The 455,579-nt window shown below is 46.8% G+C and overlaps 4 protein-coding genes and 2 pseudogenes across 5 annotated transcripts in view; 4 read left to right on the top strand and 2 right to left on the bottom strand.

Moving 5' to 3' along the window:
• The window catches only part of LOC126540298 (beta-1,3-galactosyltransferase 1-like), a 95,295-nt gene extending 58,077 nt beyond the window's left edge, over positions 1–37,218 (top strand). The window contains exons 2-3 of the mRNA XM_050187100.2: positions 7,653–8,470; positions 35,264–37,218. Of these exons, the coding sequence (XP_050043057.1) occupies positions 7,653–8,470; positions 35,264–35,774 (1,329 nt within the window). The 3' untranslated portion in view covers positions 35,775–37,218. The remainder of the gene's footprint in view (positions 1–7,652; positions 8,471–35,263) is intronic.
• Positions 37,219–58,387: 21,169 nt separating this feature from the next.
• Positions 58,388–279,200, bottom strand: CROT (Carnitine O-octanoyltransferase). The gene is made up of 17 exons (XM_055075955.2): positions 279,050–279,200; positions 276,746–276,904; positions 215,451–215,601; positions 149,839–149,963; positions 125,605–125,783; positions 104,097–104,221; positions 103,645–103,862; positions 97,931–98,044; positions 96,827–96,928; positions 87,989–88,069; positions 85,487–85,597; positions 79,687–79,817; positions 76,580–76,703; positions 72,768–72,846; positions 67,141–67,234; positions 60,600–60,719; positions 58,388–60,014 (listed from the first exon to the last, which is right to left on the bottom strand). Exons 2-17 carry the CDS (start codon positions 276,884–276,886, stop codon positions 59,894–59,896), a joined length of 2,016 nt encoding a protein of 671 aa, XP_054931930.1. The 5' UTR covers positions 276,887–276,904; positions 279,050–279,200; the 3' UTR covers positions 58,388–59,893.
• On the top strand, positions 94,312–96,301 carry LOC140216161 (tigger transposable element-derived protein 6-like; annotated as a pseudogene).
• Positions 132,285–133,166, top strand: LOC140216160 (uncharacterized; annotated as a pseudogene).
• On the top strand, positions 216,773–245,763 carry LOC126540299 (GTP-binding protein 10). The gene is made up of 9 exons (XM_050187101.3): positions 216,773–216,928; positions 218,714–218,937; positions 220,405–220,496; positions 220,682–220,826; positions 226,296–226,369; positions 230,744–230,796; positions 234,663–234,848; positions 236,583–236,706; positions 245,527–245,763. The coding sequence occupies exons 1-9, from the start codon at positions 216,890–216,892 to the stop codon at positions 245,724–245,726; spliced, it is 1,137 nt and encodes a 378-aa protein (XP_050043058.1). The 5' UTR covers positions 216,773–216,889; the 3' UTR covers positions 245,727–245,763.
• Positions 279,201–293,983: 14,783 nt separating the features above from the next.
• On the bottom strand, positions 293,984–414,684 carry LOC126540301 (2-amino-3-carboxymuconate-6-semialdehyde decarboxylase-like). Of its 2 annotated transcripts, XM_055075956.2 has the most exons (10): positions 414,412–414,684; positions 396,766–396,801; positions 372,357–372,501; positions 349,451–349,500; positions 346,675–346,911; positions 315,972–316,065; positions 307,658–307,800; positions 303,536–303,661; positions 295,220–295,318; positions 293,984–294,106 (listed from the first exon to the last, which is right to left on the bottom strand). In XM_055075956.2, exons 1-10 carry the CDS (start codon positions 414,568–414,570, stop codon positions 294,029–294,031), a joined length of 1,167 nt encoding a protein of 388 aa, XP_054931931.1. In that variant the 5' UTR covers positions 414,571–414,684; the 3' UTR covers positions 293,984–294,028. The 2 variants fall into 2 exon arrangements, with proteins under 2 accessions (XP_054931931.1, XP_050043059.1); XM_050187102.3 differs by lacking the exons at positions 396,766–396,801; positions 414,412–414,684 and adding an exon at positions 386,299–387,437.
• Between the last annotated feature and the right edge of the window lie 40,895 nt (positions 414,685–455,579).

Raw genomic sequence — 455,579 nt, 5'->3', positions numbered from 1 at the left:
AGAGTGCGCTAGCTTGCCTAAGTGTTGGGCTGCGTCGGTCCGCGATAAAGGTATTGAAACAAGGGTTGCTCCCTCGTGAGCTTTTCTAGCAGCTTCGTCAGCGAGGTCGTTGCCGGAGATACCGCAATGACCAGGCAGCCACTGAAACACGACGTCGTGTCCTTTCGCGATCATGTGATGGTGCATTTCTCGTATCTCCGACACGAGTTGTTCACATGACCCGCGACGAAGAGATGCCAGAAGACATTGTAAGGCCGCCTTCGAATCGCAGAATATAGCCCACCGATTAGCCGGTTGGTTATTAATATAATCAACGGCACCTCGGAGGGCAACAAGCTCCGAACTAGTCGATGTTGTCAAGTGAGAAATCTTGTATTGGATGCTTAGTGAACGGGATGGTATAACCACTGCGCTGGTGGAGCTGGTCTGAGTGGATGAGCCATCCGTATATATATGTACTCGATCAAAGTAGAAAGTTTGCAAACAATCCAGAGCTGCTTGCTTCAAGGCCAAGGTAGGCAGGTCGGTCTTCTTTCTTATCCCTGGAATCGTAAGACGCACTTGAGGTTGTTTTAAACCCCACAAAGCTGAGGTTGAACGTGCAGAGGGTGTGAAACCCGATGGTAAGGAGGCACGATGGATGTTGACCTTGTTGGAGAAGGACGCCTGTGGTCGTCGTTCTGGCAGGCACGCAAGAAAGCTTGACTGCATCCGTGAAACATGACGAACATGGGCTCTAAGCGTTTCGGTGCTAATGTAAGTTGTGATCGGATGGTCTTGAGCGATTATAATGGTTCCAGCTGTCGAGGCGGTGCGCGGAAGGCCTCTAGAGGCAAACACGTAGTGCCTGTGCCTGCACGCTCTGAAGTTCTCGAAGATTTGACTTGCATGTTTTAGCCAGCACGGGGGAGCTATAGCGTAGGAATCCGATGAACAGTGCTCGATATAACTGTAGCATGGAGCCCACTGACGATCCCCATGTTTTGCCGGCGATGAACTTGAAGACGTGAACAATAGATGTGAGCTTCTTCTTTAAGTGGGCCACATGAGGGCTCCAAGTGAGGTCCCGCTCTACAATGACGCCCAAAAACCGGTGATTTCTCTTGTAGGAGATAGGCTGACCATTGATGCATACTGGATAAGGAGTCATCGTTTTTCGCGTAAAAGTGACTAATGCACATTTTTCTGTTGAGATGGTAAGGCCTTGTGTGTGAAGGTAGTCAGATGCCTGTGTTGCTGCTTTCTGTAGCCGTGCGCGAACCTGCAGGCGAGTGACCGCTGATGTCCAGATGCAGATGTCGTCGGCGTAGAATTGAAACACTCACTGTTTCCGGTAGGGATTCGGCCAGCCCAAGAAGCGCGAGGTTGAAAAGAATAGGGCTTAGAACACCGCCTTGGGGAACGCCTCGGCATGCGTAGTGGTTTAGTGGAATATAAGTGCTGGATATACAGGGCGTCTTTTTGTTTTACACAATTTTTTTGTGCAATATTTGTCCTGACGTCTCGCAAAATCTGCATGCGTGAGCTGTGCTTGAGTGAGTGAAAACACAGCTATCTCCAACGACACGTCCGAAGTTGAAGCTGAAGGTAAAGAGCGTGTACGGATGGCTTCGTCTCGAAGCCCATTCCTCACCTTCCATTCAGCGGTGATCATGGCTAAAAAAAGTTCGCAACCCCTTGGAGCCGTGTTTACCTCCCAGCCAGCGCCGAGTGTGACCGACGACACGCCGGAAAATGCGCGGCAGAAACGCGAGTCACTCATCACACACGCCTCCGCAAGGACACTCCCAACAGCGCAATGGAAGGCGCTTTGTCTCTTGCTGGGAAGCAAGGTTTACTGCATGCGGTTTGTAGAAAATGCGCTAATTTGTTTGTTTGTTTGCTTGTTTGTTTGTTTGTTTGTTTGTTTGTTTGTTTGTTAAGTATGTGTGTAGGAGAGGTTGGCATCATGGGTGATGCGCGTCAATCCTTCTCAGTTAGGCCAACAGCATATAGCAAAGGTAGACCGGCAGCAACAAAGAAACGAGCAAATAAGAGAAGAATAGTATATAGAAAAGATAGGCGGGCTCAACAAACACACAAACAAACAAGATATAATTGTAAAATAAGGGGCATATAAAAGTCGGAACGCGCTACAGCGCATACAGTTCACATAAAGTTCAATTAGCACGCTGAAACAACACGGAGTTGGCACAGCAAGAAATGTCAACTAATATTATGCAGCGGCCACTTGCAATTTGCTCGTATTTCAAGGAAGCACCGTCTACAGTATATAAAAGGTCACACCACAGGCTGCAACAAGACCAACATCAAGGGACACTTCAAGGTAACCTTAAACTGAGCACGGGGACATTTAAGCAAAACATGCAGAAAATTTTGCACCGCTCCACTTTACCCGCAGTTTTCTTGACGCTTTCAAAAATTATTTTGAGGTCCTAACGGGGCCCCTTTGCTGCTCAGTCGTTAAATATATTTTTTCACGTCAGAGCGGCTTTCTGTCCAGAGCACGCAATTTATTCCTTCACATTTTTTTCGGTGCCAAACATAAATACTGCAGTGCAATAAGAGGTACTAAATATCTTGCGATTCCGAGCACACTGCAGCTTTGGCTCGGCCTAACCTGTGTAAAGAACACATTGTGTATGCAATGCCTAAACGTAATCTGTGTATTACTGTGTCGACAGAAGGGCTGACGTTACTAAAATATTTATTTGTATTTTTGGATCCGAAACAGAACGAGTTTCGACAACCGCTTTCATACCAACTATCACTCCACATTCGCAGTGACATTTGACGTAAACCGGTGCATGCATCCCTTTCGCGACAGTGGTATTGGATATCTCGTTGTCAACGATATCTATGTTGCCTAGAATGCCGCGGGGACTAGGAATCCACTAAAACAATATTTCACGATTAAAGGCTATCGCCTATGTATATATTCATCGTGCTCCACATAATAGGCCGTGATCATGTCTGTCATGTTTGCGGAGTAAACGCTCAACAGAGACGTTTGAGAGTAGTTCAGTATGACCCATTTGAGTGGGCGTTGTTGTGAGCAAGGTCAAGACAGACGTTATGGCGTAAATTCCTGCTGTCCTAAATGTAGTGGTCTTATAATGTCAACATGATCTGTTCTCTTGTAGAGGGTATGCAAAATGAGAACGTTGAACCTTCACCTTGACACGAGCAATCTTTTGTTTATGAAGATACAGTATGTACACGAGCGCCAAATGCACTTACAGAGAAATTATTGACGGCTAAATTGTTTCGTTTGACAGCAATGAAATAATGATGACTTGTGCTGCATTACAAAAGAAAAAATATCTTGAGCTTCAAATAGTGTAGGGACAATATTTTTTTTTTTACAGTGAAAGCTGTATATGATGAACCTTGCGTAGTTTTTTTAGGCGTCCGGCAACAGAAAAATCATCGTGTGGGCCGATCCTGGTGATAGTGCAGAAAGGGTCCAAGGTCAATGGCACATAACTCTGTGGGCTTGGGAACCTGTAACGCGCCCTTGAACTATTCCTGTCACACGTGGGACCCAGAGGTCCCAGGCACACGGGTAAGAACAGATGTTTTTGAAAAAAAAATGTTTGGTACGAATTTTTCAAAAAGGACTTAAAAATTATCGGCGCCAACCGCGCAAACGCTCTAGTGCCACTGCTCACGCGTTCGTCGTCGTCGTCTTCCACAGCTGGCTCCGTTGTGCAAAAAATTATCATCATCAGCAATGGCACGAGCGTCGTCGTCTTCCACAGCTGGCCCCATTGCCGCTCATCATTCCAGCGTAGAATTCACTTCTCTTCTGTCGTCGTAATTGGGAGGCCGCGCCTACGGGCGTATGAGCCATTCAACAGCTGCGTTATCGACGGGGCGGACACGTATAGTTTGCACACCCGAAGAACAACATGCGTACGAGGAGCGCCGGAGTGAAGAGCAGCAAGAACGTAGACGGCGCCGCCGCTGAACGACCACCGACGAAGAACGTTCCCGCGATGCTGAGCGAAAACGACAATCGCGAGCCCGGGCTCCTCCGAACGAGCAACGACGCCAGACTCGCAACGCAAGAAATGACCACCGTTCCACTCTGTCAAGATGGAATGGCAGCGAAAGCACTTTGTTTTTCGTATGAGGGCTTTGATTGTCGTCAGCTTTGGCTGCCATTCCATCTTCACAGAGTGGAATGGTTGTCATTTTGTATTGACGCTATGAATCCTTTTACGAATATTGCTGACAAAAGAAGCCTTAACTTTGCAGCTGCATAACTCAGCAATGCAAAAAAAAGAAAAATATTGACACTCGCATTTATTAATTTTTCTCCGGTGAGAGTGTTTCACCGGCTAACACATGTTACAAAGTTCATAGTGAGCGCATAACAACGACGAGACGAGTAGGCGACACACACAGAGCCATGTGTGTGTGTCGCTTACTCGTCCTCGTCAATTTGGCCTGTTATTCGCTCACTATGAATCAGAACGAACTGGATTTACAAAGTTATCGTTTAGTGCAAGAGCTTTACCGCAGCATTGTTGTATGTTAACGACGATTCTATAGCGAAGGAATCCTGTCTGTAGTCATATGCATGCGCCGCGAGAATGGTGGTGTACATTCTACATAGCGTGTACGAGCACCAGCGATTATGTTACAATCTAGGACGAATCATGTATAAATAGGCGATGCGCTTGACCCGTAGATCAAGGTTTTCGACGTTCTACGACTGTGCTCGCTGCTAATGTTGTGCATGGAGTGTCTATTGTTTCTCCGCAGGCACAAATTGGCACAATACGCAATTAACTTCGTTACTCGCAGTTCTGGCACTACGTTTTCCTTCAACGGTCACTATACAACGTGACAATATGGCAATTATTGTAGGTGTAAACTTCCTCTGTTGGGACACCTAGAGCGGGCAAAATTAAGATTTATGCACGGATCTGAACCAAAGCAAATAACTTGTGAATAAAGCATTTGAAAAGAAAATAATAATAACTTCGAAATTTAACAGTTATCTGCTTTTCAGACCTTGGTTCGCGGCGTATTTTTTTTTTTTTTAATTTATCTGCGTGCGGCAATGCTTCTAAAACATGTTTTATTTTTATAAATGAAGTCAACGTTATGCTTCCAAGAGTCAATAGAACTTAGCGTTCTTTTCAAACGCAACACATTTCATTCAGATGAGTTCAATGCTTGTGTAATCAGAGTACTCCTGGCTTTCAGTTGTGCTCGAATAGAAAAATCTGAGTCGGCTCTGATCTAAGGCTTCCTATTAATTGCCCTCTGAATAAGGGTGGAAATCTGAAAGTTCCCCCCTTTCAAGCTCAGGAAGTTATCTTCTTATTGACTTTGTGTTGATATTGATCTCATCTAACTAAGGTGATATTGCCTCGAACCCGTCTCCACGCAACTTGCGGAATGAGGAGAGTGGTGGAGGTGATTAGAATGGTATGTCTTGATTGTAGGGATGGGAGCTTCTGCCGGCCGAAACGGCGCGTGTGCACTTTGTATCAACTGGTTTTACGCTTTCTGCTGGGTGTTAGAGTGATTTGATACTGGTTTTCTCCGTTATTTATTTCTACTGCTTCCAAAGATTCAAAACTGCGCACAATCGGGTTTTCGCCTCAACCGCAGGCATACTAGGTGTTTATTTTTTTATTTTGCCGCGACCTTGGCATTCCTCGTTGTACGTCACAGCCACGCGTACGCATTTTTGAGCGGCTTTCGACCCCAGCGTCTTCTGCGAGCGAAATAAGCGCACGTGCAGACGAGAATGTAGCGCCAGCCTCGACCACGCGGATGCAAGCGCCGTGCGATTGCCGTCCCCCGCTTCGGCGATCGTAAACGGCCGCGACGATTGCCTGTCCCAGACGGACGGCCGCCTCCACCCTTCAGGTCCGGCTTCGCGGCAAAATACCCAGCAGCGCGCCCGTCTGTCCGCGCCGTATGCACTCTTGCGAAATCATGCGTATACACGAGCGCGGCGGGAACGTCGCACCGGACATCGAATGTGCGCGGGCTTAGCTTCACCTGTCATTAGGCGGCGGGAAGACGGACGCTGCAATGAGGTCGAGTGCTTTGAAACGCCGCGGACACACCGCCGCAAGCGCACTTTCTTCTTTTGTTTGGTCGTCTCTCTCTCTCTCTGTCTCTCGTTTCTCTTATTTTTCTCTGGAGCCGAGCGTTGAAGGATAAATACAAGGTGATTTCTGAGAACTGCGTTTTCGAACCGTCGCCTATGCTGCAACCTATACGCTGCTACCTGCGGCAACAGTCCTGCAGTATAGCTTTAATTAACCACCCGCCGTGCTTATTTAGTAGCTATGGTGTTGGGCTGCAAAGCACGAAGTGGCGGGATGGAATCCCGACCAAGGCGGCCGCATTTTGATGGAGGCGAAATGCGAAAACACCCGTGGTACTTAGGTCCACGTTAAAGAACACCAGGTGGTCCGAATTTCCGGAATCCCCCCACTCCGGCGTGCCTCATAATCAGATAGTGGTTTTGGCACGTAAAGCCAAATAATCTAATCCAGCTTTAATTAACCAACTTGCTGTACCTTAGATTCCTTTATAGATGAATGGAAAAATTGCGCAATTCGAGGGATGGCTAAGTGATGCTGAGGTAGGGGCGAAGATAACGCAATCGGTCGTGGCGCTATATATATATATATATATATATATATATATATATATATATATATATATATATATATATATATATATATATATATATATATATATATATAAAGAAATGATATCGGGCTGCGTTATACATGATTTCACTCGGAAAGCTCACTTATTTTACTGCTTCAATATCGGTTTAGTAACAAAAGAGAGCTGCCATGAGCTTAGCGGGAAACGGAGTTTTTTCTTTGTTTTTTGTTTAATCACGCGCGTGAACTGCGCCAGCGCGTCGCCTTGACCTTCCCTTCCCGCGTTGCCAATTAGTTTCTACAACTGGACAAGGAGGATCATTAACGAAGGGCACGAACATGGAAACGCTGACACTTTGCTGGTCAACAGTAACGCATGCACTCCAAGCGCATGAAAATGTGCAGACTGCAAAACACGTGTGTTAAAGATGCCTGGAAATTCTTACAGAACCTAATGCACATGGAAAACGTGGATGCGCCGCTTGTAGAGTTTGTGCTTCTGTAACTGGAGCGAGTCTCTAAAACAGACAAATGAGCATGCTAAATTACACTTCACGTGAAGTTGTTAGCTTGGTCACGTCGGTTTCGTAAAATTGTGGATTATGAACTGCTGGCACGTCCTAAGGCCGGGCCAACTTAGTTTCTTGTGTACTTTAGACGACCTGCGACAACGGTAAATTATGTCATTTAGATTTCCAATTTCGTTCCGGTTTATATTTGGGCGGTGTTCAAAACGCATACAGACATAGGAAATAAGGGGCAGGTGGAGAGTGAAAGAGCGTTGTTGCCTGTCCTTGATATCTTTAAGCCATGCGTGCATGCGCTGTGAAGACCAACGAAAGCAACCGTTACTGAGTCATCCAAACTTGCACGCTTGCTTGCTTCGGCGTTACAGGACACCTTGAGCCGTATTTTAAACATTGCGAGAACAAACTAAGACTAATGCCTGCCGAAACTGTTTCGTTTCTGAACCGCTTCGTTCCTTTCTTCCGCCGGTTCGAACAGGTACGCCTTCGCTACGCCACCAAGTCCTGCTTCGGCCTGGTCCTCTCGCTGGCAGCGTTCGCCGCGGTCGTTCAGTTCCCGGATCTGCTGCGCTCCACGTACCGCCTGTACCTGGAGCACGCCAACCGAAACTCGGTTAGTGAGACCCTGGTCGGCGCGCCCGTGTTTCGCAGCAAGCAACCGCTGCGAACACTCGTCGCTCCCAGCGCAGCTTATGCGCCTCGAAGTCGCCGTCCCGCTGCTAGCGGGGCAGCGGAGGCGACGAACAAGAAGATCGAGGTGCAGAAACGGGGAGCTAAACCCGCCGCCTTCCGCCTCATCGCTCAGAAGGCGGAGCAGAACAGGCGAGGTGCGGTCCTCTTGGAGGAGAGCCTGAAGAGACTGGACAGAGTCGCCGCCGCAGCCGCCTCCAAGAGAAGCAAGAAGGCGTCCAGACCGAAGCCGACGTGGCTGCCGCCGTACGACCCTTCCAAGTACCGCTTCACGCTCAATCCGGAGCTGTGCTCCGGCAACAGCAACGTCCACTTTCTCGTGCTCGTCCAGTCGGCGGTCAAAAACTTCGAGCGACGCGCGCTCGTCAGGGACACCTGGGGGTCGGTGTGCCGGCGCAACGACTCCGCGGCTGGAGGCACGGCCCTGTGCCGCCTGGGCTTCGTGCTGGGCACGAGTCCGGACCCCGTGCTGGAGTACAGGCTCCGCGACGAGGCGAGCCGTCACGGTGACCTGGTGCAGTCCAACTTCGTGGACTCTTACTACAACCTGTCCCTGTCCACGGTGACGGGGCTACGCTGGGTGCAAGAGAACTGCAAGAGATACGCGTAAGTACATGAATTCAAATGTTATGCGCCGAAGATAGGTTTACGAAAGAGACGGATCGGGCTTATTGCAAGAAGCGGGAAACTTCAAACGACCCTATAGAAATTACACAGTTAAGTGTTTCATTTTTAATGCGTTAGCATTAGAAGTGTCAAAGTGGAAAATAGGTGTATGTGCGTGAAGTGTGAGAAGGCAGCCATGCGCTAGTGGATTACATATATTGTGGGCATTATTCATGCGCTTCATCTCCTCATATGTACATACTTATCATCATCGTTTTGGGCCTGTGTCGTGGGGCATTCGCTCGAGAGAATGAGGAATAGTCTGATGGCCTAAACGTTGTTTCGCAAGTGGTGGAGGGTGCTGTCCTGTTCGTCAATCCTCTTGCTCCCGGTCCCTCTCCAGCTTCAACTACACTACATCCTTGGAGCTCCGCTCGGGACGCCGCCTCTACCAACTGCACTCTACCATACCGCAAGACCAGCAGACCGATGCCGCTACACTCACCTTGCCTGCTCCGGCGGGAAGCCCTTCTTGGACGGTCACCACCCCTCCGAAGGATCCACGGGTGTTTGCTCGACTTCGCAGTGACGACGTTGAATACTGGTTGCAGCAGTACGAGCGCATGAGTTCCTTTAACCACTGAGATGAATCTGCAAAACTTGCGCACGTCATATTCTATCTAACCGGCGTCACAAAACTTGGTTTTATAAAAACGAGCTCGATTTCGTAAACTGAATCACGTTAAAACAGCACCTACGCTAGATTTTCGCGAACTTTCTGTACGCTCAGGTAACGCCACGAAACTTGCTGAGCAGGTTCAGCACACGGGAGAATCATACGCTTAGTACATAGACGATGTCCTCGCCCTCTGCCGCCGTGTGAATATCTCAGTGACAGAGAATGACCGTGTACGCCACCTGCTCAAGGGCATTGGGACTGAGGCATTCAATGCTCTTGCAGTGCAGAACCCCACTACCATCGCGGACATCATCATTACGTGTCAGCACCTCGATCAGATTCATATTGCTACGTCGAATGCGCGGCACGTAGAGAAACACGAAGCTCTCGCGCATTGCAGAAGAAAAGACGATGTCCCTGCCTAATCGTTTTCAGTTTACCTATAATTAAAGTGTCCTGCCCTGATTTTCCAGTTCCTGCTGCCTGTGAATCGTGAAAGTATGACCCGCTTACACCCTGACACATCTGATTTCAGGTTGTCCAACGACGGCGAACCACGTGCACTGATCCGCTATATTATCCGACAGGAACTTCACGCATAAGTTTCGTCAATCCATCCTGAGGTCCATGTGACGCCTCCTGGTGGCTGCCTACGCCATGTCGTGAGGGAAGAAATACCTGCCGAGACGAGCCCGCAAGTCCCGTGCTTATACACCCCATACATACGCCATTTTACTAAGGTTGCCTCTATAGCGCCACCCTCGCAGCTGCCACGAAAGCAGGCACCTGTAATCTACGGTTCCCTGAATCCTCTCCCAGCAAGACTACCGCCGCTTCAGTGTTACAACGCCTGAAGCCCACTTCGACCTGTTTGTTACAATTGCGGCATCCGTGGCCACATTTCAAGGCTGTTTTGCCGACGCCGTCAACAAGATGAACGACATCGCTATGCCGGATTTGAAAGGGATGAGTTTTCTGCCGCTGTACCACAACCTCGGGGCTCCTACTTCAATTATCCACGAAGTTCCCCATCTCGGCAGCAATTCAACACTGCCGGTTCATTGCGTTCTCCTCGTCGCCGCACTACATCACCGATGCGGCGCTCCACTTCCCTCATTCAACCGGCTACTTCAACCTCCGATCACCGCCCGGAAAACTAAATGGTGCAGCTGGCAGGAGTGAAAGCTGCATCCTTTGGACAACATGAAACGCCTTCGGAGCGCCCGTCAATTGTATTTTTGGTGTTTTGAAGGTGTGCGGACTGAAGCCTTGACTGACACGGATGCATGCATCGCTTTCCGTTATTAGTACTGACTTGTGTTCTCGCTTGCGAAAGGTGAAGAGGCCATATAATGGCCATCCCCTTCGTTGTCCTAATGCAGCTCTTATTCAGCCCTCCGGTGTTTGCACTGGGCGTGTTTTCATTTATGGCATCTTTCACCGGATTCAGCTTGTCATGCCGTCTTTGTATACCCACGCAATGATTTTGGGAGGAGACGTCTTCAGCGTCAGCTTTAATATCTTACCGTCAGCTAATTATTCATGACGGAGATTGAATCTTCATCCGATGTCGATGTTCACAACCTGCGTTTCGTCACGTCTACCGACTGTTCCATTCCTCCGGGCAATGAGCGTATTTTAGCACTGACTTCCGACAACATTGTTAATAGTGATGTGTTCCTTGCATCGAACGTTCGCTGCATATCTGGTGGGCTTAGCATTCCTCTTATCCTGGTGCGGTTTCCCGGTGGTAGAACGTTGATCGCTGTAGTTAACCCTACTTCTTCGCCAGTTGTGCTCTCCCAGGCCACAACTGTGACTTCATTTCATTTCATTTCATTTCAGCTTTATCATCAAGAAAAAAAATAGATATTTCTGGTAGGGATACCGGGGCAAAGAGCTGTTTTTGGACAGCTTGACTTGACCCGGGCAACCTGGAAACTTTTAGCAGTGGTGACATTCAGTAGATGAGATAGATTAATGATAAAACATGGCCATTAATAACACATAGAGGTGACATGCAGATATTCTTCCACATATACTAACATTCGCATATATTATAAATACACAAATAAACCGATTAGACTTCAACAGCTCACAGATATACCAACAATAAAAATTTATAACATATCAATTTCCAACAATAATACAGGTTCGAAGTTTAGTCGAGATTGAAAATAAAACCACTTGTGCAGTGGACATTGCATCCTGACAGTTAACAGTATTATAAAGTTACAAGTTTCGGATGTATTCTTCAAGCTGTTTCAAAGTAAAGCCCATGGTATGCTTGTACATGTTTAAAATACTAAGTAACTAATGTTCAAAAGTTTGTAACTTGTAGTTCGTGCGGAAACGCGGTGTAAACCACAAGTCCGTGTTTCGCGTGCATATTGACACGTGTACTTGTCTTTATCGGGCCACACGTTTCAACGCCTAACAAATGTTATCACACAGCGCAGGACGCGCTTGCATGTGTCGGAAGTTTCTGGAATGTTATCGATGGTTCCATCCGCTGTCTGTTGTCGCCGAACCTTGCGTAATCTGCTTGCATGTATGCGCGACGCGAATGGCGTAGAACTTTGTGGAAGGCATGCGGGTCCCAGCGATTACTCTGGAACATTCGACAACTGATCTATAAAAGCCGCCGCGCTTGACCCGTTGATCAGATTTTCGACGATCGCCGACCGTGCTCGTCGCTATCGTTGTGCTATAAGTGTAGCCTGTCTTGTGGGCACAGGTTCGCCCAATAAAAGTTAGTTTTGTCTTTCACAGTATTGCTACTGTGTTCTTCAACGTCGCCACCACGTGACATCTGGTGGAGGTGCTAGTGTGTTCATGTACCGAACGCCCCCACAAAGCCGCGATCCAAGCCCGAAGTCCGAGGACAAAACCAACATCGCCCAAGACGAACGTGCTAGCCGCAGACTGCAAGGACTGCCCCCAGAGCACGGACTTCTACCTGAGACGACAAAGAAGATCCTAGTCAAAACAACCCCAATGGCTGCCCCAGCGTCCCCCGTTATGCTACAACAACCTCGGGACCCACCGACCTTCCATGGAGCAGCGACTGAAGACCCGGAATCCTGGCTGGAGACCTACGAACGAATCGCGACTTTCGACAACTGGGACTCCGATGACAAGTTGCGGAATGTATACTTTGCCTTAGAAGACGCCGACAGAACGTGGTTTGAGAACCGGGAGTCGACCTTGACAACATGGGACGTGTTTCGTAGCGGCTTCCTGCGCACCTTTACGAGCGTCGTGCGCAAGGAAAGGGTCGAAGCCATGCTGGACGCCCGAGTGCAGCTACCTAACGAGAACGTTGCCATCTTCACGGAAGAAATGAACCGTCTGTTCCGCCACGCCGACCCATATATGACTGAGGAGAAGAAAGTCCACCTTCTCATGCGTGGTGTGAAGGAAGAACTTTTCGGCGCAATGATACGAAGCCCACCGACGACGGTAGAAGAGTTCCTTCGCGAAGCCACCAACATCGAGAAGACACTCGAAATGCGGAACCGGCAATTCAACCACCGCACGAACTCTACCAACTACATAGGAATACAATTACTGGCCACCGACGATCTGCGCGAGACTATCAGAGCGGTCGTACGAGAAGAGCTGCAGGTCGCAGCCTCAAGTAGCCTCAATCGCCGAAATCGTCAAAGATGAGCTTGAGCGATCCCTTGGAGTTCCTGAGGTGCAACCGGAATCACCCCCGCCCCAGCCGGAAGCGATGACCCAGGCCGCCGTCGCCCGCCGTCAAGGCCCCCCTGCACGACCGCGCCAGGGCCCTTTAACGCCACAATTCCGTCGTCCACCGCCGCCGCCGCCGCCAGCACGCCCACCCATCGCCCAGCGCCGCTACGCGAGGAAGACGGACATTTCGCACGCTCGTGACCACCGCCCGCTCTGCTACCACTGCGGAGAGGCGGGTCACGTCTACTGCCGATGCCCATACCGGGAGATGGGACTCTGAGGGTTCGCGGTTAACGTGCCTCGACCACAGATTGGCGAACGACCTCGCGATATCGATGACTACCTCGCCGCCACTCAGTGGAGCCCTCGGCGACCGTCCCGTTCGCCGTCACCAGGCCGCTACGTGTCGCCGCAGCGCCGACCATACACCGACCCAGCCCGGGGCCGCTCTGCGAGCCCATATCCGGAAAACTAAAAGTAGCAACCGATGGAGGTGCGGTTGCTGTTCGTCGAACTGACGAAGATCCTCCGCCGCCCACGAACACGACGTAGAGGCCATCTCGACGACCTAATGACGACATGCCGCCGTCCCGACGAAGTCAGGAAGCCAAGACTACACCGACGAAAGACGACTTGTCGACGCGACGTTCCAGCTTCAGTTCAACACGACGCAACCGTCATCCGACGCCAAGACCTAGCTGCAACGTCACCAGACAAGGAACCACCGACCTCGACGTGCTTCTCGACGGCCACGCAGTTACCGCCTTATTGGACACAGGGGCAGATTACTCCGTAGTGAGTGTACACATCGCCGCCCAGTTGAAGAAAGTTAAAACTGAATGGGAAGGCCCTCAAATTCGGACCGCCGGAGGACACCTCATCACGCCGACTGGAATCTGCACGGCAAGAATTACCGTTCATGACCGGACTTACCCTGGGACCTTCGTTATCCTCCAAACAGTGTTCACGAGACATCATTCTCGGCATGGACATCCTGAACCGACACGGCGCAATCATCGACCTGAAGTCGAAGTCGATAAAGCTGTCGGAAGATCGAGCGATACCACCGGAGAGCTCTCGTAGTCACCATGCTTTAAGCGTGCTCGGAAGTCAAGTCAGCATCCCGCCTCGCTCCTGCATTGTCATTTCCGTCGGCACCAAAACAAATGCCGACGTAGAAGGCGTCATCGAGGGTGACCAACGTCTACTGCTACACCGTGCAATTTGCGTCGCAAGAGGGATCGCTCGACTGCACGGAGGGAAAACTGAAGTGTTGCTGACAAACTTCAGCCAGGAGTTCAAGCACATCAACAAGGGCACGACGATCGCGTACATCTAAGAAATTCTGGAAACCAGCAATGCGTTTGTCCTCTCGGATTCCGCCGTATCTACCCCGACGACCATGGTTCCCGAACCAGACTACGACATTAATCCATGTCTCCCCATGATTAAGCAACAACAGCTCAGAAGTCTGCTCCGACGATACAAAGGCTGCTTTTCGACGTCATCGAGGATTCGACAAACACCAGTCGCCAAGCATCGCATAATCACCGAGGAGCGCTCGACCACTCCGCCAGAGCCCTTAGCGAGTTTCGCCCCGAGAACGGGAATGCTATAAGAGAACAAGTTGACGAAGTGCTGTGCGACGACATCATCCAGCCGTCGAAAAGCCCGTGCGCATCCCCTGTTGTCTTGGTGAAGAAAAAGGACGGAACCTTACGTTTCTGCGTCCATTATCATCGACTGAACAAGATCACAAAGAAGGATGTATACCCCTTACCACGGATAGACGACGCATTAGATCGGCTCTGCGACACAAAATACTTCCCGTCGATGGATCTCAAGTCTGGCTACTGGCAAATAGAAGTCGACGAGAGAGATCGCGAAAAGACCGCCTTCATCACTCCAGACGGCCTCTACGAGTTCAAATTCATGCCATTCGGACTGTGCTCGGCGCCTGCAACGTTCCAGCGCGTCATGGACACGGTGTTAGCAGGACTGAGGTGGCAGACCTGTCTTGTTTACTTGGATGACGTCGTCGTCTTCGCCGGAAATTTCGACGATCACCTTAGGCGGCTAGCGACAGTACTAGAGGCCATCAAGTCATCAGGGCTCGCTCTGAAGCCAGAAAAGTGCCGCTTCGCTTACGATGAACTTCTGTTCCTAGGCCACGTCATCAGCAAGTCTGGAGTCCGCCTCGACCCGCAGAAGACAGCTGCCATCGCAAGGTTCCCGCAGCCCATCGACAAAAAGGCAGTGCGTAGATTCCTTGGCATGTGTGCCTACTATAGGCGCTTTGTCAAGGACTTTTCACGCATCGCTGAGCCGCTGACACAGCTAACTATATGTGACGTCGAGTTCAAGTGGGAAACGCCGCAGGCCGAAGCATTTCAAGTACTCAAACGACGCATGCAGTCGCCGCCAGTACTTGCGCACTTCGACGAGGACGCCAATACCGAAATGCACACTGACGCCAGTAGCCTAGGCCTCGGTGCCGTCCTAGTGCAGAGAAAAGATGGACATGAACACGTGATAGCTTACGCTAGCCGGTTGTTGTCAAAAGCGGAAGGCAATTATTCTACAACCGAAAAGGATTGCCTCGCCATCGTTTGGGCTACAGCGAAATTTCGCCCTTACCTATATGGCAGGCCATTCAAAGTCGTCAGCGACCATCACGCCTTGTGTTGGCTAGCGAATTTAAAGGATCCTTCAGGACGGCTGGCGCGGTGGAGCCTAAGACTGCACGAATATGATATCACTGTAACCTATAAGTCCGGCCTAAAACAGTCTGATGCCGATTGCCTATCACGCGCCCCCATTAACTCGCCGCCGCAAGATGACGAAGATGACGCCTTCCTTGGCATTTTAAGCGCGGAAGACTTCGCTGAACAGCAGCGAGCAGACCCGGAGTTGAAAAACCTCGTCGAGTATTTGGAAGGGCACACCGACGTTGTCCCTAGGGCACTTAAGCGAGGATTGTCTTCGTTCTCGCTTCAAAAGAACCTAATAGTAAAGAAGAACTTCTCACCAGTGCGCGCCAACTACCTTCTTGTTGTCCCGTCAGGACTGCGTCCAGAAGTATTGCATGCCCTGCATGACGATACGACAGCTGGACACCTCGGATTTTCCCGGACACCATCGAGGATACAGGAAAGGTATTATTGGCCGCGCCTGACCGCCGACGTCGCCCGTTATGTCAGAACATGCCGAGACTGTCAGCGACGCAAGACACCACAGACAAGGCAAGCGGGATTGCTACACCCAATCGAACCTCCTTGCCGACCATTCCAGCAGATCGGGATGGACTTGTTTGGACTCTTTTCGACGTCAACAACCGGAAATAAGTGGATCGTCGTGGCGACGGACTACCTCATCCGCTTCGCTGAAACTAAAGCACTGCCGAACGGTAGCGCAGCCGAAGTGGCGAAATCCTTTGTCGAAAACATCCTGCTGCCACGTGGCGCCCCAGAAGTCCTCATCACCGACAGAGGAACGGCCTTCACAGCGGAGCTCACCCAAGCCATTCTGCAATACAATCAGACAACGCACAGGAGGACAACGGCCTACCACCCACAGACGAATGGTCTTACGGAGCGCCTGAATAAGACCCTCGCCGACATGCTAGCAATGTACGTCGACGTCGAACACAAGACCTGGGATGCCGTCCTGCCGTACGTAACATTCGCTTGCAACACGGCTGTGCAAGAAACAACACAGATCACGCCGTTGAAGCTGGTTTACGGCAGGAACCCGACGACGACGCTCGACGCCATGCTGCGGCACGTCACTGACGAGGAGATTCTTGACGTCGCTACCTGTCTCCAGCGCGCCGAAGAAGCTCGACAGCTCGCCCGCCTACGGATCAAGAACCAGCAGCGTACCGACAGCCGAGACTACAACCTCCGACGACGCTTCGCCGAGTGCCAACCCGGCGACCGTGTTTGGGTATGGACCCCGATACGCCAACGAGGACTGAGTGAGAAACTATTGCGACGCTATTTCGGACCCTACAAGGTCATCCGACGTATTGGCGCACTGGACTATGAGGTCGTGCCCGACGGCATTCCGCATTCACAGCGGCGCCGCGCACGATCTGAAGTGGTCCACGTGGTGCGTCTTAAACCCTTTTACGGACACTGACGAACTTTTCTTATTTTCTTTGCTACGAGCGCTTCTTTATTACTTTCGTTTGTTTGCAGCAACGGGTCGATGCTTTTTAAGAGGGGGGTATTGACACGTGTACTTATCTTTATCGGGCGACACGTATCACCGCCTAACAAATGTTATCACACAGCGCAGGACGCGCTTGCATGTGTCGGAAGTTTCTGGAATGTTATCGGTGTTTCTATCCGCTGTCTGTTGTCGCCGAACCTTGTGTAATCTGGGGCCGAATGTTATAACGGTTCGGTTGGGGAAACGTTCCTTTGGCCTCACCTGATTGGCCAAAAGTTTGATTACGTCGCAGGTGTCAGAGGCAGCGGGGCGGTATCGCATTTTTTGAATACGTCACGCATCTGTCAATCACCTTCAAAGCGAACCGGTCGTAGGAACCGGCGAAGGGGTAGTCCGCTTTGGGTTCCGTTGTTGTGGCTTGGCTGTTGGCTTGCGACCCTGGCCGTGCGACCCCGGAGACACGCGGGCGTCGCGCGCGCGTGCGTTGGTTGCTTCGGAGGCTATTACTTGCCTTCGCCGTGTGCTTGGCGTTGCTCTTTTGGTGTCGATCACGGCTGGAAGTGCGATACGCGTTCGAAGAAGTGACGGATAATGAGTTGCACCGCCCTTGCCGGCTTTCTAGGTAGATCTTTTGCAGGCTACGCTATCAAATGGAGGAGACTCGAGTTCAAGCGTACCAGTGGTCATTCCACTAAGAGGAAGGAATACTGCGCGCTGCGGTTCATCGCCACCGGCCTGCAGCTCCCAGAGGTCGGTCGGACGCGAAGCATTCATCGGAATGGCCTAGATCTCTGCTGCCGACACTGTCCACAAAGTTGCTCTCGCAATTACTGTGTTGGCCGGGAAAAGGGCTGGGTCAGTTTTCCCGTGAACTCCGCTTCAAAGCCAATGCCAAGGAGATATTTGCATGGTGAGATTGAATTCCCAGTGCTATCGCCAGCGTGAATATCTCGCAGATAGCCGTTCATCAATCAGAAGGGTTCAACCTAGGCTGGTTCAGCGCTTCCTTCGTTCGGCTGATAAAACTACAGTCAGGATGGGTAGATATTGCGGAGATCTCTTATTTCGCCGCCCTTTTTTCTCTAGTTCGGGAGTGCCACACTTTGTTCCTCAATTTCTCGGCACAGCGCGCACCGTCAGCACAGCACTCTTCAACTTTACTTCGCGCAGGCAATGCAGGGCCCGTATATCGTAATGTTCGATTTCTAGTTCCATTGCTTTTATCACGCGACGCGCCGTGGAGCACAGATCGCAGGGATAGCGGCAGCGCGGCGGCGAGCGAGTCATGTCCGAGCCGATGACGAAGGGCGAAAAAAGAAGGAAAATTGATATGGTCGGCAAGTAAAGGTGTCCCTAAGAACCAGTTCGCGGTTTTGTCGCGCTCGCTACTTAAAAGTGCTGGCAGTGCGTTCCTGTTGCGTGCATCGTGCGAGCTCCTGGTAGCAGACGACATAGTGTTGCAAGCGTAATGTATTTACGCTTGCTATACCGCCTGTCGGATGAGAGTGAAAAAGAATGACATTAATAAATTGCTTCTGCATTGCGTAAACGCCAGGCACCACACCTTTATACTTCAGAATTTGGCGTATAATATTTAATTTATATTTCACATTTATTTAGCAAGCAGAAACATTCCGCAATTCCTCGATTAGCGCCTCATATAATGACGTACACATCAGAGGTGGCACCCTCTCATGTATTGGTCGCGTCCTCCCCTTCTTCCACCAGCGGCTTGGGAGTGGCACATTTAGTGACGTAAGCGGCGAAGCGAACGGTTCGTATTCCGAACCGTTATAAGATTCGGCCCCTGATTGCATGTATGCGCGACGCGAATGGCGTAGAAATTTGTGGAAGGCATGCGGGTCCCAGCGATTACTCTGGAACATTCGACGACTGATCTATAAAAGCCGACGCGCTTGACCCGTTGATCAAATTTTCAACGATCGCCGAGTGTGTCCGCCGCTACCGTTGTTCTTTGAATGTAGCCTGTTTTTGAGGGCATAAGTTCGCCCAATAAGACGCTCGTTTTATTAATCACAGTTTTGCTGCCTTCTTAACCGTCACTACCACGTGACAATATGTTGCTTAGTGCGGGTTTTAATGATGCTGTGTGTGTAAGGAAATCGTGACTTGCTTTACTGACACCGAACCTATTTCACTAGTATCTCTTCACACCGAATCACCACCTTTTTATACCACAACTGATGAAAATGCTGCGAAAGCTGCTTTATCGGCCGCGATAAATCCAGATCTGACTGCAGCGCAGAAAGACCTTTTAGCCCTACTGCAAAAACACAGCGCATTATTTGACGTTTACTCCAAGCTTCTGGAGCATACTTATGTCGCATTGCATCGCATTGAAACCTAAGGGAGTTCGATTGTACACCGCCGCCCGTACTGCGTGTTTTCCACTGAATAGAAAATCATTGCGCAAAACGTTGATGACATGCTCAAAAGAGACATCATTCGGCGGCCGTGCAGGGCGCCTTGCACGGGCGTGTATAATAACGAAAATTATCACGAATTTAAGAATGCGTTCTTGTGCTGACTATGCGTTGTCTTTGAAACACTTAAGAAGACGTTCTTAAATTTGTTATTACTTTCCTTATTAAATGTTCGTGCAAGCCGCTCCTGGGTTCTTGGTCGTCTCCTTCTGCGCTGGTCCGGAAGAAAGACAGCTTCGTACGATTTTGCGTCAAATATCGAGAACTTAATAAGATCGCGCGCGAGGACGTATATCCTATGCCTAGAATGGACGATGCTATTGAATCCCTCCAAGACGTCGAATATTTCTCAAGTCTAGACCTCTGATCCGGGTATTGGCAAATACCTATGCACGAGGCGGACAAGTACAAGAACGCATTTGCAATACCAGACGGACTTTACGAGTTCAACGTAATGTCCTTCGGTTTATGTAATGCTCCTGCAACATTTGAACGCATGATGGACACAGTTTTACGCGGCCTTAAGTGGAAGACCAGTTTGTGTTATTCCGATGACATCGTTATCTTTTATGGAACTTTTCATCAACACCTTGAGCGTTTCGGCGAAGTTTTGACATACATCTGCAACGCTGACCTCCAACTCAGCACCAAAAAATTCCATTTTGCGAGAAAAAACACCGAAGTGTTGGGTCACCTTGTCAGTAAAGATGGCGTGCGACCAGATTCTGACAGGGTTGCTGCCGCCATTCGATTCCCTCGCCCCGATAATCAAAAACAAGAAGTTTCTTGGGTCTGACATCCTACTTCTGCCGTTTCATCAGTTTTTTGCTGCCATGGCGTCGCCACTGCACAAAATGCTGACGTCGCGCATTGCTTTCGCTTGGACAGACGACTGCGAACTTTCTTTCCAAGCCCTCAAGCAAGTCTCAGCATTCGACCCCGTCCTCTGTCACTTCGATGGGAACACACAAACGTATGTGCACACCGACGCCAGTGGCCATGGGATCAGTGCTGTCCTTCTACAGCGTGATACCACTAACGCCAGAAAGAGAGTTGTTGCTTATCCCAGTCACTCATTAAAGACTGCCGAACAGAACTACTCGATAACAGAGCAGGAATTCCTCGCATCATTTTTGGCCATAGAAAAATTCCGGCCATATCCGTGGACGCTGTTTTGATCGGCCGTCCACCTCGCGACAACCTCCTGTCACGGCCAGCGCGATTATAGGGAACGGACCGACGGACTCACCAAAATGGTTCTCAAAACGGATGATTGATGGCACGGGAGTACCTCGGTCAGGACAGGTTTGGGCAAATGCAAGAATACGGTCCTTCACTTGTTAACCCGCACAAATTGGCACAGCCACGCTGGGGACAGAGTCAGTGGACAGGCGGAGTCAGTGGACAGGCGGAGTCAGTGGACAGGCGGAGTCAGTGGACAAGCGGAGCCAGTGGACAAGCGGAGTCAGCGTACGCTCCCCCTTCCCCTGTTTGTGCAAAGTGATGTGCGTATGTTTCCGACAAAGTTCACTTCGGAGGGAAAGGGCAACATACCTCCGGATTGGTGGGACCTGATGTCATCGGTCTTCTGAAGCCAGATTGGGGGAAGTGACTGAACAATGACCACGCAGGATATAAAAAGAGCAACGGACGGCGGGAGTGATCGGCTGGTACATCTTCATGAACTTTTTCTGTACTGCTTTGATCTTTCATGTAAATATGTAAATATAATCTTGTTTGTAAAACGTCCTGGATATCGGGCTTAGCCCCACGTTCACTTAATCCTCCACTAGCTAAGTAGATTCCACATTTTCAGACCCCCAGTCGCAACAACGTCGCTTCACTGTCATAGCCGACTATCACGCCTTATGCCAGTTGTCGTAACTGAAAAATTCGTCTAGACGTCTCGGCAGCTGGGTGCTCCGATTATAAAAGTACGGTTTTAAGGTTGTGTACGAGTCTGGGAAAAAGAAAGACGTCAGGATGCCGACGCTCTGTCTCGCTTCCCCCTGCCACTATTATCTTCGAGCACGTCTCTCCATTGCTCGCCACTTGATGAGAGTGTCTCCACCTACGTTATCACCGCTAGCGGTTACTCACACCCTATATTGCAATCGTAGCACTCAATTCGCCTTGTGTCAACATTCTGATCCATTCTGGAACTGCATTATCCACCGCCTATGCGGAACTTCTCCTGCACCGAATGCCAGATTACGTTGACAACTGCGACTAAGCGCGAAGACGATGTGCTGTGCCGCTACATTTAAAACACCGACAGACACCGCTGGGTACCTGTTCCACGTTCGCTACGCGCACAAGTCCTTGAAGCATTTCACGACGACCCATCTGCTGGCCCCTTGGGTTTCCACAAAACATACAACTGCGTTTGGAGCTGTTTCTTTTGGCCAGGAATATCTACCTTTGTGCCGAAGCACGTCGCTTCTTGTGTTCAGTGTCAACGGCGGCTCGAAACGACCGACTTCGGCTCCTGCTGGCCTTTTACGTCCCATCCCTTGTTCCGAGACACATTTCGCCATCGTTGGGAGAGATCTAGTCGGACCTCTGCCCATAACGGCAGCCGGTCATCGATAGATCGTGACAGCCTTCGACCATCTCACACGTTACGCAGAGAACGCTCTAGTTAGGCCTCAGACGTTGCCGCCTTCTTTCTGGACGCCATTGTGCTGCGTTATGGTGCACCTCGTGTACTGTTCCCCGCAGGGGCGTCTGCGTCAGCAGGCGTTTGGTGTGTTGCGACACCACGTACCCGAGCACACGAGGGTTGGACCCTCCCGCGTGTAACCGTGCGCGGCTTAGCAGTGTCCGGGGAAAGGGGGATCCTGGAGGTCGAGCCAATGCCGGGTGTTCGGACCTTTAAGGACCCCCGGTGGAGGCAACACACCTCTTCGGCCTCTGCTTCACGTAGACGGCACCCCCGGACTGACCCACCCGGGGGAAATCGGTAGTTGCCTTTTCCTGTCTCTCTCTTCCTACAACCTTCGTCTTTCCTTTACTTTCCACCTTTCCTGTCTACTCCTGGCTTCCCTTTACTTCCAATTTTTCCAGGCAGCAAGGCTTAACCTTGTGTGAATAGCCAACCTAGGTTATTTCATATTTGGTTATAGTGGTAATGTACAGCTGGCTTTTGCAGGCCGTGTTTCACAGGTCCTGTAGTACTCCACGGTGGGTGGCTGGCGTTACTGCCGAAATCTCACATATATTTATGGCTAGCTCCTTCCCCCCACTCCCTGATCGCCCTCATAAAAGAAGGCGCACCGATGAACTATTCCAATTTTTTGGTCGGCAAAAAGAATCTTTCCCTCGTTTCCACGTCATCCATTCTGAAAAACCAGCTAAATCAGTGCGAACAATTTCACCATTCCTTGTATCGAAGTCCCTTACCGAAGTTTTTGGCCCAGGTTTTAAGGCGTCGAGGATGGCTAGCGGTGACCTCCTCTTGGAGCTCCGCGATCAGAAACAATTTGAGAAACTGCCTGAACTAGTATCATTTGGGGAGACCCAAGTAGTCGTAACCCCGCACCGTACGATGAATACCACCCGCGGCGTTGTCTCGGACGATGATTTGCTGGAGCTCACTGAGGCTGAACTCTTGGAGGGCTTCAGTGAACAGAATGTTATAAATGTCAAAAGAATCAAGATGAGGCGAGATGGCAAAGAAATTGCGACCAAACACCTAATACTCACCTTCAATTCAAGTTTCCTGCCCAAGTCAATCGAGGCCGGGTACACCAAGCTCCGTGTAAGACCGTATGTACCAAATCCCCTGAGATGTTTCAAATGCCAACGTTTTGGCCAGAGCTCGCAGAGCTGCCGAGGCCGCCAAACATGTGCGAAATGCAGTGCCCATGAACACACGTCTGAAGCTTGCGGTAACTCTTTGCATTGTGCAAACTGTGATGGAGAGCACGCCGCGTACTCGCGGTCGTGCCCGTCTTGGAAAAAAGAAAATGAAATTGTCACGATCAAAGTGAAAGAAAATATATCGTTCAAGGAGGCACGTAGGCGGGTGGCATATCTGCCTAAGAACACATCTGCCGAAGTGGCGCGTCAGGGGGCAGCGCCACAACGGTCTCCGGCGGCTGACCGTCCCACACCCAGTGAGGCGGCAGTGACGCCATCCGCCCCCCTGGCGGCTGCAGCTAGCGCTGCTACGCCAACCCAGCAGACGGGGCCATCTACCTCCGGGCAGGTGACCTCAAAGGCCTCGTCCAACGTGCCGAGGGCTTCACGCCAAACAAAGCGCTAGGAAAAGCGCGTGCCCAGCGCCTCGCAAAAGGCGATGGACACAACCACCAGCAAGACGGCGCCACCAGAGCCTAAGGAGCGGCGAGGCACTCTCGATCGCTCCAAAAGAGACAAAACTCCCGTCACGGCACCAGAAAAAGGCCCGTGAGCTAACCTCAGTGTATTAAACACACAGCACCCAACACATATAGCATAATGGATACACAAATACTACAATGGAACGTTAGAGGGCTCCTCCATAACCTAGACGACATTAGTGAACTTCTACACAAACGCAATCCCAAGTTGCTGTTTGTTCAAGAGACACATCTGAAACCTACGAACACAAATTTTCTCCGTCACTACACAATCTATCGTAAAGACCGCAACGAGGCGAACGCCTCGGCCGGCGGTGTAGCAATAGTTGTTGACAAGTCAGTAGCTTGTCATCATATCGCCCTTCAGACGCCCCTTGAGGCAGTGTCAGTTCGGGCAATTCTTTTTAATAAACTAATCACTGTATGTTGCATATACATACCCCCAAATTACGATCTCCGAAAGAGCGATTTTTATAACCTGATTGATCAGCTCCCGGACCCCTACCTACGTAGGCGATTTTAACGCCCACAACACCATGTGGGCAGACGCGCGATGTGACGCGAGAGGTCGTTTTATTGAAAATTTTCTTCTGAATTCCGGTGCATGCATCTTCAACAAGAAGGAACCAACGTATTTTAACAGTTATCATAATTCATATTCCTCAATAGACCTGTCAATTGGCTCTACCTCAATTTTCCCTGATTTACAATGGCATGTAACCAAAAATCCCTATGGAAGTGACCACTTCCCTATAACGTTAAATTTAATACATCCACCTGAATGCCTTCCACACGCCCCCCGGTGGAAACTAGCCTCCGCCGAATGGAGTCATTTTAACGCATCCACTTACTTATCACGGGATTCTATCAGTAATTTTAACATCGAGGAAGCAGTAGCATATTTTACTTGTTCTATATTCGACGCAGCTCAAAAGTTCGTTCCACAAACACAGGGTCCCTCTTGTAAAAGACGGGTTCCCTGGTGGAATGAACAGCGCAGACTCGCACGAAAGAAACAAAACAAAGCGTGGGGTTTGCTGCCTCGCTCCCCGACTGCGGAAAACCTCATTGAATTTAAACTGGCCAAATCGCAAGGAAGGCGCACGCGGAGACAGGCAAGGAGAACTAGCTGAGAGACGTTTCTCTCGGGCATCACATTCTACGCTCAAGAGTCTAAAGTTTGGAATGGCGTACGAAAGCTAAAGGGGCAGCAAATCCACCCATTGCCCTTGGTTGACCCCCAAGGGACTACCTTGGAAGACCAGGCCAACGCCTTGGGCGAACACTTCGAGCATGTATCAAGTTCCACACACTACACAAGATCATTCCTCAAGTATAAACAAATAGCTGAACTTAAGGCACTGGATCGCAAATGCCGTCCGGATGAACCATACAACCGCCCTTTTAATATTGTTGAGCTTAAAGCTGCCTTTAGCACGTGTAGAAGCTCTGCACCGGGAGCTGATAGAATCATATACGACATGATTAAAAACTTACACTGCGACACACAGATGACACTTCTGGCACTATTCAACTCTGTCTGGGCTGCCGGATACCTCCCATCCTCATGGAAGGAAGCTATTATTATTCCCGTCTTGAACCTCGGTAAAGACTCTTCCTTGGCGGCAAGTTATCGTCCGATAGCTCTTACAAGTCTCCTGTGTAAACTATTTGAAAAAATGATTAATCGTCGACTCATACATTTCCTTGAACTTAACAATATGCTTGATCCCTATTAATGTGGCTTCAGAGAAGGGCGGTCTACGACTGATCATCTGGTGCGCATTGAAGAAAATATCCCTGATGCATTTGTACATAAACAGTTCTTCTTATCGATATTCCTCCACATGGAAAAGGCGTATGAAAGAACGTGGCGATACGGGATCCTGCGAGACTTATCGCGAATAGGCATCCGTGGAAATATGTTAAACATGCTAGAAAGCTATCTGTCCAAACGTACATTCCGCGTGAAAATCGGCAGTATATTGTCGCGACCTTTTATACAAGAAACTGGGGTACCCCAAGTAGGTGTGCTTAGCTACACGCTCTTTATTGTGAAAATGAGCGTTCTTCGTGCTGCATTACCACCAGCGATCTCCTATTCCGTTTACGTCGACGACGTACAAATAGGTTTCAAATCCTGCAACCTTGCAGTGTGTGAGAGGCAAGTACGACAGGGCTTGAACAAAGTGTACAAATGGGCAGACGAAACCGGATTTAAAGTGAACCCGAACAAAAGTTCTTGTTTGCTTTTTACAAGAAACAAAGGGCACATTGCAGATCCCAGTATCGAAATGTATGGTCAGCGAATACCTGTGAACAAAGAACACAAGTTCTTAGGCATCATACTTGACTCTAAACTAACATTTATTCCACACATAAAGTATCTCAAGGTCAAATGCTTAAAAACAATGAACTTACTGAAAGTTTTATCCCGCACAACATGGGGCAGCGACAGGAAACGTTTAGTGAATCCTTACAAGAGCCTCATTCGATCACTGTTGGACTACGGCGCCGTGATCTATCACTCTGCCGCCCCGAGCGCGCTTAAGATGCTAGATCCGATCCACCATCTAGGAATCCGACTGGCCACTGGCGATTTCAGAACAAGTCCCATTGAAAGTTTGTATGTAGAATCAAATGAGTGGTCACTTCATCTGAAGAGAACATACATCAGCCAAACATATTTTCTGAAAGTTCACTCTAATCCTCAACATCCATGTTTTAACACCGTTAACGATATGACATCTGCTACAGTCTTTCGTAATCGTGCATTTGTAAGACAGCCCTTTTCACTTCGTGTGAGGGAGCTTAGTGTTGAAATGGATGTTCCACTCCTCAAACATCGTTTAATGCCTCCAGCTAAGCTGCTACCGCCTTGGGAGTGGCAGCTGATACAATGTGATATATCTTTCCTACAAGTAACAAAGCACGCCCCAGATATCGAAATCCGAATGCATTTCCTGGAACTCCAGTACAAGCACTCCTGCACGGAGTTCTACACAGACGCATCGAAGTCACGCGAAGGGGTGTCCTATGCAGCCGTCGGTCCATCCTTTTCGAATCCGATGTACTGCACCTGGAAACAAGCATCCTTACGGCTGAGGCCTACGCACTATTGTCGGCTGTGCAGCATATAAGGAAAACAAAACTCAAAATATCTGTTATATATACGGACTCCCTAAGTGCTGTGAAGGCCTTACTGTCATTTTGTAAGCACAAAAATCCAGTAATCAATGAACTATATTCCGTCCTATGTAAAGCATATATATGTAACCAGCATGTCATCATATGCTGGGTGCCGGGTCATAGGGGCATCGAAGGTAAACGTTCTGGCGGACCAGATGGCCACATCAATTGCATCGTATTCTGTTAATCCTACCGCTGCAGTCCCTGTCACAGATCTGAGGCCCTTCTTGCGCAGGAAACTGCGAAACTACTGGCAACGCTTGTGGGACATGGAAACAAATAAGCTGCACGTGATAAAGCCACAATTAGGGTTCTGGCCTTGTGCAACAAAATCACACCGAACAGATGTCCTACTCTGTCGTCTAAGAATAGGACACACATTTGGACCCATAATTTTTTACTCCCTGGAAATGAGCCTCCAACCTGTGGGAAATGCGGGGAGAGGCTGACCGTCCTCCACGTCCTCCTGGAGTGTCGGAAAGCCGAATCTGAGCGAAAGAAACATTTTCCCTTAGCATATTGACAGCACATTCCCCTTCCGCCTGTAATGTTACTCGGCCCAGAACCGCTTTTTGACACCAACGCAGTCCTAGGTTTCCTGAAAAATGTTGTGTTACATGTAATTAGCCCTATACGTTCGTAGCGCCTCCTCTCTCCAGAGGACAGCGCTGTGATAGTTGTTTCGCATAGCACATACCTCTCGGCCCTTGTGTTTCAAGGGCTCTGGCGAGGCAGTAGTGCTCTTAGACAATTTTAGCATCTCACATATTTTGTATATTACGTCATTTTTCCCAATGCATTTTAGTGTTCATAGTACACGTCATTAATCATTGCCATAATTTTATTGCGCGTAGATTTTATGCCGTTTGCAGCAACATCTTTTAGGCTCCTTTACAGCCACGCCACACTAGCTTTACAGATCCCATTAGACTGCTACAAACTCATTAACACTAGATTGGCGCTCTTTGGCCATACCTGGCCCTTCGCCATTAAACATCAAACATTCATTCATTCTCGTGTACTGTTGAGTGATCGCGGCAAGACTTTCATATCAACAATGATCGAAGAGGTACTAAAAGCTTGTGGCGCAGTTCATAAGACGACATCCGCATACCACCCTCAAATAAATGGCTTAACAGAGCAATTTCATCGCACACTTACATATAGTATATCAATGTCTGTCGGGCCAAACCACAACAACTAAGAAAGACTTTTATCGCTTGTGACTTTTGCTCACAACACCGCTATCCAACGAACTACGAGGTACTCACTTTTCTACCTCTTTACGGCCGTTCGCCGTCATTCACCATCGACGTCGCTTTCTTAAATGCCACGATTAACATCTCGGCCAGTATACCCGAACAGTTCGTGTCGAGACTTGACGAATATCGCCAACGTGCTCGCCTCGACACATAAGCTAGATCGCAAGCAACGTTACGACATCCCTCGTCGGGACGTCTCCTTTCGTCCTGGTGAGGAAGTGCTACTCCGGACGCCCATTCATACACCTGGATTGTATGAGAAGTTTGAATCACACTTCCATGGATCCTGCATTATTACTGAAAAAGTAACGGCCAGGTACTCCGCACAGATTGTTAACCAGCGAAGCTGATGATGATGATGAAAAACGTTTATTTGCTCTATTTTGCAGTGTTTGCGGCTTCAGGGTCGGTTCCCCTAGTCCAGGGCTCCGTTGAGGGTAGCTGCCCTGCGTGCACGCCTTACTAGTCCTTGTCGGGCTTTCAGGATGTCGCTGGATAGCATCCTCTCCCACTGTTCCGCACTCGGGTTTTTTATTATGGCTAGCCCATCTGTTTTCTGGCAAGCCCATGTGGTATGGTATAGGGTTGGTTTGTCTCCACACCATGGGCACTTGCTCTCGTACTGCGTGGGGTAGATCTTGCTTAGTATGTCTAGGCACGGGAATGTTCCCGTTTGTAGCTGTCGCCATGCTACGGCGTCTTCTCTATTTAGTTGTTTGTGAGGGGGCGGGTATTTTCGTCTGATGCCTCTGTAGTAGTTTAGTATCTCTGAATAGCTTTGGGCTACCGGCTCGGTTTCCTCAGCGGGGTCGGGATTGTTGGATGCTCGGTTTGTTGCATACCCTCGAGCTATCCTGTCCGCCTCCTGATTTCCCGTAATGTTGGTATGTCCCGGCACCCAAACTATCGTGTGTTTGGCCTGGTTGTTGACGGTTTTGCCACTTGAGCGGAGGTTGCGGAGCGCGCTGTGGCTGATTCTGCCGTTTAGGTAGTTGCGGCATGCTGCTTGTGAATCTGTGAGTATGGTTAAGGACCTGTTGGATCGGTAGCCCTCCGCTGCCGCTAGAGCCACGGCTGCCTCTTCGGCCTCAACTACCGTACAGTTCCGAATTGATGCGCTGGTGATTTCTTTTAGTTCCGAGTTGATCACCGTTGCGACTTTGCTTTTCTTGTGGTTTCTGTCCTCAGTGTAAGTCAGAAACCACAAGAAAAGCGAAGCTGAGACGTCCGGCCTCGGTGTTTGTCACTGGGTTGATTATGACGGTTCAATAAACGACGGCTTAGTAGCATGCCGGATCCTCGGTACGCAGTTGCTGCTTGCGCTCGGCTGCACGAGCCTATTCTTGTGCCTGGGCTGCAGCATCGGCAAGGCGTAGACGAGTTCGTTCCCTGTTCTGCTCGCGGCGTTGCTGATCGAAGACTGCGTGCTCTTCAGGAGTACGTATGACGCGTGGCTCATCCATTACGGAACCGGAGAGAAACTGCTGCGCGCGTGATCGGCTGCGACCGAAAGCAACGACGTCACTACTGGCGCAGATAATCCAACACCACCTAAATAGCGCAAGGCATTTCCACTCCGATCCACGATGGCATGTTACCTGGCCCGACTGCACTGAATCTGATGGGGATGCTCCCGAGTAGGCAACAATGATTTTGACGTCACCACTGTCATCACACGAGCCTTATCAATGGAAATGTCGGGCCAGGTAGCGTGACGTCATGGAACGGAGTAAACAGGCCTTGTGCTATCTAGGTGGTGTCGGCTAATCGCGCGCGTGTTTCTCTCTTCTTTTTTTTTTCTTTCGCGCATGCGCGTAGGCTTGCGCCAGAGTAGCTTTCGATCGGCATACAGGCGACCGACAGACAGACGGACGGACGAATCGGCTAGCCATAAGCAGCTTCCCTGTAAAAAACATCCCCAGTGAACAATCGTGTTACTTCCGTTGAGGTTTCCACTGCACGCTGACGTGCGTCCTGCAGGACCTTTAATAATGTCGGTCCAATTCAAAGGGGTACGTCTGCTGGCAAAAGCACAGGAGCAAACTGGAACCGCCAGTCTCACTTTCTGCGTTATGGATTCCGGCAAATTTCGGACGCTGCAAACTCCTCCAGGCCAGGCATTCTCCAGAGAGGAAAGAAGCTCTGCAACGCCAAGGGTGCCAACGACGCCAAAGCCAACGACGTGCAAAATGTAGAACGGATCGTCTCAGCACTCTGTAACTCGAAATTGCAGCAAGTATCACAAGGCGCTGAGATCCAGGGAAGTTCTGTGAAACATGTTCGCGCAATTATCGATAATGAATGCACTGCCCGCTTGCTCTTGAGAGAGCCAAAATGTATAAGTGATCTCCAATAAACGATGTCAGGGGTTAAAGGTCGAATGATGACGGCTGGCCGCAGTCGATAGGGCCGCCTTGGGTCCCCCGTGTCTTGGCGGTTACAACACAAATAAATCGCACAAATACTTTTGGAGCATGCGCGACAGTTGCATGTAATATTCCGCATTTGTCTTTTATAATTAAATCGTATGAGTGTGCCAGAGCAGTTCGCAATTTTGCGAGCAGACGACATGATTACGAAACGGCACGCGATTACCTCGATCTTTTGTTGTGTTGCCCTGTGTTATCTGCGCCGTGAAACTGCGTTAGTCAAGGTGTTCGCCGGCCTCGACGCGGTTTGAACACAACGCTTCGTTCACAACACTTCCTCTGAGGTGAGTCGAGAGAACCACGTAGTGAGCGAGCAGCCGCCGAGGCTACATGTTGCTAGGCGCAGCGGCACAGGTAAAGCTTCTCCGTGACTGTTTCAGTGGCTGCCCGCTGTGAGGGCTGCCATCCCACAGCGCCTCCGATGCTTCCGATGCTCGCGTACGTTTCGGTGCCTGCTGGCGACAGAGTTTTTCAGCGAAGCTGTTAGCGTGTAAACTAGGTCTTCACGGGAAAAAGAAAATAGAACCTTTAGTCATTAAAAAAAAAGAACTCCAGCTAGTGAAATGAAAAGTGTATAGATCCTTTGGGATCACGCATACAACATACAGCACAGCATTCCTTTCAAATAAACAACAGGCACAAAACAAGATCATTGATGATAAGACGCTTCTGAGAACAATGCGAAGGACGTAGCACTCCACGCAAACGTTTCTCGGTAAAGATTACTGTTGCGCAAGCTGCCGCGGCGACGGCAGCTTGCAACGTGGGAGTAACGTCACCAGCCTTTCATCTATAAAATAACCAGCCTAGCAACTGATTTCATTGTTGTTGCAGCATCGCTATGGGTGGGCAACACATGGTTAGGACTCCCAAGGGGCAGCGTGAACACGAGGATTGGCAAAGGGAAAAGAAACGACAACGCGACAAGCGGCGGCGCGCTGCCTAAGTTACCACTATTCAAATTACTCTAAATTACCATTACTATCATTAATGTAAAGCAATAAAGCATTGTATACTACCGCCAGCAGCTGTAGTGGAGGTTTTGAGCAGTTTCGCTGGACATCCACTTTCGCAAGGCCGGGAAGGCGAGTCAGTTTTTTATTATGTACTCCTTTACAACTTGGAACAGCACAGTACTTCCGCCGCTTCATTTTGCGCGGCTTTGAGGGGAATCGGTAGAAATGCATGGGGATTACGACCCTCTTGTTCATGGCAATTGACGCGACAATGACGGCGGTTACGACACTTCGGGACCGCGCGCTGCTCGCCGTAATCGCCGGGTCCGCCTGCCTTCGGTGCGGTTTGCTGGAACAAAGAGTGCTTGCCTTCTGTGACCTATGTTACAGACGGTGGCGCACAAGGTCAGGAGTACGTCACAAGCACTTTTTGAGTCGGAGAAACTACGCGGAAAGCTCTAAACCACACAAAACAAGCGAGAATCGCATCACTCCATGGAGCGTCGTCGTATCTAAAGCTGCTACGTAGACCTTCCATGTTTTGTACTACTCAGCCAACTTCATTGTTGGCCACCAAGTTGTGCGACATGGCGTTCAAGACTCCAGCCCGTCAGCACCTACGCGTGACTCGGTCGCGCCATAGTTGCGCTACGTTGCGCGTGAGGCCTCTACTTGCACATAAACAGGAGCCCACGTACGAAAGTATCAAGTGCGAGTGCAAGGACTCTGCAGGGACTGCAGAGGTATGCAGTGCGCACCGAAGCAGCGAGGCGCTTTGTCGAAAACGAATTTGGTCTGGCGTGTACCGTCAGCGACCACCTCTGGTTCCCATCGCACGTCGGCAGGGTGTCGCCGCCCGCGCATGTCCTCGAGTGAGCGTTTCCCAGGGATGACGTGACTTCGTTCGGGCTTTCCGCCACGCCCGCAGGAAAGAAATGCTTCCCATTGACTTAGGTAGCCATCGAGAATGGTTTCTAAGGTAACTTTTTTAACGCCCCGCAGGGGAGAAATGCTTCCCATTGACTTAGTCATCGGGAATGGTTTCTAACGTAATTTTTAAACGCCTCTCACGCGATTCCTCACCTCGGAGCCTGTGAGGTCTTAGAATAATAAACCTACTGCAGGAACTCGTACTGCTACCTCAAATAGAGCCCTATGCGCCACCGCTGGCAGATCGATATCCCATTGCAAACTGTTCCGTTCTATTGCAGCCAGTGTATGATGCTCCATTCATTCCTTGAAACCTTGCCAACATACCGACGAGAGTGCTTACACAAACTCATATAACTGTTCTTTTGGGCTTTATTCCTGAGGAGCACCGCAGCAGTCATATTCGTAAATATATACGGAAAGTGCGGTACTTCAGTAATCTCAGTTCTACGCCGAAATAAGGCCAATTCATTACGCCGTGTGTGTGAATCGGTACTCTGGCACGGCAGATAGTGTGACACAGGAGATTCACGCAGCGCAGCATTTGAGAGCAAAGTGACCATATTGCCGTCAAGGTAAGAAGGTGTGAGGCAGCACACACCACACGCGAAATGCGGGGATTCACAATCGACGATGCATATTTATTTACAAAAACAAATTACAAAAAATATATGTCTAACAAATATTATTTTCTTCCTGATACCTGCCTTATTGAAAGTATTAAACAGAAACATAGCTGAGATAGCGGTGACTGCGAGGCGAGCTAGATGTGTTTGTCGCGTGCGCTCGTCATGCGTCGATCCACGCAGTCTAGACCGAGTGGCGGCTGCTCGCGTAGACGGCCTCGACAAACACGGGGCTCCGTGCGCCCACGCTGCGCCCTCGATGTCACTCGGCAATGCACAGAAGCTCCCGTGCTATCTTGACGCTGGCAACGGCAGCCGTTCGGTCTAGATTTCACGGCGCCGTCACGCCGTGCCGGTGGCATTTGTCAGGGGAATATTCACTGAAATTCGAATCGATAAATGGAAGGCGCATCACGCTTTTCAAGGGATAGCCTCTGCTCCGTTCTGTATTTGCTGCGGACTTTAATAAGGTCCTACCGCAGTCACACCCGAGCATTGCCCCGAGGACAATAGCGGTGTGGGCGAGTTGGTTTAGGTCCGTGGTGTAAAATTTCTGCAGCGCGAAGCACTGAAGTGCGGGAAGAAAAGGACAAAAACGGACGAAGCAAGAAGGATTGCAAGAGGACAACAGGAGCGCTGTCCTCTTGCAATCATTCTTTCTTCGTCCGTTTTTGTTCTTTTTTTCCCCGCACTTCAGTGCTTCGCGCTGCAGTAATTTTACACCATTGCCTCCAGCTTTTGCGAGGGCGTGAAAACAGGCGTTGCTCAACACTGGATATATGCGCGACAATGCACTATGCATGCTCCTCCCTTCCATAGCTTGCTGTCTCTACCCACGCTGTATGGCCAGCCGCCTCTTTTACCATACGAGGAAACCCAAAATCTGTCACCGACGACGCTCTCCATGGTCAGACCTCGTTCACATGCATACGCAAACTCCCAAGAAAGTGGACATGAGAAAAGCCGCCGCCGTAGGTCACCTGGTTGAACATCCCATGCGCAATGCGGAAGATGTGGGTTCGGCTCCAACAGGCAGCAAGTTTTTGTATGGCGGTGACAATTATATGGACACTTCAGGCGCATTTCTGTCGTCGACGTGAGGTTTCGTACAAAGCCCAAGGACGATAACATCGTCGCCGCGCGCCGTATGCGATATGTGCGAGTGCAAGCGTGCCAGTATGAGCCGACGATGGTCGCCCAATCTAAAGCGCGCGAGGGAGGAAAGCGGGCAGGAAGCACGCCGTCTCCGTCGCGTGCAAAGCACCGGTGGGGGGGGGGGGGGGGGTGAGGGAGCGGGCGTTCTACTCCGGCGGCGGCCGCGCGCGCCCTACCTTTAAAGCGATCTGCGATGGGGACGGAGTGCACCGATGCTGATAGCTTCGTGTGCGCTGTGTTCTCGCCGCTTAGATCGCGTCGAATCGAGAGGCAGCACGAAGGTCAGTTCGCTCGCTGCTGCTACCGGGCTTTCTCACTCCAGAGTTTTGACAGCTGGTGTGCGCGATCAACGAGTGAGATGTGTTCAAGCTTGCTTGAGCGCCATGCTTGTTAATTTACGTGGTGAGCGAAGTTTACTGTCCTTACTTCTTACACTCTCAGACAAAGGTACACCCTTTGGGGTGTATATCTGCCACACAGCAATAGTAGTCATCTGCCTTGCTTGCGTTTCCTTTCTTGAAAACGCCACGCCCGCTGCTTTCCTGTCGGGGATGCTATGTCATGCTGATAACGCGCGTGCCGTTCGTTACTGGGAAGTACCGGGCCCGCAGCGTTAAAGAAAGGAAATGCGGACAAGACAGATGATGTTTATTGTTGTGTGGCAAGATACAACCCAAAGGGTTTCATATTGTTTTAGAGTGTATAACTGTCTGCTAATTTGCTATCGCATTCGATTGTTCGCCTATCGGGCGAAACTGCGAGTTTCTTTCGTTCGCTTTCATTTCCCTTTCTCCTTTTTACTTTTCACTTATAACACGGATAATTTCCCCTATGCATCCCTTGGTTTTATCTGTTCGCATGCATTCTCCGCTTGCGCTTCGACTGACAGTGTTCACCTTCCTGCGCAGGTACCTCGTGAAGGCCGATGACGATGCGTTCGTGAACCTAGCCGCACTCCGAGACTACTTGACCGCTGGGTCCCGGCGGCGCCGGAGGGCCATCATCGGCTACCTGATGAAGGGGTTCCGACCCAACCGGAACCGGGCCAGCAAGTGGTTCACCTCGCCGCAGCTGTTCGCCAAGGCGCGACTGCCGGACTTCGTGAGCGGATTCGCGTACGCTGTGACTCGCGACGCCGTCGGCCCTCTGTACGCGGCCGCTCGGCTGACGCACATGTTCCCATTCGAGGACGTGTACGTGACGGGCATGTGCCGCGAGAGGGCGCCCGTTGTAGCGGGCAGTGACGCGATTGCACTGGAGGGCGCTCCCAGGTTCAAGAACCACCGTAAGAAGAACCGTGGAGGCACCGCGACGAAGACGTTGTGCTCGCTGTACGGAAACGTCCTAGCGCAGCACGAGCTGACGGCAGCCGAGACGCGGAATCTCTGGGGGGACTTGACAGCTGGCAAGTGCAGCTAGCCTTGGGTTGCCTGCACTCCTGGCAGGTGCTTCGACACCGAGAAGGCAGATGATGCCTACTACGCTTCACGCCGTCTACAACTGACGACTGCGCAAGGTTACATATCTGTGGCCGGGCACGAAACCTTGCAAGCTGACATAGTCATGAACTGCCTGGACTGACAATGATTGGACGGAGCCGACGACGCTTGCGTGAAAGAGAGGGGGAAAGATAGAGTTGGAGGAAAGGAAGAGGTTAACCGGATGAGTTTCCGGTTTGCTACCTGAGCTGGCGTGGAGAAATGAGGGTAGAAAAAGAGAGACTCATTAAAGAAACAATGACACGCACGCACTGACACACACACACACACCCTAAGAACGGCGCTCCCGTTGTAGACATTGCGACAGGCCGGTGGACTGCAAAAAATCCAGTGTGCTTGCGCGGACTTCTGATGTGGTGATAAGTTCCGTAGATGCCGTAGGATGCTTTCTTGAGACACAAGTGACGCTTTCGACGTTCATTGCTATACCTAGAAGAGCGGTGGCTACGCTGAGTCTACACACTTGGTCGAGTGTCGTCAAGGATGAAGTCTGGCAACTCACTGTACACAGCGAACTGCTGTGCGGACACAACGCACAGCGGTCTTGATATTTCGCGCTCTACACTGCCGGTTCCAGAGGCGGTGCACCTGCGACATAAACTTCACACCTGGCAGCTGCAGGCGTTTTTGATGGAATTCACTAAGCGTTTTAAATACCGACCGTTAATCTCCGTTCGAACATAGCTCGCAGACATCATGCAGACATGACCGAAATGGTGCTGTGCACCCTGTATGACATGTAAATAAGTGTACTAAAACGAACTGGAATAATGTAAATTATATACATATGTCGACCTAAATGTTATGGCGGAAACTTGTGCGGACCTGAAATCACCCGGCGTGGTCGAAACAGGGACCCCTTCTGCACACTGGTGCAGAACAGAGCATGCTGTTTCGCGAAGTTCAATGGCTGTGCAAGGGACATTCGACACAATTGGCGACAGTGAGGTCGCTGGCCATATAATATGCAATTTTAGCATCGAGCATCGAGCATTGGGATTTCGTTTCGTTGCGATAGCAATTATATGGACACTCGAGGCGCATTTCCGCCGTCGTCGTGATGTTCCGTATAAAGTCCAAGCAGCGGGTACCAGAATAAGGTTGAGTGGGACGAGCAGCCCGAGCAGTGCGTGCTTTGCAGTGAAGCGCCCGACGACGAAAAGTACCGTGGCGGCGCTGCAACCGAAGTGGAGTGGATCGCGTGAAGGTCGCGCCGTTGGAAGCAGCTGGCGATTCTGCTCGGCGGGTATCGCTCGCTCTGCTTCGCGCGCTGCTATTGGCGGTCACACCGCTCGAGTGGTGTTCCTAATTACATATGACGTGCATTTATGTCTTAAAAATAAATTCCTGTTGTTTATTCTATATATGCCGCGAAATCATTGCGCCTGCATTGCGGCCACAGTGCTGGCTTTTATTCTGCTGCTATTGTCGCTGCCGTGGAGAACAAATACCTTGCTTGTTCTGCAAGCAGCGTGCGTCGCGTGTATTCTCGCGCATATATTTTTTCATCAGTAGGTCATGCGAAGCGCAGACAAAAAAAAAAAAAAAAATTACGCTTGGTGCTTGCCGCGTTAACAATTGAAACATATCTGCCCCATCCAGCGCCGTGTTTCCAGACTTAATTAAAATAAAATTCTAGGGTTTTACATGCCAAAACGACGATTCTACTATGAGGCACGCCGTATTGAGGGACTCTTAAATTAATTTTGGCCACCTGGGGTTCTTTAATGCGCCGTACGTGGGCGTTTTCACATTTCACCCCCACCGAAATGCGGCCGCCGCGGCCGGGTTTCGATACCGCAACCTCGGGCTTAGTCGTGCAACACCAAAGCCACTACGCCACCCCGGCGGGTCTTGTCAGATTTACATGAAGTAAACATACAAAAAAAAATTCTGCGCAACATTCCGTTCGTGTTTGCGTCTTCCTGCCAAACAGAATGCGGAGCAATTAAGGTAAGGGGTCTTTTATTGGGTCCGGCCTCGGGCGCACAAAACAGCTTTATTTAATTATTCCATATACTCATCTTTGGCTCGTAAGCCGCGTTCAATTTTCTTTTCCAGTCCATGTAATGAAAAAAAAAAAAAAAAAGGAAAAGAAGCCGGCGCGGTAGCTTAAATTAGTGGCAACAGTGGCTATGGCGTTGGACTTCTAAATTAGAGCTCGCGGATTGAATCCATGCAAGCCGCGGAATTCGATGGGGGCGAAATGGAGAAACGCGCGTGTACTTATATTTAGGTGCAAATTAAGGAACCCTACGTGGTGAAAACTGGGTGCCTCGTAATTATATATCATTGTTTTGCCAAGCAAAACCCCAGAATTTGTTTAATAAAAGAAGGTAGCTGTGTCGTTGGGCGCTTTTCTAAGGAGTGAAAAAAAATAAAAATATATTCGAGCCTGATTTTCCAGAGAAACAGGTTCTGCCTTTCTTATATTTCAAACCTGCAAGTAGCGCCGTTTCCAACTGTATACGCCAGCTCGACTGAGCAGCTTGTATATAAAACGGCTGCTTTCAGGTAACCAGTGTGCTACAGCATAACGAGAATAATGAAGCAGTCCAAGGAAGGGCATTCCTCACATACACGTAGAGATACATGATGATTTCGTTTGTTCGTTGAAGGAGATAAGTGTGCTACAGCATGAACTAATCAAGATTTAATGGGATGAAAACATGGTGACACTAGCAAAAAAAGTAACTCCTTGCCTGAATCCAGTTACCAGATGTACAGGCTGCCCCGAAACGAGGCATTAATATTGATGGACAGCTATAGGGACGTGTTAAATCGAAGTTTTCAAGCCCCGTGCGTTAGTTCGCTCAGGAACTGGTGCGCCTCTGCGCAACAGCGGCGATTCGCCGTCAGCAGAATCGTTCGGAACAGTCCTCACTTGCATCGGTCAATCGCCGTCGAGAATTCAAGGTGCTGTTATGGGTTATATTCGAACAGAAACTTGATAATTGTAACAGTGAATTATCAAATCGAATGCGATCCAAATAGCAAATAGCACTCGATGATGCTTCAATGTTTCTACTTCATTTCACCTGCTGATTTTGTCATAAGAAGGCAACAAACAACGACACCAAGGACAGCATAGGAGAAATTACTTGTACTTAATAATTCAATTATTTTAAATAAATGCTAAATTAATGCAAATGAAAGTGGGTGAGCTCCTCGAGAACTTTCCAAGAGAATGAATCACGCCAATGATATTGGACGCCAATATGAACAGTGCTACAGAAAGGATCTTGTATATGTACTTCCCAGTCTCCCCGACTCAGTCTGAGTAGCAACACCAATGTAATCTCCATGGCTAGTCTGGCAATCTCCTTCATCGTAACAGCAGGTGAAATGAAGTAGAAACATAGAAGCATCATCGACTGCTATTGCTCCAGGGCTACTGGAATCTCGTTTCTGGCTTGGTGTGGCGGTTCCGATGCCCTGATATCAGTCAAGCAATCTTCATCTGCATCGAGCAAGGCCACCATACGTCAGCCCTCGTGTGATTGTGACGCTGCCTGGATCATTGCCTCGCATTGGTTCAACCCCGCAACCTGAGTCTACAAATTGACCGAATAACGTCTCCGTCCTTCACTTGGCAGCGGTAGCGGTAGCGAAGTTCACGGGACTCAAACGCTGCACACCTTTTCACGCAGGTTTGTGCCCAATTCCTGCGTGTTTTCTGGATTTTTTGCCTTTTTGCTGCTGCTGTTGCTGCCACAAGTGTGCTACAGCCTATTTCTGTTGTTGAAGCATGGCGAAAGAGATCAGAGCACTTTTCGATGAACTGAAGCGTGAAATCCGGGCTGAATTCAAAGACTTCAGAGACACAATCGAGCGGGATATTCGAAAAGAACTGAGGGAAATTAAGGCCGCTTTGGTTTCCATAAAAGCTGATTGTGAAGAAATAAAGGCTGCCAACAAGGAACTTAAGGCGACAAATGCTAAACTAGAGGCACAATGCGCTGATCTTGTTCAACAGGTGAAAAATCACGAGAGCAGAATGATACCCCTTGAACAATACTCCCGCAATGCAAATGTAGAGCTCAACGGCATCCCGTACAACGACACCAAAAACCTCGCTGAAACAGTAATGAAAATTGGAGAAAAAATAGGTGTTGCGCTTGTTGCGGCTGATATCGAGTCTGTGCACAGAGTCCCGACTGCCAACGATCCAAGAAAAAAGAATGTGGTAGTCCAGTTCGTGCGGAGGCACAAACGGGATTGCTTTCTCGAGAAAGTGCGTGCTGCTCGGCTGAAGTGTTCTGACCTAGGTTTGGACTCGCAGGCACCATTCTTTGTTAACGAACATTTGTGCCCAGAGCTGAAACGTCTGCTAGGCCAGGCTACTGCATGTAAGCGCGAAACCGGTTGGAAATACGTTTGCGTACAAAATGGCAACATTTTCGCCCGGCGGATGGACAACGCTCCAAAAATAAAAATTTCGTGCAGCGAGGACGTTGATAAAATGCGCAACCCATTATGAAGGCTGCAAGATCAGACCACTGTTCTGCGCATTGAGATAACTGTTAGGGGTCCCATGTACTTAGATTTAGGCGCACGTTAAAGAACCCCAGGTGGTCGAAATTTCCGGAGTCCCCCACTACGGCGTGCCTCATAATCAGAAAGTGGTTTTGGCACGTAAAACCCCATAATTTAATTTTAACTGTTAGGGGTGGTACTACGCCACATCTTATCAGGCCGGTCAAATGTGTCAAGGGGACACATAGCTGTTCATTTTCCGATAGTCTAGCGGGAGTAAAGGCAATATGCGCATGCATTGCTCGCCATGCATTTGATCTCGTCGCAGAAGTTGCTGTCTACTTTGTTTTATTTCTTTATGTTCTATGTTCCAACTTTCGAACTACTCCTTTAGTTGGTCCGTTTTTTTTTTTGTCTGGATAATTTGTGTGTCTACTTGTATCGTGACATGCGTCAGGATGAATCATGGTTTCATTTTCTGTCACTACTGATGAAACTAGTTGTTAAAGCCATATCCTTCGTTTGTCTGTCCCCAACTTCGCAGTATGTTACTTATAAATACAGGTCTTTATTGCAGTGCCATGTTTACATAATATTGCGTGTAAATCAAACTGTATGTACTTATATGCTGACCCATACAAATCATCAATGAGTGTATCCTGTATCAGTCCGACCACTCTGATGTCCGATATCGTGAAAAGATGTAAATCGCCTTTAACTTTTATGCATTTGAATATGCAGTCAGCACGTCGAAAATATGACGACTGTTGTATGTTTTTACACGAATTTGGGTTTTCTTTCTCAGTTATAATGCTAACTGAGACATGGTATAATGATCATGACACTATACATTTGGACGGATACAGGGCTGTTTATTTGAATAGGAAATCAAAAAGGGGCGGCGGTGTTTGCATGTTTTTAAACTTGTGTATTAGCTGCGACTACCTAGATGATCTTTCATGGTCCACAGCTGATATCGAAATTATTTGTTTAAAATGCGACAAATTTCTGTTTGCTGTGGTGTACAGACCACCTAATGGTAATTTGAGCGAGTTCTTCAAGTGTATAGATGCTGTTTTTTCGTATGTTAATGCAAATCAATACACTTTAATTTTAGGAGGTGACTTAAATATCGATATATTGGTTAAATCTACTAAGCAAAGTGAATTATCTTCAATCCTCGATTCTCATTTTTTGTCTAATATAATAACCGCCCCTACACGTATTACTGCAAACAGCGCAACACTTATAGACCTTTTCATTACCAACCTATCACTTGATGACCTATTTTCTGGTACCATTAATGTGACCCTTAGTGACCATTTGCCCATTTATTTAGTCACTGCCACATCTCATACAGCAGAAGACATCACTGCGAAAATAATATATATGAGGACATCAAAACGGTTCCACTGTCTCAGTTCCGAGATGAACTAACTCGTCACGACTGATTGGAACGAGGTTCTTGCGTGCTCTTCGGCTGATACCGCATATGAGCGTTTCATTGAATTTTTTTCCTCTCTATAAACGATGCTTCCCTTACAAAGAAATAACGAAGCCAAAACGTGCACGTAAACCTTGGATAACAATAAGTCACTTAAAAATGCTACGTACAAAAAACAGGCTGTACCAGGTGTTCTTGAAAAATCGCGTTTTAGATGCACTAAAAATGTTTAAAACTTACAGAAACAATCTTGCCAAAATATTAAGGCAAGCCAAACGTAATTATTACGTTACTATCTTCGACGGCATCATAGACACCAAACAAATGTGGAAAACCCTAAACACAATTATATTTTCACGTAAACAAGCGCCCCGCCTCAACGAAATTAAAATTGACAAACATGTATTTAAAGGGAAGCTGAAACACTTTTCGAAAAAAATGAGTTCTCTGCGGCATTCTACAGTTTTCACTCCCCTGAACACGAATATCTGGTTCAAAAAGGGCGGAAACAAACGCAAGCGGCTGTTTTTCCAAGAAAACGCGCACCAGCGCCTCAGGGCATCGCGCGAACGCCGCTGTTGCCCGTGATTGGTCGGGGCCGCTGTGACGTCTTTCGCGGCAGTCTCCGGTCGGCGCCGCCGTTTCAGAGCGTAGCACGCTGTTCTGTTCTGGCTTCATAGCTGAGTTGTAAGCATTATGGAACGTTCTCACTGTCTCGGACAGCTTGTATTTTCGCCGTACATGTTCGAACCGACAGCCGATACGGAAAACGATGGCGGCAACGGCGGCAGCGGCGGCAACGACGATGTTGAGTGTGCCAACAGCGAGAGCGATGTGTGCACCTTCTCGCGCGTTGGAAATCTTAGCTGGTACTTATGTTTTTTTTTTTTTTCATGTCTCTGCAGGTTCCAATGCCGCGAGAAAAAAATGCGCTAAAGTGTCACTGGGAACTTGCTGCTGGAAGAATGCCGAAGCACTAACTTCTGATTAGATTGTGAACACGGGTGCGATTCCGCGATGACAAGCACCTTGCCGCTGCTTGTCTAAAGTAGCCCCGTGGTTTTTTGGGTGTTGATACACGATCGCGAACATAAGTGCCGCGTTTCAAAGCGCGCACATGCAGTGCTGCGGGGTACAGTCATGGAAGTTGCTTATCATACAAATCCAGAGATGGCCAGAGGTATTATATGTGCAATATTCATACTATGGTTCGACGACTTTGCGATTGTGGCTCGATGAAGAATCGGTATGCGTGCTCCATGCTAGTGTTGACATAAAGATATTAGGCAGTTTTAGCACCGCCGTGTGGTAAACACGATAACTGCAACCGTACGTCGAATGTCACTAGGCAAGCCTATACTCCATTTCATACCTCTGGTGCAACGCTGTGGAAGCTACGCACGAAGTTCGGTCACCAAAATTTATTACTGCGCGCGTTTCCGTCTATGCTTCGCAGCGTGCCAGCGGCGTTTGCTCGCGCGAGCATGCACGTGAAGCTGCCGCGACGGGCTGCAATTAAAAAAATACCGAAAAGAAAATTGACTTAAAAGAACGTGTTAGCAGCCGTATAAGTACACGGATTGTTTCTATGGGTAAATTCTTTCTTTTTTTCATTCAGAACTGAGCTTATATATGGAAACTTTTCTCAAAAATCGGGTCAAGCAACACCGAACTTTTTCTAAGTGCGAACGCAGCCACTGCAAGAAGTATCTCAAGCCTCCACAGCGTTGCACCTGATGTATGAAACGGAGTATAGCAACGCTAGCACCAACACGTTTCCGCATTTGTCGTAAGGCTATCCGGCTACGCTAAAACTGTTTTACCAGACGTTAATGGCTGCGAATGTTCGCATTTCTAGAGTGCATCAATGTGGGCCTAATCAGGCTTTCATTAAACTAGGTGCACCTGCATGTGCTGCGTATTGATGGAAGATGAAGAGCACAGCACAGTTGATTTCATCGGCACGAACTTATTTCTCCTCACCGCGCGGACCCACTGCGCTGCAAGCTTCTTGTCCTTCGGGAACCTGTGAAACACCACATCGTCTCGCCCGCCTGTGTTCGCGCAGCCGAATGCTGCACAGAACGAGGACATGTTGGGCGCCCTTGGCTGTAGGCACTCACGCAGCACAGAAGGAAAGAACAGTTTACGAAAAACGCAAAAGAAAACAAACGTGAGCGGCGGCGGCGGCAGGTCTTTCATAGCGTCGTTCACTAAAGCGCAAGACGGAAAGAGGCATGTCAGCACGCCGGTCCGGCAGCTCGGTCCCGCCAGTGACGTCACTCTCGCCGGTTCTCTCCTCTGGCAACCACCTCACCCGGCGCTCCGGGAAGCGATGGGGGCGTGTCCGCGGGGGTGATTTAGAAAGCGATTTCCGCCCCTTATATTAATAAAACGGAGAAAAAAATACGGAACCGTAAATTATTAGGTCTATTCTTTCCAATTCCAGCAATTCATGGAAATTGAAAACCGTTTCAGCTTCCCTTTACGGGAAAAGCGTTGGCCAATAAATTCAATGACCACTTTAGTTCTTTATCGGACAGTACTCACGATGGGAATGCGTTACGTTATTTACCCCCGCCAATAACACCCTCGATATTTATTTGCCCCACAGAACAATCTGAGGTAACCAATGTTTTTATGAAGCTTAAAAAAAAGTAAAAGCGATGACATTGACGGCATAAAAACGGAAGCGGTTATTTTTGTCATAGACTTATTAGCACCTTGTTTGACCCATATATATAATCTTGTTTTAAACACAGGTCTGTTCCCTCAGCGTATGAAAAGGCCAAGGTCGCGGTACTTTACAACAGTGGCGACAAAAACAATATAAGTAATTACAGACCAATATCGGTATTGGCAGTTTTTTTAAAGACTCTGGAAAAAATTATTTTCACTAGACTTTCAAAATTTTTGGACATGCATTCTGCGATTACAGCGGCACAATACGGTTTCAGGTCAGCTGTATCGACAGCGACATCACTTCTACATCAGAAAGAGGTCATACTAGGCAACATTGAAGCAAGAAAGCTCACACTAGGCGTATTCGTAGATTTTACAAAAGCGTTTGATAGGATTGATCACCAAACATTGTTAGGAAAATTGCCCTGTTATGGCATCAGAGGCGTTACACTTGACTTAATAAGGAGCTATCTTAGCGATCGGTACCAGTGGGTCAATAAATAGGGAAATATCTATGCCCAAAAAAATCAAACGTGGTGTACCGCAGGGAAGTATATTAGGCCCTCTTTTATTTAACCTTCATATTAATGATATTGTAAACATAGATCGATCAATAACATACATTATCTATGCAGATTACACGAGCTTATTCTTTACAGGAGCAAACCTAGATGTGTTGATTCAAGCAGCAAATGAAACTTTACACAAATTATCCGAATGGTCTTGTCGTAATTCGTTACAAATCAACAGCTCTAAAACCAAGGCCGTTCTTTTCCGCGCGAAAGGAACGGCTTGCAAGTACTCGCATAAACTGCTACTAAATAATTTCGAAATTGAACTTTCAGAGACTGCCAAAACATTAGGTATTATCTTTCATCAACATATGCTGTGGGATTCTCACATCGAAGAATTATGTATTAAGCTAAAAAAGCCCTAGGTATGCTAAGGAGGTGTCAGTCGTTTCTGCCGGTTCCCCAGAAACTTCATATTTTTAATGCGCTTTTTAGTTCCCACCTACGCTACTGCCAGTTGGTATGGGCTTCTGGAACTCAAACATCAAAGAAAAAGATATATACACTTCAGAAGTGTGCTTTGCGGGCTGTTGCAAATTTAGGCTGTAGAGATCATACATTTCATTTATTTATGAAGTTTAAGGTTTTAAAATTCAGTGTTGCCTACGAACATCAATTGTTGTTGTCGTTAAGGTCTGAAATTCGCAGAAATAGCCTAAACTTAAGAGGTTTAGCGCATTTACAGCCGAACATTTCATTGCGTCCCATCAGAAATTCCGAACACTGGCACATTCCCCAAACATGAACGAACTACGGTCTCCATATGTTAAAATTCACCATTCCACACGTACTCAATACGTTCAAGCTTACAGAACATCACTTGCATGTCCTTTCAGGCAGGGAGCTATTGAACATGTTTACATAATCCGCTACAAGCCTAGAAAAATTCTGTCGAAATAAAGCACTCCTTTCTGTTTACAGTATGTCTTACTGTTATGTTACCTTGCAATAATTTTCTTGTCATTGGTTTTGTTTTTTTGTGCGTGAATGATTGATGTACTTTTAGGCACCCAAGGGCGCATATAGTTGTCTACTTGACAATTATTGTACACGTTACATTTATTTTTATTTTTCTATCATACGTTAAGACTGTATGAAGTTTGCTGTGCTGTCGTTCTGCTGCCTTCTACGGATGGGAGGTGGGGCTAGTCAAGCTGCATCAGCGCAGCTTTTTTCCCACTTTCCACGCCACAACTGTTCTGTGTAAAACACACTGTACTGTAGGTGGTGAAAATAAACATCAACTTCAGGCGTTTTGAGCTTATCTATCTAACTATCCTCTTACGTCTTTGTTTCAGGTGATTTATGCAGGCCTGCTTCGACACATGCTGAAGTTGCCAGCTTCACAGAGTTGCAACCTCTTGGTATGTCCCGTATGTAATATAAATCTTTATGCTGGCTTTGTTCAGTGATAATTTTTTTTTGGACAGTTAATGCACTGCAGTCAGGCAGAGCATAACCTGTGGTGTCGTTTATGTTCAGATTCATCGTACAGGCCGGTATCCACATATCTGACTGGAGCTACAAGGTCACACGCAGATCTACAAGTGCTCGGTATGTCGTCCACCTTCTATTAATCGTTATAGTTAATAAGGTTCAGTGTTGGGTTTTAGTGTTGCTAAGGCAAAATTTTCAGTATTTTATCTGTGAAAACTGATTTGTCTTGCTTTCTCATTTAATATTTATTTGAGACAAGTCATTTTTTGTATTCTATATGTACCATTCGCATTCGTGATAGTCCATTAGCACTAACTTAGATTGTTGTTCATTGTAACATATTGGAAACAGAAGGTGATGCCCTTAGCACTAAATCAGCTTTGTTCTTTAGTTATCTTGCAGCTTCATGACAAAAAATTATGGCAGAACCCATCTCATGATGACTGTCGACGTAATGTGATTAGCATTCAAGCAATATAGCAGCACACCACATTGCTGAAGCCACATTCATTTAAAAAATCTACAGTGGCCATTCTGAGACTATCGTTGCTTTATCTATAAGCGACATATGGTGTCTCCGGTATCAGCTCACTTTCTTACAGCACTCGCTTGGCGAGGTTGCCCGTGAGCATGACGGCATAATGAAGACTGTATGACGAAGGTGTAATGATAAAGTATGACGTCTATGGAACAACGAAGGTATTATGACGGCCACGCCATGGCGACGAGGAGATGGCAATTTTGAAACGATGACTATGGTATAATCACAATGTGACGACTACAGCATGAGGACGATGGGATGATGCAAGTGCATGGCGACGACTGTGATGAAGGTACGGCAACAAATGCACGACAACGATGGCGACGACAATAAGATGACATGTTTGAAGTGATGACAATGGGAAAACAGTGCGATGACAATGGTGTGCTGATAACCATGGGATTACGATGATGCAGTGATGACGGCACGGCGAGAGTCGGATGATGTTAGAATGACGAAGGTGGAACGACCGTTACGGCATCACGACGGCAATATGACAATGAAGTGTCCAATCATACAGTCATGGAGATAGCCAACTTTTTTGTCGGTCAAGGCAACTGACCGCTGGCTGACACTAAAAAAATTTAATTCTGGCTTTTTACATGCCTCTAGCAAGATATGATTATGAGCCAGGCACACCGTAATGGGGGGCTCGAGAATAATTTGGACCAGCTGGGGTTCTTCAGCATGAACCCAATGCATAGCACATAAGCATGTTGGCATTCTGCCCCCATCAGAATGTGCATGCGACAGCCAGGAATTGAACCTGCGAGCTCAAGCCGCCACTGCAGAAAGAAGTGAGCTGACACATGAAAGCCCTTTGCAATGCACAGTGATGCATAGTTTCTTTGACCGAAAAAGACATTGGCTATCTCCGTGACGAAGAGATTAGATGCTCGTTTCGTTTCATTAATGACTCATGTCTGGTTTTTAGGCGGTTTTTTTTTAGTACCTTCTTTTTGATTTTCTAAAGCGTATATGTTGCGGTTGCAGAGTAGCAGCCAGTGCTTCCTCTTTCTCGTCCCGTTCGTCACTCTGCTTTTCTATCATCACAGGTTCAGAATTTCTTGCAATATTGCTGGCTGTCCAGTCATTAATATATCTGCATTTTTATTTTTCAGCTTGCATTCACATGTTCCCTGTTGAATGCTGTAGTGTAAATGATAAACAGCAAGTTCTTAGAGCTCCATCTCTTAAGCTTGTGTAATTGAACAATATGTTTCTTTCACTTGTGCTTAGTACCTGTGTAAATTGAAACGCAAACAGCAATGTACATAGCTTCTACACAGTTTGCCTCACCTAGCTTTCGCTTCACGATAGTGGTGAGAGCGTGAGTATTCATTAGCCAACCCTACGGCGCAGCTGTGCAGCATGTAAGAAAAGCTTTTGTATTGTCACGTGGTGGTGACGTTGAAGAACACAGTAGCAATACTGTGAAGGACAAAACTAACTTTTATTGGGCGAACCTGTGCCCACAAAAACAGGCTACACTTATAGCACAAAGATAGCGGCGAACACGGTCGGCGATCGTCAAAAATCTGATCAGCGGGTCCAGCGCGTCGGCTTTTATACAGTAGTCATCGAATGTTCCAGACTAATCGTTGGGACCCGCGTGCCTTCCACAAAGTTCTACACCATTCGCGTCACGCGATGAAATCGGATAACACAAGGTTGGGCGACAACAGACAGCGGATAGAAGCATCGATAACTTTCCAGAAACTCCGGATACATGCAGGCGCGTCCCGCGCTGTGCGATAAGATTTCTTAGGCGGCGAAACGTGGTCGCCCGATAAATATAAGTACACGTGTCAGTATGTTGCCGCTGGCAGACTACCTTTTCTCAATGTCATCGTGATGGAGTGACACTGCCATGAGTCAGTGGCACAGCTTATCGCTTCTTCCTCCTTTAGGAGCGCGCCTCATCATTCGAGCTATGATGGTTGCTAGCGTGCAAGCGGTGACTTAGAAAAGCACTTGTCCGTGGTGTGGCTGCAGCGTTGCACAAATTGTGAATCCTAACTCACACTGTTATCACAAGGCCAGTTCTAGGTGACGAAAACTATAAAGAAGGCATGTGCTCCGCTGTTTATGTTCCAACTATGGCTGATAGTGCGTTTAGTAGCGCTCATCACTTTCTTTTTTCCAAGTGTTGCCACACCAAGTACTATATGTACACGAAAATAGGTTGACTACTGACATACTTGACCCCTATACAGTAAACTCGCAGAAAATTGTTAAAAATATGATTTGAATATAGGTAGGCCTATATATTTCTAGGAAAATGAAACACTTTGGCCATGACACACCTTTATTTACTGCTCTGCTACTAAATCACGTTAGTTGATGCCACAAGCTGTAACCTCGTCTGAACTGGCAGAGAAGACATCCTCGCTGGATGCTTCGCAGGCATCTGTGGCGTCCCAAATGACGTTGTTCGTGCACCATTGAGCGCATTAAATATGCAGCATTCTTTAAAGCAATCTCCAGACTGGCCTTACGGCAGGCGTAATGGCGGAACCCAGCTTGGCACTCTCGCTAGCTGTGTTCACAAATATGGTCGATAGCTAATTTTGGGTAACAGTTTCGAGAAAAAAAGGTCTACCTATATTCGAATAAATGCAGCAATTTTTCATCTTGCAAATAGCGCTGAAATGAAAAGTTACATAATGCTAATGCTGCTAATTTTTTTCTTTTTGTAGCGTTCATGGAAAGGGTCTTACAGATACTTAATGGTATTAAGCAGACCAAGCAGGTCCATTCACAATACCTTAATGAGCTGCTCAGCAATGCCAGCAGTGCACCTTCACAACCTTGTGACCTCCCTGATTTGCACTTTTCGGATGCGACAGACGTGCTCGACTTTGACAAAAAGCTTGAGACAGACAGACAAGCTCTACATCAGATGGTAAGTTCTCTGCTTCGTCTATTGTAATTTTGCCAATTTTATGACTGTAAGCACGTTTTAATTAGTACTGCACTCCCTAATAATGTTGCTTGATGGCCTAGGCTCAGTGTGAAATTGCCTGTCTTGTAACTACAGTAGGCTGTAGTTACAAGACAAAAATTGATACTGATGTTACTTATGACACAAAGTCTCATTCATGACATGCTGTAGGATTTTACATTAACTGTCTATGGCAATTTTAAAGAATATGAGTAAAAGTAAAAGCCAGTTAGCACTTTGCTATTACCAAGAAATCACTTAGGTTGCAAAAATTTCAGTGTTAACTGAATCCCAATTTATCTTTATAGCTGTATTTTTTTCTTTTTAACTGAAGAAGCACTTGGCTGTCCAAGGAGGTGACTCAACAAAACAGAAAACGACACGCATTCTACAGTCCCTCCTTAGCAGGAACGCGGCAATAAGTTTCAGTTGGTTTGGAACGAAGGGGAAGAAGAAATTCTCCGAGCTGAATCTGCAAGCTAATGTGTGGTGAGTTAGGTGTAGCAAGTTTGATATCACTTACTTCTTTTTAAATCTAGTGTCAAGCAGTATACTCACTGTATTGAGGTTGCTTTGACAGATTTAATCCCTTGTTGCCTAACTAGATGGATTTTCCATGGCAAAATATATATAATGTACGACATTGTAACAGCTTATGACTTATACGCCTATTATTCACTTTTCTTAGTTTAGTGCTGGTATTTAGTTTTGTCTCTTTAGTAAAGTATACACTGGTCCAAGTTTTCTGTGGTGTGCAAAACTTATAGGAAGACTAATTTTGCTCATGCATGCAGGCACATTGACTAATGACCTCAGACACCCAGATGCCACCCTAAAGGATCTCGAGAGGGCTGCCATGACTTGGTTCCGCCATGCTGCCGAGCGATTTGCTGCTCAACAGATATATATATATTTTTAATTTCGCTGTCAAATATGATCATGCTGAAGTCAGCTTGTTGCAGATTATCTGCATGGCCTGTATGAACATATTTTTTCATAGTGTTTCATCCTTTTTTGTGTTGTTTTTAATGTTACCGTTTGCCACATTCAGAGCCATCATTTTCTTAATGTGTTGTTTCCAGTGCCTAGCTGAAATTTTTGTTTCCTGAAACTTAATTTTTTTACTGGTGCACACAGCTTGCACTGCCTGCTTAACTCTCTTCTAGCAGTGTAGGATTAAGAGTTAAGAGAGCACAACTAAGATTAATTAAATGCATCATTGGCGTAACTGGGAACACTGTTGTACAATGTTTAAAAAGTGCACAGCAATGTACACAAAAGCACCTAAGCAAGTAAATACAACTTTGAATTCTGCTCTACTAGATGAGAATTAAGCAGGCTGTGCACACCAGTAAAGAAATTAGGTTCAAGGAAATCAAAATTTATCTTGGGCACAGGAAACACAGCAAAATATTATTTTAAACTTTGTATTAATATGTCCTGTGAGGATAATGTGACTTAATTACATATGTGTTCATCTTGTTTATGGGAAGCGTGCAATAAAAATTAACATTTCCAAAGTTCAAAGGTCGTGAAATACTGTGCAAGTTATAGTGCATTGTCCAAAATGAAATTAGTGTGGTGTATTTACAACAAAAAATCGAAAAATACATGTTATAACAATTCATTTTTCTGTCAGAGCATTTCTAAACTTCAGCCGTCTTCAGTGTACTCCAAAATTCGCTGCCTTGTCACATTACTTTTTCTATTTTTAATTCTGTCCTAGAACTGTTCCAGCATGATGGCCTTCAGTGCTTTTGTCATTTGCTTCTTTACCTTTTCCTCGTCCCGAAATTGTCTTCAAGCTCGTTTCAGACTTGGAATTGAAACACGGAGGGCAAGATCCATTGTTGTCCATTTTATGTTGGGAACTTAAAACCATTGCTACACTGTACACTGTACAACACTGTACCATTGCTGTGTAGCTGGATACGTGTACTTCTGCCCCCTCGGCAATGTTTCCAGTGTTCTCACGATTTGGTAAATATAAAAACAAAGAGGAAAACAACAGAACCACTGAAAGTCATAAGCCTGTAGTCTTGGGAAAAAGCAGGAAAACGAGTGAATTACACCTCGGGAAGAATACATTGAAGGTGACTGAAGTGAAAAAATGTTCGAAAAAAATGTACAACTTTCAAAAAGGCAATTCTTTGTATTTATAGGTATCTGCCCTTTAAATGCTGCATGCACTGGCCATTTCTAGGAACAGTGGAATATGTAACCTCCAAATGTGATCCCTGAATGTACCGGAGAGCACATTTAATGGACATCCTGTGGATATCCAAATATGATCCCAGCATGTCCCGGAAAGGACACATAATGGAAGATCCTATGGATGTCGTTTTTTGTCTCATTTGGGAGGATTTGTGGATTTGTATGGGACATCCCAGGGACGTCTCACACCTCCTAAGCAGGACATCCCAAGGATATCCAAAGGACATCAGTGTGTTGTCTGGGTACATTCCTGGATTGCTATTCGCATAATCATCGGCAGTAATCGTGAGGCGAGTTCAACCATATTCTAGTGCGATAGAATTCGTATGGACACTCCAAGCACTTTCCTGCCGTCGGCGTCGCCGACAGGTTCTGTATAAAGTGCAAGAGCGATAACATCGTCGCCGCGCACCCTACGCTGTATGTGCGAGCCAAAGTGTGCGAGAGGAGCCGACGATCGGCGGCTCAATCTCGCCCGTGCGAAAGGGACGAAAGTGGAGCGGAAGCGCGCCGCCTTCCGTCGCGTGCGAGGCACCGGTCGAAGTGAAGGCACGTTCACACCGAAGGCGGAGCGGACAAGCGGATCCGGCCAAGCGGCCGCGGATTTCCCGCTTTGCGGAAAATACGCGGCCGCTTGGCCGGATCGCGTCCGGACCATTTTCTTCCGCGCGGACAAGTTGGCCGCTTTGGCCGCAGCCAATCAGAACCCAACACGGCAGAAGCGCTGGTGAACGAATGTAAACGAATGTCTTTCTCTGGGCTTTTCGCTTCTGTTCTTGAAAAGCGTCAAAACGGCAAGTTGGGCCAGTTGGTTGGGATTCATAGTAATGTTTGTTATAGCGCAACACAAGACAAGGACAAAAGAAGGTATAAAACGACGACACGGCGCCGTGTCGTCGCTTTATACCTTCTTTTGTCCTTGTCTTGTGTTGTGCTGTAACAAATCTTGAAAAGCGAGTTGACAAGTGGCGAGTAAAATGCCAACGATCTCGTCTTCTTCGTCTGAGCTCATCATTTTGCAGAAGTAGATAGCGGACGGGAGCGCGCCGAACCACGACGAAAAAAATATCGAAAGTGCGCGTACAAACCCAAAGTGCCGCGAGATGGCGGCACGTCCTTGAAATTGCTAAAGAAATTTCGAGATGCCCCGCCTTCCCGGGGGCGCGGGCAGCTCGCCGCCTTGAAAATCCACTTGTCCCCTTAGACGCTCCGCTTTCGGTGTGAATGTGCCTTGAGGGAGGGGTTGGCGTTGTACTCCGCGCAACTGCGCATGTGGCGGCTGCGCGCGGCCGCATCTTGAGCGATCTGCGTTGAGGGCAGTCTATCTGCGTCGGTGGCTCGTAGCTTTGTGCGTGTTCTCGGTGCTCATTTTGTGTTGAAGCAATAGAAAGCACGAAGATCACTTCGCTCGCTGCTGCTGCCGCGTTTTCTCACGCCAGCGTTTTGACAGCGAGCGTCCGAGGTCATCGAGTGTGATGTGTTCATGTTTGCTGCGCGCTGACACCATGCTTGTTAATTTAGTTAGCAAGCGCATGTTTACAAGTTGATACGGCCGATAAAAGTACTATCCTGAGTTCGTACGGCTGTCTGCTATCGCAATCGATGCTTCGCCTTCCCGGCGAAACTTTTTTTTCACAAATACTCTAAATGCCTGCAACTTCTTTCTAATGCTGACCATTTAATGCTTCTATCCGCTTTGAATCCCAATGTTTATGCAAGGTGGGCGTTACCTACGGGTCTCGCTGGGTCAAAGATGCAAAGTGCCCGAACTCGGCCATTTAGCATTAACTGGCGGAGCCCGGCGGCTCAGTTCAATAGCACTTGACACGTTACAGTTGTCACCCAAAGCAGAGGGTGACAGTTACAAAGGCACACACATCCCAACATGATTACGGCCAGCTATACTCCTTATTGATCATATCCTTAAGTTTCCGACTAGTGCTACGTGTTCTCGGCATGGAGAGGTATCATTTGATACACATTTATTCATACGATATCTAGGAGTCACCTAACCAACCATTTTTTTCATGAAGTGGTTACAAGATGGCCAGATCCCAGATACACCGTCTGAAGTTAGCTAAGCCCTCATTTTCAAAATGTATTCTACGCATTCTTTAGCTTCCTCTGGTGTCTGTACAAGTGGATCGTTGTAGGTAAATGCCTTTACTTAAGCGTATGCTCCTTACAACAAACAATCCTGTGACCGGGCGGCCACACAACTTATTTTAACACTTGATACTACATCCACTACCGCGAATATATCGTCTGGCAGGGAGGATGACAGTACGTAAACATGCTACAGTGTTACGTGCACACAATATTAAAACTGGCTTATCCTCCTAAAAGATGCATCAGTACCTATGATTCAAAACGTCGTATAGCGAGTGCGGCTAGCAAAAATGAAAACGTGCACGAACTCGGCCGAGTAAAGGTATCCAGGTACTTGCACACAACCTAAAAAAAAAAAAAATAATGCACGCAGAAGCTCCTCTGGGAGTTGTCTAAGCATGCGCAAGCACTGTGCCACTTGCTCATCTCCTTACAGCCCGGTATCAAAGCTATCAAACTTTATCCGGCGAGTACCAACGACAGCGCTGCGGCGACACGAACTGGTGCGTATGGCGCCGCAAACTACTGCAGGTAGCGGCGCCAGGTGCGCTGATGACGTTCGGATCATTATAATCGTTAACGCTCTTCAGTACTTTATCCATCCGCGTCGAACCTTAACAGATCGCGACCAAACGTACTCGGCCGGAGGCGCCGCTGCGCGAACCGTATCTTGAAAGCGATCTGCGATACCGACAGAGTGCAGGCTGCTGATAGGTTCGCATGCCGTGTTCTCGCCGCTTGCTTAGCTTTGAACATGCGGGCCCGTATCTCGAAAGCGTTCAACGAAGGTGGCCGAGTGCGGCGTGTGCCGGGAGCTCCGTGAGCGCTGCGTTCTCCCCACTTCGTTGGCGTTGAAGCGAGAGGCAGCACGAAAATGCATTCGCTCGTTGCTGCGGGCACTACATCAATTGAAAACGGTCGTCTCAAGGGGCACTGAACCACCCCTCGGGCTTTGGTGAAGTAACATAGTCCGCGGGTAGCACACGCTGTTGTGAACATCACAACCAAGTTTTGCGGTCGTACTCCTCCCTTCTGGACGCTTTATTTCGTCATTCCTTTAGACAGCTGCTATTGGCCGACAGCCGACGTCAAGATACGGTCGGCTATATAGCGTAGATACCGTGGCCTCCGCGGGGTGCCGCCACGAGTCCACTGGCTAAGCGCATTGCGGCTCGCTGAGGACAACCGCGTTTGGCTAATGTTTAGCGCGTCGTAGGCACCGAAGGCGGAAGTCGTGGCGTCTACGTTACCATCCAAAATGAAATTTTAGCTGCGCGCCATGGCAAGATTTAGAAGGCGGAAGGTTGTGGGTACGCCCCATTGCGCCGCAGCCTTCGCAGTGCAAGCGAGGCAGTGAAGCAACGGGAGCACAGCGGAGGCCGTGTTTGATTGCCAATAACTCTGCTTCTGCTGAACGCATTGAAGTATTCTTTTACCACAAAGTATGTCTGAAATAGCCTTTTTCACTTCAAGTGTCTTTCTCCACTTCGACTATCAATCTGTGAAAGTGGTTGACCAGCGAAGCTGTTGGGCACACGACACGGCAGTGAAACACAATTTTGACCAAAATACGAACTCATTTGTCTTGATGAGTGGCCATCATGGCGAAAGGTACGCACACTCATTTATTGTCTTGGTCGGTGGTCATAATTTCACTCGCAACTGAAATCACATTCTTTGATAATGTCAAATTGATGCACGTACGCCACCGAGTGGTCGGTTGAGCCGGATCGGTACGTCACAGCAAGGGATATGTCTGCAACACGGAACGCGTAAATCGCTCCCTTTCTGGTACCGACACAACCACATTGAAATCACCGACAACAGGGGGAGTGTCATCGCTGCTAATTCACGCAAAGTGAGTAGCCATGAACCTTACGGGACTACGAGTCCCTGCATTTTTTTGTTTGCTTACGAGATATGAGCCATTGATGACAGTTTTGGACATGCTGTTCTGAACGTTGTATGCGTGCTTTGAAAGAATTTAAAACGCTGTTCGCTTCACTTTGCAGAGTGCTTGTAGCCTCTGCCTTACGGAGCTATGAGCCATTGCATTTTTTGCTTGCTTACGAGAGCATGAACCCTTACGGGGGTATGCTCCATTGATGACACCTCTGCCTTACGGAGCTATGAGCCATTGCATTTTTTGCTTGCTTACGAGAGCATGAACCCTTACGGGGGTATGCTCCATTGATGAGTTTTGGTTCACGGAGAAAAAAAATGCAAGGAACCCTAACCATATACACCTTCGCCGTAAAAAGTGGCTCAGGGCCCCTTTAAGAGACAGCATAAGTTTCTCGGCTTGCATTTGTTCGAATTTATGGGATAGACTAAAGGCGCGATACCCAGAGCTTAATTTGAAAATTCCAGTTGTGACGTTACTGACACTTTTTTTGAATGTTGCGGATCCGTGAGAACCGCTGGTATAGTCAATGCAAGAGCACTGAACGGTCGATGTATTGAAGTTTGTTACAATGCTTGCAAATAAATATCATCATACAAGCAACTGCACAAAGCACTTTTTGCTCATTCTCATGCGGCATCACAGAATCACAAGCGAGGACATTCCCGTTTGTGTATTACACTGATATGTGCAAGATGTCCGCCTTCCTCTGATTCACGATGCTGCCATGCGACTAATGAATGATATATGGCTAGTTTTAATTAGTGTGCTAACCTTCAATTTCTGGCTGTGATAACCGCATATTCTAATGTACTAGAAACTGCCAAATTTTGCAGGTGCTTGGCTATGTAAAAAGCTTTTATGGTATCCATTGAGGCACACAGAGACGTCTTACTCAATACACAGTCCACAACAGCTTTTGAAAAAAAGCATATGAAAACATAAGCTTAGGAACGCAGTTTACTTATGCAAGCTCTTCTAAAGCATAGTATGTATACCAAGCCAGTGGGACCCTTATAGACGGCCCACACTATCCTGCGACATCTATCACAAAAAACACACTGTCAGCAAGTCGCCTCTCTTGTTTAAAGGCTTATTCATAGGTCCCTCACATGCTTCCACCGTGGTGCCGATAAGAGTAGCTGCAGCAGAAGCCAGTAACAAATGTTGGGCACACTGCAATGGTGTGCAACACTGACAAATTTGCAAAACATTTCCAGCCACAAATTTTCAGGTAACAAGGCAGTAAGTGTAGTCATTAAGTTCTGCTGAACCGATAAATTTGCGGACATATTTTCTGTGCTGAGAGATGAGCAGTAGTAGCCAAGGTTGTTTCTCTTATTTCTAGGCTGTGCACTTGGCTGGTGTTGTTTTTTGCTCTACCTTCATATTGCTACAAGATTCTATGTGCTTGCTTGATTCTATGCCCTCCTTACTCAATTCCCCATGTAGGGGCCTTGTAAGGTATTTCACGGATGAATAAAATAATGAAGGCAGCATTTCTTCAGCTTGAAAGAGGCTCTGAACAGAGAATTTCTCACGTCGTTGCGTGTCATCCACCTAGACTGATAAATTTGTGGGCGCATTTTCTGTGCTGAGAGATAAATATTGCATATTTCTACAAGTACTACAGCCACGAATGTGGTGAATGAGAGTAGCATTCTTGCGAGTCAAAACGACCACAAACACAGGATCGCCAACGTTGTCTGCATGCTTCATTGTTGCAACGTACATAAATTGCGTGCCTTCCTAAAACCATGGCAGTCTGAAACCATCAGCATAGCATACTAACCCAGAGTCCACACTCTTGGCAAGTCAGAGGGTGCCACAGTTAATGAAGAGATGGTCTCCAAGGAATAATGCTGTAGCAAAATAAGATGACGGAAACCCCCCGGCAGCTGTGCCATGGGTCTAATGACATGACGATTATCAAAGACGTCATGATGAACGTTGCTGTTGCCACTGCATCGTAAGAAAACAGCTAGGTGCTGTGAATTGAACTTTACTATTAATTTTAGAGATCTGAGCTCGGGAGAAATCGAGAGGCTGTCCCGAGCGTGCTCAGCTCATGTTCTATAGCATTTGACAGGACGAGTCAAGCTGCAAAGCAAAGCTTGCAGCCTTCTTGCAGTGTTGTCAAGGGCTACCTAGCTGTTTCAAAAATAAGTGGGTTTCCATGACGCAAAACCATATTAAACTGGCACAGTTGCATTTTCCTTAATTCTCACATTTTATTCAATAGGTTTTTTGTTATGAATGGTTGACAACACTTTACCGGTAGTGATGTACAACAGTGGGAGCAGGTTTTGTATCTCCAAGAGATGATTACACCTCTGATTTATTCACGTCATTATCTCTCATATGAAAGCTATCTTCTTGGCAACAGTGATGCACTCGTGTGAGAATGCTAACCAATCAATTTAGCGTGACTCAATTTTGGTGCTCAAAAGAAATAAGATTGGCATGATTTAGGCAAGCAACCTAAGTGGCCTTCTGTAATTCTACCATATATCAGATCTGCATTCACATGAGAGCAGAGCTACAACTTTGGTATGAAGGAAAATCAGTCTTTGCCCCCTTTTTTTTTTCCGAATTATGGCTGTAAATGTGAAGTCAACATATCCATTCCTAGCGGTGGATCTTTCTTGGACTGGGCCGACCTTATCTGCCGGTACCTATATGGCACGGCACTGCTGTCAGTTGACGAAGATGGCAGTTGTGCTTCACACGTACAAGGCGTACGAGCAACGAATGCCCATCGAAATCTACAGGGAAATGCAGCCCACGTATGGGGAAAGGTGTCTCGCTTTGAGAAGTGTGAGGTAGCAGCGTTGCGAGTTGGCAAAAGGCTACATGACAATTCACAAAGAGCCAGATGAATTCTACCACAGGGGTAGCTGAAATTTAGAGTTGCGACGGGACAAATGTCTGAACTGGTGTGGGGACTCTATGGAAAAAATAGTGTAGAGTACGTAGAATAGTATGTATATTTCTAATTACCTGTATGTACCTTATTTTGGCTAATAAAAAATGGGGGCAAAGACTGTGTGATTTGCCGTCGCAGTTCGAATTATTCATGACTCAAACATTAAGCACGCAAACATTAACCTAAATTACTTCCATCAGGTGCTGTCCGATCCACACCCTAAAACCTAAATGTTCACACATCCCCGCATACCAATTATATTCCATTGCCCAGCTTAAGTACTTGAAGGTTCACGTAACATAATGATAAGGGCAATGAATACCATTCGCAGTCTTAAATTTGGGGGCTTTATAAAACTTACCCACATAAGAATACTACTTCTATGCCCGTGTTATAGCGCAAATATTTTTTCCGCGAGTCTGAAAAAAGCACAGTTGAAGAAAAAAAAACGAGACTCTTGTGCAGAAAAGCTGCGGCTGTACACCTCCTTCCTCATAAATACCTTGTGTATATAAACAGCATACCTGAATACAATTGCCGTGCATTGTTCGTAAAAAATAGGGTCGCAAAATATACATCATCGTGGTAAAAAAAACAATAATACAAACACCTACCTAATAAAGAAATATGGCTAAATCGAAAACCGCCAGAAAAATAAAACGCAAGGTACAATCACAGTGTTATGAACACGCCCAGCACTGCCCTTGGTCTTCGGCTGATCTACATTGGGCAGCACGCGCGGCGCCTCCACAAGAGTTAAAACACGCAAGCATGGCCGCGGCCATCACGTGTCACAGCTTGGCCGAGAGCAGCATACCCTGCAAATCAAACAGTGCGTGCACAATGTGCTGATACAACGTCCGTGCGTTGGTCTCATCACTTTTCTTGAAGGCAGACAAGGCAAAGATGACCCTGCGGTGCAGAAAATGAAAGAAAAGAATAAACAAGAGAAACATTGAAACAAAGCGAGGTTAAAATTCTGAATGCAAAACAATACTAATTATATCCTGAGGATTTATGTGCCAAAACTGATCCGATTGTGGGGCACACCCTTGGTGTGGGACTCTGCATTAATTTTGACCATAAGGGGCACTTTAACGAATACATAAGCCTAATTACATGAGCGTTCTTGCATGCCGTCCCGATCAGAAAGTGGTTACTGCAGCCGGGATCGAACCCACGACCGAGCTTAGTAGCGCAGTGCCATAATAGCCACTTGACAACCATAGTGGGTGAATTTACTGTGTCTGAATTACGATTGTGAATTATCACTAGGGCCACTGTTTGGGTCAGGCACATTCGTGCTGACCAGTTGAGTGTAATTTATTCGGCGAGGGCAAATGTCAAAATCACAGTAACATAAGTTTTGGTCCACAGAAATGTATGGGCATCAGCCAGGATCTTAGGACAAGATAAAACGAACCAAAGCCACATTAACAAAAGTGTGCTGCAATAGGTAATAAAAACGAAACAGCTAGGCAAGGTGCCGCTTCTCACTTGTTCTCTTCAATGCTGTAGAAGACGCCATAGCCATCTGTACACATTGGAGCCACGCAGCCGATCAGTGGCGTGTAGCCGTTGCAGCTGGTTGATAATATGAAGTTCCCATTGCCACCACTGTGACGAGAAATAGCGCAGGATTGCTGTGACGACGACTGGACAGTGTGCAAGCAAACAAGAATATGGGTGCTATCGACCCTGAAGGGGTCAAAAATAAATTGAATATTCATTGAACAGTCCCAAAAATTATTTACCTTCCTAGTAATATACTCTCTCTGAGACACAATGTACGTGTCCCACAGCTTTATTCATTGTTCACAACTGTTCCAACTCTTGCAAACTGATGATCCTCAGTGCATCCAGCATGTTCTTTATACCCTCCACATGCTCAACCTTAGGCACTTGTTTCAATCATGGAAATAAGGAGCTCAACCAATCATGGCACAGAGCTCAACCAGACAAACAGAAAGCTATTATTACAGTTACTAAGTGCATTTCTACTTTGCTGTTGGTGCAAATTTTTGGCAGTGGTGCAATCACAAACATGTTGCTTTTTTTAAATGTTCTATTTTACCAGCAGCAAAGTAGACTTTACTAAGTAAGTGCACTATTAGCTCTGTATTTGTGTGGTTGAGCTTTGCACCACCAGCTGTTGTCCCCATTCTAACCACTCATGCTTACGCCTCCACTTACCTGGCAATTCACCGAAACCGCTCGTCTTTGCTGGAATACTGGACATGCTAAAGCTTCCTACTGTGCAATTTTTTTCTAACTATTGCACAACCTCTAGGGCACGTCGAGATAAAAATGCCGGCTTTGACGTCTGCCATCACAAAATGCAGATGCCGTCAGAGGCTCAAAGGAAAGCCAACGGAGTGAGCAAACAAAACGTCACACAAAGATTATCATGGGTGATCTATTTAATCAACTGACGGGGACGACAGTGTAGTACATGTGCCTAGTTGTATGCATGGGTGTTAAGGGGGGACGCGGCTTTCACATTGCGAAAATGGCCAAAAAATCGATTTTATGAAAGTCACATTTTCAGTTTCTATACCATATTTACTCGCATAATGATCGCACTCGCGTAATGACCGCACCCCTGAATTTCGTCGTCAAAATTCGTTTTTTTTTTAAATTTCCTGTGTAATGATCGCACCCCAAACTTGCTGCAGCGATATGTCGTGTGCCAAGTCTAGCTAATATTGATCGCGCTTACCACCTGTCGAATGCTACGCGAATGACTCTTCAAGACAAACCAAGCGGTCTGCACGCACCAAACATTCTTAAGTAGATGCCTCATTTCATTACTTTCACCACTTTCCGCACTTCCATGACTAAAAAAAAGCTGCAACCAAACTTGCCTTTATTATGTGTAGGCTTTATAATGGTTGTGGTCAACAACAAAAAAGGTGCCTTTCGATTCTTCTCATCTGCACTCGTGGGCATGCAAAAAATCGCGAGCGGCAACGATAGTAGCCACGTTAAGACTGATACGTTAGAACTGTGCCTTATTCATACGCCGACACTTGTAACACAGCTAAGATATTCGCCCACCCTTAGCGGAAACGTGCCGTATTAAGATAGTAGTGAAGACAAATGCCGCAGTTTCCGCAGCATGCCCGCCATGTGTTTCTATGTCACTGGCAGCTAAGTGCGCCCATGTGTTTCTGTCCCCTCAAAGTGGACATGGCTACGTTATTGCCGCAAACTTGCCGATATTAATGATATTATTCATTACGGATATGAAAGGAACTGTTTCAATGCAAGTAATGTACTCACGAGAAGAAAAAAAAATCGCATTTGGCGCGTTCAGCTTGCTCCGCCGGCCGCCATTTTTGTTTTGGTGTCCCGCAGCAAACGCACGATGAATAATTTTTTCCTTTTCAAGGGAAAGTTAACTCGCCTAGTGATTGCACCCCTGATTTTGTGTCAATTTTTCTGACAAAGAAGTGCGATCATTATGAGAGTAAATACGGTAACTCCTTTTCTATCTGATTCTGAAATATCATCACTGTAAACAACGTAGAAGTGCTCTAAAAATTTTTTTTATCAGCCAAGGTAGCAAAAAATTTCGCGGAAATCAAGAAAGAAGAGCATTTTTCAAGCCACCATATCTCCAGAATGACGCAACCGAGCGCCGCCATCTTGGTCTCATTGGAAAGGGCATTTCTCAGTCTTCAAGTTTGCCGCTTCAGCTACCTCTCCATACAGAAACAAGCACACAAAAAGCAGATGATTGAAGGTCGTGCCCGAGTCTGCGATTGGCAGTGCCCGCCATAAGATTCCAGCGCGGTTTGCCATTGGTCCGCGGTTTGCCATTGGTCCGGTGCTCGCGTCGTCTGCTCAGCTCTTTGCACCTCGCAAGTCTGGAAGTCTCCACTCGCCATAATCTCGACTTGTCAAAATGGGCGCTATGCGGACATTGCAGTAGCGTGGCCAATCCCTACGTTTGTGGACATCTCAGACCTGCGGCTAAGCATGCCGAGCATCGGCGACACGGACATCGCGACCAAGATTCGCGTGCGGAATCCTCGGACACACGGCCAAGCCTTTCAGCACTCGCTGTTTCGGAATTCGTGACTAAGCACATTGCACATGCAATCCTCGGACCCGCGGCTAAGCATTTCGCGCATCGGCACCTCTGACTGCGTGACTAAGTAAATCGAGCGTTGACTCCTAGAGCCCGCGTCTAGGCATTTCGCGTGTCGTCACCTCGGACTGCGCGACTAAGCACATAGAGCGTTGACTCCTCGAGCCACTGACTAGGCATTTTGCGTATCGGCACCTCAGACTACGCGGGTGGTACTTCATGCATCAGCACCTCGAACTGGGTGACTAAGCACATCGAACGTCAACTCCTCGAGCCCGCGACTAGGCATTTCGTGCTTTGGCACCCTGGACAGCCTTTCGCATCTGCAAATTAATTTTCAACTCTACTCTTACACTTTCTCAGTGTAACCCTCAGCAACCCTACTCTTACACTTTCTCAGTCGACTCCTCGAACCCGCGACTAGGCATTTCACGCATAGGCACCTCGGACTGTGCAGCTAGGTACTTTGCGCATCAGCGCCTTGAACTGTGTGACTAAGCACGTCGAGCGTCGGCCATCAGTGTGCCAGAAAATCGTCTCGAAGTGCATGAAATCAAAGGGCAGAGACCCAAAAAAACCACCTGTAAGCAAAGACAGCAAAAATTACAATCCTGGTGCATTTTGAGTGATGTGAACTGCTCCAAAAACTTTGAGAGACGTTTTCTCAAACGTGTGTTTTGGGCATTCTGCATTGTCTGTGGAAAGGGTAGCAGGTAGCATGGGAATACTTGGACCAATTTTAATCCTGTTTGTTTTTATGTATTCCCTGTAGTGTGCTTGAGGGTATGACAGTCTTCAATATTTTGCTGAAGGCTTAGTTTTTCTTCTGCATGCTAATTTGTGAACGACAAGTTCCGGTACAATTAGTGAAGGTGAACATGATGTTCCGTGTAAAAAAAAAAATAAAGTGGTTGAAAACGTTTTGGAACTGTTGTACCCTGCAGTGCTCTTTTGAGCAAAGATTAAAACTACAGGCAGCTCCCTGGCATGTTTTGTTAAAGTGCCAGATTTTCCACAAGCAGAACACATGTGACTTCTTGTAACTTGAAAACTAGTCAAGCTATCGTAATGAAACTGCATATTTGTTTATTTCAGACACTTTCGAGTATGGCTGCCAAATTTCGTTGCTCTAGGTAAAAGAAAAAAAAAAGTTAGCTCTGATCCCCACCTTCCCCCTTAGGGGTGACATGGGTTCCGGGAAAAGCATTTCTGTTATGTATTTTAGACACTTAGAAATTTAGAATATATTCAACATTATGTGCTGATTGCAAATATGAAATTTGCTTTTCTTAGTCAGTCCTTTAAAAGGTAAAAAAATAGAGTTATAAATTTGGTAAAAATATAAATATAAATATAAAAATGTATTGCAGTAAGGGAGCTAAAATGAAGCAGGTATGTTTCTCAATGTCCACAGAATGAAACTTGGTATTTTAATGTTGGTATCTGTACATTACCTATCAAGAAAGGGGTCAGGCCTTTGCCTGACGACCTTTGAATCTTTCCAATGCTATTTACTGTGTGCTAGGAAGAAGTATTCAAGCTATTCGAGCGGGGAGGCTTAGCAGCGAGGATCAATGGCAAATATCTTAACAACCTTCGGTTTGCAGATGACACTGTCCTGTTCAGCAACACTGGGGATGAATTGCAACACATGATTGAGAACCTTAACTGAGAAAGTGTAAGAGTAGGGTTGAAAATTAATTTGCAGATGCGAAAGGTAATGTTAAATAGCCTGAAAACGGAACAAGCATTTATAATGGCCACTCAACCCCTGCAGTCTGTGCAGGAGTACAGTTATCTAGGCCAATTACTCAGAGGGGACCCTGATAATGTGAAGGAAATTTACAAAAGAACTAAAATGGGTTGGAGCGCATACAGCAGGCATTACCAAATCCTGACTGGGAGCGTATCACTTTTGTTGAAAATAAGTGTACTATCACTGCATTTTAGTGGTGCTAACATATGGGGCAGAAACTTGGAGGTTAACAAAGAAGCTCGAGAACAAGTTAGAACAAGGTAGAGACCGTTAGGCATAACATTAATAAACAGAGAGAGAGAACGGGGATAGTCTATATTCTGGTTGATATTAGGATACATAAAATGGAGCTGGGCAGGCTATGTAATGCATAGGCGGGTAATCGATAGACCATTACAGTTTGGCAGAAAGTTAGGCGGGGTGATGAAATGAGGAAATTTGCAGGCGCAAGTTAGAATCTGCTGGGACAAGACAGGGGTAATTGGAGATCGCTGGGAGGTCTTTGTCCTGCAGTGGACATAAAGATAGGCTGATGATGATGACCTATATTTTAGACAAACTTATGAAATCCTAAAGTTGCAATATTTCAGGTGTGAATTTTGTTGGTCACCTTTACTAGATTTCAAAATGTTGCCATGTCCTAAAACACTGGTTCTGCACCAGCGGTTACGCAATCCAAGACTCCCCAGAATCCAGACAAAAAATTCACAATTAAATGAATAGCAGAGAGAAAGTGCCGCTCCCAAAACTTGCAACTTGCAAAAATAATTTTTTGAGAAGAACAAGAAATTAGAAGAATGCAGAAATGTACCTTTTGAGCTACAAAATAAGGTAGCTTTCTTCTGAAACTGCATTGAAGCAATGTTTTTGACAGGAAAGCAAGCCAGAAAGATGCTCTTTCAACCAAGACCAAAATAGCCTGGCACTGATAAGCGGTTTTGGAATGGCGAACGGCAGGAAATGGGTCCTTTTCAGTACTTTCATCTGTGAAACAGGATATTTAAGTATAAATACAGCGCTTTTTTTCTCCAACATGCCGTTTAGAGTGCCGGTCTTTTGCGAGCAGGTGCGCCATGATATGTAGATTAAAAAATAACAGAAATGACAAATCAAATTTTTTTTTCTGTTTCCAAAACTCCCCTAACCCTCTGCCTAAGTAAAAAGTCAGCTATGTTTCACTTCGTGAACGCGGGTAACGTGCAAGTGTACGGACGGCGGGAACATGCACAATGAGCACCGCGGCGTTGAAGCACAAACGGAAAGGGCGAGAATGCCGTCATAGACGTTACACTGATCTCAACGGTGCGACGCCTGGTGTGCCACAGGGAAAGCGCATATTGCTACACATGCAAAGAAGACACACCGCGGACATGCATAGCGAGCACCACGGCGACAAAGCAGAAACGGAAATGGCGCCGATGCGGCAATTCTTTTCTCCACCTCCAGGCACCTTGCTTCTACGGCGCTCGCATCCCTCGCGGCGACAAACATACTTTTGCCGATTTCACAGATTTCTTATGCTTGTGCATAAAAAATTCTGATTACTTCTGGGTCTCTCCTCGTGTATGAGGCAAATACAGAGACTACATACCAACCATTATAAAATAATGTAACACAAATGAGACCAGACATTAATAGTTCTTTTTGCACATGGTAAATAAGCTTGCTTAGTCACTGAATGTATCATCCAAATATTATTCCTGTACTTTAACCTATGGTCTTGTGCAAAAGACGAGCTGCTCGTTTCCTTTAGCTTTTCGGATCCTTGCCCACTTTTTATGAATGTTCTTAAGCACATAGAAAGACAATGGTCGATGACCAGATTTCTTAACACATCAGTAACTAAGTAGTGCGTCTGGCGGATCCATGCACGAAGAAACTGCATGACTAATAAGGTGCTTGTGCCACCTGGTGGTGGGGATCGACACCATTTTATTGAAAAAAATTGGTGGCGCATCCATCCTTTGGAGATGAGTGGCCATAATTATATTAATGCAATCAGCAATATTTATTACGATGGATGTGACATGTTTTACACACTATGATGATTATAGTGACGGAAGTTACGACTCCGTGGCACATACTCATTGGCCCCAGTTGGCATGAAAGAGGCTAGGTTAGAGGTTCTGAAAAGTGTGAAGTTCCCAAAGAATGCTTTTCGCATTAAGACAAAAGGCGAACGAACTGACCTTTTGACAAATACAGGGTCCAGGAAGAGGTCAGGCATGGGCGTGCCATCTTCCAGAGCAGTGAGTGCAAGGCCCATCAAATGACGGTCACACCCTGCAGGAATCAAACACCAGAAAGTTTACCCATTCAACAAGCTCTGTATTGCTTCTTTAGATAAGGAGCTAACCAGCTATATATATATATACAGTCGAACCTCGATATATCGAACAGCGCGGTGATCGCAAAATAGTTCGATATAGCCAGAATTCGATATATAAAATCACGTAGAAAACGCGTCAAAAACTAGCACAAATCAATCAATGAACCAATCGTGGCGCAATACTAGATACTCACATGAAGCTTCAAACAAAGTATTTATTTAGTTCGCTGAAAGTACTGAAGCAGCGTAGCCTGCTTCATATTGGCAACCGCGTGTTTGACCACGGCGTCCTCAACATAGTCCAAACGGTCCACAAGAGACAGTCTAGTGCCTTCTATTGCGCCGCAGTAGCGGCGTACAACGGCCAAAGCAGCTACAGCCTCAGTTGCACTCGGGAGTGGGGCAACATCAGCGCTTGCTGGATCAGCCTCGGCAGCGCCTTCGTTTGGCCGCTCAGCAGTCACTTCTGCAGCGATCTCCATGTCTGTTAACTCCGCCACTGTACCGGTGCTGTCGTCACCGCCAACGAAGTCCTCAATGCACATGCTGTGTGGCTCAGCACCGACAAAGCGCTCGAACTGGCTGCAGGTTTCTTCAAGCTGGTATTCTTCCTCTGTGCCATCCAACGTCAAATCTTCGGCTGCTTCCTCGGAAGCTTCTTCAATGCGGGTCACGAAACCCGCATGCCGAAAGCAGTGAACTTCTCGGCGCCGAGAATGAACGCAAAGTTCTTGGCCTTCTGCTGTAGCATTGGTCCCGATAAAGGAATATTCCGGCCCCTTACGTCGATAAACCATTTGTACAGCGCCTTCTCGACGTCTTGAAAGGCAGCTTTGCACACCTGCCGCACGCCTGAGTGCTGGTTCTGTTCCGCCTTGGCCTTTATGTCACTCTTATTTTTCAGCAGAGTGCTCAAAGTACTCCTTGGGATGTTGAAAGCTTCGGCGACGCTCGATTTCTTTTCTCCATTTTCAACGCGCTGTATCACTTCCAATTTCGCAGCAAATGTCAGGGTCGTCCGCTTCTTCGCGTTTGCAGCCATCACACCAACCACGACAGGCCTAAGCCACACATACGACTGGCGTAGCACAAACGGCAGCACCGAGACGCACGTGTTGTTGATGTTGTCAAACTAGCCAACCTGGCCAAGCCACGGCCACGCCAAGCCGCCGCGTGCGTACGCCGCTACGTTCAAATGGCGCCCTCGGCGCAACAGATGTGGGCAGCTGTCGTACGCAGCAGTCTGGAACGCCCATCGCGCCGCCGCTATCTTCGAGAGTGTTGCGGGAAAGCTCGCCTCCTGTCAACAGAGCGCACTTGGTCTGGGGCGGCGGAGTTCGATATATCCATTTTACATCCGGCCCCGTTCGAAATAAAAATTAAAAATGCATGCGATTTTCCACGTGATATAGAAAGTGTTCGATATACGCAATAATTCAATATATCCGTGTTCGATATATCGAGGTTTGACTGTATATATATTTACTAATCTAGAACCACGACGTCTTATTTCTAGACTGTCTTTTTTACAAATTCTATCATTCACCACTCCACATTTTAGCTATATTACCAGCTCATCGTCAGTCCAGCCGCATTAACCACAGCAAAGCCATGTATCCTCCCCCGGCGCAGACTACCTCTCATCTACGCTCATTTTTTGTGAAAACCGCCAGGGACTGGAACGGTCTGTCTGCCGACGTCACGTACCACTCCGACGCTCATCACTTCAAGGCTGCTCTCGAATCACTGTTTTGTTAAACTAAGCCCATCCCTCATGTAATACCCCATCTCTGGGGCCTTTGTGGTATAATAAATAAATAAATAAATAAATAAATAAATAAATAAATAAATAAATATCATAGATCTAGTACGCATGCCATAACAGGCACTAGAATAGCAGCTTGGGCTTGTTGGTTTTCCATCCTGCTAGTAACAGCGCAAAATGTAGACAAGTACTCCTTGGGATGTTGAAAGCTTCAGCGACGCTCGATTTCTTTTCTCCATTTTCAACGCGCTGTATCACTTCCAATTTCGCAGCAAATGTCAGGGTCGTCCGCTTCTTCGCGTTTGCAGCCATCACACCAACCACGACAGGCCTAAGCCACACATACGACTGGCGTAGCACAAACGGCAGCACCGAGACGCACGTGTTGTTGATGTTGTCAAACTAGCCAACCTGGCCAAGCCACGGCCACGCCAAGCCGCCGCGTGCGTACGCCGCTACGTTCAAATGGCGCCCTCGGCGCAACAGATGTGGGCAGCTGTCGTACGCAGCAGTCTGGAACGCCCTTGTCTACATTTTGCGCTGTTACTAGCAGGATAACAGGCACGTCTTGAAACAATGTACAGTCGAAACCCGCAATAACGAAATCGCCGGGGAAAGCAAAACATTTCGCTTTTGCGGGAATTTCGTTAGCGCGAGAATGAGGCAGAAAAGACAGGGAAGGGAACTGGCTTGCAAAAAAAAAAAAAGTTATTGCCAAAAGTCAGTCAGCTTACTTTGCCGAGCCTTGCCTTGCAGCAATTTTACTGCTCTCGACTCGCACTACAAGAAGTGGTCCATTGCCACGTCGTCATCATGCTCACCGAAAAATGATCGAATTACATCGAAGGCATTCAACACATCCCGCGGGTTCGCAGTCCTCTCTTGATTTGGTGTCTGGTGGTCGTCGGCGTCGTCGGCACCTTGGCAAACGCTACTTATGATGAATTCATCAGTCACCTCTTCATGGATGACAACACCTTCATCCACACAAAGGAACTCATCGATGCTGAGGCCGTCCGGAACACCATCTGTCACGGCAGAAAGTTCATCCCATGCGTGGGCCAGCGATGGCGGCACTGCGCCGTCAGCACTGTCAACTAGTGCACCTTCAGGCGAATCTTCTTGCGATGCCACTGGATCAGCGCATGATGCTTGCCGAGTGGCAATGAAGCCGGCATGATTAAAACAATTAGCTATCACGCCTGGCGACGTCGCAACCCATGCGGCGGCCATCATCTCAAGCACCATGAACATGTCCACTACGGTGGGACGCTTCAACTGGAGGTTCAGCAGCAGACGCTGAATCAGCCTCTCCTTGTAGGCGCACTTGACGCTACGAATGACGCCTTGATCAAGCGGCTGCAGCATGGAAGTGCAGTTCGGTGGAAAAAAAACCAAGCGCACGTTTCCCAGTTCCACGTCATCGACATGATGGGCACTGCAATTGTCCACAAAAAGGCAGACCGATCTGCCTGCCTTCCGCATGTCCGTATCGAAGGCCTCGAGCCAGCTGCCAAATATGGCCCGGGTCATCCATGCCTTCAGGTTCGCGGTGTACTGTACGGGCAGCCGACGATTTCCCTTGAAGCAGCGGGGCTTCTTACTTCTGCCGATCACAAGTAGTGGCCGTTTATCTGTGCCGTCCATGTTGGTGCACAACAAAATTGTTACACGCCGCTTGCTGTGTTTCCCCCCGCGGAATTCTTGGCCTTTTAAGTCCAGGGTCTTCGATGGCAGCATCTCGTAGAATAAGGCCGTCTCATCTGCGTTGTAAATGTCTGAGGGCTTGTACTGGTCCAATACTTCTTTGTTGGTCAGCAGCCACGACGACGTTGTCAAAGGGTCGACGGCTGCTGCCTCCCCGGAAATGACTTTGGCCACTATGTCGTGGCGGGCTTTGAAACGGCTCAACCAGCCAGGGCTAGCCTTAAAATCAGCGTGCCCGAGAATGCATGCGAAGTCCAGCGCTTTCTGCTGAAGAACTCTGCCAGACAGCGGCACTTTGTTGGCACGCTGTTCAAAAAAGCATGCAAACACCGCCTTGTCAACGTCTGGAAAAGCCACAGCGCTCACCGTTTTGTTTTTCGCACTCACACCATTTCCGAGCGCGCCGAGAATGGAGGCCTTGTTTTTCAGAATTGTCGATATCGAACTGCACGCAATTCCAAATTCTTCGGCGATATCCATTTTCTTCCTGCCCTTTCCAGCTTGGGCAATAATTTCAGCCTTATCCTGCAGTGTGATAAATTTCCTCTTTTTGGCTGGAGGCGGCATCTTAGCAGGCTGTCAAAGCAAATGGTCCGATCGGCACAGAGACACACAATTGACGCACTCTAGCACCAACGACACTGAGCAAACGACCATGTGCGGCGGTACACCAAGCCCACTGATACTAAAGCGTCATCCGGGTTATCGGAGCCTTCACGTGTAGTAGATGTCGATTTGGCTGCCACGCACGCAGGCATTTCGCTCCGCATTTAGCACAAGCTGCAATGGCACACAGGATTAAATAAAATGTGCTCACTGCGAGATCGCCTACGGTTCTTGTCTTCTTTTTTTTTATTTGTACCATTTAAATGCTGATTGCATTTTTGGCCCGGCGCAGTCACCCGTTGCGATCGTCCCGTTGCGACCGGCGAACGACCACCATCATCATCATCGCTGTCGTCTGTCACGAGAGGTGGTGCGAGGCTTTTTTTATTGTAAACAATGATGGCGGCGGCCACGCAAGTGTGCTGTGGTGGTAGTTAATGCAATTTAAGCGCACAACGAATGCATTTGAGCAGTTTCCGGACACTACTAGTGTTACATGAGTAGATTATTTGCGGACTGTCGTTTCAGAAAATTTCGTTGATGAGGGATTGCTATAGAAAAAAGTTTCGTTGTCGCGAGATAGGAAATGCATTGACTCCTATGGCTGTTCGCCGGGGATCCGAAAATATTTCGTTGCGGCGAGAATTTGGTTCCCTCGGGATTTCGTTACCGCGGGTTTCGACTGTAGTAGACAATTCAAAAGATTATACCAAATGTTACACAGATAAACGAGCCAGGCATAAATTGGTCTTTTTGACTTTGGCAGCTTGTTTGTAGTCCAATTTTTACAACCTTTTATTTACGGTATGTCAACTAACCCTACAAACAGGGTTTTGCTAAGGGATGGGCACTGAACAATATTATTCATTAATGCAAAAATAAAACGATACATGTATGCGTAAAAAAGCAATACAATACCAGTTGGCAAAGTGAAGAGTAGGTAATGGTCCTAGTTTGTAAACAACGATAACAAGTAAAAAGAATAAAGTAATTGGCATATTACACTTAGACAGCTAGAAATTAGTGTGACAGTCAACTTCAGGAGTAACAGAATACACAATTTACACATTCTAGAACTGTTAGTAAAGCAGACAGCCTCACGATAGTGCACTTCTTGCGGTGGTCACACTTCAAGGCACATTATGTTTAACAGTATGTTCGGATACAGCACTAGTCTTGTAGCACCCAGGATAAATCAGAATTAATGTACGCTCTGCGGTGATGCTGGACTAAAAATGATGATTTGCACAGCAACCTAACAGCCATTTAGCACAGCTAACTGCAAAACTTGGAAATTATGTGGGATATCGTGGTAACTAAATCAAGCTATCTGACACTGCGAACATTTTCATTGACAGAAACCCTGCATGCACTTACTGAAGTGATTTTGTTGACAAAGTGTTACTCACCGTAGTTCTTGCAGCATTCTACCATCAGGGTTTCGAATTTCTGCACGGCTTCTTTTAAGAGCGTGACGACTCTTGTTATCTGCAAAATAAGAAAGGAAGGGAACATCATCACTTCACTTGGAGACAGAAGGTGTGCTTGTAAGAAGGTTGGTTTTACAGTTGAGCCCACTTACAACGATCTCTTTACAGCAAACTTTTGGTGACCATGAACACTTTCTCAACCCCCAAAGAGTTTCGTAAGGAGCTCATGAGAGAGCCATCCACTTACTGCAATTAACTAGCTTGTTTGCTTTGGTTACAATGCACAGAACGAACTGCGTGTCGAGGGGGGTGTGGGGGTGTTAAAAAAAAATGCGGCACACATGCTTTGAAAATGTTGCTGCTGGTTCTTGGACCTGCCGAAGTTTCCATGTGTCTGTGACACCATGTTCAATAATCCGCTCACATTTTAAATTTATTTATGCATTCTTTGACAAATAAAATTCACTTGGTAGCGGGCTTCTTTTCGTCAATCACATGAAATTAACTTTCCACACTTGGGTCGTTTGCACTGCATTCATGCCATGAACTGTAGAGTGGCAGCGTCCCAACGAGCCAAGGAAGGGGAGAAGGCTGCTTTGACAACCACTACCGTGATATGCGTCCCTTCTTTTAATACATCTGGATTCATTGGCGAGTAGCCGAGCAAAATCTGTTCGATACGCAAAAAGTGTATCTGTACAAAAATGCTTAATTTGCGAAGTTAAGACAATTAATCATTATAACAGTGCAAATGTATATGATTGATAGCTTCATAAGCTATCATCATACGAACATTCATCAGAGAGAATACCCATATCAGATTTCTGCACACACATAAGGATACATAGGGTTCCATAGAAAGTGCATGGGGAAGCCTATAGTCAGGGTGGGCCAAATGAAATTTGGGGGTGGGCCAACTTGAAATTTAGGCGTGCGCCAACTTGGAACTTGGGGGCAGGTCAACTTAAATTTGGCGGTGGGCCAACTGAAGTTTTGGGTTGGGCCACCTTGAAATTTGGGAGTGGGCAAACCTAAATTTTGGGGTGGGCCGACTGAAATTTGGGAGTATGCGTACGCATACTCAGACAACTCCAGTGGAATTCTTGCACACTTCTTTCCTTTCTCTTTTTACAGTGTTATTGTTCTCGGCCGGTGGATAATCCTGAACAGAAGGGACCAATCTTTCTTTTTTTTTTCCTCTACAGAAGTTCTCAGCTCAGTCTTGGGCTTACGATAGCGCAGATGTTTTAGAGCGTGCTTCTGATGAAGCAATTGCTGAAGAGGCGTGACAACTTCCGAAAAAGGATGCCTCCAGCAGCGAGGATGACCAAGAAACTAGCATGCCTCCAACAGTGCCTCCCAATGGCTAGGGGCACCTCTTACAACCACATCCACAGCTTGACGAGCTTTGGTAGTGTGTGTTGTTTACATACTAGAACTTGCATAACTTGGCGATTTCTGCCAGTGAGTGGCATGTGCATCATTTCTGGTAGCAAAGCAACTCTTCTGCATCTTGTTTAGTTTTTTTGTCGGTAGTTCTGAGGGTGTTGAGTAGACTAACAAACTATTTACACAGTGAACAAATTGTGTGTAACAAAGGTGTTCGTTGTATCTAGGCCTGACTGTACAGGGACTGTTTATACGCAAGCATCATCAGCATGCATGAACAGTGTGCGGTCTGGCACTGCATGACTCGAAGTAAAGAATAGTATGTTTTTAAACTACCCTTTCATAGCATTAATTACGGTACGCTAGATTTAAAGGCACCAAACAAGTACAAGTCACAAAAATAGGTGGCTGCAAAAGCCAAACAGGGGACAGGTACGACTGTTAAAGCGGCATTTAAGTTATGTTTAGGCAGAATATTTTTGTCCTGTATACTGACCTATACCTCCAACCGTATGAGCTTTGCAAAAAGCCAACCTGACAGAAGTTCATTCAACGTCTTGAAAGCACTTTTTCACGCGTAAAAAGTGAATGAAGTTAGCAATGCGGTGCAACGATTACACCGAAGCAAAGTTGGTGATAGATAGACTATATATAGATAGACAGAGAGTCACAGCTCAGCAAGGATGAGGATAGATTGAACAACACAGGGGTATCCATTTATAACTGTTAGGAGGTATGCCTTTTGTTTATTTATTAAGCACACCACTGCACTTCTTCCTCTTTCTTTCCTTGATTTTTTTTTGCTGCTTAAGAGTAGAATTAGCTGTGCTATAAAGAAAGAAAAAAGGACTGCAGGAGAGTGGTTCTACTGCATTTTATTTGTTAACTCACACTTTCCTCCAATTTCCTTTTATACTCCAAACACAAATTTTTCAGTACAGCAAACACGAATTTATTTGGAGGAAAGGAACTTTGAGCGCCATATTTATTTTGCAGCATCCAAAGCTCATAAGGCTTGGACTGCAAACAAACAAGTGTGGGGCACAGAACATGTGTTGACGATAGTGTCTGCAAAGCATCAAACAGCTGCACGGCAAAGAACAGGTGAAATTTCAAACGAAATTATTGTGCACACCATCCTCTCAAAGGGCGCCGCAGTTTTTGCTGGAGAATTTAAGGCCATAGGCCCCTACGTCAGACACACTGCCTACAAAGTATGGCACACAACTTCGGTAAATCATACATCGCTGGAATGCACTAAACTGCCCCTGGAAGTGCACTGCAAAACAAAACGCAAGATAATATAAACAAAAGGCGGGGCTTGCGACAAACTTGAAGCAGTCTCTCGGCTCAAGTACGGGAGAAGGCAGGAAAGAAATGCCACTCACAGATGTCAATTGAGGCAAAGGGAGAGAATGTATATGTTGGCAGCAAAGCTTGCGTCTTGACGGCATGCCAAAATGACATTTCAATTCCTCCTATCTGCTCTAATAACAAATCGATTTGACGAATCCTTGCAGTAGTACACTTCCTAGACGACCTTTAACAGCTTTCAGTGTATAATCAAAACTTGCGATGGAGCCTGGTGAGGGGCCTTCTAAGCAGAATTCTACCTTACATATTCCAGGACATAAGCAGTCGCAGTAAAAAGACAAACCACTTGCTAGGATAGAGGTACAGCTGTGAGCAATAGTTTGGAAATGAATGATGCCGCAGAAAAATTTTACTTTCAGGGCCTGGACATGGCAGCTGAAATCAAACAGTACAGCCTATGTGTGTGCATTTAGGGTGCCGTATGAAGTAATTTCATATAGAGGAGCTGTATTTAAAAAAAAATTTTATTTCTTGCTGACGCAGCGATCTTCAAATGTGTGACCGCAACTGTATGTACTGCTTTCGAAGATTTGATGGCTTTAAAACTTCACAGACCTTGGGCAAAAATTTTTACCTTTTGTGAAACCACAGCCACACTTAACAACCGTAGAGCTGGTCTGGAATTTGATTGGTGCACTCAAAAAAATAAAATAAAATAAAGATGATAATAAATAAAAAAAGGATGACGAGTTCCTAAACTGGCAAGTAAATTAATAAATAGATAAATACAATGCCATGCCCCGTACAACTGCTTGTTAATGCTGTCTACCTCAGGCTTGTCTCATCTCTTGCACTCTGGTACTAGTGGCGTCACTCCTTGGGCCAAAAGTGGCCAAAGAGAGACAAACCTCTTGGTTTTAGGTTGGGAAAGAACTTCCTCTGGTCTTATCACTGGCCACGCTTCTCGACATCAGTGACTGTTCGCCTCTTCCACAGCTTAGTTCCCTCAACAAGCTTCTCATTTTCTGTGCCACTCTTGAACAAACAGGTATGACAACTTACTAATGCTGTGACGATAGAGTACGTACCGAGGTTTTGCCATCTGTAGCAGCATTGACAAACTCCACCAACTCAGGTGTGCAAGCACGGCACGTCTCTGTTCGGCCATGATAGAAGCCTCGTGTTGATGCTGTCACGTACGTTGCACCTGGTCTTCAGATGCATGCACAAGACAGGGAATAAAGAAGAAAAAGGCTTGTTAGCATTGTGCCAATTCATTGAATATACACGTCATATCTGAGAACAGCTCTGATTTCTGTCGATATGTCTTGAAGGTGTTTATCACAGTGCACTACATGGACTGCTGACTTACACATGTTTAAGAACCTGCAAATATTCGGAACTCTTGAATAACAAATTGAATATTGTCATATTTGATCCGGTCGCAATTGTAATGCGACGGTCGACTTTTCAGTCTGCCAAATAAAAAAAAAAAAAAATTTGAAAACCGCGAATGTAATGCAAGAGGAACGGAGAGAGAACTGGTACCTTTATTGAAGAAATCAATTTGAGTTCTCTTCACTTATCGCCATCTGAGAAGGAGACGTGAGGTTTCCTAGGGCGGTATTCTCGGGCGATCACTTTGGCAGATAGTGTCACTTTCGCAAAATTTTTCGGAACTCGGCACCAAAAGCATCCCCGACAACTGTTACTGGCGCCATGCCGAGAGTGCTGCCGGCCGTACACTTCAAGGGGTTTGGTGCCAAAACGGGCAAAGTCTTGTGAAAGCGAAACTGTTACCAAAAGTGATTACAGTAAAACCTCATTAAACCATACCCGCTTAAACAGTAGTTTCGTTTTAAAAGTAGTAAAGTAAAATCCCCGACTCAGCGGCCATTGAACATAATGTGTTTTGTATCTGCAAAAACTGTACCAGCTTATTGCATACGCACCGGTTAAAGCGTAGCGTTTCCACTTTTCGTCGCGCAAACACGGCGGTGCGTCGTCTCCATCGGGTGGCCCGGCAGAACAAGCCTCAGAGATCGGAACAACGGCCTCCAAGCGCCAAGTGCGTTTGTGCGTGAAGCTACATCAACATCATTTCGACGCCGTGCCAGAGAGTGTCGTGGCATCGTTGTGCATGCGAGGACTCGTGTCATGCCAAAGCTTGGATAAAAAAGACGCCGGGTGCTCAGCATAGAAGAAAAATTAGACATCGTCCGTGCTATCGAACGTGACACGAAGAACTCGGCGCTGGCACGCGACAGGGATCTGCCGTTGACTACAGTGTGTGGCATTTGCAATGCGAAGAAGTTGCTCGGCAGCGCTGCTGCGACCGCGAAGAGATGTCGGCTACGAGGTTCGACTTTTCGCCATCGTTGCCTCTGTTGTTGCCGAAGTGTCGACTAGCGACAGTGATGAGGACGACACGGAAAGTGACAGCACAGGCCATTCAGGCCCGACAGTGGCAGAAGCTCCGCGTTACGTCAGCCTCATGAATGCAATCATGGCGATGAGAACAGGGGTGCGATAACCTAACTATTCCAAATGAAAAGTATTGCGAACTCCGGCACCCGGCAATGAAAAAGGCGCCCTGGGACTTCTGCAGCACTACTGCGCGCATGCACGGAGAATATGTAACGCCAACGAGGAATCTGCCATGCGAGTGTTTGCCAAGGAGAGGGGCCTGGCTGGAAAGCTGGCACGCAGCTTCAGTAAGTTTGAGGCCACTGTTGTCGTGCTAGGCTGCCGCGGCATCAAACGAAAATAACACTTTTGTCGTGCGAAGTGAATAAATACTGCATGTTTTTTTCCCCTTTCATCACACTCTCTCCGAGTTTCGTTTTTGACAGGTAAGTGGGCGACCTCATGCTATTTCGGTTAAACAGTACTACAGTCGGAACCCGCGATAACGAAATACCGCAAGAACGAAATTCCCGCGACAACGAAACATTTTCGTATCCCCGGCGAACGCCCATAGGATTCAATGCATTTCGTACCTCTCGGCAACGAAATGTAGCTGTACTGCAATCCCACATCAACGAAATTTGCCGGAACGTAACTCCGCATATTGCGTAAGGCTAGCAGGCTCCAAAATGTGCTCAAATGCGATTGTTTTGCATTAAAATTGCGTAAAATGGAGCTGTGGAGGAGTTTCCCAGCTCCTTGGTCGTTGAAGCTACTCCTCTTTCGAAGCGGTCGTCATACCGAGTGGTCTGCATAGCCACAATGTGCAAATGAATTTAGTTGAAGTGCAAAAGGCTGCAGGGTAATGCAGCATCGAAACCATAAAATTGACCGAAACACCAGTCACAAACAGAGCAAAAATAGCATCGATTCCAACAAAAAATGCTTTTACTTTGGTAAAGGTACAGGTTGCCAACATAACGTTAAAAACCGTAGAATTTAGAATAGTAGTTTTAAAATTGTGAATTTTGCTATTATTGTAATGTAACGTGAGGGTCGAGTTCAAGCAATGAAAATCATGAAAAAACTTGCGTTACAATAGAATAAATACAGTAGTCACTAGTCGAAAATACAAATAGTTTCAAGAAGTTCATGTCATTGACTGAACACGATCAAACATGAAATTGAAGCAGAACTGCAATAACTTTCATTCCATCCTCAATGAACATACTGCTCTAGAGCCCAACTTTTCTACAATAGGATGTTGTTCAGGCATGTCATTCAGCAGTGGGGGTTGTTTGGTACAATTTATAGATGCAGCGCTGTGTCCTCATCAAAATAAACATGAACATGTTTCATTGCAACATATTCGATACAGTAATGGCACCATCGATCATGTCCATTAGAAATAGAAACAAAAACTATTTTTTTTTTTGCTCTGCCATCGTCTAGACAGAATGGATTTCTGCCTTTGTAGCGGAGGAAGACAGATATATGGCCAACAAGGCGGCCTTTGTTAATGTTCTACGATAAGGTAATGCATGACCACTTATTCCTTGAAGAGCCCAGATTTTGCAAACAAACTGCTTAGGTGCTCCTAATGCTATCTTTGTGTTTTGAATAAAAAGCATGCTTTATAGTGTTAAGTGTGACGACAACCTTTCCCATGTTGCAAATACCACGATTATTATCTGGTCAGTGTGTCTCGAGATATTTCAGGCAATAGAAAGCTCAGTTATAGTGGTTGTCTTTGAACAAAAGAAAGAATACAGAAACATTATGCTCTCACTTTCTATGCAGTTTATAGTAGCCCAGCTGGATTGCAACCTGCAGGAACGCCTCTGGATGGATTCGCACTGGCTTCATAAAGCCCTTGCCGTAGCCGGTGAAGACATCGCACACCACGTCCAAGTTGTCACACTGCGCGAGACACAAAAAAATATGCAACGCAAGAGCAATATGTCAGAAAAAGTACAGAGTTAAGATTTCTTAACCTTCTAAGTGCTGTTTTGTTTTCCTACAGCAGATGACATGAAAAAGCTTACCGGATGTCGGTGTTGCTCACATTTCTAGTTTTCAGACATGACCAAACGACACATCAATTCTATGCGTTTTTTGAAAAATGCAGAAATTTAAGAACTTCCTACAAATTTCGATTCAGAGGACTTCAATGTTGATTATGAGATTAAGTTGATTAAGAGTAAGTGATTAAGATACAATGATCTCTGACGGAGAGGCCATGCTGCCCAAGGAACAGTGATCATCCTAATTAAAATCATCAATTAGCAAAAAGTTCATACTTTTGTTTGAATTTCCAGACTAAATACTAGTAGAAAATTCCGCAACACAGTCAATAAATAGCATTTGCATTTAAAACCTGTTAATGCGTTAGCTACATAGGCAAAAATTTAACATGAAGAACTTAGGAAGACACCCAGCAACCAAAGCAATGAATAATGGCAGTCAGGGCCAACAGTACAGTCCGCATTGTCTGCTGAAAACCACCAGTGCTATCAGTGAGGCTAGTATTAAGAAAGCATTGAAGAAAACCAGAGGCCCATTTTCAAGCTGTGTCCGTATTGTAAAGGATATGAGCTATGGTTCTGGCATGGACTCGTTTGATGCTGATGCATGAGCAGACATTGATGATGTAACAAAAGATGCAAGATGCTGGAGAATGGTTTTTGAACAGCGTCTGTCCCAAAATGAGAACAGTTATTTATGCCTTTCACAATAAATAAGCAACCCAAAATAGGGCAATTAATTTTTACAGTGCACACTGGTACCCTTGCCGATAGCGGCAGCAGTATACAGTAGAATTTTGTTCATACGTATTGGGAAAAAAATACAAGAAAAAAAAACTGTACTAGCTGGGCAATTGTATGATCTGGTCACCAAAACATTCAGCAGATTTGGCTATAGCTGACATCTACGTAATGCGAAATGTTACGTGAATCATTGCCGCACGAAATGCTGACGAACGCCGATCTGGTGGGGTCCAAATGGCCCAAGAACCGCGGTGTCGTTTTTGTGGCATTGGCAAGCTTACATCTGCACTCCTCGAATTCAACCAGAGTCATCAGCTCCTTTGGGGCGAACATTCCATCGGGAAACTTTGATGTGCCCACTTGGTGACAACTGTTGAGGCACAAGACGCTGATGCACGTAAAGCTCGTGGGGCCCGAGCGACCCGAGAAGCGCATTGTCATTTTAAGGCGGGGATGGGAAACAAGATCGACCTGGTGGGCAACGCTGCAACCTGATGCTATCAGAGCGAAACAAGGTGCTGACTTCGTGCCACCTGCAGTGGAGAACAGCAGCACGTTTGGGTTAATACCTATTGAAAGCATGCACTGAGCTTCCAACAGCACTATGCCATACCCGCTGTGAGACGGATAGGTGGACATGTTTATCGCTATGAATTGGCAGCGATAGCTGTGAATGGCAACATGCGACGACCTATGAGGATTTGCTGGTACCAGAATAGGAAACAAAATGCATGGTGGCATTTGCATGTGACAAGCGCGGGTGAGTACTGCAGGGAAGGTGCAGTTGCAGGCTCCCGCTCTCGCTCGCACGTGCCTTGCACCTTTTGTTTGCACAGGATCTGGCGGCCAGAAAGCGTATCATACAATCACAATTTGACCATATACCGTATTTACACGATTGTAAGTCGACCCCTTTTTTTAAATTTGAAAGTCTGAAGTTGGGGGGTCGACTTACAATCGAAACCGAAACATGGCCCCGCCAAAAAAAGCGATACCAACGGGAGCTACAACGTAGTTACAATTTCATGTTTGCTCTATGGCCCTACCCGTATCTTTTCGCTATCCCGCGTGTTTGTTCGCTTTTCGGAAGGGTTTTTCAACATTTTTGAGAATCTTACAGTGCATGCAACACTCATCGGGGGGTGTCAATAGTTGATGGAAGCGCCGCTGTTCCCATTTGCGGCGGCACCCTCAGAACGGCGGCGCTTGCGGGGAGTATCGATAGTTCATGGAAGAGCAGACACCGCTCGCGGGTTTCTCTTTCTCTGTTTAAAGCACGACCGGGTTTATTACTAGTCGGTCGTGGTTAAAAGGCATTGGTATTGGTTTGACGCGTTCCACTTGACTGCCGGCTACGTGCTACTTTTATGCTTCCCCAGTTGTCATGAGTGCTCCAGGACCACTAATCGTTCGGCACTCGTTCACAGCAGCGTTCAAGAGGGCTGCCATCCTTTACGCCGAAGAAACAAATCACTGCGCAGCGGGCCGCAATTTCGATGTTTCTAAACGGGTGGTGCGAGAGTGGCGACTGCAGCGAAGCGAAATGTGTGACAGCAAGTGAGAAATTTCCCACGTGCCGAAGTCTGGACGCTTTCCGGAGCTGTAGGCTAAGCTTGCGGCGTACGTCGCTGAAATGCGTGATCGGTCCCTGCCAGTGAAGTGCGACGTGGTCATGAAACAAGCCCGTACCTTCGCCTTAATTTTAAGCTTCTGCTCCGCCGTGAGTACGAGTGGCTGGCGGCAGAAGACTGCGAAATTACACCAACCGGACCTGTCAAAAGAGCCTCCCTGACGGCTGCGTGTGGCTGTGTGCATTTGGCGTGGGCTGCTGTTCTGCAAGATGTCCTGGTGCGGTCGTTTGCCAAATTTAAAATTTCGCTGGACCACGACGCGCTGTGGGACCGCAGCAACGATGACGATGGCAGCACTAGTGAAGACGTGTAGTCCAGTGACCATGTCAGCTACTAATAAATTTTAGTTATCGAATGCGCCCTCGGGTATGCTCCCCGATTTTTTTTTTTTTCCGGTCAAGCGATATGGGGGGGTCGACTTACATTCGAGTCGACTTACAATCGTGTAAATACGGTACTGCACATTGGTGCCAGAATATTGTGTTTTCCAGGAACACATTAAGCAATAAAAAAGAAAGCGTAAGTGCATTGGGAAATTTTTTGCATTCTCGATCACGAATGATTGCACCAGGAAATCGTACGAAAAGGGTTCACATCAATTAGGTTGTACTGTATACAGTCGATGCCTGTTAACTTGACCCTAGTGAGACCGACAGATATGATTGAATTGTCCGAGTTTTAATGGACAAATGGCGGCAGATTCATGTCTTTCTTCCTTTCTTGTTTTGCTTGAAGCAATCTACATGTAACGGCTCTTTCGTTTTTGCTCTTGAAGTGCAACACAATCAGCATGTGGCAAATAGCACTGATAGACTGTTGAATATTGGGTGTGACACGAGACAAAACAAGCAGGAATCATTGGCTTTATGGACAGAAGAAGCGTCAGCCCCCAAGAGATAAAGATAAACACATTCACACCTAAGGAAGTAGCACCGTCTGCTTAATTCCTTTACTTTTCAACCTTTGCTAATGCTGTGCACATTGGTGGGTTCGAATTGTCCAAACTAGCGTGCTTTGGCGATCGACCTAGACGAGTTCTCCTTTCATAGCAGTATATGGTTTCTCACCGCAACTTCTCAGTGCGTCCAAATTAAGTGAGAAGTCAAGTCAGTGAAGCGTGAATTAAGGGGGGACGCGCATATTGAGGCGAAAAAATCGCGTCTCGTAGGTTTGTGACGAATGCGCAACGATGACCGATCCACCGGAAAAATTCGCCAGGAGGCGATACTACGGCAAAAAGAAGAGATCAGCTTATAAATTTCAAATGCATTCCATTCCTTTGGAGAACATCGATAATCGTTCGCATCGTTCGCCGCCAACCACAAGTGATGCCAAAGCCACGAACGATGCCAAACTAGGCCTAGCCAGCTCGTCTACGAGTGAGTGTGTTTCGGAATGCGGCCGCATTCGGCGCGACACTGCAATGTTACAGCGTGCGTATTTGCTGCAGATGGAGATGAATGCTCAAAAAAACTTCAAGTTTTTGCGTCAACGCCACTGACAAAGCGGAAGTTGGATTTGCTCACTAGCGCCGACGGCACTACAGCCGCACCAGTCGACACTATGGTCAGTAGGACTCCGTGAACGCACTAATCGTTCCTCAAGTGCAAGGTGTGTGGCGGTAACGTCACAGTGGGCAAAAGCGAATGGGAATATGGCCTCGCCATAAAGATCGTTATCACGTGCTGCGGCGATATCGCGTCGGCGTGGAGCTCGACCCACGTGAACGGCAACCTTGCCGCGCGCGATGCAAGCCACTGGGAATCGGCAAACGGTGCTAGACAATGTTTCTGGCCCATTTGGGTGGTCATGGTCAGAGTGACTACATTCCTGGTGGCTTTTAGCCACTTTCACTGCAAAGTAGTGCAAAATTATTTCTGCACTTTTGGTTAAAAGTGAATGTATTTCTTTCTTTCTCGTTTTCTCAAAACAGCGATTTTTGACTTGCTGATTTGCAGCAGCGATATCTGTGCCTTCAAGGCAGGTAGAGCCATAGTTTTCGTTGTGGCTTATTTGTAGCTGAGTGTGCAAAGTACACAATGGTAGGAACAGAAATTGGAATTTATGCTTTAAGATTTTTTAGTTCTGCTTTAGATCACACAGTAGGGAACCTACATTTGGAACAGTAGATATTGAATTACTATCGAGTTACTAATATTAGTTACATCAAAAAGGTATTCCTACCATTCTGTTCCCTATGTTTTCTAGTACTAGGCATGTGGCAATATGAATTCTTGTAGCGCGGGTATTATTCTTTGTTTCTGCAAATGATGAACAATGAATCTCATTTATCTTGACAGTAAATGGCCTACTGGAAAAATAATTACACATTTGAAATCATCACAAGAATCTTAATAAGGTCCCGAAGTTTAATTAATATTGATGAAAAAATGAATATTATATTATTAGCAGTCTCCCCCCTGAAAAGGACTGTTGTCGTGTTGTTAGTGTGGAGAGAAAGCGAATGTCCTCCGCAGCTTTTCAAGCAGCTGCAAAGTGGACACAGCGAGGAAATCCCTATCCAGATTATTCCCCTAGAGCGTTCTGAGCCATTGGCTATGACAATTTCATGCATCCAGGATAATAAAATGACTTTTTCACATGGTGGCTAGTTTTTTCCACTTTTCTCAACACGCTTTTTTTGATAATTAGCAATTTTCCGGGAGGCACAGTTACTTGCATAATCATGCAATTTGAAAAATTTTTGCTTTATCCGATAGCTAGGCTCCCAGGGAGTGCAGTAAGTCTATAATACCACATTTGTGCACCTTGAAACATATTGAAATTTTGAGGAAGGTAAAAAAAATATACATATCGCCATGTGAAGTTACAACTTTTAACTTTTGTAACTTTGGATAGAACAGAGGTAGAAACATGAGACAATGCTTACTGCACTCCTTGAACATTCAGGAATACTTTCACATAACTTTTACATTTCTTACTGCAAAAAAGTTCTGCCAGTCATCCTGAAACATGGGAACAGGAAAAATTGTATAAAATAGTTTTCTCTTTATATATAGAAAAACTAATTACATATTTGCATCAAGCACATCAAATTACATATTACCTACAAATTTCATTCCTCTAGCAGCAATATCAATAATGGTATTACTCAAGGCCCAGGTCCCCCCTTAACGGGAGTTGACAGTATCTGAAGTAAAAGTTGAACATTCAGTGTTCATGGCCTCACCAAGGCGTAGTACTCAGACTTCACACGCTCCATCTCAGACTGCAGAGTATGGTCCAGGTGAAACTGCAGCTCTTCTGGCATCGGAAGGGCAGCACGAACAGTTCCATCATTCTGAAGTGCGTTTCCAAGAATGTTAACACCTAATGCAACTGATTGATCACACTGTTCATTTATGCTTAACATAACACACTTATTAGGCACAAGAAGAAGGGGAACAGCAGGGCTTGATTTTTGTAAGTCACTAGCATCTAAAAACAACAGACAATAACAGCAAGGAAAGCATAGGGTGAATTACTTGATTTTTTTTAAATTTAGAAACGATAAATAAAGGTAAATCAAAGTGGACGGAAAAACGCCTGGCTGCAGGTGGGATACGAATCCATGCCTTCGCATCATGTGTGTTACTTATGTTCGTACCAATTGAGCTACCGTGGTGTTGTTTCTCCACCTACTTCATTGGGCATTTGTGTATGCGTATTATATTGAGCCCTGGGAGTGTTAGCTAGCCCCCAAACTCACAGCTACGGCCTTGACCACAGCACTTGATCACTTGTCTAGTTACAGACATTACTGAGAAAGGAGTGATGTACACCTAATGGCTCAGAGTATTGAATCCCACTACTACGAAATGGAAAAAGCCAAGAATTTGTGCACACAACATAAAGTATTGTATAACCTACCCTTCATTATAATGTACACCCAACTTTCACGGAGACAACTGAAAAGTACAATGCCTTCAGTTGTAACACACACTGCAATTTCCATACTTCATGAAATTTTAAATGTGATTATAGTGATATCCCACTAATTAGTTTTTCATGGTAAGAGGGAGTGAAATGGTTACTTGTTCTCACTTGAGCAAGAAAATGTATTACATTTGAGACTGTGTGAAGAGTGTGTCACTCATTGTCCCTGTCACAAGCTTCCTTATCACTGTTGATAGCTCCAGAGAATGCCATTCGGTGCCATCAGTTGCTTTTTAGACACAACATTTCTTAAAAGGAAAGTTAGATTTAAGACTTATTGAGCCAAAACTTAGATATATATTTATATTTAGGTACTTAATTCCGAATATGGGGTACTTCTTTGTTTATTTCATTTGGTTCTAATTTTATGCAAGCTTCCTTTACTTAATTCCCAGAAAAAGTGTGGGAAAAATCAGTTGCCGAGATTTTGCTAAACCGGGTATCGATGGCTTCCGCACGATTCAGGGAATCCAATAAGACCAACCTTATTACTCGGTCTCCGTAAGAACAAGAGATGCGAGATATTGAAGTTGATAACTAGAATAGTGTTTTCCTAAAATCTTTCTTTGAAGTCTTGCAACTTGCATAACTTGTGGAAACTTGCCTTAAATTTGGACAAAATGAAATAAACACAATGGACCTCACTTTAAGAATTGGTACATAAAATTACCTGTGCAATCAATGACAGGTTTTCTGGAGGCCTAATTTTCAGGACATGCCCAATAATTGGACACCTTCACGGCACCGCCAAGTACCCTGTAGAGTCGCTCTATAAGAATGTCTAAAATTTCAAACGCAAAAGCTATTCGCCGTCCGATATCTCGCACCTTTTCCCGTGACCACAGGTCCGAAATGGCATTAATCGAAGACACCACCGTCTCCATTTGGTTATCTCGCACCCTCGAACTGGCACTCTCTTTCAATGATCTGCTGGCAGCCGAAGCCACCACCGCGGGAATGTTAGGCGTAGCTGCTTCAACGTTTGCTACCCAGATTCTTTCTGTTCGGTGGCGTGTTTTTCATTCAAACAATTTGTTGCTTTTAGCAAAGGCACAGAATCCGCCTTTGTAATCGTCACCAATGGCTTCGAAGCTCGGAAAGCACGACATGTTGCATAATGCCGGTTTCCGACAGACAGCTTCACCTCCATACTTGCCGAAGCGTACCTTTACCTTTACATTAAAGCGTACGCTTTACCTTTACCTTAATGCTACGCGGCGAAGTATATGCAAAGTATTGCGGTGAAGCATACCCAGAGTGGGACGGGGCAATTGTTACGGGGCACGGTCAATATTCCTTAATTACGCAGGCGTGTACCCGTCTTTTCCTGTCACAGTACTGGCGCCAATACGCCTAATGAGTGTACAGACAGGTCTTCAGGGCTACTTCTGATATGCCTGTGGCAGTTTGAGTCCTTGGGGGCAGTAAAAGGCATGCATTCAATTTTCTGGACTGCCTGATTTTTCAGATGCTTTAGGCCATGAAGGCCTATCTATGACGTTTCAACATCATAACTTACAGTATAACTTTTGTCCACGACCCAACTTTCCTCCTAAACATCTAACGGACCATAGCAGTCTAAACAAATGAATGGGCACAAACCTACAGCAGCTTCTAGAGCTGGGGTGCTATGGATTGTGCCAAATTCGGTACATTCATTCATGCAAACTGTGCTGGCACTTTGTGTTATCAACAACAGAACAAAACAATTTAGAACAATGTTTGCAGTTCCACAATTCCAGCAATGAGAACTTACCGGATTAAGTTTGGTTGCCAGATATGTCAAGTGTACGTAATGAGCACAGGTAACAGGAACCATCCCATCAAATGGTGTGTGCTGACGACAAAGAAAAGAGACATTGTAGTTGGTAGTGGCTATCAAGAACATGACAAGAGTGCAGTAAATGCTGCCCTGTTTATTCAAATCGGCAAACAATAGAATCTGACTTGTGAAGCCAATCACAGTATGAAAGAATGCCTCAGTCACAACGCTGAACTATACTACAAAAGAGTTAATATGACTGGCAAGCCATCTGTACATGCATTCAGACTGAAAATGAGAAGACTGTGCCTCACACTAACATAAACACGATATATCCCTCGAACGAGCAATTAGTATGCCATAATATTGTCACAAGTGTTTCTGAAAACCCACAAATGAAAGCTTGCAATGAACCATGCTTATTGGCCACACTTGTCGGCCAGATCTATCGATGTTCAATGACACCCCTTGCCCGCTCTAACTATAATTGTGCAGGGATGTGCATATACAGTCAACCAAGGAATAATAAAGAAAAATATGCACGTTTATTAGCTTGCAACTTTACTACAGTATAGCTGACACGAGTATTGTAGATACAAGGTAAATCTGCAACCATAAATAAAGACAGTTTTACTTGTTCATGCTGCTGAGGCTGCACCTGTTTCTGATATCATACCCCTTTAAGGCATGCCTTTACTATCGTTCTGAACCATGGCTACTAGAATTGGCAGTTCCTCGGATAAGCATGTCTGCAAATAATTTTTTTTATGTTGCTGGAAAGGTGCTCTCCAAGTATGCTGGTGATGAAATAATTGTTTTCATATTTGATGTTCCTGTGAAGAGTTCTCACATGAGTTCACATTCTGTAAACTTAACGAAACTCACTGGAGAGCTTAAAATGTTTAATTCGATTGGCAGCTTTACACTTTTCGCAATTCTGAAGATGCAGGAAATGTGGTGATACAAAATTTTCAATGGACGAAATGAATTGGCACCTGAAGGTGGTAACAGTATAATGTGACAGTATAATAAAGAGCTTTAGTGCAGTGTAAGTGCCACTACGCTATACACACAAGGGAATAGCGGGGTCAGACTGCACGTGCGCGGAACACTAAGGCAGCTTTGCCCATAGCATGCTTCCGCTATTTCTGAAATTTAGCCCGAGACGTTACAGCTCGCAAACATGGCTTAGTGTCAACAACATGGCAGTGATTTCGAGTGACAGCCGCCAGCTTCATGTTTATCAAGTTGTCGTCCTGCACTGTTTGCTTCATTCATGGATTTGTTTTAGATTTGTGTCATGATCCTTCCATGGCAAAGCTTAGTGAAAACATGGTGCTGCTTCTGAGATCCGTCCTAGAATTTTTCAGCTTAAGGCTTAAACAGACACTAAAGGCTAATATATTAAGTCAAGCTAGATTAAAAGATTAGGCTTCTGTAATAATGAATTCTTCATTCGTAACAAAAACAGAGCTTCTGCAATTGAGAAAATGACCTAAACAGAAAATCGAAGTGGCACCATCTGTTGCCGACTATGGTACCTCTTACGTGCGGCGTGTTACGGTTGGCGTGTAACACCTCGGGCAAAAAGGATGCTCAAAGACCATGCCTAGCCAAAACGGAGGATAGATTCCCAATTTGCTATAGTTGCCTCGAATGGTTGCTGGTCTGGCAGGTGCCCCGCAGTGATGACAGGCCCTTTTGTGTGTGTGCAACCAAGGGGAGAATTTCCCGCGAACTGTCCAACTCTAGGGGAGAACACGTTCCGCAAACCAGACAGGACTCCCGGGTTGCTGCCAGCGGGAAAACATCGCCCAGGAAAGTGGGAGCAGCCGAAAAGCAACGAGGAGAACTCTGTGCATGTCATGTGACGTTGACGTGAGCAAGATCCCGCCTACAATTTTGTGGGCCTACTTAAGGGGCTCCGCAATGTACTTTTGATCATTCATTCTCGTCTTTTTATCCTTCACCAACCCTTGAATAAACAGTGCAAGCTTCGCACTAGAAATCGCCTTGTCCTTGCCTGGTCGCTATGGTCTACCGGACACCTGCAGCCCACCGACAACGACATGCTACCCTATAGTAACGCCGGTCGAGCTTCTAGAAACAGGCGTCTCAACAGGCGTCAGCGCCTCTGATGCGCAGAGAGTGACCTTGACCCACTGTTGCGAGTGGCGTGTCACGAGTGGCGGGACGGCCGAAGCAGCAACATGTGGCAATTGACCACACTGCCCGCTCCGACTGTGTAGGCTTAAGTGACTCAAGAACCTGAACCGAAGCAGAGCCACAGAGCGACTCATGCAAGCTGGGGCGGTGTTCTGCAAGTGTCCACCTAGTAGGTATGCCTATTTCGTCTGCTGATGATTGGCTAGGGGTGCCTGTCTCCTTCTGACGCATACCCCAGCCCAGCCAATCAGAACTTTAGCAGCAAACGAAATGGACATGTCCAGTAAGCGGACACTTGCAGAATACGCCCCTCCCTTCCCCCGGACACCTGCACCCATCAAGCTTCGTATATAGAGCTGAATAAAGAGCCTACAAAAGACATAACAAAGGCATGGAGGGCAGTCATATGGAGACGACGTGAAGTCCTTTGCTTTGACGCAGGTGGTTCAAATTGAGAAGCCGCAGCGGGACCTTCGACGGCAAGTTCCTATGAAAGAAATTAGGCTTCTAGACAAATACTATGAGGTTCTAGCTTGACTTGATATGATATTTTCCTTTAGTGTCCCTTTAACAAGAGTGGTTGTACTAGCTGGGCTTGTCCTCCGAGATATTGCAGTGCACCCAGCAAGCCACACACACTGAAAGATCTCGGAGGCCATAGGTTACGAATGTACGCTTGTACAATACATGGTGCTACAACCAAAATTTTATGATCACCATCATTCGCAGAAAAGCGAAGTGCGTTCGGTGCCACCATGGTATGTGTTGTGCGGATAATAAGCATGCAGCATTGATATCGGTTAACATTTCGTGTGTACTACAGTCGCCGACCGTTTATTCGGACCTCACGGGGACTGCGGAAATGTCCGAATAAACAGGTGTCTGAAAAAGCAGATTAAGTAAAAAAAGAAAGAAATCCTTTATTTCCACGCACTTATTCGGGCTCGGCAGTAGGCTTGAAGAAATCGTGAATGTGCCGTTGCACGCCGTTTTGTTTACGCGCAATCAGATAAGCCTGAATCTCGGAGAGGTTCATACGGTCACTATAGGCGTCTGAAAGGACAGTCACTGCTTGTACTAGCTCCGCATGCAACGGCAGTGTAGCACATGGTGCGTCATCTTCAGACTCTGAGTCATCGTCCGGCGGTGTAGCAGAAACCTGACGAATGATCTCGCCGTCATCGAGTTCTGCACATGCGAGTACAGCATGTCAGCACCTGTGAAACTGTCAAATGAGACGGTGTCCGGAATCGCAATGCAACCACTGCGCAGTTTTTGGCAGAACATGTTCGGCATCAGTAGGGAGCACATCGGAAGGCGACAGATCCTAGGCCTCCCGGCACCCGCTTGCCCCAGCGCAGTCTGCGCGGGCACTGTCGGCGCCATTAGACACTTGACGCGATGTTTCCGTATGCCCCGTTGGATCACCGCAACCTCGACATAGCACACAAAGCAAACACCACCACGCCGTCACGCCAACACCAGTTGCACAAACGAAAAATGTAGCCTACTCGCAGCGTCGTGCACAAAGAAACAAACAAATCAGCTGCTGGATTGTCTTGACATGGCTTACTAAGCTGAGACCGGAACTACTATAGCAACTCTATCGAACCAGGCAGAAACGATGATGATATGCGGGGATTTCCAGTAGCGCCACTTCGTGGGGCAGCAAGGAGGCTCCGTCCAAAACAAAAATGGTGCTCAGCTAGTCGAACCATACACCGGTCAGAGTCGGTGCATGATGCTCTCGATCGAGTTGGCTCAAGGAATGCCCGAAAGATCGGACGAGAGGTGGCAACGTGTCCGAACTTTCGGCAGTTGTTATACATTATGGTCTATGGGGAGAATGGCGGTGCCATGAAGCAGACCAAATAATCGAGCATGTCCGAATTTTTGGAGTCCGAGAAATCAGTCGGCGACTGTAGTTTAGTGGTACTCAGTGAACTTCTACATCTAGGTGGTGTCACAACCCAAGTGCGTTTGCATTACCGTTCCGCTTACTTCCACTATTCTAAATGACTAATTTGCACCATGCTCTGTGACATATGATAGTGTTTGTGTTGCGTCATCCGGTAACGCTAACCCAAGCATTTTACACTATGCTAAAGCTTTCTAATGTGAAGGTGAAAGGCATCCTTGGCATTCCTTTGAATTGACAACAGATGACAAGGCTTATTCCCTGACAGATATGGTGAAGTGCAGAGTGGAGAAACAGATGATGGATGTGGCGGCACGCACTCCACGGCAGAGATGAGGGGACAACGCTTTTACTTGTAAACACACAAGCTGGTGTTGCTGTGCAGGGAGACGAAATGGTAGAGAGAAGGGGAGGTAGTAGTGCTTCATTATTCTAGTGACTTTGCCGCTAGCGAGAATGGCAGTGGCCTCTTCGTCTAAAGACCAAGAGCTGGCAGTATTGCCTGGCAGGCCCCCGAGATTGCTGGCGCAGCTCGGGATACTTATGCAAGATACACCATCCGTTGCGGGCAACTTGAATTGCGGAAGAATTTTGCAGCTCATTCAGTTGTGACCAGTTGTGTCCAGTCAGCTATGCTGCTTCTTATTTCATCACAGCCAGTGTAACAGGGCGAATGAGAATGCCCATCAAGCTGTAATTTCCGACCGATACACCCTGCACTGTCGTTTGATTTTAACAGGCTTCAGATCAGGTCATCATCTGTTGTATACTGTAGCTTCTTTTGTGTTAAATCACTACAAGGCAGTGTTTCTGTTGGTACTGTTAAGGCATGCGCCACCAAATGAAGCAAAAGAAACAGGTTACAAGATTTTAACTATTATAAAGTGAAGAACACAATGATGCAACTTTTGCTTTAGATAACATGCAGAAATCTTTGCCCATGGCTGCTTTGCAATGACTGCTGCACCATCTTACTTACTCATTAATTTGAATGTCCCCGCCACAACGATAACTTTCCCTGTTGTTAAAGGGCCCCTGAAACGGTTCGGACAAATTTTGTAGATGCGTAGGGTACAGCTTAAGTAGGACATTCGCACCACAATTTAAGTGAAGCGTTACGTATTAATGGAGCTACAAGCGATTAGAAGTTACCCTCCTCCCTAGCCATGCTTTTCCTCCTCAACTCGTTCGCCGAGCGAGCGGGACTAAGCTCCGCCTTCACTGGTTCGGCGTCACGATGCGACGCCACATTGTCCACTTCCGGTTGTTTTGGAGCCCGCCCCCGCCCGCGCGAGACCTCTCCGCTTGCCGCTTGGCCGTCGACCCCAAGCGGAGCTATCGAAGCAGCGTGCGTTGCGAGTGGTTGCGAGCAATCTGTCGTAGCGCCGAACGTGTCCGGTATTCCGGTAACCACAGGCAAGCTGATCATTTCGGCAAATGACTGGAGGCATAAACTCAAGCTGATGAAGGAACGTTAGCGTAGACGTACGTGAGCGGCCTGATCAGTCTGCACGGTCCAGACACTTGTTGGCGCAGCGCTTAACCAGCCAAACAAAGCGCTAATATTGCTCTAACCAAGTGTAAAACATTTTAAACATTTATAAAAACAATGTGTTGATGATTACACCCCTGCAAAAAATACACACCAGCAGCAAAGAAGAATACACTTCGTTGCTGCTACTGTGTATGATTGAGCTCTGTGCCACCAGGTGGCTGCACCGTGCAGACCATTCACATTTGCCCTTCTGCTCATCTCATGGCTCATCCCGTTACGGCACAGTCAAGCGGCCAGACCCTGTCCCCTTGCGCTTGCGTTTGCCCTAATACCGAACTCGCGAAACGCTATTGCGTTAGCAATCTTCCGGTGTAAAGTGACGGCCACAAACGCGCAAATCCTGGCGCCGATCGGATAGCGGCAGTCTGATGCGCAGCAGCCAGTTCGCTCATACGCTGTCTTGCAGAGGGACGTGATGTCACAGCTTGACATATTGCCAGTCGCTACTTTTGCAGTCCACAAGGCAACAAAGTCGAATCATAGTGCTCGCGAAAAGACTGAGACCGACTCTGATCGCGGAGCTCTCTTCAAAACAGGGTACGTTGTATACAAGCAGACGACCATTGATGTTTGCCGGAAGTGCTTGGGTGTACTGAAAAATTGTCCTTGTGCATTCTCTTTATGTTACTTTCTTTTTATAAAAACAAATTAACTAACATTCCAACTATTACAGTCGAACCCCGCTACAACGAACGCCGCTTCAACGAAATGTCCGGTTCAACGAATAATTCTCAGTTCCCCGTCAGCTGCCCATAGGAGTCAATGCATAAATATCCTCACCACAACGAACACTTTTTCTTATGCCGTTCCGCTTTAACGAAATCTGATGAAGTAATTCCAGGCTCGAAATTTAATTTGCCGCGCAGGAAACGCAATTTCGAACATTTTGCACATAAAAAAGCGTCTGCAAAGTTATCATCGCGCGTTGGCACCGCAAGAAACTGCCGCTGATGACCGAGCATGGGGGCCGCCATTGCTCGATGGCGACGGCGATGAGACTGGCCTACCTTTGGGATTGGCTTGAAACTTTTTAGCCGCAGACAATCCAAAGCCGACGCTCAGTCGTCTCGTCAGTCCATGCTGCATCTCGGCGCCGTCGGTGCGTAGTTAGTGCTGTTCGTGTTGTGCACGTGTTGCGGTGTTCGATTTTTAGCGTGCTTTCCGACATGGCGCCGCCATGTCGAAAGTTTTTATCCCTGGAGGATAAAGCTTGGATCCTGGCCGAAGTCGAAAGTGGAGAGAAGAAAGGTGACGTTGCGAAGAAGTTTGGGATTTCTCCCAGTTCGCTGTCCACCATCTTGAAGTCAAAAGAAGCAATAGCGCAAGCTCTTGCTTCAGGCACATCAGCCAAGAGGAAGAAGCTGACGCCGTCGGCGCACGAAGACCTCGACAAGGCCATGTACACGTGGTTTGTCGAGACGAGGGCGAAAAACATACCCATCAGTGGAAACGCCGTGCAGCAGAAGGCCCTGAATTACGCTTGCCTGCTGGGGATTGACGATTTCAAGGCGAGCACAGGCTGGCTCAGCAGATTCAAGGCCCGCCATGACATTGTCGGCAAGACGCTCTCTGGCGAGTCGGCATCGGCAGACACAGGCAGCGCATCCGCCTGGATCTCCACAAACGTTTCGGCGTTGTTGAAAGACTATGCGAAGTGCGACATCTACAACGCTGACGAGACAGGCCTGTTTTACGAGATGCTGCCGTCTAAAACCCTCGAAATGAAAGGTCAGCGTTGCCACGGTGGGAAACACAGTAAGAAGCGCGTGACCGTGCTGCTGTGCGCCAACGCGGACGGATCCGACAAGCGCCCACCGCTAGTCATTGGGAAGAGTGCAAGGCCCCCCCGTTGCTTTAAAGGTAATAGGAGCCTTCCCGTAAAATATGTCGCCAACAGCCGCTCCTGGATGACGCGGGCCATTTTCTCCGAGCGGGTCGCGTCATTTGACTGCGACATGAGGAGGCAGGGCCGGCGGGTGTGCTTATTGCTGGACAATTGCTCTGCCCATCATATTCTGGATGTGGAGCTCACAAATGTGGAGCTGAAGTACTTTCCGCCGAACTTGACCAAGGTGTCATTAGAAGTTTGAAGTGCGCCTACCGCCAGCGAGTGATGCAGCGTCTCCTATTGAATGTGGAGACCGGTCGCGACACGAAGTTAGACCTGTACATGGCGCTGCAGATGATGGCTGCTGCGTGGGCTGCAACTGGACGGCCAGTTATTGCGAACTGTTTCACGCACGCTGGCTTCAAGCTCGGAGATCCAGACACCGACTCCGCTGAGGATGCTGCTGACTGCAACGGAGCAGTGCATCCGCCAGCAGACGTAACTGCATCCTGGGCGGCCCTTCAAGGTGCCGGAAGTGTGCCATCCAGTGTCGAGCTGGACGACTTCATCGACGCTGACATCAATGTGATCGCCCGGGAGGAATTGAGCGATGAGGACATCATAAAAAGTGTCCGCGACGATGGGGGGCAGTCGGATGACGACGACCTGCACCCACCGGCCACATCTCGCGTACTGGATGCGTTCGATGTCATCAGAAACAGCGTAGCTGTGCATGATGACGACGTCGCGATGCAGCTACTCGCCGAATGCGAAAATCGAGTCATGATGCTCCTAGGAAAAAAAAGGAAGCAGTCGACACTGCTTGACTTCTGGAAATAAAAGTTTGTTTGTGGTTTACCAGTTCAGGTTAGCCATATTTTTGTGAATTTCACAACAACGAAATTTTCGCTTCTACGAATTTTTTTTTGTGCACCGTCAATTTCGTTGTAGCGGGACTCGACTGTACGAAAATCATTTGTTTACCATAAAGTTGGAAAAATTATCTATCACGCGCCCTGATCAGCCAATCGGAAAGCTCGCCCCACTGACGTCATATGGGTGATTTCGGTCATATGGGTAGGGGCGGCTTAAAATTCCGCCGAGCAGTGCGCTGCGATCGGCAGCGATGTGCATTTTTAAAACCTTATAATAAATTACACGCATTACGCGGAGCACTTAGATGTGTCAATTAATGATCAGAAGGACCTACTCTAACGACTCAGTACATTTGTAGAAAATCGTCAAAAGCGTTTCAGGGTCCCTTTAAGCACACTGACTTGCTGTAGTAACTCGCCATGTCTGCTGGTAATAAAACCAACAAGGAATTATATGAAAGAAATCTTCTCAGTCTTTTCAGATACTCACATCAGCCGAAGAGCCCAAAGCAAGGTTTCTGAAGACGACAAATGTGTACGACTTGTCCAACCAGCGATTTCTGGGGTCGCCTTTCAAGCACGCAGTCAATACCTGTGTAGGTATGTAAAGAAAGGAACATATGAAATGGCAGTGGTATAAAGAAAGAAAAGTACACCTCAAATGAAGATGAAGCTGAAAAACAACAAAGAAATTGATATGAGACATCAAAATGAACTGCCTGAGAAACAAAGCAAGACGATTAAGTAAAGATTGAAAGATAATTGCTGATAGCAGTACAATGAAAGCACTACAAATTGTACTATAAGACTGACAGCACTACAAATGACACTACACATTTTTATCTATTGTGTTATATTCTTTTAGTTTCACTCGAACTGTTTAAATGTCACAGAGCTGCTTATCTACCTGGCCTTGGCCCTTTGCAGGCCCCTTTCATATTTGAAGTTTTTATTCTTTTTATTTCACTCATCAACTTATATGTGTGCTTTTTGATTACATGCTTAGAATTGCCATTTATGATTTTTAGATTTTTGGGAAATAGCATTTCTTTGTTATTACTATATTATCCTTGACAACCTTTCTGTATTTTTACCAATCCTAATTCTGTATGATCAGAGTATCTAAACAAAATGAATAAATGAATAACTAAATATATAGAGAACAGCCGTGCTGTAGGACATTGTAGCACACAATATCAGAAGTCTGTTTGTATATTCAAAAAATATGTGCTTTCAGTAACATAAAGCTGGTATTACTCTTATCGGCTGCTCATGTCAAGACCAAAAGCATGTCTCATTGGGCAAGGCGGTGATGCGGCAAAAATCACCACGCCACCACATTGCTGACCACGTGATGGGGTAAAAATGGACCCTGTCCATGTGATGCACGAAAAATTGCAATGTCACATGAACTTGTGGTGACAAAAATCACCATGAGTTTATGCAAAACAAGAACAAGCCCATGACTGGCTGTATTTCTGAAGGTATGGTATTGCTCAACCTAGAAGGTAATTTCATGGTGCTAATTCTGTGAGGGCAGTCAGGTAAAAACTATAACATCAAAGAAAAAGCAAGAAAAAAAAATAGTCCTTACCTCTTGCCTGTTCATGGGTGAAGCATCGTCCATGACAAGCACAAACATAGAATCCTCAATCAGCTGCAAGCAACGCTCATTATCAGGGTGTAATCCCTGTAGAAATGTGCGATTCTGTAAGGCAGAAAGAACAAAACTCAAGATATACAAAACAGTTACTTCTATTTCCCCAAAAAATGTTTTCTATAGTGAAGCATGTGAAAGAAAGAGTGTCACTGCATGCAATTGAAGAAGCATCTCGTGTCATACATTGAATCACAATCCAAATATGACGCAAGGTGACCTATATTTCATCTTCACCCTACCCTTCAGGTTGAGACGAGCTGATCCGCAAGACAACCCATGTCTGTGGGAAAGCCAGCCTTCCAACACAATGAATGATGCAGGGCTTGGTTATGTGGCGAAGCGAGTATACGCAGCCACTGCACAAGAGCGCCCAACTGGCTCCTCTTGGCAGCAAATACAGATATTAGCACAGCTGTATGTCAACATGGAGTGCGCAATGTGACGCTATGGCAATTCGCGTATCATGCTACAGGCCCGCACAATGCTTGCATTACGTGGTGGCATTATAATCCTAGCACCATTGACTTTTGGATTCATCAAAAGCACATAGTGTTATAATCGCAGCAGTGTCACATTCACGCAAACAAGGTAACAGCATAAAGCAAGGGCCAAATTTGTATATGAAAAATCATGCAGATCCCACGCTCTGTGGGAATCGGCGTATAAGCAAAGCTGTGAAGAACCGGTCAAACAAAACTGCGTATCATAACAAACGCCAAACAGATTTTCGTTATAAATGCATTCCTTAATACGCCGCCATCGGCGATGGCGGCGTACCGTGCAGAAGAAAGGTAACCTTTATTCAGGGCCAATATTTTCGAGCGATAACTTTCAGTGATACATTATTGCCTTTATCTTTTGCATTCGGCACCGAATGTGTTCAAGAAGACAACTGAAAGTGTTCTTAGCACTACATGAAGAGAGCGAGCATGGCACAGCCTCAGAACCGCCTTGCACACATTGACGCGTCAGGTGCTGAGTCACACCAAACCTCGCGAAAGTGGTCATATCCTAGATAGCGATAGCTTCTACTCGGTGAGACAGCAGACGAAGACAAGCCAAATTGTGGGAACGTAGGCAAGGAAAGATAATCCGCTTTAAAATGCAACCCAGTACAATTAGCAAAGGTAGATTTTTGTTCTGTAAATTTAGTCATTGAAACGCTTTCACTGTTGCTCTCTTTGACGCACAATGCATCTTCACTGTAATATATTCCGCATTGCCGTGAAGCTGCATCTCAAGGCAAAATATTTATAAGCAACATTGACGCCAACCACCGAGGAAAAAAAAAGAAGAAAACATTTATTTGTGGCGATGCTTTGTCCACATCGCCATTCTGTGTACAACTAGTCATCACGAAGGTGCTGGGGGTGAGGTGCGTGGCTTGGCCCCTTGATTAAGGAGATGTCAGAAACTAGGCGAGGCCAGAGCATTGGCTGAGCATCCCGTGATGCCCTTGTCCAACTTTCCCCCTTAGTGGTGTGGTAATGAGCACGTTCAGGGGCAGATCCAGTATGTGTGGTAAGAGAGGAGCGCTGCTTCATCTATGTAGCAACAGATGGCTAAAGCTTAAGTTAAACTATTTTAGTTAATTAGTGTGTTAGTTGTCACATTTCACCTGTGCTCTGGCCTCCTCCACCGCTGACATTACGACTCCAAAAGTATGCCACCTTTTTATTTGAATAAACCTATCTTTTAGGGGTGTGCAAATAGCCAATAGTAGAGTTTGAATAGAATATCAAATGAAATCAGGAAAAGAAAAGACAAATACAGGATAGAATCTCCACTGTCAGAAAATTGATCACAAAATATAACGCTTACAAATTTTGTGCGAGAAAACACGGTGCTGCAGATGCTTGGGAGTCTCCTAGAACTGCATAACAAGAACGTAACAAGCTATCAGTAAATTAAAGGGAAGCTGAAACACTTTTCGAAAAAAATGAGTTCTCTGCGGCATTCTACAGTTTTGAGTCCCCTGAACACGAATATCTGGTTCAAAAAGGGCGGAAACAAACGCAAGCGGCTGTTTTTCCAAGAAAACGCGCACCAGCGCCTCAGGGCATCGCGCGAACGCCGCTGTTGCCCGTGATTGGTCGGGGCCGCTGTGACGTCGTTGGCGGTAGTGGCCGGTCGGCGCCACCGCATGTCTCCGTTTCAGAGCGTAGCACCATTCCTTTCTCTCTGGTAGCACGCGGTTCTGCTGTTCTGGCTTCATAGCTGAGTTGCAAGATGGAACGTTCTCGCTGTCTCCGACAGCTTGTATTGTCCCCGTACATGTTTGAACCCACAGCCGTTACGGAAAACGATGGCGGCAACAGAGTCAACGGCGATATTGAGTGTGCCAACAGCGAGAGCGATGTGTGCACCTTCTCGCATGCTGTAAATCTTAGCTGGTACGTATGTTTTTTTTTTTTTCATGTAGCTGCACGTTGCAATGACGGGAGAAAAAATGCGCTAAAGTGTCACTGGGAACATGCTGCTGGAAGAATGCCGAAACACTAACTTCTCATTAGATTTACACGGGTGCAATTCCGCGATGTCAAGCACCTTGCCGCTGCTTGTCTAAAGTTCCGTGGTTTTTTCAGCGTTGATACACGATCGCGAACATAAGTGCCGCGTTTCAAAGCGCGCACATGCAGTGCTGTGAGGTACAGTCATGGAAGTTGCTTATCATACACATCCAGAGATGACCAGAGGTATTATATGTGCAATATTCATACTATGGTTCGACGACTTTGCGAGTGTGGCTCGATCAAGAATCGGTATGCGTGCTCCATGCTAGTGTTGACATAAAGATATTAGGCAGTTTTAGCACCGCCGTGTGGTAAACACGATAACTGAACCGTACGTCGAATGTCACTAGGCAAGCGTACACTCCATTTGATACCTCAGGTGCATCGCTGTGGAAGCTACGCTCGAAGTCCGGTCACCAAAATTTATTACAGCGCGCGTTTCCGTCTATGCTTCGCAGCGTGCCAGAGGCGTTTGCTCGCGCGAGCATGCACGTGAAGCTGCCGCGACGGGCTGCAATTAAAAAATACCGAAAATATATATATATTTAAAAGAACGTGTTAGCAGCCGTATAAGTACACGGATGGTTTCTATGGGTAAATTCTTTTTTTTTTTCATTCAGAACTGAGCTTATATATGGAAAGCTTTCTGAAAAATCGGGTCAAGAAACACCGAACTTTTTCTAAGTGCGAACGCAGCCACTGCAAGAAGTATCTCAAGCCTCCACAGTGTTGCACCTGATGTATGAAACGGAGTATAGCAACGCTAGCAACAACGCGTTTTCGCATTTGTCGTATGGCTATCCGGCTACGCTAAAACTGTGTTACAAGACGTTAATGGCTGCAAATGTTCGTATTTCTCCAGTGCATCAATGTGGGCCTAATCACGCTTTCATTAAACTAGGTGCACCTGCATGTGCTGCGTATTGATGGAAGATGAAGAGAACTGCTTGTGCTGCCAGGAGGTGCAAGAGATTAGGAAAAAACAGAAGCGCACGCAGTGCGTAACAAGTTCAAGACAATTCAGGACTGTGTGCCTCAGCAGGGCAGTACTGGAAGTGGCACTTGCCCAGAAAGGAGTCGAACCGGCTGGACAAGGCAAGAAGTTTACACACACAGGTGTGACAATGATATGGCCAATGGAAAAAGAGTAATGCAAAAGCAATTTTTTTTTTTACAGGCAGTTGAGGTATGCAGCATACCGCCAGTTTGTCTGGCTAGTATGGAAAAAGTTGGGAAAGAAGAACCGTCGAATTCTGCCAAGCTGTGCACTTGAAGTTGTTCGGGCTTCAGTCGCGCCGATTTAATTGGAATACCGATTGCCCGCATCGTTGTCAAGCTCCGATGATAGTCACTGTCGCGGAAATGGTCCGAGCACAGCACAGTTGATTTCGTCGGCACGAACTTATCTCTCCTCACCGCACGTACCCACTGCGCTGCAAGCTTCTTCGGGAACTTGTGAAACACCACATCGTCTCGCCCGCCTGTGTTCGCGCAGCCGAATGCTGCACAGAACGAGGGCATGTTGGGCGCCCTTGGCTGTAGGCACTCACGCAGCACAGAAGGAAAGAACAGTTTACGAAAATCGCAAAACAAACGTGAGCGGCGGCGGCAGATCTCTCGTAGCATCGTTCAGTAAAGCACAGGACGGAAAGAGGCATGCCAGCACATGTCAGCACGCCGGTCCGCAGCTCGGTTGGCTCGGTCTCCGCCCATGACGTCACTCTCGCCGGTTCTCTCCTCTGCCAACGTCCTCACCCGGCGCTCCGGGAAGCGATGGGGGCGTGTCCGCGCGGGTGATTTAGAAAGCGATTTCCGCCCGTTATATTAACAAAACGAAAAAAAAAATTCGGAACCGTATATTATTAGGTCTGTTCTTCCCAATCCCAGCAATTCATAGAAATTGAAAACCGTTTCAGCTTCCCTTTAAGTACATAGAAATTAAGACGTACAGTACGGTCAACTATTATTAAAGGGAACTACAAATTAGTATGCCAGCAGTGATTACAGCTCAGTTATAGTATATGAAGGTCTGGGAATTTTATTTTTTTTTCAATCAATAGAATGTCTGTTGAATACAATCAAATGCTTTGTTTCCTCTGAATATAAAGAATTGGTGACATCATATATGTTGTACTCAATATTAATGAGATTCTCGGATAATAGTGAAGCTGAGTTCTATGGCAATCGATTATTGCACAGAAACTTCTGCTTTTCAGTTTTACACCAAAATACAGAATGGCTTTCCCATCCTTATGACAGGCGGGCCATCATAAGGCCAATCTGCACGACAGATGAAAGCTCAGACCATGAGTCCCGTGTCTCGATCACTGCTCCTTATGAAGCCGTTCTCGACGCTGTGCGGGTTGACTGTGGTCGGTGTCAAAGGTAAAGAGCACGGGCCTCTTTAATGTCGGATTGGCATCATTTGCCACTTTTCAGAGGTTCCTTTGAAATCAGGAGGGTAACGACAAATTCACGCAAGGGAGGCCCTCATCTCCGTGTCTATCTGTCGTTCGCACAGATATGGCAGCACACTAGTCACATGACACTTTTAAGCCCGCCCTGTAAATCCAAAGCTTGTTTTGAGGCAGGATGCCTGAAGCTACAAAAGGTGCCGACGCGCATCTATGAATAGCATTGGGACTTGGGAATGAGAAACCGTACAGTTTGTCACAAGCATTCACACTTCGATTCGGTGATATTTGACTATTCGCACACCCCTATTATAGTTGCCTGTCATCTTGTCATTGTTCCCTTCCGTTTTCTGCAATATATTGTGTTTTATAATTTTAAATATTTTCTGATTTAAATATTACAACTTTGTGTAAGTATCCAGTATGTGCATGTGCAATGACTAGCAACTAACCAGCACATTACCCTGATAAGTATAGCCGAGTGTTTTACTGAACTACAGCAGCCACAGGGTAAAGTAGTGACTCATTAAAATAGAAAGAATGAAAAGGTAGCAGAAATGACACTGTCAGCATGAGCATAACAATCAAATAAAACCCATTTCTTAAAGACGCTTGCCTTCTATTGCCCATAAAACTCGCCTTCATTAGAGAAAATGAAATATATAAGAATGGCACATCAAGCATTGCAAGTAGCCTGATTTTAGTATGTGTCTCTGCTCACCTGGGCCCAACTGTCCCTGTCTCCATGTGTGAGGATGCCCACGCCTGCACCAGGACCTAAGCTAGTGCACACGTGATCAATGCGGTTCAGCTGAGCGGTGATCTCAGCCGCCGTCAGAGGCTCTCGTAGCTCGTTCAGCAGATCGAAGGTGAACATGCGGCCGCTCTGGAGCACCACAATGTGGGTGGGAGACTCGCCCGCATAACTCTCCTCCGCCTCTGCAAAGTAGAAACTGCACCTTTCTTTCTGTTCAACAACAGCTCTCCAACAGAAGCAACTATTATCAATCTATACAGACATCATGGAAAGCTTGTCTATTCATCAAAAGGAGCACTACAGAGGTATGTTAAGATAGTACTAAGGTTGGCCATGGCCTGCAGTTGTTGGCACTAAAAAATGTAACTCTTATTTATCCCAGTCAATGCCGAACACACAAGCCGACGAGCTCTCACCGGTCAGAAACTTGCAGACGAGCTCGTCTTTTCCTTCGGCAGGTATTCTCGCAGTGTTGAAGAATCTCCTGAACTGGTGCATGGTCCACGGAATTTTGCGGAATGACTGCGGCTTCAGCCTCTCCCTGCAGGTAATACAGATGAATGGTTTGAACAGGCAGTTGCCACAACTGTTGTAATGCTTATATACCACTTTACAACTAAACGTTCATGAAGTATACAATATTCTGCGGCTTTGAAACAATCCCTTACAATACTCTTCTGCCAAGAGTGCCGTAAACCCACTGCCCTTGTTAACTTGCACACAATATAAGTGACATTGTTTATCCTGAAGACAACCCTTTCATTTAAAGTGACTTATGCACAATAGTATGGCCAGTCTTCCTTAAGACCCCAATATGTAATCTGAAATTAAATTATGTGTTTTAATACCTTGAAACTGCACACTGGGTTATGAGCAGTGCCCTCTGTTTTCGATTTCTATGTTTTTTTAAGTCGGGAGGTTAAAATGTGGTGTTCTACTTAAAGAGGAAAACTGGGGAGAAATTCATGATACTATTTGTTGGCTGGTAGAACAAAAGCATGGCACTTTTCTGGTAACTTTCATGAACAATTAAGGTAGGCAATGGTCTCTCTGCAGGGCACAAATGTTTTGTTTGAAGAAGCAAATCACTCACACAATTAATATTGATGAGGAGAGCTGCTCGCAAGTAATGTTACAAACTTATTTATGTAAATATTCATTGAAATGCATTATTAGCACTCTTTACACAAACAAAAACAAAAAGAAAGAAAGAAAGTCGCAGCTTTACCTGAAAGGCGATATATAGTGATAGTAAAGTATTAGACAAATGGCATGAAATTAGGTTTGTAGTTTCATCAGCCGCATAAAGTTCAGTAAACATTCGCTTACGAAATAAATTAACAAGCACAGCGTCATGTACACATAGGCTCCTGCCTCTCGTTTCGATGCATCTCTGAAACTTGAGGTTAGGCAACCTCCCACATTAGGCAGCACATAAGCAGCCACCAGCCATCTTGGCTTCCCCAGTTTTTGTAGTCGCTGGCGATTACCTCCAAAATAGGGCACGGATGGTCTACGCTCTCAGCCGCGTGTACAGCCATGTGCAGCTACGGCCAGGCTACTGGAAAGGACACGCACTTGATCATGGTACCGCGCACTCATGCCCACTCCGCTCTCTGCTTCAAGCATACTTTATCACGTGACCTCCAAAATTGGGCACCCATAAAGCCACCATCCATCTTGGATCCTCCTCGAACACTTTCCCTAACACCCACAGCATACAATGTGTGGTAGGATCTTATCGCACTTCAACTTTATACGCAACATCATGGTGCGAGCGCCTTATAATTGCTATCGCAATAAAACAGAGACATGCTTGACTATCTCTTGCTAAATTTGTTTTATGTATGCTTTCACAAAGGAAAAAAAAGGGGCCCAGACCAACACAGGACACAAACGTACTAAGAGGAAGGAGTTGCTTGTATGGTTACAAGCCCTTATTGACATGCATTATCATTTGCATTCTGATCATTTCTGTCTAACCTAGGCCTGTCAGAACGTTAAATGTACCTTGGTCAGAAAAACGTCCTCTCAGCATCATAACTACCTTTTGCAATGCTATGTCAGTGCTGCATTCACAAGGCTGGGGTGACGGGCAGCGGCATATTGCCAGTAGGCCAGCACATGAGTGCTGTTCTGCGGGCCTCAATTTAGCAGATAATCTTAAAACTCATCCTTTAGAGAATGCATTTCGTGGTGAACTTATTCCCGGTGCAAAAATCTAGAATTATTGGCTTTTACGCAAAAATGATGGAGTCTAGTTATGAGAGATGCCATAGTGAAGGACTTCAAACTAATTTTGACAGCCTAGATTTCGCCCAAAGAATGGCACACAAGCATTTCTGAATTCCACTCCTATTGAAGAGTGGCTGCTGTGGCTGGGACTAGAACGTGATAAGCAGAACAAAGGCATAGCCACAGAGATAGGGCAGCAAGTACCAAAGTGTCTTTCTCCCGACAGCGATTATAAGTGCGACCGTGTGTGTGAGTGAACGCATGCGAGGGTGAATCGAAGAGGGTGCAGTTTGATCTCATGCATGTCAGGCAGGAAGGAAGGAAGCCCCTTCCATCACGCGCAAGGCACCAGGAAGGGGGGGGGGGGGTTTCTACTCCAATGACGGCCGCTGCATATGTCGTGGCTGAGCGCAGCTGTACGCGCCCTATCTTGAAAGCGACCTACACTGGATACAGGGCCTGTATCCATTGCAGACCAGCACCGAGGGCCGATAGCCTCGTGTGTGCTGTGCTTTTGCTGCTTATTTGCATTGGAGTGAGAGGCAGCACAAAGAGCAACTCGCTCGCTGCTGCTGCCACTCTACCTGAAGGATCACATTTTGAAGTCTACATAGTTCAGTGTAACACTTGGCACAGTTAATTGCCTAGTTTTTAAGATAAAATTGAAAGCTACCCTTGCTTTTGGGAAGCAACCTGCTGTTGCAACGGCACTACAGTAACTTGTATTGGCATCTGCCAGCAGCTGCAGAAAGTAGCTGTTCAGGGAGGGCTCTTGTGCGCAGCCCACTCCTCTGAAATTATATATTAACTCTATGTCTTCGCTGAATGGCAGCTTTCAGCAGCTGGTTGATTATTAGAAGAGAAAATGACATTTGAAGCTTCATTTAAAATGCAAAGCATTTATTTCCTTAGTCGGAGCCATAGTCAAACGAGAGTCTGTCCAAGGTCACAGAGTTTGTCACTGACGCACACACATTCCCATGTGCCCGCTTGATGGCCGCTAAATGGCTCGGCCCCTCTTTGCTCCACACGCCTGCTTGCACAACGCTACTGGTTTGGCATCTCCTCTCCTTGCTCGACTAGCCGGTACAGGTGCGCACGCCACATGCAGACCCTTTCCGCAGAACAGTTTGCTTTAGAAGCACGAGATGGCGCTTCCAGTGTCACACTGCACGTTGCTTTAGGTGCGTGCGAAACCATTACCACTTCTGCCCTACTTCTGCGCAATCAGCTGTTGGGAATGCAACTGGATGACCGCTAATGCCCAGTGCTCCATTCATGCTGCAAAATGTGGAATGGTAGAGGGAAGACGTGTGCAGTAGTTGGCTGCAAAAATAGCGACTGGAATTTCAAGGAATGGAATGAATCTGTGGGACCAAGTTCAGGGTCCCCCACTACGCAAGGACTGTCAAGTGTTAAGAACTTTAATGAAGTCCTGAGAAGCACCGCATTTAGAGCAGCACCGCGAGCTGCTCCCGCAAGGGGACGGGGAGGCCTAGCCTCACAGCCACATCGTGGGTTCTCTGGACAGCCCAGAGTTGTGGGAGAAGCTTGGAACTCTTGATGACAGAGCTCTACACCTCCTCGGTGACTTTATTGGGTCCCCGCAACGAGAGGCACCGCCAGAGCATGTGTTCCAAGCTGCTAACCGACCCGCAGTCCGGGCAGGTAGACACGAAGGCGTCAGGGGCAATAATGCTGAGGAAAGATAAACTGGGATATGGCCTAGTCTGCAACATTCCGAGTGTGACTGCCTGAGACCTGGAGAGTTTATCATGCAGAGGCAGAAAAGCCTGCCTGCCCATTTGATAGTGCTTGGTGGCTTCGTTAAAAATGTTTTTAAATTCCTCGTACCCTTCCTGCAGACCTGCATCTTCCCCAGTGCGGAGGGTTAGAGTGCACGCCTGAGAGTGAGCAGTATCACTGAGGTTGGTGAGCGACTCTAGCTCAGAACCGAGATGTGTCAGAAACCAAGTAATGGTGTGCAGGGATATAATCTTATTGCCGAGAATTTTAGAGGCTTTGACAGAAATGGAACCAGAAGCAAAGGCCTTAGCCGCTGATCTAGAGTCTGTGTATATTTGTGATTTACTATTGTCTAGGAGGGCGAGAGCTATGGCCGCCTGCTCGGCCCTCGAGAGAGTAGAATCTTTAAAAGATGCGGAACTGACGATCGAACCCTTGTGATCGATGACAACGGCAGCGAACCTGGTTGAGAGGCCATACTGGGCGGCATTTACGAAGCAAGCTGAGTGAGGTTTGTCCCTAACACGTCTGAGAAGCGCAACGGCCCTGGCCCTGTGCCAGCTAACGTCACGCTGTGGATGAATGTTGCGAGGAAAAGGACAAGCCTAAATGCTGGCACTTTGGGTGTCGGAGAGCTGATGTCGCTGCTCCGCAATGAGTGTCAGGTTGAGGCCAAGTACGGCCAAAATCTTCCTTCCGGCCGGCGACGACAGCCGAGCTACCTGGGCAGATTCCTGTGCATCGATTATCTCTTTCAGGGTGTTGTGAACCCTTAGCTGCATGAGTCGCTTGGTGCTGGCTTGCATGGCAATGCCCAGCACCCTCTATGTTCTTTCGAATTAGTGTGTCCAGCTTCTTCTTGTGGCCTTGCCAGCAGTACATGGCTGTCATGTACGTGATGTGGCTCATGAGGAAGGCGTGAAAGAGCCTCAGGAGGTTGTCTTCTCTGACACCTCCCCTCCTGTTGGAGACTCTGTTGATTAGTCTGATCACGTTCTCAGTCTTCGTGGCGATTTTGTTGATTGTTCAACCGTTACAGCCATTCGACTCTATCAGCATGCCGAGAACTCTAAGGACGTCCACCCTGGAAATGGTATTATCGTTACTCGTGCAGAGGTTTATGTCGACTGCAGACAGAGGCATCCAGCGCTTGGGTTTCAGCCCCTCCTGACGGGCCTGTATAGGAGGAGCTCTAACTTGCTCGAAGAGCACATAAGGCCTGTGTTGGTGAGAAAACATTCTGTTTGGTCAAGGACTTCCTGAAGCGCAGTTTTTATCTTGCCCTCGCTGCCGCCGGAACACCAGATGGTGATGTCGTTGGCATAGAGAATGTGGTTGATGCCTTCGACTCTGGAGAGTGATTTGGCTAGCTTGCACATGGCAATTATGAACAAAAGCGGGGAGATTACCGCACCCTGTGGCGTACCTTTCGGGCCCAGCTCCACGGAGTCGGACTTGAGATCACCAACCTTTCCTAGAGGATAAAAAAACTTCACTCGTCCGTCATCATTGTGTCGCTAACATCTAAACAAAGGGTTTTAACCGCAGAACGCCGACAAGAGTGAGTAGTGCTAGTTACACAGTGACAAAGGAAGTAGCACCACTTCCTGGCATAGTACCGTATTTTTGTGCGTATAACCCTCACCCCCAATTACAACAGCTGCCTGAAAGAAAACGATATATATATCTGCATGTATAATCTATGAAAATAACTGAATACAACAACGCTCAAATTTTTGCAACAACAGTTTGCTCACAGATGCACGACTTGTCCATGTTGTATACTCGGCCAGCGGCTTAGTTCCTTCATTCTTCGGTGATACTGACAAAGCTGGATTCACAAGCTGGACATCATCGCAGACGAAATGCGACGTGATTCGGAGGAGCACTCCGCAGCTAGCACTCACACAACAGTGGATGACAATGCGGATGGAGAAGCCCTCGCATGTACAACGGCGGTGGAACGAATGTGACCGAGCCTAAAAACCCAACAGTGATTTGGCTCTGCCGTACTACGAAGCACTTCACGTGGGCTGAGGAAGCGCCCGTGGGAATGGGTGACGTACAAGTTTGCTGGCGCCGTGTGTGTTATTTGCTAACTTGTAAACACAGAATGGCAACCCGTAAAGAGGAGGAGAATGGGCGACCATGAAAAAGCCCATGAAAGAGAGGAGGAGGGAGCTTCAACATGCAGGGGTGGGGAGAGGGGTTCCCTTGGAGATAATGGAACTTTGAATGGTGGAGAACCTTGCCTTGAGGTGTGGATTTATGGCAGCACGACTAGCGTTGCGTTGAAGTCACTGCAAGGTGAAAATCGCATATAACCCGCACCCCTACTTCAATGATAACTTTTTAAAAGATTTTGGTGCAGGTTGTATGAGCAAAAATAGGGTATTAAGTATCTCACACGTTATCTTAACACATCCACCCCAACTCGCACTCAAACTTATGCTTATTCTATCGCCCAAGTATTTAGGATAAGTAAATGGGCGTACTCTAGAATCAATCCGCCAAAGCACGAGCGATGGACTAGATGGACAGCTCACAAGTGTACAAAGCTCAATGATTCGTGATGGTCAACAGAGTTGGTGAGTGACTAGCAATAATATGCCTTTGATACAAGCCATTACAAAGTAGAGAACATTTTACATTCCATGCCCTTGTGCCCAGCAACAACAAATCTACTGCAACTGAACACACTGCGAGTGATTAGGCAGCAAATAAACAATCAGATAGTGACCGCAGCAAGGAAATATTAGGTTACTGAGTCAGAAAGATGACAAAAGCCACTGCTTCAAAGTGAGTGGCAAATAAAGAACGCACAGCAAGAGACACCGATCCTGACTTAATTCAGAAGCGAGAGGTTTTAGCAGCTTGGAATAGAACTGTAGCCGCACTTTCCTAAAAGCACCGTACATGCTGCTGACACCGTTGATACAAGGTGTAATGAGCTTTGAAAGCGCTTATATGTTTTCTGAAGCTGTTGCCAAAGTTTCGTGTCATCCACCCAGTCACCATCTATGACATCCACCGAAACAAAGGTTTGCTGAGCCCCACTGGAGTCATGCACATGCATCGTGAGCACAGAGGCAGCTGTGACAATGCATGAATGCATCACCACGTGATCAAACATGGCGGTGCCCACAGGATCACGTGGCTCGGTTGCGCTATGTTGCACGTAAGTTTCTACTTGCAGACACAATGGGCCCTCGAAAGCATCAAGTGGAAGAGGAGCGTAAGAGTACAAGGGCTCTACAGAGGCTACTGAGGTATGCAATGCATATCAAAGCTGCGAGGCAGGAGGAGAAGCGAAGGGTCGATGAGATTTACACGGCCTTGGAGCGTGAGCAAGAGAAGCGACGTGCGGCCAAAGAACAGCGGCACGCCAGAGAACGGCTACTGAACAGGCCGCCTAGACCAATCGGAGGACCGCCTGTTGCAGGATGCAGACGCGCACTTGCAAAATCACTTCGTTGAAGATGAATTTGGTGCAGCGTGTAGCATCTGCAGCTGCCTCTGGTTGCGATTATACATCGTCAGGGTGTCGCGGCCCATGCATGTGGCGGTCCTCGAGTTCATTCGAGCTTTGCACAATGTGCAGGGTTGAAATGCTTGACACTGACTTAGATAATCATCGAGGATGGTTCCTGCCATTATTTTTATTGAGACAGCAATTATATGGACACTCAAGGTGCATTTCTGCCATTGCCATGATGTTCCATATGAAGTCCAAGAGCAATAACATCGTGGCTGTGAGGGTGAGTCAACGATGGTGGTTCAATCTCACGCACACGAGGGAGGACGGCTGGGAGAAACGTGCCGTCTTTTGCATTTTTTTCTGGCTTACCAAGCGTCTTCTCATGGTGAGAGTAGCTTTTTTGGTACTGTGTAAGGGTCAGTTACTAACACAGCTCAAATACAATTTCTTTTTATTGTCCCTTTAATCCGGAGTCCTTCATTACGGTGTGCTTAAAAATAAGATCGCGATATCGGTTAGTAAAACAAGACAAATTATTTTTGTTGCAATAACAATTATATGGACACTCCAGGAGAAGTTCCACTGCACCGTCAATGTGATGTTTTATATAAAGTCCAAGTGCGATAACATCGGGGCCATGCACCCTGTACTGTAGGTGTGAGTGAAAGTTTGCGAGGGTGAGCCGAGAAGGATGGTGGCTTGATGCGGCGGTGTCTTCTCATGCTTGTAAGGAAGGAAGGCGGGTATGGTGCACGCTGTCTTCTCACACGTGCAAGGGGGGGAGGAGAGATGTGCGCATGCTATGGGGGGAGGGAAGGGGGATCTCCTCTTCTACTCTAGCTGCAACGGCTGAGCGTAGCCGCGCATGTCCTATCTTTGAGGCAATCTGCACTGGGTACGAAAGCTAGACGGCCGGATATAGCTGATCACTCATGTGCGTTGTGTTCTCGAGCAGCTAGTTTGCATTTTAAGTGCAAACTCTTAATCATGCCAACATTCTAAAAGAAAGCAAGTGTCTGCGGTCATGCAGTGACGTGTGTTCGTGCCTGCCTACTTGTGCTGACATGACAATGTACTTGTTAATTTAGTTAGCAAGTGAATGTCTACAGCAGTTTATACAGCTGATTAAACAACTAACCTTACTTTGTATAGCTGTCTAATAAGTTGCTGTCACAATTAAAGCTTTGCCTGTCAGGCACAAATGTGACTTATTTATTCATTTCGTAGCTGCCTAACACAAAATACAAGCTGCATTTGAGCGAGATAAGTGTGACTAGCAATCCTAGCGTGATTTAGTGTTGGATATGATTTAGCAAAATGCAGAAGATTGTATAAATGCCTACAAACTGGCAAAGGAGGCAGCCATCAGGGTTTTGGCATGTGTTTCCTTCCACACCCTCTGCCGGCCTCCATTTTTCGTCACATGCCCGCAATCCTGGAGGTCGTACTGTTTACCATTACCAGAATTCCCAAAAAAAAAAGAAAAGGAAAGGAAGAGAACAAGAACATCCTGCACACAGCCTGATGCGTCACAATGCATCGAATACCCTAAGTGGGTTTATGCACAGTTGTCCGAAAACAAAAAGTTGGTTTTGCTCGAAAGGCAAATCGTTGATAGTAATAAAGCAAAATATTAAGTAATACTTAATATTTTGAGGAACCCGTATGGGTTTCCTTTGTAGCGATTGCTACGAACGGGTGGATGTCTGATTTTCCCTTTATTCAAGTAACACATGAACTTTGTCGTTCTTTACGTTGTACAAATCGCAGTAAGCATTAGCGTAGTAACTAAACAAGTATGGTGTCACGTGTACAGAGACAAAGGTGAACAGATCTCACTCAATGATCCGAGAGCAATCTTTGTAACAACGATGGCGTGGTGAGGAACAAACACAGCGAGGGGTGGGCGTGCTTGTCCTACAGTGAGTATTTTGTGCTTCCGCTTGTTTCACCATTTGAACTCTGCCGCACCTCCAGAACTTATAATAATGCGACCCCCAACAACAGGCTGCGGAGTCATGGCACCTGCAGCAGTGGTGCACCGGCAGTGCATCTGTTTGGCCACAGCGGGCAGCCACAGTTGGGCCAAAGAACACCTATAAGGCCGAGCTAGAGGAGGAGACGCGCGCTCTTGTGGGGCACTGCAGGCTCGATCACGTGACCTCCAAGATTTCACATGGAACAAGCCACCACCTTTCACAGTGCACCGTCGCCCTTGTTCTTGCACCTTCATAGCACGGGGGCCGCTCATTTTTCTTGCAAGAGACAGTGACAGCAAAAAGGTGCCTGGAGTATCTGTATATTTTCTATCGCAATAAGAAATACTAATAAAAAAGCTTTCTTTCCTTTCTTGTGGCAAACAGTGTACATCCTCTCGCAAGACCAAAATAGGCACGGCACTAATGACCACTGCTGACCTTGGAATGTATAGTCGACCTGGAATCCATTATACTATTCGGTCGATTGACTGAGTGCTTGGTTGCCATCTTGATTAGGCTTAGTGCTCCGAAGCCAACGTGGTGCACAGCATGAGTTTTTGCAGCAATGCGCATCTGTGAACATGTTTTTTCGGGGGATTTTCCCTCAATACCACGCTATGCTCAGGTCCCTTCCAACACGTTTCACGACTAATCTGCTAAGGCAGGGTGCATGCACTGTCGTGCCGTGAAAAAGGCAGATTATGCTACTACAGCAGCTTTGTCACTTTTGGCAAAAGCTGCGCGCACATGCACACACACACAACGTCGGCTCTTGAGGAGTGCGCGGGTATCTAAAGCTACTGCCTGCAATATGTAGCCTGAGAATGTGCACACCTGGTCTCCCTGGCAGCACGCAATTACAAGGTTGTTGAAACGGTTTGGACAAATTTTGTAGATGCTTAGGGTACAGCTGCAGTAAAACATTAGCACAACAATTTAAATGAAGCTTCTGACATTAGAGCTATGGATGATTACAAGCCACCCTTCTTCCTGGCTATGCTTTTTTCCATCAATTGGTTCACTGCATGATTGGGGTCAAGTTACCCCTTCACAGGCTCTGCGTCATGATGCAACATCGTGTTGTCTACTTCCGGTTGTCTTGGAGCCAGCGCGCAAAGCCTCTTCAACCTCTCCGCTAGCTGCCTAGCCATCGATCACCCCCGAGAGCCATCCGTGCAGTGTGCATTGTGAGCGTTCTGTCGCAGCGCCAAGCATTTCCGGTATTCCAGTAACCACAGGCTAGCTGGGCGTTTTGATGGGTCGGTGGAGGGGTAAACTAAAGCCCCTCCATACTACTACCACTGTGATGAAGGGGCTTTAGCATAAACGTGAGTGCCCTGAGCAGTCCACAGAGTGCAGCCAGCTGGTGGCACTGAGCTCAAACAGAAAAACACAAGAGCTAATATGGCAGTAAGAAGGTGCGTTCTACTTTGCTGCTGATGCAAATTTTTCACAAGGGTGTAAACCTGAACACATATTTTTAAATGTTTTAAATATTTTGTACTTGGTTACAGCAATAGTAGTATTGTGTTTGGCCGATTAAGCTCTGTGCCACCAGGTGCAGGCTAGTCATGTTTACGCTAAAGTCCATTTGCGTTTGGGTTCAAGGTTGTACGTCCACTCATTCCGTAAAATGGCTAGACCCCTTGTGCTTACCCGAATGCAGTAAAGCCTCATTACACTGTACCCGCTTAAACAGTAGTTTCATTTTAAAAGTAGTAAAGGCAAATCCCTGACTCAGTGGCCATTGAACATAAAGCATTTTGCATACAAATAAACCATAGCAGCTTATTGCGTACGTATCGGTGAACACGTAGTGTCTTCACTTTTCGTCGCACAATCATGGCGGTGCATCGTCTCCATCAAATGGCCCGGCAGAACAACAAGCCTCAGAGATCAGAACAACAGCCTCTAAATGCCCTGTGTTTTTACGCATGAGGCCACATCATCATTTTGGCGCCGTGCCAGAGAGCATGCCAGAGCGCGTTGTGGCGTCGTGCAAGCTAGGACTTGCATCATACCAAAGCGCAGATAACAAGCACCAAATGCTCAGCATAGAAAAAAAATTGGACATTGTTTGTGCTGTCAAACGCCAGCACGCAACCAGGATCTACCGTTGACTATGGTGTGTGGCATTTGGAATGCAAAGCAGTTATTCGGCAGCGCTGCTGCGACCGCTAAGAGATGTCGGCTACAAGGTTCGACTTTTCACCGTCATTGCCTCTGTCGTTGTGGAAGTGTCGCCTAACGACAGTGACGAGGATGACACGAAAAGTAACAGCACGGGTGATTCAGGCCTGACAGTGGCAGAAGCTGTGCATTACGTCAGCCTCACGAATGCAAAAGTCACGACGAGAACAGCACCCCACAATGAAAAAGGCACCCTGCGACTTCTGCAGCACTATCGTGCCCATGCATGGAGAATATGCAACACCAACGAGGAATTTGCCATGCGAGTGTTTTCTGAGAAGAGGGGTTTGGCTGAATAAGCTGGCTCGCAGCTTTAGTAAGTTTGAGGCAGCTGTCGTCACTGCTAGGCCGCCACGGCATCAAACGTAAACAACAGACTTTTGCCGCACGCAGTGAATAAATACTGCCCGTTTTTGCCCTTTCGTCGCACTCTCTCAGAGTTCTGTTTTTGTCAGGCAAGTAGGTGATCTCATGTGTTTCGGTTAAGCAGTACTACCATTTAGTACATACCTTTTCCGAGTTCCGGCCAACTACGTTTTAACGAGGTTTCGCTGTACATGACACGCTAAATCTCTCCATTGTTGAAGTAATCCTCTGGCGTAAAATGATGGCCGCAAATGTGTAAACGCTGGCACTTATCGGATACAGACAGCCTGATGTGCAGCAGCCATCCCGCTCGGATGTTACCTTGCAGAAGGACACGATGTCACAGCTTGACATGTCGTTGATGGCAGGATTTGGAGTCTACAACGTAACAAGGGCGATGCATGGTACTGGCGAAAAGAAAGCTTGAGACTAACACTTACTGCGCAGCTCATGCCAACACGGAGAACATCGTAACACAAGCAGATGACACTTGCTGCATGCCGGAAGTGCTTGGCTGTAGTGAAAGTGTACTCTTTCTGTTATGTTACTTTTTAATAGAAACAAATTAACCAACATTTTAACTATTAGGAAGAACATTTGTTCACTATAAAGTTGGAAAAATTATCGATGACGCGTCCTGGGTAGCCCAACGGATAGCTTGCACAACTGTCGTCAATTGGGTTAACTATGTCAATTGCGAGGGGGCAGCTGGAAACCCTGGGGAGCAGTGCCATTGCGACTGGTAGCAATGCACATTTTTAGAATCTTAGAACAGGTTACATTCTTTATGCAGATGCTTAAATGCATCACTTAATGATCAGAAGGACCTACCCTAACGACTCAGTATGTTTGTACAAAATCTTCAAAATCGTTTCAGGGTACCTTTAAGCAAACAAAGTGAAATGAGGTCGACAAGAAAGAAGAGCAGCATGAGTGCTTCTTTTTTTAACTGTTTAGACCAAATATATATCAAGCGTGTGGTGGCAAAGAGTAGTATGCTACCACAACGGTGAAATTAAATTTAAATTAAATTCTGGGCTTTTACATGCAAAGACCATGTAATAATTATGAGGCATGCCACAGTGGCAGCTCCATATTAATTTTGACTATCTAGAATTCTTTAAGGTGCACCCATTGCACGGTATACAGGCACTTTTGCATTTCGCCCCCATCAAAATGCAGCCGCCGTGGCCAGGATTTGATCTCAAGCCCTCGGGCTTAGCAGCACAATGCCAAAGCCACTTCACCACAACGGTGGGTGCCAGTGAAATTACGCTCCACATCTGCTGCCGTGGCAATGGGAAGCGCTGGTTATGGTGTATCCACACGACGGACGGCTCCGCGCAAATCTGTGCCACGGACGCTTATTCCGCCACCCGTCCGGCTGCGAAGCGCATCCAGACGACGGACGGACTGAGTAGACGACCGCGCCGGAATAATAAAGATGGCGGCTACGCCCGAAGCGACTGCTGTCCGCCTCGAACCTGTCAAGTCGTCGTCGTCCTCTGTGTGGCCCGTAACTTTCAAACTGAGGATTGTATTTGGTTTAAATTTGTGTCCAGAAGCTTCGACAGCAGTGTATTCGTGATGAGTGGACACCGTTTCCGAAAGCGATACTCAGATTCTCGGCGTGTAGGCTTAGAGTGGCTGTATTGGCTGAACATGGCCTCGAAGATGTTGCGGCGGCCTGGGCGGATCTCAGTGGCCGTAAGTTAATATAATTGCTTGTTTTTACTCACTCTAGATGACGCCATCGGTGTAACAAAGACTTTGTCATAGGTGTTTTCACTCTGAATGAAAATGGAGATCGAAAGGAAACGACGGTTGGCCGCAATGTCTGTTGTTTTGTCCGAATTGGACACGAATGGTGTCAGCAGCGATGAAGCTGTTTCAGAAAGATCCCAAAGCCGCGCTTGTTGCCAGACTGTAGAGCATGCTAGGCTAAATCCGCAGCATTAGACCCCCAAAATTCGGATGCGAAAAATAGCTCGGCATTTTCCGTCCGTGGGGGTCGCGGACGACGCGCGGACGGCACAAATCCGTGACGCGTAGTCACGTGATGCACCGTCCATCGCGAAAAAGACTGATTTCGTCCGTCGTGTGGATCCACCATTAACATACCAACAACTATGTCCGGGCTGTTTACCAAGTTGACATTTTCAAGTTCCCCGAGTTTTCCAGGATTTCCCTGAGCGACACAGAACTTTATATTATGATGATGATGAATGTGGTGTTTTGTGGCGCAAGGGCCAATTATGGCCAAAGAGCGCCAGGCCGGTGCTAATGAGTTAGTAATGGAGCTATGAATAACGAAAGGCAGATGCTACGGTGGCTGTATAGGGGCCTAAAACAGTTGCTCTAAAGTACATAAAACTTACAGAAGATAAAATTATGCCAATGATTAATGGGCTGCACAATGAACACGAAATTCACATTGTAAGATAATGATCAGATAGTGACATATCTCACAGAGAAACGTTTTGCAATAAGCACTACTGCCTTAACAGAGCCCTTGGGATGCAAGGGCCTGGAGGCATGTGCTTTACAATACAACCATCACAGCGGCATCCTCTGAAAAGAGGATGTGCTATGAATTTATGGGGCTAAAAACTTGCAAGTCTACATCTTTCAGGAAAGCTATGACTGCTGTGGTGTCAAAGAACGCTTCTTCCCCAAGAAACATTGCTGGATGGAGAGGGGTGTGCTGACGATATACAAGAGGAAAATGTCTCTTTCTCTCAGCTTCGGATTCCCGACACTGCAGTAGTACGTGGAGAACGGTCAGCCTCTCACCACATCTACCACACGTTGGAGGCTCATTTCCTGTCAGTAAAAAATTGTGGGTGCCATAGGTGTGTCCTATCCTGAGTCGACAGAATAGGACATCAGTACGTCGTGTTTTCGTTTTCGGGGGCCAGAAACCTAACTTTGGCTTAATCAAGTGAAGCTTATTCTTAGTTTCAATGTCCCATAAGCGTTGCCAGTGGCTTCGCAGATTCTTCCGTAAGAGAGGCTTCAGATCTGTAACAGGTACAGCAGCCGTAGGAATAATTGCTTGTGAGGTGAGTGATGTAGCCATTTCGTCAGCTAGTACATTCCCCTCGATGCCTCTATGGCCAGGTACCCAGCATATAATTACATGCTGGTCAGACATATACGCTCTACAGAGAATGGAGTATAGCTCAGTAAGTACAGGGTTTTTGTGTTTACAGAGTGACTTCAATGCTTTTACGACGCTTAATGAGTCTGTGAATATAATTGTCTTTTGAAGATTTGATTTTCTTATATGTTTCACAGCCGACAATAGTGCGTGGGCCTCAGCCGTAAATATACTTGTTTCAGTGTGCAGTACACCGGATTCAGAGAAAGATGGACCAATGGCTGCATAGGACACCCCGGCATGCGACTTAGAAGCGTCAGTGTAAAACTCTGTGCACGAGTACTTGTACTGTAGTTCTAAGAAGTGCATTTTAATATGCGTCTCTGGCGCATGTTTAGTGATCTCTACAAAGGATGTGTCACACTCTATCAGCTGCCACTGCCATGGTGGCAACAGTTTCGCTGGAGACATAAGACAATATTCAAGCACCGGAACACCCATTTCCTCACTAAGGTTCCTTGCACGCAAAGAGAACGGCCTTCTCGCTGCAGGTTTGTTATTGAAGAGCATGGCATCGGTCATATCGTTTACGCATGAATAAGAGGGGTGTTCAGGGTTTGAAATTACTTTGAGGAAATATGTAAAACTGCTATATGATCTCTGAAGATGGAGTGACCATACATTTGCTTCTGCGTAAAGGCTTTGTACGGGACTTGTCCTGAAGGCTCCGGTCGCGAGGCGGATTCCTAAATGATGGACAGGATCCAGCATCTTTAAAGCACTTGGTGTAGCGGACTGATATACTATAGCGCCGTAGTCAAGACGTGAGCCAACAAGACACCTATACAAGTTCAAGAGACATTTCCTGTCACTGCCCCATGTTGTACTTGATAGAAGTTTCAATAGGTTCATTGTCTTGAGGCACTTAGCCTTCAAGTATTTGATATGCGGGATGAATGTCAGTTTAGAGTCTAATATAATGCCGAGAAACTTTTGCTCGGCGCGTACCGGTAATCTGCTACCAGACAGCTCAATAGCAGGACATGATACTATTCCTCTCTTATTCGTGAAAAGGACGCATGTACTTTTCTGTGGGCTCAATCTAAAACCGTTTTCTTCAGCCCATTTTGCCACTTTATTTAGGGCATGCTGGACATGTCGTTCGCAGATAGTTAAATTGCACGATTTGAAACCAAGCTGCACATCATCTACATATACAGAGTATGACATTGTTCGTGGGATAGCCATGCCCAAAGAATTTATTTTCACAATAAAGAGTGTGCAGCTTAGCACACCGCCTTGTGGAACCCCAGTTTCCTGGGTGAAAGACCTTGACAAGGCATGGCCCACCCTTACACGAAATGTGCGGTTAGAAAGGTAACTTTCAATTATACTTAACATACTCCCGCGGATACCCATAGCGGAAAGGTCTCGAATAATGCCGAAGCGCCATGTGGTGTCGTATGCTTTCTCCAAATCAAGAAATACGGAGAGAAAAAACTGTTTGTGTATGAAGGCATCCCTTATATTTGCCTCAATGCGGACAAGGTGATCTACGGTCGATCTGCCTTCCCTGAAACCACACTGGTGAGGATCTAGTAGTCCATTGCTCTCAAGGATATAGATTAGGCGTCGGTTTATCATCTTTTCAAAGAGCTTACAGAAACAGCTTGTCAAAGCGATAGGTCTATAACTACAAGGTACGGACGGGTCCTTACCTTGTTTGAGTATGGGTACTATTATAGCTTCTTTCCAAGAAGATGGAATATATCCAGCGGCCCACATGAGATTAAAAAGTGAGAGGAGTGCTTTCTGTGTTTCAGGGTGCAGATACTTGACCATTTCATATATGATACGGTCACCACCTGGTGCTGAGCTGTTACAACAAGCAAGAGAATTTTTGAGCTCAGCTAAACTAAACGGGCGGTTGTACTCTTCATAATGGCCACATTTCCGATCAAGGGGCTGTCGCTCTGCACGTTCTTTGAACTTGAGGAATGATTGCGTGTAATGAGATGCACTGGAGATATAGGCAAAGTGTTCACCCAGGCAGTCTGCCTGGTCTTCCAGGCCATCTCCTTGGGTACTTAATAAGGGCAGGGGGTTCGTCTCCCGGCCTTTTAGTTTATTTACCCTATTCCACACCTTTGCCTCGTCTTTGTAAGAATTTATCCCTGATATGTACCGCTCCCAGCTCTCTCTCTTTGCACGTCGACGTGTTCTCCTGCCTTGTGATTTGACCTGTTTAAAGTTAATAAGATTTTCAGCTGTTGGAGAATTGCGAAGCAATCCCCAAGCTTTGTTTTGATTTTTGCGTGCTTCTCGGCATTCGTCAGTCCACCAAGGGATGCGGCGTTTCTTTGCCAGTCCGTTAAATTGTTTAATGCATTTTGTTGCAGCATCAATAATAAAACCAGTTAGGTATGCCACAGCATCGTCTATATTAAAATTAGAAATGTCATCCTCGCCTAAATATGTGAGTTCTCGAAACAGTTCCCAGTTTGCTGCTTCGACGTCCCATCGAGGGAAATGGGGCGAGCATGTATCTGGTTTTGTTAGATTTAATGTAATTGGGAAGTGGTCACTCCCATAGGGGTTCTTGAGAACAGACCACTCCAGGTACGGGAATAGTGAGCTGGAAGCTATGCTTAAGTCAATGGACGAGTACGTTTGATGTGTAACATTGTAGTACGTTGGTTCTTTTTTATTCAATAAACATGCACCTGAAGAAAATAGAAAGCTTTCTATCAGGCGCCCACGTGCATCGGAGCGCGTGTCGCCCCACAGCGGGCTATGTGCATTTAAATCACCAACGACTATATATGGCGGAGGGAGTTCATCGATGAAGCTTTCAAAGTCTGTTTTAGTAAGGTGACAAGATGGGGAGACGTAAATCGAACTAACCGTTATTAGCTTACCAAATAGCACAGCTCGTACTGCAACTGCCTCGAGGGGGGTCCGGAGACTTAATTGCTTACATGCAACACCCTGATCGACTATTATGGCTACACCCCCCGAGGAGGTGAGTGCATCATCGCGGTCTTTGCGAAAAGTGGCATATTGCCTTAGAAAGTTAGCCTGCGTTAGTTTTAGGTGTGTCTCCTGAACACACAGCAACTTGGGATTGTGTTTGCGTAGGAGTTCTCTAATGTCGTCGAGGTTATGGAGAAGTCCTCTCACATTCCATTGTAGTATTTGTGTATCCATTATGCTATATGTGTAGGGTGCTGTGTGTTTAAGAGACTGAGGTTAGCTCATGGGCCTTTTTCAGGCGCCGTGACGGGAGTTTTGTCTCTTTTGGAGCGGTCGAGAGTACCTCGCCGCTCCTTAGGCGCTGGTGGCGCCGTCTGGCTGGTCGTTGTGTCCATCGCCTCTTGCGAGGCGCTGGACACGCGCTCTTCCGAGCGCTTTGTTTGACGAGAAGGCCTCGGCACGTTGGACGAGGCCTTTTGGGGCACCTGCCCGGAGGTGGATGGCCCCTTCTGCTGGGGTGACGGAGCAGCGCTAGCTGCAACCGCCGCGGGGGCAGGTGGCATAACTGCCGACTCACTGATTGTGGGTCGGACAGCTGCCGGAAGCCGTTGTGGCGCTGCCCCCTGACGCACCACCTCGGCAAAGCTGTTTGGCAGGTTGGACACCCGCCTACGCGCTTCTTTGAATGAGAGGTTCTCCTTTACTTTAATTGCTACGATTTCTTTCTCTTTTTTCCAGGATGGACAAGACCGCGAGTATGCCGCGTGGTCCCCATCGCAGTTTACACAGTGTAGAGGTTTATCACAGGATTCAGTGGGGTGTTCGTGTGCACTGCACTTAGCACAGGTCAATCGGCCTCGGCAGTTTTGCGAGCTGTGGCCGAATCTTTGGCACTTGAAGCAACGGAGAGGGTTAGGAATGTACTGCCTTACTCGGATCTTAATATAACCTGCTTCTATTGTTTCTGGTAATACACTGGAGCCAAACGTGAGAATTAGGTGTTTGGTATCGATTTCTTTCCCGTCGCGCCTGATTCTAATTCGTTTTACGTTGATAATATTTTGGTCCTTCCATTCTTCCAAAAGTTCAGCCTCGGTCAGGTTCATTAGGTCGTCCTCAGAGATCACACCACGGATGGTGTTCATGGTGCGGTGTGGGGTTACTGAAACAGGATTGTCCCCAATAGACACTAGGTTACTTAGTTTTTGGTACTGGTTTTTGTCATGCAGTTCTAAGAGGAGGTCGCCACTTGCTAGCCTAGATGCATTATAGCCTGGGCCAATTGTTTGCGTTAGACATTTGGAAACCAGGAAAGGCGAGATCATTCTCGTTGTCTGTCCAGGTTTTTCAGAATGAATGACTTGATAGCGGGGAAAGTTTTCAGTGTGTCGGCCAAAAAATTTAAATACTTCTTCGGTGCGCCCTCGCTTCTGGGGGCGATCAGGGAGTTTTGGAAAGGAATAGTCCATAAGGGAATGTTCAGTTTTCGGCAGTAACAGCAGCCGCCCACCATGGAGCCCAACAAGGGGACGCCACAGGTCTTATAAAGAAACAAGTCCTGCGGACGCCAACTGTACGTTTCTGCTATAACCAGATATGTACAACCAAGGTTGATTGCAGCACACATGGTTAACCCTTGCTGCCGGGAAGAGCGGAAGTAAAAAAGAAATGAAGAGAAGACAGGAAAGATCAAAAGTTAGAGAGAAAGACGAAGATTGGAGAGAAGGACAGGAAAAGGCAACTACGGATTTCCCCCGGGTGGGTCAGTCCGGGGGTGCCGTCTATGTGAAGCAGAGGCCAAAGGGGTGTGTTGCGTCCGCCGGGGGGCCTTAAAGGTCCAGACACCCAGCATCGGCTCAACCCCCAGGATCCCCCTTTCCCCAGACACGGCTAAGCCGCGCACGGCTACACGCGGGAGGGTCCGACCCTCGTGTGCTCGGGTCCGTGGTGTCGCAACACACCAAACGCCTGCTGACGCAGACGCCCCTGCGGGGAACTTTATATTATGTCAAGACAAGCTGACACCATGTCGCCCAATGTTGTCACTCTTAAGTAAGCATTTTAAAAATAATAAACACTAGTTGATAGAGTTTGAATAGTAAGAAGTAGTGTTTATTTTATTCAAAATAGGAAACTGAAGGCAGGGGATAGTAAAATTCACAGCAAATAAAACATATTCAAAAAAGAAAAGCTATAAAGCTCTATGTTAATTGAGTCGAACATTTTCAAATACGAATAAAAAGCTGCATACAGAAGCAAATATTTTTGAAAATGAGCTATTTCTATAAAGTGATAGCAAGATCATTGGTCCCGAACTTTTTCACAAGTGAGATTTTCTCAGCAGTTAGAAAGTCAACCTCAACTGTCCTCACATACTCTTAGCCCTGCTCAATGCCTCCATTTTGTGTTTCAGTGCTTTCCATTTTGGTTTGGATGAGGGTCACCTGCCCCCCCACCACACACACCTTTGCGTCAGTCAACACTTTTCTTTTTGAGCTCAAGCTCCTTCAAAGAAGAGGCCGCACAGTTCATTCCCGATTATTCCTCAATGTAATTGTCATTTCTGTTCTTGTCCTCGTTCTGCCGCGCGTTCGCCCCAGGGATCGTTTGAAGCATCCTCTTCGTCAGTTATACAGTGAACGTCCGATTTTTCGTACTCCCTAGGGCCCACGAAAACGACCGAAAAATCAAATTGGGCAGTCCGAAAATATGAAACCATGTCTTTTTACTGCCCTTAAGGGCTCAAGTCCTCACAGGCACATCCCAAAAAGCTCTGAAGGCCTGCCAGTACACTTATTAGGCATATCGGTGCTCTTACTGTGACAGCAGACGGTGCGTGCACGCGTGTAGTATGAAATACGTGCTGTGTCCCGTGACAATAACCACTTCCCACGCTTGTTAAGCTTCACCGCAATACTTCACATACGCTTCACCGCGTAACATTACTGTGCTGAGGCGATGCTACCCTTCGGGAACCGGCATTATGCCACGCGTCATGCTTTCTAAGCTTCGAAGCCAATCGCGAGGATTACAGAGGCGGAGTCGGTGCCATTACTGACAGCGGCGAATTCTTTCAATGAAAATCACGGCACCGAACGGCAAGGACCTTAATAGCAAACGTCGAAGCAGCTAAGCCTAGCGTTGCCGCAGTGGTGGTTACGGCTGCCAGCAGATCTGCGTGCGGCGAGATAATAAAAACGGTGGTGTTGGCTTTGCTTAATGCAGTTTCGGTCCTGCGGTCGTGGCAAAAAGTACGGAAAATCGGAAAGCGAAGGGTTCTTGCGTCCGAAATTAGACGTTTTTATACACTGACTCTATGGGACACGTGGTGGTGCCGCGAAATCGTCCGCATTATCACAAAAGTCGGGCGTCCGGAAAATCGGTCGACTGTACACTGGCAACTCCTCCAGCCGACGACAAGTCGTCAAAGACGATTCGTTACGATCCCTCTCTTTTACTCGAGCCAGAAGTAGGGCGATTTAAAATGACAGCTAATTTTCCCTGATTCAAGCACAAATTCCCTGAGTTTTCCCTTACTATCCAAAATCCCTGAGAATTCCCGGTTTTCCCGGTTGGTAGACCCCCTTAATTGTCTGCAGTGCACGCGTACACACGCATGCACAAACACAACTCACACAAATACAATAAAGCAGACGGGGGGTCAGCCGCCGGTACCATTATGGGCACTAGTACCATCGTACGCGATTTGCGGAGGTTGCCGGTTGGGCTCCCACCGGCGGCAAGCTGTCTTTTATTGCACTTCCATTTTCCTTTTCTGTATTATTCCTGCATTCCAATTCATACACATAAAACCGTTAGCTTCCCCCGTGCTTTCTTATGTGAGCATGCATACTCACTGCCTGAGGAGTGCCCAGAAGTCGAGGTAGTAGGTGATGTTCCGTGCCGCCCAGAGGCTGCGGCCGCCCTGGAACTGGAAGGCGTCCTCGAAGAGCGCGAACGTGCCGGCCATGTGCGAGTTCGGCAGCAGAGGCTGCCGCTGGGACAGGTATGCCATGTCCTCCCACCACTTCTCCAGCTGCAGTGGAGAATGACATTGCAGTACTCAGGATAGGCCGGAGAAGAGAGATGATGGTTACCGTATTTACTCGCATAATGATCGCACTTTCTGCAAAAAAATTGACACAAATTCAGGGGTGCGATCATTACGCGGGTTAAATTTCCAGGAAAAAAAAAATTCATCCCGCGTTTGCTGTGGGATGACAACAGGTCAACAACCGGGCGGCTGCCGCTGTAACAGTGCGGGACACCAAAACAAAAATGGCGGCCGGCGGGGCAAACCGAACGCGCCGAACAATATTTTTTTTTCTTTTCGCGAGTACATTACGTGCATTGAAACAGTTTATTCCGTATCAGTAATGAACAATATCGTTAATATCGGCGAGCTTGCGGCAATAGCGTAGCCATGTCCACTTTGAGGGGACAGAAACGGAGATGGGCGCACTTAGCTGCCAGTGACATAGAAACACATGGCGGGCATGCTGCGGAAACTGCGGCATTAGTCTTCACTACTATCTTAATACGGCACGTTTCCGCTAAGGGTGGGCGAATATCTTAGCTGTGTTACAAGTGTCGGCGTATGAATAAGGCACAGTTCTAACGTATCAGTGTAAACGTGGCTACTATCGTTGCCGCTCGCCCACGAGCGCAGAGGAGAAGAATCGAAAGACGCCTTTTTTGTTGTTGTTGATCACAACCATTATAAAGCTTACAAATAAAGCCAAGTCAAACGGCCGTAGCTCCTTTTTATGTCATGGAAGTGCCGAAAGTGATTTAAGGAATGCAATGGGGCACGTGCTTAAAAATGTTTGGTGCGTGCAGACCGCTTGGTAAGTGTCGTTCGCGTAGCATTCGACAGATGGTAAGCGCGATCATCATTAGCTAGACTTGGCATACGACATATCGATGCGGCAAGTTCGGGGTGCCATCATTACACGGGAAAGAAAAAAATCGAACTTTCACGACAAAATTCAGGGGTGCAATCATTACGCGAGTGCTATCATTATGCAAGTAAATACGGTAATGGGGTTTTATGGCGCAAGGGCCAGGGTAACAGCGCCAAATAATGGTATGACATAGTCAATAATGTAGTAATGTGGTCAATGCCAAAAGGTGTATGTGGCACTGCTGTATGATGGCCTAAAACCATTCGCTGTAAAGTACTTAAAATATACATTTAAATAAAATTATGACAGTGACAAATAGGGTGTACAATGATATGCTGGACGGAAATAAATTATATGCTACTAAGAGGTTATATACTAAAATGTGTCCCATCAGGGCCCTTTGAGAGTAAGGGTCTGGAAGCGTGCTCTACACAAAACTCTACCATCACAACTGTGGCTTCTTAAGAGAAGCTGTGCTATGAATTGTTTGGGCTGATAACATGCAAGTGCATTTCATTGAAAAAATCGAATACTGGATTTTGTGTTCAATAACGGTTCCTTACAGAGAAACATTGCTGGGTGAAGAGGGATATGTTGTCTGTAAGCTAGAGGAGAAAGTTTTTTTTTTCTTTCATCGTCTGCTTCCTGGCACTCCAGTAAGACGTGGATGACGGTCAGCCTCTCACTACATTTACCACAGATCTGAGGTTCATCACCAGTCAACAAGTAGTTGTGTGTGCTGTCATCATCATCATCAGCCTGGTTACGCCCACTGCAGGGCAAAGGCCTCTCCCATACTTCTCCAAGAACTCCGGTCATGTACTATAATTGTGGCTATGTCATCCCTGCAAACTTCTTAATCTCATCCGCCCACCTAACTTTCTGCCGCCCCCTGCTACGCTTCCCTTCCCTTGGAATCAAGTCCGTAACCCTTAATGACCATCGGTTATCTTCCCTTTTCATTACATGTCCTGCCCATGCCCATTTCTTTTTCTTGATTTCAATTAGGATGTCATTAACTCGCATCTGTTGCCTCACCCAATCTGCTCTTTTCTTATCCCTTAATGTTACACCCACCATTCTACTTTCCATAGCTCGTTGCGTCGTCCTCAATTTAAGTAGAACCCTTTTCGTAAGCCTCCAGGTTTCTGCCCCGTAGGTGAGTATTGGTAAGACACAGCTATTATACACTTTTCTCTTGAGGGATAATGGCAACCTGCTGTTCATGACCTGAGAATGCCTGCCAAATGCACCCCAGCCCATTCTTATTCTTCTGATTATTTCCGTCTCATGATCCGAATCCGCGGTCACTACCTGCCCTAAGTAGATGAATTCCCTTACCACTTCCAGTGCCTCGCTACCTATCGTAAACTGCTGTTCTCTTCGGAGACTGTTAAAGATTACTTCAGTTTTCTGCAGATTAATTTTTAGACCCACCCTTCTGCTTTGCCTCTCCAGGTCAGTGAGCATGCATTGCAATTGGTCCCCTGAGTTACTAAGCAAGGCAATATCATCAGCGAATTGCAATTTAATAAGGTATTTTCCATTAACTTTTATCCCCAATTCTTCCCACTCCAGGTCTCTGAATACCTCCTGTAAACACGCTGTGAATAGCATTGGAGAGATTGTATCTCCCTGCCCGACGCCTTTCTTTATTGGGATTTTGTTGCTTTCTTTATGGAGGACTATGGTGGCTGTGGAGCCGCTATAGATATCTTTCCGTATATTTACATACACCCATAAATGGACCCATAAATGGACAATATTGTGCGATGCCAAATCAGTGCTACAGGTGCTAAAATGTTTTTTAAAGAAAGGACCATGCTACCTGCTCGTGCTGGAAATCGTCGGAACTTCATCACAGTGCCGAGTTAAGTGGCCACGTGATCACCTTTCAATGGGTGCCTAGTCATTGTGGTGTTTTTGGCAATGAACTCGCTGACAGTGAGGTAAGATCGGCGTGCTCTTCCTCTGATGAAGTACGGATTGCCTACTCGCGACCTGACACCAACTCCATGATCAAGGCACTCATGCAGGACCTTACAAAAGATTACAGAGCCCACTATGACAACATTCACAGATGTCTACATATGATTGACCCTGACGGTAAATTCTGTTTGCCCCCGAAGCTTACACGGAGCAAAACATCATTGCTACATAGGATTCGGCTCGGCGTTGCTTTCATCCGTTGCTACGCGCACCTCATCGGCCAATCGAACAGCCCCGATTGTGATCACTGCCAGACACCTGAAACACTGCAACAGCTACTGTGCGACTGCCCAGTATATATGCTGGAGCGAAGGACGTTAGAAAGTTTCTTAGCCAGCGTTGGCAGGCAACCACTGTCGGAGGAAGCTATCCTCGGCCCATGGCCTGACACTGCAATTTCAATACGTGCAACAAAAGCATTGTTGAAGTTTCTGCAGGACACCAAGCTCGACGAGCGGCTCTAGCAAGACAACTGTCTTATGTACATAAGCACTCACCACTTCTCTTATCATCATCATCCATCCCAGTACTTTCTTCTCTTATCATCATCATCCATCCCAGTACTTTCACTCCCCTTCCCTCTTCCCCAGTGCAGAGTAGCAGACTAGAGCGCACTAGCTCAGGTCGACCTCTCTGTCTTTCCTATCAATAAATCCAATTCAATTCAATTTACATACGGCTCGTCTACGTGTGTCCTATTGTCAACCGAGTTAAGAGGACATCGGCTTCCCGTGATTTCATTGTTAATGGCGAAATGCCTAACTGTGGTTTAATTAGGCAAAACTTATTAGATGTTTTAGCATCCCAAAGGTGCTGCGAATAGCCTCTTAATTTTCTCCGTAGGAATGATTTAAGATCTAAAGCTGTAACAGCTATGAGATCATTGCCAGTTTTTGTTGTTATGGGCATAGCGAGATCATCAGCAAGCATGTTACCCTTAATACCTCTGTGGCCAGGAACCCAGCATACTACGATACATTGTTCAGCTGCATAAGTAGTGCACAGAAGTGAATACAGTTTAATTACTACAGGATTTTCCTGCTTTTGAAGCGACATTAAAGCCTTAACTACATTTGACGAGTCTGTAAATATAATTGCCTCCTTGAAATCGATTTGCATAATATGCTTTACAGTCGACAATAACACATAGGACTCTGCTGCAGAGATGCTGGCTAGTGTGTGCAGAATGTCATATTCCGAAAATGATGGTCCAACTGCGGCATAGGACAAGCTGGCATGCGACTGATGCATCCGTGCAAAATTCCTTGCACAAGTATTTTGCCTGCAGTTCTACGAAGTATATTCAAATGTGTTTTTGTGGAGCATGTTTCAAGACTTCTACAAATGATGTGTCCCCTTCTACGATCTCCCAGTGCCACGACAGTAGTGGCTTTGCTGGGTTTTTCAGACAGTGTTCTAGAAGCAAGACCTTCATTTCTTCACTAAGCCTCCTAACGCGCAGTGAGAAGGGTTCTCTGAATGTTGGGCGATTATGAAACAGTGTAGCACAGATCATGTCATTTACAGATGCATAATAAGGATGTTCAGGGTTCGAATGCACTTTCAGGAAATATGTAAAACTAAAGTAGGACCTTTGCAGGTTGTAATGATCGGCCTGGAGGGGTAGTGTCCTTTGAAACTCGCCCAGCCTACTGCGACAAATCGGTTCGTGAAGCCAACAATGCACCTATTGCGGACAGCCCAATGGTGCCAGCAAGGCTAGCCATGTTTGGCGGACGGAGTATTGTTAGTTGGTTTGCTGTCACCTTCACTGTCTAATTGGAGCAAGAGAACTCCTGAAAAAAGGTGTTTTGCAGAACTTTCTCATCGGCCCCAGTAATCGTCACAGACGTGGTGGCTAACTGCGGAGTCGGCTCTGGAATCAAGAGGCGCCAGCTTGAGTCAAGCGTGACAACCCCTGTCTACGAGGACCCTCTCCGCTCGGTGTGTTGAGGGAAACAAAAGTGCGGAAGTGAGTGTGTGAATGCTCGCCGTCAAAGGCGGGTCAACGACGACTCCGACGACTTTGGACACTCTGATTGGACAAAGGTTGGATGGCAGTTTTCCCCTTGCCTAGGGATCTAGAGAGGACAGAGCAGCCGTTTTCGGCTGCTCGGGTTGCTTCATTTTCAGTCATGCTAGACTGATGGAAGGTAATGTTCTCCACCCTTCATGTAGATATTGTATATAAATCCTGTATTCCTTATTCTTGATCAGAACAAGGACGATAGCATGGGCCAGCCCACTCCGTATTATGTGCCCGACCCCAACTCTTACTACTGGCTGGCAGCGGTGAGACGGGCTTTGCGACGTGGTGCTGTGTCTGCGGTGAGTGCTTGGTTTATGCTTTGACTTTCTAGGCTTCATTTTGTGATTGTTCAGTTTAGAACAGTAGGGAAGCTGGATTGTTGATTGTTAGTTAGGTTGTGTTTAACTCGGTATGTTTAGCGAGCAGGACCAAGGTAGCAAAGCAGCAATCATGGAGTTTAGGACACTGTTGAGGGACGACTTGTTGGCTGTTGGTGAGGAATTGGGATTAGAGGTACACAAGGAAATGATAAAATCGGAATTATTAAAGCTGATTTCTGAACAGAGTGAGGAAGACATTGGAATCGGGTTAGAACTTTGTAGAAAAAGAGAGAAATGGGACAGAGAGAGAGAGAACGCGAATTAGAAAGATGCAACTTGAGCTTCAAAGTAAACGTTTGGAGTTGTCTCAGCAAGTGAAGGGGCTCTGGAACGATCAAGCGAGGCAGAATCATACCGCAGGAACAGGCTGTTAAAGTAATTTGAGGTCGGGAATGACATAGGGTTGTTCCTAGAAAATTTTGAAAGTACTTGCGAGAAGATGAACTTCTCTCCAAGCACATGGCCACAGTGGTTGTTGTCGATGTTGCCGTGCGAGGCTGCTGAAGTAATCGGCAGACTCAGTGCGCAAGATCAATATGATTATGCGAAGGTTAAGGCTAGTCTTTTGAAAAAGTACCGCCTTTCAGCCAAAGCTTTTTGGCAAAGGTTTAGAAGCAAGAGCAAGAGCAAGAAGGATAGCGAGGGATATCTGGAGTTTGCATATAGCTTAAAAGCAAACCTAGTCGAGTGGTTGAAAAGCGCGGAAGCGTATCAGAGCAGAGACATGATTATTGAATGCATGTGTCTAGAGAAGTTTTACAGAAGCATCCCACAATCTGTGAAGCTGTGGGTGCATTACAGAGGAAACGTAAACACTGTGGAAAGGGCGGCCAAATTAGCCGAAGAGTACGCAACGCATGGAACGCTGAACGCCGAAGACGGAAATTGGGACAGTTGATATGGACCACAGAAACAATTTTCGGTCAAAAAGGAATCACAGATGAAACGACCGGAGCACGTAGACGCGGAGAAGAGGACGTCAGAAGTAAGCGAGGAGAAGTCAAATGCCGAAACAGTACAAAAAGAGCAAAAAAAGGGAATTTGAATCTCTTAGACCGATCCTCTGCTATAAGTGCCACAAACTCTGACATATCGCTGCAAACTGCGAGAAGCCTAGCGTAGTTTTCTCTTACGTAGATGAAAAGGACAAGAATATGGAACTTTTAAGCCCATATATTCTAGGCCTGCATATTAATGGAAAACCATGCCGGGTGCTATGAGACAGTGTCGCCACTATGGACATTGTCCATCCATCTTACGTGACGGTAGAAAACTTTGCTGGAGAAGTAGCATGGATCAAACAGGTTGTGGAAGAACACAGCGTGTGTTTGCCGATGGCGACAGTCAAACTCACTGCACCGTTTGGGGAGCTCGTGACCGAGGCTGCAGTTTCCAAATTCTTGTCACTGCAGTACCCTTACATTTTTTTGAATCGGTCGGATCAGTTACTGCGTGAAAAGGAGCTGAAACTTGGAGAGGGCATAGTACAGGCATTGACGCGAAGCCAAGCTCGTCAAATCATGTCGCTTTCGGCTGAAAATGCAAAAGCTGCTCCAGCAGAAGTAGCAAAACAGGTAGCTTCAGTAACCGAAACTGAGCTAAGCTTGAGGGATGAAAAAGCGGTTGAGGAAATCCTGCCAGCTGACCAACTCGATGAGAGCATATCGCAAGGCGTGCGTTCACGCCTGCAGCGGGAGCCAGCTGACACACTCGCAAGCGAGACAGGGTCGATACTATCACCGGCCTCAAAAAACTTTGATCAGCTCTTACGTGGGGGCAAAGAGTCACTTGCAGCTGAGCAAAAGAATGACTTCAGCCTAGCGAAATTGCATGACGCAGCTAAAGAAGGCATTGTTAGGTGCAACGTGATGGTACAAGAGAGAGGAGGCTTGTTATATCGGCACTGCAGAGACTGAAAGGGCAAAATTCTGGATCAGTCAGTTGTACCTACTAAGTACAGGAAGGACCTTCTGGGTCTCTGTCATGAAAATGGGTGGTCTGGCCACCTAGGCATAAACAAATCAAAGGAAAGATTGCTTATGAAATACTACTGGCCTGGCTGTTTCAAAGACGTAGAAAACTGCGAGATCATGAGATGCCTGCCAGCGCTCGAGTAAACCAGGAGAAACATGGAAAGCTCCACTAAAGGTAGTGCCCTTAATATCTGAACCTTTCAGACGACTCGTGATAGACACGGTAGGGCCTCTACCAAAGGCAAAGTCAGGTTACAGGTACTTGTTTACCATGCTACGTCTGGCTACAATGTTTCCGGAGGCAATCCCTCTGAAAGAACGCAGCTCCACCAAAGTAGTAGATGCACTTTGACAGTATTTGCACGAGTTGGGCTTCCAGCCAAAATTCAGGCCGATCAAGGGTCAGTATTCACTAGCTGACTGACTTCCACATTCTTACAAAAGTGCGGGGTAAAGTTGATACACAGTTCCGTCTATCACTGTTAGTCAAATAGTGTAGAGAGGTGTCATTTAGTACTTAAGCGAGTTTGCGGGCGCTCTGTTACGAATGCAAGGGGGACTGGGAGAATAGTCTTCTGGTTACTTTGTTTGCTTTGCGAACAGTTCCTCATGAGGCTACAGGGTTCTCGCCAGCAGAACTAGTGTATAGGAGGACACTCCGTTCCCCACTGAGAATGCTAAGAGAGATGTGGGAGGAAAGAGAGAGTCAAACAGTGGTAGAGTACATGCTAAATCTGCTGGGACGGCTAAGTGCAACACCAGAACTACTCAAAAAGAACATGGGAGTAGCACAAAAGAACGCCAAACTCTATTACGACAAGAATGCGAGGCTTCGAATTTTTAACACCGGAGACTAGGTAATGATCCTCAAACCTTGAAGAAAGAACAAGCTTGAAGTTCACTGGGACGGGCCCGTTAAAGTGTTGCACAAACTTTCAGATACTAACTATGCTCTGAAAATGCCGTCGCAGGAAGGAGGCGAGGATACCACTGCAATTTGACGAAGCCATACGTGGCGCGGAGTTGTTAACTTTACCATCAAAGAGCAGGATGACACTAGTACCAAGTTTAAGGAGTATAGGGCGACCTCCAACTCTGAAATCGACATAGAAGAAGTAGTAAAACATTCGGTAAGCTCGCACGCTCTAAGACCCGAGCAGCTAGATGAGCTAAGAGAGGTGTTAGGGGAATGTATCGACAGGTTCAGTGATCGGCCAGGTAGACCCGAACTAATAATGCATGAAATAGAGCTGACATCAATCGAACCTGTAAGATAAAAGCCTTACAGAGTGTCTCCACGACAGAAAGAAATTATGGAGGCAGAAATACAGCGCATGCTATAGTTGGGAGTTATTGTGCCTACTGAGAGTGACTACACGTCACCACTAATACTTCTGGAAACCCCCTAATAAGGACCCTTGCCCATGTGTTGACTACAGGAAGTTGAATGCCATCACTAGGGATCAGCTGTACCCGACACCTAACATTGAGGAACTAATCGAAACAGTCAGCACTGCTAAATACATTTCGACTATAGATCTTGTGCGGGGATACTGGCAAGCTTCCCTTTCAGAAAGTGCCAGCCACTATGCCACATTTATCTCACCTGTAGCCACCTTTTGCCCTCTCGTTCTCAGCTTCAGGCTGAAGAACGCGCAGTTTAGCTTCTCTACGTTAATGGGTATTGTCCTAAAGGACTTGCAGGAGTTCGCCTTGCCCTATCTTGATGATGTAGCCATTTTTTCGGACAGCTGGGAACAACACGTATCACACCTCAAACAGGTGTTCTCACGGTTGAGGGAAGCCGGCTTAACGATGAAAGCGGAAAAGTGTAGATTTGGTTGTTCGCAGGTTACTTATCTGGGCCATGTCAGCCAGGGCACGAGATAGCCGGCTGAGCTGAAAACAGCTACGATTGGAGATTTTTCACAGCCATGCACAAAGACAGACATTTGTTCATCTTTGGGAGTTGTCTGGTACTATCAACGGTACATTCCGAATTATTTGCAAATAGTAACTCCTTTAACGGATGCACTCCGGAAGGGAGCACCGAGTAACGTACACTGGGATAAGGACAAAGAGAACGCTTTCCAAAGTTTGAAGAAGCTATTGGTTTCTCATCCTGTGCTTCACACGCCAGACTATACAAAGGAATTCATAGTTCAGTGCGACGCAAGCGAGAGGGGAATGGGTGTGGTACTTAGGTCGGCGATGATAATGAGGAACATCCTATCCTCTATGCCAGCCGTAAACTAAATGTAAGAGAGGAAGCCTATAGTGCTTCAGAGAAGGAATGTGCCTGTTTAGTTTGGGCAGCCCAGTAGTTGTTACTTGTATGGAGCGAGACTCATCTTCGAGACAGACCACTCTCCTCTGACGTGGCTCAATCAAATGTCACAAGAAAATGGCCGCTTCTTCGATGGAGCCTAACTCTCCAAGAGTACAACTTCTCCATTAGATATAATAAGGGAAAGTTGCATAGCAATACGGATAGTTTGAACAGGCTAATTTGAATTCTGCGTTTAGGGATCCCAATGAATTTTTGTCGTTGCTATATTTATTTTTGTTAAGCCAAGGAGATCCCCTCTCATTTAGAAGGGCTCCATCCATGATTGCTAACTTTGTCAGCCCGAAATCCCTTCAAAAATTGACATAGCAAAATGCAGTATCTGTTGTTTCTGCACTTATGCTTCCTTTGAAGCTTGGCGGGCCTAAAGCGAGATCCAGGGTACTTAATCTCTGCGCAGAGCCGTGTTGTGGGGTTCGCTTTGCAGTTGCCTGTCATTGTTGGATTTTCTGGGGTGTGTCAGCATTTCGCAGCTGGTCGCTGCAAGCCAAGCAAGACTGCCCTTGCCACCATCCATTCTCTTCCTGTCCAGCGGTTATCACCATTGGCCAGTCGAGATTTTCTGGGCTATGTAGGAGCTGTTACGATCGGCCTGCAGGGGTAGTGTCCTTTGAACCTCTCCCAGACCACCGTGATGAATTGGTTCATGAAGCCAACAATGCACCTCTTGTGGACAGCCCAATGATGCCAGCAAGGCTAGCAATGTTTGGTGGAACCAGTATTGTTAGTTGGTTTGCGGTCGCCTTTACGGTCTAATTGAAGCAAGAGATTTGCTGGAAATGGGTGCTTTGTGGCACTTCCTCATAGGCCCCAGTAATCATCGCAGTCGTTTGACAGACGCGGCGGCTAACTGCGAAGTCAGCTCTGGAATCAAGAGGCACCAGCTTGAGTCAAGTGTGACAACCTATCTGCGAGGACCTCCTCCCTCAAAGGTAGATTGACTACGACCACTTTGGACACTCCGATTGGACAAAGGTTGGACAGCAGTTTTCCCTCGCCTAGGGATCTAGAGAAGGACGGAGGGTGTTTAAGCAGCTATTTTCGGCTGCTTGCGGTGTGTCGTTTTCAGTCATGCTAGACTGATAAAGGTAATGTTCTCCACCCTTGATGTAGATATTGTATATAAATCCCGTATTCCTCGTTCTCGATGAGAACAAGTTCTTCCCTTCAACAACGTCCTTAGCGTGGATGAGTTGGATGACGGCATGGGCCAGCTATCCCTTATTACATGCATGACTCCAACTCTTACAAAGTTAGTGACCACTGATTCGAATCCACGCAGAGACTTTGTACAGGATTTGTCCTGTGGCCAGGTGGATGCCTAAATGATGAACGGCATCCAGCATTCTTAGTGTGCTCGGTGCGGCAGAGTGATAGACCACAGCGCCATAATTCAAATGGGACAGTATGAGACTCTTGTGGAGGTTCATTAGACACTTCCTATCACTACCACATGTTGTGTGTGACAAAACATCAAGAATATTCACTGTTTTTAAGCAGTTAATCTTCATGTATTTGATGTAGGGTATGAAAAATAGTTTAGAGTCAAGTATGACACCCAAAAATTTGTGTTCTATGTTCAGAGGTATGCTTTGTCCATCAAATTCAATATCAACACCTGGGACCAGGCCTCTATCTGTAAAATGGATTCAGGAGCTTCTCTGGGGATTTAGCTTAAACCCATTTTCATTAGCACATTTTGACACCCTGTCACTCCCAAATTGCAAGATTACACAATTTGAAGCCTATTTGCATATTGTCAATGTATACTGAATAAAATATGGTGCATCAAATTGACAAGCATAAAGAATTCACTTTTACAATAAAATGAGTACAGCTTAGTATGCCACCCTGCGACACCCCCGTTTTCTGGAGAAACTGCCTGGAGAGAGCATTACGAATTCTGACATGTAATATGCGGTTTGACAAGTAGCTTTCTATAACATTAAGCATGTTTCAGCAAATACCCATCTCTGACAAATCTTGCAATATCCTGTAGCGCCACCTTGTGTCATACATCTTTTCCACATCAAGGAATATCGACAAGAAGTAATGCTTTTGAATGAAAGCGTTACGAATGTTTGACTCTATGCGCACGACATGGTCGGTTGTAGAATTACTTTCCCTGAAACCACACTGATAGGAATTAAGCAGTTTGTTAGAGTCGCCGAAATGTAACATATGACAATTTATCATTTTCTCGAATAGCTTGTAAAGACAACTTGTAAGCGCTATTCGATGGGAACTGTTAACTGAAGATGGATCTTTCCTTGTTTTACTACTGAAATTACAATAGCCTCTCTCCATATTGAGGGCAGGTATCCAGAAGCCCAAATGGTGTTAAAAAGTGCAAGTAGTGTTATTTGTGCGTCTTTGTGCAAGTTCTTGATCATGTCAGCTCCAGGTGCAGAGCTCTGACATGTGTTTAATGAGGCTCTCAGTTCGGCAACGCTGAAAGGATGATTATAAAGTTCATTCGGCCTGCATTTCCAATCCAGTGTCTTACGTGCCGCTATTTCTTTATATTTAAAGAACATCTTAGCATAATGAATTGAGCTAGAGACGCACTCAAAGTACAAAGAACCAGCTTGTTCTTTTAAGGTATCAGACTTAGCTTCTCTGGTATTCAGGTAAATGCAGGTGGTTTGGCGTTTTGCCATCCTCAACCAGACAAGCAAAGATATTATTGCAGTAACCTAGTGTATTTTACATTGCTGCTGGTGTAACTTTTCGGCAGCAGCGCAATTGTGTTGCTGCTGAAAATTTAGACCTGCAGCAAAGTAAAATACACTTGCTTACTGTAATATCAGCCGTGTTTGTCTGGAGCTCTGCCCCACCAGGTGGCTGCACAGTGCAGGCCACTTATGTTTACACCTCCACCCCTTAAAACGCCTAGTCCAGCTGTGTTTACCTGAATACCGGAGCCGATAAAATCGCTGGGTTTGCTGCCTGTTGAGCCTTCTATGCCTATCCTAAACTTTTGCCTCCTGCATGTAGAAATTTATGCTTGAGAGAAATCTCTCGCAGCTCATTCTCCTTGCATGTTGTCTTGTTTGCCTTCATTGCAGTTTGATGTGTTTAAATTCAAGAAGGTTTTCTGCAGTTATCAATTGACGCAGTATGCCCCATGCCTTGTTTTGCTTTTTTTCTGCCTGTCTCTGCTCTTCATTCAACCAACGAACACATAGTTTATATGAATGACCATTTTTTTAGGCATTCTTCTGCTGTGTCGATAATAAAAGCTGTAAGATACCGTACACCACCATCTACACTAAAATCATAGGTAAGATCTTGTGTTAAATGGGTTGATTCATTAAACTGCTTCCATTTGATTCATTAAACTGCTTCCATTCAGCCGTTGCTAGTTTCTATTGAGGTATTTGTGGTGAACAGTCTTGTTGCTCAACTAGGTGAAGTACTATAGGAAAGTGGTCACTCCCTAGTGGATTTTTCATTACCTCCCATTCCAGGTCATGAATTAATGAGGCAGAGCCAATGGCCAGATCAATAGATGAGTACGAGTTACGATGAAGTTAACCCTTTACTGCACCTTGTTGCATTTACGCAACATTCTGATGAACGGCGTTAAAAACCGAAGCAACGTCAGTTTGGAGCTGCCTGTACACGTTGTTGCATATCCGCAACATTGGTCTGTAAAACGCGCCACCTTGTGCTGCAATCTGTGCTAATCCTTCGCATCTTCTACCAAAACAAACATGGCGGAGGCTGCGCGCGCCCGCGAGCAGTGATATAGGTAAGTTTTACAAATTGTAAATGTATTTCTCCATAGGACAAAGCGCAATAAAATTCTTACGCTATGCTCCACATCCTTCTGACTCTGTAGGTTCAAAAAAACATTGTCATTTCGGAATAGTTTGTTCCTGGCGACACAACGTTGCTATGTTGCACAAATGCAACAACGTGTACATGGTTTATTTTCTTCGGAAAAGTGCAATGGCTACGAAACGCTGGTATAGCCCAGCAATTCCTCCTGATGGTGAAGGCAGTGACTATTCAATTAGTCACGACAGCCACGAGTGTAAGACCGTTTCGATTCAATATGTGGAGAAGATGTTCTCTGGTCGAATTTCCTTTCTTCTTTTCAAAAGTACGCTGTGCCTCCGCATTTGCCGTGTCACGTCGTCACGGGCACAGCTTTACGTCTGCGCTTCGATGTTCTACATTTTGACAATAACCCGAAAACACTGCATTGTTTCCTGGCTGCACGGGAATCTGCCTGACGTACTGCACGAAGTGTGGGAACCACCTGTGCTGCACAAGCATGCCCAAGTTCTTCTCTTTGTTCCACACTAAATCATAGGTGCACCAATGATTGTCTCGTGCAAATAAGCATCTGAGTATGAATCGCACTAAATCTATCTTTTACTTTCAACTTCTTCTTTATTTGCACATTGTTGCAAATATGCAACATACCCTTTTTCTGCAAATTGAAACCACAGACATTTGCTAAAGGAAGTTTCGATGGGAGTACAGGTACTGTTATGCTTCCCTACAACTCCATGAATAATATTTTGAGGAAGCGAAAAATTGTGCAGTAAAGGGTTAAAATATGTACATTCTTTTTATTAAAAAGGCACGCACCAGAGCTTAAACGGAAAATTTCAATGACTCGCCCTCTAGTGCCACACCGGGCATCTGCCCAGAGTCTGTTGTCGACATCGAAATCACGTATAATTCTGCAGGGTTCAGGAAGCTGATCCACTATGCAATTGAAATCATTTAATTGTTGATTACGTGGCAAGTATAACGAGCAGATTGTAACTAACTTGTTGAATAAGATCACTTCTGCTGCAGCTACCTCAAGAGGCGTGTTAAGTAGAAAAAGTGACATGCTACACACTTATCAACTCTGATGGCTACACCACCAGATGAGGCGTTAGCATCGTCACAATCTTTTAGAAAAATAGTGTCTTCTTCAAGTGCGCCTTTTGAACACACAGCACCTTAGGATTATATTGTTACGAAGAGTTGCAAAGAAATGGTTTTATTTACAGGCGATGGATGATGATCGTAGCGTGATCGTAGCGCAGCCCGGCCTCTTAAACTCTTCATTCTCTTCGTCTTCTCTTCTCTCTTCTTGTCCGCGCCTTTCGTATCCGTTACATTTCCCCGCAAGCAGACGAAGCCCGTGGGGCGAGTCAGGTTGGACAAGCAGGGTAGAAAGGCTTCAGGCAAGCAATATGAGTCAGCTGAGTTCTGCTTGATCGCCGACCATTGCACAGGAGGCGAGCTATGACGTAAGTGAGTTCGCTCAGGCGGTCCACGACTACAAATGGGCCTGAATATTGTGACAAGAACTTTTGGCACAATCCACGCTTATGTTGCGGTGTCCAAAGGAGAACCAAGTCACCTTTTTCCAACGATACTTGTACGCGACGGTTGTCATATCGCTCTTTCGAACGACTTTGCGAGGCCAGAGTACAAAGACGAGCTATTCGACGGGCTTCTTCGGCGAGACACAAAGTCTTCAATACAGAATTGTCACTGTGCAGTACGAAGGGTAAGAAAGTGTCCAGAGGGCTTCGCGGTAACCTTGCATACAGGAGATGAAATGGGCTATAGTTCGTGGTTTCGTGTTTCGCCGTGTTGTATGCGTAAGTGATGAATGCAAGCACGTCGTCCCAGTTCTTATGATTGGAGGAGACGTACATGGCAAGCATGTTGGTCAGCGTTCTGTTCGTCCTTTCGAGGCCATTGGTCTGAGGATGATATGGCGTCGAATGACGGAACTGTGAAGTGCACAAACGAAGTAACTCTTCAATGGCATCAGCAGTGAACTGGCGACCATGGTCGCTGATGATGACACGTGGTGGGCCATGACGAAGGACCACGGAACGCAGCAGGAAGACTGCCACGCAAGCAGCTGTAGAAGACTGTATGGCTGCAGTTTCTGCATCTCGTGTAATATGGTCTACGCAGACAATTATCCAACGGTTCTTGTTGTTAGATAACGGGAATGGACCCAAAAGGTCAATGCCTATTTGCTCGAACGGCGTACTGGGCGGTGTTCAATGGCCGAAGGGGACCCGGGGCTGCGGTGGTCGGTCGCTTGTGACGTTGGCACATTTCACAACTAGCGACATAGCGCTTGCTTGTTTCGTACATCTTGGGCCAGTAAAAGCCGAAATGGCTGGATGTCACATCGTCATGCATGGCGCGTAGAATGTCGGAGCGGAGACTCTCGGGGACAACAAGCAGAAAACGCGCTCCATGCCCGGATTAATTAGTTTTGTAGAGCAATTTATCACGGACAGTAAAGCGACCGCTACCTTTAGAAGTACGGGCGGCGACAAAAAGCGGATCGAGGGTAACATCATTCCGTTGTTCTCGCTGAAAGTCTGCCGCGTCAGGGAACGTAGAAGTAACAGCAGTGAGACAGTCGTCAAAATTCTCAGCATCGCAGGCAGTAGTCGCAAGAGGCATCTGAGAGAGGCAGTCTGCGTCAGCGTGACGACGGCCACTCTTGTAGGATACCACAAAGTCGTATTCCTGGAGGCGCAGCGCCCAACGTGCGAGGCGACCAGAGGGATCACGCAAACCAACCAGCAAGAATGGTGGTCAGTGATAACCTTGAATGGTCTACCGTAAAGATAACACCGAAACTTTTGTATGGCCAAAACGGCTGCCAGGCATTCCTGTTCCGTAACCATATAATTGCGTTCAGATTTGCTCAGGCAACGGCTGGCATATGCGACAACATGTTCTGCGCCACTGTGACGTACAAGCACTGCTCCTATCCCGATTCCACTAGCATCAGTGTGAACTTCAGTCGGGCAAGATGGATCGAAGTGACGCAAGAGGGGTGCTCACGTTAGTATGAACTTCAGTTGAGATAATGATGCGTCACACTCTGGTGTCCAATTGAAGGATGCATTTTGTCGCAAAATACTTGTCAACAAGTAAACGATGTCGGCAAACCGGGGAACAAAACGACGAAAATACGAACATAGGCCAATGAATGAGCAGAGTTCTTGTGCTGACTACGGTGGCTTGAAGGAGCTCACCGCTTCAATCTTACGAGGATCGGGTCTGACGCCATCCTTGTCGACTAAGTGTCCCAGGACCAGTGTTTGACGTTCGCCGAACCGACACTTTTTTGATTTTAGAACCAGTCCAGCTTTCTCAATGCAGTCGAGAACGAGGCTGAGGTGTTCGTTATGTTCTTCAAACGTGCGGCCAAACATTACAACATCATCAAGGTAACACATGCATATCTCCCACTTTAGACCACGTAGTACTGTGTCCATGAATCTTTCAAAGGTGGCAGGAGCATTGCAAAGGCCAAAAGGCATAACATTAAATTCAAATAGGCCATCTGGAGTCACGAAAGCGGTCTTTTCCTTGTCGGCAGGGTCCATAGGTATTTGCCAATATACCCCGATCGCAAATCAAGTGTTGAGAAGTAAGAAGCAGCGTGTAAGCAATCAATGACGTCATAGATTCGCGGTAGTGGATATACATCCTTCTTCGTCACTGCCTTTAGATGTCTGTAGTCCACGCAGAATCTCCAGGAGCCATCTTTTTTTTTTTGGACCAGGATTACTGGGGCTGCCCATGGACTAGACGACTCTTGAAAGATACCTTTGTTCATCATCTCCTTGACTTGCTCTGCAATAACTTTGCGCTCGGACGATGACACTCGGCAGGGCTTCCGGCGGATGGGGTGTGCTGAGCCGATATCTATTCTGTGACGAGCGCAGGATGACGGTAAATGAAGGGGTGCATCTCCATGTGTGAAGTCGAATGCAGCCTCATGCCTGGCAAGGACCTGTACCAGTGCTTGCCGTTTCGATGTACCGAGAGCCTTGCTGATCATGCCGAGCAGTATCTCTTCAAAATGGCCATTATCGCAAGGAAAGCAAGCTGTAGAGACGTCCGTAGTTAGTGCCGCTATTGAGCTACATGCGGCTTTATCGAAGAGAGCGATTTTCATACTGCGAGGAAGGACAACCAGCGTCGCGGAACAGTTCAGCGCCCACAATGTGGCGACAGAGCAGGGCAGAGCACGACAGAGCAGGGCACAAGTATATCTTTTTTAGCACAGTTTATGCGGTGAGGCCTAACTACAAGGTCAACACAATCAGCATCAACAGTAGTTGCAGAAACACCAACGGGCGTCAGGCACCACGATGGTGCCTCGCCGGACGGTCATTGCAAGAAATACCTCTGCCTATTGTGATGTTCAAAAACAAAGTGAATATCTCTATTGACGGAATACCGACCATGGCGTTAGTTGATACTGGGGTGACTGGTTCATCAAGAACAATGAGTGTGTCTGTGTCCCAGTCTTCACCACCCGAGCTTTCTTCAGAATGTGCCGATATAAATAACTTGTTCAATGATATTTCGCCACAACCACAGTCCACGGAAGCACCTCACTGTTCAAGAAAATCTATACCAAGAATAACATTGTGCGAACAACGAGAAAGAACAAGGAATTCCGACACAAACACTTTCCCAGCCAACAAAACACTCACAGCACAAACACCAAGGGGATGAAGCCACTCGCCGCCTACTCCACGAAAGGTAATACCGTCGTTCCAAGAAAACATAACTTTGTGGCCTAGACGGTTTTTAAAAGCGAGGCTCATCACAGACACAGTCGCCCCAGTATCAACTAACGCCATGGTCGGTATTCCGTCAATAGAGATATTCACTTTGTTTTTGAACATCACAACAGGCAGAGGTATTTCTTGCAAAGACTGTCCGGCGACCACACCTCCATTGGCCGCGGATGCTAGTTTCCCGGCGGCGGTGAGAAAGAATGGTGCCGAGGGGACGGAGAGCGGCAGGGACGGTTATTTGGTGGCGTCAAGCTCCGCTCAGATGCTGGCGAATCGCTGCGTCTGGTCTCGTGTGAGAAGTGGTCCATTGGAAGCAAATCAGTCATCCGCAAGTCATATGAAGCACAGGTTCTGGGTGGCGAGAACATCGGTGGTGTCCTACGTGATTGACGGCCTTGGCAACAATACCGAGCTATATGGCCTGTGAAACCACAGTTGTAGCACACGGGAGGGTCACGGTTCACAGCGTCTTCCTCAAAATGAATGGTAGGTGGCTGCGGGCGGCGAGAAAGTTCGTTGTCATGTGGATAACGTGTCCCTGCTGCTTGCTTGTGGTAGTAGGGTCGGTGCTGTTCTTGTCGCGGCCTGACAGAAGTCAGAGGGCCTCGGGGGTAAAAACTCGGCTGCTCTCGTTGTGGCCGAGCGTCATAAGTAGGGCCTCTGTCGTAGAGACGTGGCAGCTGTCGGGGCGCAAGTTCATAATCCTCAGTGCCCCTTGCCGCAGGATACGGGGAGAAGTATGCCACGTTTGGTTCGAAATCTGGTGGTAGGCGGAAGCTATGAGTGCCTGGATGTGTCACTTGCGCATGCAGGCTGAGCTCTTCCCGAACTATTTGTCGGATTGTTGATGCAAGATCAAGAGGATGGTTGCTGTCCACGCTTGCAACTGTCGTCACATTGGCTAGCCTGCCAAACTTCAACGTGATGCGCCTCGTCTTTAGTTGCTCAAAAGTGCGACAGTGCCGAATGATGTCAGCAACGGAAGCCAGGTTGTCTTTTGCGATGAGGAAATTGTATACATACTCGGCGATTCCTTTTAGGATGTGCCCACCATCCTACACAGTTTTATTACTGCCTCAATGTAGGTCGTGCAGGTTTCGCCTGGCACTTGTGCACGTTGCAGTAGCGTCTGCTCTGCCCTTTTCTTTTTCGTCGCGGAGTCACCGAATCGCTCTTTGATTTCCGAAACAAATCTTCCCCATGTTGTGAACGTTTCCTCGTGATTGTCGAACCACAAGAACGCAGTATCCGTTAGAAAGAACACAATGTTTGAAAGCTGAGAAGCGCTGTTCCACTTGTTGGCGGCACTCACCCGGTGATAATGGATGAGCCATTCCTCGACGTCTTCGTCCGATCTTCCGTCGAAGGGACGCGCATCTCTCAGTTGCAGAACAGAACTTGTCGGTGCAGCAGTTGGAATGGGCCATTGTTCGTCTACGTCGTGGGACATATTCAACTCTGGGGGATTCGGTGGGAGTCCAGAAAGGCGACGGCTCTGTCGAAGAACTTGTGGTTCAGCCTCCGTCTTCGGGTGTTGATTACCCCGCACCTTCCACCACAACTGTTACGAAGAGCTGCGAAGAAATGGTTTTATTTACAGGCGATGGATGATGATCGTAGCATGATCGTAGCGCAGCCCTGCCTCTCAAGCTCCTCGTTCTCTTTGTCTTCTCTTCTCTCTTCTTGTCCGCACCTTTCCTATCCGTTACAATAGTTATGGAGGAGTTCTCTGATATTGTCTGGTTACGGAAAAGTCCTAACATTCCATTGTAGTATTTATGTTTGCATAATAAGAGAAGTGTTAATGCTGTGCATCAAAGAAATGAAAATTAGCTCACAGAGCCTTTTCAATGCACCATGACACAATGCTTGTCTTTTTTGGAGCAGTTGATAGAATTGCGCAGCTCCTGAGGCGCTGGCTGCACCGTCTGACTGGCTGTTATGTCCATCGCTTCTTGTGAGACGCTGGACATGCGCTCTTGTGAGTGGTGTGTCTGACAAGAAGGCCTCGTCTCGGAGGATGAGGTACTTGAGGCCACCAGCCCGGAGACCAAAGGCACCTTTTTCTGGGACGGTGGAGCAGCACTGGCTGCAGCCACCGAGGGGGTGGGTGGCACCACCGCTGGCTCCCTGTGTGCGGGCCAGACTGCTGCCGAGGGCCGTTGTTAAAATTAAATTATGGGGTTTAACATGCCAAAACCACAATCCGATTATGAGGCACACCGTAGTGAACTCCAGATATTTGGACCACCTGGTTTTCTTTAACATGCACCTAAATCTAAGTACCTCACAGGTGTTTTTGCATTTTGCCACCATGGAAATGCGGCTGCCGTGGCTGGGATTCAATCCCACGAATGGCCAGGGGCTGTTGTGACGCTGCCCCCTAACGCGCCACTTCGGCAAAGCTTTTCTTTGGCAGGTTTGATACCCGCTTGCGTGCCTCCCTGAATGATATGTTTTCCTTCACTTTGACTGTTGCAATTTTTTTTTTCCGTGACGGACAGGACCGCGAGTATGCGGCATGCACCTCATCACAGTTCAGACAGCGGAAAGAGTTTTCACAGTTTTGAGAGGAGTGTTCGTAAACACGGCATTTGTACAAGTTTGGCGGCTGTGGCAGTTCTGTGAACTGTGGCCGAATCTCGGCATCACAGAGGGTTCGGTAGGTACGGTCTGACTCGGATGTTGACATACCTGACCTCGACTGTCTCAGGCAGCACACTTGAGCCGAAGATGACAATGAGGTGCTTTGTCTGGATTTCTTTCCAGTCATGCGTCATCTTAATTCGTTTCACGTGGATCACAATTTGCTTTTTCCAGCCTTCCCAAATTCCACCTCGGTCAGCTCCATCAGATTGCCAGTGGAAATAAAGCCGCGGATGGTGTTCATACGGTAAAATTCTGAGCAAGTGCCCCTAACCACTGCAAGCGCCCCCTCACTTTTTTCACCTTGTTCACCACTCCATGCACTTTCACTAGACCTGCTTGGCTACAGTGTTTGTCAACTTTTTATGAAATTGCAAATTAAATTACATAAAATGGCACAATACAGTAAGAAGGACATTTATTTTGCAGTTTTTTTCTTGCAGCACAAATAGCACAAGGATGTAGGAGAGAAAACAGACACACACAGGCACTAACTACCAACAACAATTTATTTCCGGGACGGACGCCACTTTTATACCCTCACTTTTTTCTCTCGCTTCTTTTTTAAAAGTGTCTACTGACAAGGTAACAGAGCAAATGATAGTAGAACTCACTTGCAGACTAGGCAGAAACTATTATGTTTAAAGCATGCGCAGGAATTACAACTCTTTCTTTGATAGTGATATGGGTGATTGGCTAACAACAGCATTGTCCAACTCTTCAATGCGAACACTTTCAATGATGGATGAGTTAATTTGTATTTGCTTCTCCCTATAGCAACTGTATCTGCAAATCGTGGAACGCATTCGCACTTATGATAATGAATTGCAAAGAAGCCGTCCGGCGAATGCTTGTCATCTTTATTAGAGTGCTCCTTAAGCCCACCATTGATGCATCTGCTGGTTTGTCCCATATAACTCATTTCCACAGGGCAATAGAATTCGGTAAGTAACACAAGTCCTACAGTTAACGTACGCTCCAAGGTTGAGGTTAAGTTCATGTAGCTCCAAACAAGCTTATCAGGTTGTGTGCAATAACAAGACCATACAGAAAAACAAAGGATGCGCGCAAAAAGCAGCACAGAAAAGGGTACATTAACTGTAGGACTTGTGTTATTTACCGTATTCCACTGCCCTGCGGAAAGAGTTATATGTCAGACAAAACGGCAGATGCATTAATGATAGGCTTAGAGAGCACTCCAATAAAGTTAAAAAGCCTTCACCAGATGGCTTCCTTGTCATAACTGCAGATGCCTTCCACAATTTGAAGATACAGTTATCGGAAAAAGTAAATGCTAATTACCTCATCTCGCCATTCAAAGTGCTAGCATTGAAGAGTTCGGCAATGTTTGTCTTAGCCAATCGTCCACGTCACTATCAACGAAGGAGTTGGAATTCCTGCACATGCGTTAAACATTATAGATTTTGCCTAGTCTGCAAGTGAGTTGTACTATCCTTTGTTCTGTTACCTTGTCAGTAGACACGTGTGCTTGTTAAAAAGAAGTGAGGGTATAAAAGTGCCATCCGTTCCAGAAAGAAATTGTTGTTGGAAGTTAGTGCCTGTGTGTGTCTGTTTTATCTTCTACGTCCTTGTGCTATTTGCCCTATAGGAAAAAACTGGAAAACGTTACACCAACAAGCCCACATATCTACACTTACGGAAATTTATTGTTTATCCGCACTTCTGCCGAGGCCCGATAGTTCATCATAGCCAAGGTATCTGCATAGCCACAGCCTTCATCGTCACCATTTTGGTCAAACCTGCGAAGTATCAAACTTGCGAAGCGAACAAGCAAGCCAGGCAAGCCTGCAATTGCTGGCAGACGGTATAGGCTTAGCTCGCTGGCTGCCGGATCCAGGGCAAACAGCCCTTGAATTTTGCTCCGCGACTGAGCAAGGCCCCCTGCCGCAAACTTTCTTGGATTACCTTTTACCGGGGGGAGGGGGGGGGGGGAGGGAAGGCTTGCTCAGAATTGTACGGTAGTTCAGTGTGGCCTCACAGTAACTGGAATGTTCCAAAAAGAGACAAAGTTCTGTAGATTTTCATATTGCTTCCTGATATGAAGTTCCAAAAGAAGGCCACCACTAACTAGGAAGGAAGGAAGGAAGGAAGGAAGGAAAAGGTGGAGAAGGAAAGGCAAGGAGGTTAACCAGTTTAGCTCAACCAGTTTGCTACCCTACACATGGGAGCAGGATGGGGGAGATGAAAGATGGGGAGGAGAGAGAGAGACCGCACACAGCACACACATTGTCGGTTATAGTCCGTCACTCTTGCGTGGTACGTGACATCACTGTCATAGCTGTTTGTCCACGCCCGTCTCTTATAAAAACCAAAGTAGTCCCTTCGTTGCCTTCAACTGCGACTAACTAGCTTTGTAGCACTGTAACCTGGGCCTATTGAATCACCTAAACATTTTGCAAGAAAGAAAGGCGAGATGACTCATGCTCTTTTCTGGTTTTGCATCACAAAGCTTTCTCATTGGTGGCCAGAAAATTGAAACTTTGGTGCGCCCTCATTTCTTAGGGTGATCAGGGAGTTTCATAAAATAACTATCTATAAGGAATCTTCAGTTTTTGGCAGCAATGCCAGCCACCCACCAATGGAGCCAAACAAGGGGATGCCGCAAAATGTGCAAAACAGGTCCTGCAAATGCCAGCTGTGCGTTACTCCTATAATCAAATATGCTATACCCAAGGTTGGCTATCACACAAGGTTAACCCTCGCTGCCTGGGAAATTAGAAGTAAGAGGAAGAGAGAAGAATATAGGAGAGATTGGAAGTGAGAGAGAAATGTGAAGATTGGATTTGAGGATAAGAAAACGCAAATACCGATTTCCCCTGGGTGGGTCAGTGCGGGGGTGCCATCTAAGTGAAGCGGAGGTCAAATGGGTGTGTTGCTTCCGCCGAGGAGCCTTAATGGCCCAAGCACTCCCAAGGATCCCTTTTTCCCCGAACACGACTAAGCCATGCACGGTTAGGCATGAGAAGGTCCAACTCTCGTGTGCTCGGGTACGTGGTGTTGCAACAAACCAAACGCCTGTTGACCCAGGTGCCCTTGTGGGGCCTGGAGGAGAGGACACAGCAAGAACCTGTTCTACTAAAGTATCACAGGCAGAGAAGGGGACAAGGCATTCGTAAAAGAGAGAGAGAAGAAACGTGATGGCAAAGACGTTGATAGTGAGTCCGATTAATGCCAGTGGCATTTTGACAAGCAGCATACTTGTCAGGAGGTGACTCACCCAGTTTCTGGAGTGCTGTGCCCTTTGCAGGAGCCGCTGGTGGAGCTCGGCGCCGATACCATTCTCAAAGTCGGTGGCGATGCCCTCGGTGAGCACATACTCCTCGTCTGACGCAACAGCACGAACTGCGGAAAAGAGAAACAAAATGCTGAAAGATAAGAGACTTATTCTACTACAGAGATGAAAAAAAGATACTGTTATATGTGGCTTCCCAGTGCCTTCTAACACCATTTCAATCAATATGCTGTTTGTGAAGGTGAAAGTTAAAACAAAAGAGGGCAGCCAGTTATTGTGCCGTGCTTTGTCCCAGAAGTACCGCTGAAAAAAAAGCGCTCCTCTGCTGGTACTTGCTACATTATGTATGTATGTATCTATATATATATATATACATACATATATATATATATATATATATATTACATGCAGACACACACACACACACACACACACGATCTAGGTTTCAGTGCATGCAATCCAACATTCTGGACCAACCATTCTATTAAAAACTACACGGTACAACTTCACCCGTCCGAGAGATCCATTTGCTCTTAACTGCGATCCCTGTTGAGATATACTAGTCTCTTTTTGGTATGCCTGAGAGCTTTCCTCATAAATAAAAGCCTGACAAGCTTTCTTTTTCTGTTCCTGCAATTTGCATTACATCTTATTTGGGTTGCTACTCCATTTCATTTACACCACAATTGGCTTTAGCCCTATGTGGACATTTCCAGGAACCTGGTTGGGATTGCTTAGTTTGCACTCAGATTATGTTTGCTCACCTTTGCATTTAATAAAGTTAAATATGGCAAGTGGGATACACATTTTCTTTTATTTCTTTTTTTTTTGCTTTCTTGTTTTGCTTTTCCATTTGGTGCTATCCAGTTAATGTACCAGTCAATGATCAATAATAAAGGCTGCATTGCATGAGCGGGGGAAAAATGGTGCGGGGAAAAATGAATTTTGCAGTTTTAAGAGTCAAAACCACGATGTGATTATGAGTGGGAGATGCGGATTAATTTTGACCACCTATGGTTTTTTAACGTGCACGTAAACCTGAGTACACAGGCGTTCTAGCATTCAGCCCCCATCTAAATGCAACCACCGCAGCCAGGATCGAACGCACAACCTCAAACTCAGCAGCACAACAACATAGCCACTGGGCTACTGCGGACATCAGTGTCAAATGAAAAGAGTGAAGGTCGAAAATGCATGGTTGTGAAACACCAAATGTGTTCCTTGTTATAGATATATGTCCCTGGTCTATGTGAACGACGAAGCTTCAGGGATAGGCCAACACAAATAGCTCGGCAGCTTGCTGCTTCAAAGGGTATGCTTGTTAATGGCTCATCTACGAATAGTGAACTCTGCCAACTTCCTTGAAATGTCTCAAAGACACCGGGCAATCTGTGTACTACAATACGCTGTGATATGAGCGATTGTTTAGGTGTCATCTAGCATGCAAGAAACTAAGCTTATTAGCTTCTCCCTATTGACCAACCAGAAGAAGTGAAAAACACTCGTCTTCTGATATATCAGCACTCTCCAAAGGATGATCAAACAAATGCAGCAGCCATCTATCAGTTTCCAGGTGAATCGCTATAGGGTGTAAACAAGCATTGGAGCACTGGATATCAACCTCATGGCACCTGTCACCGTTGCTGTGGCAGCCCCCAGCCCCCTCCGGTCTTACTTCCTGTATTTGGCCATACAGAAGTCCAACAACTAACCCAATGATATGTTTTATAGGGTGTCTCAGCTAATGTAAGCCAACGTCAATGTAAGTCTCTTCAACGAAATAAAATAGTTTATGAAAACACAGTGCAAGATAAGATTTTAAGACCTATGGTGCTCGGTTGTCAGATTTCTGATGATTAAATTTCGCAGGTCTTATAATTCTTTGAATTAGTAAAGGCAAGGCGCAGAAGACCAGGACTCAAGAACACAAACGACAGGACCGGTGCTTTTCAGCGCCGGTCCTGTCGTTTGTGTTCTTCTTGTGTCCTGGTCTTCTGCGCCTTGCCTTTACTAATTCAAGCATGAACCAACTAGCCCAAGCAAGAGTTTTACTCATAATTGTACCTTCCACCTCATTTTAAAAATCTTTTTTCGTTCGTTGAACAGCTTGGCTAACATTAGCTGGGACACACAGTCTCCATTGCTGAAATCCCTGACCACACCACATTTATCAATGCACTTAAAGCCAGAGTTGTATGAATTCCTCTGTTTGTGCTACTATGCCGAAGTTATTTCGATATTAATTTCTTCTTTACTTTCTAGCTAGTGCATGGTTTTGTGTTTTCATGGACCACAACTGTGGCTGGCATTCATTCTAAACATTTCGCCATGCCAAGTGCTCGTTCTTCCCTAAACAGATATCTTCCACTCATCTTTGCCACAATACAGAGGACATATTCTGCGACGATCGCTTTCGGCAATAGTATCGCCTTAGCCACACCTTTGCCATCGGGCGCGTGCTGACTGGCTGTTTTAGCAGGACCGGAAAATGAAAAGCACCATCTAGTAGTTTCGGTCTACAATAAGAGAAATGGTAGTTTATAGTATTTTATGATGGTTTGCAGGTGGTTTTGCACAGTGACGTTTGTTGACTGTTCATCGGTTTGTGCATTGTGTTGCCCTGTATAAGCGACAATTTTCTGTGACAGTGTCTTGGAGCAGCTGACAGCGGCACGATGAACAATGCGTTGCTCGCGTTCCTCACACACCGGCGGGAACGACATGCCCGCCTCAACCGTGCGGGAGAAGCTTTTCCACAGCACTTCCGGTGTCGATTTATATCATCAAAGAAGTCGGGAGTTTCGACCAAAAGGCGAAGCATCGATTGCGATAACAAATTAGTGTACGAAGTAAGGATGGTAGTTTTATCGGCCGTATAAACTTGTAAATATTCGCTCACTAAATAAATTAACAAGCACGGTGTCACGGGCGCACAGGTAAACAAGAACACATCACGATCGATGACTGCGGAAACTCGTAAAAACGCTGGAGTGAGGAATCGCAGCAGCAGCAACGAGCGACTGACCTTCGTGAATCTCTCACTTCAACGCGAATGAAACGTCAAAATCACAGCGGATACGAAGCTACCGGCACTACGCGCACTCTGCAAGCATCGAGGCCAGCGCGGGCGCGCACTTTGGCCACGTCGCAGATCGCTTTCGAGATACGCCGCCTGCTTGGCCGCGCCGTAGCAGCAGCCGCCGAAGAACGCCTCACAGCCGTGCCTCGCTCGTGACAAAAGAGGGCGCGCTTCCGCCCCATCTTCCTCGCTCGCGCACGCAACGTCCGCACGCCCAAGTTTCATCCTTTTCATCCTAAATTTCATCCTACACGCCAGCGTTCGTTTCTCCCCTGGCGAAACGTCTCATGTTTGCGACGGCGCCTCTTCGGATGACTGGAAATTATTGCGTTGTTAACTGTCACGACAGCAATGTAAAAACGCAAGAGTTGATGCCACCAGTGAAATTCTGCCGATTCGCAAGAAAATGGTACGAATAAAGCAGACGACAGACTTTGCGCATGTCCTGTCTTCTTACTTGTGACCGTCTACAAAGCGCAACCAATCTTTCCAAAGACATGGATTACTGCGGTGCGCTGAACGAAGTAAACAACTGGCAAACGAAGCGATTCCATTCATTTATCACTCGTGAGTGAACGACGGTTTTTACATGTAATCCACATGAATATCGTGATTACTGGGTATATAATCCTCTTATTCAGCTGTTCGACCAGCGCGTGTTCTGTCTTTCTCGTGTTTCGTTTGTGTGTGCGCTGCCCAAGAATGGAAACCACATCTGTTGCACGCGCTAACAGTGGCCGAAGTTCACGCGTGCCGAGAAATAGAATAGGCGCACGATGCATTGAACATGACCGGAGTTCATTCCTGCGTCATCACTGCACCGATCGATCGAGTTACTGGACACGCCCGCGTCTTCGTGGCGGCGCCGCCACTGCTGAAGCTGAAATGATTACTAATACTTTCAACTTCCGTCTCTTGAGCACTTAAAAAATGGCCAAGCTATTTACATTGCTGCATCTATTCTATATTGTAGGGGGCGTACTAGTTAAATTTGTGTGCGCATGTCGTACTTGTGCTATACGGCGATATATTTTGTTTATTTCCGCACAGTGTCGATGGAACTCCGTTGTCGACATCAGAGACAACACGGACTTGTAGTAAACATTTTGTGGGAAACTGCAAAACTGACTTTAGCCAACACGCATCGTATGTGCCGACGATTTTTCCGGCGGTACATACGATGTTTCCGATTACCTGCTCAGTGTGGATAAGCAGGCGCTGCCCTTTCGCCGCATTGCAGCCATGAAAATAATCGTCAAGCGTACCGATCTTCTTAAAGGCAAACAGAAGTGTGTAAATCATCCTTCGAATAAAACGTCCACGCACACAAACGTAGGCACACACCGCCCGCGGTACGAAACATGCCCAAACACGCGCTGTACGTGCAAGAGGCAATCAAGGCGGTGCGAACGAGAGGTGGGACCGGTGTACAACCGCTAGTTGCGCTCTCACGCTGGCGCGACATCGAAGTTCTAAGGCATCCCGATCTTGAAGCGAGATCGGGATGCCTTAGAACACGCACCTATAAAGCGAAATATAATAGAGAGTTTTAGAATAGGGGCCCCAATATTTTGGGGCCCCAAAGAGCTTTGCGAGTGTTAGCGTTGGGGCACGCAGGAGTGAAGAGCTTTAGAATAGGGCTTTGCGTTTGCAGATAGCGTCTTGCGCTGACAGCGCCACTACGGCGTCTAAGAAAAACGATTAAAAATAATTAAATAAAATATACCATCTCATGATATGAATAGTAATTTTGACTTGCGTGTATTCGCGTTTAATTACAATTTAGAGGTTATTCTTCAAGCAGCAAACAATTAGTTGTGCTTAGTTTGGAGCAACAAAACCAACTTTACGTGCCTTCACCAGCCAAGCTTAGCCGTGTTAGGCCTACGAGCCATAAAATCTCTAATAAAATCCACACTCGAATTCGGAAGCAGCGCCGTCTAATGAATCAATCTTCATAACACACGCTAGTTGAGAGAAAGCGATAACTGCAGTCACGTCTCCTAGCTTGCGAACTTCACGCATTACCGCGAATCGAACCCAGTAAGGTGCTAGGTTAGAGCCGTCGCTTTGATGGGTGCCGCCATGTTTGTTGACGCAAAGCTTTTGGGAACGCTATTTGAGCTCCCGCTAAATCGGTGAAATAGCGTTCCCAACGCAAAACCCAAACGCACTTTGCGTCTCGCGCATGCGCAGTGGCTTCGACGCTATTTCTTTGGGGCCCCTATTCTAAAACTCTCTAATAAGGAAGAAGAAGCATGCGCTTGCTGCGGTAAAGCTAGGGAAACTATGGAGCATGTTTTATTAGAATGTGAAGACGTCTACCCAGCGGTCGATTTAGGCAACACTGGCCTCCTTGAAGCCCTTGGGTTCAGCGGGAGCAGTGGTAAACATGTCCGCAATAGGCATATTAGTAAGAGGCGATTAGAGGGAAAAGTAGGGTTGTAGGAAAAGTAGGATTGTAGAAAACTAGGGAAGTGACAAAAGACGGAGACATACAAAAGCGCAGTTCGCAATAGGGGATCATAAAATTTGGGTGTGGTAGTTCATAGTTTTTTTTTTTCTTTGTGTATTGTTTAACCTAGGTAAGATATTAGGCAGTATAATAGCAAATGCTTGGTAGCACAAAGGGGACGCTTATAACATCCTTCCATCCGATAGCGCCGCTCGGCGGTGCCGTTCGTGTCTATATTGTCACGTAGTAGTGACGGTGAAGAAGGCAGCAAAACTGTGATGAACGGAACTAGCGTTTATTGGGCGAACTTGTGCCCTCAAAAGCAGGCTACACTCAAAGAACAACGATAGCGGCGAACACGGCGATCGTCGAAATCTGCTCAGCGTGCCAAGCGCGTCGGCTTTTATACATCAGTCGTCGAATGTTCCAAAGTAATCACTGGGGACCCGCGTGTCTTCCACAAAGTTCTGCACTATTCGCATCGCGCATAATGCAATCAGATTAGACAAGGTTCTGTGACAGACTGCGAATGGAATCAGCAATAACATTCCAGAAACTTCCGATACATGCGGACGCGTCCTGCGCCCTGCGATAAAATTTGCTGGGGGGTGAAACGTGGTCACCCGATAAAGATAAACAAGTGCACGTGTCAATATTGAGCCGCGTTCGCCGGCTCACCCTCGCACGCTTTCTTTCGCAGATACGGCACACGGCGCGCGGCAACAATTTTTTCACCCTTGGACTTTATACGGAACCTCACGGCGACGTGGACGCCGAAGGCAGAAATGCGCCTACATGGAGTGCCCATATAATTGATATCGCAATAAAAAGTGCTTCGCACTCACGTGAGTTGCAGCACAATTTAATAATAAAGTAAGACATTTCACACTTTCTTGTCAATTTACCTAAAGCGGCCGTAGTCAACCATAGCCAGTGCGTAGAAGCCGTACTGCGGCCGATACACTCGAACAGAACACACCCGAGCCGCTCTGCAGTCGCATGATGAGCTCTCTATAGTGCTGTGAAGCGTTCGAAAGCGCGCGTTGGCAGTGCAACAATGGCTTCCCGGGTAAGCAGTCAGCGTGCATATCGCCGAAAGCGATCGTCGCGGAATACGTCACCTGACGATCCTTGTCTTGGTTGTGATCAATTGCTGTAACTTTCTTTTTTTCCATCCAATATTTTGATTTTTACTGCTGCACATGGAGAACTATGTTTGTGCAATTTATTGCCCTGCTCTCCCCCCCCCCCCCCCTCCCAACCCATCTGTAATGTCCTAACGGGCCTTAAATAAATAAATAAAAAAAGAGCTAATACAAGTCTGTGGGGGAAAGTGTTTGGTAAGTGAGGTTTTCATGAACCAGCAGAACAAAACGGCACATCACAATGAGAAACGCGTATCGGATTTCAGCGACGAACGCGTCCCGAAACTACCCATCATCAAGAAAGGTGCACTTTGTAGTGCAAACGTCAGTTTGCACTACAAAGGGCGAGGACCATCGCTGATGCTACCACCATAGATATGCTACCACCTTCGCGAGATTTCACGTTACTTGGCACCGGACGCGCCGTCGAAGTAGACAGCCGAAAACGTTCCTGGCATTTCACGAAGACGGCGAGCACAACGCCAGGAACGCTGTCGCGTCTGGTACCGAGTCGCGAATAAACCTCGCGAAAGCGATCATATTCCCGATGGCGACCGCTTCTACTTAAAGCCCCTCTACCTTCGAAGGTATAGGGGCTTTACTTCTACTCGGCGAGACAACCGACGGCAACCCACAAAATTGCGGAAATGTATATGCAGACAGCTTCGCTTAAAAAAAAAAAAAATACATTTTGCGCTAAGCATAACACGCGGTTACGAACAGACGGCAATCGGAACTCGTGATGAGCCGGCTACAATACCACCTTCCGGAAGAGCCGAGCAAGTGCGTCCAGGACAAAGAGTCACGCATCGGCTCCTGCGAAGACGAACAACTCGCCCGTGCTGGCTGTAACCAGCCAGCCAACCGAGACGCCGGGAATGAAAACGCACAACGGAACTGTGCGCAGCGGCGCCGATCCGTGTCGAGTCACGTGGCCACTGGCTGTGACAGTGGCGACGGCACAAGTTTCAACGCGGCTTCGCTCCGCGGGTTCTGCCACCTCTTCGCCAGGTGCAGCCGACCATCGCGATATACATGTATACGCATATACTGCAAGTGCCCTTCCCCGCTAGCTGTTTATATAGACAAAGATGGCGGATTGTTTCCTGGCCCCGCCCAGCTAAGATTGCCCGCCAAATTCAGCGGCTAAGAAAAAAACCAACAAAAGAAGTTGCTACCCTCTAAAGTAACCAGAACGTCTCGCCTTCCATCGAGAACTTTTCGTGTTTTTGAAAGAGTTTTCAGCAAGAAAAATGGAGATAGAGAGGGAGAGATAAAATGGCTTGCGCAATGACTACAGATACCGGGCGTTTCCTATGTTTCCGTAGTTATATGTAGGCACGTGCACTAATTATTACAACGCAAAACGCACTTATTCCTGAACCAAATCGAGTCACCTTTTTCTCAAACGCCCTCTTTTCAACAAAAGCCTGATCCTCACTTTTTTCTGGACGCTTGATTTCCTAATGCAGCAGACTGCCATATACGTGGCTGCAATCGGCCAATAGCCGAGATCAATCATAAAGAGTGTTTGCATCAGTGCGCTTCTTCCTACACTCTAAAACAAAATTACACCCTTTGGGTTGTATCTTGCCGCACAAGAATAAACGGCGTCTCTTGCCCGCATTTCCTTTCTTTAACGCTGCGAGCCCGGTACCTCTTCGCAACGAACGGCATGCGCGTTATCATCATGACATATATACCATTCCCGACAGCGAGTAGGATAACCTCCCTCGCCTTCTTCGCAGCCCCTTTCCCTTTAAGATGGGATAAATAAAGTTGTCTCTCTCTCTCTCTCTCCCGACAGGAAAGCAGCGGGCGCGGCGTTTTCAAGAAAGGAAACTCAAGCAAGGCAGACGACGATTATTGTGTGGCAGATATACACCCCAAAGGGTGTACCTTTGTCTAAGAGTGTACAGTTACTGTGTATATTTATTAACGCAGTTTAACAAACAGGCTGAAGTAAGCAAAAATCTGCTTTCGACTTTCGATAGTAATTACGAGCTTCCAGAAGAAGCAGCCTATCATTTGCTCGTGCTCGATGTGGCCGCATGCGCAGGAATTTGTTCACCCTGAGGTTGAAACTTATAACGGTTCGGAAAACGAACCGTTAACTTTGCCGCTTACGTCACTAAATGAGCCACTCCCAAGTCGGAGGTGGAAGAAGGGGAGGACGCGACCAATAGAGGAGAGGGCGCTGCCTCTGAAATGTACGTCATCATATCACGAGCTAATCGAGGGACTGCAGAATGTTTTTGCTTGCTAATTAAATATAAAATATAAATTAAATGTTATATAGCAAGCTCTAAAGTAGAAACGCGCGGTGCCGGGCGTTTACGCAATACTTGAAGTAATTTATTAATGTCATTCTTTTTCATTCTCGGCCGACAGGCGGTATCGAAAGCGTAAATGAGTTGGCAGAGCGCTGCGCTATGTCGTTTGCTATATACGAGGAGCTTGCACGACGCATGCACCAAGAATGCACTGCCAGACCTTCCTAAGTAGCGAGCGCGACAAAACCGTGAACTGGTTCTTACACTCTAAGAAGAGATTACACCCTTTGGCGTGCCCCTTCTGCCACACAACAATAATCGTCATCTGCCTTGATGCGTTTCCTTTCGTTATCGCTGCGAGCCCGGAACTTTCCGGTAACGAACGGCACGCGCGTTATCAGCATAGAACAGTTTACACCCTTTGGAGTGCCCCTTCTGATAACGCGCGTGCCGTTCGTTACCGGAAAGTTCCGGGCTCGCAGCGATAACGAAAGGAAACGCATCAAGGCAGATGACGATTATTGTTGTGTGGCAGAAGGGGCACGCCAAAGGGTGTAATCTCTTCTTAGAGTGTAGGGCCACCTTTACTAGCCGACTATATCAATTCTTCTCCTTTTTTCGCCCTCCGTCATCGGCTCGGACGTGACCCGCTCGACGCCGCGTTGCCGCTATCGCTGCGATCTGCCTCGCGTCGCGTGATAGAAGCAATTGAACTTGAAATCGAACATTACGATATACGGGCCCTGCATTGCATGCGTGAACTTAAATCGAAGAGAGAGGTGCTGACGATGCGTGCTGTGCCGTGAAATTGAGGACGAAGGTGCGGCACTCCCGAACTAGAGCAAAAAGGGCAGTCAAATAAGAGATCTCCACAATATCTTCCCATCCTGACTGAACAGTTTTATCATCCGAACGAAGGAAGCGTTGGACCAGCCTAGGCTGAACCCTTAGATTGCTGAATGGCGATCTGCGAGTTATTCACGCTGGCGACAGCACTGGGAAATCGATCTCACCATACACATATCTCCTTGGCATTAGAGGTCACGGGAAGGCTGACCCAGGCCTTCTACCGGCCAACACTAATTGCGAGAACAATTTCTTAAACAGTGTCGGCAGCAGAGATCTAGGCCATTCCGATGAACGCTTCGCTTCCGACCGACCTCCGAGAGCTGCGAGCCGGCGGTGGTGAACCGCAGCGCGCAATTCCTTCCTCTGCGTGGAATGACCACTGGTACGCTTGCACGCGAGTCTCCTCCACTTGATAGTGTAGCCTGAAAAAGGTATACTAGAAAGCCGGCAAGGACGGTGGAAATCATTATCCGGCTAGTCAGTGGCGTAGCTAGGTCGTCCGGCACCCGGGGCCTATAGGTCTTCGGTCGCGAATGCAGCAGGTATTGGCGGCGAGGAGTTACGGAGTCGCCATCTATCGGAAGCGCCTCGCTGGCGTAGTATGAGGGATCACGCGGCGCGCTCCTCATAGGTTTTGCTGTCAGCGCTCACTGAAAACACCACGTGGGAGCTCTCCCGGAAATTTCTATAAGTACTTTCGAAACGAGAGAAGCTTTTGCTGTCTAAATAATCATCTTGGGCAAACTGAAAGCACAGAATCGTTTACAGACGCTATTTCTTTACCGAATACGTACATTGAACGCCACTGTGCGCGGTCGCCGTGATTTAGTCTCCCGAACCGGCTTCCTGCGTGAAAGGTAGGCAAACGCCGAGAGCAAACTATGTGAAATATGTTCTTATAGTGTTTGTATATCTAAATGGAGCGTAATAGAATGAAGCCTCAATGCAGCGATCGCACAGCTTCGCAGCGACCGACTGCGCGTCTGCATCCTTGTCCGCGCACTGTTTCGCTTTCGCCGCGTGCGCGTTTTCGCACCGTGCCATGAGCTTTAGGCCGCAGAATATTAGCATATGACAGTATACAAGCAACCAATGTTGCGTGGGTGCTATCAAAGCTGTTCAAAAACAATTTCATTGTAGAGACTTCGACGCCTACGGGGACTGATGTGCCGGACGTCGCGACGATTCAATCTTCTTCTTTTTTCTAAATTCTTGGACGTTTCAATATTATTTCTCGAGTTGCGTCGCACTATATGTTTATCGGTGTTCTCAGCGTGCGATTTCCCGCTGCTTCTTTTTTTGTAATCCAGTGCATTAATTCATAACACAAACATGACCATACACTCTAAGAACAGTTTACACCCTTTGGAGTGCCCCTTCTGCCAAACAACGATAATCGTAATCTGCCTGATGCGTTTCCTTTCTTTAATGCTGCGAGCCCGGTACTTTCCAGTAACGAACGGCATGCGCGGTATCAGCATGATAGCATTCCCTGTCGGCAATGCTATCATGCTGATAACGCGCGTGCCATCCGTTACTGGAAAGTACCGGGCTCGCAGCGTTAAAGAAAGGAAACGCATCAAGGCAGATGACGATTATCGTTGTGTGGCAGAAGGGGCACTCCAAGGGGTGTAAACTTCTAAGAGTGTATGCCATGCTTTTTTTTTTATGTGCTTCTTACCGCTCCCTATCCACTCCAGTGAACTTGCCAGTATCTATAGCATCGACAAGTTCATAGACCAAACCGTCATGAAATTAGTCGGGCAGCGGACTCGGGCGAGCGTCTCATTGCGCGTTTTTCGAACATTGCAGACCCGGCGCCGAAGTAGAAATCTTGCTCGCGTCTGTGCTTGCTGCATACCCGAGTTGTAGCCGATTAGTGTTTGCCGCTTTTATGTTTCGCGAGCCAAGCTTCACGCAGCTTCTTGTCCTGCGGCTACGTATGAATAAGGCTGACACCGGGCTCCGTGGCGTACGTCCGGCACTGCGGCACCGAGCAGTAGCCTGCCATGTTGCGCACCTTCAAAGGCAGCCACTACCTATTCTAGTGCTTTCAATCGTTGTAAAGGTGACACTCGAAGCGGGAAAATCTCGCCAATGAATGAGGACCGCAGTGTACGAGGGAACTTAAACTTTCCTTTTCAGCTCGCTCCGGCGCTCCCGAAGCAGCCGACGCGGCAGCTATGTCCACGTGATCCCTAATAGCACGTCACGCCGACGGTGGCGCCAGCTTTTCCAGTGGTGGAGCTCGAGGTCAATACACGCTGTTTTTTCTTCGCCAAATAACACAGTGTGCTGCACTGATAACTTGTGATAAGCGCATGCGCACATCTTCTGTCAGACTGTAAGGCTTGGCAACCAATACAAATGCGGCATCGTGGCAAATACGGCTCACGTCACAAGTAAAAAAAAAATTATAAAGTTTTAATTACGAATTTTAGCGGCAACATTGCATTTGCAAAATTGAAGGCCGACATTCATATCTTGCCCAACAACAACTTCATAAAAATCGTCGTAGGTACTGTGGCCCGCAGTATTTTGGCTGTGGGCAGCCCTGAAAGAAAACGAAAATTAAATTGTGTCTCAGTGACGCTGATCTCCCCACCATATTAGAAAAACGGAAACGCCACCTGCCTCCCTGCTGTGCGGGCGCCAATGCTATGACAATTACGAGTTCTCTTCATTCTAATCAATAAAGCCTTGCTTTTATCTGCTGCTATACAGAGAAACGTGATTATCCTAGCTGCGGTACCACCAAAAGATGGGAACAGAATAGAGCACACTTCGCGTCGATTCTTGGCGTCACCATAAAAAAGAAGGACCTCGATGAAGCCCGTGCCAGCGAAGCCTGTTGGTCTGCACTCGCAATGGAGAGGGTTGAGGGATCAAGCTCACTGGTCCACTATTTCATATTTCTTTCGTTACTGCCATACTGGGCGCCGCCCGCAGTGCCAAAGTACTGTAGGTTGTAGCACCCAAAACGATTTTGTTTAAGAAGTTTTTGTTGAGTTAATAATATGACTGAATCCTCAATTCTGGAATTGAAGTGCTTCCTCTATAAGTACTAATTGGGGGATTATGAAGGATATGGTTATTACTTACCTGCCATATTTTTCACGCTACCGAGTTCCTAGTAATCACAGACACATAACTTCATAGAATATCGGGAAATATCCTTACAAAATTCACGTTTTTTTAAAATTCTGTGCAGCTGACACAGACACTGTACTTGTGACATGAAGTCACACAATAACAGTTTTCTGAAACTTTCGAGGGTAAGAAGGAAAGCGTGAAACAGAACGGCATGTTTCGCAGCGGCTTCTCGGAGCAAGCGGGAGAGGGGAAGTAAAGGCGAGCTGAACATCGCGGCGCCCGCGACTATATATACAGCCTGTCGAGTCATACGCCGCCAAACTCTTCGGCCGCACCGAGTCTGAAGACGATCCAGAGAATCCCATTCGCGACTTTTGACGGCCGCACTTATGCAACGTCGCTCTCAACGAACGCTTCGCCGTAAACGAGAGCGCCGGGCGCGCTCGTTGAACGCCCTCGCTGTCTTTGTTCGTCTTCGCTGCGTTCTGAACGGAAGAGGGACCCAAGAGCATCAACGCCTTACAACTCCTTACTGTATGTTTAGCGACTCCTGCTCCCAGCACGAACGCACGGCTCACCCCACATGAAACATTCCGCTGAGGCGAATAGTTTAGCGACCATTTTGGGAATTAAATTTTTTAGCCTGCACATTCGTGCAATTATTTCGTGGGGTGTCGATAGAGCTGCAGCCGACAATTCTGCGGCGCAACGCATCGGGTACATGAGCTCGGGCTACTGGATACCGGAGCATTCTTTGCCATTTGCGTCCAGTCAAGCCGGCGGACGCAGGCGCGCGCGACGCCCGCGAGTCTCCGGGTCGCGCAGCCGGGTTCGCAACCCAACAGCCAAGCCACAGCCACGGAACCCAAAGCGGACTACAATCTAAAAGAAGTTTACACCCTTTGGAGCTTATCTTGTCCCCAAACGATAATCGTCATCTGCCTTGCTTGCGTTTCTTCTCTTGAAAACTCGGCGCTCGCTACTTTCCTGTCGAGACTGCTGTGTCAAGCTGATAACGCGCAAGCCGTTCGTGACTACACTCTTAAGCAAAATTACACCCTTTGGGTCGTATCTTGATACACATCGATACACTCTAAAAACAGATTTATGGGGTTTTACGTGCCAAAACCCCTTACTGATTATGAGGCACGCCGTAGTGGAGGACTCCGGAAATTTCGACTACCTGGGGTTCTTTAACGTGCACCTAAATCTAAGTACACGGGTGTTTTCGCATTTCGCCCCCCTCGAAATGCGGCCGCCGCGGCCGGGATACTCTAAAAACAGTTGCACCCTTTGGGGTGTATATTTGCCACACAACAATAATCGTCATCTGTCTTGCTCGCATTTCCTTTCTTTAACGCCGCGAGCCCGGTACTTCCATGTCACGAACGGCATGCGCGTTATCAGCATTACAGAGCATCCTCGACAGGGAAGTAACGAGCGCGGTGTTTTTGACAAGGGGAATGCGGGCAAGACAAATGACGATTAGTGTTGTATGGCAAATATACGCCCCAAAGGGTGTACATTTGTTTAAGAGTGTACACTCTAAGAAAAGTTTAAACCCATTGAGTCGTATCCTGCCACACAACAATAAACGTCATCCGTCTTGTCCGCATTTCCTTTCTTTAAAGGGACACTAAAGGTTAATATTTGGTGAAGTTAAAGTGATAAAGCAATGCTCTAAAACACCTAAAGCGTCAATATATTCGCGAATAGAGCTTTAGCAACCGAGAAATTGAGGTAAATGCATGACACGATTTGATACCCCCCAGCGAGCGACGTTCCGGTACTAGCCCGATGGCGAAGGCCCTCCTCATCATAATTTATGTCACTAGTACTCAACTACTCGTATTAAGAAGATCATTTCATTAGGTTATAAGACGGAAGAAAATGCTACTTGACTATTTTTCTGTTCGATTCGAAGAAAAAATAACATTTTGACGTTATCCTTCAGTAGTATGCGTGGTCGAAAGGTTTGTTTTCACTAGACTCTGCGCCGCGCGCGCTTTGGAGTTTCAGTTGTTTCGTTATCGCGTCGTGCTGCGCTGGTTCTGCTGGCTCGCGAAACTTGCACTTGGAAGAAGCAACGAGAATGCCACGTCCATGTGATGTCGTGGGATGCGCGAACGGTCCGCGGAACTTGGCCAAGGGCAGTTGCAGCGGCGAATCCAACGTTACTTATCACTGTGTGCCAACGAGTGAACTTCTCCGTTCGAAGTGGTTAAGCATGCCGTACCTCTGCCACAGCGCGTTGGCAAAGAGCGGAAAAATCGCATAGTGTGCTCGCTGCACTTTCTTCCAGAGGATTACGAGTTCAACGCCGACTTACTGAAGTCCTGTGGAGTGCCTTTCAAAGCAATGCTTTCCCGTAGTAGCGCTGTTACGTCGGTCTTGCCTGTATTCTCCGAAGCGCAAGAACAACTGCAGGTCGAAGACGGGGAGGTGAGTGCGGCATTTGGTTTTCACGAAGGAAAAGCTACAAATGAGCGAATATGTAAAGCCATGACATACAGTTGCCGTCGTAGTAGTACGCAATGGCACCAGCAGCGCGAGCCCTCAGCAGCAGGTCACGTTCATCAGTGCTTAAATCGCTGAAGTCGAGCCCAGCATCGCGAGCCAATGTGTCGTTGTCAGGGTCGTCCATTGCAACGAGGGTCGAAGTTGGCGTCATAAAATAAAGAACCAGCTTATCGTCGCGCGCTTTCCCTTCCGCTAGCCACCATAGTTTCGCTTTCGCGCTGCTGTCTCGGCTCTGTCTTGGCTCTGTTTCTGGCCGCGCGTTTGCGTTTTGCGCAGAAAAGCCGTAGCGCCGTCTGCGGGCGCCGTTTTACTCACCGACGGTGCAACGTCACTGAGACCATGACGTCACCATTCCTCGATCGGAGGGCGGGCGATTTGAACTGCGCTAAAAGTATGCGGACGCTTCAGAACGCATTTTCTCTTAAAATAAGTCTCTTCTTCGCATGAAACAAGCGTTTCGAGGTTTCTGGGATGGTATTTCAACAGTCCACGTTGACTTAATATTAACCTTTAGTGTCCCTTTAACGCTGCGAGCCCGGTACTTCCCAGTAACGAACGGCATGCGCGTTATCAGCATGACATAGCATTGCCGACAGGAAAGTAGCGGGCGCGGCGTTTTCAAGAAAGGAAACGCAACCAAGGCACATGACGATTATTGTTGCGTGGCAGATATACACCCCACAGGGTGTAAACTTTTTTTAGAGTGTAGGAAGTACCGGGCTCGCAGCATTAAATAAAAAGAAGTTTACACCCTTCGGGTTGTATTTTGTCCCCGAACAACAATCGCCATCTGTCTTGCCCGCATTTCCTTTCTTTAACGCTGCGAGCCCGGCACTTCCAAGTCACGAACGGCATGCGCGTTATCAGCATGACAGAGCATTCTCGACAGGAAAGTAACGAGCGGAGCTTTTTCAAGAAAGGAAACGCAAGCAAGACAGATGACGATTATTGTTGTGTGGCAAACAAACACCCCAAAGGGTGCAACTGTTTTTAGAGTGTATTTAGATGGACCTTGCACTACACTTGCAGGTACTGTACCTGCGGTCTGCTATATGTAGCGTAGATACTGCGGCCGCTGCGGGGTGCCGCGACGAGTCCGTTGGGTGAGCGCACTGTGGCTCGCCGAGGGCAATCGCGTTCAGCTCTTTACGTTTGGCTACGTTTGGCACTTCCAGGGCTCCAAAATCCGAAGCAGTGGTTAAACACCTAAAATCATATTTGAACTGCGCGTCACGGTGGCGTTCAGTAGGCGGAGCTTTGTGCGCACGGCCCGCTTCGCCGTAGCCTTCGCAGTGCAAGGCAATGAAGAATGAGCGGAAGCACCACGAACGTTTGATGGCGAATAGTGAACGCATTATAGAACTTTTTGTGACAAGACGATGAGCAAAACTAGAACAAGGTAAAAGCGGGAGCCAACGCTTCGACAAGTGGACTTTTCTTTTTCAAGAGACGAGTCCACTTGTAGAAACGTTGGCTACCGCTTTTACCTTGTTCTCGTTTTGCTTATCGTCTTGAATTTCCATCTCCCGCCTTCCACGTGTTTTGCGACAAGGTATTTCTGAAATAGCCTATTTTAACTTTTACTGCGTTCTCGACTAAATAAAATGTGGTTCAGGACCCCTTAAGAGATGCTAAAGAGAAAAATATTTTAAGCTGTTAGGTAATCAACCTTTCACAATTCTCTCCCCCCCTCTAAGAAAATAAATACATTCTCTTCGCGAGCAATTAGGCTCATAAGTCACAAAAGACAAAAACGAAATAACTGGCCACTCCGCCTTGAATTTCCCGCGCCAAAATCGTCGTGGCGTCATGGATATCGACAGCGTCTGCTCGGGACTATAGTCAAGGAGACGCTGGAACGATTCTGACGATTTTGTACAAACGTACTGAGTCGTTAGGTTAAGTCCTTCTGATCATAAAGTGACACATTGAAACGATAAGCGTAAAGCGGGTAATTTATTATAAAGTAGTCATGTGTCAATCGCTACCATTCCGTGCGGCACCGCTCTCAAGTTTTCAGCCGCACCTTCGCCACATACATAGCGGGCGCACGTGACGTCACGCGGGCGAGCAATCGGATTGGCTACCCGCGTTGCGGCATCGATAATTTTTCCTACTTTATAGTGAACAAATGTTCGTAATAGTTGGAGAGCTGGTTAATTTGTTTCTATAAAACAAACGGTAACAGAAAGAGAATATACACAAGTTATCACTCCACTCTACTTCAGGGACACAGCAAGTGTCGTCTGCTTGTGTAGCAACCTGCTCTGTGTGTGCTACTCGGTCAGTGTTGGTCGTGTTGGTCTCGAGCTTTCTTTTCGCGAGGACCATGAATCTCCCTTATTGCGTTGTAGGCAGCAAATCTAGCGATAGGCGACATATCAAGCTGCGACATCGTGTCCCTCTGCAAAGCAACAGGTGAGCGAAATGGCTGCAGTGCATCGGGCTGCCGATCAGCGCCAGGAGCTACGTGTTTACCACCATCAATTCACGCCGGAGGATTACTACCTCAGTAGGTCGTTTTAACTTGTCCGGTATTACGGTAAACGCAGGCGGACTGGGTGTTTTGCAGGACGGGCGAAGCGTAAACGTGAGCGGCTTGCAGTGATACAGAGAAAACAAACACAGATCTAATATAGGAGTAACCAAGAGTATTCTCTTTTGCTGCTGGTGCAAGTTTTCGGCAGCAACGTAATCGTGAACACGTCTCTTTTAATCGTTTAAAATGTTTTACACTTGGTTATAGGGATATTAGTTATGTGTTTGGCTAGTTGAGCTCTGCGCAATCAGGTGGCTGCACCATGCAGACCGTTCGAAGGTTCCTAGATAAAACAAGTTTTAGACCGTTCGCGTTTACGCCTCCACCCATCCGTCAAAACGCCCAGATCGCCTGCGTTTACCAGACACGCTCGGCGCCGCGACAGAATGCTCGCAACGCACGCTGCGTGGATAGCTCTCGCTGGGAACCGACGGACAGGCGGCAAGCGGAGAAATTGGAGGCTTTGCGCGCTCGCTTTAAGAGGAAGCTTTAGCTCGGGCCCAACTCCGACGCGGCCTATTCAAATACATGTAAAAACGCAAAAACGTTTTTATGAGATAACCCCTGGACCGATTTTGATGAAATTTGTTGCATTTGAAAGAGAAAGTTAAATTCTAGTGACTGTTGGAAGCGGAATTTCGATTTAGGGCTTGAATTTTCTTAAAACGATTTTCAAATATTTGGCCGTTTGAAAAAAATAGAAGCACGAAGTTTACAAATTCATAGCTCTGCATCAAGAACTGATATCGCGGTTCTGTAAACGGCATCCATTAGATCATTCAAAGCGGACAAATTCAATATGTCATTTTACATCTTACGTGAATTTGTTACGTTGGTTACAACGGTTTTGCAAAAGTTGTATTTCTCTATGATTAAATTTTTTTATATTCATGTGTAACATATCAATTTTGTCCGCTTTAGATGTACTATTAGATGCAATTCACAGAATCGCATTATCATTTTTAGTGGTTGAGTTACAGAGTTGTAAACTTGATAGTTTCGTTTTTTGAAAATTTTCAATTTTTGCCAATTTTTAATAAAAAATTTACGACCTAACTCGAAAATTCGAAACCAACAGTCACTAGATTTTAAGTTTTTCTTTTAAATGCAGCAAACCCCGTCAAATTTAGTGCAGTGGTTGCCGAGAAAAACGAATTCTCCTTTTACATGTATTTAGATAGGAGCACCCGAGCTAAAGCTTCCTCTTAACATATCTGAAGTAGACGACACAATGTCACATCATGACGCAGAGCCAGTGAAGTCGGAGCTTGCCCCCCCCCCCCCCCTTCCCCCCCCAACCACTTGGCGAACGAGTTGAGAAAAAGCATGGCTAGGGAGGAGGGTGTTATAATCGTCCGTATATCTCTTAATATGAGGCGCTTCACTCAAATTGTGGCGCGAATGTTTTACTCTAGCTGCACCCTACGCGTCTACAAAATTTGTCCCAACTATTTGGGGGACCTTTCAATTTCTTATTGGTTAAGATGGGCTACATTGTACTTTAAGCCACAGACTTTCCAAGATACAAGAACGTGTACTGAGCCACAATTAGGCCAAAATACGAAAAGATCACTTTACAGTCCGCGATGTCACACTCATATACTAGCGCCGTTGTATACGCGCAAAATTTAAAAGAAAAGGAAATTGAACTTTGGCCTTCATTTTATCTTTTAGTAATCAACCCACTACCAGGAAGAAAATTCAACGTCACTAAGGTGTCCCTACGTGGATGAATGCGAAAGCATTGCGACGTCTGTGCGATGACGCCTCGGCCTCATTCGCGTACTTGCGTTGGACGTCCAAAGGAGCCTGGCGCCGCTATTGAGTCGGAGTCGAAGGTTCGTTCATCGGAGCGCACGACAGAATTCGCCGAAATCACCGCACCGACTAGTAGCGCCGCGACGCGTGGCGCTATATATAGACCGGCCATACAGTTGCCGCTTCCTGGCAACTGCAGCTTACGCAACAGTGATCTTTACCGGGAAACGCTTGCGACGAACGCTATGCGCGAAGGCGAGCTTTCTGGTGTTTTCTTTTTTTTTTTCGCTTTTCCCCGGGTGGATGGATGGATGTTATGAGCGTCCCCTTTGGAACGGGGCGGTGGGTTGCGCCACCAAGCTCTTGCTATTATACTGCCGAATTTCCTACCTGGGTTAAACAATAAAAAAAAAACACTATAAACTAACCCACCCAAATTTTCTGATCCCCTATTTCGAACTGTGCTTTTGTACGTCTCCGTTTTTAGTCGTTTCCCTACTCTTCTTCCACCAATCCTCCAATCACCTCTTACTAATGCCTATCGCGGACATGTTTACTTTTCCACTGCCCTCGCTGAACCGAAGTGCTTCAAGGAAGCCAGTGGCGCCTAAATCGACTGCTGGGTAGACGTCTTCACATTCTAAAAAAACATGCTCCATAGTCTCCCTAGCTTTACCGCAGCAAGCACATGCTTCTTCTTCCGTATTATATCTCGCTTTATAGGTGCGTGTTCTAAGGCATCCCGATCTCGCTTTGAAAAGTAATGAGCTTCCCTTTAAGTTATCATAAATTGTTTCTTTCCTGATTTCGTTTCTTCCTCTTAAGTAGTTACTCATCGCAGGTTTCTTTTCCATTGCCGCCACCCACGAGATCATTTCAGCCTCTCTGACTTTCCGCTTGACCTTCTTTGTTGCTATGTTGCCCACCCTACAGGCCGCATACTTGCTGGTAAGCTTCCTCGTTCTTTTCCTCCACTGTGAATCAATGTTTTTCCTGTACAGATACCTGAACACTCTCCCAGCCCATTCACTTTCTTCCATATTCCTCAGCCATTCTTCATACTCAATTTTGCTTCGAGCTTCCCTCACTTCAATACCAGTCCAGCCCATATCACCCTGCACAGCTTCATTTGTAGTCTTCCCGTGAGCGCCCAATGCGAGGCGACCCACTGACCTTTTGTTCCCGTCGAGTCCTGATTGTACCCCTGATTTAAAGCAAACAACCGCATATCCAAAAGTAAGTCCTGGAACCATTACACCTTTCCACATACCTCGGAGGACCTCGTACCTATTGTATCCCCATAGCGCTCTGTGCTTCATTATGGCTGCCATTTCTCTTCCCCTTCACTGTTATTGTTTTTTCCCGTGTTTCCATATATCCATTGCCTTCGTTTATCCATATACCAAGATATTTATGTTCTGCTACCCGAGGTATTTCCCGGCCCTGTATCTCCACTGTCTGTTCACTGTTTTCATTGAATACCATAACACCTGATTTTCTAACACTAAATTTCAAACCTAAAATGTTGCCTTCCTGCCCACAGATATTAGCCAGACGTTGCAAATCACTTTGCTTGTTAGCTAGCAACACAATGTCGTCCGCATAAAATAAACCTGGGAGCTGCTGCTCTATTACTGTACCCGCCTGTTTGTATGAGAGATTAAACCCGATATTACTTCCTTCTAGCGCCCTCTCCATCCTCACCATGTACACTCCATCAGAAAAATAGGAAGTGTTGACTCCATCCGCACTGCCGGCGCCACCGCTAGCGTAGTGTTCCTGTATATGCTCCCGCAGATGCTCCCTGCGGGATCATATACAGGAACACTACGCTAGCGTAGGGTGCCTCGATCCGCGCTACTCCGAGGTGGCGCTGACATCGAGGCACCCTGAGCTAGCGCGGAGGTGAGCGCCATCTAATGGTGATTACAGGAACCCAGCGGCCCACGCCTCCCGTTGATTGGCTACGACCACGTGACTGTTTGCAGCATCTGCGGCCACGCCGCAGGATTCTCCGCTTCATGAACCATATCATGCTTTCGCATTAATAACGAAAATATAGCGCATTGAATGAGTACTCCATAGGTCTAAATTGATGCAGTGTATGTCTTTAAGGCGTTCTTTGAGCTGTACACCGAAACGGGCTCACGCGAGCTCACAAATCGAGATAACTTCTGCCTGTCACGGTATTTTCTTTTATTACTCTCAAAAATAGCATTACGTCAGCTAAGAAACAGAAAAGAGTTCAACCAGGTATCTTCCTCCAGGGTTTTCATGCCGTATATAAGCACAACAAAAATCCGAGAAGACACCACGAAATTTACGATGCAAGCGCAATGAGGTCATCGGCGCCACAGCCCGTTCGCGCGAGAAGTTAAGAAATAAAGGAAAGTTTGACCTTCAGGCTCGTCCATTTTCCTTCTTCTATCATAAATCACAGCATTTCCGTCCGCTGAGCAAACGGCTGGCGCAACGGTTTCCATAAAGAGCAACGTGCGCGCACCTGTCCTCGGTCGCATTCAGTATTTACGTTCTGTACGTGTGCGTAGTGTTCGCGACTGCGCACGTATCACGGCAACCAGTGCGTGTATTTCGAAGCTCTGCGAACACCTGCCTCACAAACGCCTCTGCGCCACCTATTGACTGCGTAGCGCTGTGTGTGTGTAATGCTCTTTTGAGTCTATGTATTAGTGGCGCTTTACGCAGAAAGCCTTCATGATGGCCTAACTATAAAAGTCAAATCTCGTCGGTGCTCACAAATACCGGCGCGCGTTGCATTTAAACTAAAGAATATCACATTAGCCTGTAACCTAACTCTGCAACGGCAAGGCGGTCCGCAAGAACAGTATTCATATACCGGAAAAGAAAACAAAAACTAAAGGCTGTTGGCGACGGCGCCCTGAATTTCTCGAATGCAGAACGCCCAGACATCATGGATTTTGTATAGCCAGGTCTATACAGCCAATTCCTTATCGTTGAATAAAAACTAATGCATTCTAATGAACCAGACAGTCAATCTAGGTAACACACTTTTAAGAACGAGAGACCTTTCTGAGCCCCAAAGCTACCCAAACGAGTGGAGTCTGAAATACCTGACGCCACGCTGTTGTATAGGGTCGGTGGTGTTTCAGCGCGCCAATCAGAGTAGTCAGTATGCGGTTTTTTTTTTTTTTTTTTTTTTTTTCCCTTTATTCAGAGTAGGGAAGTGTGGTCTCCATTTTGTCCAGCAAAACGCTAACTTTTGCCGCCAAATTAATGCAAATGGAGTTCTGAAGGAAAAAATTTATACGTCTAAACTAATGTAGGACTAAGATATAATTAAGGTCGTGGACAGTGACGGAAGAAGCGGTGTTAAACGGTACGTCAGAAATACTGGATGGGCGAAACGAACTATACATGAACAGCATACTGGATAGGCTCGATAAAATCAACTCGGGGAACTGTATCAAGCACAAAAGAGCGAAGTTAGAAGAGAATAAACGCTTTATGATACTCGAAAGGGCAGTGGCCTGCTGCTCAGATCCATATCAAGGCCGCACGAAAAACTATTACGAGTTCCTCTAGGAACTAATGACTACTGGCATCAGACTCGACTCCCTGATGCTTCTTTGGTGCACATCCTTATATATGTGGATGCGAGTAAAAAAACACACTGGCTACCGCTATGCTGATGCATTCTTTCCAGTCCATTTTTCAGATCTCAAGCAAATGAAGTTCTGCATTGGCACTACGTCACAAACTTTGATGCATTCCACAGCAATTGCAAGGCCGCATGCTTGTTTTGTATACTTTCATAGCTTCGCGAATTGGCCACGTGTTATGTGTACGGGGCAAGAATACACTCTCTACGCGCACGGGTGACAACCACTGAGAGAGGTTTTTTTCTTTTCTTTTTTTTGAGTGATGAGAAAGCTCGCGTGGTGGGTGACAAGTCAGAGTGCGGGCCACGGGGGCGCGGCACGGATGTTGAGAACGCGATCCTGTAAACACCGAGTTCGGATTCCGCCGATGGTAATAATTTGTCCCCGTGGGCAAACGTCGAGTGAGAATGGTTTACGTGGTGTTGCGGCGACGTCTTCCGAACTCTCTGCTGGCTAGAGAGCCGCCGAGGTTTGAAACGGCCTGGCCATAAACTGAGCGCGCTTACCGTTTCTCGTTGAAGCCGTAACTTACTGCGTGAAGATTGGAAACGCAGTTCTCGAAATGGAGAAAACAGTTCTGTTTTCCAACATACTTACTTTTAAGAGGAGGCCCACCCCTGTGAGCTGTGGCCAACAGAACTTCTCATTGGCAATTGCATCTGAGGGACGAACAAACGGCGCTCGCCATTTTTTCTTTGTCTTTTTGGCATATATACTAATCGGGACTATATCCTGTCCGTCAGTCTGATCTGAAATCAGGATTGCTGATAGATCAGTGAGGCTCCGTACGATTTACGTTAAAATGAGTCGGGGCTGTGATCCGATTTGCTCATCTATCAGCCAGGCACCGTAGGGCGTACGGATAGTCTGGGCTCTAATAGTGATTCAGAGAGCCGAATAGTGAGAGACTGCTTGCTCTATATGCTTGAAGTGGTAATTCATATGCTTTACCTGCCACGTATTTAGGCGTAAAGGTTTGGCTATAAGCATTCGTCGTCCATCTGGTCTGCACCGCTTCCTGTCTGCGTTCGATCATCACTGCCGATCACCATTCGAGAAACTGCACGTTCCGACGAAGAACAGACTAACGAAGCAAGAACACGTCATAAAACCTTAATGCAATCCTAGCGTATGACTTTAGTAGGTTACACATTGCATCCCTGAACATCTCTGCATATCCGTATCTCATACAGACCCGCCGTGGTGGCGCAGAGTCTGGGGCCTTATGCTGCTAATTCACAAGGTCGCACGTTCGAATCCGGGCCACGACGGCCGCATTTCGATGGAGGCGAAATGCAGACAAGCTCGATGCAGGTGCATGTTAAAGAACGTCAGGTGGTTAAAAAATGTATATATTTTAATGAGGCTAGAGATGATAAAGGATAGATTGGCAAAACGATAGACTGCAAAAGAAATAATTGAACCCGCGACCTCGATCATAACGCCATAGCCAGTGGTCTACCGAGGCGGGTGAGACTGGAATAAATGTAGTAAAAACTTATTAGCTCAACACTAGGCTACTGATCGCCGCCTTGTTTGAAAGCAGATGCTAGTCTATTATCATCATCATGCATCAACTCATCATCATTATACTCCACTACGGCGTCATAGCCACAGCGGTCCTTTAGGACCCCAAACACCACGAATCAATCACACGACATTCTAACGTCTTTCTGTACAACTCGCACGTGTCTGATAATGCGGGTAATACATTCGATGGCGACATTCATGTGCATAACGTGTGGAAACATTTTTGCTAGTGTATCGGAATACCTATGTTCTAGCAGCGATAAATGAAATTCCTTGCAGAGGTTCACGAATTTATGAAGAATTTATACAGAAATAACACTGTCTATTTGTCAGAGTGCAATAACTAATTAGAAAAGGAACAGGCGACAAGCAACATGCCAAATTCAAGAAATGTGGGAACATAGTGATGCAAAATCAAATGATAGCATGGATGGAATGGGCATTTATCGTATTTTTTTTAGATAGAAAGCGCTGTGAGTTTTGGGCTACTTTTGGACAAACCACTAACCTCGACTGACTTTCACAACAGGCATACGCACTCCTACTAGGCCAGGACACCTGCTGCCCCGTACACCATGCAGGCTTACCCGCACGAACAATGCTTTTCCTTTCCACAAAGCACGCGATGCCAAAACTTTTTTCTTTCGCTTTCTCGTAGAATTGAGCTAGCATATAATCTATGGAACACACTAGCTCATTATTTTTTTTATTTCAAGTAAATCACAATAGGGGTCAACGTGATATTTATTTGTGATTGGCGAGTTACTCGTGGGAATTGTGATATTTCTTAGTGTTTCGTCAATTTTTATGCGTTAAATCGCGAATATTTATTGCCGATTTCCCCAATAAAGTACAAAAAAATGAATCGCGAGTCAACCGTGCTCGGGTGTTCCTTTTCTGCGCACGTCGATTGCGTGCGCGCTGAATCCAACAAGAGGAATGGCCGCTTGCCCACTCGCACAACTTTATCCGCTCTACTGACCCGCGCCGTGGTGGCTTAGCGGTTATATGGCGTTGCGCTGGTCACGGAAACCATTTGCGGCGGCGACCACCGCATTCCCGATGGAGGTGAAACGCAGGAACGCTCGAGTACCGTGCATTGGGCGCACGCCAAAGAATCCCAGGTGGTCGAAATCATTTCGGAGTCCCTCACTATACGGTGCGCCTCGTATCCATATCGTGGTTCCGGCACGTATAAGTCCCCCCCCCCCCCACCGCAGAGTTAAATTTTAACCCGTTCTATACCGCTGGTTTTATTTCGCGTATAAGCGAGCGACGGTGCGCGATGAGGGAGATCTAGGACCGCATTTCGTTAACGATTACTTTCATTCGTTTTCCATCTTTTTTTTGCGTCCTTCCGCCACTGGCTCGCGCGAAGCCGCGTCCACATTCGGGCTATATCGCTGGGGTCGACAACGCGGTGGGAGGAGTGACAGAGATAAGGTTAACGCCAACTGGAGCGGTTAGCTATACCTGCAGGCTCGGCACGATACTGGAAGTATATACCTAATGAAAGGGTTCAACTAACGAATGAAAGTGAGGGAAAAGGTCGCACACACACACACCCGGCGCATACAAATGTACACGAGGAAAGCGCTAGCCCGATAGATTACACAGTTTGCATCGTTTTTACATTTAGCATGCCCATGGCAGGCGGAAGGGATGGCAAGAAACGAATTATTGCATCGGAATGGAAGAGCACACGTTGAATCACTGCGTCAGTTCCTTGCGTACGCAATCACTTCGTATAGCGTATAATCGGGAGCAGACAACACGCATATACGCGTTGCTGATCGCTTAGCGAGCAATTAACGAAAGAGGCGCATAGAGCCGTAAAGGGCGCTCCTGGCACATGGAAGGCGACGACTTATCAGACTATCACCAGCGGACGTGCCCATGACGCATTGCTGGCAATGCAGTCAGCGAGAACTAAGAGGACCGCGCTCAATGCGGAAACATCTCTGCTTGAAGGACCGGCGCAAATACGGTGTTACGGGAAAGAGATAAGGGCGTCGCCTGCATAATCTTAGGTGATTCGGTGCTGAGAACACTTAACGGGAAAATACGGCTACATTTCGAAGGGGAAATCCACGACGCGAGAAATACTGCATTACTGCACTTGGAACGATATGACAAAAATGACCTGAGTGTAATTACGATTCCAAAGGAGTTTCATGGTCATCAGATACAGACATATTGATGGGAGAATCGGCTTTGTCGATTAACTTTTTCGAGCCGGCTGTCGCGATTTCGATATACGTAAAGTCTCCCTGCTTATAAATCACGCCAACACAGGAAGATCAGAGGGATACGAGAGGAGAGCGGATCTTTGCTTAGCGAAAAGAGACAAAAGCGAAAGACGAGATTCAAACCAGTGATCCGTAACGTCGCCAGATTTGAGCAGTTTACGCTCAAGATTAGCCAACAGTTCATTAATCTAAATCAAATTCGGAGGTTTTACGTGCCAAATTAAACCGCCTTTTCGGGGGCGGTCGCCCTACCATCTTAGCTGAGCGTTCCTCTTTTCATGAATCTCTCTCCGCAGAACTGATTTGCCATATTCACTGTCCGTGCGCGTCGAGTTGTCAATTAATTCCCCCTCGCAGTACGGTTTGCTAGCTTCGTGGTTAGCTAATATGTTAGAGCTACTTCCGCGGGAAGGCGTTGGTCCCAGGTTCGAATTACGGACCAGGACGAATTTTTTCTGCAACTGCGAAGCGTTCATTTCGAAAGAAGCCCGTACGGATTTCCTTTGTAGCTTCGATCTACATTCGGGTGGGTGACAATTTTTCCTTTCGTGAACCTTCCTCCACCTGGCGGGATTCCGCAGAACCGATTCGCCTTCTGCAGTTGACAGTCGTGAACGCCATACACATGAAGAAGCAGGATGATACACATATGTCCTATAGACTGACCTCACGGCGTGCTCAAACAATGACTCGGCGAAAACCGCTGGGAGAGGGGCTCGAAAGTGCCTGACCAACCTTAGATTCCGTAGGTTGCATGTTTCACGCATCACACCTTTTAAGCATCCTGGGGATAACGCAAAGGTGCACTGAGAGTGTACTAAAGGTTTTCTAACTAATACAGTCATCTAAAACAGTCCCAGGAAAAGTAAGGATGCAGAAAGAGTACCGATAACCGGCTCAGCCACACGGGTGCAATTTCGTTTATTGCACGGTACGAAAGCCAAGCCTGCATTCGACGACGTTTACGTTTAAGAACGCTGCTATCGCTGGCGCGCTGACGCATTGCCACGTGATATTTTTCAAACATCGCGGGATATGTTTTTCCATCGGAAGAAGGGACTACACAAGCGCAAAATGAAAAAAAAAAAGAAACATGACTAGTATAAGCAACGCCGATCAACACACCATACGCGTGAAGGCATTTATTTATTTATTTATTTTTAATTCTTGGCGACGTTCAGTTGGAGCAGCCGGTACGTGTTCAGGTCTGTAGTCTCCTTCGATAAATTTGGTAGCAATCAGCCGACGTAAGCTTACGTCCGGCTCCGTGAACCGAAAGTGAACTTCCGCATGGCACCGGTTGCCGTGCACAATTCCAGCGCCAGTCCCGATGTCTTCAGTGCACTCGATCCCCGCGACCTGTGAGCTCGAACGTGGCCATTCGGGACTTGACGTGTCTAATGGCTCGCGAAGAAGCGTCCGCAAGCATTGCGCGCGGCTGCCAGGTGGTTGGCTTTTTCTTTTTTTTTTTTTCTAAAAGGTGCCGATCGTCATTATACCTTCCAGTCAACAGGTCAGCGAACGCAACCAATAAAGATCCGGAGTCACCACCGTGTCTGAAGTATTCTACTCTTGTCAGAACCCGTGGCTTGAAAGTTTCCCGCCTCTACGCTATATGAGTTTATCAAGGTACAACGTTTATAAAAGTTCGCATTTAAAAATGTTACTGCCTTAAGAGCGCACCTAAGTGTTCCGTTCCTTTGCGCAGTGGTGCTGCAAACCAAAGTCGCAGCGGTTTCCTCAGTGTTGCCTTGCTCGCGTTACATGGGCACCCGCAGGCTGCGCAGCGCAGGGCACCATGGACGTCGCGGCATCGCGCGCTTCTGCGCGCACTGTTCAAACTATGGAGCTCAGCGAACATAAACTGGCCAGAGTGCGATACCGATAGCGCGGGACGGACACGCGCAACCTGCGCACATTCCCAAGCCCGAAACGACACAGCTGCTTGCCGCGCTGCAGCATATTTTTTTTTTTTAAGGATGAATGCGAGCACTCTATGGGAATCAATGTCACGCAACGCATTTTTTTTTTATGCGGGTGGCTGCAGCTATCGAGCGTCGCTTAGTATTGCGCAGCGTTACCACGCAGATGACGCGTAACGTGTCCGTGAGCGCCTGTGACAACAAGACCCACGACGGCGATCGACAACGGTATACCGCAACAACGACGACGACTTCGCATAATAGTAAAAAAAAATTCTTAGCATCAACCCGTCCAAGCTGCGGTTTGGCTCGATCGCAGGAAACAACCATAAATTAAAATTCTGGATTGTTACGTGCCAAGACCATGATCGGATTACGAGGCACGCCGTAGAGCGGGGGCTCCGAGGAATAATTGTTACCCCCCCGGGGCTTCTTCAATGTGCACCTAATTCTGAGCACGACGAGCATTTCTGCAGTTCGCCCACACAACGAAATGCGGCCACCGAGGTAGGGATCGAACCCGCGACTTGGAGCTCCACAACGCAAAGCCACAGCCACTGCACTAAGCTATAACCCGGTGGGTCGCAGGAAAACCATGGGAAACGAACAGCCCATGGTCACAGTTCAGCATTATGCACGACCGTACAACTACATATCGGGTGATAGTTTTTCGAAATGTCAGTGCATCAACCTTATCTTGCGACTCCCTTTGAATTCAAATTGTCTCCTTTACAAAGGGCAACGCAACGAGCTATACCTGCCACCAGCACAAATGCCGCACTGCTCTACCGAGAACCGTTGCATGTATAGGCTGTCCGATGTATCCAGAAACGTAGGAAGTTTCGTCGTAACCCAATACGGCATCTTAACCGGTTTACTGCGGCTCATTACAGAGATTTTTTTTTCGCCGATTGGAACGCGGGGCATGGCTACGCATGTAGGCAAAGGATGGACGCAATGCGCGTGTAGCTTTTGCACGATGTGGAGGATGAATTTTTCTTTCACGAAACCAGCACCAGGCCGCACACGCGATTTCCTGCAAAGTTTTTTTTTTTTTTGAGTTAGTACTCCATTTCTGAAGAGGCGTGAGCTTCGAATTGTTTATTAATGTGAACTGGCTATCGCGCTTTCGTTACCTACCCTGCATATCCAGCTTTTCTGAACACGCACCAACTAGCGCCCCAAGCGGCCCCGGCACGAAGCTAGCGCGTTTTCAATGGAACGAGCGAGTTTTTCGCGAATAATTAAAGCTGCAGGTCGATTATTGAAAAAAGCTGGTGACAGACATGTTCTAGAAGACAACCCACACGAGCCAAAAGCAGTGGTCCCGCTGTGGTAGGCTAGAATTTTGTTCCCAGAGCGGTTAAAGATTCAGCAATGGAAGACTAACGAGCGAAGAAAATGTGTACTCGATTTTTGAGACAGAAACAACAACCGTGATAAAACTACGGCTGCTATCGTAATAGCCGCTACAGCTTATGTAGTCCGAAGACTCTGCTTTCAATCGGTGCCTACCTCGACTCTACACATGGCGTGGCACTGTTCCCAAAAGCAATTTTTGAAACACAGTCGTGCAAATTCACGTGGTATTTATGAAAACCCGAGCGTATCACCTGCGGAAGCGTTGGAAGCTGTGGTCGAGTAGTTTAATTGCTCGCACCTATCGTTCCGCGTCATGCTGGTAGCGGTTCGACACCGTGCTGAGCGATATTTTTTTTTTTAACGCCACGTAGAACTGAGTTCGACAGACTCCTACCAGCTGGCCGAAACAGAAAACTCAAGATGTGGTTTTGGTTTCTTCAGGAGTGCTCTTCAAATATTATATCTTATATTTTTACTTCCTAAAACGTAGCAATGGGTTGCTCATTTGTTAAGTCATCGCTTTTATTATCAGATTTTATTCCTTACCCAACATAACAACAAGCATGCATGTCTTTGCTACGTTAAAAAAGAAATACTATCGTGCCTTGCAGCATGGACACACTCAGGAATTCTGGACATTGCACCTTCAACATTCGGTGGAACTTCACGGCAATGCACCTGCTTAACTGAATGGGCAAAATTTTAGACAAATTTATTTCAATATGTCGGCTGAGTATCACAAGTTTCAACTTGTTGATACTCGAGTCAGTTTCAACTGACTGCGCCGAGAGGGTAGCCCTTAGTAACAACATATGCAGTAACAACATTGGTGGTGCGTTAAACAGCTGTTGTTTTAGTCGGGGGTGGGCGGTTATGTCACACGACAGGAGCAAACGGTCTTGCATCCTCTCAGCAGAGGGCACATCGACTTGAAGCGCGAAATTTAAACCGTAAAGCGATTTATTACAGCTGGAGTTTGAACGGGAATCGCAGAGCGAGTGTCAGTCTGCTCGAGCATGTTTTGTCAGGCCGCAGGGAAGACGAGTGTATATGCGCGTGCACGCCTTGAGCGTGCGCGCATGTGCACTTGCATTGCGCGTGTGCGAGCGTGTTTGTGTCTCCGTATTTGAATATGCGTGCGCATGAGTGCGTGTATGCGTGCGCGAGCATACGCGTGTTTGTGTGTGCGTGCAGTTCCGTGTGCGTGTGTGCATGAGTGGGCGCGTATAAATGTGAATGCGGGCGAACATGTGTCGTATCTCTCAGTGCGTGTGCGCGCCTACTCTCCGGGATAAATGGCATATAGAGTTTATTTAGGCCCATATTTAAATATACGAGATAAGGACGAATGACACTGCATTTATAGCATTATCTCTTTCTGAAAGCGAAATCAACGCAAAAAAAAAACAGGCCTGAGCCATCAATAACGCCACCCCAGATTTCGTCACGATGGCACGGAGCCGTGCCGATGCCACCCTCGGCACGGCTCCATGAGCACCAACCCAGCTGTCACTTTTGTTATCTTCCTTCCCCCTCGGCGGCATAGAGCATTGTCTTGATGCCAGCCGACGCGCTAAATGTACACCATCACTGCGTCAAGCATCGCTTCTGCGACCATGCAAGCTTTCGGCGGCACACGTACGTTCGCTGCTATATTGACATTAAAACTTTAAACTACTTGCCTTCGAAAAAAACTGCGTGAATAAATATCGAAAGCGGACTGGCCACAAGGAACATGCTCACTGAGCCATACTATTGACGACATCACAAACGGCTAGGTGCGGTCAGGTTGTATTTACAGGTTTGCACGGATTGACTGAAGGGCTAGTTGGTTCAGTATCACGGAAAGAACAGCGCTTCAAACCCCGGCTACGGCGACCGCATTTGGATGGGGGCGAAATGCGAAAACACCCGTGTACTCAGATTTAAGCGCACGTTAAAGAACCCCAAGTGGTCCAAATTTCCGGAGTCCGCCACTATGGCGTCCTTCTAATCAGATCGTGGTTTTGGCACGTAAAACCCCATAATTTAATTTGCATATATTTTTAACAGCGCTTCAAGTTGTCAGCGCAGTGTGTGTGTGTGTGTGTGTGTGTGTGTGTGTGTGCGTGTGCGTGTGCGTGTGTGTGCGTGTGCGTGTGCGTGTGTGTGCGTGTGCGTGTGCGTGCGTGTGTGTGCGTGCGTGCGTGTGCGTGCGTGCGTGTGCGTGCGTGCGTGTGCGTGCGTGCGTGTGCGTGCGTGTGCGTGCGTGCGTGTGCGTGTGCGTGTGCGTGTGCGTGTGCGTGTGCGTGTGCGTGTGCGTGTGCGTGTGTGTGTGTGTGTGTGTGTTTCTGTCATTCTATAGACTTTCTTTTTCTGCGTCAATTACGCTTTCCAAAAGCGTTTAATTGGAAAGTTTTTGCTCGCATAGCTCTTACAGAAGCATGTTTAATCGAAATGTCTTCGCTCGGCTAGGCAATCTCTAGGACGGGCTCAAAACTACTCATTTTCTTTAGGCACCTAAGATCAATTATTGGAAATTTAACGGAGCTTCGTTAATTACGCACACAGCTTCTTAACTTACTCTGCATCCGGAGGTTAGCAGTCACTCGAATGATAAAATGATGTCACCAATATTTGTATTGATTTAATAGTTTTGTTTGAGGCAGTTGAAAGCAGCCGGTATATTGATGTGTAGTAGGCTTATAAACAAGTGCGAAAGCTTGGACAGGTTATCTTGGCGCAAATCGAGTTCATGAACTTAAACGCATGTGCCCAACCGTGCACTTCTGCCTTTACAACCGATTCTCCTAGATTATACAAGAAGCACCTCAGCGCTACGGTACATCATACAAGGTGTGCGAGAAGATTGTGCACGCTCCCGATTACATTTCTGAGCGTTGGTGGCATAAGGCTCGGTTTCCTGGTATCATCAGGAATAAAAGCAGCTGTCTGGGGGAAAGCATTGGGTACATTTTCAGTACTTTGTAACATATGGATCAGCACGGATATGCACGTTAGAACGAAAAGTACTGAAATATTACGACGACGGTTTTACTGCATATATTTTGGCTGTCTAATGTTGAGATCTAAAGGAAAAATACTGTGATTTTGTGATAAATAATGCTGACATGAAATATGAGTTCCGACATAGTACCCGTGGTGGAACTGGCCCCTGGACTACAGGGCTACATTGAACCGCAAAATGCTGGTTTGATGAATACCAGTAGTCGGAAAGTATTTAGCTCTTGAATTTTTGGTATGTCGGCGCCGCTGTGCAGTCTTGGAGGCCATTTTTACTACGAGCACTACGTTTCAGCCGATATTTAGAGCAACTGCCCACTATTTTCCTTTTTTTTAGCTTTCTTTAGCGCTTAACGACTGTTCCAAAGCTATCGGTTAGCTCAAGACACGCCTGCACGTGTTTCTAATATCCGGTATGTTGTCACGGATCCAATAGCGAAAAATCGTTATCTAATCGGAATGCGCGCTTGAAGCGAATACTGGCGTACATTCTCGATCAAATATGAGCGCCCGAGTTTGGCTGCAATGTACGAGCATTCCAATCCGATGAAACTATGCCTTGATCCGTAGATTAGATTCAGAGGAAGCAGTACTTCGCACGCGGCCATTGTTGTGCTTTGAGTTTTCTTTTTTCAACGCAAGCTCAACGCAACTCACTCTTTTGGAACGCCTTTGTTCTTCACACCACTACAATGTGACAGTATAGACATGCTACATTTTCATTGAGTGAATAGTGGGAAATGGACTAGGACGTTTGTTGCGTGTGCGTTTACAAAATTAACGCAACAATTTGTTTTTCATACCTTTTTAATTTAGGAGGTTGTAAGAGAGAGCAACCTTATATTAACAGGAGGTCCTAAGAATAAAGTAGATGCAAATGCTTCTTAGCTTCCAGCTCATGGTAAGGAATTAAATTTCAATAGAAGTATCCTTATGATAACTAAAAGCCTGTCCACTTGAGAACGTTTAATCTGAGTTCCCCCTTTGCAAGCTGATACCGACTTGAAGGTGGTTCGTATCGTGGGCCCTTCACGTATGTCAAACCGTCAAACAGAGGGTTGTTCTGAATGTTTTATTTCGGGAAGGTGTGTTACTCTCATGCCCTTCACTCCGGTTCGCGAACACGCATAAGACGAAAGTGCTGCGTGAAGGGCGTCGTTAGTGCAAACCCACGAGCTACTGTTACTCATCTCGCATATATCGCTGTCATTAAGGCTTATGTAAGAAATGTACATTTTAAATCGACCCACCACGAATCCTAAAAGAGCTGCCTGCGACCAGCCCAGCTATGTTTCTTTCGTTTCGCACTTCGTCCCAGGAGTGATCAGGCAGGCCACCCACAAGAAAAAGCGCAAAATCAAAGAAAGGGACAGAGAATGGCACATAGAAAGACAGGAAGTTTAACCATGGACGGACCCGACTAGGCTACCGTTCACATGGGGAGGGAAGAAATCTAATGGTAATTTAACGGTAACGCGAGACAAATGCCGTAAGCATTACAATGCACCTCTGTGTGGTCCTGAGTCCATGATTTATGTCACGTTTGAAAAATTGCAGTGTTGTTCAGTGGCTCATTCGGCACATGTCTCTTCGAGGAGCGAATTGTAACCGATGGTGGGGTCTGGAGCATATCCCCCCCCCCCCCCCCCACACACACGTTTCAACGTGTTTCAACGAATACTTTCAAAATTTGTTAAAAGTTGCCTGTGGCATGCAGATAGCTCAATTCTAGTTTATAAGCAGGCCTACTCGAAGCGGCGGACACTACTTGCACAACTGAAATGCGAAATCGACTAATTAACGAGAATTCACTAATTACCTTTGTAGTTTCGGCGTTCCAGTTACTTGTGTGCTTCAGTGCATGAAACGACGTTTTGTTAACAAATTAACTGGAACGAAAATGCATTTCTCCGCAAGGTTCGGGAATTTATATCTCGAAACTGGCGTCATCTTGAAAATTCTTTCCAAGTGGATCCGCCTTGCGAAGTCCACTGCTAGAATTTGTAAATTGCAATATGGACCATAATGTAATTAGTTAAAACTTAATTAGTGAATTTTTGTTAAACAGTCGATTCTGGATCTTAATTCTTTGTGCAAGTATTGTCCGCCGCTTCGAGTAGACCAGCTCATCAACTACAATTGTGATATCTGCCACAGGCAACCATTAAAGAAAGTGTTCGCTGAAACACTGTATATGTACGCTTTTTTAAGCGGTCCCATCCCCTGTCTACCTCTCCCATGTGACCAGCTTGCCAAACTTCACACGCTTAACCTTTTTTTTTTTTGCACTTTGAGAATCCTAATGATGTATTAAAAGATAAACAGAGAGGTAAGAGAAATAGTGAAGAGGTAGCGAGAGTGAACGCAGCAGCACACACAGTGCAGAGAATTTCAAGAAGCACAGAGGGTCTTTCGTGGTCATGTGCATCGAATAATGCTTAGGCCAAGTCCCCACGATATTTTTCTCCTAGAGTGGTCTGCCGTCGAAGCTGTTAATAGTAGCTCACGGAGCAGAGCGCCGAGTGTGGAATAGGCAGACAAGGCACTCTTTACTGTCTCGTCACCCGCCGAAAATTGCACACCGCGCTGCTAGCCATTTCTAGGAAACTGTATATGCTACGCGCAGCCATTTAGAACACAGCAACATTGTTTTGCGATGGGAGAGTCCAGGTGAGATGAGGGTGGTTATAGAAATGAAGACGCTATTTTCTGAAGTTTTGGAATTAATTAATTAATTACTTCATTTATTGAGAAAGAGGAGAAGTAAACATCGGTGGAAGCACGTACGTCTCAGCACATTGCGAAACGAGCGGGGAACCAAACGAGGAAAAGAGTACAGGTGGCAGGCGAAGTCACAGTTTCCGGTCGAGAGAATAAAAGCAGGAGTTGGTGAAATTTGTTGAATTCCAGTGTAGATGTGTGATGTGGCTAGCAAACGATTGTAGTCGCTACCCAGCAGGCGTCCTTCGCAGAGCAATAGGCGCCCGCCGTTCTTGGTAATAAACGTTTCCTGAATACCAATATTGGCAATTACTCATCAATGGGCCACACCTCGTCCCGTATTCCTTAGTGGCAGGCTCTGTGGATTACAGCTGCGCTGTCGCGACAACTTGCGGCCATACCGTGACTCTTGCGGTTACAGTGGCCGTATACTCGTGACTCTTGCGATTGCGCGAATACTATAAAAACATGGGTTTACTGCGCAAGTTAGAGAACAGACAGTTTAGAGTTTCTCGACTTACATGCACTCAACGCAAGCACCTTTGCAGGATGTTGCGGTGCGCGTCCCTTCAAGACAGAGTTTAATGTACGGGAATGCAAACATAGAAACGCTTTAGAAGACAAGAGTGCCAAACAGATCCAAGCCAACACAATCTATTAGCAACCATGATGTCGTTTCTGTGCAAGGAGGTTACATACTTAAACTTCTTGATTGGCAGTCCCAGCCGCCGCCTAGCGGAGCGAGTGCAGCCACCGGCGCCCCATATTGCTCGATGAAAAAGCGCGCGCGCCTCCAGCATAGGTGGCCGCGGTATACGCGCCACGCTCCCGGCGTTTGCGGTTTTGCGAAAAATAAAATGAAACCGCGGATGTGTGTTGCTGATGTCGAAAAAAAAAATTCTCCTGCGTTGACTGATTGCCACAGGCTCTGAGAACGGTATTGGCGGGACGTTGCGCCAATCGCACTTCCTCGCTTGGTTATATTATGAACGGTCTCTCCATACAAACTAAGCTTGTGTGATGTCAGGACTTAATGAAGATTCACCGCTGTTTATCCACTAACTTAAGTGAAATGTTATCAGACACCTTGCATACAGACTGAATACACTTCCCGTCCTTCAACGTTCAACTAAATGGTGCCACCACCATTTCATCTATCGTGAGCGCAGTCACATGGTTGTGGACATGTGGAGAAACTGTACTGAATATTTCGTATGCGTTGCAGGTAGTTCCAAGAAGACATTCACGCAACTGGAGGCCTTTCTTAAATCCCAATATTATATTATCGTATTTATGCGAAAGGGAGGTTTATTTTGAGGTTTCTGGCCTCAGAACACGCCTCGCAGTTTATTCGTATTCATAACACAAACAGAACGCGGCTTTCGCCTCTTTTCTTTTTATTGTCGCTTGCTCTCCATGCAATATAATGGGATTACACTGCCGATGACCTTGCCCAACGTGGAAGTAAAAAAAAAATCGCTTCTTTTGAATCTTCTAATGTAGTTCGCACTTGTGTTTTATAGCGAGGAGGGCTACCTTACGGCATAGAAAAAAATTTAAAAAACTTATAAATATGAATACAATCATGCAGGAAGCCCCACAACGGTATATAAAGATACTGAGGAAGACTATCAGGTTAAATGGACGGCTTTTTAAGCTCTGGGAGAGTTAATATATGACGACTTAACGACGCACAAAATGGTATATGCCAGTCCAAATGAATCGGCGTAGTCATACGTGTATGGTACGTCATGGTGGCCTGCTGCCAGGGCATCATGGAGTTCCGCATGGATGTTTATAATGCGTGCTCGAGAATAACAGCTAACACATCAGATACATCAGGGGCATGTTTCTACGGCACAAGTTGACATCCTGAAAAAACAAAGACTTGTAAATAGAGGCATTAGAAGATTGAGTACTACGGCCCTTACTGACCTTGTTCAGGATGAAGTAAAGCGTTTAATTCAGCCTTTAATTCGGAATAAATGAGTTCAAGCCATATTTGCATCACAAAGGCGGGCGTGCTCAGGCAAGAAGTTAAAGCATTTCATTTCAGGGTGCACGAGTATTTCGTGTACATTACGTGCGAAATTGATAGCAAGAATACAAAATTATTAAACGAATAGAATTCGAAGGCAAGCTCACTTATCAGTACAGTGTAGCAAAAAATAAGCGCCTTCACTGCATAGCTGTGGAGGACGCAAATATAGAACAGACTGAAAAAAAAAAACAGTCTTGCATGTCTGTGGTAAACTGGATAGACCATTGGCGTGTTGGCAGAAGGGTAAGGCTACTCCTGAAGGCAGAAAACCTAGTGGCCCAGTCGGCCAAGTTCGCTCTCGCAATGATGAAATCCCACAACGATGACACCACGACGACCATGCGAATGTACGCTAAGAAATACAAACAATTCTTTTAAACTGTGAATTTACGGATATGCTTAAGAATCGCACTCATCATTGGAACAGTTTCATTCCAAGTACGAAAAAGCGGCTGCCGTGTCCACGGTAAAGTTGACTTAAACGCCTCCAATCCCATGGCCGTTACATCGTTACTTCCGTGGTATCGTAGTCGTCAAAATGGGCTAGAACTGATAGTGAATTCAGAAGGTTGATGAAAGGCAAGAAGGTAGAAGCTTGCAGAAGGCCTCACGTAAATAAATTGACTTTTTCAGCAGCATGGCCGGGTGGTGTGCTATTGTTACGACGTCTTTCGAAAATCCCCGAAAATAATGTGCACAGAGGCGGACAAAAACTATGCAGTAACTCCACTGAAGTAGTCAAAGTATGCGTAAGCATACCCCCGAATTTTAGTTAACAGAACCCCAAATTTCCCGTTTGCCCACCCCCAAATTTATGTTGGCCCACCCCTTTATTTCAAGTTGACCTACCCCCAAATTTCAAGTTAGCCCACCCCTAAATTTCAAGTTAGCCCACCCCTAAATTTCAAGCTGGCCCAATGCCAAATTTCAAGCTGACCCACCGCCAAATGTCAGCTTGACCCACCGCCAAATGTCAGCTTGACCCACCGCCAAATGTCAGCTTGACCCACCGCCAAATGTCAGCTTGACCCACCGCCAAATGTCAGCTTGACCCACCGCCAAATGTCAGCTTGACCCACCGCCAAATGTCAGCTTGACCCACCGCCAAATGTCAGCTTGACCCACCGCCAAATGTCAGCTTGACCCACCGCCAAATGTCAGCTTGACCCACCGCCAAATGTCAGCTTGACCCACCGCCAAATGTCAGCTTGACCCACCGCCAAATGTCAGCTTGACCCACCGCCAAATGTCAGCTTGACCCACCGCCAAATGTCAGCTTGACCCACCGCCAAATGTCAGCTTGACCCACCGCCAAATGTCAGCTTGACCCACCGCCAAATGTCAGCTTGACCCACCGCCAAATGTCAGCTTGACCCACCGCCAAATGTCAGCTTGACCCACCGCCAAATGTCAGCTTGACCCACCCCCAAATGTCAGCTTGACCCACCCCCAAATGTCAGCTTGACCCACCCCCAAATGTCATCTTGACCCACCCCCAAATGTCAGCTTGACCCACCCCCAAATTTCAAGTTGACCCACAGCCAAATTTTATGTTGGCCCAACTGCAAATCTTAACTTGACCTCAAATTTCAGTTTAACACAGCCACAAATTTCAGCTTGACCCACCCCCAAATTTCAAGTTGACCTTAGTCAAATTTTATGTTGGCCCAACTCCAAATTTCAACTTTGCCTACCCCCGAATTTAAGTTTGCCCATGCCCAAATTCCAAGTTGACCCACCCCCAAATTTAAGCTGGCCCTTGCCCAGATTTCAAGTTGACTCACAGCCAAATTTATGTTGGCCCACAGCCAAATTTTCAAGTTCGCCTAACTCCAAATTTCAATTGGCCCAACCCCCAAATTTTAAGTTGGCTCAACCCCAAATTTCAATTGGCCCACCTCTACATTTCAGTTGGCCCAACCCCAAATTTCAAATTGGTGCAGTCATAAAATTTAGTTGACCCACCCCTACAGTAGGCTTTCCTATGAATTTTCTATGGATCCCTGTGTATCCCTAAGGATATGCATAAATCTGATCCATATGGGTATACTCTCTGATTAATTCTTTTTGTTTCAATTCCTTATCGCTTATAATGCTACCAATAATATATATTCACACTATTATGATGTTTAAGTGTCTCAACTTCCTAAATTGCGCATTTTGTACACGTACAAGACATTACACATTTCGTGTGACATTTTGCTGGAGTACTCGCCAAAGAATGCTTACGAATTAAAATGCGGGCATCTTGGCAAAGCTGAAACCGCCTGGAATGTCAGGACAGCACTCACTTTTTTATAAAAGAAAACTCAAAGATAAAAAAAGCCTTAATGTTGACAGGGTGAGCAAATTTCGATACAAATAAATTGGCTGTGGGAATAGTTCAGCTGATACCTGATGTTGTGAAATATTGTGGGCAACTGTTAGGAGAGGTCCAGTAGGTCAGCGGAGCCTCTTTTTCAGCGGAGCCTCTGAAAAATCCAGAATGTACAATAGCTAGGTTTGCGTCGTCGCGTGTAAATGCTCTTAGGATGATAAGTTATTTCCAGCCGACACGCGGCTACTCTATCAGGAAAACAGATAACGCCACCGGTACAAGTTTTGTGGTGAAGTTCAGCGCGAAGGGATAACTTTTAGTTCGTTTTTTGTTTCGATGACGTCATCACTACGTCACCACGGGAAGCTTAAAAAGTTTAAGGTCCCTATGCCACGTTGTGGTACTCCCGCGAACCCTGATGTCCGGAAAAGCTGTATACCGTTTCAGATCGTTTGCCATATCGGGCGGCTGCCCCAGATTGGCGGTGCTTGGAGGTTCAATTTCCAGGTAGAGACGCTCTTGTCCTTAACTAAAAAGTAGGCTTCTCACGGAAAACGCGTAGCGTACCTGTTTATAAACCGCATTGTTGGTCTATAGTTGGTTCATTATGGCAGCATGCAAACAGCGCCAGGAAACATGAGGGACAAGAAAGGAGACCTAGAAGATCAAAAGGCGCACTAACAATTAAGGCTGATTTCTTGATCGCGCAGTTTAAATGCTGGTTGACAAGCAATAAACTGAAGACGCACGTCAGCGCAAGTACAGCGCTGTGCACTGCTGTGCAGTGTGCGAGAACGGCCGGGTTTGCTCTGCAGGACGACACCTGGCGACGGTTACTGGGTCCGAGATAGCGTGCCAAGGAGCATGTATGGCCTAATAAACGTGCAAACTTGCGCGTGTTACATTTAAACAGAGATGATGTTCGTAAGTGCCTTTGTTATTTCGAACACTGTGAGCGCGCTTCATTTGCTGCGAAAGGACTGGGGCGCGTTATCAGCCCATCTGCTTCAGTCTATCAGATTTGCCGTGCCGCAAGCGCCTTGAGACGGAGTGCAGATAAGGGTAAACAAATACGCTTTTCAATGTCGCCACTCGTCAAAAGCAGTTCTGCATGTCTATTATGCAGCTTATGCTCCTGGGCACACTATTACGGACCCAGCAATTGCCGCCAGGTGTCGCCCTGCAGAGCAAAACCAGGGTGATATGGGCTGGACTAGTTTTGAAGTGAGGGAAGCTCGCCGTAAAATTGATTATGAAGAACGACTGCGGAATATGGAAGAAAGTAAATGGGCTGGGAGAGCGTTGAGGTATCTGTACAGGAAAAACGTTGAATCCCAGGGGAGCAAAAGAACTAGGAAGCTTACCAGCAAGTATGCGGCCTGTAGGGTGGGCAACACAGCAACAAAGAACGTCAAGCTGAAAGTCAGAGAGGCTGAAATAATCTCATGTGTGGCGGCAATGGAGAAGAAGCCTGCCATGGGTAACTACTCAAGAGGAAAAAAAATCAGGAAAGAAACAATTTATGATAACTCTAAGGGAAGCTCATAACTTTTCGAAGCGAGATCGGGATGCCTTAGAACACGCACCTATAAAGCGATATATAACAAAGAAGCAGCACGTGCTTGCTGCGGTAAAGCTAGGGAAACGATAGAGCATGTTTTATTGGAATGTGAAAACATCTGCCCAGCGGTCGATTTAGGCACCACTTGAAGCCCTTGGGTTCAGTTAGGGCAGTGGAAAAGTAAACATGTCGGTAATAGAGATTAGTAAGAGGCGATTGGAAGATTGGTGGAAGAAAAGTAGGGAAACGAAAAAAAAAAAACGGAGACGTACAAAAGCATAGTTCGCAATAAGGAATCAGAAAATTTGGTTGTGGGAGTTTATAAGGTTTTTTTTTTTCCTTTTTTAACCTAGGTAGGACATTAGGCAGTATATAATAGCAAGAGCTTGGTGGCGCAACCCACCGCCCCGTTCTAAAGAGGACGCTCATAACATACATACATACATACATACATACATACATACATACATACATCCAATTGCTCGCGCGCTCTACACAGCAGTGGATGGCACTGCACAAAGGAACCGAGACGTGTTCATACCAGATACCGATAGAAAGCACATATCCTTCTCTGATAACGTAAGCGTGTATGCTGACACAAGGCTCCCCCAGCCTTTTTATCTCGAGAGCTTCCATAATTTGCTTAGACAGGCGATCAGCAGATCTGCATAGAACGCTTGTCTCTTCCAAGAAAGGTGCGCAGCCGCAGAGTCCACAATGCAAACTTAGATGTCAAGAGATTACGATTATTGCATTGCAACCGATGCCCTTTCAACCTGTCGTTCAGGCCTGCGTCTGCGCATTTGGTCAACATACGTCACGCCGCATGATAAAGAAATTGCGTACACCACTTTTTCTTCGCAGTGCACAAACATGTGGCGACGTTTCTTGCTGCAATCAGGATAGTTCCCGAATTCTCTATTTACTCTACTGCACAATTTTGCAAGCTTATCTGGGGCGCAAAGGGCCAATGCCGGCCTTTTCACCTATTGTCTTCAGCTTATGTGAAACGGCATGAATGTAAGTAATTACGGACGCATTCGCTCTACAGTTCTGTAATGCGGCGTGGTCAGCGATCGCAGTTTTCTTTAGTTCTTCGAACATCTTTTTTCTCGAGTACAGGACTGGGGGCACACGCCAAGGGAGTTCCATGTGGAAAGGTGCACAAGCACCTTTGCATTAACGAAGTTGAGGCAGAACAAAGAAAAACGCCATGGAAAGCTGTCTAAAAGTTTCATCCTGTTGCATGACAATGCCTCATCCCATACCGCAGGTAACTGTAGTCAAGAGTTCGACGAAAGTTCGTCTGGTCAGGTAACATGATGATGAAGAAATTGCGGCCACTGACCAAGTCAAGGTGAAAAAACACACAGAGACGTTTCGGGACCCGTACGGGTTCCTTGGTCACACTAAAAGCGGGCAAGAGCCGCGAGTCGTTTTTATGGCAGAATGTGACGTAGGGAACGGGTGTAGTTAGAACACGCCATTCTTCAGGACTTCCCGGATGTACAGCTTCATGCAAATTTCATGGCGACATTAAGACTACCTACCTACCTGACTACTATTAAGACTACCTGCAATATACGGACTACCGAAAGTTCACAAGCCAGGCGTTCCACTACGGCCCATTGTAGACTTTACAAGGTCACCGCTGCACCGGTTATCAGGTTACCTACACCAAGTGCTGGGCCCGCTCACCGGCAAGACAGCGACGCACATTTCAAATTCTTATGCCTTCGTGGAGAAAGTACGCGACATCTCCCTGGATGAAGACGACATTATGGTGTCATTTGACGTGAAGTCGCTCTTCACTTCAGTGCCTGTTGACCTGGCCGTTGCTACGTGCAGAGATGCCCTGCTGGCGGACGACACGCTCGCTGAGCGCACCCCTTTGGAAGTACAGGACATTTGCGAGCTTTTAGACTTCTGTTTGAGCAACACCTACTTCACTTACAACAAACATTTTTACAGGCAGATCAACGGAACTGCCATGGGTGCTTCCATTTCCGTTACTACCGCCAACTTGGTCATGGAAGTCATTGAACAGAAGGCCCTCACTGACTTCGCTCCCGCGCCGAAGGTTTTCGTCCGCTACGTAGACGACTGTTTTTGCATTGTGCGAAAGCCGGACGCTTCACGCCTCCTACGTCTTCTCAACTCAGCAGACGCAGCCCTACAATTTACCACAGAATACGAGTGTGACAACAGCCTCCCCTTCCTTGACGTCCTCGTGCGGCGAAGTGGAACGAGGCTCTCATTTGCCGTGCACAGGAAGGCGACTCGTACCGGCCAGTACTTAAGCTTCAATTCATGTCACCCGGCTTGCCACAAGCAATCCGTTGTCTCATCTCTCGTGACGCGGGCCACACGCATCTGCTCAAGTAACCACGAAATGCAGAACGAACTGAAAAGTATTCGTCACGAATTATCCAGGAACGGGTACCCCAAGAAGTTTATTGGCAAAATGGAAGCCCGCGTCCTCCATCCAAAGCCGTCTCAAGGCAAGTCGCTCATGAAACGCGCTGGCGTCCCATATGTTCCTGGCGTCAGCGAAGCTCTTAGCCGCGTATTCTCAACATACGATCTCAGAATAGCCCACATGCCATCCAACAAGCTGAGAAATCAGCTTGATAACGTAAAGGATCGGCTTGAAAGCAAGAATTATCCCGGCGTCATATACAAGGTACCATGCGCAGACTGCAGCTGCAGCTACATCGGTGAAACCGGCAAATTCACGAGAAGACTAAAAGAGCACCAAAGGGACGTGTCCAACAAGAAAAAAGTCTCGAACGCCCTTGCCGAACACGCCGAAAATCGCAGTCACCGCATCGATTCGGAAAACGCTGCTATAATAGCTAAGGAAAAGAATTCGATGACGCGACTCTTGTTAGAATCTTTATTTATTCAAACTACTGACAACACTATAAACAGGACTGATGGCAATCTTCCCGCTAACTACACCCGTTCCCTACGTCACATTCTGCCATAAAAACGACTCGCGGCTCTTGCCCGCTTTTAGTGTGACCAAGGAACCCGTACGGGTCCCGAAACGTCTGTGTGTTTTTTCACCTTGACTTGGTCAGTGGCCGCAATTTCTTCATCACCGCAGGTAACTGTGGCAGAACTGACCTTATCCTTAGAAGTGGTGCTTCATGCGGCCTATTCGCCCGGCCTGGCTCCTTTTGACTACCATATTTGCCCTAATAATAATCTCAAGAAACATCTCAAAATGCAAAGATATGAGGTTGCTCCGGAGGCAACTAATGCCGCAATCGGGTGGTTACGCCTGCAGACGGAATAATTTTACTTTCATAGACGGAAGAATCTGCAGGACAGATGTCGCAAGCACTAAAACTTCCTGGAGGAATACGTTGAACAGTGTGGCCTTGACAGCTTCCTTTATAATTTTTTTCTGAGTAAAGGTCTGCAGCCCTTCGTACACACACGATAATGCGTTTGAATCTCAAACACGTATAAAAGGTGTAAGCAAAACGGGCAATATGCACAGAATAGTGTGGCAGTTACAGCTTCCTTGCAAATTTTTTTGTGGGTAAAGAATCAGCAGCCCGTCGTACATACACGATAATGCGTTTGAATCTCAAACACGTGTAAAATATGGTGGCAAGACGGCCGCCCGTTCATAAAAACAAAAAAAATAACTCGAGCTCCATTAAAATTAAAGGGACTGACAACCAATTTTCATGGTACCCACTTTTTCAGTGCAATGGCAAGCACCGGCCAAAGCGTCTAATCATGAAGCAGTAACGCGGAAAACGCTGCGGAACATTTTTTATCAGAATTTTTCTATCTGCGGTGAGGATAAAGTTGTTCACTAGAAGCATGCTGAAAACTGATAGGTTAGCGCGATAGCGATTATAGGCCGGCACCAGTGGGAGGCAGACGACAAGTGCGGCCGTAGGTGTGAGAAAGTATTATTTTGTTTACGAAGTCGATGTTCCTGCGAATCATGTATTCCAAAGTGTTAAAGTATTCCTGCGATAATAGCCACGTGTTTTTGCGGTTTCCTGTCCCACTACTTTGGTATTTGACTAGCCAAAACGAAACCAAACCCATCGAAAACGAAACGACGCTTTTGCACGTGATACGCGGATCGTTTTGCTGTAGCCAAGCGTGCGCTTCTGATTAGATGTCTCTCGAAGACCTGAGCGAGCTGGAACAAAGGATTTTAGCTCGCATGCGCGCTCGGAATTTAGATCCTTACGAAATAGCACCCATGCTCCGTCTGCTTCGATGGACGAAAGCGGCAGCGCAATAGACCGTCCCCGCCACAAGTAGCGCACTTTGAGAATCGGTGTCGGCGACCCGACACCGATTTCGGTCTGCCGACTGTAGGCGACAGCGTTCTTTCGTTCGTGTCGGCGCCTCTGTCACACTGTACCGACACCGACAATCTGCGGACGGTCGGCGGAGAGCTCGGCGTCGGTACAGTGTGACAGAGGCGCCGACACGAAGGTAAAAAAACGCACCCATTTACGGCACAACTCGTCAATGGGATCTTGTATCACAGGGAGATCGTGAAAGTCTGGGTACTTGCAGACTCGTACTATACTCGCGCGCGTACAACAGCATGTGCGCCGCCATGCATGCGGGACGACGCGAGCGCCGCTCGTCAGCGTGGACTTTCTTTACTTCGTAATACGCGCAGAATAAAGTGCAAGTGTCTTATACTAACTGCATGCAATTCTAAGCAATAATTTTACTGTACTTAATGACAAGTCGACTGACGTACAGTAATGTCCTTACCACATTTCGAAGTATCAAGATTTCACCGCCACACCTCACCACTTACTGGTTTTTCTTATTTTCTTGGCCAGTTTAAAATTATATTTCCTACTAAAATCCGGTGCAGCGCGCTGAATTCTATCGCTATAAATCATGGACATTTCAGTTCCATCAACGTCTCAAAACATATTCTGGCCAGTTGTCGGTCACTTTAAGCTTCTAAAAAAGCAAAGAGTCACTCTTACCGACGAGGAGGCTTCACAAGCCAGTTCCCGCACCGGCTCGCCGCAGCGCCATGCATTTTGGTGGTATCTCGTTCGGCCTAGTTAACTGTTCATCGGTAAAGGTGGTGGGCGTATGTTCTAAAGCAGCTAAACAAAGAACTTTGCAAGTTTCGAGAACTTTACTGCGCCACAACGGTCAAAACAACAAAGTACATTGCAATCCATGACGTCACACGCTGACGTTGCCGCGCGGCTGTTTCGGCGCAAAATTCGAGGAAGAGTTTCGCCTCCATTCTCCCTTATGCCTTACTCTTACCGCTAAACTAACGAAACTAGAGTTTTGCACGAGCATTTTATCCCTTCGAACTGACGTAGGGCTCGTTAGGTTCGGCGAACTTTGCTTACGTTTCGCACAAACCTTTCCGTGTGCTGGCACAGGACGGTAATGCCGCTGGAAGCATGCTGGTAGTTGGGGCACCAGTGGTCGTTTACCCACGTGGGAACCACACAACCTTTGCGGGCGCTCCTAACTGCCTCGCAGAAGAAGCGGACACAACAGTCACCCGTCGTCTGGCAGCAAATGAGCTTAGGTTCCCCGCGAAACACTGCACATACAGGCCGCACCGGGACTGATGTCGTCGCCGCCCTACGACATCGCGGGAACCGGACAAAAGCGTGCAGTGCGAGTGTCCTCCAGCGGCATGGAGAGACGGGTAACGAGAGGCTGCGATGGTCACACAGGGCAGCGAGCCGCCCATACGAAAGCAATGATACGGGATGTTCTCGAGTACTGTGCCGTATGCTTGAAAGTGCATGAGCTCGGGCATGGCGCGGATGCCCGGAATGGAAAGGAAATGCTACTTGCTTGCATTTGCGCCTCTTGCTGTTGCCGTTATTTGTTTTCTTTGAAGTGAATCCACAACGGAAGGTGTGGCTAAGGGAAAGGAATACTGAAGGGAGGGCCCTAATACAGAGAGAAATCTCGCGCGTCAAATTGTTCTAACCAATGGTGCGTGTTCGAGCAACACGCTTGTAAAGCCGCGAGGAGTCCCTCAGCTCCATAGCGCGAGCGGAGAAGTGCGATTCTTTCGATTCGAGTTGGATTAAAGATGGGGAGAAAGCGGTCAGGACCTCTGGAGCTCTGTCACTCCGCAGTGTTTTGACATGTATATTTCGAAATAAAGCTGTAGTCCCGTGATAAGGGATTCCGCGATAAAGCCAATTTTCTCCCCTGCCTGCGATTGCAACTTGAAATTTAGGACTTCAATACTAACTAGGTACAGCGAGGAATCCAGTGCACTCGTCAACTTTAGTGGATGTGAATTACAGAGAAATTTTGTTTTATTTTTTTCAACGAGCCTGTGGCCCGTATACTTTCGCCCACGGGTGTACGTACGGAGAAGGTGTTGCGAGCCCCCCGGAACGTGGAGTCTGAAGACGAACTGAGTGTCGAGGGCCAAGAGCCCAGAACGACAGTGTTATCAGCGGGATTAACGACGCAGTATCGGCCTGAATGCAGCATCGTGTTCAACTGCGTTTCTTAGTGCCTCTTTAAATCTGCATTCTTTGTCGGTGCACGCCTTTGGGCTTTTAACGCACAAGCGTTCTGTGGCTTTCGTCAGCTACCCTCAGCATCTGTGGCGACACATTTCTCCGCTGACGCACCGAAAGCGTACATGTTCGGGTGCCTCCATGCCACGTTTCTACGACGGGAGGCGACGCTGGCATCGAGGCACCCTAGTACGCGTACGCAGACTCTGGTCAAACCGGTTTTCTTTTGTTGCCAATCCTTGCGCCAATGTGGCATTGCTCCGTACACGCGACAGTAACAGTCACGGTCGTGACATGAGTGGTCATCGCTGCGTTGTTTTTCGAGGCGAACATTAAGGAGAACAGGAAGGAAACCTCTTGCATTTATTTGCAAGAAAGGTTCATTAAGCGGATAAATACAGCGAGAGCCAGAAATCTCTTTCAAGTTCATCGTGCCGTCCGTTGTTTACGAGCACACTTGGTGCTCTCCCTTCGTAGGACAGGCGGCGGCGCTATACAGCTTAGCGCTCTGGCAGTTGCCGAAAAACCCCGGGACCTCGCAGATGCCGGCCGCCGCCGCCATTAACGAGCATTTGTCGCTTTTCGTGGAATTCTGGCAGCGCTCTCCAAGACCGCCGCGGCTTAATTCTTTGCCAAGTTTTCTCCGCGTTTCGTGACCGCTCTCGGACGTTCACCCGATATCCCTCGTAACCACGCGGCCTCCCTGCACTAGCGACCACTCCCTCTGTTTGCGTATAGTAGCTTTCCACCAGGGATGGTCCTTCATCGCGCACACGGACGAAATGGCACTGTACGTCAATACTACACGTGCAAGTTCCCCGACGGCCTCCGGTGTCGAAGGGCATCGAGCGCGACAGTAACAATACCTTGAAGGGCGCTTCGCGAGTTTCAGCTTGCCATAACTTTCCGACGTTTCAACTGATTGACGCCGCCGCACGCCTCAGGGTTTCGTGTGGGATAACCAGAGTTAATGCACCGGAGGCAGCTCTCATAGAGCAGCCGCACATTTTATTTCATAACATTCAGGGCACGCATATGAGAGAGGACTAGTCGGTGTTCCTTGTTAAGCAGTGCGAAAGCAGACAAAGGACGCAGACAAGGGTATGGAGACTCCCTACGTAGAGATGGAGAAAGCAATCACGTGGAGGAAAAGCGAGGAGCTCAACAAGACAATAAGCGCCTGGTTCGCTACCCTACGATGGGGTTAATTCAATACGAAGAGTAAAAGGACGGACCACTGCATGCACACAAGAGGATTCACAGCAAGGCTATATACAGACGGTCACATCAGACTAGTGCGCTTCAGTGCAGTTTTTTTGCGCCAGCGACTGAGATGTGTCCACGGCCCCAAAACCTGCCCCGACTATAGAGGTCGAGGTGTGTGTTGTTACGATCGGCCTGCAGGGGTACTGCTGTGCAAAGCTATCTCAGCCCGCTGCAGGTGCTTCGATCGACCCGCGGGGATGGCGTCTTTCACAGACAGGGCGAAGACGACAGCGATAACCATGAACCATGAACGACCATGAACTTCCTTCGGATAACTGGAGACTACGGCAACGTTAATCCACTATGCGCCGTCTTCGGAGAGTCGGCGACGGCAGCAGGGCTGGCCACGTTTGGCGGACCGTGTTGGTTGATTTGCCGTGGCCTTCACGGTGTTAGAATCGCACCGCTGGCACGAGTTGTTGGAATCTCAGCGCTGCACGCCCGTTGTTGCAAATGGGTCGCAAGCCCCAAGGGTAGCGTTGGCCTGGCGGCCTGGGGCACTGGAAGCATCCGAAGGTCCCGGCAAAGCATGAGTCGACTGGTAACAGAACAACTGGTTTATTCTAACATCGCAAAAGAGCGGGCGGTCAGGTCGACCGAAGTGGAGAGACTGGAGAGCACGTAACTCAACGGATGAAATCGGAGCCTCTCTCTTGGCGTCCGGGGGCAGCTGCTCTTATACTTTCGCAGTTGAGGGCAAGAAGGAAGGCCTCGTGACGAGACCACGTGACGGCGGGTACGGACAGACTGAGAGACACGTTGAGACGAGTGTAGTGACGCATCGCCAAGCTGGCGCCTGTCAGACCTCCTCGCTTCACACTTGGGGAGCTCCTCCCCCCGCCTGCCGCGCTTTGACAAGCGTGGGCACACACACACACACGCACACACGAAGACACGTGGCACTGAAACACGCCTGGACGCGCTTGGCGGGGAGACTGCGGGAGCTCCGAACGGGCCAAAATGTCCGCCGCTTTGAACGAAGCTCCGGCGTCCGTTGCATCCGCGCCGGCTATACCGCGCGTTGTAGGCGAAACGTAACAACGGTCTATTGGCAGCAAGAGAGCTTCTCTAACAAAATTGTGTTTTGCGGTGAGTTTTCTCGGGCGACTACCGGGGACACTCGTGGCGACTACCGGAGAAACCAAGCTCTGAAATTAAGAGGCGCCGGCTGGGGCAAGCGTGACCATTTGGCTACGAAGACCCGCTCAACTCAGGTTCTGGGAATCCAAAGTGCGTACGTGTGTCTGAGCCCTCCCACTCAAAGGCGGGTCGACTACGCCCCGACTGTGGACGGTCCGATTGGACGAAGGTTGGTCAGCAGTTTTCCCTCCCCTAGGGATCTAGGGAGGACAGAGGCTTTTTAAGCAGCAGTTTGTCGGCTACTAGAGTGTGCTCGTGCTCGACAAGCGGTGTGCTTGGTGCTTTGTGCTCGTGTGCTGTATGCTTCGTCTTGCGTGCTCCATTTGGGAGTGGGAGTCACGCTAGACTGTCGAAATGTATCCCTTCTTCTAGTGTAAATATGTAAATAAACCCTGTACGCCTAGTTCCTCCCAAGTTCCTCCCTACGACCCCAAACCCGACAGTGTTGCATATATATTTCATATTAGGGCGAATGAGAAAGTATTTGTCCTTACTTTTTTTATTAGCCAAAGATACATACAGGTAATTACAAATATACGTACTATTCTAGGTACCTTACAGTATTTTTCCACATAATCCTAACACCGGTTCAGACATTTCCATCGCAGCAATAAATTTGAGATACCTTTGTCATCAGTCAGCGACACACGAGGCCTTCCAGAACGCTCATTGTCATGCAAAACTTCACGACCTTTTGCGAACTCACAACACCACCACCTCACACTTCTCAAGGTGAGACACCTTTCGTCCCTCGCTCCATAGAAAACGAATTAAACTTCGTTGCTCGTACAACATGGACGGTTGAAGCACAACCATCTTCAACAAATGACAGCAGCGCCGTGCCGCGGAGCTACGATGCGGCATAGCAGACGTCACCACCACCAAACGTCCTTTGCTTAGGCGCATTTCGTCAAACAGACCCGCTGTGCTCAGTGGCAAAGATGACCACGACTTCGAGGACTAGCACACGTGGTACGAGAGGGTGAGCACGCACAATCTACGGGATGATACCACGAAGCTGAATAACGTCATCTTTTAGCTCTCAGACGTGGCAAACGTGTGGTATAAGAAGCACGACACGGACTTTCAGACCTGGTCCGCTTTCAAAGCGTCGTGCTTGGACGTTTTCGGCAGCCCTGCCGTCCGGAAGCTGCGCGCCGAACAACGTTTGCGCGCTCGGGCGCAACATCCCGGTGAGACATTTACGAGTTATATCGAGGACGTCGTCGAACTGTGCAAGCGTGTCGACGATTCATTGAGAAAGGCTGCTAAAAAGCAGCACGTAATGAAGGGTACCGACGATGACGTCTTTCAGATGCTTCTCGCGAAGTCCCCTCTCACGGTGGCTGGAGCTGTAGCGCTATGTCAGAGTTATGAATTGCGAAAGCGACGAACTTTGACCCAACGTCCTTACCAATGTGACGAGACACTCGCGGAGCTGGAAGTCGTCCTTGGCCACTCGTCCCTCTTCACACAAATCAAAACGTTTGCGATTGAAGAGGTGGCTCGGCAGCTATCCCTTGTGTCCACCATCACCCAGCATCTGGACCCGCCACCAGAGCAGCAGCCCCCTCCTTTGGCTCTTATGCTCCGTCACGCGATTCAGGAGCAGATCGCCGAGGCCCTACCGGTGCCAGTCCAGCAACAGCCTGTCGCCGCAACTCTGAGTTACGCCGAAGCAGCGAAATGGCAGCGGCCACAAATTTACTTGCCGTTTCATGCAGCGTCGCCTACACCCGTTGCTACGCCCGTTGCTTGGCACCACCCGTCGTCGCCGAAAATCATTGGCGTACGCCCGACAACCGGCAGATATATTTTGCGTGTGGCGGCCCCGGCCACATCGCCAGACACTGCGGTCGTCGGGTACAAACGTTTCGGGACGCTCGTCATCCACCCTACTATGCTAATCACCCTCGTTCAAGCTACGACTCGTAGGATCTGCCGTCCAGTCTATCCCTAAGTGGCCATCCACCATCTGAGTCACGTCGCTCACCCTGGCCGCTTCGCTGCTCTACGGCTCCAATGCATCGCCGTTCTGCCCCTGGAGAAGAGGGAAAGTTACTGCCACATTCAGGAGGCAGGAATTGCGCTGCTGTGGTAACGCCGAAGCCGGGTCCCACCCTTTTCCGCCGGACGTTGTGGAAGTTTTTGTGGACGGCGCCCGTGCATATGCTCTTGTAGACACTGGCGCCGCCGTTTCTCAGACAATTTTAGCTGGGCGTTCGCAGGGCTCTGCGTACGCAGCGAAACCGTGGAGGCGTCAGTGAGCATAAGCAGTAGGCAGGAGCACACATGGTATCTTGAGTACGCCCGCAGCTTTTCAGAAGCTACGTAGCGGGCGCTGCGGCTTTAGCGGGCTTTGCGGGACGTTCTCGCGTATTCTCGCGTGCTCACGAGAGCGCATTTTTCGATGTCGCTCTTGCCGAAAATATGACTCCGGCTTGTGGTTTGACTTCGTGGCGGTTCATATTGTCTACACAGTTTCAGAAGGTGGCATGTGGCGGCGCTGAGTAGCACACTACCGGCTCCTGCGCGTACAAGTCAGAGATCCGCTTCTCAACTTTAGCGTCCGGCCAACTACTGATGTATGGTGCCCGCGCGCTTCGCTACGCACGCACAACCTCGCGCACTGCGTACGTGGGTGGTTGCGGACGCCCAACTAAAACTGCCTATTGACGCAACCATTTGCCACGCTCCGAAAACTGATATCATCTCTTACAGTCGACTTTCCCTGGGCACAACAAATGCCGAACCGGTTCAGCCCTTATCCGCTTCTACTGACCGTGTGTTTTAGTTCGGCCTTTTTACGCTCCGCTCAGCAGCTAAGCGGAGCGGAAGTGCGAATGCGCCCTCCGCTTAGCCGCAAGCGGGCTAGCGGAGCGACAAACACGGTCCGCTTGCAAGCTGCCTGAGCGGAGCGGGCTGCGCAGCACGTTGGCTAGCGTTGGCGTCAGAAAGGATTGGATGCAGAAAGCAAGCTCGCTGGCTATCACGTCGCGTTCCCTAAGAGGGCGCTTTAGTTTCCACTGGATAAAATGGACCGGTAACGCATTACAAGCGCACGTCTAGATGCTTCATGTATAAATAAGTTATATATATACGTTTTACTTTATAAAAGTGATCAATTGGTGTTTTTATTTTCTTTCATTACCCTCAATTTGGCCAGAGGGCGCTGCAACTACAAAAGGTCCGCTCCGCTACGCTAAACGTATAACTAAAACGTGAAAATCGCCCGCCGCTCCGCTGTGGCTTAGCGGGGCAACTCGCAGCGGAGCGTACCGTAACAACGCTCAAAAAACACTATTATCAAGCGCGTTCGCTACGCCGCTAAATTCATCCTACATGCAGCCTGCTCTCACGATATCATAATTGGCTGGGATTTTCTCTCGCGTCACGGCGCCGTAATCGACTGTGCCCGCGGTGAACTAGCGCTCTTTCGGCTGTATGGCGTGCCCATCAACAAAACCCATCAATCTCGATGCAAACTCGTCGTCAAGGAAGTCATTTGTATTCCTCCGACCACGTCAGTTCTTCTACCCGTACCCTGCAGCGTCCTTTCCGACGATGTCGTAATCTTTGAGCCGTCGAACATTTCTCTGACTCGGAAAGCTCTTCTGCCTCATGCGACCCTCACCATTTCGACTGGCTCCAGCACCCTCTTCATCGCCAATCCCCTTCCTTTTCCCGTCAAAATGCTTAGAAGTGAATGACTTGGATGCGTGCAACCAACTGATTCCTGGAAGATCTTCAATGTGCGAAATTAGTCGTCTACAGCCGACTTCGACGTACTGAGTGCCCTAAGCTTTTCTGACTCCTCAGCCTAACATGTGTTCAGTTCGTCTATCGCCGGCGGACTCTCTCCTCTTCACTAACTTCTCAATCTGATGTGCCAGTTCCGCAATACTTTCGACGTTGCCCAGGCTGCACTTGGCAACTCAACTGTTCGTCCCCACATCGACGCTGGTTTTAATTCACCACTGCACCAGCGGCCATATCATGTTTACACCACAGAACGCCGCATTATTACAGAGCAGATCGACGAACATGCCACGACGCGACGTCATCCGACCGTCACATATTCCATGGGCCTCTCCAGTGGTTCCTGTAAAGAAAAAGGATGGTTCCATCCGCTTCTGCGTGGATTACTGGCGCCTCAATAAGATCACTCGAAAAGACCTATATCCCTTGCCGCGTATCGATGATGCCTTGCGTAAGTGCTTGCAAGGTGCCGCGTACTTTCTTTCTTTATATTTGCATTCGGGGTGTTCTGTATTAACTGCTGCAGGCAACTGGTGGATCATCGTTGCCGTCGACTACCTCATACGGTACGCCGAAACTGCCGCTCTGCCCACTGCCACAGCCCGGGACTTCACGTCTTTCCTTCTTAACAGGTTTATCCTTTGACATGGCCCTCCACGCGAACTCCTGAGCGACCACAGCCGTGCCTTCCTATTGACGTGGTTGAAGACTTGCTTCATCAGTGCCATATTGTCCACCGCACCAGCACGGCGTGCACCAGCGTGCGTGCGTGCGTGCGTGCGTGAGAATTCACGCGCGCACGTGTGAATTCTGGGTGTCCCGTTGAGCGAGAGCGGCGGATTAAAGGAATCGTAGAGGCAATTTAGACCCGCCTGGCGCCCGTACCATTCGTACGCTGTGCCTGACCACGTTGACATTCGTGGCCTGCTACGGAGCTGCGTGCTTCCAGCTCAACGGTGCACACTTGAAGCAAGTGGGAGTCATCCATCTCGAGTCCCTACTGATCTGCCGCGGTACACGCAGAACACCGAGCTCTACATATATGCAGGCCTACCGTTTCTCAAGGCAACCATTGAGCCGCGCAACGAGGACCATGGCGCGTGGAGGCAGAACATGTAGGCTGGCCGGAGGTCTCTCGCTTTGCTTACCCGTACCAAGCCGCCTTGGCGACGACAATCCCTCAGACACTAACCACCTGCCGAGCAACCAATCCCGAGAGTCCTTGAGCCGTCGAGGGAAGTATTGGTGAGAATGCCAAAGCCCCTGACGAAAAGGCATCGTAAACAAGAACACGAGGATGAGCGCAGGGTGAAGGCCTCATGCACGGAAAGCGCTGAGAATGCGATTTCGGTGATGCAGCATGCGACAATACCGCAGGAAGCGCTAAGCTGGTGGTAGTGACAAAGCACGGAAACAGGAAAAACACGCACTAGTATGGTTGCGTCTACACGCCTCGTCAACTCGAACCATGCTCTTTGTCGCTATCCATAAGGTTCGCGAAGAGGCCTTAGAAGGCCTATGGAAAACAGGATGCCAAGTGACCATTTTCACGGATGAATGTGTTGTTTAGTGGCGCAAGGGCCAGGTCATTTTCACGGACAGCAGGGACGCCCTGATGTGATTCGCGGGCACCCTGAGTCACTTCAGTCGGGGACATAAAGCTGTGGGGCAGCAGGCTCCACGAGATCACAATTTCAAAGTGCGAGTGCACTGGGTACCGGTACACGCGGGCGGCATCGGTAACGACGACGCGCACGCGTTGGCGAGCGAGAACGAGGCAACTGACCGCTCCGTCCCGGCCATCCCTATCCTGCCCACGCCGAACGACCCAGGTATATACCCGGCTGAATGCGTCAGCGCGGCCAAACAGAAAAGGAGGAGTGCTCTGGCGGCGCAAACTCTTGACAAATGGCCTCCCCCCGCTATACCCAAAAAAACCTACCGCTCGGCGCCCAAGTGCTGGTGCAGAAGGCACGCACTGGATATACGCTCGGACAGAGGACGTGCTGGCCGGGCGGCGCCTTTACAAGAAGAACCCGCGCCGCAACACCTTGGGCAGAGAGGAACCGTACGAGCCCAACATGTAAGTTGACGACGCCGAGAAAAAAAAAATGGAAACAAAGTGGAGCTGGGCAGGTCATGTAATGCGCCGGTTAGATAAACGTTGGACCATTAGGGTTACAGAATGGGTACCAATAGAAGGGAAGTGCAGTCGAGGACGGCAGAAGACAAGGTGGGGCGATGAAATTCGGAAATTCGTAGGCGCTAGTTGGAATCAGTTGGCGCAGGACAGGGGTAATTGGAGGTCGCAGGGAGAGGCCTTCGTCCTGCAGCGGACATAGAACAGGCTGATGATGATGATGACTGTAGTTTGGGTATAACATATTGCACCTGTATATCAGCTGTTTCTACGAATGCTTTTAGTAATATTTCAAACTAGTCGTTCCGAAATGAAAGGACGGTTCCCTGAGGAACATGACGCTAGTGGTGGCGACCATGGGGTGATTGATAATACGACGCAATTCATCGCCAATTAACAAAAATTAACGTTACTAGACTAGGTTCAGTTTTCAAACTCCTGTGACTGCGTGGACCGACCACCGATCCTCGCATCTCGTGGCGCTGCTGTCGCACTTTGCTCGGTCAGCACGGCGCGGACGGGGCGGCGAAGCGCTGTCCGCGGCTGTTCACGCGTTGTGGCGGTGTTTATTACACGCGTGTTTTGCCGCAGTCTCGGTGCTTTTTGCGACACTCTTGTGAATCTTTAATGCCGTGTGCAATTTGACGAGTTTACGGCCCATGTCATCCAATTTTATTTGGTGACGCGAATGCACATTTATGCTCCGTTCCTGCAGCGAGAACCTGCCTTGAATGCGCAAGTATGCGCGCAAGCGAGCAAAGCCCACGTAGGTTTGACATTGCACTTGTGAATGTGATGCTCTGATGAAAGAAATGGCGCTAGCTTCATTTTTTTTTCCTACCCGAAATGAAGTTCTGAGAGTTCGTATGTACAGGGTGTCCCAGATAACTTTAGCCAGAGTTTTAACATATGCGAATGCCAAGTAGCTGAACAAAACCAAGGTAATGTTGTTTGTCGTATCTTGGAGATGCTCAAATATTTTTTTTTTCCTTCCGCCTAGTCTTAATTATTTCATAAATTTCTGAAATATATAATTATATGAAAAGTGTCAATGGTAAAATTGTAGCGCGACGTGAAAAACTCCCGATACATCTTTCTGTTCCTCAATACGTGCTACATAAAAGTGTTTTTCCGAGTGTGAAAGAATCCCGCCGCTCGAGGCACTTTGCGTGTATTCCCGGGCTGCTTTCACGCTCGGAAAAACTTTTATGTAGCACGTACTGAGGAACAAAAAGCTGTGTCTGGAGTTTTTCATGTCGCTTTACAACTTTCTCATTGACACTTCTAATCTAATTATAATATTTGCGAAGTTCATTAAATAATTAGGACTAATTATCTAATTAGGCGTGATAAGAACAATAATTTGAGTATCTCCAAGCGACGGCAAATAACATTACCTTGGTTCTGGCCAGCTACGTGGCATTCGCATATTTTTAAACTCTGGCTAAAGTTAGCTGGGACACCTTGTATATCAAGAGAAGGTGCCTTGGATTTATTCCTATTTTAAAAGTGCACGGATCGACCTGTTGACCACTGCAACTCCTGATGAGTAGCACCCATTAATTACCCAATTGACCTGCGGACAGCTACAACGGCTGATTATACAACTTTAGTACTAATAAGCTAATTGTTTTTTACACGATCAAATAATGAAAATTCGAGGGGCACAGCGTTGACGAAATATCTGATTTGTATATCTTATGTTCTAATAAAGAAAGAGTTATCCCTACGTGGATGAATGCGAAAGCATTGCCACCACCAAAGGTTGAGGGTTCGACTCTCACCAACGATCGTGGGTTCGGGTGCCTTAACTCACATTAACTTCGTCTTAATTATCACAAAAGTAAGTGGGTTCAACTACTACCAGTGGTCGTGAGTTCGAGTGCCATAATGAACTCTATCGTAATTAAATATGCGCCTTAATTCGCTCTCCCTTAATTAACTTCGTCTTAATGAACACCGAAGGCACTGTGTTGGACTCGCACTAAAGGTCGCGGGTTCGAGTACCCTAACTATATCTTAGAAACTGGTATTAATTAACATCGCCATAATTAACACCAGCGGTCACGGGTTCGACTTCCACCAATGGTCGTGGGTTAACTTTGCCTTAACCCACTCTACCTTAACTGGCGTCGTCAACTGCCTCGATTGGCTCACTTGGACTCCCTTGACTTTTTGGACCATCGTATGGCCGCGCTAACGCCGCCTCATGAGTCATACAATGCATTCGCATTAATTAATTAGCACTAATCAGCAACATCTGATTACAGCTACTAATCAGCTACTTACATTTACCCATCAGCAAGAGCTGATTAGTACAGCGCAGTGGACGGCCGGGGCTGCTGCGGCCTTGGACTAAGGACACCACAACGCATTCCGGGGGAGCGCAGCAGCATTTTCACAGCTACGTAAAGTTCAATCAATCTGCTAAACGCAAGACTATAAAGACATGAAATAACGCATCCGTTAAAACACTTGCTGCGTTCGTAAGTTGCGCAGTCGGAGGACCCAAGCACTTTCGCCAACGCAGAGCTGCACCCGAGTAGAGCTTGCTTAAATACTACCTGCGGCGCTCCCGCCCTCTGGTGGCAAACAAAGGCTAGGGGCGCCCGCTACGGAGAGTTAAACTGAACCTAGTCTAGTAACGTTGCTATTTATCTCCTAAACTTCTAATTTAGCGGGCTCATGATAATCGGCAAATTGAAACTAGTTCTCCGTACAAGCCACATTAACTTTTGGACCTGGAAAAAATGCGATGACCCGCGGAACTGTGACACGACGAAATTTGGCTATCAGAGCGCACGAAACCGAAACTGGGAGGCTGCAGCACGCGCGCAGCGGCCCTCCTTCTCGAAGCGACGTCATGCTTACGTCAAACGCTGCGTGACGGTGTCACGATGCGCGCTAACTGGGCAGTGTCTAATCCTAGAGGACACTTGGGAGTCTACAGCGCGGCGCGAGATTTGAGCGCAATAAAGAGGACGGCGACGACGACATGGGTCTGGCGCGAGCGCGACAGCATGAAAAACGAGATATAAAGAAAATTTACAATAAGAGGAGTTCACGGCAGACTACGAGAAAGAAGGGGGAAGAGAAGGAGAACGGCAGGGAGACGTCGGAGGAAGTGAGCGGAGGAAGACGGCTTGGGCTGCGGAGGTGCACATACGTTCGTACATGACCAGAAGCACCTCGAGCGTACACAAGGACTTCGCCGAACCACATCGAAGCTTCCCCGACGGCCCGCTGTTTACCGAGCACAACGCCAGCGGGGACCGTTGGAGGAAGGCTGCTGGGGTGCCGAGCCCGGGCTCGCAGAGGACGGCTCCTGATGACCTGTGAGGCCCCTCCCGGCTGTGCGGAGACGGGGCAGCGTTTCGACGACCGTTCATACAGCTGCAGGGTTCGGCCATCCTGGAGCGTCACTGCGCTGCCTACGCCGTCCGGACTTCTTACCAGGATAAAGAAGCAACCGGTCGACTTTTTTTTTTTCTTTCCACAGTTTTGATGACATCAATTCGGACTCCCTGGTGAACTCTGTACATTTGTGAGGACGGCGTTAAGCCACAGGTTTACGGTTTCAGCTTGTTCGCCTTCTTGGATGCCCTCTGTTTGTACTTGAATGCTATGACCCCTTCTTTTGTCAATCGATGTTGAGATTTTGTGGACTCAACACCACTACGCTCTTTGTCACTGTCTTGATTTTTGTTCTATCAAGTGTTCTTTTTTTGTGTGTGTGTGTCTTAATTTGCAGCTGGTTTTGCTCATTTCTGGTGGTATTTGTTTGGCGGCCAGTTGTTTTTTTTTATTCATGCACTTTCATTTCCATAAATTAATCATTTCTTTAATTAGTAAGTACACATTACCCCTACGCAGTCCTCGGTGTGTTGGCTTGTTGGCTTCTTATGATATGACGAACCAAATTCGTTACAGACGGGCACCACCCTGGGCAGCGCGCTGCGACAGCGAGGGGAAATAGACGCAACCTTTTTTTTTCCTTGAACTATTCGCATTCGATTCGGAAGTTTCACTACTCGAGCACCAGAACTAAATTTATTCTGCTCGTCAAACTTGGCTATTTAGAATAATTGCCTCCAAATATTGCGCAATTACTGTTTTGCGCCAATTCTATGAATAGTGCAAAAGGATAGAAAGTCGGGCGAGTTGGTACGGTAACATGATCTCGGATTGTAGCGCGAAGGTCACCTATGAATAGTGGCGAGCAAAAATAATCGTTTTGTCTCGATTTGACTATGCCTAATGGTGAATGCACACATTCGTGGCTGAGACGACAGGCATACTAACGCAGACCATTCCGATGGAGGTAAACATCGAACCATTAACTTTTTTATTGTTACTTTCTTGCAGCATACCCGGTGAGGCAATGCATAATTGTCGTGCAGCTGGCGTCTACGCGCGACCTTAGCGTACCACCAAACTGCAACAAACTCGCTCTACTCAGCGAGGAATGAGAAAAAAAAGAAAACGTACTACGCACATAATCCAGCATATTACGTCGCCTGCCGCAAAAAGCAATGTAACAAACGAAACACGGTGCCTGAAAGGGTGCGTCTTGCATAACAGCTATGTTTTTGTTCTTTTTAATTCGAAAGACAGCTGAACGCACTTATCCAGGGAAAACACGGAGAAGGCGGGAGATGGCAATTGAAGACGATGAGCAAAACGAGAACAAGGTAAAAGCTGGAGCCAGGGAAGGCAGTTATGGAAGGTGGAAAAAAAAACAAAAACAAAAAAAAAAGGAGAAACACCCCGGCGCGTGACAGTTTTCACACCGCAGCGCGCAGGCATTGAGCAATGCAACGTCCTTGAGCGTGCGCCACAAGAAGTCAACGTACGGGGGTATGTTGATGCGACCGCGCACAGCGGCCGGACCCAGGCATGCAGCCCTCCTCGAGGCATGCCTGCACTTCTGCGCCGACAGAGTGCAGTGACCCACTTCGTATGCTTTGATGAGGCCCCATTAACATCTGCCCCTGACCGTGGATGGGATGTCGCACCTGCGACCTCGCAACCGGAAACCCAGAAAGTGGTCGGCAGGCGCACGAGGTCGCTTGCACAAGCAAGGCGTTTCGTCACCTTTGTCTCGAAAACTGCAAGCCGCGACTCTTCTTTTTTTTTCTTCCTTTTACTGGCTTCGCAGCAGTCGCAGCAGTTTTCCCACCTTCCCCCCTCAGCTCGTTCCTCCTAAGCGCAAGATCGTCGAGGGAGTGAGAAAAAAAAAAAAGAAAAAAAAACCACTGAGGAAGCCTGCCGCACTTTGTGGCGAGTAAAAGAAGAAAAACATCCTCGGCGGGCATAACGTTAAACAACAGAAATCGCTGAGTAGTCACGAGGAATGCCAGCGCGTTGCGCAGTAACACGCAATAACAGCTTAGCAGGTCTGGTCGCTTATGAATGAAACACAGGGCCGCAGGAGTGAAGGAGTGCAGCGATTATCGGCATGCCAGCGTTTCTCGGCGCTAGCAGGAAAAAAAAAAAAAGAGAGAAATAAATAAATAAATAGACAAAGTACGGGGGGAGACCGTGCTTTTTTTTAACCTTTTGTGGGATATAGGAGCATTTTATTATAAGGATTCTTTATTTCTACAAGCCAGCATACAAGCAACAGGATACTTGGAACAGCAGTGGTTGACGGGAAACACATCGCTCTTAGATCACTAATGTCTTCTTCAACGACTGCACGGCAGGCGATTCGAACTGCTTGGAGAACTTGTCAGAATAAACTTGCTCGAAGCACGTATTATACGATTCATACGGTGTCTTGCGGAAGGCGGCGCGAGCACCGTCCCAATTTCTGTGTTGCACGTATTTTGCTACCTTGCGCCGCCCCATCTACCAAACGCCTCAAATCTTTTTCGCCAACCGAATTCATTTTTTCTAAAAATTTGACTCAACACTCGTACAATCACAGAACAATCCGAAATTCGTAAAATTTAGAACAAAAGAAAGTTCGGGAGACTTGGGAGCAACGTACGTATTATAACCACATAACCGCTGACTCCTATCATATAGCAAGATGCGACCACGCGTTCACTCTTAAAACTTTGCGCCCTTGGAGGCGTATCTTGACCGACAACGATAATCGTCATCTACCTTGCTTGCGTTTCCTTTCTTTAAAGCCCGGTACACATGGTGCGATTTTACGCTGCGTTTTTCCTTTTTCGCAGCTGCGACCTCCGCAAATGGGAACTTCGCATTTCACATGCAACGGGCGTGGCAGCTGCAATTTTCATATTTGCCAGCACCAGTGGCGCAGCTAGGTCGTTCGACACCCGGGGCCCGTAGGTCTTCTGTCACCCCCCCCCCCCCCCCCCCGGGTGTAGTGAGAAAGGCGAGGATATCGAACATTTTTGGGGAGGGGGAGTATTGTTTCAGCACCAGCACAGCCGCCTTGGCAGCATGAGCACAGCCGCACATGACCCTACTCTCCCTCTCTTCACTTTCGTTCCCAGAGATCGCGAATGTAGCAGGTATGCACGCTGTTTTATTTTCAGCACTAAATACCACAGGGTTCCGCACTGATAACGCGTCATAAGCGCTTTGCACATCTGCTATCAGACTAACGCTTGGCAGCCAATGCAGATGCGGCATTGTGGGAAATATGGCTCACATGTAACAAAACGATTCTAATGGAATTTTAATTAGCAATTTTAGAGACGATATTGCATTTCCAAAATTGAAGCCCGACAGTCATATGTTCCCCAACAACAACGTCACAGAATTCGTCGTAGGTACTACGGCGTGCAGTATTTTGGTTGTGCGTAGCCCTGAACCCAAACGAAAATTAAATAGCGCGTCAGTGACAATGATTTCGTGATCCTATTAGGAAACTCCATCTGCTTTCCTGCTGCGCGGTTGACAACGCTATGACAATTACGAGTTCTCTTCATTCTGATCCATAAAGCCGTTCTTTATTTGCTGCTATTGGCAAACGTCATTATCCGAGCTGCCGTACCGCCACAAGCTGGGAACGGAATAGAGCACGCTTCGCGTCAATTCCTGGCGTTAACAAGCACAACAAAAGAGAGAGAGAGAGAGAGGCCACAATGAAGCCCATGCCAGCGAAAGCTTGCGCTACTGCTGGTCTGCGCTCGCAATGGAGAGGATAGAAATATTGACATCACTGGTGTAGTATTTCATATTTATTTCGGTACTGCCATACTGGGCCACTCACAGTGCCAAAGTACTGCAGGCTCTAGCATCCACGACGATATTGTTTAGAGAAATTTTTTTTGTTGATTTATTAATATGACTTTGGGTCCTCAATTCCAGAATTGCAATGTTTCCTCCATTTTGTTATTTAAGCTGTAACTTAAGATATCATACTTTAAGATAGCGCGGACTAAACGGAAGAGGGACCCAAGAGCCACATGGCCTAACTGTATGTTAAGCGACGTCCGCTCCGATCATGAGCGCACGGCGAGTGGCTTAGTGACCACTTAGCAAACTAAATTTATTAGCCCGCACATTCGTGCAGTTATTACGTAGGATGTTGATAAAGCTGCAGCCGACAATTCTGCAGCACTACACGTCTGGTACATGTGCTCGGGCTGCTGGTTACACTCTAAGAAAAGTTTACACCCTTTGGAGTGCCCCTTTCCCGTAACGAACGGCATGCGCGTTATCAGCATGATAGCATTCCCGACAGGAAAGTAGCGGGCGCGGCATTTTCAAGAAAGGAAACGCATCAAGGCAGATGACGATTATCGTTGTGTGGCAGAAGGGGCACTCCAAAGGGTGTAAACTTTTCTTAGAGTGTACCGCAGCATCTTAACCATTTGCGCCCAGTCAAGCCGGCGGAAAGAGGGGGGTCTTCAGACATATATGACACCCCCCCCCCAACCCCAACTGGCACCTGCCCCCCCCCCCCCCCCCACCCTTTACTACGCGATTGGCCAGCACCTACACTCTTTGGGTCGCCCTTTGGGTCGTATCATGCCATACACAACAATAATCGTCATCTGTCTTGCTTGCTTTCCCTTTCTTAGAAACCCTGCGCTCGCTACTTTCATGTCGAGAATGCTCTGCCGTGCTGATAACTCGCGTGCCGTTCGTTACTGGGAAGTACCGGGCTCGCAGCGTTAAAGAAAGGAAATGCGGGACAGACAGATGACGATTACCGTTGTGTGGCAAGATACGACGCATAGGGTGTACTGCATTTGTTTAAGAGTAAAGAATTAAATAATTTTGTTTGGACAGAATTGCTTTCGGCGTCAGTTTGCTTCGGTAAGAACAAGTACAGCAACCCAGAAACTGTTTTCGTGACAGTTCTTTCTGTTTGAGCGCGTTAGTTTATCAAAACAAAAATTAAGTAGGAAGTCCACAGTGACGTGTCTACGATCCATGTTGTGCCTGGTTCCCCGTCCTTGCCGCATGTGAGTTTTAATTCGCAGAGAAGTTCAGCAGTCCAAACATCGAAAAATCGCACGCACGAAGGGTCCGACGGCCCATCCGCCGCAACTATAGGCACTGTCCACCTAATAACGAGAGAAAGGCCTTGTCTTGTGGTCAACCAATCTCATGTCCAACACACTAGCCAGGAAGATCAAGAGAGCTACTGATAACGACGTGCATCGACACACTCCACTCCTTTTTCGATTCTCCTATGTTCTATATAGTGCCTCCGCGGGCTAGGGATATGGACAGATATAAATAATTAAACAAACAAATAAACAAGCGGGTGTCCGACGAGACTCACCCGAGTCGAGGTACTTCTCGGTGGTGTGCCTCAGCGGCGGGACCGGCAGCGGCGGCAGAAGCTCGTCGTGGGTGAAAGTGGCTTCCTCGTCGCTCACGTAGAGCCGGTCGCGCTCCCTCCGAGCTTCCTCGGCGGCCGCTCGGTCCATTTCCTGCGAGAATTGCGAGCGCGAGAGAGATGCTATATATATGGCTATATGTGTTTACGAAGCAAACGACCCCGCGCCGCCAACACCTTTCTCTCTTTCGCCGGGACGTCACGAAAGCGGAAACGAAATATGACCCGAATAAGGACCACGGCCCGCCAGCGGACAGCAGGCGAAATTACAGGACGGGAACCTGCTGTAGTACGAACGCTACGCGAGCACACGGGATGTCTGCACGGGAACGACGCCAGACCGTACACCGCTTGTCCGAAGAGCGCGTCACCGGATAGAGCAGACAGCCAGTAGACCGCGGTTGACAGGCTCGTCGGCATCAGTTGACAGTTGGTTATTACGTCCACGGATGCATGTGGCAACCCAAGGGAAATGGGCGATGCGAGCCTGGAACAATCTGAACCAATCTGAAAACAAGCCGTCGCGAATGGGTACACAAACGATGTTCAGGTCAAAAGAACGAAGAATCCGAAGAACGCATAGTGTAAACAACAAGAAAGTTACCCGACCCACATGCGGTAGCGCAGGATGCCAATGCGACTCCGCCCAGGTAAATAAAAGCAAACAGCCAGAACCAGCGTACCAGAAAAGCACGGGTCAATGAAGCGGGCTAGGATACATGAGGTGCGCGATCGCGACGCGCCAGCCGATAGCAACAACACGACAGTGGTGGCCGCGGCAGCGGTTACCTGGAGCTGTTTCGGAGGAGCCGAGCCAGAGACCTTTTGGTGCCGGGGGCTAGAAGCTGCTCGACATAAGTAGTCGAGCAATCGAGTGGTCCCTTTACGGGCAATTTGGAGGCTGTAGAAATGACGGAAGCCTTGGCACGGGGCTACATTCTGCACATGACGACCTTCCGTCGCCGCCGAATTGGCCGAATGACAGCCTACCAAGCCGAGGCCACGCGAAGATCTTGTTTTCAAATCTACAGATGGGTTGTTGCTTGGGCTGTACTTGTATTGACTTGGCTCAAAACAGCGTCGTACAACTTCGCATGTGTCAATTTAATAACTGCTACGCATATATTTACTATTTCATAATAAAGCTTTTATTACCATCTAATTATTATTTGTAATTTATAATAATGTACTTTCGCACAACAGTTTTGTTCAAAAATACAAATAATATGCTAAGTGATTAGCGTGTTGCTATCCGAGACAAGCCTCGCCGAAGTGCGCAGCAGACGCGAGCGTGCGGTCGATGCAAACTGCGCGAGTGCGTTTTGTTGCGCGTTTGTGCGCTTCATCTGATAGCCTCGACTAAACTTGATAAGGCAGCGATAATGGTTGTGCTGACAACCTTTTGCTTATATGCTGCTAAGGTACGTGTATATTGCCTGTTGTTCTCTTTTTTCCTTTTTTTCACTGTCCTTTTGGGTCTGGTTTGTCGGCGCTCTGACAGTTTCACCAGCAGCAGACTCTAAAAACTGATCCTCGCCTGCATGTGGCGTATAATTTCGTTTAACGCTGTTCAGTTGTACGGAGTTTAGCAGGGTAATCGTGGGGATAACAGCTGCTTACCGACCGAGTGCTGGTGCGTGTGGCTATGACCGTAAGCATGCCATTAAGAAAACGCCGTAATTTCCGTTCAAGAAGATTGGATACACCGGACATAAAAATTTTGTTCCGCAAGACTAAGCGTTGATTGTGAAAGCTATGCGGTACGTATTGACATGTGAGGTTTGCATCTGCACTTCCTGAGTAATCGTAGTTTGAAAGCAAATCGGTGTTGTCCCAAATGATCACAGCGGCAAAATGCCTCCGCGTGCGCCAGAGAAATTCCTCTCTTTCGCTCTCTCTCTCTCTCTCTCTACACATACACACAAACCAAACGACTCCGCGCCGCTGACACCTTTCATTCTCAAGCCCAGACGTTACAAAACGGGAAAAGAAATATGGCCAGAATAAGCAGCCCGGCCGCGTGCGCTTTAAAACTTAACCTCAGTGTCAACGCGATGACAACAAGAAAACTGACAGTATGGCCACTCGTCCTGTCGCCTTGTTTGTATATTTCGTGTTAACACTACGGTTATTGCATTGAAGGGGGACACAGCCCGCGAAAGTGAACTTTTGTGCCGTTTAATTGACTTTGATAAAAAATTGGAGGATACGTTCAGGACAATATATATATAATAATGCCAGGTGCCAAATCTTATTATTGTAGAAGAATTTTTGGAACAGTTACAAATCTTCAAATGTTGAAGAGACTTGTAAGTGCAAACACTATTGTTCTAAAATGACAAAAATATTTGGAATTCTTATGCATAACATATTATTAGAAAGGCCAAATAACTGTGGCACTGTGCAGCTGTTTTGTTCAACCTCCACAATCTTCACTTAAAAAGAAAATGGCATAATTAGCTTTACTAGGAATCAAACTTTCACCTTGCGGTCGAAATTTCAGTAAAAAAATTGTGGAATCTATTTAAGTCCACAGTTGCATTCCCCATAAACTTCTGCCCCAGTAAGCACCCTACCTTATATAAGTCTTCCTATAATACGAGAAAAATAATTTTTTTGCAATCACAAACTTTTGTGAAATAACATAAATTGAGAAAAATGGTTCCGAAACTTCTAAAGTCTGTCATCTTATTCAGATTGCATCTATTGTAACTAAAATTCTCCTGCAGCATACATTGCACCTTCTTCAATTCAGCTTTGTTCTGTGGCAGTAGCTGCAACCTTTATTTTTTTTTCCAAGCCACCTTTGAGCTACATATGAGTGAAATGCGATGAAGCAGCAGGAAATCGGGAAATTCTCATTTGTGTGGAGTGACTGGCTTGTGAGAAAAACACTGTTTTTACCATTTCTACTGTGCTAATGAGGATAAAATTCTTTTGGCACAATCTTAGATAGCAAAGGAACCTGAAACTGTTATAATCTGGAAAGATATCTTTTGGGCGAAAGTCGCAATTATGTATTTGCCTCTTGTACTCCCTTAAATTTGAACTGACTAGCCTGAAAACAAGTTCTGCTAAACACTCTTCTTGTTTTGCAAGGGATTATTCCTGCCATTATGCTTGGACAGCTCAAGAAACTGTATGTATACTTGTGATAGCATTATTTGCTAGTGATGCTTTTTCATGGACACGTATCTGTTGTTCAGGAGTCAGCCAAGCGCCGACCACTGCGTGATGTGAAGCGTTTCATGGATCGTCTGCGTCTGAACATCCATGCCGGCAGAGGCGGCTCAGGGTTCCCACGCTACGGTGGAATTGGCGGCAGCGGTGGCAGTGTGTACCTGAAGGCCAGCGACAAAATTGAGCTGAGGGATGTCGTCAAAGAGTATCCCGACAAGCGTGTCAACGCAGGCCACGGACAAAATAGCAAGTTAGTTGGAAAACCAAGTGTGCTTTCGACCACCGTTATGATGTCCGAGTATAAACTGACGTGAAGCGGGCAAAGATCCCATTTTCTTTTTCGGCTGTTTTTTTTTGTTGTCTTTTTTCACCTTGCACGCAAGACATTCTGTTATCGACGAGCACTGTAGTAAAACAGATCCTTCCAGTACTTCTGCTGACGTGATATCGAAGTACTTACAAGATGGTCAACAGTCTAGAAGATGAAAGCGGGACACATACCCTTCAACTCCATAACTTGACAGCGTATGCTTGGCGATTTATCAAGGGCCTGGTTAGATGGCGCAGCATGTACTAAAAGCCACATGTTTCGCTGTTCACTTTTAAATCTGTTGTGGTAACACATCGATGTGATTCATGCATGTGCAGCAAGGTCCACTGTTGACGAAACTCGTCTTTTGGGGATGATTGCAATTTCATTTTGCCATGAAGGCCTCCACAATAACTTTTGTACTTTTATGTAGGTCTAGATGACCTATTCAAGTTATGTTGGTTTGAAGAAACTCACAGTTTTGCCTGAAGGGCAAAGCACTGACACCAATGGCACGGTTTAGCGTTGCGTTTGAACTGCTCAAAGAGTATTCTGACTAGCAACTAGCAAGTGTCTGAGAACACTGGCGTGACGAGGAGCGCCACTAGTGATGTAGGCATTTTGCCTAGATGGTGCGTGATATGCAACCGATGGGAAACCCTCGACGTTAAGTCAGAACTCGCCCCCATATTCTAGAATGCTCCTCTCCACTCAACACTCCACCTCGACTTGAGAAAGTGAATGGCTGTGCCGCCTATTGACAGAAGTGGACACTGTGCTTCACTGACACCCCTCGGCAATTCCTGGGAAGCGTAGTGCCCTCTTCTGCCCTGAAGCGGTGCTGTGCTCAACTGGTTGAAGGGGAAGAAGAGTTTCGAGTTGAGGATCATATGATAGTACGGGGGTCTGTGAAATGTATAAAGTTAGCTTGACATTTACTGTCCGTTCCACTCAGGCCAGTGCGTACACGCAGTAGCTCAGCAGGAACACTATTATGTGTGCTCACAATGCTCGTGCAAGTAGCAGAAGCTGCCAGCGCTGCCCTGGCTCTGTCACCAAGCTGATTGAGCCGAGCATTTTTGCTGACGAGCGCGCTCCATATCTCGAAGGTCCTTTAACCCTCCACATGCGAGCAGCAACATGGGAAATGGATATGTACGTGTCCTCACCTTGTTTAGGAAAGTGTGATTATATGAGAGAATCAACGGCAATGAAACGAATGCAAGGCAAAAAAAAGTGTGCTGGACAGTTCCCTACTGTGTCAAAAAAAAATAACCCTTGTATATATATATATATATATATATATATATATATATATATATATATATATATATATATATGCTTTTTACCAATTTGTGCAGCTTCTTTTGATCTTTCTTCATTGCTGCAAATGTTTCTCGATGACAGGGCAACGCAAATCCTTGGAAGTCCAGGAACAGACATCACAGTCAAAGTCCCCATAGGAGTATCCGTCTACAATGGCCAGAATCACTTGATTGGTATGTCATTGTGCACTTTCTTCAAAAACCTTACTTTAACAATGAGCCATCCATATTTGTTGATTCTTCATGTGAATGGCTATAATGTGCCGTCCTTGGCCCAATCACAGATGCATTTTTCTGTGTGTGCCATTTTCATGTTATTAACATTGGGAAAGCGAAATAACCACGTTTGACATGTCCAGGAGACCTGATCAAGCCTGATGACAAGATCTTGGTGGTGCGAGGGGGCCAGGGGGGCAACCCCAGCAATCAGTACCATGGACAGAAAGGCGAGGTCGACAACATCACTCTCAGCCTCAAGCTCATCGCAGATGTGGGCTTTGTGGGGTGAGAAAGCTTTCAACTATAGATTGACAGTTCAGTGAGCATGTGAAAGGAACTATAGTCAACATCCAATTTTTCAGACTCCCTCGGGACCACAAGAACGTCCGAATAAACGAATGCATGCCTTTTACTGCCCTCAAGGGATCAAATTGCCACTGCCACTTCCAAAATAGCTTTGAAGGCCTGCCACTTCAATTATTAGGCATCGCAGTGCTTGTACGGTGATAGTAGATGGCGGGTGCGTGCATCTATAATTAGGGAACACATAATATGTTCCGTGACAATAGCCCCTTTCCACCCTTGATATGCTTCACCACAATACATTGTATGTGCTTGCCTGCATAGTGCCACTGTTTGCGGCGAAGCTGACTTTTGGGAATGGCATTATGCAACGTTTCTTAGACACTTGCCATGCTTTCCATGCTTCAAAGCCATTGGCGAGGATGATGAAAGCTGAGTTGGCACCATTGCCAACAGCGACTAATCCTTTCTATCAAAACACAACACCGAACCGCAGGAAGCTTGGTAGCGAACATCGAAGCAGCTAGGACTGGTTTTTCAAGACACACGACAGCGCAAAACAGCCAGACAACAGTGCACCAAACTCCATGTGGCTAAACACAAATGGCTACAATGGCAGCAGTGACTATGACTGCTAGCGGATCGATGACCGAGAGTGCTGGTTTGAGGCTGCGAGATGATCAAAATGGCAGTTGTGGTAGCTTCAATTAATGCTGTTTTCGACCTGCAGTCACAACAGAAAGTCTGGAAAATCAAAGGGCAAAGGGCTTCAGCATCCCAAACTTTGGACATCCTTATACATTGCATGGGGCTCGTGGTGGTGCTGCGAAGGCGTCTCAAGTATTGGGCATCTCTCAAAAATCAGTCATTGACTGCAATACCCATGTCACACCGGAACATCAATGTTATTGGCTTTGACTGACACTCACACTTGCCTACTGGTTTGATTTCGTTTTGGTATCCCATCGCAGTCTTAAAACAACATGCGTCTCGGGTAGTTCAAGCCCCACAAGCGCTATGCATATCAGCTTCTGGTGCCGCAACCATTCTCGCCAACCAGGCACATCAAAAGTTCCTGCCAGAATGCTCCGTCCGAAGAAGCTGCTAACCCATGCCGAATCCAAAGAGCATGAACGTAAGCTTGCCAAAGCCCCAAAAGCGTCAATGTGTGTCTCGGGCCACTTGGGCCCCACTAGATCGGCATCTGTTGGTGTCTTGCGCTGCAATGACACGCGAAACACTTCACATAATGTCGATATCAGCTACAGTTGAATCTGCCAAATTTTAGTGTCTTCGGATTGTATGTTTTCCTGGTTAGTAGGTCTCTTTTTTTTTTTTTTCGAGAACCTATTAACAAGGTTCTACTGTGAGTGCTTCGACGCCATCCATTGAAAGTAATCGCCCAAGAATACTGCCCCAGTGTGTGTGGATAGTGCAAGAGCACGTGTCAAGATCAGACCGATTAGGCATCAGAAGGCTCGCAGATCATATCACGTACCCACCTTAATGCACATAGTTCAGAGCTTTCTGTCTACGCATGGGTACACAAGATTTTTCACGCTACCGTCCTTGGGGCAGGATGTGCAAGAAGGCACTGCCTCATGCAACCACAGATGCTGCCGTCCCTGTGCCTATGTTCGTGGATGTGCTACATAGCACCAACAACAGTTGGAGACTCGTCTGTGCAAGCGACGCCGTAAGTGAGCTCGTTGCGGACATTGCTGTACTCGAAAAAAAGCACTTGCTGGTTGCTTCAAAGAAAGTTTATAAGAAACTGACAGATTTCTTGAAGTGTGATGGTGTGTCCTCATCGAGCTTCTTTTCAACTCGCAATGCCAATCAGACATCAAAGGAACTGACGCCACTAAACCTGAGGTTGTGCCATACAAGCACAAAGTTAGCCATAATATAAACAAAGTGGCATCCAGTTACTGTTGTTCGTTTCACCCCCAACACACCAGCCAATCTGTGTCCTTGTACCACAACTACTGAAAGACTAGGATGTTTGAAGCATCATGCCAAGGAATTTGTGCACTGTGTTGTGGAAGTTGTCTACGAGATACCCTTCAGCTGCAGCAAGTACTGTGTGGGCCAAACAGGCCCACACCGGCTGTCTGAGTGAGCATGCCACCAACTTAAGTAAATTGGATTTTGGCATCTTAGCACGCACTCCAATGTCTGCGCATGTGAACAGTACTTTCACGAGTCTATATTCTGGGCAGGAACGACAACAAAGCAGCGCATGAACTATTGGAGAGGCACACTTTATCAGCAAGAAAGGTCCCACGTGTTTGAGCGACACTTCGATCACATTATATTCATCAGAGGTGCACCTTCTTTAATGCACAGCTGCAGCAATGCAATGAACGTAGCCGTCACTGTCACGTGATCAGGCTTGCGTTGTGAGGGCACTAATATTGCACTATGCTTCATTTCTTGCAGTATTAAATCTGTTAGTACCGTTAAAACCCGCGTTTAATACGAACCCGCGTTTAATACGAATTCGCATGTAGTACGAGGTGAAATTTTTGGGACGCGAAATGGAAAACAAAAGTTTTATCCGCATATAATGCGAGTTCGGAAAACTCGAGGAAAACATTTATTTAAATTGCACTCCGCACTTCAATCGCTGTCTTCCTCAGGTGTGCTCTCTTTGGATAGTTCCTTGTTGGACATATCTTCCCAGAGGTACTCATCCACTGTGCCATCGAGCATGTTCGAGATGGTACATTTCTTGAATGCACGACGCACAAGGTCCACTGGTATGCTGGCCCATGCAGCTACAATCCACTTGCATAGTGTGGCTGGCGAAGCCCACTTCAGCCGCCTGGTCGGCGTCACTGCAGGCTCACCTGAGCGCATGCACTCTGCGTAACACCGCTTGACCGCGTCCTTGAATGGCTTGTTCATGCAAACATCTGAATGCTGCAGCTGAGACGTCATCCCACCCAGGATAATGATGAGTTCAGTGCTGGATTCGAGCAACAGCCTCTTCATTGAGTCGGCCAAATGGCAACGAAATGCGTCCAGCACGAGGATGGACGGGAACGACAACAGTGCGCGAGGCCGCCTACACGAGACGGACTTTATCCAGGCGAGCACAAGATTCTTGTTCATCCAGCCTTTCTCACGGCATCTCACGACCACATTTTTTGGCAGCTCCTCACCTTTAGGCACTGTCTTGCGCTTGAAGACGACATAGGGCGGGAGTTTGCATCCATCTGCCGTGCACGACAACATGTAGGTAACTTGCGTTTTCTCGTTGCCAGTGGACTGGACATAAACTTGTTTAGAGCCCTTTTTGTGCACGGTGAAGGGTGATGGCATGTCCAGATAAACTGGCATTTGGTCAGCATTGCCGATTTGCCTTAGCTGGAAGTCCTTGGACTTGCACAGTGAAATAATGTGGGGCTGGAAAGCCACAAGCAGCTCTTTGAACGATTCGGGCAGCTTTTGCGAAATCGAAGTTCGACGGCGTAAGGAAAATCCAGCATGGCACGTGTAGCGATAAATCCAGTGCTTGCTTGCTTTGAAGGCAGAGCTTGGTAGCCCTTTTTCTCTTGCAAGCTCCTTAGCGTTTGCCTGCATAAGCTCCACGCTCACAGCTAGATGCGCGGCTCACTGTTGGCGTACAAACTCCGTCAGAGTTTGATTTCTGGGAATGTCCCACTCTTCGGGCTGCGAAAGCTTCTTCACGTTCCGTTGCATGCGAAAAGGGCTTCCTTCTGTCGACACCATCCGCGAATGCTTGCCTCGTTGATGCCAAACTGCCTCCCGGCCGCACTGTTGCCAATGTCCTGTGCGGCTAAAATAACCTTTCTCTTGAAAGCAGCCGAGGGATGTTTTCGTGATCCGGACATTTTGGTCCTTCAATGCGGAATAAAAAAGATGCACTTCACGAAGCGTGGCTTGCACGTGTGCTGCCAAGGTGCGCACTCAACAATTAAGAAACGATGCTGTAGTCCATAGAGTTTCTCACTACATTACCTAGAGGGAAAGCTGGCACTGCTACGCTGTGGTATGCATGGAAATACCGGTATATTGTGGCTTCGGTTTGGCATCGTTCTCGGAGAGACAGGACACCTTGAAGACGCGCTTGGCAAGCACCGTTCCGTCTGTCGCAATGAGTCATTTTCTACTAAAACAGCACGTCAAAAGCTGTTCTGGTTTTATTATTACGCAAAAGCATGTTTTGTTTAACTATGAGAACTTGTTATTGCGTGTACGATTATATGTTACGTAAAAACTGTCAGCGGGCCGCTAAAGTTGGAGGACAGACGACACGGTTCGCGCTCACTTTGAAACAGTTTGTTGTCTGTTCTTGCTTTTCTTCGCTTGGTCATGCATCGTAGGTGAGTAAAGATGTAATATGCGTGAATGGAAACATGTTATGAAGATTTTACTTTGAGAACGCGTTATTTGTGTAGCCATATCCACATTTTAGACGAAGCCTCTTACAACACCAGCCAACACAAGCCTCGCAGACACATATAGTACCGTCATTCCCATGACGGCACGGTGCCCCCTTAAGGAACTCCCATAGACGGTGGCGCCAGGTTTCCCTCTAGGTGTTATAGAGAGAAACTTTATGCTGTAGTCACACAACAATAACAAAACCAAGCCATAGCCATGCAGCAAAAAGGAAGCCAAGCCGTAGCCACGCAGCAATATTGAAGTCACCCTATAGGCACGCAGCAATAATGAAACCAAACCAAAACTTCTAGCCCAAATTTCTGACTGAAATTTTGTTCGGATCCGCATCTAGTACGAATTGAAAATTTGGCACTCTAATAATAGGAAAAAAACCTCTTATTATACGTGGGTTTTTACGGTAGTTAGCGCTATGTATATGTGTGTCTGTCCTTTCGTGTGTCCCATCTAGCACCCAAAACAAAGTTTAATAAACCCCACTAAGATGCTGCAGAAATTCTATTATTGTATATAGTACTGTTCATCTATAACAAATTTAGCCAAAGTTAAATTTCATTGCAGTTGGCCTTTAAGAAATACCAGGTGGTCAAAAATAATACAGGCCCTTCTACTGCAGCATTTCTCATTGCCCCAGTGTGTTGCTTTGGGAGGTTAAACCGCATGAATCATCTGGCAGATCTTTCCTTACCTTTATTAAATTAAATGCCATAGAAGCTAGACTACGTACTAATAATAAATAAGACTGCCAGTAGTGTCACGTCAGGTTTAAATTCTACCCCTATGATAAGTGGTTCCCTGTGTTTGCACTGCTTTTTACGTTCCTGAAAATTGTGCACCCATCCTTCATTTTCATTTTTTTTTTCTGGCTTATGAAGGCTCCTTATATGGTAAGAGAGTTCCTTTCTTTGATTTAGAAGGCTAATTTACTAGTGCAACTAAATTTATTTTTCTCTCTAGTGACTCTTTAATGTTGCAGTGCGGAGCCTCTTGTGTGAAGTGTGTGTTGCCTTCTCTTTTCAGTTTTCCTAATGCTGGCAAGTCAACACTCCTGAGGGCACTGTCGAGAGCGGCACCCAAGGTTGCCAACTATCCTTGTATGTTTGCCAACTGTGTTTTATGCTCAAAATACTCTATTTTCAGTGTATAAGTCAATTTTTATTTCTTTAAAAAATAAGTAGTCTGAATTGCAAAGCCAGCCAATATGTGAACCTGACCTATATGTGAAGTCTATTCATCCTTACCACCTTTTATGTAGAAGCAACTTTGTGTTTGGCTACATGTGAGATCTCCTCAGTGGCTTTGTATTTGGCTCCACTTTAGACCTTGTCATCGGCTTTGTCTTAAAGTTGGCTCTGGAGTTTGTTCCTCACCTCTTAAACATTCGAAGATGCTGGTGTACCATCTTGTGTGTATGATTCATTATCCAAGAGGTTTGTAGGTGTTATGGTAGTGATATGATATTCAAAGCTATGAAAATGCCTCCACAAGCTGAAAATCACTAGCACAGAAGGGCAGTAGTGTCCTCCAAAGCAGAAAACAACAAACAACTTCCTTCGCAATGAAGAGGAGCTTTGGAATCTTGAAAATCACCTATAGATGTAGCAGTATTGTACAAGAGTGATAATTTGTGGTAGTTGGTTGACTGTTGACATACTGAACAGTATAGACAACAGTACTATGAGATGACAACACAGTCTGTCAAGAGTGCCACTTAGGCTGCTGTCACCTGATTGGCAAATGATGCATTGAGCCAGCTACCAGCTAATATAGTTAGCAAAGCGTTCATGAAGTGCTCCCATCATGTCTCAGTTGGCTGGCTTTTGAGATGACTACAGCAACAGCATGTAGTAATTGACAAGGCCCAAATTTCTGCAGCAAGTACACTCTAAGAACAGTTTACACTCTTTGGCGTGCCCCTTCTGCCACATAACGATAATCGTCATCTGCCTTGATGCGTTTCCTTTCTTTAACGCTGCGAGCCCGGAACTTTCCAGTAACGAACGGCACGCGCGTTATCAGTATAAAACAGTTTACACCCTTTGGAGTGCCCCTTCTGATAACGCGCGTGCCGTTCGTTACTGGAAAGTTCTGGGCTCGCAGCGTTAAAGAAAGGAAACGCATCAAGGCAGATGACGATTATCGTTGTGTGGCAGAAGGGGCACGCCAAAGGGTGTAAACTGTTCTTAGAGTGTAACTATAGTAACCAGGAGCTGGTTCATGGTTAAAACTAATAGCATGGCAAAGATGAAGGCAAGCAACACAGCAGAAGCAGTGACTATCAACTGGAAATTTATTTAAAGAACAGATATTTGTAAATGCCAGCTCTCCTGCATGTGCCATAAAGTTTATGACATTGTTCTCATTTTATGATTTTACATATGTTGAGTCAAGTATTACAAAGGAATTCATTCTGTTTGCAAAAAAGTCTTGCTCTTCAGTCACTGGACCATGTGTCTAAAGTCTTCCGATAGTGAAAGAGTACTTTCTCCAAGCAAGTTCATTGTGCAGACAAGTTCCTGAAGCAGACAAAATTGGCAACAGCAAAGTTGCCGAAAAAGTACCGTGATCCTGAAAACAACATGTGGCTTGTCAGCCTTTGATGTTCCAAGTTCGCTTCTATTGCATGCTTTGCCTAACGGTAAACTATTATTAACAAAGTTTGTACTTATTATGCATCCTGCAAGAGGCATATGCTTTAGTGAAGCATTGAAAGAAGAATTGGATTTTTTACTAATTTTAATGTTCACACGTAGGCAAATATGTATCTTAATGCGCATGAACGTGCGAGGCAACTAAGTGAATATGACAATGGAATCCAATTAGATAAGCTATGGAAAAAAGCAAGAGTAGCAGGAAGGGTGTAAGGAAAACCATGACGAAACTAGCGTGGCATGCGATTATCACTCTGTTGCAAAAATCTCAAAACGAAAAGCGAACTCTTTTTTGTGGGGGGCTTTTAAGGACTGCCGCACACAAGTTGGGTTTGCCTTTTGTATATACAACGGTCCACTTCACTTAATTGATGGTTCACCTAATTCGTTGATTAATTGGTCTGGGTTGCAAGTCAGTGTGGGATCTACGGGGATTCGATGGCATGCCTAATGTTGCAAAAGTGTGAGGAACACACTGAGTCTTTGAGTTAGGATCGCCAAGTTTTCTGTTTCTTTTTTTACAGCTTTCGTCTTTCTCTTGTTTTTTATATGGTTATTGATCTTAACCGCATCACATTGTCAAGTTCACTTAGTCGCCTTGCATGTGCAGTAAAGCATGCGCATGAAGCCATTTTCCTGAATAAATTTACAGTTGATGGTCAATACTCGGCTTGTGTCGCATGCCTTCTTAATTGTAGCACTGTTAGTTTTAACCATTAAGTAGTTATGCATGCTATGACTTGGATATGGAAGAAATGTTTGTAACAACTTGTGCTCTGAAAAGGCTTTTTCTAGACGTCAGTGCTTGGAGGTTAGTTTTCATTTTTAGTTGATTTACTCATAGCAACGTACACCCTTGCAATTTTTTAACAATATCATGTGAGCATCGACCGCACAACATGTCGGTGGCCTTGTAGCAGTGACGGGCACTCTTGAAGAGAACAACATAGCAGAATACATTCGAACTATAGTTCGGCGTGTATGACTGCACATGAAGTTGTCAATCTCTCCATCCCTCATCGCTACAACGCCGCTGACGTGCCGTATGGTCAATGCTCGCGTGATATTGTTATAAAATTGCCAGGGTGCACACTACTGTTAAATTTCAGTATAACATACATCAATGTAATAGAATTGTTGATGCGAGTGTAACTATTTACACCTCAATGTCCATAAGACACCATGCATTTCGACCTTAATATAAGAAACAGTGTTTATCCATGATTTCCATGTAATGAAATTTCACTTTTCTTGCGAAGGAAGACTGAGGCAGTGAATAGAAACTACTGGGGGCACCAGTGGTCGAATGGCTGTGTCACATGTGGTGGTTTCCCAATGAACCTTTCAAATTGTGGGCAATGCGACAGAGAGCGGCTGCCGAACAAGAGCAGTATTATCGACGGCGGCAGCAAGTTTAGCCGTTCATAGCGTCCAAGACGTACCGGCAGATCTTGGAGGCCATGAGCTGGCGAGTAGGGTGTCAAGCACACCTGGGGGTGCACTTATTGGCGCACCTTATCGCGCTCTACATAGCAAAGTAGTGCCTTACGCACACGCGGAATATGCATGCATTCAGTGTGCATATGTATGCATGTATGTATGTGCAAGATGTATGCATTTGTGGACGTGTCAGCACATGAATGCTCATCACTTGCCACGTTAAACAAGGGAGCATTGGCGACAGCAAAAACACCAAATCAGGCGCTGATGCAAGGCACGCGCAAAATATGGAACTATGCTACGTAGAGTGTGTGATACGATGCCGTAGTACTAAATGCAATGCCCTCTCGCTTGAGGACAGCGGTAGTATTATGCAAGCAGTCTTGATCAGCAAAGAAAGGATGTCGCCACTCATTTCGAGATGCTACAGTGCTCGCTCTCCGTTATCTTGAGATTGAAAGAAGACATCTTTGACTCTGAAGAAAAAGACTAATTTCCCGTGAAAGCAAGTAAAAGGTCGAAAATAACAGACTACTTTTGCCATAAATAAAATTGTTTTCGTTGAGTGCAGTGCTCCTGCAGCAAGTTCTGTTTATAAGTAGCTGAACAATTTTTTGTAACTGCTTGCGCTTACCCACTCCACTGCTACCTACTCCTCAAAACCACATAGGTGTTCTGTGATAGAACCAACTTAAAGAACTCGTTGAATCAAATGCCTAATGGCTACAGACATCATGCATGCGCGTTGTTGCAAAACATAAAATGTGGCATTCATGAACAAAGCTGCTATAATCGGTTTGTTGCCTCGCTTTCACACAACTTTACGGCTAAGTTTTAATGCTGCATTGATCAGACTCTGTGGAGAGCGGTTCACTTCGGTGAATATAGTATTTGTTGTTGTATCACTTTGAGCAATATCCGAGGTTATGCTGGGAAGCTGAGGCAGCAGAATGGATGTGACCACAGCGGGGCTTACACCGATTGCTATAGTGCATTGGAACTTTTTTTTTGTCTGCTTTCCACGTGCCGTACAGCTGCTGCAAAGTGGATTTTGTCGGTACAGCTTAAAACTGCAGAAGTGATTGTCGGCTCCCAACTTCAATGAAATTGTTTTGTTCGTTTTGCATTTGATGATTTAAAAAAAAGAACATTTCTGACTGCTCGATTGTCTTAATAAGATTTTTGAGCAAACTAACTTGGTATGCTTGATAGTCGTAAACTATTAGCTGCTAAAAAGCTTGATTGCACGGTTGACTTATCAAAGTGCACAAAACATTGGAATCTTTATCGAAGTGCGTTCGTGAACAAAAATGTTGCAGTTTTGTGCCAACAGATACCATGGGGCTGAAGCTCTTCTTTCTTCATTCTGTCTCTCAGTTACAACAATCAGCCCAAACATTGGCATCATGGAATATGCTGACCACCGGCAGGTAAGTCACTGTCAGGCCTCGTGACAGTATAGCTGCTTTGCATTTTAAAGCGAAGTGTTCTTAGTGAGCTGCTTTCCCAACTGTGGCTGCGGCTGTCTCGCCGAATAGGCAACTGCTTCGTGTCACGCAGCTCGTGCGTGCGAGACCACAATTGCGCGAGAGCACGCGAGTGCACACCAGTTTCTATTAGGCCATGGACGTAGAATTGAAATAGCAAAGTTAGTCAACCTTACTCCTGTATTTTGTGTCGTACTTCTCTCAGCGTACATCTCTCCTCGCAATTCTTGCCTCCACAATGGTCAACTGCGTCCTCGTAACGTCACTACATCAACGTCTCACAGTGTGCATCCATGTGAACTTAGAAAGCATGGAAGCTTCGGTGAGCTTGTACAGCTTCACAATGTGGCTGCTCGGTGCATAAAAAAGCATGGTGTCAACTGCAGGGGCATCAAGATCGTGTGAACTGCTGTTGTAATCTAGGCTTAGATTGGGAATGGTGTAGCTCATCAGCTTGAACACTGCATCACAACAAAGTTGTGACCTTATGTGCTGCACAGATGACAGTGAACACAATTGTATGCATTGCATTTAGTATTGTAACATTTGAGTAACCACTTCACGAACGCTTCAATCCAGAGAGATTGCAACATGCGTCTTGGATCTGCATAATTTTTATGAATTTTTGGTCCATTTTTTTTTACATCTTCGTTCAGATTTGTGGCCTGTTTGGTGGAAAGCTCCAGAATGGAATCCATCACTGAAAGACTGGTGTGTAATAGCATCAGCATATTTTGCCTATGGAGCTACAAAATGGGCTCAGTTTTGTTTAAATTCAATACATTAAAATTTTTACACATGCCCTGTAAACAGAACGAGCAATCTCTGTGAACTGTTGGTCTGTATTCATGTAGGGAAAACAAGCATGAAGCCATCTTGCACTGCTGCAGGAACATCCTTTGTTTTTGGTAACCAGTGCCTTGACCACCACTTCTTTACCATGCACATTTACATCATTTTCAGACAGTGTGCGCTGATGGCAGTATGTAATGTGTCCAGAAGCACATTTGTGCTGATGTCTTTTCTAGTTCAATTCAAATACGTTTACAAAAATATTTTTCCTATTTGCGAACACTTTAAAAAATTGCCTTTTGTGTAGGTTCATGCAAATATCAATTTATTCATTTAAGGCAAAGCTGAAGCATATAGTAATAGTATCGAATAGAGAAAGTAATGGTGCAGCAGGAATCTTCAAATAATCGAGCAGGCCCAAAAATTCTATAGGCAACGGTTAACTAGTTCTTCATCTTTGTCTTGTCTTGGCCGTGAGCCTTGCAAAAGGCAATGGGACTTGCTTACCGAAACCAAAACTATTGATTGTACATGTTTAAGAACTTACATTCGTTACTTTTTAATACTTCAACAATTCTTAATACATGTTGGAATTCGAGCATAAGCAGATATCGAATTGCATACATGATTGAATATTGTAAACTATCTAATATTCACACAAGCTTGCATTTGTGTGTTCACAGTACAGTTACTGTGGTAACTATGGCATTAAATCGAACCTTCATATATTGCACTGTCCCATATGATGTTCTAATGCTATTGAAAGAAAGAACTGGAGCTGGGCAGACTGTTCAGTTCACAAAAAAGTGAATCAGAGTTCTGCGAGCATGACCGAACAAGTTGTAAAGAGAGCGCAGGGGGTTTGGTGTGGCAGAAAGTTAGTTATAGCAACAGAATTAAGAAATCTGTGCACATAGCATAGGATGTGTTTTAGATGAAGCAATGCAGGAGAAATTGATGATCTCTCAAAGAGGAAATTGTCCTGCAGTGGACTTAGATAGGCTGGCCATGATGAGGATGATGATCGAATGCATGTCATTGCATTAGCCTTTGTTGATCAGTTTTGCAGAGCAGAGAAAGGGCCTATAACTCTGTACTACGGATGTATTGATACAGAATTTGCATGTATTGTATTGAATTGTATGAATTTGCATTGATACAGAATTATGCATAATATATGAAACAAAAAGGTGGTAGTCCAGTTTGAATTATCCTGCAAAGGTAAATTTCAGCATTGAAATAACAGAAGTTTGGGCCCATAGGAATGTATGGGCTCTAGCTGGGATGTTTGGCTCAGAGGGAATTAGCTGGAGTCGCTTTAACAGAACTCTATTTTAATACAAATAGTAGGGGTGCGCGAATATCAAAATTTTCGAATACAAATCGAATATGAATACTTAGCTTCAAATATCGAATCGATTTCATATAATGATATGCACATGCATCTGTTAGCAAGTTGAGTTAATTTGTTACATTGGAACATTGCAATTACATGGCAATGTTAAAAACTAGACTAGTAAGCGGTTATACTAAAGCATTGTTTACTTGGCTCATGTTAACTTGGAAAATTTAGTAATTCCTACTAGCTGTCTTCATTAGCCTGTACCTTATTATACCGCATTATATGCCTGTAAGCTCGGAGGCATTTGACCCTGTACCAGTCGTCACTCATCGCACATACTTTCAAGCAATAAGCTCAGAATTAGCGGTGGCACTGCAAAAAAAAAAAGAAAAAAATTAATAAAGAAACAAGGAAAGTGCACACACCGTCTACAAACCCGTGCTCCTTGCTGCTGAGAGGCTGGCTTTCCCGCAATATTAAGGCGTTTAATGGCTAAGTGCACTTTACAGGTCACAAAATTCGTTACAAAATCGACCTAATATTCTTCAATTAGATAGCAACAAATGCTAAGAACCGTGTTTGCTCCCGCACAGCCAGCAACATATTCGATTTCATTCGTATATTCATATATAACCGAATATTCGAACATTTTCGAATTGTATATGAATATTAAAAATATAATATTTGATAATATTAGAACTTTCCAAATATTCGCACACCCCTAACAAATAGTAATGGCAACATTATGCTGATGATGAATGTGCAGTGACATGCAAGATGGTTGCGAAATAAGCAGAGGCATGTGAATATATTCAAAATATCAAATATGAATAGAATAACTGTTGCTGTTTAGTTTGTATTTTATTTGAAAATTCACTATTTGAAATTGCGCAACATTTGTTCCTTTCAAATTTAAGAGACAACTACACACTGAAGTCTCAAGGGAGAGATAATGATGAAAGTGACACTTTTCCGAATGATTCCGTTGCAGGAGAACTGCAGTTTGCTGCACAAAGGCACCAGTTGCCTAGCGTAAGGACAGATAACTTGCGCTGAGTAATTTAGAGTAAGAATGACTCGCCTTTAGGCATTCATTGAACTAATTTGTTGTCTCAGTTTATTGTTTGACCAATCTCACTGTTTGTATGTCTAACTTAATGTGCGGCCATGTTGTATAACACTTCTCACATTCAATGAACACAACACTCTACCTTCAACTGGTGATGTGTTCCATTACCCTTGTTTCATTACAACCATTTTCATGGTCTGAAAGTAGTTGTTGCTCACTTTCAAGTGCCTGGCTTATCCGGAGGTTCAGTTGCGAACAGTATTACATACATCTACTAAATATTGTATATAAGCTTCTTTTCTTTTTACCAAACCAACTCCAAAAGCACTTCATATATTCCACATTGTTTGGAAATCAGAAACTATTCAATATTCAGATTCTGTTTATCTGAAATTATTTGTATTAAATTTTATTTGGAAATTGCACTATTTGAACGCTTCTAGAAATAAGCTTGCAATATATTAGAGAAAATGTTCCGGAAGAGACAGCCAAACTTGTAGAGGGTAGACCTTTTCCTGGCACTTTGCTATTAGTGCAAGCAGCCACACAGCTTTTTGTCTTCTCGATGCCTGATGAATCTACTATTCTGTCGTGTCTCTGTGGCAGATCTCCCTCGCCGACTTGCCGGGGCTCATCGAAGGTGCCCACCGCAACTTTGGCTTAGGCCACAAATTTCTCAAGCATGTTGAGCGGACGAGCATGCTGCTTTTCATTGTTGATATCAACGGCTTCCGCCTTAACACGTCATCGTTGCACAGGAATGCCTACGAGACAGTCATGTCCCTGAACAAGGTCAGACCCGTTTGGTTGCAATTCCTAGTGCTTCCCGCTTCTACCTTATTTTTCTTCGCATTATACTAATTTCTCGCACAATATATTAGCTTAACCACTTCCTTCTTTTGCTCAGAAGGCATCATTGCTAATTGAGTGCTTGAGTGACCATCCTAAAAGTGTCCCAGTGGTGTGTTGTTATTAGCGAGGTAGTCGTTAAAATGTTTGTTGTAACTGGAAGTGTTCTCGAAATCTTTTGGTAACCAGCAGTTATGAGCTAAAGAGTGAACTTGTGTCTCAGTTTGTTTGTCCTGTGGTGCAGCACCAAGTCTCTTGACATCATGGGTGTGCTGTTTGTAGCCAGGAATGTTCCTCCTGGCTGCACAAGTTGATGTACAGAAGGCACTCAAGGGAAAGGGCTCTGGCAGGCTAAGGGGGGGACAACCAGTAGCAGTTGAGAAATAGATGTGGGCTGTATGAAAATCTCAACCAGGAATGGTGCAGTCGCAGGAGCTTGAATAGCAAGTGGTAGTTATGAGTTAAGAAACTCCACAACTGTGTCCTCGAAGCATTTTAAGAGGAAGCTTTAGCTCGAGGGCCCCTATCTAAATACAGAGGAAAGAAGAAACCATTTTTTTCAGCAACCACTGCATTAAATTTGGTGAGGTTTGTTGTATTTAAAAGAAAAGCTTAAAGTCTAGTGACTGTTAGAAGCAAAGTTCTGATTTAGGCTGCATATTTTTAAATAAATATTGTGGGAAATTGCAAATATACAGAAAATGAAAATATCTTCATAACTCTGTAACTCGGCATTGAAGAAGATATCAAAATTCTGTAAATTAAGTCTAATAGCACATCTAAAGCTGACAAAATTGATGTATTATACAACTCTCTTAATAATACTACTAATATGTGAGTAGGATCTTTGCAAAACCCTTGTAAACAGAGTAACTATTTTCAGGAAGATATAAATTCATATACCACATTTGTGCACTTTGGATGCTCTCACAGATGCAGTTTACAGAACAATAATATCTGTTCTTGATGCAGAGCTACGCAGTTAAAAATTTCTTGTTATGCTTTTTTTTTAGACTTACCAATTTTTGAAAATTCCTTTTTAAACATTCAGGCCCTAAATCGAAATTTTGCTTCCAACACTCACAGGAATTTGACGTTTTCTCTGAAAGGGAACAAATTTCATTAAGGTTTGTCCAGCAATTATCACAGAAAAGCATTTCTGCATTTTACATGTATTTGAATTGGCAGCATCAGAGTTGGACCCCAGCTAAAGCTTCCTTTTAAGGAAAACATGATATTGTCACACCTTGGGGGAGCTGAAGAATTCTCATGTACAGGCTGGTTGCACAGTAATTTCCTTATTTATTCAGATACCTACAGAACCCTAATATGGGCATTTTTGTAGAAGGCAGCATGCATTATTACGTGCTGTTGACCATAACTTATTTAAATTAAGCCTTAAATCGTATGTTCCTTCGTTTATTTACTTTTTTGAGCTGAAGTAAGAAACAGAGCAACCTGTTTATTAAATTTGTTGATGTTCTTTTTGTGGAGCATTGGTCTGTTTCTTAATAGAAACTATAATTAGATAGGGCTACCACATCATTTTAGAGTATGGTTGCACTAAATATGTGTAATGGACAGCATACTTATGCTGCATATGCTCTTGCGTGACTGAAATGTGTCCATGGTGTCTCCCTCCCCCTTTTTCAACATCAGTGTGTATGACACTTTCAGGAACTGGAAATGTACAAAGAGGACCTCCTCACCAAGCCAGCCATTCTGGCTGTGAATAAAATGGACACTGAGGGGGCTATGGAGAAGTACGAAGAGCTTTTGGAGGAGCTTGAAAAACAAGACAGTGAGTTTCTTGCTCTTTTGCCCATTGGTTTGGTGGTCTATGGCTGGACTTTCTCCTCTGAAACAAAGGGTGTTGGTTCTCGTGTAGCCGAGTTGCAGGGGACATTGGTTGGCAAATTGCCAACAAGCTCTTTGAGACCCGCATGCTGTGATGTGGGAGCTTTATGGAATCTCAAGGTTTGGACCTTGCGGTCGGTGGTGGTGCTGTGTCATGTTTCTCCACTGTCTGGACTGATGGTTGCGGGATGCGTTTATTGGCAAAGTCCACTGTGCATTTCTTGTTAAGTGCACTATTTCGTTTTGCTGGCTCAGCACAGCTTCACTTAGCCCAACTAGCACAGTGCGTGGGATGTACTATAATGAGCAATATGAGCGGGAACACAGGAGTGTGTGTCAGATAGCCTCGAACCCTGCTATGGCTGAAACGCCGCAGCCGACGTCGGAAACAAAGTGGAAAGGAGGACGCTGTTCTAATAACCATTGGCACTCCTACCGTGCATCTCTTTATACAAAGTGCGGAACTTCACATCGCCAGTGCACACTGATAACACAGTTTGATATTGCGGTTACTGCTAACCTTGTGGACCGAAGCGTCACCAATAGTATCGCTGTTTCAATGCGTAAGCATTCTAAAGCTACTTCCCTAGGAAATCTGTCCGCCTGCCTTTAACGCGTGATACAATGCGCTCCATAAGGTATGCACAAGGTCTTATTGTAGTATGTATGAAACGCAGGAATGGGCACTTAAAGCTGCGCTATTATTACGATATCATCGAGCGATGTTCAAGGGACGAGCCGCCGCGAGAACGACGACGAAGTGGGTCTGGGCCCTTGGCGCGAGCGAGTGTCAGCCTGCCGGTCTGGCTCCAGTGTAACTAGCCTGTAAATAGCCTATTTCGTCTTTGTCTTTCCACACGTAACAATATAACAAGCATGAAAGGAAAAAATCACTAGCTGTAAGTCACTGCGACACATAACCGCCTTATCGGCTCTCGGTGGCCAGTGAAGTGCTGTCAGCTACCGTTTTCAAAAAAAAGAAGGTGCAGTGGGAGTACCAAAAGCTAGCGGAAGAGCGCCTCCCTTTCCCCTCTGTTTTCGACACCGCTATCCACATATTGCTCAAACTCAGTTTCGAGGCTATTTGCCACGCGTTCGCGTGTTCCCACTCATATTGCTCACAATTGTACATGGGTTTAAAGCAAATAGTATTTGGCCTCCCTGGAGTAAAGGGGTGGAGAAGAAAGCGCATGTTGGCAACCATTGTCATGCCATCGTTGTCATGCTTTGATCATGCCGCCAACAATTTCATGCTGACCTGATTTTGTTGCTGCTGTGCCATCTGGGTAATGCTGCCCTCATCATCACACCATCACCTCTACCATTGTCGTTCCACTATCGTCACATTTTCATTGTCGTGCCACCACCGTACTGATGTCATGCCATCTACCAAAAGGCATTCGACAGTTAATTTGTTCCGCCATCATCATGCACCATTACCGACATCAAAAGTTGACTTCTGAAGTATTGCTGGTGTGTCCATTTAATTTCTACAGTCTGCATAAAATATTTGCTTACTTTGACAATCATGTTCAATGGTTTCTGCTACAATTTTTTGTATGGCTGCAACAAAATCAGACATCGGTTTCATTACGCTGCTTTAGTTAGTGTAGAAGGTGCCGACTGTTTCTTTATTAATCTGTACTTCTTTTTTTTTCGTTTCTTGCAAGAAATCACAGTAGGGCAGCCATACTGCCCTCAGGCAGCCCTACTAGTGAAAGTTCACAGCATATGCTGCTGTGGCTTTCATGAATTTTCACACAACAGTCAAGTTTGAGTGAATTTTTTTCATAGGTAGGAAACTCTTGTCTTGGGTTGAGTTGGCGATAATTGCAATGCTGCTCTTCCCCATATGTGCAACCAGTTGTGAAGTTTTATGGGCCAGCAACAGCACCATAACACACAGCCTAGCGGCCAAAATAATAATAAATCAAAATAACGAACGTTTGGGCCCATAGAAGTGCATGGGTGCGGGCTGGGATTGAATTGACCAAAAAAAAATTGAATTTACCAAAAAAAATTGAATTTACCAGTCAGATTAATGGAAGTCCACTGTATCGGAAAAAATGTACAATCCCAAGTCATTAAAAATTGAATGAATGACTCCCCAGAAAAAAGGTACAAGATGCGAGCATATTTATTTCCTACTGAACACATCTGTAATCTTGTGTTCATGCAGTATCTGACCTTTTCAAACAAGGAGCACCTTGTCAGCACACTGCAGATCTCTCACTGTGTTTGCATTGCCTTTGGCACGAAATGAGCTGCTCAGTGCATCTAGTCCAGTAAGAGATTTGGTGAAATTAGCCAGCAGGCGCCTGGTTTTGTCTTCTTTGTTGTTGGGCGATTTTGCTTCATCACCATTAACCTCTGCTACAACCTCAGTCATTTTTTTTTTTGCTCGCACATTGGGACATTGTCATCCATCATGATAAACCCTGTGTGGACCTTTGGCACCGGTGCTTAGAACTCCACTTGAATGACATCTTCAGGAGCTGAATAAAAAAATTTGTTGTTAACGCTGGGCTGGCAATTCTTAGGCTGCCAGGACACACTGTGAACTGCACTTTTTAAACCAATTCTTTACTGCTTCATGCATTACTCTTCCAGGAGTGTTAGAGATAGTGCATCACATCCAAAAGTGTGAGCTTCTCAGGGTCCCTAGGTCAGAACACACGAGCAAGGAAGCAATGCGCAATGCACTTCCTGTGCAGATATTTCACGTTTTTGAGAACACCTGCCTCCATAGGTAGTTGTGTGATGGAAGGAATGCAACACGAAGATTGCAGAAGCACGACGCGTCTTTCGGATGAGCTGCACAGTTGTCCTCTTTGCAGTGCAGTCGTCCATTGAGGTGTCTCTATTTGTTGCTGTGCTAGTGGGGTTCATACTTATGACCAGCATAATGGGACATGAAATAAAGTAAGACCAGGACAGAACATTCTTTCCCACAATGGTTTTCACTTTAATTCATGTACCATTACACCATAATAAGTTCATCGAGGTTTTGAAGGAACTGTTCGAAGATGTTACTCATCATCCACGCCTTTCGCATTACGCTTGTGGACACAAGGCAGATGCGCGATGTTCCGCAAGCATGTCAGGTTCTTTGCTTTTCCGATCGCCCACAGCTTCATCACATTGCTACCATATTCAGTGCAGCAAAAATAGAACCAAAGTGCGATCTTTGCTGATCTTACTGTGGTCAACACAGGACTTAGAAACTTGCTAGTAACTTGCTTAGAAACTTGCTAGTCTGGACCTTAAAGATAACGCCAAGCTCTTCTGCATTGCACATGTCGCACCAGTCATAAGCATCGATAATGGTGGGGAGTTGCGTGATCGAGTCCTCAACATCAGCCGGATTCACACTCTCTGCATTTCCCTTTATCTGCTGATAGACAATGTCTTATGTATTTGTTTAGCTATTTTTAGATACTTCAATACCAAAAAAAAAAAATATTCCAGCAGAGCAGGTTCATAAACTGAAGAGTATTACAAACAGTTGGCAGGACGAGAAAACAAACAAAATATAGTTAAAATGTATACATAAGAAAAACCAGGATGAAATATGGAAACAGAACTACAAGTTCCATGGATAGAGCCATACAATGAACAACATTAAATCGCAACGCAGGTAATCACTAGATACGCGAGGCAAACATGTTAAGAGATGGCTGCAAAACAGAGTGATTTCTCAGATCATGCTTTGATTATGGTTGTTCGAAAACCGCTTATATGACTGCTCAATGTGGTGAAGTTGTGGTGCTGCCAAGGCATCGGCAGCTTCCCAAGCTTTTTCTAGGAATATGTTACAATCAAATAACAAAGAATGTAGTTCTATCATATTAGGTTGCATTTTAAGTAAATCAATTCAGGATAGCTATGTCCTAAAAGACTGGAAAACAGCAAAGATGATTTCTCTTCATAAGTCTGGTGACAGGCATAACCCCCGTAACTATCGCCCACTTTCTCTTACGTCCATTCTTTGTAAACTAATGGAGCGTATATTTACACCTACCTTGATAATTTGTTGGACTCAACAAACTTTTTCCACAGCTCCCATCATGGCTTTTATATGGTCTTTTGATGCAAAACGCAACTATACTCATATTTACTAATGATTTGCATGTTGCCTTTGACACAGGTGTGGCAATTGATTGCATCTTCCTAGACTTTGCAAAAGCACTCGATAAGGTTAACCATCAGCTGCTTCTAATAAAACTACACTGCTTACGTATTGACCTGCTATTGCTCGAGTGGATAGAAGTATTTCTTTATAACTGCATACAGTTTGTTTCCGCTAGTGATACCGATCCTCCTGAGGTACCCGTGCATTCAGGCATTCTGCAAGGTTCTGTTCTATGCCCACTACTTTTTTAAATTTATATGAATGATTTACCCAATCTAAATTCATCCATTTGTCTTTCTGCTGATGATTGTGTTATATACTGGAAAGTTGCTAATGATGTCGCCATTGAATCCCTTCAAACAGACCTTAATAATATTAAGCATTGGTGTGAACTCTGGAAAATATAACTTAACATGTAAAACAATGAAAGCCTCCCGTAACCACCCACCTTTCCCTAACTACTAATCTTCTTGGAGTGCAGTCCCGCTTGAATCTGTTCGAACTTGCGAGTATCTTGGTGTACGCATTACTAACTCTTTGTCATGGGCTGATCACATTGATTACCGTATTTGCTCGCATAATGATCGCACTTTTTTGTCAAAAAAATTGATGAAAATTCAGGGGTGCAATCATTTCGCGGATTAAATTTCCCACAAAAAGAACAAAAAAAGTTTTCATCCCTCATTTGCTGCGGGATGACAACAGCTCAACAAATAGAGGTGGCTGCCGCTGTATGTAGTGCGGGACACCAAAACAAAAATGGCGGCCAGCGGAGCAAGCCGAACACGCCGAACGCGTTTTTTTTTCTTCTTCAGAGTACATTACATGCATTAAAACAGTTTCTTCCATATCAGTAATGAAGAATATCGTTAATAAAGGCAAGTCTGCGGCAATAATGTAGCCACGTCCACTTTGAGGGGACAGAAACAGATGGGCGCGCTTAGCTGCCACTGACCTAGGAACACATGGCGGGCATTCTGCAGAAACTGCGGCATTTGTCTTCACCACTATCCTAATATGGCATGTTTCCGCGAAAGGTGGGCAAATATCTTAGCTGTGTTACCAACTTCGGTGTATGATACACTTCTAACGTATCAGTGTGAACGTGGCTGCTATCGTTGCCTCTCGTGATTTGTTGCGTGCCCACGAGTGCAGACGAGAAGAATCGAAAGGCGCCTTTTTTGTAGTTGTTGACCACAACCATTATAAAGCCTACACATAATAAAGGCAAGTTTGGTTGTATGTTTTTTCTTGTCATGGAAGTGCGGAAAGTGATGAAAGGAATTAAATGGGGCATCAAAGAATGTTTGGTGCGTGCACACCGCTTGGTTTGTCTTGAAGAGTCGTTTGCATAGCATTCGACAGATGGTAAGCGTGATCATTATTAGCTAGACTGGGCAGACATATTGTTTCGGCAAGTTTAGGGTGTGATCATTACACGGGAAATTAAAAAAATCAAATTTTGGCGACAAAATTCAGGGGTGCGATCATTACGCGAGTGCGATCATTATGCGAGTAAATACGGTACATAACATCCAAATCCCATCATATGCTTGGTTACCTAAAGCATAATTTTTCTCTTGCACCATCATCATTAAATAAACAGCTACATATCACTTACGTCCATCCTGTGCTAGAATATGCTTCATTCCTATGTGACCCTGGCCAGGTAACACTTAACAAGCTTGAAGCATTTAAATATCACTCCACACGTTTCATATTTTCAAACCATTATCGAAAACTCACTGTAACTACCATAAAATATAGCCTTAAGCTCCCTAGCCTTGTCATATGCATAAAATTCTCTCGCCTCTGGCTTTTCCAGAAAATCTGCTATCACAATCACATATTTAAATCACACTTGATACAGCCTGCTCCTTTCATATCGTCACACCTTGATCACCATTGCAATGCTTATATTCCTCGAGGAAACGCACTAGCATATTCCCATTCATTTCTACCCAAAACTTGCCGTGACTGGAGTGATCTGCCCACTTTAACTGCTAGTTTTACTAACCCAGAAAGATTCCGGATGAACAGGTCCTTTTTTTTTTCTTGGTTTCTGTCTTTGTGTTTTTACATTTCTTGCCTTTTTTTTTGCTTTGGCGCATGTGTCTTTGATGTGTGTGTCACCATGTCATTCCACGTACCTGATGACAACAAGCCCTTATCTTTCATTTAGATTTTTTTGCTGTTTTATGTAAAGTGCTCCTTTCGAATTTGTAAGTGTTCTTTCTATGCCCTTCCCCACTGCAATGCTGCAAAGCCTTGGAGGTACAATAAATTAATAGACAAATGAAGGAATAAATAAATAAATAAAGAGGTTACGCTGGAAGATCTCACTTTTTTTGCTCCCTAATGAGTGCTTCTTCAAATTCCTCATGCTGGCTTCCACGGACTTGCTGTATCCTGGCACCAAACACTGAAGCATTCGCGTCAATTTTTTTGGATTCACTGCTCACATCCAATGTCTATGTGCTTTCTCTCCAGGTTCTGGTCAACGACCGCTAGTACTATATCTGGTCTTTTTTTACAGCAAAGCTGTACATGGCTAGGATCCTGTGATTCTTTCACGTCTGTTGGCAGAAAACTATCATCATCAATGGCTCATACCTCCATAAGCAGTCGTACCCCTGTAAGCAAGCGAAAAGTGCAATTGGTCGTAGCCCCGCGTAAGGCAGATGCTACAAGCACTCAGCAGAGTGAAGTGAACAGTGCATGCATTGTTTGGAATCAGGCATATAACATACAGGACAGCATACGTTTCAATAAAGACAAACCTCAAAACCAGCATGTGAACCACATAACTAATGATAAGCGCTCGTGATAGCAAAGCAAAGTACGCAGTGCTCACCACATACGTTTTTCACCAAAGATTCCTATTGCCCAAGCTTCCATGGTGACGCCAGCTTGCCACGTCGGGTGGGCCATCCCTAGCCTTTCGTATATAAAATTACCAGCCTAGCAACTGATTGCAATGTTGTTGCAGCACCGCTATAGGTGGCGGCATGCTGTGGAAAATTACCATTACTCCCATTCCTACGAACACACTAAAATAGCACTAGTATGTAGTACTACCATCACTCTAAAGCCATAAAGCATTGCAGACCCCCTCAGCAGTTGTAGTGGTGGTTTTCAACAGCTCCGCTAGACATGCACTTTCGCAGGGCCGGGATGGCGAGCTTTTGTTCTATTGTTAACAGAATTCTTAAATATCACCCATGGCATGTGGAATGGTTCTGCTTCTTGAACTGGATTACCCTCTGAGGCATACAATATTTGTACAAGAAATCAAACTGAATATATGAAACAATGCATAGTTTTATTAATTAAGAAATTCTCACTAATGAACTTTTAATCTAGTTACATTATGACACACAATGCGATTAACGAATTGTAGCCAGCGACTTCGAAAGTCATATCCACTTCCGAAGAATTGTGAGGATGACATTGATTTCAAGATATGCATCCTGAAAGTTTCCAACCAAGGGCATTGGCAAGTATTTTTTTAGATTTAATGTTCCAGAGGAGTAGGCAGCCCTTGGCAACCCTTCCTGAACAGCTGCTTTGGGCAGGTTCCGGCAGGCGGCAAAATAAGTTTATGCTAGCGCTGTCTCAGCAATCCCTTGCATCATTATAATTGGAAGCAACTTCGCATTTTTTTCTTTGAAACCAGCCCATTAACTGTGCCATGTGTTACATTGAATGATGTACACATCAGAATGCAATTGTTTTATGAAATTTGAGCAAGAACAATACAGCAGTAAATGTAAAATGTTTCTTCAAAATATTTAAGCGAAATATGCGGGTCCCTGTAGTAAGTAGTTATGGCTTAAAGGGCCCCTCACTATGCTTCATCCTTGTAAACAGACAAGCCCCTTGCATAGATCATGGGCTAACAATTGTGTCTGGAAAGTATCAAACTGCAGCATGGCTCATGCGCCCTTCCTCTCAAGAGAGCCACACTTCCTGCCATCAAATCAAGGTCACATACATAAATTTCTCTATGTAAGAAGCAGTGCCTGCAAGATCACTTATTGTGACATGTTAATTTGGTAGATCATCCTATGCAAAGCATGGAAAACTGCCACAGGAAGAGGGCCATATAGCAAAAAAAAAAAAAAGAAATACAGAAAAGAAACATGAAGGCAAGCCTGATGATCTAAACGTAAGGTGGTCCCTTGGCTCAGGTATGGGAGAATACAGAGAAAGAGTGTCATTTACGAGACACTATTTGAGGCAAACAAATAGTGTCGCAGTGAAGCTCGCCTCCTTTCAGCATGGCAACGCAACATTTCAATGCCTTCTACCTCGTCTAACAATTAGCCAATTAAATAATTTCTTTGGGTGAAATGCTCCATAGACTATTTTACAACTTCCAACATATAAGTAACATTTAAAACGGGGCCTGCAGAAGGGCTCGTTAAGTGGGGTGTAAACTCATTAGAATTATTGCCAGCAGTCAAGTGGGGGGATTTCTCTCCACTTTGAACAGAGCGCCACTGTAGCATGAGCAGGTGCATGATAACAGGGGTGCACTCTCATGTATTTTGTGCACTTGCAATCTTTTTTGTGAAATACCATTACTATGCAGCAGAATGCAATTCTAACTCCTTTTCTTATGCATTTCAGCATCCTCATTGCATGAAGACATCAGGCCATCAACTCTCATGCACTTTGATGAAATCATACCCATTATAGCACGAGACGCCAAGAACACCCTCCAAGTGAAGCAGAAAATTCGCACATTTATTGATATTTATATTGAGCAACATAGGAAAGCTGAAGATGTTTCATTTGGACGAAGAACAGAAGGTCAAGTTTTGATCTAGTTGTGTATACATAGAAATAAACCTTTTATTTATATTATTTGGGATTGCTAATAATGGGTTTAACCATGCGAGCAAGGACATGGTATGTATCTTGGTCACAGCAGGAACACGGGTGTGTGTAGGTTCTTACTGTGTCAGTGCATTTCGAAAGCCAGTTGCTGAGAATGCCATGCAGGTGTACTTGGCACAACCACATTTCGTTCATACATAGCGGGGTCCGAAATAAGTACTATCTCTGTAAATTATCGAGCAATATGCAGTCAAATCTTGATATAATGAATACCGGGGACCGCTAAAAATCGTTGGTTATTTTGAAATATTGTTGTAATAAAAAAATTGCAGTTATAAGCCAGTGGGCCAACCTAGGTATGAAAATGACATACCTTGGCAGTAGATGCGTGTGCAGACGGGCATACTCTCAAATAAATATGTTTCACGCACTTCAAGGCTGCTTTATTTAAAGAAATTAGTGATTTTCTTCTGGCGCATGCTGCACGCACGACCGATTAGGAACGTGCCTACATCTTCCACTTTGTGCAATACCTCATTGGGTACGTCATTGCAACGAGCGATGAAAGTTCGGACTCTGTTCATGTGCGCTAAAACATGAATGTTTGACATGATCTCATCTTCTGTGTTCAGTGACCCACAGTCATATTGCATCATCACTGGAGACGTCGCGAGTGCAGTTAACAACCTCTTTGGTTGTCAGGTCCGCCGTTATTAGTGCTGTGCTGTCGCTCTCCACATAGTCGAAGAAAGAGACGGCGGGCAGCAGTTCCGCAACCTCGGTCCACAGGTGTCCTGGGTTGTCCTCAGCCACCTCCAAGGTCATGAAGCTGCACAGGCGCTTTGACAAGACCTGCACATGGTGGACACCTTCAAGTTCCACCAAGCTCCTGTGAGCATTTGCGTGGACGAATATTGATTGCAGTCGGCTGCTTTAGGCGGAGGTTTATAATCAACCGCTGCAAAAGGCGCTTACATAATTCTGCTTTCAGACGTTATAATGCCCTAGTCCAGGGGCTGCAGCAAGGACTGTTGTTTCGTGGTAGAAACTCCAAGCGAACGTGCGTCAAGCAAACATTCACAATGTGAGCAGAGCAGTTGTCGACAACCAGTAGAATTCTTCGGTCATCCCTCCTCATTTGTTCGTCGAGTTTGTGTAGCCACTCGGAAAAGAGCTCTTTGCTCATCCAGGCTAGTTTGTTGGCGCAGTTGTTGTACGGTAACGATATGACGTTTTTCATGCAGCGAGGCTTCACGTACTTGCTTACGACAAGCGGTTTAATTTTCTTCATGCTCTTGCATTGCAGCAGAGCAGGACTGTCAGGCGAAGATGCGATTTCTTCCCTCCTTTGCACTGCTTCCCTTTAAAGTGCATCGTTCGATCTGGCAGGAGCTGATAAAAACATGCGGTCTCATCCGCGTTGAAAATATCATCTTCAGAATACGGTTCAGCGACCTCTAGAAAAGAATAATTGCGCCAGGAATCTGTGCCTTCTCTGTCAGCAGCCTTTTCCTCGCCCGAGACTACCTGCCAAGTTATTCCGTTCCTTTGGTGGAAATGGAAAATCCAACCCACACTGCCATCTAACCCAGTTCTTTCAAGTGCATCGGCAAATTCGCATGCTTTTTCTTGAAGCATTGGACCAGACACGAGAAGGTTTTGCAGTCTGGCATCTTTGAACCACGTGAGAACAGCTTAGTCCACATTTTGAAGGTTTCCCAATCGCAGCCGTTTCCTCGTAGGAGCGAGTTGTGATTCCAGGTGAAGCTTGACAATCTTGTCTCAGTCTTTCAAAATGATCGCAATGGTCGATGCAGCAGTGCCACGCTGTCTGCACACATTGATTTGCTTTTTTCCTGCGTCAATTTGCTGGAATACATCCAATTTGTCCTGCAGCAAAAACTGCTCTCGCTTCTTCTTGGCGCCGTCGCTAGCTGCATTCATCGTTGGATCTCGCACAAACATCGCCAAACCTTTGTCGTGAAGTTCTTGAAGTTTATGGTGATGCAGTTGACACTCAACATGGTGATGCTGACAGCTATGGTGACATGGTGATGATGATAATAGCTACTGCACCTGCGGTTTCTGTTTCACGCGAGAGTTGTTGCGCTGTTACTTTTAGCCAAATTTGTAATACTGATGTTCCTCTGTTATAAAGGGGAAAATAAACTACATGCATTATTCGGAAATATGCACTGTATTGCAATTCCTTGTTCTGAAATATTTTTAGATTCAAAATATAGGCAATCTGGCAGGAATTTTTCACAATCGTAAATTTGAGAAATTCATTAATGTTTGGTTTGTAGTAACGAGATTCGACTAGGTATATAAGCAAAATTAGATTGAACATCTGAAATGGTTCAATACTGGATGTGGAAATATTATGTCAGCTGTTTTATCAGTTGAGTGATAGTTTGTTCTTCAATATAGTATTTTGTTATCCTTCGTCCGGGGGCATTGGGAATACAGCCTAGCAAACAACAGGCGAGCACTTCAATAACACCATATGCATAATAACTGCATATTGTTACGTTTCGCCTACGACGCGCGGTATAGCCGGCGCGGATGCAGCGGACGCCGGGGCTTCGTTCAAAGCGGCGGACATTTTGGCCGGTTCAGCGCTGCCGCAACGCCTCCCCGCCAAGCGCGTCCAGGCATGTTTCAATGCCACGTGTATTCGTGTGTGCGTGTGTGTGTGTGTGTGCATGTTGGTGCCCACGCCTGTCAAGGCGCGGCAGCCGGGGAGAGGAGCTCCCCAAGTGTGAAGCGAGGAGGTCTGACCGGCGCCGGCCCGGCGGATGCGTCACCTAGTCTCGACGTGCCCGAGCACCGCCGTCATGTGGCCTCATCCAGAGACGTTCCTTCTTGCCCGCGACTCCGACAGTATAAAAGCAGCTGCCCCCGGACGCCAGGAGAGAGGCTCCGATTTCTTCTGTCGAGTAACGTGCTCTCCCGTCTCCCCACTTCGGTCGACCTGACCGCCCGCTCTTTTGCGATGCTAGAATAAACAAGTTGTTCTGTTAGCAGTCGACTCATGCTTTGCCAGGACCTTCGGATGCTTCCAGTTGTGCCCCAGGCCGCCAGGCCAACGCTACCCTTGGGGCTTGCGACCCATATGCAACAATATTCTTATTGCATAAGCGCAGGCACCTTCTGCAGATAACCCTTACAAGTGCATCAGTAGAACATAAAGCAATGCACTCTTGTGTTCACCATCATCAAGATTGTAATCAGCTGCCATAATTCAGCATGACTGCCTGAAGTAGAAGTAATCACTGACACATTATTAGCTAGCCATCAAATTTCGGTTGAAAAAACAAATACTCTGACTTTTTATGTCATAATACAACAGGCAGTGAGTCGTCAAAGAGGGTCGACGTTCCTAAGAACCACAATAGTATTTTAAAAATCGATATTGCTCATATTAGCGCGGGTTGAGTTTTGGCCTTGTTGATATATGACATTTTTTCTAGTTGCGCAGAAACTTTGTGCAAAACAGACAGAATGAATTGAGGTCGAAGCACGCGCATCAGTGTGTCTTTCAACTTGTGTTCATTTTGTTCCACCTTTCTACGTTAAGTGCTAGAAAAAATGCTGATATTCCTCGTACCACGTGGTATGACTACTAGTATTGCCAACCTTTCTTAAGCGGATACATAGAAGTAGCTAACTGTTTACTTAAGTCTTGCTTTGAAATGGTTAAAATAGTGCTAAAACAGTCGTGTGATTTTTCAATAATGTTGGCGTTCTTGAAACATATAACGTGAGCTAATATGGCGTTTCAGGTTGAGCTAGTGTACTTGCATGTGATGAATCTAATAAACAGTAAACTTATGAGCACGATGTACATGACTTACTTTACTAGTGTAGCTAAACAATCAATGCACGATGACAGCTGAAATCCTGTGCCTGCCTTCAGATTTTGGAAGTTACAAATCCAGAACTGTTTAAAAGAAGATGGATCACCCGATTTTCCTATCACAAAGGGGCACTTGGTCAATGTCATGCGTGCAACGTTCTAGTTTTTGGTGCTCACAAAAAATATTAAATTATGCGACACAGTCTTCGTCATGTTACTGTGGAAACGACCACCACTTCAAACGGCATCCATTTGAAAGCTCCTTGTGCTATATGGTATGCTGCTGAAATAAAGATGTATGTATGTATGTATGTATGTATGTATGTATGTATGTATGTATGTATGTATGTATGTATGCATGCATGTATGTATGTATGTCCGAATGAAGTAAGAAACAAAGGTGTTGCGGTCCAGTTCGCGTGAACTCTCCCAACCACTCCAATATATGCTTTCATACAGCTAATTTGTCCTAGTTCTTATGCACCTTGTGGTGCTGCAAGCCTTGCACAATATTTATTTATAAATGTTTTGCTAATTTAACTTACTGCTACGCCTGCCAGTGTCCACTATCAATGCTTAGTGAAACTGCTGCATCCCCATTCATTCATTGTAATGGGTTCCACGAAAAATAAAAAAAAATAAAATAAAACATATATTGTGAGCAATATGTGAGGCCGCAAACTAAGGCCTCCACAAGCTTATATCAAACTCGCTTCGTCATGGCCACAGAGGCCATGCACCATTCAGCCTGTTTCGGCTGCCTAATTATAAATGTCTTCTAGAAATTAATTTTCGAAGCAAGTTTGGTAACGGCAAAGTCGCTAAAATGTCGCCAGTTCTGTCACGTCGCCAAAAAATTTGGCCAGTTGCTAAATAGGCCAAAATGTCACTAAATCTAGTGACAAATATGCTAAAATGGCAACACAGATATTATAGCAGAGCTTAGTCAGGAACAACTCTGGCGTGGAAAGGGGGTGGGATCAACAGCGTGAGACAACTTCCACCTGCCTCCCCCACCCCCATTCACCGAAAATTCATCAACATTAGGATACACCCCAATGCCAAATTTGAGCGCAGATTATAGGTGTTTTCATTTCGCGATATATTGGTTGGCGCCGACAATCTGTCTCGTGCGGCGTCTTGCAAACGGTGCGAAGTGTGGCACGACGGCCTCGTTTATCGGGAGATCGCGAACGAGAGCCCGTGGGTGACGCGTGGGTGCGATTCACAGCAGCCGCCGCAAACAGACCTCCGCTAATGCGGCACTTTCTTTCATACGCCCAGTACATAGTATTGTTGGACGCGCGCTCGCCGTATGTCATTGGTGAACAGACGACGCGTGCTATTCTGGTGCCATCTCGTAACCATCGTCGCCGTAGAGCGGCACTACCCTTTTCTTACACCTTCGCAATACCCTCCTACTCCACTTTCCGCCTCATGCTTTCACAGCACACTCCTCCTCCACTTTCCTCCTCGCGCTCTCTTTTGATCTCGCTGCGCTCCACGTTCGCTCGTTACGTCGTTGGTCGCCGAGGTGCGCCGACGCTCAACGCAGGAACAGGCGCTTTAGAGCTGCGCTGTAAAAAAGAGGAAATAATCCTGGCAACGTACACCATTATTTTATAATCAACGAAGGCAGCAGCTGTGGAAACTGAGTGTGCGAACACAGTAAGGTTGCTCGAATAACGCTTCTCCTTTGATGAGGGTGAAAGGCCTGGCAACCAGGGCGTGGAGAGTATGTGTACTTTCTGGTTTATGCGTGTGAGTGCGGCGCTGCTTGTACGTGTTGCCACCATGTGGTGCGGAACAATTTAGGGAAGTTTTAGCTCGTTCAGTGAAATAGTTACGTGGTATCAGCTCATAGAAAATGGTCGGACAACCAGTGTGTAGTACTTGGCTGCAGTACATGTACGAATGACAGTCGAGAGCGCTACAAGCAGTAAATCACATCGCCCTTTTTTGCTACCCGTTGAACTATAGAAAGCGGAAGCGATCTTGACTGAGCAGAGGTGCGACGTGCATGCAGCCACGATGTGTGCGTGGTTATGAACTATGCCAGTTGCATCCTTTCCTACTCGGCAAATAGAAGTTGCATCCCAAAGAAATAAATTATGGGGGTTCACGTGCCAAAACCACGATTTCATTATGAGGCACGCTTAGTGGGGGACTCCGGAGTAATTTGGACCACCTGAGGTTCTTTAACGTACACCTAAATCTAAGTACACTGGTGTTTTCGCGTTTCGCATCCATTGCATTGTGGTCGCCGTGGCCGGCATTCGATCCCAGGACCTCGTGCTTAGCAGTCCAATCCCATAGCCACTAAGGAACCACGGCGGGTAGAAGTTGCATCCACGGATATATTCATTTCATACTATTGGAAGCGCAATAAAAAACAAAGGAAACTTATCACTGTTTCGTCGCCTGGTGGGGGAATTAAAACTTCATAGAAGTGCTCATGTACCGCCAACTCAATGCAGCCCCAAAGTATCCAAGCGCCAGTCGTGAGCATACTTGCGCCAGCCACCGGTATCATTCTCACACATTTTAAATCTACGGTACTAGGTGTAGACCTGGCCTCCTGTGTGAGCCTGATGGTTCAGGCCAGCACAGCAACCACTTCGATTAACAAATCAACATGGTACATAGCACTTATGCTTAAGCACTAGCTTTTCATGTTCTAAAATAGAATAAACAAAAAACAAAATGAATAAACGAAATACCACAATATCTTAACAAATTTCGGTTTGCAGGTGACATTGTACTGTTCACCAACAGTGGGAAATAATTGCAACGAATGATTGAGTACCCTAAATGTTCCCTGAAATGTTTCGAACAAATTTTGTAGAGGCGTAGGGTGAAGCTACAGTAAAGCATTCGAGCGACATTTTAAGCGAATAGTCGAAGTTACCCTCCTCTTTAGCCGGGCTTTTCCTCCGTAACTCGTTTGGCGAGCGATCAAGGCTAAGCGCTGGCTTTGCGTCATGATGTGACGTCGTGTCGTCAACTTCCGATGCCTTGGAGCCAGCGCGCGAAGCCTCTCCAACCTCTCCGCTAGCCGCCTAACCATCGATCCCCAGCGAGAACTATCCAAGCAGCGTGCGTTGCGAGCGTTCTGTCGCAGCGCCGAGGGTGTCCGGTATTCCGGAAGACGCAGGCGAGCTGGGCGTTTTGATGGATTGGCGGTGGCGTCCACGTGAGCGGCCTTCACGGCATGCAGCCACCTGGTGGCGCAGAGCTCAAACAGCCAAACACAAAGCTAATATTGCTGTAACCAAGAGTAAGATGTTTTAAACATTGAAAAAAAAAGACAGCGTGTTACGATTACGCTGATGTCGAAAATTTACACCATAAGCAAAGTAGAGTGCACTTGGTTACTGCTGTATTAGCTCTGTGTTTGTCTGGTTGAGCTCAGCGTCATCAGGTGGATGCACACTGCAGGCCGCTAACGTTTGCGGCCCTGCCCATCCGGCAAAATGCCCAATACGCCTGCATTGACCGGAATACCGGACACGTTAGAGCTCTCTATTCTTGAACTAATCCTCCGGCGTGTAGTGACGGCCGCAAATGCGTAGATGGTGGCGCAGATCGGATACTCACAGCCCAGTGCGCTGCAACCTCAACGCTGGCATGTTGCCTTGCAGAGGGACATGATGTCGCAGCTTGACATGTCGCCGATCGCTAGATTTGCAGCCCACAACGTAGCAAAGGCGATCCATTGTGCTCGCGAAAAGGTAAGTTCGAGACCTACACTAAACGCACAGCTCGCGTCAACAGGGCGAACGTTGTAACACAAGCAGGCCACGACACTTGCTTGGTGTGTGCCGGAAGTGCTTGAGTGTAGTGAGAAATTGTCGTTGTGTATCCTATTTCGATCCCGCGACCTCGTGCTTAGCATTCCAACTCCATAGCCACTAAGCGATCACGGCAGGTAAAAGTTGCATCTACGGATATATTTATTTCATACTATTGGCAGCGCAATAAAAAACAAAAAAGAACACCGCTATTTCGGTTACTTTTTTATAGCATCAGATTAACAACATTTCAACTATTACGAACATTTATTCACCATAAAGTAGGAAAAATTATTGATGAAGCAACTTACCGTACAATCGGACAGCTTGCCCAATCAACGTCACGCGCGCCCGCTGCGCAGATGATGACGGGGTGGCTAAAAACAAAGGAATTTATGTACTAAAACTTGTGGAGTTGAGGCGGCTCTGCAAAAGTGAAGCCGGTCGCCACCATCTTGCCAGAGGCAAAAAAGCCCGAACCGGAGTAGCCACCGTAGCACAGGGTGGAGTACGTTCTTCGTGCTTATTAGAGAAATTAATGCGTCCGGTATGCCGGCAAGCGCGGGAGGTTTGCCGCATTAGCGGGGGCGTAAACGTGAGCGGCCAGATTGGTGGCGCCACCTGGTGGTGCTAAGCTCACCCACACAAACACAAAGTCGATTACTGTATTCTGCTTAGCTGCTGGTGTAAATTTTTGACAGCGGCGTAATCGTGTTCACCATTACGCCGCTAGCGAAAATTTGCACCAGCAGTGAAGCAAGATACAGTGGGTTACTGCAATTTTAGCTCCGTGTTTACTCTCTCTACACCACCAGGCTCCTCTACACCACCAGCTACTCTACGCCACCAGGCGGCTGCACCGCTCCGGCCGCTCACGTCCCACGCAAATCCGGCAATCCGCCCAAACTGCCCCCGTTTGCGGGAATAGCGGACAGGCGAAAAGTGTCTATTGATTGTGGGCAGTCGGAACAGTGTTTGACTGTGGTGGGCTCTCCCAGGGCATTACAATATCTCAGTAAGTCATGGCTGCGTCAATCACGTAAAGTAGACGCCCCTGGTGTAAAGGTCCCCCTGTGATGCAGCTTTAACATAAGCTCTCATTGTTTCCTCACGACCGGTTGATGCGCGTACATTTGCATCGGTTGTGAACGGTTAGGAATTTGCTCGTCACTGGCACGTCGCTGCGTTTGTTGTTATGTAGCGCTGCTGACTCGGCTTGTAACTTGCGGCACGCTTTTTCCACGACCTTCTATATTTCGTTTGCATGTATCACGTAATGCCTGTGTCTGTAATAGGGAAACCAATGTGACGCATGCACAAGAAGGACAAGCGCACGATTTGTCACAAAAAGGGGGGGGGGGGGAGGTGCTATAAGTGGGGCGCTCATCCAGCCAGAACTATTAGGTAAACAAGGTGAATCGAAATTGAAATCCGGTCCACTTGTTCCCTTGTGTACACATCTGCATGTCTCACTGGCGTCCTGTTCGTTCACAGATACGCACCAACTCCCCCAGAAAATGTTGTGTGGTAATGCGGTTTGTACACATGACCCCTTCTGTTCAATTCCAATTGCAAGATTTCAGAGTGCTGCATATTGTCTAGCATACACGACATCCCTCGGAAATCCAATCGAGCGTTTTGTTAGGAGCTCGAACACTGCTTTCGAGACATGCCTTATTTAAAAATCAATAGACACAGATCGTAAGTTCCAAACTGAGCTTGTAGTGAACCACTATATACGTTTCTAAAAGTTGAAGTGTCACTCAAAAGTGTTTTTGCTAGTATTATGTTTTTGTAGCAGTGCTGACTGGTATGTTTATGTTGTTGGAATATAAGTAACCGGGCCAGTTAAATGCGTATGTTACATCGACAAATGTTCTTGACGCGATGGATGAGATATATCAGTTTCTTTACGTGGACATAAATTATAGGAGAACGTCCACAGTAAAGTTCGATGATCATAATCATCATCATCAGCCTGGTTACGCCCACTGCAGGGCAAAGGCCTCTCCCATACTTCTCGAACTACTCCGGTCATGTACTAATTGTGGCCATTAGTACATGACTGGGGTAGTTGAAGTATGATGATGCAACCTCTGAATTCAGTATATGAATATAAATTGTTTCAGGGTGCTAAATCCATGATTTGCAGTGTCTGTCTTGAGAAAACCAGCTTGGCAGTTTTGTCAGTTTTGTACCAAAACAAAAACGTCTTCATGGAACATTGCAAATAAAATAAGATCTCTAATAGCTTGAGGGCCTATTTTAAACTGCCCGGAGGCGATAAAAAAAACGTGAATTGCAGTTTCTCCTCATGTACAGAGCATTACGATACCAGCCCAATTCACGAAAAGTAACACAGACCTGTAAATGAAAACGCTGGTCGCGCCCTATAGTCAGAAGTGGCTGGTGGAAGGTACACGAGGACTTTTCAAAAGGTGGCTGAAAAAATTTGGAGGACGTAAGCTTCACCTTTAATAGTGAAACGCGATAACATTCAAAGATCCCCGACTGCTTCTCACTTTTCCCGGCAACTGCAGATTATGTAACCGTTATGTTTACCAGCAAACGCTACAGTTGAACGCTTTGCACGAAGGCGAGCTTTCTGGTAGAAACGCGGCGTCTTGCGTGGGCCGCGAGGTCTGTCTGCGGCGGCTGCTGCGAATGGCGCCCACGCGTGACCCACGCGCTGCCTCTCGCGATCTCCCGATTAGCGAGGTAGTCGCCCCACACATCGCTCCGTTTGCAGTATGCGCACGAAACAGATCGTCCGCGTCAGCCAATATATCGCGAAATGAAAACACGTGTAGATCTTGTATTAAGCAGTATCGCAATCGTCCGTCAATTTTTACGGCAGAAAGAAACGGTACAACCTGGGCCAAACCCGAAGGCGGTACAATGTCTCGCGGCGTCTTCGTAGCATTCTGGCATGAGCAAATGATTGGAGAATGAGAGCCGACAACGAAGATGGCGGTCCAGTTTAACACAGCGTCCCAAAGCGTTAGCTGCCAAGTGGCGAGAATGGCACAAACTGACACGTTTCCGCTCGTGACGGAAGGAAGAACGTTAATTATAGTGCCCGAACAGAATTTAGAGCTCACACAAGTGCTCTAGCTCATGCTATGTATGTAGGACGTGACGTATGCGTGCCAGTCCTGCCAAAAAAAAGTGTAATACAGACGAACGCCTTTATAATGAAGTGCTTAGGGCCTCCTGAATCCTTCGTTATACAGGTCACTTCATTGTAGATGTCGCGCAGGGCACACCACACACAAGAACAAGGACAGAGTTATTTCTTCGTTATACAGGGCATTCTGTTCTGAAGGTGTTCGTTGTAGAGCTGTTCGACTGCAGTTGGCGTCGGCACAGGAGAAACCTGCGTGCGGTTTGAACATCGCGCTGCTGTGCTTGCGTCGTCAGTTGTTTCATGCAACCATTGATATTCGCGACGGCTATTAGAGTCAAGTAATACACGCACAAGCGTGCGTGTTATCGCTCATAACCACTGCAGTCTTTGTACTCTTCTGACAAATACTTCGTCATTGTACGATTAACAAGAAAATCAGAAAATCTTCTTGAAAGCAGCTTGGGTCGCAGCAAAAGCCTTTTAGCCTAATATCTCCCGGGTATATAGCCCTTAAAGAGCACAAACGCGATGTTGAACGTCATGTTTGGCAAGAACTCGCTTTTTGGGAGCCGAAAAAGACCACCTCGTCGACGCCGACCCTGATATGCAAGGAAAATGGCATAGCGTGAATGTCACCGTGTAGATGTGATATTGTTGCGATACTCGCAGTGACCCAAGTTGATGCCAAAAAATGCTTCTTGAAGAGTGGCAGATGCCCATTAGCTATTGGGGCACATACCCAGTGATACACAACTAGCGGCTCCATACCCAGTGGCATGTATTTTATACATTTTTCATAAATCGTCGGTGATTTTTCTTGCTCTTCCCGTATTTATATAATTAAATACGCCACAATGCTAACGTGCACATCAAGATATTATCTGGAATACAAGTGCTGCTGCTCCACGTCTTAGGCTACCGTGGTGAGCTCTGTTGGCGGGGTGCATTTACATCGCAATTTGCACGAATTTTCTATTTCATATACAGTTGAAACTCGGTTTAAAGAAGTTATGACGACGCTCGAAATATTTCGTTAAATCGGGAAATTTGCAGAATCGAGTTAGGGATTTTTAGGTTCTTCGAAATCTAAAATTGTAAGGTAGCGACACCCAAAGTGTACCGCAGCATTGAATTTGCCGCTAACGCCTGCGCGTGGAAAAAGTCCGCGAGGACGGCCCAATTGCAGCCGCCCTAGCGCCGCATGGTACGAAGAACGCTAGTGACTGCTGAGTCCTTTATTCGGGGCATGGACGCGGCGTTCGTCATCGTCAAGTTAAAGCTAGGGCTGTGACTAGGGTGCCTAGATGTTTTAACGCGATAGCGTTAGAGTACAGGCTCAAAGAAAAACCAGTCTGCGTCAAAACTGGAAAGAAATTACAGCTTTTTTTTTTACTCATTTATTTCCGCAATAGCTTCGTTAGATCGGGTTTATTGCGAGCTAGTTTCGTTAATTCGGGTTGATGACAACATTGGACCTTATGGGTACTTGCCGGGAAATTGAAATTTCTTCGTGAGGTCGGGAACTTCGTAAAATCGGGTTTCGTTAGGTCGAGTTTTAACTGTTACCTGGTGCCATGAATGGGGCCTGCCCCTTACAAGTGGCGACCTTTCTCAAAAGCAGGCACACGAAAATGCGTTTTGAGGTACGCCAGGCCTCAAAACCCGCAGTGCGGAATCACTGAAAGCGCCGGGTTCGCCTTCGTCCCGCCACATGCTTCACATGCCAGTGCTCTCACTTACGCCGTTTACGGCGCTTTTAGTCAGCACGTCGCTGCCGCACCACTTACGACGTCCTTACGAGTCCTTACGTCGGCCCCGTGGTGCCTACAGATACCCCGATGCGTTCAGTGGCAATGACGACGACGACGAAGACGTCGAGGACTGGTTCGCATGGTACGAGAGGGTGAGCACGCATAATCGCACGGATGACACCAGGAAGTTGAACACGGTGCTTGAACTTGGTGCTTGGGTGAGCATCTTAAAGATATCTCAGTAGTGCATTGCTATTGGTGAGGTAGTCGTTAAAATGTGTGTTGCAACGGCGAGTCGTCTTGGAATCTTTTGGTGACAAGCATTTATGAGCTAAAAAATAAACTTAAATCTCAGTTTGTTTCTCGTGTGGTGCAGCACCAAGTCTTTTAACATCATAGGTGTGCTGTTTGTTGCCAGTAATGTTACTCCTGGCTGCACAAGTTGATGCATAGAATGCACTCAAAGGAAAAGAATGGGGGACAACAAATAGCAGTTCAGGAGTAGATGTGGGCTGTATGAAGACCACTGCACCAAATTTGATGAGGTTTGTTGTATTTAAAAGAAAAAGTTAAAATCCAGTAATTGTAGGAAGCCAAATTTTGATTTATGCGACCAACTTAAGAAAAGCTGTTGTGTAAAATAGCGAATTTACAGAAAACGAAGATATGTTCCCAACTGTGTCTCTCCGCAATGAAAGAGATATCAAAATTGTGTCGATTGCAACTAATAGTACATCTATAGTGGACGAAATTGTATTATACAAAGCTCTCAACGATACCATTATTATGTAAGTAGGACTTTTGCAAAACTCTTGTAAACAATTTATCACTTTCCTGCACGATATAAATTCATATAACAAGTTTGTACGCTTTGGGTGCTCTAACGGATGCAGTTTACAGAACAATATCTGTTTTTGGTGTAGAGCTACGCATTTGTAAACATTTTGCTTCTATTTTTTCATCATCATCAGCCTGTTTTATGTCCACTGCAGGACGAAGGCCTCTCCCTGCAATCACCGATTACCCCTGTTCCTTCGCCAACCGATTCCAACTAGCGCTCGCGAATTTCCCAATTTCATTGCTCCACCTAGTCTTCTGTTGTCCGGGATTGCGTTTCCCTTCTCTTGGTACCCACATTGTAACCCTTATCGTCCAACGGTTATCTAACGTGCGCATTGCATGACCTGCCCAGCTCCATTTTTTTTATCTTGATATCAATTAGAATATCGTCTATACCCGTTTACTCTCTGATCCAAACCGCTCTGTTTCTGACGTTATGCCTAGCAATCTTCGTTCCATCGCTCTTTGCGCGGTCTTTGTTGTCAAGCTTCTTTGTCAGTCTCTGGAAAGACTCTGGAAGACTGGAAAGCAGCAACGGTAATTCCTTTTCATAATTCTGGTGGCAAGCATAATCTCCCTAACTACCGCTGTATTTCTCTTACGTCCGTTCCTTGTAAACTAATGGAACAGGTTATTTACACCCATCATGTTAATATCTTGGACTCAAATAACTTTTTCCACAGCTCCCAACATGGCTTTCGTAAGGTCTTTTCATGCGAAACACAACTATACTCATATTTACTAATGATTTGAATGTTGTCCTTGATACAGGTGAGGAAAGTGACTGCATCTTTTTAGACTTTGCGGAAGCACTCGATAAGGTTAATCATCATCTGCTTGTAATAAAACTGCGCCACTTACGTAATGACCCGCTATTGATCCAGTGGATTGAAGAATTTCTTTCTAACAGCACACAGTTTGTTACCACTAGTGATAGCGATCTTTCTGAGGTGCCCGTGCGTCCAGGCATTCGCCAAGGTTCTTTTCCAGGCCCACTACTTTTTTATAATTTATATAAACGATTTACCTAATATGAATTCATCCACTTGTCTTTTTGCGGACGATTGTGTTATTAATTAAGGGAAATTGAGACATCCACCCAATCATAGCATTGCTACAAAGGAAACCAATATGGGTTCCTCGAAAGAAAAGCGTCGCAGCTCAAGAAAAATTCTTGCTGGTCCGGGGCTCGAACCCGGGACCACCGCCTCTCCGGAGCAGCCGCTCTATCATGTGAGCTAACCATGCGGCTAGCAGATGGCAGGGCGAACCTAGTCCGGTACTCGAACCCAGGACCACCGTTTTTGCGGGGTAGCCACTCTACCATCTGAGCTAACCAGGCGGCTAGCAGATGGCAGGGTGACATTGCGAGGCTTTTCTTTTGAGGAACCTGTATGGGTTTCCTTTGTAGCAATTGCTACGATTGGGTGGATGTCTCAATTTCCCTTCATTAGTTACTTCTCTCCACCTTGCGGGTTTCCGAAGAGCTTTTACGTCAAACTCTTGCCTTTGCTTGGAGTTGTTCACAAATTGGACTTCGTCCTGCCTTCTGCTAGCCGCTTGGTTAGCTCAGATGATAGAGCGGCTGCCCCGCAAAAGCGGTGGTCTTGGGTTCGAGTCACGGACCAGGACGAATTTTTCAATTGCGAGGCTTTTCTTTAAGGAAACCGTATGGGTTTCCTTTGTAGCAATTGCTACGATTGGGTGGATGTCTTAATTTCCCTTAATTAATTACTTCTCTCCACCTTGCGAGTTTCCGCAGAACCATTACATCAAACGATTATGTTATATACCGGAAAGTTACAAATCGTGCCGGCATCAAACCCCTTCAACGAGGCCTTGATAATATAAGAATTGGTGCAAGCTCTGGAAAATGCAATTTAACATTTGCAAGTGTAAAACAATGAGTGTCTCCCGTAACCACGCTCCTCTCCCTGACTACTCTTCTTTGAACGCAATCCTGTTTGAATCTGTTCTGACTTTTAGCTATCTTGCTATGCACACTACTCTTTGTCATGGGCTGATCAAATTTACTACATAACATCCAAATCGAATCGTATGATCGGTTACCTAAAGCATCATTTTTCTCGTGCACCATCATCATGAAAGAAACAGCTACATGTCACTTACGTCCATCCTTTGCTCGAGTATGATTTATCCATATGGGATCGTGGCGCGGTAATACTTATCAACAATCTTGAAGCATTTAAAATCGCTCAATACATTTCATACTTTCTATTATAGAACATCCAGTGTAACTTACATGAAAAAGAGCCTTAATCTGCGTTGCCTCGTCGTGCGCAGAAAATTCTCTCGCCTCTGGTTTTTCCCGAAGATCTGCTATCACAGTCACGTACTTAAATCGCGCTTGATACAGCCTGATCCTTCCATGTATTCAGACCTTGATCGCCATTGCAAAGTTTATATTCCTCTATGAAACACGCTAACATATTCCCATTCATTTCTACCCAAAACTTGCGGTGACTGAAATCATCTGCCCGCCTCAACTCCCAGTATCACTAACCCATAAAAATTCCGAGATGAACTTATTAGGTGTTTTTTATGCTTTTTCCTTTTGGTTTTACATTTGTACTTTTTTGACCGTTTCTTTCTTTTCCTTTTCGTTGGTGCGTGTATCCGTGCATAGCGCAATGGCCTGTGTGTCACCATGGCATTCCATGAACCTTATGACAACATGCCATTATCTTTCTTTTTTTGCTGCGCTTTCAGATTTTCTGTTTTCTGTAAAGTGCTCCTTGTCAAATTTGTAAGCGCTCGTTCTATGTCCTCCACTCTGCAATGCTTTAATTTAAAGCACTGAGGGTACAATAAGTAAATAAATAAATAAATAAATAAATAAATAAATAAATAAATAAATAAACAGATTACGCCGGAAACTCTCGCTTGTTTGCAATACTTAATCAGTGGTTCTTCAAGTTCCCCGTGCCGGCCTCCACGGCCTTGCTTACTCCTGGCACTAAACAGTGAAGCATTTGCGTCAATTTCTTTGCACTTCGAAACCGTGATGCTGACTTTTGACGCTGTCTATGTCAATGTCTATGTGCTTCCAATCGAGGTTCTGGTTGACGACCACTAGTACCATGGATGGTCTTTCCTTTTTTTAGAACAAAGCTGTATATGGCTGGGATCCCGTGATGCTTTCGCATCTGTTGGCAAAAAACTGTAGTCATCAATGGCTCGTACCCCCGTAAGCAGTCGTACCCCCGAAAACAAGCAAAAAATGCAATGGCTCATAGCCCCGCGTAAGGCGGAGGCTACAAGCACTCAGCAGAATGAAGTGAACAGCGCATATATTCTTTGGAATCAGGCATATAACATACTGAACAGCGTACAGTTCAATAAAGACCAACGTCAAAACCAGCATGTGCACCACATAATTGATGACAAGCGCTCGTGATAGCAATGCCAAGCAGGTAACGTTCCCCGCATACGTTTTCCGGCAAAGATTACTGTTGCGCAAGCTGCCGTGGTGACGCCAGCTTGTCACGTGTGGTGGGACGTCGCTAGTCTTTTGTATATAAAATTTCCAGCGTAGCAACCGATTTCAATGTTGTTGCAGCACCGCTATAAGTGGCGGCGTGCTGTGAAAGTTAGCATTACTCCCATTCCTACCGTTACTCTAAAATAGCACAAGTATGTGGTACCATCACTCTAAAGCCATAAAGCATTGCAGACCCCCTCAGCAGTTGTAGGGGTGGTTCTCAAAAGTTCAGCTAGACATCCACTTTCGTAGGGCCGGTATGCCGAGTTTTTTTTTTGTTTTTGTTTTTAAGAGAATTTTTAAATATCACCCGTGACATGTACCACGATTCTGCTTCATGACCTGGATTGCTTTCTGAGGCGCGCATTACTTGCACAAGCAATCGAACTGAACAAGTCAGACATGCATAGCTGTACTAATTAACAAATTCTCAATAATGAACTTTTAATCTAGTTTTGTTGTGGCACACATTGCAATTAACAAATTGTAGGCAGGGACTTCGAAAGTGAGATCCACTTCGAACGAATTTTGAGGATGACACCTGTTTCGAGATATGCATTCGTAATGTTTCCAACGAAATGCATTGGTGTTACAGTAATGTTTTTAGATTTAGTGTTCCAGAGGAGTAAGCAGCACTTGGCAACCCTTCCTGAACAACTGCTGTATGCAGCTTCCGGCAGGCGGCAGAATAAGTTTATTTCTAGTGCTGTCTCGGCAGCAGCTTGCATCGTTATAAGTGAAAACAGCTTTGCATATTTTTAAACCGGGCCATTAACTGAGCCATGTGTTACATTGGATGATATTAAAATGCAATCTCTTTGCGAACTTTGAGCAAGTGAAGTTTAGCAATAAGTGCAAAACGTTTTTTCAAAATATTTAAGCGAAATATGCACGTCCCTGTACTAAGTAGTTATGGCTTAAAGGGCCCTTCACTATGCTTCGCCCTTGTAAACGGATAAGCCCATTGCATAGATCATTGACTAACGATCGCGTCTGAAAGTATCAAACTGCAGCATGGGTCATGTGCCCTTCCTCTCAAGAGAGTCACACTTCCTGCCGTCAAATCAAGGCCACACCGATAATTTCCTCTATGTAAGAAGCAGTGCCTGCAAGATCACTGATTGTGGCATGAGAATTTGGTAGATCATCCTATGCAAAGCTTGCAGAACTGTCACTGGAGAGGGCCGTACAGCAAAAAAGAAAAGCAAGAAAAGAAACATGAAGGCACGCCTTAAGACCTAAACGTAATGCGGTCCCTCGGCTCAGGTATGGGAGCATACAGAGAAAGTATCTCGTTTGCGAGACACTATTTGAGGCAAACAAAGATAGCCTCCTGGCAGCACGGCGATGCAACATTTCAATGCCTTCTATCTCGTCTAATAATTAGCCAATTTCTTGAGTGTAAACGCTCTCTAGACTGTTGTACAACTTCCAATGTATAAGTGAAATTTACAATGGGGCCTGATGAAGGGCTCTTTAAGTGCAAAGTAAACTCATTATGATTATTGCCAGCAGTCAAGGGGGGGGATTTCTCTCTACTTTAAACTGAGCGCCACTACATGGTAAGCACGTGCATCATAACAGGGGTGCACTCGCACGTAATTTATGCACTTGCAATACAAGTGAAGCAACAATGTGTAGGTTTATTGACATTTATATTGAGCAACATAGGTTAGCTGAAAATGTTTCGTTCGGACGAAGAAGAGAAAGTCAAGTTTTGGTTTGGTTGCGGATGACTAGAAATAAACACATTGTTTTTATTAATTGGCGTTGCTGATAATGGGTGTTGCCATGCGACCAAAAACATAGTATGTTCCTTGATCACAGCAGGAACACGGGAGTGTGTAGGTTTTTATAGTATCAGAGCATTCCGACAGCCAGGCGCTGAGAAAGCCATGCAGGTGTACGTGGCACAACTGTATTTCGTTCATACATGGCAGGGGTCCCAAATAAATATTTCTGTAAGTTATCCAGCAATATATAGGCAAAGTAAGATTCAGCAACTAAAATTGTTCAATACTAGATGATGTGATGTGGTGGAAATATTCTGTCAGCTGTCATATCACTTGTGAGTGATAAATAGCGTGAGTGACAGTTTCTTCTCCAATATAGTATTTTGTTATCCTTCGTCTGGGGGCATTGGCAACCCAGCCTAGCAAACAACAAGCGCGCACTTTAATAACACCATTCGCATGATAACAGCATATTCTCATTGCACAAGCACTGGCACCTTCTGTGGACAACCATTACAGAGTGTGTCAGTAGTACACAAATCAATGCACTCTTGTGTTCACCGTCATCAAGATAGTTATCAGCTGCCATAATTCAGCATGACTGCCTGAAGTGGACGTAATGACTGGCATATTATTAAGTAGCGGGTGTCAAAAAAAAAATCGTGCACTCGCCAAGAAGAAAAGAAAAATAACGAACGTGGCGTTTCGGGCCCCGTACGGGTCCCTTGATCGCAATGAAGATATGATCAAGATATCATGAAGATATGATAAGATATGATCAAGATATCAAGATATGATCCGCATAGCCACGCGGCAATTTGTGGGTGAGGTGGCGCAGCGTACGTGTGCATATCTCGGGAAGATTACCCCGCGTCTTGTGTATCGTGCGTCTAGTTGATTGAATGTTGTATGATTCGAAAAGCAAACGGGCAGTTAAGTGTTTCTCTTTTGCGATGATGGCTGCCGAGTCCCAGTCAATGCTGTGTTCGGTTAGTTCGCGGCGTTCCGCCGGGGCGTTCGCGGCTGTGCGGCCCTTGGCGACGTCATTCGTGTGTTGTTTCAAGCGCCGTTTAAAATTTCCGCCCTCGCCGATGTACGACGCGTCACACTGCTTGCATGGTATCTTGCATGGTAAATGCGTTTTCCGGTACGTCAGACCTTAAAACTCGCAGTGTGCGATTCACTGGAAGCCCAGTGATCGCCTTCGTGCCGTCGTCTGCTTCACGCGGCAGTGCTCTGACTTCTGTCGTTCGCGGCGCTGTTCACCAGCGCGTCGCTCACGGGCCGCTGGCACCTTACGACGGCCACCTGGTGCCTACAGTGACCCCGATGTGCTTATTGGCAAAGACGACCACGACCCCTACGTCGAGGACTGTCTCACATGGTACCAAAGGGTCAGCACATACAATAATACCAGGAAGTTGAAGAACGTCATCTTTTACCTCTCGGACGTGTCAAACTTGTGGTATAAGAAGCACGAAACGGACTTTCCCACCTGGTCCGCTTTCAAAGCGTCGTTCTTGGACGTTTTCGGCAGCCCTGCCACCCGGAAGCTGCGCGCTTCGGCGAAGAACGTTTGCGAGCTCTGTTGCAACATCCCGCTCAGACATTCACGAGTCATATCGATGATGTCGTCTACCTGCGCAAGCGTGTAGACGCTTTAATAGCAGAGGGAGATAAAATTCAGCGCATAATGAAGGGTATCGACGATGACGTCTTTCAGATATGCTTCTCGCGAAGCCCCCGCTCACTGTGACCGACTGTCACACTGTGTTGTCAAACTGTGTCAGAGCTACGACGAAATATGGAAGCAACGAGCTCTGACTGGGCGTCCTTACGAATGCGACAAGCCACTCACGGGGCTGGCAGTCGTCCCTGACCACTCGTTTTTCTTCGCAGAAATCAAAACCGAACATGGAGAGGTGGCTCGTCAGCTGTCTCTAGTGCTCGCCATTACTCAGCATACGGACCCGCCACCACAGCAGCAGCCCACTTATTTGGCTCCTATGCTCCGTCACACGATTCAGGAAGAGATCACCGAGGCCTTATCGGTGCTCGTTCTACCGCAGCCTGTCACCGCTCCCATGAGTTACGCTGAAGCAATGAAATGGAACCCGCCACAAATTTACTTGCCGTTTCATCCAGGGTCGCCTACGACAGTCCCTTCTATGCCCATTGCTTGGCATCGTCCCGTCGTCGCCGCAAATGCTTGGCGCACGCCCGATAAGCGGTCGATCTGTTTTGCATGTGGCAGCCCCTGCCACATCGCCAGGCACTGCGGTCGTCGCGTGTAAACGTTTCGGGACGCTCTTCATGCAACGTACTACCTTGACCGGCCCCGTTCACGCTACCACTCTTCGGATCCGCGATCCAGTATGTCTCTAAGTGGCCATCCACCATCTGTGTCCCGTCGCTCACCTTCGTCGCGTCGACACTCTTTGTCTCTGATGTCTGACTGAACTGACTGCCGCAGTTCAGGAGGCAAGAACGGCGTTCTACTGTTGAAACGCCAAAGTCCTCACCTTTTTGTGTAGAACGTTATCGAAGTTTTTGTGGACAGTGTCCGTGAATATGATCTTGAAGACACTGGCGCTTTCGTTTCCGTTATTGACGCAACCATGTGCCATAAGCTCCGAAAAGTGAGAACGTCTCTTGCTGGACTTTCCCTGCTCGCAGCAAATGGAGAGCCCGTTCAGCCCTTAGCCGCTTGCACTGCAGTTGTGATTATTGAGCGCGTTCACTAAATCATTGAATTAATCGTACTTGCATCCTGCTCTCACGATATCATACTTGGCTGGGACTTTCTTTCGGGTCACAGCGCTGTAATCGACGGCGCCCGCGCTGAACTACTCTGTCCGCTGTATCATGAGCCCATCAACAACACCCATCAGCCTAGAATCGAACTCATCGTCAAGGGAGACATGGATATTCCTCCGACCACGTCAGGTCTACTGCCGCCCGTACTATAGATCTGCAACGACCTTTCCGACGAAGTCATAATCTTTGAGCCGTCGAGCACTTTTCTAATTCGGAAAGCTATTCTGCCTTATGCGACCTTTGCCGTCTCAACCGGCTCCAGCACCCTCTTTATCTCCAATCCCCGTTCGTCAAGCTTCTTCGAGGGTAATGTCTTGGATGAGTGCAACCAATTTATTACTGGGAGATTTTCAACGTGCGAAATGAGTCGTCTAAAGCTGACTTGGATGCGCTGAGCGCCCTCAGCATTTCTGACTCCTCAGCTAACGATCTGTTCCATGGATCTATCGCCGACGGACTCTCTACTCTTCATTCACGCTCCGAGATTCTCAATCTGCTGTGCCAACTCCTCAATCCTGTCGACGTTGCCTAGGCTGCGCTTGGACGGAGCTCAACTGTTCGTCACCACATCGACATTGGCTCTAATTTACCGCTGCATCAAAGACCATATCGTGTGCCCTACACAGAACGCCGCATTATTACAGAGAAGGTCGACGACATGATACGACGCGACGTCATCCCACGGTCACATAGTCAATGGGCCTCTCCAGCGGTTTATGTAAAGAAAAAAGATAGTCCAATCCGCTTCTGCGTGGATTACCGGCGCCTTTATAAGATCACTCGAAAAGACGCACATCCCGTCTTGCCGCGGATCGACGATACCCTTGATTGCTTAAAAGGTCGCTGGCACTTTTATTCTTTATATCTGCATTCAGGGTATTCCCAGATGCCCGTTAAAGACGTCGATCGCCCCAAGACTGTCTTTTTTACACCTGACGGGTTATATGAATTCGATGTTATACCTTATGGCCTTTGCAATACGTCTGCCACCTTCGAGTGCATGATGGCCTCTCTGCTGCGCCATCTGAAGGGGTCCATATGTATTTGCTAGTAGGAAGATATTGTCGTCTTTGCACCAGAATTCGCAACGCCCCCTGAGCGCCTCAAACACGTCCTGATATGCCTAAAGGATGCTGGGCTCCAACTCATTCTCAAGAAGTGCCGCTTCGCTGCGCTGCAGCTGACAATGCTCGGTCACGTGTCCAAGGACGGTATTCTACCCGTCGCAGCTAAACTCCGTGCTGCCGCCAACTTTCTCAAACCGACGACAAAAAAAAAAAGAAGAAAGGAGTTCAGGAGCTTCGTAGGGCTTTGCTCATACTTTGGCCGGTTCTTAATTTCGCTTCTATTATGTCACCTTTGACACAGCTCCATAGCAGCGCCAGCAATATACGTGGTCTTCTGAGGGCAACCACGCATTCTCCACTCTCCACCATCTCCTTACTTCTCCCCATATATTAGGCCATTGCGATTCCATTGTTGCAACTAAAGTGCACACGGATTCCAGAGGTGCCAGTCTGGATGCAGTTCTTTCACAACGGAAACCTGGATTCTCCAACTTTGTCTTCGCATATGGCAGTCGAACGCCTATAAAGCTGAATCAAACTGTAATGTTATCGAGAAAGAATGCTTTCCACTAGTTTGGGGACTCGCCAAGTTTCGTCCGTATTTATATGACCGCGCCTTCGAAGTTGTCCCAGACTACCACCTGCTGTGTTGATTGTCTTCAATGAAGGATCCATCTGGTGGCTTTGCAGGTTAGCCTTTCCGGATTCAGGTCTACGAAATCCGCTTTGTATACTGTTCGAGCCCCAAGCATGCGGATGCTGGCACACTCTTCCGGTCACCTCTCCTTGCCGAGGCTGCATCCTTCTCCATTCTCGAACACACGCAGTGCTCTTTAGACATCGATAGCGTCTCTTCAGCGCAGCGCAACGATCCATGGACCGCTTGACTTCTTGACGTTATCTCCGAAACACCCATACTTCCGATATATCGGACGTTGCGTCGTCAAGCGTCGCACTTTGTTATTCGTGACGGCCTCCTGTACCGGTGCAGCTACTCATCGGATGGTCGGAAGTCGCTTCTAGTCATACAACGAACGTTGCGCACTGAAATATGAGCAGCTTTTCACTCAGACTCGCAATATGGTCACGTCGGTGTCTTGAAGATTTACGAACGCGTTCGGCATGGGTATTACTGTCGTGGGATGTACACCTTCATTTGTCTGTTTATTCCTGCGTGGCCTGCATGTCGGCAAAGGAAAAAAAAAAACCTCATCCTGCGACCGCTTCTTTCCAGCCGCTTCCGTGCCCTGCCCGTCCGTTCGACCGCGTCGGCATTGATCTGTATGGATCCGTGCCATGCACTACTGCAGCAACTGGTAGGCTATCGTCGCCGTCGACCCCCTAATACGGTACGCCGAAACTGCCGCTCTGCCCACTGCCCCAGCACGGGACGTCGCACCTTTACTTTTTAACCGGTTTATCCTTCGACATGGCCCCCAATGCGAACTCCTGAGCGACTTCGGCCGTGCCTTCCTATCTGACGAAGTTTAAGTCCTGCTTCATCATTGCTATATTGTCCATCGCACCATCACGGCCTACCACCCTCAGACAAACGGCCTAGTGGTTTAATTGGACTTTGGGAGAGATACGTGCGACCCATGTTGCGTCCAATTAGGCAAACTGGGACCTGGTTCTCCCTTTGCTACTTACGCCTACAACACTGCTACGCAAGTCACAACCGGTTTCCCTCCGTTTTTTCAATTGTACGTTTGTCAACCATATCATACTATAGACACCTTAGTGCTCTACAAACCCGATACCTCTGAGTATGCGCCGATTTCCGAAGCTGCCCAATATGCCGAAGAACGCCAACTGGCTAGGCGTTTCACTACGATCGACCAGCAGTGCCAGAAACAGACCCAGGACGACCACCCTCCCCCGCAACTTTCCTTCTTGGAACCCTCGTATGGTTATACGTACTACCCACGCTCCTAGTCTGTCTTCCGAACTGCTCCCTGAGTATCACGGGTCGTAAGGCGTGGTGGAGTCCTGTTAACTACGTCATCGAGCCTCTTTCTTCATCTGCTGATCTCCGCCGCTATGGAGGACGCGATATCGTTCATGTAGAACCCATTGAGTTCTACTTCGACACTCCTGTGCCGCCTCTCAGATCGTAAGGATGCCTCATGCTTATTCTGCGGGTGCAATTGTAATGAAGAGGAGGAGGACAGGGAAAGCGCAAGCAGGATCGCCAATGCAGTGCGCAAGACTGTACTCGATGTGAACCAGTGCTCTTCACTGTGGACCTTTCTGGATTCACGGCCCACGTTCAATAAACCTCTTTTCACTAATAAAGTGTTTGTGTATCCCACAAAAAGTGTGCGCTCGGGGAAAACTTGATTGTTCACCCCTCCCAAGGGGGTGTTCCCTTGAAAACAGCCGAGGAGGCATTAGAACGTGGGCACACCACCCAACAATACTCCGTGTTTTCTCAACAGTAATTTGGAAATTTTAGAGTTCACAGGTTGGAAGGTATGTGACTGGGGTGTCGAACGGTTCATTAATCACTACACCATGAACGTACGGCATGCAGCGCCAGAAAACATACCACCCGCCGTGGTGAATTAGGAAACCATTTTCAGGCAGAGGATGGCCAGACTAACGATGTAAGGTATCGATGTAAGGTATTTGACGCGGCGCTGTGTACGTTGTTGCGGCAAGACAGCAAATTAAGTTGGTTGCTTATTCATCAATTTTGTACAAGCTACAGGGAGCTGTATTGCGCGTTTGTCTGGAGAATTAGCCCCATATAGAAGCTGGAGGGGAGGGGGGTATTTTGTATGTGTGCATCTAGTCGGCATGTCCATTTCGTCTGCTGCTGAAGTGCTGATTGGCTGAGGGCAGCTGTCTCCTCACGCACACCCCAGCCCAGCCAATCAGAACTTCAGCAGCAGAAGAAATGGACACGTCCACTAGGTTTCACACTTACCGCGGAACCCCCCCCCCCCCCCCTCCGTCCGCCTCCCCTGCAATGTTTCATTGATTCCTGATCAAGATTCCTTTAGGCAACGATCCAGAATTGAGAATAACTGAGCCACCTGTTGGGTCATAAATTAATATCTTTTAAGGCTAAAGTCTTAGACGGCTCATGGCATGAAAAATATTATGTCCGACGTTACGCCGTCCCCGTTATGGCACCAAAATTCATACGGAATCAAACCCTCGACGTTTGGCGGGAGTCCACCGCGCTAACTGTGCTGTTAATCAAGGCGAATTTAACTAAGACCCACGACCTTTGCTGAGAGCAAAATTCAATGTCACCAAAATTGATGTTACGACCATTGATGGTCGAACCCACGACTACTGGTGGGCGTCCAACCCATGACCTTTGGTGTTAATTAAGGTACAATTAATTAATATGGAGTTAATTAACTCGAACTCACGGTCTTTGGTGTTAACCAAGGCAAAGTTAATTAAGGAACTCGAACTTATGACCTTCGGTGGCACTCGAACCATCAACCTTTAGTAGGGCCGAAATTCAATGGCATCAAAACTGATGGTGCCACCACTGATGGTGGAACCCCTGACCTTTGGTGGGAGTCGAACGCACGACCTTTGGTGTTAATGCGAGAATAATTATGGCAACGCTAATTAAGAAATATGTAATTAAGGCACTCGAACCCACGACAATTGGGGGGGGAAACAAGTAATAATAAGGAACAACGCATTCGAATCAGAATGTCAAGTAATTTAATGAGTGACAGCTAGTCGTTCGTATTGCTGCTTTCAGTGCACTATGCGGTCCTATGGCGAATACAGCCCTTCGCCATCTTAAATGCGAGTCAGTCAAGCATCATCGTTACCATCGTGTGCGCCGACGCCGTTGTCGTCGCACCCAGTTTAAGGTTAGAGTATTTCACTGTACAGCAAGTTTTTTTCGAAGCGTTGGGATTGTTTGGAGAGTAACTGCTGTCAGTGAGTTCAAAGCCGTATGAATTGCTGAAATCTGTCGAATATTTCAATATTCTATAGTGCCAGGACCACGTTGCTGAGGTGATTGAAGAAGAAAACACTGTCTTTTTCATGTCGTAATAAACCAGGCAGTGACTCGTCAAAGAGGGTCGACGTTTCTAACAACCATACGGTCTAAGAAAAAAAAAAGGACTAAAGGGGTAGGGATGTTAGTCTTTTTGGGGACTAAGTGACATGGGATGAACTGTTATTCCCCATGCGCTTACTCCTTCGAGGACTAATAGTTGCCCTTTTCCGATGCTCCTCAAGGGAGTAACCTTAATTCTTTCCGATGCTCCGCAATGGTGGAATTAATGAAATTAGGCATTTATACAGCAATAAAAAATTACTGAGCTAAAAAAAAAATGTGCCCGAAAATAGGATTCGAATTCAAGTCCTCTCGCTCACAAGTCTCACAAGTGAGGTACTCTAACCACTCCACCACGCTGTTCTTTTTTTCTTCATTACTTTCATTACAACACCACGTAATCGCCTACAAAGCAAGTCACTTGATGCAGAAAAATAATATTACATCATTTGGAGAGACTGTACATATTTAAAAGGCCCTCGATCAAAGAGGATATCACAGACACCAAACTGTCAAGCTCCTGAAACCACTCTGGCGGTTCAATCATATGCTTGAGGGCACCTCGCGTGTACCTAAGAATTTAACTTAGGTGTTCCCTCGCAGACCTTTCATCTACGCGGGCATTCCCGACATCCATACGCGTTTTCCACACGCTGCTCATACACAAAAGCATTATCAAGTCAGCCGGCACTCCCCCTGTGCCTGCGCATGGTAAGAACCGAATACCGAAAGGACTTAACGGCAGTTCTTTCTTCAGAGTTCATTCGAGAACATCTCACAAGAAAACGGAGTCATGGCAATCCGAGGAGATGTGCTCAATAGTTTCAGGTTTCTTGCATATGATGCAGTTAACAGATCACGGAACAAAGAAGCCCTTGCTTTGTAGCCATGGCTTCACAAGGAGAGTGTCAGAATGCAATTGAAAAAAGGTTTCACTGAAGATCTAACCGGTATTTTTTAATGCGCTTCCGCACATTGCGTACAGGTTTTAAGTTATGCATCGTGCGGTAAGCAGGATGCGGCAAGAAAACATCAAAGAGATATATATGCCACAGTTGCGTAGTTCATGTGTTTACTGCTAGCGGACCTGATCGACTGACCTGAAGCTAATTAACCCATCAGGATGAAGAAAACTCCTTCTGTAGTTCAGTTTTGGCCATACGTATTTGAAACAAACCATTCCTCATTTCGTACAGTGAACACAAACAAAGCGAGAAGCGATGACATGCCGTAGTATCGGCATCGGTACGCTGCCGTTTTCAACGGAAAGCTGCCAGATGCACTCACTGGAATTTCCCTAAATTAAGTGCGACGACGAACATGCGTGTATTTTTATGCATTGTCATGCACATTCATTATTTAGCTTCCGAGGTGCACTGATTGCCTCGTATCGCAAATGAGCAGCAAACGTAAGCCCCTTTGATAGAGCAGCTTATACAACCACCTCATTCAGCTGCCAACGGTGTCAATACTGCCATCAGCGTTTCCACCAGAAAATCACGCGTTTTCTAATTGAACAGTCATACGCGTGAAGTCCTCATCTGTGTCTACATTACGGAACATATTGTGTGCACGAAGAGAATACGAAGAACGATAAGTAGGCAGCATAACAACGCTCCCGTACTACGGTCTCTCGCTCGCAGTTTTCGAAGGCGTGTGGTCGCTCATATCAGCGCGATTCAGAGTGATGCAGTGGTGCTTACATGGACAAAATCTGCCTGTTTTAATATCTTCTGGCATTAATTTATGTCACCTACAAGTGACTATCATTACATCTCAGGCGAACGACGAGTGGTCCCTGTACCTGCCGATGTAAACAAACGCACCTGTCGGTGCTTTGAACTATCAGCGGCGTTCTTGTGGGATACAAATGCGGAAAGTCGTGCTCCACATATTATAGTGAGCATGCGAAGCGCTTCCCTTAAAAGGGGTTAAAAAAAAAAAATAGCACCTAAAATAGCAAGCAGCACGTATAAAATGAGTGGTTAGGGCTATCCTTGGTCTTCATGTTGCAGCACGATAAGTAGCGCATGGGGTGGCTCTCGGGGTGGCGGGTCGAATGTGAACGGCGATTCGGGGTTGTCGGATTTGTCAGAATCATAACTGTCAATATTTGACAGATCCTAGGAGCTGGTCTGGTTGGCATTGTCACCCGAAGGTCCGGTGCGGGCACGAATCAGGTGAGTGTTTGCTCTTCGCTGGTTTCGTTCGCCCAGCGTGCGAGACCGGCATGCCTTGCGCGCGTTCCCCGCTGGGGGCACTAGTGACGTCACAGAAAGAGGTTCGCTCGGCTGCTTGGTCAGGTTTCGGTTTGCGTGTCTGCGCTTTTCTGCTTATTTAAAATTATTTTCGCATTTGCGGAACAATTCTACTATCAGAGACGCGACAGGGGTGTCTCGGGAACCTAAATATTCCATTAACTTGACATGGCCAAAAAATAGCCGGAGTTCCTCTTTAAGTCTTGCTCCGAAATGGTTAAATTGGCGCTAAAACTGTCGAGTGATTTTTCAATAATGTTAGCGTTCTTGAAACATATGATATGAGCTAACATGGCGTTTTAAGTTCAGCTAGTCTACTTGCAGGTGAAGAATCGAATGAACAGTAAATTTATGAGCATGATGTACATGACTTCCTTTACTAATGTCTATAGCTAAAGAAACAATGCATGATGACAGCTGAAATCCTGCGCCTACCTTCAGATCTCTAATATTACAAATCCAGGACTGTTCAAAAGAAGGTGGATCACCTGATTTCCCTGTCACAAAGGCCCACTTGGTCAATATATCTTGTGCAACTTTCTAGTTTTCCGTGCTCGCGAAAAAAATAAACTGTGACAAGATCTTCTTCGTGTTATTACGGTAACAACGACAACAACCTGAAACGGCATCCACCTGAAAGCTCCGTGAGGTTTGTGGTATTGATTTGTCCGAATGCCATAACAAACAAAAGCGTTAACTGCGGTCAGATTTGCGTGAGCTAGCCCAGCCGCTCCCACGTACGCGTTCACACAGCTATTTTGTCCAAGCTATTATGTACCTTGGTGCGTTGTAAGCATCGCCACAAAGTTTATTCATTATTATTTTGGTAATTTAACTTACCGCTACGCTTGCCAACGTCCACTATCAATGCTTAGGGAAATTGCTACATCCCCAGCGTTAAGATTCATCCTATAGGATAAATCTGTGAAACCCACTATAGTGGGTTTCACGAAAAAGAAAAGAAAGAAAAGAAAACGTATGTATTGTGAGCAATATGTGAGGCCGCAAGCTAAAGCCTCCGCAAGTGCAGATAACCGTTGCTTCATCATGACCACAGAGCCCATGCGCCGTTCAGCCTATTTCGGCGGCCTTTTCGTAGCTTTTGAATCATAAACGCCTTCTAGTAATTAATCTTCGAAGCAAGTTTCTTAACTGCACAGTCACTAAAATATCGCCAATTGCTCTGTCACGTCGCTAAAAATGTGGCCAGCCGATAAATACACCAAAAAGGTCACTGAATCTAACGACAAAATCACTAAAATAGTAACACATGTATTAGAGCAGAGCGTAGTCAGGAGCAGCACTGGTGCGGAAAGGGGATGGGGAAGTCGGCGTGCGACTACTTCCTCCTACACCCCCCCACCCCCCCCCCCCCCTTCCAATACTTTGACAAAAACTTGATCGACGATTAGGGTACTCCCAAATGCGAAATTTGAGCACCACTGATACGTGTTTTTATTTCGCGATATATTGGTTGGCGCGGACAATCTGTCTCGTGCGGCACGTTGCCAACGGTGTGAAGTGTGGAGCGACTGCCTCGCTAATTGGGAGATCGCGAAGGACAGCGCGTCGGTGACGCGTGGGCGCGATTCAGAGCATCCGCAGAACTGGTGCCAAGAGAAGCGCAGTCGACGACGGCAGAAAGTAAGGTGCTGTGACATGATTAAGCAATGTGCAGGTGCAAGTTGGAATCAGCTAGCGCAAGACAGGGGCAGTTGGAGAGCGCTGGGAGAGGTCTTCGTCCTGCAGTGCATCTAACCGTATTTAATATTTTTCTGTATTGCTGTAGTTCCACGACAAGAATTTGCATTGCTTCTAGGGGGCAGCCATCTTTTACCGACTACTACGGGATGCGGCGAAAAGAAAAACCGCGATGACGCTCAGCCTGTTCGTATCGCACATGCTTACCACCAGTGTTCGCTCGCCATGGCTTTGTCGTCAGCTGCTCAGTCATCAAGTTGGCCGAGAGCTGGTGGCTGTAGTCGAGATTAAGTGCGCTTGCTATATAAATTGGTGAGCGAGAGTTATGAATTCTGGTCGCGAACAACCGACCACACAAGGTGCCCTTGTCCCGGGGCGAAGACATCATGACCCATCTGCTTTCCAGTGTGTCCGACGGTCTAGCTTGTTCGCTTGTACCATGCGAAATTTTTGCAGGAGTCACTACGCCGTGTCAAGCTCGCCCATCACCTACATCCGTCAAGAAAAGGAAGAGAGGCACTGACCTCGTCGGTCATGCGGTCGGGTAGCGGTTCTGGCGCATCCCATCCGGGAGGACGTCGAGTCTTGCTTCTGCCCGCAGACTGCTGCCAGGACTCCTCCGCTGGAGCCACCCGCGCAGTCCCGCTGCCACAGACGTTGCCCATGCCTCGCAGTGCGCCCTTCTGGAGCCGATTTGCACGAAGGCACTCAGGACGCCAGAACGCACGACGCAGACACGCGCATGCCACGTCGCGGTAAACACAAAAGAGTTGTACAAAGGCGACGGGGGCGCTCTTATGCCTGTATACGCCTACCGGCTACACAATGAGTGTACTCGGTGAATGTGTGGGACAGCGCTGAGGTGAAGACCTGGCAGGTCTAACGGCGATCGCGCTTGTAACAAAAGCGACGCCAGCGCTCTAGCGCTTTGTGCACGGCTCCAACCATAGCCTTGTATTTTTTCTCCATCGTTTTTCCCTGTTTGTCATTCCTGGGCACTCATAATATATAGACTTATGTTTCCCTTACCACCAGTATTCGTTCACGGGTCATATCCCGGGCCTATGCAATATGGTGTCAAACGGAAAGCAGGCCTTTTTACTCAATAAATTATGGAAGGGTCGGCTCACTGACGTTGCCTTGCTCGATAAATTAGGTATGTATACCTCGCCGTCCAAGACCGTACGTCATTGATTGATACCTGCAGGACAAAGACACATTCGCCTTTTGCACAAACGTGCCGGTATTTGCACAAACGCAAGTGCAAGAACCGTGAGCGAAAAACGGTGGCCTCAACAAAGTCTGAAACTTGTGTGTGCTGTACTTTTTTTGTATGCGCCCCCATTACTGCGGTCGTTAATGAGCTTCTCGACTGTGGAGACGTCACTGGTCGTGGTCGCATATGAAAGCTCCTCTTGCACAACAGTTCATTGTTTTCGTGGCTGAATCGGCCGCGCAGTGCTTCGGGGCCGTTCATCAAGAGAACGTCATGAGCGTATACTATGAAGACACGTACGCTTTCTGAGCTTCAGATGGGCTGCCTCTGTTCGACCCCCTGAAGCCGACTCGTTCGCCAAAATTGCGCGATCTATATACGTCGCATTTGTCTCCTGGTCGATAAGGAACTCATGCGCATGCATAATTACTGAGCGTGGCCTCTCAAAGCCGAGTATATATGCAGAGCAAAGGGAGGAAAGCACGATGCCACGCGAGAACTGGCACAGCGATGCTAATGACTGTTCATGCATCTCGCCGTTAGATCGACCACTGCGAGATATACAGATTTAGAATAGATTGTGCGATCGAAATCTAGCGCATGCTGTTTCAATTTCCTTTTTCGTCAATCTTGTTTTTGTTGACTTTGTCGAGCGTTCTCTCTTTCTTGGCGGTTGTTGTTGTGGCTTCCTCATGCAGGAGCAGAGGTTTTCAACGTGTATACTCAGTTGAGACCGCACAGGTGCCACCAATTTTAGTAATCCGGGGTTGCAATGAACTTTATTTTGCGGGCGAAGTGACAACGATAGAAAGTTCCGCAAAACGCGGATACATCGCTTCTTCAAATGTCTGTACATAAACATCACTCGTGCCACCGCTCCCAGAAGTATTTTGTTAGGCAGCCATTGAAAAGAAGAAACACATATGGACAGTTTTAAGGCTTTATAGAGTCTATAAACAGCTATATATGGGTTTATGGATTTACGCTGCTTATCGAATAGTTGCCACAATGCTTTCAGCATAATTTGTAACCCTCAGTTGACAGAACGAAGAAACAGACATGTTTACAAGATTTGTTTATAGAGAGCATGCAGACAATTTTAGCCAAGCAAGGACGCCTGTATGTATAGACAATATAGTCAATGTATGGAAAATATGGATTTTCTAGACCTTCTAGAAACAGAAAAAGGGAATTTTGCGAAGGCGTAGCGTCGCCAATTTTGGCGGCAGCTGTGGTCCTTTATATATATAAGACTGGACTGGGGAAGGCACCTACTGGTGGGACTGAGGCAAGGTGCGCAACTACCGTAGTGCAAGAGCGACATCTGCAGTGCCGTGAAAAAGCGTACAACAGCACTGTATACCATATACCAGCAAAAAGGACAGGGAAAGATGATGGCAAGAAGGGCAGAGTAAAGAAGAGAACTATTTATACGTATACGACAGAGGGACGGTAGGTAAAATTTATCCAGAGGAAGAGCACGATGGCGCTGCGCTGTACAGCCTGCTCATGCGAGGTTGGCGACACGCTGGCACGTAACCCCCGCGTCTCAAGACGGGTGCGATAGGCACGTTGTTTAGCTTTAACGGCTTGGCAACGCATATCTACTCACCTGCGGTTATAGTTTTGTGTCGATGAAGCGTGCGCTGACAGCCGCCTTGGAAAGGGAGGCCTGCCGATGCCTCTGCGCAGCGAAATTTTGACGCAAAGCTTCGACGGCCATGAATTTTATCGTTCTTGTTGCTGTTGCTGTGTCAGATATGGCTCGCACCCTCTACTGGAGATGAGCGAAGGTTAGGTCGGTAGGAGCGATAACGATAGTAAGAAAAACAAGAATAAAGACGAAAGTGTACATAAATTTATTGAAAAGAAAGAATATTGCGTATGCGTAGGGAGACCATGAAATTGTAGAATAATTAGGGGAGGTTAGATAGAGAAAGGAGAACATTTATCGAGTGATAATGGACACAAGGAATGTGGAAGAGCTTATGATTATTGTAAAAGAAGAAAAAAAAAGAACCTACCATTCTCACTGATCAAGAATATGGTGGCTGTTTTTTGCATGTTTAGTAGTAACTTCGTTTTCATATTTTTACATCCTTTTGTGATTATTCTGACCTGCGTGTTCTCTTTCTTTTGTTCCTGCGTGTATGTTTCTGTTTCTAGTTGCTCACCGTATATATTCCTTTACTTTCGTCTGTGGCCTGTCATCTTACTGTTTCGTTTTTTATTTTTCTTCTCATCTTGAACTTCCTTTTTCTAGCCCCCTCCTTTCTAAAGAGTAGGCAGGCTTTGTGAACTGCTCGGTGGCCATTGGTCGCCTGCTCCTTTTCTATTTCCTTCGCTCTGTGTGAATGAATGTGTGTTTTGATATTAAATAGAAATAATCACAATAGCGGCAGTACCTCAAGCAAGAGCTGCTTATCTGTACTGGTCTGGCGAGCGAAATATTGCAGCTGCATTTCGACTGAGTTATGATCGGGCGAGTTTAAGTTATCAGAGCAACTTCACATATTTTAATTTTAAATCAAAGTGAAGGGAACAAACATAACCAGTGTTTCACGTTAGGGAAAATACTGCTCCAGCAGTTTCTTATGGACCATGCAACATACATACTGGGGTTACTTACGTTTTGTCCAATGGGCGATGAAATACAAGCATTCGCATTAAAGAGAGTAAAATTGAGTGTCGTACTAGAGCAGAAAGGAACGAAACATAAGTGGAACTGAGTTCCGGAAAAAATAAACGGAAGAAAAAAAAAACGCTAGACTTGGGTGACATCGCAGAATCACAACGCAATTTCTCGCAAAGCCGTTTTATAGCGATGCCCCTGCCTTTGCGAGCCCTCCTGGATTTTCCTGACCGTGGCTGGCTAGCTGGCCGGCGGCGGCAACAGCAGCAGCAGCCGCATTCTCTAACCATTAGACCACGATTTCTTTTTAATGCGAAAGCATTCGTGCGCTATTCCCCTCGAAAACGTGTCCGTTCGTCTACCTGTAGTTAAAGCTTGACAAGTTACGTTCCATAGGTAAACATGGGGTCCTATAGTTGTATATATGTTTATGCGTCATGACTACGTAAGACTTCTAAGATCTATGACTATATATATATATATATATATACGTAACCCACCGTGGTTGCTCAGTGGCTATGGTGTTAGGCTGCTGAGCACGCGGTCATGGGATCGAATCCCGGCCACGGCGGCCGCATTTCGATGGGGGCGAAATGCGAAAACACCCGTGTACTTAGATTTAGGTGCACGTTAAAGAAGCCCAGGTAGTCGAAATTTCCGGAGTCCTCCACTACGGCGCGCCTCATAATCATAAAGTGGTTTTGGCACGTAAAACCCTATAATTTTTTTATACGTACTACTTGACCAGTCCCTCTTGGGAGTTTCTGCAGCAAGCTTTCTTTCGTAATATTTATTACATCGCATACAGTGTCATGAACAAGACGCATCACCTGATAACAACCTATTGATACTCATAAATGCAGACACTATGACACAATGATGCCAACACCAAATAGGCGAATTCAGTGACATTTATTTTACCATGTACGATATAGTACACCCTCAAGAGTCACAACAAAGCACGTTGCTCACATTTCCAGGGGATTCTTCGAAGTACTTTTAACTAGAAACATTGGCAAGCATAAAGCATAAACACCTCACCGCTGTAATTTCACATTCATCATAAGCGTCTTAGATATATAAACTCCATTCGGAATCCTTGTCGCAGTTGCAAAACGCGGTTGCAAAGAAAAGGTATTTTTCGTTTCTTCTGTTAACTGCCGTCTGTGTGATGTGCCGGAGACTATCGAACATCGTTTTATTCTATTTATTTATATACTGTGGGCTCATGGGGGTCCAAGCAGGGTGGTCGATACAAATACAAAAGAAACAGCAACGAAAAAAGCAACAATAACACAGGCTCAGAAAGGTTATTTCACAGTTTGACCACTTGTTTTGCTAAGGCAGTTCCATTCTCTAATGGCTCTCGGGAAATAAGAAAACTTAAATAGGTATGTGCGAGCAAAATATGGGGTTAGGTCGTTTTCATTGTGGTGTCGGGTGGGCCTGCTAGTTTAGGGTGACAAATATGTTGATGCATCTAGCGCTAGTTTGTTTTCCATGAGTTGGGAGAGAAATTCTATTCTAAATTTTTCCCTTCGTGCCTGTAATAGGGGAATGCCATTTGCTTACATTAAATCAGAAGGTGAATCTAATGCTGAAAATTTGTTAAAGATAAACCTTACGGCCTTTCTCTGAATACGTTCAAGACAATCAATGTTGCGCTTAATATGAGGATCCCATATAATGCACGCATATTCCAGTCTTGGCCGCACAAGAGCAGTATAGCAGAGCAGCTTAACATTAGTGGGAGCAGTTTTAAGTTTATGTTTAAGGACACAAAGCTTGCGAAAGGCGAATGAACAAACATTATCAATATGAAGATTCCAAGACAGGTTTGAAGTGATTGTTACACCGAGATAGTTGTAGCAATTTACATCTTGTAATAGTGAACACCCTAATATGTAGGTATATGACAGCTGATATTTTTTGGGAGTTACTGGAAGGGAGACACATTTGCTCGTGTTAAGGGTCATTATTCATTTTATACACCATTCATGTATATTGCCCAGACTAGTGTTGAGATCGTTGTAATCGTCAGTGGAACTAATTTCTTTAAACAAAACACAGTCACCAGCAAACAATCTTATTTCTACACCAGGGCGAAGAACATCAACAATATCACTAATATACAATATAAGGAGCAAAGGGCCTAACACGCTGCCCTGAGATACAACGGATGTGACCGGAAGACAGCCCGAGTGTTGACCCGCTACATCAACGTATTGTTTGCGATTACTCAAGTAGGCTGAACTCCAGTGAACAAGTATTTGTGGAATGCCTGTTGTTTCAAGTTTGAAAGTGACTTTACTATGGGGAACTTTATCAAAGGCTTTGCAAAAATCTAAAAAAAGCATGTCTATCCTACCGTGTCTGTCGAGGGTCAATGCCAGAGAATGAAATAATGTGACGAGTTGAGTTACGGTTGATAGTCCTTTCCGAAATCCGGGCTGATATTTGGTCAATATGCAGCTTTCCTCGAGGAAGTTTGTTATAGTAGTAGCTATGATATGTTCAATAATTTCGCAGCATTGCGAAGTTAGTGAAATAGGACGTTAATTTTCTAGTGTCAGGCGGTCTCCCTTTTTAAAGATGGGTACAATTCGGGCTGTCCTCCAATCACTGGGTAATTGTGAAGTCCGCAAAGAAGTGCGAAAAATAATGACCAAAAATTTAGCAAGAGGTAAAGCATATAGTCGTAGGGATACGTTTGGGATTTATTAGCTTCGAAGTCGCCATCCACTTTCGGGATATCCTTCAGTAAAAATAAAGACGAAATGAATAAGAAGAAATGAAGAAATACAAGCTGGTATAAGAGTTGCCACATTGCGTAACGTGTGTGCGGGAGACCCCATGCGCGCATGCCGGTTTCCTTAACGCCAAAGACGCAGGAATGGGATGGGCAAAGTTTCTTAACCGCTTCAGGAATGTTTCGCTTTACACATATTCCAAAATGTGCGTTGGATCTTGGTTTTTTTTCAGGCAGTTGTGTCAATATATTTTTATTGATGGTGATTAAATCGCTTAGTTTCAAACGGTGCCTACATATTACTAATGTCATGGCCCGCACGACACGCAAATTTATATTCGGCGATACCGAAGCGGCCATAAAAGGCCGGCGCCAGCGACGCCGATTTCTGTCGGATCTAACCTTTCTTGAATCACGGAAGTTGCGTTATCGACGTGTCATGCATACTTTCGTATCGAATTTGCACGCGAAGGCTGCTGAAAGCGACGCCAGACGGCGCCTCAGGCATAGCGAAATACGTGGAATCCATGCAGCGTGATGAAGGGTCAGCTGGAAAGAGCGGCACCTACCTTGAGGCCGCCACGCGGAGAAAGCAGGAGCCCAGGGGACAATGCCCCTTGTCGAGTCCGAATCACGCGGAAAAGGACAAAGGGAAGCAGGGCGAAGTAGGAGAGAGTTAAAGGGTGATTATCGCCGGCGACTCAAACCTGGCTGGGTGCTCAAAAGCAATTGTGGAGAGGGTGAAAGGCGACAAAAGAGTAGGGACATTTCCAGGGCGGACACTGGGTTCTGTTATGGAGCGAGCAATAGAAAAGCTCGCGGAAAATGCCCACGTGCGCAACCTTGTCATAGTTGCAGGTGCGCTAACTTACGTCATAAACAGGAAAGGGCCAGGACTAGCTCAGCGCTTGGCGAAGGGGGTGGACGACTTGCGCGAGCTATCCCCTCAGGTGCAGATCGTGGTGTGCACGGTGCCGGAGGTGCCTGTACGTGACAGTCACGTACAAAGAGCCGTAATGGCTGCTAATGAGGCAATATGGAAAATGAGCCGAGAGAAAGGCTTCGAGGTTGTCGAAGTAAACAGGGAAGTAAGAAGTTGTGGTTTTAAATGAGACGGGTTCCACTTCAATTACAGGCTGGCACGAGAAGTGGGCTGGCGACTTGGTGGTCGCGCTGTTGCTCTTTTAGGGGGCCCGCAGGCGCTAAGGAGGACAAAGTAGATAGTAATGAAGAAGGTCCCCTAGGGGAACACCAAAACAGCATCGCCGTCGATAACAGAAAAAGGAGGAAAGGAAGAAAAAGAGCTCGCCATGCAATAGGCGAGCTCTTTTTCTTCCTTTCCTGCAGGGCGGCAGAAGAAAGGAAAAGTGGGCAGAGATAGAGGAGGAAACATACATACAAAGAAAGGAAACATATAGGGCGGCAGAAGAAAGGAAAAGTGGGCAGAGATAGAGGAGCAGTTACATAGAGAACAAATAGGGGTGTATGCGGTTACAGAAACGCACCTTAGGGACTCGGAAGAGCCGCCACTTATTGAGAATTATGTTTGGGAAGGGTGCAACAGAACTAAGTCGGAAAGAAAGGGAGGGGGAGTCGGAATGCTCATCCATCAGAGAGCCAAATTGAAAAGAGTAAATTCACAATGTCAAGAGCACCTTTGGTTATCTGATACAATGAGTGTAAAAGAAACTTAGCTGGGCGTTACGTATTTGTGGACCGGAAGAAATTGCACAGAGAAGAATAAAGAGTTAGTGGAATGCATAAGCGCTGATATTAAGGGTTTCGGCAATGGTGCTGAAATTGTCCTATTAGGTGACATGAATGCCCACATACAGGATTTAGATGGCTATACCGACAATAACGGGAAGTCAATGCTAGACTTTTGTGAACAACATAACCCCGTTATCGTGAATACAGGGCCTAAGTGTGAAGGACAGATCACGTGGGAAGTGGGAAACCGGCAATCCACCATTGATTACTGTCTGATGACAGAAGGAATTCATGATAAGTTGAGAGAAATGGTCATCGATGAGGAAGGGTTTAGCAGCATAGGGAGTGACCATAAACGCATCATTTTGAAAATGGGATATGTAGTTGGGAAAGAGAGCAAGGAGAGCAAAATGGCCAGTCCAAATTTGAACGCTGAACAAGTATCAAATATAGTCACTAGAGTTGAGGAAGAACTTGGCAAATGGCCGAGTAAAGAGTGGTAATACGGTGAGCTTCTAAGTGTAATTACGACAGAAATAGGGAAAGAGAAACAACATGTTAGTTGGAAAGGAAAAAAATGGCTGTGGCTTAGCTAAGGTTAAGCCCAGGATGCGAAGCATACTAGCCTTTATTTTAGTTGTTGAACCACCGTTTAGCCTGGTGAACTGCTGTTGCTTGGCTATATTTGGTTCGGCTAGACGAAGAAACAACTCATGCGTTACTCTGCTTAGCCTTCAAGAGTGGAACGCGACAGCGTTCCCGTCGACCCGCCAAGGGGTGTAAGACAATGGGCTACGGCGCAGCGACTACGCGCCCCGCATTGGACGCGGTGAGCGTCGAGCAACGCAGCGTTCGGCGCGGCAACGAAATGTGCGCCTGAGCAAGCGACGCACGCCTGAGCCTTAGAAACAGCTCGTTTCTAAGGCAACACCGCATTCACTAGAGGCGCTTTTGTACCGCTTTGAAGCATCGTACTCGTGGCTCAGTGGTAGCGTCTCCGTCTCACACTCCGGAGACCCTGGTTCGATTCCCACCCAGCCCATCTTGCAAGAGTTGAGCCAAAGCCACCTAGAAAATCAGTCTCTGTAGCACGCCGCAACCTTCGCTTCTCTATCCAACGAGCAGTTGTGTCTCCAGGAGGCATCTCACCTCGTGAGTGTCTAGCAGAGGCAAGCGCAGCTGCTTATATACCGCCGCGACGCCGCGAGCGACGACGCGAGTTGGAGCCCCGTTTCTCCTCTGTCGTGACGTCACGGTGTCACGTGGTATAGAAGGCGACACCGCCGCGCCTGAGGAGCTGGGTTGAGCTCTCGTAATATGCTTCGCATAAAAGAAACCGAAAAGCTGGCGGAACAAGGAGATACGAGAAGCGATCGCCGAACGACAGAAAGCATCTCGAGAGCACAGGCAGGCAAAGAAGGCGCAGTTGCCGCAGGATGAAGTAACCAGTAAATGGGAAATATACCGGGAGAAAAAGTCTATGGTTCAAATACTGGTGCAAGCAAAATTAAAAGGTGAAAGTGAACGTTGGTTGTCAGAAATACGTGAGGAAAAGAAAGCCGCACCTAGAATATTTTGGAGCCGCATAAAACTATTAGGCAGGAAGTCAACAACAATACAACAACATATCCTGGACGAAAATGAAAACAGACTGGAAGGAGAAGCGGCAATAAATTACATCCGAAAATAACCGCCGAATCTTTCCAAGGCAGTGAGCATGAAAGGACCCAGAAAAAATGAGCATGAAAGAGACCCAAGGGGAAAAGGATCTGGTGCTGACAAATTTAAACTGCAAGAAAGCGGAAGAGAAAATTCCTAAGCGCATAGCCACAGGGCTAGACGAGGTTCCCGTTAGGCTGATAAATGAACTAGGACCAAAAAGTAAGGAAGCTCCGGTGAAAGCAGTGGAAAAAACTTTAAAAGATAGACGAACACCAGACAGTTGGCGACAAAGAATGAATTTAATTTACAAAGGTAAGGGGGAGAAAGACAGAATTCACTCGTATAGACCGTTGACCATTACGTCGGTAATATACAGGCTAGCAATGCAGGCAATCAAATTAAAGCTTCAAGCATGGGCAGAGAATAATGGCATTTTGGGAGAGCTTCAGAATGGCTTCAGAATAGGTAGGCGTTTGGATGATAACTTGTTTGTTCTTACACAGTGTATTGAAATATCAAAGGCAGAAAGCAGACCTTTGTATGTGGCCTTTTTAGACATTACAGGAGCCTACGACAACGTAGACCGCAACATTTTGTGGAATATTCTGGAAGGGGAAGGCTTAGGTAACGATTGTCTACAGCTTTTGAGAGAGATTTACCTAGAAAATACCGTTTGCGTTGAATGGGAAGGGATGAAGAGCGAGGAGAAAGTTCATATCAACAAGGGAGTGAGGCAGGGGTGCCATTTATCCCCACTGCTGTTTATGATGTACATGGTGAGGATGGAGAGGGCGCTAGAAGGAAGTAATATCGGGTTTAATCTCGCATGCAAACCGGCGGGTACAGTAGTAGAGCAGCAACTCCGCGGTTTCTTTTATGTGGACGAAACTGTGTTGCTAGCTAACAAGCAAAGTGATTTGCGACATCTGGCTAATATCTGTGGACAAGAAGGCAACAATTCAGGTCTCAAATTTAGTGTTAGAAAATCAGGCGTTATGGTATTCAATGAAAACAGTGAACAGACAGTGGAGATACCGGGCGAGGAAATACCTCGGTTAACAGAATATAAATACCTTGGTATATGGATAAACGAAAGCAATAGATATATGGAAACACAGGAAAAAACAATAACAGTGAAGGGGAAGAGAAATGCAGCCATAATGAAGCACAGAGCGCTATGGGGATACAATAGGTACGAGGTCCTCCGAGGTACGTGGAAAGGTGTAATGGTTCCAGGACTTACTTTTGGAAATGCGGTTGTTTGCTTTAAATTAGGGGTACAATCAGGACTCGATGAGAACCAAAGGTCCGTGGGTCGCCTCGCATTGGGTGCTCAAGGGAAGACTACAAATGAAGCTGTGCAGGGTGATATGAGCTGGGCTAGTTTTGAAGTGAGGGAAGCTCGCAGTAAAATGGAGTATGAAGAACGACTGAGAAATATGGAAGAAAGTAAATGAGCTGGGAGAGTGTTCAGGTATCTGTACAGGAAAAACATAGATTCACAGTGGAGGAAAAGAACTAGGAAGCTTACTAGCAAGTATGCGGCCTGTTGGGTGGACAACACAGCAACAAAGTATGTGAAGCGGAGAGTCAGAGGCTGAAATAATCTCATGGGTGGCGGCAAAGGAAATGAAACCTGCCATGAGTAACTACTTGAGAGAAAAAAACGAAATCAGGAAAGAAATAATTTACGATAACTCAAAGGGAAGCTCATTACTCTTCGAAGTGAGATTGGGATGCCTTAGAACGCGCACCTATAAAGCGAGATATAATAAGGAAGAAGACGCATGTGCTTGCTGTGGTAAAGCTAGGGAAACAATGGAGCATGTTTTATTAGAATGTGCAGAGGTCTACCCAGCGGTCGATTTAGGCACAACTGCCCTCCTTGAAGCCCTTGGGTTCAGTGACAGCAGCGGAAAAGTAAACATGTCTGCAATAGGGTGTAGTAAGAGGCGATTGGAGGATTGGTGGAAGAAAAGTAGGGAAACTACAAAAAAACGGAGACGTACAAAAGCACAGTTCGCAATAGGGGATCAGAAAATTTGGTTGTGGGATTTCATAGTGTTTCCTTTTTCTTTTTTCATTGTTTAATCTAGGTAGGACATTAGGAAGTATAATAGCAAGAGCTTGGTGGCGCAAACCACCACCCCGTTCCAAAGGGGACGCTCATAACATCCATTCATCCATCCATTTACCGGGGCAGAGGGGGCAAGTCTCCCTCTGCACCTTCCCGGTAAATACGTACTGTCAAAAGGGGGGTGGGCAAAATATGCCATTCGTCCACCGTACCCCACTTCTGAAAGCGGGCACCTACGGCTTACACGCCGGAAAGTCCAACAAAACTGCAGGTGAAGCTATGTTGTTTTTCTTAATAGAGTGGCCACGTAAGGAATTGTATTGTATACTACGTATCCCATGATTGGGCAGCGAGGATTGTCTTTTCTGCCTGCTCGGGACGCGCTCTAGCGGACGCGCGCGGTATTCGCCATGCACGCTCACGTAGCGGCGAAAACATGGCTCTTGGCAGTTCCCGCCCTAACAAATGTAATCTTGAACTACTTGCAACATGCCCAGTTATAACGCAATAGCGTTAAGGGCGTCGTGTCGCCGAAAATTCAGTATCGGCGTTGGCGTCCAGCGTCGGACGTTGTTTCGGCAAAAGGATTTTCGAACCACCCATACCCAGGCCCTCCATGTGGCGCAACGAAGTTATTGAACTGACTATATTTCTGAAGCTAAAATACGTAGAAAATTGTAAAGTATGACTTAACAGAACCAACAGACATGATAGCTCTTGGATTGTAATTTGAATATACGAGAAAACATAATTCCCGTACTTGAAAACTTCAACAAGTCTTTTTTTCAGCGTTCCTGCCATTTATAGAACGGTGACGGCGTCCCCCATTTGCGCGCGCCGGCGCGTGAATATCTCGGTGTCCAAGGAGCGGCGCACCCGCTTCTTTGAAGCACTTCCAGATGGCGCTCACCTCCGCCGCATCGCGGCCCGCACAAGAGGCGGCGTTTCTACCAGAAAGCCCGCCTTCGTGCATAGTGTCCTCCGCGAGCGTTTCTCGGTAAACATTACGGTTACATACGCTACAGTTGCCGTGAAACGTGAGAAACAGTCAATGATCTTTGAATGCTATCGCGTTCTACTCTTAAAGGCGAAGGTTAATCGTCCTCCAAATTTGTTTGGGACCGCTATATACAAATTTGAAAACGCAGTCAGACTGCTATACTTAACTTGCGGTAGGGGGGAAGGTCAGGATAAAGTATACCAACGACTGGTGTGCCTTATGGCATGAAATTTTTGGATTATCAAATGCTGGAACTATTGAATCTCCGTCCGGAAATAGCCTGCATAGGATTGCAATCTCGGTATTTTATCTCCATCAAAATTCTAATGAATCCTCTTACAGGCATAATTCTCGAATTTCATTGTGTAATCACCACTTGTCGTAGATATGTCCGTGAAAATGGCATTGATCGAGTGTGCAGAGAAGGATTTCAATACCAGTAGAGCACTGACCTAAATTTTTTTAAGGACGTGTGTAACTTCTTATAGGTTATATAATTTTCAGACTGTTTCGAAATAAGTGCAACAATATTACTTGTTTCCCGATAGGAGCGAGAACAGATGATCTTTCATATTTCGAAGAAATGAGGGCCACTTTTTGTTGACTTGTACCGAAAATTTTAACTGTGTAGGTTGCTTATGTGTCCTGAAAATAGTTACTGAATAGTTTGTTTCTCTGAATTGCAGCGCGTTATACACGATATTTAGCTGTTTTCCCCCGGTATCTTGGGTAAACTAAGCAGGTCACGGTGCTTATATTTATTCGAAGTACGATGCACTGTTCTGAGTGACGAGCGATAAATGTTTATTCTGAATAGGTTCATTACAACCTTTGTAGGAAGTGACTCACTGAAGCGTTCCAGGGTGTCACACTGATGCTAATCTAAATGTTTCCAAGACTACTAAAACAGCAGCACAAGATGCGGACTTGAATTCTTTGAAAATAGGCACAATGTTAAGCGCTATGCGTTGCGAAACTTTCATGTTCCTACTTTAAGTGCAAGTGCTGTCGGTAATTACTAAACCCTAGATTTTGCCCATGTGTATTTGTACATCGCAAGAGATTCGTAGTGTGTTCCTCCGATGTGCGCGGTGAGCTGAGCAAGGCATCTTGTCTATACCGGGGGAAATTTAGGGGAATTGTATGTAAATGGCAATGTTTCACATGGGTGGGTCAAACCCGCTTTTTCCAGTAGAATATGCATGCCAGTGGTCCATAGCGTTGTTAGGCTGTTTTACGGACAGTGTAAAGCTTAGACGGTTGCGCGGGAATAATGCTACTGCAACTGCGATCAGATTTTTCGAACATAGGCGGAACAATACGAGAAGTTAATGTGCGATGGTAAATGCGTGTTCACCAAATACAGCTTAAAGAAGAAGGTTTTCGAAAATATCAAGCTGCTGTTATTAGTTAGGTTTGCCAATATCCCAATAGAACTTTGCGTTTCAGATATTTTATACTTTGAAGAAATAGACAGCATTTTAAGTACAATTTGTCACGCACTTTTTATGTTTCTGGCCTATTTACAAGCGTTGCAAATATTCCTTTAGGTTCTTTTCTTTTTCTTTTTTTTATGCGTGATATATTAGGTTCGCCTGGTGTGCCCACTGAACTAAAGAAGGCAGCTTCTATGTTTCGTGTCTTTAAGGACCAGGTAATGAGTGATGTGAAGGTAAAATTCCAAATATATGGATAATTGGCGCTTCCTCAATAAATCGCCTATGCAAGCCCTCTTGAGTGTTATGAGCGTGTCTAACGAGCTGGGTAGAATTTATGCCGCTGCCCTGGCAGAAGTGTAAAAGCCATCAAGGCCAACTTTATCGAAAATTTGCGGTACGCAAAGGGAACTCTCTGTGCAAAGTTAAATACGGTTGGATGAGACACCGCACTTGCAAAAAAAGGGCAACCATTCCACTCTTTAAAGACGGAATGGCAGCGAAAGCTGACGACAGTCAAAGCTCCCAAGCGGAAAGCAAAGTGCTTTCACTGCCATTCCATCTTCACAGAGTGGAAAGGATGTCATTTTTTGCGTTGCGAGTCAGGCGTCGTTGCTCGTTCAAAGTTGCCCGGGCTCGCGATTGTCGTTTTCGATCAGCCTCGCGGGAACGTTCTTCGTCTGTTGTTGTTTCTTGCCGGCACCGTTTACATTCTCGTTGCTGTTCCCTCCGGCGATCCACGTACGCATGTTGTTCTTCGGGTGTGCGAACCATACGTGTCCGCCCAATACATAACGCAGCTGTTTTTAGGGCCGGTACCTATCCTGCTTATATACTGCGATAACCTTGACGTCACGCTATTGTTCACGGCGAGCGTTCTAATCTGTTCCACATTTTGACATCTGCGCCGCTGCACTGCACCCGTATGGGTTTGTTAGAAATCGCCGAGTCCGTTTCTGTTGCCGGACGCCGAAAAAACTACGGAAGGTTAGTCATATAACGCTTTCACTGTAAAAAAAGTCTTATTGAAGTACTAGAGCGTGTGATATGAACGCTATCAGCTATGGTTTCCAATGTCCCGACGTAGCTGTAGGTTACAACACGTTTATATTTCGTGGAAAGGGGAAGTGAGTCATGGGAAGTGCAATGGGCGACAGAAATTCTACGTACCTGGTCCAGTTACAAGCGTTGCAAATAATTACTGAGCAGTCGTCCCTTCCCCCCTACTCACCCCCACCCCCATATTTTCATGCGTCATAAGACGTTCCTAGTTGGTTTCAGCGATGTCCTCATTGAACTAAACAAGACACTTTGTTTATACTTGGCAAACAGGAAGGGCGCGTTATAGACAATATGTATGTAAATTTCAGACAGGGAACTAACTATGGCGTCTGCGGTAAATTACGCATGCAAGCGATTTAGAGCATTATAATGTGTTTTGCGAACAAAGAATTTATCTCGCTGCCCTGCGAGAGCTGTGAACTCAGCCATTGTCAAATGTAGCAGAAATTGAGGTAGGGGGAAATAGAGGGAGAGAGAACACCATGGTATATGTTATGGCGAAGTAGCATGTGTGTTGACGAATTACTGGCTTAAAGAAAATTCCTGACAATAAAAGCTCCAAAGCATTACATGCGGGCAAGGTTACAAACGGAAGAGTGACATACGGGCAACTTTTTAAAGTGTGAGATATAATTACAGGAAACTGAATCATTTATGGCAACTGTCCGAAAAAAACAGCTTCGCTGGAAATTTGTTTCTAATTTTACAAAGTCGCACACATCTGATTGTTTTCCGTCTTGTGAATATGGCAAGTTATTTATGTTGATTGTACTTCGTTGAGTGTTACCTCGACTATACAACTGCCTAAACTAGCCATATGCTGTACAGTTATACGCCAAGTACAATTCTCAGTTTCATTATTGAAATAGTCTGTAGCAAATGTGCATTTTTGTTCTGCCCTGTGCTGCTGCCATTGGGCGAGTAAGGGACCTCTGTCAGGCACCTACTGCGTTTTGTCCCTGCATCACGACATTTTACACGGTTGAAAGAAATAAATGCAAATTCAAATAATTTCCACATAATAGTGACAGGACCACCGCTAGCAGTTTATGTTAATCAAAACAAGAAAATCCGAGCAATAGTGACGACTGTAAACCGTTCTCGTACAAAGCCAAATTCATCTTATTGAGAATGTTCTAGAGAAATAGAAAAGGTATTATTGATTAAAACGATGACAGGACTTTGTATTAGCTTCGTAAGACCTGAAGGCAGGTTAGGAACAAAATCGCTTTTCAGGTCGGTCCTATTACGGAGTTGTGACACTACGAGCATTAAACCCCCTCTTCTACATCCTTTTGTACAAATGCCACGGTTATAGGCACTGAAGCCAGTATACCTTTAACGTGCAAAAGGTTACCGTCAGTAACTTTACGTTTATTGTCGTAAAAGCCACTTTTTTTTTTGGTCTAAGCACGAAGATCAAGATATTACATCGTGTCGTAGGGTAGCGTACATCGAGGCTGCATTCTGGGCTTTCATAAAAACTCGCGCTATACACATGTCGAAACTGCAGTTGAGGAGTGCTTTCCTTCGTCTGCGGCGACATAATCTCTGTAAGTGCAATCAGTGTAAATTTGCACGAAAGCTCGCGGTAAGGATGTGAATAAATCACTTCCATACAGTTTCACGTGCGTCCGGCCTCATAACCAGCATGGATATCTTACGTTGTTGCAGGCACGGCCTTCCTGCTACCCGCCCTCCATTCGTGCCAGACGGACGCCAATGTTAATGCACACCAAAAGGGACTTCTTAATAAATTTAAACTCAGATAACCAAAAATAAGGAGCCCACCGCCTTCGCCCACAGTCGTAACAGCTGACCGGACACAAGTGAACTCCGCCCACAACTGCGAATCTACCCTGCCCAGAGGCACACAGGCCGCTTATATATTAGCGATTCTGATGAGAGCGCATCGCAGTGCCCAGCACGGCGTAGTGATACAGCATATGTTCAGACAGGAATACTGCGGAATTTACTGCAGCGTAATGGCTTGCAAAGTAACTTCGAAAAGGGTTAAAAGCAATGTGCAACAGTGGTACCGAATTAAGTACCCCAGAGACCGAAGAGGATGTGCATGCAGTCTGCACGCTTTCCGTAGACCATCCAGTCTGCCTAAACCGTACGGGCGATCTGTAGGTTCGCTAAATTCATTTTTATGCTGGTAGAAGGAGACCGCTCCATTCCGGTCCGCAGCAGTTCATTCGAATCTCACTTTGCATGTATAGCTACAACTTTATTGAGGACAGCTTCGACAAGCGTGCTCCTACGTCCGGGTTCTGACGCCTTCCGGGGTCATTTCGATTCCAAGAAAGCTTGCGGCGTTCTTCCATAGCAGCTTCTCCTGCGTTCAGGAAAAAAATCGGATTATGTCTTGATCGGCTATTCTTTCTGTGATTGTGAATAATAAGCGAGGAGTAGTAATGTTCAATTCTAAAAGAAACACGTGCTACCTCGGAATCATCGTATATTCCTGCATTGTCGCAACAGCGACATAAAGAAAACAGACAATGAAGCTACAAAATGTACAGGAGGAATAATCGTCGACACTCACGCTTGCTAAGCATGGACAATTTTAGAGTGTAGGAACAATAATGGAAAGGGAAATACGAGTGAATAAAAAAAACTTGTTGCATGTGGAAGCCGAACCCACATCATCCGCAGTACGCGTGCGGTGGCTGCGGCGACGGCTATTTCCCCGTTCACTTTCCCGGGCATTTGCGTATGTGTATAAGATTTGCCTATTTGTAATTACCGTTCCCGTACGGTAAACTAGAAGTCTTAAAAGGACCCATGTCGTAGCGTCAAGCGAAGGGCAGTGCTTAGCGTACGAAAAGTGTCGAATGCTATTATAACACTTTCTATTATAACGCTGTCTTATAACACTATGCAATATAACGTAGTTACTGAACACATTTAGTTACTGTGCTTATAGTTGACACATCAGGAATAATAATTATCCGTTGTTTGAGCAAGAAAAGCAACGTACTGTTCAGAGTGCTGTTGTGCTGTGCAACAGTGCTGTACTGTTGATCGAGTGGTCAGGACAGGCCTCTCATTCAGCCTTTACAGCGCATGCAAGTGCAGCTGTGCGGTATATTTACAGTTATGACTCCCCCCCCCTCTCTTCCCCTGTGTGTGGATGGGCGTTGAGAAGCATTTTTTTACAAATGGTGCGCAGGCACCAGATAAACGCAATGACTGTTGTCTGTTCCTTGCGATGTTTCGTCAGCTCAAGTATGGCGTTTTTTTTTTCTGAGTGGAATGGTGGCGTGGGGCGCCCACCTCCAGACGTATAAAATATTAGTTTCAAGCATAAACAAGCGTGGCCACCATACAGGAATAGCCGACGATATACGCAACGTACAGCGCTTTGTGGAATGAAACGAGTAGTTTAGTTCTGAATGCGTGTTTTTTCAGTTTGCTGTAGGATTAAAGACGTCAACTTAAAGCATACCTTGAGTGACTCTTGCAAGCCACTGGTTTCAATCAGTCTTCCAGGTCGCTCTATTTCCCCCAGTGGGTACGGGTAGTCGCTGCCCAGCATCACTCGATCCTAAGAGAAAGCATTTGGTTGAACCCATGTCAGAATGACCGTTGACGGCAGTGTGTTTAGCATTGAGTTAATATAGCGACACAACGTATTGCCACCACTCAAACGAATTATGTATGAGGCGTGTACTGCAGAGAGATTCCTCTTTCGCACTTCACTGAGAACACTCCGCGTCTTTAAGGAATGAAATTTATTTCATTTCTTGTTTCTCCATTAGGGCTTTTCCAGGTCTATTTCCTGTTGCTACGCTTCCCGAAGGAGGTATTCACTATTCGGAGCTTATATATCTTTCCGTGAATGATTAATAGAAATGAAAATGGATAAAAATACAACTGGCTGCACCTGGGGAATGATCCCACGTGTTCGCATTACGCGTGTTATGCTCTTACGAAGTGAGCTTCAGCCGCGACGTTTCCCCATCCACTTTTTGGGGTATTTGCTTTCTTACTACTAGAACCCACCCTGGTAGTGTTAGCCATGCTACCACTCACAAACATAGGCGGCGGACTTGGAATGTCCTTTCTGCCGCAGGCGTCACTAGTACGTTATCTTTTTGGTTGAGGGTAAATGGCCAATAAATCCACACATACTACCTGAAGTCGTCAATGTTCCCGGATTCGAGATCCTCATTATGTAATGAAAGGGAACCGAGGGGCCCGATATTTTATTAAGCATATCATAAGAAATCAACAAACAAAGACACCAAGGACAACACAGGAAAAAATAGCTGTACTTACTAAGTGAAAGAAAGAAATCATAAATTAATGGAAATGAAGGAAAAGATAACTGGCCGAAGGTAGGGAACGATGCCACGTCTTCGCATTCCGAATGCGATGCTCTTACCAACTGAGGCGCCGCGGCGCCGTTTTCCCATCCACTTCTGGTGTCAGTTCAATCCCAGGCTTAGCTCTAGTAGTAAAATAACCTAAGTACCTCAGAAAGTGGGTGGGGAAACGGCGCCGCGGTAGCTCAATTGGTAAGAGCATCCCATTCGTAATGCGAGGGGGATCGTTCCCCACATACGGCCAATCCTTTTTTTTTCATCCAATTTCATTTCCATTAAGTTATCATTCCTGTTCTTCAATTAGTAACAATAACTAATATCATTTATGTTGTTCTTGGTGTCTGTTGGCTTCTTATGATATGATTAATAAAAAATAGGGCCCGTTGGTACCGTTTCATCTCATTCATTATACATAATGGGAACTTTGGCATCGGAGCCAGCACTCGAAGAAGTGGAGGACAAAGTGACTCATGAGCGCGAACGGTGGTTCGAGGCTCGACTGGGCCATAGATATTCCGAAATTTATGCTCCATATTAATTTGGAATAATGCAGCAATTTCATGGCCAATCCCCCATCGTGGGTAGGAGCCACACACGTGATAGGCAACAACAATAACGACTGGGCCCTTTGGCGTGGCTGGCCAGGACTGAGGCCTGCTGTCGTGGACTGAGGGACCGCGCCATTCCTACATTGGCGTCCGTAATGAGGGACCCCGGCTGCGTTCGGGACGGACCATGGTCATAGGGTATGCAAGCGGCGCCCGCTGCACGGCCAGTAGCGATGCCTGCCTAGCCTGGTGCGTGACCATCTCCGCGGTGCGAAGTGCAGTTCTGGGATTCGCTCAAGAGCATTTCCGCTGGCTTCTCCTTTGTCACCGTCATCGGGTCTGGCATGGAACATGGGGGGAGCAGGGTCCTACGCGCTGCTGAAGGTCCCGGCACCACCGTTGTAGAAGGGACCTGCCGGCGTGGTTACTGCATCAACGCGATGCAGTATTGAATCAGCGTGACAAGTTGTCGAAGCACGGGGACCACACGTGGCTCCAAGCCCGGCGGCGGGGCCATGTCCAGCGACTCGAAGACGTTGGAGAGTGACGACGACTGGACCGTTGACGGTAGGGGAGCTGCCAAGGCACGCAAAGGCAAGCTGTAGAAGAAAATGGCTCGGAGGAACCCCTCGTCGGGCAGCGAAGCCGAGAAAAAGAGCGGCACGTCGTCCTCGCTCGAGCCCGATGAGGGCGAAGTCTCGGCCTCTGGCGGCGGTTTCCCGGCGCTGGCCGGCTGCATCGAAGAAGACGATTCCGAAGAAAAGGAGCTCAACAATGGCTACGACGAGAACCTCATGGGCGCTTGAAGTCAGTTGCAAACGGTAGTGGAAGCGGCATGTTTCGAGCGACGATCATCGTCATCTTCGATGTTCCCCTCTTGTTAATTGCATGGAGTGGTGCCATGTGGTCTCTGTGCGGCCGAATGGCAGCGATCGGGTGGCTGCTACTTCTGGCAGCCTGCTTCGTGCATTCGTCTGAACGAGGTCGAGGAGGAAGACCGGACCTAAAGCTCCTTAAACTTCGTAAAGTAGTGCCACGCTTTGAAGAATGCCGCCTTCGCCTCGCGCGCTCCGGCCGAGGCCGACGCCGCGTCGCTATTGGCCTAATAGCATCACGTGGACCCTCGCGCCGTGCATCAGTGCCATTTTTGCTCGAGAATCGTCTACGGAGCGGCGAGAAGCGCATTTTGGCGCCGTTGCTACGCTCGAGCAGTGCAGGCGGCGCTACGGTGGAGGAGGGAGCGTGAAAGAGAAGAGAAACGAGGAGAAGCGAAGACGGAGGAGGAGAGTGTCGCTACTTTACGAAGTTTAAGGTGCTTTAACCGGACCAGGTGTGCCTCCGGGAATGGTTTAGGGTCGTCTGGTTCCTGCAAGACCTCGACAACTTGGAGGCTCCACCACCTGGTCTGCCGCATCTTTGCGAAGCCCATGTCTGGTAAGCCAGCCAGGTTTGGGGCCTTCTGGTTACTGGAAGATTTTGATGACTCGGACGTTGCCTGCTCTGCCAGTCCTCGTTCGGTGCAGCAGTCTGCAAGGTTTGTCCGTTGCTGGAGGTGCGGTGCCGTAGCTGCAAGCCACCGTGGACCAGTGTCATCATCGCCTGTGTCGTCACCGGTCAGTATGGTAACTCTGGCATCGGAGACAGCAGTCGAAGGAGTGGAGGACAAAGTGCCTCAGGAGCGCGAGCGGGGGTTCGAGGCTCGGCTGGGCGCTCTTGAACGCGGCCGGCCACGACTGGGGCCTGCTGGCGTGGACTGCGGAACCTCGCCGGTTCCACTATTATATATATATATAGTCATAATTATGGCTGCAGCTATAGAGTTTCTCACTATATAATATAGAGTGAAACCTGGCGCTGCCGCACAGTTGTAGCATGGGATCGCCGGTATTTTGTGACTTCGGATTGGCGTTGTTCTCAGAGAGCCTGGACACCTTGAAGACGCGTCTGGCTAGCACCGTACTGCTTGTCACAATGATTCATTTCCTCCTAAACCAGGACGTAATGAGCTGTTTCAGCTTTAATATTGCATAAAAACATGTTTAATTATGAGGACTTATGATTGGATGTGCAGGTAAATGAAACAAAAATATCGTGGGGCTGCTAAAGTTGGAGTTGGAGCGGTGGAGGTGAAGCAGGCGCTAAGCACTCCCCATACGTGGGTCGATCCCAAAGATAGTGCAATGCCGGGCTGACCCGCGGCGGAGGTGCAGTTCGCTATGAAGGGGCCCACATACACAGCTTCGCTGGTCATCCGTCTTCACAGAGCGGAAGGGCACTGAGTCTTTTTGTTTCGTTTGCGTTGCGTTGTTTCGTTTTTACTGCCAGTGATGTGATGCGAAGCATCCAAGTCACCTCAATTTGGAATTCGGCTTCGTTTCCTATTCTTTACAGCGGTAGGCGTATGGATTTGGTCCAGTTCATTTGGAATGTTTTACGTAAGCACAAAAGCAACTGAGCAGAAAAAACGCTGTTCGATTTAGGAGACGAATTATTCTTGGAGACCTTTCTTTATTGACCGAGGTTCAACGGTACCTGTAATTCAGTGAAAGTCTAGCAAGTACGCGCTACTGTGGTGGCTGTAGAAAAGAAGCTGAAATGACGAAATGTAAGAACAAGTGTGTAAAAAGGCCCCTGCAATGAAATAAGAGTAATACTCTATAAAAGCAATGGGAATAGTGACGCATATGTTCCTAAAGTTGAATGCTTCTAGTGAAAACCAAAAGGTACTAAAAGTGCTCGTAAAATTTTTAGTACTTTGTTTTAACCTAAAACATATATCAAAAGAATTATGACGCTGAAATAAAAGGAAAGATACACATAGGGAAAGATATGCTCACAAGTCATGTGGTAGTTGTAATTTCACCTCATTAACACACAGATCGTACAAGAAAGATGTTTACAGGGAGGCAAATATTCGCATGAAGACGTGTGACAGTCTTTTGGAAGAATTATGAAGTGTTTATTGCCTAATTATGGTGAGCACTCCTCACTAGGTATAGGCCTAACAGCATGTTGCGCAGACTAGATATTGCTAAAATAGAGAAGGAGATGTACTTCACTGGTGACACTCACCGAAAATACTACAATGGCCTATAGACCGTTTTATCAGCGAGGGGGAAGGTAGCCTCAAACCAGCTCGCCGCGCAGCTCTCCGCACACTGGAATGTGCGGATCGCAGTTTCTCCCAGCGGCAGCTTGGAACGGTGGCTGTGTCATTGCGAATCGGTGCGATTCTAGCGTGTTCTGTCTGTGATTCCTGCGATGTCTAATGACTGAAGGTCAACAGTCTACCACTGTGCTGAATTCTGCTGCATAAATAACTTTCGCAAGAGAATGTCATCTTCAGCTGTGGCGACTCCGTGGACTCCGCCGCTGCGGTTGCAGACGAGCGTTGGCTTTGGACTGTCAGTAAAGACAGAACTTGAGGCCATCGGCTTCGTCGCGGGTATGTTCAGCAGATTTCGCTTCCAGTGAGTGCACGGCGACGAATTCAGCACCCGTGATCAAACTGGCATACAAAGGAAAGGTGCGTTTTCGAGTCGGTGAACTTGCGCTAATGGACGAAGTCAACCATTTCTTTGTGGATGCGCATTAAAGTTATTCAGCTCGAATGTGTTCCAAGATTATCATATGCTTGACAACCAGCGTTGTTGTGGAAGTTGATCGAAGACGTATTATGAAAACAGTACGTATTGACGAAGATACTGAAGATGTGTTCTTTTTCCTTAGGCAACCAAAATTATGCCTGCCGCAGTACCGGCCACCCCAAGTTCACAGGGGCTTCCCGCGTTTCCGAATCTTGCCGGCAACCTGTCTGGACGACGCCTCGCATCGTGTGCTGTAGTACTTTCGAAAATAAGATTGCTGTAGTGGATAGTAGTTGCTCGTTTTAAAGCTCTCTCAAGTCAGCGAGTTGCCCTTGCACAGGCGCCACTCGAGACCTAGGAATGCGCACATTCTTTGAACGCGTCGCGTGCGTCTAGTAGAACATGGTATACTCGCGGCCACTGCCAGCAGGTCGTTTTATTGAGCACTGTTGTTGACGGCCCATCCGGTCGAGTTATTTTGAAGTCGTTTATTTTGTAAAGCTTGATGCCCATACGTCAGGTAAACAGTGCTTAGAAAAATGTACCGCGAACATTTTAGGAGCACGAAAGCAAGCAAAACGTGCTCCCTCGGAGCTTCGCTAATTACGTGTATTGGGACGTACGCTGGTGTGGCACACCACATGGCACACGGAGACACCCCTTACTTTTGTCACCTGAGTGATACCTTAATAGAGTTCAAGGCTAGACATACAATAATAACACGTTGCACGTGTGATACCTATTGACAACGTTCAGACATGACTCGCCACCTATTTCGGTCACGGGATGAGCTGTGGCAGTGCCTCTAGGCCCTTCACCGTTCGATATTGCCGCTATATAGAAGCTCATAGCTTAGGAACGACAGGTTAAGAAGTTTTCCAATAAGAATAACTTCTTGAGGCCTCCCAGGAAAGCGCGAAAACTTGCCACTCGTCGTCAACACCACGTTCGCTGTGCAACCTCCAATTAGATCCCACATACCAACATGGCGCCGGGCGGAATGCGGCGACCAATTGCCGGAAATGAGCGCCAGACTAACACGATCTGCAGCAACAACGCAGTATTACGACCGCCGCTGGCAAAACATATCGCGGCATGTTGAACTTCGATAAGCATGCAAGTCAGCGCCACGTGTTGAACTTCGATAAGCATGCAAGTCAGCGCCACGTCATCCCCACACAAGCGCGTCTGGCATACTCGAACAACTTCACTTTCCGTAGCAGACGAGTCACACGTGAAATAATAGGCGGACAAGGCGAGCTTTCTTTTTGCACCATTAATCGAACAGCGGGCGAGCCATCGCTCGGGAACTTGCTGCACTTTTGTTCACGTGACGCAAATACACTTAATTCTGCGCTTTAAGTAATCGGAAATGCACTCCCAAGTTATCTGATCAGCGCTGACGACAAGAATTATGTGGTTGGAGAAGTTAGCAAACGCACATTTTGCATGTGCCAACACGGCTTCACACGCCTGGTCCCGAACGAAGTTTTTGTACGTACAGCTAACGACTACAAGTCCACGACCATAAGAGCCTTTCAATTCTACGCTGTAAAGATTAGAATACACAGGGTAAAAACAAGCATTAGGCTGCTACGTTCATCGTCTTCAGCCGGTAAGCGGGACGGCCATTAAAGAGACACTAAAGACAAATATTAAGTCTAGCTAAAGTGATAGACTAATGCTCGACAATCTCTAAGGCGTCAATATTACCGTGAACCGATCCTTAATAATCGAGAAACTGAGGTAAATGCAGGTTATGGTTAGAGACTCCCCCGGGACATTCAAGCACTTGCCCAACGACGAAAGCACTCCTCCGTTAAATTCTGTCACTAGTACTCAACCAACCGTTGCAAAAAAAAAAAAGTACCCTTGTATTGTATTAAAAGACGAAATAGAATGCTACTTGTCCAGTTTTATCTCATTTTTCAGAAAAAAAGACGCATTGAAATTACCCTTGCCACTACGCAGGCGGTAGAGAGGTTTCATTTTCGCTCGACTCGGCGCGGTCGACGCTTTCGCGTTTCCCTAGTGTTTTGTTATCGCGTAGCGCTGCGCAGGGTTTGCTGGCTCGCGAAATTCCCGCAAACTGCAAGTAGCAGAAAATTCAACTTCCATGTGGTGTCCCGGGATAGCCGATCGGTCTACGCCACTTGACCAAAAAGCAGCTGCAGCGGCGAATCCACCACTCTGTCTTGACTCGGTAGTGCTGTCGGGCAGTGTTTTACTCACCGACGGCAGCAAAGGGCGGTGATGGCGTATGCAACGTCACCACGGCCCCGGTTGGGTGGCGGGAGATTTGACTTTCGAAAAAGGCATTCGGACCCTTCAGGTGCAATTTTCTCGTAAACTAAGTCTGCTCTTGGAGCGAAACGAGCGTTGCGATGTTTCTGGAATGATATTTAAACAGTCCACGTCGACTTAGTCTTTGCCTTTAGTGTTCCGTTAAGACTGCAGCGCAGACATGATGAATAAACGAAACGTTAGTTACACTGCCTCTGCAGATTTCGCCTAAGTCTTGTGTCGTCTACCCACTCACTTCTCACGATGCTGGCCGAAATAGCGCCTGTCTGAGCCGTGCCTGCGGCCGTCATGCTTATTGTAAACAAGCGCGAAAACTTCGATCAGAAGGTGCTCGATGGTGGTTGCTGTCACATGAGCAAATATAGCGGCGCCCATGGATATGCTACTGTAAAAGGTCTATACATTAGGGGGATAACTTCAGAAATTGTTTGGTAAACGTTCCTGTAGGTAAAGTAGTTACAGCAAACACTTACAGTCTATGACAAGGTCTTGTTATTAAGACGGATATGAATGCACCAAATATACACAGACTAAGCTAGAACTGCAGAACTCTCGGCAGAACCCATATTTCGTTCTGCAGACGTGCAGAACTGTATATATGGGCTATGAAAGGACACATTACTATACCAGGGACAGACTATCCGACGGCCTGTACTTATCTGTATGCTCATCTGCGATTACGTAGCTCGCGTGGGTGTCGATACTCAGGTTGCTGCTCAATATAGCAGTCATGACTTGTTCGCCATACCAAAAAATGTCCCGAAAAGCATAGGAAAAGCTTAAAATTCTTAAAAGCGGTTCATATTACGAGGGTTATAGTTGTGTAACGTGACTTTTCTAAGAAAACAGATCTATATTTCTGGGCATACATTTGTTCCTTTCGTCATTTGTCTTGTGTATTTCGCGCGAAGACACATCAGGCATTCGTTCATATCAGACGTAATAGAACATTAAAAAAATGCGGATAAATAGAAAATGACAACAGATGCATAATTACCTCTCCGAGTGTATCCAGCAGGAGCCTTAGAGCGCCGTGGCCGTGCACTAGCGAATCGGCATAGATCTCGCCCAGGTAACTTTTCGGGGGAGCTTTGTTGTCCACAGCACAAAGGTCAGGTCTCACCTTGGGTTAAAGGTGCAAAAACATTCGTGTAAATGCTGTTGAAGCGGCAGCAAAGGCAGCTGTTGGTAACAGGTATTCTTGGTAGCTACCTTATTGTACTGCTCATTAGTAACCATACCTTGATTTGAGTGTGTTGTTCGTTCTAGACAGTGCTCATGAATAAGCGCTGAGGACAAAGACGAAAAGAACACATACGACAGTATACGGGAACTGAACTTCCGGCTAGCGCTTATTTCAAACTATCGGCTATATTATACAGTGCGCGTCGGACACATCAGCCACACACCATCATACAAAAGATAGCACAATTCAATCAGTTCGCTCCTTAGTGTACTGTGCATGTAAATTGCGTCATAAGTAGTGAGCCTTGATTAAGAGGGGCGCACGCGAAGAGAATGCGAGAGACATGGCAGGAGCTTAACGAGCGCTAACTAATCTACACGCAGGACTACCACAAGCAGACGAGCGGCTGGTTTGTGCTTCAAGTCTACGTTCTTCCGTTGCCCGCCTACGTCAGCTGATATAGCGTGAGCACGTATTCGCCATCATGGTTCCAGTTGTTGGCAAAGGTTTCGTTGCCTGCGCGTAGGCAGACTGCGCTATCTGAGAAGCACACAAACCGTCTACCACCTGGTGTAGGTATCCTGCATTTGTAGTACTTGCCGCAGGCTACTCCTGAGCCGCAAAACCTACAAGGGCCACTAGGTGGACTGGTATTTTCGCCTATGAAAGATAAGCGAACAAAAACGGCGGGATGTGGTGTATGTGGGACTATGCCTTTTCAATATTTAGACCGCTGCAATGCACAACAGCTCTTGCTATCGTGGTGATGAGCCATGCGTCACATCTTGTTGAACAGCGATGTGTAGTGAAATTTATCACGTCACGAAGGAAAAAAAAAAACGCTGTCGCCGACAGTCGGCAGGCCAAGAACGCTGTCAGGTCGGCCTAGTGTGAGTCAGCATTTATCGATCGGCATTCTCCAGGCGCGCTGCTTGTGATGGGGACGGTGGTCTATCGTGCAAGTCGGATTCGTCACTTCCACTGCCGCTTTCTTCCGTCGAAGCATGACGTTCGGGTGCTACTTCGTAAGGATCTAAATTCTGAGCACGCATGCGAGCTATAATCCTTTGTTCCAGTTCGCTCAGGTCCTCGAGAGACGACATCGGAAATCAGAAGCTCACGCTTGGCTACAGCAACACTAACTGCGTATCACGTGTAAAAGCGTCGTTTTGTTTTCGATTCGATAGATTTCGTTTTGATCAGTCAAATACCAAAGCAGTTCAACAGGAAACCGCAGAAACACGTAGCTATTTGCACAGAAACACCTTAGCACTTTGGAAAACATGAATCGCAGGAACATCGACTTGATAAACAAAATAATACTTTCTCACACTTACGGCCGCACTCGTCGTCTGCCTCCCACTAGTTCCGGCCTATAATCGCTGTCGCGCTCACCTATCAAATTTTTCAGCATGCTTCCAAAGAAAGACTTTATCCTCACCGCAGATCGAAAAATACTCATAAAAATGTTCCATGGTGTTTACCGCGTTACTACTTCATTATTAGGCGCTCTGGCCGGTACGCTTTCCATTCCACTAAAAAAGTGGGTACAATGAAAATTGGTTGTCAGCCCCTTTAACGTGGAAACCGCCACGTCACGCTTGGAAGTACGGAGAGTGATTGGCGTATGGCAGCTTCTGCACTGCTGGTCCGATCACAAATCGAATCTTAACTCCACCACACAAGTCGTTCGCAGTACAATGAAAGCTCCAGCACTCCTTAGCCAATAGGGAGACCGAATGCCCCTCGATATGTGTTCATCCACTCCGCATGGTCTGCTCACTGCCACAATAATTCGCGGTACATTACGTGCTTACGCAGACGTCTTAACACGTAACATATTGCTGTAACTTATCATATACCAATCAATATAACGCTCTAATCGCACCAATAATGAAGCTGTTACGCCAAGAACTATATCTTGCTGCGCAAGGATTTCACCTTGTGTGCGCCTCGTACCTTTGGCAGTGCTGCAAATGGCTTGTAAAATGGAATATAGATAATTTTTGTTCCGAGTTCGGCGCTGTAATGATGCAGCGGAAAGTTTACCATTGCCGTCATGGGCTTGGGGAAGCTACTTACGCTCGCAAAACGCACTGCGGACGTAGATAGAGAGAGAGAGAGAGAGAGAATGGGGAAGGCAGGTTAACCAGAGGCAAGTTTCCAGTGTGCTAGTCTGCACTGGGGGTTGGAAAGAGGGCAAAGAGAGGAAAAAAAAAAGAGCAGGAACAGGTAACAGGAAAGGTGTTCCATATACAGGCGTTCACACAGGCCGGTCGATCTCAAGAAGCGCAGTAGCACTTTCAGGGCCTTCTGATGCGATGTTAAGTCCTGTAGATGGTGTAAAATTCTTTCTTCCGACAGAGGCTGGTCGTCCAACTCGTTGAGCACGTCGGAAAGCGATTGTCTCTGCACACAGTAAGTACTACGGGCGCTGGCATAGAATATGACAAATTGCTTCCTCGTCGCCGCAATCGCGACAAGCTGCGGTTTCGGTCATCTCTATGCGGAACGCGTAGGCGTTTGTAAACTCAACACCCAAGCATAGCCTACACAGAGCGGTCGCGTCTCTTTGGGGAAGTCTTGGTGAAAGTCGAAGGCTTAAGGTTGGATCCAGTGTGTATAAACGGGCGTACCTGAAATGTGGTTCATTCAGCAATATCTGCAAGTAGGCGGAGCATCCTTGCAGCATCTGGCTTAGCGGGATTGATAGGCGGTGGTCTTTTACATGAGAAAAACGAGTAGCTTGACCGGCACGTTCATTGCGGATAATACAACATCGACTTGGTAGCCACCGAAAAATGATTTCATGTCCTTTCTCAGTCAGTTGGTGTATGAGCTCTAATTTCGAAGAGCAACTTATAATGCGGACCGCGCCGTAAGACTGACAGTATACACTGCAGTGCTGTCTTAGAGTCGCAGAAAATGGACCATTTCTATGTTGGTTCGTCATTAATAAAGTGTTGTGCGACTTGAAGTGCTGCGAGCTGTGCTGCCGTCGACGTTGTCAAGTGAGGCGTTCTCAGATTGATAGTGGTAACTTTTGAGGGAATGACAATAGCTGCGGTTGACCTGTTCGGCAGTATCGTGCTATCGGTCGGTGTATATGTGTGTGTAATACCAGTACTTCTCATTTAATAAGAGTAAAGTAAGCTATTAAAGAGCCGGCGATGACATATCTCCTTTCTTTTCGAACGCCAGCTATCGTTAAGTTGATCTTTGGCTGAATGAGAGACTGAGGAGGAGGCGAAGGCCTTGCACCAGGTGGGACGGAAGTTGGTATAATCTCACGGTGTGCGGATACCGTTCGGCAAAACTAGACACGTGGTCTTTCCACATGTAGAGAGGCTAGATGGTGGCAAGGAGTCCCGACAAGCTGCCTTGCGTGCAGCTTTAGTGCTTCAACTGCGATGTGGGTCATAATGACGTGGTCTCTAGCGATTGCGATAGTTGCTGCCGTTGACGCACCTCGAGGAAGACTTAGACAAAAAGTTCGCAGTTCCGCCGGAAAGGCGAAGGAACGATTGCGGTACTAAATTAGTAGATAGCTGTACGAAGTAAGGATAGTAGTTTTGTCGGCCGCACAAAATTGTAAACATTCGCTTACTAACTAAATTAACAATGATAGAATATGTAAGCGTGACTCAACGAGGGCGTAGAAAGAAACAGACACACGAGACAGCGCTGTCTTTGTATGCCTGCTTCTTTCTACGTCCTTGTCCAGTCGCGCTTACACATTCTATCATGGATTCAAACCAACTAGCCCGTCAACGTGTTTTAACTACATTAACCAGCACGGTTATACGCCTGAAAATTTACGTAGGCACTGGAATCAACATGTAAATAAAGCGCGACAAATGCGATACATTAAGAAAAGAACGTGGATAGGTGACGCAGGGTAGGAGTTTCGTAAGTCACTTTTCATTTACTCACGTCGAAGCCGTGCTGTATTCTCCCCACAGTGTAAGGAAAAGAGCCAGCGCCATGGGCAAAGCACAGCTTGAGCCTCGGGAACCTCTCTAGGAGTCCGCCAAAGATCACTTCACAGATGGCAGCTGTAGTCTCCGCGGGCATCCCTGGAACGAGACACAGATCAATAACTGTTACTCTTTTAAAAATAAAAAAAATGCATCAGTGGGCACGTATATGGAGCAAACAAGGGAAGAACCGTTAGCAAAATGTTACGGTAGAACTCTTCTCACCATGACAGTCGACACTAATGCGAGTAGTATTCGAGCAATGTAGCTGTACGCAATATTTGCGAAGTCCAGTTTATTGAACAGCTGTAGTTCTCATTCTGAGGCATCTTTTGATTCGGCTATATGTGACATAATCCGGTATGCGTACATGTTGCCATGGAACTCGATTTCCGACGTCAACCAGGAGCATGGCGGCATGCCGACGACTGTTTGACGCCGTCGCACTAACGACGATGGAATGAAGAATAAGGAATTAGGTCGATAAAATGGAAAAGGTGGTATGACGACGACGAGATGGTGACAATGACAGGAAGCTTTTTGAATGATGACGATTGTATAACCACGAACGCGTGATGACTACGACATGATGGCAATGGGATGACGACGGGTGTGTGACGAAGATGGCGTCACCACGATGGCATGAACACGAAAGTATGACAACCAATGCATGATAGCTACTTTCTGACGACCACGCAATGGCAACAATGACATGACAACGCCGGCATAATAACGATAGAACGACAACAGCACAATTACTATAGAAAGACGCAGAAGGATTGACGTCGATGGAACGACGAAGACTGTATGACGACGAAGACGTGACCAAAATGTGATGATACTGAAGTGATGACGATGGCAAACGACAGCGTGGCGAGAACGGCCTGACGACAATGGCATGACGAGACTGTGTGTCGATAATGGCGTGAGGATGACGAAGTTCGAAGGACGATGATGAAACGACCGCGACGGCATCTCGACGACGGTACGACAAGAAATGCTTGACGACGACACAATGACGACGATGAAATGACAATGGTATGAGGACAATCGGATGATGACGAGTGCATAATGACAATGACGTAAAACCACGAATGTATCGCGAAACCTGTACGACAACAATGATATGACGATGATGGCGTGACGACCACGGCTCAACGAGAGTAATTGACAAAGCTGGAATGATGACGATGTAATGGACCCCACAGCATGACGGCCAAACAACTCGGCCCACTATGTCGGCGTAAGATGTGTCACAACGACATGATGCGACTCAGATGACAAAGCTGAAATGACAACGATAGAACTACCCTGACTGCATCGCAACCACGAGCACATACCTAGTGGTCCAAGCTTGTAGATAATTTGTGCGACTGGGTCGGCTGAAGAGGCAAGATAGATAGATAGGCTGGAAACGCCGAAAGTAGGCAAAGAAGGCTAATCACATTACAGGAAACACACGCGCTTTAGTTTCGGTCAGTGCGCGTCTACTTCGCGTTGCAACAATTATTGCTAATGAACTAGTTAAGCTAGTTTTACGTATGTGAGTAAATATACCAAAGTACGCTAGAGGGGGCCCCCGAGAAGTGGACGGTTAAGCATGTGTTAAGCCCCTGGATTTACTAAACATAGCGAAAAGCTTTGAACTCGTGGCACATGGAGCTACGCGATTGGACACTAACTTTAGTGCGCTCTCTGGCGTGGTCCAGCTGCAGCTAGCAGACCATACGTGCCGCTCACGCAATTGTTGTATCATGCAACCAATCAGTAAACTTCCTTAACAGTTTCTACAATCGCAATGGCACGTGGCGACGCACCATGTCTCAGTTGCTAGGCTCTTCTCTGCTTATTCCCGCAAAGGAACAGGAAAAGGCAGGAGAGAACGGCTTTCAATGAGACGACGAACTAACGCATTTTACACCTAATGTCACACGGGCGATGCAACGTTGCACATCAGACGCATGCACTTTAAATGTGTTTCTCTTGGTCCAAACGACGAGGCGCTGCCGGTAGTTGTTACATTTATAGGATCCAGGGGCTTTATTGGATGGGTCGTGTGCTAACCATGACGGTCATTTGTATAGCACTCGTCAGCTAGAAGAGGAGGAGCATGATGCCGTTGGACGCATGCAGGTGGATCTAGCTTTCCGAAACTGCTGGTGATTGCTCCCCCTTAGTGCCTCGGTTTCAATAAAATTCGCAAAAATTCAAATAAATTCTGTACTTTTCGTGACAAAACCACGATTTCATCACGAGGCGCGCCGCAATGGAGGACTTTGCAGTAATTGTGACCGCCTGGGGTTCTTTCACGTGCACCTCAATTGGAGTAAGCGAGAGTGTTTGTATTTCGCCTCCATCTAAATGCGGCCGCGATCGGTGCTCGCATCCTCCTCGTTCGCTGCGCAACGACATAGCCAATGACTTACGGCGGCGGCTTTGCAAGAAAGTTTAAGAAAGTGAAAAGCCATTGCACGCCACCGTTCAGAAGCGCAGCAAGAGCCGGTTCAACAAGAAGACAAGCACAGTGAGGCGGAACAAGACGCAAGCACTCAGCCTGTGAGCCATGACACAAGGATGCTTGGCCGGCCCGTCCAACATAATGAAAAACAAACGCCCTTATTTCGTTATCAATCCCAGGCTACATTTACGTGCCAAGCCAAACGCTCCTGCACAAAATGTTCTAATACATTTATTTGCTTAGGTCTGAACCGCGAGAACTTGACTGTCCTGTGAGGTGAACGGAGCAGAGAAAAGGGCAGACTTAAACTGTATATTGTGACGAAGATAACTAAGACGGGAGCTAGGCCATGGAGAACAGCCTTCTTTATTGATGACCGACACCGAAGAAACCTGGCGCACAGCTGCGCCACTCGTTGTTTTCCCTCTGGCGGTCGGTGCCTGTAGTGCATAGCTGACTTCTGGCGTTCGGGGCTCGTGTGGGCAGTTTACTTCGCCTCATTACTCCCCACGTGAAAAGCGACCGCCCCGGTCGCGTGTCGGAGAGAGTAAAGGGTGACAGAGGAAATGGGAGAAAGTTGATCAGAGGGTCACTTCTTCACAGGCGTAGTACGGTTTCGTCCGTACTACGTGGACAATCTCGGCTCGTGGCCGCCGTCGGCTGGAGCTTTCTTTCTTTCTTTCTTTCTTTCTTTCTTTCTTTCTTTCTTTCTTTCTTTCTTTCTTTCTTTCTTTCTTTCTTTCTTTCTTTCTTTCTTTCTTTCTTTCTTTCTTTCTTTCCATTGCTAAAATACAATGACGGGGGCTCAGATAAAAGCTGCAATGAGGCAGCTTGAGGTGCCCTTAGCCCCCGTGTTACATGGTGGTAGTGAGTAGCGCAATCAACCGTACGCAAAGAACACTACATCTAAATATTAATTACAATCATCAATCAATTCAAGAGAATTTTGTATAGCGGAACAAACAAAAAAGGAACAAAGAAACGGGATAAGGACAAATAAAAGCAATGCAGATAGTACGCACCACCACATTACATACACTTGGCAATACGTAAATAAAAGTGAAAATCGCGTGCACTTAACGATGCATAATTAAAGGTGAAAAGACACGATGGTCAATTAATATTGGTCAATTAATTGATTATGTCATTACGAACATTTAAGAAGACACACATGTGAATACAGGTGAAAAAGAAATTACGCTTGATTCATTATATGGGAGAAGGTTCTGATAAGTAACGACAGTTCTGACCGTGTTATGTTAATGATGTCAATGCCAGCGTCATGCAATGAATTAAGAAGTCTGAGTAATTTATTTTTCGTCATTTGCAAACCATAGTTGGTTCTTGAAGGGGGTATAGACCAATATTCTCCGTGACGGGTAATATAGGTAGCTGTATTTCTTTGCAGACAAGCAATTTCATTAAATACGCTGTTTTCAGAGTTTGAGATTGAGTGCCATATACGAAGGAGAGAGCGGTTGTACAGAGAGTAGATTGTAGGTATGTTGTATCGTTTAAAGAGGTGCTCACTGTGACTGTGATATGGCACGTTTGCAATGATACGCACGATCTTTTTCTGTAGTAAGTGTATTTTCCTGAGGTTAGTTTCGGCTGTTGTGCCACACACAAGGTGTGTATAATTAATGTGTGATGCAAATAGTGAGTGGTAAATTAGTATTTTTACGGATATTGGTAGACGATATCTGTTCTTGTTTAGCATTCCTGTGATACGGATAAGCTTTTGTACTACAGAGTCTACTTGTCGATCACAGTTTAGCGTACTAGAGAAGTATGTACCTAATACTTTAATTTCATTTACTATTTCTATGCTCCCATTGTTCATCTCTAAAGTGTGGCTTTGTGGAATCTTTGTGCCTTTCGCATAAAAGATTACGGCTTTTGTCTTATTTGAATTTAATTTTAGATAATTTTCTATAGACCATGAGGATATGTTCTGGAGGAACTCGTTTGCGCTGTTTATTAAACTGGTATAAGATGCCGATGAAATAAACACACTAGTATCGTCTGCATATATGATAAATTTTGCCTTGGGATAGATCAGAACAACATCGTTTATATATAAGTTAAAAAGCAGCGGTCCAAGAATGCTTCCTTGTGGGACTCCTGTTTTTATTTCTCCAGAAAACGATTTAAAGTTATTTATGTGCACATATTGCAGTCCTTTTTCTAAATATGACTTAATTAACTGCAGTGGGAGGCCCCTGATACCATACGTATCAAGCTTTGTTAATAATAGGTTATGGTTAATATGATCGAAGGCCTGAGTAAAATCTATAAATATACCTATTGTCAGTTGCTTCCTTTCAAAATTTTGCAGTATATGGTCTTTCTGGTGTAGTAGTGCTAACTGTGCTGATTTTTTTTTTTTTTGAAAGCCATACTGGGCTTTCGTGACAACGCGATATTTTTCACAGAAGGATGTTAACTGGATCAATATTATTTCAGAGTAATATTATTTCAGAGTCGCCTCTCAGAGTACTTCGGGCCAAAGTAATTTTTCCGACAGCCTCCGATTACAGATGGGTGTCCACAGCCAAATGAAGTCACTGCATTCGCAGTGGATGTTCCTTCGGGCCATGTTGTAATGGCGGGCGTCAGCACTGTACTGGAGCGGTTTCGAGCAAGCTGTCGAGCTTCCTCGGCCTTCTGGACGATGTGGTCAGCATTGTTGCTTCTCGTTGTTTCGTTGCTTACCGGGAGCATGACAACTAAAGTGTTGTTACGCAGCGCCCATAAACCAGTTCAAATGGCGTGAATCGAGTGGTTTCGATGAACGGCCGTATTGTAAGCGAAAGTCACGTATGGTAGAATTTGGTCCCATGACTTGTGCTCCACGTCAACGTACATCGAGGTCATATCGGCGATGGGTCTGTATACAGTGTAAGGGCAACTGGCCTCCAGCGTCTGCCGCACGAGACGTGTCCAAAGTAGACGGCAGTTGTGCCGGCGCACCACCCACCGCACAACCGATGGACCAATCGACGACCGCGAAGCTGTGCGCCTCCGCCACCGGCCACACAGACCTCGGCTGCAGCTTCTATTCCAAGCGAAATAATTTCCGCTAGATAAAGTGATGCGCAAACTGTACATTTTATTTAAAATGATCTGCACTGTGAAATGGCAAACACCAACCAAAGCTCCGACACTTGTCGAGATCAGCTGCAGGGCATGGCTACCGACGGGAGACTACCGACTCGGCTGGGCTTGCATCGCACGCGACGGCGCCGCTAATGTCAGCGTATTTTCTTCTTTGTGTACAATTATTGCGAGGAGCGACAACAACGTTAACAAGGTACTGCGGCTTGTGAGCGTCGGTGAATCGTTCCGAAGCGCCGTTAGCTTGAGCTTTGAAGCGAACAGCAGAAGGTCTAGCGATGATATTGGGGCCGCCGAGCGATTAGCGGCGGTGAGGCTGCCGGCAGTGCCAGAATGACCATTCCTCGGTCGCTGATTGGCCACGTCGCTGTACGCCTGCCGCATAAATGGGTCCCTGTCCCATTCTCTTTACGGCAGGGAAATCTCGCCGTTCGCGAGGAGAACTGTGGGACGACGACCCGCGAACGGCAAAGGGCGAGTGCGGCAACGGTGGATGGACCTTAACACGGTTCCTTCAAATGAATTTTGAAGTTCCAAGTTGTGCCACTGCTGTCGGGTCGTTCTATCAGTCATTATATTCAACACATTCGAAGAAATATGTCAATACTTCGTCTTGCGCATTGGCGTAACAAGGGATGCATGAATTCACGGGTCTGCTAGACGTTATGAGAGGGAGACTATTCAGTTACAAATATTAAGTAAACTGTGCAAATGTGCGTCATTGCTTGAGGCTACCTTGTTAAATACTGTTTCATGAATATAGACAATTTCCAATGAAAACTTTTGAGACTGCTATCCAAAACTATCAGCAAGGGAATTTTCAAGATATCAGGGGCTGCGGCCAATAGAAATATTTAGCATGGCTTACGCCTGCTACACAGTCACGTCATTACTGAGGCATATCATAGGGGCTTATCACAATACGTGCCTGTGGTTTACTTGCTGGCGTGAGAGGTTCGGCGCAAGTTTCATAAACAAGAGTTTCAGCGTTTCTATTTTACGGGACGTTGGAGTCGTGCAACACCATACCAACGCAGTCCAGTCGGAATACCACCGTCAGAAGGCGCTAGGACTACTTCTCCCAGGTAAGACAAAGGAATCACGCTACTTCGATAATGGGTCGTGGCTCTTCTAGCTGTCCAGTGACCGTAAGTCGTTCACATCTGGTACCATGTTCAGCGTTGTCATTGTAGCAGCTATTCATTTAGCAGCCGAGAGGAGTTGTGCAGTTAAACGGCGGAGGTTATTTTGAGGCAGTGGTCTCCGTGTGTGGACAGCAGTTCGCCGAGGGGCGGCATAGCTGTAGTGGGGCGCGCAAAGCCGGTGCGTGAGCTGCACTCTGCTTATTAGGCAAGCGTTAAGAGGAAGCTTTAGCTCGGGTGCTCATATCTAAATACATGTAAAAGGAGAATTCGTTTTTCTCGGCAACCGCTGCAGGAAATTTGACTATGCCAGCGAAAATTTTCATCTTGAAGTAGGATGCACAAACCGCTTAGCTGTAGTAGAATTGCTGTTTCGTACATTGTATCCGTCGCAGCGAGTGTAAAATGGTATGGGAGTAAGGAAAAAAAAACACATCATGCTTCAGCGGATACTAAACAAAAATTCTCGCCCTTTGGGGCGTATGATGTCCCGAAACAATAATCGTCATCTGTATTATTTGTGCTTCTTTTCTTGGTAACTGTGCGCTCCCTACTTTCCTGTCAAGCATGCAAAGCAAGCTGGTAACCCGCATTTCTGTTCGCCACCTGGTAGTACTGGGCGCGCAGCGCTACAGAGAGGAAAGGCACGCCAGAAAGATGGCGAATACTGTTTGGGGATGAGGTAATCCCAAAGAGTGTGATTTTTTGTCACAGTGTGGCTCTAGAACGGCCCAAAAAGCACGATCGATATAACTAGCAACAAATAATGAAAACGTGCAAATTTGTCCTTAAAAGGGAGGGAACAAGGGAAGACTAATCAAGAGAGGGAACTCATTAGATTGAAAGTCTTTTTGATCATACATGTATTACGCGACATCCGCGTTTCGTGATTTGAGCTGGATTCACATGCTCACCGCGCAGGCTCTGAGTGGTATTGGAGGCTACAATAGTTAAGCCTGCATCGGATGAAGATGATCGCTGTGCGTATTCTGCATTCACTTGCATTATTGATGAATGAGAGTGTAAGCATTCTTCTCCGTAAGCCTCCTTACTTACACTATGAACTCAGTGATCCGGTATTACGATAACACAGAACATAAGACCATGCCCGTGATATTGGCCGGGCACTTCAGCATTTACACATCTAACACTGAAAACAAGTGGTTGCTTTTTCTTGAAGGAGTCATCGGGGATGAATTTAGTCAAAGCATATTTAATACGCACCGCAAGGGCAAAAGGTGTAGTTGATCAGGTATTAGCAAAAAATAATATTTAAAACTAGGAAAGTATGTATTTGCGTACTTTAATGTAAACTGTACCGTGCTGGCGGCAATGAGAAGTGAATCAACTATAGAGCACTAAAATAGCTGAAAATGTAGCCCCAGATCTGACCACAGTAAACATATTCGAAGCTATGAATTGGGTCACAGTACATAGTGATGCTGAACTGATATCGCGCGCTCATAGACAGTCATCTGATATGAATTCGGCAGCTTTTTTTGTTTTCGGGAAACTGGCACCCCTGTTTTAGCGTACATCGCATGACGACTCACCGACAAGCCACTGGAGCCAGTACTTGTTATAGCGCGTTGAAGGCGGCATATCCCAAGGATGCACAAAGACACCCACGCCAAGTTCCTGGACGGTCTGCAACGAAGGCCGGACACAAGAGAAAAAAATCACTTCCATAACCTGACTGATCTTACAGGGGATAACCGTGCATATTGCCAGGTGCGCTCACTCGCAACTGCAAGGCACGTCTATATATATAGTTTAGCGCCATTACCATTATGCATGTGCTGCGACAAAGAGTATAATGCTTTGCGACGTATTAATTTGATTTAGCCCAGGAAGCGCCATATGTCCGAATTAGGCGACTTCATTGCATGCTTCACAGAAGTGAGAGTGCCTAGACACAAACTCGATGCCGACTGATTTGTGTTCATAATAGTACATTCATTATAGCCGCACCTGTCTCCATGAAAGTTTTCTTTGTGACCGACAGAAAAAATAGAAGTTAGTAGACATCCACAATTTTTTCGGCTCCGGTCTCATAAACTGCAACTGCAGAATCAAGCAGCTGACGCGGCTATCTTCCCATGAACTATTAATTCTTGGCCACAAAGTTGTGTTATTTCTTGTTGGGACAGGAAATGCGACACTGACAATGCCGCAGTATTTCCTTCTGTGGCCTCCTAAATGCGTGTACAGACGCCAGAACTCCCAGAATCTGTGTCGCGCGGAAAACCTTGAAGCTGCGAGATAGCATATGATTAGAACTGCACATTGGCGCAGAGGTATGAGTTTCATCCATGGTGGCGGCGGAAACAAAGTTTTGGCGCGCACCTCTTAAGCCCCAACCACTGGCACGCGCCGAAAGCTTCGGCGCGCGCTGGCAAGCGAATGCGTCGCTTCGCTTCGGCTGGAGGGAAAGGGCGCGCAACCACTGGAGACAAGCTCCGACGCGCGCCGAAGCACGCTCCTCGGCTACGGCGCACTGTTGCTGGACTATTCTGTCTTCATCCGTCAAAGTCCGGCCTAAAACAGCTTGCTGTAAACTAAGCTTGAAACAATAAGTTAGTGATCTGTATGTGCTTTTAGATATAAAAAACACGTTTGAATAATGAACATACACCTGCCGCAACAGTTTTTTATTTTTGAAGTAACAATAGTGTACAAAATATCGACATCAGCGCTCGCGCGTCGTCTGTCTGCAAGATCGCTTTGCAAACACCTGCACGACGATGCCATATATCAAAAACTGTTGCACCATTTCATTTTTTGGTAGCTTATTGCACAGCCAACTATGTAAGAATTAGGCGTGCAATGTATAACTGAAAAAAATCTGTGTTGGAAATATTGCCACGTAGTAGTGACGGTAAATAAATAGTGCCGGCTCAATCGCAACGATAGCGGCGAGCAATGTCGGCAATCGTAGAAAATCTCATCTTTAATCTCATCTGCGGGTCAAGCGCGTCGGTTTGCATACGGCAGTCGTCGAAAGTTACAGCCTATTCGCTGGTGCCCGCGCGCCTTCCAGAAACTACAACACAATTCGTGTCGCGTATGCAATCAGATTAGCAAGGTTCGTCGACAACAGACAGAACCATCGATAACATTCGCGAAACTTCCGATACGTTCAGGCGCATCCTGCACCGAGCGATAACGTTTAACGTTTTTTAGCCGGTGAAATACGGTAACCGGATACAGATAAAGCATCCATGTCAGTATAATTATGCTTGTTGGTGCATGAGAGAAACGTGAAAAAGTGGGTTCTGAGAAAATCAGCAAAACAGAATTGAAACACCTGTAGCATTCAAAAAAAAAAAAGAAAACTAGAATAGCTAAAATGTATGTAATTCGTATCTTGTCTCCCCCCAATTCTTGATTCTGCCAAATCTAGCCCATGGAGCACCTCTATTATTCTAGGTTGTTTTGATGCATCAACACCGCATCCGGAGGCCTTCACATTGATTGTATTGCTACAAAACATTTTCACAGTGTAAGGGCCACGTTCTATTGTAACTGGTTTCCACATATCAAGTTTGCCTTTCTTTACATTAATGAAATGACATACCGTCAGATAATACAAGCTTGAGAATTAGAGGGTTTTAATAGGAGTCTTTCGCTGCCCTTTGCCAAGTCGTACTATTGAAGCACTTATTGGAATGTATGGGAGCAGCTCATTTGCATAGTATAAGAAATATATAAACAGGTTATGTTCACAATTTATACACTTCGTCACCACAAAAAGAAAAATTGCAGTTTATTGTTTTCAGCCTGCTATGATGTTTTGACTGAGAAAGATATATTCAATTTGTTCTGCGAGGCACGCAATAATTGCTGTGGCATATTATTTTTTTGCACAACACTGCATACAGTAGCCAGCCATTATTAAAACTCAGAAGAAATTAATAGCACAATGCATATGATCAGGCACATAGCATATTATTGCACTTTCTTAATTCATGCCAGAACGACGACCACAGGCGTCCTTCTCCAACAAGGTCAGCATCCATCGTGCCTCCTTACCATCGGGCTTCACACCCTCAGCACGTTCAACCTCAGCTTTGTGGTGTTTAAAACAACCTCAAGTGCGTCTTACGGTTCCAGGGATAAGAAAGAAGACCGTCCTGCCTACCTTGGCCTTGAAGCAAGCAGCTCTGGATTGTTTGCACACTTTCTACTTTGATCGAGTCCACATATATACGGATGGTTCTTCCACTCAGACCAGCTCCACCAGCGCAGTGGTTATACCATCACGATCACTAAGCATCCAATACAAGATTTCTCACTTGACAACATCGACCGGTTCGAAGCTTGTTGTCCTCCGAGGTGCCGTTGATTATATTAATAACCAACCGGCTAATCGGTGAGCAATATTCTGCGATTAAAAGGCGGCCTTACAATGTCTTCTATCATCTCTTCATCGCGGGTCATGTGAACAACTCGTGTCGGAGATACGAGAAATGCACCATCACATGATCATGAAAGGACACGACGTCGTGTTTCAGTGGCTGCCTGGTCATTGCGGTATCTCCGGCAACGACCTCGCTGACGAAGCTGCTAGGAAAGCCCACGAAGGAGCAACCCTTGTTTCTGTACCTTTATCGCGTACTGACGCAGCCCAACACTTAGGCAAGCTAGCGCACTCTTTTGACATTGGAAAAGTGGCACACACCTGAATTCACTCAACATCGATTGCATTCCCTCGATCCCTCTATGCAACTGCGGCTGTTACCAGGGCTTCTGCGAAATGAGGAAACAGTGCTGTGCCGCTTACGTTTGGGCGTCGCATTCACCAGTGCATATGCATTTTTGATTGGAATGGCTGATAGCGCCGAGTGCAATGCCTGTGGTGTCGAGGAAACCATAGAACACCTAATGTGCTACTGCCCATCTTTTGAAGATGAAAGGCAAGACCTCTGCAGAGCTCTCAATCAGCTAGATGGAAAGCCGTTCACCTTGAACAAGATCTTGGGACCATGGCCTCGCATATCGCAGCTACAAAAGGCCACAAAAGCACTGCTGCGATATTTGAAAGATACCGGATTGAGTCAACGTCTATGATCCAGACTGAGTGACCGACTGATATCCCCAGTGGACTTTCTCTTTTAATCTTTCCGTTCCCCTTTCCCTTTCCCCAGTGTAGGGTAGCCAACCGGGCTCAGTCCTGGTTAACCTCCCTACCTATCATTTATCATTTTCTCTCTCTCTTCTTAATTTATGCCCTTTTTTTAATTGCACGAAAGCTACTGCACTAAAATAGTATACTAGTACATACTTAAAAAGCACAATTTTACACTACGATAATAATCAATCATTCAAATTTTTATTGTAGTGCCCAGGAAGAGCTAGAGAGCCTTTGTACCGGTGCACTTAACGAGCACTATGTGAGACAAAATGTAGAGAAAACATGAATGTAGTAGACAAAAAAATGGAAGATAGAGAAACAAATAGGGAAAAAAGGAAACGCGGAAAAGTAAAAGGGAGTTAATCCTACGTGATTATCTACAGATACACAAAACACAGGAAATGAACTCTGAAGTATGTTTTGGAGTCGAGTCTTATTAGCACAATCTTGTAACAAGCCCAGGCAACGAATGTGGAATGCTACCTGGTATACTGTTGCGGCACAAACAAATGCATATGATCAAGAAGCTTTAAGGAATGTATAATGTCATGGACCACCTTATACAGGAACAAGAGGTGCGAGTTGAAGTATATTTGAGAAGGCTCAACTGTGGTCGCCAGAATGGCAAAAGTGGTGCTTGAAGATAGACATCAATTTATTCTGGATGCGTTAAATGAGGTTAGAATTAGATTTGCTCATTGCACCCCCCTCCTACAGAGGCATACTCTAGTAGTTGGAGGCACACAGCAGAATTTCAGAAACACAACAGGTGAGTGGAAATCATGCAATATACGGCATGCAATTCCAAGAGCGTGAAGGGCATCTTGTGTAATTATCTATGTGAAGAGAAGCTTAGCATTTTGTCGAAGTACACACCAAGATCTTTCATTTCATCGACCCTAAGGAGTGGAGCATCACGTAGGGTGTATCGAAATTTCACATGGTGCGTTTTGTGCATATAACTTAATGCCATAGTGTTGGAAGCATTTAAGAGTACTTATTGCTTCTGCACCAGTTTGAGAGTGAAAAAATGTCTTTTTGGAAGTCGATGCAGTGGTGAACACCGTTGACCGTCTGAAATAGTCTGAAATGTCGGCACACAAAGTCATGCTGTTCATTTATTAAAATGCTCTTAGCACTAACAGAAAGCGAGGAATCCCGTATCGATTCAAACACCTGACGCACTGAAGAGGATAAATATAGGTCGGCAGTTAGTAACTGCACATCTAGCACCTGATTTGTGCATGGGCAATGTTCATGCTACCTTCCGAGTGCTAGAAAAGGTACTAGACTTTAGGGAGCTATTGAAGATGCTTGTGAGAACGAGGAACAAGTATGCTTCCATACGTCTTAACCCTTTCAGACACCACTTTATCCCGTTGATTGAAAAGTTGTTTTCACCACATCTCTTGCATCCTCAGAATCGTAGAAAATGTACAGCTGTAGCAAATATTAAGAATTTTCAATTGTTTAGCGAGTCTTGTCAAGTTTACAAAATTTCGACTCCATGCGAAAACTCACTACAGGAACACAAGATATGAGAACATGTACTATTTCGTGTTTTTAAAAGCTTGAAAAGCACTTATCCAGCCACTTGACAATTATGCCTGGTTCACAACATTGTAAAAAACAATGAAAGAAGTGAACCCACTACATACTGACAGTAACAACACCCAGCCGTCCACCTTCCCACTCATTTTGTTAAAACATTCTGCACGTTATTCAAAATTGCAGCACAGTTCCAATAATAAGTGTTTCAATATGTATGAAACACATTTTAAATACCATTACTTTCATCAGTGCTTTTGCTATTGATGCACGCTCCTGCTGTGTCCAATTGTGTAGACAGCGTCTCAAAGGGTTAAGCTCTGTGGAAGAAATACCATCAACACCACAAGAAAGGGAAAGTTTAAGGCAAAGTTTAAGGCACTTCATATACTTGGAAACGAGGTTTTCATTGACTGTTAGCATACACTGCGCCAGACTGAGAAGGAAGGTTACTTGAAGCATATTTCACACCATATAGCAAACAGAAATGTTCTGCAAAGGCATCAGCAGTCTTCGAGACAAGACCACTATTTTCATGAAGAAGACGTACATCTTTGGCACTTCTTTTAGAAGAGAGAGCCCACAAAGCTCCAGAAATATTTTGAATTATGTGTCACGCTGGCTTCAACACAATCAATGTGGTCAAAGTGATGATTCTAATAATAATATTAATAATAATAATCTTAGTGGTAACTTGGCACACTAGACTAAAAAAAAGGCTGATGCCTGTATGTTAGAGCATCTGATAACCAGCCATCTAAAGCAGGAATTTGCAGGATGCAGAAGACACTTCCTTCCCCTCCACGTGCACACACACTTGCTCAATAACACAGCACGGCACACACGCACACATTCGACAGGTGCACAACACACAGGAGTGCCAATGAAGTCTGGTTCCAAGGAACGAGAATCCAAATCACCAGGGGGGTGGAGAGAAAGCTCTGCATGCCAGATATAATCATGGAGTTGTGGTGTCGGGCCATAGAGGCGTGATGAGGGCTCAGGCTGTGCTGACCACTTGTTCAGACGAACTGAAGAAAGATTAGTGCTGTCCAGAGAGACGTCAAACATCCTGCAGTATAGACTAGTGCAATGTTGCGTTGGTATTGCAGAGTGTGCTACTTGAGGGGTTTGAGGCAATCCTCGAAGGCTGGCATGAGCTTGTGACAACCGAAAAGACGGGAGTAAAGGGTGCGTATTGTCCGGCGCTGAACAAGCTTAAGTTTGTTAGCGTCGCGAGTTTGGTACGGGAACTATACTGATGAGCAGTACTCAAGTTGTGACAGAATGATAGAAGTGTAGAGTGCTCGGAAAACCTTAGGTCATCAGGGAAGGGAGACACGGGACACAAAGCCAAGAAAGGGCCGGTGCTTACATACAGTGCTGGTGACATATGCGGAAAAGTTGAGAGAACAGCTAAATGCTACACCCAGAATGGGAAGAGCCCGAACAGTCTTTATAGAAGTGCCTCCAAGGAAGAAGGTTGGACGTGCAGCAGTTTCGTTGTGGCTGATTCGCATGGCAGCACTTTTTACGGTGCGACTACAAAGTTTGATATTGTAGGCCCAGTCGTTCACCTTTACGGAATGTATTTATTGTAAGCACATATGCTGTGCATCGGCATATTGTTGTTGTGGAAGCGTTAACTTGTTAATCAAACACATTCTGCGCAGATGCATTAGTAACTTGGTTTTGAGTAGATCTTTGTCCTGACTACAATTTATAGTATCGCAGCAAGAAACATTTTAGTAGAGGCTGAAGGGATTCCAGCAGTTTAAGCATACTGACTGCACATAACACTGATAACACCTTTTCACCTTCCCCACAATGCACTCGCACCATCTACACTTTCCATAAGCAAAAAGTGAGATAAAAAATCAATTACAGTTTCATTGACTCAGTACTTGCTGCTTCTGAAGCGGGCATCGAAGCAATCGTGGTATACGCTGCTACATGCATAGGTCTTGCATGATGCAGGTCCTGCTATGCACTGCACACAGGGCACACATTGCAAACAGATAATTTTTTTTTTGCAGTGCTCAACTATAACGACACACTGACTCAAACATGACTGCGTTGTCACGTATGCTTCAGTGCGTCAGTGTTCTTGATTGCTACACGAGCGATTTATGCCCAACTAGCCCAAAAGACGGACGCACTAGAAGAAAGTGAGTGAATGAGTACAGTGAACTTGTACTGAACTGGATTCACATGCCGAATAGAAGAGCGCAGTGTCAGCTGAAACAGGCGGCACGGCTGATTATGTAAGTACTTCCAATAGTTCGGCTACTAGTGTATTTCGCTTTCGGAAGTTATCTTTACCACTGGAAACAGCGCAGAGCTTGCCCGTTAAACTTGAGTCAACCGACACCACACGAAACACGCCACGGTTGAGCAACCCAACTTCCACACGGTTCATTCACCACATCACAGGTCACACGAAGTCAAGAGTGCCATATTTTAAATCACTGCAGCACCAAACGGACCTGAAAATTCATTTCCTTCGACAGAGTTTCTCAGGTGAGTTCGTTCACTCGCCAGTTACGAACTCGATGGACGCGCTAGGCCTACGCGTAACGTAAACAACATCGGCGATAGGCGAGTGTTGATTATCCAGACTTCGGAGCTCGTAAACGTGTTTCCATTCGTTTTGAGCACAACAAAATGCACATACAACAAGCACAGACGTTGCAGCAATCATGATTCGGTTGGCTGTTTTAGCAGACGATCGTACCGAGCCCGGCGGAACCCAGTGGGCAGGTTGGATTAGTCGGCGTCGTTCGAAGTCGCTTCGGATCCACGTAGCACTGCCACAACCCACGGTCGTCGGTCGGTCGGTCGTGTCGTTGTCGGCCTACTATTAAAACACTGTCTTCCAGGAACACTGTCGCGCGCGTCGTGCGTCCAAAAAACTCGGACGATCGTTGGTGCCGGGGCCTTCGCAATGCTTCGCACGGTCGGCCATTACAGGCCGAGCAGCCTGAGACTCCGCAGCCTCCGATTGGTTGACGCCTGCGAGGCGTCGCAGCCTCCCATTGGTGCACGCCGGCGCAGCTTCGCCGCGCGCCGGCAAACTTCTAGCATCGGCAGTAGACATAATCGCTGCGCGACGTTCCGCTTCAGCGAGTTCCCGACCGACGCTTTGACGCATTTGACCCTTCGGCGCGCGCCGAAGCTTTCCAGCGCGTGCCAGTGGTTGGGGCATTAGGCGCCCGTTCCTGTGGCGAGCGTCGGCGCCAGGGTCGGAGTAAACGACCGGCCGAGCCGAGCGAAGGATGAAAGAGCGAACGCGGAGCGCAGTGGGCAATGAAAGACGCGAGGAGGAAAGTGGAGGAGCAGGGTATGACGAAAGCGTGAGAAGCAGAGCGTAGTGCCGCGACGATGGCTACGAGATGGCGCAAGAGTAGCGCGCGTAGACTGGAGTTCTGTCTGCGGCGGCTGCTGTGAATCGCGCCCTCGCGTCCCCCACGCGCTCCCTCTCGCGATCTCTAGATTGGCGAGGCAGTCGCGTCATAGTTAGCTCCGTTTGCAACGCGCAGCAGGAGACAAATTGTACGCGCCAGCTAATACATCGCGAAATGAAAACACGCATAGAGCTGCACTCAAATTTCGCATTGGGGAGTATCGTAATAGTCCGTGAATTCTTTTCTGCATTTTTTGTTCTATCACGAGGGAATGGGCCTGACGGCAAAGATGTAACGACAATGTGTAGATAAGGCTAATGTAATATGGTCCAGAGAGTCAACTTTCCTCGAAGACATGAGAAAGGAAATTAGTGTCTAAACTTTCTAGTGTTTCACAGCATCTTTGTAGTCCATAATATTGTAAGAACACATGCAATGTGCCTCATTTTCTACTCGGTAACGCAGTGCAGTGACACAGTTCTTGCAGTGTAATATGTAGACTAAGTGAAAATCATGCTATGTTAAATGTAGCCATGATTTTGTGCGTTCTTTTTCCCGCTTGAACAAATCTTCACAACCTCAGTGCAAAGGCATCACATGGACGTACATAGTAAGAGCACTTAAACTTGCATTATTCAGATAAGCTCTTCAATTTTTTTTTCTTTCTTTTTTTGCCACAGAAGACGGCAATGGCTTCACTGGCATTTGTTAATTTCCGCCCCCGTGGTAAATGCAATGTGTCATGCAGCAGTAGTAAGTTCCGCGATGTTTGCTGAATAACCTTTCGGCAAGTGCTTTTCACAACGCTCACAACGAAGGACGGTTGTCTTGTTTGAACCTGATACATCTCGCAGACTCCCCATTGTGCTTCCATGAATTCTGGAAATGACTCGGGCAAGCAATTAACAAATTGTTTATCTTTCTCAGCGCCCTTACTTCACCTGTTCACTTCTAGCTTTGTTCCCACATCATCCTCGTCTTCGCGTCCACATTCGCTTTGATATACATTATGGTTGGAGTTTCAGTTCCTGGGATGGGTCATTCCAAATTAATTAAATTGTGGAGATTGGGGATGATTGTTATTATCATGTCGTCGTTTTTATGATTCAACTCATTGGAATGCTGCCAAGCATTAACGCTGCGTCTCCTGCCGGCCATTGCAAGCTAACGCGGGAATTTCGCTGGACTAACGAACTTTGACATTTAGGGGGCCCGCACTGAACTTCGGATCATGCGCAGATAAGCCCCACAGCGTTCAGGAGCCGGGATGCCTCCGCCGCCAGAGGCGGCAGAGCTCAACTTATCACAACTGAAGTTGGTCTACTTATGGAAACTGCGTTCGCGTCGGCTGGGGCAAACGAGATAACGAGTGTCAGACAGCTAGGCGGGCTGGTCCTGTTCCTGGCCGCACACACGCGCACACACACGCGCACACACACGCACACACACGCGCACACACGCACACGCGCGCGCACGCGTGAATAATATTGAATAATATTATAAGAAAAGACCAATAATGAAGAACATTTCAATCACACACTTTGTCATATGATATGTTATCGTTAAATAAATGTCTGCAGTTCTCCTTCGCGAAAAAGCTCTGCAAGTGACCCGTGGAACAGATCTTTTGTGAGGGCTAATAACGGTCGTCTTGACGTCTTGGTCTCTGAATGAGAAGATGGCAGCAAAACTGAGTGAATCCAGCACTTAGTAATGTTTGGAATAAACGTGTAAGAGTACATATTATTGCGGCACTTGTAAACGCCAAGTGTCGTTGTCACCAGTGTTCTGAGCTGGGCTAGTTGGTTTCCGTGCATTATAGCGTAACAGCGCAGACGACGTGACGTGCAACGCACTGTCCTTTCCCTTTTTCCCCCAGTTCCGTCCTCTACCCTGTTTCTCCATAATTTTATTACCAGTTCGGCTTTAGTCAGCCTAACTTTGTCAATGTATATCGGTCTCACAAAACGAGCTTTGATTGGTTATCCGTGTACACTTCGAAATCCTAATAAAATTAAAGCATGTCCAAATAATAACAGAGGTTGCATTAAGGCGGTCATTTCTTTCTTGCTTCGCTCAACTGAATTTATTGCGACAACCGTACACATTGCATGTTTTTTTTCTTTTTCTTTGGTCTTCAGCGCTCCGGATAATTGTTGGTAATTGTTGTTCAAATATGCGAACTTCCGCAGCTAGAGACAGACGCGGCAAGAGAGCAGGAGCAGCAGGAAAGCACGGGAAAGAACAGAGTTTGTAAGCATGCGTTATGCTTCGTCTTAATCATTGGGAATTGCATAAATCTAACGCAGAAATGATGTATTAACACTCTTCATGGTGTCACTCCAACCGCAAGGGCCCGTGCACTGCGTTTTAATAATTTCCAGTACGCTGAATAAGTATACAGTTATAGTTTTAATAATTTCCGGTTCGCTGAATCTCTCAACTGTTTTAGTATCTTCAACAGCTTAGTAAATTTATTTCTTATATCCCCGTGAAGAACTTGTAGATACTGTTGAATGAAACCAGTCATTGTTTGCAGATTTTCAAAGCCATTACGCAGCTGGATGCTGTCGCTCCATCATCCCCGCCATCCTGTAATTACAGTTCACTTGAACTAGGGGTTTGTAACACTGGGCATTTATGTTGTTCCATAATGCCAACCATTGCACTAAATTTCATGAGGTTTGTTGTATTTAAAAGAGAAAGCTGTTGTAAACAAATTTTTGATTTGTGGCTGCAGTACAGTAACAGAAACATTCCGAAATTCATATGTTAAACGAAACTACACTATCAAATTTACACTTCCGTAATTGAACAATGAAAAACACAGCCAGAGTTTTGTAAATTGCATCTAATTGCAAACCTCAGTTGGACAAAATGGATGAATTTATTCATGAATTTTGTCCGCTTTATGGGATCTAATGGATGCAGTTCACAAAACGGCGATATCTGCTTTTGGTGCAGAGTTACGAATGTGTAAGCTTCGAACTTGTGTGTGTGTGTGTGTGTGTTTTTAAGCGCAGCTCCTACGTGCTATATTTTGCGTTGAGCGTCGGCGTGCCTCGGCGTCGTACCTCGTAACCGAGCGAACGAGCCCAGCGAAAGATAAAAGTGAACGCGGAGCGCAGCGGGAGATGAAACAAAAGAGCGCGAGGAGGAAAGTGGAGGATGAGCGGAGGGAAAACGGCCTGCGCATGCGCTGAGTTGCCGGCGGCTACGGCATCCGCAGCCGCGTGGGCGATCTCTTCTGCGCTTCCGAGGGCGGCCAGGGTGGCGTGAGGTGGCGAGGGTTAGGTTCCTCCACGGCATTAGCTGCTGAGGTCAGTCCGTGGTACCAGCGTGTGGGACAGGGATCACTGCTCCTGCAAGGGCCGATGGCGAGCGGCCATGACTAAGGCTTGATGTCACGCTCCCTTAGGTGTTGTCGCCGCTGTCACTAGTGGCACGATTTCCCCACGACGAAGGGCCGCTCTCGTCGTTGGTGGAACGAAAGCGTACGAAGAAAAGCATAGTGCCGTGCAAAACGGGCTGTGCGGCGACGATGACTACGATATGGTGCCAGAGTAGCGCGCGTCGTCTGTATGGAAACAAAGCACTGTATGAGTGGAGGTGTGTCTGTGGCGGCTGCAATGAATCGCGCCCACGCGTCACCCACGCACTGCCTCTCGTGATATCGCGATTAGCAAGGCAGTCGCGCCATACTTCGCTCCGTTTGCAAAGTGCCGCGCGGGACATTTTTGCGCCATCTACGCTACTCACAGCATTCTCTTCCTAATAAAAACCACGTACCTATATGATCATAATACAAGATATTGACACGTGAAATGAAAACACGTAAAGAGCTGCGCTCAAATTTCGCATTAGCCAATATCTTATTCGTTGCTGATTTTTTTTTTTTTGTTTTGAGCTCACCAATTGTGGGCAATTGTTGTAAGGGAATCCAGAGCTCAAATCAAAATTCTACTTTCTACAGTCACTAAAATTTACCTTTTTCTCTTAAGAGGAAGCTTTAGTTCGGGTGCTCCTATCTACATACATGTAAAAGGACAATATGTTTTTCTCGGCAAGCAGTGCAGCAAACTTGACGAGTTTTGTTGCATTTAAAAGAAAAGCTTAAAATGTAATGACCGTTGTTTCGATTTCTTGACTTAGGTCGTCAATTGTTTACTGAAAATTGGCGATAATCGCAAGTTTTCAGAAAACGAAAATATCAAGTATACAACTCTAACTCAGCAATGAAAAATGATATCACATATATGTGAATAGCATCTCATAGCACATCTAAAGCGGACAAAATTGATATGTTACATGAATCTCTAAAATTTAGGAATTTGTAAATACAGCTTTTCCAGAACCTTTGTACACAACGTGACAAACTCACGTAATATATAAATTGACATATCCAGTTTGTCCGCTTTGAATGACCTAATGGATGCCGTTTACAGAACCGCGGTATCTGATTTTACGAGCTACTAATTTGCAAACGTCGTACTCCTATTTTTTTCGAACTTTCTAATTTTTGAAAATTCTTTCAACAAAATTCAGGCCCTAAATGGAAATTACGCTTTCAAGACTTTCTAGAATTTAACTTTCTCTCTCAAATGAAACAAATTTAATTCACATCGGTCCAGGGGTTATCATAGAAAAGCGTTCTTGCTTTTTACATGTATTTGAATAGGCCGGGTCGGAGTTGGGCCTGAGCTAAAGCTTCCTCTTAAATGCAAGAAGATTCTCTCTGATCAGTCAGGAGGTTGTCCCATGAAAGTATTTCTGCGTTTTACATGTATTTAAGCAGGTGGCATTGGAGTTGGCCACAAGCCCAAGAAATGGGAACACATAGGCACTAAAAGCTTTATTTGCTTTTCGCGATATTAATATCTTCGTTATTATTCATGTGAAAAGATACAGCCGTCGCCATAGCATTGCGACTAGACTACTAATGTTATAGTACCCCTCGCCCAAAGACATCTTGCACGTTGCCAATCGATCAGTTCACAAATCCTGACCACGCTTATCTCACCCAAAGCCTTACTCGTACAGGACGGTCTTTTGTGAAAGGGGACACGCGAGCGCGTGGCCTGTGCTCTGCGAAGGCTGCTTAGAGCGCGAGCAACAGGCAACAAGGGGAAGCACGTCCGCTTGTAGCACCATCTACTGGCGGTCAGAATAAGCAGACACGGCTGATAGGCAAGTGCACTCGGTATGCTAGCATATTGGAAACGTGAAAGGACCAGCATATTCCCGCTAGTTAATAGGCATTCACATCGTATTTTAATGCGTAAGCATTCTTTGACGAGTACCACAGCAAAATCTGTCCGCCACGCGGAAAGTGTAATGCCTTGTATCTGCACAAAAATGCATAATGTGCGAAGTTACGATGTTTAGCCATTATAATAGTGTAAATGTAGATGATTGGTAGCTTTATCAGCTTTGAGCAACAATTGAAAAAAAAAGAGTGGTTATAGAGAGTAACCACAGAAAATCCATGGGGAAGCCTATAGTAGGGGTGGGACAACTTGAAATTTGGGTGTAGGCCAACCTAAATTTAGGGGTGGACCAGTTAGGAGGTGGGCCAACTTGAACTTTGGTAGTGGGCCAAGTTGAAATTTGAGGGTCAACTTGAAATTCGGGGGTGGGCCAACTTGAAATTTGGCTGTAGGCCTATATATATTTGGAGGTGGGCCAATTTAAATTTCTCGGTGGGCCTTGTGGGTGGCCCACCTTAATATGGTGGGCCACTCACAAAATTTGGTGACATTTTGTGGGTGGCCTAACTTGAAATTTGGAGAAATTTGGAGGTGGGCCAACTTGAAATTTCAGCATGGGCCAACTAAAATGTTGGAGAAGGTCAAGTTGAAATTTGGGCGTAGGCTTATGCACACTTTGACAACTCCAGTAGAATTCCTGCGTGCTTTTTTGCAGTACGGAGTCCTGGCTACCCCGTCCCCTCATAGCATGAATAAACGTCACCTGATTCGGAGCGGTTTAGGAGAGAAGTGCACTCAAGTGAAACGCAACATTAGGTAAATATACGTAATTAATTTGTTATTTATTACTCAGGCTTAGTTATTTCTATAATGACGACGTTTGCTTAATTGCTTAATAATTAACCTTAGTTAAAATTATGACGACGCCGTTTATATCTGCAATTAATAATTAAGATTACTTAATTATGTATAACTAATCTCAAGTTACCCTTAATTCTTGATTAGGCTCCGTTGATCTAACCTTAGTAACTTTTGATTAGTCTAATAATTTAACATAAGTTCATCTTAATTAGCCTAAGTATTCATAATTATCCATATTAATCGCCGTTACACTTAACTAATTTTATCGTAACGAATTTTATTAGTGTTTATTAACCTTACTTTCACTTATACCTCTCAGTACTTAACATTTATAGTCAAAATCATAAATCTCATTAGTCATACATATTTATAGGGCATTCTCATAAGCACCTTCATAGGACCTCATGATGCATGGAGCTTGCAGTGATGATGCATGATGCATGCAGTGCGTCGTGCCCCGCGTTATAGACAGGAAATCAGCACGGACTGACGGACGGATGGACAAACGGACGGTGAAAGTTGCAAGGGAAGAAGCACTAGAATGCTTGCGCATTAATATAGCTACGCCAGGGGCCCTACAACGTAAAACTATTCCAATATGTTTTTATTCCAATATCCTGACGTCGAATTTGCGTAAACCGCCGACGCAAGCATCGGACGGTGAACCGTAGGGTTGTCTGAACAAACCAATCGAACCCTCTACTGCTTTATAGGAGGTCACTTTTTTTTTCTTTAAAATGAATAACATTGCCTGCACTGAGCGGCTTGTCTTTTCTAATTGGCTGACAAAAGACGAGGAGCACGCTCAAGTGGAGAGGAACTCGATGGGGCCGAGCCAGTGCACTGAAAATCGATATCCGGGTGAAGAGGGTGGTGCCGGCGCCTGCGATTGGTCCGCTTTCCCTTACTTAGCTTGCGGTGGCTGGTCGAAAATCGCGGCGCCATGCAACTGAAGAATGCCGCTAAAACGGATCCTCAGCAAAGAAGGGTTGGCAGAGCGAGGTCGTAAACGTGCCGAAAATGCTAGAAAACGTTACACGGCCACGCAAAAAAGTTTTGTTATACGCAAATAAACCCGAGTTCTCCGGCAGGTGTGAGTAGCCAGTGCTTGAGCGATCGGCGGCAGCCATCTTTTATCTCTTTCGGAACGGGGCAGCAGCAGCTTTCGCGTGACAGGCAGGTGAAGTGGGTGCAGCCAGAAAACTTTTGGCCAATAGCCGAAAGCTAATGGCGAAAAGGCGTCAAATCGGAAATAACTATTTTTGTTCCGTCCAATCATGAATAATCAGTGTGTACAGTACTCACTGAATGAAATAGGACACGGAGCATTTAGTAGAACCCTACATATGTGCAAAGTACGCGAGAGCACCATGTCATGTCGCTAGGAATTTGGTCACCAAACGTGACGAGGACTCCGGTGTAAGCGTTCGCGGCAAAATTACGTCGATGTCACATGAACTGCAGCCGGTTGAAACGAAAGTATGCGCACTACTTAGCCCTAAATTGACGCGTTTCATTCCGTGAGCACTGTACATGCCATATCAGAGGGGGACCTATTACGGTTTTCGTGACGTCGCGTGAGAGACAGGCGTAGGGGATGGGGCCCAAGAAAGGTCTTGATCAATCGCGGAGGGCTGATTGCAGAATTGGAATAGAAAAGTTTGGAATAGCTTTACGTTATAGCGCCCCAGGAGTACGTGATAACTACCGGGCGTATATTGACGCTTTCACGTTTCCAGTGCACTTGCGTATACAACACGGTTTGCTAGAAGTAGGCGTTGCGTTGGAGGCCCCGCTCCTCGCCCAAAAGTCATACGAAGAGGGGAGGGATTCCAGCTAATTCTAGCAGGCGCTTGCCTATCAGCCATGCCTGGGTATTCTGGTCGTCAACAGATGACGCCACAAGCAGACGTGCTTGTCCTTGCTGCCACTTGCTGGCGCTCTAAGTAGCCTCCGCAGAGCACGGGCCACGCGGTCGCGTGTTCCCTTTCATCAAGTGCCACCCTGTACATGCAGCGCTAGAAAATATCTGGCAGCGTTTTGCGGTCTCCCGAGCTTGAAATGTTTTAAATCGATAGCTTTACTAACCGCGTCGAGCCGAGTTTCGTCGTCGCCAGCAATTTGACCTTCATGTGACCGCAGCTGCGCCGTAGCCTTGACAACGCATCATGTGACTCGCCGCGCCAAGCTCCGCCGCTCCCACTGGCTAGGCGCTTGCGCTCTCCGCAGCTGGGTCACCGCCTGACCATGTGGCTCGGTGGGTGCCTGGCAGGAGCGCCGCGCTCGCCTAGTCTGTGCGAGCTTGGCCATGGATGAAAGCGAGGCCGGGCCGCCTTCTCTGAGCGTTGCGCGGGGGCTTTGAGCCGTCGTCGCCAAGCGGCGTCTGACCACTCACGGATATCGCCCGGCGAGCTGCTTCACTGGAGAGAGTCCGAAATGCAACACGCGTCGCCCCGTCGCGATCAATGTAGTATTACGATATCATCGAGCGATGCTCAAGAGACGAGCCGCCTCCTAGCATCATCGGAGCGCAACTATTCGATTACGGAACGAGAATGCCTTGCTGTTGTCTGGGTGGTTGCGAAGTTCCGTCCTTACCTTTACGGTCGCCCTTTTTCCTTAGTCACTGACCATCATGCTCTCTGCTGGCTCTCATCGCTAAAAGATCCTACAGGCCGGCTTGATCGATGGGCATTGAGGCTACAAGAATTTTCATATACCGTGGTGTACAAGTTTGGCCGCCTGCACCAAGACGCTGACAGCTTGTCGCGTTACCCTGTTGACGACTCTGACTCCTCCAATATTGCCAGTGCTTCCTGCGTATTCTCTGTATCACAGCTGTTTCATTTCGCCGACAAGCAACGCCGTGACCCCCTACATCAGAGCACTCATCGACCGTTTTGAACACTCTCCGGCCGACGCCACTCTACGCCTCTTCGTCCTCCACGACGGTACTCTGTACCGTCGTAACCTTCATCCGGACGGCTCTGAGTTCCTACTTGTCATACCTAAACACCTCCGCTCCACCGTTCTAGAAGAGCTCCACGACGCACCAACGGCAGGACATCTCGGCGTATCTCGAACCTATGACCGTGTACGCCACCGTTTTTTCTGGCCGGGCCTTGCCCGTTCCGTACGACGTTACGTCGCCGCTTGTGAACTTTGCCGACGACGCAAGACGCCTTCCCAGCTCCCCGCTGGTTACCTGCAGCCGCTCGACATCCCTGCCGAGCCCTTTTATCGTGTCGGCTTAGACCTTCTCGGCCCATTTCCGGAATCTACATCAGGAAACAAGTGGGTTGCAGTCGCGGCGGCCTACGCGACCCGCTACGCCCTAACCCGTGCTCTTCCGACCAGTTGCGCAACTGATATTGCGGACTTCCTCCTACATGATATCATTTTGATGCATGGTGCTCCGCGTCAATTGCTAACAGACCGTGGCCGTACGTTTTTGGCCAAAGTCATCGACGACATCATGCGTGCCTGCTCAATACGGCATAAATTTACCACCTCCTACGACCCCCAAACGAACGGCCTCACTGAGCGCTTGAACCGCACCCTTACAGACATGCTATTCAAATACGGTTCCGACGACCACCGTGACTGGGACCTGGCTCTACCTCATTACCTTTGCATACAACTCTTCCCGTCTCGAAACTGCGGGCTTTTCCCCGTTTTACCTCTTGTATGGCCGCGAACCAACGCTACCACTGGACACTGTGCTTCCGTCCGCCACAGCTTCAACTAGCGATTATGCCCGTGATGCAATCGCCCATGCTGACCACGCTCGCCAACTTGCGCGCGCTCGTCTACAAGTGTCTCAAGACAAGCAGAAGCAACGCTACGACCTCCGTCACCGTGACGTCCATTTTGTGCCCGGCAGCCTCGTGTTGCTTTGGCCACCTTCGCGTAAAGTTGGCCTTTGTGAAAAACTGCTTTCTTGTTACACAGGCCCATATCGCGTGCTCCGCAAAGTGACCGATGTCACCTAGGAAATCGTTCTAGCCACGCCCACTACGTCCTGCGCTGTGACAACCAGTGAAATTGTCCACGTCGCCCGACTCAAGCCCTACAACTCTCCACGCGCCTTGGGTTTTTAACAGCACCGGGACGGTGCTATTGCCGTGGGGGGGTGGGGGGGTGGGGGTGTAGTATTACGATATCATCGAGTGATGCTCAAGAGACGAGCCGCCGCGAGAACGACGATGAAGTTGGTCGGTGCGCTTGGCGCGAGCTAGTGCCGGCCTGGCTGCCTGGCTCCAGTGTAAATAGCCTCTTCTGTCTGTGTCTTTCCACACGCAACAGTAGTGACAGCGTGCGCACCCTGTCCGTTTGTGCTTCGACGCTGCGCGTGTTCGCGGCGCCTCTTCGCATGTATAGCACTTGCGCTTTCCCTGTGGCACAACAGACGTCGCACCGTCGAATGATGCGTGTCTACCCAAGCCTAACCACAGTGATGTCTAGCCACCGACCTAGGCACAGCCATCATACCTTGCTATACGATGATTGTATAGCTAAGTATAATAATTACGGCTAAAGCAAAGGTTAGCCAAGTGAAACCAAGACTGAACCCGGGTAAACCAAGCTTTCGCCTTGCATATCTAGGGTTAGCTGAGCTAAGCCGCAGCCATTTTTTTCCTCACAGGTTTCTCTCACTGAACGCCCCGAAGCACGCCCCCAACAGCCTTACTGACACATCTGTCTCGCTTGTGCTGTCCGGTGTTGAGCTCTTCATGGAGAAAGCCAGTCACCAACGCGAAAGACGGGAGTATGCTTCGCTTTAAGGTTTTTACGAAGTAGTACACCTTCCACGTGCAGAAAGTGCGCACAGTTCTCGATAATGTTGCTATGAGTCGGCGTGCGAGAAAACAGGCCTCGAGTTGAAGTTCTTGCTCCACCCCGTGCTGACAATGATGCCTTAAGGAATTGCCATTGAATCGGGGTGGCGAAAAAGTAATTTAGCCTGCGTGAGCAGGCCAGATTTTACTGCATCTATTTCAGTCTAGCATTCTGCCTACCCCTACATTATTATTTAAGGTTACCAATACCCTAATGATCCCTATCTCTTTCCTGTACTTTTCTCACCAATACTCTAAACGTCTCTTGGCCATCTTCACCGCTGACCAGTTAAGACTCCTATCAGCTATGACATTTCAGCGCTTCTGGAAGGTGGACGTTCCCAGCGGTCATTGCTGGGTGAATATCTTGGTATTACGTTGTTATATGCTAGGTCGACTCCGGATTTTCTCTGCAGCAGACGCGTGCCTCATGCTGTTGTGAACGCTTGCTCATTATATGCCATCTCTCCCCAGACAGACAGCTCGGGACTCAAATAGCAAGGTGTCAGCAATTGTGTAACCGTAGAACTGTTTTTACGAATTTCTTGCTCGCCGTCATTGTAAAGCTAAATAGGCTTTTTTATGTTTACATTTCTTGCATGTAGCTCACCGTCTCTATTTCTCTCACTTAATTTTTTATTACTTCAAATTTTTCTTCTTTTTTTTTGTTTTTTTTTAACCTTGTTGACAGACGATTTCTAATGGCATCCCCTTCAGAGTGGGGCGGCAAGAAAGGGTCACTTCAGCTGTTGCAGATAATCAGGTATTATACAGGGTGTCCCATGGGACTTTCAACAAAATTAAAAAAAATATATGTGAGTGCTACTTAGCTGGTCAGAACCAAGATTATGTTGTTCGCCGTCACTTGGAACAAGTCAAACTACTTTTTCGTTTTTGCCTATAACATAATTATTAATTAATTATTAATTGTCTTTTCAAACACTATATTCAAAGCAAAATTGTCAATCAGAAAATTGTCCTATGAATCGTGAAAATTTCCCGATCCATCTTTTTGCTACTCAATACGTGCTACATAAAAGTTCTTTTTTAAGTATTAAAGAAAGCCCACAAAACAAGACAAAGTGCTGCGCTACTAGTCGTGATCAAGCAAGTTTGGAGGCCGACACGCTTCACAAACAGTACGTTATAAGATGACAAAGCAGTAGTATATGATTGCTCGACTGCTTAACGTTTCTGTTTTATGCATGCTGCACAAATTCAATAAAATGTAGTATTATGGCGGTAGTTTCACAATCCTTAATGACAACTTGTGCGCCGTTTCACTGACCTCCAAAAATGTACAACCCTTGCAAGGTAACGAGCATTCGTGGTAAGAGAGAAGTGGCGAGCTTGAACAGGTGAGCCGCGTGCTGCCGTAACCGAGTTCGGCCAGCCTTGCGATCCAGGCACACTAGAGTCTAAAAAGAATGGCGCAAACGAAAAGGGACGAGACAGAAAACGCGAATGAGCGCAGACTAGCAACAACTCTTCGTTTGGAGCATTCTTCTTTGAGCATGCATTACCAACACGCCCAACCGTTAGAACTTCTAAAGGCACACTACACTTTTCGATGCGTCTGAAGTCAAAGGGATTTTCTTTCCTTCTTTCATATCGATTGCACAAAGAAAAAAACCGCACAAAGTTTAACGTGCCAAATCACTATCTGATTAGGAGGCCCGCTTAGTGAAGCGTGAGTGAGAAAAACTTTATTTAGAATCAGAACGATTTGCGCCCGGCGAGTTAGTGGGCTGGGGGCACCCGCCAAGGTTACGGCCAAGAGTTCTTGTCTCCCAGCTGCTTCCTTGGCCCGCTGTACTGCTCAGAGTTGGTCTTCCCGGTTTGAGGTGAGCAGCATGGCCTGCCATAGCACGAGGAGGATGTCGGCGGAGGTCTCGCTCTCATTATCCTGTATTGGTTTCTGGCCTTTCCATTGCTTGTGTTCCAGTGTGGCTCTAGTGCCACATACTTTGCATGTATCTGTTGTGTATATTTCTAGATAAATAGCGTGCATTCAGGCACGTACGCAGGGGGGGGGGGGGGCCGGGGGGGCCCGGGCCCCCCCCCCCCCCAAAATCAAGTGGCGTACCCCCTCCTCCCCACCCACGCCACCACTCCTCACACATTTCTAAAGCGCCGCCAGATCAATGTTGAGACTTGGCAGCTGTTAATCGGTCAACATTATGCTGCCTTTTTCACTCCTTTTAGGTGGCGGCAGTTATCGGCATCTCTTGTAATGTGAAGGACAGTTTTCTCATAGATTCCGCACCCGCGCGATTAACTCGAGATGCGTTCAATTGTCACCATCTATTCAACCGTCACGCGTATAGCTGTTGCTTTTGTTAGTGCAACCTTCTTTGTTTAGGCTGATCCTGGGACCAGGAGAGGGATGCGGCTGTTACTCAGCTGGTCTGTACTCTCATAGAACGAGTTGCGGCCGGAGAAAACGCCAACTGCGTTTAACTTTTCCCTTTGCTTCATTATTTCCTTGAGTTACGGCTCGCCGCGACGCTGGCAGATGCCCGGAACCATATACACGTGATATGGGTTAAATAAGGTGGGAAATAAAATAATGTGAAACAGCGTCCATCATGACACCCTACAATAACCCTTAAACCCATAAGCAAGATGACTGGCGCCCGTTACCTCGTCTGTTTTAGAGCGCAGCTCTTTGGCGTCCGTTCCTGGGTTTCGCGTCGTCGTCGGCGTTGTCGTCGGCCTCGTAACCAGCTCTGCCCCCCTTTCATCCCCCCAGCGCTAGCAGCGACCGACTGATACCGCTGGATGCCGCTGACGCCGCTAGAGAGTCAAGATAACGTGACTGCATAGAACACCGTCGCCGCCATGCAGAAAGAGGAGGAAAGGGTCCCCCCCCCCCCTGTTCTTGTGTGGCGGATAGGGTGCTCTTCAGTTGCCGACGCGCCGGTTATTTCACGTAGGCCCCGGCACGTCGACGAATACGTGACCACCTTCCCACGGCTAGACCTGGTTCTTAGCGCTGCGGAAGCGAGGGTATCATATTGTTTGTGTCGGCATCGGCGGCGTTGTCCCTGAAACCAACTCCGCAGCTGGGGTTGACTCACTATCGGCGTCAGCGGCATCAGTCAGTCGCTGCTATCTCTTCCCTCCTCCCTTTATCGTGTTGTCCGCTTGCTGCGCGCGCTTCTGCCCCCATCGTTTGCCGCTGGGTGTACACGCCGCCCCCCTCCCCCCTCTTCCTGCGAGTCTCCGGTTGTCAAAGCGCCGGCTCGAACTTAATTCCTTTCTTCGCTCCTCCTCCAATGCAACCCCTGTGCGGTGGCAATCAGAGAGCCAGATCGGTGGCGGCGGATCTGTATATGTGCACCGCCCGAGCCGAAATTGCCGCTGCCGTTCGCCCTGTGCGGTGGCAATCAGAGAGCCAGATCGGTGGCGGCTTGACATAAAGACAAACAGCAATTTCCTAACACTTATGCGGGAGAACATCCCGTTCCTCTCGCTCGTAACGCGTCCCACGGCTGTGACAACCTCGCGAGGCACTTGTATAGATCTCGTCTTTGAGAATCAAGCATTGGTGTACCAAGTCGAACATATATCAGTCTATTTCTCCGACCACAAAGCTTCCTTCATGACTGTCAAGAACTGTTAGTGGAGTCTTTGTTAAAGGAATACGTGTGAAAAATAAAAAAAAAATTCTGTGATAGCGCATACATGTGCTGCTCGATTTCTTTGCCTCAATCTATCGAAAAGGTGAAACAGCTTATTTGCTGCGCTCAAATTTCGCATTAGGAAGTAACATAATCGTCGGTAATTTTTTCCCTAATTCTATAGCACTTCTCGTGCAAAATTGGCAACGGGAAACAAAAATCGCAAGGAGTTCAGAAATTATCCGATCTACTAAGGGAGAGAGCCAAGGCAACAACGAAACTGCAAGCAAAAGCGAATAATAAAAAAGTTAACCATTGTTTAGGAGAATATTTATGGATCAACATCTTTTTATTTAATAAATTGGAGGACGCTTAAGCTTCGCCTTCAAGAGTGGAACGCGGCAGCATTCCCGTCGACCCGCCAAGGAGTGCAAGACAATGGGCTACGGCGCAGCGATCACTTACGAGGCGCCCCGCATAGGACGCGGTGAGCATCGAGCAACGCAGCGTTCGGCGCTGCAACGAAACGTTACGAAACGAAACGAAGCGGAACGAACCAAAGAACTCGGTGTCTCGGAAGGGGAAACGATTGTTACGTTTCGCCTACGACGCGCGGTATAGCCGGCGCGGATACAACGGACGCCGGGGCTTGATTCAAAGCGGCGGACATTTTGGCCCGGTCAGAGCTGCCGTAACGCCTCCTGCCATGCGCGTCCAGGCATGTTTCAATGCCACGTGTCTTCGTGTGTGCGTGTATGTGCGTGTGCATGTTGGTGCCCACGCTTGTCAAAGCGCGGCAGCCGGGGAGAGGAGCTCCCCCAACTGTGAAGCGAGGAGGTCTGACCGGCGCCGGCCCGGCGGATGCGTCACCTACTCGTCTCAACGTGTCTCTCAGCGTGTCCGTTCCCCGCATCACGTGCGCCTCTGACGAGGCGTTCCTTCTTGCCCTCGACTCCGAGAGTATAAAAGCAGCTGCCCCCGGACGCCTAGAGAGAGGCTCCGATTTCTTCCGTTGAGTAGCATGCTCTCCCGTCTCTCCACTTCGGTCGACCTGACCGGCCGCTCTTTTGCGATGCTAGAATAAACAAGTTGTTCTGTTAGCAGTCGACTCATGCTTTGCCAGGACCTTCGGATGCTTCCAGTTGTGCCCCAGGCCGCCAGGCCAACGCTACCCTTGGGGCTTGCGACCCATTTGCAACACGATGCACGCCAGCACCCGTGAGGGAGCAAGGAGAAACGTCGTCAGGGGAGAGGGAGTCCGGGCCGCGACGCGCCTCGCACCTGTCCCCCACAACCCCAACGCGCGCGTGGCGCGCCACCTGTCGGGGCAGCGCCGTACATTGAGAGGAGGCGGTCTTTTGTGTTTGCCGCAAGATGGCTCTGCGTGTGCGGAAAGCGCAGAAGAAATGTAGCGGAAACGCACTTCGCTACTCGTGTAACTGCGACTTCTGTAAGTTACATGTTCATAATTACCGATATACACCGCAGTATAACTTTCTACGGCTCATTTCTAAGGCAACACAGCATTCACTAGAGGCGCTTTTGTACCGCTTTGAACCATCGAACTCGTGCGAGCCGTTGAAAGCGGTTGAAAGTTTCTAAGTGCAACATGCGCGTTAACGCCAAGCTTCTCGCTAATTACCAGAGGCAGACTGTATGCCTCCTCGGCGAACTTCTGCAGAGCGAACCCCAGGGCATGTCCTTCAAGATGGAATCCCCAGACAAGCAGGTGGTTCAAGTAATCATGAAGAATCCGATTCAAGAACCACTGGAGGGCATCATCTAAGTAATTGGGGAAGTGACGGCTAAGTTGGCGATTGTCTGTGAAAGTTATGTGCTCTTCCCACCTGCAGTAACGGAAGACTTCGACATGGCCACTTACAATGCTGTTGTTGAGACTATACAGAATGTCAAGGATTATTACCCGACCATGGCCTCAGCATAGCATCATGCGGTCCTGGAATTTTATCTTTAGATTTATTTTCTGCATACCTTACTCATGTGGAAGCACCTGTCAGCGCTGTGTTTGTACCAGAACTTCTCTTTTCTTTTGCAGTGTCAACACTAATAAATAAAATTTGTGCTCATGTTTTTTTAATCTGAAAAAAAAAACAAAAAGACGAAGTAAAACAAGGAACCCAATAAATTTTGTTCATATATCCATTAAAAAAAACTCGTGGCTGAGTGGTAGCGTCTCACACCCTGGAGACCCTGGTTCGATTCCCACCCAGCCCATCTTGCAAGTTGTTTTTTATTCATGAAGTGCCTGCCGGGATTTATCGCTCACGGCCAACGCCTCGGACGCCGACACCGACGCCGACGACACCGGCTTTTCTGCGACACGAGCTCCTTAACGCTGTCACGTTAAAAGGAAGTAGAGAAAACGCCGCCGGAAGTGGAGAACAATTACTTGTTTTGAATGACGCTTCTATAGTTATCGGTCGAACCGCCTCACGTAGCCACTTCTCTGCTGTGCTTATGTAGGTGTTTTTCTAACCTTTCGCGGTGAGCGCAGTACGTCTAGAATCGCAGAGTCCTGCGCTCTACGCGGTTGTATGGGACTGGCGGCCGCACAGCGTTACGCAATTCGCGGAACTGTCAAAACTGATCAACAAGGCGAAAATAACTGATATTCGAAACTATAACATGAGAAAGACTGAAGAAGCCGTAAAAAATGAACGCAGCCTGAAATCAGTAAAAAAGAAACCTGTCATAGGACAAACCATGATGTATGCACTAAAAGATAAGAAGGATAATATCATCAGCAATCTCGAAGATGTAGTAAAAGTAGCGGAAAAATTCTAAGCTGACCTGTATACAGTACCCCGAGGAGTCACGATACCTCACTTAGAAACAGTAATGAAAAGGATACAGAAACTCTCCTATAACTAGCGATGAGGTCAGAAGGGCCCTGCAAGACATGAAACGATGAAGAGCGGAAGGAGAAGGTGGAATAACAGTCGATTTAATCAAAGAGGGAGGTGACACAATGCTTGGAAAACTGGCGGCTGTTTATACGAAGTATCTGTCGACTGCAAGGGTCCCAGAAAACTGGATGAATGCAGACATTATACTAATCCACAAAAAAGGAGACGTTAAAGAATTGAAAAATTATAGGACCGTTAGCTTGCTCCCAGTATTATATAAAATATTTGCCAAAATAATCTCCAATAGAATAAGGGCAACACTCGATTTTGTCAACCAAGGGAACAGGCTGGCTTCAGGAAGAGATACCTTACAATGGATCACGTCTATGTCATCAATCAGGTTATCGCGAAATCTGCAGAGTACAATAAGCCTCTCTATATGGCTTATATAGATTACGAAAATGCATTTGATTCAGTAGAGATACCAGCAGTCATAAAGGCACTATGTAATCAAGGAGTACAGAACGCTTACATAAAAAGCTTGGAAAATAGTCCTACATGCGTGTGGTATTTGTTTGTTTGAACGAGGCGCGTGGTCGCCATAACTCCAGAAAAGAGGAGGAAGAACGAACTGGGCTCGCGCTGTGAATCTGACCGGTCAGCGCTGCAACCGTTGTTGTAAATATAATCTGTAAATAGTCTGTCGTCTTACTGACTCGTCCTTCGCGTAAGAATATCTACAGAGGATCTACGGCTTCCTTAATTCTACACAAGAAAAGCAGGGAGGTACCTATAGAGAAAGGGGTCAGACAGGGAGACACAATTTCTCCAAAGCTATTCACTGCGTGCTTAGAAGAATTCAAGCTATTAAACTGGGAAGGCTTAGGAGTAAAGATCGACGGCAAATATCTCAGCAACCTTCGGTTTTCCGATGACATTGTTCTATTCAACAACAATGCAGACGAGTTACAACAAATGATTGGAGACCTTAACAGAGAGAGTGTACGAGTGGAGTTGGAATATTAATATGCAGAAGATGAAGATAATGATAAATAGCCGGGCAAAGGAACAAGAGATCAGGATCGCCAGTCGGCCACTAGAGACTGTGAAGGAGTACGTTTACCTAGGTCAATTAATCACAGGGTACCCTGATCATGAGAAGGAAATTCACAGAAGAATAAAAATAGGTTGGATCGCATACGGCAGACATTGCCAGCTCCTGACTGGAAGCTTACCATTATTATTGAGAAGTAACGTGTGCAATCAGTGCATTTTGCCAGTGGTGACATATGGGGCAGAGACTTGAGAGCAAGTTAAGGACCGCGCAAACAGCGATCGAACGAAGATTGCTAGGCATAACGTTAAGAGAGAGAAAGAGAGCGGTTTGGATCAGAGAGCGAACGGGTATAGACGATATTCTAATTGACATCAAGAGGAAAAAATGTAGCTGGGCAGGTCATGTAATGCGCCGGTTAGATAACCGTTGGACCATTAGGGTTACAGAATGGGCACCAAGAGAAGGAAAACGCAATCGAGGACGACAAAACACTAGGTGGAGCGATGAAATTAGGAAATTCGCGGGCGCTAGTCGGAATCGGTTGGGGCAGAACACGGGTAATTGGAGATCACAGGGAGAGGCCTTCGTCCTGCAGTGGACATAAAACAGGCTGATGATGATGATGATGATGATTATGATGATGATGATGATGATGATGATGATGGAGATGGTGGGCCCCCCCCGAAAAAAAATCCTGGGTACGTGCCTGCGTGCATTAGTATTGTGCTCTTGTATGATTTGGTTTATAGTTGTCGCCACTGGACAGCTTGCGACTTCCGAATAATTTTGACCACTGCACACGATGTACGGTGCACGAGTGTTTTTGCATTCCGCCGCCGTTCGAATGCAGCTGCCGCGGCCGACATCGCACTGGATTATTCAGAGAGACGGGCATTACTTGCACGACAAATCGAAACACATATGGAGCTTAATTATTAAGACAAGTCCAGTAAATATCTTTTGAATTAATTACTTTATGGCACATATCGCAATTTTGGAATTGTAGCCGGTGAGTTGTTAAAGCATATCTACTTGGTATGAATTTCCAGAATGACCGCAGTTTGGAGGTATGCGCCATCTAACTTGCCGTAAAAATACGCTTTTGTTACGCTTACTTCTTCAACAAAACGTTTTTTTTTATGCGTTGAAGCACAAAAGCATCTGGAACACCCATGTATTTCGTTGCACGCTTTGGGAAATATCTCGAGACTGACATCATCGTGGATATTCATATCGAGTGTATACGTCTTGCAAGATCCTCGGCTACAATTCGTAAATTGCAATATACGCCGTAATGTAATTAATTAAGAAGATAATCAGTGAATTATTGTTAATTTGTTGAATTTTTGTTTAGATTTCTCGTGCAAGTAATGTCCGCCTCTTCGAATAACCCAGCTCTACGACAAGAATTAAGCTATCTACCACAGGTGGTTTGTATACATTCTGTAAAACTTAAAATGATCCCCGTGTATTTGCCGTGTTAGGTAGATTCATGCCGACGTGCCATTGCAGATTGAAACCGCTGTGCTTCAGAGTATGAACCATGAAGCGCCTTGCAGGTCAGGCGCAACTGTGCAGTGTTGCTGCTTTTCACAGGGGACAATGCCTTTGTGGCACGTATAACAGCCATGTGGAAGGATGGGAAAGAGGCGGCTAGCTATGAGCAATTAACGAACGAACCCTTCGCACCGCAAGTATTTCATCTGTGCGTTCGATGGGCGCAGGCAAGTGAGGGTTTGCAGATTCGGAGCAAGAGTGGACAGGGCTCGACATAGCGTACGCCTGCGCGCACATAAAACGGCTGATGTTCGCACGTAAGCACGGCCAGCGCGCTGTAGTGGCATGCATACGCACGTACTGTTCAGCACAGCGGGGCGGATACCCCGGAATATTGTTTCCGTGGAGCTTCACTTACCGTGAGAACACTATACTTCAGGCCGCAGTCTGTGTATCTAAACGCGTAACGACGTTCTCTTTCGCTGGCCTCCTCGTCGACGCGCTGTGGCTCGTCACATGTCCGCGGTGCGAGACCACCCGAAACTTGTTCAATAAAGTCAAACGATTTCTCAAGCCAAGACCAGCATTCGTGTTTTTTCCTCATAAACTATTGATTGGCTAGCCATAGGTTGATGTGTCATGATGTGCGTAAAGTGCGTGATTTCGGTCGCCGTCTGTGCATTCTAGGAGAGCAGTGAGAATGTACAAATTTATTTTCAGAATAGCCGGCAAAGGTAGCGGGCACCGCCCTAACGGTCAATGTGCGGAATCCATTCTGAACTCCTTTCAATGCTAGCGCGCAATACTCGGACGAAATTACTTTGTTCACGGTATCACGATAATACGCCCCGATTGGATCCGTTGGCCGGATCACTACGGCGCGCTCAGGTCTACGCAGTCCGGATTGGTTGCGCTCCGAAGGCCAGAAATGTAAACGAGATAGGAGAATCTGCCGCTACCACAGTTAGCTAGAATACTCTGCTCCGACTAGATGGAGGAGTAAAGGCCCGTTCACACTACTACAAAAATTCGGCCAGCGAAGCGGATTCGCTCGCCGGAAAAAGAGCGTGTTCTCACCTGTTCACGCGCGCATCGGCGGATCCGCCGCCGCTTCTCGCTTTTCCGCGACGACAGCGAGATTTCGCGGCAGTTTCTTTCTTGGTTTCGCGACTTCGCGAACGAGACGAGAGTTCACGTGAGTGCCTCTCGTTCGCGGGCTTTTGTTCCGTCTGCTTGTATTGCGCCGTTGCTGGGCTTCCAGCTGCGAGATACTGAGCACAGCACGATGGCGAGCTTTTCAGAAGACGAGGAAATGCCGGAAGAAGAAGAAATTGCCATGATTCTCCTCTGCAACTCAATGATGGCTATGCTTCAAGAGCTGCGACGGGCTGAGCAACCAAGATCGCCGCGGCGGCGACGACGATGGTGGGTCCGCCCGTCCTTGCAGGAGCGGGATAGGTTGGGACAGGCCAACAATATCTTGCCACTGCAGGAATCGTTAGAAAACTTTACGCTCACCGTTGTAGCACAGAAAAGTTTCTATTGTAACGCTGCTCTACTCTCGCGGTGCCATCAGTGTCGCGCGTGCATGCACGCCTGCGCAGGCATTAGAACGGCGCACGAGCTGAGCATGCACGGCATAGGAGCAAGCAGCGGCGCGGCAAAAATGTTTGCGGACGTTTGACGGAGAATATGCATAAAAGCAAGGTACTGGCAATGAGAAAGTCTTGTCGCTCCGGCATCGGCGCGAGTAGGCGTGAATAGCAGTTGTACTTACCACTCACTCCAATTCCTTTCCCGATCCTGTCCCATAGCTGCTCTTTGTAGGCAATGTCCTTTAAATTCAAGCGCCTTTTGTCGTACAGTATGGGGTGCTGCTTAATTGCATCGATGAGCATCTCCACGGAGAAGGCCGGTCGCCCAAACAAGCTGGCTGCCATGTTGAGATTAGACGGGTTGTGACGTCAAAAACGCAACTTCCGGCGGCGGCGAAAGCGGAAAAAAATGGGTCTTGGAATGTTTGCCTTCACCGCGCCGCTTTCCGCCCTCTTCGGCGTCAAGAGCGGCCGAATCCGCTTTGCTGGCCGGGTATTTCGTGTAGTGTGAACGGGCCTTAACGCCAACTCCGGCGTCACGGATGCTTCACCTAGAGTCATGACCAATTGTGTGCTTAGGCGCGGACTCTGCGCGACTCGCGTAGATACCGCGAGATTCGCTCACCCTGTAGAAAGGGTCGAGTGCTCGGTCCGCCAGCGTCCATTGGTTGACGTGCGAGCCGACGATGACGCCCCGCATTCCCAGCTGGCTGACGCACCGCTTCAGCTCCTCGGCGGCCAGCTCTGGACTCTGCATCGGTACGGTGCACAGACCGACGAACCGGTCGGGACGTCGGCTAACCATCGAAGCCACGAAGTCGTTCTGTAGCCGGCTGAAGTCCAGCGCGTCGTCTGGCTTGGCCTGCGAAGTCATTTGAGCTTAAACGGGCTACCGCCGTCACAACCTTTCTTTCGCACTTATCACAAAACGAGAGATACAAATAACTTAATAGAAATTATAATTGCTTTATTTAAAGGGACACTAAAGTGAAAGATGATTTCTTCTGCATCAGTAAATTACCGTTCTGCAACACCAAAAACACCACTCTTACAACGACAAGACGTTTGGTAAGCCAGAAAAAGCGCAAGAACGAAATACGGATGGCGACGCCTACTTAAGTTCCCGCACCTGGGGGCTGTGACGTCTTGGATTTTGATGGCATCTTCTAGGGCCTACTAATTTTATATAGCGGTAGAGATTGACTACTTTGTGTTCTAAAGGAACCAAATATTAGACATCGCAAGTTTCGGGAACCTGTATTCAGCCAACGCTGCCCAAATGCGAAAACATACTTTGGAATCTCTGACATCACGCTGACGTACCGGCGCTGGGGTTTCGGCGCAAAATTCAAATACTGATAATTGGACATTCATTTTCTCATCTAATAATCAAACTATTTTTTTGAAATGACTGCCTGCAGGGTTCTTAAACAATGCTTCATTGGTCTAAACTGATTTATTGTTTCGCTTTAGTGTCCCTTTAAAACAGTTTTATTTATTTACTTATTTTCGTAATCTCAATCATCCAGGCATCATAAAAGGAAGTGCGACAATAGGAAATTTTTACAGTACTAAATACGGGGCAAGATAGAAATTATACGAAAGGTAGATTCATGGTAGCACATTTAAGTTAAAGAGTAAATGTTGAAAATGAAAGAAAACACGCATTTCGGTCCATTACACTAATAATTATTACCACCTTAACTTAAGAGGAAGCTTTAGCTCCAGCCCAACTCTGATACCGCCTATTCAAATAAATCTAAAACGCAGAAACGCATTTCTGAGAAACGAACAGGGATGATTTTAGTGAAGTTTGTTGCATTTGAGAGAGAAAGTTAAATTATAGTGACTGTTGGAATCGAAATTCGGTCCATGGCCTGCATATCCTATATGGAATTTTAAAGAATTAGGCAGTTTAAACGATATAGAAGCATGAAGTTTACAAATTTGTAAGTCTGCACCTAGAACAGATATCGCAGCTCCCTAAAGTGCATCCATTAGAGCATCCAAAGCGGACAAAATTTGATTGGCCAATTTAAATCTTACTTGAATTTGATACATTTTTTACAAGGGCTTTGCAAATGTTCTATTCAGAAATTAGGGGTCTATTTGAGAGCGATATATAGTACATCAATTTTGTCCGCTTTGGATGTACCATTAGGTTCAGTTTACAGAATTGTGATATCATTTTTCATTGACGAATTACAGAGGTGTAAGCGTGATAGTATCGCTTTCTGAAAATTTTCGTTTTTTGTTAATCTTTAATAAAAAATTTACCACCTGAAGAAAAAATTCGCAACAAACAGTCAGTCGACTTTAACGTTTTCTTTTAAATGCAACGAACCTTATAAATTCGTTGCAGTCGTTGCCGACAAAAGCGATTTCTCCTTTTCCATGTATATAGATAGGAGGCCCCGAGGTAAAGCATCGTGAAGGCAAAGACCGCTACTTGCATTCCCTTGTTTGGGTGCTCTTGAAATTCACAAATTGTTCTGCACCAAAGTGCAACTGTTAAGAGTTTTGCAGAGAGTGTAGTGTCATTGTACGAACTTGACAAATCAATATGTATTTTCTATCCTCACACTTTTTGTTCTCACGCGTATTTTATTGAAACTGTCTATTTGCACGGCACAATTTTCGCGTGTCTCTAACATCCGGACATTGCATTCATGGTGATTGATGCCTCGTAGCTGAGATTTTGTCCTTGCCCAAAGCATAGAGTCGACACGTTATGTTAGCCACTGTAGCAGCACCGCTTCTATGCCATTTAACTGCTGATGGCAATGTAGTGCCTTCATTTCACGGCGGTGGTTGTATTTCGACGCACACAGAATACACGAACACGTTATGCACGGATAGTTATACAACAGCTGAAGAACGCCAACTGTTCAAAATTTGTCCGGAGTTCAACACTACAGTGCGCCTAAAAGCTCATAATTCAATTACCAAATTAATTATCTACAATCAGCCGCCCATCCTTCGGAACATTTCGAGGCCAGCAACTAAAGAGTTCAGGATGATGAAAGTAAACTGGTAAGTCCTAAAGGCTGTACTGAAGCGTCTGTAATGCATTAGAATTTCCGGTTCGCAAACATTTGTAAATTGTATGCCGGCCTCGGCGTTAAAATTCTCTTCATCCAATACATGACTCCCTGCGAACGTTTTCCTTCCGAATGCACCGTTGTTTCTCTTCCTCTGCTTTCACCAATACGCGCCACCCGCTCCGCTCTCTGGATTTCATGCACACCCAATGCGAGCACATGAAATGCACTTCGCTCCCATCGAAATGCCGCTGCCGCGGCCAGAATTTGATCCCGCGCCACCGAGCTTAGCAGTCCAACGCCAAAAATTACTACGCCACCAAGGCACCACTTTGATTTCACAAGAATAGGGACACGTACCCAGTAGCTGAACAGTACCGGTGTTGTAGATAGAGCTTGAACTGTGACACCTGCACAAATATACAGAAGGCGTCATGAGCGTCTTGACATATCTCACAGTGCTGCCTTTTGTTCTTTCTTTATATTGTGGCAGTTTGGTTCTCGCGACACGTAAAGTAATTTAGCCACCTCTCTCGTCATCAGACGGAGAGTGCCAAGTGCCCTAGCAGCTGACATACGTGACGTTCATCTTCAGATATTGTTACGTTGCAAAGGTAACATATAGAGATGTATTTACAATATTTACACAAGAGACAACGATGCATAAACAACATGGCTGCCGAGAGCGATTCCCCCTCTACACGTCAGACCGTCTTCTTCTGACCGGCGCCGCTCTTGGTGGCGCTGTAACATTACCCCCATCTGTAATGGCGCCGTCTCGGCGCTAACTCTAAGGGACGTGAACTCGCAGCAAAGGCCTCGATCAGCCGGGACACATGCACAACGTCTGTGAGGGCACGCGATTCCAGCGGAGCAATCTCGTTGTTCACATCGCCAAACTGACGCAATATCGTGTAGGGCCATGTGTAGCGCAGCAGCAGCATTTCAGATAAGCCGACGCGGCGACATGGTGTCCATAGGTGGACAACGCAGCCAGGAGAAAATCGAACGTCCCGATGTTGGCTGGCGTGCCGAATCTTCTGCGCGGCCTGAGACTCAGTGAGCCGGGAGCCGGCAATCTGGCATGCCGTGTGAGCCCGGGCGAAGACGTCTGGAGCATATTCAGTTAGAGTTCTTGTCCAGGAAGGAAGCAGTGTGTCAAAGGGCAAAGGAGGCTGGCGACCGAACAGAAGGTAAAAGTATGAAAACCCAGCGGCCTCGTGACGGGGCGAATTATCGGTGAAGGTCACGAAGGGTAACTTGCTGTCCCAAGCACTGCGGCCGTCACAAACGTACATACACCGCATGTCTGTCAGCATACGGTTGAGCCGCTCCGTCAGTCGGTTTGTCTGCGGATTATTGGCGGTAGAAAGCTTGTGCTCGGCAGAACAGGAGCGAAGTAGGTCTTCAAATACTCGGGACAAGATGCGGCCGCGATCAGTGAGGAGCTGCCGGGGTGCGCCGTGACGGAGGATGACGTCATGCAAAAGGAAATCTGCCACCTCAGTTGCACAACTTGTGCGCAAAGCTCGCGTGATCCCGTACCGGGTCGAATAATCAGTAGCGACAATGACCAACTTATCGCCAGATTTCGACGTCGGAAAAGGGCTGAGAAGATCGAGACCGATGCGAAAAAGATGGTTCTGAGGGCACATGGATGGGTGAAGGCGTCCAGCGGGCAGCACAGCAGGTTTTTTTTTTTTTTTTTTTTTGCGGTGCTGACTAAGCCCACATGATGCAGCGTAGCGGTACACAGAGCGGTACAGGCCTGCATGGCTGGTAGAAGCGGCGCCGTATGCCGTCGTAAGTACGCGAAACGCCGAGGTGGCCTGCTGTAGGGGCATCATGCAACTACTCAAAAACTGTTGTCCGGAGATGGCGTTGTACACAGAGTGAAAATTCTTGTCCTAGAGGGCCTGAGCTGCGACGGAGAACGTCTTCGGGGAGCCCGAACATGCGCAGCGTGGGCTCCCATGGGCCAGAATGGAGATGATCGATGAGAACGCGTAAGTAGTCATCACGACGTTGTTCAGTGCGGTTGTCGTGCAGATCAACAGATCAGAAATGGCCAGGACGCAAGAATCGCCGTCATGCGTATCATATTCAGGGTGGTCGACAGGATGACGAGAGAGGCAGTCGGCTTGCTTGTTGAAACGACCTGACTTATATAAAACAGCAAATGAATATTCTTCGAGCCGTAGCGCCCATCTACCCAATCGTCCAGTGGGGTCTTTAAGGGAGGAGAACCAGTACAAGGCGTGCTGATCGATAACCACGGTGAACGTGCGGCCGTATAAGTAGGGGCGGAATTTGGGAACTGCACAATCTAACGCCAGGCACTCTAGTTCGGTAATTTTGAAAGATTCCTCTCGGCAGGTGACAGGAGGCGGCTGGTGTATACAATTACACGCTTTGCGTTTCAGTTTTAGTTTCAGTTTCAGTTTATTATTCTTTAAATACAGTGAATCGGTAAAATACAATATATAGACGAGACGAATCGTTGCGCTGCCGTTGAACAGGCGCAGCCCCGATTCCATTGCCACTGGCATCCGTGTGAAGCTCAGAGGCGCTAGATAAATAGTAACGATGGTCGACGAGCTGATGGCGAAAGGGACTGGTGACGTCGGAAGGAAGACGCGAGACTGTTCCAAGGAGCACGAGGGTCATTGTTTGGCTGTTGCAGTGCCGATTGAGGCTGGTAACGACGCTCAGTCTGTTCGGAGCGATATTAACTGGTGAATGGCGTTCGCAGAGGAGACACTACGGTTATTTCAATGGCGAGCAACGTGACCGATACGCCGGCAGACAAGACAGATTGCCCGATTGTCTATGGTTGGCCACTCGGCTGGATTTCGGTAGCGTGCAGGATACCGCGCACCAGTCGATGGACCTGGAGCATGAGACAGCTGTGAAGTGGCAACGGCACATACAGAATGAACTCCAAGGCTAGCCAGCTCTTCATTGACTATTGCCTGCACAAATGGTGCTCTAGGGAAGTTGTACGGCTCACTGGGGCTGGAGAAAAGGCTGCAGGTGCCATGGTTTCAAGTTCTCGCCGCACTATCTGCGTCAGGTCATCTCATGATTATGGTCGCTGCACTGCTAGCCTGTCATCAAAAGAGGATGTCGCAGCTGTGTTCGGCAGACGTGCGAACGGCATTGCACTGCGGCGGCTCTTCACGCTCAATGCGTTGGCACTCTTTTATGATGTCTGGTGCTGTTTCACAATTTTTGCACATGAGCAGGTTGAAAGCATCATCAGCGATGCCCTTCGGTACATGCCCAACGTTGTCTGACTCAGCCATATCACTGTAGGCCCTACGGCACAAAGCCAGCACGTCTTGGATGTAAGAGACGTATGATTCCGTGGACCTCTCGGCGCGGGTCGCTAGTTCTCGTTTAGCCGTGCTCTACCGGCCAGCTCGACGGCCGAACAAATCCCTCAGCTACTGTTTGCACGTCTCCCAGTCGTTAAGCTATTTCTCGTGGTTGTTATACCACACCTTCGCAGTGTTTTGTAGGTAGAAAACCAAGTTAGCCAACACAATCGTCGGATCCCATTTGTTGTGGGCACTTACAAGCTCATACGTGGCGATCCAGTCTTCCACGTTCAGGTGGTCGGTGCCGCCGAACGTTCCTGTATCCCGCGGCTGAGCCAGCACAACCGTCGGGGTTGTAGGCATTGATGTGGACTAGTTGTGCCATGTCGCGTCCAGTTTCGTCCGTCATGTTGTCCAGTCCAAGGTGACGACGCCTACGGAGCTCCGTTGTTTCTCGTGGGCACACTGCACCTCCACCAATTTGTTGCGTTGCAGAAGTCACATATAGAGATGCATTTACAATATTTACACGAGAGACAACGATGTATAAAAAGATGGCAGTCGAGAGCGATTCCAACTCGACACGTCAAATCGTCTTCTTCTGATTGGCACGTCTCTTGGTTTTGCCGTAACAATACATAAAGAAACAACTGTTTAGCCTCACAACGAAATTCTACGTCAGCACTCCTTCTACGTGCTATGTGATCACCTTCGGGATAGGCCCGTATCATTGCCAAAAGAATAATAATTGTAACTTCTTTATTTCCATGAGTTATGGAGGAGACTGCGGGTAAAAGTCTCTTTAGAGGCAAGTGAGTTGACTAGAGTCGGCAGCCTCCTTTACAAGGCAAACAGCGATGGAACAGGATATATATATATATACATATATATAGCAATTGACTAAATGTGAAATATGCACAAAAAATAAACGCCAGAACACAAATTTCCTGAAAAACGCTCTTCAATTATTTAAGAAAGAATGAGGGACAAAATGTTGACGGCAAGCTTGTACATCAGATATATAAATATCGAGACTTGATTTGAGAAACAAATTTAAACGTGTTGGCAATAGTAGTACCGTTTCCTTGCCTTCTCACGTCACCTTGTCCCTATCCGCCCCTCCCCCCTCACCCCCGCTTGTATGGGAACTGCGGGCGAAGAGTGGCAAGACTGTTAATCACTCGTTTTGCGACTGCGTCGGTTCTACTCATTCTCTGCCTCCTCTCCCCCCTCCTCCCTACCATTCTATCTAGCTTCTATCTGGAGGTAAGCGCTGTAATTTCTGCAGTAGTTTTGCGAGGTGTCACGTAAAATTACAGCTGTCAAGAGGCTAATGTGGCGATCGACGCCCACAGAGCTCCAGAGGGTATTGTGCATATTCGACGCGGTGCAAAGGTCCAAACGAGTCTCTCCCATCTTCCTTCCTCTCTGCCACGCTCCTTCCATGTAAATACACGCTCTGAACCACCATAGACGCGGGCCAACTTCTGAGAGAAAAAAGAAGCTTCGCTTTAAAAGAACGCTGATTTGCGCACGACAAAGTATATCGAGGACGGGGATGCTGGGCCAGGGAAGCTAAGAAACAGCCACGACAAACAGGTTGGAGGGCAGGTAGGAGAATAGCCTCGAAGTCCAGGCAAAAACAGAAATATAGGTGTGTTAGCGGCCGCCGCGCCGTTCAGCAAACCGGTGAATGGTAAAATGTGACAGTGACTAACGGAAAAGCATGTTAAGAAAGTGCGTGGAGTGATGATTATGAAGAGGGGGGATGGGCATAAAAAGCTTGAAGAACGATATTGGCCGATAATTAGGGACATAGGGAGAACGTCTTGTCATTGCCTGATCGCTCAGCACCAGACAGCCGTGGCCTATCGCCTAGCTGAGGCTCACCTATACCACATGGTAACACGTGCTGCTTGCTGTGGCGAAACCCTCCTAGCTAAGTGTCTCGGCAACTTTCAGAATAGAAGGGTATCGGGAAATGACGCGTTCAAATCTCTCGGAGCTACTAGCCATCATGTTACTGCGTACAACAGATGCCGTAATTTTCCCAAACGCTTCTAAACAGGCAGCAGCCCTGCTTTGGACTGTCTACCTCATTAACTCCCGTATGAGATCAAATAACAATATGCGTCACGTGATGACTACAATACCATGATCGCAAGCTACTTACGAACATCTCTTCAAATAAGTCAGACAGCAGGTCACCAAAAGTGAGTGAAACTCGCATTATATGATACTATCGAAGTTCTAGCGCAAAGCTTCGTTCCTTTATATTGAAATATAGGATAATATAGCACGCCCACAACGCCGAAAGCGCGATTGAGTGATAGGAAACTTGCAAAATAGTGCCCACCCTCTGCGTACGTAGCCGTGGCCGTACCACACACTAGAAGGTCTGGCTGGAAAACAACGACGATCTCTACTGTTACCTGGGCTGCAACGAATTCTGGCCTGCAAACGAGAAGACACACGATAGCGCGCTCTGTTGTTTCTAGCGCTGTTCATTTTTCCAAGTCATTTAGCAGCTAGGTCATCGACATATATTATATAAATGCATGGATTCGTAAACAATATTTTACTTTTCTTTAATATCGTCATTGTTAAAAGAACATAAGGATGATAGCATAACTTGATGCAAAGTAGCTGCAAAACGTGCATCCTGGTTGTTAAAGCCGTCTTGTCCGGGGAGTTTGTCTTTGCGTGGTGTGTGTATATATATATATATATATATATATTGACACAATGATGTGAGGCTGCCGCAGCGCGGGATGGCGCGCGCAAAGGCCGGCGCCATGAAAGCGAAGTGTCTATTTTCTAAGACTCCGTCTTCAATGTACGTTACAATATATAATATATATATATATATATATATATATATATATATATATATATATATATATATATATATATATATATATATGTCAAGGAAAAGTTCTGTAGGTCCGGTGCATAGGTAGTTGAATAAACGAAGGAGCACACTTACGAAAATTCCATTTTTACGGTTGTAACGTTTCGGCCGTGGCACGGCCTACGTCAGAATATTATATAATATATATATATATATATATATATATATATATATATATATATATATATATATATACGTTTATATATATATATATATATATATATATATATATATATATATACGTTTCGGCCGTGGCACGGCCTACGTCAGAATATTATATAATATATATATATATATATATATATATATATATATATATATATATATATATATATATATATATATATGTATAGTGAAATCGTGGCAGTTACTCCTTTGAGAGAGAGAGAGAGAGGTGAAGGAGTGGTAGTAGTCGGCGGAGGGAACCCCCCCTAACCCCCGAAATCTATTTCTGGCTACGCCACTGGCCCAGTGTACATAAGCACGGAGGTTCAAGTAGGCTATAGATGTTCCCTAAGTACCATTACAAGCTGTCGGAGGAAGACAGTTGATGACCACAAAAAAAAAAAAAAAAAGCTGCATTAAAGGGACTGTCAGACAATTTGTAGGGTACCAGCTTTTTTAGCGCTACGGAAAGCTTGGTGATCTGACTGTCCTACCGTGCAGTGGTAATGCGAAAAAAGAAACATGGGGTTTTGCGTGCCAAAACCACGATATGATTATGAGGCACGCCGTAGGGAGGGGGGGGGGGGGAGTACTCCGGAATAGTTCGTACCATCTGGAATTCTTTAACGTGCATATAAAACTAAGTACACGGGCGTTTTCGCATTTCGGGCCCATCTAAATGCGACCGCCATTGCCGGGATACAATCCCGCGACCTCGTGCTTGGCAGCCCAACACCATCTCACCTAAGCGACCACGGCAGGTTGTGAGGGGCAAAACGCCATGGAACATTTTCTATAAGTATTTTCAGATCAGCAATCATGGTGTAGTCGTGCTCAAGAAACATGCTACCTGCAGTGAGAGGTGAGCGCGATAGCGAGTATACGCCGGTATTAGTGGGGAAGCAGGCGGCAAACACAGCTTTAGCTGCAACAAAGTAATATTTTCGTTTATCAAGCTGATGTTCCTGCGGGTCATGTTTTACGAAGCGTCCAATTATTTTGCAGTAAAACATGATGTCCGAGTCTACGCCTCAGCGACGGCTACCTCCAAGTAACACAAACCGATCTCGAAGGTCATGCTTTTGCTGGCCGCATAAGCCAGGCTTTTATTTTTAGCCTCGCCAAGCGAAATGGTTGGCACATTCCAGTGCTGCTATTACCCTGGTACGGTATGGTATGGTATGGTATGAAGAACTTTATTTAGGTGCTGAGGGATCACTCTGGGACTAATGCGGGCCGCTCCCACCTCGGAACAGAGAGGCCGAGCCCCTCTGCTGTCACACGGGCCTTCTGGACAGCCCCGAGTTGGTCCCCCAGCACTTCACTGTACAGCATCCGCTGCCATCACTGTTCACCGCGAGAACCATCACCGGCCAACGCCAAGCAGCGCCAAAGCATGTGTGCTAAATCGAGCAAACGCCCACACTTACTACAATAGACTGAAACCCCGCAGTCCGAATTAATTTTATTCATGACGACTGGGTTAGGGTACGTTTGTGTCTGCAGAAGTCTCAATGTAACCGCCTGTGGCCTATTTAATTTAGAATGTCGCAGGGGGAATGTCCTGCACCCTAAGTAATAGTGCTTGGTGATCTCGTTATAGGTTAGCAGTTGGTCCCTGAACTCAGGAGCGGGAGATCCAGCCCCTCAGGGAGTACACGGCACACTAATCATCGTGCCTCCCTGTGCGCCACCTCGTTGAGGTTACGCGGGGCTCCCTCCACTGTCCCCATGTGCGCCGGGAACCAAGTAACTGTATGCGAAGTGACATCCTTACCCTGCAGCACTCTGTTAGCCGGTTTCGCAACAAGTCCTCTCGAGAAGGCTTTAATCGCAGATCGCGAGTCACTAAACACCAAAACTCTTCTTGAAACAGTTAGTGCTAAAGCTATAGCCACCTGCTCAGCAACCCCAGGATCTCTGGTATAAATTGAAGCGGCATTTCTAACGCTTCCTTTGCCATCTACCACCACCACCGTATCAGCATCTTTCCCATTAATCCATGCAGCGTGAACAAACGCAGACTCCTCCTCATGATCCTTTGCCTCTCGCAACAAAGCCCTAGCTCTCGCGACCCGCCTCCCTACATTGTGCACGGGGTGCGCACTCTGCGGAAACGGACGAACCATGATATTGGCCCTAAGGTTTACGTTCAACTCGGGTAGGGGCGCCCCATCGTGAGACACCGCCACCGATTCTTCAATTGACTCTAAAATATACCTACCCGCTGGTGCACCTAGCAACCACTCTCTCTGTGCCATACGCTGAGCCTTGGCGATTTCGTCTAAAGCATTATGCAAACCCAGTTGTAACAACATATCGTTTGACGCAGTCACAGGCAGACCAAGAACAGCCTTGGCGGTTTTTCTGATTACAGCTTCCAATTTATCTTTCTCCCACCTATTCCAATTTAGCATTGCGGCCACATACGAGAAATGACACATAATAGATGCGTGAAGTAACCGCATCGCACCTTCTCCTAAACCCCTATGCCTATTAGAGATCCTTTTTTATAAGTCTCATGGCCTTCTCCGTCTTCTTAGTAATACACTGAATGGTTCTAATATTCGATCCATTCACTTCAAGTACAACACCCAGGAACCTGATTGCTTCAACCTTGGGTATCAACGACCCTTCCCTAGTATGGATTCTAATGCAAGGCTCAACTTCCGGTACCCAATCCTTCGGCCTACGACCTAGCTTCTTAGATTTGAAGATCAACAACTGCGATTTTTTAGTGGAGCACTTGAACCCCATAAGACCCAAATACTCTTCCGTAAGCGCTACCACCTTCTGCAGCCTAGCCTCAAGCTCTCCATCACTACCACCGACACTCGATATAGTAACGTCATCCGTGCAGATAGAATAACCAATACCCTGGACAGTGACCAGTGTATTAGCCAATTTCGACATCACCAGATTGAATAACATAGGCGAGAGTATGGATCCCTGCGGAGTACCACAGCAACCCAATTTTAAGACTTCCGACCTTGTCTCCCCAAACCTGAGACATGTCCTTCTATCCATAAGGAAAGCCTTGACAAAATGGAAAAGCCGCTGCTCTATATTCAAGTCCGATAGCACCCTTAGAATGAAAGAATGTCGGATTTTATCGAAAGCTTTTTCCACATCATCTAATTAGTGCCTTAGTATCCCTTGTCCGCTGACCAAGGAGCTGATGCTTAATCCTGATCATAGCATCCCGAGTCGAGAAGCCGGGCCGAAATCCCATCATAGAGTGCGGAAAGATCCCATTGCCCTCAACGTAACGCGTTAGCCTGTTTAAAATGACATGCTCAGCGACTTTCCCAAACACGATGTCAGGGAAATGGGTCTGAGATTTTCAAGCCCTATGGCATTACCCGCTTTGCGTATCAGAACAGTTGTTGCAAGTTTCCACTCTTTTGGGAAAGCGCCTTCCTTCCATCGGCTATTGATCTACCGCATAAGGAACTCAATTGACCCGTAGTCTAAATTTGGTAACATTTTATTCGTAATGCCATCCGGCCCTGATGCCGATCGACTATTAGGATTCTGCAGCGCTATCCTTATATCATTTTCAGTAAATTCCTCAACCATGACTGTATTCTCATCCCCACTATATTCCAAAATCACGTCAGATGTATCGTGCCAGGTCTCGAACGGAAGGTATCTCTCAGCGAAATCCTTAAGCAACTCCTGCTCCGTGGAGTCCCGACACACCTGATGGACCAGCTTACCTATCACAGTTCTCTGATTAGGTTTAGTGTTTGTCTCATCTAGTAAAAATATGAGCGAACTCCAGGCGCCTTCCCTCTTAATGCGACCATCAATAGAATTGCATACTTCATCCCATTGCTGCTTGCAGAGTACCCGACAATGCTCTTCTATTTCCTGATTAACCACTGCTATACGCTTTCTAAGCCTTCTGTTCAATCTCTGACCCTTCCATCTCGCTAACATCGATTGCTTCGCTTCCAACAAATGCGCCAGGTGACTATACATGTGTTCCGTGTCAATATCGATCTGAACTTCTTTAGTGGACGCCCCGACATCACTTTTAAGCTGACTAGTCCACTGTTCTAAGGCCAACTAATTTCCCTGATCTTCGATTCTCTGCGCTCGTTGTTTCCTAAAGGCACCCCAGTCAACCATCCTGAATGCGCGCTCCCTTTTATTAGCCGCTACCAAAGTAATCATAAGTATGTAATGATCGCTACCAAAATCTATATTAGAATTGGACCAGGACGAATCCACTACCCCCCGAACAAAAGTGAGATCAGGTGTCGAATCTTTACTTGTCGACGTGCCACATCTGAGGGGATACGAAGGGTCTGTAATCAGGGTTAAACTGAAGTCTAGTGCCTGCTACGATAGTCTCGCCCCCTTAATAGTGCTATAAACATACTTCCACGCATGATAGGGTGCATTAACGTCTCCTCCAATAAGCAACGGCGCATCCTTAGCCAGATTGGTTGCATTGGTGAAGAGAAGTTTGAAACTCTGCTTCGTGTCCCAGGGGCTATTGTACAGGTTAAGCAGGCAAACGCTCCTCTGACATGACCTTTGCCGACGTTAGAATACCTCCACCATAATATATTCAATCTTGCAATCCACCATGTGAAGATCATATCTAATGTACGGCCACCTCATATTAATGAGAGTTGCGAGTCCTCTGCCCTGTTCATTATCCTTAACCTCCACTTTGAAATCCCATAAGGTCACATGAGACGTCCGTGTTTCCTGTACCATCATAACTTGGGGTTTCAAACCACGCGTTCTAACAAACTGCTGCAGAGACGCCTTCTTATGATTGAACCCCTACATTTCAACTGCCAAATACTAAATGGACTATTTAATAGAGCTACCTTGACCACGGAGATTCGGTGAACTAGTTTTGAGCTCAAGTCCACTCGGCGACTTACCCTGCGGGGCTAGTGGCCGAGAGCACTCCCGCTCCATAACAGGGACCATCGTCTCATTTAGATATATTTCAATTTTGCCTAATGTCGGATCCGTGATATTTTCCGCTCTTCTATCCGCTCCAGTCTACTAATGATCTGATTTTCACTTTCTTGCAATGTCGCCATCATTGCTTTAAGCTCAGAACCGACTTTGCTCTGAATCCGCACCGTCGAGGATACGGCCCTCTTATTCGGAGCAGGCGTCTCCTCGTCAGCCATGTTCTCTTCTGCAACCTCCACAGACCTCGCTACCTCAAACAAGTCGTCACGTTTGCTAGCCTGTCTTAAACTACCGCTGTTACCGGAAGGTAAGCCGATGCTAAGTTCAGCTATCTCTTTAATAAGCCCGTCAATGGCTGCTTTTTAGCTATGATTCTCTCTCTCCAATTGCGCAATTCTATCCCTATCCCTATTACCATCCACATGCTCCTGGCGCTGCTCACGCGCTCGGCCGGCACTGGTGCCGTCCTTGACCTTGTCAGCCCAGATGGTCTGGCCTCTAGCTGCGCCGCCGCCTCCACCAGCTGCAGGAAAGTGCACTCGCGCCTCCCTAGAAACCGAGCGGCTCCTGGTCGTTGGAGTCCCAGACGACGGCCGTTGCCACGACCTGGAACGGCTCCTAGAGCGCGAGCGACCCTTAGAGGGTTGGCGGGCGCTCGCCAGCTGCACCATCTCGGCTGCCTCCTGTTCCGCCGTTAGCTCCGCCCTGGCTCTCTCCTGTCGTCGAACGCGCAGGACGTAGTGAAGCTGGTACCGTTGTCTCCATTGTTTATCCGCGGTCAGGTTTCGGCCGCCACAAAGCTTGCAACAAGGCACACAGTTGTGATCGTCTTCGGGGTTCCGAGCCCCGCATCCTCGGCATTCAAAACAATCGGGCGCAGGAAAGACATTCACCCGATGTCCAAGCTTGCCACACACATAACATACATTCAACCGCTTTCGATACAGGAAACACCGGACCAGGGTTGGCCCATATCTGACAAAATTGGGCACTTTTAACCCGTCGAAAACAATGGTAACTTATCCTGCATTCTTGACTCTTTTGACCGCCATAGCCAGCGGATTGCGATCGTTAACGATGTTCCGCTCAAGTGTCGCCCAGCCATCTGTACTGTCCGCATTGCGAATGACCCCTTTACACGTAGTGTGTGGGGCCGTCTCGTACGCGCTGACTTCAAAATCCTTCTCTGCCACTCTGATTGACCTCAGTCTCACGTATCGTTGAGCGTTGCTCCTTTCTGGCGTACTAGCCACCATGATATTTTGCATAAAGTTAAGGCAGATAACATTTTCCCTAACCTGCTTAATACTGACGCCTGCCGTCTCTACGATTGCCTTGCCCACCGCTGTAGGGCTAACCTTCTCCAAATTCCGTCCACCCCGTGGGCGAATGACTATTTTGATGTGCTCTTGTGGCATCGGTGGCATGCGCGACGCCTTCACAATGCGATTCTTGATTGCTGAGCCTCCGCGCCGTTCACCAGCGCCCCTTCGTTCGGGCGTCTTCCTTTGTGAGCCGCCATCACACAACCGAGGCCTCGTCGTAACTCTAGATTTTCAGCTGGACAATGTCCGCCATCCCAGGTCTTATGTAATGTCCTCCACGAGGAGCACTTCTGCTTCAGCGCGCATCGCCAGACGCGCGCGTCCCGCCGCGCTAGGTCTACGAGACGCTAGCTCTCGGCCAGCGTGGCGTGAGCCCAAAGTTTCAATAAAGTCCAAAGAAGGGGTGGCCCAGCTCAAAATCAGGTATCCGCTGAATCCTCTCTTCTTCACGGATCCGATGATATCAAATTTGCACCACAACATGACCAAAAAAGGCGCGGAAGCTTCGAAAAAGACGCATAAAAGCCCACAATCCTGCTTCGAACTTCGTCGTTGTCGTCGTCCTCCCTAGTATACCTTAGTGCTGGCACCCATTCACGGCACAATTCGACGATGACATTTTGCATCTGACAGAGGCCACAGTGACTGGGGTACTGACTCGGAAACTCGCGCGGGCGTACAACAGCACTCATGTGCGCTGCGATGCATTGAACAGCTCTGCCCGCTCTGTCGCTCCACTCGTTAGCACGAAGGCACCGTCCCTTCTTAGCGTGCAGTTTCTTTTACTTCGTAATACGCATAAAAAATGCTAAAGCATCAGAATATGCTAACTGCAATTTTAAGCAGTAAGTATATGCCATACTAAATAACAGCGGACTTACACACAGTAAAGTCATATACTGGATCTGAAGTTTCAATACTTCACCGCCGGGCCGCGTCACTTACTGGTCTTTGAAGTTTTCTTTGCTAACTTAAAATTGAATTTCCCATTTAAATCGCGAACAGCGAAGTAGATTCTATCAGTAAAATTCATGGTCATTTCCTTTCCGTCAGCGTCTCACAACAAATTTCAACCACTTGTCAGTCTCTCAAAGAATAAAAATAGCGGCAATTTGACCGTAAATAATGCGATGTTTTATGCGATGGATATTTTAAATGCGAGGGATATTTTAAAAATTGGGAGAATGTATAGGAATACATGGTAAATAAACGTCACGAAGGCATTCAGCTGGCAAAATCTTCTTTAACTGTACCACGTAGCAAAAGCGAGGAAACTGGTTTGCCAGCTTAGTCAAATCTGTTTTCTATAACCATGCTGCCCCGTTGATTCACCCTTGTACCGGCTTGACGCATGTTGCTGTAATGATTTCGACAAGAAATATGAGTTCTAAGCAAAAAGCATTTGTGCGCTAAAAAAAAAAAAAACATTATTTCTACAACTTTTACCCACGCAGAAGAGTTTACCAAAACCGAACACCGAAGGCGGTGGCGTGATGACTTTGGCACAACGGAATGGGCGCGGTTTCTAGCTGTTAAACGCATATTCGGTAGAAACAAGGCGCGAACACAAGCACAGTTGAACACAGGACCGGTCTTGTCTTTTGTTCTACCACGCTTGGGCTTATATATATATATATATATATATATATATATATATATATATATATATATATATATATATATATATTATGCGGTTTTACGTGCCAAAACCACTTTCTGATTATGAGGCACGCCGTAGTGGAGGTCTCCGGAAATTTCGACCACCTGGGGTTCTTTAACGTGCACCTAAATCTAAGTACACGGGTGTTTTCGCATTTCGCCCCCATCGATATGCGGTCGCCGTGGCCGGGATTCGATCCCGCGACCTCGTGCTCAGCAGCCCACACGCTTGGGCTTGTGTCTTATTATTGTTAATTTTTTTAGCTCTAATCTATATGGTTGTTGACTCCTGTGAGAGTCAATTTGCCCATTGGTAAGAAACGTCGCATGGCAAATGATGCTACTCGTATTAGACTGAGGGACAATTCAAAACAAGAGGTAGTAAGTCGCTTATTGCGTGCCTGTAATTCTACTTGCAACCACGAGTCAGACAGGCCTGAGAAGAGTGTGGAAAGAATCTACATGCGTAGCAGATATGTGCAGGCGTGTCACAGAGAAGCAGTGTCTTCTCTGCAATCCGGAACGCGTCGACGCTTTGTTGATAGAAAGGCACAAGCTGAGCGTGAGGAGCGCTTCTGCTATAACAATAACTTGCTTTCGCAGAAAGCGATCCTTAGGTTGAAGTTGTTGCGCTGTTTGCGGTGGCGTGATGCGAATTGCGAGGTACGGCGCCAGTTTCATCATCGCCACAGATCACTGTGGGCCAGCAGCGGCAAGGGTAAAACACACTGGTGCATCACAGATTACTCAAATGCGCAATGCAATAGAAGCGATGAAACCCCGCAGTGCAAGCATACTGGAGTAGCGATAATGCCAAGAAAAAATAAATGTAGCACGGTTACGAGAACAAGAAAACAGTGTCTAAAGGGGCATTCACACGTATGGTTGTTATCGCGAAGACTGGCAGAAAGATTATCTTTATTGTAAGTGTTTCCGGCGAACTTCACGTCGGTCATCCCGCGACCTGCAACGTCGCAGATTGCGCCGGTGGGCTCTGTGTGATTAAAAATATAACAGCGCGACTTTTTGACGTGGACAAACCCGAAGAACAGACAAAGAATTTCGGCGCTTCTTTTTCGGTTTTTGCGTCATTGAAAGACATAGTGCCACCCGAAAGAGCTAACGGGGGTCATAGTGCGAATAAAAAAACACATGTCGCAAAAAAACCGTCACCCGTTATTTATTTATTGCTAAAGAGGCTTGTATGCAAAATAAATGCATTAAAGAAAACTGTAACGTGATAAACACATTCGAACTGGAGTGATTTCAAAAACAATACATTTCATTACGAAGGGGCCGCATAGATTTTCTAAGTTAAACTGGATATCGAAATCGTCGAATATAGAACTGACTTTGTAGGAGGAATAAGGAAAATAAACTGAGAAAAGTGCTCAGCATATAACGATGTTCCTCTGAGCCCACAGGAAGAAAGAAAGAGAATGGTGAGGAGCTTCCCGTGGCCAACGCGGAGTTCGAGAGATTCGGTGTACGTTAGTTGTCACATTTACGGCTAATGACGCACACATCAAGCAAAATAAAGAACGTGCACATGAAGAGGACTCTCTTGAGTTTAGGAATCGCTGCCACAGTGAGTAAGGTCGCCTATAAGGTCACTTCTAACATAGGTGCCCGCCTTTGGTACTTCGCAATCCTCAACACCCGCGATGCCAGTTAGCTTACGCCACTGTAGGGTCTTGACATCGCATGTAAATAAACTATTGTCAATTCTGGAGATTATAATAATGCAAAGCTTTGTTACGCAGTATTCGCTGACGAAATGCGAAAGAAAACACGAAGACGGTAATAATTTTTTTTTTGCGATTGGAAACATTGCTTGCGTCGGAAGTCGCTCATCCATATAAAAATTTCAGTGACCCCGCGAAGTACTACAGTAGAGGGCTTATTTTAATTTTACAACTAGACGTATTAGACCTAAAACTGCAGCAAAAATATTTGCTAAGGAACGGTAAGTAGATAGTTACAACCTGCCTGGCAGAGGTCATTATGGTGTTGGAGCATCGTAAAGGTTGACAGCCGCAGCCGAAGTGACGTTTTGTCGCAAACGAATGCCACTGAAGTGTCATGTCAAAACATCATTGTCGTAGGGTTAAGCAGTCTGAAAATGCACAACAGCTACACTGAATTTAACACCGCGGAATGTCTCTAAACACCCTGACGAACTGCACCAAAACAATACACTGTAGCCGCCAGACTACGCGTAGAGCACGCCGAGAAACTAACCAACTGTGGCGGCCTGGCTAAGTGTCTTCTGGAAGTAAGCAGTCGCCCGTCGTAAATTCCTGCTTCGCTGTTCGTGCGTCTCTGTATCATTCACGCTTTCGGAGTCAAATAAGCAACGCCCGTCAAGTGTCTATGATGGCCGAAGATTCAAGGCAAGTCGAAAAACAACCATGTGCACGGTGGGATGCTCATATACCTACAAAATATCGCCAGCGACACGGTTCTACACATTCCCCGCGAGGCCTCACGGGTCTGATCGATGGCAGCACTGGATCGCCACCGCCCGACTTTAACTTCTTGTTCCCGTGCCTCCTCTCTGACTTCTTGGTGTTTGTTGCACTCGATGTTGTTGACACGCGTAAGTAACGAAGTTGATCACAACATACCCATGCTTTTTGGGGGGTTGTTCACCGTTCGAGGCAATTCGCTTCGGTTCCGAATGCCACTTACCGCTTCTGGGATTCCACCGACAGACGGCGGCAGACAGCGGTGTAGATCGAAACAACTAGGGCAGTGAAGCGATGACAGCTATTTCTGTAAAATATTGTCACAGTCGGTAATGTGGGAAGAAGAGGACGCTGATGGTGGCCTTGGAGACGACGAAGAAGAGTTTAGTGTTATCGCTGCTCTACGCTTGCTGGCTCAGCCATTAAAAGTCATCTGTGAATAGACGCACGCTTCTTTCTTCCCGTAACATCATTGGTGGACGTGCGGGGTAATCACTTGCGCAAGACGGAGCTCCGCAGCGGACGTAACCTGGCCGCTTCTTAATCTCTTCTCATCTGCCGCCCTCTACTACAGAAAGTTAGGTGGGTGGATGAGATTAAGAAGTTTGCAGGGACAGCATGGCCACAATTAGTACATGACCGGGGTAGTTGGAGAAGTATGGGAGAGGCCTTTGCCCTGCAGTAGGCGTAACCAGGCTGATGATGATGATGATGATGTTCTTGTAGACAAGCACATAACAACGGTCAATGAGATCATTAACGAATGTCGCTGCTTTCAAGACGCGAATAGTCGCCGCATACTTCAACAGTTTACGCGTCTAACTAATACCGCAGCTTCATCGATGGACGAAGACGTTTGTCCACCGCGTGAGCCCACCTCCTGCGAGAACGTCGTACGTATCGTTCGGCGAGAAATCGAAGCAGCGTCTCCTGCCACGCCAGTGACGCAGTGCTTTGACGATTCCCGGCCGCTTGTGTCTCTCATTCAGTCGGTTATTCGCCAAGAACTTTCCAATGTGGGTCTTCCGTCCATCTGCTCCGCCAGCCATCCTGACTTTGCTTCGTCTGCTGCCTCTGCCCCTGTTCACTGGAGCCAATACGGCCCATATCTTAGCTATCGCAACCCGGCCGAATGGCGCACACATGACGATAGACCCATCTGCTTTTACTGTAGACGTGTGGGCCACATCTCTCGCCACTGTCGAAGTTCCTGGCCAGCCCACTCTCGACCAAGCTTTCCCGCCTACCGCCGCTCCCCACTGAATACTCGCCCGCCATCACTCTCCACCGAGGTTGAAGACGCACCTGACAACGCTCGAGCCACCGCGACCAGCCGCTCGCCATCACCACGTAGTCGCCGCTCCCGTTCGCCCCAGCTGCGTCCCTTTCCATCCCCAGCTTACCGTCGCCGCTCACCGACGGGAAACTAACTGGGGCAGCTCCTGGAGGTGACGCTGCTCTAGAACCCCGGCCTGAACTTCCTCTGCTGACCCTGACTACTAATCGGAACCTTCTGGACGTGGACGCGGACGGTTTGCCCGTTACAGCACTCGTCAACAGTGGAGCCCAAATTTCCATCATGAGTGCGGAGCTTCGAACGCGCTTGATGAAAGTACTTACTCCTGCTCCGACTCGGCTGCTCCAGGTCGCCGATGGTGGCACTCCGGCTGTGCTTGGAATGTGTACTGCTCGTGTCAGTGTCGCCGGGCGCCAGACATCCGTTTTGTTTAGTGGGCTCGAACGTTGCCCTCACAATGTGATCCTCGGACTCGACTTTTTGGCCGCCCATTCTGCTCTGATTGACTGTTCCGCCGGTGTTGTACAACTTTACTTACCCCTACCTGATCCCGTTGACCTTCCTGCTTAAGCTCCAACTCAGCTTTGTTCCGCGGATTTTATACGCCTGCCAGCAGTAACCTGCATCCCTGTTTTAGCCGGCCCACCTGTACCTGACGGAAACTATGTCCTTACTCCCGCGACTGCAGTCCTGCTTTCTCACAATGTCTGCTTCCTACACACCATCGTTTCTGTTGCGGACAATCAGACATGTGTTCCATCCAAAATTTCGGGCAGTGCCCACAAGTACTTCCTCGAGGCATGTCTCTAGCCACGTTGTCACCGACGCACGAGTGCCACATTTCCGCTCTATCTGTTGCACCGTCTTCGAACAATGCTCATTCTGCGCCTCCTGCATGCATCAGCCCCGACCGACGACATTACAAAGATGATGGCACCGGACCTCTCAACCCAACGAGCCGCAGAGCTCCGTGGCCTCCTCGAGTCTTACTCCGACATTTTCGACCTGAACGATCGCCCTTTGTGTCAAACTACGGTCCTGAAGCACGTATAAATACAGGCGATGCAGCACCTGTTCGCCGACGTCCATACCGGTTGTCGCCCTCTGAGCTATAAGTTATCCAGAGCGAGCTTGACAAGATGCTTGCCAAAGGGATTATTGAACACTCTTCCAGCCCATGGGCGTCCCCTGTTGTTCTCGTCAAAAAGAAAGATAACAGCTGGCGATTCTGCGTTGACTATTGCCATCTAAACACGATCACCAGGAAAGATGTATATCCACTTCTCGCATTGACGATGCTCTGGATTGTCTCCACGGTACCACTTATTTTTCATCTATAGACCTTCGCTATGGATATTGGCAAATTGCCGCGGATGAAATGGACCGTGAAAAGACCGCATTCGTCACACCAGACGGCCTATATCAGTTCCGGGTAATGCCTTTTGGTTTGTGCAATGCCCCGGCGACCTTTGAACGGGTGATGGACATGCTCTTGCGTGGTTTGAAATGGTCCATCTGTTCGTGCTACTTGGTTGACGTCATCGTATTCTATTCAACTGTTCCGACTCAGCTGGAAATACTTTCATGTTTTTTTCTGTTTTTTCGCACCGCTGGCTTGCAGCTCTACTCGTCCAAGTGCCACTTCGGTCACCGCCAAATAACCATGCTCGGACAACTCGTCGATTCGTCAGGCATTCGCCCCGACCACGCTAAATTTCATGCTGTGCAGAATTTCCCCGTACCAACTTGTGCCAAATATGTTCGCAGTTTCATTGGCCTTTGCTCTTACTTCCGCAGGTTTGTGGAAAATTTCGCCCATGTTGCCCGTCCCCTGACCTCCTGAAGAAAGACGTTCCTTTCTGTTGGGGCTCAGAACAAGCGTCTGCTTTCTCCCAGCTCATTACGCTGCTCACCACACCTCCTGTTCCCGCCCATTTTGACGCCTCCGCTCCGACAGAACTTCGCACTGACGCCAGTGGCTACGGCATCGACGCAGTTTTAGCTCAACGCCAATGTGGGCACGACCACGTCATCGCCTACGCCAGCCGCCTCCTCTCTCCCGCCGAGCGCAATTACTTGATTACTGAGCGCGAGTGTCTCGCCCTCATTTGGGCGGTGGGCAAGTTCCGACCCTACATATATGGTCGACCATGTACAGTTACAACCGGCCAGCACGCCCTTTGTTGGCTTTCCTCCCTCAAGGATCCCACCGGAAGCCTCGGTCGCTGGGCCCTACGGCTGCAGGAATACACATACACTGTGGTCTACAAGTCGGGTTGTCTACATCAGGACGCCGACTGCCTTTCTCATCATCCCGTCGATGTACCGGACGGTTTAGTGGATGTCGCACCGATCTGCGTTCTTTCGCTCTCTGCCTTGCAAGACATCAGCGCTGAACAACAACGCGATGAGTCGTTACGCCCCATTATCGAATGCCTGCTCTCTGATTCGTCTGACCCATCCCTTCACATGTTCGTGCTACAAAATAGCATCCTGTATCGCCGCAACATGCACCCCTACGGGCCCGAGCTCCTAACCGTCCTTCCGTCTCATCTGCGACACATTATACTGCAGCAACTGCACGACGTTCCCACCGCTGGACACCTTGGCGTCACGTAGACCTATGACCGAATTCGGGGACGGTTTTTCTGGCCCCGTCTCAACCGCTCCGTCCGGCGCTATGTTGCCGCGTGTGAGTCATGTCAGCGCCGGAAAAGAACAGCTGTGCCTCCTGCCGGACTGCTGCTGCTTTTGGATATACCGGCCGACCTTTCTTTTCGCGTTGGCGTTGATCTTCTCGGTCCATTCCCTATATCAAATGACGGAAATAGGTTGATTGCCGTCGCTACAGACTATACAACTCCCTATGCCATTACTAGAGCCCTACCGACCAGCTGCTCTACAGACGTCGCTGATTTCTTGCTTCACGACGTTATCTTGCATCACGGTGCACCTTGCCAACTTCTCACCGATCGCGGCAGATACTTTCTTGCCAAAGTCATAGACGACCTACTTCGATCATGTGCTACTAAACACAATCTTACTACCGCTTACCATCCTCAAACTAACGTTCTTAGCGAACGCCTGAACCGCACATTAACTGACATGCTACCAATGTATGTTTCCGCCGATCATCGCGACTGGGACATTGCTCTACCATTTGTCACGTTCGCCTACAATTCCTCGCGCCACGACACGCCGGCCGTGAGCCGACTTTGCCTTTCGAGACTCTCCTTTCGACCACACTCGACTCGCCTACAGAGTACACTCGGGATATCATAGCCACAGCGACCCAAGCACGCCAGATTGCCCGCATTCGTCTTTCTGCTTCCCAGACACGCCATAAGTGCCGTTACGACCAGCGCCATCACGACGTGCACTACGAACCAGGTGCTCTTGTGCTAGTTTGGTATCCAACTCGGCGTGTTGGTCTTTCGGAGAAATTCCTCTCGCGATACTATGGCCCTTACCGCATCCTTCGCCAGGTGACCCGTGTCACATATGAAGTGTCTCCGCTGGATACTACGGTGCCTTCGCCTCTCTCTGACATAATCCACGTCAGCCGTCTCAAACGTTACCTTTCTCAGACCGATGAGCAGCACCAATAAGGCGCTTTTTCCGACGGGGTGATGTCACAGTCGGTAATGTGGGAAGAAGAGGACGCTGATGGTGGCCTTGGAGACGACGAAGAAGAGTTTAGTGTTATCGCTGGCCTACGCTTGCTGGCTCAGCCATTAAAAGTCATCTGTGAATAGACGCACGCTTCTTCCTTCCCGTAACAATATGCAAATCCAATGCAGCTGTTGGAATGTTATGTGTAGTTAATTCGATTCACAACATACGACGATGCACACAATTCTGTTCATTCTATGCAGCGCGCATCCTCAGGTAACATTTATGTTTGTTCATCACAAAGATCACAACTTTAATGTTAGGTAATTTGTTTCTGCAATACACAGCTAACAAAATATGCCGAAATGAAAGCGCCAAGTCAGGCGAATGCACTGTGCGAGACGTCTACGCAAATATGACGCGAGGACGAATCAGGTGTATGAAGCTTGTCGAGGCAAGAACGGTGAAGACAGGCGCATGCAAAAAGAAGTACGACGTATATTTATCTTGTCGAGATCGCGGACATTAAGGCGCGGCGACATGACTGCGAGCATCCGGTATCCAGCAGCTGCATGCTTGTCGAAGGACCAGTCGTGTGACATTACGGACATTGCAACGACACCGCTTTGGTCGGCGCTTCATAAGCCATCAGCGAAGCAGCTCGCTCGGGAGGCTGGCGGGCATCGCTGGCGGAAGTGCGCGTGTGAGCGGCCTGAGCCCTATACGGAGCGAGGGGTTGCTTGTAAGCCCGCGTCGTCGGCGTGGAAACTTATCTAGTGCATATTTCAGGCACATTTCTCGCGTTTAGCTGTGTACTCATACTACATTCCTGAGTTTGCCTTAAATTTATTAAATAATATTTTGTTTCGTGCGCCACCTTTTCTTGCTCGTGCATGGCTGCTCACGTACTCTTCTACGAAGCAACCAGCTGCAGGCTACATTTAGGGGTGCTGAAAATATTATGTCGCAGTGGTACATACCCGTCGTAGAAGGCTCGGCACGAGTATACACACACCCTGTGGCACATATCGAAACGCGCAATGAAAGAAAATAAACTAAATGAAACAATCAGTTGAATGTAATGCGCTGTTTCAATAGGTGGTTGGTGTGCTTCAGAGATACACATGAGCCGACACTATATTTATATATACTTTTATTACACAGAGAACCGCGTTTCTTGTATGGTACTACTTTTTCAGTATACGCACCTCCTCAATCGTCATCATCATCATCATTCATTAGCCCTTTTTCTCCCCGTCCCTTTTCCTCAGTGTAGAGCAGAAGGCCAGAGCAAGTTATAGCTCAGGCCGACCTCTCTGCCTTTCTGTAAATAAATGTATAGAAAGCATACAAACGTTACATCACGCGGTTTGGAGGTATTTGCATTCGGCACACATGTGACATATTTATATATATGAACTAATACACCTGCCGAGATACGTACAGACCCTGCAACAGACAACAGGCAGCAGCAGCAGTCACGCCAAACTCGGGAGGGTAGTCAAGTGAAGCTTCGTTTTAAAAAAGAAGGAAGGAAAGTGGTGGTTTTGTACTTGCGGACTCACCTGTTCTGTCCATGTCAGCAATCCTGTCGTCGATATCCCAGCAGTTGGGCTCAATGCGCCTGAAGAAGCGGCCATCGTCGTAGCTCAGCACGGCACTCTTTTCATCCTCGTGCTTGATCTCGAGCCAGCCGCCGTATCCATACCGCTGGGGAGACAGGGCGAGAGCAAAGCACACCGTAAAGGTTTGTGTACACTTGCACGGAAAGTCTGCACGACTTAATGTCAGCGATTTCTTTAATGAAGCATAATGTAGTCCGTCGACTATGTAAATAAACGACACTCCTTGACGTGCCTTACCCAATTTGTCAGTTTGTTTAGCGTGAAAAAACGTTAGTGTTCAGCCGTGTTCCATATAGTCGGCGGTATTTAATTGACGTTTCAAAGCTTACTTCCAAACGTAAAATTACATATGCATTCAACCGTGATCCATGCACCATTGCCCACCACACCCGCCGTGATTGCTTAGTGGTTATGGTGTTGGGCTGCTAAGAACGAGGCCGCGGGATTGAATCCCGGCCACGGCAGCTGCATTTCGATCGGGGCGAAATGCGAAAACGCCACTGTATTTAGACTTAGGTGCACGTTAAAAGACCCCAGGTGGTCCAAATTTCTTGAGTCCCCCGCTTCGGCGTGCCTCATAATCGTGGTTTTGGCATGTAGAACCCCATAATGTAATGTGCGCCATTGCCATTGTAACGCGGCAATTTTTCATTGTTGAAAAGGTTACTTTAAGCATAGGTCTTCAAAGTCACTTATCACTCAACTCACTCATACTCACTCAAGCTCATACCAAACTGTGAGTCCGAGTGAGCCTGAGTGAGTAGAATTTAGCGAGTCTGAGTTGGAGTGAGGGCGCGCTAAGTACAATTTTAGTGAGTCTGTGTAAACACTATGCAAAATGTATATTTACTGAGTGATCATGAGTTCCGTTTGTTTGGCCAACCTACGCATGTAAGTAAGCTAAAGCTTGCCTTATGTGAGGTGATCCAGCTAATTGCTCATTAATGGCTGCTTACCCTAAAAAGCTGGGAATAAATTGATTTCCCTTAATTTTACACAGTTATTTTACCGCTATTTGGAGCTTTTGGACTCAGTCATCACGTTATATATACAGCCTCCAATCGCGAATGACCTACTGCCGAAACATGTGATTGGCCGAATGGCCATTTTGCTCTGTGTCTGGGATAACCGAACTTTGTCTGTCATATTGTTAGTTCATATGCCATAGAGTTTGACTCGCGCATCAGAAAAGATCAGCGGTTATACCGCACTCTCTTCTCGCCCCTCCTCCCACAAACACATATGTACGGACGCACACACAAGTACACACACAAACCTGAACTTTGCGAATAAGTAGGACCTGTCATTTTTACTATGTCTTCATGAAAGGGGTGGGAGGTGGGTAGTTGCAGGTGCCAGCAATTCCCACACGTGTCCTCAAAGCAACAGCTAATATGAAGTGTGATGTAGAATGATCGATTCAGTATTACAATGTGTCTGTAAATAGCTGCTAATTATTTGAACGTCGCACAACGCTAGCTCGTGGTCGCTGAAGTAGTTGGTTCCGAGTCTCCGAGTCAACACAAGTGGGGACCCAAAGCATGAACTGAACAGGTGGTGATGAATAAGTTTACGTTTTTTATCTAAAGTGTTAGCTTCTATGACAATATAAACTCACTGATGTAAGCGTTTGAGTGGGGCACTGGACAAGGGTTATTGCACAAGGCGTTTATAAAAAACAAAGAAAAAAAAACTGCGTTATATAGTTTATGGTGATCGGCTACTATGCAATCAAAGTATCTTGCATGGCCAGTAGTATGCAGAGGCAAACCGTGTACAGCGATGTACATTGTTTGGTACAAAAATTGGACATGCAATAGTATGAAGCAATGAATTTGCGATAGCAGTACGACGGCGCAGTCTGCCGGATTAACAATGCACAGATTTCGTAAATGGGTGGCGCTATTTAACAAATGAGCTGAAGCTGGTAAAGTGCATTCACGAAGGGCAATTTGCCGTTGATACAATGGCAGCGAAATGCTGAAATATTCCTCGTATTGAATCCTCGATTTATGACGGACTCCAGCCGGAAGTCTCGGGTGCGATCTTTGTCATTCCGATGGGGACAGGATGCAAAACCGGGCGTGTACTGTCGCTGTGAGGGGCATTCGTGTCACGCGGTCAAAAACGGCGCCAATTTCTTTCGGCTATTGCTCGGCCGACGGCGACAATTTGGACGGTTAAAAACTCCGGAAGTGCAGTCCTTTCACCACGCGAGAAACATGAATAGGTGTGACCAAGCATGTCGGCGTTTCTGTTTGTGCGTTTGTGCCCCATTGCGGAACATCCGCCCGGTCTGATTCAGGCTGCTTTCGGGGGTGGGGAGGAGGGTGAGTTGACTTGCCTGGACAACATGGCGGCGCCATGATCGCGCATGCTTCAGTTACAGTGTACTAGTACACTGTACTTCAGTCAGTGATTCCCTGCCACTACTGGGCCAGTGTGTTCCCGGAAAGCAAACAAATAGCGTTGGTATCTACTCTTCTTTACGAACAGCTTGTCAAGATGAGAACTCTTTTCGTAGAGATGTAATTTAACGCTTCGTTTCTGTTCTACGTCGGCTCGTCTCTGCGTCGGCTCTCTCCTCTGATCGGCCTGCAGTCAAACTCCAGGCAGCTTGGCCAGTGCTACCCGTGGGACTAGGTTTAGATGCACGTGAAATAACCACAGGCAGTCAAAATAAATCCAGAGCTCTCCTCTAAAGTGCCATTCATAGTCCTGGGCTTGCCTCGAGCCGTAAAACATCAGGATTCCGTCACTCAACCATTTCCCGCCTGCTGGCTGCCCAGCGGGAATGGCATCGTCAGCTTCTTCTACCATGCTTAAGCTCCGGCCCATGTTTGTTTACTTAAAGTGAACTAGTGCTCATCATAATTTCTTCATCGATGTTCCTTACAAGGTTTGTGCCCAGCACTAAAAAAGCGGTGAAAATTCGTCCACTGAAGTGTGAATGAAGTTCGTTCCCGGAACACCTGATGAATGAGAGAGAAAAACAATGTGCAGATCCCGTGCGCTGCGGGAATCTATGTTATGCGAATCATTCCACAGGCAACCGGCTATCCAGCAGTAACTAAAGTTTCGCAAAATGTGTCAGGTGAATCAAAGTGTTTCTGCAAATTGAGTAGTCGTGTGTGCGTGTCGCGAGCATATGTGTGTGTGGCGACAGCGGCAAGACAACAACCGCGTTGCAGACGGTCGTATGGCACCAATAGCATGATTTATACGCCGGCCATTCGACGCTAGCGTGCGACATGGAGATTGGTTCTTTAACTAGGTACCGGACGAAAATAAACGAGAGAAACACGATTCGTGACGTCATCAGTGATTACGCGTTCTACAATCGTACGTAGATATGGCTATTTCATGTGGTGTATCTTAAAACGACGATCACAAGCGGGGTGTTCAAAGGGGTTGGTCGGTTCATCTTTAGAATAAAAAAACAGAAACAGTGGGACACAAAGTAAATCTGTCCTGTGCTCGTTACTCGCTCGTCCTGTGTCGCGCAGTTTCTACATAGCGTAAGCTGCTACGAGGAAATTACTGGGAAAAGTGGGCAGGTCCCGGTGACAGCGCAGTCTAACACTGCGCCTCAAAGCGCGAGCCGTCCCAAGGCAAGAAGACAACAAAGTTGCATAAGGTGCACGCGCCTAGTGTTACATAGAGCTGGCTGGATTTGGAACGCCAGAAACATGCACACAAGGCTGTCCTACGTCGCCTCTCGTTTTCTGTGTACTTGGAGCCGCTGTGCTTGAGAATTTCGTCAATATGATGGCATTCGTGGCTACAGCGCGCTATGACAGGAGATTAAAGTTCTAACGTGTGCAGGCGATAGTGTTTTTTCTGCAAAGACAAACCCAGCAATGAACTGATCGTAGGTGCCGTGGAGCGATTTCGCGATGTTTTAGGCGCACAGATGAACGATTCAAAATGCTCCCGTCTGTGGATATTTCGCGGCTGGTTTTCTAACGGTGAGGTTTTAAAATGAAAAATTGTGCTGTCTACCACGAAAAAAAAAAAAAAAAAACCTTTGCAGAGATTTAATATCGACGTTGTTCCCGCCACCACTTTACCGCGCAAAATAATTTGGCCTGCCAGGACGGATTTACTAGTTCGTTTGCGCAAAATGACTCTGCAGGCATTCTACAAAAACGGTCTTCTTTAATTTACATTATGAAACCTTGCCTTTCAGGACTTGGCTGGGTTCAAGATAAATTTTCGTGACGTCTATTATTTGTCGATTGTGTGAGGTATCTGAAACAATTGAACGCTGTTTTACAGGCTCCAGTGATGCTATTTTATTTTGGGATGTGCTTCAACGAACTCTTCACATGACTTCTATTTAAATTCTCAACGAGTTGTAGCGATGTGCCCTTTGACATGTTTCTACTCATTGGAATGTATAACCTGCGGAAAACACGCATATTGGATGGAAATGTCGAACCGATAATTTCATAACCAATCAATTTATTCAAATGATCGTCCAACTGAGAGATCTATACAACCAAATGGAATGTCGTACAGATTGGTAATCTTATTTCTAAGGTGCTTATCCTTATCACCATTTTAGTTTTTTTTTTTTTTTTTTTTTGAAGACTGACGTCAACCCGAGCGGCGTGTTTCAGGAATGAAGAGGAACTGTATGGTGATCCATGTGCGTCTTCGGTGCCGTGCAACTAGAAGAGTCTTCTTAGCTCGTTTATCTGTTTGGCTCCTACAGAAGTCATGAGTGCCTGCAATAAATACAATGAAGGAAAAAGAAATCGTGGCCTAGTGGTTAGAGCATTAGGCTGCTGTGCTCCACGGCAGGGTTCGATTACCACATCAGTCACACATGGTTTCATTTTTCTTAAAGCGATGTGAGACAGGAACCGACCTACCACAAAGTACCAAGAACGAGCCAAAGAATGCTTCGCATTAACAAAGGGGGTGTGGAATGGTGGGGAGGTTAGGCAGCCATCTGATTGGCTACCCTGCGCGGCGTGGAAGAATATGGGGATGGAAGGAAAATCAACGAAGCAAACGCGTACACATCCCAGCGGCGGCAGCCACCGTTGTGAAAGTCTTTACGTTGGCCCCCAGATATTGGAAACCTCAGCGACGTAGATAAAGCTGTCTGCGCGTAGTTACTTTGGGATACCTGTGAATAAGGCTGCATGTGTCGCATGTGGGGCTGGTTTTGATGATGAATCAAATAGTGCCTCCATCTCATTGCTTCTGCGCATGGGCACGCCAACGCCTATTTAAATACCACGCACCGAAAGTGCTCTTTGCCATCCAGTGCTTGTTCGCTCGAGACGCCCTCGAAAGCGTCTAGGCTATGTTCCTTATCTTTACAGGGTAGGCCGCGCGCGATTCCGGTGATTTGACGACGAGCTATGTGCACGGGTTTGCCCAGCTATAATGTCAAGGCAGATGCTTGCACTGCGACGTTGTAAAAGGCATTGAATAGCCCGCACGACTGGTGAAGTGCTAGCGAATCGTATGATTCTAGGAGCGCTGCGTTTACGCAAGTATTTGTTAGCCTGGTAGTGCGAAGTGTGCGAGGCGAGAACGTAGACGCCGACCTACATCGGAGTCAGCTGAAACGTGCAGTGTGAGAGGGGTATGCTTGGGTTCTTCTGTTTATGGATGTTAATGTGCGCAAACTTCAAAATTCGGGTAATTTACGCTGATAATAGCGGTAGATCAATTACTCCGTTCCACTGTAAACCAGTGGTTCTCTAAAGGCATCCCGAGGCAAAACATACAGGACAAGCTGTAAATGTGTACTTCTGGACACATGAATTTCGCCTTCAATTCATTTACAGATTGTTCGCTGTGTCCTTCTGCTATATTATTCGAGGTGAGGTATATAAATTCCGCAGGGCCGAAATCCAGGATTTTCGTGTTCTGCTGTCTGGCAATAAACACAAGCCCGTGAGCTAAAAATTGTCCACTAATTAAGTTGGGAACAAGTGCTCCGCAAGGCAAATTGCAGTAGATGTTGGAAATCTGTCATAGCAAAAAGCACTGAATAAATAGAAATGGTGATTTCAATGAAGAAAACATGAGCCATTCCACTATGAAAGTGGTTGACGAGCGAAGCTGTTTAGCACACGACATGGAGGTGGCACATAATTTTGAACAAAGGTACGAATTTCTTTGTTTTCTTGATGGATGGTCATCGTGACAAAAGGCACGCATACCCATTTATTGTCTTGATCAGTGGTCATTATTTCACTCGCAACTGCAATCACATTCTTTGACAACGTCAAAATTGATGCACGTACGCCGCGGGGTGGTCGGTTGGGCCGGATCGGTGTGGCACCGCAAGGGATATGTTTAAAATTATGGGGTTTTACGTGCCAAACAGCTGGTAACATACAGGAATTCTATAGCATCAACGAGAGAGTGGCAGGTCTTGTTGTGAAACTTAATAAGAGGTACAAAATGAAGGTTGTACAGGTCTACGCCCCTACATCCAGTCATGATGACCAGGAAGTCGAAAGCTTCTACGAAGACGTGGAATCGGCGTTGGGTAAAGTCAAAACAAAATACAGTATACTGATGGGCGACTTCAATGCCAAGGTAGGCAGGAAGCAGGCTGGAGACAACGCAGTGGGGGAATATGGCATAGGCACTAGGAATAGCAGGGGAGAGCTATTAGTAGAGTTTGCGGAACAGAATAATATGCGGATAATGAATACCTTCTTCCGCAAGCGAGATAGCCGAAAGTGGACGTGGAGGAGCCCGAACGGCGAGACTAGAAATGAAATAGACTTCATACTCTGCGCTAACCCTGGCATCATACAAGATGTGGACGTGCTCAGCAAGGTACGCTGCAGTGACCATAGGATAGTAAGAACTCGAGTTAGCCTAGACCTGAGGAGGGAACGGAAGAAACTGGCACATAAGAAGTCGATCAATGAGTTAGCGGTAAGAGGGAAAATAGAGGAATTCCAGATCAAGCTACAGAACAGGTATTCGGCTTTAACTCAGGAAGAGGACCTTAGTGTTGAAGCAATGAACGGCAATCTTGTGGGCATCATTAAGGAGTGTGCAATAGAAGTCGGTGGTAACTTCGTTAGACAGGATACCAGTAAGCTATCGCAGGAGACGAAAGATCTGATCAAGAAACGCCAATGTATGAAAGTCTCTAACCCTACAGCTAGAATAGAACTGGCAGAACTTTCGAAGTTATTCAACAAGCGTAAGACAGCTGACATAAGGAAGTATAATATGGATAGAATTGAACAAGCTCTCAGGAACGGAGGAAGCCTAAAAGCAGAGAAGAAACTAGGAATTCGCAAAAATCAGATGTATGCGTTAAGAGACAAAGCCGGCAATATCATTACTAATATGGATGAGATAGTTCAAGTGGCTGAGGAGTTCTATAGAGATTTATACAGTACGAGTGGAACCCACGATGATAATGGAAGAGAGAATAGTCTAGAGGAATTCGAAATCCCACAAGTAACGCCGGAAGAAGTAAGGAAAGCCTTGGGAGCTATGCAAAGGGGGAAGGCAGCTGGGGAGGATCAGGTAACAGCAGATTTGTTGAAGGATGGTGGGCATATTGTTCTAGAGAAACTGGCCACCCTGTATACACAATGCCTCATGACCTCGAGCGTACCGAAATCTTGGAAGAACGCTAACATAATCCTAATCCATAAGAAAGGGGACGCCAAAGACTTGAAAAATTATAGACCGATCAGCTTACTGTCCGTTGCCTACAAAGTATTTACTAAGGTAATTGCAAATAGAATCAGCAACACCTTAGACTTCCGTCAACCAAAGGACCAGGCAGGATTCCGTAAAGGCTACTCAACAATAGATCATATTCACACTATCAATCAGGTGATAGAAAAATGTGCGGAATATAACCAACCTTTATATATAGCTTTCATTGATTACGAGAAAGCGTTTGATTCAGTCGAAACCTCAGCAGTCATGGAGGCATTGCGTAATCAGGGTGTAGACGAGCCGTATGTAAAAATACTGAAAGATATCTATAGCGGCTCCACAGCCACCGTAGTCCTCCATAAAGAAAGCAACAAAATCCCAATAAAGAAAGGCGTCAGGCAGGGAGATACGATCTCTCCGATGCTATTCACAGCGTGTTTACAGGAGGTATTCAGAGACCTGGATTGGGAAGAATTGGAGATAAGAGTTAATGGAGAATACCTTAGTAACTTGCGATTCGCTGATGATATTGCCTTGCTTAGTAACTCAGGGGACCAACTGCAATGCATGCTCACTGACCTGGAGAGGCAAAGCTGAAGGGTGGGTCTAAAAATTAATCTGCAGAAAACTAAAGTAATGTTTAACAGTCTCGGAAGGGAACAGCAGTTTACAATAGGTAGTGAGGCACTGGAAGTGGTAAGGGAATACATATACTTAGGACAGGTAGTGACTGCGGATCCGGATCATGAGACTGAAATAATCAGAAGAATAAGAATGGGCTGGGGTGCGTTTGGCAGGCATTCTCAGATCATGAACAGCAGGTTGCCATTATCCCTCAAGAGAAAAGTTTATAACAGCTGTGTCTTACCAGTACTCACGTACGCGGCAGAAACCTGGAGGCTTACGAAAAGGGTTCTACTTAAATTGAGGACGACGCAACGAGCTATGGAAAGAAGAATGATTGGTATAACGTTAAGGGATAAGAAAAGAGCAGATTGGGTGAGGGAACAAACGCGAGTTAATGATATCTTAGTTGAAATCAAGAAAAAGAAATGGGCATGGGCAGGACACGTAATGAGGAGGGAAGGAAACCGATGGTCTTAATAGCCGATGGTCATTAAGAGTTACGGAATGGATTCCAAGGGAAGGAAAGCGTAGCAGAGGGAGGCAGAAAGTTAGGTGGGCGGATGAGATTAAGAAGTTTGCAGGGACAACATAGCCACAATTAGTACATGACCGGGGTAGTTGGAGAAGTATGGGAGAGGCCTTTGCCCTGCAGTGGGCATAACCAGGCTGATGATGATGATGATGACGTGCCAAAACCACTTTCTGATTATGTGGCACGCCGTAGTGGAGGACTCCGGAAATTTCGACCACCTGGGGTTTTTTAACGTGCACCTAAATCTAAGTACACGGGTGTTTTCGCATTTCGCCCCCATCGAAATGCGGCCGCCGTGGCCGGGATTCAATCCCGTGACCTCGTGTTCAGCGGCCCAACGCCATAGCCACTGAGCAACTACGGCGGGTCGCAAGGGATGTGTCTGCAACGCGGAACGCATAAGCTGCTCCATTTTTGGTAGCGATACATGCACATTGAAATCACCGACAACGACAACAGGGGTAGTGCCATCGCAGCTAATTCACGCAAAGTGAGTAGCGATGAACCTTACGGGATTACGAGTCATTGCATTTTTGCTTACTTATAAGCCATTGCTCACGGGAGTATGAGCCATTGATGATGGCAATTTTCGAAATGCTGTTCTGTATGTTCTATGCGTGATTAGAAAGAATTTAAGCACTGTTTGCTTCACTTTGCTGAATGCTTGTAGCCTCTGCCTTACAGGGCTATTAGCCATTGCATTTTTGTTTGCTTACGGGAGCATCAATGCTTACGGCGGTATGAGCCACTGATGATGATAATTTTTGTTCACGGAAAGCAAAAATGCATGGAAGCTTAGCCACACACAGCTTCTCTGAAAAAAAAAAAAGAAATGCCGCAGCTTTGCCCGAATGACGCAGCATTCAAAGCGATACCAAGCGCGGAACTCACCGGACGGAGTTCTATTTATACGCGGGTGCAACATGATGGCGCGACGCAGCAGACAAGTCGGCTGTTGCTGGGCTGGAAAAACAGTAACCATTCATGACACAGGCGTCTAACAAGAGCACTGGCAGCGGTGTTGGAGGCCTAGCACTTCGATAGTGCACGAGAGGAGACCGGCGCGAGACCATTCGACGTAAGTCAACGCTCTGTGAAGTCCGTTCCGCTCCGATCAGTGCGTAGCAGCAACGCTAGTGTGCTTACAGTGTGACTGTGCAAAACACTGTTCTGGCTTCGCCCCCGAGTCCATTGAACGGCGTGTTGACATTGCGTCCTGGATGCTTCGTCATTTCAATGCGTGGGCATAAGAAGTGTCGGTGTGCAAAAGAATACATGTGTGTGTTAAGTGTGGGAAGCCGCTCATACCGCACTATAGACGCTAGTAACTGCCCAAACAAGTTCCAAGAAATATTGCTTCCGAGTTCATCCTAGTGTTTGTTCGCAATATCACTGAAGCTGTAACTTCTGGCACGCTGAATTTTTATTTGTCATTTCCAACAGCGACGTTTAACAGGCAGATACAGAGCGCTATACACTTCCTTGTAATCTTTTGGCGCTGAGCGCTGAACGCCACGCTCCGTGATTTCCGCGGCGTGGGTGTTGCGTCGATCGAGAGATGGCTCCTTCCGACACTTCTACCCGCCGCACTGGCTTAGCGGTTATGGTGTTGTGCTGCTAAGCACGAGTTTCCCGAGTCCCCGCTACGGCGTGCCTCATAATCAAATCATGGTTTTGGCACGTGAAACCCCAGAATTGAATTCATTCTTCTTCCAGGTAGGCAGTGCTCTCTGTCTCCCTGGCGTCTTTCGCTGCCTGTCGTGCCGCCTTCAGCCGATTTTCTTCTTGTAGGTGGGCAGCGTCCACGTGGAGCAATGCACAGTATGGCTGGTGCGGTGTGGTGTGTTGTGCCGTTGCGAACATGCACTTCACGCATTTTAAGATTGTGGCTAGTATCATCTCCAACCAATCTGCTTTGCCGCTTGCCACTTCATGCTTACATCTACTCTCGATTACAAGAGAGAGAGAGAGCAATTTTTAGGGTGGTTTCGTTCAAGTTCAGTAATGTACAAACCAGTCCCCTAATCAACACGATACGAAAAAATGAAAGATCTTGCGTAGAACCGTACCGATTTGCACAAACGCAAATCTTTTAAAGCTATATCTCTTTCGCTGTTAACCCTAACTTGTATATAAAGGGCACGGTTTCCTGCCTCCAGCAGTTGCATGGAACTCTTGAGTGTTTGCGCACTATGAAAACAAATGTTTTCGTGTGGGCGCGGACGTAGTCGCGCTTTGTGCTGTGCCATTAGTCAAACTGTTGTTTTTAGGATGAATGTGTGCCTGCATTCGTGAGTGCGCATACGTGCACGTGCATGAATGCGGGTCTTTGTGTATGATGTTGGCTTCTTCCGCGCTTCCCGATTTGCTCACCCGGTGAAAACAAATGGAGACGACGTCGTCTAAGGGCACCAACATCTACTTTTATTGATATAGGAATATATAATCTATACTACAAAATAAACTAAAAAAACAAAGAAAATACAGTTTTGATGTGCTGCTTTAAAAACACTCACTATCATTCAGACCTAGCGCGGTGACGCAGAAGGCTTCGCTTTAATAAGCGACACTCTAATACAAATAAAAATCTAAGGACACCTAAGCACTCATGAGTTGTGAATGCGAAAGCATTGATGTCCAACTGAACGGCGCTGAGCGGTCCTTTGAGTTTTGCGCTGCGACTAATAGCGGCACGTGCTGCTCGAGCTAGCAAGCAGCAGCAGCAGCTTGTGATGCCAACGTCGCATGCCATGGACCCGGCTATGCCCAAAGGGCGACTCACGTGACTCGGCGTTGCCCTCCTCCCTCACTCAAGACCCATGGCGCGCTAGCGCCCGAGCAGGTGTTCCCTCTCTCCTGCTCGGCGGAGATGTTGGCTCTACTCAATGGAGGAGCGCTCCTGCCGAGAGCGGAGGTCACGTGGCATCGCGGCGATGTCCTGTCCCCACACACAACGCTTGGCGCGCAAGTGCTGCAGCAGGCGTTCCAATTCGGCCGCTCTGCTCCGTCGAGGCGCAGCTCATGAGCTGGCGTCGCAGCCAATGCGAACTCCGTCGAGGCGCGCTCACGACTTTGCGTCGCAGCCAGTTCAGGTGCGGTATCGACAGAGGACAGACGCCGGCGTTTTCGCTCAGTGCGCCATTTGACGCTTTCGCATCAAAATATTCAGCAGTTTTACGTGCGAAAACTACGATGTGATTGTTAGACACGCCGTAGTGGGGGACTCCGAAGTAGGTTTGATCACCTGGGATTCTATAACGCTCGCCTAAATCTAAGTAAGGGCGATCTTAGATTTTGCTTCCATCGAAATGCGCCCGGCGCCGTCGGGACCGAACCCGCAGACTCGCGCTCAGCAAAGCAACGCCAGAGCCTCTGGGCTACCGTAGGCTACCGTGGTGGGTGATACTACAATTAAATGCGACTAGCCGATGAAAGGGTAACTGTTAACTGCGCCGATTGTTTATGCAGCTGTTTAAAGGTAACCTTTACGACTCACGAGCGTATCTCACTCGTCTAGAAAGAGTTAACTAAGCATAGCCAAGTGAAGTCAGGCTGCGTGGACAAGTAAGCGTTTCGACAACGTTTTGTCGGCACTGCTTTCAAGTAAGCGCATGCCGTCCCACTGCCATTGCAGTGAGACAGGCAGCAAAGGACACTGCTGCATTCTGATTCAGCGCGAACAGAGGCGCCACAGCTGGAAATGCAATTGTTGTTTGCTCTTGAGTATGTACTCGTACGGCCGGAAAACGTAGTGCGCGTGTCATTCATAACACATCTGCTACGCGTCGTGCTGGCCGTTCTGCTGTTCCCTCCGCGCTATCGTGCAGCGAAAAAGGGATCGCCTTTTTCATTTGATCTCTTTACGCACCAGCTTTACGGTCGTTGCAGCCATTGTAGAATAGTAAAACAGATCGGCGACACTAGAACATGAACGGTGTTATTTCGGCGAAGGGGCATGACCTATACCCTGTAGTAAACTTTAGGAATACGTATTCAGCTTTTCAGTATGAACTCTGAATTATCCTTCCAAAATAGCGGCACAATATTTTCACTGCTACAGCACGCACGAATTGCGAGTGTGTGGAGCAACTTCGGGCACCGGTTCAAAATGAGCGCGTTTGAAATGTTCAGGAGGTTGCAGGCACGGCATGGCCGCAATTAGTACATGACCGGGGTTGTTGGAGAAGTATGGGAGAGGCCTTTGCCCTGCAGAGGGCGTAACCAGGCTGATGATGATGATGATGAAATGTTCAGTAAGATTTTCCCGAATACATACGAGTAGCTCTGGAGGTCAAAGAGGAAGGTGCCCCTGTCCTGAAAGAAGAGCACGACGTTGCTACTTGTGGGCGGATGAAATTATTAGGCGACGCAAAAGCAGCTAACGTAGCACATCTCTGAGTGGACGTAGAATGTGAAGACGTAAATGGTCAGACGTACTTGCGCGATCTGCAATCTTCGGGGTAGCTAGGTGCCTACGCCATACTGCAGCCGAGCGTGAGGTCGCGAGTTCGAGTCGCTGCCACGGCTGTCGCATTCCGATAGAGGCGAAATGCATCCCTATGCGGCAACCCTGATAACCCAGTGTGCAATTTCTGGAGGCTAAAACCTGCAATTTTCTCTTTATCCTCGTGATTAGAAACAAGACAAGTAAAAACCGGAATACAGGCGAATTCACACGGCTCATCGATGTCACAGGATTTCTGAGGCGCCCAGAGTCACCAGGAAATGCACGGCGTTCGAGACCAGGTGACGCATATTTATGTCTGGCACCTGGTCTAGTTACCCATCACGCCAGCTGCCGAACAGACCAGGTACGACGCATATGTGACATAAACGAGCGGTGCGCAGCAGACTTTCTTGATTTATTAGTTAAAGCTCTCTCGAAACTTCGCGCCTCTCTTTTCTCCCTTACCCCATAATATTCGCCGGTCGTAAGCGTCAATAATGAACGCGCGACCCATTATTGGTACAATCCCTCTCTGCTCCTGAAACGCACGCACCGACACGCCCATACACACATCTGCACACTTAGAGGCGGATTCGCTTTTGCGGGACGCTCACCTCTTTCAGGTTGGGCCACCGGTCAGGAGTCACGTGAGCATGCAGGTCGATCTTGGGTGTCGACGCTGTTGACGGCGCACTCATGGCGCTTGCTTGTTAGTCAGTGCGCGCGCTTCGTAGTTTCAGTTCCGCTCTCCGTTAGGCCGTATTATCCTACACGGCGTTCGCCCGCACCGCAGACCCGGGCCGCACTGTCAGCTTGCGGACGACGGATAAGCAAAAACCTCGTTGTTTCTCCGCTTATAGAGACAAGGCTGCTGATAGCGCGAGGGTGGGCTGTCGGGCGCTCGTACTCGCGCCTTTACGGCATGTCCGACGCGCTCCACATTTCCGCTCTGTCTTTCCCCATGCTCGTCCTCGTGTATTGCGGCAGAGGCACTGTTGTAAAACGAAATGACGAGCTCTCGAAGGAAACTGAAGGGCGACGGGTGGTTATCTGCCAGCCAGGGCAGAGGGTCAATCTTTGATGAAGTATCGTCGGATTTTGAACCCATTTCCGAGATTCGTGATTTTGTGCACCAGTTTCCGTCCCTTCTTAGCACTGGCATGGTGACGCGAAAGTGGGAATAAGTTCAGTGCGATTTTCCAGCCTTATCAGGTGGGACTTCAAGTACCATTGAGTATAGAAAACCGAAAAATTAGTATGCCATCCGAAAGTACTCTATACATGTAAATGCTTGCAGAAAAAAAAATCGTAGATATAGTTGTACAACAATTTTCTTGCGCTACTGCTAGGGTTCTAATAAAGCATTGACCATAGATATTCAGTTAGTCTGAATATTATGAACGACACCAGTAATACCAGAATATGAAACTACAGCTTTCCGGTTGACCTCCTGGTTCGGAATTACTTTACTACACTTTTTGGAAAGAAAATGACCGACGCTTGCGAAGATTTATATGCTTTGTATCCTGAACGACACTGACGCTCCATCCTCGGTCGCTCCGCGAAACTTCTCCGGGCACCGGAAAAAATTCGTAAGAATAATTTGAATACTTGCGAATCTTGGGCTCAAGATAAACCTGCACTGAGATTGTAGCTTGCACAGACGCCGCCGATCGATGCGCTGCTACTGGGCGTACCAGGAAGGCTGCATGCTGAAGTGCGGGCCGACCCGCACACTTCACTGATGAAAGCGAGGACTGCGCTGCGCGCGTGGGCTCACGGCGGCTGTGAACGCAACACTGTGATGGCGGACTCCGAAGCATCGCGTACTGACGACGCGACGGCACAGGTGTTCGGAAGTGAGCTTTCCGCTTTGAATTGGTGGGGACGCTCGACTTTCACGCGTCCCCTGATATTGCTTTCCCCGCATGGCTCCCGTCTCCTGTAACCCGGCTTCGCCGCGTGGCTTGGCGCCGGAGGCGGTTCGTGTGGTTGCAGAATTGTACGAGAGATGGCGAGTGTTGCCTTTCTAACGCCACCTAACTGCGGGGTTACGCAGGGTCAAAAGGAAGTAGTCTGTTGCTCTTGGGCTTGGAGTCGGCGAGCGGCACGGCAACTACATTTCGCGCATACGCCGACCCGCTTCGCGGGACCGTTCTGGGACAGGCTTTGGCGTAGGACACCGGAATGGAGAAGGGTCCATTCCGGTGTCCTACGCCGGAATGGACCGCATTCCGGCGGTCCATTCGGTCCATTCGGCGGTCCATGCAGATATATCTGCATAAAAAACAGATATATTGGTTCTGTAAACGGGATCCATTAGATCATTGAAAGCGGACAAATTCGATACGTCATTTTATATCTTACGTTAATTTGTTACATTGTTTACAAGGGTTCTGCAAGAGCTATATTTCCATATTACTAAATTTTTTTTAGATTAATGTGTAACATATCAATTTTGTCCGCTTTAGATGTACTATTGATGCAATTCACGGAATTCTATTATCAATTTTCGTTACTGAGTCACAGAGTTGTAAACTTGATAGTTTCATATTTTGAAAATGCTCGATTTTTGCCAATTTGTAATAAAGAATTGACGACTTAAATCAGAAATCAGAAACCAAGAGTCACTAGATTCTAAGTTTTTCTTTTAAATGCAACAAACCGCGTCAGAGTTGGTGCAGTGGTTGCCGAGAAAAACGAATTATCTTTTTACGTGTATTTAGATAGGAGCACCCGAGCTAAAGCTTGTTGTTGTTGTTGTAGCCTGCGATGCGTGTGGCTCCTACCCACGTTGGGGGATTGGCCAAGAAATGGGTGGATTATTCAAAATTATTATGGAGCATAAATTTCCTAATAGCTTTTGAAATAGCATTGAATAGCGCTTAATTACCTGCTAAATAAAATCAGGAAGGTCATATTGAATGAGTAATAATTAATTTAAAAGTAAAAACAAAACGAAAGGAATTTAGCAGGGCATTCGTTTAGATTCCGTAAGAAATGTTCGGACAGCGAAGCATGCATCCTTGTGGCTGAATCCCAAAGTGGACGCTCCGAACGAAAGAATTGAAGGTTCTGTCAAGTCCAGGCCAATTCTTCGAAAAGGTATTTCCAACCATCTTTTTCTAACCGCAGTAAAGCGGCGACAAGATAGAAGAAAGTGGTGTATCGACTCTTCCTCATTACAAAAAGAGCAGAGGGGGGAGGGAACCAAACCCTACCTGTGTAAATAGAAATTCAGCGAGGGTACGCGGCAGCGTAATTTGGTGAGGCAGACCTCAAGCATCTTTGTGTCACAGGATTCGCTATGCCAGGGAAATGCCAGGTGCTTATACTCTGGAGAAGCAGTCAAATGTGGGTTTGATAAGGCTAATCTTATTGATCGCATCCGAAATCTTGCCGCCGTGATCTGTGCTGTCACTGGTAGAATAGGAAGAACAGGGCCGGATAGTGATGCATTTGCCAGTGAATCAGCAGTTTCATTAAAAAGCAAACCTTTATGCCCTGGCACCCGCTTCCTCTTGAGCTAAATACCTTCGCTACTTCAACCTCATTTCCGCTGGCACATACCCGTGGGCAATATAGTTGTACCAAATACAGTTGTGCCATTTGCTCCCACTTTAGAAAAGCATATCGTACCGATAATAGAGGTTTGGAAAGCAATAACAAAAAAACTGCGCAGCCTTGTCAGTCTTCACGATACGGCTTCATACGAAGCACGTGAACGACCTCGGGTAAATGACGTCGGCGCTTTGAACAGTGAGAGCCGTCTGCAACAACTTCGCGGTTGACGCCACTGATGCGCCGGAAAACTATGTAGGGCCCCTACTATGTGCGCGGGAGTTTTTCAGGGAGCCCACGCTGACGAATAGGTGTCCAGACCCACACTTTGTCGCAGATGCTGTGTTACGGGCCTGTGCCGAATATTGTAGCGTCTCGCGTCATAGTCCTGTTGTTCGTGGATCCACAGACGTGCAAGCTACCTAGGTGCCCCTGCTCGTTGTGTGATCGCTTCAGCACCCGTCTCGTTGTCATCAAATTCACGAGGGAGCGTTGCGTCTGTTGTTGTGAAGGGTGTCTATTGTTGTGAAGGGAAACTGAAAGTTGGCTTGCGAGTGGTCTCTTGACTAGCCGTATTGTACGCGAAGGTGACATAAGGTAAAACCTCGTCCCAGTTCTTGTGCTCTACATATATGTACATGATTATCATATCAGCCAGTGTCCTATTGAGTCGTTCCGTCATTCCGTTTGTTTGAGGGTGATACGCCGTTGTTTTCCGGAGGGCGGTACCACTTAGACGTAGAACGATATCCAAAAACTTGGCGATGAAGGCAGTACCTCTGTCCGTGACGACTATTGCGGGAGCACCATGCCCTAAAAAGATGGATTCATCTTCATCTGCTGTTGCCCGTTGCAGAACACCTGTCTCGGCATTTCTAGTAAGATAATCCGTGGCGACGATTACCCATATATTGCCGGTAGTAGACGTTGGGAAGGGGCCCAGAAAATCCATGCCTACTTTTGCAAATGGTGTGGCCGGTACTTCAACAGGGTGGAGTGGGCCGGCTGGCTCGGCGGATGGCGGTTTGCGACGTTGGTAATCCAGACATGTCTGAACGTAACGTTTAACGACCGCAGTAAGTCTCGGCCAGTAGTAGTTCAGCCGAATCCGTGTCAATGTTCCATTGTAGCCCAAGTGTCCAGCAGTCGGCTCGTTGTGGCAGGTGTGCAAGATTTCAAGTGGAAGCGATGAAGGAAGAACGAGTAAGTAGTTGCTGCCGCTAGGTGAGAAGTTCTTCTTGTAGAGGACGTTGCGGAGCAATCAGTATGGTGCCAGCCCTCTTGCAAATAGCCTCGGCACGCTGTTGGTTCTTCCTTCGAGCTAATCAATAAGCGGCAGCAATTCAGTGTCATCCCATTGCTGGTGTGAAATATCGGCAGTGTCCACGAGTCTCAGAAAGACCGTGTCGTCATAGTCTTGTGCTGCCGGCACAACAGGAGACCGAGAAAGGCAGCTTGCGTGCCGTTTTCCCGACTTGTATGCGACAATAAAGTCGAACTCTTGGAGTTGAAGACTCCAGCGTGCGAGCCATCCCGAAGGATCTTCCAACTTAATGAGCAAGCAGAGCGAATGGTGATCGCTAACGACGGTGAAAGACCGACCATACAAATACGGACGAAATTTCAGAACTGCCCATACCATTGCGAGGTATACTTTTTCAATGGTGGAGTAGTTAGCCTCGGCTCGGCATAGTGTCCTACTCACGTAAGTGATCACCTTTTCGCTGTCGTCCTGCCATTATACGAGCACTGCCCCTAGACCGACATTACTAGCGTCTGCATGAAATATCGTCGGGGCGTCTTCGTCAAAGTGTGCTAACACTGCAGGCGCTTGCATGCGTTGCCGGAGCTCATGAAATGCCCGCTGCTGGTCTTCGCCCCAAGTAAAAGGGATATCTTCTATTGTGAGCTGTGTTAGCGGTTATGCGATGCGCGAGAAATTCGGAATAAATCGTCGGTAATTTGCGCAGAGTCCCAGAAAACGTCGCACGGCCTTTTACTATGAAGGGGTCGCGGAAATTAACGACGGCAACAATTTTATCCGGATAAGGTCGGACTCCTTGGCTACTGACGGTGCGACCGAGGAACTGGAGCTCGCCAAAAACAACATTGCACTTCTCAGGCTTCAAGATAAGACCGGCAGAGCGTATTGCTTCAAGAACAGTTTTCACCTTTCGTAAGTGTTCGCCGAATGTTGCGCAAAAGACCTCCAGCGTCATCCAGGTACACCAGGCATGTTTGCTATTGAGTCCAGAGAGCACAGTGTCCATTAGACGCTGAAATGTTGCTGGCGCCGAACACAAACCGAAGGGAAGTACCTGAAATTCATAAAGTCCGCCAGGCTTCACAAAAGAGGTTTTCTCGCAGTTCTTCTCATCCACTTCGATCTGCCAATAACCGCTTTTCAAGTCCATTGACGAAAAGTAGCACACGTTTCGCAACCTATCCAAGGAATCATCAATACGTGGCCGTGGATAAGTGTCCTTTGTGATCTGATTGAGCTTCTGATTGTTGACGCAGAAACACAGGCTACCGTCCTTCTTTTTCACTCAATCTACAGGTGATTCCCAAGGACTATTATATGGTCGAATAACACCCTCTTCCAGCATCGTCTTCATTTGTTTTTGTATTGCTTCGCGTTCCTTTAGGGCCACACGATAAGAATGTTGTCGAATGGGTCTGGCGTCGACATGAGTAATGATGCTGTGTTTGGTAAGCGGCGTTTGACCAACTTTTGACGCAGATGAGAAACACCCCTGGTGCTTATTGATGAGTACAAGAAGACTGTTTTGCTAAACCGCCGTTAACGTCAGATTAACGTCTACAATAGGCGTAGCTGTGTGGATTGTAGTGGCCGCCTCCTGCGCTAAGTGGCAGTCTTGTATTTGTGTTATACATCGCCGAAATAAGCGACAGCACGATGTGTCGACGCTCCTTACTAAAATTCGTCAGCTAGAGTTCGGCGCTTCCGTCGATTATATTGATAACTGCTCTGGCATTTGTTCAGCGACTCCAGTGCGATTCTGCAGGCTGTCACAGTGCACGGGTATGAGAGAGCAACTCCGCGGCAAAAATATGACGTCGTCCGCAGCAATACGGAAGCGAGTTTTTTGTAGTTTGTCATGGGTGATATTATTTGAGCTCGTGCCAAACGTAACGCTCCTGTCACAGATGTTAATCACGGCGCCGTACTCCATGCCCAATATAAGTTTCTTACAACACACTCAATGAGGATGACGAGACTGGCGACGAAGGTTGAACCGGCGATTAAGAGTCGGACCGTGCATTTCCCGACAGGTGTCATCAACTGGAGGTCGCTGCGGCTAGTTCCTCTGTCGAAGGCTAGGGGACCTGCCCCTTGTGACGTCGGTAAAACTGCGACGAGTCGGCGAATTGTAGCGCGCAGGAGATAGACAAAGAGGACGTGGTCGGGGCGTCGTCGTATTTGGCGGCTGACTGTTCCCATGAGCATCATTGTAGGCGCGTTCTTATGTTGGGCCCGTGCCATGGCGTGCTCACCTTCCTTAGTTTGTCGGCGAGCTGTAAGCTTATGATTGAAAAATGGGAGCCAGTGTCAACAAGAGCGGCTATATGTATACTTCGTGGCCGTCAATGCGAACGATTAGGTCGGCGCCGACGACATCAGTTGCGTCTTTCGTAGTTGTATCCGTAGTATTCTTCATTGTATTGGCGTCTTCGTCGTCGGAGTCTTCATGTCGTCGTTCGTTGGCAATGGGGGATGTGGAGAAGTTTGAGTACTGGCAACCTCACCCCTGGAGGTCGCTACGGCTAGTTTTCCCGTCGAGGGCTAGGATACCTGCCCCTAGTGACGTCGGTAAAACTGCGACGTGTCGGCGAATTGTAGCGCGCAGGAGATGGAGAAGGAGAACGTGGTTGGGGCGTTGTCGTATTTTGCGGCTGACTGTTCACAGGATAGTCGTCGTAGGCGCGTCGACCGTCATACGGAGAATAGGCATAATTGATAGGAAAGCTTGTGTATTGAGCGGCGCGATAGTTGTTCCATTTGTGGCAACCTGGATAGACGTGTCCAGCTTCGCCACAATGGTAGCACACTGGTTGGCGGTCGACGGTGCGCCACAAATCGCTTTTCCGACGCTGATGGTTGGGCGGCGACTCTCCACGGGGCCACGGAGTGGCGTGTGCATGTCGAAGATACGGCAGTGTTTGTGCTGGCGTGATCGGCGTGGTCGGGAAAGCCGACGGGGGTAACGATGTCGATTCTGTTTGTAGCGTAGGTGATGTTATAGTTGTGGGTGTTAACGGCGTCGAAGTTGTGTTGATTGGACGGCGAACAGCCTCCGCATAAGTAAGGCGCCGCGGCATGTCACCACAGTCTGGCGATGAAGAAGCTTCCCGGACTTCTTCCCGGACCACATCAGCGACAATGGATAATGCTGGTGCCAGTTCCGTAGGCGCAACAACAAATCCGAGCTGCAGAAGCTCTTCTCGCACAACCCCCCGGACAAGTTCACGCAGAGGCCTGTCGTTACTCGCAGCCAGTACGGAAGTGTTCGCCGCCGAGTTACTCATGTCATGCTGGCTGTATCGTTACTATCGTTGCTGTATGGCCCCGTTCAATGGCTGCAGCCTCTTTTGTGAACTCCGCCACTGTTGTCGGTGTATTTCTCACAACGCCGCCAAACAGTTGCTCTTTCACTCCCCGCAAGAGGTACTGCAGCTTTCTTTCCTCTGGCATGTCGAGGTCTGCCCTACGGAAAAGACGGGCCATGTCTACTGAGAACGTAGCAACGCTCTCATTCGGTTTTTGAATGCGGATGTCAAGGAGATGCTGCGCATTTTCCCTCTTGTCGATACTTGTAAAGGTATCCAGCAGCTGTGCACAGAGGACATCCCACGTGGCAAAGCTCCTCTCCCGGTTGACGTACCACGTACGAGCATTCTCTTTCAGATAGAAATAGACACTCCAGAATTCGTCCTCCGAGCAGGTCTTATGGTTGTACTTGGCGACGCGCTCGAACTGGTCTAGCCAATCTTGGACGCCTTCAAAGGCGTCGCCATGAAAGCTCTCCGGAACGAAAAGAATCTGCAGTGTTACTTGCGATGGAGCTGCGGTGGCCACGATAGTTGTGGGAGGCAAACGATTTCCCAAGGTTTCTTGCAAGAGACTGGACTCGGGCGCTAGGATTAGCAGGTGCCGACTGAACCGGCGGGCCGGTGTTTCGATGCGCGACGGTGATTTCGGGCTCGTTCGTCGGCTCCGAGAAGAGGTGCCGAGCATGAAGAATACCCAGCACGTCCACCAGTATAACAACGTGGGACCGACGAGGATGCGCCATTAACAAATACGTACATGTTGTTGTTGTTGTTGTTGTAGCCTGCGATGCGTGTGGCTCCTACCCACGTTGGGGGATTGGCCAAGAAATGGGTGGATTATTCGAAATTATTATGGAGCATAAATTTCCGTATTTTATGAGTTGTGAAAGAAAGCCAACAACGTCTTCTTCGCCTTAACGCTTAACATAAAAACCCGCGTTACTTCAACGTCGTCCCCACTGGCACATACCCGCGGCAATATAGTTGTGCTAAATGTAGTTGTGTCAATTTGTCATCTGCAGTGGAATAAACAAGCGGTAAAGCTGATGAGGTCAGTAGATAGGTTGTGTTTGATGTTACATGACATCTGCAATTGCACAGGAAGCGATCAATACAGTGACCATGATCACATGTGTCTCTATACATTCCGTATACCGGCAGCATGTGTGTGTCGCCCATTGTAGTTGTAGGTGTACAAATTTTGGCTCAGACGTACATTGCACAATTTCCCGTTTCTACAGCAAAGAGGTATGCGTAGGTAGCCGCTACAAATAAGACGCGTTTTCTTTGTAAAAATGTATTTATTAACAGAGCAAAAGTTGTACAGCAACATCACAATGAACACATGCTTCCCTCGTTATTTCAGTGAGTAGAAAAATTGAAACAAAGACGGAACTTGGATTGCATCAGCAACATTCTGTTTGACTGGCATTAAAATTTTCGACAAGAAGAATTCACAGTGTCGATAATAAGAGGAAGCTTTAGCTCAAGGGCTGCTACATAAATGCACGGGAAAGAAATAGTTTTATGTAGGCACCCACTCTACCGCGCTTTTATTGCGATAACAATTATATGGACACTCCAGGCACATTTCTGCCACCGGCGTCGCCGTGATGTTCTGCACAACGTCCAAGGACGATAACAGCGTTGCCGCGTGCCCTACTCTGTATCTGCGAGTGCAGGGCGTGAGGGGAGCCGATGATCGCGGCTCTATCTCACCCGCGCTAACGGGAGGACAGCGTGAAGGAAGCTCTTCCGTCTCGCGCGAGGCACCCAACGATGGGAGTCACCGGGGCGAGGGGAGGGAGGGGTGTGGCGTTCTACTCAGGCTGCCATTGTGTCTGTGGCGGCTGTGCACGCTCGCGCGGCCGTACCTTGAAAGCGACCTGCGTTGGGGCCAGAGCAAAGGTGCGTCGAGGGCTCGTAGCTTTGTGTGTACTGTGTTTTCTCGGCGCTCAGTTGGCGTTGAAGTTATAGACAGCACCAAGGTCACTTCGCTCGCCGCTGCTGCCGCGCTCCCTAACGCCAGCGTTTTAACCGCGGGTGTCCGCGGCCATCGAATGTGATGTGCTCATGTTTGCTGTATGCGCGGACACCATGCCTGTTAATTATTCAATTTAGTTTGATACAGCCGATAAAAATTCTATCTTTACTTCGTCTGCTAATTTGCGATCGCAACCGATGATTCGCCCATCGGATGAAACTCTGACTCATTTTACTACTTCACTTATTCTGTAGGAAGGTACGCGTCTCCTGAATTTCAGATATAGCCATTCAGCAGTAACACTCTAGTCCTCTTCAAATCTTAGTTTTCTTTGCCTCTTCCTTCGACTTATACCACCTACCGACCAGAGCCTGTGTGTACATGAAACGAACGTGGCAGAAAGGATAGGCGACGTAAGAAACTCGTTTGGACCTTTGCACCGTGTTGAATGTGCACAAAGCCCTCTGGAGCTCCCTGGTCGTCGCCACCATACCTTCTTGACGACTGTAATTATCGGTGACCCCACGCAAAAGCATTGCAAAGATTGCAGCGCTTAGCTTTCTACTAAATTGCTTTATACGTAGCTATTTTCAGGCGCCAAGGAACAACACATCGCACACAAGACAGGACAATGGGGCTTAGCCTATGAAATTCTCTTCTCTTGGGGTCGTTCCTATATAGGGCAAACTGGGCGCTGTGTAAACGAGCGGATTAGGGAACATGAACGAAACGTTGGGCAAAATAAAGAGGGGCCCAATATACCTAAGTATATTAGAAACTGCCCCTGACGCTCTTGTGAGGCATACTTTTCTGACGCGTGGATTCTGGACATAAAGATACGAAAGCTAAGGAAATTATGGAAGCGTTTTATATCAGTAAGAAAGGTAGCTTGTGTGTTAGTGAAACGTCCATGTCCTTGTATCAGTCAGAGAAAAAGTTTGTTGAAAGTTTCTTATCTTACCGCACCCGATGCTTGAATGTGCTTGTTGCGCAGGCGCTGAAAATAGAGATGGAAGCAGCAATTATGCTTTACCATTTACGATAAGCTGCAAGTTCACCGACAATCTGTTGTGTGCGAGCCCACACATGGTTTCCTAAGAAAATATAATAATAATGATACCGTAAGTACAAACTACAGATACTACAATATCGATCAGAATCAGAATTATTTTTTATTATATACGAAGTTATTACAAAATACATTTTACAGGAAGAGGTGCCAGAGCCGTAGACTGAATTGGTACCTTTTGTACATGGTATACACTGAAGGAACAGCAAACGTAGTTGCAGCAATGACAGTAAAAAATTAAAAAAAACGACAAAGACAAATTTCAGAGGCTGCAATTATGAAAACGTAGTAGAACAAGAATTAAAATAACTAAGCAACATAGGAAAACATGAACAACTTGAACAGAAAATGCACATGTTTAAAAAGTTTCATGCGTGGTTAATAAACATGAAATAATGAATTTATAATAAGTTACCAATGAAAATGAAAATGCATACATTATGTGGCATATACAAGAAATGTTCTGTAAGACTGGGTTGGGGCAAAAGGAACTTTTTGAATTCTTTAATAAATGAGTGTAGTGTCGTTAAATATAAAATAAATGGCAGCGAGTTCCATAATCAAAAAAGCGCTTAAATTAACAGTTTGCTTGCCGTAGTTCGTACTTTGGGCAAGATGAGGTTCTTGTTAAGGGTAAATCTGGTGCTGTTAGTGCTGCCTTGTGAAGAAGGCGGAATGAAAGAAAAGGGGAATCGACGATAAAAGGGGAATGACCAGATGCCTACATTATATTGAGTTATATGGGACACTGTAAGCATATTATTGGCTTGTAATAATTGTTTGGCGTTGGTGTAGTATAAGCTAAGGTAGTTTTGACTGCTCTATTCTGGGCGATTTGTAGTTGCGCAAGATGAGTGCTGTATTTATTGCCCCATGTAATTATATAGCTGTCGATATGTGAACAACAGTGATAAGAGAATAGAACGTGAAAAAAATGGACGACCTCGAATAGCGATGCGTATACCATAGGACATCTTTTTTACGTCGGAAATGTGGTAATGAAATTTTAAGTTTCTATCTGGTGGGACGTCCAAATACAGGCAGTCATCGCTAGCCTGGATTGAGTACCGTGGCATGCAACTGGAAGAACAGGAATAATGACTGTGGATGGGAAGTAAGGACAATGGGTGTAGTTTTAACTGTAATAAATTCTAATCTGCTTAATTTACAGCAGTGAAATATGTTAAGTTCCGCACTAAGTTTATCAATTAAGCATTTCTTGCTTTTATCATAGGTAATTATTGTAGTATCGTCAACATAGAGCATTTACAATGCGTAGTGAAATTAGGGAGATCGCTATCATAACTTAAAAACAAAAGTAGGCCCAAAATTTACCATTTGTGGTACCACTACATTAGTCGTTTTTCGCTTTGCATAAGTACCGGAAAAGCTGACAATGTGCTTTCTATTATGGAGGTAACTGGGGATTAGTAGGAAGGCAGAAGCAGATATTCCCGTTGCTTCTAGTTTTAGAAAGAGTATCTGGGGATGTATAGTGTCAAAGGCTTTAGTTAGGTCGACAAAAAAATAGAGTTGGCATAGCAACCATTATCAATACCTTTCTTTAGATATTCCGTGAGAAATACGAGAGTGAGATGACTTGTTAGGCGTTTCTCAGTTAGTTTATCTATTATTCTACGGAAGAATGGCAACACATAGATGGGTCGGCTGTTCGTTAATAACGAATGATCGCCCTTTTGAAAAACTGGGGTAACATTGGCACACTTCAGTTGCGAGGAAAAGGCCCCGTTTCAAACATTAAATTGACAATATCTGCAAGAATATTAGATATCGGATAAGCGAATAATTTTATACGGCATGGCCTAGTATTCTCGAGGCCTGCACTTGTGATCTTTAGATTATTAATTACAGAGATGAAGTCATCGGGAGTAGTAGCAAACGTGTAAAAGAAAGCCTGGAGGCGTTGCAAAAAGCTTGTCCGAAGCCAAGTTGCTCGAAAAAAAGAAGTCACTTAAGACGTCTGCAATGCCACGAGGGTTTGAACATTCATTGCCACTGTGGTTTATTCTAGCTACAGTTTCCTGGTTGCTGTTTGTATTTAGGAAACAATTTACTATTTTTCCACTTTTTACCAGAGTTGCTCCCACACTCCTCTATTTTCTACTCAAAGTTGCTTATTTTGCTCTTTTCAGCTACGCGCAGATGTAGTATGTATTTTACCGGGTTATCAGTCTAACATTAAAGAGCTGCTTCTTTTCGTTATTTTATAAAGATTCTCGCGTGTTTACATTGCTTTGAGTAATCTATGAGTAAGCCACGTGTTTTGTGGTGACGCTAGTACGTTCTTGCATTTTTTCTTTTGGGAATGGAAATGGCAGTTTTGTGAAGGTATAAGCAAAAAGCGGCTGAAAGCTTGTGAGCCGGCCTACTTTGTTTACGGCTTCGAATTTTTTTTTATCAAGAACAAGTTTGTATTAGAATAGGGTGCGGGAGAAAGGACTAGAATTGACCTTGAGAAATATGGAATAATGGTCTGTGATGAAACCAGTAAGAATGCCTGCTTTGAGTGGGACTAAAAGGTTAGGTAATACATGATCAGTCAATGAGCTTCCACCATCATGACAGTAACGTGCTGGTTGTGTGATTAGGCATTCATAGCCCAAACTATGTTAACAACTGGAATATGTCACGCAGTTAAGGGACGTTGTGTCAATCAAAGTTACGTTCATGTCACCCGTAATTATCACGCTCGTGAACGTATGATGGTTTCCAGCAGGTACGGACGCGAGCACAAGTAAGTAGAAACGGACATGACAACGCTGGACAGGACAACCAGCGTTGTCCTGTCCGTTTCTACTTACTTGTGCTCGCGTCCGTACCTGCTGGAAACCATTATACGTTCACCATGCACCAACTGGCCCAGCAAACTACTCTACTAAATCACGCTCGTGTTTATTATTATTCTAATACATTACCTAAGGCACTAAGGCACTAGGTAAACGATAAATAGAATCCAAAATAAAATTTTTGCTGTCAGTGTTAAGGAACGAATGATCGAATTCCATGCAAACGGTTTCATAGATAAGTTTAATGCAAAATCGTGTCGTCGTTTTAACGTGGGTTCTGATGTGTGATAGGGGAAGCAGATTAGGTCTTTGTCATTGTTACAGAGCGAAGTTTCTGTGACACAAATCATGCAAAATATTTTGGTGATCATAGAAAGAAGATTCAGAATATCATCATAGTGCGTGCTCATGCTACGTGCATTGAAATGAATAAGTGAGCATGAACTGCTAGAAAGAAATTGTTACATATCAGTAGTAGCTAAGTACCAGGCACATACCCAGGATTTTCTTTTAAAAAAAATTAAATTATGGCGTTTTACGTGCCAAAACCACTTTTTGATTATGAGGCACGCCGTAGTGGATGACTCCGGAAATTTCGACCACCTGGGGTTCTTTAACGTGCACCTAAATCTAAGTACACGGGTGTTTTCGCTTTCTTTTCTTGGGGGGGGGGGGCGGGGGGGGGCAACCCTTGGCAACTTTTCTATGCAAATGAGGGGGGGTACCTTTACTAATACAAATGTGAATAACGCCCGCCATTCGCCATAAAGAAGTGTAGACCCGCAAAATAAAAATGAAATAAAGTGTATCTCGCAGGTAGTACGCCTGTGAGACACCCCTCTGCTTTACTTGGCAAACAAGGAACCATATGGAATAGACTCGCGCAGGAAAGAAGCGCAGGAAGAACACTGCCAAGGACAAGTGAACAAACAAAAGTGAAAATAAAGATTTCTATCATCATCATCAGCCTATTTTATGTCAGCTGCAGGACGAAGGCCTCTCCCTGTAGTAGATTTCTATAGTAGCATACAACCTAAAAGAACAGCAGTTGGCAACCAAGGCACACGGACCGCGCGGGGTTGTGTTACTCCGCCCGCCAATTACAGAAGCAAACAAAATCGTCGTCATGCGGCCTTTTCAAAATGGTCTCGTACTTGATACCTCCGGAGCGTCTGCTGTTCTTGGAGAGTCTTTTCATCGACGGAAGCAATGAGGTGTGCAACAGACATGGACAAAGCGTATGGAGTCTGAGCATTTCACTCTTCAAAAGTCTGCCCGCCGTGGTTGCATAGTGGCTATGGTATTGGGCTGCTAAGCGCGAGGTCGCGGGATCGAATCCCGGCCACGGCGGCCGCATTTCAATGGGGACTAAATGCGAAAACACCCGTCTACTTAGATTTAGGTGCACGTTAAAGAGCCCCAGGTGGTCCGAATTTCCGGAGTCCCAAACTACGGCGTGCCTCATAATGAGATCATGGTTTTGGCACGTAAAGCTCCATAATTAATTAATTCTTCAAAAGTCGCGGTTCATTTCAATGCTGAGCCCGTTTTACTCATGAAATTTTACTGCCAACTGAAGTGAAACTTGACAATAAAAAGTTGCAGTGAAGCAAGCATTTTATTTCATTTCAATAAGGAGTTAGGTTTTCACCATTCCACTATAATAGGCGGGGGAAAACGTATAAAATTATGCGCTATTAATTATATTTTGTGGTTACCACCTTATTTGGGTAACAGGAAAAGTTTGAAGTACGAATTATTTGCAGCTTCGGGGAGGAACAGTTGCTGGCGGTTATGAGGGCGTGTGCGGGTCTTCACTGCAGACTTAAGTCGTATCCGACCATAGTAGCGTTTTTTTATTTGTATTTTTATTTAGCTCTGGAAGAAATATATAGAAGTATATGTTTGCGATACAATCACTGTTCTTTTGGATCCCTCGTTTACGGTTCTACCAAGTGAAGTGCCAAAACCGGCTCGTATTGTTATTGGGAAGTTGCGTAATGATGCGGGGCCGCCAGGCCCGTACAACCGCGTAGAGCGCAGGACGCTGCGGTTCTAGACGTACTGCGTCCACCGCGGAAGGTTAGAAAAACACCAGCAGAGAAGTGGCTACGACGAGTGCCTCGACTGATAACTGTAGAAGTGTTATTCAAAATACGCAGAATTGTTCTCCACTTCCGGCAGCGTTTTGTCTACTTCCTTTTTAAGTAAAAAGATGTTGATCCATAAATATTTTCATAAACAATGATTAAATTTGTTCATTTGCGCTTTTTCTTCCTGTTTGGCTGTTGTCTTTGCTTAATTTCTCAACTCCTTGCGACTCTTGTTTCCAGTTGCCAATTTTGCACGAAAAGTGCTGTATAATTGGAAAAACCAGACGAGGTAACGGGTGATTTTGCTATCTAGGCACTATAATATTGCTTATGAGTTTAAGGGTTATTGCAGGGATTGATGATGGACGCTGTTTGGCATTATTTTAATTTGCACTTTATTCAACCCAAATCGCGGGTATATGGTTCCGACGATCTGTCAGTGTCGCGGCGAGCCGCCACTCGAGGAAATAATGAAGAAAAAGAAAAAGGTTAAACTCAACTGGCGTTTTCTCCAGCTGCAACTCGTTCTTCAAGCACAGAGACCAGCTGACTATGAACCGAATCCCTTTCCTGGTCCCTGCATCAGTTTCAACAAAGAAGGTTGAACTAACGAAGCAACAGCCATGCGCGTGACCGTTGAATAGATAGTGACAACTCAACGCATCTCGAGTTAATCAGGCGGGCACCGAATCGACGAGAAAACTGGCCATCACATTCCAGGAGATGCCGATAAATATCGTCATACAGAAGGAGTGAAACAGGCAGTAAAATGTTGACCACCGAATAGCTGTCAATTCTCAACATTGATTTGGCGGCGCTTTAGGAATGTATGTGAGGATTGGTGGCGTTGCTGGGGAAGGGGGGGGGGGAGTATGACGTTTAATATTTTTTGAGGGGGGGGGTGGCCGGGTTCCCCCCTCCCCTGGGTACGTGCCTGCTAAGTACGATGACGCGCTCATTGAAAAGCAGTAGTAAACGAAGAAAAAAGTCGCAGTTTTGTCTGAAAGGCGAAGCATCGATTGCGATAGCAAAATTAGCAGACAGCTATAGGAAGTAAGGATAGTACTTTTATCGGTCGTATCAACTTGTAAATATTCGCTTGCTAACAAGGATGGTGTCAGCGCGCACAGCAGGCATGACCACATCACATTCGATGACCGTGGACACTCGCTGTCAAAACGCTGGCGTGAGGAAGCACGGCAGCACCAACAAGCGAAGTGACCTTCGTACTATCTATCGCTTCAACACAAACTGAGCGCCAAGAACACACAGTGCGCACAAAGCTACGAGCCCTCGACGCACCTTGACTGCGCCTCTGACGCAGATTGCTCTCAACATACGGCCGGGCGGCCGCACATACGCAGTTGCAGACGAACGCTGCCACCCCTTGCCCCCCCCCCCCCCTCCCCGCTGCCTCGCAATGTTGGGTGCGCCGCGCCAGACCGAAGACGGTGCGCAGTCTCCCCGCTTTCTTCCCTCTCGTGCGGCCGACATTGAGTTGTAACCGTCGCCTCCTCTCGAACGCTTTCACGCGCGCTTGGACTTTATGCGGAACATCACGGTGACGGCGACAGCAGAAATGCGCCTGGGGTGTCCATATAATTGCGATCACAATAAAAGAATCGGGTCTAGATTGTCGGATTTGCAGGCAATGTGGTAGACTTGGTTATAGGTAGTTTTCGCGGCCTTGATTAGACATTTATCACTCCACAAGAAGTTCCTATTGTTGGCTTCCCTTAGAACCAGAGCCTTGGTGAATAGTGACTTGTTGTATACGGATATAAAAAGGTAAAGCATATAATATGGACAAAATGACTAGGACGTTGAGATGACAAAATGTTTGAGGAGGAGCACGAGGGCAGAGCTACAATATTTCCTGGGATATATCCAGTAAAAACCATGCGCAAAACATGAAAACAGGCGCAATGGGTGCGTTAAGATCTCACGTGGCCGCCGTCTGCGGCCGCTTCCGCAGCAGCTAGGGCCTTCGGCTAAACACGCTATCTCGTGCCAGAAGGGCGCACTGTGCTGCGGAGCAAGCCGAATGGTATAGCCGGAGCAAAAGCTGCCAGCGTGTGCAGTCTCGGAGGCCATGGCCAGCGCATGGCCTCCAAAACCGAAACTGACACTCAGAGTTCCTATACTGCCGACGGCGCCACAGGTGGCGATGTCTTTTCTAATGTCGTCCATTCTTCAAAGATGTATCACAAATCTAACTACATCTGTCGTAGAGGTCATGGGAAATAAACTCGTTTTTTTTTCCAGATGGGACAGGCTAAGGCACGCCTCCTGAGCTACGAACGTGAATTTGGCCATCTACAGGGATCCTTAGAGTATAACCGACATGCTCTTATGTAAAAGACACGATAACTGAAGACAGACAGACAGACAGACGGACGGACGGACGGACGGACGGACAGACAGACAGACAGACAGACAGACAGACAGACAGACAGACAGACAGACAGACAGACAGACAGACAGACAGACAGACAGACAGACAGACGGACGCACGGACGGACGGACGGACGGACGGACCGACCGACAGACAGACAGACAGACAGACAGACAGACAGACAGACAGACAGACAGACAGACAGAAGGACGGACGGACGGACGGACGGACGGACGGACGGACGGACGGACAGTTAACTTTATTTGATCCTGAGGAGCTTCAGCGGGGGCCCCTATTGGGGACCCGCGCAAGCTGCTGGCCGCGTCCAAGTCGGGGCAGGAATACCGTGATGTTCGGCCCTTTCTCGGACCCTCTGGATTGCCTCTAGTTGTGTCTGGAGCGATGGGCTCCGGAGTGCCTCTTCCCAGTCGGCTTCGCTGGATAGAGGGCCGTTAGGTAACGCGGGGCATTGCCAGAGCATGTGCGCTAAGGAACAATAAATCTCATTACAGTCCGGACAGCTTGAATCGACGTCTGTGTAGATAGGGCTGAGGAAGCCCAGCGAGGGGAATAAGCCCGTCTAGAGCATTCTAAGTGAAACTGACTGAGACCTGCCTAACTTCGGGTGAGGAAGAGGATAGGCCCTTCTACTAAGCCGATAGTGAGATGTTATCTCGTGAAAAGTAAGGAGCGGATCGTTCTGCTGGATTTCATCCTGTCCCATAAGGCCTCCATGCTGCCGCGGCGCGTGAAATCTCGCGCACGGTCGTGGGCAAGTTCGTTGAGGTTAGGTATGTTCTGATGAACGTCCGCACCCATATGGGCGGGAAACCAAGAGATGAAGTGAGTGCCAGGGTTTGTTCTCTTTTCCCAATGGAGGCAGCCTCTTGGGCTAGGTTACCCGATTAAAAAGCTTTGATGGCCGCTCGTGAGTCGTGATTTTTTTGTGTATATTTATCATTCGTTAGGGTTCTGGAAGCGCAATATACGAGTACGTACGTGCGTAGCTTTCGAGATGCCATTGATACAGACCATGTGTCGGGACTACGTGACAGCCATGTATAAGAAAAACTTGAGCTGAAGAAAACGTCAACCCAGATGAAGATTTACAATAACCGCAGGAAACAAATGGCAGACAAAGGGTGTCCCAGACGTGAATGAATGAATTCTGAGACTTTACGTCCCAGAATTCACGTCCCAAAACCACGATTTCATTTAGAGGCAAGCCGTAGTGGGGAACCCCGGATTCATTTTGACCACCAATGGATATTTAACGTGCCCCCAATGCAACGGACACGTGCGCCTTTTGCATTTCGCCCCCATCGAATTGCGGTCGCCGCGGCCAGGATCTGATCTCGCGACCTCATGTTTAGCAGTGCGACACCATAGCCGCTAATGCACCGCGGTGGGTGCCACAGACGTAGTCTACGCAATGTGTCAGAAATTAAAGGGCAAGCATCAAGTGGCGAACGAGCCGCCAGGATGCATTCTCCTGCCACTCTAAAAGGCACACCTGGGTGTAAATGTCTCAGCAGCCAGGTTTCGTCCACTGCGTAAATAGTCGGACAGTCATGGAAACAATGGCAGTAGTATGATAAGGTGTAAGAGAAGTTTACTCAGACAAACTCTTAGTTTCGGAACTCCTGCAATCCTAACTGTTTTCGTTTGAACAGAAGACCTGCTGAAATTTGTACAACGCCTATACGGATAACTTAACCGAAAAACTGCTTGGCGCACTAGTTCAACCTCACACGGAAAGTATATTGCGATCGAAATAGTAGCTGGCGAGTGCGTACCTTTGCCTACACGTTAAAGCTGATGTATTACAATTCTAATTACAATTCCGCCGCTCATAGACGCAGAAAAACAACTCGGTGAGAAGGATATCAGTAAACCCTACTTCTAATTTCCCCGCTGTGAGGATTGGGAGGTCAATCCCACCGTTCGTAACCAGTTGCCAAGATTGGAGTCGGACATGAATTCGGTGGTAGCTGGCCCATGCCGTTGTCCAACTTATCCACGCTGAGGACGTTATTGAAGGGAAGGACTGCTTCTCATCGAGAACAAGGAATATGGGTTTATTTACAGTATCTACATAAGCACGTTGCAGTTCATCAGTCTAGCATGACTGCGAGAGAAAGTGCACTGAGCAGCCGCACAACCGCGGTTTATAAACACTCGGTCCCCCTCGATCCCTAGGTGAGGGAAACGTTCGACCAGTAGACGAGCCGCCTCTCTGCGGGAGGGCTTACGCCGACACACTTCCGCACAGGTTCATGGTCCCCACCAACGTCAGACGGTCTTCGCAGAACTCGGGGCTTACGACAGGAAAGGCGCATCTTATTCCCCGAGCTGACCCCCGCAGCGCGGCCGCCGGTTCTCCATTGTCTTGCGTCTTGAAAGGCGCGTGCGACGTTGCCGCCAAATACGTTCCCTCGGCAACTCCCCCGCTCGCGGCAGACCAGATCGGCGGTGGCGTGTTCAGTCATAAAGCCTGGTTCGTCGAACTCATCTTTGCAATCCCGCGACGCAGAGTGGCGGACGCGGCGCATCGTCCTTGGTACACAGTAGACTTAGTGACGCCTTTTGGCTAGAGGATGACGGTGGCTTTCCAAGAAAAGTTGACGATGCTGTCGCAACTGGCTGGCAAAACTTGCACCTCAGCGGGCCGTTCTTAACACCGCCTGAGAACAATGTAGCGCTGTTTGGTTTGGGCGTCACAAGTGTAGGGTCTCACGCGTGTTCTCGGGACAAAGAAACGATGACACAGCAGTGCAGACAATCACAAGGGCATTTATTGCGCCTTTTATGCGCCAGTATATAGCCAGCCGAATTATTACCGATAGAACATGCCGATGGGTGCGCCACAAATCGAGGAAGTCTGACTCACCGCGACCGGATAGCGAGCGAATATGTTCGCCCGCGTGCTAGATACCAACGGTCGGCGTACGCCAACAGTCGTGTACGGTCACTCAATGGTGACCGTACACGACTAAACTTCCTGATTCCATTTTTTTCAAGCTTTCAAATTTTCGAAAATTGTTTTAACAAAATGCAGGACCTAAATAGAAATTGCGTGACCAGCAGTCACTAGAATTTAACTTGCTCTCTCAAATGCAACAAATTTCATTAAAATCAGGCCCGGGGGTTATCTCAGAAAAACGTTTTTGCGTTTTTACATGTATTTGAATAGGCCGCGTCAGAGATGGGCCCGAGCTAAAGCTTCCTCTTAAGCGTGGGGACGGAGAAGACATTGGTGGTCTTCTTTGGCGACTAATAAACTGTATTTGTTGGTGGTGCTGCTCCGCATCCTCGTCGATCCCACGTCGTTACAATATAACGCGATGACTGCACATATAAGTACGCGCAGTCTTCACACATATTATTTTTTTATTCCTTGTTTTAAATGAGTGGCCACTTTTCTTTACTACGTATTCCCTGCTCTGGTGGCGAGGATTGTCTCTTGTGCCTGCTCGAAACGCGCTCTAGCGGACGACGCGCAAGATTCGCCATACACGCTCGCGTTGCGGAGAAGACCTGTCTCTGGGCAGCTGCCGCCCTAACAAATGCCAGCTTGTGGTACTTGCAGTATGCCCAGTTTCTTGGGACCGCTATATCCGCATCTGAAAGCCCAGTCAGCTTGCTTTATTTAACCTGCGGGCTAGGGGGAGGTGCGGATAGCCGCGCGCAACGACAGGTGTGTCTTAGAGCATGAAATCGTTGAATTATCATATTGCCACATCCAGAACGCGGCACGTAGAGGAAGACGAAGATCTCGCGCATTGCGAAAGAAGAAGAGGTCCCTGAGCGATCCTCTTTCAGTTGGCCTGGAATAAAAGTGTCCTGCCCTTTTTTTATGAGTTCCTGCTGCTTGTGAATCGTGACACTGGTGGAGGCGCTGGGTAATTGTTTGGGACCCCTGTCAACAGCCCCTAATCAAGCCCAGAACGTTTTCCGCATGTCTAAACACCCGTTCACCGCCCCAGCCGTCGCCTACTAGGCCTAAGCCCAGAATTTCGTCCCCTACCAGGAATTCTGCCTTTTACCACGAGTGCCCAAGCCATGGCAGACCCAGGCCCTGCACAGGTGGCTCTTTTTACTCCCCGATCTCCCTTCAGCTTCCACGGCAATGCCTACGAGGATGCAGAAAACTGGCTTGAGGAATACGAGCGCGTAGCCAAGTATAATGAGCGGCATGCAGGACAGTAGCTATAAATGTGTATTTCTCTCTTGAAGACGGAGCCCGCACGTGGTTCGTAAATCGCGAGGGAATCTGGCCAAGCTGGGATGAGTTCTGCCGCCAGTTCCTCCATACGTTCGCGAGCACCGAAAGGCGAGACCACGCGCAGCGTCTTCTCGAATCACGGATTCAAAAGCCGAATGAAACTGTTGCCATGTTCGCTGAGCACATGGCTCGTCTTTGTCGTCGTGCACACCCCGATATGCCTGAGGCAGAAAGACGCAGCCACCTCATGCGCGGCGTAAAGGAGCAGCTGTTTGCCGGTCTTGTGCGGAACCCGCCGACAAGCGTCGATGAATTTATTAAAGAATCGACGACCTTAGAGCGCGCGTTACACCTACGCAGCCGTCAGTATAATCATCTGACCAGCACTGGACCGGCAAGCGCCGCAGAGGTGACGGTCACAGACGAGGGTTCCTTGCGCCGGCTGATACGCGAAATTGTTCAGGAAGAAATTAAGAAGCTCACTGCCACGCCAAATGAATGCACAGCTACGTCAGTGGCTGAAGTTCTGCGCCAAAATATAAAGCAAACGTTTGCGGCTCTCGAGCCAAATCCCCAGACGTGGCAGCCCAGCTACCCAGATATTGTCCGTCGACCGCCACCTCCAATGCCGACACCGCAGTCACAGTCCCAGACGTGGCAGCCCAGCTGCGCAGATGTTATCCGTCGACCGCCACCTCCGATGCCAACGCCGCATTATCACCAGCAGCCAGCACCGGCATCACCTTGGTATCATAGGGTATAACCGACGCGACCACCGCTTTGCAGAACGGACATTTGGCGTACAGCTGACTACAGGCCCTTGTGTTTCCATTGTGGGGAAGCGGGCCACATCTGCCGTCATTACCCTTATCGCGTCGAAGGTTACCAAGCGTTCCCATCCACGTCTTCTCGTCGTGCTCTTGACGGCATCCGAGCGAACATCGACGCGAATTCAACGAGCTGGCAAGCCGATTCTCCCGGTTACCGGTCGCGCTCCCCTTCTCCGGGACGTCGTATTCCAGATGCAAGACGCAGTTCCACTGACGTACGTGGCCCGAGGGCGATCTCCCAGCCCACGCCGGGGAAACTGAAGGCGGCGACCTCAGGGGGGGAGGCTGCCACACGTCGAAGTGCCGAAAATCCACCACTGCCGTCGAACAAGAAGCCGATACAGCGGGGTGATTTGACGTCAGACGACATTGTTAGCGCCGATGTTACTGTTTCAATTGACGGCCACGACGTGACGGTGCTAGTAGACACGGGCGCAGACTTTTCAATCGTAACTGAAGAACTGGCGGACAGACTTCTCAAAGTGAAAATGGAATGGTCAGAGCCGCACATTAGAGGTGCTGGAGGCCAGCTACTGACACCGACTGGCAGGTGTACTGCAAGGGTGAACAAAGGAGATTTGTCATTCGTCGCAAATTTTGTAATTCTCCCCAACTGCTGCAAAGATGTAATATTAGGTATGGACTTCTTACGCGAGTACGGTGCCGTCATCAACATAGCAGAAGGTATACTGACCTTTTCTGGGGACGAAAGTGCAGAGCTACAGCGCAAGTCTTTGCGCATCATAGACGACGTGAGCGTACCACCGTTATCTTGCCGTCTTGTTTCCGTCAGGTGCGACACAGAGTACGATGGGGAAGGTATTGCCGAGCAGATAATTACGCTTTTGCTCACTCATGGTATTGCCATGCCAAGAAGTCTTGTCAAGGTAATGCATGGGGAAACAGAACTACTGCTGACAAACTTCAGCAAGCAACGGCGACACATTGCACAAGGCGCAGCAGTTGCTTACCTCGGCGAGATTGTGGAATACGGCGAATGCTTTGCATTACAACAAGGAGAGTAAGACGCTTCGGCACCGTTACCTGTTCTTGACAAGAGCACGAGCTTATCACCAGCGGAAAGGCAGTGCCTCGTGGACCTGCTTGACCAGTTTCGTCGTTGCTTCTCGTCGACATCTAGAGTTGGTCAGACGCCACTGACGAAGCACCGGATTATCACGGAGGAGACAGCGAGACCAATCCGACAAATCTCGTACCTTGTAGCACCAAAAGAACGCGAAGCGATCCGAGAGCGGCAGTTCAGGCGTATCGCGTGAGGTGCTCAACAGCCACGATGGCCCAGCAGTTACCAGCAGGTGTCAGGGGAAGTGGCCCAGACAAATCGATGCAGACGCGCCCGAACGGCCGTGTAGGGCAACGTAACGGTTGCAGACCGGCTGGCGAAAGGCGCGGTGAAGATTTCCTGCGCTGACAATCGGGGCACGAACGAACGAACTTCTGAACGTAGCTGTAAATCCCGCGCCAGTAGTACCGCTGTCGAATGCGCTGGCATGTTTTGAATGCTCCCGAGTGTGCACACTGTGGGTCCGAGTAGGATGCGCGCATTTTTCAGAACACGGACTGCGGGGTACTGCTAGCAACCACTGGCGGCCATCGGCGATATAATTGCGTCGGTGGAGTAGGTCGTTGCGAATGGCGAAATGGTGAGCTTGACGACCTAACGCGCTAGTGGTTAGTAGTGCCGATGGATCAGAGAGCAAGTCTATCAGCGAGGCAATCCAGTGGTCCTTGCGCTGTTCAGAAGCGATAGTGCAAAAGTCGCTGGAAGAAACGGCAAGCTGGTATACGGAGCAGCGGGCATTGTCGTCGGGCAAGGGAGAGCGCGCGAGGGCGTCGGCGTCAGAGAGCTGGCGGCCTCTACGGTAAAGGATGCGAATATCGTAGTCTTGCAGGCGAAGTGCCCAACGGGCTAGGCGGCCTGAGGGGTCCTTCAGTGGCTACAACCAACAAAGTGCGCGGTGTTCCGGGACGACGTCAAATGGGCGGCCATACAAATATGGCCGGAACTTATTAACATCCCGGTTGATCACCAAACATGTAGTTTGGTGATCATGTAGATCACCAAGCATTTAGATCACCAAAAACTGTGTAGTTACTTTCGGCTTTCGTAAGCGTGTGACTTGCATAAGCCACAACGTACTCAGGAAACCCGTGTTTGCGCTGCGCAAGGACTGCGCCGAGGCCAACCCCGCTGGCATCAGTGTGCACAGGGGCCATCGGGTCGTAGTGATGGAACATTGGAGGTGACGTCTACATACGGCGCTGGATTGCGAACGCCTCGCCACACTCTCGACCACGACATGAGGAGCCCGCTGCTTCCAAGGGGCTTCGTCAGGGGCAATATCATGATGGCGAAGTTCCGGATGAAGCGTCTAAAATAGGAACACAGACGAATGAAACTGCGCAGGTCTTTGACGGATGTAGGTTTAGGGAATTCGGCAACGAGCCGAAGTTTGACTGGATCGGGAAGAATTCCGTCCCTGGAAACGACGTTACCAAGAATTGCCAACTGCCGAGCCGCAAATCGGGAATATTGAGGTTTAGTTGTAGTCGCGCGTTTGTTAAACGCGTTAAAACAGACCGGAGCCGTTGAAGGTGCGCGGGGAAGTCAGGAGCAAGAACAACGTTAATATAACACAAGCACGTGTGCTACTTGAAGCCGCGCAGAACTGGGTCCATCATGCGCTCCAACGTTGCGGGCGCATTACAAAGTCTATAAGGCATTACGTTAAATTCGTATAAGCCGTTGGGTGTTACAAAAGCTATCTTCGGCCAATCAGTGGCCTCCATTGGTACTTGCCAATACCCTGAGCGCAAATCTAGAGATTAAAAGAATTCTGCACCTTGTAGAATGTCAATCGCGTCGACTACGCGTGGGAGAGAGTAGACGTCCTTGCGAGTGATCTTGTTCAGGCGGCGGTAGTCCACACAAAACGGCACAGAACCATCTTTCTTCTTAACTAGAACGACAAGGGACGCCCATAGAGTGTTGGCAGGTCGTACCATCTTGCGGCGAAACATGTCGTCGACTTTCTTGTTGATTACACGACGTTCTGCAGGAGATGTACGATACGTACGTTACCGCAATGGCGGTTGCGCGCCAGTATCGATGCGATGTGTAACAATTGGCGTCCGGCCCATGGAAGATTGCTCTACATCGAAGGAAGAACGAAATTATTCTAGAAGGCACGAAAACCCGGTGTAAGGACATCCGCAATAGGAAAACCGAATACATCACTGGGCGATAGGTCACAAGCAGAAACAGCATTGAGCGCACTGGAACTAGCACAGCAATTATCATTAGGCACGTCCATAAGTTGCACGTCTTCGATGGCTTCTACAGTGTCATGACATTCCCCTCGGAGCATCGGAGCAGTAACACAGGGTATGGAAATGGGTTGCAAACGAAAATGGTGCTGTAGCCCTGTGGGATTTTGACTGTAGCAAAAGGCAGCAGCACACCTTTCTGAGTGAGAAAGCAGTCAGATGGAGGCAGTAGTGTAACAGCATCTGAGATTCCACCGCATGACATGTGCACTACCGTTGAGGCGTTAGGAATTTGGGTGCCGCCTTGGGCCAGTAGTTCCCTCGAAAAGCAAAATTGTCGGTGATCGGCATATCTAACAGCGGCGAGAGTTCTATTTAGGCCCGTGTGGAATAAATAACGGGCATCGTAGCGCGAGCGAAAATCCCAGCCGAGGATAACGTCATGAGAGCACGAGGAAAGGATGGTGAATTTTTCGGCGTATAGAACGTCGGCGGTGACAACACGAGCAGTGCAAGCCGCCAAGGGGTGAACATGCTGAGCACTGGCTGTGCGAAGGAAAAATCGTGACTTTCCGAAGTAAGCGGCAAAGCTTTGCGTCATAACACATACAGAGGTTCCAGTGTTCCCGAGTGCAGATGTTCGAACACCGCCAACAAACACTTTCATTACGTTCGAGGGACTGCGGTGAGGACTTTCACATTTCGACGTTGTCGCAGCCCTCGCGTCTTGGACTGCGACGATTAGTTTTCCTCGTCCCGAGTTATGGGGCAAGGTCGCATCGGCGACAGTGCGCGACGCCGTGGAGAAGGTAAACGGTGGGTAGTTGCGGTTGGGCGCTATGTCGGCGACATAGCCGATGGAGACTGTAATGTGGACGGTTGGGCTGACTTGTCCCGGGTAGTGCCGCGCTAGACGGCTGCACACGATTACAAAAACGTGCGACGTGACCGGTATAGCCGCACGCAAAGCATATTGGCCAGTTGTCGGGAGTATGCCACCAGCTCGCCGAGGCAGCCCCCACCCATGTCACAGGACACGCTGTACGAGGCGGCTGCTGAGATGACTGCACGGCGGGCGGCAGTCGGGGTATAAGCACGAAGTCGTCAGAACGGAGAGGCATACTTGAAGAGAGTGGCTGGGTCCTCGCGACGGGACTTCAGCGTAGCTGAGTGGTGCAGCCGCCGGGACTTGTTGGGGCGGCGCAAAGACGTCAGCGTAGCTTAGTGGTACAGCCGCAAGAAGATGTTGCCTGTGGGCTGGCAAGACCTCGGCGATTTCCTGCTTAATCGCGCGGCGGAGGGGAGGCATAAAATTCGATGCAGGCTGTTGGAGATGTGGCGGCTGAGCGAAGGATATCAAGGAGAGCTGGCGCGCAACTTTCTCCCAAAGGAACACTTTCCTTTCAGCAAGCAACGCTGACTGGTTGGAAATGCTAGCCAAACCAGCAATGAGGTGGTCGCGCGAGGAAGGGCGACGTGTCAACGAGCGCTGCCTGCCTAGCTCCTCGTAAGCTTTGACATAGAGTGATGATGTCTATCACGGACTGATGATTCTTGGCCAGCAGCAAGTTGAAAGCATCGTTCTCTATCCCTTTTAAGACATTTCTGATTTTGTCAAACTTCGACATCGTCGCATTGACTTTCTTACACAAGCTCAGTACATATTCTATGTAGTTGGTAAATGGTTCACCCGGCTGCTGTGCACGTTCTCGCAAACGCGATGCTGCTCGCAGCTTGCGCACAGCAGGGCGACCAACCAAACCACTAAAGAGGTCTTGAACGAGTACCACGTTGGAAAATCGGTCTCATGGTTGTTGTACCAGAGACTGGCGACACCCGCGAGATAGAAGAGCACATTAGTCAGTTTGGCGGGATCGTCCCATTTGTTGTGGGCGCTTACCCTTCCATGTGTCGCCAGCCAGTCCTCGACGTCGGTGTCGTCCACGCCGCTGAAAATGGCAGGGTCCCTGTGGTGAGGCCCACCAGAGCACAGGACCGACCGACGTGGCGCTTGCTGGGATGGAGTAGGAAGCGTTTGATGGGATGCATCTTCAGGCATGGGTACGGGGTCGAAGTTCCAGGTTTGACGCTGTAGGCCGAAGCAACCTCCGCCACTTGCAAAGGCGGCGTTTATTACTCACCGGCGTTTGGGACCAACCGTTAGCGCAGGGCACGGACTCTCAGCACGAGCGGCATTCACGAGCAAAAGCGCTGAATAGGATAACCCACTATTAGCGGCAAGAATTAGGAGTGGCGCCCTCTCGCGAGTGACGTCACGGCAAGGACGCCGCTCGCTCCGGCTTGCTCGGCTGCCGCGTGCGCTCGTTCCCTTCGTGTATGCCTGGGGTATGGGCGGCTCGAGCCGTGCTTATTGAAGGGCATGTCGGCTTCTTTCTTCTACCATGCCTGAACCACGGTTCCTTCACTGAAAGCGCGTGTGTTGATAAAATTTGCGGCTTGGATATCGCAAGCTGTGTAGCGTAAAGGAGTCTACTGGCATTACAATGTATATATGCGCCCTGTCTGTCCATAAATTTTGCGTAAGAGGAATGTCTGGAAATTCAACATGCGAAGTTGTGTATGATGCTTCGCTAAACACTTAACATTCCCTTAGTATTTAGCTAAGAGAAACATTGCGTTTTACTCGGAAGAAAAATCTTTGTAATTGGCGTTAGCATGTTATCCGTGTTAGAAAGATACCGCCCAGCGAAGCTGTCATCATGATTCTTATTACTCTGGTGAGTCGTTCTAATCAAGTATGGCCATTTATTAATGCGTAAAATAAAGAGTTAGGCGCGCATTAATGCGCACCTAACTCTTTTTTTACGCATGAATAAATGGCCATACTGGATAATTTCTTATGAAAAAGTTTGCTGCTACTTTCACAAACCGTCTCTGAAACAGGCCTCCAAAAAACGAATTGCTCATGGCTGCTAACACGACGGCGCGTCATGTAGAGTATATACATAGTTCACAAATGCCAGAGTAGCAATCATTTGAGAGAAAAGTTTCGTGGTTAAGATCGAGAGCCAATCAATGCAACCGATGAAATATTTCATGGTGGCCCTCAGTAGCCTTTATCGACAATATGGCACACCCTTCACGCAACGGTAGCACCCGACTGTCGGTATGGCAGGCACCCATTCGCGAAACCCATCAGTTCACTACCACTTCGAATTGAAACCATAAAGCATGCTTTTACAGCGCCAGTTGGAACGCCTAAAGTATTCTCGAGGTACTAAAGCACAGCTTAGATTGCCTAGAAAAGGAAAATTCAAGCACCTTCTGCCTCACCGTGTCTCGGTCCAACGTTGTTTAATTATACAAACGGAGAACTATTGGCTTCGTCGGTACATAAAAGAGAACCTCGCAAACCTTCATAACGAAAACACCACAAGGTTTACATATTTCACTTGATTTTTGACCCTCCACCGGGGAATTATGATATTTTCAATATGCCCCATACTACGCATAATTGACGCTTCGACTTCTTTCTGGCTGCAACCATACGGTCAAAAAGGCATATTTCACTATATAATTTGGGCCGAGCAGCCTGTGTCAGTTCCCCAAACAGATTCGTCATGTATATTTCTCAAGCAACAAGCAACAGTAAATTTCTCAAGTCGTCATCAAGTTTAAGACTTCACACGTAACGACATCCACAGGTTCCGAACTGGCCCCTCTTCGCGCTGCTGTCAAATACATTGAAAGAGAACCGCCCAACAAATGGGCAATATTTTGTGACTCGAAAGCAGCCCTCCAGAGCTTGCGAAGTTTACGACGTGGCAATTATGAACAGCTAGTGTCACAAATCAACGAAACCTGCCATTGCGCTTCTAAACGAGGACATGATATCATATTTCAATGGCTGCCGGGACATTGTGGCGTCGTTGGTAATCACCTCGCCGATGACGCTGCCCGATGTGCCCAGGCTGGCTCACCGACACTCCTTATACCTTTATCGAGAGTCGACGCTGCAAGAGAGCTTCGCAGTCTCGCACGTACCCTCACGTTAAGTTACTGGCATACACCACAGAACTCTAAGTGCCGTTTATACAGCCTCGACCCATCACTGAAACTTAAATTACCAGCGAAACTTCCACGACGTGACGCAACACTGCTGTGTCGGCTATGGGTAGGAGTAGCATTCAGCAACTCCTACAGCTATCGTATTGAAATGGCGGATTCGCCAATGTGCGCTACGTGCAAGTGTGAAGAGACCATCAGTCATCTTCTGTGCCAGTGTTCTCGCTTCGATAATCAACGTGAGACTCTCCAGTGTGCCTTGAATAGACTGGATGACAGGCCATTTACGGAAGCGAAGATCTTGGGAGCCTGGCCTCACAGTTCATTAGCCCAGAAAGCAGTTCGAGCGCTTTTTCACTACCTGAAGGCAACAGACTTGAATGCCCGACTATAGACATCCTACACCTAAGTTCTCTCTCTCTTTCACTCCCCATTCCCCTCCCCACGTGTAGGGTAGCAAACTGGACTCAGTCTGGTTAACCTCCCTGCCTTTCCTTCCTCCTCTCTCTCTCTCTCTCTCTCTCTCTCTCTCAAGTGATCGAGTTGAACGTGTAGCACTGAAAAAGGAATACATATTGGTACATTCCTTTTCGTATTCTGCAAATAGCTGTAAGCCTTCATTAGCTTTACTTCAAATTACCGCCACTTAAAATAAACACGTGAAGAACCGCCTAATTTTGAGAAGCAGGTAAAGAAGCAAATAGTGCTTGTAGAATCTAAACTGCAGTGTTAGCTATGTCCTCGTGTTACTACCGAGCGTTTCTCCGAAGAAATGCAAAAATTCGATATTATACCATGAACCACTCGTCGTGAGCAAACCTGTTTTAGCGGATTAAAATCAAAGTAACTGTTGTAGAAATGGTGTAACTGTTGTGAAGTCGTGTTACTCAAAGTAGCTGTTGTAGAAGTTGGAGTGCAGAAGTCGTTTGTGACATACTTGTTGCACCGCAGCAGGTATGTTATCATAACTGGATTCTTATGTACTACGTTTTTGCGGTTGTGGATCCGCGCATGAAAAACTCGCAATGGGCTGGTGTGCGCTCATTCGGCTGGCACTGTAGCGTTGCCTTTGAGAGCTGCATTGTCGTCTAAGAAATTAGTTCTTTAAATAAATTTTCGCGAATGAAGACGTCGTAAAAATATATTGGAGACGGCCGCCATAAGTATACAAGCAGAGATAACGACGGCGAGCAAATTAAAACACCGCGGAAACCACCCGGACACCGCCCGGACTATATCACTGTACCTGAACTGTAGGAGACGACAGGCGCGAGTCCGTGACCTGACGTCACGCGACACCCGAGCGGCGCTCGCAGCGTCCCTGTAGTTCGTTCTCGGGGCTAATATCAGTGCAGTGCTTCTCTACAATATATATATATATATATATATATATATATATATATATATATATATATATATATATATATATATATATATATATATATATGTATATATATGTATACACATATATATATATATGTATTGTAGGGAAGAGGAATGGCCGGCGCTGCAGCCACATCGCCAGTCGTCCGGGAGGCGCGAGCTCGAGATTGCCTGAGCTGCTCAGGTTGAGAAACGCTGCCTGCTGCTCTCTTGTACCCAGCACCTTCACCAGAATCTGATATGAATCCAGTACAAGAGAGCAGCAGGCAGCGTGTCGCAACCAGAGCAACTCAGGCAATATCGAGCTCGCGCCTCCCGGACGACTGGCGATGTGGCTGCAGCGCCGGGCATTCCTCTTCACTACAATATATATACGTATATATCACGTCACATACTCGTGACACCTGCGGCAGAAAGGATGTTCCACATCCGCCGCCAAGGTCTGTGAGTGGTGGCGCTGGCTAACACTCCCAGAGTTCTACTAGGAAACATAAATAACCAAGAAACTGGATGGGGAAACCGCGCCGCGGTAGCTTAATTGGTAGAGCATTCCACGCGAAATGCGAAAGTTGTTTTTTAGCATCCCACGCGAAATGCGAAAGTTGTGGGACCGTTCCCCACCTGCGGCAAGTTGTTTTTTCATCCAATTTCATTTCCATTAGTTTATCGTTTCTTTATTTCATTTATTAGGCACAAGTAATTTCCACTATGTTGTCCTTGGTGTCAGTGTTTGTGGGCTTCTTATGATATAACTAATAAAAATCGGGCCCCTGGGTTAACCCCCTTTCTTCTCGTTCTTTGATTAGTAGAATTTTTAAGTTGTCTTCCAGCTCACCAGCAGTCGTTGACGTAGATGCGATCAGCGAGGTCAGGTCGTTGGTGGCTTTCGTCATGCCAGCCCGCAGTGCACTCCGCTTCCTCTTATGGCGATCCATTCTTGCATAGGCTCGCGGTGGTATCGGCAGGGCGTGCGTATCGGAGGCCTAGCTGCTGTTCCAGGGGCGGATAGTAGCGGTAGAAAATGCCGGTTCTGGACGTTAGTGGACGTAGCTTCGTCAATCCTCGTGAGGGTAGCTTCTTCAGAGGTTCCTTTCCGTCAAGTCGTCGTCGTTGGAAGTAGGGTTTTCGGCACGATACTTTGAGGAATGACAGAAGTGTACCCCTCTACACTCTAAGAAAAATCCCGCTAAAACGGGAGTAACTGGGCAGTTAGTCCTAAGAAGGGCGCTTTCGTCCCTCGAGGGACTAACTGCATGTACTTGCGTACGGTGTGAAAATTTCGGACAGTAAGTATTTAGTCCCTGGGCGGAAAGAGAGCAAACGGGAGGACGAACGACAAAAGTTACTTCCCATGAACTCCGCTGTTTTCGTCCGTGCACTGGAGTGATGTGGCGAAAACGGTATTGTCTGTTAATCGTGAATAGTACTAGGTTCGTGCACTGTCTATTGAACTACATGAAAAGCAGCACTTTGCCTCTTCGTGAGAAAATCGCGTGAAATTTGAAAGCTGGAATGTGAAGAGCCATGCCATTCGTGCGCACAATAAGTGAGCGATACACATTAAACGCACAAGTCATTGATAGACTGCTAGATTTTCGTGATCAATAGTACCCAAGTTCCTTCCGTTCCAAGGAGTTTACGAACTTAACTGAAGCGATGTGTAGCTCAAACGGGACACGCTAAGCGACAGACAAATTGGCCTTCTGTCTTCTTGGGTGCACCGTTTGAGCTAGCTACACGTATACATCGCGTAGTGCCTCAGTTTAAATCACGCTAAGAATATTTGGGCAGATTTCTTTTCCCACTCGCTTATGGTTGCAAGTACACTCAACGTTAGACCAAAGAGAAAGATTCAACAAGAGCGGACAATCCCATAGAGCCCAGTGGCCGAATTGACTTTAGCGCACCAAGCGGATGGGATTAACACCTTCCGGTTTCGGTTCTGTGCGCGCGCGTTTGGAACGGCAGCTGGTATAGGCCATGCCGGTTCCGCTGATCGGCGCGGCATTTTTTTTTTTCGCTTCTACTGCTGAATGACGCGCGGCCTTGGCGCGGAATCGTTTTATTATTTAGTAAAAATGATTGAGAACGATCTTTACAAGCCTCCACCCAATCTGTGCCACGTGCAATTTCATGAAGTAGACGCAAGACATCTTCTGAAATGGTGACATGTTTATTTTTCTGTATATAAATGCTCGTTCCGGGCTTTTTGTGCATTCATCCAAAGCTGTGGCACCAGGTAAGTAGCAGTCGTTGCCGTACGAAGCTCCATCGGATGCCATCAGCTGAAAAAAAAGTTAATTACAGGCATGTATCATTTTGGTATATTGACCTAAAAGGAATATTGCGCATAGAGGTGAAACGTGCGTAAGTGGCGAATGAGCGACATTACAGATAAATTCACTTTTACAAAGATTTCGTAGCAAATAGACTCCTCCCAAACAATGCCATAAAATATGAAGAAAACATCTGATTTTCAAGCATCCCTCCCTGCCCGGGCAATATTTCTTCCATTTTAAGAGCGCAAATACACGGGTGACTACGCGTTTCCAAAACAACTTGGCATCAGTCGATGCGATAGTACGCCAAATACACAGCTGTGGTCACAACACTGGTTATCAGCCAGACCATGTTACACGCTCGCACAATGCCTTCTAGTCGCACTCAAGACAAATTCGCGGGTGCAAAGCCTGTTTTCAGTCGCTCTGAAGACAGATATTGTCAAGTTCTTGGTTTTTAAGCTCCTCGGCGTTATCTTTTACGCGTCCTGCCGGCGCAAGCAACGCACTCCCGTGTTATCACTCTTGGCACTAGCTCGTCGCGTCTTCGACAAGCGTCAGTATCGAAAGCTGGTATACATATGTTGTTGCGGGGCCATAAATAGCGTCACAAACTTGTCCCACTGAAATTCAGAACACGCCAAAGTGTCACCACAGCCGGCTTGCTTATTTTGCTAACTGCGTCACAACCCCAGGCGCGGCGAGCATGGCTCAAAATTATTCCAAAAAGTTACGAAATTAACTACAATAATTCTGGGGGTCAGAAAATGCGTCACGAACTTGTCCCAGTAAGTTTCAGCACACGCGAAACCGTCACCACGGTCGAGCTGCATTTGGCTAACAGCGTCACATAGCCGGGCGCGGCAAGCGTGCCAAAAAACTACCGAAATAAGTTACAATAATATTAAGGCTCATAGAAAGCGTCGCAAACATTTCCCACTACGAGACATATAACTCAAGTTAACTGCGCCAGAACGCCCGAGCAGTTTCTCGCTAACTGCATCACTAGTCTCAGTTTTGTGGCGTAAGCCTAAATTTGCTTGAAATGCGTCGCAGTCTCTCAATCGAAATTTCTCACCTTGCCGTTGTCCAATAGCTTAGTGGGGCCGTGCAGAAATGCAGAAGGAAAGCAAGAAAACGCCGGCTGCACAACGAACGGGCTACATCGAAAAGAGACGGATCGCCAAACAGACGAACTTGGCATGCGCAGCGCGCCTGCCTCGCTCGCTTAATTCGCTGGCACGCCATGGCACGTCTGGCGCATGACGCATCATATGGCGCGTCTGGCGTGCCGCTAGCTTGTTGCTAGGTAACGTAAGAAAAATAGGTCGCAAAGTATAAATTCATTTATACGCATAACTTTGTAGTTTTACCTGGAAAGAATAAAAATAAATAAAACGTTGTCTGTAAGTTCATATCACATTCTTTTTTTCGGATGCTTGCGTCAACTAACGGATGGGATTAAATCTAGGCGTGCCGTGTTTTCTGTTGCCACTTTTCGCCGAGTACCCCCCTTGTTGAATTTCTTTCTCTACGGTTAGACTCTTCCCGCATAGCATACACACAATATGCCAAGTCGCTCTTATATTGCCTCACCTGCACTCCAATGGGATCGTTTCCAACGGAACGTTAATTGTGTCAATATCCTGTGCTGTCAACCAACCTACCGTGGTTAAGAGCATCGTCATACGCTACTTTTTGAAACACTTCACGTAGTTTACTCACCTTTGAAGCAAAGTAAGAGTTTACTGTTCTCACACTTATATCGCAATTCCTTACAGCCATGCGGTTTTTACAGATGCTGCGAAGGCCGAGAAGGAAAAACATGTCATAAGGTATACTGTCTTGCCCTGTGGATAAGTAATGAATACCATGTGGTGTTAACGGTAATCCTTTTTATTTGTTCTTTGCATAACATCCCAAAAGAAGACCGAACTCGAACAGTCTAGAAAAAACGTGTTCTATAGATTCTGGTTCCTTGCAAATCAAACAGTTAGTCCCCCACGGTAAATAGTCCCTTTTTTCTTCTAGTCATCTTTTGACAGGCAAGGTATTAGTTTGTAGTTTAAGAAGAATGATTTCACTCCCCCTGGTACCATCATTCGTTTCGCACGCTTTAGCACGTCTTTCCCATGGCCTTCGCGGCACATTAATCGATATTCATGGATGCTCTTGCCAAAATTAAAGTTTTCTAATCTCAATTACAAGCTCAAACATCAGCGGTGGGAAAGTGAATGTTGTCAGATGATGGCAGCAGTGTGTACTGATATACTTGCCGAATGTCTGGGAATAAAGAAAAAAAAAGAAACCTGCAGCGGTGAAGTGAATATTGACACGTGTACTTATATTTAACAGGCAACCACGTTTCGCCGCCTAACAAATGTTATCGCACAGCGCGGGACGCGTCTTCATGTATCCGAAGTTCCTGGAAAGTTATCGATGCTTCTATCCGCTGTCTGTTGTCGCCGAGCCTTGTATTATCTGATTTCATCGCGTGACTCGAATGTTGTAGAACTTTGTGGAAGGCATGCGGGTCCCAAAGATTAGTCTGGAACATTCGACGACTGTTGTATAAAAGCCGACGCGCTTGACCCGCCGATCAGATTTTCGACGATCGCCGACCGTGTTCGCCGCTGTCGTTGTGCTATGAGTGTAGCCTGTTTTTGTGGGCACAGGTTCGCCCAATAAAAGTTAGTTTTGTTCTTCACAGTATTGCTACTGTGTTCTTGAACGTCACCACCACGTGACAATATAGTACCTGAATTGTGAGCGCCAGGACGAGAGTTCGAATCATATTTTTGGGCAATTTTTTTTTTGAGCTCGGTAATTTTTTTTATCTCGGTCATCATAATCATCAGCCTGGTTACGCCCACTGCAGGGCAAAGGCCTCTCCCATACTTCTCCAACAACCCCGGTCATGTACTAATTGTGGCCATGTTGTCCCTGCAAACTTCTTAATCTCATCCGCCCACCTAACTTTCTGCCGCCCCCTGCGACGCTTCCCTTCCCTTGGAATCCAGTCCATAACCCTTAATGACCATCAGTTATCGTCCCTCCTCATTACATGTCCTGCCCATGCCCATTTATATTTCATGATTTCAACTAGGATGTCATTAACTCGCGTTTGTTCCCTCACCCAATCTGCTCTTTTCTTATCCCTTAACGTTACACCCATCATTCTTTGCATAGCTCGCTGAGTCGTCCTCAATTTAAGCAGAACCCTTTTCGTAAGCCTCCAGGTTTCTGTACCGTAGGTGAGTACTGGTAAGACACAGCTATTATACACTTTTCTCTTGAGGGATAATGGCAACCTGCTGTTCATGATCTGAGAATGCCCACCAAACGCACCCCAGCCCATTCTTATTATTCTGATTATTTCCGTCTCATGATGCGGATCCGCCGTCACTAACTGCCCTGAGTAGATGTATTCCCTTACCACTTCCAGTGCCTCGCTACCTATTGTAAATTGCTATTCTCTTCCGAGACTGTTAAACCTTACTTTAGTTTTCTGCAGATTAATTTTTAGACCCACTCTTCTGCTTTGCCTCTACAGGTCAATGAGCATGCATTGCAATTGGTCCCATGAGTTATTAAGCAAGGCAATATCATCAGCGAATCGCAAGTTACTAAGGTATTCTCCATTAACTTTTATCCCCAATTCTTTCCAATCCAGGTCTCTGAATACCTCCTGTAAACACCCTGTGAATAGCATTGGAGAGACCGTATCTTTCTGCCTGACGCCTTTCTTTATTGGGATATTGTTGCTTTCTTTATGGAGGACTACGGTGGCTGTCGAGCCGCTATAGATATCTGTCAGTATTTTTACATACGGCTCGTCTACACCCTGATTCCGTAATGCCTCCATGACTGCAGAGGTTTCGACAGAATCAAACGCTTTCTTATAATCAATGAAAGCTATATATAAGGGTTGGTTATATTCCGCACATTTTTCTATCACCTGATTGATAGTGTGAATATGGTCTATTGTTGAGTAGCCTTTACGGAATCCTGCCTGGTCTTTCGCTTGACAGAAGTCTAAGGTGTTCCTGATTCTATTTGCGATTACCTTAGTAAATAGTTTGTAGTAAGCTGATCGGTCTATAATTTTTTAAGTCTTTGGCGTCCCCTTTCTTATGGATTAGGATTATGTTAGCGCTCTTCCAAGATTCCGGTACGCTCGAGGTCATGAGGCATTGCGTATACAGGGTGGCCAGTTTCTGTAGAAGAATCTGCCCACCATGCTTCAACAAATCTGCTGTTACCTGATCCTCCCCAGCTTCCTTCCTCCTTTGCATAGCTCCCAAGGCTTTCGTGACTTTTTCGGGCGTTACTTGTGGGATTTCGGATTCCTCTAGAATATTCTCTCTTCTATTATCGTCGTGGGTGCCACTGGTACTGTATAAATGTCTATAGAACTCCTCAGCCACTTGAACTATCTCATCCATATTAGTAATGATATTGCCGGCTTTGTCTCTTAACGCATACATCTGATTCTTGCCAATTTCTAATTTATTCTTCACTGCTTTTAGGCTTCCTCCGTTCCTGAGAGCATGTTCAATTCTATCCATATTTTACTTCCTTATGTCAGCTGTCTTACGCTTGTTGATTAACTTCGAAAGTTCTGCCAGTTCTATTCTAGCTGTAGGGTTAGAGGCTTTCATACATTGGCGTTTGTTGATCAGATCTTTCGTCTCCTGCTATAGCTTACTGATATCCTGTCTAACGGAGTTACCCCCGACTTCTTTGCACACTCCTTAATGATGCCCACAGGGTTGTCGTTCATTGCTTCAACACTAAGGTCCTCTTCCTGAGTTAAAGCCGAGTACCTGTTCTGTAGCTTGATCTGGAATTCCTCTATTTTCCCTCTAACTCACTGATTCGCTTTTTATGTGCCAGTTTCTTCCGTTCCCTCCTCAGGTCTAGGCTAATTCGCGTTCTTACCATCCTATGGTCACTGCAGCGCACCTTGCTGAGCACGTCCACATCTTGTATGATGCCAGGGTTAGCGCAGAGTATGAAGTCTATTTCATTTCTAGTCTCGCCGTTCGGGCTCCTCCACGTCCACTTTCGGCTATCCCGCTTGCGGAAGAAGGTATTCATTATCCGCATATTATTCTGTTCCGCAAACTCTACTAATAACTCTCCCCTGCTATTCCTAGTGCCTATGCCATATTCCCCCACTGCCTTGTCTCCAGCCTGCTTCTTGCCTACCTTGGCATTGAAGTCGCCCGCCACTATAGTGTATTTTGTTTTCACTCTACCCATCACCGATTGCACGTCTTCATAGAAGCTTTCGACGTCCCGGTCATCATGACTGGATGTAGAGGCGTAGACCTGTACAACCTTCATTTTGTACCTCTTATTAAGTTTCACAACAAAACCTTCCACCCTGTCGTTAATGCTATAGAATTCCTGTATGTTACCAACTATATTCTTATTAATTAGGAATCCGACTCCTAGTTCTCGTCTCTCCGCTAAGCCTCGGTAGACCAGGACGTGCCCGCTTTTTAGCACTGTATATGCTTCTTTTGGCCTGCTAACTTCACTGAGCCCTATTATATCCCATTTACTGCCCTCTAATTCCTCCAATAGCACTGCTAGACTCACCTCACTAGATAAAGTTCTAGTGTTAAACGTTGCCAGGCTCATTTCATGCCACGTTTATCACGGTATAAATGCCTAATTTCATTATATTCCACCTTTGCGGAGCATCGGAAAGAATGACCGTTACTCCCTTGAGGAGCATCGGAAGAGGGCAACTGCTAGTCCTCGAAGGAGTAACCGCATGGGAAGTAGCATTCATCCCCTTACACTTCCCTCTGAGGGGAGGAATGTTGTGGCAGATCAGTTCCTTCCCTAAAGGAGTAACCTCAATACCCCATTTCGTCCTTTTCTTCTTAGCCTTTTAAGGGTCGATTTTTCTCGCCATATGCGACCATGCAGGTTCATTTTTTTTATTCCAGATTGCAGTTCTTCTTAGTCACCTATTTCGAAAAAAATTTACCGTAATTTTTCTAGGGTGACCGCTAAGTGAGAAATATCTTGCCTTGGTAGATATGCACTCTTCATTCATGAATAACAACAATAAAAAAGGAAATAAACTTATTAGAATGAAAAAGTTGATGCCTTGTTATACACATAGTTCAAGGCTTCGAAAATGCGCACAAGAGATTATTTCGCATGTCACAAATGTTCCTGCTCTTACACAAATATGTACGTCCATAGCGTAATCAAACTGCGTAGGTGCGCGCACTCTAGAAAACTGCGTGGTTGTGTGCCCGTCAAAAAAGCAACACGTGTGAGAAACTTTCGCTAATCAACATCTTATCGCCAACCAGAAGCAATTAATTTTCGCGAGTCTCCAAAAAAAAAGAAAAGAAACAGAAACATGCACGGCGGCATCCATCCTAATCGCACCCTTGTGAGCACTAAATGAGCGAGAAACAAGCAGTCGCCCTTTGAGCGATTAGTAACGAGTAATGTCTTTCGTACAAGTAAGAATCCGACCGGATCATTGGCGCAGCCGCACTACTTCTGAGCCTTTCCTAAAATATTTGATATCACCACTAGCAATTTAGAACGTCTCGCGCAAACAATACACTAATCACAGACGCGAATGAAGTAGAATATAGATAGTAAACGCGATATACCTGTGTAACGCTTCGTATTAAAAAGGACAGCTAGCCCAGATGCCACCTCTTACTCGTTCACGTGTCCGGGTTCATACCATTTTTTTTTGTTAGCAGTACCGACACGGCAACTCTGGCAAAGCTTATGTCCGGCGCGCGCGCCCTTATGAAAATGAACCATGAGTTTCTGTAGAGAACGTTATGTGTTCCTAGTGTGACATCAGATATTCATAAGAAATGCACCGTCTAATGTTTTTTGGCATCACAAGTACGTCAGAGACTCAAATGACAATGCACATTATGATTTCTGATGAGAAGAGTATACAGCTTTTTTGTGTTATTTGTAATGTCCAAGTACATCATATATGAATGTGTACGATGCCAAGTCGTGAAAAATTCCTTGTAATGCGATAGCATTAAATGGCTCATGTGGCGGAAAATCCGGCATTGTCGGTTATGAGCAATGATGTACAAAGAGGTTACAAACTCTCAACCTTTCATGGGAGTCGAACCCACTACCTATGCTGGTAATTTAGGCTTCGAACACACGACCTTTGGTGTTGATTAAGGCACAGTTAATTAAGACAGTTATTTAAGATATAGCTAATTATTACACTCGAACTCACGACCCTTCGTGGGAGTCGGACCCTTCACCTTTGGTGTTAATGAAGGCGATGTTTTTTAAGGAGCATTTAATTATAATATAGTTAATTAAGGCACTCGAACCCACGACCTTTGGTGTTAATGAAGGCGATGCTAATTAAGGCACAGTTAATTACGATATAGCAATTAGGTCACTCTAACCCATCACCTTGGCTTGGAATTGAACACACGACCTTTGTTGTTCATGAAGGCGATGCTAATTAAGGTACTGTTAATTAACATACAGGGAAGTAAGACACTCGGACCCACGACCTTTGTTGACAAATGACATGTTAATTAAGGCACATTTAATTAATATATAGTTAAAGCACTTGAACCCATGATCTTGTGTGGGAGTCGTGTCCACGAACATTGGTGTTAATGAAGGCGGTATTAATTAATCCACAATTAATTAAGATACACTTAAAGCACTCGGACCCATGACTATAGGTGGGAGTCGTACCTTTGATCACTGGTGTTAATGAATACGCTGTTAATTAAGGTACCATATTAATTACCCAATTAGCTAATTAGTCAATTAATGCACTCGGACCCTTGGCCTTTGGTGGGAGTGGTTCAGATTCATCGTTGGGGCAATCTCAGAGGCAAAAATGAAGAAAGCGATATAACACAGCCGGAGCGCCGAGTACTCTGGAAACGATTCCGATTTATCAGGGCTAGGCAAAAACAGCGACGTCATTTTCTTTTCTTTTTAAAGAGCACTGTGAGTTCGTGTTACTCCGTTTTCACATTTGGTGAACAGTGCAAACATACAGCGTATGCCTTGTTCTGCGTAATTTGATTTCTCGGCTGTGTCACTTGTCTTTAAGTGGCAACCGAGAATTGTGCAGATTGACATGATAATGGCAAGGAAAACTGCGCGTAAGCGGCAGTGTCTATTTGCTGGAACGCACTGTAGTACTTGGTTGCACGCACATAGTACGCCAGCGCACATTCCTGGCACAAAGCACATAGGACAAATGCACGCCGCCGAGACATGTGGGTTTTTCGAGGAATCTTCGTGGGTAAAACGATCAACACAGAAGGCACGAGCGACAGGAGCGCAACCCGCGCACATTAAACACACCGACACGAAAGGAAGTACGAACGACAGGGGTGTAAGCTGCGCCACACGAGCAGATTTGATGCTTTGCGTCTGACAATGTTGCAACGGGCACTGAAACATCGCAAACTGCACATGTGTTCCTCGGAAAACGCGTCAACGATGTCTGAGGCTATACAGTGGATGTTAACGACAGCAGGAAGTTATTTAAAATGAAGTGACCGCGCAGGTGGCACGGGCAGGAACGAAATGCGTAATTCACGGGCTTTAAGAGAGGTAACCGAAGTGCAAATCGTTCGAATAACGCCACAGCGGCGGCTTTCTATAGGGATAACATTTTCTGATCTCGAAGGCTATGTTTTTGCTGGCTGCAGATAGCAGAAGCAACTGAAAATTGAAAATGCGTCATATAATGTCCTTCTATGTTAAGCTATAGCTTACAATATAGACTTATCTGTGGTTCTGTTTGTCTTGCAACAGCTATGTGCAGTTAGGCAGCCGCACAAGTCCTCAGATGACGCTGGCCGAGGCATTGCCTGGCCCCATGCGACATGTTGGTGGCGCCACCCACCGCCCCGTTTCAAAAGCGACGCTCATAGCATCCCTCCAATTAGTCTGCTGAATGCTGCCGCTTTGTTTACAACAACTCCATAGGATAAAGAACGAATTTTAGAGAAGGGAAACTCTACCTTCCACAGTGGTTCGAAAATAACACGGAGGAAGGAAACTAAGGAGAGGCCCTACCCCCTCCGCGCGCTAGGAGAAAAGTGTGACGGAAATGACGTAGTAGGTTCTCATTTTTTTGCTGCTTTTTTATTTTTTCTCCTGTATGGCCACGCCTTTTGGGACACAATGGCGGCGTTGTTATGGTTTTTGAGCGCTCACACGTGTTGCTCTGGTAGGTTTCGGGCCGTGGCAAAGGCGCTGAGTGGGCGGGTTTGCATTAGTCACCGTGTCTTGTTGCGCTGTGTTACCTGCACCGTGCTCTGCCAGATGTTGCGCGAGCGCGCGCGCTCCGCGCGCGACACCACGCGCAGCGCGGCGTGGTTTCGCGAAAAATGTAAACAAGCGAGGAGGGTGGCCCATAAGGCGGAGCATCGCCATGAGCAACGCCAAATTCCGGCTTCACTTTTGCTTCACAAAGAGTGACGTCAGGGCCTCTCCTTAGTTTCCTTCCTCCGTGGAAAATAAGAAGCGGCAGCGCGCGGAACTTAGGGCGGGGCCCGACAGATGGCGCTGCTTAAACAGCAAGTGGAAATGCCTTTTGTTTTTTTAGTGCAATATCCTATATGGCCGCTTTATTCCGGTGGCGTACGGTGGGCAGCTGGGTACGCGCCGTGCTCGCCTTGCTGGCTTTGCGGCATGCCTCAGCTGCAGCGTTTTAATGGCCAGGAGACTAAAGAACCTCTACTGACGCCCATGCGAACAAGCCACAAGTGAGTGAACAGGACGTGCGACTTTATTGGCAGAAGAAAAGCAGTGCACCTTCTCTTACAACAGCAGAAATAAAATATCCATTTCGAGATACGCTGAAGCCGTTAACGCGAGCTCGTAAACTGCTCACTTTCGTCGTCGCACATGGCGATATGGTAACGAGCGACAATCAGTAGCGCAAGCAAATTGGGCAGTGCACCACCTGTTTGCATGGACAGTCGCCGTAACTTGCATTGCGAAGCAATCGGGTGACGCAAGGCATCTACTGGCGCAACCAACACAGTGACGTGGACTAGTCGCCATTTTAGCGTTGCCTCATTTCCAACTGCACGTTTCTTTTTGTTTATTCGGGGGCCACTAATGTGTAACTCATACTTGGTGGCCCACATTCTCAATATGGGCCACATCACGGCCAATGAAGGCCCAAAAGCATAATTTGCCTGCGGCTGCAGCAGGAAAGGTCACAAGGGGAGAACACCAATTACGGTGCATGTAAATTGGGAGTCTTTGTCGCTGTGTGGACTGCAGGAGCAGACGGTTACCTCGAGAGACTATTGCCCATGCAGCTGACCAGGTCGCCAAATCGAAGAAACATAACACGGCGACCATTATCAAATTAGACTCTGCATTCAATCACCGCATAAGGTTCAGACAATGCACTGTACACTGGTTAAGATCCACATGACAACAGTGGGCATTCACGCAATACAGGTCGCTTACAGCACATTCAGCTATCCGACTTCAGGCACAGTGCTTGCCTACGTCGCACATGGCGGTATAGTAACAAGTGACAACCAGCACCGCAGGCAGATTGGACAGTCCACCATCTGTTTGCATTGACAGTCGCCGTAAGTTGCACTGCGAATCAATCGGGTGACGCAGGCACCTGCTGCCATAGCCAACACAGCGACATGAATTCTAGCGTTACCTCCTTTCCTATCTGCACGTTTCTTTTTGTTCTTTCGGTGGCCGCCAATGTGTCGCTCACACTTGGTGCCCCACCTGCTCTCAATATGGACATGGTCCGTTTTGTTGGAATCACCATTTTGCAGGCCTTTCCACCCATGTGGATATCATACATTTCAAACCATGTAATCATGTATGATAGTCCCCGTTTACGCCAAATTGCAGCCAAAGAAGGCCACAAGCACACTTTACCCACGGCTGCAGCAGGAAAGGACAAACAAGGAGCACCAATCGCAGTACATGTAAACAGGGAGCTTGTGTCGCTATGCGGATTGCAGGAGCAGGTGCTTACCTGGAGAGGCCGTTGGCTAATGCAACTGACCAGGCCGCCACATCCGAGAAATGTAACACGGCAACCATGACCAAGTGGGACAACATTGAAACAAGACTCTGCAATCAAATTACTTCAGCACACTCTAACATAATGCTCAATCTATACACTGGCACTATATATTGGCTACGATCCACATGACAACAGTGAGCATACACGCACACAGGTGGCTTGCTGCACATTCAACCGTCCGACTGCAGCCATAATGCTTGCCTTCGTCGAACATTTAGACTGGTAACATACAACAACCAGCAGCGCAAGCAGATTGGACAGTGTGTCCCACGTGTGTGCGCCGACAGTCGCCGTTGAAGATGAGCAACTTGCATTGCGAAGTAATCGGGTGACGCAAGCATCTGGTGCCGCAGCCAACCCAGCGACATGGAGTGCCCGGCATTTTATCGTTACCGCCTTTCCAACCGGCATGTCTCTTTTTATTCTTTTGCATGCTACTAATGTGTAACTCACATTTGGTGCCCCACATTCTCTAAATATGGGCATGGTAGGTTTTGTGGGAAGGTTTTGTGTGCCCCACATTCTCTAAATATGGGCATGGTAGGTTTTGTGGACATCACCATTTTGCAGCCACTTTTGCAGACCTCTCCACAAATGCGGATATCAACTTCATACACTTAGAACCATGTAATCATGTATGAGGTCTCCGTTGACGCCAAATTATGGAAGGCCACAATCAAAATTTGCACACGGCAACAGCAGGAAAGGACGGAACGGGGAGCACCAACTACGGTGCGTGTAAATTCGCAGTCTATGTCACTGTGCGGACTGTAGGAGCAGGTGCTTGCCTTGAAAGACTGTTTCCCAATGCAACTGACCAGGCTCCCACATATGAGAAACGTAACACGGTGACAAGTACCAAGTCGCACAGCAGCGAAACCAGATTCTGCAATCAATCACTTCAATGTAGCTTGCACAAAAACACAGGCTGTCGAGCAAGAATAGCAATCCTGAATGAGAATAGGAATTCAATATGGAAATGAGAAAACTTGCATTCAAGAAAGAAGCCACTCTACCTTGCAAGCACTGAAAGCCAAAACGATTGGGAAAATTTAAATGCCACATAGCACACACATGCCAATGCCGCATCAGTTATTTCAGGAGAGGAATTGCACATGGCAACATACACTAGAAAATACTGCTACAGATATGTTTGCTTCTAGACAGTGACTGGTATTACATATGTGCAAAGAATCGGTTGACCTTTAATGTTTGGATGAGGAAGAGGAATGATCTCTAACAAAAATGTGGAATGAAAAAGCTTGCATTCATCGAAAATATTATACTTGGCACGAATTGGCAAGGCCAGGAAGCTCACTAAGGAAGGTGTGAAGAAGTGTTCACAAAGTACCGAGCGCAAGAGCAGACGACATTGCGGCCGGCCTCAACAAGAGGAAAAGAAAGACGAGGGAGGCTCGTGGAGCGCATGAAAAGGGGCTCGCGCAACGGGGATCGTTGGAACGCCGGCACGACTAGGGCCGCCGGGCCTACGGAACCCACATCTACCGGTGAGGTTCACCTGACCGAGCGTCCGTCTTCGGGACAGGGAACGCCTCGGGTCGTTGCACGGCACGAGACCCCAGAACGGCCTGCTGCAGCCTCGAACCCGTATCTACGCGCGAGGTTTGGGAGAGCGAGCGTCCGTCGTCGAGACGAGGAGCGCCTCGGGTCGTTGCCTTGCACGAGGCCTCAGGTCGGCCTGCCGGCATCGTGGAACCCGCTTCTACGCGCGAGGTTCGGGTGGCCGGGCGACCGAGTGGCCTGTTCTCGTCTACGGAGCTGTGGGCCGTCCACCTTTTCCTGCCCCGTGCTGCTGCGTCTGCTATTCCACGCCGGTCATCACTCTACGAGCGAGTGTTCCACCTCAAGGACTCTACGTCTCACCACACTCCGGACTTAACCGCAACCTCGTGAGACTATATTTTTCCTATTTGCGAACAACCTTGTATGTGTGGGTCTAGTTTAAGATGTTCTTCGTGTTTACATGCCCCGTCTAATATAATTGTCGTGTGTTTGCTCATCATGCACCGTCTCCTCCATCTTCCTCCCGTCACACGCTTTGCAACGTGACGATCCTAACAACATCACATATCTGGCGTCCGCGACAGGACTGCTCTTACGCTATAGAGAAGAGCAGCACATTGCATATGCGTGTCTGACGGGTGAGGATGGAGACAGACAAGCTTACGGCAATTGGAAAAGAACTGGGGTTGACTGGCCAGGCACTAAAACAATGGGTAGACGAAGAGCGCGCACGCGAAAGGGAAGCGCGTGAAGCACGTCTGGCTGAACGCAATGCAGCAAAAGAAGCTGATGCCGAAGCGCTAGCTAGATTAAAGGCAGAAAGGGAAGTCCTCGAGCTCAAGTTAAAGTTGAGGGAGTTAGATGCGACAGAGGGTAGCGTGACTGCTGGGCAGCTTACAGAGAGTGTGCACGCAAATGCTACCGAGAGCTACCAAAGTCCTCACAAACTAATTCCACCATTTAATGAAGAACGCGATGAGTTGGATGCATACATTCAACGATTTGAGCGCGTCGCAACGAGCCAGGGCTGGCCACAAGACAAATGGGCCCTATCGCTAAGCCTCTGTTTGACAGGAGTAGCTCTGAGTGTTGTCGGCAGAATGGCACCGGATCATGCCATGGACTATGCGACACTAAAACAGACGCTTTTGCAACGCTTCAGGTTCACGGAGGAAGGCTACCGAAGGAAGTTTCGGTCGGCGAAACCCGATAATTCCGAAACTGGTAGACAGTTTGCCGGTCGTCTACTGGGATATTTCGATCACTGGCAAGAAATGGCCAATACGGACCGGACATACGATGCTCTGCGGGACAAGATTGTCTCAGAACAGTTTCTGATGACTTGCCATGAGAAACTGGCAGTCTTTTTGAGAGAAAGGAACTGTCAGGGACTTGACAAACTAGCGGAAGCTACTGATCATTACCTGGAGGCGCAAGGGTTAGTCAACCTTGGCAAAGGTAAAAACGAGAGAGAACATACCAAGCCACCAGGTCAAGCTCGAACTCCTGAGCGACAAGAAGAGAAGGAAAGACCACGCTGCTTTCTTTGTGGTAAACGCGGTCACAGAGCTGCTGATTGCTGGACCAATACGAAGGGTACAAATACAAATACGTCTGTCTGTGGAAAGTGCCGCCGCACTGGGCACAAGACAGGTGACTGCCCCAGAAAACCCAACAGTACTGAGAAGGCTTCGTGCTCGATGCAACAAGTAGACATGTCCAAGGCAGTAAACGAAGAGACACAGACCTTGCGTCGAGTTCCCAGAAGTTTGGAATGCGGGAGAACGCAAACGTACAAACGAGATGAAAAGTCTATGCCTACTGCCGAAGGTGTGCTTGAAGGACATCCCGCTACTGTCATGAGAGATACAGGATGTGACTCTATTATTGTCAAAAGGTCCTTCGTACCAGACAGTAAGCTGACAGGAAAAATTTCCTCGATCTGTCTTCTGGATAGAAGATTGTTGAAGCTACCTGAAGCAACCGTGGAGATCGCGTCACCGTTCTTCAAAGGCAAGACTAGAGTTTTATGCATGGACGATCCCTTATATGATGTTGTCCTGGGAAATGTGAAAGGCGTACGAAATGCCTCCAATCCTGATAATGAATGGAAAAGACATCTTTATACACCAAGCGCTGCGGATGAATCACTTAGAGCAGAATGTGGAAACTGTTCTACCAATGAATCCACCTCTGCTGACATTTTATCATCGGCTGTTAGTGAAACAAGGCGCAAGTCGGAAGTGGCAGCGACAACCAGACAGACAAGATCAGGTTCGCATTCGTTACGAGTACCGGCTATAAACCCCCTAGACATCAGCCCAATCGACTTGAGAACCAGGCAAAGGGAGGACAGCAGTCTGCGTAAGTGCTTTGAAGCAGTGGACAGAGAGATGAAGACTAGGTTTGCCGACGTCCAATTCTTTGTAAAGGAGGGAATTCTTTACCGAAAGTACACACTGCGGTCAAAGAAACAAATGGAACAGCTTGTCGTGCCCAGAAGCCTTCGTCATTTTGTGATGAAGATGGCTCACGAAGGGATCCTTGCCGGACATCAAGGAATAAAGCGAACCACAGACCGTGTGAGCGAAGAGTTCTACTGGCCTGGATTCCAATCAGACATCACGCGATTTGTTAAATCGTGCGATACGTGCCAGAGGACTTTTCCCAAACATTTAATAGGTCGAGTACCATTGGGAAATACACCCGTCATTGATACCCCGTTTAAGAGAGTTGCCATTGACATTGTGGGACCATTAACTCCCATGTCAGAGAAAGGGAATAAGTACGTGCTGACAATGGTCGATATGGCAACGCGGTATCCTGACGCTGTGTCACTGCCTAGCATTGAAACAGAAAAAATAGCTGAGGCACTTCTAGAGATGTTCTCTCGTGTGGGAGTCCCACAGGAGATAATCAGTGACAGAGGCACATCATTCTCGTCACGCCTGATGAAGGAGCTAAGCCGTCTTCTCTCTTTTACGCAGTTGCCAACAACTCCATATCATCCGATGGCAAATGGCCTTGTGGAGAGGTTCAACGGCACCCTTAAACAAATGATAAGACGAATGTGTCAAGAGAGCCCGAAAAAATGGGACCGGTACTTGGCACCATTGCTTTTTGCTTATCGCGAAGTCCCTCAGTCAAGCCTGGGTTTTTCACCCTTCGACTTGTTGTATGGCCGTTATGTCAGAGGACCCATGGCGATATTGAAAGAATTATGGACAGGTGATCATATTGATGATGACGCAAAAACCTCATACGGGTATGTAGTCGAGCTACGGAAGCGTCTTGAAGACACTTGTCGTTTAGCCAAGGAGGAGCTTCAAAAAGCAAAACTTTTACAGAAGAAACACTACGACCGGAAGGCCAGACCACGTCATTTAGCTGTTGGAGACAAGGTTTTGCTACTGCTACCTTCGGACAACAACAAATTGATTCTTACGTGGAAAGGGCCATTCACTGTACTTGAGAGGAGAAATGACGTCGATTACGTTATTGACCTCGGGACAAGGACGACACTGTTCCATATAAATCTACTCAAAAAGTATGAGGAACGGCCACCTATATCACCGCCATTACCGGAAGCGTCAGCTGCTTGTCACACTGATGATACCGAAAATGACGATCTACCATGTGTACCATTTCAAGGAAAAGAATCGGTGGCCGACGTGAGTCTATCGGGATCGCTCTCTCCTGACCAGCGCGCTCAAGTCACGGGTCTACTGAGTATATACGAGAATGTATTCACCGAGGTTCCCGGCAAGACACATCTCGTCCAGTGTAAGCTGAAACTTACCACGAATACACCCGTAAACATGCGGCCCTATCCAATACCATTTGCTACCCAAGAAGCGGTACAAAAAGAAATTGGAGAAATGCTACGACAAGGCATCATAGAACCATCTGAGTCCGCCTACCAATCACCTATAGTTATCGTGAAGAAAAGAGACGGGACGATGCGTCTATGCATTGATTTCAGGCAACTCAACAAGATACTGGTCAATGACAACGAGCCTATACCTCGGGTGGATATTATCTTTGGGAGACTGGGGAACGCACAGTATTTTTCAAAGTTTGACTTTTCTAAGGGTTACTGGCAGGTGCCCATGGATGAAGAGTCGAAACCAATGACAGCTTTGGCTACGGCATCAGGCCTATATCAGTTCCGCTTCATGCCGTTTGGCATTAAAACAGCACCAGCTGTTTTCAACCGCCTCATGAGAAAAGTAGTAGCAGACATACCACATATTTACTACTACTTCGATGACGTGCTCATTGCCACTGAAACGTGGGACGAACACGTGGGTACAATTGAGTCATTTCTACAACGAGTGAGAGAATCTGGGTTGACAATTCGTCCAACAAAAAGTGAAATTGGTCAAAGATCAGTGAAATTCCTCGGCCACCTTGTTGGAAACGGTGTCATGCAACCGCAGGTCGAAACACTAGACAAAATACAGGCTGCGAAGCGTCCGCAGACGAAAAAAGAAGTACGCTCGTTTCTCGGACTTACGGGGTATTACCGAGACTTCGTCCACAATTATTCCGAAGTAACCTACCCGCTCACTGAACTGACCAAGAAAAGAGGCCCTAATAAAGTAGTTTGGGGAGAACGTGAACAGAAAGCCTTTGATGAACTCAAGATCCTCCTGTCTACACCACCTATATTGAGAGCACCAGATTTTTCCAAGCCTTTCGTACTCCGCACCGACGCATCATCAACAAGTATAGGTGCCATACTTATGCAGCGCCATGAAGGAATTCTGAACCCGGTGTCATATGCAAGCCGCCGACTACAACCACGAGAAATTGCATATTCAACAGTTGAGCGAGAAGCCCTAGCTCTTACGTGGGCCGTCCAAAAGTTCCACATCTACTTTTTTGGACGCACGTTTATATTACAGAGCGACCATAAGCCCCTTGTTTACATCAAGTCGGCCAAGCACATCAACAGCCGTGTTTTACGTTGGAGCCTCATACTTATGGAGTATGACTTCTCGGTTGAGTATATTAAAGGCAGCGAGAATGTAGGCGCAGACTATATGAGCCGGTTGCCAAGCACATAAAAGAGTGTGTCTGCGGAAACATGGTATTTCAAAAGCACGAACGTTAAACCGGTGTGACTTTAATGTCGAACAACAAACATTTCCTGGCATGTTAGTTTCGTGGATTTTTTTTTTTTTTACCCTCTATCGTGGTGTTGTGTCTTGTTAATGTAGTCATCATGCCGAGTGTGCGGTGCTCGAAACTCTAGTGTTGTAGTAATTTTTATGTGTACTCTTACATACCGAGTGTGCGGTGCTCGGAACTGTAGCACTGTGGTAATTTTTATGTGTACTCATACGTACCGAGTGTGCGGTGCTCGGAACTGCGGTGCAGTGCACGGTTATACTCTTGTGGTGCGTGTGTGCTACGGTGGACCAGCAGATATCGAGTACCCTTAAGTTCTTTGAACGAAAGAACTTTCTTAAGTAGGGGGTGATTGTGAAGAAGTGTTCACAAAGTACCGAGCGCAAGAGCAGACGACATTGCGGCCGGCCTCAACAAGAGGAAAAGAAAGACGAGGGAGGCTCGTGGAGCGCATGAAAAGGGGCTCGCGCAACGGGGATCGTTGGAACGCCGGCACGACTAGGGCCGCCGGGCCTACGGAACCCACATCTACCGGTGAGGTTCACATGACCGAGCGTCCGTCTTCGGGACAGGGAACGCCTCGGGTCGTTGCACGGCACGAGACCCCAGAACGGCCTGCTGCAGCCTCGAACCCGTATCTACGCGCGAGGTTTGGGAGAGCGAGCGTCCGTCGTCGAGACGAGGAGCGCCTCGGGTCGTTGCCTTGCACGAGGCCTCAGGTCGGCCTGCCGGCATCGTGGAACCCGCTTCTACGCGCGAGGTTCGGGTGGCCGGGCGACCGAGTGGCCTGTTCTCGTCTACGGAGCTGTGGGCCGTCCACCTTTTCCTGCCCCGTGCTGCTGCGTCTGCTATTCCACGCCGGTCATCACTCTACGAGCGAGTGTTCCACCTCAAGGACTCTACGTCTCACCACACTCCGGACTTAACCGCAACCTCGTGAGACTATATTTTTCCTATTTGCGAACAACCTTGTATGTGTGGGTCTAGTTTAAGATGTTCTTCGTGTTTACATGCCCCGTCTAATATAATTGTCGTGTGTTTGCTCATCATGCACCGTCTCCTCCATCTTCCTCCCGTCACACGCTTTGCAACGTGACGATCCTAACAACATCACAGAAGGGCAAGCTGACGGAACACTCTTGGCCAGCGTCATCTGTGCTTGTTCAGAGGTTGCAGGTACATCTGACGACGCAGAATTTTTGTTGTTGAGGTACCTGGATGACTCGGCCAATATCCGAGCTGGTGGAATGATGGCGGAGGCTCTTTTCACTCTTGAAACAGTCGTCCGTAGACTTAATACCTCATCCAAATAATTCTGGAATGGCTTCTTTGTTCATGGTCTTGCGAATTCGGCTCCAGCCCCTTCCAGTTTGTATAGATGGGGGCTCCCGTGATGACCAAGGTGTACTTGGCACAGACTCTGTTGGGGCAGAACAGTGGCACATGAGATACAGCGGAGATTATCCAAACTCATGTAGTGTTTTCTTTTATGTTTGAACCAATTATGCTGAACTGTAAATAAGAACAAACATTCATATCATCTGCTAGAAACAAATGACATGTATTTCAACACTAGCAAGCCAATAGAGCATATATTAAGGATATTTATTTCTGAACCAGGTGTAGTTTATCTTGTAGTAGCAGCCAAGCCCACACAATGACCTTGTTGTGGCAGGCAGCAGCTTCTGTTTAGTGCATGGAGTGTGTCGCTTTATACTAGTGCCGTCCTCATTACTGCATGTCTGGAACAGAAATTTTGACGGCATCAGAAATTGAATAAGCGCAATCTTGCAATATAAAATGCAAAACGGTGCGACATATACATTGTAATGGTTTGTGACTACAGAACACATGCAAATGTACACTGTTTGTTCTAGGGTGCTTAAACAGCATGGTAAATAATATAAATAATGTTACTCTCCGTAAAATTTATGTCTGCCTAACTACAATGCATGTCAACAGCTTAAGTATTATTAAGATCACAAATGAGAACATTTGTGCGCTCGTTTATGCACAAGATGAGATCACACTGCTGGTTTTACAAGCAAATAGATGAAAGACATGAAGCTATTAGAAATGATGCATTCTTTTTGTGCATGAACGTGATGCACCGCTTCACCACTGCAAAATGTCCTGAAGTAACCGAAACTGAACAGCAAGAACATTTGGAACCAACAGGTACAAAATATCGATGAATTATCATGCGTGCAACTGTTTGATACATTAAATTCAGTACATTAGCTTCCGTTTATCAAAGGGTTATTCGGATCTGTGAACAAAAGAAGTTGCCGGAGGACTCAAAAGAAAATATATCGATAAGGCTACTCAGTCACCCATCGCTACGACTACAACGAGATGAAAAATGTGACGCGCGTTCCGATATCGCTTTCTCTTTCGTGAATGTGTGTATAATGATGGCCTCGCAACTGAAAGTTTATTTTAGAAAGAGCAACGGAGGGCCCTGACTGCCCATATGTAATGTAGCATATAGTTCGTTAACTTGCCTCCGCTTGTAAGTTAACGAGACGAATAAATTGCATTGCGATTGAAGCAGCGATGTTAAACGACTCACCGGTATTGCTGTCCCCAGTCGCAGCAGGACCCTGCTCCCATTTCGATGCAGACGTGTTCCACATGGCTCACGGCTGAAATCTAGCTTTCGGGCTTATATCCCAAGTTAAATAACGCCAGATATCGAAGCGCAATAAACTGGTTTTAACACAAAATAACCAACCGATGTACGAACCAAAGAATCCGTACTTGCCGTCAACGCGAACATACCGTTAAAAATTTTAAATCCAGGCCAGAGGACACGTGGGAGGTCGATGATGCTGAGCGATATTTTTCATTTAAAATGGCAAAAAACAACGAAGTTGGTAACAAAGAGTGCAATGTAAATTAGGAATAATAATTTTGTACTCTTTGACATGTAATAAAAACGCTTCGGTTATTGTTAAAGAAAGTTTGTAGGTTAAAATTGCGCTTACTACGGCGCCTCTAGCGGGCGATAATGCGCTCAGTGGGGAACCTTTTAAATTGGTGTACTGTGTTTTTAGCAGCGCCGCGCGGTGGATTTTTTCGCCCTCTGTGGCCATTTGTTGAACTTGAGAGTGTTCGGCACTTGACGACTCGCTCAGGCCTCGTACACTCTCAAGTTCAACAAATGGCCAACGAGGGCGAAAAAATCCACCGCGCGGCGTTGCTAAAGAAACAGGCATAGTATGCCAATTAAAAAGGTTCCCCGTTGAGCGCATTATCTCCCGCTAGAGGCGCAATTTCAACCTACAAACTTTCTTTAACAATAACCGAAGGGTTTTTATCACATGACAAAGAGTACAAAATTATCATTCCTAATTTATATTGTACTCTTTATTACCAAATTTGTTGCTTTTTGCCATTTTAAACGCAAAATAGCGCTCAGCATCATCGACCTCCCACGTGACCTCTGGCCTTGATTTAAAATTTTTAACGGTATGTTCACGTTCACGGCAGGTACGGATTCTTCGGTTCGTACATCGGTTGGTTATGTTGTGCTAAAACCACTTTAATGCGCTTCAAAATCTGCCGTTATTTAACTTGAGGTGTAAGCCCGAAAGGTAGGTTTCAGTAGTGAGCCATGTGGAACACGTCTGCATCGAAATGGGAGCCGGATCCTGCTGCGACTGGGGACAGCAATACCGGTGAGTCGTTTAACATCGCTGTTTCAATCGCTATGTAATTTATTCGTCTCGTTAACTTACAGGCGGAGGCAAGTGAACGAACTAGATAATGCATTACATATGGACGGTCAGGACCCACCGTTGCTGTTTCCGAAATAAACTTTCAGTTGCGAGGCCATCATTATACACACGTTCACGAAAGAGAAAGCGATATCGGAACGCGCGTGAAATTTTTCATCTCGTTGTAGCTGTAGCCATGGGTGACTGAGTAGCCTTATCGATATATTTTTTTTTCGAGTCCGCCGGCAACTTCTTTCGTTCACAGGACCTAATAACCCTTTGATAAACGGAAGCTAATGTACTGAATTTAATGTATCAAACAGTTGCACGCATGATAATTCATCGATATTTTGTACCTGTTGGTTCCAAATGTTCTTGCTGTTCAGTTTGGGTTACTTCAGGACATTTTTGCAGCGGTGAAGCGGTGCATCACGTTCATGCACAAAAAGAATGCATCATTTCTAATAGCTTCATGTCTTTCATCTATTTGCTTGTAAAACCAGCAGTGTGATCTCATCTTGTGCATAAACGAGCGCACAAATGTTCTCATTTGTGATCTTAATAATACTTAAGCGGTTGACATGCATTGTAGTTAGGAAGACATAAATTTTACGGAGAGTAACATTATATATATTATTTACCATGCTGCTTAAGCACCCTAGAACAAACAGTGTACATTTGCATGTGTTCTGTAGTCACAAACCATTACAATGTATATGTCGCACCTTTTTGCATTTTATATTGCAAAATTGCGCTTATTCAATTTCTGATGCCGTCAAAATTTTTGTTCCAGACATGCAGTAAAGAGGACGGCACTAGTATAAAGCGACACACTCCATGCACTAAACAGAAGCTGCTGCCTGCCACAACAAGGTCATTGTGTGGGCTTTGGCTGCTACTACAAGGTAAACTACACCTGGTTCAGAAATAAATATCCTTGATATATGCTGTATTGGCTTGCTAGTGTTGAGATACCTGTCATTTGTTTCTAGCAGATGATATGAATGTTTGTTCATGTTTACAGTTCAGCATAATTGGTTCAAACATAAAAGAAAACACTACATGAGTTTGGATAATCTCTGGTGTATCTCATGTGCCACTGTTCTGCCCCAACAGAGTCTGTGCCAAGTACACCTTGGTCATCACGGGAGCCCCATCTACACCAACTGGAAGGGGCTGGAGCCGAATTCGCAAGACCACGAACAAAGAAGCCATTCCAGAATTATTTGGATGAGGTATTAAGTCTACGGACGACTGTTTCAAGAGTGAAAAGAGCCTCCGCCATCATTCCACCAGCTCGGATATTGGCCGAGTCATCCAGGTACCTCAACAACAAAAATTCTGCGTCGTCAGATGTACTTGCAACCTCTGAACAAGCACAGATGACGCTGGCCAAGAGTGTTCCGTCAGCTTGCCCTTCCTTAGTGAGCTTCCTGGCCTTGCCAATTCGTGCCAAGTATAATTTTTTTCGATGAATGCAAGCTTTTTCATTCCACATTTTTGTTAGAGATCATTCCTCTTCCTCATCCAAACATTAAAGGTCAACCGATTCTTTGCTCATATGTAATACCAGTCACTGTCTAGAAGCAAACATATCTGTAGCAGTATTTTCTAGTGTATGTTGCCACGTGCAATTCCTCTCCTGAAATAACTGATGCGGCATTGGCGTGTCTTGCATTAACTTGTACACTGTGTGCTATGTAGCATTTAACTTTTCTTAATGTTTTTGGCTTTCAGTGCTTGCAAGGTAGAGTGGCTTTTTTCTTGAATTCAAGCTTTCTCATTCCCATATTGAATTCCTAGTCTCATTCAGGATTGCTATTCTTGCTCGACAGCCTGTGTTTTTGTGCAAGCTACATTGAAGTGATTGATTGCAGAATCTGGTTTCGCTGCCGTACGACTTCGTACTTGTCCCCATGTTACGTTTCTCATATGTGGAAGCCTGGTTAGTTGCATTGGGAAACAGTCTTTCAAGGCAAGCACCTGCTCCTACAGTCCGCACAGTGACATAGACTATGAATTTACACGCACCGTGGTTGGTGCTCCCCGTTCCGTCCTTTCCTGCTGCTGCTGTGTGCAAATTTTGCTTGTGGCCTTCCAGAATTTGGCGCCAACGTAGACCTCATACATGATTACATGGTTCTAAGTGTGTGAAGTTGATATCCACATGTGTGGAAAGGCCTGCAAAAGTGGATGCAAAATGGTGATGTCCACAAAACCGACCATGCCCATATTTAGAGAATGTGGGGCACCAAGTGTGAGTTACACACTGGTGGCATGAGAAAGAACAAAAAGAAACATGCAGGTTGGAAAGGCGGAAACGCTAAAATGCCGAGCACTCCATGTCGCTGTGTTGGCTGCAGCAGCATATGCTTGCATCACCCAATTGCTTCGCACTGCAAGTTGCTCATCTTCAACGGCGACTGTCGGTGCAAACACGTGGGACACGCTGTCCAATGTGCTTGCACTGCTGGTTGTTGCTTGTTACCAGACTACCATGTGGGACGAAGGCAAGCACTATGCCTACAGTCGGACGGTTGAATGTGCCGCAAGCCACCCGTGTGGGTGTATGCTCACTGTTGTCATATGGATCGTAGCCAATGTATAAATTGAGCATTATGTTAGAGTGTGCTGAAGTGATTTGATTGCAGAGTCTTGTTTCAATGTTGTCCCACTTGGTCATGGTTGCCGTGTTACATTTCTCGGATGTCGCGGCCTGGTCGGTTGCATTAGCCAACGGCCTCTCGAGGTAAGCACCTGCTCCTGCAGTCCGCACAGCGACACAAACTCCCTGTTTACATGTACTGCGATTGGTGCTCTTTGTTTGTCCTTTCCTGCTGCAGCCGTGGGTAAAGTGTGCTTGTGGCCTTCTTTGGCTGCAATTTGGCGTAAACGGGGACTATCATACATGATTACATGGTTTGAAGTGTATGATATCCACATGGGTGGAAAGGCCTGCAAAATGGTGATTTCAACAAAACGGACCATGTCCATATTGAGAGCAGGTGGGGCACCAAGTGTGAGCGACACATTGGCGGCCACGGAAAGAACAAAAAGAAACGTGCAGGTAGGAAAGGAGGTTACGCTAGAATTCATGTCGCTGTGTTGGCTATGGCAGCAGGTGCCTGCGTCACCCGATTGATTCGCAGTGCAACTTACGGCGACTGTCAATGCAAACAGATGGTGCACTGTCCAATCTGCCTGTGCTGCTGGTTGTCACTTGTTACTAGACCGCCATGTGCGACGTAGGCAAGCACTGTGCCTGAAGTCGGATAGCTGAATTTGCTGTAAGCGACCTGTATTGCGTGAATGCCCACTGTTGTCATGTGGATCTTAGCCTATGTACAGTGTATTGTCTGAACCTTATGCGGTGATTGAATTTGATAATGGTCGACGTGTTATGTTTCTTCGATGTGGCGACCTGGTCATCTGAATGGGCAACAGTCTCCCGAGGTAACCGTCTGCTCCTGCAGTCCACACAGCGACTGCCAATTTACATGAGCCGTATTTGGTGCTCTTCCCTTGTGACCTTTCCTGCTGCAGCCGCGGGCAAATTATGCTTGTGCGCCTTCATCGGCCGTGATGTGGCCCATATTGAGAATGTGGGGCACCAAGTATGAGTTACACATTAGCAGCCCCCGAAGAACAAAAAGAAACGTGCAGGTTGGAAAGGAGGTAACGCTAAAATTCGACTAGGCTATGTCGCTGTATTGGTTGCGGCAGCAGCTGCCTTGCGTCACCCGATTGCTTCGCAATGCAAGTTACGGCGACTGTCGATGCAAACAGGTGGTGCACTGCCCAATTTGCTTGCGCTTTGATTGTCGCTCGTTACCATATCGCCATGTGCGACGACGAAAGTGAGCAGTTTACGAGCTCGCGTTAACGGCTTCAGCGTATCTCGAAATGCAAATTTTATTTCTGCTCTTGTACGAGAAGGTGCACTGCTTTTCTTTTGCCAATAAAGTCGCACGTCCTGTTCACTCACTTGTGGCTTGTTCGTATGGGCGTCAGTAGAGGTTCTTTAGTCTCCTGGCGATTAAAACGCGGCAGCTGAGGCATGCCGCAAAGACAACGAGGCGAGCACGGCGCATACCCAGCGTACGCAACGGGTATAAAGCAGCCATATAGAATGTTGCACTAAAATAAAGGCATTTCCGATTCCTGTTTAAGCAGCGCCATCTGTCGGGCCCCCCGCTAAGTTCCATGCGCTGCCGCTTCTTATTTTCGAACCACTGTGGAAGGTACAGTTTTCCTTCTCTAAAGTTGTTTCTTTATTCTATGACTCGGTCGAGTGTGCGAGCTGCAACGATGTGCTTGTTTGATCGTGTGTTTTGTGTTTGCTGTAATGAAATGTGACTTAGTTCGCGTGCGCATAGGTACCACTGACAGCTTGCGTCTCGCTGCAATCTCGCCGTATGAGTGGCGCGCCAGCCAAATGTGGACCAACGATGTTTGTGCCGCGGGGTGCGTTCCCTTTGTCTCTGGTTGTCGTCCAAAGTTGAGTGGACGTCGCAAAGAAATAATGCATATTAGCGTGCCACTGCTCGTCCACTATGCATCGGCATGTATGCTGAGTGTAACATCGCAGCACCGGCAACTTGGAGGGGGCTTTTCAACCGCGTCGTGCCATTAAAAAGGTGTGTAACCGTGCTTGCTAACTTCACACGTATTGTGCGTGCTTCTCGTGTGGGCATAGAGTGCCTTGCGACCATCGGAAAGGGAGCTCTCACGACAACAGGGAAACCTATGCCGATGCTTGCTGGATGTCAGAGTTTAGTTGCGCAAATTTATTGCCATAATACGGAATTGAAAATCTTGATAAGCGTTTTCTTCCGATGAGAAAGATTAAGTTCGGAAATAATCGTGTTGATCAGGCGCGCTTGTGCGTGAGCTCCCGCTTTTCTGCTGAAGTCGCATGATAACGACTCATCTACCTCTTGACCGATTCTTACTGCAATGACGTTTCCTCGCTTATAAATGATTCGACGTTGTAAATAATCTCTGCTTACAAGGTTTTCGGTTTACAAGCAGTATTAGGGAAAAAAATCCAAGCAATCACAGCGTGCGGATGGCACAGGTTTGTTTTCAAGGGTGTTGCCATAACTTTGACGTAACTAAACGTTGCAGGGGAAAGTTGCTTAAAGTCATGAAAGAAAATCTAGAATTATGTAAACAAACATTCATCTAATGCGCTGCTGCTGCTGCGTGCGTATACGAAAGTTTGCTTTGTTGAAGGGGTCCCTGTTATCGTGACATTCATCAATGACTTCGACTTTGTGTTCTGTTGCCACCCTGCACCAGTGCAGGCATTGTTTTCGTGACTGTTTTTACATGCTCCTTGCATGTGTTCACCATGTGACAGTCTTATTGTGCCACAGATATAAGTTAACACATATTTCTCTTTTTGGTGGCGAAGATATGACCCCTTACAGTGTCCACATAACCCGTGGCCATGGCTGCAGCAGCACGGCGTGTAATCTGGATGGTCATGTCAGGTATGCATTGAGTGTACGTGTTCACAACAGTAGGATCCCGGTATCATTAGTGGATAAGTTTATCGATATTACTTAATGCAGCTTGCTAAATAGGCTAAATATTTATACAGCTTTATTCCACTTGCTGCTTATTTGTGTCTGTAGACATTATGCACACATTATCTTGTTCAGTTAAAACTACACCTCACATGTCCTGACGTTTAGTATTTTTCTCGCCTCAATCGCTTGGCTACAAGATCAATTTTCGCTTATTACACAGTATATCTTATTTTTATTTTGGTTTTATTTGTTTGGAACTGTTTCCTATGCTGTAGCATATATTTCCATATTTTCCGTTGTGCTTATGCTACACATGTGCACTTTTTGTCCATGTAAAAATTTGAAGTGTAGTGTGCCATATGTCACAGGTCTAAGCGCGCATTGTGCATACCATTGTGTAACATTGATATTTACATTTCTTTCTGTCTTGTTCTCAGAATAACTGCCACAGGCAAATACACATTTGATTGATGAGCTCGAATTTCTTGAAATGAAATAGGAAGGCCAGTATACATTGTGCTGCAGTTACTTAAATAGTGAGGTGTTTTCTGGTAAGCTTGCTGAATTTTATCTCACTTTCTTCATATTCTTTGCAAGCTGCCCCCATTCATGCTAGTAGGCATTGTAGCAGTTGTGAGTGTGTCTACTGCAGCAACGTCACAGCTAGTTTGCACACACTACAGGGTGCCAACAGATACCCATCACTGTTCTTGTGCATTTCTGAGAACCAGCCATGTCCGCTCGGCGAAACTTGTAGTGTCAATTTGAATTTGCCGGTCAGTTCATGTAACTTTTCAGGACAAAATTTACGCAGCGAGGGAAAGGAGACCATACAACATGACCTGGGCTAACAACTGACTGTTTAAGTTGTTGGAAGGAATAACAAAAATAGCACTGGATGTGCGCTTGTGTTGTGCACAAGTTAATTTTAGAGGGAAGGCATAAGTTCTAATACAAAGGCATCAAATCGTGATAAATGATGTTTGGATAAAAAAAATTAAGTAAATAGGCACAGACTAATTTATATCCCTTGTAATCTAGAAAGGATGCCTTCATGCCTTGATAATGGGGGCTGGCTCACACTTATTGTTATTTATGTGGTGTGCCTGACTGATTTCTCTTGCTAATTTTCAACCATGGGTGAAAACAGATAAACAATCCTAATCCGGCCTGAAGCCCCATTGCGGATATGTGTGGCCAAGTCTGACGAGCATACTGGTCTTTTGAGTGAAATATGGTGACCTCATAGGTACATATTTAGGCACCAGCCAGTCTGTCCTATGTTCATTTGACCACATGTGAAAGGAATACAGTACACTGCCTCTGACACGTACTGGACAAATTTGGTGCTATCATTAACCAAGCAAGACTCGCTTGCCTCCTTGCCTTTCTCAATTCAGTTGTGAACTGTTGGGCGTATGCTGTCTACTTTATTTTTGCTGGAAATATATGTGCATAGCAGTCCACAAGAGAATTGACAAAGGCACCCAGGCATCGGAGGCTTGCTTAGTTAAAGATACCCAAAATTTTTTTCGTATCTGCCAGGGGTAGTGTAGTCTGTTCTTTCGATCACATGCATATTTGGTCCATTGTATATCGGGCATGCAGACTAGCCGGGGCCTCAGCATGCGCCTAGGAGAGCACCGTAATTCACTCAAAGAACCAGTGTGCTCGTCCCATTTGACCATGCATTGACACGACAAGCTGTGCATTGGATTTAGATTGTTCATCTGTTTTGTTGGCCTATGGCAACTGATTTATACAACACAGTGAGGAATACTACATGTAAAAATGGGGCGTGTGTCAGTCAACGCTCATTATGATTGCATGACAAATAGGAATACTCTCTAATGACATGGAATAGCAATCACCATACTTAATTATTAAATTATGTTTATGCAAGTTTGTTTATCATGCTTCTATGGATTTGTTGTTCAACTTGTGCCCTCCCTCTGAAACAGCGCTCGGGTGTAAACGATAAAGAAACCCCGACATGGTGTGGTGCATTTTTTAAATGGGATATATGCCGTCATAGCGGCGGCCAACACAGGTACGACAGTAGGCTTGAAATGTGCTAGAACTATGCCAGTAGCTGATGCAAATATTCTATAACAACTGGCACTTGGATGTCTCAAGGATGCATTGGATTGCCTGTACACGAGCACTGCTATGTTCATTTCCATCCCAAGCAATCACGTAGTGAGAATATTTTCCAATTCACGCTAGCAGTCCACATACTGGTGTCCTTTGTCAAGTAGAAACCGATACAGCCGAAGTAGTTCACAACATGTACACACGCCACAGCTGATCCACGTAGCACATTTGTACAGCCAAGAGCAATTTCTGCTAACTGTAGTTACTGCTGCACCCAAAGGCCACACAGTGGTTCCTCAACAACTTTGTGTGAACCGACACCACATAAATTTTTCGCAGAACTAGCTATAACATCTCAAGATCGTTCTGCAGCAGGTGATACGGCGTGTATTTCTGTGGCTGATTGCCAAGTTTTGTTAATTTTCTGTCCTTTCTACCATGCAGGGTACACGTGCACTCACCTCAAGACGACGATCCTCCACCTCAAGAACAGCCTCTCCTCAATAAGTAGCGAGATTAAATCAAAGGAAAATATCACTTCCGTAACTAGACTGATACTGTGTTTTCCTTTCAATTAACCTCCTGCATCTAAGGAAGCATTGATATGCCCAATAAATGTTTTTGTTAAATTTCTTTCGTTGTGGAATGTCTAACATGCAGCATATGTACGGGCCCACGTACATGTCAAAAGTGCTGCATCATCGCTGGACAAACATACATGCATACAGGCTGCGTGTATCAAGCACCAAAGACAGTCACGCACAGGTGACGTCTTTAAATATGGTCTGACTGCCATTGGGACACATCAGAAATTGCTGCCACACGTGGTGGCCAATTTCGTTATAGCTGTGCTATGAGCACCAGCAGACTAATGTATAAGCTCATTAGAGATTCATTAGGAAGACATGACAGTCACCAGAAAACTGCTTTGAACCGCACATTAGGAAGACATTTCATGCTCACAAGAAAAACACTCATCAAGGATTTAACAGAAAGACCGCGGCCAGTATGTTTTAGAATAACATTAGGAATACATCAGAAAATTCCAAAAAAACACATCAGAAAGTCTAATGGCTGTGATGTCAAATCTCATAAGACTTTCATATGAAACTCATCTCATTTTCTTAAGGCCTACTGATGTGAACGGTGCAGTAGGTGTCACTCGCACTGGAATGGGCATTCCGCGTTTGCGCAAACTATCGTTGTTGTAACAATCTGAACGTAAGAAAGGCCGGTTTTCGCGTGGTATTCTTAGGAACCTATCTGACTGCACATACTTTCAGCCTATGGGGGGAGCCAAAATACACATACAACATGTGTTGGACGCTCTTTGTATATGTAGAAGTCGCTATATTGGTGCTTCGACGATTTCTTTGTCAGCTACTAACCTTCTCTACTTTTTTTTATCTGTCTCCTCCTTTCCTCATACACCACTGAAGAGCACCCGGCCAAATATAGGATCTTCCGATCAACCTCTTTCACGTAAATGACAGATGACACAAAGTTGTATCTGACGCGTTAACCGAGCAGCCAAACGTACACACGCAATGCGCCCGAGTTTACACGTTGCGCCGGTGCAAGCGTTTGTTATGCTCATTCGAAAGCCTCATACCAACTTCTGCGACCTCAGACGGAATGAAGCGGCAGTACAGATGAAGAGGAATCATAGCATTCATTATTATCGTTATCAGTGTTTATAGTATCCTGAAAGGTTCCTTGCGGGTTATTACATAAACGAAGAATGGCGCAACGCGGCATCTGGTGCAGAAAACGAGGATGTAATTATAATGTCAGGATAAAGAACATAGGCTTTATAATAATTTGTACGCTGCAAACGGCTCCGCGAAGCGAAGCGCGGTGTTTTGTGCCAGTGAAATGAGCTTGATGAAAATGAGACGCAGTAAAACGTGACGTTCCCTCTTAAACCGCAGATCTTTTTATAATCATAAGAGTATTCTTTGCGTACCGACGCGCTCAGCTCAAGATCCCAATTTATTAGTAATCCCATACCTGACAAGAGCGCTCGCTGACCATTCCAGAAGCACATCTACCGCCCTTTTTCATTCCTGCTATTTCATTATAGAGCCAATTGCGAATGGGTGCGCCCAGTGCCAGAGAGCAATCCCCGTGAACACGTCTGAATGACCCGCATAGAGTATCATGCGCTCGTCGCTACCCCGGCAACAATAAAACGACGTCCCAAATGAGCGTTAGCAGGAAGCAGGCTCGACGTACTGCGACTCGCCATGGGGACCGCACCGGAATGTAATTATTTCGTCTTCCTTTGAAGTCTATCTGTGGGCTTCACAACCGCAGCGGCGATGACGGCGGGCCCAACTCTACACCCAACACCCCCGTTTCGAGGCGTATCGAAAACATCGAATATGCCTGCATCCATACACTGTGGTACGGTAACGTTTATGATATCGTCACCGCTAGTTCGATCCCCGCCGACGACAAAGGCGAAACAAAAGCGCAGCTCTTCCCCTCGGAGAGTGGTTTCAGCGTAGCCCGCTGTCTAGGCCTCACGCCTCACCGTAAACGTACAGCAAACGCGGCTCCACTGTCGCTTTCGGCTCGTGAGCCCCTCCACGGATGTACGTATATAAACACGCGTGCCCTCGCGCTCACAGCGCTGCGCCCATGCACAATGATGGCGGATTATCCTCCCCCCTACTTGGGGGGGAGGATAATCCTACGCGTGCTCGAGTCCATTGTGCTCTCCGTCCCGTCACTCGAGCTCTCCAATGCAGCCCTCGCTTAGACTTATTCGCATTCCCCCTTCCCCCCACTTCACGTTAATCTGTGTGTATCAAAATTATAGCACAGGCGTTAACGGAGGAGAGAATTGAGCAATGCATCGCAAAGCGCATCGGAACGTGTGATTCTTCTTTTCTGCTTTTTTTATTTTTTAGTCTTTTCGTACAGTCGTTTATTTGAGTTTCTTGCCTGTTTCTGTTTTCTCACATGAAACGAAAGTGTGATGAGGGGAGTTTAACACGGCTCGCATACGCGGACGTAAAACAATAAAGCGAGCAAATATTACAAGAATGAAGACACTATAAAATAATCTGCAGTTCCGCTTATGCATAGAGGATGAAAGAAACCACGGTAGAAAAAAAAAAGTGCATGGAATGAAATAAAGCATTCTTAACAGGAGGTAAGCGACGTTGAGGGTGAGGGGAATTCAAAGCAAAAGGCGACGATAGGTTGAGCGCTCGTTTAGCACCGTAGTACAATTCGGGAGAGAGCAAGGGAAGGGGAGGGGGGCGCGCAGCCTTGGGGGAAGGTGGCAGGGTGGGATGACGCTGTAAGCAGGGCGGGAGGGAAAAAACGGGAAAATGAATAGCCGCCGCCGGCAGGGACCGCGTGCGCGGTTGCGGGTGCACGGGTCGGTGAAACGGGTGCACGTGCGCGATCGACGCAGCTTTGGCTGTTCTGCGCGCGTGGAAGCAGGGCGCCCGTAACACGCGCGCACAAACACGGACACGGCTGCTGTCTCCACGCGTCTGCGGCCTCGCGTGTGCGCCGCCTAGCAGCAGAAGCGGGCAGCGTGTCACGCCATTAGGGAATCATTTACCGTGTCGTCGCCACGTGCAACCACTTATGGGCGAAGGGGAAGCGCGGCTGCCGTGGAGCCTGGACAGGGCCTCCTCTTCCCTCCGCGCTTTCCTTCTCTCCCTGCGCTCCCCACATCGGACACTGCCTCCCTCCTGTGCTTTATTAGTGCCTCGCGGGACCATGACACCTGTGTTACTTTGCACAGTCACTCCACGCCCATAGAGCACTCTAAAAGGGTGCAGTGCCTCACATGCTAATGACCAATTAATTAATTATCGTTAAATTTTTTTTGCATTGATTTCTTGTATAAGGTTTACCAATTGCAAGGAGCCTCCCAAGTGATGCTATGGGACCATCCTCCCCTAAACGTAACGCGAAGATAATTTCTTATTAATAAAGGGAAAATAATAAAGGCAAAATAATACTAATAAAGGGAAAAGTCTCTACCTTGCGGGCTTCCGCAAGACTATTACGTCAAACATCTTGCCTTTGCTACAAGTTGTTAAGTTCGACTACACCCTGCCATCTACTGGCCACCTGGTTAGCTCAGATGGTAGGGCGGCTACCCCGGAAAGGCGGTGGTCCCGGGCTCGATTCCCTGACCAGGACGAATTTTTCTTCAACTGCGAGGCTTCTTTCGAGGCACCCGTATGGGTTTCCTTTGTACCAATGGCTACGATTGGGTGGATGTCTGACTTTCCCTTTATTAATTACTCCTCTCCACCTTGCGGCTTTCCGCAGCACTATTACGTCAAAATCGTTTCTTATTCCACGTGCGAGAGCATAGAATTTCCGCACCTGTTGGCGAAGGGGCGTTTTAATGTATGGATGCTTCCCCCTCGTATTAGGGCGTTGACGTATTTACCTGCGCAGTCACTTGGCGAACACGAAGTCACGAGAGCAGCCTATATCAACGGAGCCAGTTTGACAGTATTCATGTTTAGCTGGACGTACGGAGTTCCTTCGTCAATTATTCCTGTTGTGTCTTGTTCGATTATTGAGCCTTGTGCTGGGAAAATGCGGGAGCGATTTATATTACCGGTTCCGTGCCTTCAATGTTCCGATGTAGGTAGACGGTTGCGAAGCGACGTTGTTCTGCAGTTAAATAAGTTCTTTTTGAAACCACATCGAGCATCGTGCTTTCATCCTACTTTCATAAAATAAGAGAAGAATGGTTGCACGTTTCATTATTGTACGATTTAAATACGAAATCTTAAGAATTAGAACAAATAAAATGGAACAGCTAATTAATACAGAACATCGATAATTATCCTAAAATTATTTATTAATATATGGGGTTTCCCGTACCAAAACCACCATCTGATTATGAGGCACGCCGTAGTGGGCGACTCCAGAAATTTGGACCACCTGGGGTTCTTTAACGTGCATCTAAATGTAAGTACGCGCGTGTTGTTGCATTTTGCCCCAACCAAAATGCGGCCGCCGTGGCCGGGATTCAATCCCGTTACCTCCTGCTTAGCAGTCCAACACCATAGCCACGAAGCAACCGCGGCGGGTAGACAATTATGTGATGAAAGTGAATCACTAGAGTCGCAATTCGTCCTGGAGTTTTTTGGGTAGAAATCAACGGCGGAAATTCTTACCTACGTTTGCCTATTTTCGCCCATTTGTTACCTGCTAGAATCATTTGAGACCCAAGAAGCTATCTGTCTGCGGAGCATCGATGCGTACAATGCTAACTATTTCTTTATGCAAAACTCCCTGAGCTCGTCAAGTTTAGGGCATTGTCTGCAGTAAACCTTGGCCCAGCACATAGCCGAGAAGAATAGCTGATTTCAGGCGTGACTCGGTGAAAGCATGATTTCGTAACATAAGTCACTGCGTTCACACCTGCTGGATAGAAAATATTCTGTCCATCGCGTTACGCTTCGACCAAGCCACAGATTTCAAATTCCGTACCTATACAGAGTCCGAATTCGGGAAGATCTGTAAAGATGGAATCAACAGACAGAAGAGATCGCAAAGAGAAAATATGATATGGTAAAGCAAAGAACGAGCTTCATCGGCTCGCCGTGGGCTCCCGTAACTAACAACAGTCTCTGTTCACCTGGATAAGTAATTACATTCGTTTTAAGAATTCGTATAACATGATTGAATCTTTAATTGAGTGCTTGAGGTTGTGCATTTGAATAACAATTATCGAAGGAGTGGTAAGGTATCTACGTTACTAGCACGGTAGGACAGTGGACAAAAACTAAATGTTAAAACTGATATGTTCTGGGCACTTATTTCGTAGCGATTCCTTCCACTCGATTCTGTGCCACTCTTGCCATCTGCCGTTCATGGCTGAGGAATCCCATCGATAACGCGGGGAGACCATCGCTCTGAGCACTGACGAAGCCCGAAATAAATAGCATCGTAAAAAGCATCGCTACAAAATCGTGGCCTAAGCCTTGGGGGCGGTATTTAGGAGAAGGTGGTTGACTGCGGCGTTGTCGGAACTGGTGGATACCAAAGTAACATTTATTCCCAAAATTATGAAGCAGACTGGAAACATTTGCGCGTCTTATGGCGAAAACCAATTTCGTGAACGAACTTACGAGGATGAGATCTGAAAATTTGGTATATGACGATATATATTTAAAGCTTTACGGAAAATTCCTGCTCTAATGCTTCCATGTTACTTCGTCCTAAAATGTCACATATTTCCATTTTGTTAAGTATTTATAATAACACATCGTTCGTATTCTTTCTTTACTGATGTTGTGTGTTGCATT

The sequence above is a fragment of the Dermacentor andersoni genome, chromosome 2 (genome assembly GCF_023375885.2).
Source record: "Dermacentor andersoni chromosome 2, qqDerAnde1_hic_scaffold, whole genome shotgun sequence".
In the NCBI taxonomy this organism is placed as follows: domain Eukaryota; kingdom Metazoa; phylum Arthropoda; class Arachnida; order Ixodida; family Ixodidae; genus Dermacentor; species Dermacentor andersoni.
Note: the sequence above shows the minus strand (reverse complement) of the source record. Positions and strands in the feature narration are given on the sequence as shown.

Bases quoted from the DNA above. Each gene is read 5' to 3' on its own strand.
- LOC126540299 (XM_050187101.3), top strand. From the start codon at position 216,890: ATGGTTGTGCTGACAACCTTTTGCTTATATGCTGCTAAG. The intron at 218,938-220,404 runs GTTAGTTGGAAA...TCTCGATGACAG, and splicing joins GGCCACGGACAAAATAGCAA to GGCAACGCAAATCCTTGGAA. The intron at 236,707-245,526 runs GTGAGTTTCTTG...TATGCATTTCAG, and splicing joins GGAGCTTGAAAAACAAGACA to CATCCTCATTGCATGAAGAC.
- CROT (XM_055075955.2), bottom strand. From the start codon at position 276,886: ATGGGCAACGTCTGTGGCAGCGGGACTGCGCGGGTGGCTCCAGCGGAG. The intron at 149,964-215,450 runs GTGAGTCTCGTC...TCTTTTCCGCAG, and splicing joins CGAGAAGTACCTCGACTCGG to TTCGTGCTGTTGCGTCAGAC. The intron at 79,818-85,486 runs GTGAGGCCATGA...TGTCTCGCGCAG, and splicing joins AGTCTGAGTACTACGCCTTG to TGTGACAACTTGGACGTGGT.
- LOC126540301 (XM_055075956.2), bottom strand. From the start codon at position 414,570: ATGCCTGAAGATGCATCCCATCAAACGCTTCCTACTCCATCCCAGCAA. The intron at 349,501-372,356 runs GTGAGTCCGCAA...ATATTTGTGCAG, and splicing joins TGCTGACATGGACAGAACAG to GTGTCACAGTTCAAGCTCTA. The intron at 303,662-307,657 runs GTGAGTAAATGA...CTTTAACCCAAG, and splicing joins GAATACAGCACGGCTTCGAC to GTGAGACCTGACCTTTGTGC.